At 40.7% G+C, this 569,286-nt stretch overlaps 16 protein-coding genes and 1 non-coding gene across 36 annotated transcripts; 9 read left to right on the forward strand and 8 right to left on the reverse strand.

The window, feature by feature from the left end:
* Positions 1 to 5,671: 5,671 nt before the first annotated feature.
* yars2 (tyrosyl-tRNA synthetase 2, mitochondrial) lies at positions 5,672 to 10,660 on the forward strand. Its single transcript, XM_022196592.2, has 5 exons — positions 5,672 to 6,489; positions 8,216 to 8,383; positions 8,501 to 8,656; positions 9,012 to 9,182; positions 10,290 to 10,660. Exons 1-5 carry the CDS (start codon positions 5,702 to 5,704, stop codon positions 10,447 to 10,449), a joined length of 1,443 nt encoding a protein of 480 aa, XP_022052284.1. The 5' UTR covers positions 5,672 to 5,701; the 3' UTR covers positions 10,450 to 10,660.
* Positions 10,661 to 11,997: 1,337 nt separating this feature from the next.
* cdkn1bb (cyclin-dependent kinase inhibitor 1Bb) lies at positions 11,998 to 16,154 on the forward strand. Its single transcript, XM_022196593.2, has 3 exons — positions 11,998 to 12,891; positions 13,121 to 13,248; positions 14,510 to 16,154. Exons 1-2 carry the CDS (start codon positions 12,450 to 12,452, stop codon positions 13,234 to 13,236), a joined length of 558 nt encoding a protein of 185 aa, XP_022052285.2. The 5' UTR covers positions 11,998 to 12,449; the 3' UTR covers positions 13,237 to 13,248; positions 14,510 to 16,154.
* A 10,162-nt stretch (positions 16,155 to 26,316) lies between these two features.
* Positions 26,317 to 199,810, reverse strand: kcnq1.2 (potassium voltage-gated channel, KQT-like subfamily, member 1.2). The gene is made up of 18 exons (XM_022196591.2): positions 199,136 to 199,810; positions 183,922 to 184,012; positions 176,049 to 176,175; positions 175,778 to 175,856; positions 175,587 to 175,683; positions 172,601 to 172,741; positions 169,393 to 169,503; positions 169,168 to 169,263; positions 168,374 to 168,502; positions 165,206 to 165,371; positions 161,460 to 161,486; positions 159,677 to 159,730; positions 158,804 to 158,921; positions 91,663 to 91,738; positions 90,560 to 90,654; positions 89,293 to 89,333; positions 88,483 to 88,544; positions 26,317 to 28,257 (listed from the first exon to the last, which is right to left on the reverse strand). The coding sequence occupies exons 1-18, from the start codon at positions 199,627 to 199,629 to the stop codon at positions 28,117 to 28,119; spliced, it is 2,145 nt and encodes a 714-aa protein (XP_022052283.1). The 5' UTR covers positions 199,630 to 199,810; the 3' UTR covers positions 26,317 to 28,116.
* A 3,884-nt stretch (positions 199,811 to 203,694) lies between these two features.
* mrps35 (mitochondrial ribosomal protein S35) lies at positions 203,695 to 215,584 on the forward strand. Its single transcript, XM_022196589.2, has 8 exons — positions 203,695 to 203,849; positions 205,559 to 205,611; positions 205,782 to 205,949; positions 207,646 to 207,706; positions 207,838 to 207,977; positions 212,362 to 212,471; positions 212,566 to 212,635; positions 215,005 to 215,584. The coding sequence occupies exons 1-8, from the start codon at positions 203,717 to 203,719 to the stop codon at positions 215,272 to 215,274; spliced, it is 1,005 nt and encodes a 334-aa protein (XP_022052281.2). The 5' UTR covers positions 203,695 to 203,716; the 3' UTR covers positions 215,275 to 215,584.
* Positions 215,585 to 215,983: 399 nt separating this feature from the next.
* Positions 215,984 to 219,594, reverse strand: LOC110952847 (MANSC domain-containing protein 4). The gene is made up of 3 exons (XM_022196590.2): positions 218,758 to 219,594; positions 218,513 to 218,647; positions 215,984 to 217,188 (listed from the first exon to the last, which is right to left on the reverse strand). Exons 1-3 carry the CDS (start codon positions 218,978 to 218,980, stop codon positions 216,338 to 216,340), a joined length of 1,209 nt encoding a protein of 402 aa, XP_022052282.2. The 5' UTR covers positions 218,981 to 219,594; the 3' UTR covers positions 215,984 to 216,337.
* Positions 219,595 to 223,569: 3,975 nt separating this feature from the next.
* LOC110952830 (transcriptional enhancer factor TEF-3) lies at positions 223,570 to 265,906 on the reverse strand. Of its 6 annotated transcripts, none has more exons than XM_051952554.1 (13): positions 265,241 to 265,538; positions 262,876 to 262,943; positions 255,981 to 256,326; positions 242,561 to 242,625; positions 237,766 to 237,837; positions 236,171 to 236,305; positions 235,617 to 235,660; positions 235,267 to 235,328; positions 234,944 to 235,074; positions 233,896 to 234,069; positions 229,704 to 229,844; positions 228,129 to 228,281; positions 223,570 to 224,545 (listed from the first exon to the last, which is right to left on the reverse strand). In XM_051952554.1, the coding sequence occupies exons 3-13, from the start codon at positions 255,985 to 255,987 to the stop codon at positions 224,432 to 224,434; spliced, it is 1,098 nt and encodes a 365-aa protein (XP_051808514.1). In that variant the 5' UTR covers positions 255,988 to 256,326; positions 262,876 to 262,943; positions 265,241 to 265,538; the 3' UTR covers positions 223,570 to 224,431. The 6 variants fall into 6 exon arrangements, with proteins under 6 accessions (XP_051808514.1, XP_051808513.1, XP_022052257.2 ...); XM_051952553.1 differs by having other exon boundaries at positions 265,142 to 265,538; XM_022196565.2 differs by lacking the exons at positions 262,876 to 262,943; positions 265,241 to 265,538 and adding an exon at positions 265,553 to 265,906 and having other exon boundaries at positions 237,775 to 237,837.
* A 2,822-nt stretch (positions 265,907 to 268,728) lies between these two features.
* Positions 268,729 to 308,273, reverse strand: si:dkey-82f1.1 (DENN domain-containing protein 2A). 2 transcript variants are annotated; one of them, XM_051952819.1, is made up of 20 exons: positions 308,253 to 308,273; positions 287,635 to 287,721; positions 283,217 to 284,260; positions 281,250 to 281,377; positions 279,737 to 279,849; positions 279,445 to 279,642; positions 279,092 to 279,185; positions 278,165 to 278,215; positions 277,712 to 277,899; positions 277,046 to 277,155; positions 276,299 to 276,368; positions 275,937 to 276,014; positions 274,593 to 274,733; positions 274,253 to 274,401; positions 272,518 to 272,695; positions 272,367 to 272,408; positions 272,109 to 272,214; positions 270,504 to 270,782; positions 269,783 to 269,869; positions 268,729 to 269,651 (listed from the first exon to the last, which is right to left on the reverse strand). In XM_051952819.1, the coding sequence occupies exons 2-20, from the start codon at positions 287,718 to 287,720 to the stop codon at positions 269,620 to 269,622; spliced, it is 3,174 nt and encodes a 1,057-aa protein (XP_051808779.1). In that variant the 5' UTR covers position 287,721; positions 308,253 to 308,273; the 3' UTR covers positions 268,729 to 269,619. The 2 variants fall into 2 exon arrangements, with proteins under 2 accessions (XP_051808779.1, XP_022052280.1); XM_022196588.2 differs by lacking the exon at positions 308,253 to 308,273 and adding an exon at positions 303,795 to 304,297.
* A 268-nt stretch (positions 308,274 to 308,541) lies between these two features.
* On the forward strand, positions 308,542 to 317,041 carry adck2 (aarF domain containing kinase 2). Its single transcript, XM_022196586.2, has 8 exons — positions 308,542 to 309,845; positions 309,980 to 310,126; positions 310,393 to 310,521; positions 310,673 to 310,768; positions 310,942 to 311,214; positions 313,923 to 314,051; positions 314,619 to 314,672; positions 315,140 to 317,041. Exons 1-8 carry the CDS (start codon positions 308,979 to 308,981, stop codon positions 315,278 to 315,280), a joined length of 1,836 nt encoding a protein of 611 aa, XP_022052278.2. The 5' UTR covers positions 308,542 to 308,978; the 3' UTR covers positions 315,281 to 317,041.
* Positions 317,042 to 317,106: 65 nt separating this feature from the next.
* On the reverse strand, positions 317,107 to 392,574 carry srpk2 (SRSF protein kinase 2). Of its 7 annotated transcripts, none has more exons than XM_051952821.1 (17): positions 392,443 to 392,574; positions 392,139 to 392,205; positions 347,310 to 347,461; positions 343,713 to 343,821; positions 341,773 to 341,860; positions 341,131 to 341,218; positions 340,944 to 341,050; positions 338,231 to 338,396; positions 336,299 to 336,324; positions 333,155 to 333,476; positions 330,641 to 331,573; positions 326,277 to 326,377; positions 325,377 to 325,484; positions 325,186 to 325,255; positions 322,858 to 322,950; positions 322,488 to 322,580; positions 317,107 to 319,496 (listed from the first exon to the last, which is right to left on the reverse strand). In XM_051952821.1, the coding sequence occupies exons 1-17, from the start codon at positions 392,456 to 392,458 to the stop codon at positions 319,312 to 319,314; spliced, it is 2,724 nt and encodes a 907-aa protein (XP_051808781.1). In that variant the 5' UTR covers positions 392,459 to 392,574; the 3' UTR covers positions 317,107 to 319,311. The 7 variants fall into 7 exon arrangements, with proteins under 7 accessions (XP_051808781.1, XP_051808780.1, XP_051808785.1 ...); XM_051952820.1 differs by having other exon boundaries at positions 336,284 to 336,324; XM_051952825.1 differs by lacking the exon at positions 322,858 to 322,950.
* Positions 392,575 to 394,046: 1,472 nt separating this feature from the next.
* On the reverse strand, positions 394,047 to 394,120 carry trnat-agu (transfer RNA threonine (anticodon AGU)). The gene has a single exon. It is a non-coding gene; the product is annotated as a tRNA-Thr (tRNA).
* Positions 394,121 to 395,126: 1,006 nt separating this feature from the next.
* On the forward strand, positions 395,127 to 405,911 carry pus7 (pseudouridine synthase 7). 2 transcript variants are annotated; one of them, XM_022196584.2, is made up of 18 exons: positions 395,127 to 395,262; positions 395,458 to 395,571; positions 396,121 to 396,423; positions 396,525 to 396,609; positions 397,483 to 397,599; positions 397,712 to 397,856; positions 398,368 to 398,385; positions 398,718 to 398,829; positions 398,973 to 399,050; positions 399,958 to 400,086; positions 400,357 to 400,482; positions 400,605 to 400,666; positions 400,757 to 400,917; positions 402,952 to 403,078; positions 403,748 to 403,849; positions 404,141 to 404,270; positions 404,978 to 405,069; positions 405,352 to 405,911. In XM_022196584.2, the coding sequence occupies exons 3-18, from the start codon at positions 396,131 to 396,133 to the stop codon at positions 405,486 to 405,488; spliced, it is 1,914 nt and encodes a 637-aa protein (XP_022052276.1). In that variant the 5' UTR covers positions 395,127 to 395,262; positions 395,458 to 395,571; positions 396,121 to 396,130; the 3' UTR covers positions 405,489 to 405,911. The 2 variants fall into 2 exon arrangements, with proteins under 2 accessions (XP_022052276.1, XP_022052277.1); XM_022196585.2 differs by lacking the exon at positions 398,368 to 398,385.
* A 519-nt stretch (positions 405,912 to 406,430) lies between these two features.
* On the reverse strand, positions 406,431 to 410,070 carry LOC110952841 (endonuclease domain-containing 1 protein-like). The gene is made up of 2 exons (XM_022196582.2): positions 408,173 to 410,070; positions 406,431 to 408,043 (listed from the first exon to the last, which is right to left on the reverse strand). The coding sequence occupies exons 1-2, from the start codon at positions 408,464 to 408,466 to the stop codon at positions 407,438 to 407,440; spliced, it is 900 nt and encodes a 299-aa protein (XP_022052274.1). The 5' UTR covers positions 408,467 to 410,070; the 3' UTR covers positions 406,431 to 407,437.
* A 1,855-nt stretch (positions 410,071 to 411,925) lies between these two features.
* aplnr2 (apelin receptor 2) lies at positions 411,926 to 415,972 on the forward strand. The gene is made up of 2 exons (XM_022196581.2): positions 411,926 to 412,309; positions 413,523 to 415,972. The coding sequence occupies exon 2, from the start codon at positions 413,720 to 413,722 to the stop codon at positions 415,166 to 415,168; it is 1,449 nt and encodes a 482-aa protein (XP_022052273.2). The 5' UTR covers positions 411,926 to 412,309; positions 413,523 to 413,719; the 3' UTR covers positions 415,169 to 415,972.
* An 899-nt stretch (positions 415,973 to 416,871) lies between these two features.
* Positions 416,872 to 428,700, forward strand: hdac10 (histone deacetylase 10). Of its 3 annotated transcripts, XR_007943781.1 has the most exons (21): positions 416,872 to 417,214; positions 418,606 to 418,740; positions 418,855 to 418,951; positions 419,087 to 419,184; positions 420,134 to 420,238; positions 420,340 to 420,408; positions 420,508 to 420,634; positions 421,185 to 421,250; positions 421,335 to 421,394; positions 421,552 to 421,641; positions 421,793 to 421,899; positions 421,977 to 422,044; positions 423,080 to 423,326; positions 423,439 to 423,529; positions 423,640 to 423,725; positions 424,659 to 424,715; positions 424,849 to 424,930; positions 425,191 to 425,379; positions 426,481 to 426,640; positions 426,750 to 426,843; positions 428,590 to 428,700. XR_007943781.1 is itself a non-coding variant. In XM_022196578.2 (20 exons), exons 1-20 carry the CDS (start codon positions 417,150 to 417,152, stop codon positions 426,779 to 426,781), a joined length of 2,031 nt encoding a protein of 676 aa, XP_022052270.2. In that variant the 5' UTR covers positions 416,872 to 417,149; the 3' UTR covers positions 426,782 to 427,250. The 3 variants fall into 3 exon arrangements, 2 of the variants coding, with proteins under 2 accessions (XP_022052270.2, XP_051808135.1); XM_022196578.2 differs by lacking the exon at positions 428,590 to 428,700 and having other exon boundaries at positions 426,750 to 427,250; XM_051952175.1 differs by lacking the exons at positions 416,872 to 417,214; positions 418,606 to 418,740; positions 428,590 to 428,700 and having other exon boundaries at positions 418,863 to 418,926; positions 426,750 to 427,250.
* parvb (parvin, beta) lies at positions 428,666 to 444,870 on the forward strand. Of its 2 annotated transcripts, none has more exons than XM_022196579.2 (13): positions 428,666 to 428,935; positions 435,199 to 435,288; positions 435,761 to 435,831; positions 435,918 to 436,020; positions 437,584 to 437,724; positions 438,459 to 438,574; positions 439,046 to 439,104; positions 439,263 to 439,282; positions 441,611 to 441,672; positions 441,780 to 441,848; positions 442,113 to 442,214; positions 442,300 to 442,372; positions 443,945 to 444,870. In XM_022196579.2, exons 1-13 carry the CDS (start codon positions 428,821 to 428,823, stop codon positions 444,019 to 444,021), a joined length of 1,098 nt encoding a protein of 365 aa, XP_022052271.1. In that variant the 5' UTR covers positions 428,666 to 428,820; the 3' UTR covers positions 444,022 to 444,870. The 2 variants fall into 2 exon arrangements, with proteins under 2 accessions (XP_022052271.1, XP_022052272.1); XM_022196580.2 differs by lacking the exon at positions 428,666 to 428,935 and adding an exon at positions 433,435 to 433,583.
* A 1,598-nt stretch (positions 444,871 to 446,468) lies between these two features.
* Positions 446,469 to 464,672, forward strand: parvg (parvin, gamma). Of its 3 annotated transcripts, none has more exons than XM_022196576.2 (13): positions 446,469 to 447,233; positions 447,698 to 447,812; positions 449,241 to 449,305; positions 449,960 to 450,062; positions 450,223 to 450,366; positions 454,108 to 454,223; positions 454,332 to 454,387; positions 454,479 to 454,516; positions 454,620 to 454,681; positions 455,617 to 455,685; positions 455,824 to 455,925; positions 457,827 to 457,899; positions 460,861 to 464,672. In XM_022196576.2, the coding sequence occupies exons 2-13, from the start codon at positions 447,743 to 447,745 to the stop codon at positions 460,932 to 460,934; spliced, it is 972 nt and encodes a 323-aa protein (XP_022052268.1). In that variant the 5' UTR covers positions 446,469 to 447,233; positions 447,698 to 447,742; the 3' UTR covers positions 460,935 to 464,672. The 3 variants fall into 3 exon arrangements, with proteins under 3 accessions (XP_022052268.1, XP_022052267.1, XP_022052269.1); XM_022196575.2 differs by having other exon boundaries at positions 446,470 to 446,980; XM_022196577.2 differs by having other exon boundaries at positions 446,470 to 446,980; positions 447,738 to 447,812.
* A 16,700-nt stretch (positions 464,673 to 481,372) lies between these two features.
* Positions 481,373 to 525,773, reverse strand: shisal1b (shisa like 1b). 2 transcript variants are annotated; one of them, XM_051952185.1, is made up of 5 exons: positions 525,100 to 525,756; positions 506,195 to 506,405; positions 499,891 to 500,104; positions 495,141 to 495,449; positions 481,373 to 484,520 (listed from the first exon to the last, which is right to left on the reverse strand). In XM_051952185.1, coding segments are annotated over exons 2-5 (591 nt in total). In that variant the 5' UTR covers positions 506,262 to 506,405; positions 525,100 to 525,756; the 3' UTR covers positions 481,373 to 484,519. The 2 variants fall into 2 exon arrangements, with proteins under 2 accessions (XP_051808145.1, XP_051808144.1); XM_051952184.1 differs by lacking the exon at positions 481,373 to 484,520 and having other exon boundaries at positions 495,137 to 495,449; positions 525,100 to 525,773.
* Positions 525,774 to 569,286: the final 43,513 nt, after the last annotated feature.

The raw sequence follows: 569,286 nt of genomic DNA on the forward strand, positions 1-569,286 counted from the left end.
TTCTCCCTTCTTGTCTCCCACCCTGTGCCCCTCTGTGTGCTGCTGTGGCTGGTTGCTGCTGTGTAGAGTGAAGGAGTTTGGGATTAGTCCCTCAGACATCCCCTTCTCCCAGGGCGGTCAGGGGAGTCGCCCTGAGCACTCGCATACCAATACCTTTGAGTTTGATGACTTTGCTGCTACCTCTCCCAGCAGGTGGAGCACTCCACCAAAACACACACACACACACACACACACACACACACACACACACACACACACACACTTAAGTTGTTAACTATTTATCTCTTAATATTTTTGCAACTTAAGGAGACATTTTGCTCAATTTTAAACCGACGTTATTCGTTTTAATCTGAAGAACAGATTCAGAACCAGCATTTATTTTTCTTAATCTGAGCAGTTTTTCATCAACACCCGTTTTTCTTGGCTAAGGCCTGAGAACCATCATTTTTAAATCAAGCGGCATTCAGCTGTGATCTCCGGAAACCTGCTGGAACAGGTCCATTTGGGTGGAACCGATTAACCAACAGCAGGACAACGAAACGGTGCCAGAAGACCATACCACCTTCAGGAGCCAACGACGTCCAGAGGCGTGGTACAGCGTTACAGGCTCGTATAGTCCCAGCTCAAGACTGTTCCACTTCAGTAACTCCAGATGAGCTTGCTCTGATTCCATTCTATGGGTGATGTACTAATTGCTTGGTCAATTAATTCATTTAATCAAGTTATTCTTTTACAAATCATTGATTTTAATCCAAATTACCGGTTACCTCGTCAGGTTAGCTCTGGCTAATCCTCACCATATTTCCTTCTCTCTCACATACTTCCACATCTGTCACACACGCACACACACCACACACACACTCCCACATTCCACACATGCACGCGCACACACACATAGTTCCACATGCACGCACGCACACACACACACATCTGCCTTGTATCTAGCTCACTTGTTTATTTTCATAGAATTGTTACTAAATACTTCATTTTAGACCAAATTACTGTTTTAAGTGTTTTTGTGTAAGAATATGGTCAATTTAACCGAGAATTCAAACCTTTTTGATATGAGTTTGATCAAAATTTTTATGAATATTAATTTTTTTATTAAAATTTATTATTTCCCTAGGAATCTAGGGTGGTGCCCCAATTATTGATAATGAGAGCTATAAATCATAACGTAGTATCCCCTACACTCTGGAAACCAGTGTGTGGACTGTTTTTGTGTTGCTCCTCACTTCACACAGCCGGGACGTAATAACATTTTGTAGACGAAAGGCTATACTATGACGTTTTCTAAGCCACATGCTATACTACGACATGTCGTGAACCAAAGGCTATACTATGACGTTTTTAGAGCGACATGCAATACTATGAAGTGTTTAGAGCGACATGCAATACTATGATGTTTTTAGAGCGACATGCTATACTATGATGTTTTTAGAGGGACATGCTATGCTATGATGGTTTTAGAGCGACATGCTATACTATGACGTTTTTAGAGCGACATGCTATACTGTGACGTTTTTAGAGCGACGTGACGTTTTCAGAGCGACATGTTATACTGTGATGTTTTTAGAGCGACGTGCTATACTATGACGTTTTCTGAGCAACATGCTATACTATGACATTTTTAGAGGGACATGCTCTACTATGACGTTTGTTGAGCGACATGCTACACAATGACGTTTTCTGAGCGACATGCTATACTTTGACATTTTCTGAGCGACATGCTATACTCTGATGATTTTAGAGTGACATGCTATTCTATGATGTTTTTAGAGTGACATGCTATTCTATGACATTTTTAGAGCGACATGCTATACTATGATGTTTTTAGAGGGACATGCAATACTATGACGTTTTTAGAGCAACATGCTATAGACCTTTTCACAGTGATGTCAGAGTCTGGGACACGTGACCATACCTTCCTTAGCAACGCACGCTGCCATTTTAAGAGGGGGCAACAAAGTCATTAGCAACCGTGATTTGACCGCCGAAACCACACGGTTTTGCCCCGGAGAAAAACGTCTGGTGATTATTTCGGAAATCTTGAGCCAAAAGCCAAGCTACGGTATAAAGAAAAAATAGAACTGGTTGGTTTGAAGCCATGTCCGTACCAAATTGCACTGGGATCATGGGAAAACGACCCTACTATGTTTCCAGATCTTCATTGGCACTCCATTTACGAGTACCTTATCAACAGCCCAGGCGTCCACACAATGGAGAAGATGAAGACTTATAAAAGCCTGGACTCATACGTTTTCTTTGAGGTATGCTTATATTTATACGTTTTTGTGCATACAGGTCAATGTCAGAATGATAAATGCCTTGTAAGATACGGCTACACCAGCTCCGCTATGCTAAGCTAATGTTAAGCTAACGGGGTGAGCCATTACACCTTTTAATTTCAAGTGGAAGTAGTGTATGTATATTAGTTAGATGTGCATTATCAAAACTAAGAGTCAGATACCTGTAAATGAGCTCTAGCCACCCTAGGCCCAAGGGTATGAGGTGCTAACAATAATGAGGATAATGCTGCTGATTACAGCATAGTAGTTAGCAGAACGAAAGGGAGGAGAGAAGGTTTAAAAATAGCAGTGTGAGTAGAAAGACCCCTGACTTTTTCTGGGAAGCACAGCTAGCACTAGCCTAAGCTAAGTAGCTAGCCCTCAACATTTCAGATATTTATAGACATCATAAGCTGCAGTCAATTCCAGCCACTTTCAGTACAAAAAAATCGCTAATATTCTATTTGTAAATAAAAATATGACGAGAAATACAGGGAATATTGGACGCGCATCGCGAGGTGCATTTCCTTGAAAACGACCTATTCGTGGATTATATACCGACTTCAAGATATGTTTTGGACAAAATATGTTACTGGCTTGTTTCGTCTGGATGTCCAAGGTTGGATTATGGCTGTTTTTTGTGGAATATTTTCATCTGTGTGTAATAATGAATCCGGAAATGTGAGTCGCGCTGTGTATGTTGAAGCCGTGTATAGAGAACAGATGGATGGATATTCGTTGTTTGTCGGACAAATGTGTTTATATTACCCGCTGTGGTAATCACATCTGAAAGTGGTTTATATCGGCAGATTCATGAGAATCTAAGCTTTCCATCGGCGTATAGTGTTTGTATAATCGCGTTTGCAGTTTCAGACATTTAGCAAATTCCTTATGCAGATTTCAAAGTGTACCGCGGGCGGGACACTGAAGCGCAACTGGTTAAGCTTATTAATTAATAATTTCAGAAAATCAGTTAAGGGGTAATAATTTCATGAAACACAACATACCATTGACGAAATGCTGACTGCAAACATAGGACCATTTTGACTGTGGGCTCCATGTGGTTCCATTATTGTTTATCCGCCTCAATGCTGTGAGCCATAAACTCCTTTTCTGGCCCTTTTCAGTCGGAATCCTGTAAAAGGAAATGTTCTTGTTGCTCCATGACTGAGAACTACAGCCAAAAACAGCGCAGGTTTTGGGCATATCTGCTTTTGGTCGTTCAAATCGGGAGGGAAACGTGGGAAAGTAATGGTCGTCAAGGCAAAGCATACCCCTCTTAAAATGGCGGAATCGCGTTGCTAGGGCCGGTGACCGGCGGTGACGTTCGATGATGACGTTTCGGAAAAAAGTCTATACTATGACGTTTTTAGAGTGACACGCTATACTATGACGTGTCTGACAAAATAAACGCCGTTATTTGTTTCGCAGAAAAATTATGATTTCAAAAATGTGACTTTGACAATGCAAATCAAACTGTCATCAGCGTTAGCTATCTGCTCCACTTGCTCTGAATATTTTTGTTCTTGTCTTTGTCAAGCCCAAATGAAAAATTAATCCATATTCTGGCTACATTACCGACAACAGCATCCCTGCAGTGACCAGAAGTTAGCCGACCTAGCGGAAGTGCTGATGAGGTCTAACCTAGCCATGCTATACCCATGTTTCTGACGGCACAAGGGTCTAGGGAAGCTTGACAGGGAGGGAGGCGGGCTAAAAGGTTGTCTATCAAATCCCTCTGCAGCAATTGGGTAGGTATACAACCAATCAACGCAACGAATAGGCTGACGTAGTTCCGAGAGTACCGGCGGATTGTGGCTAAGTCCCATTAGCTTCCCAACCAGCGGAGCCGCGGAGCCAACTGGTATATTAAGGATTTGCCATATCCCGTCGGCATAAGTCCAAATACGTCTTTCTTCTCGATGAAACACTTCAGTGCCGCCCTTTGTTTATCTTTCAAGTTGAATTTTAGCTTCAAATCTTTAAGGGTTGTGGCCAAAGCCCAGTCGAAAGATAATTGTTTATTGTGTGCTGGTTGTTTCTTTCAGAATCGTCACGCCTCTGTCGTCACTTCGTTACGCCCGCCTTCTGACTCTACACTTCATGGTGATTGGTCCGGCCAGTTTTAGGAGAATCCAGCCTCGAGCCTTATGGAGGGTAACTAGACCCACCCTGGCAGAGAATTAAATTCGTTGCCGTGGGTTGTCTAGCGCGGCTAGGCTAGATGAGGTCTGCTCTGGCACGGATTATTACCGTCACACACGTAGCTTTTAAAATAAATCCTGTCCTAGACCCAGAGCTGTAGCTCTGTTTCAGTGAGCTCTAATGTTTCTGTGTGTGATGGTGTACTTCCTCTAATAAAATCCTCCTGGTTATGGGGAGCTGCAGCCATAGATATCTATCTATCTACTGATTCATATCTATGCACACTTGTCTGCTCTGATGCAGTCTCGATGTTGACGTTTTACGAGTCCGTGAGAACACAAGTACAGACAGTTACAGTACTGAGAAACGGCCACAGTCTTCTTACTGCAAAGGTACAAAGCTGCTCGTCTTCTCCTCTGGCATCAGGAAACGTCTTCAAAGCTTCTTCAAATCCAAACAAAATACAATCAAAAGATCAAACTAACATCATTGGTGCATTCAGGTGCAGTCGGACAACGATGTTGCGTTCACGAGGGTGGGAAATCGGACTATTAGTACTGTAAATTTCCAATGAAAATTCTGAGGGGGCAGACAGGGTGGCCAATCAGATCATAGTGACACATAGAGGGCACACGGAAGATCCGCCATTGTCCTGAAATATGGGGCCTTTTCCAAACCGCCCCCTACACACTCCCCCTCCACTACAGAGTGTCACTCCAAAAGAAGTCACACTCGCAGCTGTGGAGGGCACTTCAATTGAAGGGGGAGGGTAAAAATACGATAGTCAGGAATGGGACGCCCTGTTGCCTTACCGGAAAACGGAAGACGTCATCGCCATGGTAACACAAAGACGCCTACTGTGCATGGCTGTAGCGCTGTGACACAGGTTGCAACTAACAAGGATCGCTGCTGCTTCCAGAAGACGAAAGCGTCTTTGTTTGTTAGCACTGCTGCATCAGCAAGAGGTAAATGTTGCATTGCAGTGTCATCTGTGTATTTCGTAAAAGTGACATAATGTGATGCTACAAAACTCCGTGAGGGAATACATTTAACTGTAATATATATATATATATATATATATATATGCTCTATATATACGTCATTGGTAGGGATAGTGTGTAGGGGGTGGTTTGGAAAAGGCTAATAGACTGTATGCCTTGAAACTCCTGCAACCAGATTCACATACTCCCCTCCGCTAGAGGGCTCTCTCTTCCCGCCAACCTGTCCAAACTTCTCTCCTCCCCTGTGTTCTTGTCACATTGTCCAACATGGCTGCGTCCATGGTGAGGAGCTGCTGTTATGTACCGCGGCATGGCTCCTCTAGTCTCTTCAGACGAATACGTACTTTCCTCACACCGAAGTCTAATTTTCACTGTTCTCCTCCTGCACTCAGCGGGTTGCTCTTGTCCCTGAATAAACGCGGGATTCTTAAGGAATCCTTCCCAGAAAACGCAGCGCAGGACCAGCTCCCCCGGCTGCTGCAGTCTGGAGCTCAGACGGTGTACTGCGGCTTTGACCCCACGGCCGACAGCCTCCATGTGGGAAACCTGCTCGCTATCATCGGCCTGCTGCACTTCCGTAGCGCCGGGCACCACGTCCTGGCGGTGCTCGGAGGAGCGACGGCTCAGATCGGAGACCCGAGCGGGAAGACCAGCGAGCGGGAGCGTCTGTCAGCAGACACCGTGGAGGAGAACACCCGCAGCATCCGGGAGAGCATCCAGAGGATTTTCACCAACCACGAACTGCACTTCCACGGCGGCTCCAGGAAACTGGGCAACGTGACGGTACTGAACAACATGAGCTGGTATAAGAACTGGGGCGTAGTGGGGTTTCTGTCGGAGGCCGGGAGGCACTTCAGGATGGGCACCATGCTCAGCCGCCACAGCGTGCAGTCCAGGCTGAGGAGCGCAGACGGTATGAGCCTGACAGAGTTCACCTACCAGGTGTTCCAAGCTTATGACTTCCACCACCTGAACCAAATATACGGCTGCAAGATTCAGCTCGGAGGCACCGACCAGCTGGGCAATTTGATGTCTGGCCATGAGTACATTCACAAGTAAATGTCCATCCAAAGAGAAGTCAGAGGCAGCAGACGTCTTATTTTCCTTTGTATAGAGAACCTCATTCCAGACTCCATTAGAAAATCAGCAAATTATCAGTGCATGCTTGATCATGTGAATTGTGTTCATCCAAAAAGAAGATTGAAGTCCTTGTGTGGATCGTTAGGACCTACTCTTCAGTTCTGCATCCATCTGTCTGACCAATAAGCTTTTTATTTGCTGCTATTCAGCACAAGTTTGTTTTTTCTGCCATCCAAAACTGAAACTTGCAGCCATATATCTGTTTTGGAATGTAGAGGTAATGAACGTGTGCTTCTTAATCACAAATAAAAAGTGAAATAATATGACAAAGGGGGGCAGAACTGAAGAGATAGCAGATGTCTTTTTCCCCTTCCAGACTCCATTAGAAAATCTGCAAATTTACTTTATATTCTTGATCATGTGATGTGCATGTATCCAAAAAGCAGACTAAATGCCTTGCGTAGATTTGTAGGACCTACTTATAAGTTCTGCACCCCTGTATCTTTTCCAAGAACCTTTTCTGTACAGGTTAATTATTTCAACCACCCAAATGAGATACATGGTTGCACGTTTCAACAAAATTTTGCTTTGCTCCAAACTCCATTTAAAAGTCTATAAATTTAAGATATCCGTGATCGCTGGTAAATGTACACAGAGCAGAAACTGTGATTATATATTTTATGTGGAATATTAAGACCCACTATGCTATTGTGTAAACTTTCAGTTCACTAAGTACTTCATTTTACCAGATGATCTGCTGTTTAGCATCACAAACTTATAACCTCTATCAGCTGAAACAAGCACAGTTGTAAGATTCTGATTGGAATCAACAACCAGCTGGAAAATGGGATGTCTGCTCATTAGTTTGTTTGCTAGTATATATCCATTACACTTACAAATAGTGGCACTGATGTCTTTCCTGTATGGAGACATAGCTCTGTACATAGCTCATTTAGTAGTCTTGCCTTGTATCGCCTCAGCGATACACACCAGAAAACATCCTACTCTTAAATCTTGCATGCTTCTTAACTTCAAAGCAGCATGTAATTTTTTTTAAAACTGTCAATTTACTGAACCGTGTCACACTTTCCTCTGCATTTACTGTGCAAATGTATGTGTGTTTTTGCTTTTAACAATAAGTTAACCTCTTTCAAAGCTTTACACTTGGTTTAGATGTATAATTTGTGAACAGATGCCAAAGTATAGTAGACTGCCAAGAAAAAACTTAAGAATGTTACTTAAATTTTAGGAAAAGCTCTGGACTCACATTTTAATACATTAGTGCAGGTATCAAATATGAGGTTTGCTGTTAATCACCCCAAGCGTATGACTTTCACTACCTTCACACAACATATGCCTTTAAGATTCACTTTGGAGGCCCTGACTGACTGTGCAGTTTGATTTCTGCAATTATTCAGAAGTAAACATCCTTTCTAACTGCACTCCCTATGTGTCTATCACTTTGGTAGATATGTTTACAAATATTGATATTTCACAGTAAAGTAATTTATACAGAGTCCAATTCTAAAATAGTCATAATGATATTTAATATATTGAACAGAATTCTTCTATAACGAAAATAAGACAACTAACAACACACGAAGCATAAAAATGCACAGATCAGTGCATGGATCAAAGCTCACAAGTTGTGATGTGCTCTTATCAGCTTCGTAGCACTTGAAATCCTGATCTCTTCTCTAGAGTGACTGGTGAGGAGGTGTATGGCCTGACCATCCCCTTGGTGACCAGCTCTGTGGGGGACAAACTGGGGAAAACAGCAGGCAACGCAGTGTGGCTCAACAGAGACAAGACCTCACCTTTTGAACTCTACCAGTTCTTCCTGAGGCAGCCTGATGCCAGTGTGGAGGGGTACGTAGAAGTGGAGGCTCATAGACTCATCCCCTCTCTGACTGGTTAGGTAGCATCTTGTAAGTATTCTGTGTACAGTAATAGCGAGCTGAGATCTATTGTGTGTCAATTTCACAGGTACTTGAAGTTGTTCACCTTTATGCCTCTGGCGGAGATAGAGAGGCTGATGGAGCAGCAGAGAGAAGATCCAAGTAAACGCCTTGCACACAAACGACTGGCTGCAGAAGTGACAAAACTGGTGCATGGAAAGGAGGGCCTTGAGAGCGCTAAGAGGTCAGAATGGGCTCTGTTTCATTTTATACATATCTATAAAGTGTAATTTGCTTTTTATTTCTTATTTCACACGTTTGTTTTATTCAGAAGGATTTCATTCAGTTGTAGAATAAAACAGCAAAAACAGTGTGTTTTTGCATGTAAAAGTAAATAAACTGCAAGTTTATGTTGTCAGTTGCTGCCAGAAAGTCAATGGTGAATTCTAATCTCTGTACAGTGAAGGATTCATACGGCACACGGAGTGTAGCTGAGGAAGATGTCAGGCTCTTAATTACACCAGGTTCAGCGTTGTACCAGCAGCTCACAATGTAGCAGCCTGTTCCTTGTCATTGTCATTTTAATGTCATCATTGCAGATGTACCAACGCTCTGTACCACAGCAGCGTGCAGGCCTTGGAGGAAATGAGTGACGAAGAACTGCAGGAACTCTTCAGGGAGGCTCCCTTCCAGGAGCTGCTGTTGGAACCAGGCACCACTGTGATCGATGCATGCCGCAAAGTCAATGCCATCCCCGATGGTCCCAGAGGGTCAGTCCTCCTTTTTCCGCTTCCAGTTCCAAAGTCATTGCTGCAAATAGTTAATAGAAGTATTTTATCTAAAAAAAAAACATCAACCAGTCAAAAATTTACCAATCAAAAAGGATCGGTAACTTGCAAATTAATAAAGAAAAATTAAAAGATAAGTCTACTCAAATTTATCTAGTTCTATCAAGCTGTACAGCTAGTTCTCACTATATAATATATGCGTACAGTATAGCTGGCAATGGGAAGTCCTTAAAGTCGTGGATCCAGACTATAAGCCACCTCAATGCCAAAATATAATCACTTCATCCTTTTGTCATTTCTGACCTTCCCTGAAATTTCATCCAAATCTGTTGATGTTTTTGAGCAATTTTTCACACAGACAGACAGACGCCGATCGTCACATATCTCCATCGTTCCTTGGCAGAGTAAAAATAGTAATTAAAACATATTAAAAGAATATCTTGCCTTACTCATTTCACATCGACAACCGATCGCCGTGCATAGCGTTGCTCTGCCCTGTTGTGTTCTTGTGAAATTTTTGTGAAAAATTGAATTTATTTCAAGACCTACAATGCCGATCAAACATTCTGCACTTTCTAAGGTTTCTAAGGTTTATCGCAGAAAAGGTGGAACTCCTTAAAATATATCTAAATAATAAAATAAATATAAGGTCGCTACTTCACGGATTTCCGCCTGTCACTGGGAACTGAACCCCCACGACAGATGAGGGATCACTGTACTGACAAGTTAATATTTGGTCGTGAATCATCACTTTGCCATAATGGTTAATGAGTAATTTTCAGTCAGTACGCTTGATAGTTTTAGTCCTGTATTCTTGCATGTTGCACTAATGCTCATGGAGATACTTTAAGGAGGCAAATGTGAAATCTAACCATTATCCACTTGCTGCTGTGCGTATGTTTATACCTGAGAGATGTGTAGTGTATAGTGCAGTTTTGATGTTCACTACAAAGTTCTTTTTATTATATTGTAGGTTTTGGAATGCCAACAGGGATAAAGATGTGTTACAGTGACGTGTTCTCACTACCTCAGATGGCTGATATAGATATAAACCCCTGCCTCACTGACAGTGTACGTGTTTGTGTGCAGGTATCGGATGGTTTCAGACGGAGCGGTGTGGCTCAATCACAAGCGAGCAGACAAACCGGAGCAGATACTGATCCCCAAACTCCACATCCTGTCTAATGGACTCACCCTCCTCAGAGTGGGAAAGAGGAACTTCTACATCATCAAATGGCTCAGTCTCTGAGATCGATCAAGCGGCCACGATACTGTAATGGACGGAATGGGAAGGTAGGAGACCACACCTCAGTGAGGAACCGGGGATGGACTGGTATTTTCTTGGGTTTTTTGCTGCTGCATAAACCCTTCCAGATTTCTTGCTGTTGTTATATAAATATGTACATGTACAGATGTGATGTTTATCTAAAACTATGGTATTAAAAAGCATTTGATGTAAAGATCGTTTCCTGCTTGCTTTGTGCAGTCGTGGATATTTTGCGAAGTCAACACTAGGGGGCATCATTGTCCCAGTCTTTATGGTGGTCTGCAGGCAGCCACAGCTGCACCCATAGCCTGCTGTGACCCCTTAAGTAAATAATTGCTCACAGTAAAATTAAATGGCATCATTTCTCGCAAACAGGTTATGGTTCTATTTTAAGCGAATCATGTTCCTTTGAATTTGAAGAGAGCATGAGGCCAACATCTGACTTAGTATGGTTGTTTTTTTCTCTCCTGGAGGAAAGTGTAAAGTACACCATGAAGAAAAGAATCGGGGGTTTGATAACTTTGAAAACCTGCTCGGAAATTACCTTCAGATAACATGAAAAAAGATTTGTGTATTATTTTAATAGTTTTTTAAGGATTGGTACTGGATTTTCTGCGACTGCGCAATGTTTTCACTGTGGTGTAAATAACAGTTTGTAGTTTCCAGCATGCAGGACCTTTGTCATACTTTTTTTTTCTCCTTAGATTTTTCTTTGCAGACTTCTGACGTGTGTTTGGCTCTCTGGCCCTAATACATCTGTCCTCTCATTTTGTCCCCGGGGTCTGGTGGCAGATGAGGACAGGGTCTGCTGTGTGCTGACCTTGACCTTTCCTACTCGGCTCCAGATAATTGGTGGAAATACCATGCCATAAAGACACACATTTGCCCTAATGGCAGAGTTTGTTGTTTTCTTTTTTGGCAATCATTGGAGAACTTTGATATGGAGGTGGGTGGGGGGGCTATACCTACTACAGCAGAGGGCCCACACCTTGAAGCTTCACTCTCAAGTATTTGCAAAAATGTCATGTCTTAAGGTGGAATGTTTACAAGCTGTTTATTTTCAACTGTCAAAAAAAGTCCTCTATGGCGTTTACAAAAACAATTATGGCAGCTTTATGGTTTATTATTTTTATCTAAATATGTAGTTTGGTAAGTGTAAATCTGTTTTATTATAAATGGTATAGGTTGCATAAAAATGACCTGAAGATGCAAGATGTATAGTGTGGTCATGTGAGTTTAAAACAATGCTATTCACGTCTCATACTCCACTCTGAAGATCATGGGAAATAGTTTTTAAATTTGCTTTTCAACATTTGAAATTGTTTGCAGCTTTTTTGCTGGCAAAACTAATTATTGTTGTCCTGCTTCTTTATTCTTTATTTGTTTTGCAGACATAACGGTTTATGTATGATGTTTACAGATCAGATGTAACATTTATTTACTTATGTATAAGTTTACAAAGTTAAAAAAAAATGGAGGGAAAGGTCTGTCGTGTATCGTAACACCCAGACCTGCTGGATGTTGTTAGCCTGACGCAACTAGCTGGTCCACCTTAAAAGTGGGCGGGCTCAAGCGTTCTGGCCAATCAGCGGTCGTCTTTGCATTTAAATAGCCCTGCGTGTCAATCATGTTTTCCTCCCCCCAGTCAACCTCCCCTCTCAATCCCAACTACATCTCTCAATCGCCATATTGGGTCTGAGAAGGTTTGTCTGCAGTTTCTCTCACTACGGGACGAAATTGACAGAGCGGCTTCACATCCTGTGCACTTTGTTTTGATGACCGGCGGAGACCACCTTCGGCTTCACGACACCGCGGCCGTTACCGTCTCCGGCTCGACGTATGCATGGCATAAGTCGTTTTGCGCTTGTTTTGGATCTTTCTCCGCGACGAGGAGATACCCGTTGTTTTTGAGCGCTGTGTTTTTCTCGTGAAAACTGGACGCTCCCGGCTCTGTGAAAAATCGCGTCTGTCTCGGGTGGAAAATGTCAGATGTTCGACTTTCAAACGGGAGCCCGACGCTGGAGCGGACGGACCCCCGGTTGTCGGAGCACCCGAAGCCGTCAGCCTGCAGGAGTCTGTTCGGCTCGGTAGATCACGAAGAGTTAAAGAGGGATTTAAAGGGACATTTGCGGGAGCTGGAAGAGGCTGCCTCCGCCAAGTGGGGCTTCGACTTCGCCAATCACACGCCGCTGGCCAACGGCAGGCTCGAATGGGAACAAGTGGATTGCAGAGGCGTCCCGGATTTCTACAACCGGCAGCCGCGGAGGGAGAAAGGCGTCTGCTCCGCTGGGAATAACAATGTGGATCTAAATGGGAATCATAACTATGTTGTGGTGGCTCCGAGCGAAGACACGGGCAGGTCTGACGGGCCGATGGAGTGCACGGAGCAGTGCACCGGGATGAGGAAAAGACCTGCATGCCACGGTACTAGATTTACTACAAAATGAGCTGTTTCCACCCGAACGGGGCTCAGTGCGACACATGAATGGATCACTGAAGAGCAGCGAGAGTCATTTTTTAATAAGCTCTAAATTCTATTTTATTTTTTTTAAAGAGGAGGAAATACACAGCAGTGCAGTTAAATGGGATCTATTTGTTCTTTACTATTGTTTTTTTGTTTTTTTTATATTAATGGGTATCTTTGCTTTTGCAGACCCCTCGGCCCAAAACAAGAGGTCACACACCAGCTCAGAGGAGGTCAGCTGTCCGAGCCGGAGCCACTCTGCAGAACACACACCCAGAAAGCCCAGTCCCAAGAGGCAAACGTGAGGACGAGAAACGGTAAGAAGCTGGACTTGGTGCAACTTTAAATGTGTTTTTTTTATTATTATCTTTTATATTATTTTTTATTTTTTTCCTCCTGCATGGCCTTGTTAGTAGCCTCACATTAGAAAATCCAGTCTACTCCCTTTCCCAGCTGTTCTATTCCTCGGAAGGAAACTTGACAAAATTTATACTTTAAGATCTACTTGTTTCACAGCCTGATAACGATTAAAATTTCAAATACTTTCACGCTTACTGTAGGAGCCCTTCAAATGTGCTGTCAGGCTGATTCATTCATTTATTACTAATAAGAGGAGAACGCAGTGAGAAAGTTCACTACAGCTTTCGGTTACATTTTTTTTTAAAACTCAGATCTCCGATGATCGATACAGCAGGAGGTAGAAGGAAAAAGAAAAACAACCGCAGAAAAACGTGGCTGCGCATTTTGCACCTTTTTTTTCTTACTCCAGGCTGCCACGGCGAGCTGAACTGTAAACAACAAGTGCTGAACAACAGTGTAGTAGTAACACGTCAGCAGCCACTGCCCTCAGCACGGAGCAGAGCAGGGACGGGAAGGGGCTGGTCTCTGTGTGTGTGTGTGTGTGTGTGTGAGAGAGAGAGAGAGAGCTGCACACACACACACTAATGTTACAACACACACATCTGTCCCTGCAGAGTGTGTTCAGAGGAAATCAAGTGTGCTTGTTGGCCACGGTGAAAGGGGAGCAAGGCATGAAATCTGCATTGCCTAGCAGGTTGTGAACTGTCAGGGCTGCAGAAGAGAATCAACCAAATCATCTCTTTTTCTCTACTTTTTTTTTTTTTAATTAGTTGAAGGGGTGGTTAACAGTTTTAGTGCACTGAAGTTTGCCCAACAGATGGCGTTTTTGACGAGGGAAAAAACAGTTTCTAGTTGTCTGCAAAACATTTGTTCTCAGAATTGCTTCTTTTTTCTTGTTTTTGGCTCTTAGAAAAATAGTTGAGTGTAAAATTTAAGATGGCGATGCTATTTTTGCACCCATACAACACACTCTTGCATCTGTGCTGAGTTATTTGTGTAGCTGAAGAACAAAAAGAGCTGTAGCAGTGCCCCCCCCCCCCCCCCTTTTCCTCTACTATATTTCTGGTTGTCTTTTTCATCAGAAGGCGAGTTGAAATAATCTGTGCACCAAAACTGAGTCATTTTTTGCAGAAATTGTTGCACAATGCTCTGTCAGAGTGGAATTTACCATGCATTCTCATATGTATTTTTCTTTCTTTCATCTGATTTGTCCCACAGAGCTGAAGATGCATTTCTCGCTTTTTTTTATATTTTATTTTTTTTTACATGGGAAACCTCAGTGTTGGCCGATATTTTTTTTTTTCTTTTTTTTTTTTTTTTTTGGAAGAGGATCTACGCAGCATCGGAAACATATCAACTCTCCTGAAGACGGGGGAGGACGCTGTTGAAGCACTGAATAGAAACACTAAAATTGTGGCACTCAATTAAAAGTTACTGCCTCTAAAAGCAGTCGATGTAGCAGTGTGCAATTAGGTTTGATTTCCTTTTTTGCTCCTTTTTTTAACTACCTGTGTGTAAATAAATATATAAATATATATATATTTCTATATATATATATATAATATTTCTCTCCATATGTAGCACATAAGAAAACATTATGATTTAGAAACAAATCCTTTATGTATAAAGGTGTGAATTTTGATTTGACTTGAAGAATTGCAGTGTAGTTTGATACATGTTTCCAAAATGCTGTTCTGTTTGTTATATCTATATATTTTTTTTCTCGAAAGGCAGTGTGATATTGTCACAGACCCGCATTGCTACAATTAAAACAAAAATCATGGCTTCTTTACAGTTTCTTAACAGTGCGTCTTCACTCCGTCATCTTCCTATCTCAGCAGTGAAGAACGGTACAAATGTAGCTCCCCTCTTGTATTTAAATTTTTTCTTCCTTCCTCTGGTCACTGCAGTGTCACCAAGTTCACCTGTGACATCTAGTTCACGCAAAATCAATACAGGAAGAAATGCTATATTTCTGTGAGGGCTTTCTTTCAAAATCAGCCGGTATTTATTGTGTAATTGAGGTGCTTTTAGCATCAGTTGAATCCTGGAATATAATCTTTTTTTCCCCCCCTGTCTTTCTCTCTTATGTTCTCTTGCACACCTCAGCCACATTGTAATGGTGTTTGATTCCCCCCCCCCCCTTTGGAGTTGTGAGGTACTCAGATATTGAAGGACAAAGACCGTACAAACTGCACAGGTTGTGTTCTCCTTGACTGTATTTGTTTCATGAGCCTTATTGCTCTTCAGAGAGGAGGCTTTCTGAGAAGGGTTGAATGTCCTACAATACCAAATACATGGTTGCTTCAATACGTTTGCCAGCACTGCCTGTGCTCCTTAATTGACTTCACATTGTGTTACTTTGTGATATCCTAGACGTTTGTACTCTTTCTCCTTTTTTTTTTTTCCATCAATGTTGTTAGCCTGCTGAGGATGCAACTGTGAGCATCTAAAAGCTCCTCTTTATTTGCCTGAAGTGTGGTTTATATTCAAAGAGCCCAGGGTGCACCTGGATGGAGACAGAAAACAGCTCGTCTCAGAAATGCAGTCACCATGCCTGTGTATTTGTGTAAATCTTTGCAATGTATATAATTTTGTAAAAACACTGAGAAATTATACTAACTTATTTATGTCAAACTTTTTTTTTAATGTAGAATAAAAAAATGGGTTTTTGATTACGGTTATCCAAAGTGGCATTTACTTTATTATAATTGTTTTATTTTGTAAAGGCATATTTTTGGTAGTTTTTTTTTTTTCTTATCAATAAGGTTGCAAACTGAGCCTGATAAAATATTTGATGTGCATTTTGTAATGTGTGGTTATAAAATGTGTTGCAATCAATTAAAAGAGAAAATTAAATCTATCTGACTTGTGCTTGCTCTTTACACCTGGTGTAAATTCACAACACACACACACACACACACACACACACACACACACACACTTGGTTTATATGTTAAAACTCAACAAACGCTTTGGGCATTTTAATATGTGATTTTCTGCAATTATTGAAATCCAAAACACACTTGGAAGTGCAAAGTGTTTGCAGCAGCTGTGTGTATGGAGACACCGCGGTACAACACAGTGACACTCCCTATATGAATCCAGCAGGCTGATGATTGACACGCTGATCATCCAATCAAAAAGAGAGTGGGGAAAGCAGACCACTTGCTGCAGCCAGTAACATTCAGTAACTTATCATGGGAATGGCTTTCATGGAAAAATGTAAGAGCTCAGAAAATGATCCTAAAGTAGAAGGTTAAAAACTGTAACTTACATGTTTTTGTTTTTTTTTAAGTTACTTTACCGGCCTGACTAGCATTTCTATTTGTGTGAGTGTGTGTGTGTGTGTGTTTTTCGGTGGTGGAGTGTGTGAGAGAAAGAGCTGTGTTTTCACTTCTGTGTGGTGTGTGAGTGTGTTCTAAAATGATCTAAAATTAGTTTCTGCCATTGGTAGTTTTTCTGGCAATTTTTAAAGTAATTTCTTTTAAAAAAGTGGAGAATGTTGTATGCTTAGTGGTGAAACTACAAGATGTGTAGGAAGTGTATTTTTGAACAAATTTCAATATATAATAGTTATTTATCATTTAAATAAATACATATATTTTATATTCTAATTTTAAATGCATGATGAATAAATGCGCATAATTATTGATTTTGTTCTAATATTCACTGATGGGATTGGAGGGGATGTTAGCTAAAATCATAATATGAAAAGATTAAGGATTTGGGTTTGGTTTGGTGACTTTATACACAATTACAGTAATTAAATAACATACAGTAATTTCTTTTGTGACATAAAACAAGTGAAGCTCGATAATAAAAACAATAAATAATTATATAATTTAAACACACATTCCCACTGGAATGCTAGTCACCACTACAACCTATAGCCAAGATGGTGCATTTCTGTATAGACACTTACACCCAGTGTTTTATAGATTTAATAAAAAACAGCACATTTGTGATTTATGAATTAAGGGCACAAATGACATCTGGGTCAATGCAGTTGCAGAATCTTGCTGACACTTCTCAGAAACAGAAAAAAAATGTAAATAATAAAACCATGGCTTGGTGATCAATTTACTCCTTAGAAGCAAATCACAGTTTAGGGTTTAATGGAACCTGCAGAATTTTGTTGTAATTTTTACTTTCCTTCACATCCAGCTTTTTTTTTTTTCCTGGTCATTTTTGGGTGATGCATGTGAACAGCAGAGCCTTAATCCGTGTTGCGCTGCTGTTTGACCTGTGGTAACTTTACTACACGTGTCTCAGTCGCTGTCACGCTGCATCTTCTGCTGTAAAACCCAAATTAATGCTTTCACCACGCAGAATTTCCCTGCTTCCTCCTCGCGCCACCAACACAGGAAGACACCTGCAGCAGCGTTTTTAAAGCTGGATGGGTGGGGGTGGTTTATATACGTGTGTGTGTGTGTGTGTGTGTGTGTGTGTGTGTGTGTGTGTGTGTGTGTGTGTGTGTGTGTGTGTGTGTGTGTGTGTGTGTGTGTGTGTGTGTGTGTGTGTGTGTGTGTGTGTGTCAGGGGTGGGTCCGGTCCTGAAGTGTGCAGGTGGGTAACCTCAGCTGAGTCGTCCACCCCCACTCTGAGCCCGGTCCATTGTCCCAGTGTGTGGGCCTTTGTGTGGAGGGCCATTGTGAGGGGCCGAGGCTGGCCACTGTTGTGTCTGGGGCTTCTCTGCTCAGACAAAGGGCCCGTCTACGAGCCTCCACCCTGCCCAAACAGCAGACTGACTGACTGACTGACTGACTGACTGACTGACTAAATGGCTGACTGGGCATCTGTTTGGTTGACTGATTGACTGGAGTAGAACAGGAAGAAATGTGACTGACTACTGTCACACACTTTGCATAAGGAGCTTTTAATAGTCCAGCAGATTGTTTGTCCCAGTCATAAAAATTAATTTGCAACTTTGCTTTTAAAATATGCATCCTCTGCTGTTTAAACACTGCAATACATGAGGATTTCACACATTTAACCCTTCTTCATAGTGGGTTCTTAAATAAATTTTCCACATCAAGAATGGAAGTATTAAAAAAAATCTGTTTTTTTAATGCACTAGTTACGGCAAAGCTAACTTAAGTTTGACAGGTGTGCTTCAAATATTTCAGAATGAGCATTTTCATCTTGCATTCATGATTAAAATGTTATCAGAAGCCCTGAAGCAGCTTCAGTTAATCATTTTAAATGGAAAACAAATTGAAAACTCACCAGGCGCCATCCCGACACAAGCAAGGAAAGACTGCAGCATTTGCAGGTTTCTTGAATCTCTAAACGTAGCAGCAGATGCAATATTATATTATAACTTATGCATGCCAATCTTATTTGATGCTATTTCTGAGATACTGTGTTATATTTAGGTTATTCAGACGGCAATTACAATTTGAAGGGGCGATGTACTTTCTTTGAACATCTGTGTATAGAATAGTTGTAATGACTTTATGACAACTACAGTGATTTTTATTTTGCAGTGTTTAGGATTTTTGAGAAAATATCTAAATTGAGTAGCAAAGTACTGCAGGTTGCACAAAGAACTGACAAAAAAATCTAAAATGTTAAAATTTAAAATATGACAAAAAAGAAAGATTATTTTTTACTGTTATTAGAAAAAACTATTACTTGCATCTATAATTGCTGATGCTTCTGTGTGTAAAGGGCGATCCCTTTACAGCTGCCTTTAAATAAACAATATATTCTATACACTCAGAACATTTACACCAATGAGTCAAGGCAACAACCTGTTATTACACAAGTGCAACAGGATGTTTTCTTATTTCTCCAGGCAATGGAAAGTACAATTCCACCCTGCTGAAGCAATAATTACACACACTTACACAACTTTACGTTGTTTGTGAAAGTCTGACAAATGTCTTTATGAATTAAGTATGTTTATATATTCTAAAACTGCTTGGGTAACCTTGTGCAACGTATTTCTGTTCTATTCTAGCGGATAATGCTTCATCACTCCGTGCTGATTCTCTTGAAGTGGCTTCTCAGAGTAATTGCTGAACAACTCTTTTATAGTTTCACAATGCAAAGCCTGCCTTCCTAAACTGAACTGTTTATCTAAAAAGTACACCGAAAACGAGCACAGATAACCGGGACACTTATTCAGGAGGTCAGTGATGCAACAGAACGTCTCCTTGCATAAGAAACACCTTTTCTGTTAGAGCAGGAATGTCCCTGAAAGCATTCCTGTAACACTCCATCACAGTCACCCGAACAAAACCACAGTGGACTCGAGGAAATTCCAGTAAGCCGGTCAATCAAAGATGTGGAAGGCATCGTGGGCCTATTCCTCTCTGTGACATCTTGCATGTGCCAAGAATTCACACTTCCTTGCTATATCAACAGAAACAGGTTATCTTTTCCTGTTAACCACCCCAGCACTTAATATAAAGCCACAAGTTCCTCCCCATGTTTCCTGCCCCAGCCACAACCCACGTCATCAAGCTATTCCCCTGGCACCTTCGGCTGTGAATGAGGGGAAAGCAAGAGCCCACAAACAAACATCTTACATCCCTTTCTGTATGTCTTTTACCCTCTGTTTCTTTGCTGCACCTCTTAGCAGGCTGTGAGCAGGCTAAATTGCATCCGAATTACTAAATTCTTTTTTTTTTTTTTTTTTCCATTTCTCTGAGCGGTTGTTTTAGCTTGCCTGGAATGCCCCGAGTGGGTGGGGTTTGGATGTCTTTTTGGACAGCTCAATTGGATTCGGCGAGCCAGGCAGGCTGTATCAATACAGGAAAAGTATTTCATTGAACAGCAGATGCACTGACATCACTTTGGTTCCTCAAATGCTACAGTGTGATGTGCGGAGTGTGTGAGACCGAGAGTCGGTCGGCGGATGAGTGACAGGCAGGGTGCAGAGGTTAGGAGGTTAGAGATGCTGCAGAGCATTGAATGACAGATGTGCAGATGTGCATCTGCGAGGGAAAGCGAGGCGGGGGAGTCGGGGTAATGCTCATTAAAGCAGCACACCTGCAGCCTATCAAAGAGCCTTTATCTTTTATCAATCCAAATCTGCTGAAGCACGCAGCGGGGGACGTGCAGAACAAGCAGGCTGCACTGCACGATCACTCAGACTCATTCTGTCTTTATCTCTCTCTCCCTGTCTCTCTCTCCTGACCAGTGGATGGTACCTGGCCCAGTAATCCTGTCAGGAATGCCCAGGGATGCGCTTAGATGCATTTGGCTGAGAAACAGAGGCAGAGCTTCCAGCTGAAACATCTGTGGAGAGCAGATAGACAGATTCTTTTTTTAATCTTGGCGAGGCCTTTCTTGTTGTTAATTTCACTTGATACCCTCTTTTATTAAATGTCATAAATCAATAAATAATTATTTAGCCAACAGAAGTGAGTTGCGCTGCATTACGTAGTTCTAAAGCAAAAGCTGCCAAACTATTTCTGACCTTATTTAAATACAGTTGTTTCAACTTCATCTGAACCTCGGAAAAAACTGCTCTGGTGCAAAGGTCCTCACAAACGTAATAACTTAGAAAAGGTTTGAAATCATTTATTTTGTAGGTATATTAAAAAGCTTAATCTACTACTATTTGCAAGTGAAGTGTGTTTGAATTAGAATTTTTCAGATTTCTTGTTCTACACATGCTGTTGTGTGCAAAAAGAAAACTCCTGAAAAAAGGTCTTAAACCTGTCAAGTTAAATCAATAAATGACAAATCGGTAAATAATAAATTAGAGCTGCAAGTAGTGGCATTATTTCTTATTATAGAATAGGATGTTGAAAGGTCTTCAATTTACAGTGATATAAAATTGTCATCACCTTTTTAAGATGGAAACAGCAAATGTTGTTTATACATAATATTTAAAAGTTATTTTATTATTTTTATTATTGATTCATTTGATTAATTGGACAGTATTTTTTTTCTTTAAAAGAAATAATTACACAAACAAACGTGTGAGTAAAGGAACAGTGAAGTGTAAGAAGATTGTTTGTTGTGTGTGTGTGTGTGTGTGTGTGTGTGTGTGTGTGTGTGTGTGTGTGTGTGTGTGTGTGTGTGTGTGTGTGTGTGTGTGTGTGACTACAGTGGCAAATAGTTTGTTGTGGTGGAGACTCACTCAGTGTCAAGTTGTACCTTCATATCCCCACAAATTCATTTTAACTGATGTTGTATGATGAAATTTGAATTTGCTCTAAATAATTCCTAACAGGGTCAGTGCTCTAGAAGAACCTGATGTGTGTCCATTAACTGTGTGAACCAGCAGAAGAGCTTTTCTGCACAGAAGATGATGACAGCATGGGTGTGTTAGGACGTAATGTGAATTTGACGTGACGCAAAATATTTCCATATGATGCAACTTTGTGAAACATTCGCAGAAGTATATGTGGCAATAATTCCAGTCAGTCAAAATACATCTTACAACACTGACCACAGTATACATCAAATTACATCCCATCCACCGAGCCGGCTGGCTGTAATGTCTACACCAATGACAAGGGAACACTGTCGGTTAAAATGACACAGAATGGAAAATTGTCTTCAGCGTTGTTTTGGATCAGAACCAGAAACGCATCAACTTTCCACTTTTCATGAGCAATGAAGCAGCCCACATTTCATGTGGATATACCCAGACGTCTTTCTAACTTTCTTTTTGGCTTCTTTTTTTTGTCCTGCTTCTGCTGCCCTCATCAGGAGGCTCGTGGGGCCTCTGCTCTGCACGGTCCTCAGTTCTGGTGTTGAAAAGATTCCTGCCATAAGAATGAGTGAACATGTTCTCCAACACAGGGCTTGATGAGAAAAGCAGACTCTTCACCATATGAAACCTACCTCTGCTTTTGGACAGCCGTGGATGTGGTCCATTGGCTTCCCAAAATTCAATTTTTCACTCTGTTTTCAATTTTCACTCACTGCAGATTGTGGTGGGGCTGTTTGAGGGGGTTTCAGCTACCTCGCTGTGCAAATTTAACACAGGAGACAGGTCTAGAATAGATATTTATATACTTGCCTGCTTTACATAAATAGAGATAATTACAGATTCAGTCAATTAAAAAGAAAAAAAAAACAACTGTAATGTCAAATGGACTAGAGGCTGTTCAGGATCTGATGGTGTTCGAGGGTTAGATGTCTGTGTCTGCTGTCAGGATTTCTGAGAATTTACATTGTGTGTAATAAGAAGTGTGTAATAGCGAAACCATATTACACAGAACTGCATGACAAGTTTTTCAAGTAATCCGTGTGTTCATGGTGTGTTTTCACTTCCCTTTTCTGCTTAAAAATACTTTACAGAATCTAAACATATCACAAGAGTTGCGTTCAAAGCTCATACAGGATATCACTTCTGTGTTGTTTCACAGTAACAGTCCCCCCCTTTCTGTCTTACAGTAGCTCCGTGGTGCAGCTGTCCACCATGCCTAACATTCTGCCTCGGCTGGCCAAACCCCATCGCACCACTGAAGTCCTTCCAGTTTCTGGCCAGGAATTCTCTCCCTGTCTGGGGGAAAAGTCCCCAATAACATGACCTATATAGGCAGCCCCCAGCTGGGCTTTCTTTTCCTCCCTTTCCACACCTCGTGCCCCCTCCGTCAAAGTGTGCCCGGACCTCTGCTCAAATCTGCAGCAGCCGTAACAACACATTAGCAGCAGTCACACTTACCATAGCCAGCCCTGGGTGGGGTTTCTATAGCTGGCTGGGCCCAGGATGTGAAACTGAGCAGCTCAGACGGATCTTTGGATCTGAACAGGACCGGTTTGTGCTGTTCTTGGCTGCGGAGCTTTCCTCTGGTCACGGCGAGGGGCGGGGCCCGGTCAGCCACAGACATATGGCTGAGGGAAATCTCCTAAGGCCAGAGGTCACAGGGGGTCGATCTAACCTCTTGACCTTTGCTTGATTTATTATCCCATGGGGTGATGTTGCCCTGCTCGGACCAAACAGAGAAAGGGTCAAAGGGCGTACTGTATCTGTTGCGGTTGTGAAAGACTGCATTGGAAAGGCTTTCTGAGATGAGGATAAAGGGATGGAGAGGAGCCTGCAAACAGAGCTCAGTTTCTGTGGAACCATTTAGGACAAGGAGCTTTACCACTTCTGTATTTCCCACAAGGAAACCAAGGGAACCACGTCAATACCTAAGTAAAAAGAGGGATTAACAGTGATTTTGACATGTAAGATGTGCCGTTAGGTGCAACATGAAGCAGCATCTCACCTTGGCAGACGTGTGTTGAAAGTGCTTCACACCATAATCATAAAAATGATGGGAATTCTTTTTTCGTTAGCCAAGAAAAATTCTGTAACATAAATTGAATGTTTTTCTTCCAAGCAGCTCCTTTTCAGTTCCTGTATGAGCCGGGACTTTTATTGGTAGCACATTAATACTTTACTCTGATGGGATCACAGGTGTGTGTGTGTGTGTGTGTGTGTGTGTGTGTGTGTGTGTGTGTGTGTGTACTGGGTGTTTTTTGACAGTTTGACCGACCCAATCAGAACAAACTGCAGCAGTCTATTTCATACCCAAAGACCAAAAATGGGAATGTCAAATATTCTATGGTGAGGAGAGGTGGGGGAGGGCAGGGAGCTCCAACAACTGTCCTCTAGGCAACTGCTGGCCTCAGTTATTTAGGGACAACTCCTGACAGAGTGGCTGGCATCAGCTGCTGCTGACATTGTTTTTTGTCACAATCCTGGAAGATACAGCACAAACACACATGCACATGCACACACACCTGTTGACACATATCTGCTTTCATTTAGCAGTGCTGGGTCTCTACATGCCTGGGCCTCTAGACAGGTGGCCTCCAAGCATCCCCATGGTGGGCAGGCACAGCCGCACGGCCTGACAGCTACCACCCACTCGCCAGCCGCTGCCTCTCAGCTGAGTCTGTTGGACTGTTTTTGTTGTTTTTTTTTCAGCAACAATAAATATGGGGAAGGAGACACGTGACAAACACGGGTCATCAGAGGTGGATGCTTTGAGCCATAGGCTGCTTGGATTAGAGGATACTTAAGCCTAACAGTTGTCCAGCTTGTGAAGAAATGTTTTATTACTAGTAATTGATATTTATTAACACCACTATGCAATGAATTTAAATATCCCTCATATGGGCTGCTGAAAGACTGAAAATCTCAACAGAGTTCAGGGGACCCCAGAGTTTGATGATTTTTCTCTGCGGGTTCATCACAACAAATGACCCAGATTATGCAGACATTTGATCCAATATTATACCATCAAAGCTCTGGATCACATTTAAAGGACCAGTGTGAAGGACTTTGGGGGCAACAAGCGATGATGGTGCACATTTCAACAAACACTCTTATCCCTCCATTTTCAAGGATGTGAGAGAACTTTAACCTCGCATGCCAGCTGGGATTCTTGAAACTTGCGAGATCACGAGTCAATTTATCTTTCCAGGCTTCAAGCTATGCACTTGTAGTGCATCCACAGCTGGTTGGACCAATCAGGAGCCTATGAGATATTACTGGCAGCTACTGGTGAGTTTTAAGTGAGTTAGCCCATGATAGACAATGATGGACAGATGGTTCATCCAATCACCAGGCAGGCATTGCTTTTGAAAGCGCCTGCTCTTTCCAAACAGCTTCCAAGAATGACCTTTTACTGTGTGTAAAAAATACCCCCATCAGGCATGTCTGGGTAAGAGGACCTACAGCGGACATCAAAAAACAGTGCTTGGTTTGTCCCTCCTGACTTGCTGTAGAAACATAGCGGTGCAACACAATAGGTGCTTTAGAGGAGAACCTGCTTCTTACTGCAGCTTAACGGGCTCATTCTAAGCTATCAATGCACAGCAATTTGCAGTTCGAGGTGACTACACGAAATTATGAACACTATATTTAATTTACGCTAATAGATTGGACTCACCAGTTGGGGAAAATCACACCAAAGCTTGAGTGAAGACTGAGTAAGATATCTTAACATCTTTATGCAAATTTAGCCTTTTGCCAGGTGATTATTTTTTTTTATAATTTTACACGTAAGATGTCTAAGTACAAGAACAAAAGCCTGTTTTGTTTGATTTGTCATGTCAGGGTTGAACCAGCCTACTCTCAGCAGCCTGCTCTACTCTGAGTGTGGCTAAGGTGGCAGGAACAAAGGGCATGGATGATCGATAAAGCTCAGAGTCTAGCGTTTCATGATCTTGCTCGACTTCTTCCTCCGCACAGACGCCAGATTTCACTGTCCAGCATCTGTGACAGCGTGCTCCTTATATTCTGCTTTTAAATGCTTCCTCAGATCCCCTTTTAGGTTGCGCTCCTGTGTACTTCTGAGATCAAACTCTCTTTTGAAGTTGGAGTCTCTCTCTTCTCTGTCTAGTCTTGAGATGAAAGAGGAGCACGGGGCGACACAGAGCAGCCCCTGCAGATGGAGCTAGCCATGGGGTCTCTCTCTTTCTTCTTCTTCCCTCTCTCACCCTGCCAAAATCCCCTAGCAGTGATAGAAACCAAAGAAAGACAAAAGGCAGCAGAGCACTATGGCCCACGGTCCCTCTGGCTAATTGAAAATGGCTTTGCTCTCTTCTCCAGCTCACTTATGCTCCTGCTGTCCTCCTCCTGACTCTCCTCCTTCCCTCTTTTCCTCCCCTGCCTGTCCACCCTTCCCCCAGGACGACCCTCCCTCCTTCCTCTCCTCCCTCTCTAGCTCAGGACCGTGCTGATCTTGGGACATCCCCAGTATTTTTTGGCCTTTGAAGGCAAATATAATTGAGTGGTAATATGAGACGCATTCTCTTTTCCTCCGCATGCCTCACTCAATGGGTTATGGAATACTGAAGTTCAAAGTAGGCACAGTGAATGTGTTATTTTTTTCCTTTCTCTTCCTCCTTTGTGGCGATTGCAGTGGGAAAGGAATTTAGAGGAATGAGGAGCTGAGGAGATTTGATTTGGATGGAAACTCTGGCCCATACAGTACCTTGACCCCGCTCAGCTCGAGATTTGAACAAATGGCTTCAAAAAACTATCGGACAGGTTTCACCCTCCAACGAAAGCAAATTATGGAATAGATGAGCTGTTGATCAAATCTCTCCCATGCCAGAGCGTAATGAAATGGAGTTTTATTATTTACAGCAGAGCTACAGTGCAGAGGGTGTGTGTGAATACCATTTTACAATCATTTCGATCCATTTGAAAAATGGAAGCCTCACCGCGTTTCTCACCACCCCAACAAGCAAACGTGTTCCAGGTTGATCTTTTCACATTATAATAAATACAGTAAGTACAATAAGGCAGTGTTTCTATTTACAACTCTTATAAAACTGTACAGGAGAACAGACAGGCGGATATGTATCGAGGTCTGTCACAAAATCAGAGTGCTTTTATAATACAATCACTTTACTTAATAGAAGATAAATAATAGCTAACTTTCAACCACTGCAAAAATATGAAAATATATGTGAGGGCAGAGAAAAAGACTCTTCTCTTTCCGCTTCATCCCTCCTTTGTGTGTGCATCCTCTTTTTAGGAATGTGCATGCTATAATTATGGGAGGCCTTTCATACAATAGCTACATAGCTGACTTATTTCTTATTTCCTTCTTCTTACACGCCTCAGCACCCTCTCAGATACATACTACGAGTGTGGAAACAACGTGAAAAAGCTGCTCTCGGTGGTAGCCTGATATTTCCAAACCTTTCACACAGAATTAGTGTGCCTGTTCCTCAAAGCTCACTGTTTAAATTCTGCACATTTTCCAGTGTTTCTTTTCATTAGTCGCTCACAGTCGGTAATCTCCCCTTACCAGGAATTCAGCACTTAATTAGCTCAGGAGAGAAAAAATAATCAGAGCTTTAATGGGGCAAATTTATTTCAAATGGAACACAGCAGTCTAAGTGCCCTGACGAGGGTATGAGGAGATATTAAGCAGAGCCCTGGTGGTAGTGTGACTAGTGGTCCTGCTAAAAGAGTTTGAGATTGATAATGATATGAAAACTCCCAGTGAAAACCTCAAGAAAACAGGTCCTGTCACGGCAGTTTGGCTATTTTTATTAGCTCTAACCTCGCTGTAAATCAGCACCATCTTAGCCACCCAGCCAAGGCCAGACACATTTCTTTAGTTCCATTTCTTTTACTCCAGCCTTCCGGTCGCTAATGCAGGGCAAAGTCAACAGATAATCTAACCTTCCCTCCTCATGTTATTCGATCACTACTAACAAACACCCGCTGCAGCCTAAGTACAGTTAGGCTAGATGGATACGTGTCTATGGAAATAGCCCTGTTGTGTACTGGGTGGGTACATGGTGCCAAGATAATCAGAAGGATTTGAGGAATGCCTCTGCCATGGCTGACTTAGATTTTTTTTCCCAGTGTCTTTGGGGAACTTAGGTTCTTTGATTGCATTACGACTTCATTACGGGGTTAGTTAGCTTTGGAATAATATTTGGAGTGGAGGAATGCAGCTCAGTGACAGGCCACACATAAATTTACATCATAGAGAAGTGTGATTATGAGGCTAATATAGTGAAATAAATGACTGCAGGCGCAGACTGAGGGCCCGCAATACTAGCAGAGGGGTAAGCTACACTGAAGTAACGAAAAAGGACCCGTACGAGGCCTACAATCATCCAGAGGAAGAGGTTGCTCAGCCTGTTTTCTACACCCTCAATCCCACTCACAGTGGTTGTTTTGCCCTAATGTCTGAAATGAGTCAAGTGGACAATTAAAAGTTGTTCTCGTCTCAGGGGTCAAAGGTCAAAAACAAAATTTGGGATTGCAAAAGTAAGATAAGGAGGGGTTTCGGAAGACTGAGTCCCCTTTCTATTTGTAAGCTGCCCCACACATAGGAGGCTGTTTATATCAACTCCTGGTTCTTTAATTGTCCCAATGTGAAGGTCTCTGTGACATCAGGGCCCTTCGTCGATGCTGGCACCCATGCGTTTCTGGATGGTTACCCTACGGATGGAGGGTTTGGACTCTGGCTTGGGTGGGAACTGCTCCTTCAGGATCCGCAGGACTGAGTCCATTTTCTGGTCCATCTTATCGACCTGGAATTAACACAGTGACAAAAGACAAACAGGTTAGGTTAGCTGAATGCCTCTAGGATAAACACTTTTAACGTAAGTATAGTGTAGAGCTGCCTTATGCAACAAACAAAGAATGACTGAGTTTGTGCTTTTGTTCTTATCCATGTGCCTCTTTAATATAGTTGCCATCCCAATGACAGAGTAGTGTGAGATATAATGACACGCTAGTCTGCCAGTCGCCGTCTATGTGCTAAAGCCACTCATTACAAAAGCTGTTGAGCTACATGATCCCTCAGTGGGCCGACAGACACACACACATACAGGCCACTGCTGTTTACATGCTTTCCCAACTGTAAACACAGGTGTGTCACCCAACACAGACATCTCTGACAGGGCGCAGCCGGTCTAACCATAGTGTGAATACAGACACAGAAGTAAACAGACCACAGACTGCCTGGTGACATGCAAATGCAACAAGTATATGCATATGTACACACCCAGATGGAATGATGTACAGTACACACTCACAACCACAAAAAAAGAAGGTGCCACGCTCACTCCACATAGCCTTGGAACTTCAAAGGGATTTTCTATATCTTCACAGCCTTGGCCTTGACTTTACCTCTGTGCTTATCTAACTATCTGTCCAGAAGACACACATGCACAAGCTGACATCCTCCAATGGCTTTGAGTAACTGGGAAAAATGATAAAGATGGCGCTTCGTAAATCAAAGCCTAAACAGCAAAGCACATCAAAGAGCCATAACATCTCACGCACCAGGCAGAACAGACAGATTCTGACTCCCGTCTCTACCACACACTGATAGCAAACAACTCTGGCCCAAGTCCGGTATTTCTGGCAGAGCACATTTAGTTAACATCAATGGCATTTTCATAGGCTTAAGGGTATGGCCCTTCTCTCTCTCCATCTTTTACTGTGTGAGCCTGATGCCCTGGACATTTTTATAGCAGAGCGGGACATTTAGCAGCTATTATTGTTGTTGAAATATGAGCCATAATAGGAAGCATAAATCTCAAATATCAGAGTGGGTCACAGAAGAGAATGAAATCACAGCAAGGCACGCCAGCAATCATAATTTATAGACAACTGTGCTTTGTCAGAATGTCTGATAAATAGAGTCCAGACAAATAAATTAGTTTTGCCTGTTTTTGCCATTAAATATTTATTTCAAGGGTTCAGATGAGTCTCCAAACGTCTGTGTTTTAAAGTCACGCACACATCACAGATAGTGAACCTTAGGTCATTTGTAAACGCGGTGGCTGATCCAAGACTTGACAATGACATCGTTTTTCTCTTTAATTCTTTTAAATGCTGTTCTAAAACACTAAGTTTCTTATTTGCTCCGTATAATGGGGGGAAAATGATTTCATTTTGACCTTTTTCTGCTGAGGTTTGCTCAGATTTCGCCATCCACAGTACTTTCCTCTAAGATCGTACCATGACCTAAATAGTTGCGCTAAGTAGACGAAGCACGCGCTGGTCCCAGATGAAGCTTAGAGAATAATAGGGTATCATAAACATGTTGGGTAGTAATCTAAGGACTTATCAACATTCTCGTTGGGGCTTAAAATGGATCAGGAATTCCTCCTGCCGTGTGTCTGAAGGGAGCGGCCCAGGAGACCCACAGAGGGACAAGAAAAACAGAATGAGTCAGGCGTGTTGCAAACACATGAGGCTTATTTATCGCCACTGACTGTCTACATATGCTTTCTGGGGATAGATGTGGGTGAAAGATGCACCAGTGAGAGGGGGGAGATTGTGAAAGTGCATGTGTGTGAAAGCCTCGCTGGTTAGGGTTTGTGTTTTCAAGCGTAGATGAGGGTGAAAGAGATGGTGTGATAACAAATGAGACATATTTGATATTTACTTTTGTGCGTGAAATAGGGGAGCATAAATATGACAATGCAGAAACACATTAGTTATTAACACTTTGAGGCGATGACCTAACTCACAGGTCATTTCTGAGGCTGCAGTTTCTGTCTGTTATGCAAATTTCCTGTTATATGAGCCCTACAGTCGGTGTTAATACAGTGTTAGTGTACTTGTGACCACTGTTCCTCTTTGCTCGCACACCTTCTTCCTGTGTTTGACATGCAGCACTGTATGTTTTTATGATATGCGAGACTTTTCCTTTTGCTGTGCTGCATCAGCTTTCAGGGCTTACAACTGATCCTGAGGCAACACTTGCTGCTCTTTTATAGGCTGACCCGTTGCAAATAAAAAGGCCATTTTAGTTAAACATGGTTTACTTATTAGGTTGCCTTTGGAGTTTGCTGTATTTTACTTGAAGTTTCGACACGCTGACATTTACTATGACTGTGATCACCGCTGCTGTGTCATAAAAACACATGTGATCCAGTGACAGGTGATGCTCCAGCTGTCCCCGAACCTCCCTCTGACTGTGGACAACACATGGGACGGTCACAAACCTGACATTTTAGCAGCAGGGGTTTCCCTGAGCTCTGACAAGGTTCTTCTGACTATGGTCGAGCCAACCAAGATGTTTGGTGGTTTTAAATTGTCACTATATCAATGTTCAGTTTTTCATTTCAATCCTTGAAGCTAGTTCAGATAAATTCAGGTTGTGTGCGGCATCCTGTTCTTATTGTCTCCTTTTTCAAAGTTTAAAGTGAATCAAATGTGCAATTAATCTAACCCTTTTGTGTCTGCATTTCCTTAAACCCAGCCAGGACACTGTGTTACTCAAAACATAAATACAGAATTGCATTGGGGTCTACAATGGATTTATTTTGAAATCTATCACTTTAGTGTTTGATCTATAGTCTCACATAAATTTGCCCTAAAAGTTACTCTCAGAACTGTCTTTAAATGGCTTTTTTTGTTCAGCCAACATGCCAAAACTTATTTACAAAGTTATAAAACAAAGAAAAGCTGAAAATCCATACATTTAAGAAGCTGATAAAATATAAAATTGGTGCAGTTGCCTGGGGGAATAGAAAGGGATGTTAAATAAAAATTTGCCTCCTCAAGAATGCATTAAAACAACAACCCCATTATCATATGTTGGATCTTTGACCGGCACTTCATGTGCTTCCAGTCCTTGGAGCAACTCGTAGAGACATGAAGTATGAGAAGACAGTGGTGGGGAGGACATGGAGCTCCTGTTCACACAGGAACACCCTTCCTGAGCCACCTTCCTGCCGTCCCCTGGGACTGTCTGTCTGTCTGTTATCTGGTACAGTACAACAAACACAAGCAGACAAACAAACGTGTATGCAGAGCTCGCACTTACGCTCGCTCACTCATACTCACCTGCTTGTTACCTAGCAAACAGGCAAACAAGCAAACAAGGAGCGACATCCTTTTTCTAACATTAACTGGGGCCAAAGCCGTCATGTCAGCAGTCTGTCTGCCAAAATAAATTAAATGAATCATGTATGTCATGGTTTTAAATCCTGTTGCTCAGATTAGAACATGGCTTGTCCAATGTGATTACATTAAGTATGTAGACACAAACCAAGTTCATGATTAAGGTTAAACAAACAGGGACAATCACTTTTATTATTGCTGCAGGACACTAAAGCTGAAGCACAAAAAGTAAAAAAAAAAAAAAGGCAAAGCATGCAGTATGAATACAAGAACAGACTACAACACATGTCAGACATACATGACATCATATATCCAGAGGTAACATTTGTGTGCTTTAAAAAGCCCACTGGAGATTCTCAGGACAAATTCTGTGAGGCCAGGAATTGTTTGAAAGCATATAAGGTTATTTTTTTATTTGTTTCCAGAGATGTTCTTCAGGTCAGGCTGACTATTGTGAGATTTATATAAAATGATACACATGATATAGTAAGAATGACGTGCCTTCAACTTGAATTTCACATAGTGTAGGCAACATATGTCGAAGCTGTAATACTATAAGGTGTCAGAGAGTGAATACTGAACATGCACAGCCATATATCAAAATGTACTTTATATGCTTTTTTATGTCTTGAGACTGTTTCAGTTGAAATTTAAGAAGAGGTGTTTTACTGTTTCTCCATCGTGCAGAATAGTGCACACTGCCATCTGTTGGGGAGTTCTAAAGCCGAGAGAAAAGCTTCGAGCTGCTTTTGCTGCATTCTTTGAGCCGTGCCAAATTCTACCATCGCATGGTTACTGACAAACGGAGACATGACATGCAAGAGGAATATGAGGAATATGAAATACAGGCTGAAATAGATTGCAGTAGTGCACGGTAGCCTTGAATGACAATTAGGTGTTTTGAAATGGTCTGGCTCGTGCAGCAGAGAAAACAATGAGGATTTATAGATTGTAGAGTCTGACTGGATTACAGAGTAGACAGTCTGTCTTTGAATGCTTAACACAATGACACTGAATAAACGGGGGAACAAAAACACAGGAACTCATAAATAGAGACTCATCTTCCTCCCCCTCTTGTTCTCTCCCTCTCTCTCTCTCTTTGACAGTCACCTTGAGGATTATGGTGGATGATAAGGAGGGAACGGGAGTGAAAATAGAGAAATCACAAGGGGAGCAGAGGAGCCAAGAATGAAAGACTACCAGCTCCAGGAATGTCTTGGCATCTGCGTTTGTCCAAGCTGCGCTATTCAACAAAACAAGAATCCTGTCATTGAAATGCTCTCAGTAGCACGAGACAATAGATATGAGAGCTGGGACAGATAAGAGGGAAACAATTGCACAGGTCACCATCCTTGCATGCCGTAATGAATACGTAACGTGTTTTTCCCACTGCTGTGACCTCAAAAGGCCTGGCTGTTTAACCTGTGTAACACCAGTTTTGCAGCTTTGTTGTTCTTACCTTTGTTATGACTGAGTCTACTCGTATGGCAATAGCATGACTCGTGTAATGTTCATTCCAGTCGCAAAGGAAGTCGTTAATATCACCTGCGAGGCCGTTTGGACAACAATGCAAGGATTTGAAAGCTGTAGTGAACTGTCACATCACTGTCTAGTATTATTGTAAGTCATTAGAATATAGTAATCATTTGGATGTGTGATATGGAGCCATCTAAAGTCACACTGCTGCAGCTCACGTATGAAAAAGCTTTCCAAGTGTTGGAGCATCACTGATATAAGCAGCTAAACACTCAATATTATTCTAAAGATGGCCTGCAGAGTTGTTCTGTGAACAAATAAAATGTTTTCTCCCCAGAATAAATGATCTTTATCTCAAAGGCCTAACAAACCTTTCAAATTTATTTTGACCCTAAAAAATATGTCAGTCTGTTTAAGATTTTGGAACATGCACCGTTTATATCCGTGTTGCAGGCCTGCAGTCTTCTTCGTCCACGCTTTTGTTGGCACACTGCTGACTCCAATAAATTTAAGGAGTTGCACAAAGCTGTCAGCAGTAATGTGTATCACAGAATAAATGTGAATTCTTGGGAGCCAAACACAAAAAACAGTGACCTGCCGTTAACATTGCTCCCTGGCACCATTCGTGGTTCAAAAACTCAACCGGGCAAGTGTGGAGAAAGACATTTAACTAAGATGATTCATTTAAATTAATCATTTTTAATCATTTAAAGTTAGAGTCAAACTTAAAAAGAAAAATCTTTTGAACTCTTAGATGAAAATCACAGCAATTGTGACACAAAAGTGTAGAAAAGTCAAAATTTAATTGCTTTCAGTGATAGTAGCTCATTAAAGGCTAATATAAAGTTGATTACTCGATACAACTCTGTTGCAAACTGATATCCAACTGTGTTATCTTCAGACTGTCCTTCCCCACATTGTGCTTGAGGCCCATTGTTGAAGAACATATAACCAATATTCAGTCTCGTTATTCGGTCAAATAGGGAATATGGGTGAGTCATTTCAGAGATAAGAACCATCATCCACTCCTCAACTTGACGATGGCTTTAGCATCTTTCAACTAACTGATGTTGCTTTAATGCACTCTCACCACTTTAATCAACCCTGTTCCAGCAAAGCAGGCCGCTTTTTTCAGCAAAAAAAGCTCTGCTACAAAAAACTAGTGTACGCTTCCAGCCGACTCACAAATGGGAGCCGGGCAGGAGCTAAAAAGAAAGAGAATATCCGACTTACATTCTTCGAGTTGCTAGAAATGTGACTCCAAATGAATTGTAAAGTTGCAAATTTACTGCGTATCTACACACAGGGACCAAAGAGCCTTAAGTCAGACATGGATGACATTTTCTTTTGCCAGCTGCTGTCTCGAACAGCAGACAGCTTAATGTTTTGTTCAATGAAATGCCAACAGCAAGCAGTAAAATGAAAGTTAATCTAAATCAAATTGATTCTCACACATATCAAACATGGAGCAGAGTCTGAGCGGATTCTTCCTCTTTGGGTCTCGGTGTGTTCATTGCTCATAAATAATCCCAGCCCTGTTCCCATAAAAACCTGTGGTAGAAGAGCAAGCAACAGCATAGGGTCAGTTCAGGTGAATTTCTCAGCCTCTCTATAGATACCCTGCACAGCTCACCCAGACAGCCTGCCTGCTCTTTGTGTTTCACCTACACACGCACACACACACAAGATGCAGCGCAACACAATGGACAATGCAGAAAAAGGGTGTATACACTGGCCTTTTTGGTGGGCCAATAACAAGCTAGCATTACACAGAGGTCATCATTATCATCACTGTGACAGGGCCGCATGAATGGAGAATGGAAAATGGGGGGTGGGCATGGCAGAAAGAAAGTAAAGGAAGACAGGGAAATGAAAAAGGAGAGAAGAAAGGGAACATAAATTTGAATGGAGGAAAGAAAATGGACTCTAGTGGCATTAGTCATTAGGAATGGATTTGCTGCACACACAAATACAGACAATGGGCGCATATTTGTGAAAGAAGAGCAGCGCACTCGGCGAAAGTGACATTTAATTGTATGCCACAGCACATCACCTTTCCTTTGTAAAGAAAATTTATCGTAGACGTTTGCAATATTAGGTTTTTATACTTCTAAAATTTGTGTACACTTTATGTCATGCTGTGAAAGCCATGTAGAAGTGGACCGTACATTAGCTGTGTTGGTGTCCTTCACTCACACAGATTATTAATAACTGCTTGAATCCTATTGTGCTGGTCTTTGCTTCAGATTTTCAAACTCTGTGACTCCTGGAAGTACAGACTATACATCTACACCATCATGCTTCTCTAATAAAGCTTGATTTAGGTCAGTGTTACTTATCTTGGGTGTTTGACGGTGACCGTGTAGATTGATGTATTTTATGCACACATCTGCTAGCTCACCTAAAATCAGAGTTGAAGATAAATATCTGTGAGACGGAATAGTGAGATGTGGAAGTTTGGTCAGGGATGTATGAGGAGGCACCTTATATTTAGCAGTTAAACTTCTGAAATGAAAAATATTTGCATATTTATACAATTTGTATGTTTTAATGAGGGAGCAGGACTCAGTCATTTTAAGAAAATGTTACCCCAGTAAAGTTAAGTTAAACACAAATTAATATTCAAAGTAGTAATTTTACATATCTTCAGAAATGTCTGAATCGATCATTAAAGGTGAGTCATTACATAGCTGGTGGTGTGAGTTTTTAGTTCACAAATGAAAGTCTTACTACTTACAATGGCTTTAATACACTTCCCTGTTCTCCTACAAACATCTGCCACACTTCACTACACAGTTATTCACGCTTTATCTGCTGTAAGATTTCACTCTGAAATTTATATGATTTAAGTTTCTGAACAAAACATCTCTGTATGACCAACATATGATTCTGGTGCCTGTGCTCTTATCTCCTGACAGGAAGTATTAACCAGAAGACCATCTAAAAGAACAAAAAGTAAATGTAATTATCATTATGCTCAATTTAGGAGCTGTAAAACACAAACTTTGTTATCCCCTTTGAGAGGAGGTGGTGCCTTATAGACTTTTAGCTGTGAATCTGTAAAGGCTCTATTGTTCTTTTCACATCCTTTTCCTGGAAAGTGAATTCACTGCATTTTTACAGCACATTTAAAATGAGCTGAATGGACCGAGCAGAGAAAGGAGAGGAGAACAGGCAGACAAACTTCAAATACTCAGCAGTTTGTTTTTGCTGCCTTGACTCATCCTCTGGTCTCTTTCATTTTTAACGAGAGGGTCAGTGGGTTGTGTTCAGTTCTGGGCCTGAACTATGATTATGAAATGTGATAGCATCTCATTATTGGTGCGTTTGTGTCAGTGTGTGTTTAGAACAACTTTCACGCAAAACTGGGCAATTTTGGCAATGTGTTTTGGGTTTTGTGAGTCTTCACATGTGGAACTGCAACAATAGAAACAGGGTCCTATGGATATTAGAAATTCTGAGACTTTTTTTTCTTGTTTTAAGCTTATATAGGACACTATGAAATTTGCTTGTGTGTGCACAGCTTCTTGCTGTGTCTCTCGTGCAAAATTCAATGACTTTTCCAACCAACTAAATCTGAGCACTGCCCTGACCCGACAATGTTCTTCTTCTCTGGCTTCTAAACAGTCATGTCTCCAGTCAGATGGAGAGAAGCAGTTAAAAACCACCAGCTAATACAAGAAATGTGTGAAAATGTCTGTTTCATTCATGTGACCCTTTTGTAAAACTTCCCCAGAGAATGTATGAATATCCTCAAATTTTCATTTCTTGATTACACCTCTCAGTAGCTGGTGATCCTTCAGAAATCACTGCATGTTGCGATACATTGTGCGAATCAAGCCAGGAAAGTGTACATTCAAAAATCCTTCACAGAAGGTGAACTGGGGTCACCCTTTGCAAAATGAGTGAAAATAGAGAAGGATGGAGAGCAAGAGTGACAGACTGCATGAATGAATCCTAAACCAACGTGTCAGTTGGACTCAAATTCACCAACCCAACGAGCGACCAAACTGCTCCACCAGCGGCCTCGGTGCCAACTGGAAAACGGAGCTAGCACGGCTCAGATTCACCACGGGCCGGGCCGCTGCCAAAGAGAATGGATTCACTTTAACGCTGGCAGATACAATATGTTCTTTGTATTTGTAAAAAGCAGGAGAAAGACATGGACAGAGAGGGGGAGAAACGGAGTGAGAAGAAATGCAGGGTAAGGCTGGATGGCAGTGAAGGAGCAGCGTGAATGGGCTGCTTCTGGGCTCAGAGAGGGAGGGAGTGAAAGAGGGAAATGGTGGTTATGTTTTAAAGAACAGGAAACCGAGCGAGAGCACCTGACGCACATGGTAAGTATCAAGGGCTGCGCCACGTGCCGCTAAACTGCAGTCAAAGCTCTTTTCTGCAGGGGTGGTGATGGTGGTGGTGTGCTGAGGGGGGTTTGTACCGGCTAATCTCTCTTCTGAGTGGGCGCGCACTCAAAGCTGCTTTTGTTTCTGAGGGCTACTTTCACGAGGACGTACAATCCCCCGCGTTCACTCCTCCCCTCCTTCTCTTTTTTTATCTCTCCGTTGTTCAGTGCACACGCCTTCTCCATGAAACACTGGGGGTGTTTTACTTGATTTACTGATGATTCTGTTTGGACATGACTGCAAGAGAGGGAAAGTGTGCGTGCATATGCTGGTGCGTGCATCCCAGTATGGTAATGTATGTCCGTGGGCATCCACACAAGAGCCTAAGTGTGGGAAACACTGATGGTCTTTCATGTTGTAAGAAGGTTAAAGAAAGCCATAAATCGAATCAGCCGGAGAGCGTTGGAGCGAAGGAGAGGCTTTGATGTCGTGTTGGAAGCACATTAGAGTTTTCACAATGAAAGATGTGAGGGTATGGGGAAATTTTACCGCAAACAAAATAAATGTGGAGCATAAACAAAACCAGAGGGATGAATTATGAGGGGGGTCACTGTGAGATGAAACTGCTGTCAGCTCGGAGGCATACAGGTGTGGCTTTCACTACCCTGTCAAAGAAAGTAACTTCTAAGTTCCATAACATGACATGTTCAGGAGAATATGTAGACATTAACCTTGAAATCTGATGAAAATGAGTAGCACAAACATGAACCATCAGAAAATATACATATGATTCATTGAACAGACATCAAACTGTATTATTTGAGCAATTCTATATCTTACATTGGAAAAAAATATTGCATGTGACAATAATGTGGATGATGGTGTCCTCAGAATTTGTCAAATATCAAATTATACCATTGAAAGGCTGGATTGGAGCCAGAAGTTTGAACAAATGAGAAAATACGAAAACAAACAAATGTCCATTACCATCCATAACACGTGAAACCCATAAAGCAAAACGCCATCCATCCATAAACACTGCACCCTCCTCCAACCTGTTTCCAGGAAGCTGACACCACACACAGCTAATTCTAGTCCTGATAAAAAAGCACTCAAAGTGGTTTTGAGCATGTAAAGTCAAGTAAACAAACAGGGAGGGGGAGACAGGCAGGGTGGGGGAGTGAGAAGAGATGGTGGGTGAGGCAAGGGGGAGTAAGCAGTTGCCTGATGGACCATTTGTCCTCAGAGACAGCTGGACAAGATCTGCTCCTAACTGGCCCACAGTGCGGTGGCCCTCACCGAGACAGAACACGACTGCAAACACATTTTAACACTTTAATTTATGTTCACATGAGAGAAAAAAGTAGAACATAAACAGTCCGCTACTATGTGACACTTGACAATTTGGTCATGTTTCAACACACACAAATGCATAAATAAAATATGCACACAAACACCCAAACAAGAAACCAAGTGCTTGTAAACACAAAGTTCTTCCTCCTTCTCCTCATGGACGCGTTTCCACACTTCCAACAAAGCAAACACTAATATTTCTTCATTGTGGGCTCTAATGTGGGAAGACGAATCGCCATCACATGACTCAATTAGGACAGTCTGATTACATTCCCCTGTCTCCTTAGAGCTAATAAACAGCACAGCAACGTGACACCGCTCTACATTTCATCAGCGGAGCAGCGATGACTCAACAGGACAACACTGTAAACGTCTGTGTTTTTGACTCCCTCATCCATTGAAATGAAAGAGCACATGCACACAAATGCGCACATGAGCAGCAAGTTTGTGTTTGTGCGAGCAGACTACTGCGCATTCGCGTATGAATCACTGCGCTACAGCACGTGTGTGTTTATGAGTGTGTATACGTGCACCTCGGCGAGCAATTTGGAGTTTACATCCAGGGTGTGGCCTCACAAGGGGTTCACACAGGGGAGTCTTTATAAATGAGGAACCCCCTGCCCCTCCTCTGCTCTTTTGCCTTCTCACTGCCAGCTGCCACAACCACCAAATGCCCCCTAACCCCTCACACACACATACACACACACACATACACACACACTCCCCTGCCTCCCCTCCTCCTGTGCCAGGCTGCGGTGGCAGCCAGCGTGGCATCGTCAGTCACCGGGGAGGTGCCATGTTACTACGGCCACTGCTGTAGGTCGGCCACACTGTGGCTTTGTTCTCATCATCAATAGGCCAGTCAGCCTGATATTATAAATGACAAGGGGCGTGCCAGCACTTTGGTCTAGGTTGAGGGCGACTATTGAAACGGATACTAATGGCATTGTGGCTTATACGCACAGAAGAATTTCCCCTGACAACACAGATGCTGCTGTTTTCTGAGGAGCAAAATACTTACATACAGTGTATATACACAGAGTTGCAACCTTTAATAATCTTTATTATGGCTCACTCTGATGTTTTTGTTCTATTGACGTATAGTTTGTAGCAAAAAAATGCAGAATCCAAGCCTGAAGTCTTCAAAAATCTGATTTTCAGTTATGAATTTCTCATTGCACAGAGAGATGAAGTCATTACTAATGGATGCTGATGATCAAGCTCATTATTCATATAATACATGTTCAAACTGTTTATAGTAAAAAGCGATGATGTCTTTGAGCTAGTGGTATGAGAAACAGTGTTTACGGATAAAACATGCCGTGTCCATAGTATCTCCGGCAAGCATTACCGCTATTTCATTTTCTGAAAAATGATCCAACCTGTAAACCACAAAGCTACTTAGACACGAGAGCAAAACAATATGATGAATAATACACATTTGAAGCAACACAGACTCATTAATAAGGATGCCATGTTTTGGTATATATCCCGTTGATACTAACGAACAGTCTAACTATTTTCTTCCTGGTGGTCTTTTCTGGGAACTGCTTCCTACCACCCCTTGACTTCTTTGTCCTTGCAAACTGCATGCCACACCCTGGCATCTGAATAACCTACAAAACTGCCATTCCCATTATTCCCAACTATATTTGCATACTGTCTGGCTACCTTTTGATCCACTGTGTAAACATATAGCACATCCTGCCATTGCTCTTTTCTCTACAGCACCACCAAACACTGCAACAAACTGCTGAGCGGGACCTTGAATGATTTCTTCAACAGCTACGCATGCAATGTAAACAGGAGCCGTCTGGGTACAGTGGAGGGCATTAAAGATGATGTGTGTGTGCGTCTGTGTGCATCCCAGACAGAGAATCCCCACCACCCCACCCCCTGCCAGCTGTCTGTCCTGCCCAGACAGTGGCCCAGTGCCTGGTGCCACGGCCCCAACAGTGTGCCAGCTGATCTTTGGGGGTGGGAGCCAGCCTGACCTCGACCAAACCCCTTTCCCCCTTTTAACCAGCTCTAAAGCCATTATTTCGGATTGAAAGCCTTATTATACTATATCACAACAGCTGGGCTCGCATACACGCACAGACAGAGAGAGAAAAAGACGGCACAGTGAGGCATGGAGAGACAGAACGAGAAAAGAGAAGAGACATCTTGTCGCCTGCTCATCTGTTTCCAAATATAGCATCTTTCCCCATTGCACTCGGCCTGTTGTTTTTGTTACCGTGGCGTTTTTGTCCTCAAAGATGCAGACACGAGGAGCAGCGTCGGGTTGGGAGGCTCGCTCTGTAGAGACGTTTGTTTGGCTTTTTAAGGAGTGATGTTTTGATGGTGTCTGCAAATGTCTGGGGAAGTTGAGGCGAATGATTACGTAGAAGGGGAGACGCATGGTTGGACAGTGAGTGTTTGGAGGCATGCAATGGGTGAGAGCGTGCGGGGAAACTGCAGAGAGGTCGCTGGGTCTACAGAGCTCCCATGACTGTGGTCATTTAACCGTAAATTACAAAGAGCAAAATGCTCGAAAATCTGAATGAAACTCCCTGTGGCATTACCAAATGCTGCTGGAATGAGAGGCCGACTGACTACTTCCCATTTACAGTGAATGGGAATGTCTGGTGTTATTTCAGAGCCAAATTTCATAATAACTCCATCAGGTCTGCTTGATGACCCTACATTCTTTCCTGAAGACCAACATCGGGCCTGCCAGGCTCAGCAGACAAAACAAAACATGAAACTGATAAGGCCAGATGAAACTATTTCACTCATCTGGCGAGTCACTGTGGCTTTCCTAATATCCTCTGCTCATTAGCTCTGCCCTAAAGCTGCTGCTGTATTTCATGGAGTATAACTGAAAAGAATACAGTAAAATTCAAACAATTAAAACTTAAATTTGACTGACTTTAATTAGGCTTATGGAGAAAGTGAACACAGTTCATGTAGCAAACAAGTGGTTAAGTGGTTTGTCATCCACATGCACTTTCCTGTTTCAGCGCAGCCATCCGGCACATTTTCAGCATCTCAGGTATGCCAGTAATGATCCAGAGAAGTGTGCTGGCTGATGGCTTTACCTTGTTTTCACCCTCTGCATTCTCTTCGTGGTTAAACCTTATCTGATCGCCCCTGCACAAACAGGAAGGTATTTAATCGCAGAATCAGTAACTATTTTCATTTTAGATTTAGGGAGGGGGACTGAGGGAGGGGGGAGAGAGAGAAAGAACGGGAGAGAGATGCACAGCTGCCTGGATACAATCGCCCTCACAGTACCTAGTCACTGTCATTTGAGAAGGCCAATTGCCTCTTGTCGTCGGGGTAAAAACAAGTCGTGGGGAGAGACACGCGTGCTAACTGCACAACACACGCATGCATAAAATAGAGGCCTATCAAGCGAGCTGCTGCTGTGTAATGCCAGTACAGCGCTCATACCAGAGCTTTAACATCAGCATCAACAACACAGTCATTAATTTTGATTCATAGCCCTGCTGCAGTTGGGATTTAAATAGATTAGAGAGCATGAATAAGACAATTCAGGCTCGGGTTTTGCCATAGACACAGGCTCTGTGTGACACCAGGGTTTTTACAAGGGCACTGGTGTGTAAAAGCCATGTTTTCACATGTAAGCACAGATTTCTGCACACGCTTGCACATAAACCCCCATCACACACACATCCTTAAGCCACTGCACACACAAACACATGTACAGTAAAAACACAGAACCGCACACCCACTTTCCCACATGTTGCTCCCCCTGTAGCGATGCAGGACCCTCTCTCAACCTTGTAGCCTCCAGCTGTTGGATTCGGGGGCCACACACACACACACACACACACACACACACACACACACACACACACACACACACACACACACACCACACACACACACACACACACACACCACACACACACACACACACACACACACACACACACACACACACATGTTTGTACTTCTATCTTAGTGAGGACATCCATAGGCGTAATGCATTTCCTAGAGCCTTACCCTAACCTTAACCATCACAACTGATTGCCTAACCCTAATCCTTACCCTAACCCTAACCAAACCTCAATTCATACCTGTTCTCTTAAAACAAGTCTTCACCCTCAAACATGGCTGTTTCAAAGTGAGGACCGGCCAAAATGTCCTCACTTTGTAAAAATGTCCTCACTTTGATAGTTAAATGCAGAAAATGGTCCTCACCATGTAGCAAGTACAAGAACACACACACACACACACACACACACACACACACACACACACACACACACCTCCTCCTCCTCATGCCTGCTGCAAACTGGGCTGGGTAGTATTTTTAGCTCGTAGTAAACAGAGAGCCAGGTCTTCATCAACAGAACCCCTGCCCTTCTGCCTCTGCTTTCCCTGCTTCTCAATCTCCTCTGTCACTGGCTGTCCTCTTCAGAGGAAGAAGCCAGGACACATCACGGTCCGAATTTAGATGACTGTTGATCTAGCGGATGGTAGGAAATGCGGCCAGAGTCAGGAATGTCTGTAGGTAGCGAAATCTTTTCAAGTACCCTGCTGAATTAACTCTTTCTATTTTTAACAGCCACACCACCTTAACACACTGCGTCCACTGTCAGGGGGAGTGAAAGACGTATTCTGCTGCTGCCACACTTACTACAGGGCACGCTGGAAATATTCAGCATGTACCATGAGTTATACCTCTTTCCCCCCAACTGAGTCTATTTCGGGTCCAGTAAATAGAGGAAAAAAGCAGTTTGTGGTGAAATGAGAGGAGAATCAAACTTCCACATGTAGGGCTGAGTGTTCATCATTTAGAGTGGAAAAAAAAAAAAAAAAGAACGCTTGGCTAATTTGATGTTGTGCAATTTTCTCCTGGGTATGCACATGCGACGAGAGAGGAGAAGCCACCCAAGTTGGGCAACGGTGGCTGAATGCCACTCCTCTTCACAGATTGTGGTTTATAATAGAGGGAACAGCTCAGGTCACACATCACGCCACTTGAGGTCACATTATCACGCCGCCCCAGGCAAGACGACTCAGACAGAACCAGCAGTGCGAGGCTGACGTATTCTACTGTGATCTTCGCTAGATCAGGCTCATCTCCACATGCTTTTGTTGAGTTTAGGAAATCCAAATGTGCAGTTTGAATAAAATAATAAAAAAAACACGTATCCCAAAACCAGACTATAGGATGCAATTCCAAATAAGAATGATTGTAGGCCAATAAAAACCCTTTTTTCCATAGGGCTGAGCCACCCACACTGTGCTATACCTTGACAAACTGCCATCAGATGTTGTGATGCACACACAGTATGAGGGACTTTCCAGAACAGAATGAGACGATTAAAAAGAGCTGTTTAATTGTATGGCATGTTGGAGGTGTACTGGTTTATACTGGCTGCAATGAGGCGGTAACTTCACATCCAGGGTGCCACGTGTGGCCGATTCCTCCCTGTAATGTAGAAATTTGACAGGCTGCCATTGCCCAAAGCTTTCAAATATCAGGGCAGCGTTTCCAACTCTAAAAAAAGCATTGTGGTATTTTTTTTATCTTATCTTGAATCAAAAGTAATTTGGAGCCCTACAACAATGAACAATCCCATTCAATGTGTTGGTGAAAGCAGTGTTAAAGATAAAAGCTACAAGTGGATGTTAATTTCTCAAGTCAAAAGCACAAGGCACATATATTAAAAAAAAAAATTAATTTACAAAAATGTTCTATAATTACACATCTGTAAATATAATGATGTGCATGAAATATCCTCATGAGGATGTGTGTTTTCCAATACAATGAGCCCTCCTCATTATTTTCAACACTGCTATCAAACTTTGGATCAAACTGTACAGCATAATATCTGATGGGTGTCTGGCACATATTAAAATGCAACCCATTCCCTGGTCCCTCTATTTATGTCTTTGCAAACTATTTCCTAAAGGAGATCAAAGGGCTAAAAAAAACAAGAGGGGAAGCAAGTGAACACAGCCTTATTTGGAGGACAATACTAGCTGCATAATGATCTTTTGGTGTAAGTCTGAGTCGGCCAGTTACGTTTTGTCACTACCAGGCATGAGTAAGCAAGGGTTCACTGGCCCTGACTTCCTCAAAATACTCCCCGAGTCAGGAGAGTTCCAAATCCAGAATGGAGGACACAGTTCGAAATTAGAATTATTGTAGCCAGAACATAAAACCTTTATCCATAGTAGTGAGGCACCCAGCCTCAATCCAACATGATAGGAAGGTAAAATGTATTGTTTAGTTGTATGGCATGTTAGGTATACTGGTTTATACTGGTTCATCCAAACTCATCAGTGCAGCCACAATGTCTTTTATCAGTCTTTCCTGCAATATTTAAGCAGATTGTTTGAAAAACATGCTGGTATTGGCCATATTTTGGACCAAAATCAAACCAAAATTGTCATGTAACTACACTAATATTAGATATAATCATACGTACTGTATACACGTCTTTGCTGAATATTTACTAAAGGAGACCGGGGTGGGTGGGGGTGGGGGTGGGGCGTCATAAGAGGGGAAGCAAATGAATACAGCCTTATATGGTCAAGAATACTATTGGCATAATGGCCATTTAGTGCAAGTCTGAGTAGGCCAGTTACGTTTTGTCACTTCCAGGCGTGAGTAAGCAGGGGTCCACTGGCCCCGACTTCCTCAAAATACTCCCTGAGTCAGGAGGTGGCTAATGAGACTCACCACTACCCTCCCAAAAGAACGTGCATGCTGGTAAATTCATGTGACTTCATACGTAAGTGTGTAGGTGTGTGTTCCTGATTCCTTGAAACTTATAACTCTTTCACTCACACACACATATACACGGCCTTGTGTGATGACACAGCACTAATGGCAGTGAGGATGTATTGTGAAAACACGGAGCAGTATGCTTTGCTGGTTCTGAACAAGGCCGGAGGGTCTGAGGCCTGATCCTGATTAACCTCTCTGTAGCCAACCCCTAACATCCTGCCAGCACACTACTGAACCATCAACTACTTACCTGGGAGGATGCTATGAGGCTGGCGGTGGTCTTGGATGTGTACACACGAGACAGTGGTGCTTCCAGACACTCTGAGTCAATGAAAGCATGAATTAGAAGTTTAAAAAATGCTGACAAAGAACTACTGTAATTCATGCTGCCTTCTGCATGAAGATTTGGAGATTTTAGCAAACATGTTATTTCAAGACACATGCAATACTGCAGTGCTTCATTTCATTACAATGCAGTGTTCTGCTGGGAATCCTTGGGTCCTGGCATTCATGTGGACATTACTTTGATACTTAGTACTCATCTAAAGATTGTTAGAGACACTCAAAGACTGGTACCTTCCCAACAGGACAATGCAACCCACCAAACTGCTTGGGAGGGTTCAAAAATACAACCAAGATGCACTGATCTGGCCACCAACTTCTCACAGTTCAGTCTGACAGATCATCTGTGAGAGGGAACAGAGGCCCTACCACACAACTCACAGAACCCACTTCCAGAAGTTCTGTGTCGATGCCCTGGCAGGTCAGAGCCATTTTGGCATCACAAGTGGGACCTACACAATAATAGATAGGTGGCTTTAATGCTGTGGTAGATTGGTGTAGATCCCAATTCAAGATTTCCGTGAGGAGCTGAACTGCAAAGCTGCTGATCCAGGCAGAGATGAGTCATTCCGATTAGAGGAAGTAATCTCCTCTATTCGACATCAGCGTCTCTCTCTTAATTTTCGGGAATTATACGGGCTCTTAGTCAGGAGACAAACGCTGCATACAAACAACTCGTGCAGAGGCAATACTTCCCCTACACACTGACTGTAATGATAATAAATTACAGTGATGTGCCAAACAAACAGTCCTTTGATTGACTCGCTGCTTGATGATTAACAAAGACCGTTATAAAGAAACAATGTCCAACTATTTCTGCTTTTAACTTTTCAAATAGCTTACTACTTTTCTCTTTGTTGTTGAGGTTTAAACTGCTGACAAATAAAGTAATATTATGGTGTCAGCATGTGGTTTAAAAAACTTGATAATGTGATTTCCCAAACTTGTTCTCTCAAGTGTCTAAAGGCTCACACTGGGTAGAAGGAAGAAGGGCAGGAAAGAAATGAATATGTAGACCAGTCCAATACATGGAAAATACAAGTGTCTGTAATATTTTTGAACTTTTTCTGCCCAGTGAGGGCGGATTTTGAAACCACAGCTATTAGCAAGCGAAACATGGCTATGGTGCAAATAAAACACCATCCAGACCAACGGCTTCCTTTCGCTAATTGGTTGACCTCCAGTGATGGGAAGGATGTCGATCCGGCTGCCCAGCTCGAAATATTTATAGGTCAAGAACAAACTAGCATTGTCCAAACAAGATGAAGCTAAAAACAGCCTTTTTTTTCTTTTGGAAAATAAAATGAAACAATTCAAATAACACTGTAAACAGCTGAGGTGCTGGTGGGAGCCCAACTGCAATAAACACCTCAGGAAGGAAGACGGAGTGAAGGCTTTTCCTGAACAAATCCTTGTCCAAACAGAATGACAGACAAGGGTTTGTTTTGTCTCGTTGCCTCTTGACCTGGACTTTGTGTGCAAACTCTGGCATTTGTTGTGGAGTTAGTAAGTTAGCTCAGCCTTAGCAGCAGTGATAGAGTGATGCTGATGGTAACCTTTAATGTTGCTACTTGCTTTCTATGCTGGGATCATTTTTACTCTCACCAATATCCTCTACAACCTCCTTCCTCTGCAATATTTCACTGACAGAGGCAACAAATAGGTGCTTCCACAGGGTCGATACTGAGGTGTTGGATCTAAGACAAAAGTGCAAAGTGTGCTGACTGTAGGACTCTCCCTGACGCCATACCCTGAACTATCTCCAGAAGTGATAAGAGTGACACTGTTTACTTTGGGTCATTACTGAATGTATGTCATTTATCCAAGCAAGGAGATAAGTTTGGAATTGCAATATCTTTCAGGGCTATCACTTTTGTTATTTAACTTTCAAGGTCAAAGTCATCTTGGGTATTTCATGGTGGAGAACCTCTTTAAGCAGGCACATTTTTTTTTCAGATGCTGGTTTAAGTGGCTAAAAACGAAAAGCTGCCATATTTTGTGAATTAATAATATTCCAGGTCTTCAGCAGTGAAACAAAAACAAAAGTAAAGCTGAAGTTTACTCTCAGAACGTGCCTGCAAGATTGAAATGCACGTCATCTTTACAAAACTACACCATTTGTCACAGCTAAAACTGTAACAACAGGGTTTGAATCAAATGGGTTCAAATTTCTGACATTTCTAGAGAACTAATCCTCTATGACGTGCTGTTCAGCCAGGAAAGAAACCAAATCTACGTTTGAAATCATATTCTATTAAAATCACTAAAATAAACTGCTTGCTCAAATCAAATCATTGCGAAAAAAGGAAACATTCTGTGCTCCTTGGTCACAGTCACGTGATTTTAAAAAAAAATCCCAGCTGAACTGGACTGTACCGCAAAATATGTTTGCACAGAACAGATTCCACAACAATCAAAATGAAGATTGGGAAAAAAATAGTATGTACTATTTTAATATTTGGAAATATCAGTAACACATGGGAGCACTCAAAAAAGATTGTATAAGTTGATCAATTATTTTTTGCCAAATAACTCTGTTTTATTTATTTTTTTTTTGGCATTTCTGAGTTCTCTCTACTTCCAGCTATTGTTGTGGTTTTTTCCACAGGTACAGGTCTTCATATTGCAGTGAAAATGAACCCACAGTGAGTAAAAACAAAGACAGGAGCAGGAAACGCCCAGAAACAGACAGACAGATGCAGACAGGCAAACAGAATTAGATCACTATGGGAAATAAAGGAATTCACTGTGTGCCTTTGTAATGGCAGTGAGTCAACTCAGAGATGAGTGTGTAAATTACGTGCTGAACACCACATCGTGAAACTTCAGGCACACGAGAGGCAAGAGAGAGAGATTTGTACTTGGAGTCCCTATGTGTAAACAGAGAGTAAGTCCTATGATCATGCTGACACAGTTGTATGTTAAAAAAAAATACAGGTTTCTCATTAACTCCAATGAACACCTGTGCTCAGAAAAAGAGTGATACTTTGCCAAAACATTTTATCCTAGTTCCAGTTTTTGCCCCAGTGCAAAACTGGTAAAACACACGTTTGCGGGCATTTGAAACGTGTGCACAGAGTGATAACTAATAGTACGTCTTGCAGCATTTTACCATGTATCCACGTTTCGCTCTGCTGTTCAGTATTGAAACAAAGAAGCCAAATAGCTGCTGTTATCACTTTCCAAAGTTGGAAATCCTGCATCAATATAGCCTATGGCACTCCCTAAGCTCTGGATATGTCAGCTAAATGTTCTGATTTCATGCATTCAATAGTGCTCACTCTTTTTTTTAACACATTGTTATTCCTGGACTCCACAGCCTAAATAGTGCAACTAAATGTGCAGAATGTCACTGCATGCATTGAGCTGGACTAGAAAGTGGACAGGGTAGTTCGACTTATTCAGATATTCTTCATATTAGATACTCGGAGCAAGAGATTTAGAAGGAGTTTCATCCGAGTGGCATGCAAATAAAGTGGCAAATGTCTCAAAGGTGAAGCAATATGAACTGTTTGACCAGGCTGAGGGATGTGCTGACTTTATGTGCATGTTAAGAGGCCTGGTATCAGATTCAGGTCTGGTCCTGTGGGCTATAAAGCATGGTGTTGCTGTGCGCGGGTCTTTCTTTCCTCTACTTCCTCCACACCTCTGTGTTACTAGGTGAACCTTTTCTGTTTATTGAAAGGGCTGTGTTTTGTAAGGCCTGATGTCTTTTTGTTGTTGCTTACCAGAGTCCTTATTTTCTGTTTAGTTCAACTTTTCTTTCAGCCATGCGTTATGACTCAAGTTCAACTTGAACTCTAATTTGTTGACATGGACTAATAAGGCAGACTACTGCGATTATACAAGTGTGCTGTTTTTCTTCTCTCTGAAACATAACACTGCTTGTTCAGCTCAGTTTCTACTGGAGGTTTATTGCATGCTTTGCATTCTTTTATGCTAATCATTATTTCTTGCACAATTTAAATGAGTGCTATAATTTCAAAATATTTTACATTAAGCTGCACAAATCTCCATCACTTAAAGTCTTTACTAGTGCAGAAAACATCAAAAATGACAAAATAAGGCCAAATCAACTGCAAAAGCATAACAGAAAAAATGATTTATGAGTCTTAAATGAAGCTGGAAGAAGGTTAATATCTCCATGGCGCTGGCAAAACTTCTAGAACAGTAAGCAGAAACTATGATGAGTATGAAGCTTTCTGCAACGTAAAGAATGTCCTCTTTCTCTACATCACCTCACTGTCCTCTCAGCTTGCGAAGCCATCAGCGATGGCTTTCTGACTGGCCTGTGGTGAGGCACATGGCTCCAGCTATTGAAATGCACCTCAGACCGACACACAGGTGGTGTTTCACTTTCACTCTGGGGAGAAAGTGACTGACTGACTGAATATGACTGGGCTCCCTCTGTCCTTGCCACATCTGGAGTGGGCTGACTTGTCAGTGGGGAGGGGAGGAGTGGTAAACGGCATAAAATGCAAAGACATGTAATGTGTGTCTGTGTGTCGAGGGCCGGAGTGATATGTGTGGTTGTGATCTCTTCATTTTTTGTGGATGAGACAGTGACTGTCCTTATGTGTGACGACAGAGAGGCCACAGTAGGGAATATTTTCCATGAATATTTTTGTGATATTTTACTGTTTTATACAATACATGTAAGCACATGCTTATACAAAAATCCAATCTGCTTGAATGCACTTTTTCTACTCTTTTGTACTGATTGATGTTGCTGCACATTTTGAACTTCATGTAGTCTTCGATCAATGCAAACTGCTGTTTTATTATTATTTTCAACTGGAATAACATTTTCTGCTACTTAACTGACACAAATCAACTTGACTGGGAATAACTGACTATATACCACCAACAATAATCTGTCAAATGTGAAAAATTCATTACATGCTGGTTTTGTACATTTTAACATCCACTTTTTGGGCAACGCTGTTTTCTGTAAATTTCAACAATGTAGCAGAGCTGGAAAACCACATGGAAAAATAAGGACAAAAAAAAAATTAAATAAAAGTTCAAAAACACTGGAGGAAACAGATGAAGAGAAGAAAGGAGAGAAGGCTGGGAGTGTGAAGGAGGGAAGAAACAGAGAGACAGATGTTCCAGTGCTGCTGTTCTGCCCAGCCAGTGGCAGTGAGGCATGCAGCTGCAGCTCTCAATGACGAATCATTTCCAGATCAAGATCCGTTTAAAGACGGGCAGGAATTTCCACTTACTTCACGTGTCTTGAATTGGTTACCTGTCTGCACAACGGAGACACCATCACTTTATTGATTCCAACAACACTGATTCTTTGTGCATAGCTAGCAGGTGCTGAGTATGAATATTGAAATCCTGACATAGATACACACACTTTTGATCACACAGAAGTACCAAATGTCCCTTGAACCATGAAAGACAAAGAAAATAAGCAAGACAGAATGACCAAGATCTATCTGGAGACTCCTTTTAGTGTGAGTTGAGTAAAACATATAAAATAATTAATGTAACAGAGAAGCGAGCCAGGCCCTTGAACTTTATTTTTCCTGTGCTGCGTGGTGAGCAGTGTGCCGGTGAGGAACAGCCGCTGTGTGCTGGAGAGTGCTTCACAGAGGGCTGTCGCTACATTTGGCAAGGGAGGGGTCCCCTTCGCACAGCTGTGCAAATTTTTTCGGAGAATCATGCCTGTGTGCGCGTCCGTGTACGCCCCGACACCTGTAGCAAATCTCATTGTCTCATCTCAGAGGCCCTCTAAGAACTCGACACCGGGTCCGGCTCAATGGCAGCCCAGCACCGCCACATCATCCAAAAGCAACAGCGGAGCCAGGGGGGCCTCCGGCGCTCTCGTGGCACGTGCCTGCCGCTCCCCTTAGCTCACGACCCAAGATGGAGTTACGGGTTTTAGTGAGGAACGGCTGCTTGCTGCCCCCTCGGCACCCCTTGGCCCTGCAGACCCCCACACTCACTGGCTGCCCCCGGCCCCATCAAAAGCTCCAGCGGGTGGAGAGAAGAACACGGCTGGACACCCCGCTCATTGTTTTTCTCTCTTGCTAATAGCTGGGAGCATTCGTGTGTGTGTGTCTGTGTGTGTGAGAGGCCACATGGTAAAGACGGGCTTGAAAGCTAAGAAGAAAAAGAGAAGGGATGAGAAAGTGGAGGAAACCAGTGTGTAAATAGACAAAACACCTGAGAACCACAACACACTAACCAAAGATAAAAATAATGAGTCATAAGGTTCTGAATAAATCAAGGAAAGTAAATTAAGTGTTTATGATCATCCTTAATCTTAAAATTTCATTTCAAGCTTCTTTTGTATTATTGGCTACAATGTCCAATAACAGGTTGAAAGACTTGAAAAGTAATTTCTCTATTTTTTGATGGCATAATAGTCGGATAAGTCCTCTATATTTATGATAAATGACTAAAAAATGATCAGAATGCTCAATTTGTGCCTAAGCAAGCACAAGTGTTTCACATCATTTGCATCTATATTAACCTAAACATTGACAGATCCCATAAATAAAGGGAATCAGGCTCAAGTCTGAAGAATGCACATTTCTGAGCTTATTAGGAATCTCATCTTGGCACAGCTCATTGTTTTCCCCACAAGAATCTCATGTCTTTCAAAAGAAAACATCGCACGAGGGATGAGCTCAAGGATGAGCTAAGAAAAAGATAATGATGATTTATTGAACCCGGTATTTGGAGGAATGTCTGAACAGCTACATGGTGAAGCTACATGAGAATGTTCTATTTCAGTGTCAGCCCTATTCTGGGAATAGAAACTCTAGTCATAACAACGGCACGCTCACAAGATGGCTGATAAGATGCCAATTAGATGAGCTCAGTCTAGGGAATGTGTGTGTGTGTGTGTGTGTGTGTGTGTGTGTGTGTGTGTGTGTTGTGTGTGTGTGTGTGTGTGTGTGTGTGTGTGTGTATGTGTGTGTGTGTGTGTCTTTACGTGACAGCGAGGGAAGAAAAGGAGGAAGAGATGAATAGGCAGAGGAGGAGAGAACGAAGAAACAAGTGCAGAGAGCAATTAGGAGCAGAATGAATGTGATCGTGACTGAACAGAGCAGAAGTGGAGGTGGCTGAAGCTGGTGACAGACAGGATATGTAATGTGTAACTCACGTCAGAGCCCTGTTAATGTTCAGTGTGAGCTTCCTGTTGGAGTGGTTTCCACACTGTGGGAGGTAGAGCCTGATCTGCCACTTGTATGTTAAAACAGACAAGTGTGTGGACGGTTTCCTCTCACACAAAAACATCAAGGGTCGCCGCAGAGACAACAAACATTTCAGCTAAAAACTGGTGGAAAAAGGAAGACGGGAGATGACGACTTGGGGATCTGAGTCATATTTTTGGAGGCCCAAATACAACATAAATAAGCTGAAGTCTATTTAAAGTATCATCACTCCACCGGGTATCGCCACAGCTCTCTTTAACCTGTTTGGTTTCCTCCTCTCTTTGTTTCTCCCCTCCTTTCTCTCTCCTCTGCTGCAGATCTAACAATGTTCCTCTTATTGTGAGCCATTCATCTGTTTTATGCAGCACTGCGGTATAATCAGGGGCCTGAAGTTTACTCAAACTCAGGGAACCCCTCCTCCCAAAAAGTGGCCGAGCGAGCTGGAGATGAGGTGATTAACATCAGAGGGTGCTTGTCTTTGTACGCTGTGCCACTGACATCTCCCTGCACCACTAAAAGCTGATGTTAATTCCAGCTTGCAGTTGGAAAAGGGTGAAAAGGAAGTAATGCAAAAAAAAAAAAAGAGGGGAAAGAGCTGTGAAAATTTATGAGCAGGCCAATTGCAGGAAACCCATGTTATTATTTTCTATTCTTGGTTAAATTTAATTTAAACCTTTTACTATTATTGCCATTGTAGAATACATAATAACTGTGCAGCTTGTGTGGGCTTGAACTGTGCTTTTAGACTCTCTGTGGCATCGGTGAGGTGTCCACAGGTGCGTGACATTAAGGACATTTCATTGAAGGAAAACTCTGCTCTTAAGTTAGGTCAGTGTTTATGGATGATGTGAAGTCACCACATCATCAGACGCTATAAACTTACAGAATGGAAGGAATGACGTGGCCTAATAGAGTGACCACCCACCTGACATCACACTGCATTGTCACACGACAAACCCGCTTCTGTTGAATCTGTGTCACCAGCGCACAATCTTGGCACTGCCCTCACACCTCATGCCAAGGAGGTGTCCAAACACTCACCAAACACAAAGAGCCAAGAGGGGGCTTAATCAGTCCTATTTACACCTGCCAGCCAAAGGAGTGATGTCCCACACAGCAAGTGCCAAGAAATAGACTGGTGTGGTTATTAGGACGAGCATGAAAGTCTTTGAATGTGTTTTGGCCATCTTTAGTTGTCTTAAATCTTCACTGTGCAGAATGGTGCATATTTGAGTTTGACACTTAGAAAAGTTTCAAATTTCTCTGTGCTCACTTGAAATCCGAGCTTAAAATTTCATTCTAACCTTTCAGAGTGGGAAAGCAGACTCCTGCACTTTCACAGAGATAAAGTAGTATAAATAGCAACAAAATGCATAGTGAGATGAGGATATGGTGGTGCAACAGGTAAAATGGAGGCTTTGCTATCAGGAGGATGGAGTTTTTACTTTTTTTTTTCCAGATTTCTGCCTACTCAAGATGTAACACGTGCACCTGCAACCAGGATATGTGAAATCATGACTAGTTTGGCGCAAATCCTGATCCAAGATTCAATTTACGTCAGTCTATAACAACAAACAGTATCAAATTATCACTCAGAGCATTATTTTGTTATAGTTTCAAATATTTGGTGCATTGAATCTTTAACACTCTGAACCACAGAAGTGAAGTTACACCATTTACCAGAGCCAGAAACTGTAAAAACCGAATAAACACGCTCCGCTTAAAACATCCCCCACCTTATATATAGTGCCTCTAAGTGCAAGAAATAATAATATATACTGGACAATACACCTACAAAATGATACATCTTCACTACAATAAAAACAATCAGGTCAAGGTCATACACCAAAAAGGCAGATCTACATTATGCACAGGTGGCGTTGGTGCAATATGCATGAAATCCTTCAGGTAGTTTCTGACATATGCTCCAGAAACAGAATCCAAAAATATTTGAAGTGCCTCACTATGACTTGAAATCAGGTCAAGGTCATGCAACCCCAAAGGCACATCTATACTATATAGAGATGGCCTGGGTGCAATATGAATGAAATCCCTCAAGCAGTTTCTGAGATATGCTCCGGAAACGAAATGTGGATGTACGGACGGACGGACGGACATACAGACGGACGTGCCCACGCAATATCCCCCTCCGTGCCTACGGCCGGTGGGGGATAAAAAATGGTTCGATTTTCAACTTTCTGAAGGTCCTTGAGCTACTCATAAGTAACGTCTTGCTTTGTTGAAAACTTCCCCAAATCTAAGCTCCTGATATTAGTCAGATTCTGTAGAAAATAATGCTTTCTGCATTCCTCGGTGTATCTGAGAATCTATGAGTGACTCAAAGCTCATGTGGCAAAATTCAGGGACTTTTTGGTTGATCTGCAGGCAGCAGTTACACAGAGCAGACAGGAGTCATGTACAGAAAAAAATTAAAAACGTAAGACGTAAAATATCTATTCTACAAAGAGCCACTATTTCAGGATTTTTCAGGTGCTTATGGCATTAAAACTGCACAAAACACTCTTGAGTTATCTCTACTTTCAATTGTGGTTGTACTGTTTCTATAGAAATGTGAGACTATCTTCAGAGAAGAACGAGCCCATAGTGAGTCAAATTGTGACGGGGGCAAAAACACAACAAAACTACTTGGGTTTCACAGGATTAAAGGCTGCAAGTTCATTCACCAAAGTGCTATATCATCGGATAAGTTTGTTACACAAGACTATATGTCAAACAGTTATCGCTGCATGGTGTTTCCACAAGATGTGTAAAAAAACAACAACTATTTACTCATACAGTTGACATAAATGACAAAATAGGGGCAATTATATGGCACAAATATGCAACAGAGGAGGAATTCGTTGCAGTGGTGTTTAGGTTAACGTTCCAACAAGCACTGATGAGTCAACACAGTCGTACACAGAAAGAAACAATCCTTACAAGACACGACCTACCATACTCCAGTTTCATCCAACTTATCTAGACCTATGGGAACATAAGAGTTCTAATTCAGTTCTTTCTCTTTCTATTATGGCATGTCTCTTCTGTTTCTTTGCCCTTTACCCCTCCATTATGCACAATTATGATAAAGACATTACTTGCTACCATCACATAGTTTGAGGAATGACACATGTATAGGAGCATTGTCCTGCTGGCTACCTCGAAAGCTAGCCTGTGGTGAACTAGGAAAGAGTGCTGCTCATTTATAGTAAGGGGCCTTCTTCTGCTGCTGCTTTTCAATGGCTTTCAGTCTCATTAATACACAAAAAAGAGAACTGCAAAGGCCCTCAGAGCCAGGCCTTGGAAATTTCGCTACGCTAAACCACCATAATATGTGCCTCGGCCACACATACATACTCAAGGGGGGCTCTTGGTTGCCGTGTAATAAGTCTGGCGTGCTAACCTTGTAATTGGCCATAATTAAAGGAGGCAGAAGGAGACGAGGATCTTCCTCTCGGCTTTCAGCTGCCAGGCAGCAGGAAGTAGTAAAGACACGCTGTCTCTTCCTTTACTAGGTGCCACTCCGTCCTTCTCTTTGAGCCTCTTTTCTCCCTTCTTCCTGTCACTCCACAATCTTTGTAAGGAGTATCTTTTGGGGTCTCTGTTTGAACCCGCCGTAGAGTGGAGGGCGGTGGGATTGAGTGTGTTAAGTCTATCCCTCTTTATCCTTAAACCCCGCCATCCTCACTGCCACAATGTGTGTGTGTGTGTGTGTATATGTGTGTATGTATTTGTGCGAGCACGTCTCTTTGCCATCTTTGTCTCTGTTCAGTCTGTAATTATTCAGTCTGCAGATGCTCCCCGTGTGTTTTGTTGTTGTCTCTTTCCTGCTTGCAGCCCTCGTCAATATGTCTGTACAACTTTCATGACACTGCACCACATCTATACAGCCCAACTTCACTCAGCAGGCTCATTACATTTGAGAGAAGGGGAATTCACTTGCTCCTTTTCCATGCCACTTGCAAATGTGATGTTGGGACCCCCACTTGGATTGTGCTCTTTATAAATGCACAGACAGTGTACAGTTTCCTCTACTCTCACCATTCAATTATTTTGTTTCATGAAAGTAAATCTAATTTGCTGCAGTTTACAAGTTCCATCTCACCTCATCTTTCTCATAAGTTAGACCTAACTTTACCTTGCCCTTTAGTTCAGTTAAATAATGGTTCCAAGGAACACTTTGTGAGCCTCAAAGCAGCATAAAATTAGATTTCTTCAGAGCATGTTGTGAGCATCAATGTTAGGTGGGAAATTTATTATTAAGTTGAGGAATCATCTTTACATTTCTACTTGTGGGTAACTTCAGTCTGTGTGTGAGGATAGAATGGTTCTGAAATAATTAGAGGAAAACTTCAATCATAAATGTTTCTAAGATGTACACTAATGTACAAGAAAACAAAAACATTCATTCATAATAGAAGACTGATGCTGGACTTTGCTTTATATTCCCCCTTTCAAGCATTTCTAATTCATAGCTATTTCATCATTCACAAAGTGGTCGTATCTAATTCATGAAGCCCTCGGTGCTGCCTGTATGTTCCAGGCATCGCGTTGGTATCTCACTCAGCTAGCATCTGCCTCAGCACCGTGTTGACAGAAGGGAGAGTGCTGACGGGGCAGCGCTGAGCTTTTGTTACCTGAGCGTCACTCACCGTAACCCAAGACAAGACAGCTGCTTGACTTGCCACCAAGCTGAAAGGAAACACCGAGCAGGCAGCGACGGGGAGAGAGAGAAGGTGAGGTGGGGGAGGAGAGCAAGTTCATTCGTGTGCCAAGTCATATGGGTGACGGCGAGTGTTGTCTTGAACAAACACAGTGTGGATAGAAAAGTTAGTAAGAGATAAGATGGAAAGAAGTGCAATGAATGTTGCCACATATACCATTCTATCCAAATAAAATAAAAAATGAGCAAAGGTCTCTCAACCTATCAGCGTTGTAAGACCCTAAATAACCTCTTCTTTCATTACAACTCCTCTCTTCCTGTTATTTTCAGGAACAATTCGACGTCAATTTCTGAACTCAGCTGAACTTTGTTGTGAACTTCAATTCCTCCTTTCTCCTCATTTTCTCTGTTGTCAGAAGATGAAAAAATTACAAGGGGTCATGCAGGGCGAAGCGGCGGCCATATTTCCTGAGGCTCCGCCTGTGGTCTTCACAGCCAAAAACACACAAGGACAGACAGTGGGAGGATTCTGCTGCGACCTTTCACCCAAGCCGTGCTCGCTCAGGGTCAACAGAGGCCATGTTGCATCTCTGCGGAGGCCAGCACCTGGATCACTGGACCTATCCACAAGGGAGACGGGTGTGTGTGTCTATGTGTGTGCTCAGGCTTGGGGAAGGGGGTCTCTGGGGAAATGAATCAGCCACTTAGTTCAGCCACCCGCCCCTCACTTACAGAGATCGCTTCAGCAAGACCCAAAGGTCAACTCTCACCCTTTCTCGCATTTCTCTCTTTTCGCCATTTCTCACTACCTCCCCATGTCTCTCATCAGAGGTGAACAAGGAACTATTTCAGAGTGATTTGCGAAACAGAGGTGGGTGCTGTGTGTGTGTATATAGATACATGTGTGTGAGAAACAGTGTCGTTTGTATTTTTATCAGATCTGTCAACTTCTGTCCTGCCAGCTAGACCTACAATACATACATAAAATACAATATTACCAGTGTTCACATTGCAATTTTGTCTGTGACATGAAAAAAAAGATTCTACTTTTTGTGATATTCCATGCCTTTGTTGGTGGGGTGCAAAAAAGACCAAAAAGCAGTCAGCTATAATTGCACGTCAGAGAAAACTGTAATTAAGTATTTAACATCTTATGAAGGTGTGGAGGGGAGCGAGTCAGCAGCACAAGATCAAAAAGCCCACAGGATCACCGTCTAAGGAGAGAAACCATTTCCTAATCTGTTTAAGCACACTGTAAGCGTGTTGGAAAAAGGCGTGCAGGTAGCATATATGAGTCGAGATAATACAGATGCACACTGAGACGGCAAACTGAAAACTCTGCAAGGAATACTTTATCAAAATGATGCCTCTGAGCAATCATGGTAAAATATGCTGAGCAGCATGATACCATTCAGAAACCACACTTTCCTCAAGGCACATACTTCCTTAACCTCAAATACCTCCTCTTTTGAAAGCCTGGTACAGTATATACAGCAAAGAATAAAACCATGTAAGCTGAGCAGGTATCAGTGTGTGTGTGTGGTAATGAGTGCAATCAGCTAGTTCATATGTGTGTGTATGTGTTGCTTCCTGATGCTGAGTGCTTTTGTGTGGAGTACCCAAAGCATACCAGTTTTGGCTATCTCTTACCTCGTCACCTTATACGAAAGCAGCGTGAGCTAAAGGCGAGAAAGAGGAAGGCAGATTTGCACGTTGTGTGACACTCATGCCCTCGTAACCCACAGCTGCAAAACGCCCACTGACAGAAAGTCGGCATCTGCCCAGCATGCCCCCACTAGGTGTATCAGCACGGGACTCACACACAGAACAACACATACAGGCAATATCCACAAAGAGAAACGGAGGCACACACCGGCAGTGACACACCTAAGGGCAGAGAGGAGAGAAAGGATACTGCTGTGCTGTTATGGGTGAGAGAGACGCACAGAAGTCGATTTGTGAGTGGAGCGTACGGCGCTGTTTTGCCTGACATCTGGCTGTAAGAGAATCTGTGGATACTTGGATGCCCCGAGGCCTGAGGCTGTTGACAGTTCTACTGCACCTCTTCTCTGTCTGATGGCAAAAACTGATAGCAACAGGGCAATGGGGCGTCAACCAACTGTGACTTAAAGTCCGAGTGGAAGTGATGCATACACAAATGCTACAAAAATGCCAGTACACATATTCAAACTGATAAAAACAAATGGAGCCACTTAATTATGATAAAATGCTGGAATTAAATGACTCATTTGCTTCGACTGGTAATCTCCCTTCAGGAAAGACACATCAGTCGATATGATATGATGTTAAATTTAATCTGCTACCACTTTACCAAACAGATAAATTACATTCACATTTTGTCTAAATTGCAGTTATGTTCAAAAGGAATATTCATCCCAAAAAGTAGTATAGTGCAGTGCATAGCCAACTACAAGTGCAACATAATACAAAGTCTCCCTAAAAAACCCTCTGGAAGTCTAGTAATGTAATGCATCCTAAAAAAAAAAAAAAAAAGTCCAAATTTATTGCAAAAGTCTGACAATCAAAAATTATTTTAAATATTCAACATATCACCTTCATATTAAGAAAAAATAATTATTAAATCATCTGATCTACCTGACGGGTTAGGCACAACTATAAAAATAAAATTATAATGTCAGTATTTATTTAAATGTATGCTTTATTTAGAATATTTTCACCACTTTATTGTACTTTTCCTTTTGCACGGCATTTTCTCAGCTGTAGAAGTTTGCATTTCTACGCATAAGCGCACTCACCATGCACTATATTACTTTACTGTTGTTGGTCAAAGTTCCCTCCAGTGTCCTGGTATGGATGTTTTATGCAAAGGAATAAAGAAGTTCTACAGATGAGAAATGTACTGCCAAAGAAAAGCAACTCTCTGCATCTAGAAAATAGGGGCATTTCAGATGCAATCTAATGTAGGTAACACTCTCACCATAGATATGTATCTCAATCAGCTAGACTCCAGCCATCCCTTTAAATCTGATAAAAATAAGTCAAACACATCAAAACAAAATTTGCATTACACTGTTCTCAACCTTTGCGACACGAAAAACAACATTATGCAAACGAAAGAAATGTTAAAGACAAACAAACTTCGTGTCAGTTCTAACTGACCCACATGCCCCACAACCAATCCCGTGGCATCAGAAAAGAAAGAAAAACAATGACTTTAAACTGACTGCATACAGTAAATTGACTTAGTGAGCTACATACGTTTTGCAGTGCACACACCCAGAGGGAAGGAGAGTCACATTCACAACAGTCCATTACACAACAGAGGGCCAGAACTGGAGATTTCATTGTGTGGCTTTGCGGCGTCCAGTTTCCACCCCTGCCATTGCCTCAGAGCAGCAGGCCTGTGCAACTGGATCTGTCAGTCGGGTCCATCAGATAGCCGCCATGGCTGTGTCTAGCTCCGTCTACCTGTCAAGCTGTGTGGCTGTCATCCAGCCAGTCAGGCAGCCATTGCCTGACCACCGCCCCTGCCTTATCAGGATAATGAGCTGCATTTAGGATCCATTATGAGCTGACCCAAGGACTTTCTCTGCTGCTAAGTGGGGGCCTTGTGCCAGTGATGGACAGGCCAGCGGGAAAGTGATACGGAGCTGGTTGTGCTGTAAGAGCAGGACTGCAGGGGATAGAACTGTAGAATAGTGCATGCAGTGACCCGATACCTCAGGATAGTGATAATGTAAGATACGACAGGAAGGTTCACAGTACATTACACCACTTCACATGTTAAAAGGCATTAAAATAGACACTGTAACAAATAAGACAGCTGCTCAGAAGACTGGTGGTCTATTCCAGCCTCTACACAGAGTTTCACAATCCATGCTATCTGATCCTAGATCTCAGTGGGTTTCAGGCACAAAACAACTCAAGTGGAATTTTCAGAAGGTTCATGAGTCAAGAGAAAAACGCAGAATAATGAGACTAAACAAGAAGATGAATGGAGAAGATTCCAGACAGAAATCGTTTTTGAAATTATAACGCATGAGTATAACACAATAATGGGATTAAATCATTAATGAGCCAGCAAAACAAGTGATAGTAGAAAATGATGTTAAACAGGATTCAAAGTCTGGATACTCTAACATTTGCCCCTCAGATTGCAATGTTCATCATGTCCCCAGATATTATTTTTTGAATAAAATAGTATAATACAGTCAACAGATGTAAGATGTAAAGTTTGTCCTATCGTAACAGTTGATCAAAGGCTGAACTGTAAGTCCATTTCATATGTACCTCATGGTTGCCCAAATGTCTTGGCAATTTAATGGTAATCTGCCAATTAGATGAGATAAATGGAAAATTGTGACTTACTAATAAGAAATTAGAATTTGAAACAAATCAAATTTGAAGGCAATCTAGTCATTAGGACCAGACTTTTACCATCATGATCAGTCCAGTTCAAAATACATGAGTCCCATATGACGTGATCTTTGGTGAACAGCCATCAGCAGCAACAGCCACATGTCAGAGCAGATAGACAAAACAGTTTACACCACTGTGATATTTTCTGACGTTGGTGCCCCATGAAAGCAGATTTTTTTTTTCATTTTCTCCTGCACACATCCCAACTACGGTACTTGGTTTCATCTCTGTCAGGTTATTGTTCTGTGGTCTTGTAGATGTTACAACGGCTAAGATGGGCAGAAAGAATTCCAGATCTCGCTACAAAACCACAGTCCTGACAGAATATTTAAAACGACATTCTCTATTCCGTTGCTGGATACAGTCTCCCTGATGACGCATAAAGTGAAATAACACACCTAAGACAAATTCAACACAAATGAATTATGTGCTGCATGTCATCTTGTGCATTTTATACTACTGGGAGCCATCTGAATATCTGTATTAGATATGATTCTAATCTATCCAGCACAGCTCTACAACAGACCAATTAGGACTTTTCAAGCTGAAATGTCACACAGGACTGAAATAAATGCGATTGTCATTTTTTTGAGTGTTTCCTGGCATTGTTTAAATAAACATCTATAAAAATCTGAACTGCATGGTTGTCATATTAACAACATTAACGATATACCTTGAGTTGTATGAAGTGATTTGGGGATGGCATTTTTCACATTTCAGCACCATACTGATGTAAAAACATCAAACAGAGTGCAGGACAGTATGTGCGCCAAAATCAAACATTCTTTCTCATTGCTTTTTCTCACAAATTTCATATCTTTTACAAACTGTAATGTTCAAAAAATGATGAATTTACAATGAAGACAGAGACGAAACTCACCAAAACTCAAATACAAGAAAAACACTCCAAGAGCACAGTGCCCCACCAAGGCTGCTCAGTCGTCGTATGATTTCTGACGGATAAGTCCCGTTAAGTTCGCAGCGGTGGATTTGTAGTAGGATCGCAATCATGTGATGGTCAGTAGGCAGCGGACATAGTGTTCACTTGTTGTCAAAGTTAAAGTGGACTCTGTTCTGCTATCTCGCATTGACACAGAAATCTTTAACAAATCCATGGATTCAGACTGATCTGATCCAGCATCACTGCCAAAATCTGATGAGGTGGTCCTTGTGCCATTTCTTACCTTCCCTGAAAATTTCATCCAAATCTGTTAAGTCCGTTTTGAGTAATGTTGCACACAGACGGAAAGACAGATTAACGGACAAACATACGGCGTTCGGCCACATTCTCCACCACATTCCATGGCAGAATAATAAAATTCAGGTTTTGACAAAACATTCACAGGAGCTGATGTTTAGTTTGTTGCTTCCAGTTGTTTGTAGGAGTCTTTCCTCTGAGTTTACTCCATACGAGCAGCACCAGACAGCAGCGTTTTAGGAATCATATATAAACTATGCTATTAGCTACTTGGACAGATTGATAAGCTTGCTCTAAGTTTAGATTTAGTATTTTGTTTATTAATGGAGTTTTATGTATTATACATCTCTTGATGTGCTGCCCTATCTGATGTATATGGAAAACACTGTGTGCATACCGTGGCTCCTCTGTTTCTGTGGTTGGTATGTCTGAATGAAGAACATTAATAGAAAAGTGACTAATGTCTGAACCGATGACAGATCGATGAAGTCAGCAATGTAATGATATACACGACTGGTATAGGGGTCACCCAGACAATTTCATGTTTTCCATGAAAATTGACGTCATTATTCATGTGCTAACATAACTGCAGAAGGGTTTTCTAATCATCAATTCAACACCATTAGCTAACACAATGTAGCATTAGAACACAGGAGTGATGGTTGCTGGAAATGTTCCTCTGTACCCCTATCGAGATACTCCATAAAAAAAAAAAAATCAGCCGTTTCCAGCTAGAATAGTCATTTACCACATTAATACTGTCAGACTATTTCTGATTAATTTAATGTTATCTTCACTGAAGACATGCATCACATTAACAGGTAAATAATACCAATTCTCATTTACAATATGCACACGATAACACCAAAACCCTTGCACACAAAGATAAGCAGGCTTACACGGTGTACACTTCGACACACAGAGATGACACAAATAGTCATTCATGCACAGCAATACAAAGATGACAAACCACACAGACGTATAATTTTACTTCCCTAAAGCTCTTGTTAACTCTGCTACTCCCTCTCCCTCTTTGTTTCTCAATCCGTCAACAGAACTCTAATCTATTGATTGTGAGTGCCTAACAAGCTCCTCTTTGTTTTTGCACCCATAAATTCCTTTGAGGACACACCACAGTTTAAAAAAAAACAAAAAAAAAACAAGACCGACAACAAAAAGAAACACAAGCCAGAGCGGGAAAACCTACCAAGCTTTGCCCAAAGTGACGCACACTCATTACCATCATCACAGGGATAATTAGTAAAAGACGGTGAAAATAATGTTGCCATCAATCAAAACAAAGACTGAAGGGGAAGGACACAAGTGGTGAAAGGAAGAAGAGGGGGCAAAAGTGACGGGAATCAGCTGAATTAAGTCCACAGAAACTCTGAGTCAGGGGTAGTCATCACTGTGAGTGCAGCAAAAAGGGGTGGAAACACAAACACACACACACAAACACACCCAAACATGAGCAAAAACAAGCATACTAATTTGCTATGACCAAATAATGCAATTAAAATGCACCTGTACACACCCACGCAAGCATTCACACGCATGCATTGCTTCTTCCCACCACTTATACACACACACACGCATGTTTACAGCAGTCCAAAAAAAAAACAACAACAACACACTACCACATAAAGGCACTCTAAATACAGCAACAAGCCATATTTTCCATGTTCTGGTCTATTTAGCTTGATGTGATTCAGACGTCTCTCTGCAAACCTCTCCCGTTTTATTGACATTGCTTAAGTTTACTGTTCAACAAACAAGGCTGGTGAAAGTTCACTGTAATGGAATAGAGGCTGTGTTGGTTCTGTCATGACCTCATGACTAATTCAATTCAGCAGGGATATTGGATCTTTCTCAAGATGGGGACCATTGTGCCAAAACAACAAGATTAAAGATTTATTGGTCACCAAACAGTTAATGGCTCGCAGTGTTTGTCAGTGCAACCTTATCTGCAGCGACTGTAGCATGCTCAGTTGATTGCTGAGCATGACTCTCGCAAATACTCATAGACTCAGGCTTGCTTTTTTTTTTCCCTCCGTCTCTTTGTGGTCTTGATGACGAACAGTCGAGTTAATATTTTTACAAGCATTCTAATGCAATACAATTAATAATGCAGGCCAAACTTCGTCTTCATGTCAGATTTATAGTTTTGAACAATTCTTCCCTTTGTGGAGGCTTTTCAAATTTGTTTGCACAGTTTAGCTCAAAAGAAGTACCAAAACAAACAGCGGTCAGGAGTGATTGCTGCTTGTTTGTTGGTCAGAAGCCTGATGACTTGAAGAGTGCACTGCATGGTGCGTTTCCTTGGCTTTGTCTGTTGGAAAGAGTAATTGTACCATTCTTAAGTGTTTTTTACGAGGTGTATTAGCGTTTTCCATCAAGCTGCAATTACGGGCTTTTCATACACATGGCAGGCCCTCCTGAGAGTGCACTGAATGGAACCAGCTAGCTGGCGCTGCTGGGTACTGAGAACGTCTAGCAGAGCCAAGCTATCTATTGATATGCAAAGCACATACGAGTTGGTATGCAAACATACATGGAGTGTCGATCTTTGGAATTGGAAAAAAAACACTACGGCTCCCACGCTAATATGGATTGGAGCTTTTGAGCATGAGCACACTTAAGCCAGATCTCATGTGAAAGTCTCTGTATTGGTTGTTAATATATTGTAAGGTTCTTGAAATTGTTAGGTCAAGAGAGTGCTAAAAGAGTAGAAATAGAAAATATTTTATTACCTGCTGGACATCTGTCTCCAATGCATCTGGTTAATATGATCATTTCTTCCAAAACCAACCCAATATCAAGGAGGTGACACCATCAAATAAAAATGCCAGTGATTTACCCGTATATGCTACAGACTTTGAGCAGCAGCCACAGTCATGTACTTATAAACCACACCCTGGAGCTACGTAATGCTTGCATCTATCGGAAAAGCATCCCATATATCCTGGCACTCCATACACTTCTACCCTCACAACCACAGTGGGACTGGGAATTTTAACCATTCCTACAAGGCCCAGATGAGCTTTCCATACCAAAGAAAAGGGCTGATGACTGCGCAAGTTGGAACTTAGGCAATGGCACACATAATGACGAGGGCTGAAAGATTTAAAGGAATGACTAATTAGGGCTTGTGCTATATAAATTCTGGGCTAAGATGATTACTGACTTACATTAAGCAAAAGTATAGAAATAAGTGATTTATTGTTTCAGTTATTTTCCCTTCCAAGAACTTGAACTATGGGTAATTTATGATATGTGGTAATATTTATGCATATGTGTGCATATCTGACTGAAAGAATTTTAACTTTTGAAGGTGAGTCATGTAAAAATATTGCATATCTATAATCTAAAAATTTTCTACACCAAACATTTCAAGCCCCAAATTTACTTCAATATACAACAGTCTCTATCCTCAGACCATCAGCTCAGATAATTTTTTAAATACTTCAAGATTCTCTATCATCATTCTCATTCTACCGTCTGTCCCTGGCATACAGAGTATTTTAAATAAAAAGGGTCATTTATTTGTTACTGTTACATTGCTAGCGTTTTGCTCCTTGAGAGCTAAAGTCACTAAGAAAAAACACATTTTATTGCAAATACACTAAACAAATCAGTTTAACATCTGTTGCTTTTGAGTGTGTATTTTAAATAATTAGCCAAGGCTCTATTTTATTTAGACGTCTTCTGTGTGCTTTATGGACTGAGAAATACAAGCGTGGGACACATTTGTCAATGAATAACAACAGTTACAAAACCAAAAAGCCCTGCTCTGTCACTCAAGCCAGATAAGTTTTTTGTAATGCGATTCCAAAAATCTATTTCTGGTGTCACATTTAATGTATTGTTGTGTCCACTAAGTACTGATTTTTTTCCCTTTTTTCTTCGTTAAATAATTGGAATAATTAGTACACAACTTGCAGCTCTATTCAACTGAGACTGCACTGTGCAACTTAATACGTTACCTGAGGCACTAGAATTGGATGATATTTTAAACTTTCCTCCACTCCCATCCCACACTGAAGTGGATTATTATGTTGTAATAAATGTTGCCAATGCCAGGAGAGAAGCAGGAGCTGGTGTGGCCGACCAAGCATTCGCGTGGCCGGTTAATGTGTAACCTGTTTGACTGCTGCCGCAGTACAGGTGATAACCTGCTTTGTTAGTTGTGTCCAGACTTGCTCTTTGACGTCGCAGCGAGCCCTGACAAAAGCTGGCTGATCAAAGGCCTTGTGTCAATGCCCAGCCTCCACAAAGAAGTTGCACTTGAACACACAGTAATGACTGGAGCCATTGACCAGCTGACCACCAGCGTGAACATACATTCTATGCAGAGTAAGAGGAAATTACAAGTCACCTAGCTTTGTGAGTCTGTGGTGTTTGGTTGCAAAGGAAGAAAAGAACATACAGATTCGAAAAATAGGAAGAGCCCCCAGTTTGAATCCAACTGATTCAGTCTCCTTCACAACAGCTCCTTATAAGAGATCCTGCATTTATAAAAACCAAGGAACCACAGTGGTGCCAATCTGTTCATTTAGGCACAGATGAGACAGAAAAATGTTTCCTCAAGTTCAAACTGAGTTTGAGTAGTAGGTGTATGAGTTTAAGTGTGAACACTTCACACCATAGTGTTATGAAGTAGTAATTCACTGCTCTTGTAAGTAGCATTTGTACTATTATCAAGCAAAGGTTGAGCTTGATTTACATCTTTAGATTATTTTTTCTTGAGACACCCCCTGGAAAAGACTGAATAAATACATAAATTAACTAGAAAAGCACTCGGAGAGCGCAGACCTCCGCCAGGCCATCTGTCTGTCTGTCTGTTAACAGCGTAACTCAAAAAGTCATGGACGGATTGTATTGAGTTTCAACAGTTTGTGCAGAAAGCATAACATGCATGTACAGTGTAACAGCACAGTGTTTTGCATGCGGCACCGCCGCACGCACGTGCTGTTGCGCGCACGTGTGACGGTACCGTACGCGTCGCCGCCGCTTCGTTTCGTCGGTCCCGACTCGCCCGGGCAGCTCGAAGCGGCCGCGGGGGATTCGGCCGTCGCCTGGCGGCCATCTCTCAATTGTCCTTCGACCTTCAAAAAATTCCTGGATCCATACGGTGATTCGGATCACCTCCAAAATCTAATCGATTCTTACTCTTCCGGACATCCTGTAAAAATTTGGTGAAAATCCATCCATGACTTTTTGAGTTATGCTGTTAACAGACAGACAGACAGACGGACAGACGGACAGACGGACAGACGGACGGACGGACGGACAGACGGACAGACAGACAGAGGGACAGACAGAGGGACAGACAAAAAAACTCCGCTGATTACATAACCTCCTGGCGGAGGTAAAAATAATAAAAGTAAAATGAGAGTAACAAACAGAAAGAAAAAACTAGTGGAAACTGCAAGACACATTGCTACAGCAAGTGGTCAGCTGCCAACACGTAGCTGGACAGCTGAATGTTGGCTCGGTGTGTCACGGCCCACGGTAACCTTATAGATATGAAGCGTAAGCTTTTCCTGCCACACTGCGTTTGGGATTTTTGGCCTGGAAACGATGGGCTGGGATGGGAAAATCTGAACATACAATTGCTAAAGCGTGGGAAAATGCAATCCTGTGTTACCACACCATTCAACCTCAGTTTCATGGCACCGATTTAAAGTATCGCAAAGTGTGATAAAGCTCGACTATTGCTTTAGATCTTACTTTAAAGACCTAACATTGAAGGGAGCAGCTGGGAAAAAGTAGAACAAGTCTTTACTTATAATTTCTCTCTCAATGTAGCATCCCGGGAAGTATTGTAGGATATCCAAGCTTACACTTCCAAATTAAATTAGTTTAAAGTTTTTTAGATTTTGTATTTTTCTTTCTAAATGTAAAATGCTTCTTGTATACATTTCTAGTATTACTGTCATCATATAAGAGATACATCCGCTTAATAAAGAGATTTACTTCCCTAAATGCTTCTGTTACCAGCAGAATCTTGTGACATCGAGTGTGTTTGTGTGTTCTGGTGTAAGAGAACTGATGTTTGTGTACGTGTTTGTCAGCTTTTCTCCTTGAGGCCTGTCGCACAAAATCTTGTGATAAAGCTACCACATGTGTGATTGCGAACCCAGTACAGGCATGACTCAGCCACCTTTTGACAGAGATTTAGCAGATCTGCTCCAACTGAGCTGCATGTGGTTTCACTTTAAGGCTCCCAACATGGCGTGTTTTAAACAAAATGCTGTGAACTGGATGAGTGGATTTACGTTAAGGTGTGCGCGGTAAATCTCCATGTGCAAAGCTGGTGGTGAGTGTTTGCACGTTTTTGTGTGTGTGTTTGTGTGTATACATGAACGTGTGTGTGCGTCCTCCGGTAGAAGTGACCACTAATAAGTGACTAGCAGAGTGACCCTGTGGTCGGCTGAGAGAGCCAATGAGCTGCGGCACACACGCACGCGCATGTATGAATATTCACTTATGGGTCAGTCTGTGTCTGCGTGTGCGTTACTGTGTGTGTATCATGATGACCACCACCCCCTCATTACCTCCATCATGGCTGGAAACAATCAGCCACTCTGCCCGAGTTGTAGGCCAGACTCAGGCGTTGCAGACCTACAGACCTAGCATTAGAGAAGCCTCGATCACCACAGCCTGACTGGCCTCAGATTGGATCCAGCTTTCTAAACTGAAGTAGTATAATCTCTGAAACCCAAATCTAAATAGCCTTTTTCCCCCCATTTCAACCATACATGCCGGATGACTAGACATGAAATTTATTGGATGCCATATATTGTCAACACGTGACTTTTAAGGTCAGGATTGACACAAGTGGAAAAAATGAGTTCAGCCACGATTGACTGATTATTAGCATGATTTGTGAATGCTATTAAAGCACAGACGTATAAAGTCCACAAGTTTTCTGAAATGTTTCCTCATATATGCGCTTACTTCATCATGCACTTATATACAGCATTAACTAACTGATTTTACTTTGGTGTAACTTGGATAAAATGAAGTTGTCATAAACCCAGTCAGTCTGTCTTCTCAGCACATTAAAGCGGAGGATGATTGGTATGTTGGCAGTTTGTTGCTGGTCATCATCAATGGCAGTTATAAAAAGATTTTATTACCTGATTTTACTGAACCTCTAACAGGCATTTATAAATTAATCAGCAACTGTGTCCAAAGGTTTATGCAGGATCTCCCGCTAAGAGACCAATTTACTGTGAACTCACAATTGAATTACACCGAATTTATTATAAATGCAGAGAGACAGATATCCTGAAGGCAAGACAATGGCTGTGTCCGAAATCGCATACTAACGTACTACATACTACATTCTCAATGAGTATATACTGTATACTACGTACTATAAGTATGATTAGAATGCCAACCGTTCACACTGCAGTATACTACTCCATTTCCCATAATGCATTTCAAACCTCCGACGACAAAAAACGGAAGTACGGCTATCAAATATCTCGGCTGAATGCCGGCTTCAGGTCGATTTTACGCTAACAAACAGTCGCATAATGAATGTGGCAATTTCAAGCCGGCACTCCTCATGCAGTTATTAGCCAGATTATGCGAATCGTTTCAGTTGTAGCTGCAGGCTACTGGAGGTAGCTGCTACTTGTTCTGTATGCAAAGCGAGCTGCTGCAACTAGCTGCTAGCATTCAGTAGCACGTTGTGAGGTGTCTGACAAATTTAAAACGTTGGTCAGAAAATGCCTATTTCTCAAATCTGTGGGGTGATTAGGATGACTACTTAACCACATAAAATAAAATAAAAATCGCCGCGGTCCGGCCACATATCCCGCGGAGGCTTGCATTTCGGTGGATAGCTCGCAAAGCATTATGGGGTGGTTGAGTATGACTAGTGTGGTCACCGCGCATACTTAAAATTTTTCCGGAAACAGTATACATCCGGGTATTTCTCGCGTACTCAATCTATTCATACTATCCAATGTGAACGCACTACATACTTATTTTGACGTCACATTTAGTATGAGTAGTACGTTAGTATGCGATTTCGGACACAGCCAGTATCTTTCCCTGACAGAGCTGCCAGATTTTATTCTACAGGTTACACAACAAAGCACAGGTTAAATCCATGTAATGCTCCAATTATGATCTGATCATCGCATCACTTTACAATTATTTCCTTGCTCTGATGTTTCTAACTACAATGTTACTGCGCTATTACCTGCTATATAATTTGCAGACTAATTACATGTATGCATTTAATTGAATTATATATCCGTATATTGTATTTATTTAAGTGAAATCTTGCATGCTGTACCATATGGTCCATTGTTATAATCTCTCTGTCGCAGAATCCCTCACTGATTAAAGCTGACCTACTTCTGTGACTGTATGCATGCTTGCAGTTTTGTTTAAAGTGGTATGTAGGTCACCGTTACATAATCTAGACATTGTCATAATGAGTGAGTTGAGTGAAGAATCAGGCATGCAGAAGATTGGGTACAATTTGCATTTCACAAAATCACTGACGACATTTGGATTCTTGAATTTAAAAGTTTGGTGTGTGTGCGTGTCTGTTCTTCACACATTCTGATAAGTGTAGATTTGACCCACTTCAACCTTGGTGGATGCATTGCTGGGGACCTGAGGAGGTGCAGTGTCAAGTTTGGCATAGATCACATGAACATGGTCATTTGTGGGGTCCACATCTGCCTGTGGATAGCCTAAGTTGCATAGGTTGCTAGGCGACATTATCAATATCACCTTAAATTTAGCAGATCTGTTTGTCTATTTTTTGTCACATACCTTCGCACTGCATTAACTGATGGATATGAGGCATTTAGGGACCACTTGTGACACTTGTAGGACACTTGTAGCGTTTATCGTTGCATATGAGGCATCTGTAAATTGCACCTTCAGAAAACAACCTGGACTACACTCTCCAATTCCAAACTAAATAAGTCTCTGGATACACACTGGTCACACATTAGCCATGCACCTCCACAAGGATTCTCAAGTTGTGGAAAAACACTGAAACGTGATAATAAAGCCAAAATAATGCACTTAATTGATTGAAAAGAGTACAGCTAAAGCATTGCTGGTAACATCTTTTGTTGGAGCATCGCCATTCTTATATAAAACTTAACATCACTTATTACATAGCCAAAGGAAAAAAAAACTGATTGAGCATACAAAACATCCTGGATTTTCATTCCTGTTCAGAACTATTTACATAAAGTTTAAAGAAACTACCTATGTGTAAAGTAACTGACAAAAACGGTAATGCTTAAACTTACTTTTCAATATCAAAAAGTGCACCAAACAATTTTGGGTAAACTTACATTAAGTGTGCCTAAATGAAAGTTAACCACACCAGTGCTGTGCCAACTAATAATGCTCTATTGGGCCTCTGAATTAGCACCTGCACTAGTTTCACCAAAAACAAAAAAAAAAAAAAGAGAAGAAATGATGAAAAACACAGCAGCCTCTGGTGAGTGACATTTTGTTGGCAGGTGTGAAATGGCATAAAGTGTAGATATGTCAGACAACAAAGCCATATACTTTGCACTCTTGTACTACAATCTAGTCCTGTACAGCAGCTGATGAGGAATGACTCAACTCTGAGGGAAACTCCGGCCCATGTGACAGAGAACATCACATGCGTACACACACATCTATACAAAAACGCATTTCCAACTGCATACGCTGGAAAAACATCCTTTACGTCTGTTCAAACTCAGAATACTTATATGCATGTACGCAGGATAGTTTCAGAGAAGGTAGGGCACTCTGAGATGCCCATGCACACACAAACACACACAACAAACACACACTGGGCAGAGGACAGTGAGAGCAGGCCAGGCTGTTATTCTAGTGCAGCCTGGCTGAGCTGACCGTGTAATCTCCAGGGTGGAGTCCATATTGGGTTTCTAGGCAATTCACTGTTTTTGGCCCGCTTGTTTTGTGATTTAGGCTAAAGAGAGAAAAAAAGAGCGAGACAGAATAGGGAGAGTGAGAGAGAGGACAACAAGTGTGGGTTGTTTTTCTTTCTGCCCGGCATATTGTTGATGAGTTGTAATGCAGTGTAATACAAGTGGTGGTTAACCTCAACGGCCAAGAGGAGAGAGGCAGTGAGAGGGAAAAAGAAAAGAAAGACAAAACAAAAGAACCTAAGGGGAAAAGGGGAAAAAAAGAAATAAAGTGGAAAAAAGAAAGGAGATGAAACAAAGAGGAGACGAGCAGACAAGCTTAAGGGAATGGGGAGGTGGTTCATTCTTGAAAAATTGGTGCGAAAGAAGCATTGTCTGGTGGTGTGACCATGCCTGCTGTGCATTTTGTTTACAGTTTGAGGAGGAACGTTGAATGGGGAAGGAGGACTTATTGTGCACGGTGACATGACGGCTTGTGACTTGCAACAGATACCATCTGTCATTGTTGGGCTGAAAAGATAAGGCTACAAAGACTGTCAAGGCTGTCATTGTCGAATGCCTTCAGTGGCAAATAGCTCCTTATCAGACGAGGTAAAAAGAACAGTGAAGTCCATATTTAAGACCTCAGATTTCTTTACATTTAGCTTTTATTCTTCATGTGCATAGAATAAATGTGGTGAGATTGGTATCTCAACTTAAACACTAGCCATACATGTGGTAATGTTTCATGTTTTACATTTTGTTTCAGAAGAAATACAGTTACTGCATGCAATCTTACCTTTATTTAGTTTACGCATTCATATCCTTCAGAATAAATCCCCAACAGAGTCTGGAAAAAATCACCAAAGGGCGTACAAATGTGGAAAATACGACCAAAACATTTAGTCAATCAGTAATCAATAGCTAATTGTTATAAATTCAACAACAGCCTGGGTAACCAGAGAATCGCTAAACATGGACTGTTTCAACTTGCAAATATGAGGATTTGCTGCCATTTTTGGATTTGGGACTGTTGCTCACAGAAAAGAAGCAACACATTACAGGCTAAATTATATATAAAAAAGAATAAGAATGATAATAATCAGCCAGAATGAAGACATAAAACAACCCAATTACTTCTCACTAAAATCTTATTTGCGTGGAAACTAAGAGGAGATCGTTGTGATATTTTGGCAGCCGTCTGGCAGAGCACGCTGTCATAGAAGTGACTGGCTGGTGTGACAGATGATGGACACCGAGCCGACTGGTGGGCTACACACACACACACACACACACACACACACACACACACACACACACACACACACACACACACACACACACACACACACACACACACACACACACACACACACACACACACACACACACACACACACACAGCATTCCCACAGTAGTCCAAGTCAACAGTCACAGCACCTCCCCCTCTCGACATTATCAGCGAGGGAGGAAAGGAGCGAGTTTGTGTAGGAGGGGGGAGAGAGAAACCCTTTGAGAGACAGAGAGAAGAGGCAGTGATTTAAACTCTTCTCCCGTGGGTGAGGGCAGCTGGAAGGGCCTACAGCAGAGGTGGGAGTACAGCAGGAGCGGGGGAGTGAGTGATGGAGGCAGAGGAGGGACGAGGGTAAACGGAGGAGAGCGATCCAGCTGAGGCAGCAGATCTCTACAGAGGCCCAGTGCCAATGTCAAGGTGCTGAGTGAGCCAAGAAGAGGCGCTCCACACACACAAGCTTACTCCCAGTCTGAAGTCAAACACAGCTACATGCACACACACACACACACCCTGAAGCATGAACACAGACACGCCATCGCTCTGCTCTCAAGTGCCTATCTCGCCCTCTTCCCTCCTGAGGAAACCCTCGTTGCTTCCCTCTTCACCTCTCTCTCGAGCTGTACACAACCTCCTGTCAGCTGAGACAAACTGACAAGATGAGACGCACAGTCGCACAGACAGCCAAAATGGACTCCATTGTGCTCTAATGACCAGGCCTGCTGAGATGACCTCTGACCCCCAGACACAGGCTGTTTGGCCAGTGGTGGACTGGTGGGAACAACCTTTTGGCCGACACTGACCTTTTCATGTTCACTTCTCACCACAAGCTGCCGGAACGCTCTTCGTGTGTGTGTGTGTGTGTGTGTGTGTGTGTGTGTGTGTGTGTGTGTGTGTGTGTGTGTGTGTGTGTGTGTGTGTGTGTGTGTGTGTGTGTGTGTGTGTGTGTGTGTGTGTGTGTGCGCGTGCACTGAATGTGCGTGTAGATGCTGCAATGATAAATGATTCAGTTTGGCTTACGAAACTTGATATAAGCACAAGAGTTCAACAACGCAAAATAGGTCATATGAGACACAAACAAAGTTAAAACTCTGTCCTTTGGATGATTTTTAGAGAAAAACCAATGCTGGCTCTTCACACTACTGTCCAGCATCTGTAAGAACATAACATCTTATTTCTTCCTTATCAATCCGACTTTGTTTCAGTCTGCAGTTGTCTCTGGTCTTTCCTAAAGGCTGCTCCCTGTGTGTGAATGAAGAGATGTATCCCAGTCAGCCTGCCCTTCTACTTTATTCTTGTTTCTGTCTGAGGTTCACTGCAACCCTTTATCTCATCTGCTTATCAGGCCAACTGCAGCTCAGACTCCTCTGGCCTCCCTCTTCCTCAGCAGTAAGTCATGGAGGAGATGTACAGTATCAAGCTCTCTAGACTAACGTCTGTCTCTTGCTCCTTCTCAGGGTGCTTGTCTGTGTCTATCTTAATCTGTCTCAGCTCTTGGGTGCCACTGAAATGAAAGTAAACAGATACGGTATATCACACGGGTTCTCACCTTATTTGTGGTTTCAGAAACACTGATACTTTCATTTTCTTGTCCTTTCGGCAGAATTTCATCACAAATTGTCTAGACGCATTTTCACACTTTTACCAAAGAAGACCATGTGCGGTAGAACTATTAGTCATGTCAACAAATATAAATAAGAGCAGAATCAGGAACAGAATACCAGTGTGCATTTTCCTATTGTGACTTGTAGCCACATGGCATAAAGATTCGGCTTACATTTGGCAAAGCTTGCACAACACTTCTCTTGTGACCATCATGCTGTCTCTATTCAAAAGCATCAATGTTACCACATCATTTTTGAGTTTGTTTTGAACAATTAATGTTGCTTTTAGTCCCACTTGACCAATGTTGAAAGAATCCTGGAATCGTCAGAAACTAAACAGGCAGAGGGTCACGTACAGAAAATGGACTCTGGCACAACAAATAGCTTCTCTGCATCACTCAAGACCAATCAAGGCCAGTAATAACACTCCTGGACCACAGCAGACAATGGAAATTACTCTGTATAAGTAAAGGTTCTTGTATATTTTGCCAGTGATATCACTGCCTCCTCTGGGAGTATGTGGTGTGCAGGGAGGAGGTGGAGGATTTGGAACATCTCCTATATGGGTGCCCCGTCTCCTGTTTGCCACACAGGCCTGCTCCAGCACTGCCTGAATTATGATATGGGTTTGGGTGATGAATGGATGTGGTTTTGGTTTTTTGGAATTTTACAAAAAAACCAAAAGAACATAAGTGTAACCTAATCAACATTGTACACACACTAGCCAGACATCCATCTTTCTGGGTGGGAATTTTACACTGTATGAAAGCAAAATGGTTTATGAATGGAAGCTGTTCTGTAACTTATTAAAGACACCATAAAACTGTACATTGCCATAAATAGCATAAATGAGTTTTTGAATGCATTTATTGGGAAAGGCAATTACTCCCCCAAGGAATGCGGTGGAGTTATGTGATGATCGACATACGTTTGTCCTTCTGTTAATCCATTTCTCTCTGCACAACATCACTCAAAAACAGACTAAGGGATTTGGATGAAACTTTCAGGGAAGGTCAGAAATGACACAGCGACCACCTCAATAGATCTTGGCAGTGATGCGCTGTATGATTAGCACTCACAAGAGAAAAAACAATTAACATTTAATTTCAAAATGTATATTTGAATTCCTTTGTTTGAATTTCAACTGATTTAAGTGTGTTTTTGTGTGTCATCAAGTTTATTTGGTTGTATTGTGTTTGGCTTGTAACTAATTTCTATGCTAATACTGGATTATTACTATGTTACCAGAAGTTACTGCAAAGCTGTATCTTTTCCATTTCTGTTTTAATTACAAATGTAAATCTAATTAGAGAAAATATTACAATTTTTTTTATATACTTTTGATAAGAAAAGCACTCACAGAGCACAGTAGTCCGCCAAGGCTGCTTAGTCGTATCATTTCTGACGGATGAAATCTTAAATAAAAAATTACCTTGCGTTGAGCGCAGGTATGCGTTATTGCATGACCTAAATATGTAGCAGGTGGTAGGAACTGATGGGACTCGGAAACACCCTCACAATTTAATCAATTGTTCCTTGTATAATTTCCGACGGATAATTACCGATAAGTCTGCACCAGTGGATTTGTAGTAGGATTGCAATCATGTGACCATCAGCAGGCAACTGACATAGCGTTCACTTGTTGTCATAGTTACAGTGACACCGTGCCGCTATCTTTCAATGATAGGGAAATCCTTAGCAAATCTGTTGAACCTGACTATAAGCTGCATCACTGCCAAAATCTAATAAGGTAGTCCTTGTGTCATTTCTGACCTTCCCTGAAAATTTCATCCAAACCAGTTATTCTGTTTTTGAGCAATATTGTGCGCAGACAAACGTACGCAGATTGTCACAGAACTCCAGAGCTGATGAGAAAAAGACAGTGCTCACAGGAGCAGCCTCTGTGACTTGTGACTCTATAACTTCATCACTGAGCTCTTGTTTTATATTGACACTATCTGAGGTTTTCATTTTTTGGCTGTAAGATGTCAGCAAAGGTGCAAAAATATGAATATCAGGTCAAATGTGAGACGTGGCAGGTGCTTGATGACAACACGTGAGACAGGATAAGCTGCACCTCCAGTTGCTGTTTAGCGGATGATAGCTTCATAAAAGACATGCAAGGTGGGGAACCTTTTATGATGGTCGCTATTCAAAGTGTTATAAATATGTAGCTCCCATTCACGGCCCCATTCACTGATTCAGCCCCAAATAGCAGTTTCCTGATTTTATCCATTGTACCGCACTAAAGTAGGAGAGGCCTGTATCCTGTGTGAACTACAAAGTTAATTGCATACAATTGAAAGGTGCGCCGCTTTAATTGTTCTATGGGGAAACACAGGGCCCAGAGGTATAGAAAACACCCATTTCCATAAAATCATTAGTCATTTACCAAGAAAAAGGCCCACTATGGAATACAGACAAGCCTGTTAAGTGTTCTGCAAAAAACCTGACGCCATTAAAGCAAATGGGAGATGACAGGAGACTTGGCCCACAGTAGATGGAGCAAGTCAGGCCAACGCATAGGTGTGCACATACACACACACATACCATGATTTACTGTGAGCGTTAGCAACTCCACTGTAGCCTGAGGGATGTGTCTGGGCACCGAGTACCATAGGGCCAATGTCTGAACCACAAGTGGCCCAGTCAAATCTTTACACAGTCATAAACACGCCTGCATTAGCAACAGCTAGTTAAAATCATTCCATGAACTAACGCGCTAGCCTTGTATGGCACAACACTCTGCAACAATAATTAAATTACCTTACTTTATTTGTATCTGCTCCTGTGTAAGCGGGTGGCAAAGTTGGTCTTTCAGTGCTCACTTTAGCTGAGATTTGAATATGTCAGTGCTTACATTATTGTCACCAGAGGATGAATCCTACCAACTTTGGTGATCTGCTGACTTTTCCTCTAGTGCCACCATGAGGTTAATGTTTTATTGAAAGACAAGCAAAACTAAAACAAATAACTAACACTATTGGAATTCTGTTTACTGAGAGTTAGAAAATGTTTGCATGCTAACACAAGATGGAAAACAAGATTGCATGGTAAACATCATTTTACACTTACTGACATTTGCATTTACAGTCGCTCAACTGTCAACCATGCTATTTGTCAATACAGTAGCTATAGCGGGTTACCTTTCAGATGATTTTTTTTTAATCTTGTGTGAGGCATTTTGCAATTTTGTAGGTGCCATAAATGTGAAAATAGTTCATTTCAGGCACAGTGGGGCATAATTTCATGCGTTTCCAATGCCAGTACTGAGTTAGGGCCATTTTAATTACAACTTCTTACTGATTTTCGACAAATCTCTTTCGTCCTTAATCGGGATAAACTTTCCAGGGCATCAGATTTGAATGCTATCCTATCTACAGTTGTAACAATCAATTAGCCGATATTTTAAGAATGAATCGTTAGTATGAGTATTTCTTGGAGAAAAATCAGTTTTTTAAAAAATCCGATGCCAGCTTTTTAAATTAGTCTTTTTTCCTGGTTTACTTCCTTACATGTGACAGTAAGGTGAAAACAAAACATTAAAAGACGTCATCTTAGCCTTTGAGAAACATTGATCAACATTTTTCACTATTTTCTGACATTTTATTAACCACACAACTACCCGATGAATCAAGAGAAATGACCACTAAATGAATTATCCATATTTACGGCTCTTGCAGTCAAACAACCTATTATGATTTTAATTAGAGGTGATAGCAAAACTAAGAATTTGACTAAGCATTACTACGGGCCCATTTTACGATCAACAAGTACTGGAATTTTGATAGTTCTAAGATATCACTGAATCACCAGCACTCACCCATGAGAAGCAGATGTGCTAGGGGCAGAAAACACACACGCAGCCACACATTCGGTGTTATACATATGCTCATACTGCCCATTATATGCTCCCCAGGTACCAGCTTCACTTAACAGCAATGACATTTACACTCATGGCCTCTGGAGTAATTTACACAGCTTTGGCATTATTCACAGCTGGTTTACTGTTCCATGCAGTAGACTGATTTAATAGCGCTCAAAAGTAGGGTGGCACCAGGGCTACTTAGCACTGTGTATTAGCAAGACTGCAGGTCCCAATAAAACACAGACCCCTGTTTCATGAACTGTACATTGACCCCTTAATAACCTGCTTAAATAAACTCACACCTCCGCGCTGATAATGAACTGGTCCATGTAGGAGTATATTAGTGGTCAGGTCCAACTGAAAGTAGCAGGGGCATTTGGCCAAGACAATAAAATATATGTGCAAAAAATATATCCCAGGGCCCTGCAAATGTTGGGCAATTAAAATGGAAATGTAGCATGGGTATTTACAGCCAATGAGCGAGCCCACAGTGGGTGCTAGAGGGATGCAGACAGAGACTGGGAGGGGGGCGGCTGACAAGACACAGTGGCAGTGTACAACATGATTTAGATACTGTGAGTGAGACTGCAGGCCTGTAATCCTGAAGGCACAGAACCAGAGAGAGACGGAGCAAAGAAGAAGGGGCAAGCTCTGGGAATGAGAGACCAGGAAGGCCACAGAAAAAGAATGAGTCTGTGACAGGCGGCAAAAAACAGGGAGTGACAGCAAAAAGAGTGATAGAGAGACACAAAAGCACAGAGAGATAGAAAGCGAGAGAGACTGCGAGATGGAGCGCAAGCGGCCAGACATGCAGGCAGACTGTCCGTCTCTGGTTTGTGGGAATGCGGTAAAGACACAGTAGTAGGCAGGGTCCCGGCTCTGAAATTAGAGAGTGGCGCTAAGAGAAGGGAGCCAGAGCCAAAGGCCGTCTGGGAGCTGCCAGGGGCTGCATCCCCAGCGCACTGCCGAAACATGATTTACTGCTGGGCTGCACTACAAACAGCACACTGCTCCTGGTGCGCTATCTAGCTCGCAGCAGCACACCACCCGTTGCATGCTATCGAGTTCACAAAGCTATAAAGATACCACATCAACGGTGGGAAGTGTCGATGTGAGAAAGACCAGTACAGCTCGGTGCGGCAGGGAGGTGCAGGGAGTCGAAGAAAGGCTGTTGGAACACGAGCGAGCCCGAAAATAGTTAAAAAAAAAAAAAAAAGTGTGTTAAATAACCACAGTGGGTTGCACTGGTGTAGGCATGTTGCAACAGGTTTCGGTCAGGAGATTAAACACAATACTGGATGCTTATTAGACCGCAAAACACTGCATAACCATTTCCACTCCTGTGACAAATAAGCACTGGAAAGTTGTTACAATGACTGTCATTTTACTTTGTCCTTCAAGGTAAATAGAATAATTACAACGTTCATGTCAGAAGGTATTTTACCTGGAATGTGTCCTTACAGTTATTGTACTGGGCAGGATGGGATGACATGACACTGCAGCAAAAGTTAAACCAGGTTCAAAAGTATTGCTGAGGCATCCTATGCTCCTTATGTCAGGGCCCCCGATAGGTCAGCACAGTGGTGTCATTAGGTCATTTTTTCACTGCAAGAACTCAGGATTTTTGTGACTGCAGGACTTGCCCCAGTAGAACCTCTTTTAGTGATGTTTTTGGGGAATGAAAAACTACCTCCTCTGGTGTAGGTACTTCTGAAAGGCCCTGAAAAATTACCGAGCAGGGCTCTACAATTCTACAATTTTATTTAGCAGATGCTTTTATCCAAAGCGACATCCATCTGAGAGTAGATACAACACAAGCAAGGATCTTGTCAGGAGAAAACAACCTGGATAAGTGCCATGAAACAAGTTCAAGTGTGATAATAGGACTGGGGTGCCTAGAGGCAGTGTGAATGTAATGATGTCTGGTTAAATTCAGGAAACAACTGCAAGAAGTGCACACAGGTGTCACTATCAGCAGCGTAAAATTTACCATATAGTTGAACAGAACAAACAACGAGCAGAAACCATCTTGGTTCTCTTTAATGTTCTATTTCATACATGCACATGGAACTGGAGTCACTTTCAGTAACTACTATTTGTTGTTTCAGTGTGTTCGAATTTGAGATTGCGTTCGAAGCATCGCTCTAGTGAATCCTCTACCGCAGTGGAAACAAAAAGGCTGAAAAGACCGATTAGGAGGCCGCTCTAGTAAACATTCGTTCCACCTCGCGGCTGCCCCGAGGTCATGCAGTGGAAAAGCACCTATTGAAAGGAATAAAGGGGATGCAGTTTTGACACAGCACTAACGTCAATCGAAAGAGGGTGCTAAAGAAAGCCGTGTAGCACTGGGGGATGCCGGTCTGTAGAGGAAAATGAACACTGACCCCTTGGCAAAAAGAACATTTCCTTTTCATGGTGAACAAAAAATTCCTTTCACTCCCACAATGCTGTGCAATCACACGTACTCAGATACATCTTTTACACACTGATTTCTACAATCAGCGCAAAGACATCTGTGAAAGACAAAATTCTGAGAACAAGATTTAATCGGAAAAGGAAAACAGGAGGAACTGCTAAGTTGTTGTGTTGCTGCAGCTATCGCAAGCCAAGTCCAGACATGCAGGGAGATTCTGTGTGCGCTTGTCTGCAGCGTCGGGTACTCAGAGTATGACCACTGCGCTGAAGCTGTGGGTTCCAGGTTTTTGTGTGTACGTGCGTGTCCATGTGTGTGTGTGCATGCGCTTCCTTTGCCAAGTTTCCTCTCTTTGTTTAGACCGGTCCGGTCAGTCTGGCTCCCCGCTGAGCACACAGCGGCCAAATACACACATATATCAAAACACGGCACAACAACAGACATGGTGCTCTCAGGGTAGAGAGGTGCTGGGAATGGGAGCAGAGGGGAGTTTAGAGAAAGACAGAGTGGCGTCCATATGAGAAAACAGAGAGCGAGAGAGAGAGAGAGAGGGGGAACAGATAAAAGGAAAGAGACTGTTGGACAAGGGGAGGTGGGATAGAAGCACATGGGTGAGTCTCTTTAACAGTAAGAATTAATAAAGTGACCAGGGATACAGAGCTGATCATTTTAGAATCAAAAATAAATAATAGTCAAATCTTAACACTGTTGTTTAAAGGGAATTTTCATCCTCCACAAATTGAGATCTAGACAAGCTTGGAGCTTAATGCTCTGCTGTAAATGTCAATGAAAAGTGACAGATCAATCCTCTATAAAAGCAGTGAGAAATGAACTTCCTTGTGCTGTTTTTCTGGCTGTAATTCCTTTCAGTACCAGTAATCTACTTGGTAAATCTGAGTGTGCTGTGGAAGTAACCAACATAATCTTGCATAAGGTTTCAAGTTTGCAAAAATTCCCCGTTTTAATGGGGCCAGCAAAGATCGAAGATATCTACTGTAGCTTTAAAACCTCTGAATCTTTCCAGGCAGATTACAGAGGCATAAAAAAAATAACCCCTCTTTCTACATTCAACTTAGTATGAAATAAAAACAATGGGAATCTCATTGCACTTTCAAGTTGAAATAATTAAAAAATCTCCTAAACATTTTTATGCTCATATGTGGTTGATAACATGCTGTTCAGCTTATTACAGCGTTCCTTGGTTTCAGGCTTTCACTCCTATGCATTAGGTCTGCTGCGATCGTAAAAGTAAAGATTTTTCTAGAGAAAATAACATCGCACACGGACACCCCAGAGAAAAGCCCGGGCTCTGAAAAGGAATTAGAGTGATATTTCCAACTGATGTGGGCTCAATTTGTTACAGCCAGAATCCAAAACTGAGAAAAACATGATTGAATACAAAAGGTTTATTGATGCACACGCTGCAAATCATTAATGGATTTAAGGCATGAAATTCTTTTTCCCCTTCTGCTCTCGTCTCCAGCCAGTCAATCTCTGAGCCATCCTGCGCTGGCTAAAAAGATAATGAAGCTGTTGAGAGCTGAGCTGAGGCCTTGCTGGATGGACAGCTCTGTGTGTGTGTGTGTGTGTGTGTGTGTGTGTGTGTGTGTGTGTGTGTGTGTGTGTGTGTGTGTGTGTGTGTGTGTGTGTGTGTGTGTGTCTACATTCGTGTGCTTGGATATCCACTTGTATTTTTGTATATGGTGTAATGTTTAATACGTATATACTTATTTATGTGCATGTGTGTTTACAGTACCAGGCCCTTGTCTCTAAAGCCCTGCACTGGCTCTGGATCGGACCAGTCTAAACACACACACACGCGCACTCACACACACTCCTGCCCCCCTCAGAGCAATGCTTTTAGAGACGTGGGGCCCTAAATGCCTTACAGATGGACTCCTAACAAACACAACACTCTGTCTCGGCCCTCAAGCATTCCCAGTATTTGGCCTTGCTGTAATTTACAACATACTTACCTAATTGAGATGCTATTAAGGTCAGAGCGTGGATTCTTCTGCGTACGCCTCATGCTAATGCGCATGATATAAGCGTGACACACAGCGCACTAATATAGAGGGGTGCAGCTAACCACAGAGTGAGTGTGATCTATGGTCCATGTAGTTTACTCAGGGCAACACGAGTAATGAATGACGTGTTGAGCAGACGTATCTGTGCAGGGCCGGAGGACACGTTAGAGGGTGTTCTCCTACACACTGCTGATGGTTTTAGACCCACGATCCCAAACAACTGAATAACACTTTGATGAATCAATTATGCTAAGCTAAATGTTGAACAAAAAGTGAATAATTACAGCCTTTCTGTTGGGTGGTGGCCATTTTTCTAATTTAATGGAAAGTCTTGATAAGTTCAGTGTTAATGAGACATTGAGCAAATTTAAAATTGAAACAAAATGTAAGTCACTTTTTAAAAAAAAAAAAAAAAAAAAACACAATTCCAGTGCTTAAAACTTAAACTGATAACATGGATGCATTTGCAGTGTCTATACAGATTATTTTCTAAAGTTTAAATAGTGAACTGGAATAAAAACATAGTATATGTATTTTAATGATACATTTATGTTTGCACAACTGGTTATGCAATGCCAGCCAATGACACATTTTGTGTAGTAGTAGCACAGTGCAGCATGGAACAATATTTTTTTAACCTTCTGAAACAATGCACAAAAAAGCGGCTGCCCTCAGCTCCACACAATAATTTCAGTTGTAAGTTCCGCCATCGGTCCAGGCTGCGACTCACTTCACAATATTGTTAAACCAGACCCGAGCTAAAAAAGCAAAAGCATGTTTTTTAAGCGGACTTTTACAGGCTATGTGAAAGCATACCGTTGTAATTTCCCTGCCCTTTCTGTCCATTGCTATGAGAAAAAAATCCTGTTCCTATAAAACTGGGAGAGATTTACCACAAGCAATGGGCTGACTACATCCTTAAACATGCAGCGAGCTCCCGTCTGAAAGGCCACGCTGAAGCCCAGAGACACTGGCCACTGTTTGAGCTTGTCATTTGGGTATTTTTCATCGAGTGTGCCTGACAGAAAGATAACACACTGTCACAGAGTGCTATCCATCTTCGTTTCCAAGTCACTCCTGGAGAATTCAATCTTGAGAGTGTGAGGTTAGACACTTTGGTGATTAATCAACTCAGCGCTCATGTGTGTGTGAGTGTATGTGTGCAGACTTATACGTGTCTTTGTCTGCTTGTGATAAATCACTGTCTAACCCCGTACAGGACGCACAATGCCCGAGCCCCCTTCAGCCCACCAAAGATAAATTCATCTTCAAGTGATGTGCTGACAATACTTGGACAGGAAAATTATTCTATCTTACTTACCCAGCTGCAGAATAAAGAGCAGTCAGAGTGGCAGATGCCCGGTGTTTTACAGGGGAAAGGGGAGTAAAAAGTGGGAATTTGTCAAAAAAAAAAAAGAAAAAGAAAAAAAAAGGAGCTGGAGGCTGACCAAGAGTGCGTATTGAGAAAGGCATGGGAACACGGTTCTGCGCACACAAACATTAGGGTACACAGTTGATGAATAATTCCTCAGAGCTGTTGGGAAACATCTTATTCAGAAGTTATTCAACTGTGACACAAGGCTTTCACTTTGTGTGTGATTAGGCTTACTATTATGAGCACCAAGCGAGAGGTGGCGCAACCCAGGGATTACACAACATTATGAAATATACGCAGTCATGCGAGACAAACAAAAGTGGAGATTCTGTTGCAAATGACTTGCAACTGACAAGTGAACTTTAACTACTTGAAGTTACAAAAACAAACGTCATTCATGTTGCAGTTTATCTTATATCTTTTAGTGTTTTGTATTGTGTTGTTTTGTTTTTATCCTCTGTGAGGCACTTTGTGTTACTCTACTGTATGAAAAGTGCCATATAAATAAAGTTGATTTGATTTGATTATAACACATCTGCTGACCCAAACGAACACTGAGGCACAGCTTAATTTGGCCACACGTTATTTGGCGTGTCGTTTTAGACAAAGGAATGATTTGAGAGAAAAGTTAAGAACAAATTTTGAGGGCTTTTAAATGACTTGATGTGGAGCACACCAGTAGGAAATCTGATATCAATCTTGCAAATTTGAGAATGTGTTTAAAATGTAAATATTCTGTATTTTTAAATTGATAAGTTTATTTTAATATAACAGTAAATTTAGAGTGTTCAACATTCTCAGTATGCCTAGTATTGTTAGAGCAACACTAATTTTATTTTCTTGTGGTTTATTCTAGTGGCCAATGACATATCAGCTACTGACATATTGTTCATCCCTATTTAATATGAACCAGGAGCACAAAAGAAATGTGGTAATCATTTACATACAGGCATGATGTTATTCAGTCGTGGCCATTTTGATATGAGTGTAGTTATAAAATCACCACCTTACACAAACATACAGCTAACATATTCAGCTCAACCGTGACAAAACTATCTGTTAGGAGTTACTAGAGCGTAACGGTGCAGGCCTATCCAGAGGAGTACCACTAAATGTGATTAAAATGTGAACTCACTGACCCAAGTAAAGGTCAGCAGGTTCATCCACCTGCTGCCTAAGGGAAAAAGGAAGGTCCTTTTTCCATAGAACAGGTGTGCTGGAACGCTAGAACCATCAAAACAAGAAACTCACATGACCAGAAAGAAGTGGCAGGTAATTGGCGGGTGCAGAGGTGAGGAAAGTAGTAATTATGAAGGACTGGTGACTCTCATTATTCCAGGCTTCTGCTGGTGATGTTGTGGCATCAATGCACGCGAATGCAGCTCTGATTATGAGTCAACAATGTGTTTGATTCCACACTGTTGGGGAGGAAAAGCAGCCTGAATTGTTCCACTGGTCGGTTCCCCAGTTAAGGCCCTCTCGGTTTAATTTTGCTGAATGCTGAGAAAGAAGAAGTAAAAGAGAGACACTAAAAGAGAAAGAGTGTTGTAGGTAGGGGAGGCATTTCTGAATACAGGTTTATGTTTCCAATCAAGAGATTGTGATCACAACATGTAGCCTGAAGCAAATGGGCTGTAACTCAACCACTGAGGGAGGTCTTAAGACTAGGAGTGTACTTTGGTTCAAGATCATTACTCCTCTCTCTTTAAGTCTTGCAAACATTAGAGAACAGCAGTGCTGATGAGTGCACGGAGACGGTAGGTCAAATGTTAAGGTAAGAGGGGGAAATCCTGAGCCTGAATGGAAAATAAGTGGCAGCAGAATGCATTGTTCTGTTATGGGGGAGTGGTCTTCATGTAAGAGCAACTTAGCTGTAAGGTTAGTACTAAGTTCAAAACATCATTTTCATGAGAGAAAAATACATGTCAGAGTGGATAAAGACAAACTTTTCCAAATCCACAAACATCATCGCACTTTCTAGTAATGCCACCGCTGAGACACACAGACAACAGATGTAACCACACACCAAAACTAACACATTTTATACCCTATGATTTGTGCAGGAAAAGACATTGTGACAGTTAGACAGGAAGGTAGACACCTTCACAATCCAACTGGTTCACCCATCCCTACAGGGATATGACATGGCATCACACTGGCGGCGGGGTTGTACCATACGTGCGTGACGCTTTGAGGATTCAAAACATGCACACGCCTAGTCACACCCATGGGCTTCAAAACATAGCTGTTTTGCCTATGACTTGCTGCATAAAGATTTTCCTCCTTAGCTCCCTAATGCCCCCAGTGCTATAATATTCCCTTATGGAAACATAAACATCTAAGAATTGTCACCAGCCAGTGTGCCGAGGATTACAGGAAAAATGGGATGACATGGAAAAACCTCAAAACTACCCACCCCGATCATAGGAAAAAACAAAAACAAAAAAACATTTATGCAAGTGCAGCTTAAGCCCGACACTGGATAGATGCTGATAAGGTGGCGACAGAGAGGAGGAGCTCGTTTGGCACACAGGCGGGATAAAGTGAGCCATCAAAAGATTCCACCACACGCATTCATCTGATAACAGAGACACAAGCTGGCAGAGTCGCACTCAGACACACACATTTCTGCTCATGAACACCGAAGGTAATCTAATCAGTTCATCTCACCTGCAGACAAAACACACACACACACACACACCGGAGTGTGCCTACCTTATCTTCTAGTCGGATCATTCGCGCCCCGATAGTCGGGTATTCTTTATCTTCCCCTTTTCCTGGTGAATGAAATGCACTTATAAAAAACATATATGCATACAAACATAAAAAGATTCTTTAAAAATACAAACATAATGTTATCATTTCTATTAGGAGCTCTAAAGTGTTACGATTCGTAGTAGAAATCTGTCATTCATTCATGTTTTACCACCACTTTGGTAATAAAGGTCACAGAGGCAGTTTACTATTGTAATGCATCCAGTAAATATCTGTGGGACAGAGTCATGTAAACAAATCCTAAACAGTGTTGGGAGGGTTTAGATTAAATCTAAACTCACTTAAACTTAGAGTAGTTGTAACTTAATAAGGATCCTGGCAATTCAGTCAGATAATTAGACTGGCTTGCCATTTTGTTTCACTTCATTCATTCAGCCTGACATCACATTCACTAATTTCATGTTGGGAGTAATAAGTGACATTTTCATCCCTTCAGTGATGTTTTTACTGCCATGAAAGCTGTTGTATTAGTCGCTATGAGCAGGGGGCTTTCAAACTAATCCAAGAAACGTGTTTTTCTCAGTCATTTGACAGCACAGTGACACACAGGGTACACAGATTACTTATACACATGAACACACGCATACAAACATAACCACATGCAAACAGAGACATAAGCACACACGTAAGGGACCTCTCTTTCTCTTGTATTTAGTCTGGCACCGCTTGGTGTATGTGTGAGTTATAAACACAGGGATGCAGTACGGGCTGTCTATCAGATGGAGACTGTTGTGTTTTCTGTGTATTTACCTGGAAGAAACATTCCTGGCTTCCCCAGAGTGCCGTCCAGCCTGGGGAGAAGACAGACGAACTTACACAGAGAAAGGTAAAAACACTGGCCAGACGCACAGGAGATTCAGTTAGGTAAACAGAACTTAATTCCAGCTCATGAGCAAAACTGAACAATAATAAGCCGATTTATAGTTCCAATAAAATTAAACAAATGGCATCAGCCTGAACAGTATTTATACACCATTGCTTTCAAATAAAACCCACATGCAAGTTTTAAAGGGATGAATAAATGAATGCTATGTACTTACTGAAATGTCAAGCTTTGAAAATAAACAATGAAACTTGCACGAAGTAGACATTTGGACAGTCATTAACAAATTTACCGAAGCAGTGAAAGCATTTAAATAAAGCACGCACTGTAAAACATACTGGTCTTTTAACCACCAAAAGTAAGAATGGATTTTTTTAAACAACAGTAATCACATGTCTGGGATTATCTTCTATTTATACGGCTGATTCATCTGATGCAGCACAGTTTGTCTACCTTTTTCTGCATAAGTTCTTATAAAAGACCTTAGATATTATGAAAAACACAACAGAATTTAGTAAAATTGTTACTTCAATTCTATTAAGTTTAATAAACTTTCAAATAACCTTTTCATGATTTTCTGTGACTGTATGATGCTCCTTTATGAGGTTCAGCTGATGTACTTGGATAAATCGGATTCAGTGCATTAGCTGTAATTGACCTCCTACATGGCTGAATGTTGTGTGGTGAAAAAATATATAATCGCTTTTCAAAAAAAGCAGACAAAATTTGAGGGAAAAGGACCAAGGGTTTCACTTTTGTGAGGACTGTACTTCATTAAAGCGAAATACAGCACAACAAAGAGGAACAAATGAGAGACCATTGAGGCCCAGATCTGTCAAATGAACAGTAGGAACATCGGAAAATGTGTTGTAGGCGTATGATAAAGTCTAAATGATAGAAACTGTTGGCAGTCGCACAACTACTTACAGCTGAAGAAAACACATTTGAGGATGACAGTTTTCTTTACAGCTAGCGAGAGTCAAGGGAAAGTTGTGTATAAGACAACATGGAAAAATGAAGAAGGCAGGTTGAACTTGATCTATTCCGAGAACGAGATGCGTGTTTTGTTTTGCAAATTCTTCCTTCTCCTTGTGACTTCACAGTGGAGGTGCGAACAATGAGAAAAAATGTTTGAAACACAAAGCCAGAGACATAAAGAGAAGAAAGAGCACAAATCAAAGTCAAAGACGCCACCTTCTCTGCAGCTCCTTGATCCGAACCATCATGTTGAGGTGACCCTGGGAATACTGCTCGATCACATCTCGCACATCATAGGGCTTCCGCGCTTGCTGTGGATCCACGCACGCACGCACACACACATGCACATACACACAGAAAAACATGGGCACACACACAGTGTGACACAAAAGCCATTGTCAACCACAGCCTCTGTTGCTCGGTCCCCGAAAACATCCCCAACCCCCTTGGGTGCAAAGGGTTCATTGTTAACTCAATGTGTGTGTCTCTGTGTGTGTACGTACCGACAAGTGCATGGTCATGTAGAAAGCAATCGTGTTACGATCCTTTCACAGCTTTGTTTGGTGTGACGTTGATACAAGGAGCATCAGAAAGAACCCACTGAACTCTTTAGGGTACCCTCAGTACACACACACACACACACACACACACACACACACACACACACACACACACACACACACACACACACACACACACACACACACACACACACACACACACACACACACACACACACACACACACACACAACTAGCCTCGGCAGCTGAGATCACTTAGGCCATAATTGAAAACATGTAGCGCACTTGGAATCAGTAAGAATATAGGAACCATTCCTAATAACATGTAGCACGGATACGATGGCCAGAGCCTCTCCAACATTTATTTTAAACCGAAATATTTAATTACATAATTTTTCACACTAAATTTTGCTGAATTCCCTCCAATATGAGTCGATAATTTGTTGTGTGTGTGTGTGTGTTTTGTGTGTGCAGTACAGTAAGTGAATTCCTACTGTAGCCCCAGAGACAGGTTAGTAGATTTCCCATGATACTACCCCTGAACTGAAGTGAGCACAAAGAAGACATGCAGGTGCAAGTTTCAGGCATTTACGCACAAACACACACACGCACACACACACGGCAGCGCTGCAGCTGATATATGCCCTTGAGGCTCCCCCTCCTCTTCCTGTATAACCACACAACACACTTCTCTCACTCCCTCTCGCACTCTTGATCTGTCTTTCTCTTTATCTGTCACCCCTCCCTTGCTCTCCTTAACTCCGTGGTGATTCTCTCTCTGGATTTCCCTTTGCTTACCTGAAATTTCCTCCTGGCAACGAAGTACTGCATTCTGCGGAGGACTTTTACCGCCGACTGCTGCTCATGGGACAGCCTGGAACAGAAAGAGAGGCTGATTTAAATTAAAAGAAAAACACAAATATACAAATATTTGTTTCTTTGTTGCAAAATGTGAAGTGGCTTATTCCGGAGAAGCTGAGCTATAAAAACTCAGAAATCATTCCATTTGACCCATGCTGCATTTGAGACTGAAGGACGATGAGTTCACTGTGCAACAGTAAAAGGCTGTGACAGAAGAACACAGACATTTTGATATATGCCTTCATATTAAAAAAATACACATTTATCCTATAAGTGCATGTACATTCTTTATCTCCCTATCAGTGCTTGCCTTTTTGCTCGTAACTGTAAATCCGCAACTTTGTGCAAAAGCGAGAGAGAAGAAAACCAGACTCAGTTTGCATCGAGAGGACTCCCAAAACACAAGTCCCTCAGCTCGAAGCAGCACATCTGTGTCAACACAAAGGAGAACCCACTGTTATGGAGCTTAACACTGAAACAAAAACCACTGGATGCAAACACCACACACAAACTCATACTTGCGTACCGTAGTGACTGTATGGCATGCACTTGTGTTTGTTTTTTCAGGGAGGCGCTCTGTGCACTGGTGCTCATTTGGTTTACTTGTCAGAAAACGCTGAAATCTGTCCTTGCATGTTCCGTGTGCAACTGCAGCATGTTTGGATGAGTAAAAATAGATCATGTGGAGAGAAATTTCACTAGTTTGTGAGATTGAAAACGGACAAACAGATGGGCAATCTTGTCTTGGAAGGTCTTCAAACTCTCAGGAGTCCAGCATTCCAAGAGTTAAGTCAGATTGTAATGCAAGGGATACTGTTGTATTATATTTTCAAGGGTACTGAGGGGCCTCCAAAGATACCCTTTATGTGTCATATTTGTTACACAGCAGTGGATGACTTTTAGAAATGCTTGGCGACTCTCTGCATGAAATGTAGGCTGTTACCACTGTACTGTGGTCCTATCATCAGGTTTTGATGGTAAAACCTCTTTTTAAAATGAATTATATGACATTTAATGTATGCACTTTCCTATGAATCACTGTGAAATGCCTCAAATATAAACACAGAGTCAGATCCATTTTTGGTTGAAAGATAATCTTCAAAGTGTGTGGATGAGTTGAAGACTAAGCACAATCAGCTCCAGGCGCCAGAACATCAGAGGTGCAAGTGCTAAGAAAAAGTCTGCTCCAATGCATCAGTTTTACTTGAATACCGACAAGTACCAGCCCTGCTTGTTCAGGTTTCTGTGTATTTGAATGCTGAAGAACCGTTATGCTTGGTAAAAATTAAAAATTGCTGACCTAATTCTGGGCTGCACAGTGACATAGTGGTTAGCACTTTCGCCTTGCAGCAAGAAGATCCCCGGTTCAAATCCCGGGGTGGGCCTGGGATCTTTCTGCACCGAGTTTGCATGTTCTCCCTGTGCATGCGTGGGTTTTCTCCGGGCACTCCGGCTTCCTCCCACAGTCCAAAAATATGCTGAGGTTAAAAGATAACTCTAAATTGCCCGTAGGTGTGAATGTGAGCTTGATTGTTTGTCTGTATATACAGATTGGCGACCTGTCCAGGGTGTCCCCTGCCTTCGCCCGAGTCAGCTGGGATAGGCTCCAGCAACTCCCACGACCCTAGTGAGGATAAAGCAGTGTATAGAGAATGGATGGATTATCTAATTCTGACACAAAGTGAGATAAAAATGCATGATTCATGATAATTTATTGGTCTTGATCTTTAGATTTAAAAAAATACAGTTGGTATTTTCTGAATGGGCAGGCTTTTACTTGTCCATTTCTCTATCAATCCTTTATTTCATGTTCAGTAGGTTTCATAAACGGGTGAACTTTGAGCCATCTTTTGCTATCCGAGACATCAAAGTTAAGCTGGTGAGCGGTAGGATGGTGTGTGTGTGTGTGTGTGTTCGTTCTTGTACTTGCTACATGGTGAGGACTATTTTCTGCATTTAACTATCAAAGTGAGGACATTTTTACAAAGTGAGGACATTTTGGCCGGTCCTCACTTTGAAACAGCCATGTTTGAGGGTGAAGACTTGTTTTTAGAGAACAGGTATGAATTGAGGTTTGGTTAGGGTTAGGGTAAGGATTAAGTTTAGGCAATCAGTTGTGATGGTTAAGGTTAGGGTAAGGCTCTAGGAAATGCATTACGCTTATGATGTCCTCACTAAGATAGAAGTACAAATGTGTGTGTGTGTGTGTGTGTGTGTGTGTGTGTGTGTGTGTGTGTGTGTGTGTGTGTGTGTGTGTGTGTGTTCTTGTACTTGCTACATTGTGAGAACCATTTTCTGCATTTAACTATCAAAGTGAGGACATTTTTACAAAGTGAGGACATTTTGGCCGGTCCTCACTTTGAAACAGCCATGTTTAAGGGTGAAGACTTGTTTTTAGAGAACAGGTATGAATTGAGGTTTGGTTAGGGTTAGGGTAAGGATTAAGTTTAGGCAATCAGTTGTGATGGTTAAGGTTAGGGTAAGGCTCTAGGAAATGCATTACGCCTATGGATGTCCTCACTAAGATAGAAGTACAAACATGTGTGTGTGTGTGTGTGTGTGTGTGTGTGTGTGTGTGTGTGTGTGTGTGTGTGTGTGATTGTGTGTGTGAGTGTGTGTGTGTGTGTGTGATTGTGTGTGTGTGTGTGTGTGTGTGGATTGACAGCAACCTGACGTCAACAGATCTGTGCCGCAGAGATTTAGGAGAAGAAAAGGGGATGGAAAACAATCAGGTGCAACTACAAATACTCGAATACTTCTTTCTTTTACACACACACACGTCAAGCGCAAATGCAGTTCGACAATGCACTTGATGTTTGTATGTGTGCGTGCGTGTGTATCTTAAGTGCTCTTGGCCTTATATTTGTGAGTGCAGACAGAGATAAGTTCCTCTCCAGCCCTTCAAACAGTAGAAGAATAACTCCATTCTTATGTAAAAGCCAGCGCTTTGTGTACATGGGTTATGGCTGCGTGTGTTTGCGTGCTGTTTTGACCACTTCCCTCCAGCTACATCCCAGTCAGAGCAGACATGTCCACACGCACATACCCACCCTTGACACACAGAAACACACACCCCTCCCCAAACAAGGGTCTTTGTGGAGTCAACAAGTCGCTCTGAGGTCTTAATTAGGCAGAGGGACAACAAAAGGACTTAGACAATGCGTTGACATGGGACCATAAAACATGAACATCAAAGGCTGTCAGGCTGTTGTCTTTTTTCCTGCCCTCCATGCGTGGCCTGCCCAAGCTATAGGAGGAAATGCACACAAACAATACCAAACATAAAGAGCATGAGGCCCTATTTTAGGAGGGGAAAAAAAAAAAATCTCTACCACCCACCCCTGTAGCTCGTCGATGAGGAGAAGGATGTGTTTTTTTTCCTCCTCTTTTCAGTGTGACTTGGAGGTTCAAGCATAATTGGGAAAGAAAACACATGTAGGAAACAAAAAACATGTGCTGTTTTGATCGTTGTACAACTGTACCCTGCTCCCTCCTTGCCCTCCTCCCGTTTCCTGCATTTGACACAAATGTGCACACATGTTCAGTGGGTAAGTGTGATAAAAGAATAACACGGAGGGCTTTTTGTCCAACACCAGCCCCCTCTCCACTCCATTAAACATTTGGCAAACAGAAACTGAAGGAATGCAATTCCCACATCTCTGCCGACACTGCCCTTCAAACACTTGCTGGCTCTGACTCTGCTTCTTACTCATCTCCTTCCATTCTCTCGTTTTCATACTTTGCATTTATTTGTCATCTGTGCAGACGATTTTAGACTCGGTGCACTCCTCATGAGCCACATCTCATCCACCACAACGTCAATATTCCTTCCATTGTCCTGAGCTGTATGATTCATTCTTCTGAGAAGGCTGGTTGTGTGTACTTTAAATCTAAGGATTAACTCTCAGACTCACTGCTCTTCATTACGTCAACTTTGGAAGTCATGTACGAGCTCTAGTTGTTATGAACTGGCCTTGACCCTCTCTTGAAAAGCAGTGACAGACTTAGCCCCACGACTTCCCCTGGATCCTTCTCTTTTAATAAGTTTCCTCTTTTTTCATTTACAGATGGTCACTTTGGAGATCTCGGAGTTGTCAATGGCAACTCTCCCTCATCCCCCACCAGGGCTCTTTCTTTGGCAGGGGACCGTCAAATATCCTGTGCTTCCATGGTGCGCAGCAATAACGTTGGAGTCAGTCAGGAGAAAGCAAAAGCAGCCTTAGACGTCAATGTGCTACGGTCAGGGCCCAGCAAGACTGCTGGCCTATGTGTGTACGTCTGCATCTGTGCGTGTGTGTGTGTGTGAGATAAGCTTTATGATTGGTGCTTTGGTCCATCAAAGAGATGTGCTCTTCTTCTGTTCTCCTCAAAAACACACATCCCTTTATCATATCTTGGAAGGAAAAGATGACAACATTCTTTCAGAAATGTTTGATCTAAAAAGTGATGGCATGCCAGAGGGTGCCGTGGTGAGAATTATAAGAGCTAAGACACGATGTCGTAACAGCAATGTTTCAACATTCGATGAGGATTTTAAATAAGTGGGGTTGGTGCAATTCTGTACTTAAGTAATGTTCCCATGCCATTTCTCAAATAAGAAATGGCATGGGAGTCGTTCGTGGCTAATTCTGAAAATGCCAAACGTGTGTGAACATAAATGATCCCATGCTAGAGTTTTCAGGTTGGGAAATATTTCACTGAAATTCCCAAAACTGTCCGAACACTGCCAAAGTCTAGTGAACAAAAAAACTGTGCACTGCAGATAAGATCAGGTCAGGAGTAGTACAGACACGGTCCAGTTACTTTGCTCAGCTTTTGAAATCTTCACCTGCTCTATGTGGTCATCTAAACTGTGACCTAATATGCCCAAACTCATTCACTTCTTTTTTTTGTTTTCAGACAACTGAATGAAGATCAAAGTGCAGATATCCTTGATTACTACTTTAATCAGTGGCAGAGCCAGAACATTTTGATAGGGGCGGCCAGCCTGAGACTGTTGCTCACACTGTTTTTTTCCACAGCACATCACTGTCGGTTGAACATTAATTTTGTTGGTAACTCACTCTTGCCATTTACTTGTGCCATGTTGATTTACATGGGAATATATATATATACAGTATAATAAGCTTTTTTTGCAACCCTCAGTTCATTAAAAATCTGAAACAGTTACTAAAGTTCTGCTTTTAGAATATTTGATAATTGCAATTTAACTAACATAAAATAAAGCCCTTATGGCAAAAGTGTCTGTGTTCGGCTCAGGACAGCTATGCAGTAAAGACATCACACTGTGTCCACCCAGCCTTTTGTTTCTTTCTTTTGGATGCAGGTCCTGAGTCAATATTATATTGTTCACCGGTTTGTGTCACTCATTTACAGAGCTCTTCAAAGTACATTTAATCCCTACAGTCTTTAAGAGTCTCTACATGAGCTTCAAACAAATCCACAGCTGAACCCTAATCATACACACTTTGCCTAATAAAACACGTGCAAACACCTTCTTTACATATAAAAGACAGGTGCATTTATACACTGCATGCATTTTTGCAACAAAATTAGTGTAAGCATTTTCCAGTTAGAATCAGTTGTTTGCATGTGGTTAAACTGTTTAAATGTAAACAACGGTCACAGAAAATAAGGTGTTACTGAATGTAACCTCAGTTCTACACTCAGCAAAAATATAAACGCAACACTTTTGTTTTTGCTCCCATTTTTTATCAGATGAACTCAAAGATCGAAAACTTTTTCCACATACACAATATCACCATTTCTCTCAAACATTGTTGACAAATCTGTCTTAATCTGTGATAGTGAGCACTTCTCCTTTGCTGAGATAATCCATCCCACCTCACAGGTGTGTCATATCAAGATGCTGATTAGACACCATGATTAGTGCACAGGTGTGCCTTAGACTGCCCACAATAAAAGGCCACTCTGAAAGGTGCATTTTGTTTTATTGGGGGGGGGCACTCCTCTTCAATGGCTGTGCAAAGTTGCTGGATATTGGTGGGAACTGGTACATGCTGTCATATATGCCGATCCAGAGCATCCCAAACATGCTCAATGGGTGACATGTCCGGTGAGTATGCTGGCCATGCAAGAACTGGGACGTTTTCAGCTTCCAAGAATTGTGTACAGATCCTTGCAACATGGGGCCGTGCATTATCCTGCTGCAACATGAGGTGATGTTCTTAGATGTATGGCACAACAATGGGCCTCAGGATCTCGTCACGGTATCTCTGTGCATTCAAAATGCCATCAATAAAAAGCACCTGTGTTCTTCGTCCATAAAAGACGCCTGCCCATACCATAACCCCACCACCACCATGGGCCACTCCATCCACAACATTGACATCAGAAAACCGCTCACCCACACGACGCCACACACACTGTCTCCCATCTGCCCTGAACAGTGGAAACCGGGATTCATCCGTGAAGAGAACACCTCTCCAACGTGCCAGACGCCATCCAATGTGAGCATTTGCCCAGTCAAGTCGGTTACGACGATGAACTGGAGTCAGGTGGAGACCCCGATGAGGATGACGAGCATGCAGATGAACTTCCCTGAGACGGTTTCTAACAGTTTGTTCAGAAATTATTTGGTTATGCAAACCGATTGTTTCAGCAGCTGTCCGAGTGGCTGGTCTCAGACCATCTTGGAGGTGAACATGCCGGATGTGGAGATCCTGGGCTGGTGTGGTTACACGTGGTCTGCGGTTGTGAGGCTGGTTGGATGTACTGCCAAATTCTCAGTCTAAGGCACACCTGTGCACTAATCACGGTGTCTAATCAGCATCTTGATATGGCACACCTGTGAGGTGGGATGGATTATCTCAGCAAAGGAGAAGTGCTCACGATCACAGATTTAGACAGATTTGTGAACAATATTTGAGAGAAATGGTGATATTGTGTATGTGGAAAAAGTTTTAGATCTTTGAGTTCATCTCATCAAAAATGGGAGCAAAAACAAAAGTGTTGCGTTTATATTTTTGTTGAGTGTATGAATACATGCGTAGCCTTGTAACAGGTTTCATTGTTGGTTGTAAATGAGGAGCTGTAGCCACTCCTTCACTCTGCCCCTGTTTTTTTTATAATTGCAAAGTCATCTGTCATGCTTTTATCTTTAATGCTTTTATTTTATCTAAAATGTATTTGAGTTTTGCTGCATTTACATCCACCTGGAGGTTGAACTTGACTCGCTCAGAACCTGAACCAGAAAAACTCAACTACATGTCATTCAGCAAGATGGAGCTGGTTAAATATGGCTTGTGACAACCGTTTCCTTCCTCCCTCTGTGTCTGCTCCAGTTTTTTTCATGTCCCCCTATTCTCAGATCAATAGACACTGATCACGACATGCTGGAGACAATAGCAACAACCCAACCACATCAAAGCCCAGTGCCCATTAAGGGCTGATGACAAAGAGAGAACAGAGAGAGCAAGCCATGTTTGATGTGTGTGGCCACAGAGACTGAGAAAAGAAAAAAAAAAACTAGAGAGCCCAGAGATACTGTAGACTTCTGTCCTCTTCACACAACACAGAGTGAAACTACTGCAAACACGTTTATTTCGGAATTAATGGAGCAAAAACAGAAAAATATTCTCTCAAACTGAAAGCAAAGGAAAGAAACCCTGTTTAAAGGAATTGAACACTTGGTTAAAGAGGTGATGATTAAAATGTTATGGTGATATATACCAGAGATTTCCATCATCTTGTGTAGAGTGTTCCTATATGGCTGATCTCTTCCACAAACTGTGACCTTAAAAAATACATGCGAGTAAGAGTCTCCTGTCTTAAAGAAAGAATCCCACCAACGCCTCTTTGGAGATCGTCAACATCCTGGTGACCTCAGTGAAGTCCCACCCATGTCTAACGTTAATGACGCCAAATCTCACAACCTGTCATTATTTGAGAACAGAGACAGTCATAGCTCTTTCCCACCAAACGGAGAGAAGATTGGAGAGGAGCACACTTCTAACAAGTAGACTAATGACTGGTGAACTCTTCCTGACACGACTCTAACTGCCAATTTATCTAAAGATTTGGGTGAGGAGGTTTCCAGTTAGGCCGCCAAGAAAATGTAAAACTACAGCTGTGGGAAAAATGCCTTGGTATGAAGGCTACGAGGAACATAGATGGTAATCTGGAAAATATAGACAAATACAAAACTGCAGGCGTTTTAAGGATATTAGTTTCGGTGGTTTTGACAAAGAACACAAACCCTGTTTTAGATACATCCTACTTAAGATATGTTCCTGCAGTTCCTGCCATCAACAAGCAAGAGGAAAAGAGATTGGCACAATGACTACCTCAAAGATGGGACAGACTAATACCAGGTCTCAGGGTTAATGTTCAAGGCCTAAGGTGTAGCCTAAAGAGGAGGATGTGGCAGTAACTGCTCTTCAAAGTCAACCTAATTAGAGAGTTGGATAGTTGTGGGGTTAATGACCCTCTCCTTGTCACCAGACCTTGTTCAGGTCTAAATGTCTAGCCTAAGGTGGGTGTGCATGTTCATAAAAAATATTAGAGGAAGGGGTTTCCTTTTCAGAGGACATTTTCCCCTATTAACACTGTTTGTCAAAGTGAGTCGTCTCTATTCAGGAACTTGATCGGTTGGTTGGTCAGTCAACCACTTCAGTCCCGAATGAAACGTCTCAACGATTTCCATCTAAAACCATAATCAGCCCAGGATTACAACGTTCCTGATGCTATGGTTTGTATCTTGAATAGTTACCATGGCTGCCAGAAGTCTAAGGATTACAAGGGATTGGTAAATATTAAAGAAACAATACTTTTGCCTCTAATATCTGTTATTTCCTGCCGCCTGGAAACTTCAAGCAGGTCTTGATAGTGGTGTATGATGTACATCACACCATCTACACCACCTGCTTTCCCTGTAGCCCCACATACCAGAGGCTTCTTATCAGTGACTAACCCAAGCTGACCGAATAACTGGATGGGATACTCTGTCTTATTTCCACGTGTTGACACATATCAACTCCACAGAAAAGCAGCGATATTAGCACAGTCTCTGCCGAGAGACACATTCCAGCTGATGTGCGTTAAATTCTTTCATTATAATTGATCCTGTGGCTACTATAGGCATCAATTCACCTGACAGTCCTCTACATATTTTCATATTTTTTGCAAATGCAGTAGTTGTGGTACTAAAATGCCACTCTTTTGCAAGCCGTGTGAGTTGTAAGCTCCCACTTGTAAACACAATTTGAATAACAAATACATAACCGCGCTGACTTTCCAACTTTGGCATGTATGAGAGTGTGTTTGTATATCTGTATAAACGCCATGCTGACTGACTTGGTCCAGAATGACAGTTGGGAAGTAGTGAGCCTTACAAGTGGCCACACATAAGTGAAAGCAAAGAAAGCATGTATAGACATACGTAGGGGCCAGTGGACGTCCAACAAATTCACAGTCCCTCTGTGTTTAGAGCAACATTCTTGAGGTAATTTGTATGTGTGGGTATGCGCGTGCATGTCACAAAGACAGGAGGGCGATTGGGTTTCTTCAGTAGGGGAGGAGGGAGTGAGGAGGTGGAGAAGGATTTATAATTCATGGCCTAATAGGATTTGTTGCTATTTAGCAGGATTAGGCATGTTACAGAAAGAATCTATTTATTGCTGTCAGTCGGGGGGTCCCCTTGCCTGGGTGGGGTGGGGAGGTTTTGGGGGTGGGTAGAAGTGAGGTGAGGTCGGGGGAGGTTTTGCATGAATTCTCAACTTTTTTTTTGCCCAATCATTTTCCGGGATAACCCCTGGCACCAATGCCCCTGGGCAGCCAAAGCCACTACCTCTTCTTTCCACTTTTAGTCCAATTCCAGCAACCATCTTTGGAGTAAATTGGCTGTTTCTCTTTTATAGTGCTCTGGTAATCCAAGCACATGAGCCCAGTGGTCAGCCATCCCAACATACATACTACATGGCCGTTCATGTGTGGTTTTTTTTTGTGTCCAGGGACAATTAGTACCACCTCGTCCTCGCTGGAGCACAGGCTTGCTGGAGGTGGCGGTCACAGCCCTGCCTGACTTAATCCCAGCAATGGACCCAGCGGGAAAACAGAGAAAATAAAGAAGAGAGCGAAAGAGAGGAGGGACAGAAAAAGAGAGCGAGGAAGAGATGGAGGGTGACCTGTGGGCCTGCTTAGCGAAGGGGCTTCCCTTTCATAAGCCAATGAGTTTAGATTATAAAACTGAGCTCCTTTTCAAAGCAGCATTATTCTTTCATTCATGTTTGGTTGGGACTGCAGTGGGGGGCTGACTGACATTAAAGACTGCTGTTTAATTAGTCCTTTCTACAGTGGTTAGCCTTTTTGTTCCCACTTTCAGCTAAGGGAGGCCAACCAGGCCTCCCTAATGGTCAGTGGCAATTGTGGTTTGTGTATGAGAGAAAGAGATAGTGAAAGAAAGATGTGGAGAGATGGCATTTTTTTCTACTTATTCATATTTTTGTTAGTCATAATGAAGTCTTCCATCTCAGCATTTTAGTGAGTAACTCAGTTGAAAGAATGATGGATTTGCAGTGAGTGCAGAGAAAGTTCCATTTCTGTCAGCAGCCACCCTAAAAGGTGGGTGTGTTTGTGCATGAGAAATGAGGAGTGATGTACTTGACAGACACTGATATGCATTTCATTTACTGAACTGCAATGTATTGATTTCTTTACTCAAGAGACAGAAAAATAGAGTTTTGATGTTGACAGTGAGCTCTCAGACTCCATCATTTAAATTATGAAGCTTACGGATCTAGCTCTTTCAGTATGGTAGAGGACATGCATCTTCTTAGCTGAATATTTTACCAGGCTCATAGTTTAAACCAGGAAACTAGAGAAAATCACCTCAGCAGCACCTTTGTGAGGTGAGGAAAGGAGTGGAGTGGATTTCAGATGAGGGATGTGGTTGAAAGGCCAAACACAACTCGGCAAAGTTCTTTCAAAACATGGTGAGGAAACAAGTTGATAAAGGTCAGCTAATGAACAACCCTATTGGTGGCTCTGCTTTGAATTGTTGTTCATTTATTTGCACAGTGACACAAGATAAGAGTCAACAGAATCAGACGTCCAGTAAATACACGCCTCCCTAACTCCCACTCATAGCAAAATGGCATTATGTATAAACCGTGAGTGAGGAAAGAAAGGAAGAGAGTGGCAGATGGAGAGATTGAGAGAGACAGAGAGAAGGATGGAGTGGTGGAGGTGGAGTGGAAGTGGTAACAGTAGTAAGTCATAATGGACAGTAGGGATTTATGGCAGCAGATGAGGCCGAGAATGTCTTGGCAGACTCGCTTTAATAGCTTCCGTTCCTGGTCCAGTGTTCAATTAGCACAGCGCCTCTGTCTCCAGGTCTGTCCCTGCCTGGACCATAATTACAGCAGCAGTCCAAACACATGAGCAGACAGAGAGGCAGTCAGGCGCACAGAGAGGAAAGCTGAGAAAGGCTAGAAGGAGTTTTATCACTGGCACTGCTGCTTCTTCATAACTCACTCTCCACCTAATATGCAGTAATTTCAATACATGCTCTTCTCTGTATTCTCTCATTGCTGTCTTAGTGATTTACAGCACAGACATTAAATCATTCTAATTATGATTTGTTGTATTATAGAAGTATACAATATATAAGTAGAGTATTTTGAATGAGGAAAGCACTCAGAGATTGCAGTACTCCGTCAAGGCTGCTCAGTTCTTGTAGCATTTCTGATGGATGAAATGTTTAACAAAAATTACCTTGCGGTGAGCACACATTATGTTATGCATGTGTACATTATGTGAGGATACCAAACTGCCTGACCTAAATATGTAGCAGGGGGCAGGAATTGATGGGACTCGGAAACACCGCCACAATTTAATCGATTGTTCCTTGTATGATTTCCGATGGATAAGTCCCAATAAGTCCGCAGGATGCAATCGTGTGATCGTCGGCAGACAGCTGACATAGTGTTCACTTATTGTCATAGTTACAGTGACGCCATGATGCAGCAATCATTCACAAATCTGTGAATCCAGATTATAAGCCGCATCACTGCCAAAATCTAATCAGGTGGTCTTGGTGTCATTTCTGACCTTCCCTGAAAATTTCATCCAAATCCGCTGGTCCGTTTTTGAGTAATATTGCTAACAGACAGACAGACAGACAGACAAACGTGTGCAGATTGTCACAGAACTCTGCCGCGTTCCTTTGCGAAGTAATAATAATCTTTGTCTGTTATGGTTTACCCACAAAAAAAGTTGAAAAACCTCCAAGTATGCGTATATTGTTGATTTTTGATGATTCTTCCTTCCTTATCAGTTCATTCTCAGTGTGTATTCTCTTGTGTATTCACATTTTCAAATCAAATTCAGTGTGATGTCAAAAAATCCTGCATGTATATACTGTATATGAGCACAGAGAAAATTTGCCTCTTTATTAGATAAAGGTGAAAACAGCCATCGAGTGTGAATATGTGCAATCGTGTATAGCAAATGTCCATGTATTTAGAGGAACACATATCAGGTATGCAAAACACACAATATTAATACAGCTGTCAAATGCCTCAGATGCCATGTGTTTTACAGGTCAACATGTCGAGATCTGAAGACTCGGAATTGACTTGTTTTTAGTACATTCCTTTACTATTTGTTGCAGCAAATTCCCCAAGCTAACAAGTGAAGAACATCTAAAAATATTGAAATAAAAATACAGAGTCTTCCCTATTTTGTCTTTTCTAAATAGTTACATTAACTTAATCTGGTCAAACAGTCAAAGGGCAGTTTTAAGTCCTGGCAGCATTAGCAGAGCACCATGCGGTGTTGTGTGACTAGAACAAATGATAATGCATATCAGTTCGAGTTTATGCACTTAGAGCACACGGGGGCAAAATGAGAACCACTGTTACATTTAAAAGGCGGACTACAGGCTGTGATCCCATCTCTCTGAGTGTGTAAGCAGTCCAGGTCAGGAACTGCTTCTTGCTTGCTGCTATAGTGGGATCAGATGACTGTACACTAAGAGTTCACGGGCCCAAGAGGAGATGAAAGATGATCAGAGGGCTCAGTGGGTGCAGCAGGGTCTATGATTGGTCAAATTGACCTTCCTAATGTTCTCTGGTGAGATGAGATGTGAGAGGAAAGTGTGTCAGGGTGAATTACGGGCAAATATCACAGCTCTTAAGCTCCTCTCAAAATTATATGCTTTTGGTTCAACACTTCTTTTGAACCAGTGCTGATTTGAGTTATTTAAATGATACTGGACAGCTGTTTCAACAACATTTAAATAGTATTCAAAGTCCTGGGGCGATGTTTTCCTAAAATTGTTATCTTACAGTAAAACCTGATCATGTAATTTCAGCATTTGGACTCAGCATATTCCATTTAAACTACACGTAAAAAACATATCACTTGCATTTGTCTGTACAGTGTCACTTTGAACCCTGAATGGGTTTGAATTCTGCTGGAATATAGTGCCAGCATGGTTTAAAGTCACTCTGAGTAATATTTGTGCTACTTGTGCCAGATCTGCTGATCTTGAGATTGTGCACCAAAAGACATAAAATCTAATTTGAGAGAGAGAACAAACAATAGCCAGAACATTTAGACAAAGCAGACAATAGAAGTTTTCTGCGTTTCCAAAACACTGAACTGAACGTCCAGTTTTTAAATCCGGAAGATAAAACTAAAATCTATACTAAAGTTTAACTCTGGGACAGTTTGAGTAACAGCTCAGGGCCAAATGTTAGCACACAAATATGAGACCAATATGAGGAAACATACAAAGGCATGCATTATTTGTTGCAAATGATGTAACATTATGATGATATAACAGCACTGACCTAAGAGCATGATGCAGTTGAAACCCCGGGTAATGAATATGATGAAAAATGACTTCCAACACAACTCCACACTGACAGGCAGGAAAAACAGACACGCTGGCTTTGCGCCCAGAGCATTAAATGACAGGCTGAAGTTCAGAGGCTTTTATTTGTCATAATACTAAACTAACTGCAGATCAGCTGAGATCTGTCAACATGCCTCACCTAACACTAACGCGATACAGCGTTGAGCGACTGTGTCAGCCATGTCTACATCAAATGCACAAAACTTGGAGAAAACAGGGGGATGGAAGAGGAAAAAACAGAAAGAAAGAAAGAAAGAAAAGGCTAAATAATAAAAATGAGGAAGGAGAAGAAGTGCGGGATTCATCCTGTTTTCAAAGAGCCCAGTTATGAGAGCGGTTATCTGAAACGAGGCGCTGGGAACAGGGTGCAAAGCCATAATTGGATGCTTGTCCCCGGCCAATTTTTCAGGGCAAATTATCAACGCATGGGTTGGATTGCTGGAACCACATTGTGGAGGTGGGAACATTGGGAGCTTTGAGAGGCCTGCGTGACACATTAATAGAATCATTTAGCACGCTGGGATAATGTGATGGATGGAGCAAAGGCCCTGCATCTGCTGCTGCTGCTACTGCCACATTCACCAAGCTGGCTCGGCGCAGACGTAGGTAGCGCTGACAAAGGTGCGGGCATCAGGATCTGTGCTCATGTGTTTACACTGAAATGTGTAGACAAGCATGGCAAAGCTCCTCTTGGCAACATGCACAGAGCCTTGTCTATCTCCAAGTGAGTGAGGAAAATGATGACCAGGCATGTTGCTTTTGGAAAGCCCGCTACGCTTTGCCATCTCAGCTTAGGACTGCCTTGTGTGCCCTCCCCTACTCCCAAAAACAAACTGTCACTCACGGCTTGCCACTGACCTCCAAATTTCCAAACTCAAACAGACAAAAGAAATATACTTTGGATAACAATAACTTTAGAAACATAATCACTTCAGGCTTTTTATTTGTTGACGCAGAACGCTACACTGGATCCCCACTTCAAAGTTAGACACTGCAGAGAAAATTGAAATAATTAAAAAGTTGCATGCTGCCATTGTCATTACAGCAGTAAAGCAAGCGTGGGCAGTTTATACTGTCCAAATATGTGTGTGCCCACTGCTACAGAGGGTGAAATGGAAGGAGTTATGTAAGCTAGCCACTGCTCTGAAAGAAAAAGTCCTGTTCGCTGGTGAAAGATGGCCTGGATGGACATAAATATCTCCTCATCAGGACAAAAAATGAATTTGTTGAAAAGACTGTTTTCATAAAAGACAGAAAAACTAAAACAAAAGTCAAGTTCTAGTCAGAAAGGGGTATTTCTGAAAAAACAGAAGAGTGCAGTCCTACGCCAAGGTCAATGCCCTGAGTTACAGTTTGAAAGAAAGTGATCCAGATGGGTACTTCCTTTCGTTGTACCTCTCCATCAAGTTTTATGAAACTCTAGTTTTGTTTTGTTTTTTATAACATAGTCCTGCTGACAGACAGACAAACAGTGAGAACATACCTCCGCCTCGGTTCCATCTTGGCAGAGGAAACCTTCTGTCACTAAACTCCAAATTTTGTAGGCATGCAGCTATGGTGGGCTGATGCGTGCGATTGCGTTTTGTACAATTCTGGATGAAGTCAGCTTACAATGCAATTTAGAATCGCTGCAGCTCTGATCAGTGCCACTGGCTAGCATGTTTTCTATTTCAAAATCCAAGCAAGGCAGCATTTACACCCTTTTGCAACCACTTCACCCCTCACTAATCAGCATTTAATTAAAAATGTATTGTTTTGCTCCGTATTTCCATAACCATAGAAAGGTATCATCCAATTCTAATCATGCATTTACTATTTGCTAGTCTGAGTTTGTTGGGAGATTACACCACTTCAGCTGAATAGCAATTATTTACTGTAAAAACAACAAACTAATAATGTTCATAAATAAATCCAAGAGCTCAGTAGATGACCCACTACATGACTGGGTGTGTAGTATCTTCAAGCAGAGGCTTGTGTATACTGTTGTTGGCCAGAGTCCAGTCCGGGGAGGGAGAATATTTCATACAAGAAATCCTCTCCATGCAGGAGGTGAGGTAGCTCGGAGCTGTCAGGAGAACCTGTCCACCTCTGCACAGTGCACACTACTGCACGACTAGACACACAACGGCTCACATGTGTTCTTTTCACAGATAAGGATACATAAAGACGGCCTCAAACGCATGCACCGAAAAACAGAGAGAGAAACGGGGAGGAGGGGGGGTAGCGGCGCAAGAAAAGGGAAAGAGCGAGAGAAAGGGCAGCGGGAGAAAGAGTGTGAGATAAAGAGAGTGAAAGAAGGCCTTCGCAAACAAAAGAAAAGTCAGTTACACACAGAGAGCGAGGAGGGCAGGGGAAAAGCAGTGAAAAACACAAATCAGCAAAAAAGAGGAAGAGAGAGAGAGAGAGAGAGAGAGAGAGAGAGGGGGAGAAAAAAAACCTCTGCCTTCAGCCTTGGAGTGGGAGGAGTGAGAAGGAGAGGCAGCACTGGAGGAGGACAGAGAGAGAGAGAGAGAGAGAGAGAGAGAGAGAGAGAGAGAGAAAGAAAGAAAGAAAAAAGAGATATGGATAGAAAAAGAGAGCGGAGGAGGAGAGTGTCAGGGCTAGGGGTGATTAAGCCCGGGGTCTCCTCTCTGCAGAGACACGTGCGCAGACTTAATCAAGTCGACGCCAGCCCTCCACATTTCCACATTACTCCCTGGCCGCCTGCCTGACAGGTCCGAAAGAGGGAAGGGAAGAGGAGCTAAAGGAGTCTGCCCGCCCCCCCCCCCCACACACACACACACACCCCCACCCTCCTCCCCGTGCTCCACCATCCCCAGAGCGATGCCAGAACACATGTGAGCAGCGGTGGAGGGAGTGGATGGGTGTAAGTTGGAGAGCGGAGAGCAGAAATACTAGCGACTCCACTAAATGAAATGTTATAAGCTACACGAAGTACCCTAATCCCCCTGAAATCTCTGCTTTTCAAAATGCAAGAAATAAAAAAAGGTGTGCATGATGTAATCTGTTCACTTTTACAAAACTTGAGAAAGGAAAGAGGAGATTTTGCAGTGAGAATGCATATTTTTCTAGCAGAATTTACAGCACTAAACCAGTTGAATAGGGTTTAAAATTGGTTTTAAGTAGTTTTTAGTTAATTTAACTAGTTCCTGCTGAATCCTGTTGCAATCACACTGTAGTTAAGGAAGAGTGGTCATATAATAAAGAACGTCTGATGAGTTTTTTTTAAGTCATATTTGAGCACAACAGAAATGAGTGGGATTATGTTTTCGTTTCTGTCACATCACAGACACAATCTCTCTCTCAAATACACACAAACACTCACACTGAAAATACACAGCACACACCCTCAACCGCACTCTCTCGGTTTCATAGACAGTTATGGTTTATTCTGATATCCTCTCCCTTAAAAAAAAAAAAAATACTGTACACCTTCTCTTCCCTTTCTTTTCTCCCCTACTGCTCCAATTTCATTTCCATGCTCTTTCTTCCCTCCTAGCTGGAGGCCAAGTGGATCTGGGCCCAAGGTGAGGTATAGCAATGTCATTTAATAAGCAGCTTAACTCCAGCACACATGCCACAGAGAACGACCTGCACGGGCATCTGTACTGCAAAAAATGTTCAATCTTAAAGTCTTTTATGGCTTTGTCTCAAAATAGAATCAAAGGCTTTGCTTCTGTATTTCTTGCAGTGGAGCTCAGTGTCAGTTCACAACAATGAGGCCTGCTTACAGCATTTCCAGTAATGGGTCAGCTTCTAATCTCTTGGAGCGAAAGTTTCTGATAGAGATGGAAACAAAGAGACATTTGGTTCCACGCTGCTTGTTTCTGAACAACTACTGAGGTGTAATTTCAACGTATCAAGGAAACAAGGGCCGGCCTGTGCCAGTCTAATCTGCCTTAAAATTATGCACAGGTGGTTTGGTGATAAGGTTAGGAGGAATAGACGCAGTGTGTATGTGAGCATGTGCGAATGTGCATGCACACTTGTATATCTCCTGGCACCATATCAAGTGCAAAGCTCAATCCTAAACATATGCATGTGTGTGCGCACACACAAACACACAAGGGGGCCCTCAGTGGTCTCCTCTGACCTGTGAGTGAGGGCTAATTAAGTGAAGGGAGATGACAATGAACAAGGGCCTCCCATAGGCCAAGCCATCACTCAGGCCTGCTGTAATGAACACCCACCTACAGGTGTGCTGATCCCTAGACAACTCTGCACACACAGACATACACACACACTTCCTCACGCACAAATACCTCCATTTACACAAAAGGATACACTCAAACATGTGCATTATGATAGCATGCATACACAGTGTGTAAAGAAAAAAGCAGCATTCATGGAAACAATGACACATCCACATATGGAGACACACACGGACATAAAAAAGTGACGCAGCAACTCTGGTCATCTTTCACTGTTGTAACTGCAGCACTGACAGTTCATCAGAGAAGATTTCACCATCAGAGACGGGCGTGAACATCTGTCACCTGGTCTGCTGGACATTAACATCCATCAATCAATAATCACACGTAACTGGTTACTGTTACAGGGAGAAAAAAAATGGTGCGGTAGACGAAACACACCGCCCCATTAGATGTTTTCCATTTACTTATGAAACACCTACCATTCAAATAAAGTGTTTTCCTCTATAAGCAAGGCGGTGTCATCTATCATATATTGCATTTTTAACCTGATGAAGGCTCTCAGGAAACGGTAACCAAATCCACCCTTTACGCCTGAATGTTTTCATTTCACATTTCAATTTAGAATAATCTGCTGCCTGAATAATGTTACCAAAGCACCCTTCCTGTATGGCAAAGTACTTAAATACAGTATATTTCCCTCTCAGATTAAAACCAGGCTTCCCTTGCTGACTTGCCTTTTCCATTTCCAATGAATGATTAAACTTCACCATTTCATTTCCTACAAATGTGCCAGGTTAAGTGCCATGGCTATGCCTGCAGCACTATTTCTCCCTCTGTTTTTATGGGCTTAATTAACAGACTAATTGCTTCTGAAAAGAAATAAATAAGGTAACCAGCAGAGCGCATCCTACTGTTAACGGATTATTTCCTCTCTGAAAACAATAACAGAATGTTCTGGTTTGTTCCCCCGGGGCCTGTTAGCGATTCTCTGCCTCAATATTTGTGACAGGCGAGTTATAAATGTAGACATTGGATTTCCTTGAGTCCTCCAGAGATGTGTGTCTAACAAATGACACCGAAAGGAGATTGAGTGCAATGAGCGCTCATTTGTTCTGAAATGTAATATTTTCCCATGTCACAGTAGTCATCCATAAAATTACGCTTGGAAAAACATTACTGTAACATGGAACTCGCTCCAACTTTGATGAGTTTGAAGTTCACACAATCCCAACTGGCGCAATTACTATTCTGCATGTAATGAGAAAGGCCACCAGCCAAAACAAAGGCAGCCCATTGAAAAGAACATGTTTTCTTCTCTCCTAGCCTGGTCTTTCTAGTACACCGGCGAGAGGAAATGAGTCTCGACATCAAAGTCTGACAAGGAAGTGACTCTCTTCCCCTCCTCTGTGCAGAGCTGTCCACTACACCTGACACACGGTGAGAACACACACTCGTACACGCACAAATGCACCGCCTGCCCCTTATTTTTTTTCCACCCTCTCACTTATACCTTAACCATGATATCACCCAATGGTGTAATGGCAGGTCGGGGGCCACAAACACCTAGAAATTTCTCAAAAGGCACCGGAGAGGAGCCGTTGTGAGTTTTATGTGGGTGGGAGAGTTCACATTTTCTGGGGGAGGCTCATCCCGCGCTGGAATGCAAATATTTAGCTTGCCCCTGGTATAAAATGAAAATTACACAGTACAACAGGAATACCTGTGCAGCTACCCAGGTGACCGCCAGCCTGGCTCCATCCACCAGGACGTAAATATAGTAATTACCCACAAGCCTCATGGGCACAAAGGGGAGTCAGTAAAGGAGTCTTATTGGCTGTTACTGGACAATGACTCATGACAAAAAATGAACTTGTGCTGGCACAGCAGGACTGCGGCTGACATAACTAATCAGGGAGGCCATGAGAATGTTTCTCTGAGATTAAATGTAGACATAAATATTTGTTGCCCCGTGATAACGAGCAGGAGATTTATTTGAGTAGGAGACACAACAGCCAAGAAACAATACTGCTTCTGGAAACCACTTAGCTTCACACTCCAAGAAGAAAGAAGAGGGTGTGTTCACATTTAAGGGCTGCATGGGGTCACGGTTGCTGACCCCTGTGTCTGGGACATACATCTGTCCATCCAATGGTGTGATCTAGCTTAGAAAAAAGGGCTCTGGCCATGCAGAAACCAACACCTCCATTGTTTACACAGTGCTCTCTGATGCTGTGTATGTTCAACAGTGGTGTACGTGTGAGTGAACAGAGAGACAGCAACAAAGATGTTTAAAACAAAGTGACAGATAAAGAAAAAGTGAGATTTTTTTTTTTAAATGAGAGAGACAGGAGTTATAAAGGATTGACAGAAACAAGGCAGAGGATGGGAGGGAAGGAAAAAGAGGGAGAGTGCCCTCTACAGAGAGGACAGAAAACTAAACTGCAGTGACCTTGACAATGAGTGAAAGAGACAGAAGAGAAAAAAAAAAGAGAAAAAGGCAGAAAGCTCTGCATGCAGTGTCTGATGCAATGGTGAACAGATATTACTATCTGTATTATTATCTGTATGGGAGTTAAATAAATACAAATTATCAATTTGAGTTTTTTGACATTAAATGATGGAGAATTTGTTGAGTCAAGTTATTCCATATTTAAATATGTAATGGAGACTATTTTAATTTTCATGGTCATTTGGACAAAGCACACAGACATTACTTATCCTTGCTACTAATTTGTGAAGAAAAGTAACTTTCCTTTGCACTTCTTTCATGTATTCAACAGGCCGGTAGTTGAGTCTCTGTGCTTGCTTATGGGAATAAGTCTCCTCCGGCCCACATGTGTCTTCTCCTCATGTGTGCGTTTGTGTATTTATGTGGCTTATGTACATGTCTCGCTGCACTCTGTCAGCATGTGTCAGGCGCTGTGAGTGTCTGAATGGATTTTCCAGAGGCCTGTAATACCAGTGCCATGTGTTGGAGAGGTTCTTTTCCTTGTATATTGACCATGACATCCCTCCTGGCTGTAGCCCAACATGGCAGCCAGCAACACCTGCTGCACCATAGATACACCTGCAATACAGTAAAACCATGGAAACATCCAGAATGGAAAGACTTCACAACTGAACCCAATACAGAACAATACAGACAACCACATGGCTGCAGAAACAGTACACACACTAGGTTTTTGACCTGTTTTAATCACATTTAGGCTATACAGCAGGGTTTAGGGGGATTTTTCTTATAGGACATCAAAAGACGTGCCAGTCGATACTCAACTATACTACAGAGAAAAGCACTTCTGTTTTGGTTTTCAATGACTAAAAACAACAAATAGGCCTACAAATTATAGGTACAGCCTGCAGCCAGTCAACACACAGCGGTGCCGTACACAGCTCAGCCTTCCTGCTTCTCTTGCCAGGATAAATCTTCAACTTGGAGTTTTCTTTATTCTGGACTCCTTGTAGTTTTAGGCCTGGCATATGTCTACACAGAGGACTGTTCTCTGAGCTCAGTGGAGGTGGGATGGCTTTGGAAGTGGCTCATTTTCTTGTGTGAGAATTTCTTGCTATCAGTCATGGCTGAGGCCGATGAAATCCTGACAGAAATGGAAGAGTCCAAGTCAGCCAGAATAAGGTTGGAGCTTTAGGAAATCTCCACCGAGCCTTCATTGACTTTGCCATGGCCAGACCTTTGCAGACAAAAATGCAGGAAACATTAGCTGCACCTTTCCAGCAGCTCCCTTGTGCCAGTAGCACTGGTTTACTGAAGCTTACACGTGTGTCTTTTAAGATGTGCCTTGCTTTCAAGGCTGCTACTGGTTGTTACATTTTTACAGGTTATACAGTATACTCTTAATTTTTTAAGACCACCAATAATATACACCAAGACATGCCTGCAGGCAGTAGCTAGCATATATTATTTTACACATAATTTTTTATATTTCACATCATTCTTGCAAACCTAACAGCCTACAGTCACTGTTAACATGCTGATGTTGTATGTAGCAAATGAACCAACTGTTTATGTTCGCTATCTTCTTGCTACATTTGGGAATATCATTAGCTTTGCATGCATTTGATCATAAACAAATGTAATCAACAATATCTATCCTGTACACGATAATGACAAGCAGCACTTTTTTATTATGAATATGTTCCCTTTCTGTTGGAACTTTCATTACGCCTGACATTTACGTTCATCTATTCCATGAGATACTTGTGTTTAGCTCATATTCACACCCTGTAACACGCTGGCTTCGCTCTCAGCATATTACAGCAGCTCGCTAAAATTGGCTAAACTGGCAGTTGACTGGTTTCCCCAACGCCAAGTCAATCTCGTACCATGTGTGCACCCAGACACAGTTGTAAATAGAGAGAATGAGTGGGCTGATACAGGGCTACACGGTGTAAAAAGACCTTTGGAGAAACCCAGCAATGAAACGACCAACCGCACGACACTCCCTCCCTGCACTGTGACTAAACGGCTTGTAAACCGCACCCAAACTTTTGACAGCTTTGCGTATGAACACACATGTGCCTCATAACAATTAAACATAAATGAAGAAATGGAAGAAAAAGATGGAAAAGAAGGGAAAGAAATCCCTCAGCTGCTCGGCTGAGGATGATGTTTTTCTTTTTGTCTTTTAGAAACTGTGGTTAACGGAAAAGCAAAAGGAAGATAGCTGTTTGGTTCAATGGTAATGGGTGTGATTAATTTTGGTTGTTTATTTGAGTTTGTCACACTGAAAGGACGGTGACAGGTGCTGAAAGGCGGTCCAAGTATGGATGCTGGATGATGGTTTGCAGATGATGGCTACTTTTTCCACAACCCATAGCAACTGGATGGAGCCCAGTTGGCTTCATAAGGGCAGTCACCAGACTGTTTCTCTCACTCCCAGGTTATTCCTTTCTCTCTCTTCCTTTCTGCCCTCATTTTCCTTCCCTCTATATTCATCCCTCTCTCTCTCTCTCTTCCTTCCTTCGCCCTCCACCCCAACTCAGCCTCCCGCCTCGGCTTCTTTTGGAAAGGCCTAATGGGACTAAGAGCTGGAAAGGAAAATATGGGCTTAGGGAAAAAAAACTTGACTTGTTGCTGTTCATTTTTACTGATCTGATCTAGGATCAAATTCAAAGCCTCCCAAACATCAGGGCTTTAGCCAAAGTAATATTATACTATCAGGCCGTGTGTCATTGATAAATAGGAACAAGTTCTGTCATGTATTTCTTTCACCAGGAAGAGAGGAGAAAAAATAGATTCCCACCCTTAGAAGATGTGTAATGTAGACCAGTAAGTGTTTCTTTGTGTGTCTTCTGTTTAATGCAAGGATATATGTCGCAACGAACCCCGTGTGTGTGTGTGTGTGTGTGTGTGTGTGTGTGTGTGTGTGTGTGTGTGTGTGTGTGTGTGTGTGTGTGTGTGTGTGTGTGTGTGTGTGTGTGTGTGTGTGTGTCGCCTTCCCAGAAGTCTGCAGCTCCTCCATTAAGGCCAGTCAGCTAGCCAGTTAGTCATTAGGAGCCGAGTTGTCACTAGTGAGCCTGAAGGTCATTCATCACCCAACAGCCCCACAGGACAGCAACAGGGTAGCTCCCAACTTGACAAACGCACACTCATTTACAATAACACACAGAAGCTAAATACAAACAATGAAAAAAAGGCACCAGAAGGTTTGGTACTGTGAAAGCAACCTGAGATGTATGCAAGAGTAAAGCACACACAAAACTAAGTCTGACACTCACATCATAAGCTCACTTTCATTCATTTCTACTCTCTCTCTTAAGTACACTAACATGTTGCAGGTTTATGTCCTCTCTGTGATTTTTTTATATAGTACACGCTACAATATTCACCACATAATAAAACAGGCTTTTTACAGGGCCCAGGCTCATCAGTGTGAGTGGGTACAAAGCACAACGCTTATATCTGATATCAGCATGCTGCTCAGGGCCCCTTTTTATGATAATTCATCACACATGATGGCATATTTCTGCTATGAAAACAATTAAACAGTGTAATTTGCCTGCCAGTCACGTTCTTGCGACCCTGTCAACCATAACAACCCCACTGGAGAAGAAAAAAAAAAAAAAGGTTGATTGTCAAAAGATAGTAAGATATGGCCAGAGCTCAAAGCATTTTCACAACATTTTGAGAAAATTATGTGTATGTGCGGTTTTGTACGATGTCACACCACGCCAGTAAAAAGGCTCTATCTTTAGGCCTATGACCCATTTGATCTACGGTTTGAACAAATGTTACAGTATCAGCTGAATCTCCCCCATGGCCCAGAACTATCGGAGCTCCAATTCAATACAAAACACTTCTATTCACTTCCTGTTCATTGAGGTTGATTGTGAAGCTTTGGCAGAAAGAGAACATAATATCAGTTTGAAAGTTCCCTCTGCGTGACTGGGGCTGGTGGGAGCTGAGATTTGAAGCGAATATCACAAGTCCCTGATTTAATCTCATAATAGTCGGCTTTAATGTCCAAATGCAAGACACATGTGGCTTCGCTTTGGTTCGCTCACTCGGGCCACATAGTACAATCTCCCAGGGCAAGACCCAGGAAAGGGAATTTGCATTGGAACTGAAGCGTTCATGCTAGTTTAGTTTGATGCTAATTAGCCGAGACATTATAAGCACCCCTTGGTAAGTAGATTTAGAGGCGCTGTTATAGAAGATGAGCATTTAGAGAAATATATGTTCCATAAATGGCTGAAAATTAGAGAAGATACTGAAAGGGTCACGAAAAACATGGAATGATATTATTTAGGAGGAGTTTGCATCCTTTTGGTGCTAGATCAAAAAAAATGCATCCAAACATTACTGTAATGTTATTTTGGGCGTCATCCAAATGAACTGTGAACTGCTCTAAAGCAAACAGACTGTTAGTCATAAGTGCATCTCGGCCACTTTGTCTCTCTGTCGCTAAAAATTGATAACAAGCACAAATACAGATGACAAACACACACAAGAAGTTTGCTTTTGGTGTCGGTTCACATGCCCCCTACACACACATGCACACAGAGCAGCGCTGCAGTAGTGGGAGTGTTGTGACTAAGATAGGAAGAGAAGGGATTTGTTTAAACCAACAAGCCCAGGGGAGCCGTAGTTCATATAGACAATGATATGGATCCTTCTCTCATGGGGCCCATGATGCACTAACCTCCCCTATGGAGCTATTTTTTCACTTCGCCACACCTTTATGCTAACACAACATCAATAAACTTTCTTGAGTGTGTGTGTCAGCGTGTAGCATAATGCCATGTTTGTCTTTTTCTGTGTAGTTATCTTAAATGCAGTCATATCTATCATCACCCTGACAAAATATGTACCACACAAACAAAAAGACACTAAAATAAAATCTGTTTAACTTTAATGCACACCACTGATGCTTCTAAAGTAGTTATAAGATTGGAACTTTGCCTTTGTAATGCCTATGCTACCAGAAAGTCACTCTGTAAGAGTTAGAAATATTATATTAGAATATTAAGACAAAAAAATGCAAAGATGGCATCAAGATAGAAACAGAAAAAAATAGCAGTATTTTAAGTGTATATGCAGCCTTTGCAGTCATAGTAGTCTTCCAGTATCAATGTCTTCATGACCAGCATTCTCTGTTCTGTTTAAGCCAAAATAAGCCTTAGATAAATTGCAGATTATCCAAAATGAAACAGCACATGAGCTAGCCAAGTCAGGAAGGAAAGCACAAATTTCGTCTGCTTTCGAGTCCTCTCATTGCCTGCCTGTTTGTCTTTGAATAGACTTTAAGATCCGTCACAGACAGATTAGCACCTACTTACATTTCTGACAATCTTGTAAGGATTGTCCTGTTCAGATCCCTCTGTTCCTGTCACACTGGCCTCTTTAGTTGCTCATTAGGCCACGACTACAACCTCGAGAGGCTCAAGAAGCTGCCTGTAGTGACTGTGGCCTGCTAGAGGGCCAAAACTTCAGGCCTTTTCAGGGTTGCATTTACACATAAAGGAAAACCAACTTCCAGTGTTTAGTTTATGTATGTTAAAGTTGATTTGATGCCCCGTGCTGCAAATCTTACTGATCTCATGCACTCAGTTATACAGTCAAAGCCAATATAGGCGTAAACTGTCACCTTTGCAATGACTGGGAATGAAGTCTGAGTTTCTGTGTGAATTAAATTAATGCTCTAACTAAAAATTGTTTCAAGTAAGAAATGTATTTTAAAATGTTTGCATGCTGTGTAGCTATACAGTAAAAAGATGATCTGCCGCGTCACAGAATAACAGAGTCAGTATGACATTGCCTCTTCTCCAGAGGGATTATCCAGTGATAACAATCTGGCATTGTCGTGGCCAGCAACGATCCCCTCGACCTAACTGAGTGGTTTTGCACAGCGTGTGACCGGATGGATTCCTTTTTGTCCCCACAACAGGAAGGGGATGGAAAGCGGTATGGGAATGAGCAGGGGAAGTAGGGATTTCAGGTCCACATCTACTGTTCCACTCTACTGGCTGTGGGAGCGTTATTGTAGCTACAAACTGCCGCAGCTATCAGCTCTTGCTGGAAGTGTTGACAGGGTTGTCTGGGATAACAATGGAAACACTGGTGGCAGAACTGACAATACAGATGCCAGTAACAGCAGCGTTGATAACAGTGAGGACACGAATTATGAAGATGAAGAATAATGCAGCAATCAAAGCCATAAAAATATTAGTTAGCCATGATTACTCAGCTCTAAATACTAGGGCTGGCCCGAATAGTGGTTTCTGGCCTCGAATATTCGGGTCCTATTAAAGACGAATATCCGAATATCCGTTCCGCTCCGTAACGTCCGACGGGTGCGGCGGCTTGTGGCGGAGACGGTCCGAATATTCCGATCCGTTCGTCTGGTCTCCCGGGTGCAAATTTTGCCTTCGTTGTGTCTTCAGTTAAACTGAAGAATTCCCAAACAGCGGAGGTCTTCAGTGTGTGTTTATGCAACGAAGTGAAGCATGATGTCAGAGTCGGCAGCCACCCGGCCATTCGGGTGGGGTTTACAAACACCACCGGATACCAAAATTAATATCCGGATACCACCGTAACGAACAAATATTCGGATATTCGGGTCCAGCCCTACTAAATACAGGCCCATGTTAGATCTGTGGTGTTGACTTTTGAATTCTTGTACATTACATGGTGACTACCCAGGATGACCTGACCTGGTTTTTGACGGTCAAATGGGCTACAGTCTTGTGATTCAGGCATCATGGCCAGACTGAGGTTTAAATGAGATGTTATAGCAGTATGTTAAAAAAAAAAAATGTACTGAACAGAAACACCTGAGAAAAAAAAACAGAAAATAATAAAAATAGATAGCTGTCAAGCAAATGGCCTAAAGCATGGGGACAGCACTTGTTCAATAAACATTCATATTCAGCTACTAAAGCAATCAGATAAAAACAGACCAAGTGAAAAAAAATCGTCAACATCTCCGCATGAAATGATAGGTCAAAGCACTTTTTAGACTGCTGAAATGAAGCAATATACAACGTCCTCCACAATTATTGGCACCCCTGGTTAAGATGTGTTGAAAGCCCTAAAATAATATCAATTTTTATTGCAGAAGCATACTCTCACACTCAAATTTGTAGAAAAATGTATTATATGAGACGATTAGGTGCCGTTTTGTTGGCAAAAATGGGTTGTATTAACATCAGTCGTCCTAATATTGTGGCACACATGATTTGGTGTAAAAGAATTATTTCTTAATGTGTGATTTTTTTCCCCACTGAATAAATGCACTTGAATTAAAAATTAGATTTTCCTCCTTTTTCATTGTGGTCCTATATTATTTAGGAAAAAATGAATTCATTAGAAGCTAAAGAACACATCTTAACCAGGAGTGACAATAATTATGGAGGGCGCTGTAGAACTGATATTATAAAAAGTAAAATAAAAGTAATGCAAAAATGAAATAAAATGCATTAAATTATTGCAAAAAATATTAGAGTAGGATCAGGCTTTAGGCCTGAGAAACCTCACAATAATGCTCATTCCTTCTTGAGCCCTTGTCCTTGGAGATGAGGCGCATCCTGGATTAAGCTCTACACACACACATAACTGCACTCACACATATACTGTATACACACTCAGAGGACTAGAGATGCCCCTTCCCCAGGAATGGGCAGCCTGTCCACCACCAGTGAATTGGAGAGAGGACATTCATAAAGGATCTGGTCTCATGACAAACAGAAGAGGTTTGAACTGGCAGCCAAGAGCCACTGGCTGCACTTCCTGCCTCTGTGCATGTGTTTTGTTAGGTGCTTTTTCTAATTATACTTTGTGTAAACCTCTGTAGTACACTGTGTAGTGTATGTGTGCAAGTGTCTTTGTGCGTGAACGAATGTCTGCGTGTGCATTCTGGTTTTGTAGGAGAGTTCACATGAGGCTGGTGGGGCCCTGAAAATGCCAGTGTGTCTGAGTGGGAAAACCCCAGCACAATGGGCAACGGGACCTGGGCCGGGACTTCAGACTGGCCATTCGCCACCACTAACAGAGAAATTATTGTGTGTACGTGTGTGTGTGTGTGTGTGTGTGTGTGTGTGTGTGTGTGTGTATGAGGAAAGAGTAATTATTTTACAGTCAATGATCAGTGGCAAAAGTCCTCTTTCATGTATAGCCTGTTTCCATACACAGTATATTATGTGCATTAAAGTGCACTTCTGTCTTTTCTCATCTTCTGCAGCTAAAAACAACAGGCTTTCACATGCACTTTTACACAAGCAAGCCCCATGCATTAAAAAATGTACATAACAGTGTGTGTTGTAATGACAACTGTTGAATGAGATTTGAATCACATTTTATTGCCGTGGCTACTTTCCAGCAGGTACACATATGTATGCAAATAAAACTGACACAATCTGAGCACTCTGATTTAACAATGCCTTGTTCGTTTGTGAATATCGTAACTGCTGCAGATATAAACAAAGTGCTGCAGAAGCAGTGATTTACATGTCAAATCATTGTTTGAGCAACAGATGGTTCCAATATGGGCTGGTCACAGTATCACAGTACCAACTAAGCGTGAGATGGGCTACATGCTTTCTGAGCTTTAACGTCACTCGTGTTTACCGTGTGTGTGTGTGTGTGTGTGTGTGTGTGTGTGTGTGTGTGTGTGTGTGTGTGTGTGTGTGTGTGTGTGTGTGTGTGTGTGTGTGTGTGTGTGTGTGTGTGTGTGTGTGGTCTGGTCATGTGCTGTTGGTGTGTGCCTATCACAGGACACCTGCAGCGACTATGATAGGATCAGACCCCTTTTCGGGGGGCCCTGCTGGGTATGTGTGCCTCCTTGTGAGTGCATGTATGCTCAGCTTAACAGATGTTCTCTGTCTATCTGCCCAACTCATCAGGTGAGGCAGCAAATATGTGCTAGTTTCAACCCATCCCCACTTGGGTTGTTATGCTGCAGCCTGTTACTGTAAGTCAGCTAAAGTAAACAGCAGTGCCCTGTCCTGCCTTGAGGATTCACAGTTCAAGGCCTGGGGGGATGCAAAAGAATATGTTGCACAACTTCACACTACAGCTGCCTATGTGTTACAATAAACTGTGTGTACTGATGCGATCAAGAGATGTAATGAAAATTTAGTGCACTGGTTCATAAATATAAACATATGTTGCAGAAATGTAATGCAATCTAGATAAACCTTGACCAAAAAAAAAAAGCAGATTTACTTTTAATTTACAGTGGTCTCAAGTGAAATAATGCAGCTTGCAGTTAAGTATGCACTTTAACACAATAAATAATTAACAAATGCAATAAAGTAAAACTAACATCAATCTACTCAACACATTTGGCAAAAGCCTAAAAAGAACTGTTTTTCTAGTCATGACATCATGCCAAAAGACTCTTCTGACCTTGTGCGCTGTGTTAATAACAGTACAGTAGCCTCAAGGTTACAGGAGATGGTGTTCGATAAGTTAGCCTGTGGTTTAAATCCCAAGAAAGGCGCAATTTTAGGTGGGGGAAAGTGAATGAGTAACACTGTCCCTTCTTTAGGCAAGGTGCTTTGCCCACAGCTGCTCCAGTGGAGTTAAGTAGTGGCAAACAGTGTAACTGCTGCGGTTGTACTGGGCAGCTTCTAAAGTGTGAATGTGTGTCACTGAATGAATGAGAAGAGCATGTGTTCCCAGTGAGAGTGCCCTGGGTACAGGCTCTAAAATGAAAAACAAAATCTCCTTTGGATTAAAGAGTAAAACCTACAATTAACAGAAATCTGAGTACATACAAGCCCTGAACTGGTTGTAGTTTCAAATTCTTTTTTTTTTTTTCAACAAACTAATGCAACAAGAACCTCAATCAAAGAGGCTTTGATACAATATTAATGAGGATCATGACTCACATGGTTCACCATCTCTGGCTCCCAGCTGTTTGTGCTACATATGTGTGCATGCATATTTGAGTGTGTGTGATCATGTGTGCACCTTTTCTGGCTGGTACTATTTGCCTCCCTGTTTTCCTCCCTTCCAAAAGATTAATCACCCAGATGTTTCCTTGTTTTACTGTTGGCTCTTTCTCACATTATATATCAAACAGAAACATCTCTCTCTCTCTCTCTCTCTCTCTCTCTCTCTCTCTCTGTTTCTCTCCCCCTCTCTCTCTTAACGTCCCTCATTTTCTCCCCAGTCATACGGCAATGTGTTTTTTGTTAATGGTCATGTAGTGAGTGGAGGCGGACCAGCAAGAGTAGGATTTCTTTTCCACTTGCAGTTTGATTTCAAACAGACATGTCTAATTAAATTACTGTGCATTTGGGAAGATTTGTTCTTTTCAAGAAGTTGGAGTGCAGAGCAGAAAGACAGCTTGACTGTCACTTCTGTGCTGTGTGCACTTATATTTTTGCAAAAACAAGCCTTAATTTCCAGCATCTGCTTCACAGGTGTTTGATTCCATGTGTATTGATTGGCTGTCGGGTGGAAGATGGTGGCTTTGGCAGCCGGAACACAAGAAACACACATACACACGCACACAAACAAAAACAAAAGTCCCTTGTTCTTGAAAAAATCTGTTGTAACCTCATAGCAAAATATTGTTTGCTGAGGTTGCATGCCAATTTCACTGATTGTGTTATTAAATTTCAGTCTAGCACGATGTTCTGTCATGTGTGCCTCTGAGGCACAGTAATAAAATTAGTTTGAAACTATTTACCTTCATTGCCTTACTGTCTTACTAAAGATGTTTTCATCTGATCTTGAATTACAAACCAATATGTAAAGTTTGCTGTAATAGACCGATGACTCTTATAGCTTAATCATCCTTGATCATCCTTTCAATCTTTACATACTAATGATGACATACATTACTGTGATGATAGTTTGCATGTATGTGTGATAATTAGGGGCACAAATGCTACTAATAGATGCAACCTTATGTGACAGTCGCATGTAAGAGTGTTTTTACATTTATTTATAATTATAATAATTCTAGAAGTAGAAATTAACCTTGTGCACATGCTCTGGTTTCCACAAATTCTGAATTTTTAAAAACAGAATTGGGTGTTTTATGCATTTGGCCCAAAATCTGCTCCCATTACACCCGTTTTGAGAACCAATGGGGTAGCCAGCTCGGATTATTCCGTCCCACAGTATTTTCAACACCAACAACGTGACTAATGCATTGCTTTAGGAACATCAAACTTGGTTAGCAAGCTAGCTCTCTCCCTCTCCAGTTAGCTACACTCTGATCAGCCACAACATTAAAAGTGTCCGTCTAAAATAATGTAGGTCTGGCCCCTCGGGAAAGGAAACTGAGGAGGTATCCTGGTGTGTCTGGTACGAGGACTTCGGCAGCCGATCCTTTGGGTCCTGAGGCTTGCAGGGTAGGGCGTCTATAGATCAGGCTTGTTCTGGCACATTTAACAGATGCTCAATCGGGTTGGGATCTGGAGAGTTCAGAGACTGGGACAACACCTTAGGTTCTTTGCCGTGTTCCTTGACCCATCCTGGAATGGTTTTTGTTATATTGTTATATACCCGCATGGGGTGTGCTAAGTCTGCAACGTTTAGGTGGATGGTTAACTGTAACATCCATACAAATGCCAGGAAACAAGGTTTCCCAGCAGAACATTGCACTCTAACAAGGTGATCAATATTATTCATGTTACCTATTCGTGGTCTTACTTTTGTGACTGATGGGTATATTTGTAGCGTAGTCCATCTCAAGGTTTGGTTTTGGGTCAAGCCAACTGATTCAGTGAGAGCAGGTAACAATTAGCTGGTCTTCAGAAACCATTGTTGTTGTAGTATATAGTGAAGTATTTAGTGTTATAGTGAACTGCACAACTGCTAACGTTCGCCACCTAACGCCACTTGTCAGCCAAATTGGGTTGCCACTGGCAGATGTCATACAGCATTATCTCTTTCTTGTAACACAGCCAGTCAAATTCATCTCTCGAGCTGTTTATGAATTTTCATTCACTCTTGGACTTAAATTGGTTCTTCTTCTTGATGTTTCCTCTGGCACTTGGCTACCGTTTTTCTAACACAAAATGTTTGAGCTGTGACTGGTTCCTATTCTCGAGAACACTTGGATCAACTACTGACTAGTTACTGTAAGAATTCTGAGTTGGAGGTATCATGGGGAAAAATGCATCTGTTTTTGATCAGTAATCTGAATGTAATTTATTATTTTAAATAAATATAAGCAACAAGTCTAAAAAAATATAAGACAAACAGTCTTTAATTTACCCAGTGGGGCAATTAAATTTCTCTTTCATTAGTCTTACTAAACATTTATAGAAATGTACTCATGCCAGACAACTAGACAAACTTTAAATCTGGGCCCTGCAGTACACTGCAAGACAGAGACAAAATCCACAGTGCAGTCCAGCATTCTAAAATTAAGTCAAACTAAAAATTAAGTTTCAGAAATCTAAGTTAAAAAGATGCATGCGACCTGTAAGTGACTTTCCATGGCCTAAGCAAGGAAACACTTTATGTGGAAAAAATAATTTGGGCTTAAGAATTATTTCATTAAGTACACACTGATGCTTTTAACTATCCCACTACTACATGGTTCTTGCACAGCACAGTGTGTACAATGTAAATCTGATATAAAATCTCAGAAGTATCTGTGCTATTCCTGGTTGATTGGCTCTTTAAAAAAAAAAACAACAAAAACCAGAACAGCAGCCTATATGAGAGTTTTAATTGAAATAGGAGCCTTTTTCTTCATTTTAGCTTATCTAGTTGTCAACACTGCTTGAGGGTGTGCTTGGTGTTGGAACATTGATGAGCCCTCAACTGTGGCTGCTGAAGTGTCTTAATAACTTTAGTTAAGCTTTACAATGCTTTTACTATGACAGTGAACCACAGTCAAAACTTACCTCAGCCTAATTCAAATCTTTACCAACTCTCAAACAACCTTTTGAAGAAGTGAGAACAGGCAAAAATGTCCTAATTTTCCTAAAATATCTTGACTTTAAAGGTCTAAAACACAATTTAGTCCCCACAAAGACAGACATACAAGAGCACACAAACAGGTATAACTCAATCGTGTAACGCAATCCTAACCCCTTGACACTTATGCCGCCCTGTAACACTAGCCAACCCTATGTCGGCACATCTCACACACACACACACACACACACACACACACACACACACACACACACACACACACACACACACACACACACACACACACACACACACACACACACACACACACACACACACACACACACACACACACACACACACACACACACACACACACACACACACACACACACACACACACACACACCGCTTGCAGCATATGCAGGGCCGGTGCTGCAAAGTGAACAGGCTTCTTTCCTATACAGCCACCGGCCATATGGTGGCCAGGGGTGGCCTTGGTAATTGATGGTATCTGCTGGTCTGTCCACGCAGAGGGGCCCTGGGGCCCCGAGATGGCCAATCTAAAACATACAGAGATCCAGCATGTGGGGGGGTGGTTGAGGAGGGGGAGATGCTAGTGTTTCAGCCCTCCTCTTCTATTCATCCATTCATCTATACAAAGAGTTAACTCCCCCAACTCCCACACTGCACACCACAATTGTGCTCGGGCTTTCTGATAAAGGCCCTTCTCTCTCTCCCTCTGGCTGGTTGTCCCAGACCCCCTGTCTTTGGGCTAGGGTGAGGAGCTTCAAAGCCCCCTGGCCTGGGTCTGGTCTAGCTGCCTGGTTCTGCCCTCCACACCCTCCCCCGTTGCTCTGCTGCTGTGGAGTTAACCCCTAGAATGAGCTCTTTGATTGGGGCACAGCCAGCCAGATGGCACCCACTGCATGGGGATCACTGGGTAGTGCCAGATTGAGACTGGGAGAAAATACAACACTGGCAAGGTTTAATGGGAGCGGAGGTACTACAGAACACAAGATTAGATGCTCTGTGAACAATTTGATCACTTAAAATGGAGAAGGTGAACATGTGGCCAGTGATGACTGAGGAGATGCACATTGTTACAGGGGAGACATGTATGCTGTGTTTGTGATATGTTAATTCATTAGTGATATGATCAGAGCATAGGCATGACCATCTCAGCACTAAAAACACTGTTGTGGTCCTCTTCATGTTTGTCAGTATTACACCTTTGTTATTTCTAATCCTTTGCATATGCTGGAGCACAATAATTTATACATTTAAGCTCCATACTCAAATCCATCTACTGAAATATACAGAGGAGGTTTAACTTCACTACAGTTTAGTAAATAACTGAAAAGAAGATGAAAGGATTTATTTTTCCATTAAACGTCTCATCTCTACATACAGTATATAGCATTTTTTTGACAGTACATCTATATGAAATAACCACCGCTTCTTTTTCTCAGGGCCTGATGAGCCTTACACGTGTGCGTGTGACTTTTTCCACAGCGATGTTCACTACACCCCACCTCCACAGCACCAGGAGTGAAACAGGATGGGATGAGTGTGAAAGCGTGGGAGAGAGAGGAGAGGAGAGGAGCTGGGCTTGTTCCCACAGGCCTGACTCATGGCTCTGTGCTTTCAACAAAGGCCTCTGCACCAGGGCATGGCACCCTGGCGTGTGGAGCAGACGCATGCACAAACACCCATGAATACAAATACATACCACAACACATATGTGCACGCATAATCAAGCATGTTTTGACAAACAATGAACAATGCTTACAGATATAGATCTGTATTTTTGCAGGTCTGTGAATGAATGTATGACTTTGCAACGCTATAGAAACACTTCAAAAGCAAAAACAAATAAATCTTGCAGTTGAAAGAAACTTATTTTTGGTCATCAAATACCAACAGTTCAACAACAAATGTAATTTCAAGAAAGTTAATTTCTTAGTTTGAGACTATTATCAATCACATCCACACACATGCATACAAACGTGCCTCACACTTGTCTCATTCAGATGCTCTGAGAGTTTTAGAATGCTGTAAACACAGCAATGTTGTGTGCACTTGGACATGAACTTTCAAGATCCTGGTGATGAACTTGAACTTCAAAGCACTGCGGGCGGATCACCCATGGAAAAGACAGGCACATATGATACAATGTCTCAGGCCATCTAGGAAAACAAACATCAGTGGATGATGCATTAGAGGAAGATCCTAAATCTAGCGTGTGGAAAGCTGAAAGCCAGATGGCACTCGCTTTAATATCTAAGCAGTTTGTTCCCATTTCAGCACCAAAGTAGCAGATTCATTATTTAATCATTTCCACTGAATTTTTCTCTGCTTCGATTGAACTGTGTTGAGTTTCAAGATGTTATAGTATTAAAAGTTAGTTGGAAGAAAATTTGAGGTTGAGATCAGGTTCAAATGAAGCACAGCTGCAAAGCTGGTGAGTCAGGGTAGTGGTCAACTGGAGCACAAACAGCAGCAGCTTAAACCAATGCTTCCTTCTGGATAAATCATTGGACAAACTGCCCATCTTCACAATGGGCCATTCATTGAAACTACTTTTTAAGGTCACCCAAGATAAATGAAGATTAAAGAATGAATGTCAGCTTTTCTTCCAGTGGGGATATTCATTGTGATCTGTACATGAAAATACAAATTTAGTCACTACAGTGGAGCTAATTAATTGTGAACATAAAATTCCTCCAGTACAGCATACATTTTGCTGTTCTCAACTGCTAGAAAGCAACAAAGATAAATCTGAGACAGACTTCATGCATTTTTACAAGATGCTACAAGATGATTCTATATGTCTACGAACAGGATTTACATCAAAAATAGCCCAACACTTCACCCTGACATGGAATCTAATTCTACTTCAACGTTAATCTGATACTGTATGTGTGGCAGCCAACACACACATTACAGACAACAGCCTCCTGTGGGCTTTGATTCCATGTGGCACCAAAGCTGCTCCCTTTTCTTTCATTTGGTGTTTCCTTCATTCTGTCGTTCTTCCTTTATTTATTGTATTTCGTGCAGCCTGTAAGAGCTCCTGCCCCCCTCCCATGTCTTTCTCTGTACATTACAGGTCTGTCTCTGGTCTCGGCAAACAATGACGACTATAGTGAATAGCATGCTGCTTGGCTGAATGGCTTCTCTTATCTGCAGTATGCAGGCCACGGGATGGCAGCAGCACATGTGCTGATGACAGCCTCACACTGGACAGATCCTGGCGCCATACAATACCTTCCACTGTACACCTGTTCCCTGCTTAGAAGCCTATGAGGTCTGGACTAATCCACAACAACACTGTGATGGTCTTTGAGGATGCGTGTGTTTCAATATGTGGCTGTTATGGTCAGTTTTTGGGCCATAAGATGAAGATCCCAGAGATAAGATCAACACATCTGCCACAGTGAGATTTCGCATCACTGACCTTGGAGATGTCAGGGGGAAGTTCAGCCACCTACCCACATCTCCTGACTGAGCCACTGCCTTTGTTGAACCACTGTTTGCCCTGAGTTGCCCTGGGCCAGACCTATTTGCTCTTGGGGATGGAGAGAGTGATGGAGGAATGGAGGGAGATGGAGAGACGAGGAGGCTCTTCATTTGTATAAGGTCTCTGGCACCATTCAGGACTGCAGTCTTTGACAAATGGAGGCAATAAAGGGGCGAGGCCTGGCAGGGGCTCAATTAACCACTAGTGGGGATGGAGAAGAGGGGGACACGGACCAGGACCCTCGCCTCTATAGAGAGGGAACAAGTGAACTGCAGGGAGGGGGAGGTCTGGCAATTTGTTCAGCTGTCTGTCTGTCGAAGCAGACTTGGCCGGTCTGTCTCACTGACTTTCCATCTTTCTTTTCGATGTATTGACTTAGCTTTTGCACTTGAGAAGCAACTTGAATTTGTTTTACAGTGTCCAAGCACTCACAGATGAAGAAAACAAAACAAAACTATGAAGATCAGGTGGAACAGCCTCAGCACTAATTGTTTCTTAAAACTCTTCTTCATGCTTGTATCTAATGATGTAATATGATGCTGTAAAAGAACAGGAATGACTTAGCACAGCCATGTTGGAGCCAAAATAAAATCCTCTTGACAAAATGTCCACCCTAAAGAATCTGCCATTCAATCCCAACCCTACTTCAGCCAAGCGTACATCAATATGGCGCTTATGCTAGTGCAAACACACCGTTACTTATGCAGAGCCAAAAAGCCAACAGTGCTTATTTAGGGGACAAGTTCACAATCCCTGTAGCGCTGCTATCCATTCCCAGTGACAGTCATTTGTGTACCTTACACTCTCAGCACCAGCTAGCTACCTCTATTCAAATTCAAATTGAAACCTAGTGGGGGACAATGGTTGGGGATTCGCTGAGAGCAATTAGTAGTGGACTCCTCCAGTGTCTGGCCCAAAGACTTTTAGCCCTGTAGTTCCATCATGCAGAGGCACTGACCCCTTTCAGATGCACGAAAGGAAGAAGAGAATGAGCGGACTGAAAAAAGAGAGCTGCCTAGCGACGCCGAAACAAGAAGAGGGGAGTGGGTTGGCTGAGTTAGCGCTGTGTGTTGGTTTTCCTCTCCCGACATTACACTAAGAGACAAGAGGTGGAGTGTGATGGAGGGGTGTATGGCTGTTGTGTCAACAGGGATCGCAATGAAGACAATATTATTGTCAAGCCAAGGCATATCAAGTCATACTTGCAGAGCAATAAAGCACAAAGTGATCAAGTCATTCAAAACTCAAGAAAATTAACCAATTCTCACTTTTTTTTTTTAACAGTCAAACATGGTCTTAAATCATCTTTATATGTACTGTGATGGATTGTGAATGTGTGAGTGTTTAACGAGTTGATGTTTTATCAGAAATTCAACCAAATAAAAACAAAGCAGATTCTTTATACTGTCGATAAATGCTGGCAGGTAAAAGGTACAACTGAGAGAAAAGTTGTTTCATGTGGCAAAATGTTCTTGGTGCTGCAGCTCAGCCCCACCACAGCTATCCTTTTCCTGCTTAAGAGAAGTCTGCAAAGGTGCTGTAACCTGCTTATCTCCACAGCTGGCTGACATACATACCCAACACGCACACGCAGATGTAGAACATATATAAACACATCACAGCACACACCACAGATTACGAACACATGCTCACCCAAGAACTTACAGCGAGCTATGCGCTCAAACAGAAACGCAAACACACAACCACATCTAAGGCACAGCTGCCTTTCTTGCATATAGCTTGAAGTGAGGTGAAAAGAGAGAAATAAGACACAAAGTACCCATAAAAGAGAACAAGATAATGACAAAGCGCATCATAGCAAAAAAAGAAACAATGACTGCCTTCTGCATACAGTAGAGAATAAAATAAAACACACTGAAGGAAACAAATTACTATCCAAATTAGAACTTTAATAACATCCGCGGGGAAATTGCCTCATAACAGTTGCTCAAGATTGTGGGGGTTGTAAAATTATGCAACTACAACACAGTACTGCGGTGGATAATCTGGAGCTGGAGAACGTCACACTCAGTTGCCAGGTTTGGCAGGGATGTAAACAACAACCAAGACAGCATATGAAAACTCCCTGTGAGTTTCAGAGTGGAAGTGGGTGTACTACCACAGCCAACAGCTCAGTATGTAAGGCTGCAGAAATGTTCCTTCACGCTCCTGTGACGAAGGTGGCATGATCTGTTGTTGACAAAAGTGTGACTTGGTGAATCTTAGACTCTCACTGAAGTACATCTTATTGCCCAGCACTCCCATATTGTCCATGAGGACAGAAGGATGCGTGTTAATTCTCCTCATATCCATCTAAATTATTAGCGTAATGCCCAATTTTGAGCATAGACAAAACAGGGAGATATTGAGAGGGGAAGTATAAAACTAAAACAGCTGCAGACAGGCACCTGCTGATGTCAGGGGCAGCTGGTTACAGTTGATGTCTCACTGGTTCACCTGGTTAGGAGCTGATCAAAGCAGCGAAACAGCTCATCGAACATCAAAAAAACACAGAATGAACCCATCAGATCACAAAGGAAGGATAATTAGTTTACATTTTAAGAGATGATAGCACTGCTACTGCCACCAATGGTAAAATCCAGAAGCTGTGCATATGTAGGTGTGCGTGACAGAGGGTGACGCTGATGTGTGTGTATCCATAAGCTCCTGCTGAGCGTCCAAATGACGTGACTAAACGTTTTCCACCCTCTGTGACTGACAGCAGGTCCACCCTGCTGCAGCACGGATGTGGAATGTTTGTACAGTGTGAACGTCGGTGCTGACCCAACACCCGAGCATTGGGTGTTTAAAAGCAGTGGAAATCAAACAAGAGAGTTCCCCTCGTGCTGCGTGTGTGTTCAGATGCTCAGTTTGTTACTGAGTGACACCTTTAATGCTGCAAACAGTAACTGGATATAGTAATATCGGTCGTTGCAGATTTAAACCTTAACTTTTCCATAATAGTTTCTGTACAGCTACTTAGGCTTAGATATTTGGCATTAAACACTTTAGGGCTTTGATTTACTTTGTTTTAATGTTGGTAGAATACAAACCCTTTTATTGTATGGAAAATCTAAAATGAGCCAAGTCATAATCACATTGTTTCATGGGACTAACGTCTTCATGTGTGTGCGCCATACTTCAATATCTTTAGTGGTTAGTCCACTGAAAGCCACTAAAACTAAATACTGAATTACTGCCTTTCTCTGCCATCCATCGTCTGTCAGCATAATTCATGCATGACTATATAGAACATGCAGAGCATCAGAAAGCAGACAAAGCCCGTCATCCTTTATTGATTCACTCGGTCACGTCCTCTGTCTTCAGAAAGCAATAAACTTTGTTGTCAAGGGGCCCATAATGCCACACATCACTATGTAGCTGTTGATGTTTACTTAAACTCTGTGTGCCCAACATAAGCCATGAGCAGGGTGGGAGGAGACTGACATGCTTTAGATATTTCTTCATAGTATTCTCAGTCACTCACTGATGAATTGTAAGTGCACGCGGGTGGTGTACTTGTGACTGTGCATCTCCATGTGTCAATGTTGTTTTCCTAGTTTCCTGAGTGATGAAGCATCCTGGGTTGTGCGTTTCTGTCTCCACAGTTTCCACAAGGCCTCTTCAGCTGCATCTCTACCCTCCTGTGAGGTCAAACGTAGGTCGGGGCGATAAAGACTGAACTCCTGACACCCGTCCCAAAGAAAAAGACGGCTCATTGTGTAGCGACAGATAGCAGACACAATGACCCCTAGTCTGAGTTCTGTTTTTGCCCGACGCGGAGCTTTTTTTCTTGGCAGCGGTGGCGGGAACTTGTAGAGATTCTCCTTTATGGTTGGCTAGTGACCCCATAATCACCAAGGGGTGTCCTCCCTTTATCGAATTTTTGTCCAAATTTCATATCAATGCAAATGAGGTTTGAGAAGAGTTCATCCTAGAACGCTTTGGGAGATGATGGATGTTTCAAAGATGAGATTTGTGCAAAGGCTAGAGAAAAGCAACTCTGCTGAATGCATCACTACGATGTGCAGCTACTCCACTTTACTCCTCCTCTCTGCACTATTTTTTCCAAAACAGTCCTAAGCCCACTTGAGAATACTTGAGGTTTGGAAGAGTCAGATTTTGGCAGTGGCTACAAGAAAAGCTGGACGTCACCCAAAAACAATATTTTTGATAAGAAGAGAACATAAGACAAACCATCTCTACTTATTATTTTTCTATTTGATTCTCTGTGCTTTTGCTTGAAGTAAAGACCACTTTTATGGGTATCAAGTTCTTGCTTTTGTTTTGCTTTGTGATAAATCAGCGAGAAGATGTTTTCCAAAAATGTAAAAAGCTGTTTGTTTTCTTTTCAGGCAGAGCTGCAACCTGCTATTTCAATGCATTATGGAACACTGTGGTTATACATTCCTTGTTTCATCTCAATAAGGTCAGTGTACAAATGTGATAATAACCAGTAAAGGTTTACACCACTCTGGATCAAGACCACAAATGCATACAATGTGTAAAATAACACTGGCTAAAACCAAAATCTCAATGCCATACTTACAATACGTTTGCACAACAGAGGTACAGTAAATATTTAGATCTCAGTCATCTGTTTCAGACCGAGATCTGATAAGTGCAATTGCAGAATAATGATTTAATTCTTCATTCATGACAGACAGTCAAAGAATCCAGCAGCTATGAGAGCCAAGTGGAAGAACAGTGTGTATTCCTCTGTGTCAGATGAACAAGCACAAGAACTTGGCAATGATCCTTGACAGGAAAGCAGCGTATTTGCAAAGTGCTCCATTCTGAGAGAAGTTTAAAATATACAGACTTGGCCTTCTCAGGTTGCTGGGATGTCAAAGGGAGGGCCAACATCATTTCTCCCACTGATGTACAATTTATACTATGCCAATATGACAATGACTTACACAGGAGTTGATGTTACTGTAGATGACAAAGATGTTGGGTCAATGAAATACGGCTTCGATTCAGAGCTGTTGGATTTAATTTGATCTAAAAGCATGCTATTCTTAGCTTAATAAACTATGCTTGATCCTTGCAGGCAAAATTGTACTCCGTCTGCTCTTAGAATCTTATAATTTAAATAAATAGCAGTATAGCTATGAATTGTGTTTTGTGAGTAGCAGTAAAATAAAGTGCTCTACAGTGTTGTACTTTTTAGCAGTGCATAGCTTGAAGGGGACAAAGATAGTTCTGAGCTATTGTAATGTATTATGACAGATGTTTGAATCTAAATGTACGTCTTTATTTAACTCTGCTGTCGGGGAAAGTTGGTCCTTGCACACAGATGCCCTGCCCTCGTCTTTTGGGCTCGGTTTTATTTATCAGTCATTAAGGGGTTTGGGGAAAAAAAGCAACCGTCTCATCAAAAAAGGATTGAACAGTGTGTGCGTCTACATGTGTCACAGCTGAGCTCTTGCAACCGTGGCCACAGAGGCTCAAAGAAGCAAGCTAGAGAAGCAGCAGGTGTGAACGTCTCCGGGGCTGACACACACACACATTTGGACAGTATTTCAACTTGTTGGCTTGCTCATAATCACCACCCCTTCTTCTCTCGCCTGCACCGCACACTTTATCAAAAGAGCCTGAGGCCTTTCCCCTCACCAAACCAGGTGGCTGTAGGGAAAGAGTGGAAAAAAAACTTTGTTTCAAATAAGAGACACCCTCACATCCCCACCCCCCCAAACACACAACTCATCACTTTTGCCAGAGAGGAGGCCTGCCCAGCCCAGCTGTGGCTCTCGCCTTTACCATCTAATAACCATGACCTTCACGCTCTGCCTGTCAGACCTTTATTACTGCTTACCACAGGGAGAGAGAGAGAAAAAAAACAGAGAGAAAGAAAGAGAGAGAGAGAGAGAGAGAGAGAGACGGAGAGAGAGAGTAAAGCAATAAAAGGCCAAAGATGGGTGTGGGACAACACAGCTGACGAGCAGAGAAACAGATCTTTTCACATACCGTCACTGCTGATGATGACTTCAGTGACCCGAGATGGGCTGACAGATGTCTGTGCCTTCAGAGATACAAAATGTCAACACATGATTTTGCAGCCATATATTGCAAAGTTAAATTGTCTGACATTGTCCACCCCTGTAGGTCTGTGAATTTGTGTACTCAAGGGGTTGTGAGTTCATGTGTGTGTGCACTTAGGGGCTGCCAGTTCACATCCTAAATCAACACGCACTGGGCCTTTGCTGACGGACTAAAAATAATATCTAGGTTACAATGCTGTGCCAAGCCCCAAACACAACAAAGTCTCAGGAAGCAGTCTTTTCAGCATGTTGCCATGGTAACTGACCACATGTGCAAGTCAGATAGGGGTGAGTGGTCAAACTAGCAGTCAGGCTGCGTTGTCTCCTTGACTATAATAGGCCTAAAATACAACCTTCATTTAACCAGGCACAGATGTGTTGAAGATAGCGGGTTTGCACTCACAGGTCAAGCTGAGGGCATCTGATGAACCCAGTATAAACCTCATATACCTTCAACAAAGAACTGGAACCTGCTGATACAGAATATGGATGATACTGTCAGAGTTAGGAATTACATCAATTTTCAAGCCATAAAGATACTTCAGGGGAAAAAAGAATGAGAGAAACATGCAAGTGAAACACTCCAGCAAGACTGCACATTTTACAAAGATTAATTGGATTAAAATTTAACATGAAAACATTTCCAATTAATCATACAAACTGAGATTCGGGCTAAAACAGAAGGCTGTTATCAGTCATGCCTGACTCCTGTCTGTCTGTTGTCCAGTTCTAGAAGATTGCTACTACAGGAGAACGGAGGAGAGCCATAAATCTAACTGATGTTCAAAGAAGCTGAGGTTAACTGAGGATGATCCATCCTCCAGAGGAGGAGAGGATCCAAAGGAAAAGACAACAAACAAACTGCCATTGGAGAGTCTTTCACCATTATAATTTTTTATTACAGTCAGGCTAATCCTTAAGGAGTAAATTATTCCTGCTGGGGTACTACTCACATTATTCTCTCATCATTTATGTACCCTTCAGGTTGTACTCCATTACTGCCATAGTATGTGCTGGAGCCACTATTTTTAACAAATGTGGCTGCACTATTGTGGCTACCTGTCTAAAGATTTGGATCTTGGACTGGCTGGGAAAAAACATTAAAGACATGCTTATGTAAAAAATGACCTCCATTACCTCAGCAACTACTGTAATGTTACAGTAGGCATTCTCAGCCTATCCAAAAGAAATACTCAGTGGCTAAAGACACAGAACACACTGCACAACTCCCTATACTGGACAACTCCCAGGTGTGAAATTTGTAAAGTGCAAAACTGTGAAGTAGGCTGCTGCTGAAAAAGAGCAGAACTACTATATGCTCAGTCAACTTCTCTGTGTTTAACAAATAGGTTAAATGTTTATAGGTGCCAGGGAGTGAGATGATGAATGTGAATGACTGTGGTGAGTGAAACAACGCTGATGCTGAAAAAATTATTACAAATCGAGCCAATACAGTTAGAAAATCTACTTTTCTCCAGTATGTGAGAGTGTCAAAATGCCACTGACACAGGACTGTGCAAGATTTAAAACATACACACAACCAAGGATTCAGCATTTAAAAAAAATATAGTATGCATGAGAAAATCAACATAACTTGGCACAGAAGCATTGAAGGTAATATATATATATATATATATATATATATATATATATATATATATAGAGAGAGAGAGAGAGAGAGAGAGAGAGAGAGAGAGAGAGAGAGAGAAAAGCAAGAAATGTAGCCGATTCATGTTTTTCTATTTGTATCATATAACTTCTAAAAATGTGAAAAAGTACAATTTCCGCAGTTCCTCCAAAAAGTAGAGCAGCAGTTTAAATTTAACATGCCACAGTATAAAGAATACATGGTCAAAAGCTAAGCTTCTGTATGTTGAGACAATATTACTTTAACACAATAACAGAAAACAAATAGTTTACACTTTAGATATATAGTCCCCATTTACCTAACTACATGCTTGAGTAACTGGCTATCATTATAGTACTGTACCATTTGTATTTATCCTAATGCAGTACTCCATAGCATGCGCAATAATGTGAAAGATTAAAATAAAGCATATTTTAAAAAATACCGGAGATTGTACTACATATGAAAGAAATATCGCTGCTGTTGAATAATGATCTTGGTTGCTGTCAGGCAATTAAAGCATCCTCCTCCTACAGGGGAGAAAAATCTGTGCAGTGAGCTAAGTGTCAATAGCTTCGGCCTTGGAAACTGCTCCTCTCTCCAGGTGGAGAGTTGAGCCAAGGTTGAGCTCGACTGAAACCTAACAGGTTAGAACACATGGTCTCTTTTTAATGGTTTCGTGCAGCTGCGGAGAAAACAGATTCCATTTGGCAATATTTAAACTGAAAAATTCCCAATGGCACATTTACATAGACTTTGAGCAGAAAACAGCCGTCCACCAAGCGTTTTTTTTTTCTCTGAGCTGTTTGACAGAAAATAAAGGAAATAGCAGGAGAAGCAAAGTAAGAAATGAAACCCAATGCTCTGCAGAAGGATTTGGCTTTGTATGAGCTTTGGGTATATATATTCACTCAATGAAACATATTAATAAACGCATCTACAGTACAGTCAGACTGATGCTGAAGGTCGAATCCTGTCTTCTCACTATCCAACTTCTACTAAACTTTACTTTTCCCCGAGTGCTACTTCTGCAGGTACGTAGTGTGTACAGTCAACTAGGTGAGTAAGTCGGTTAGCCCGCCAAGCAGTCAGGCGGGGTTGGAGTCAGGGGCTCCCCAGCAAGCAGTGCAGCTGTGCTACTGACAGATCGGTGCAGGGCAGCGTGCAGCCGGCCTCTCCAGACCCTGGCACATCAAAGCTCCCGGCCCCATAGCTAGCCCCCCTGTAGCTCCCCAGCCGGCCACTTCAAAAGGCTCCTCAGCGCATCGCAGATTCCCATCAAAGGGCCTGGACGTAGCGCTCACCCACGCAAGCCAGCCAGCCAAGGAGATATGATTAAAAGCATATTATTGGGGAAAGGCGGCAGGACAGAGGAGAGGTTTAGCAGGAACAGAGTGGATGAAAAGAGGACAGGATATCTGGGCAAAGGGATCGTTCTTTACTTTTCTCACTAATTTTGACTTTCCCTGTCATACTTGCTCTTGAGTTAACACAGCTCTTACCTTTTTTAAGGCCATCAGAGCAAAAATGACAGGACTTGACAAGGCTGCGGTGCTGCCCCTCTTTCAAATAATCTCTTTTCAAAATGCTTACTCTGTTTCTTCCCTTCTTGCCCCCCTCCCTCTCGATCCTCTTTTACCCTTCGAGGTCACGTCTCAGGTCATTTAATATAAGCCACTGGCTACACAGCCAATTCACACCTGAAATTGCCCGTCGGTAGCAGCGAGTGGCCTTGAATGGTGGCATTGTTGTCCCCATGGGGGGGCTCAGACAGCAGCACACCAGCCAGTGGCCACAATGGGAGCCTTAAGGCTTGGAATAATTTGACTAAACGCATGGGATTTGTGAGTGCGGATTATCACCGTTCAGCCACGCAACCAACCAACCAACGAACCAACCAATCAACCCCCCACCAATCTGACCAGTTAAAGCAGCATTGTTTTCAAGTGAGACTGCAACTTTGTCATCCAGGCTGTGCTGAGTTCAAAGTTTTACTTTGGTGCACTGGCAGCAATTAAACCCTTGCCGTTTCACACACTCCCGTGCACACATGCAACAGCCGTGATAAGTTTTCAGTCCTGGTTTATTTTTAGCAGCCCTTTGTGTCATAACTTGAGCATTTTTACGGTTTGGACTGTACACGTGACACTGTCAATATGCTTCTCTTTAGCCATCCAAGACATGCATCTCAATTTCCATTCATTTCATGCCTTGCCCCACGGCCTCATGCAACTTGCACATTGTCGTTTAAAAGTGTCGGCTGGCAAGGCTGGCGCTGCTGGGCCTTTTTGCTGCTCATGATAGCTCTACTCCCATTCTCCCGCCTCATTAGAGTAGATGTCCAAAACGTCAGAAGAATATTTTATGGACTGTTGAGAAATCACTCTCCAGCACAAGTCACCCAGTGTTCTGCCATGCATGAGAGGGAGGGAGAGGAGAAGATAAGGGGTTTATATTCTTAAAGGGTGGGGTGGAAGGAACGGAGGGGGCAGCCTGCCTTTAGAAGAGCTTAGGGCCCAGTGTGGCGAATTAAATAGAATGCCCAGACAGAATTAGTTCCAAGGCAGACTGGGTCCCATTCTATGAAACTCAACAATTAGACGGATTAAACGTAATAACTCAGCCTGCACTGCTGCAGCTGCATTATGGTTACCCCAGCACCCAGGGGGTTGCTGTGTGTGCGTGTGCTATAGGGGGGTTTCTGCTTACATATGAAAAGTGACAACTTGGAGAGAGAACGCAATAAACTCCGGGAAAGAGAAGTAAACAGTCCAAAACGTTTGGAAATTGCACTTTTCATTCCACAAAGACAGCCAGTTGACAGGCTGTTGTGATTTTGGTTGTGTATTGTGATTGACGTGGTGAACTGCAGATGTCAAGGCCAAGCTTGGGGATATTCCATTCTTGAAGTGCAAAGCAGAGGCCGAGTTTCACACAGCTATGGAAGTGTCAAGGGTCCAAAGATGCTTCAAAATGACAATGATGATGACGGTGAGATGCTAGTAAGAAAATCCAGACATTTCTTGTTCACATTCGTTTTTGGAACTTCAAGGAAAAGCGGTCACGTTACATTCCGCCGGTCCAAACGCTACACATGATGCAGCTGAAGTCTCTGCTGTCTGAGTGGCAGGCTGGCTGATTAACTTACTGACTGGCTGGTTTGCTGACTGACTGGCTTTTGGACTGGCTGACTGCAGCCCCAGCTCACCCACCATGCACCTGTGTGTAAAAGGCCCTTTGTCAACGGGGCCTAATTTGATCTGACGCACCCTACACATGTGGAACAGCTCAGCAGCTCCACACACTTCTAGTTATTACACTGTGTGTGCATGCGCGAGGAATAGAAGAGACGACACAGAAGGGAGTTAGAGAGAAAGATGTTTGCTGAGAAAGAAGTGAAGCAAAGCGAAGTGCAAAAGCTTTGGTTCACCTCACACAAACTCTGGACTTCACCACTTCTTCATTCTCACAGATCTAATGCTCTCATCAACTGTTCTCCTGTAGCGCTGTGTCACTCTCACTCGTACCATATTCACTCACTCACTCACAGGAGGAATAAAATCTTCTCGTTGGTCAAGCTAAAGGTAAATTCTGGTTTTGAAAAACATTTGTTTAATAAAGTCTGGATGCAGGAAACAGCGAGGCAGTCACAGAGCTTAGAGGCAGGTTGTGAACAACTAAACAGTTTGGCCACTTTATTTGAAGGGAGAAAATGAAAGTAAGTACACCCGAAATGCTGGAAATATTAAAACAAGTACACTGGAAGTTGATCTCTAAATCAAACAAGATGTCTACAACTGATGGTTTGGGAAATTCACTGATTTTGGTTGATATGAGGTTTTGTTTAAACCGGTTCTCTTATTTTATGTCAAAATTGCCTCTCAATACTTCAACTAATTCTGGCGATACAAAATTGAAAATAAGACAAAAATAACTTTTTGTCTTCACCAAACAACCACAACTCAGGATGGATAGGTTTGGTGTCAGAGCAACCAAGCACCAACTGCTTTGTCTTTAAGGTGCACTGCAAATTAGGTTTCAGTCAGCAACCCTATGAACCCTTTGCACCCGTCATGCTCAGTCAGTGTCTGAGGACACCCACCTCCCCTCCTTTTTGTTTTTTTTTTTTGTTTTTTTTTTTAGGTGAAACAGTGCAGACCCAGCAGAAACACAGCAGCAGGCACAAGACCAGTAGTGTAACAGAGCTAGTCCAGATCTGTATGAAACCCGATCAACAGACAGACTGGGGCGGGAGGAGGAGAGGGATCAGCACTGCTGTCAGCTCTGTCACTGTCAGACACACAGACAGGTAAGTCTATCTGAACTGTAGCAATGAACAGAGACATGAATGGATTTCAGCCACGCAACAGGTTGTAAGAAACAGCAACAAGACAGATTCAGGAACATAATGTAAATGTGAATGCTATCTGATTGCAAATGACAGCTTAAGATTGTATAGATGTTTCACAGAACAACATGTCAATCCAGGAGTTTGAAAAAGCTCTTCCTTTCTCCACTTAATACCCATGACACTCACAAAGTGGTTCTAAGTGTTTCTCTGGAGGGGGAAAAAAATGCAACATTTTACATAATTTAGATTGAGCAGTGGGGTGTTTCTCTTTCCTCTCATTTCACGTTTGCCTCTGCGTCTCTACCTCTCACCCTCCCACAGGTCAGCCCAGCTCTGGCCCTCTCCTGTGTATTTAAAGTAATTGCTCATGGCAGTCAAGGTGTCAGCATAAGGGCCTGTCATAAGCAATCCACTGGCCTGAGTAGTGGCCTTGTGCAAGACCCTAATCCAGTCAAAAGCCAAACCAAGCCAAATGGACGGACGGAGGGGGTTAAGAAGTTGTTCAACAGCATTCTGAGAAGAAAAAAAAAAAAGGAGGTTGCGTGGGCTTTTAATCCTCACAAAGTAACATGAAAATGAAGCCAGGTCATTTTCTTACGCTGAAAATGATTACATCTCTACAGCTACACTCCATGTTTTCACGTAGGTAGCTTTGTTTTCCTGAGGTTCACCACATGCCGCAGATTTTAAAAGAAATTCAGCTGTTTTCATTTCTCCTTTGTTGTTTTGTCAAGACTTGTTTTCCATGAGAAATTTGCTGTGCATTCAAAAGCTACTGTGTTCTAAATGTAAAACATTTTCTGGTGATTATCATGAGACGCCACGTTGTACCTTGTTATACTTGAGTTTAATAAGCGCACTGCCAAACGTAGAGCTTTCTTCGACAGGAGAACAGGTCTCTGTATTTGCTTTGACACTGCGAGGGCTGTTTGCTGAAGGCCTTCGATACACACAGAAATTCCTCACCCACTTACCCCAACGCCACCCCGAGTTCTGTAGCATGTTCGGCGGCCGACAGACAAACAAACAGACAGACAGGAACTGAGGGGCCGAGACCAAACGCCGACCCTCTCTGTGGCATGGCGACTCTGGTCAGACACAGCAATAAGAAGTGGAGCCCCGGCCCCTCCAGCCAGACTTGAGGTCCTAAGTGTTTGGGAAACAGGCCCATCAATGTCAAAGCCTTTTATTGCTTTGGCTTCCTATTGCTTTTCCCGGCTTGGGGGTTAGTATGAATCTACTCCCAGCAAAGGCAGCGGGATGGGTTCATCTTTCATCAGTCATAACCTTGGTAATTAAGCAAGCACACATGAGGAATGACCAAAGATTAAAAGAAAAAGAGCTGTTTTAAGTGGGTTGTGAGTGATGGCATATTGTTTTTATGTATACCTGGTATGACTGTGAAGTCTAGATGAATTAAAAAAAACAAACCCTGTCAGTGTTGTAAAAAGGTTTTGCATTTACTTAAGGGTTGTCACACAAACATACAGTAAGAAATTATTTATGAACAAGTTTGTCTTTTTTGATTATTTATGCATATAATTTTAAAGACGTCAAAACAAAATCCCTGAAATAGAAGATTCAACAACGATTTCAATATTGTCTGAATGAACCGAGGTGTACCGACATCATTAGTCCGACTAAATAAGATTCTTCTGGCCATTTCTTTTGCCAGCTTTTTACACGAAACAGTGAATGAAAACTCGTTCCAGATTACACATTGCAATAAATCGACAATCATTACTGATTGTTGCATAAACAATTTTGTTGGAAACACAGAATTAACAACATGACGGCAGTCTTGCTTCAGTACGAAACGCTTTATGTTTAATAACAAATGAGGACCTGATTTAGATTTCATAGCACACAAATGACCAAAAGCAAATGGCTCAAAAATGATGGAAACTCAGAGCTCATAGTCATATTTACTAATAAAAATTGAGGCAAATAATGTCTTTTTTCTTGTCCAAACAACATTTTATGGAGCTACCGAGAAAAAGGGCAAAACTCGAGGGAGTGGAAGAAAATGGGAATTGTTGGTCTTAACCCAAAACTAATAGTTTAGTTAGCCCTGAGTCACATTCTGCACAAATTGTTTCTGTGTATGTATTCAAAATGTGCTCCCCCCCCTTTTTCTTTACTCGCTGTTGTCCACATGGTGCACAGAAATGTTCCTCTCTTGCTTTCTCTGCATGTTGCCAAAACCCCAGCTACCTACTTACTTGTCTGTGTTTCTATTCATCTGGGACAGGACACACAAAAATCCATGCAGTTGCACACAAACACTCGAGTCGGTTTGCCTCAGCACTGTTACGAATGAAGTGCCCAGTATGGAGCAAGGGGAAGGTTGCTGCCGGCGCTGGCAAACAGCTTGTTCTAATGCTCCTGACAGCCCTGCGAGATGACCCCCCACTTACAACCAACACACACTGCACCCCTCTCACATTTGTCTTTCCTCCTGAAGAGTCTCAAATGCGAGGTGAATCCGTTCCACCCACCCTCTGCCTCACTCAGACATTTTCCTTGGCCTCCTCGCTCTACTCCAGACTGGAGTTTGTGCACAAAGGACAAACTATCTTAAGCAGAAAGTCTGGGGATACCAAACGTTTCACTGCATTAAAATGAGCGTGGAAAACGGAACACAGACTCAGCTGTATCAAGATGTGCAAGGACTGACTGACTGCTGCGAGGTTGGTCTAACACACTGGCCTAAATATATTTTTAAAACAATATCTCTCCAGGAGTTGTTTTAAAAACATTTCTGATAAATGGTCACTGTGGAACCAACAAATTGGTCAGACTGTGCTCAAAGAGCATCCTTAGGCCTGGGAATGAGGAAAAAATGTCCAAAATGTTAAACTGCATGCACCAAGTGACTCCAATACATAATTTAAAATGTGTAGCATGTGATAATTTACTTAGTTACTTGCATTCATATACGATTTGTTTGGATCTCTCAGGAAAACTTCACTGAGTGTAACAATATTATCTTTGCATAAAGGGAGGCTGACTGTTGAGTCTGTTATCTGATATGAGGCTGGGAGAATCTGTCATAGTGTGTGTGTGTGTGTGTGTGTGTGTGTGTGTGTGTGTGTGTGTGTGTGTGTGTGTGTGGGGGGGGGGGGGGGGGGGGGGGGGGGGTGCTGCCTGCCTGTTGTCGAGGCTGTCCTGAAACCACAGAGCCAATGTGCCGCAGGAAGAATCTGTGCTCCCGTGTACTACAATATCCTGTTTGGACTCAAGCTGCTCTCCCCAGTCGTGCAGTGCAGAGGGACACACACACACAAATGCGCACAGACACATATACAAGCATACACAGTCACACTTACTCTGTTCATACATTACACTCAAGCCCTCCGGCCAGAAACATACAGCTTTGTTTTCATTGTTTTTCTGCACACTTCAATAGCGCTGCTCTGCAGATCATGTGAGGATGTTTCTATGGGCTTTTAATCTGATACACTGGGGGTGTAAAGAGGCATGTGTGTGTGTTTGTGTGTTGGTTGTGTGTGGGTGGTGGGGTAAAGAGCGGGCTGAAGTTGCTTCTCTGCAACAGTAATGTGGACCCTGTTGCAATCATCAAAAGAGTTAAAGCATTTGGACTATTGGGAGGAAAGTACAATGCTTTGGTTGGAGTGTGTGAAGCTGTGTGTGTGTGTACACATAACCTCCTACTGTTCACACAGTGAGTAATAAAAGAATAAAAGGGCAGAGGATCACAGCGCTGCATCCATCCCTGCAGCTATCCATTCATTTTAAATACATATCTGCTCAGCCAGCCAGTGGATTATCAGTCTACACACAAAACAAAAGGAGAGAGGACTGAGTGAGTGGTTGTGTGTGCACAGAGGAGCTCTGCTTCCCGTAAGCAGCCGATAAAAATTACAAAAAAAAAAAAAAAGGCGGCTGGCCCAAAGGCAGATACCTCCTTTCCCAACAGAGAGCAGTGCATTTCCTGAAACTGACAACTGCTAGTACTCGCATTGAGGCCAGACCAAACGTGAAAGAGACACACAGAAGGGGGAGAGAGGGAGAGGAAAGGAAAGAGAGCGAACGGGTGACCTGACCTACAGTCAGGGAAAAATGTTATGTAAATACTGGAGTGACACACCAAGAGGACCTTGCAAATTCACAGAAACACACAGTACACACATGCAAACGCACACCGTGGTTGCTTTTGATCGGCCCTCTGCACCGACCGAGAGAGGTCTATGTGCAAAGATAAAAGTGGCTGTTATCAACTCGTCTGGATTTGGCACACCACAGCTATTGTTCACAGCTCAGCCGAAGCTGACACACAAAAACAACCTGAACAGTGCTGGGCTGCAGAAAGAGAAACACAGCTTTGACAGGAGGAAGGAAAATGGGGTTTTGTCAATTATTTTTTAATGCATTTTTCCTCCTATTATCCTCTCCTGCATGAGATTGGAACACAAGGACAGAAGCAGTGATAAAGAAGCTGATCAGGGTAATGGTGATGGAAGCAGTGGTGGTGCTAATGCTGGTGGTAACGGACACGCCCAGCTGCAGACAGCAAACTCGTAAAAACTAGCACCACTTGGGCTCAACTGTGCACCCTGCAATTCTTTCTAATTTTCGGTGGAAATCAAGCAGAAGAGAAGTGATTAAATCTACTTTAAAAACATGTAAAACAGAAAAAGGCTTCAGTGATTGCAGGCTGCTGGCCAGTGCAGAGCGGTGAGGAGAGGAGTGATGTTGCGACAGCACAGCCTGCTGGTCAATCAGGGGAAAGCATTGACTGTGAATCCGGGCTCCCCTCCTCCACTTGCTGCAGGACTGCTGACGTTTGGATTTTTTTTTTTTTTTTTTTTTTTTTTTTACTGCTGAGTTATTCAGTCCTTCAGACATGCAGAAACATTTACACCCCAAACAAAAGAAACTCTACGCTTTGCAAAGCTAGGCCATATATAAGGCACTTTTCTTCCACAGATACGAAGGTTAAAAGTATAAATTCCCGGTTGGATCACTGTTGACCGCCCTGCAGCTTTGTTTACAGGCATACTATTTACAGACAAACTGTTGTGCAACTGTTAAATTATTTGTCCTACTTTCAGCTACAATGACCACTTTAATTTTATAATGAGTAAAAATAAACTACATTATCCTTCAAATTGTTTTAAAACAAAAGTGATGATCAGGGGTGTAGTTACCATTAAGGATAGCACAGTGTTACTGGCAATTATTATCACTACTATTTTGGTATTTTTTTGTAATTGTAAAGGTTAAACATGTTGGGTGTTTTAACAGTTTATTCTGCAGCCTTTTTAGGTTTAGCACCACTGACTATTTTGCCAGGAAAAGTGTTAGAAAAGTGGTTTAATTATTTCTACTAACAGACTAATTCTCAAGTGAGGAAAATGTGCTGAAATATCAACAAAAATTGATAAAAAAAAAATCAAGACTTGTAGGCAAAATGTGAAACATTAGATAGCATTTTAAAGAATAATAAACATAAAAACAACTGCAAAAAAATGTACATTTTAAAAACCTGTAAAATTGGCTTTGAACAATTATTGTGTTCTAAATATACTGGTATTTGTATAGTCCATACAAGAGCCTTTTATTATGCATTGCATCCAAAATGCGTCCTTAAAAACACCACTTCTATCTTGCAGATCTTTCAACAGTGTATTCCGCCCCCATCCTCTGACTCAGATCAAAACAGTTCGTGAAACTGTGCCGCCCTAACCGAAAAACATCAGCATGTCGGAAATGTACATACAGTAGTTCTATGAGGAAACTGTGGAACAATATCATTGTATCTCGTGATAAGATTAAACTACTCAACTATGTGTTGCCCTAATTATCAAATCTTTTCAAGGTCTTGTTATATTTGTACTGTTGCAAATTTTGATCCTTGTTGGTGTATCATTGTATTTACAGTAGATCGGAACATGGGAATGTAAAGCACAAGAACAGCCCAGTCTGACATGATTTGAATTAGAATTTTTTGGTGGAAGGTTTTATTTTCCATACGAGAATCTTATAATTTAGTAGCCCTCTTTCTGCCGTCTTTCAGAAAATGAGCAATACAGTAAAATTTAAAGTATACTTTAAGAAAAGCAAACTATTCTCATGTACAAAAATCTCAAACTATACCATCTCAAGTTATTTTGATTTTATTGCATGACTTTGCTAAAAGACACCCACCCTTTGCTTTAGGCTAATAATGTTTAAACAGCATATTTGTCACCTTTGTAAAAAAAAAAAAAAAAAAAAAAAAACATTTTTTAAGTTAATTTTTCAAAAACAATAAAATACACCATAATAGATATTTATTTAAATTTTATGTAATTTTTTATTGCTTTCCAAAAGCTCAGACTGGGAGGGCCGGCAGCACTTTGATCCTCAGAAACACTCGCTGACTTCCCTCCCAAATTCTCTGACAGGCTTTGAAAGAAAAGAGTAAAACCAAGCCATAAAATTACAGTAGTAGGCTGGAAAAGACTTTACAGCACATATACACTTGCAGTATAAAGAGACCGGCCTTTCAGCACTAGAAGAGACTTATTTAGGGGGTTATTAGTCTCATTTACCAGTGCGGCCCCTGGGGGGTCTTTCATTAAGAACAGGACTCTATATGGCTCCGATTAACAACGGTGGAAAAAAAAAAAATACACAGGCGGAGTAGTAGGAAGGGTATATGAGAGGGGTAGGGGGAACGCTTACCTGGTCCCCTTCTGTGATTTACTGCTTTTTCTTATTTTCTCCTGCTTTAAAACATCTGGCTCCAGAGGCATTTAAGGTCTTGACTGATAACCTGCTGACTGCTTCTTTATCTGCGACTACAGTAACTGTACGACGTACAGCAACGAGAAAATCTGTTTCTCTTTTCACTCTAATCCTCAACGTTGCTTATCTTTTTCTTCGTACTGCCAAGATGTCACATGTAAGATAAACTTCCAATGCCACATCTAGTTAGAAACGCAACCGCAGTCTTCCTGTGGTTGCGCGTCTCTAAGAAGCAAAGCGCCTGCCAAATTCCAGGGTACTCTCTGTGGTGAAGCAGCAAATGTGTGGGGTTATGGAGGGTGTTGCCGAGAAGTCGTGCAAAACACAAAAGCCTGGCGATGGTGTTGTGATAGACGCAGCTGCCGATCAACTGACTCGACTGTTTGTCGCCGTGGTCAGCGTGATAAAGAGAAGTTCTCAGGATGAGATTTCAGGTGAAAAGATGCTCACACTGATTTGCAACAAAAGAAATCTTGATGTGTGCACGCAACTTGATGTCAGCTAACTTTGAATTACTGCTTTTATTTTTTGACAATTTAGCTAGAAGTGTAAGATTAAAGCATTTCAATATGAAAAAAATGGAACTGAACAGCTTTTACAGAAAATCAATACAAGATCATGGGCATATATACCACTTTTTTCCAGCACTTCCTAGCTGCGAGTTAAATTATTCTTTGTAGAATAAATGAATGTGACTGTCTAGACCCTGACAAGCAGCAAAAAATTGACGGATGGGTAATAAATGAGAGAATTATTTGTCATTTTACCTTACCTATATCACTACCACGTCTTGGATATCACAGCAGTGGCAGTAACAGAGTTTGGTGCAGATCTCAGTCTTGACCTTGCAAATTTCAGAAAAAAAGATTGTAATAAATCTCCTGTACAACCACAGACATTAAGTACTCTTTAGTAAAGGAAATTTTAAACTTAAGTGCTCTCTAAGACACGGAAATCATTTTAGGGAAATGATTTCCGCACATTTGAAGACTTTTCAAGGCCTGCTGATACGCTAAAGACGTAAAAAGCATAACGAAAGTCTATATTAAATGTAATACAAGCCTGCATGGAGGAGGTAGAGCAGTCCTTAAAGAATAGTTTTTATTTCTCTTCCAAATTTGGCCATTAAGTACATTTTTTTATGTAATTTTAGCCAAACAAAATACCTTAATGTCAGCTAAATATAAATAACCCGCTTCTTGCCATCTAAAGTAAAGGGAAGTTGTTTTTAAAAAAAAACAAAAACAAAAACAATCACACCTCTAAAGAAAATACACCCAAACCCTCCTACCTCGTAATCAGAGGCTATATCCTTGATTCGATGTCACGCGGCTGATTTTAGTCGACTCAACCTGCGCTGACCTGGTTCATTCAGACAGGTGGGGCCGGCGCTTAGCCAGAGAGAGGGTGAATACACTTTCAAACACATGGGGACATGTGGACACACACGAATGCATGGACCATATTATAAGTTCCCTTGTGGTCAAAGCCGGGGCCAGCTCCCCTTTAGTCAACCCCTCTCCTCTCCAGCAGGTAAACGCCCTGGTCCACCGTCTACCCCTGCTTCTGCATGGAAGAGGGGAGAAACCACAGAGCCCCACAGATGAGCTCCATCAATAGGCCCTCTATTCGTCTGTGGGTCCCGAACACTGGGCTCTCTGACGGAGCTCCAGCACCTGGCTGCAGATGGACGCAACATCAGAGGCTGGGTGGTGGCAACACCGGTCGTCAGACTCGCCACACCTGAATAAAGCCCCCCGAGCCACATCAAATGGCACGGCAGGCCCATTTGAAAACCTGAGAGCACGAGAGCTGAGAGTGAAAAAGGTGGCCAAGAGAGCCATGGAAGGCTGTAGGATTGGCTGTACAAACAGGCCACTCAGGTGCTGCTGCAGATTACTGTTTTCATTAACAGGAGTGAAGAAGAAACTGAGCCCTGTACAGGAGAAGGGGGAGGAGGAAGCGGAGAACGTGGAGCGAAACGCACACACACACGCAAGACGATAGAGTATTTATACAGGTGCTTCTAATATTGGAGCAGAGGGGGAGGAACACCTCTAAGAGACAGGGGAGCATCTATACCAAGTCTGGGAATCCTCCAAGTAGGGATTGGGTTGGGCGTTACTTAGATTTCTCTACAGCCAAAGTGGGAGCTGCTAGGATTAATGCAAGGACTACTGGGAAGTCTGAAATACACAGTCACACTGTAATCATGGCTGACACACTTTACACTTAAACATAGACAAATTTGTGCAATACACTTAGACTAGAATACTGAAACTACAGTGCTTATTGCTGTGTGCAGGAATCTTCTCAGTGGATTCTAGTCAAGTAAAGAACATATCAAAATTACAAAATCCTTCTCACCTTTACCACTTCAGTGCTGCATCAGTTGGTAAATTGTAACAGTCATACTATATTCTTAACAGTTTTTGCACACGTTCTGTATGTAAGCTATTCTACTGAAAAAAAAATATATCCATTCTTCTTTGTGTTGAAGTTTTCTGTCTCTTCACAGTAGAATAATTTTTCTGTACTTGTTTTACAAAACACACGCTGCTTTTGTCAAGTTAATCACTTGTAAGAATTATAACTACACTACTATTAATCAGAACATTTATTTGCATAGATCCAAAGTCTTTAATAGAGGCATTAATTTCTTGTTGGCCTCCTCTTCAGAGATTTGTGTAATTTTGTCCAATTCTCTTCATTTAGTAATCTGATTTTGCAACATATGAAGATGAATGCAAAACATTTCAAAATTATCTGGAGTTTATCAGCTTTTTTTACGGCTGTGTGGGAAAACAAAAATAAACGCAAGCTTTCTTATCTTGATTCACATTAATAGGACTCTAATTATTTCATTTTGGATAATTATGTTGGTTCATTAGTTTAAAATGTATGCTTAACCTCAATGTTTTAATGCTACAAGCCATTATCAGAAACCTAATTAAATAAACCCAAATGGCCAAACAAAGTCCTGGATGGAAACACTTAAATTATGAAGGCAGCTAACAAAAACAGTAATTGTCATTCACTTTGCCCTGTGAGTGTGTAATAGTTATCAGCCCTCTAATCTAATCAAAACAAACATTTTTCCTAAAATTATCTTGCCCCTAAACAAAAGACAGAGCAGCGATGACGTCACAGAGCTGCTCAGTGAACCGTGTTGTGAAAACAGAAATTTCCTGAGTTGACTTTCCGTTTCCATTATCTGCTTTTCTTCATATTTAGGGCCTTCATTTGTGGCGGTGCAGGTGACGGCGTCCACACGAGCAAAGAAGGCGAGCCGATGCCAAAAAACAAAGGGATGCAGGGCAGAGAAAAGCGGATTTTAAATGCGCGCACACACACAAAACCCGACACGGCAAGTCTGTTCTGATCACAAATCGCTGAACTAACTTTTATAGTGGCTGCTCAGACAGTATTAGAGTGACCCGACGTACGTAAATGGGGCAGTCATGATTTATAGTTTTAAGCGGCAAACCAACAGAAGGATCCCTGATCATAAGTATACTGCATCGCTGTAAACCCTCTGCCTCATTTGGATTTCACATTTTAGAGAAAAACACATTGAAAACAACGTGCTTGCCTACAGTATCATATTTTAAGACAATGTCATAACCCAACAAGAGAAGAATGCTAAACTACGGCATCTTTCTTGCCACAACAAACCCAGCAATACTTCCTAAACTGGCATATCTAATGTAGCTCAAAGTGGTGTGCATATCTTTTAAAGCCACCACTCACACAGACTAGGAAATATTCTGGATGTAGCAGTAGTGAGAGCGTCTTTTTATTTGGTCTGGATGGTTTAAATATACAGTGCTTGCCTGCTGAGTCTCTGGATTTTCCAACCTGCGGTGGGAGGCCATAAAGCGGGCCATTCCTCCAGTCACCCACTGATGGTCCCTCGCCATAAAACCCTCCCAGAATCACCAACACCACTGAGGGGGAGTAAACACTCCAAGCCTGTATAGCAGCAGCATGAGGGCCTTCATTAATTCGGGATGGCCAGTGTCAAGCCCAAGTCAGCAGCCGACACTTTATTAAGTACTTCATGAAAATGCCTTTTATTGCTCTGGGTGTGACGTATTGGTCATAAAAGATGGTTTGCAGATTCTCTTTTTGGCCCTGGTCGGAGAATTTGCTCCAGTGGCTATTGATCTTTTCTGTGGCAGAGCAGTAAAAAAAAAAAAAACTAACCGCATCATCTCGTGTATGTGGGAGTGCCACAACCCCAATATCTATGGTCAGAGTCCACATTATTCCCATGGTTATCTATGTGCACTTGTATCCATATGACTCTTTAAAGTTAATTGTGTAATGTGGGAAACAAAAGCAAAAAAACACAGTATAAAATATCCCCTTTTACTGCATTGTTATGATTATTAGCTCCCATTTATGGAAGCTCTATAAAGTCAAAAATAAATACTGTAACATGCAGTGCAGAGCTGCAACACTGGATTTCCACTTATGCCATGGGTTAATTCTCATTTAAAAGCTTTTCATCAGAATATAACAGCCTCGTATATATATATATATATATATAGCCTTAGTGAACAACAAAACATCGGTGGATGGCTCCTATCTGTGCGCTGCAGGACTGAAAGATTCGGGAAATCTTTCTTGCCATCAGCAATCAGACTGTTTAATTCAAAAGCAAAAAGATGAGACGAGACAATTGAATTTCCCTTCGGGGATCAATTAAGTCATTCTATAAGTCAAAGAAACCATAAGGAACCTAAAATTCATTGACACACGGTAACATTCCTAAAACATGTACAGATTTACTGCACATTAACAGTAGACACTATGGCCTCCATTGGAAAATTTGAACAAGAAGAAACAGTTTGTGGGAGCACTGTGTGATGAGGGACAGGTGTAGTATAAGCGGACTAAAAGGGCTGATGTCATTTATTTCACAAACTATTGAGACTTTCGTAAGTCTGCACCAGAGTCTATTCAGCTGTGGTTTGTACTCTCCTACATGTGCTACAGACATTGATAAGATTAACAATTGACAAGAGCCACTTTGCTGAACAATCTATGTGATGGCACTATTTCTAAATTATACCAGGCCGATGTTACTCCATTATGCTTTATTAAAATGTATACTAAAATATGCTGAGGACATATACACAGATACTGAAACATCGGTGATAGGCCAGTGTTGGCCAGTAATATCTGCCAATTAATGTTATCACTCAGGCTCTAATAAAGACATTAAATTTGCATTGCAAGTCTAAGTGTCAACCCATCACTAACCTTCATTTAAAACAACCTTCCCTGGTTTAGCACAGCCCTAAGCAGCAACGAGTTGGACTCTGTTCTGCCTTTTTAATGATGTAACTCAAAGGTTTCTGAAGTCCAAGCTGGCAATCAGGCCTGTAGTTTTTGGATTCCAGTGCAAGCTGACGACTAAGGAAATTTTGCCTTGCAGGTTATGATGTTGTACCTAAGGCATTGTGAAAGAAACTGAAGTTCAGTGAGGAAAATCGCTGCAAAAGTTTGTTTTTGGTGCATTCAGATTGAGAAATTAAAGCAAACACCCTAACCCCATACATATTTCATGAACACTTCTACCATATGCAGACACAGCATAACAGGGTAAATGATCATCCGTGCTAAAGTTTTGACAAGTTTTGACAAAAGGCCTGTACACCCTACAGAAACCACAGCACAGCACCCCAACCAACACGCTGCCTGTAAAATGAAGCCAGTTTTAATTCTGAGTGCACTATGCTGCCAGCTTAACTGTAGCATTTATGACAGAATATATTTTGCCCAAGTGAAAGCAATTAAGCCATTTCTAATACTTCCAAGTGAGTAAAGGTAGCGAGGAGGTCAGAAACCACATAAAAATCCAGAGTCTAATAAGATTAAATGTTGAATCCCTCCATGTACAGCTCTGCTGCCCAGAGAATATGAATCAGCATGAGGCTGTTTTACTGCCCCAGGACTATTTTGTCTTTTTTTATGCTCTCGAAATTGACAAGACGTCAAGAAAATGGGGTACAATTAGTTCTTTTCTTTTCCTACGTTTTCATAAAGCAGCACCACTGGGCAGCTTTTCTCCCTGCAGGGCAGGAGGCCAATCTTACCTCATCCATTTGTCTGTGTGCATTTATGACTTGTGCATGTGCCTGGTCTATTTTGTCATTTTTTTAATATTTGGCAGCAAAGCCAAAAATATTAAGAGGATTTAATGGATATTTTCACTGTAGATTCACTGTTGAATCTCTCATAAGTCCCATAAAATAACTTTTTGGTCTACACATGTCTTGGAGCACAAAGTGGAGGACGAGGGGGCTACACTGTGGAGCGAACTTATTTCATAAGCATTTGTCAAAGTGACAACATCCAAGGTTTAAAAAGACTCATTTGACAGTAAACAGCAATGCATTTTAGATTTTTCCTCTTGACTGAACACCATATGTTTGGAACACCCCTCCATGCCATCAATATCAGAGTACAGTGTACAAGACAGGCATACAGAGGCCGCACAGACAAAAAGTCAATTTGTTCAGAGCTCTGCACAAAGAATGCCAGTTGCTCAGAAAAGAGAGGCCCCTACTCGAAGAGGACAGGCCATGATGCATGTGTGTCTGCCTGCAAACCCTCCCGTGGTGCTGCAGTGGCTTTTCATTGTTTGGCTCCTGCTAGCTTGTGAGAGGGGAACTAATTAAGATCTGCCTGCAGGTGGCCCATGCTGGCTTTTACAGGTCTGAGAGGAGACAAAAAGGAGGAGGGGGAGGGCGGTGAACCTGGCCACACCCAGCAGGAGAAAGAGGACCGCCTCAGGTCACAAGATGACACAGTGATCTGGAGTAAATAACCAGGGGAAGAATTTTCTGGAGCATGAAGCAGCTGAGATACAAGGCAGCACAAGGGGGGGGGGGGGAGTAAATTGCAGAAAGCCGAGGGAGAAAGAACACAATCACTGCAATCAGCAAAACAAGGCCTTCCTCTGTTTAGGGCTGAAGAAGTGCACTTGGAAACATTTACTCATTCTACAAGAGGCTAAATGTCGATGTGCCTCTGGGTGGATTTAGGATCTGCAGCCCTGCTGGGGTTTGTTATGATTTCATTCAACAGTCAACAGAAATTTACATCATCAAAGTGCAAACAGTACACACACAGCATCACATCGGACCGGTGGGTTCTCACACATTCTGATGCAAGTGCACAATCAGCGGAAATCAGTGTTTGTCTGAATCTTGCAAAAATCAAGCCTCATTTGCACAGAGGCAGGTAAACAAACAGCGAAGGAAATGTTTACAATAAGAAGGGAAGAGCTACGCTGACGATTGTGAGACAAGTGTATTTTGTGTTTGGTGTGTGTCTGTGGTTTGTTTTCTATTTGAGATATTTCATAAAATTCAATAAATCACCGGGGGTTGGTTTTAAACAAACAAACAAGGCAATAATAAAGATTTATTTTCTCTGAGGGGAAAAAAAACGTGCTTGTGTGTGTTTTGCGTTTGGAGGAGCAAAAAGACGTGGTTGCGTGCGGACGCTGCCCTGCACCACTTCCTCTTTAGAAGCCCAGAGACATCGCAGCCAGCTGTATCTATGCCTCTCTCACATGTGAACAAACACATTTTGGTGGTAGTGTGCTTCAGCAAAGCCAAACAAACAGTGGAATGTTCTACAGCCCACTGTCAAAGAGAAATCAAAGTTAGAGATCCCTGTAATAAAGGATTAAAACAGTTTCAACAAGCAGAAACCTAAAATGAGGAAAGTGTCAGCTCTTGTCAGTTTTACATCAAGTCTGAAAGATGTGAAGAAACTCCAGAATATTGCTGCATATAAAGTGAGAGAAAACTGACACAACAAGGGTGCATGCAAGTCGCCTCAGGCAGACTGGGTGGATCTGGTAGCTGTCTGCAGAGATCCAGATAAGGATGCCAAATGACAGTGCTGTCCTTGGTGGCGTGACACTAGGGGCAAAATAAACCAGCTGTTATGGGAGTGCCCAGCAAGGCCCTAATCTGAGCTTGGCTGTTACAGTTGAGTTATGGCCACAGCAGTCCTGCAATGGATACAAATAGACACTGTTTGTCCCCGTTTAGCTGGAAGACTCGCTCTCATACTCAGCAGTTAATGCCCAGAAATCTCACACCCACACCATACACACATACACGACAAAAAGATAATTAAGAAAATGTGTCCAAATGGGTCCACGTGTCCGGGACATGTGATGATGCTAAAATTAACTTTGTCAGATTATTATAGATGTCACGAATAGGGATGCAGTTTTTAAGAATGTCCAGATGATTCTGGCATCTGCTCGCAATAAATATGAATTAAATGGCAGAAAATCTGAGAACATGCTTATACTAGCAGCTGCAGTAATGATAATTATAAGAAATATCTTGGACAAATAAGACCTTAAAGTAACAGGCTTTTCTGTTAGGGGAATGAGGGAGAGATTGCTAGACATGACTTGTTTCTTTGCGTATTCTTTCATGACAAGCTCACACCTGAACATGTTTTACCACTTAACGAGCACTGACTGCAATTTTGACAGTAATGAGCACAGCAGCTGTGCCTGACATGCGACCCATCAACACGTTTATGTGCATCTGTCTCACTTCCAGCAATCATTATGAACTCAATTATTATTATTACATTTGAGAGCAATCAATAACAGTTAGTGCAGCACAGACAACCATTAAGCCTTGGCTTTTTCAAGAGTACCAGATATATAAAAATATCCACAGAAACATTCACAATATATTCATTTCACTTAATACATGGATAAGTGCTCTAATTAAACACCATACAGTTGTATGTGTCCTACATGTGGATAGTCAATATAAATATTTACTATGGCAGAAAAAAAAATTAATTTCAAGGCATAAAAGCCCCAAAACATAAAATAAGAAATTTAATTACATCTGATCTAAGAAATGTTCTAAGCATCAATTTATTTTAATGACAATGGGCGTTTGTGTAGTAGCTGGTTATGGCCTCGCTGCTTGTCAAATTGAACATTTTCCACGGCACCCTTCAGACGAGCAGATAAAAATCAGGGGGAACGCATGAGAGAACAGTGGGGTGACGAAAAGGAAAAAGAAGAGTAGCAGGAAAGCTAAGGCAGTGGTTGGTGGAATTCAAGTGTGTGGAGAAAGAGTCCTGGACTAAAGCCACAAATGGGCAGGTCAAAAGTTTGCAAAAGAGAGAGAGAGAAGACGCATTCTGCTGCTCGTGACTATTCTTGAACTATTAAAGTTTGTTTGGTTAGTGTTTTTATCTGAATTAAGTAACAAGATGTGCCTCTGTAGCTGGAAAGTATTTTAGCCATTGTATGTGTTGAACTAAAACTAGACATTGATGAATACTGTGGAAGGTTTTTATCCTGGCTATGAATGTGTGGTAGTCTGTGTGTTAGAGAGTGAAAAAGAAAAGCCAGCAGGTCAGAGATGCAGATGAGTGGCAAAGGTCAGTGTAGATTTGCAGGGATAGCAGAGAGAAATGAATATCTATTAGGTGAGAATACTCCTATAGTCACCAACAACACCTATTAATGCATATCTGTGAGAATAAACTGACATCCACACACGCTTACATTCTAAGTTGCAAAAAACACCTATTACTTCAGCTAGATGTAGACTTGTGTATCTACTATATTAAATCCAGTCTAAGTGGGAATACATCCTATTTTGTACTGCATGAAGTAGGAAAGATATCTTTTAAATGAGCAGTAAGTTTGGCCCCAAATGGATCCACCACAATAAACCCCTGTAGAAAACACATTAAAATTCATCCTTTTCTTGAATGTTTTTGTAATTACTCTTATCTACTCTTTTATGAACTTGAAAAACAAACAGTAATTGTGGCATGTGCAAAAATCCTTGTCATCCACCAACCATGGGCTCATAAAAGCAACTGAATGAAGATGTGAAAATGAAGCTACGGTAATTTGATGTCTACAAAGCATAGGGAGGTGAAGAGTAATGGTAGTTAGGGGGAACTATGAAAGTCCTTGTACATGTTCACAAGTTTGGTGAGTAAAGCTGGATCTGAATACAAGTGTCATGGAGTCAGTCGATGAAATCAAACTGAAAAATTATGGTTTTTACAACAGGATGATAAGCCAAAGTACACTTCAAAACAATCTAGCCTGAAGCTTTTGCAGCAGCCCTCACAGTCCTCTGACTTTAACAACAGTGGAAGTAACTATTAAACATGATATGTGTGCAAAAATATATTTTCTATTTAATTCTTTGAAGTTCAAGATAGAAGCTGCAGTGCATTTGAAGGACCACTCAATGTATTTTTTTCTGCCCAATGCCAGTGTTGTATTTACTTATTCTCAAATCAACAATCTACAAAACATGTAATTTCCCCAAAACGTCTGCATACAACTGTTCACCACAAGCACATACACAAGCTTAAATGCAATACAAAGCATTCAGAATGCTGCATGCCATCATGCAGCAGCACAACAAACAGCATCTCAAAGTTGACAGTGCTCATGAACTGCAACCTCAGGCATGATTGGGTGGCAGATGTTCACTCTAAACTGACTACATTTATCATTCGTAACCGGCAACAACCACATATACGAAGTAGCAGTCAAACTTCAAAGCCCATAATCTATTGAACTCCTCTGCATTTAGTCCTGTAGGACATGAACCCTTCTGCATTTACTCCTGTAGGACTTGGTCTAATCTGTCAGTAAACACCTAATCTGGATGCAATGAGCTCATACATGACTCAGTCCCAGAGGGAAACACAGTTTCACACTCACTGCAGGGTTCGAGTCTAAGAATAGTGTTGACATGTCTGTGAAACACATTTTTGCATTGCTTCTATGCGAACGCTTGTATTATCAGTTTAACATTGTAGGAACACAGTGGTACTACTGGTGTCTTGATACAGTTGGAAAGACACAAGTTGGTAGATAAATAACTGAGGGTAAACTGTTTTTGTAGTCAACACGCTCACACAAAAAACAAAGCAAGTCTAATTACAGTGTGATGATTGAGCTAATCCATCTGACCAGGTCAATAGGAGGAAGGAAGGCCATCAACGTTCACGCAGAAAAACAACAACACAGAATTCTCAGTTCGATGAGGGCGTACCGTAGCATGTTCTACAACCTATTGAGTGGGATTTCTTTGACATTTCCCTCAAGACTAAAGGGATAATCCCCTATACAACACTCTGTACCTGATATGGCCTCAGCCCTCGAGAGTCTCTTCAACTCTCAAGAGAGTTCAACATTTAGAGAGCAGCTGGAGGGGCTCTCTGCTCGGACAAAAGGCCTTTTAGGAACTATGACCAATAGGGAAATCATGGATCGGAGAATGGAAGTCAGTACAGGATGATGGATGGGAGGGAAATTCAGAAGGGGGAGGTTTAGGGAAGAGCAGAGAGTAAACTTTCTAGTACTTACTGAGCTCTGCCCGTCACCACAGGCAGGGGAATGTCCTCACTCATGTAGTCGAGCTCATCAGTTAAGCTGTTTGCGCGAGAGATGTCGAGAGACGTGCTGTTGTCTTCGTTTTTCCTCACTGTAAAGAGATAAATGATCACATTTTAAGTACACATATGGGCCAGTACACTGTAAACAAATATAATTCTGCAAGATAAACACACAGAAAGTGTTCCTAAAAGAATTGATAGGAAGGTTTTTAAAATGTGATTGCTGTTGCTTATAGTTACTCTTCAAAGGAGAGTGGTGAAGTTATGCTACAATGGGTACTGGTTTGTCTGTTATCAACACTACTCAAAAACAGATTAACAGATTTAGATGACATTTTCAGGGAAGATCAGAAATGACACGAGGACTAGTTGATAAGATTTTGGCAGTGATGCAGCTCATAGTCTGGATCCACAGATTTGTGAAAGATTTCTGTATCATTGCGAGATAGCATGGCGTCACTAAACAAGAAAACAAGTGAACACTACAACAGCTGCCTGCTGACGATCACATGCTTGCAATCCTACGACAAATCCTCCACAGCTGACCATGCATTTTTTAAAGATTTCATTCATCGGAAATCATACAACAACCAAGCAGCCTTAGCTGAGTGCTTTTCTTGTTCTGAATGGGATCACACCAAACCTACAGAATGCAAAATAACTCCTTGATGATCATGTGTGGCTTTCCAACAATATAATTTGGCATATGTGGCAAGTATTTTGATGGGACTAGATTGTTGAAGTTCCTTATGTGAAGCTGGGTATAATTTCAAATATAAAATGAATTTTAAAGATAACATTGCGAGTCAGTGAAATATGAATTACATAAGAAACGGAAAGATACCTGGAGAGCCGGGGGAGCTCAGAGTGAAAGATGACCAAGAATGTTGAGGAGGGCCTGATGTGAAAGAAATTGAAATAGAAAAAGAATAAGAGGAGGAAAGAAAAAAAGAAAGGAAGGCAATTAAAATCAACGCAACTTATATCAACTGATTTCAGCAGTTTGGAACAGATGCCATAGTACTAAATTTGACTTTCAAAAGGATGCAAAAATTCTATACATGAAAGAAATGCCATATTTAGGTAAGAGTGAAATGAAGAAATGAGAGAAAACTATTTGTACAAAATAAATATCCCAAGTCAGAAATAAAATTGACTTTGGTGTGAATACTAAAGTGTATAGCAAACGGCATAAGCAGAAGGAAAAATTGCAGTTTTCCGTTTCCACAGTGCAGCTGGCTGACTGCTGGCGCTGCTAAAAACAACAGCAAAGAACAACATGTGTAGTGGGGTCTTGACCTGCAGTCAGAATGTCAGCAGAGTTTGACATGTCTCTCCTCCAAACCACCAAGCCTCTTTGTGATAAAGAATGGAGAGGAAAATCTGTGTCCAAGAACAGAATGACCATTCCAATTCAAGCAGAACCATTCAACCTCTCTTGTATTCCATCATCGAGTTTGTTTGACATTGTCCAATGTGGAAGCAGACACAGCAGTAGAGAGACACAGAAAGGGAGGGAGAAAAGGGGTGAAAGTCAGAGAAAGAGAGGGAAAGAGATGGATAGAGAGGGAAAGAGAGTTTCCAGGGCCACCTTTAGCCTTAATTTCAGCTCACTGAAGGAGATGTGAAGTGGCCTATTGGCTACACAAACAGGATAAGGGTTTCTTAACAATATGTTGTTTATCTGGCCCATCAGTGCAAACATTTCTGGTTGAGAGAGTATGAGCCAAGGGCAGGAGAGAGAAAAAGAATTCAAAGTGCAGATAAAAAAGATATCAAGATAGAATGAGAGAGAGCGAGAGAGAGAGAGCGAGAGAGAGAGAGAGAGAGAGAGAGAGAGAGAGAGAGAGAGAGCGAGAGAGCGAGCGAGAGAGAGCTCCATTGAGAGATTCTCTCAGAGAGGGAGGAGGGCAGGCCCAGACAGATAAATGGAGCGATAAGCCGGACACTGACTAAATCAAACAATGACCAGTTTATTTCTAACCACTGGAGCTCCACAATGGCAGCTTATCAGCTCCACGCCTCCCCCTCTTTAGAGCCCCGGTCTGGGTCCCCGTGGTCCCCAAGGCCCCTGTCCATTCCGAGCCAGGCCAGCACCCATGGTGTTGGCAGGACACCCAGTAAAGAAAACAGGCCAGGTCAACCCAGCACCAGTGTCTGAGTCTCTCGGCTTGGCTCTGGTTTGGTCCGGTCGAGGACAAAGGCCCAGCCAGCCAGTGAGTCTAATTAAAATACTGTCTGGGGCCACATTAAATAGGCAGGCTAGCTAATGATTAACACAGGGGAGATTTTAATAGAGGAAAAAAGAAGTTCTTAAACAGTGGAAGCTGCTGCTGGTTAGAAAGTGCAGTGATCACATATACACTGTTATGATAAAAACAGCTTTCTGTAAAAGTCACAATTATTTTTCTCTCATCTCTGGGATTTTGGTATTTTGAAAGTTAATGCGTTGGACTAAAGATTATGACATGGCGACTTGAGATAAGGAGGGATCTGCCATGAGACCAGATTGCCTAAAGCACTTTGTTGACATTATCCCTCTGACAAAACAGCATGAGTCAATCCCTAAAATCCCATGCAGTGCACGGCAGTTGTGCTGCGTGGGGGAATGACGCAGAAGATCTCACCTGTTTGCCTGAGCATCATGGTGATTCCTGCAAAAAGAGGAGGAAATGGTGTTAATATGGGAATGTAGCATTGCTAGATTATAAAACTATTGGAGCATAAAAGGCTGATTTCAATCGCTGTCAGTTCCTGCTTTAAACACAACAGCAGTTCTGTTGCAATGTAGTTTTTTCTTTTGATGGAATATGGCTGATTTGACCTCAACCGTCTGGCCATATAGAGTTGGATTTTTTTAGTAGTAATTGTGAACAGCTAATATTAACCTTTAGACTGCTTTCATTCTGTTCGCTAAACCCCTCAAGAGGCAAAGATACACTAAACAACAGGTACAAACATTCACTGCTGCATTGCATGGGAAATAGAAGTATGGATACAAGTATTGGTTTTTTAATATTTGTTTACTTGCAAAAATAAGCTACAGAAGCAAAATCATAGGAACCCTACAAGAGAACCATACAAAAGGAACCATACAAAAACCCAATAAAAATGTTCCAGCAACTGTACATGATGCCTACAAAAAAGATGGATTTGCAGCCTTTTACACATATTTAAGAACTGCTGAAACATTTTTCATCTCTCTTATTTAAGAAATCTAGCAGTAAAAAAGGAAGCAGCCCTGGTGTGGACGGTTGACATTGCAGATGCCCGTTTTATGGATGATCTGAAGCAGAGATCATACAGTCCCATGCTGGTTCAGCTCAGACATTATCATTAGTGACAGCAGGCTGCAGACCTCGGTTTCTCTGCAGTTTTATGGCATCCATAATTTGTCCAATTTCTTTTTCCATTCCATGGACTCACCATGTGTATTTATTTGTGTATTTTTTGATAACAGCATATGCAAAACATTAAAATAGTTATTGGCTTGTAATGTTGCTTACTCGTGTGTGTATATATGCAAATAAATACAGGATAAACCGTGCATCCCAACTGATCTGACTTCCATTTGGTGGCTTTTTCCACATGCATTTAGACACATGTTCTCTTTCAAGATCCACCCAATTAAGTACAAATCTAAGAGACTGTTCCCCTTATAAGTGGTTATTCTTCTAGTGATGGTCTCCCTTTATGTGGAGTTTAATTCACTCCAGCTCCCTTTATGATAGCACGCTTTGACAGGAAAAACTCATAAAGTGTGTTTATTAACCTGGAGTCTGGGTCAGTTCATTTGGAGGAGTTGGCTTTTAACACAGGAAGCTAAACCACCAACCATTTAACCAAGCACCAATCATACACAGATATGGTCTGTATAGACTTGCATTCTGAAATTACATTTAAAATCATAGTGTTTATTACTATGTACAAGTGCTGGCAGGAACTAGAAACCACTACCAAGCTCAACCAACCAGTAACAGGCTCACACAGGCAATTATGTGCATTCTGAATGATATGAAGTTAACACCATCACTTTAACTGCATTTAACAGTTTGAAAAACAGTTAAACATATCTTGGCTTTGGTGTGAATACAACATTAATTAACTGGCATTACAAGAAATTCCCACTTGTAACTTTGACAAGCTGGTATTTTATTTTATTTTTTTCCATTTAGGCCCAGTGTGAGTGTCTGTGGCCATCAAGGAGGACAAGTGAAGCAGTAAAGAGCTTGTAACCATGACCTCTAATCACCACTGAGACTGTAATGGCTTCCATGTGGCTTACTGGAGGCACCTGGCAGCCATCTTGGCTCTAAGGGGATCAGGATAGGGCCTCTGTTTACTGTGTGAAAACAAGAAAGCCGTAGATATCTCCTCCCATAATGTGCAATGTTCTCCACTGTTTGTATGAACCGAAAGGACCAAACTCTTATGTGCAGCAAGAACACAAACATTCAAATAGGCTGTCTGTTCTGTAATTACTGTACTACAGGTTAAAACAACATTACTGTGATAATGAAGTCAATTTTAAACATGATCGGTAGCTTGTCATTGTCCAGTCACCAACAATACAAAGCTCAACAAAAAATGAAAAAAAATTAGACGATTGAGTCATTATGATGAAATATGTACCCATCAGTGTACAGAATGGATGTACTACAAATAAAAATGTCTTTTAAAACACAATTAGCTTTATCCATGTATGCCTGTCAGATCTACACAACCTTAAAACCACTGACAGGTGAAGACAATGATATTAATCATCACATAAATGCAGCATTCTGTTGGGAAACCCTGGGTCCTGGCATTAAAGTGGATTCATCAGGCATCACCCTACAATTGATGTTTCCACCAGGTCTGATGGAAACATCAATTGCAATAAAAGGAAAAGTCCACAAGGTGTCGGCTGGTATTGTCTAGTCTCCCTTTTCAACACAGAGCGCTGTTTGCTGAAATTGTAATCAACAGATTGAGCTTTTTAAATCAACAAATGGACCAAACATGCATCATACAGCACAAAAATTCTCACTTTAATGAAACATCTTTTTGATGTCGCATACATCAAAGAGGAAGGGAACAAGATCAAATTGAATTATATGCATTTGAGGCTTTCAAGAGGCTTAACTTTCGGCAAAATTTTCTAGTTGAAATGAAACTTCTTTACAAGACCTAAGCAGCACAAATTCTAACAAACAGTGTCACACACCAAGCACCCTATGACAGCAGCACTCTCTAATGGCAGCAGCATTCCCCAGCAGGACAAAACACTGTCACACCAAAAAAAAAATCTTCAGGAATGGCTCGAGGAACATGACAAAGAGCTCAACGCATAGACCTAGATTCCTAAACTCCCCAGATCCAGACTGAGCACCCACAGGATGTGACAGAACAAATGCAATCTATGGAACCCCCAAATCATGACCCATAGGACCCAAAGGGTCCACTGATAATATCCTAGTGCTGAACACAACAGGACACCTCTAGAGGTCTCGTGTTCATGCCAGGATTAATCAGAGCACAATATTAGATGGATGGCTTTAATCTTGTTTTTATAATTTCTAGGTTTTATGGTGACTACTAGCATAAAGCTATAAACTTGAGGCAATTATCAGAGGTCCTAAGCGTATTTTTGCATCATTTGTTGTCCCTAATATTGAAAATAAGGATGACAAACATCTGACAGCACAAGAGTACAAGCTGAAAGCTACTATATCCGTGAAAAAGATCGTCATTCATTATGGAGTTGTTTTGCCCACTTAAATGCCCTGAATGCAAAAACACATCAAACTTTTACTGAGATAATGGATTTCCAAGGCCTTTAGGCAGCCTGACATCATTTTCATGGCCCTCAACACATTATTTCATCAAACAAAATTATATTAAGAGCAACTGAAAAAAGTTTCATTACTGCAGTTATTCACTTCATCAGCTGTCCTCTAAATGACACGAGGCTTTATTGCCGGCTGGGTTTGAACTGTACTAAAACAGCAAAGATAGTTTCACACTGATGTTAAATGTAATTCAAAAACACCCAGTTCCAAAACACCTTCACAGAACATGGCATTCTGAGGTGTCAAGTTTTAAATAAAAATTCTGCTGTCAAGAGGTCCAAAATGAAGTCAGTTTGATCAGGCGGTAATAAAACAGGGCTCAGTGCTTTCATGTGTGATCTTGGCTAGTTGACTAGTCTGGGAATGATTTCTTGAAAGAGAGGCAGTTTATAGAGGTTAGCTGGCTTTGTTTGAAAAACGTGTCAAAGTGAGTTGGGCTCATAGCGAGTATGATAGAAAAGTAGCGATTGACATAAACCTTTGATATCTACTTGAATTGAGTGTACAGTATCATGAGAGGAGCGATCTCCTCACTATATTACCGTCAACAGTCACTCGAGGCTCTTCGAGGAAAAACGAGACATCTTTCTTCTCCACAGAGTCATCGATGTGATCGTATGTGATCTGAGGGATGGATACAGCTCTCTCTGAGGCCACGCCCATGGCGCCATTTCCTCTGGGCTTCAGCCTTCGCTTGGTCCCCTTTTTCTGGCAGATAGAGGAAAAGTCAAGTCAGTTAATAAACAAGACACATGTCAATGCTGTCATAGTAAACTGATCATAATTATAGGAGTTATTACCAAAGCCATTTTGATTTGAATAAATAATTGAAAATAGTCCAAAGTATTAACAATTATTCCTCAAATGTGACAGAGGAAATCTAAGAAAACAAAACATGACAAATAGTTGTAGCCTGAATGGGATGATGACACAGAAAAGTGGGGGATTTCTGCTTTCCTTCATATTTTCTTCCTTACAGCTTAACAACAGCCTTTAAATCTTTTGATCCATTAAGCCCTCATTTGTGAAGGCCAGGAGGTACAGCTGAACAAAACATTAATTTCAGAGGAAAATCACAATTTGAAACTATGTAATTAACAAATTACAAAGTCTGTGGTTTGGGATATAAGAGGTGAGGCTAATGCTATAATGCAATTGTATTTAATTCAAGGAGGCTAAAGCTTTTGGGGTTATTTATGCTCGCCCATTGATTGATCTATACTGTATGGTTCACAAATGCACGGTGTGATTCATTCTTTGTTAGTCACATGTAATGCGTTTCGCAGCACGTCTGACTCAGAATTTTAACACAACCTTGTGTGGCAGATACACTTTCTGACAGTGTTTCATGTGGTAATGCTCTTTCACATATAAAATCTATTAGACAATGGCTGACTTTAAAAAGTCATACAGAATATCAAATCACCACTATCTGTCATACAAATCGTAATTTACCCAAATAGTTTCGTCCTAACAAGAGCTTCATGAACCACCACACTTTGAGCAGTACTTCATTGTCAGCCCAAACAAGACAATCCACCTTTTTTTAAAATTGTTTTAAACCTCCGACTCTTACTTCACATTCAGCTTCAAACTCTCGTGTTGTGTGCGCTTGATGAACCAAACAGAACTACAAGATCACCACAAAGCAGGGGTGTGGTTTTAAAGTCACCAAACTGTACTCTATTACTAGGTGACTCATTTACCCATCTACCTCAAACATAGAGGCTTTGAAAATGACTGTTTGCCACATTAACACAAACCACTGCCAAATAATCTTGGCAACTACAGTCACATAAAAATTTTGTTTTTCCATTGTCCGTATAAAAGAGTAGAAGAGTTTCACAAATCTAAGTAAAAACTAAATTATTAGTACAGAGTCTTTGTGGCAAGAGAATTTTTTTTTTAACCCAAAAAGATTTTTACTGAAACTGCTGATGCTTCTGTTGTGCTTTTCTACAGTTGGCTCACTTCTGATGTTGTATGTTACTAGTTTGAGTTGCATTTGATTTCACTGAAAATCAATCAAACTCTAGCTAACAGGAATGGCTTTTTATAAAACAAAACTATAACAGAATTTAACATTATAATTTTGCAAAGGAGGAAACAATACATTTCAAATGTGTTGAAGATAATCCTGGAAACATTTCTGATCAATGAGTGAACCTATCCAGTCATTCTAGCCAAGTGTTAAAAAGTGAAGCGATGCCAAAAACACTGAAATTATTTTCTTTTAGTACCTTTGCATTTCACCCTGTTGTCATACATGATAATCTTACCAAATTCTATGCTTGGGTGCTGGTGACATAAGCGGTAGCTGTTTAATCTCAGTGAGCTCATAGCTGTGTGAGTCAGTGAGTTTCTGAGAACCTAAATAGTGCATCCAGTCCAATCCTTAGACCGACTGACCCACACCAACGTCATAGATGTGGCCTTTATTGAAACTCAATTATTTGGACTCAGTGGATCAGACTTTGGCATTTGACAAGTGGCCAGCAGTTCAATCCAAATACCCAATGTTTGAATGAGTCATGAAGAGAGAGGGAGGAGGTGGTGGCGGTTGTAGGACAAAAAGAGAACGAATATGGAAGAAGAAGAAACTGACATATATACTGAGCTTAAAAAAATATAGACAGACACTGATGGTAGCAAGTATCAAGAGGAAAGGGAGTGTTCAGAATAAGAAAGAAGACAGGAAAATACTCAGCAAGAGGAAGAGCAAAGAAGGAAAAGAAAGAGTGAAATCAGGTCTGAGAAGAAACAGTAGAAGAATCTCGAAAGACAGACAGGGGAGAGGGAGGAAAGACGGAGGAGAAAGTCACATGCTGAAACAGAAAAGAGCGGAAGCAGCCTTCATTCTCCCAGATACATGTGGGCTCAATGCTACACAAAGATTTTTTGTTGTTGTTCTACTAGACAAAGGTTTACTCCCATGAGAAAGGCGGTGGTGACATCATCTCAACTGACTGAGTCTTTGTCCAGCAGAGACAAAGGCCTCGAGTCATCCTGGTGGAGTCAGGACTTGGGAGGGAGGGAGGAGGGGCTATAGTGTGTGTATTTGTGTTTTGTGTGCATTGTGTCCTTCCGTATGTGTGTATGTTTGTGGGAACTTAACTTGTCCTTTCATTTTGAATGGCCCAGATGCAATATAGCTAATATTGTTGCAAAAGGTGAACTGCACAAGGAGACAATGCGGCGTGGGCCACACGTATGCAAATATGTCTTGAACTATGCCAGCCCAACAGCTTTGTCCAGCAAAACTCTTAATAAGTGGAGTTCTGGATGTCCGACGCTTCAGGTTCAAGGCCTGATTTCAAAATACAGTTCATAAAAAAAATTACATTTCCCATTTAAGTTAAATACTGAACATGTCTCTGGTAATTTCCAGCTAGAAATGAGCAGATAAAGTCATAAGACATAAAACTAAACACTAAATTCATTTAGTTTTCCAGGGTGAGTTTTTACTTATATTGGATAGGTCAAAGTAAAAAGAAAAGAAACAGAGGATGGGAAAGAGGAAGACCATGAAAAACGGATTCACAGCGGGACATCACGAGGCTGCATAGACAAACCCACATAGATATCATTTATATTCTGGGGAGGAAGCACTCGCTATGCCCTTTGAGAAGAATAAATCTATCACAACTGAAAACTCTACAAAGCTACTTCATGTCCTTGGCTCTAAAACTGAAGTTAAACTGGATAATTACCGATATGTTCAGCTTCCTGGTGTGAGTACCAGATTCTGCTGCGGCGACACCCTCTGGAGTTAGAACATACATTTTCCATGTAGCAGCACAGCCGTTCGGTTTCTCCGCTGCATAGCACCTCCAGAGTGTCTGAGAAACACAGGTTGTAACAAACCGCATAAACATTAGTTTTTGGAAAAATTCTATAACCTAAAAAGAGATTTCAAAACCCCCAAGGGGAATTTAATACTACGCTAAGGTCTGTGTCAGTGGTACATTGGAAAAAAATTAGGTTGTCTTTGCATTACAAGTGCCTCAACATTCCAATAGTAAATTGAGGTATTCAGGCTGCAGTGATACTGATAACAGGAACAGAACCAGGTCTATGCTCATGTGCTCATTTTGATAAAAACTATTGTTACAACTGCACAATTCCACTTTATAGCAAAATGTTAATCGCAATTCATGCCATTACTTAGTATCACGAAGAAGTCAAATGTAAATTTTTCGGCTTTATCTGGAAAAAAAAAAAAAATGGTATCAGTGCATTCCTATGAGGTACTATACAGCTCAGAAAAGCTTGTGTTCACATCCTGAAATGCAAACATTAACAGTGCCTTTGAATATTCCTTGTTTTACAGTATATAAACGATAGATTAAATTCAAAACTGTAAAACCTAACCACGCTATTCCCTTTCAGATTTTAAATGGAAAACAACTACAATTTTTACCACTCCTAAGACCTGCTATCCACATATGCATATATGCACATCCAACCAAAGCTCGGGTCCTTGGAGGTTAATGGTAAAATGTACCTGTATGAGGGAAGCTGCAGCAGGAATCTGTCTGTTGAAGTGCTTCTGTCTCTGCTTCTGTTGAACTTTCAGGGCAAACCCGGAGCCCAGGATACCCTGATTGAGGAGAATTAGGTTACATTTTACTAATTGTACTGCTAGGAAATAAAAATTTACAGATGTAACTTTGTAGAATAGAGGTTAGGACTGTACATAAATTTAAAGCTAGATTAAGACTTTACTTACAGCAGGTAGAGCGAAGAAAGAGATAGCAAAGACACTGAAGCAGGAGGCGATGGCCTTGCCGATCCACGTCTGAGGAATTTTGTCTCCGTAGCCGATTGTGGTAACAGTCACCTAGAGACAAAGAGTAGATGCAGCTCCTCACATCAAATAAGATTGTCAAAAGCAGAGTAGACAAAGACATGACAGCTTTATGAATAAAAAAATCCCAGTAGCCTGATGCAAAAAAGATATCTGAATACTTAGCACTGATGTGATTTTTGCAAAATCAATGGCAGATTCAAGGAGAAAACCTTTCCTTTAGACTTCAAAATTGATTTAGTGCTTTCTGCTTTAGTCTGATTGATTGCAAACAAAAGTGCTCATGAGAGGAGAGAAACTCTTAATCCTTTAACCCAGATGAATCAACAAATGCAAAAACGTTAGATTATCTTCTTCACTTGCATATTAAACATTACATTTTTATCGTAAATAAATCTGTATATATCAAATTCCTTGTGGTGTTAAATGCAATTGCTCGTGTTATGAAAATGTCATGCAATTCAGAGCTCTCAGAGTTTCACCACTGCAGTCTATAATAGGAGTTAGACTATAAAGAAAAAGTTCATCAGCCACTGGATTTGTTCCACAACTGTCAGTGATGGCTGGGGCATTTGAGGCTCTTGCACCTCAAAGGGAATAAGATTCCCAACCACTAATCCTCCGTGAGTGTAGGAATTTGCTAGGGTGAGGAGGGAAAACAAATACCTCTTGCATTTGCATGTACACCCACTCTGAAAGCCGAGCCAATTCTGACACATTCAGAGCACACTTGGCTTACTGTGGGTGTCTACGGGGCATCGCCGCGTGAGCCTCTGCTGTGCGCTAACACAAAGCGGCTGATGTAAGGTGAGATACTTTAAAGAGCTTTGAGGGTAAAAAAGAAGGAGCAGAGGCGGGAAAGCCGGGTGGGTGTATGCTGGGGGTGGTGGGGGTTTAATCCCTCATCCACAAATCCGATGACTAAACAATGTCCTCCTGACCGTCAGAGTGGAATGGTCTGCTCAAAAACACCCCTCTCATTCAGACTGTAGAGTGTGGGCAAAAACCTCTTTATGTCTACACAAAGGTCACAGACCTGGCCTTTGAATATTTATATGTGCGAATGTATGTGCATATATATTATATACATATATATATTCAGTTCTATATGCATCTTTATAAGAAAGATGATCTGCGTCTTGTGTATTGTATGTGCAGTTACACCTCAAATTGTAGAACTATAATGGCAAGTAAGAAGTTAGCCATTTGTTTTCCTTTTTTTTCCAGCACACTATATCCTGATTGATTATAAAGATCAACTAAAAGAAAAAGAAAGAGCGGAGAAGTTGAGGGAGGGAGAGAAGGGATATGAATCATGGCATTGGCTCGCCCTCCAGCTGTGCTGCGCACCTGCACATCCAAAAGTGGAAATTGTGCCAAGAGAAGGAATACACAGTGGGAGAGCTTAACATACTCCAATCAGCACAGTCCCATTTCAGCAAAGGCACACACACGAATCCCACCAAACGTGTTGTGAAAGCATATTATGAATCAAGTTTACAGTCTCAGAAAAACAAAAAGGCGCAAATCCCCAAGTGTGATTCTTTTCTCTGCATTGTGTCCGGAGCAACACAAACAACAGCTTCCATAGAGCGGCGAGGAGCAACGTGACCCCTCTAACCCTTGTTACATAAAAGTAGTAATCCCACAATTAAAGTTTTAATTAAGGGAACTGACACTTTATATTGGTGCTCTAAAAGTTCTTTGAGCCAAAGATCCCAGAGGTGAATGGTCTATTACCGTCTCTTTGTGGCACGCTGATCCCCTGCACAAGGCTGCCATAGGTTTCTCATTACTCTGTGCTTTCAATTCAAATGTTTAATTAACTGCTCTGGAAACTCGAGATGCTGCACGGAGGGAAATAGGCAAAACCAGCCCTACGCACAAAAAACGTCAACACACTTTGCTTCTGTGTTTAGTGTTGCAGCAACACGTGCATACTACACGAAGAACCAGTGATAATAGGTCTAACCAGGGTGGCCAGACATCTCCATTTTTCCAGTTAAGACTCCACTTGAGGGTGCATTGTACAGATAATTTCTTACAGCTCCACAGAGAAAGGAATCTTTTTAGATGTGATGAAGCCTTTCAAGCATTTCAAAATTGAAGTATTCAATTATTCCAGTAATATATACATTGCAAAATACAACAATTTAAAAAATGCACTTGTACAAACTTGATAGAGATGTCTGAAAAACATCATTAAAGCTCGTGTCCGGAGTTTGAATCGCAGTGTCTCCCAAAACACTGTTGGTCCCACCCTCCCTCTGATTTCGCCCCTTTATTTGTGCACGCGCGCAGTACCTTAGAGGAGTGCCCGGAGTGCTGCAGCATCTTGCCTGTTTTGCAGTTTTCCACTCTTCTACATTTAGTAAATAATAAAGGAATTACGTTAGAATTCTGTATTGAGTCCAACTTGTCCTAATACCAAAATAACATGAATCTGCTAGGACGAACGAGTAAAGTTTCAATATGTGATTACACTCGTGTATCCCTCTCGATGACGTTGTTTATCAAACTTAGTGCATTTACGCGTGTATATGTGTTACATTGTTTATTTATTTCTATCTAGAGTTCAGAATTGCATGACTCCTCTGACGAAGAGTATGTCCCAGACGCCCCACATCTTCCTCCAGAGGTCGGGCATCTAAACGAAGCCGTCAGGCGGGCTATGGAGGCCGTGGTCGGGGAGCGAGGCGAGCACCCCGAGCCAAAAAACGTCCTGCAGTCTCTTGGCCTGACGAGCCGTGGGATTGGTAACTTTTCTGGAAGTTGCTGAGCCCTGATGCTCTCTCCTCCACAAGCAAAACAAATGTGCGCGCGGTTGCGTAGTGCGTAGCTCGCCCACCTCTGCATGGGCTTGCTTGCTGTGCGCGTAACCGTTGATTGACAGCATGACAAAGCTGAAGCTCGAACTTGATTGGTCGGCAGCGACCGGCGCTTTTTGGAATAACATGGGGGTCTATGAGAGGAAGGCGGAGCTCAGGAATAAATTTTCATATCGCGTCATACTAACATTATATTATAGTATCAAACTAGACTAACACATTTAAGCTTTAAGAGACTTTCTGCAGCTTTAAGAGACTTTCTTTGATGGCTACATGAGTATTTATATGTTTTGCCAGCTTACCACGCCCCACCACAAAGCATCAGCGTAGCTGGAGAAGCCCGTCTTGCCCTCCTCATCTACAGCATCCTTCTCCGCCAGGTAGACAAAGTAGGAGGAAAAGATCAGGCCCAGAAAGCCAATGTACAGGGTGGTGATCAGCTCCTGAAAAATGGAAGTTGAACAAAGAGCAAACAATGAAAACAGTGCATAAAAGACAAACAAGGACCATTGGTTCATTCAATAAACAAAACTGTGACTTCATCAGGGTTTGCGCTCTGACATAGTGTTATGGCCACAGGTATCCATGTTCCGCCTGGTTTCTGGGTGGTTTTCTGTTGGGCCTTTGTGTGTCGGAGATTGTTAGTGTGGGTTCAGCTGTGGCTGGTTACAGAGTCTCTCCGGAACCCCAGCTGTGAGCAATTCCACCTGATGACTCCATTAACGAGCTGACGACCTGCACTGCAGCCCTGTTCTCCCCGCCTCCCAACCTTCCTGATTGGGCCACCCTCCAGCTCCCCTCCACCTTCAACCAACCGGACACAGCCATCACCACACCTGTTGCCTGTATATCTGCAACCATGCTCTTAGGCTGGGCAGCTGGTATTTATGACCAGTCTGCCCTGGTGCCTCATGTTTGTATGATGCGTTTCGGTCTGTAGGTACATGTGGTGTGTACCACAGACACTTCGGTCTGTAGATACTCTTGGTGAGTTCTACAGGCACTTCGGGCTTCTGGTGGTGGCTGCTACTTTGGTGTGGAGCCTGGGGCTCCAGGTAGCAGTCCGCCAACTTGGTGAATAAGCTATTTGGTGTTTGAGAACTTGTGACCTGTGTGGTCAGTGTGTGTGAGTCTGAGGCACCAGTTTTGTTTAGTTCCTTTTGTATTAGTTTTTGTTACTGGTGATGGGTTTTGCTGATGTACTTATGTTCTGGGTAGGGAGTTTAGTTATTTTGTTTTGGGTTTAGATAGTTTACAAGCTCTGTTAGCCTTCATTTGGTTTTATTCTGTTCTTTGATTTAGCAACACTCACCAGTCTTGTGTTTTTTATAGTCACTTTTGTGTTCCATTTGCTACTAAGCAATAAATCCCTTCACCTGAAACAATACCATTCTGTTTTTTTGTTGCATCCAGCCAACCCCTTGAGGTTGGAATGTAACACATAGCTTTAATTGACAACTAATGTTTTTATCCAACCACTCTGCTCCTAAAGCCTGTTGCAGCAGAGCCACTTGGAATTCTTCATGTATTTCAAAGCTGATTGTGCCTCACTGCAGCTATTTTCTGCATTTCTTACTTAGATACAGGTGTTTTCCAAAGCTCCATTTTGTGTTCAATAAATGTTTTTGAAGGACATCACACATACAACTGTACTCTGACAGTAAATCATAATCTTTTAATTTTCTTTGTTAGAAAGCCTGGCTGGTGACAGACAAATCAGCATCACTTCAAATAGCACAAATGTTTTTGAAATAACCTGCGAGATGCTGCTGACTGATGTCAGCTTTCCTCCTACTGAGACGTGTCAAGAAAGTTTATCCACAAATGATTGTTTGGTTCTGACCTGTGTCTATGAAGAGACTGGCCTTTTAGTCTGGTAGTATTGTTGCACAAACTAGTCTTGAAGCATTTTTAAGTTTCATGAAGGCTCTCAGGTCTGATAAATAAAACCCTATGGATCAAATAACACTGCAGGGAGGATAAACCGAGTGTGTTGCGATTATCATAGCTGACCACAATAGTCTAAATTTGGATGGGCTTGTGGTAATACACAGGAGAGTGACTGTGGTTCCAGTTAACTCTCAAGCTAACCAGACAGGTGAGGTAGAAAGTGGTACACCATGGTAGAGAGTGAGCCTATTACCTACATAGACATATTGTATTCTGAAGCCTAAGAGAAATAGGGTTGCATTTCATCTCCAAGTCATCTTAATATTTTATTAGCTGCTAAAGTAGTGCCATAGATGATATACAATGTGCTGCAGATTATTTTAAACAAAAACTAGAATAAACTAGAATGCTAAATAGGTTTAGAGTGTGTGAATACAGACAGAAGCCTTGTTATAAGGATTCTCCCACATTCATAAAACAGTGACTACAAAATGTAACTCATATTTTTACCTTTTTTCATAGACAAAATGTAGCAAATATTTTAGGATTTATTTTAAAAATGCATCTAAAATTGTACGCTTTTAGCCTAATATGCTTCTGACCTACCATTTTAGAGCTTGATTTATGGGCACATCTAAATATTACTAAATGATACCATGCATAACAGACATTCTAACATACTTGGTATACTCCATTCCATCTTGACACTGCATTGTACTTCCACTAAGCAGAGCATATCATTTGATAAAGTGGTCATCTGACAACAGAGAAATGGCAATGAGTCATATTAAGCTCAAACTGGATTCATCTCGCTTTTATTTTTGTGACACTCTGCTCTTCTCCTCATTAATATGTCCTGTTCTTCTTCTGTATCAAAGAGGTATGAACTCCAGGTTTGACTACAACTGAAGAACATGGTGTACTTCAGGGATTAAGAAGAGAACATTATGTCCTCTGACTTCATTGTGTATCAGCCCGAGAAAGAACTAAAACAAGTGTACCAGAAAACAATGAAAAAAAAATGTGGGGGCAACCTCGTCTACCTCTTTTCTTCTCCTTATAAAGCCAGGGCTGCTGTGGATTTTTTCTTTTTTGTTTCAGGCACATTGGACTTGTTGAAATAAGCAGTAAATGTTGCGAGGATAATAGCGCCCAGTTCGTCTGTTGTATTGCTTCAGCAATGGTGCATTTAAGCTATGGAAGAAATTGCAGCCAACTGAGGGAAAATTACACCTTCAGTCTGTCTGATAAATGGTAAATAATAATCCTTAAAAATCTGTATAGAAACTAATAGACAGATTGGTAGCTTGACAGATAAAAGTTGACATTTTATCAAGTTAAAGGGGGACATGTAACAGCCTTTAATTTGCATCATCAGTCTGGATACTGCTAACGTACCTGTCGATGGATGAAGACTACAGATCCCAGGAGCCTCCACGTTCCTCCCTGACGGTCCACATGCAGCATGCGCAGGATTTGGAGGAAACGGATGCCCCTGTAACACACAACACCACCTCATCTGTTTCACTATCTCCTGATCTCATACCTACTGTGAGTGAATACTAAAACACACAACAAAGTCGCTCTACCTGATGGCTGACGTGGCGAACACTTGGCCATTCGAGCCCACGCCGAGCACAATGATGGAGGCAATGACCACTATCAAATCTGTCAGAACGAGGAAAAAAGGGCCACAAGAAAGAAACAAACAAAAAAAAAAAATCAAACAAGGGTTTCAGATAGTTTAGCTTCAATTAAATGTAGCACTAAAATAAAGCCTTGATCTAAATGGTTGATCTACAACAACACTTTAGGACATCCGTTGTATTAAATGAGAACAAAGGAAAATTCCAGGTGCACCTATGATTGATATGGGCTTCCTGATAAAGCGGAGGCGTCCTTTGATGCCTGCATATTTGCTTCGACAGCCTGCCGACCACAGCCGGACCACATACTCCGTGCCAAAGAACAGCACCAGCACAATCTCCTGTGGAGCACAATGCAAACAGAGTAAAGGTTACATTAAACCACTTGTACAGAGACAGTAATTGCAACACATATACAGGACGAGAGGATGTGGAAGTAGATAAGATATCGTACCTAAGAGCACTGATAACACAGTGGCCTGCATTAACACTGATTTAAAAGCATTTAGGCCATTATGATCAATGAACAGGATTTACAATATCATATGAGTGGGTAATGAGAGGTGTGTGAGACAGAGAGAAAAGGGAGACACTGAGGTGGTCTCGCAGAACCACGACCACCCACTCATCCAGGAGGAAAGATGGAGGTTGATAACATAGCTGATGACAGCTCATATTGAGAGAGGGTCAATGGCTAAGTAATTGAAGTCACAGGAAGAAACACCATCATAGATATACATAGAAAGTTAGATGGCTGATGGGACCCTTCGGCCATCTCACCTAGGGGGACTTTTCCGAAGCGCCCTATAGTAGTGGATGGAAGGTGAACGACCTACACAAACAAAAGTACACTTAACTTGCTGAATTCTTGACGGATTTACAAACGGTTTGGTTTATTAAAAACCTTATTAACGTGGCTATGATTCAGGCCACGCAGACCTGTTGAAATTGCAGTTTTTCTTTTCGAAAAATCGCTGCATAGTTGTGTGTTTGCTACAGTCATTTGCAAGGCTGCAATCTGGCAGTTTCCATTATTATATAGGTTTCCGTGAGACCAATAATAATTTTGTGACAACAACATATTCTGTCTAAATGACAATTTGTGTGGATGCAGTTGGGTATTAGCAAGCAAAGAAATAAGAGGTTGTGAATGAGACATGTGAGCCACTTGGACTATTACAAAGTAACCTGGACTTAATTCTATACAGGTGGGAAAGGCATAATTATTCCTTCGTTTTAACATGATTTCCAAGCTGTTTCATTAGTGAAATATATCCTAGCTTTAGATTTATTTTGATACAGTAACTGGCTGGCTTTGTGTTTGCAAAAATATCCCCCTACAGTGCAAGATGCCACACTTTTGTGCAGCATATGGATGCTCAAATGAACGTTCCTTCAAAACAAGAACCCATGGAATCACCTTTCACTCGTAAGAAAACTATTAAATGTTTAACATAAACACTGACGATTTAATTTCACTGTGTGTATGTGTGCAGCTATGGCAGGTAATGCTCTACTATCTACTTTTTTAATTTAATATGAAAGTCCATGGTTATAATTATCTGTAAATATGCAATAACATAACTACATGTCTGGCGTTTATAACAAATCAAACTGTTTAAAAATCGGTTGAAAATTGAGCAAGCTATGGTTAATTAAATAGTACATGCTCCATAGGCATTAATGTTATCAGTGAGCCAGCAGCCCCGAGGTAAGATGGCCGCCACGTAGTGATGTCAGCCCTCATTGGCCTAACCCTAACCCTAACCCTGTAAGCTATCTAGCCTTTCTATGTATATCTATGAATGCCATCACACTTCTTAAATGGGAACAAGCCTGAAAAATCCACTCGGGTGTTTTTTGTAGAAAAGTTTCTGTCACACTTGACCGACAAACAAGGCAGGGCTCCAGACTGCGACTAAATGGTCGCATTTTGCGACCAAAATTTGAGCAAGTGCCAGTAAATTTTTCATCTACTCACGCATGTGCGACCTGTAAATTTGCCGATTTTTTTCAAATTATTATTGAATATTTTTGTTGCTTACAAACTTCTGCTCCACGCTTCAGCCCAGTAAACAGTAATGCGAAAATGAGCTGGTTTACCAACCGACATTAACTCCAAAAGAAGAAAGGAGACGAACACCAAAGAAGAAGAAGGCGGGCCAACGTGTGTGAGAGCGGGGGGCGAATGACGGTGAAGCTCCTGACGTTTCACAAAGCCTCTATTTATGTTCAGCCTTATTTTAAACAGAAATTCACCTTCCTCTCCTTCCCTCATTTCTTGTCTCCATTCCAGCTGCTTCTAAGTTTAGACACATCCTTTGCTGGACAGCAACAGCGTAGAACCGTTTTCTTTCATCTTTATGTGAATTTTCAGACTTTTCAGCAGCGTCCTCGTCATGTCAAGAAAGCTCTTCTTAGAGAACCAGTTCCTGTGCCGCTGGTCACAAAATAAAAGCCCGTAGCATTAAAAATACGCCTTCAAAATAAAAGCCTGGAGGAAACGGTTATTTTAACATTAGCAAAACAAAGGCTTTCCAAAATTGATGAACTGATCAACAGACCTTCATAAGAGTAATTTACACGTGATTCGGTATAAATACATAACGTGCACATGCATGACATATGCCTGTGCTCAGCACAAGGTCATTTTTATTAAAGATTTCATCCGTCGGAAATGATACGTCATCTGAGCAGCTTTGGCGAAGTACTGCACTCTCTGAATGCTTTTCTTGTTATGTTGTGTCAGTTGTTGCACAATAAAATGTGAATTGAAAACATAGTTTCTGCATTTACTGTGCAAGTATTTATCAGTAATACAGTGAAAATGAGAGGGAATGTGAATATTTACTTTGCAAGTCGATTTTGGTGTGCACCCCTAAATTTCCTGGTTGCGCTTCTAAAATTTTAAGTTAGGGGCCACTGTGTCCCTAGGAAAAAAGGTTAGTCTGGAGCCCTGCAAGGGCTTGATTTTTTATTTATTTTTTGCTTCAGTTATGTGCACCTGCATATCCGTTGAGGCTGGTGCTTTGAAATTGTGTGCCATTGTGCATTTGTTTTCTATTGTGTGCATGCAAGCGCGGCTCCATAAATTCATTAACTCTGTCTGACAGAGATCATTTTACTGGCCACCATGTATCCATAATATTTAGCCACCATACTGTCTGTTAATACCTATGGCCATGTGGGTGGCCATCTCACCGAGTTCAGTTGCTTAAACTGGGTGCTCCCTGACCACCCCTTGTATGAAACCTAATACCATGAGCCCTGCTGCAATAACAGCACCACAAGGCCTCAAAACAATGACCTGTCAATCACACGCAGACACCATTCTGGCTGGAAGAAAAAAAAAAGTGTCCCTCTAGTATCAGCGAAAAGAGCTTCTTTATTTCCTGCTCTAAATTTTCTGTTTGCCCATTATCATTAATTAACTATGTTTACAGCTTTAGATTTTGCGCTTCAGTCGCCCAGCCTGGGATTCCTACACCCCTCATTCACCAGCATGAATTGCTCATTTTCTGTCACCGAGATAAAGACAAAGAACGAGGAAGATAAAGAGGCAGAATTGACAGAGACAGCCAGAAATGGTTGAGCAAATCTCTATAACATAGCCTGATAATCAGACTGAATTACCATTTGGTTTCACTGCATTCACTCAGTGAAGCCAAACAAATCGGAGGTATGGGCTGGCATTCAGATGTCTGGCACCATGCTACCTACTGTATAACATCCAGTTCAGTTGAACTTGACTAACTGGCTGCAGCCTTATTGTTGGACAGTTTGAATAACAGATGGGGGTTTTATCTGCACAAATGCTGCTTTGTCATCTATTAGTGAACTTTTGACAGCTGCATTCTAAAGAACAAATCTAATACCTCATAAATTGTTCCTTAATATACTGTATGTATTCTAGCAAATACAACTATCAAATGGCTCTCACAAAAATTCCCACAGACCAAAACAAGGGCACCAATCACAGAATACTAATTTATTGAGCTTAGTAATTATGACAGCTGGGTAAAATCTGAAAGTCAAAGGACCAAATGAATTTGGGGAATTGGAAGAGCTTAGGCACAATAATTCCATAAAATGGGTCACCCAGATGTTGGGGTGTTTATGTACGTGTATCCGAAACTGGCAACTATGTGTTTACTGAAAACAGTCGCCCGTTTGTGCAGCTATAATCTCATCAAGCGTATTCAAAAAGCTGCATGAGAATTACAGTATCAGATGAAAATGTGATTAGATTGCTTTATCTTTGTGCCCCACTACAAGGTAGGGCACACATTACACTCATTACACCGAAATGTAGCCGAACCTTATGAAGCTTTTGCAACTCACGGATGTTAGACAGCCCGATGCAATAGTCTTGTTATTGATTATGTATTTCACATGCTTCCTGAGTTATTTAATGTCACCAGTATTACAAAACAGTGATGTTTTGCAAGAATTCTCCTTTCCAGGTAGCAGAGAGCTGCTGCTGTTTGGCCAGTTTCATGGGGTTTTCTTATGAATGTGATGGAATTTTTATGGATTTTTAACCTCAGTACACAGTTGGTAAATTATGATTTATGGGCGCAATTACTGCAAACAAAGAACATTTACAATAATATGTTGTGCTAAGCTTTTACTCCCACTAGTGTCATTCAAAGTCAATATTGTATTTTCATTGAAACCCTTTTCTCACTTTCACCAATGTTCCCATCAGATTTCAATTTAGTCCTTGTGACCTGTAGATGCTATTCCAGAAAATTCAGAATGATTCCAAAAACAATATGATTAACCCCTGCCTGACCATGGAAGTAATGGAGGGTCAATGTTATGATTAGATGTAATCTGACAAACTATGTCTATCAAGATTTTTGGGATTCTAGTCAGTAGTTGTCTGGTTATGTGTTCGGTGGATGCACTGCAACAAAATGCAACATTTTTTTTTAAACAGTTTTAGCTGTAATTTTTAAAAACAACTTACTGTTGTTTAACAGATTTTCTTATTTTTTGAAATTACAGGTTAAAAAAACACGTTTATTCACATAAATAACATAAATAAATTTGTTCTTTAACAATGTGTGACTGTAAAATTAAACTGCTTTACTGCATTTAAATTGGCTAAAATATAGTTATTTTACAGATATTCACCATTATTTTCACAGCTTTTACAATTTTTGAACACTACAGTATTCTACCTTTATTCTGGCACTTTTGCTGCCATATTTTCAGATTTGTAGAATTTTTTATGAATAGTTCTTAAAGTTTCATCAGATAAAGACGTCCATGGCAGAGAAACACTGTAAACTGATGGAATACTGCTAAACAATTGCACAGATTGAAATATTGTTTTAAAAAAGGAAGCAATGAGCAAGACCTGTGAGGATGAGAATCACACAGAGAAGATCCATGTGACATGTGTGTGACTGTGTGTGTGTCTGTCCGTGTGCCTCCTGCCTGGCCTGGCTAACTTTACTTTGGCAGCTGCCCTGAAGGCCAAATATCCTCAAGGACTAATGTCCCCTCTGCCATCCAAAACAAGCAGCTTGTGATTCACGGGTGTTAGCTAACCCTGAACTTTCTAAGTATAGCTACTACCACCAGTACACGCCACTGTGACACCAGTCACACAGCTCCACCCCCCTCAGACACACTCACATAACACACACATGCATGCACACACACAAAAGATAAGCCTTTATCATATTTCACAATTAATACTGAACCATTATTTATGCACAAACACACAGCCAGGTGCACAAATAAACAGGGTTCAACAATGCCGAAAAGACAAACAGCCATTAATTTGGACGTTTACTTTATCCAAGTCCTTCAGGGGCTGATTACGGCTGTTTTTTGTAATAAGGCAACAACAGAAAAAAGAGGTGCATGAAGAGAAGGAGGGAAAAAGAGCTGGAGATCATGATAAAGAGGATTTGGCTCTTTCTTAGTATAACTAAATAAATAACTGTGATATACTAGCAGGTCTTCTAAGGGCACCGGCCAAAAGTTTAGGGAACACTGTGTCCAGCCTGTCCTCTGACTGCCATGGGACACGGGAGGTGGTACGTGAAAGCGTTTTTGTGAGCGTGCGTTTGTGCAGCCTTTGTGTCAACGGTGTGCAGTAGCTACGTGTGTATTTATATTCACAGTGTCCTGGTAGCAGATGGATGATGCAAGTTCTTTGTAGGGCTTCCAAACAGCAGCCATAATTTTCTCGACCAGTTGTAAGCCCTCGATTTATTGCATCACTTAGCAGCCTTAATAGCCTAATAAGCCCAGAAAAAGTCAATCTACCAGCAAGCATCAACAGGTACGGTCTGTGTGGAGCCAAATGATTCAACATAACAAGTGTCATCGGGATGGGTTGAAAAGACACACAGGGATGAATGCAACGCAGGCTGAGAGGTGTACGTAAGGGTATGTGCAATAACGGAAAGTGATCAGTCTTTTTGAGATTTGTGATATCTTTACACTGAGCTGTAAGATGGCGGTTAGAATCCCTCCCAGCCAAGATCTTATATTACCATCATGTGGACAACAGAGGGTACTGCAGAGGAGCTATATGTGCTTTACACCAGCCATCTGTCACTCTTTAACTCTGTACCTCTAAGAAAATAAACGTGCAAAGAAAAATTGTTTAATTGTCAAGGAAGCATCACTAAATCCATTATCTCAGCGCAACAGTGATTATGGGAGAAGTGTCATAGCTGCTCAATCAGTTATGAAAGTTCAATGAAAATGACAACATTTTGTGACCCAGTATTTCAAAGGGTTCCACATGTTTTGTATTATTGAGGCATGCAACTACATATGTTCTAGCTAACTAGAATATATCACTAGTTAACTCCTGAATTATCTTTTTTTTTCTTAATGTGCGCTCATAGATGGGCCTTTTGATGACAGCATTTTTTTTTTTTTTCATATTTAAACCTAACCATAATCAGGGCCAATCTGATTTACATGTTCAGTAAATAAGTAAACATGATGAGAAATAACAGTGAATATTTCAGGCTTTTACCTTTAATAGTTACAGAGATTTCATCATTTAAACATAGCCTCAAAACCGGCAGTTTTTACAAAACTTTATCTCCCAAAGCATTTGATATATGAAGCAAACTTTTACAGATCTCTGTGAATATCCTATGAAAACATCAGAGCTAGTAGAGCAGAAATTGTTCGAAAAATATTTTAGAAAGATTTGGGATGGAATGGGGCTGTACAACGGCGTGGTAGTTTTCACTTTCCCCTTGCAGCTAGAAGATCCCTGGTCTGCGTACCGGCTTTCCTGGGATCTTTCTGCATGGAGTTTGCGTGTTCTCCCTGTACATATGTGGGTTTTCTCCGGGTACTCCGGCTTCTTCCCAGAGTCCAAAAATATGATGAGGTTAATTGATTATTCTAAATTGCCTGTACTTGTGAATGCGAATGTGATTGTGTGTCTGTATATGCAGCCCTGCGACAGACTGGTGACCTGTCCAGGGTGTCCCCTGCCTTTGCCTCGAGTCAGCTGGGATAGACTCCAGCCCCCCATGACCCTAATGAGGATTAAGCGGTGTATAGAGAATGGATGGATGGATGGGATGAATGACCCCTTCATGAACTTTCATCCGTTGTATCATCTGAATGATAATATCAGCAATGTAATCTTTCTTTCTCAGTGGAAGTCCGCTTTATTGCCAATTCTTCAACATGCACAAGTAAATTAACAACTAGTAGGCAAAAATCAGGTAAACTATGAACAAAGGAAGCAAAACTAGAACCAAGCATCTTTTCTAAAAATTTTCATTGATTTATAAAGTTTGATAGTTTAAAGCATAACTCATTCATTGGCCTGAAGAGAGGTGTATTTATCCAGGATAAATGAAAACGTGGATGTGCAAGGCCTTCAGGCTAGAATTGATTCATCTGTTTCCATCCATCCATCCATTCTCTATACACCGCTTTATCCTCATTAGGGTCGCGGGGGGTGCTGGAGCCTATTTATTTTAAGTTTATGTAACCATGTACTTTGCCTACAATACATGAGCGACATATAAATCTTGAATTTATGATATAAACGAGTGTTTCAGATGTACCAATCCAGTAAAACTACTCACCATCCAGAAGAGGGTTCCAGTGGCAAAGTCTGCATATTGTTCTATCGTGGACAGCACACTGAAGATTAGACACACCAGGACCATGAGGAAGCTGCAGAGAGGAACACAGTGCATCCAGTCAATCATCACTGTTCATCATATATCTAATCAGTGTTTCTGTAGTGAAAAATAACAAAGACATTTAGCAAATATAAGAGTCATTTTGAAAATCTGATCCTAATTTATCACTTTGTTGCATTGAAACGCAAAATTAATAAACTAGTACAAAGCAGATTTGACAGAAAACCTGAGTGTACAAAAACTAATAAAATAAAGCGATGGAATATTCAGAATTTGGTTGCTGAATGGTTATGCCTTGACTTCAAAAGATGCATATCAAAATATAATTATAATGCTTGTTACAAAATACAAAACAAGCCCTTTGGAAGAAAGCAGTTCAACAAAGTTTAAGGTACTTTGTCTCTGTTTTTCTTTTCGTCATCAATCTGCTTGTATTAACGGCTGACAGGATGTTTCCACGTCTCCTAGCAACATTCCGACAAGACTGTCCATCTGTCGGTGCACATACATTGTCTACAAACATAGCCTTGAGAGCAGAACATCCATGAGCCTAAATGAGGGTGGAGGGAGAAGAAAAGGCACGAGAGAGACGGATGGTGGAAAGATGGGATTAAGTGACGGCAGAAAGCCAAGGAGTGAATGGGTGAGGAGAAGTACAGCGGCAGCTAACAATTATTATTTTAATTATCAGTTCATTCACACAAAAAGTGAGCCATTCCCTTCCTCAAAAGTTTCCAGAGCCCAAAGTGACGTATTAATTTAGCTTGTTTGACCACAGACAATTCAATTTACAGTCATGGATTAAAAAAGGAGCAATTTTTCCACACTGGGGAAGCAAACAGAGAAATTGACTGACATTTTTGGGGGGTACTAAAATGATTCAATCAACTAAAAGTCTTTTTTTTTTGTTCACCTGTTTAGAAAAATGAAAAAAAAAACATAGCAAAGAAGAAGAGAAAATAAATTGAAACAGAAAGAACAGAAATATCCTGCTGATTATTGGCCTGGTGAATCTCAATATACTGGATATTTTGAAAATATATACTCAAAATACTTTCAGACTTAGTTTCATTTATGTGAGAGACTTCCATCAACTGTACTGTTCATTCACCTGTTCATTTATTCAGTTACATTTTTTTTTTGAAACGGGCTCATGACACGCTTTGCCTGATCTTTCCTGGCCCAACAGGATTAAGAGCAGAGCCAGTTGTGTGCATTTTCACCATGCCAGAAATAATCTTTGAAACACATCTTTTAAGTGCTTTTCCATGACATACTATGAGTGTTTGCGTGCACCATCATCACGATCAAACACACCACAGTGGGTGCATTACGATGCTGTGTATTACAAGCGGGATTACACGCCATATGTCGGAAAGGCTATGCAAGTCCCTGTAGTTTATTATTACTATTCATGTAGCAGAATGCAAAATTATACACACTGCAGCCGAATGAGAGAGACATTTAACATGAAATCGCTCATCCATGTGGGCCACACCAGTATATACTGGGCACTCACATGTTTCGGTGAATTTAAAGAAAGTCAAGTGAAGGTCGTGATCATCGTCAGGTGGTCAAATGGGCTTAACTGGGTCAATGAATAGGAAGACTCTTAAAGAAGGATTCAACTTAAACATACAACATATTGGCCAGATAGGACAGCGATTTTGTTCTATGGGGATTACTGCTTCACCAACGTGCACACATACATGGACATGCACATCTCGTTGACCCCTTCTAACGCTGTTAAAAACACAAATGTTCAATAATTGCAGCATAATACTCAGAGGGTACTCTTGAACCTATAAGGAAGTCAGTCGAGATTGAGCATGATAGTCCTGGACATATGGGACTGAATGACTGGAGATGCGTAAGACAACTAAAAACTAAGCTTTGAGTCAACCTTTTCTACGCAGGATGCATGTTCCTATGAAAAGCAATAGGTTCTGTACTCAGGACAACATGTAAAGTAAAATGAGAACAGGGTGGGACCCGCAGATTGCGTTAAAATAGTCATAAGTTGAAGCTGTGAAGGCAGTCTTATTGCGAAATTTACAGCTCACATTTGAAGAAATTACGACATAAATATATATTTCGAGACTTACAGTACATTCTGTGTCAGTGTTCTTGAAGCATCCAAAAACTACATCATGCTATTTAATCCCTGACAAAACACCAGAGCTATTTTGGGGATTTTCCATAATTAGCTTGCTTTTTCTAAAATAAACAGTGATAAACAACTCTTCAATAAACCAGGGAAACTCAGCAGCCACACTTACATCATCTTTTAGGCTATTAGTGGTTTCATTTACTCTGTACAGAGTACAGCGTGTACAGAGCCAATCTGACAGCTCTCTCTCTACTTATTAGTCTGCTGATCCTCATGCCAACATTTTCGACTGCAATTGCCACAGCAGCTCAACCTCCTCTCTCTTATGTGTTTATTTGGGGTTGTTTACATGGCAAAAATGTGATGGTAATGTCTGCCATCTCTGAATTTTGCGGATTATGGCTTGTTCAGCAGGCAAACTTTCCTTGTGAAATCCCCAGATCTGCCAGTGATTTTTCATCAAAATAAATACTTCTACTCATTAGATAATATGTGGCAAGACCTGCAGAGTCAGTCTATAAAAAAGGGAATCTCATCTGAAAACTACTGTGGTGTGTATTACAGTATATCTTTAATCTGATGTTTGCAGCGACTGGCCAACAGAAATAACATTTTGCGTTATGTCGAATGCCAGAGCTCCAGGTAGCGGCATTACCAGACTTTCTGGAAGGGAAAGACCAAACAGAGGGAGAGGTTAAGAGGAGGATGGGTCAAGTCAACTGAAAATCCATTTCCTTTGTGCTGAATCTTATCAAGATCAGCTTAAATATGATGTCATATACATATAAAATCATGTAGGTCGCTGTCAAGGTCATGTAATCCGTGTGTTTTCTGTCAGAGCAAGAAACATTTGTTCTGTTTTGGAAGGACAACAATGCAATGCAATAAATCCACATTCCACTTGGGGGTTGGAATTTATAAGCGTTGCTTTATCCATCCCCTTTTCAAATCACTTATGTAAATTGTCTGATTTTGGTGGTGTCAGAAGCTGGTTTGAAATAAATGATCAATCAATCAATCAACTTATTGTGCCAGCAGTGAGATGTATCCTGCACTCTGCTGAAGTCAGTTCTGTGTTCAAAGTCTCTCTGCAGACCTTGATTAAATCCCAAAAAACACATTTCTTTGTATTAAAGTTACATATTTAGAGTTTTTTTTTCATGAAAATACAGGAAATCCTCGGTTTACGACGTCCTCGGCCTACGGCGTTTCGTCATTACGTCATTCATATTTATAGGGGAGTCCTTGGTATACGACGTGTGGCGTTTCATTGTTACATCAGAAGTGATTACGTGGAACTTGTTGGCGAGCAGAGCAGACAAATAGGTTGTCATGCAGTGCTATAAGATGGCTTTGTTTACATTTGCCGGTTATACGTCACCTTGGATTGTGTGATATGCATGACTTTTCTGAAGAACTGATCAATATCGTGATGATCGCAACGGATTTGTTTACATTTTCGCCGGACTTCCTACTTACAGCGAAAATCGACTTACGTCAATCTGTAGGAATGAAACTCCAACGCAAATTGAGGACCCCCTGTAATCACTTCCTGTCTTAAAGTGGAACTCTACACCACTGTCTCCTCTGGATCTATGAAATCCCTGCCACTCTCCCCACTTACTGCAACTCAAGCACAGCAGCTCACCTACGATTCTGCCCAAATACTATAAAATTACTCTACACAGTGGTAAGTTGTAATATTGGAGATATTCTGCCATACATGGAAATGCTCCACCATGGCGCTGACTGCTTATTTCATTCGCAATGTGTTTTTTAACATATAAAACATCATATGGACGTGCTAAAAAGCTAACTTGATTTTCACCGGATGGGGTCCTTATTGTAACTAACTTAAACAATAAATGAATGTACAATCAATCAATCAAGTGCCATGCCATTCAGCGTAGGCGATCATTTCTCTCCAGGTCCTCCGATCTTTTGCTCTCTGAATTGAGACTGTTGCCCGTTCCATGACGCAAGTTCATCTATCATATTCATTCTCTATCTGCCTCGTCCTCTCTTAATGTATAGGACACTTAAAAATTCCTTGAGACCAACTCAATATCAGCAGATAAAATCTTGCTTGTACTGGTATGTTTAGAAATCATCAGAAATCCTCAGATCATATCGTGAGACCAATACACAGACAGTCCTGTTTCTCAGAAGTTTCTCTTGACACATAAAGTTCCCAAGATTAAACTAAACATTATAAAACACACACACACACCTAATGAAAAGTACTACCAAGTCCATTTCTGTTAAATTTTAAGTTGATGAAGTGTTGAGAGATAATGGTAGACACAATGATATCACAGTTTCCTAATGTCATAGTCTCAGGTTCTGTGGGAGGTGTCCGCTGCAGACAGGACGGGGTCATTCACAACCATTAGGCAACCTTATTTAGCCAGGCCAAAACCCCTGGGATCTGATTAAAACAAAACAGCTGGGGCTTTAGCGAGTATTATTGACTGCAGATCTGTCCAGCGTCACTAAAATAAATACAGCACAGAGTCACACTCAATCAGCAGAGAAACTAAAGCAATATAAGCTTAGGAAACACCATCCAAATACAGGGACAAGAACAGGATGTGTTCACACTCCTACAATCATGCAAGCACAATAAGTTGTAGTAGGCAAACATACACTTGTGTGTACATTGTGCTCATACCATAGACTGCACTGTATGCACACACACACAAAAAACTATACATCCTAGAAAGGAGAAAACAAATCGCTTTGAGTGTGAAAAAGTTAAGCAAATTAAGTTTTTTCCAATAGCAGCCCAATGGCCTGTTATTTGCTGGGGTTCAAACAGTTTCCTTTTTTCTACAAGCAGACTCATCCCCAGATAATGTCTTTAGTCACAACTAAGTTGCAAATTTCCAGACAGAATATACAGAAAATTAGAACTAGTATCAGTCGACAAGCAGCACAAGCATCATATTCAAAGACAAAAGTACTGTATTCAATTTAGACTCATAAAACTATTGATATCAAGCAAATATTAATATCTGGGAGTCACAAATTTTTTAAATAAATACATTTCCTTTACGTAACTGATTATTAAAATTGCCAAATACACACTGACTAGCCACAAGATAAAAACCACGGAAAGGTGACATTGATCATCTCTTCACTATATAATGTGCTGCTGGGAAACCTTGGGTCCTGGCTTTCATTTGGATGTTACTTTGACACATTACACTGATCTAAACATTGTTCCAGAACAAGCACACACCCCCAGGGCAGTGGCAATCTGACGGCAGCAGCCTCTCCCAGTAAAACAACGAACCACATGCTGCAAAAACTGCTCACTAATGGTTTGAGGAATACGACCAAGAGCCCAAAGTATTGACCCAGCCATCAAACTCCATAGATCCCACCCACAGCACCCAAAGGATCTGCAGCTAACATCCTGACGCCAGACACCGCAGGACCTCCTCCCACAGATGTCCTCCCTACAAATACATTGTAATTAAAATGTTTAATGATATCTGAACGTTAGACTCTTTTGATCTTATTCCACTCAGCAGGAGATATCAGGTTGTGCAATCGTAAGTCTACTGACAATTATCTAGCTCAATGCTGACCTCCCTTTGACCTGCATCTGAATACTTGTGTTACTCCTGAGTCTTTATCCATATGGAAAGTATACATTGCTGGCTCAGTTATCAATTTTATCTCATTTTCAAGAAAAGCAGTTATTAGTAAAGTTGTATCTTATCTTAATTAACCAGATACATATCAGCTGTGTATCTGTACAGGCTGAGCTACGTTTGCTTGTACTACATTTTTCCTTTCCATCCATCAAAATTGGTCCAGATTCCTGACAGTCTGCAACTAAACCCCCACAATGGAATCAAAAGCTTTTGGATGTAGTTCACAGAAACAGTAAGAAGTGTTACATGCCAGCATTTGCCATTTTTTGCAAAGCTGACTGTATGAGTAAAGGCAAGTCGATGGGTCATATTCCAAATAACTGATGTTATTGATGTAAACTCTCTCCAAACTCTCTTTACCTGCACCTACACACTCTACGCTACCCTCAAAAGCAAAAAAAAAACAAAAAAAAAACACCCTACAAAACAGGAGTTTCGTGCAACAATCAACTCTTTGAAACCTGAAAGGGCTCTCTGTGGGGCTCATCAAAGCAAGTCACCTCCGCCATCAAACAATGGAGACATAGCTCCATCACCACACATATGTTCAATGCAACAGGGCCATGAATATGCAAATCAAAACTAGTCAGCTAACAGTTTCACTCATGCTAACTACCATTCTGCTTTCATAACTCTCTAGGTCCAATATTACCAGAAACCTAAGCCCAGAGATTATACAGTTTCATAATCGGCACATCCAAAGATTATATTTTGTGTCTGCAAAGCTAATCACAACCCAACAGCACTTTTCTGTGCTTTCACTAGTATATCCCTTCAAATCAAAAACAAAAAAGAAAGAAAGAAAAGTCATTGCAACAACATCTTAAGACAACATCTGCCTTTTAGATTCTACATCTCTTTACCTCGACCCAAAACCATACAGGCCCCAACCCTATGACCACACTCATGGACTTGAAAATTACTTTCACTTTATAGAGTCGTGATGTTTGACACAGGGTTACCAGGGGAAGCCTAGATGCATATTAAAAAGAAGCATAGAAGAGGCAACCACCCTTAACTTTATAAGGAAAATAACTTTTTATGGAAGTAGCTAACTGCTGATTCATTGCCTGGATGGTGCGTGTTTGTCTTATGATGGCACAATGATGAAATATGCCTTCCCTTTAGTGCTTTGGTCATGAAGAAACTTAAGAATACAATGAAATGTCCCAAACTCACATAAGTATAAGATACGCTCTGATGTTGTCATGGTAACCCAAAATGTAAATTCACATGTTGCAGCTTCTCACACTGTTTTGTCAATAGGACTTTGTTGTCATACTTTGGTCCAGAAATCCCCACTTCAGTAGAATCTCCATACACACTAGTTCCTATCGACATTCTGAAGGAGAGAAGTTTGTTATCATTCACAGTCAGATTTATTTTTGTTCTAAAAACATGCATTAATGGCTGCTAACAGTATTTCCTGGTTTACTGAGTGATAGAAGAGTCCAAACATCTCCTCTGTAAAAACCTTTGACTCTATTATGTCAATAAAATGAAACAAGCATTTTCTACCTGGCTTTATCCAGTTTGTAAATAATATATTCAAATTAGCACATATTTTACGGATTCAAGGTTCTTTTGTGCCATGCCAGCCCACGTAGTCACATAATATGACACGAAATTAGTACTGGGGTCCCGTTTATAAGCCAATGAAATAAATAAAGAAAAACAAGAGAAATGATAAAGCAAGATAAACAATATACACAAGTGTGTACCAGTGGTAAACAGATGAATAAGTAGGCATGTGTGTAAAAACTGTACTATGAGGTCGATGAGGTGACCAGACGAAACCCAATTTGCACATTTAAACATAAAATATCTGAATATTTATAACCCTAACCCCATTTACTTGTAGAGTCCTGGTTAAATGTTTTTCATTATAATGCATTTTTTAAATACATATAAGTATTTTTTTTCAATGCTATTGGAATAAAGTAGCCTGTTTGAGATGGTAATGGCGGTGGTATCAGCAGTAACGTGAACTTAAGGCATGCCTCCTCTTAGTTCTGGAAATAAACCTCTTTATTCTGAGACGGGAATGACATGAAATATGAACTTGTGACTAAAACCAGCACAAACTTGAAACGAAGAGCATGCAAATCCATCAGTGCTGCAGAGCATGGTCAGACCCACAGCAGCCCTCCACAACCCTCTTAACTGACCCCCCTCCGATCCATCTATGGAAGAGCTTAGGGTGGATTACACCACATCAGCCACCAGCCACAAACATGGATATTCCATCCTGGCTTAGTTCATCATCTTGTGCACAAGTATTTGAAAAATAGATAAAAATCTGCTCAGACTTTGGAGGGCAAGGTAAAAAAAAAAAAAAAACACACACACAGCTGAAACATCAAACATTTAAACTCTAAACTTCAGCGGCCCGTATTCAGGCCGTCTTGAGATGTGCAAACATATTTTGCTAAATTGACCGAAGCTGCAAACTCGATGACAGAAACATTATACACCCATAAAAAGCTTAGATTCTCATGAATCTGCCGGTATAAACCACTTTCAGATGCGATTACCACAGCGGGTAATATAAACACATTTGACCAACAAACAACAAATAACGTAAACAGCACAACTCACCTTTGAAGGCTCATAACTAGTCACAGATGAAAATGTTCCACAAAAAACGGCCATAATCCAACCTTGGACATCCAGACAAAACAAGCCAGTAAAATATTTTGTCCAAAACATGTCTTGAAATCAGTAAACAATCCACAAATGGCTAGTTTTCGTGAACGTCCACCTCGCGCTGCGCGTCCCATATTTGGGATAGGCTCCAGCACCCCTCGCAACCCTAGTGAGGATAAAGCGGTGTATAGAGAATGGATGGATGGATATTAGCGAACTTCAGTAGAAATTTCAGGCGGAATTGGCTGCAGTATATAGGGCTACGTGGTCGACTGACACATCGCTGAAAATAATGCAGTGAAAACATGCTTTGTCCAAGAGTGCCTTGGCTGCTTTACACACATGTTCACGATTTCTGCTTGACCTTATCTGACTTCCCTGAAATTTTAATAGCATAATAATAATAATAATAATAATAATAATGATAATATGGACATTTTATCTTGATCAAATATTTTCAATTGTTCATTTATTTTTCAAAAATTCGCCCCTTTACCTACTTCTAGAAAGTTGTTTTGCTTACCCAAATTTGAGCTTTTGTTTGAATGACAACATCTCAGGAAATATTAAATCTACATATTTGTACTTTTAGTTCTAATCACCATTGATTCACGATCTGCGATATTGGTACTACTGGTTTATTTTCTGATTGTGGGTGATTCGAAATATATTTTTAAAAAAGTCAATAAATGTCTGTGAGCACACATCAACAAAAAAACATGATAATGCAGAAGTCAAATAGTGGTATTTTCTAAACCACGTGTTCATGTCACAATACTACAAACAAAGCATTTAAGAAACTTTTTTAATATGGCATACTTGGTCACAAAAATAAAACAGGAAATTATTTTTACTGAACTTTCAGAACAGACTGAGCAAGGATAACAAATTGTACTATAAAAACTAAAGAATTGCTGGTTAGCTTAACCCAAGAAATTTTGAAGTGCTTCTCAAAATTAAAGTAAATAATGTTTTTTTATTGTTTAGCGTGAGCATAAACTTCATTTCCAGACCCCACTTTGTAGCCATAAACCTTGCTTTGGAGGAGACCTGTATGACTTGTCATGCAGTTTTATGTCACTTCTTTCTGAATTATGACTGACTTAGGTCATTAGGATGGCATCAGCATATTATAACCAGGACTGAATACACAGATCTGTTGAGATAGGGGCATTTTTCTGATGGGACATTGTCATACGTTGACATGTATTTAATGGTAATCGCATGTACTTATGTGAGCAAGACAGTAATGTTAAATTTATTCTCATGTTTGATTGGAACAAAATGGATGCTTTTGCTTCATGTTTCATTGTTATGTATTCATTCAATTTAAACTATGAGCAAATGTGTATTCATGGTAACTGCTTATGAGTTTACTTTGAAGCATCTCTAGTAGGGCAGTGTACTGATTGTAATGATTCTCTTAGTAACATTTAGAGAACCACTTTGAAAATCCAAAACTCTGTTCTACTTGGATTAGGCTACATTTGTTTATTGTGAGTTGTCAAACCTTCTCAATCACTTATTCAATTTAAATATACCAACTTTATCGTTTTTGTATTCTATATGTTCTGGGTGGTATCATTGTGACACGCAACTACATATGGTTCAGAAAATGTCATGCCTTCTACACAACACATTCATTTTGTTAATGTGTGCTCAAAGATGGCACTTTACGAGATGCTTCGATTTGTCTCCATGTTCCAACTCCCAAAGAATAAGAGACTATTTGACAGGCTTTTAAAAATGATCCCATACAGTACTTCATATATCTACCAAAAACTTCAACAATAACATTCAGAATTAATAGTTTATGATGATTTCACATGAATGAATACAATTAGCAAAGTGGCCACCCAAGATTAGGGCTGCAATATGACCTTCTGTTCCTGATTTTCTATGTAAAATTAAGGATTGAAAGATGTTTTTGCAGAACATTTGATGACACAGTGGTGATGGTAACCTTGTATATAAAATGTTAAGCATTTTTAGTAGTCTGCGAAGTGAGACTTTGAAGACAACTGGCATTTTCAGTGTACAGGTTTGTGTGGCATTTTGCCACCAGTGCACTGTAATAAACAAAGATATTAATTCTGGATCTAGCATTTCATTTCTCCTGCTAGGTGTATATCCACTGCACACAAATTTTGTACAGGTTATAGTTTTTAGGTTCAATTCTGTAGTTGAAATGTTATGGATTGAGCCAGGAAGACAAAGAAGTATAACAAAAGGTACAAGCCATGTAAAGTGAACTGGTATAATCTGTCTTTTATGTAAAAAGTCAGCCTTACAAAACATTTGCCGGTGTGCATAACTTGCTAGTGTGAAATGGAAGTGACCCACACAGTTCACTTGACTCAGCCGGTAATCTCTTGTAAGCAGATATTCAACAAGAGGTTTTCTTTCTGCCCATTCCATATGGATGGCAGGGAAAGCCTGGATGCTGAGGACTCACTGCAGCCATTTCAATAATCTGTACAGATATAAAAGCACATATCAGAACCAAGCATTCCAGACAACATCTGGCCCATTGTGTTTTCATGAGGATAAGCAGGTCCCATTCTTTCTCTGCCGCAAAATGGTTGTGGTATAATAATAGCAAAAACTGTCCTCATCATATAGGAACATTTTACATACCGGTGATTTGAAAAATGTAAGGTTTTGCACTAAGTTGATCTTACTGCCTCTTACCGTTTTGGTTCAATGCTTTTCTTCTCAAGCTAAGAAACAACACGGTTAGATTTTGGAGGACCAAGAGGTATGGCTCTAATCTGCTTGCGGTCTGAGAAGGGCATTTAGGAATCATGAGGACATACATGTTTATTCCCTTTGGTTATGTAAAAGCCTCAGAGGGAGTGACCCAAACATGGAGGGGATCATTGCTCCAGGTTGTCTGTATGCTGAGAGTCTGCATGCCATTGCATAAGGCTCTTTTCGAACACATGTCCACGTATGCTGTCCCGAGTCCAAGGGATTTCTACCCACTCTGACTAACTCTGCCGTCACTGGCATGGCATATGCGTGCCGGTTTGCAATGAATAAATATACCGTTTTATATATCTACATATTTTACACATTTTGCTAATATTGTGTGTTTTAATCCACAATTTCCAGCATTAAAGGGAGAGAGAATGCTCCTTAGTGAACCCTAAACAAAGTCTGTAACTTAAACTGTTACTACTGCAGTTTCATTAAATTATTTACTTTGTAATTAGTTTTGTGCAATTAAATAATTCAATAATGATGGATATTGTGTGCACAACTTCTCTATGACCAAAGCAATTAAAGAAAAATGCAACAAGCATAATAATAAAATGTCAAACCTTTTTTTTTTTTTTTTTTACATCATTGCAAAAACTCGGAAGACACATTAAATAGTTTCATCTGTTTCAAATGAGTTGTTTGGATTGATTTTACACCTTTAAAAGAATAAAAACTGTTCTCTATGATAATTCAATGTCAATTATTTGTATGTAACACTCATACAAGCATACATTCAACTGCAAGAAATGACTATCCTGAGATGATGTGATCCTATTATTATTATCCTGAAATTGCTGATCCTCGCTGCAGCACAACAGAGGCACCGGATGAATTAAGTAACCACCTGTGCGTGTGGTGTGTTAGTTGTGTGCATGTCATCTCAACGCAGAGCAGGGCTATTAGAGCTGACCTATTAGGTCTGTCGTGAGTGCTGCACACAGCCCTTTATTCCTCCCTTCTCTCCTGCCAATCTCTAAAGAGGCCAGGAGAATAGATGGCCCCCAGCGAAAGCCATTGACAAGTAAGAGTTACTTAAAGGAGTGTCAGTGGGGATCAGTCAGAAGGGTTTAATATTAAATGAAAGACAGGCTCGGGTTCCCTCTATTCTATTAAGGGAGAACATTAGAGCTTCAATTACTGCTGGAAAGGATTACCAGCAGTTCAGGGCACAGAACACACACATGCACACAGCAGAGAAAATCTTTGCAGCATTTCTGTTCACCTTTGACAGACTAAGGTGAGATTTTAATGACGCAGACTAATTCTCCTTCTCTTTAAGACCAATTACACACACAATTATTTTGAATTTTGCCTCAACCGGGTACTTTTCGCATGATCCTTCTGACAGACAGACAAATGATTATTCGTGGCTTCAGCTGTTTAACTGATGAGTCATGACCCTTAAGTGAGATAGTGTGCTTAACATGTAGGCACAAAAACTGATGACACATACAGGTGATCATATGATTTTTTTTTTTTTTTAAAGTTCATCATTAGCAGTAACTTTTTTCAATTTTTCTTCAGGATAAAGGAGATACTGCTGAAGCATGGATAAAGCCCCCTCCTCTTGAAAGGTGCTATTTATTAGTGCTAAACATCCATCAATCCATTCATTATCTATACACCGATTAATCCTTAAAGTCGCAGAGGGGGTTGGAGTCTATCCCAGCTGACTTATGTTGAAGGACACCCTGGACAGGTCACCAGTCTATCACAGGGCTACATATAGAGACAAACATGCACCCTCACATTCACATCTATGGACAATTTAGAATCACCAATTAACCTCAGCATGTTTTTGCACCGATGGAGGTTGCCGGAGTACCCTGAGAAATCCTATGCATGTACAGGGAGACCATGTAAACTCCATGCAGAAAGATCCCTGAAAGGCTGAGACGTGAACCAGGGACTAGTGCCTAACAATGAATCAAAATATCAAGTGCAATGAATTTACACTACCGTTCAAAAGTTTGGGGTCGCCCAGGCAATTTCATGGTTTCCATGAAAACTCAAACTTTCATTCATGTGCTAACATAAATGCACTGGGGTTTTCTAATAATCAATTAGCCTTTCAACACAGTTAGCTAACGCAGTGTAGCATTAACAATGTCTAGATTGTATTTCTGATTAATTTAATGTTATCTTCACTTAAAAAAATGTTTTAAGTTTTTAAACAAGGACATTTCTACGTGACCTCACACTTTTGAACGGTAGTGCATGTATACAAATAATTATCAATATATATAAATGAAGCATCCTGGTACTACAGAGATGCTCTGAAGTATAAATCATTATTCTCCAGATGTAAGAGAACCTGCCTGTTGGTGCAAAATGCACACACATCATACATCACCATGTTTATCGTATTCTTTTTCAGTGGAAAGGAGATGCAAAATTCACCATTTCCACTAAAATAAAGAATAAGATTGCAATATCTGTCATAATAATCACAATATGATATTTTTGCACATCAGTTAGCTGTACGATACATATAAACATCAACTTCTCTTAACTGGTAATATACTTTGTGCATGCATACAAATGTAGAGAAAAGAGAAATGTCACAGCTAATGTTGCGGAAAAAAGGCCAGCTGCAATTATCAGTATGATAATAAATAGCACTTTCTACAATATATGGTTAATTTTATTACAAAGTTTGCATATAAGTGTCTTTAACTTACAAGCCATCATTACATGAACTTTGGTGATGACTTGGGCACTTCTTTAAATTAATTATTTTACCGCTGAGTGCTCGAGTTAATTGTCATGGCAAAAACCTACTTAAACACAACGTGGTATTTGGCACCTTTCAGCCAATTAATGGCCCACTTCATGATGCATGTGTAACTACAGCAGCAGCAGCAACTAATCCTCCTGACACACGAGAGCTGACAACAGACAGGGTAGCATGCTTTTACTGTACCCAAACCGTACGTGACCACGAGGAAATGAAAACAGGGAAATGCCGTCTGCTGCGGCTGTTGTGGTGCAGCGAAATTAAGCTTTAAAACCCTGAACTTTGTCACATCAATACTGTCTTCACTGAACAATGGGTCTTTTTGTGAAAAAGAACATCTCTTCTTTGTGATGATCCGGCTGAGTGTAAACATAGTTCAGTGGAAGCTTTTCAGTTGAACTTCTATCATAATCATTCATGTTTTCATCCAATCTAGTCTAAATCCATGTGCTCAGAGTTGACTATGACTACAGTGTGAGATACTTAAGAGCCAATCTCTCACATGTTAAAGAAGCATTCTTGACCACAGTTGCATTATGTTTTTTTGTATTTTTATATTGTTTCACCTATTTCTATTCACTATTTTTTCCATTGGAATAATAGGACCAAAATAAACATAAGATAAAAATTACATGGTCTGCACCTACAATAGAATACAGTATAGGTTTCATGCATGGAGTTGCTGATTTGCTGACACTATGCAAGAGGCGAAAAGACCAAGTTAATTAGGGACAGAGGTGTGGTTGTCCAGATCACGCTAACCTGACCTGCTTCAGTTGGGTTTACTTAAAAACAAAGGCCACACACGCCTCTCCTTCTGTTACTGGGAACCAGAACCCAATACTGGAAGGAACAGCACTAGATGTAATTAACGAGAGAGCGACTGGAGCTACAGAAGAAACACGGCACAGAGACCTTTGTGAGGGAAGTCATACGGCTTGCCAGTTCACTGACTTTTTGACCGCTTTTCACGCCGACATGTAGGTTTTTAACACCGTGATCAATCAAGCATTTGATTAGAAGACTCTTTTCAATGTGCCAAAGTGTGTATATGCTTAATAAATCTCATGAAGGCTGATGTTTTGTTTAAATAAATGCTGTAAACCTCTGGACTGTGCTAAAGGAGATTGTGTTTTTGAGCGCTCCTAATTCTGTATTGTGCCAAATAAAAGCACAAATGTCAACCTCTAATGTAGGGTCACCTGCAAGTATACAGAGAAGTGAACAGGTACTCACACAAGAAAGTGGTAGAGGAAGCATTTCAGTCCAGCAGGTCTCTCTAAGAAGTTGTAAACATCCCCCTGCATGCTAGTCTTGATGTACGGGCTCTGGAATTCCTTTTGATGATGACGCAGCCAGCTCGAGCGAGGAAGAGGTGGCGGGACGGGGATGACAGAGGGCTGGCTCTCTATGATCTGCAGCGCCGGGTCCTTTGTGTCTGCTGGCGGACAGCAGGGAATGCCTGATCCATTATTCACCGCTGTGGGGTCCAGTTCCAGTGAAACAGGAGAGTAGTGGCTTCTGTCAGGCGCAGGAGCCCGTACAGCAAGGCTACTGGTCAAACTGCCAGTGGAGGTTGCAAGGTTAGCGTCCACCTCCTGATCCAGGCTGAGCCTCGTGCTGGCGTATCCATTGGGACTGTAGTGTATGAAGGAACTCCTCAGTCTGTTGCCGAAGTCCTGTTGCACGTGGCACGTTGTGTGAAAGGAGCGTGTCCGTCTTTCCCCCATGTTGCCCCGTAGGACGGTCCAGCTCAGAGAGGGCTGACGGGGGACTTGAAAGTCTCTGAAAGTCCTGCTTTTTCTGACCAAGACTCGAGCAGAAGGAAAAAGCCCAGCAGGATAAGAATTCTAGCTAGGCATGGCTAGCTACCTGCTGCAGAGAAGAGCTCTCTCTGCTGGGCTGCATGTGAGTCCATACCTGCAGGGGAAGAAGCGATATAAGTCATGGAGATAGTGTAATTGAAAGCAAGCTTTGCCCTCCACTAGCATGCCACTTGTTGTCTTTGCATCGGTCACAAAAAATACAAGATATGGACACTGTGAAGCTCAGTTTGATGATCCGGGTGCTCTGCTTTTACACAAGCAACTGCAACATGCCTCCTTCTCACCTGCATTAAACTATCTTTATAATCAAACAATATTGTTAGATTTAATATACTTGTAGCAGCAAATGGATGAAGACTGCACTTTTGACATTATCAGTGTCACTGGATGAATTAATTTTTATACTGTATTACTGTAACAAGTGGCTTTCAAGCACATCAGAGCAATTTTGTCACTACTGAAATATCATCATATTAGAATCTGGCAAATACAAAATGTGGCACCCTTCACTATGTTGCTTTTAAACTGTAGCCATACATGCAGAGGCCTGTGTAGATAACACTGATTCAAATCAGAGCTTTTCACTGTGTTATGATAATTGTTGTAGTTCTTGCTCTAAAATAACTCCACATAAGGCAAAAAACATGAGCAAATGCTTAAAGGCTATATATTACTGTCACTTGTGATCTGTGACCATAATACATGTCGAATAGACATGTGGCAGTAACAGGTCAACACACTAGTCCATTTCCACCGGATTTTCTACTACAAAAATTGCCTCCTGTTGTCCTTTAATGGATTTCAAACCCCCTCCACTCTTCCATTCAGTACTGTAAAATTAATGCGCACTCTGCTCTCATTAAAAAAAAAAAATAGTTCAGGCTACAACAGATTTTAAGCAACTCCTGTTACAATGTGACCTTCCTTTAATGGTTACACAAACCACGTCACATCACAGAAGCTTAATCAACATGCAACCGAGCAAAAATTAGACTGATTGAGACTGCGGATAGTTGCAGAATGACTGTTTTGCAGCTTCTCTTTCACGATTTCTGTCAGCTTTTTGTTCTTTATAGCCACAGTCAGAACACAATTAAGCGTAAATTAAATAAACACAAATTATTTAAAGATGCACACTAATTCACTATTGAAAACAAAACAATAAGTCTGCTACAGAAAACCATGCACGTTACCACTTCAAGCCCAAATTCTCCACACTTTTGCAAATTCCAAAACTTGTATTGAGAATATGCTTAATAAAGAAAATCAATTAACTGAGTCCAGGTTAAAAAAAAACAACTAACTGTAGCTCCAGAAAAGCGAGTGGTTTCTGTGCAGAATGAGGTGCAAATCAGGTACATATACTAAATAATTTCGCAACATAAAACCTGCTAACGGCAAAGAACCTGTAACTAAGTCAGGGAAGCCTGACAACGTAACAAAAACACTTTCCATCTGCCAAATCAAAGCCACCTCTACCCCTTCCTGCCTCATGTACAATTAATCAGCAGGTGGTTTAGAGTCTTCTCTGGAAAGAAACTGAACCAGGTAGTATGATAGGTGGCTGGATGTTACCTAAAAGGACTGGAAAGAAAGACTTATAGAACTAGAGAGGTAGGCCATTTAGAGGCCCCTGAACATATCTGTCAGCTATGGATGAAGTGATGACAGGATGCTGGAAAAAAGTTCTACCTTTAAAACTGCACAATCATGAAACACAATGAACTGTCCGACATGCATAAGCGGCCGTGGGACTCAGTTACATAGCATTGTCCATCAACCTGAACCAAGCCTCTGCAGGGGATCTATAACTCAGGTTAAAGGGCAGCATGTGGGGTAAAACATTTTCCATCTCGCTTTCCCTCTATTTATCTGCAAAATAAACTCAGGTTGAGATCTGTTTAATGAACCTGTATAATAAAATCAAATGTTTTGTCAATATTTGCATCAATTAATGCCACCAGCTGATGAGTCCTTAAAAATTAAATATGTCTAATTAATAAGTCAAATCTTACCTTTCACTTTAAAATCGCGCCACAACTTCTTATCGGAGGAAAATTTGCATCTGAAACAAGACAAGTTCTTCCCCCGTTTCTGTTTTCCACAAAAACAAGTTCCAGTGCTGCTCTTTGTTAATTACATCAATTAGAAATGATCCCCCAACGCTCAGAAACACAGGTAACATCGAAAACGCAGTGAAAACACGAGTGTTTAATCGGCTGCTGCCTGCAGGTCCGGAGCCTTTGAAGTGCATCGCAGCCTGTGGTTGGACGAGTGTTGCGTTCAAGCTTATGGGAAATCCTAATGCATGTTAACAGCAAAGCTGTACCCTGGCGATTTTCTGTTATAGTTAAGTAGAATTTAATTTAGAATTTAATATTCTAAATTAATTTAGCCACTTCTACTAATTTGTATTATTATCTGCTCAAACTGTACAATATTTGATATTATGTGTTTTGAATCTAACAATGAATTTAATTCCAGATTATTCCAGTTTCTAAAGATCCGATCTATCTGATCAATAAAATGTCAGAATATAGTTAAATATATCAGTCACAAGTTATCAGATTCCATAGTGATGCCTTCAAAATTATGTCGAAACACCTAAAACTATCTGTTTTTGCTTCCTCTAAACAAAGTTCTGCTCACATTTAGTTTCTCTCCAAAAGACCTGTTAAAAACAAATGTCTGTTTTAATTGCCACCACGTGTTGCTGGCAAATTTAAACTGTGTGTATCATAAACTTGGCAAGGTTTTATTATTAACTATACAAACCCAGGCTTTAAAGAACCCCAAGTGCCTCAAATTTCAGAATCTTAAATACACTTGCATTAAATCAAATTACCAGTGCAGTGTCATAGAACTCCTGGTTTCAGATGTCAGGTGAAAGGTAAAGCCCCTAAAAGGGTTTATACAGCTGTTAATTTAGGCATGGTTTCCTCAGTGAAGATTAAACCAGTTCTATGCATTTTTAACATGGTAGCATGAGTGAAGAGTATGTAAAGACAAACACATGTACAACCTGTAATGCAGCCTGAGAAGGTAAATTGCATAAATCAACATCAGTTATATTCAGCTTGTTTATGGCCAAGCTGGCTGCTGGCTTTTTACAACAGAAGAAATTAGTTTGACTACTACTAATTTCACAAGCTTACCCTAGGTCCATCAGAATCCTGAACTCCATACACCTGTCTGCCTGAATGCACAATATCACTCTTTGCTGCTTTCGTCCATTTTCATAACATATCATATTCTACTGGTTCCTATTCTATTTCATCTACCTCCCATTTTGCACATATCTGGCCCTCTTTGCACATGGTGCCTTTTTAATATTATCTGCTATATTCAATTTATTATTTAATGTGATATTTTATTACTTACTGCCTGTTGCACCATCCAGTGGAAGTGGAAGTATTTTCATCATGCCATATATGATGACAATAAACCTATTCTATTCTATTCTTTTCTATTCTACATGCAGAATCTTCTATTTTTAAGCTCAGTCCTATTGATTTCATTTTCATCCCTGTGTATACATTTGAATAACATCCAATCAGTTATTTTAAAGTAGTAAACTGCCTGTCATAATCAACACGTTGTTGGCGTCGGGTGTTCAAATAAGACCCTGATTATGAAGCATAGCCACTGAGCAAGTTTTGGGACTTGTGACAACCAAACTACGGTTTTACGAGTGGGTCCTGAACGCAAGCGCATATTTCGAAGGCAGCAGCTGGCGGAGGGTCACGGTCGCGCGCTTACAGATAAGCACCAGTCTGTGAGAGAAAACAAACGCTGATATTAGTTTTAATCCAAAATTTAACTAAAACTACTTTGTAAACGTGTTTCATATACCAATAAACTATCCAAACACACACCGTGAGTTGACTCCACACCTGCATTCATCCGCAGGAGGCACTGCACGCTCTCTCTTCGCTAATTTCGCAATTGGAGTTGATTGTCCCTCCTTGGTTTCCGTAGTCTCTGGGAAAACATGGCGTCGCGCACCACCAAGGCACTTCTGTCCCTAGGTCGAATAAATATTCCTGCTCTTGGACTTAATAATGCAGTCAGCAGGGTCACATACGCAACGGCTTTGTCCGTAAATTCCTCCTCGTCCAAAAAAGGTGAGTTTCAGTGTCGCCGTAAAGCAGAACTCGCCGTTTCAGAGCTGCGTGCTAAGCTGCATGCTGGAAATGCTGTGACAAGGGCCAGTTCATGTAGCTCCTGTTCTGACGGTCATGTACTGTTTGTCTGGAGTTAGTATATAAACTCAGCTAACTAATTGCACGAAATTATCCATTTGTAGCTGTTATAGTTGATCTGTTTATCAGGTATGGGATGTGTTTGGAGTGTCAGGAGTTCTTGTGGGGCTCCTGTGTCTTTTATGTACGTTATGCCATTACTTGGATGTCTTTATCTCTGTTCCTCTCAAATCACTACAGTCAGAAAAGACATTAAATAAACTTAACAGAGATGAGATGGTGCTTTGTAAACTTAAAGCACTTTCTGAGTGACATTACAAGATCAGTTAGCCTTTAGTGAGCTCAGACAGAAAAATGTTGGGACAGCAGTAGGAGTACAGAGAAAGGGTTATTTTCTAACTTGGTTTGCCACCTCCCATTATATCCACTGCATTCAAATAATGAGATACCAACACTAAAAAAAAATCAATAATTTAATTTTAACATTACTAAAATGTCTTGTAACAGATTAGGATGACAAACTGAATGGCAAATTAATTTCCCCCCTTCTATTTTTTTTAGGTTTGTAACTAACAAGCAATGTTCAGATTGATTGACTTATTCAATTGTTCGGTCTATAAAATGTCAGAAAATGATATCCTGCGTTAGGTCTACACAGTGGCTTGGTGGTTAGCACTGTCGCCTCGCGTCCCGGCATGGGCCTGGGATCTTTCTACATGGAGTTTGCATGTTCTCCCTGTGTTTTCTCCGGGTACTCCAGCTTCCTCCCACAGTCCAAAAACATGCTGAGATTAATTGTTGATTCTAAATTGTCCGTAGGTGTGAATGTGAGTCCTTGAAACACTAGTCCAATGAGCAGTTTCCATCAGGGACTCTTGAGCTGGTAGCTAATCTCAAACCATATATTTTAACCATTAATTTGCCTTTCAACAACCAGTCAGTTGGCTTTCTACCAAGAAAATTGGTGCAAGAAAAGCAAAGACATTTTGTTGGTCTAGAATCAAGAACCATTTACATCAGGGGATTTGTGGTATAATTGTGCATTATCTAAAGAAGAAGAAGAAAAAACAGTTTCGGTATGGACGTGAAGTCAAAGCAGCATAAGACATAAACTGCCGCCTAACCCTAGTGTGCCGTTGTTTTTGTTTTGTTTGGCTGTAGCACTGCTGGAAAAGCACCAACTTATACACTCACTTAATGCTCTATATCCTATGTAAAATAAATATCTTGAAAGAACTAGACCCCATTTCATGTTGGTGGAAAGATTTTATTTGTGACTGAAGCTCCTGCCATCTGTGCCCCCAAAATGACCCTTCTTTCAAAATCAAATAGAGTTTTTCCTCTCACCATCTTGATAAAAAAAATCACAATCGGCTGGGCCTGCTCAGCATTTTAATCCATGCACACAGCATGGATGGATGTTAACTGCATAGCTGTGCTATAGATTATGCCTGTTTGGGAGTATTTACATTTGTTGTCTTTCTCTGCTCATTTATTCGTGCTGTGCCTGTAGTTTATCATTTTCCTGTGCAAGGTATTTATTTAGTGTATTAAGTGCAGTGTTCTGACCTTGATTTTTAAGACATTTTAATATATGTGTGTGACTAACCTTGATTTGTTATCAAATGTAGGTGCTCCAGAGAGAAACGGTAGAGGATTTGGTAGCAGAAAACCCAGAAGAGAAGTAAGTGTGCAGCTTTTCTGTCTATTTCCAATCTGAATACAACATGATGCACACATTTCTATTGAAACAAGACTTTCTGTCACCAGAAAAAAAAAAAATCAAATAATTTTCTCACAGTTGCCTGTTAAAAAAGCTTCTCTGCCCTCTTCCCTCTGTGTTGTGGTAAACAGGCCGAGGGGCCCAGGACAGAAAAGATGCCGGTGGATCAGGACTGGACTGCAGTTTATCCAGCAGCGACCCCCTTCAGACCAGGCTCCGTACCTCTGCCCGTGAGGATGGGATACCCTGTGAAAGGAGGAGTTCCTCCAGAGAAGAAGGGCAACTTGGAGCTAATCAAGGTCAGAGCTGATTACGTATAAAGAGGGGCTTACAAACTTAAGGTTTACTGACAAAAACAGGGTGGTAAATCGAAGGGATATTTGCATATGGTTAAAAAAAATCTTCAGATGTATTTAGACACATACAGCTGCCTGTGGGCTGTTTCTGTATGTCTTACATTTGTATATCCACCCTGGTGCTCTTTAAGACGAGCTGAGTTAATTGCAGCTGCGCAGTGCTCTTGCAGTACTGATGGAGCACTTTTTGCTCTGCTGCGTGGCTCTCATGGCTGTGTCTTTGTGCCCGGATTACTGAGCTGCTGTGTCCAGACACCAGCTGCTCCATCTGGACCCAAGCCACTTGCAGATCCACTACTTTGTCACAGCTGGATCTCTGCCCCACAGCCTAACGATATTGATTTCATTCTCTCAGTCTCCCAAACAGTTGTTTTTTTTATTGAAAACCAACTCATGGATGTAATTTTCCCAATCACATGCTCTTAATGTGACCAATGAGAAATTTATTTTGAAGTCATTATAGAATATTTTGTATAATTGTATGCCTTACATAATAATCTTTACTCAATGGATCAAGGGGATTTTGTGTTCCACTTTTACCATGCCTTTTAAAATCTGTGTTTTCTGAATTCTAGCTCAAAGTAGTTTTTATCCAGATCATCATTAAAATTCTGTGCTTGATATGCAAGTGCTTTCTAGAGTGTACTTTTTATTGTATCTGTGGCATATTTTCATGTATTTTCTCATTTAGTCGTGTCGATTTTTAATTACCCAGCTTCCAGTGACCAACGTTATACACTGGAATATGTGTTTGTATTACAGACAAATATGCGACTAATACATAAATCTCGAAGGAAAAGAGAAGAATGAAATATGTTACGAGGACAGATTGTGCAGATGAATGGACTATTGGTAAATTTGCCATATTTAAAGCCTCAGTGCCTTTGTTATTTGCTCCATCTGGTGCATTTCCTACGCTTTATGGATACCTAATTTTCATACACCTGTTGCAGCCCCTAGTAGATGCAAGCAAATGGATTTTAGGCCTTCCAAAACTACATGTAGAATGGCAATTTTTGTATCTATGGGAATATTAGAGGGAAAATTTTCATACATATATAGTAAAATAAAATCAGTTTGATCAGGATGTAGAATTTTCCTCATACGTTGTTTACCTGTTCAGTTAAAATATCCGTTAATATGCGCAGGTCAAATTTAAAAGAGCAATGAGCCAATATGACTTGTGTTGAAGTCTTTACCCTCATTGTGTATCACCACCGGTGTTGTCTCTATCTATCAGGGGGCGCATTGCAGGAAACTAAAGAGCATAATGATACGCTTTTTAGTAAGAGGTGATTAATTATTTAAAGCTTGTCTAAAGTCATTAATATGGCCGGCTTGACTTTTATTGCTTTTTAAAGTGGAAATTATCTCATCTTCACTAATGGATTCGTCCAAATCCACGGTGTTTAACCTTTGCTGCTAAGAAGTTATCAGTTATCTCTGTCTCATCACTGTTTTATGGGTAAAGCGTATGATTGTCAGTGGCAAGTCAAATCAGACATGCACAAGTCCTTGCTTTGTACACTGATGTTTTAACTTTTGACTTCATCCAGAGAGTAGAATCTAATGTGACACAACACATTTGAAATGTAATACATGAAAACATTTCTGTGATCTCACTCATTATCTGTTTCAGATCCCAAACTTCCTGCATTTGACACCAGCAGCCATCAAGAAACACTGTGAAGCTCTTAAACGTAAGTTCTCGGTTTGATTATCAAGACAGAAGTTGTTTCTTGCTTTGTGATATCATATTGCATGTTAACATGTTGTTTACATTAAAAAGTGTACATTTAGTGTATGTAACAGTGCTTTTCTCTGCTGGCAGCGTTCTGCACAGAGTGGCCGTCTGCTTTGGACACTGATGCCAAGTGTGATGAACACTTCCCCATTAAAGTAGAATGCACAGACTACGTGTCCTCTGGGCTGTCTGTCAGAAACCCTTCAGCTCGTATTGTTCAACTCAAAGTGAGTTTCACTGCTATTCTATTTTTTCTTCTCAGTTCCTCTGAGGAAGTCTTAAATTGAGTGTTTTGCTTGATGTGCTGACTTTTACTGTTATTTCAATCTATATAGCATCGAGTAGTGGTGAAACCTGTCATGTAAAATGAGATTACAGATTTGCGTGGATGTGTAGTCACCAGCTGACATCATGTCTGTGACTTATCTAGAGAGGCGTCCGCTGTCCGATGACCTCAAATCTAGGAACTTATGGCACGGAGAGATTAGTGTGAGACAATAAATTTACATTTAAACACGTGCTGAAGCTCAGTTACTATTTTTGTGTTAGTGTAAGGTCGTTAAAGTGTTTGGTTTTTTGTTTTAGATGTGGCTGTTGCCTTTTGCAAACTTCCTGTTTTCACTGAAAAGAGTAGCAAAACATTTTGGTATTGACATATTTGCTGGGACATTTTAATATTCCTCTTAATCCCTGCTACCACTAATCCATCAATATGCAATCCCCGCCTCAGACCAGAACCTTACATGTAAACACGTGGCATACATAGCAGTAAGAATCCATAAAAAATATATACTTTTGAAGTCCCTCAAAAATAAAAACAAAAGAAACTTTCAACTGCATTATATATTTGGCCAATTAAAATGTAGCACTATAGCTGACTTCTAAGTGTCAATTACAGTTCCATCTCTGGGATTATAAACAGCGTAACATTATTTCTAGTTTCAACTGTGATATTACACATATGTAAAGGTTGTGTTTGCTGTTTGAACGGGATGATAATGAGGGTGAAGCAGAACAATACACAATTTCTTTGATGCCTGAAAAGTCCCTCATTTGACAGAACCTTGCCTAAGACAGCTTTTTCACTTTTTATTTTTACCTGAATTGTTGTTTACATCTGAACACCAACACTGTGCTGCTCACTAAAACCTCTTCTTCTTTCTTGAAAGTTGTCACATGTTTACACATGTAAACTGTCGAGACTTTTTAACTGTAAAACATGTCAGAAGGAAGTCTGCCTTAAAACACCGCTATGAAGTTAAATGGTCTTTGATAAATTCGTAATTTTCACAGGCAGAAATGTCATTTTGCCATTAATCACTGGCCATCTGCTCCCCTGACACATTGCCTTAGATTATATCAGCAAGGTAGGAATTAGACATTAATCCAGGTGGATTAGGCAGGAGGATAGATTGGAGGGCAAATCTCACACAGTTAAATTCCAAATCCAGAACAAGTGGACTAAGCCCTTTATTTTTAGTTTGAAAAAAATGAATCAATCTTCAAATGATGAACATACGTGGGAGGTTTGCCTTTAGTTATTTTTTTTATGTTTAGAGAGAGGCAGGGGAATATCCTTGAAACTAAATCTGATGCAGATTTTGATTCAGACTGGACATGTGCTTCCAGAGACGGCAGACTCAACCACTTTGCCGTCTCTGTGCACATTTGTACAGCCGATACATGCTGACCTCAGACATCAGTGTAGCACACAGGGTAAATGTTCACGTGTATCTCGTGTTACCTTCCAGTACATTTTCAACGTGTTGTCAGAAATAATGCAAGTGAGAGCCATAAAGCCACGTCATCAAGGACTAATCTCTGGTTCCCATCAATCATCTCTGCAAAGAGCTTAGAGGTGATTCTGGACCACAGTATGAATGCTGGGATTTCATCTGTAAAAAGTCTAATGTTTAAATCAACCCAGTCAAAGCTCTGCCACTGTTAAAAAACAAACAGCGTTCTTGTTTAGATTGTATTTCTATTCCTAAACCGAAAGAGAGATATACTCGCACGCAAGTTTCTTTTACCCGATGAAAAATTAAATTTGGTTTCCCAAAACAAAAATGCATTTGGTACTTTGTGGTGCATGGTGTGTTCTGAACATTTTCTGTTGCGTTTTGTAAGGTTGGTGTGAAACGGAAAACGGAAAACGAATCGTCGCAATACACCAATGCATTGATGATGTGGACATGATTCACACTTTGCACATGCAATTGAATATGCACGATTTATCGATACCTTCAGTGGGTATAAATTTCATTCAAGATCATAGGCATTTCACTTGCTGTTTAACGATGCCACGCTTAAACCAAATTGAGAGGAACCAAGCCATCGGACGTCTGCAAGCTGGAGAGTCTGTCCGAGACGTTGCCCGTCACTTTAATGTCAACATCACCCATTTACCGTCTCCAGCGTCGATACAACACCACACAGAGCACCGATGACCTTCCCCGAAGCGGACAGACTCTCCAGCTTGCAGACGTCCGATGGCTTGGTTCCTCTCAATTTGGTTTAAGCGTGGCATAGTTAAACAGCAAGTGAAATGCCTATGATCTTGAATGAAATTTATACCCACTGAAGGTGTCGATAAATCGTGCATATTCAATTGCACGTGCAAAGTGTGAATCATGTCCACATCATCAATGCATTGGTGTATTGCGACGATTCATTTTCGGTTTTCACACCAACCTTACAAAACGCAACAGAAAATGTTAAGAACACACCATGCACCACAAAGTACCAAATGCATTTTTGTTTTGGGAAACCAAATTTAATTTTTCATCGGGTAAAAGAAACTTGCGTTTCTTTTGCGTGTGAGTATATACACACGTGGACAAAATTGTTGGTACCCCTCAGTTAAAGAAGGAAAAACCCACAATTCTCACTGAAATCACTTGAAACTCACAAAAGTAACAATAAATAAAAATTTATTGAAAATTAAATAATCAAAATCAGCCATTACTTTTGAATTGTTGATTAACATAATTATTTAAAAAAACAAACTAATGAAACAGGCCTGGACAAAAATGATGGTACCTCTATAAAAGATTGAAAACTATTTGACCAGAGTGACATGATTAACTCAGGTGTGTCATTTAATTGACATCACAGGTGTTTCCAAACTCATAATCAGTCAGTCTGCCTATTTAAAGGGAGACAAGTAGTCACCCTGCTGTTTGGTGAAAAGGTGTGTACCACACTGAACATGGACAACAGAAAGCAAAGGAGAGAATTGTCCCAGGACATCCGAAAAAAAATGATAGACAAACATCTTAAAGGTAAAGGCTATAAGACCATCTCTAAACAGCTTGAAGTTCCTGTGACAACAGTGGCTCATATTATTCAGAAGTTCAAGACCCACGGGACAGTAGCCAACCTCCCTGGACGTGGCCGCAAGAGGAAAATTGATGACAAATTGAAGAGACGGATCGTTGGAATTGTATCCAAAGAGCCCAGAGCAACCTCCAAAGAAATTAAAGGTGAACTCCAAGGCCAAGGTACATCAGTGTCAGATCGCACCATTTGTCGTTGTTTGAGCCAAAGTGGACTTCATGGGAGACGACCAAGGAGGACACCACTGCTGAAAAAAACTCATAAAAAAGCGAGACTGGAATTTGCAAAAATGCATGTTGACAAGCCACAAAGCTTCTGGGAGAATGTCCTTTGGACAGATGAGACCAAACTGGAGCTTTTTGGTAAGGCACATCAACTCTATGTTCATAGACTCAAAACCAAGCATACGAAGAAAAGAACACTGTCCCTACGGTGAAACATGGAGGAGGCTCAGTAATGTTTTGGGGCTGCTTTGCTGCATCTGGCACAGGGTGTCTTGAAAGTGTGCAAGGTACGATGAAATCTGAAGACTATCAAGGCATTCTGGAGAGAAATGTGCTGCCGAGTGTCAGAAAGCTTGGTCTCAGTCGCAGGTCATGGGTCTTCCAACAGGACAACGATCCAAAACACACAGCCAAAAACACCCAAGAATGGCTGAGAGAAAAGCGTTGGACTATTCTAAAGTGGCCTTCTATGAGCCCAGATCTGAATCCCATTGAACATATGTGGAAGGAGCTGAAACATGCCATTTGGAGAAGACACCCATCAAACCTGAGACAACTGGAGCTGTTTGCTCATGAGGAGTGGGCCAAAATACCTGTTGACAGCTGCAGAACGCTCATTGACAAATACAGAAATCGTTTAATTGCAGTGATTGCCTCAAAAGGTTGTGCAACAAAATATTAAGTTATGGGTACCATCATTTTTGTCCAGCCCTATTTCATTAGTTTGTTTTTTTTAAATAATTATGTTAATCAACAATTCAAAAGTGATGGCTGATTTTGATTATTTAATTTTCAATAAATTTTTATTTATTGTTACTTTTGTGAGTTTCAAGTGATTTCAGTGAGAATTGTGGGTTTTCCTTCTTTAACTGAGGGGTACCAACAATTTTGTCCACGTGTGTATTGGCTGGAGATATGGCACATACTGATGCCACATCTCCCTTAATCCATTTTGTGTATTTCTCTGTGCATCATTAAGCTTTATGTGGGCCACATAAACTATTCTATTAGTTTCTCTTATGATGATTGATCCGTGTTATTGCTCTTCAAGGTAAAGCTGTCCGTTTTAAACCTGGACGACCATGCACGCAAGAAAATGCTCAAACTTGTCGGGGAGAGATACTGCAAAGACACTGACGTCCTCACTATCACAACTGACAGGTAAACGCTGCTTCCTGAAAGCACGTAGTGGAAAGAAGATTAAACAATTCCTTTAAGTCTCTTCACGTTTGGTTTTCCTCCCTCTCTTTCCCAGCTGCCCACTGAGACAGCAGAACTATGACTATGCCCAGTACCTGCTAACTGTTCTCTACCACGAGTCTTGGGTAAGTTGGACACTTTTTTCCAAACTACTGTGTCTGGTAAGCTAGTTTTTTTTTTTTTTTTGATACATCAACCTGAATGACTGGATAAGAAAAATGACTCCCCAGGCAGACCGAATAATGAAGAAGTAGTTTTTCTCACTAAGTAGGCATTAACTATTTATTTAGTCAGACTATTTCAGTACATTCATTCAAAGATCCATCTTCTGCCCAGTTTTTACTCCTAACCAACGCTACCTGCTGCTATCTGGGATACTTGTGCCTTTTCTTCCTCCACTTAGCTCTCTCTTCTTGTTGTCTGACCTTTTGTCTTCCTTCAACAAGCATCCATTCATCTAAAGGCCAGCTGCTCTCTGGCATTACTTGTCCCTGCTATGACCCACTGTCACCTTCAGTGTCTTTACCCTTTTGAGAAGGCTGAGCTCAGATGCATCGTGATGCCTCATCTCATGCACTCACTGCATCTCACCCCACTTTGCAACGTTAAAAAAAGGATCACAATCACACAGCGGTACCTGCAGGATTCTTACTTGATGTGTTGTAGTTCACTTTCCTATCAGCATTTAGCTAAACCGTGCAAGTTCTATGAAGGGTATCAGATCCTCATTAATTAATGTAACTAGCCAGTTTCATATAATACTTGCAACTTTTAATTGTTTTCTCATGTTTTTCTTTCTTATATTTTGTACATCTCTGTTTATCTGGGTGGTGAATGATGAACATGACAGATAATTAAAGCCATAACTTAAGAAGAGATGTTATTGGAAAGACACTGATTCTGCCACATTAGTGTATTTCATGATCATATTTTAAGTGAAATTTTATACGAGAAGAATATTATAGTAGAAAATAGATTGCAGATTTGTATTCCGTCCTCATTGGTGACATTTACATATAATTAGCAACATGGCACAGTACCTCTCACCAGGGGAATTCGTGTCCATCTTGCTCGGCGATCTGAGCGACTAAGCCCATTAGGGAGGTATCAGAGTTGAATGGGCAGAAGGATGGCAAACAGCAGCATTGTCCAGTTGACATTTCCCTACAGATGAGGAGAAAATAGACTCCCCTATCAGGTGTTGACCCTGATACTCGTTCACATTAAGCCAACCATGCCGCATCAGACAAGTCTGCCACCAGGTCATTAGCCCAGGCACTGTTCGCATGAATTTGCAGCCAGACACATAAAAGAAAACGACTCCCCCTATTGCGTAACCTGTCTTTAGGAGCTTTTCCCGTCATGGCTTAGTCACATTTAAAAAAAAAAAAAAATCTCTCAGTTGTGAAAGGTGTTCGAGCCAGGAAGCACAACGCTGTCCACTGCCCTTTTGGACACACAATGGAAGGCACAGTGCTTGTCCAGCAGGCCTGTGGAAGCTGTGAGAGTGGCGTAGTGATCAGGTTGTAACGGTAGCCCACAAAGAGGCCAATTGTTAGCAGCCACTGAGGTGATTTTATCTCTCTACTCGGGGAGATGGACCTGGCCTGCTAATTCCAGTGGGTGCTAATCCAGGCCAGCGTCTGGGCTGGCTGCTCAAGGCTGCCTCCAACATGGAGAGGCGTTTACCGCTAAGAGGCTCTCTTTCTGCCTTTGTGCCCAGCACCTGTCTTTTTAACAAAAAAAATACGTTATTTGGAAAGTAGATAAACTCAATCTGGGAAACTGGTGGCTACTTGTTTACTGCCAAGTTCTGTTGACCAAACTGCTTAGTTATGGATGCAACAATAGACATGATGGCACTACTGTCAACACTTGGCATTATTTCATATTGTATGTCGTATTAAACACTCAACACGCCTGACTAAATTTAATCCTTCAGATAAAATGCTACAGCCTCATTGTGTGTCTTGTTTTAGTGAGGCACACTGCAGAACATGATCTAAAACTACTCCTGCTCTCAATTCAGTAGATTATCATTTCAAAGGAAGCTACTGATCTACTCTGAAGTATCTGGTGCTCTTCACTGTAGGACCTGGACTGGATCCAGACAGGATGTTATGCGGATCAGATATATATAGTGGTAATGATGGTCATTAACCTCAAACACCTGGACAGCAGCAGAACTGAGGCTCCGTCGCTGGCCTGTTTTAAGCTGCTGCTCAATGGGACGTATTGTTCTCCAGGGAATGTGATGACAGCTAGACAGGCAGCGGACGGAGAACTACATATAGAGAAATACTATCTCTGTGAGAGGGGCATCAAAGAAAGGGTGTGGGGCGAATAACAGCCTCCCATATTTGACATAACTGAAAATCATTATACCTGTTTTTGTTGCTATCCTGCAGACAGAATTCAGCCCGAGTTGCTTCAGATTAGCCGCTACTACTTTCTCAGTTAGGGTTACAAAGTTTCTGTTTCTCGCATTCTCCAGAAAACCGAGGCCTGGGAGGCTGAGAAGACCGTGGCAGACATGGAGGAGTATAGCTGGGAAGGCAGCCCGTCCCAGAAGAATATCATGGATTTGTTGCTACGCATGAACGTGGCCGGAGAGGGAGAAGGTGAAGAAGTGCGAGAACAGCTGCTGGGAAGAAGTGAGGTGCAGGAGTACAAGGACTCAGTAACAAGGCTGAAGAACGAAGGAGACAACGAGGGCAGCGTGCTGCAGTACAAGGAGGCGGTCAAGAAAGTGTTCAACCTCTAATACCACTGAACATACAAATGTATTTACACAAAGACGGCAACCAAGAGCAACATGGACCTCCACTTGCAGCCTCACATATAATTTGGGACTCCAACATTGAATCAGTAACACAAACAGGAGTTACTTTAGATTTTCATTGTTTCATTTTGCATCAGGATATCACAACCCCAAGACTATAGTTAGTAATATTTATATTCCAAAATAATATACTGTTATGAGGCGAACGATGCAGGCGTTGATATAAAAATAAAATTGTAATGTATGCTGTTGTTACTGAGTGTTGTCTTTGAAGTCAGGAAGTTGTATGGAGTTTGTGTGCGTGATGGTTAAAGCTTTAATGAAATAAAAGCCCCATTCAGTCTCTTCCCAGCCCAGCTTCAGCTCCCATCCCACTCTCGTCACTATCAGGTCGAGGAGCAGCTCCCCAGTGAAAGGATGCTTTCAGCAGCAGGCTGTTGAAAAGTACTTCACTCTTCTTAAAGAGTTTTGGTCTGTGCGCTTTTAGGTCAGGAGCAACCCAGTACACCGAGGACTGGACCGTTGGAAGGTCAAAACACTGAGAGCCACGAGGCAAATCTACAGTCTGTCAACATACTGATGATCTGAACCACTCTTGAATCGTAGCCGTTAATTGCTTGGAAGTGCTCACGAAGTCGCACTTAAGACCTGGGTAGACGAGTGGCTAATGTCTTTGAGGTTTGGCATCAACAACAGTTTAAAGTCACTGAAGTGCATCAAAATGTAGGCCAGACAAAAAGACATCTGTTGACTTTCTTGACAAAAAATTGGAGCTCTTCTGTTTTTGGTGCTCTCATCTCAGCTCTACTAGTGTTTCTGCCTGCTAACTACTTTTTCCATCCCCATTTCCTGACAAAGAAGCAATAGAAAGCAACATACGGGCTTTTAAAATGATGCAGAGTGTGAAAATTTACAGAAATAAAACCATACAAATTCTATTCATGTCCACTGTCCCTTAATCTGGGATTCTTTCATTATTAATACTGTGAAACACCAGAAAAATGTCACTTCCATCTTTTTTTTTTTTTAAATCTTGTTTTCACATTCAGGAGTTCTCTTTGACCAGCACATACTTAATCAGACGCATGGAGCCTCTCTTCCCTCTCCATGACGTCCGGTAGCGTCCCATCCTCTTCCTCTGACCCCTCCAGCTCACCACCAGCAGGACAGAGCAGCAGCAGCTCAGCAGCACCGAGATGCAGATGGCCACGGCAACCAGCAAGGTGTGACCAGCCACATGCCACCCAGGTCCCAACCCTGGTAGGGGTTCCTCTCCACTGCCTCCCTGACCTCCATCACTGCCTGCAGTGTGGTTCCTCCCCAGGCTGCCCTTGGTCTCGTTGGGATGCTGCTTGCTGCTCTCCATGTTGCCCATAAGAGTTGTAGAAGGCGGAGGGCTGCTGGCTAGCTGAGAGAAGCTGGTGGTGGTGGGATGATGGGTAGAGGTGGGTTTGGAGGGTTGTGCAGTCATTGTAGAAAAAGCAGGAAGGGTTTCAGAGTTGTACTGGCCGAGGGTGGTAACTGGGGTGGACGAAAGAGGCGTAGTAAAGCGAGGTGCAAGAGAAGCAGCGGAGGTGGCGGGGGGTGTTGTATGTACATAGTTTCCTGAAGCTGGTGGAGTATTTTCAGTAGAAGACAAGGTGGTTGTTGGAACTGTAGCAAGCTGAGTGGATTCTTGCAGCGCTGCAGTGGTGGTGTGGACCTCGCTGGCTGTAGTGGGATGTTTAGCTGAGGGTGCAGAAGTCGGGGGCAGGGCAACGGGTGGAGGAGGGTGAATGAACTGGCGCTTGTCTGAAGGCAGCGGCTCTGAGGCGTTGACTCGGCTGTAGTGGTGGGGCAGCACACGGACATTAGAGGTGAAGTATTTTCCGAACACCAACAAATCAGGATCCACACCTAGAACACGAAGAAATGAATGAGCGTCCTGTTTGTTCTGGTCGGAAAAACACTAAGTGTTTTAGAAAAGCTTTAATGTTCCTTGGCATCGGTTCTTTGAAGTCATTTGATGTTTGATGATGGTGGTCAAGAATGCTCTCTAGCAAAAATAAAAATCTCCTAAAGGTGTACAATTGGCACATGATTAACATCCTTTTTATCAAATTATTCAGTGATCCCTCATGTCCTAGTGTTTGGGACATAATCATGCTGGAAACACTCTTGTTCAGAAACAAATGTTTGATTATAGGTGATCACGCAGAACAAGTTGTTTTGCAGTGATCACCTATAATCAAACATCTAAAGGGACAAGTGGACCCTTCTTTATTGCTTTAAGTAGAAATGTAACCATTTGGTAGTATTTTAATAGTAGCAGTAGTAACATAATAGTCATAACTGAGATTTTTTGGCATCATCTATGCTCACAATAGGCCTTTGCAATAGTAAAAAAGCAGATTTAGTAAAATCAAGCAAAAAGCCTCTTCACAATAACGAAAAATCACATTTGCATAATTATCTGGAACACACAGTATAATAGTATACAGACTATATATATATATATATATATATATATATTTTTTTTTTTTTTTTTTTTTTTTTTTTTGCAAGTTGCAACAAACAATTGCAACAAAATGTCTCCTACAGCATATCAGAGCCACCAGACCCCCTCACTGTAGAGGTCAAGAGTTTAGGTTTTTCTCCTAATTTATCACCCGACTGTAACAATGTACTAGATTTGAACTGAGCAACTGGTTAATCAGTTTTTGCTTTTGTACAAAAATTGGCACAAATTTCAAATATTAGTAGGTCTCAGTGCTGGGAAAAGTTTTGGATCCTCTATTTCACTGAATGGCAGCATAAATGGCAGCACAATGCTGAAAAAATGCTCAAACCAGACCGTAAAATATGGATTCCAGAGTTATATTATTATATATTGCCAGATAATTGCTGATGCACTTAGTTTTAACTGCTATTTGGTGGATAAATATTTTATAGTGTGATCGGTATGTAATTTTTAAAATCTAAAGCAAACTATAGCGGTTATAGAAATATAGTGCAGTAAGAAGGACAGTATTTCCTTTTGAAAAATAGTGCCAAAGAGGGATAAAGTAGAAAAAAATGATGCACAAGTGCATGAAAATTCTACTCTGGTGCAGTGCTTCTGTAATAAGTTACTTCTTTTAACTGCTGCTAGAATTAGTACAGTAGTTCAAATCTAATTATTAAGACTTTAATATGATCTGTATGCAGTGTACATAAATATATAGACAAGGAGTTAATTTACCCTTTGTGATGTTGTAGAGAACAACGTTGCCTCTGTGACTCAGAATGCAGCTCTCCAGGGTTGGACAATGCAGATGGAAGCAGTTCACGTTTTCTTGAGTGGTATCATAGTGAAATATGGCCAGATTACAGGAAACTATAAGGACAGGAAAGATGATTATTCAGGGCTGAATGCATGAGAGCAGCAGATCAACGTACTTCCTCTAACGGATTAAAGAAAGAGAAGATGACAGGAGAATAACTCACAGTTTCTGGTCAGGCAGCAGGTGCGGCTGCATTTCAGCGCCGTCTCCTCCTGGTAGAACTTTAAAAGCTGAGCTCCTCTCCTCTGAGACTCCTCGATGTCGATGAAAATCCCCGGGAATCGTCGGATCCAGCAGTTCTTATAATAGGAGGTCGGTGAGCACCTGGACTCCGTGTGGCTCACCAGACTGAGGACCAGCGTGAGCGAACCCCATGCCACATTCATTGCGCGTAATCTGAGTCACAGCATGTTAGATTACAATCCGGACGAAGCAAAGACATATTTGGGAGGCTGCTTGCTTGGAGCCGAGGGGAGCCAGTGGTCTGGTTTTACTGGTGCCAGTCCGTCTCCAGGTGTGTCACAGTTACGCACCAGGAGGAGGTGGAGACCTAGCCGTGCGTAAGGCGTTCAAGGCTGAGCCAGAGCGCAGTCTGTCAGCCTCCTGGGTGCAGGTGGAGGATATCTCAAGCTCTGCCTGGTTTCCACAGATTTAGTTTAATTATATAGGAGTTAACAGCTTACTGCACATAATGTCATGAAATACAAATTTTCTGCTCGAAATTCAACTTTTATGAAATGCATTTATCCTAAAATCTTCCTGATTAAATGGGCTACTCAATTTTAACAACAAAACAGGATTTTCCTTTTAGTCTGACTTCTCAACTGTGCAAGCCTTTGGCTTGATAATGATCAAAACATGAAATTTAGGTTGGTTTAAAGGAATATTCCACCTTAAATCTTTGAATGCTGACCTAAAAGGTTGGTTTCAGAAAGTATTCCACCTACAACGTCCTCACACATCCACCTTAAAGGAACATTCCACCAAAAATCCCTGGACATGGACCTAAAATGTTGGTTTAACTGAGTATTCCATCCAAAATCCTCAAAGAGACCTGAGGGGCTGGTTAAAAGGAATATTCCACCTAAAACCTCAACTAGGGCAGTATGTGTAGCAGCAACAGCAGAAAGAGGTCCTCTCTGGGTGGAAGAATCACATCCGAGTGGCAGCTCCTTTTCTGCTCTTACCTTACTCACTGAACTCAAGTACCACAGATGACTCGAGTAGTTGACGTGTCCTGCTGCAACCTTCTCTTTTTCAGCTTTCGTACATGTCCGATCGTGTAACCAATGGAGGGAAAACCACCCTCACTAACCGCCTGATCAAGAACCTGCCCAACTGCTGCGTGGTCCATCAGGATGACTTCTTCAAGCCCCAAGATCAGACTGAAGTTGGTGAAGATGGCTTTATAGAGTGTTGTTTATTGTATTTTATTGTATTTGATTAAAGAATATGGAGTATTATTACTGTTTATTATTGTTCTTGGGTTTACTATTAAATGTACAGAGTGCTACTTACTGTATTTTAAGATTTACATTACTGCACAGAACATTTAAGATTATTTTACCCAAGATCAAGGGTACAGATTGTTGTTGTTCACTGTGTATTGGGTAGTATTCATTCTGATTTAAACTGACTAGTATACAGAACTCTATGATGTTTCTGGTATAAAGCTGAGAACTAGTTGCTAAAAGTACAGAATATTATTTCTTATTTTAGGTGTGATAAATGTCAGTAAACATTCTCAGAAGTGGAAATTGACAAGGTTGTATATCATGCTGTTCTTGCACAATATTTGTCACTTAAATGCCCTCAGGATACTGTCGATGAGCTTACTAGTTTTACATAACAGGCAGATGCTGCAGCTGATGATGCTGTAATTCACATAAACAAGGAAACAAGTCCATCATAGTTTGAATGTTAACAGTTCAAAATGAAAAGGTCATATACAACTTTCCTATTGAGTTAAAGAGCCAAAAAAAAAAAAACCCTTGAAAAGTACTTTATAAAAGCGAGAGGTCGGTCGCAGCTTTCATTTTTTCTTACAACTTTTCGGTGCCCCCCCCAATATATGTTGTACCCCCTTGTGCCCCCCCACTGAAAAAAATAATCTGGATCTGCCCCTGCACATGGCATCTTGCTCCAGCTTTTCTTCTTTTTTTGTTGCAAGAACTAGGTTACAAAACAAAGCAAAAAAAAAAAAAAAAAAAAAGGAAAAAACAAAACAAGCTGTGGTCAGACATCTGAGAGCGGATTGCCATAATTGCAGCAATCTGCCTGAATTCTTTCAAATGGGATTATCAGAATAAGCCCTTTGCTCTGCGGTTTGGGATTTGCTACACTTCTCTCACCTTTGTGAACTTGTCTCTCCATCACAGTGCCACATTCTCAGTTTACACTTGGGAGTTGAAAGCACCTCTTTGGATAAAGAGCTTATGGAATGCAGGGCACGTCGGCTTCAACCTTAGGCCAGATAATGGTTTGGAAAAGAAATAATCTGAATCTGAGGATTGCCTTTCCAAAAATAACTGAATGAGCACTTTAGATGACACCAAAAACAACACATTTTGTTGTGCTAGACTACATATTTTATGTTGACTTCTTCAAATTGGATATTATCACATCTTACTCCATTTTTTTTTTAAATGCCAAAACATTTATGCTGTCCTACAGAATGCACATTTGTTTAGAAAATCAGGTAATCAGCCTCAGCAGTAGGATATCTGGTTGTCGTCCCAGTTGGATTCTTTTCCCATAGCAGTGGGAACTTAAGACCAAAGCGCATTCTTTGGTTTGAAAGAGACACTAGTGGATTAAATGGGAAACTGGCACTTGGAGGCATTGCTCTCCCACCAGCAGAGTGTAGTTTCCATGTGTGTTACTGAAGTCAAATGACGAGTATCAGAGTTGTAAGTCCAGTCCAAAAGTTTCATTGTATGAACAGAAACAGTGTAATGATATCTCACCACCACTAGATGGCAACAGTCACCTCTAGCAAACAGCAGCTGTCTCAACCCCTGTCCCACTAACAGGTCATTAAACGTATTATATCTATTTACATTACAGAAATCAACGCACTTTTGAACCAACAAAAAATAATGCCAGTCCAGATGGATGTGAACAAAACTGTAAATTTGCAATGACTGTGCCAATTATAGATCCCCTCCAGTAAAGGTCAAGCTTTTTACTTTAACCCTCCTGATGTCTTCATTTTAGAAAACGTTTTAGAAAGAAAAAAAATCCCCCAAATATTGCAAGAACGTTTTTACAAATCTTTTCAAAAATGAGTGAAAATCTTCCAAAAAAATCCGAAAAATATCAAAAGTGATTACATATATATCAGTAAAACTTCTAATACTTCTGAAGCTTCTAATATTTTCTTTAAGAACGTTCATATTCTTGTGCATGTTCAGTAAAATGGCTGAGCATTTCCGTTTACATATAAATGTCAAAAACACAAGTTTAGACTATAGTTTCACACTTAACAAACCTAATAAACCAATCCTATCAACTTGCAGGGTGAGGTTTTCTGTATCATTATTTTTTCCAGGTCAAAGATATATGGCTATATTATAATCTTACAATTTGTCGTTATGTCGTGTAGAGTAGGTTTACAGTGTTTGAGCAGAGTTGTAGGTGAGCCAGAGTGCACGAGCTGCAGTTAATTGGGAGGAGGGGTTGGCTGGAAAAGAGGTAGAGACTTTAGAGGAAGAAACAGTTTCGAGTTACATCTAAGCCATTCGAAGGCAAGAAGGGGTTACTTTTATGGAAAAACGTTTAAATATGCATTTTGATTCACAGATATGAGTTTTAAGGGCTTTAATCAATAACTAAAGGTGAGTTTTAAACCTGAAAGAGAAACCAATATGTTGCAGAAGATATAAAACTGTTGTTCAACCCTCCTGTTGTCCTCATTTATGGGCACCAAAAAGTATTGTATCCTTGTCTGAAGAAAATCCCCAAACTTCTGAAAATTTGCAAAACCTTCAGGAAAAAATTCAAATAATTCCTTGAACGTTTCCCTAAAAAGTTTTATTTAAAAAAAAAAAATCCCCCAAATTTTGCAAGAAAATTATTGTAAATATTTTCAAAAAAGAGTAAAAATCTTTTTAAAAATTCCTAAGAATATCTAAAGTGATTACATATATATCAGTAAAACCTCTAAAGTTTGCGCTTTAAGAACATTCACATAAAAATAGATTTTTGTGGGAATGTTCTTAAGAAACATTCCCACAAAAATCTAACATTTCTTTTTTCCCCACCAAAAATGTTCAAAGATTTCCCAAAGATGTTGAAAATGTGGACATCAGAAGTTTCACTGTGAAAATATATATTTTTCCCACATTTTCAAACTTTAAAATGGGTCAATTTTGACCCGCAGGACGACACAAGGGTTAAAGAAAGTAGTTGGTTAATTCAGCAGATTGATTTAGTCATTTATCAACACGTGTTGGCTCCACTCTCCCAAATAATACTCGACAGGTTTTGATTTTATAATCAAACAAAACACATAATTTTCAGATTCCTACTCATTAAACTTTTTTTCCTTTTTACTATTTAACTGTTTTAACATAGTGTAAAAATTAATGTGTTCACCAAATCAAATTGCAATCATGCCAAAACTCATTTCAAAGTACAGCTCTACAATAAATCCGTACCTTTTGGGTTTTTTGGAGCCATATCACTATCAAATGGTTTTAAACCTAATTCCTTCGAAGTTGAGCCACTTTGGTTTGTACACTGAGACCTCTATTGTATATCTAGCCATACTTATTAAGCAACTTTGTGTTGAAACAAGATTGCAGAGATGTTTCAAAGTGTCAGCACACATGAAAGCTTTGGTCTGATTTCTACTCAGTGTATTTGAATGTAGGATTAAATCCTGTCCATTTGATGATATCCTGCATATCTATAGGTTCACATCACATGTAGCAGTGAGTTGCAGCGCTTCACAAAACCCAGCGACAGTGAGCAGTTATGTAAGAAACACTTGTATTTTCATCTGACACTTCAGGGCAAGTTACAGATACAGACAACTTCTGTAAATCAACTTACAGATCCAAATCTGGTTCAAGTTAGCAGTGTTATTATGTGCCTTTTGTTGTAGTCAGATCGTTTTCAATCAAAACAGTAAGACAATACAAGAAACATTGAACATTAAACATCAAACAAAGTGAATACAATAGCTCTCTTAAATCATTTTAGCCACTCATCGTCACAGTTCTGCTAAGAGGAGATGGATGTGGCGCTGTACATAATTATTCAAATGCTCAAATAACACAAAACATTGGCACCAAAAACAGTGATATTTCATGGATGTGCAAAAGAGGGATTCTCTGTCTACTTTTAGTATTTTTTTCCCCATTGTCATATATATTTAAGTCACTAGATGGCACCCTGAGGCAGCCGAACTCCTCTGTAGCGAACATCCCCTGCACATGCATGTGTGTAAAACAATCTAAATGAAACACAAGCTCTAGTAAAAATGAGATGAAAAACACCACCAACGACAACTCTCTCATGCAGGTCTTGATTGGCTCCTTTGGTATAGAGACCACAGTGTATCATGGTCCTCCTCTGTGCTTTTTTGTTCTTTTTCTTCTTGCCGCTTTCCACACACAGCATGTCTCAGCTTCCACAGTCCCAGCTCCACCTCTTCTTCAGCAGTAGTAGTGTTCCTGCACACGCTGATGCAGCCAGTGTTTCGTTGGGCTCCCGACCGAGTTGTATGGTGTCAGCTTTAAGCTTGCAGAGGAAGTAGTCCATTGTTTAGTGCTGTTGCTCACTGATGTGCTACAATGGGTCTAGAGCTGGCAAGTTCCAACTGTGTGACTGTGTCAGTCTTTGACTAGCCTGTAAATATGGTGCTGCGCGCCATGCTCGCTAGTGGACACCTCAAAGACGTAGGCTATGCAGAGCAGGGTCTCCAGTGTGTCCCTGTTAGTCACCACCTACAGACAAACACACAAAAAAAAGCCTTCAGTCAAGGCTTCTTTCTCATGTTTTTACTAATACCAACATTTCAGCAACTTTTATTTTAGTTCTGTAAATAAATATGCAATGAAACTGTAACACTGGTGTTTAACAACTTAACTTTTATCTCATTGGTCTGGACAGAGCCCCGGTCTTCTGCTACATCAACAACACTTAGTTACTGTAAGCTTTAATACATTCCTTTGATTGCATTTAAATGTAAAAATAAACATGTTTATCAGTTTTCTGCTAATTTTATTTCAATCAATCAATCAATCAATCTTTATTTATAAAGCCCTTTTCATGCCAGGGAGCAGCTCAAAGTGCTTTACATAAAAACAACACAACAATTAAAAGCACTTAATACAAGAGATATAAAAACAAACACACACACACACACACACACACATACACCTACACATAAACACACACTTGCACAAACTCGGGAATTAAGAACACTTGAGGAAACGCTGTCTCACACAGTGGGGAAACAACAGAGAATGAGGTTTAGATTAAAATGGGAAAAAATAGGATATATAAATAAAAGCAATAAAAGCAATAAAAAAACAAGATAAATGGGTAAAAGGATACGTAAATAAAAATAAATAGGATATATAAATAAAAGCAATAAGAGCAATAAAAAATTAAGATAAATAAATACAAGGAATAAAAGACTTCAGACCGGACTGAAGCCGACGTAAAAAAGATTAAAAACACGATAAATAATAAAATAACAGCTACGACCTGAGGGTTCTAAAAGGCACATATTTCAAAAGCAGATCAGATAAATAATTTGGACCAAGACCATTAAGAGCTTTAAAAACCATTAAAAGAATCTTAAAATCGATTCTGAAGCAGACAGGTGACCAGTGCAGAGACTTTAAAATTGGTGTAATGTGTGCTCTCTTTCTGGTCCTCGTCAAAACCTGTGCAGCTGAGTTCTGAAGATGCTGTAAAGGGATAATACTTTTTTTAGAGAGACCAGAAAGAAGAGCGTTACAGTAATCTATTCTGCAGGTAATAAAAGCATGCATTAGTGCTTCAGTGTTGGCTTGAGATAAAAATGGCCGTACCCTGGAAATGTTCTTGAGATGATAAAAACTAACTACACGGTTTATTTTTCTGCTGTCAAACATAATGCAGTTGGTTGTTTTACCCTCATGTTGTCCTGTGGGTCAAAACTGACCCGTTTTAAAGTTTGAAAATGTGGGGGAAAAAAAAATCAGATTTTCAGAGTGTAACTTCTGATGTTCACATTTTCAACATTTTTGGGAAATCTTTGAACATTTTTTGGTAGAAAAAAAGAAATGTTAAAAATGTTTCTTAAGAACATTCACAAAAAATCAATCCAAATCCAGCAAATTTTGCTAGATTTTGCTAGATTTTCTTGGGAATGTTCTTAAAGAAAATATTAGAAGTTTTACTGACATATATGTAGTCATTTTAGATATTTTTAGGAATTTTTTGGAAGATTTTTACTCATTTTTTTGAAAATATTTACAAGAATCTCCTTGCCAAATTTGGGGGATTTTTTTTTAAAATAAAACTTTTAAGGGAAACTTTTCAGGAATTATTGGAATTTTCTTCCTGAAGGTTTTGCAAATTTTCAGATATTTGGGGAATTTTTTTGCTGAATTTTTGGATTTTTTTTTTCCAGACAAGGACACAATATTTTTTGGTGCCCCTAAATGAGGACAACAGGAGGGCTACACAACTTAAACAAGTCTTTAACACACTCAGTGTATGTGATGCTCCGTTTCATGAACCGGGTCTATATGCACCAATAAATTGGAAATGGTGACAAAAGGTGAAGAACGACAGAAATGTCAAGTCTGCATTACACAGCACACCTCTAATCATGAAGAACAATAAATACACAGTGTCTTTGGTGAAAATGATGTTATTCTACATGCAGTGTTGATCTGAAAAACAGCAGGAGTGTGGCAACAAGCACAACAATTTGAGCGATTCATCACCCTCAGTTGTGCGGCACTGAATGCGACGCTTGTCACATGAGCCACATCGATCCATTGTGTGCAGCCATGCTGTGAGAGTGCACGTATATGCGTGTGAACATCTGTTTATGAGCTGCTCATGGTTTATGTGAGCTAAATCAGCCCACTGAGAAGCCTAATGACATGCTACCATGCAGTCGTCAGTGTGGGCTCAATATGGTCATTGTCTCTTGGCTGGTACTGCAGGAATGCAGCCGCCAGAAGAAGGAACACAAATTTCTTTGAACCCTGTTGTTGAGGACCACTTGGTTACTATGGTGATTCGCCGCACTCTATTCACTTTCCGCTCTGTGTCCGTTCTCCGAGGAGCACATCGGCTCATTGAGAAAAGCCCGGCTTAGCGCAGAATGGAGAAAATGGTTTAAGTCTTCAAGAAGCCATAATAACAAGCTGTTCATAGGGAGTGAAAAAAAACACTACTGGTTGTTAATGGACTGCCCACTGGAAATATCACAGCACTGCCACATATCACATATTTGTTTAAAGACCACTGTTGTCCCATTTCACACCTGTTGCTGTTGTGCAACGACCCCTGCAAAAAGCACTTTAAAACGGAAAGGAAAATCAATATACATGTGGAACATCCATGTGGCCCTGTGTGCTTCATCGCATCTGAGGGGTGTGAATGGAACAACATGAGTACATTATAGTGCAAGAAAGAATGAGTGGATATGCTGTTTCTGCCTACACAGGGCAGAAAATGTTCTCAGATATAAGCATAAAAAGCTAATAGAGGCAGCTAGCATTAAATGGCAGTGTTGACAGACTCGGTTCCTAGTATTAAGATTCCGAAATATAATTCTTAAATCAGTAGTTTTGTTAAACATGTTTATTTTCCATCTTACAAATACCCATCTCATGTCCCTCTGCTGAATTCTGCTGAATATGAAGCCACTGTCAGCAGCTGGTTAGCTTAGCTTAGCATGAATGCTAGTAACAAGCTAACCAGCCACAGCCCTATTCAACGAAAGCAACCGCACTGCTAACCTTGTTGTCACACCGGATGTCCTCAATTCCTGTATTTTGTGGCGGTACATATTTGTAGTGGGTTATTCATGAGCAAACCTTGTGAAGCTGTATTGAAATGAGCTGAATGGATTCTATGAGTCTAAACATTGCGTTGTATTTAATGTAACTGCCTGCGAATGATGGATTTGCGGCCTTCAGTGCTTTCTGTGGTTCTTTTCAACAGGTGAGAGGCTGTCCTTGTTTGAGATTCATGGTTCCTTTTGCTTTAATTGCTAGCTGGAGGTAGGCAATGATTTATTTATTTTTTTAATCACACTCAGTGTCCAGTGTAATTTCAGTCCAGATGATATAACATGAATGCAGCTTAAAGCAAGGGGCTTGTTTCCCCATTCCCTTTCCCCCAGTATTTGTGCTAATCTAAGGTAACCGATTGCAAGATATGAAAAGTGGTTCTCTTATTTCACAAATCTGGCATTTTTCCATTAATGAAGGTCAGATGATGGACTATAATACCAGAGGAGTAACATGCATACAACAACTATAAAGCCCCTGATAATTCCCTGATTGCGACATGTACCTGTAGAATGGTGAAGTTTTCCAGTACGCTGTTCATCATGTACTTCTCCGGCAGATGTTTGAGCTTGTGGATGAAGTTGATCATGTATTCACATAACGGGGAACGATGGATCCGAAACACATAGCGTCCATTTTCAAAGCGTGCATACTCCGTCTAGGGAAAACAAACACATAAATGTGCGATCCCATAATATAATAGAGAACATACACTATATCCGAAGAGGACTTAAACACATTAAGATGTGAAACCTATTGTAAAAAAAAAACACAAGCATACATATTCCACTGAGGCTCAAATGGATGCACTGGATGTGAGCATCTATGTGATAAGCTCTATTGTGTATAATCTAATATAACTAATGCAGCGTATGGCATGCCAGATTTGACAATAAACATATTTCTTGTGACAACTGTAATCAAATGACGAGGCCATTAAATATCATCTTGTGGTCTATGGAGGCAGCTGGCTCTACCTAGGGATGTGTGTGTATGTGTTTATATTGTACAATCCATCAGCAGCGGGTGGGGGCGGGGCGACTATTGTGTATAGTTAACGGGAAACATAACAGTTAGTCATGCCAGGGAGATCTGTGAATCACGTCAGTTTCCTGACCACAGATCAGCGGTAATTGACTGGAATTCATCTCCACCAGTAGCAGTTATTCACTCCTCGGGGTGATAATTGTAATGTTTTGATGTGGTCATGACCTCTTAATGTTGAAATATCACTGGTCCATCATTCAGTCGGTGATGCAAACTTCTTGAATTGTAGCCACATATATCATTTACTGTTGATAATTGCAGGAACTCAGCTATCCAAAAATAACAAGCAGGGTTTCCACAAAATGGGAAGCGCACGAAATCAGGGGTTTGCAAGTAGATAAAGTGAAAACAAACTATGTACATGAACATGACAGAAAAACGATGGCGTAAAATCAAGAAAATAAATACTAAAACACGCCACCAAATCTCATTTAGTGTTGTGCTCACGTTACTGTCCGTCGCCTACTGACAATTAGGTTACTTATGGCAACCTCAGATGTTGTTTTCGAATCATTTGCCTTTAGCTACCTCAGCTTTGATTGAAAAACAGTGGTCTGTTGTCTTGGTTTTGTCATGATGGTGACAGCTCGGAATGCAAGTTGCGTGATGTTTACTGGTCCAAAAACACTTTTTCCCCAAACACAATTCTTAGAAAAGGAACAGCTGTAAAAATGGAAAAAATCTCAGTAGTGTCGTAAATATTCGGTAATAAAGTTTGAAGAAGAGTGCATGACTCTGAGCCATTCATTCAGGAAGTCAGCTGCGTTTAGATAAGAACTTTAATGACTATGGGCTCCTAAAACAAAGAAGTCAAAGAAAGCCTATGAATTTTTTTCAGCCTACTTGCCCAGTGGGCACTCAGATGCACTGACTGGAAAAGCTAAGAATAAAAAATGCAAGAAAATCTAGTGTAATAATATATGCAACACACCACAACAATTCCAACAATCTCTCATAATAAATGCAGGGTAACTGTTACTATCTACTAAAAATTAAGACAGAAAAAAAGTGATTCTTGAAAGCCTTATCTTACCTCCACTTTCTCCACCACCTGTTTGCCAAAGGAGCAGACCTTGGTGGATGAGGTGATTATCATGTTCTCAGAGCTCTCATACTGGCTGGACACACCGTAAAAGAAGCTGCTGTCATCCTGCAGGTTTATACTGAGATCCGCCTAAAAGGAAGGAACACATAACACCTCAGGATCAACTCGGTATTAATATACACCTGTCTGTCTGACCAAAAGGAATCATGGTTAGTTAGGCAGCCTGGTTGTGTGCGTGAATGTATAAAGACTTGCGTCCCTTTCAGTGCAAACACTCCCTTCTTTAACTGGAGACATGTGTGCACTTAACATACTCCACACTGAGCAGTCACAATCTGGAGGATACACAGTCTGCTGCATCATCTATAACAAAATATCAGGTCTTACTTTCTGCACACTGACATGGATCTCGGTGAACATGTGCGTCAGTCTGGCAAAGAGACACCACCAAAGGTGTTACGGCTAAGCAAAGCTTGAGAGTGATTCTGGGTAAAGCCAGGAGGTATCCAACGGACAGATCCTTGTTTACCTTGAGTAACACCAACAAATCCAGCGTCAAGATTCCCAAGATGCTGATACTGTCTTTCGCTGTGTATGTTCTTGTAAGATGATAATACAGAAGATTTTGTTGATCTATGGAGCATTCAAGTTGCATCAGGTTTACTGTGTTCACAAGACAGGTCTGCTTCACCATCTCGGAGCCGGAAATTCTCTGATTACAAGTTTAAAGGAGGTATGCTGGTCACTTTTTATATTATTGTCCCCTTTTCATTGCTAAACGTGACACTGAAATGAAATCAGCAAACACCTTTAACAATTTTTGTGAAAACTAAAAAGGTACATGTATTTTGATATTAGTCATAATGATAATATCAATCAACTAAAACTAATTTAATGCCAAATAAGACAATAAGACAAAAAATATGACTTTACAAGTTCAATATAAAGGCAGCCCGGTTTGTTTATCCTCAGGTAGAAGCACATTCACCCATCTCTGATCCTCCTACTAGTTCAAGTTTGAATTGAGGCGAGTATAATCAGATTTCAGATCAGACTGAGGTGCCGTCTCCTCTGTCAGACAGCTGGGCTGTTTTACCTTTTCCCCTGTCTGGCTCTTGTCTTCTAATGGGCCATTGAGACACCGCTCAGCCTCCTCTCATCTCTTCATCACCCCGTTCATCTTCATCCCTCGCCCATGTAATTCCTCTATTTGTCTTCATCCCTGGGGCCTAGTGACCCTCCCCGAACCGCCATTCCCTGCTTCCCTAACAGCCTGCGAGGGAATTCATCCAATTACAATCAGCAGCGCACAATTGGCTGATTAGATCACGGTGGGCAGGCTGGCTGTGTAACAATTTAGCAGAGCCAGCTCAAATCGGATTCCCTCTGCACTTCAAAGGCGTGAGACAATCCGTTAGGACAGGGCCACGGGCGCTGAGGGGGTGAGGAGGACGGTGGGGAGCGGTGCGGGGCAGCCGGTGGCCGACAGAGGGGTTTGCTGGAAATTCAATCTAGAATACCATAGCTTTGGAGGTGGGTCGGCCGCCTGTCACCGTCACCATGCCAACCTGCACCTCAGCACACCCCCAAGTCACGACCTGCCACGCGGCTGTGTCACCGTGGCAACATCGATTAGGCTCTCCCCATCTTTCACAGTGGCGGAAATAAGGTTAGCGTATTTTCAGATGTGTCGAGGATTTCATTTTGCTTATTTTTATGCCCGAGAGCATCTTTGCCGTTCTTTACTCCGGCGTAGGTGTTGAAATGCCCAGCTGTTTCATAGCATTTCTGTGTTTTGCCATGGATGCCTTGAGAATTGGAGGACCCCCTTGGGATATGATAAGATGAACAGACTGAGGGGGGACAGTGTTATGAGCTTGTTTTCCTCCAGTGAGGAGCTGCATATGTCATAACTGTTGACTCCACCAGGCTCCGACATGAATCAAGAGAGTAATATTTCACCGACGAATGACTTGTTGGTTACGTGCCACACAACATTTCTCTTGCCATCCCTATCTCTTGTTCACACTGTGTGTCTCTATTTCTATCTCCTGTGCTTTATTGCTGTCTTGCTCTCTTTTCCTTTATGATATATGGAGGGTTACTCATCTCCTCCTTCCTCTCACCCCTGAATCAAATGCCGTGGCTCGACCAGCTGCTCTTCCCAAGGACTGGACATGACTACTTCCAATATGGTGCCACTCACCAATGTCTTTTATCTCTCTACAATAAATAATGTGGAAGTTGAGCCTGTGAGAAGGGTAATGCCGCACATACAAAGCCATCTGGTGGCATATGAGGCCAGCGGCACTTTGAACTTGACATTTACAGTCTTTGGCAGCTCAAACCGCAGCAGTTAAAGGTATATGTCTGCTTTGGAAGTCACAAGTGGCCTCAACACAACACAGTACATCTTCAAGTTAGCCAGATTCCAACATTTTTTGTTATTTTTATTACCTTTCATAATGATGATGCATTTTCACTGTGATGAAAATAATAGACTGACATCATTCTTCACTAAGGCAGCAGAGTTTGCCTCAACCAACGACATCCAAACACAGCATCACAGTGATGAAAGAATTCACACTACCGCAGAAAACCCATGACTGCATCCACCTCTTCCCCTTTAGAGTGCCATAGATTGCAGACTTTTAAATTACATTGGCTGATTTGAAGATTAAAAGTGATGCTGGTCTGTTTACTGAGCCGCAGCGCAGGACGTTTCATATGCCACTGTGCTTCTAGAACAGTCTGGAACTATGCATATGTCTAGCTACTGAGCTGACGCAGAGCACGATCGGCATGATGCTTTGCCTAATACAACCTCTCCAGGCTCTCCTAAAGTCTAGTGGGAGTGCACATCATTTGTGCTTAAAAACAAATAGAGTTTGAAATAAATCATTATAGTTCTGACCTGGTAGCTATTTGCTTCCACTTTATGAATTCATGCCAATGAAAAAAATAATTAAAAATCACTCACTTCAATCATGCTTAATCCTGACGTCATTCCTCCATTTATTATAAAGCCAGCATGCTCATATTTGAATGCTATGATCACAGTGTTTAACTTAGTCCTGCTAGTTAACAGTTTGGCCACATGTGAGCTGACTTGACCTCTTTGGAGCTTTAGTGTTTATGTTGCTTCAGAGTTAAATTCCTTTTCGAGACGCGTTTATTTATTTGACATGTGTAAAGGGAGGTGGCCTGAGGTGGGGTAAGACGAGGGTGGGTTTGTAACTGTGTACGTGTTGTGCATGATACAAATACCAAAGGTCTTGTCCTGAAGTAAAGCAGCGTGGTCAGATCAGAGGGATGAACAAAGTGAACATGTCCCATTCCACTCTGTCTCTCTCTTGCAATCTCATCTTTGTGTGCATTTTCATGTCCTTAACTTGGATCTTCCTCAACTTTCCAACAGATGCCCCACAGTCTCCTCCATCTGCCTGTATCTTATGTTGACTTTGCCATCATGCTTTACTCTCTTATCGCTCTCAGTGTGTGAGGGTGAGTGTTGCGTGGCTGTCTGGGTTTGTGTGTGTCTGTGTTTTTTGGGGGGGCTTATCTATAAATAAGAATATGGGGGGCATCAGGGTTGAAGTCAGTCTAATAGTGCAGAGACAGGTGTCTGGGATCACATTTCTCCTGGTGAAAGATCAGGCCTGCCACTCTCCCCAAGGCTGCTGTCACACACACTCAACCACACGCACATCACAGACATATACAAATACAGCCATGGCAAATGCTGCGCAGCAGTGCCCTCTTTGCAGGCATATAAACCACCAATCAGGTCATAGGAGTGATGACTTTCCATTCATTCTGGCCTTAAATCGCACTTAAGTTCCTTTAACTCCGACGCTTAAGCTCTCTCAACACAGTTAACACCGCTAGGCCATTAACAGCCAACAGGTGCTACAAAACATTAACAAGAGCATTCCCTGTAGTCTCACTTCACCTTCATGACTTGAGAAGGATTATGTATTAAATATACACAAAACATAAAATATAAGATTAGGCTTTACATAATGTGTATGAAAATAGGATTGTAAATGAAATTAGCGATGTGTCCTTTAAAATTAAATTAAATTGCCTCAAGTGAACTTGGAAACTGAAGTGAACTGGCCTTCTGTGAAGAGCTAGTAAAAGAAACACGAAAACGAAGAAGTGGACAGAAATATTTTACCCAGAACTTGACGAGAAAGAAAGCGTTGTGTGGCCCTTTGTCAAACAGCTCTTTCAGGCCCCCTTTCTTCTCTGGGAACTTGTCGTAGATCTGCCTGATGTCCACTGACTCCAGATAGGGGTCGCTGTAGCTCGGGTTGGACTGGCCGATATGCACAAACAGGTGCTTGTTGAACTGGAGGAACAAAAATGTATATCAGAGATGAAATGTCCAGTTTGCTGACTTGCCATTAATGGCAAGTGTGCTGCTGGAAACTATAAAACATCTGTTATATTAAACCTGCTGCTCCACTTCATCACATTTACTCTAATATAAACTCTCAAAGGTTCCACTGGTTCCCCTCCTGCTGCACCATTCAAGAACATGTGATTAGCTGTTGTGTAAATGTGTTAATACAGCTTATCCCAGCATCTTCAACCACAATATAAAGGCCTTTCTAAGGGCACAGTAAAATAAGAATTGAATGGTAGTGTTTGTAACATTGGTGTTTTCTTGTTGATGTCATTAGCTTTTAGAGTGAAACTTATTTTCTTAGTAAAGGAAATTTTAAATCTTCAACTCTTAAATCTCTGACAGTTAACAATTAACTGTCTGCAACTATTTTATTTGAAAGAATTCTGTGTTCAAGTCTGCACCACACTATTTTTCCTTAAAAACGAAGCTAGCTGGGAAGCAAAGACTTACAACAGCATATGGTTTACATTAGAGATTTGCTTTGCTAATACAAGACTAAAATAAAATAAAGACATGTCATTAACAGGCTATACAGAGTAGAAAATTGCCCTTTTGTTGAATGAAAATGCGTTTTTGCATAGTCGCACATTTATCGTAGTGAATTTAACAAAAGAAATTTGTGTCAGAAATGAAAACCATTTTACTGGGTAAACTCATTCAAGACCTGAGAACCAAAATACTGTTGAAAAAATGTTTAGAAGCAGCTGACAATGTGCATTATTTCATTTTTTTTTAGGTCTGTTTTTGATTTAACATTGACAACGATGAATCATACTAAGTCACTGATGAAAACAGTTGTCTCCTCTATACTCACAGTCTCTGGGTCCTGAGGTTGCTCCAGGAAGGCGGAGAACTCCAGCATTCGCAGCTTGGAGCTGGCAATACTTCTGCCCTGCCAAGGGGGGGCACCGGGAGACATGGACAGCCCTGCTGTGCTTTCATAACCTGCAGAGAAGAGGGCGCCGAGCATGTAAATGTGTTGTTTGAGTGTCACAAAGGAAACCTCAAAAATGCAGCAAAAATGCAGCTGTTTCTCTTAGCTGTGTGTAAGCTCTTCATGATGACCTGAGTTGTCACATCACGCTGCTCACTTGACAGCCGTCTGTCAACAAAGCAAAGGAGAGAAAGAGCACCCACCTGTTATGGGGGCCGGGCCGGACGCTTGCATGGCATAACTCTGCTGGGAGAAGGGCTTAATGCTGGAGAGAAGAGACAGACAAGAGGGAGAGAGACATGTTACGCACCATCTCAGCCTCATGACCCCATCTCATATAATAATCGGACCACCTGACCTCTAAAGACGCATGGGGCAGAGTGGTATGCTGAATGTCAGACAGCTGAAGACCTGTCTTTATAATTTCTCTGATGTGTTTTAATTTGCTCTAAGATTTATTCTCTGACTTGAAATTTATCTGATTATTATGAAGCTGATCACATGAGAAATCAGTGATGGATAGCACTACGGAGGAGAAGGAACGGCTACTTACTCTTCATGGCCTCCTGGCTGTCCTGGAAGTGCCCCGTGCCAAAACTGAGGAAAAAAGGAGTAAATACTGTTAAACTGTTGTTGTTCAACAAAAACAGTAACAACTGTGTCTATTATGCATTCAAAACGTAAGGCTGGACTGAGAGGTGGTTTCATAAGAAGTTTCCAGCTAAAATGTGTTGCGTAAAAAATACAATAAAAGATAGAAAAATAATACATATATACTCGATGTATGATGCAAGCATCGAAGAAAAATAACATTTCTTGATAAGTTGTAAACAGATCGCATTACTTATACCCAAACTGCAAGTTCATAAACCTGAACCAAGCAAAATCAATAAGGCAAGAAGTTTAAAAAATTAAACTTGAAGACAAATGAATGGTTGCAAGATGAAACCACCTTGCGTCCAGGAAGATGACAGACATGTATCAGTACGTAAAGTCAGAAAAATACTTGCATTAAGTCACAGAATTTGTTCTACAGCTATGAGTACTGCTCAGCCCTTTAGATTATTATGAATAAGATGATGTAGGGCACTCTGGTCAGAGACTCACCCCACCAGTAGTGGGGTAAGCCGGTCTAGAGAGGCCCTGGAGAGCCATCTTGTTCTGGAAGGCAGTAGGTGAGATGATCTGAGCTGAGGACATGGTGGCCATGCTCTGGAGGGCCTTGTCTTTGGCAGCCTGGTCCTACAGACAGGGACAGAGAGTAAGAAAAACAGACAGTCATGCAAAGGGAGAGCACTCATCAGACTCCATTTAAGTCAGCGCCCCACTTTACCACTAACACAAGCAGAGCCGTAAAAGGGGACATGAAAGGCTCAGGCCAGCTTGCATCACCGGTGAATCCCTGCCAGCCAGAGAGCTGGAGAGAAGGTGATATTACAGTCAAGGGCCTTTGGGTCAAGAGTTAAGTTTATTGCTTTGGCAGGGGCAAGCCAGTGATGACAACTAGCTTCTGTTGGAGGTCATAGTGGAAGTCAAGGCAGGCAACGGGGTGATATAATATGGTTATCACAACAATATCAAATTTGCAAAATGCTAATGTCATTAAAAAGATTTAAAACAGGAGATAGATACAAAAAAAAGTCTATACTCTGTGCTACACTGTAAAGTGATACAGCTCTTGTTTTTGAATCCCCTCCTTCAGCAGTTTCCAAACCACAGAGGACTACAAGCACTTGCCGCCCAGCCCAAATGGGCAAGGCCACACGGTGCATTCTTCTTCCCAGAACTGGCTAACACAAGGGCATAGCTGAAATATGGGGGGGTACATGTGGCAGGGATCTCAGTTACACCAAAGACGTATTTAAAAAGGCCTGTGACAGGGGCCAACCCTGTGACCAGTGCAGAGCCCTGCCAGCTGAACCCTCATGGCTACCATCCAAGGTGAGGGAGAGTCCTGTTGCCTGCTGTGACCGCGAGTATGCGAGTGTATGCGGATGAGAAATGTAAACTGAGAAAGTACTGGGGGGACAGGGATGTGTGAGCTCTCAGCGTACCACACAGGAAAACTTTTATTGTGGCACTTACCAGATGTAATACCTGGAAGGAATAATGCAGGGATTAATTTGTTTCCTGAAAATTGCGTTTGGTTCATCTTATTCATAACCATGCACAGCAGACCCCAGGCTTTGTAAAATATGTTCACATTTCATCGAAATGTGCCAGTATCTCATTTAAAACTTGCATCAATTATGGGCTGCAATTAAAATAGCCAATCATTTGTGTCTTTGTGTTAATGGAATGTGAATACATGGCCTTGCGGGGCCACGGAGGTTAAAATGCCTTTAACAAAACACGAAACTTCATTACAGCAGGAAATAATACAGGGTAATAATGTTTTCACCTTCTTTCCGTCTGTTGCTGCTCAACTTGATTGAAATCATGATAACAGCTGAATGCAAGCACCTTGGTCTGATTACATCTAAAAACCTCTATGAGTCTGTGTCAAAAAAGAATTGCAGCATACTAATCACACCTTTAACTCTACTATGCCTTTTTTTTTCTTTGCCTGGTAGTATGCACAGACCAAAACTCTTTGACAATTCAGACACACCAAGAATTTTAACGTACATTAAACAAGAACAACACTTCACTTCATTAGAAACATTTAGGGAATATAAAAAAGCAGATAGAAGTTGACTCACGTAGCGTACCTTCAGCTTCACCTGGATCTCCCTGGCCTTCCGTCGGGCTAGAACCTGGATGTGACTAGACACCTGGAAGACACAGAAAACAAGCAATGCAGCGTAGTTAAACCCTGCATGTGTGTGTTTGCTCGATTTTTCTCTCACAGTTAAACAACATGCAGATGAGCTAAAGGCTCTAAACTACCCAAAAGTGCAAATGTTTGTGTTGCAACTAAGCATCAATTGCTGTGGCTGAAAAATTAAGCCGACATTAAGTGTCAACAATTGCAGTTCCGCAAATAGCCACTTGAGGCTGGTTCCAAAAGTGAGTCAATCCCCATAGTGCCTCATGTCTAGCCTAGCCACGCTAGACCCAGGTCTGAAGACGCAAGGGTCTAGGAACTCTCGACAGGGAGGGAGGCGGGCTAAAAGGTTGTCTTTCAAATCACTCTGCAGCAATTGGGTAGGTATACAACCAATCAGCGCAACAAATAGGCTGACGTAGTTCCTAGAGCGCCGGAAATCAGAGGATGCGGGAGTTCGGGGAAGCCTTATTTATCTTCTTTCTTATCTTATCCTTTGTTTATCTTTCAAGTTGAATTTTAGCTTCAAATCTTTAAGGGCTGTGGCCAAAGCCGAGTCGAAAGATAACTGTTTATTGTGCGCAGCCATCTTCTTGTCTATCCTTGTTTCTATGGTTGTTTCCGGTTGTTTCTGTCAGAATCGTTGCGCCTCTGTCGTCACTTAGTTACGCCCGCCTTCTGACTCTACACTTCATGGTGATTCGTCGGCCAGTTTTAGGAGCATCCAACCTCAAGACTTACCGAGGGTAACTAGACCGACCCTGGCAGAGAATTAAATTCGTTGCCGTGGGTTGTCTAGCGTGGCTAGGCTACCTCATGTCAGCTTTACAGCAGAAATAAACATGTTTGTCACCTAGTAATAAAAACAGTTTTGGTCTCTACAGCTAATTTCCCTGTTCATGACAACAGTACAGAAGGTGGATTTTTTAATCACTTCCTGGTTGAAATTCTTTTCAGGCTGAAAGCGATATTAAAGGATGTGGAACTGCAAGTGACAAGATATGTTTGCATGGCCCTGCTTTGCTGCACTCACGCTTCACCTCTTTTCTTATGTTTAGATGAGTTAGTAGTTCAGCAGAGGAAGCCACTGCCAAGATAGCAACATCCAAAACCACCACAATGAGCTTTAAATCTGCTCTTTAGGAAACCTAACAACGACATCAAGCATCGGGTTTGTCCATCTTTAGATACAGTCAGTGGTCACAAACTATCTATGAGGGACCCTAATTCACACCCAAGACTCAGGATGCAATATAATCAAGACTCCTGCTGCCCTGCACAGGTTTAGAGAATGAACAAATGTACAGCTAAGCTCAAACAACATTAGCTTAAACTTGCAGTAACTGTTGTTTTGGTGACTTGAAGGCAGTGGAAACAAATTAAGAACAGAGCGCTTTTAGGTTGGCACGGTGAACCTGTTAGTCAACAGCAGCTTATTTAAACATCCAGTAGCTAAGGAACAACATTATCATTCATATGGAGTTACACTGCAGTCCAATTTCCACTCCCCTTTTAGCTCTATTTTTGGTCTCTTTTAACACTTCTGAACATGTCTGTTGAGCCACTAAATGTTGCACTATGTTTAACAGTTAGTCGCCTGCTTTGTCTGTCTACTGTTTAGTCTTAATCAGGTAGTTTTAGAGCTTTTATTTTGAAGAAAACAGGTGTCTACTCCAGGCAAAAAAAAAAAAAATGCTATGAGCAATGGTGAATCAAAACAGTATATATGGGGACTGGATAGATGAACCAAGACCTGAAACACCTATAAAGACAACAGTAAAGTTCTGTGAAGCTTGGAGGAAGCTGCATATTCAGGTGATAATTGTCTGTGTATGTTTCACTACGAGGACCCCTATCCCATTGTAACTGTCGTCTGCTACACTGTCATCATAAAATATTGGATATTGCCAGGTGTTAAATTGGGAGTTGTGGGGAGGGAAGCCCTTGTTCACTGAGGTCGTAGCTCACCAGTCACAATGCTGACAGTAAAAATAGGACTGTTTATTTAGTACAGTAGCTCCACTAAAAACTGTACACATTGTATTTTCTGGATGTGGCTTGGACAGAGGAACCAAGAAATTGTTTCTGGAAAAGTCCGCTGTTGTAGTTGAATTTCCGAAATGTCATTTTAAAAATTATATTCTAGAAAATAAATTACTTGTATTCTTTTGCGGTTCATGAAATTCTGCCATTCCAGCCATATATGAAAATAGACCAATATTTGCACCGACTGAGCTGAAGTTTATAGTAACAGTAGATTGTTGTAATTATTTTATTACTTTATGCTTGCAGTAATGCCACTGCTGCAGTCAATGCAGATTTTGAGCAGCAGAATTGTAATTCCTCCTTAAGTAGTACACTTAATATGACAGAGAAAACATATTGTATTTTCTCAACAAGAAAAAATATATTTGGAATTTTGCTGTCAATAAATATTTATGGACAGCTCTGATGTTTGCTTTGCAGAAAAGTGTGTAGGTTGATCACAAAAGATCACAGGGAAATCTCAAAATGTGTAAATAACAAATGAAGTTACTGTTGCTGTGCAACTGGTGTGAATTGTACAAGGCCAATTTCTCAGCACGAAGACAGTGAAAAACCTTTTTCTGTGTGACGCTACAGCTGTTTATTAAAGTTAAAGAAAATAAGTCATGTATTTATTCAGGCCTACATGCTGTACGAAAGCAGATTTAAAACGTTGTATACAAGTTGGTAACACCCTGGAACTAAGACCTGTGTTATATGTTGTGGATATGTGAATATGCAATAGTTTGTGTGATGTAAATTTCATCATCTCCCAAAGTTGGCACATGAAGCCCAAATTTGTGTCTGTGTAGCAGCTACGCCATAAAAGCAGTAGTGTGCATGCTCAGCAGGAATGGTGTGTATGTGCAGAATATGGAGATACAATCTATGGCACAAGCACTGGGCTTCCTCCCAGTAGCCTCCAAGCCCTCCAAACCCTAACCCACACTACAAACTAGTGTATTTCAGCAACAATACATCTGTGGTGTCTGCAGCTGTTTGTGTGCATGCCCACAAGGGAGTATATACCAGGCTTAAGGCCAGTTTTATACTTTATACTTCACTATCCGTGAATATGCGAGGGTCCTCTATGGTGTAAATTTCGTCATCTCTCCAAGTCTGCACAGACCCATCTGCGGACATCCAACATTCTAGCTGAGTAGATGCTATGCTGCAAGGATGCACAGATGCTGATCTACAGGGCATCTAGCCATAATATTTATATGAGTTAGGGTAAGTTTTGTAGTTTATAATACTGTGGAGTCTTAGCTCTATTATCACATTAGTTAGGTTGTTCTCTATGACTACAAACACTGTGGAGTCTCAGCTTTAATATGTATTACAGGCAGGTAAAGTATTATTTTATATATTTTTTTGTAAAGTTTAATACCTAATATGTAATTTATTATATTAATATTGTTAGGCCTGACTTGACATAACTTGACTTGAGTGTTTTATCATGTTTATATTGTAAATTTGGGATTTTGATTGCAGTGCAATAACAACTTTGCATAGGTAGTCCATATTTTAGTATAATCAAAGCTTTAAGGAGCCAGTGGCACAACTGTGGTGAGTTCAGGTCCAGTTTAACCTCTGAGTATAGCTGCTTTAGCGACAATGTGGCTAAAATCACTTTGCTCTATGAGGCACTGCGAGAGAGAAACATGGCATATAGGTTTAAGTTGGTTTAAAATTTTAGTTTATTTCACTTTTTTGAATCACGGAATTAATGAAAAATTATAAAACTATTGCAAACAATACTAAAAATTATGCTCAGCCTGCTGGAATGATGTTTGGTCAGTCAGTCAAGAAAAGTAAAGGTAATAAGAAAATATAAAACTGAAACTAAGTTTAAATTTAGTATGGATACCTTTCTTGCTCAAAAGCCTATTGTAAAGCAATGTGGTGCCAGATTATAATACAGATAATGAACACACAATTTTGAGTTTTTACCTTTAAAGTATAAATTTATAAATGAATTTAAACAAAACTGAATTGTTTGGTCTATTTTAATGAAGCACCGTGTTATTTTAACTTTGTGATTCCCCATCTCACATTCTATATCACAATATGTATTAAATATGCATTACAAATACAGAAGAAATGGATTTTGTTACAAGATAACACTAAATCCATATTCTCAGCAACTGTCTAACGTAGCTGTACAACGACAGCAGTCAGTTTGCTGTTGATGAACCAGCAGGTGTCCCTCTATGCCTCCAACCTGTCTCACTATCTGTGATCTGTCACTACCCCTCCTCCTCCTCTCATCTCCACTCATCTCTTTTCATTTCCACACTGACTCTGCCAGATGACTTAGAGACGCTTTCTCTTCACATCCATCACTGCCCCATACATCAGTTCTTCCATATCAGATACCGTAGTGAGGATAGAGTTCCAAATCCCTCTCCGTCCCGCTTTGGTCTCCCATCCAGATCACTGTATTCCCCAGCTTCTTTCCCCTTCTAACAAGCACCAGATCCATGAGGTGGTGAAGAAACAACACCGACACATGATCCTATAGCATCTGTGCATTGGGCCCTGGCCCTAAATCAATCGTCATGTCCAGCCCTCCAAACAGGAGGGATTGAGGGTCCGGTGGGGTGGGTGTACACAGGGTGTTGGGACATCACTCAACAGCAGAGGATTTTCTGGAGGGGTTCAAAAATAGGGGCTGCTACAAATGGCATCTGCAGAGAACTCACCTGCTTTCTGGTCCGCGTCTTCCCCGTGCGGAGCTTGATGTACCGTGCAATCAACTCATTTCGTCCTGTAAAGGGGCCAAGAAACATCATTTTACTTCACTAATTAGCACAAGATCCAATTACTGGAAAAATTCCAGTTCTTTCAGCTACATTTCACTTCCACTTGTCAGTTATAAAATCAGCAGGAAAAAGACATCTGAACAGTTAATAGGAAAAAGGCAACTTAATTTAGTTTTTAACTTAGTTTTATTTATTTATTTACTAAATTAAGTTTTAATAGGAGAGACCTGAGAAAGGCTGAGGAGACTGAACAGACGTGACGCAGCACCCACATTTAACTCATCACCAGTGAGCCTGCTCTGAATGCCTGGCCAAAGCAGGCGGCATGAGAGGCAGGAATGACGAAATGTATATTTGTGTGAACAGATTTGAACAAATAGTTCTGCACCATTAGCTAAACGAAGAGCTTAAAATGTTTTTGCACTCATGCCTTAGATTGCACATATTTGCAAGTGTTTGCACACATGCACATACGGACGAGAGCGCAAACACACGTGCACAAAGCAAAGCGTCAAGGCTGTCAAGTGTGTCAACGCTGAAAGTTGCAAGTGTAAGTATATCACTAAGTATATACTTCTGTCTGTGTGAGAGCTTGCATCAGTCTGAGGCTGACCCCCTGAGTGTACACTGAGCTCATATCTCGGCGGTGAGTGTGCGTCTGTGCGCTGCCACTGCTGACAGACAGGTCACATTGGCAGAGCAGGTGGAGGCTGCGGCCATGCGATCCTCAGACCGGACTCGGGACAGACACGGTACAGGCCGGTGACCAGAAGGGGCTGGTCTGCTGAGGCCGCGAGGCAGCTGGTGTGTGTGTCAATGTTTATGGAATATGCTTTTACGCCTGCAGTAAATTTTGAGCTTGTTCTCCCCCTCATCTAAGCTCTCCAGTTGCTGTGGAGGGCAACGGTCATGTGGCTTCTTGCACCCCCGTCTTCCAAACTAAATCTCTAGCTTAATGGTTAAAACAGAAAACCTAAGAACAGGTTGAGAATGTGTTCAGGTTTTACAGGATACTTGGGTGTCTCTGTGCTGGTGCTGCTTAAATTGAGAGTAAAAGCTTATACATGAAGGACACACACTTATTAACACAGTACATATGATATCATAGCAACAGGGAAGCATTAAGTTCAGGATCAATCTCCAAACACTCTTTTTATTGTTGTTTATGGCGCAATAATTCTAAATATCCACTGGCTGCAGCTTCTCAGATGTGAGTATTTACCGTAAATTTAATATCTGTGTATTTTGGAGTATCACTGGGACAAAATAAGCAATGTAATAATGTCACTTTGGGCATTGGGAAATTGTGAGACGCACTTTTTTCTAATTTTCTGACACTGAATAGACTACACATTAAGCATAATGCTGCTGGAAATTATCAAGAGATCAATTAAAACCAAACATAATCATTAACAGGACCCGTGGAGATCAGCACACATGCATATTTCGGGCACTGAGAAAAGCACACAAGATCAGGTGCACAGTGTATCACGGCTCTGACACCCAAAGGACCTCTCACACACAAACGCACCAAGTCATACAAGAGTTTACTAGACTTTGCACCACCTCTTAAACACAGTCATTTTTCCCTTGGCACCGCGTCTCCATGTGAATTAACACACAGATCAGTCACGACACACAACCTGGTACAAACCCGTCAGATTTTCCCTCACATAGTGATGCTGGGGTCAGAACTCACAGCGCTCCACAAAGCAGCCAGTCGGGTGACTCCAGCGGTGAAAATAGGAAACCTGATACCTGGTTGATGCACCATCAGACATTTTGTCAGCCAATAAAAGTGATCAGATTTTGCACGGAATGCAAAAGCAGTTTGGACCCAGCGTTCATGTGAAGCGGTCATTCCAGGCCTCGCAGTTTGCTCAGGGACAGGTTTCCACTTAATGCTTTTCGAAAGCTTTTGTGTTCTGCTGCTAAGTCATTGAAGAACTTAGATTTTTTTTTTGTTGCTGGATATGTAAACTTACAGCCAGACATCTGCCTCAGTAAAGTGTTGGGCACAACCTCTTTACAGCTAAGATGGATTACCCAAAGAGAATGCATGTGATTACACAGTGAGTTGTATGATGGAGGGATAAATATCATTTTTATCACAACTTGGGAATTGTTTTAATAGTTTGCAACAATACTTCCACTGCACTCGCCAAAGTAACTGAATCTAGATGCTCAGCAACACTATAACATGAAGTCAGACAAGGGAACAAATGGTTAAAACCAAGCCCACAGTTTAGTCTGTTTATCTTAACTCTTGATCACAAACAGTCATTGCAGGGGAAGAGTCTTGTAAGATTAAAAGGTGTGATAGATCTTGATCACTGTCGACCTAGTTTTTTCTTACAGATTTGTTTGGAAATCCTGGAAGTGATTATCGGACTATATATCTTTCTTGCTCTGTCAGATGTTTTAGTAATGCTGTGTCACTACATTTACAGACATCAGGAATGACACTGATGAGTAAAATGTTATAAATAACTACAGAAATGATGACATGCTCACTAGACTCAAGATGAGATCAAAGATGTGATCGATTTGAACTCATTGTTCCTACATCTGATCAGACAGAATTCTTTAGATGGAATCAACTGAACTAACGAACCCTCCAAATTAAACAACAAAACATGTTGATCCTCTGTTTTGTGATCTAACATGAAAGGCCAACATTATTTGTCTGAGCATTACATAATTAAAACATATCACTGTGGAAACATAACTGTGTTTTCTAATGGTTTCGTTATGTTTAGGCACATGAATCAGAATAAGTCAGTTTTAGTTTTGAGAGCTAAAAGAGGGAAAGCAGTCAATGTTATTCCGCATAAAGCTCCAGGAAACACACACATACAGTGCACACACACACATTACCCAGCTGTAGGACTGTCTTTGTGTGAGGCTTTTGTGGACTAAACCCTGCTGTGAAATGCTGTGCACTCCAGTTTATACACACAGTCACACACACAGATACAGACGTATACTGACTGACACACACACACTTCAGCCCTAGTTGCGGCATTCATTCCGTCTCAATCTTATTTTCCTTTCAGGGCTGTAACTCCTCAACCGTTTAGTGTTTATCAGGAGGTGCACTCGCCCGCCGATTGTTTGAGCCCCTAAAAGCATATTTCTTTAATTCCCCGGGGATTAAGAAAGTGTTCCACATTTCCTCGCAATCAAATTCTTGAAAAGACGAACAGAGAGCTTTGTGAAAGTCCTCACAGTACTTGACCTCAAATGAACATTAAGTTGCCCGTATTGAGTTCCTCACATTACAGCAGCGAGCCTTTCCAGTTCCCAGCAATTTATCTTCACTCAGTGTACAGTTAGATGTACATTGCGTATCCAATAGGGATTTACAGAGTAGCAGACACAGATGTATGAGCATGTCCTACAGATGAATAAAATTCTTTCCAGGAATTCAGAAAAACAGACCATCTTTTTACTTTTGTAGCAAGACTCTTTTGAACCAGTTACATGGATTTGCAAGACTCTCCTGGACCCAAGCTGCTGTCAAACTGGATCGACCTGTAAGTCATCACGTCAGCTGCAAGTCAACTTCAAGCATGAAAGTTGAAGTCAAAAGATAGAAACTTTTGCCAAGCACGATGGATACAAAACAATTCTATTACTGCTTCCTATATTGAAAGGAAACATTTTTTCATTTTAGTATTGATGATTTTAGAAAGTATTCTGCCGCTAACAAAGAAAAGGACACATTTCAAAGTCGGTCAGGTATGTATTTCAAGCATTAAACAAGTTCATTAAGGAGTCGTCAAAAAGGCTTTGCTTCATGTTCTCGTATCAGATGCCCCGCCACTCCTAGTGTGAGTGCTTGGGGAAGGGCCCATCAAAAATACCCTCCAACACACCCATGAGATCAGAGAGGCAACTCAGTCACACAGCGATGAGATCATGATATCCAATGGGAGTAGCACAGACAGACAACCTGTGCCAGCCAAGGCTGCAGGAAAGTCAGTAGGAACATTATACCATCACCCACTGGTCCACAGTTTGATGTTGTTTATCACACCGCCTGCAGTCACAGACGTGTCTGGAGGGAATTTGATTCTGGAAAAATTTCTTAAGGGCTTGAAAGGTGACGCAGTAGAAGCAAAGTCAGGGTTTTCCAGAGTTCAAGTATACTGCTGAGTTTTGCAAAATAAAAAAATAATATGTTGCGAGTTTGTAAAAATGTCATCACAATATTACAAACGACGAGTGAAAGTTTGAAATGATTCTGTAAAGCAGAATCACAATTACTACCCATTTTGTACTACAACAAAAACATAAAACATCCAAAAAAGATTTTTTCTCGCAGACTGCTGCTACATAAAACCCCACTGAACCGACTGACATGTTTCTAAGTTGACCTAACTGCTGTGCATCTCGACAGGAAAAGTGCAAAAAGTAATCAATTTGCAAAAGTGAATAAAATTGTACAAACTTAAAAACAAGGTAAAACAGAATAACAAGTTCTACGAACAAAGTTTAAGATTGAAAAACAATATAAAATGTTAAACATGAGGACTGTAAAGAACTACCAAAAGTCATTGAAAACGTTTACATCTTGAGATTTTTCTTGAAAATGTAAACGGATTAGCAAATGAATGTAACTTTAATTTGGTTTATTTACATCATGACTGATACTAAGCTACCAATATCAATCCAACCTGTGCACCCCCACAGCAAACCAAAGGGGAACTGTTAGCTATACAACAACATTTATTTAACTCACATGTGATTATACTTTAAATGGGATTGCTTGAAGTGTCATCAGAGACCCCATTTCCTGCATTCTCGTCATTTTTTTCTGCATTAATTTACCGTGCAAAGGTTCTTATTCATATACAGGAAAAGACAAAATTCACACACTAAGTACCGATTCAAAGCAAGAATAGTATTCTCGATCGTTCTAAATATTTATTCTCCCAATAAGCTTTTCTGATTTAATATCTCTCCTCTGTTCTCTTTTGTTTAGGGGAGTGATCTCTTTAAATGTGCATGTGGCACTTATTTAATGATAAATCAATTAATTTTAATTAAAAAAAAATAATTAGAACCCCCTGTACTTCCATATGTGTTTGAATGAGTTTCAAAACTTGCTGCACAATCAAAAGAGATAGCATAGATCGGGGCTTGGGATGAATTTTAGGAAATTCTGATTAAAACATCAATCAAATTCATTAGAGAATGAGACCTTGTTAGAGCCACTAAACTGTTCTGGACAACAATACCTCTAAAAGTGAATGTAAAACAACAAGAACAAAACAAATGACAGCTGCCCTCTTTTTACCTTTTGGCCCCTTCGTGACTATTAGCCTGCCTGCATGGGGCCCAAGGAGGGGAGCCGCTGACTGAGATCAGCGATCACAACACTGTGTGTGTGTGTGTGTGTGTGTGTGTGTGTGTGTGTGTGTGTGTGTGTGTGTGTGTGTGTGTGTGTGTGTGTGTGTGTGTGTGTGTGTGTGTGTGTGTGTGTGTGTGTGTGTGGTGGAGATAATTACATTTGCCACAAAAGATTCAGTGGTTGTATGAGCTCATAATTCACTTGATATATATTGGGAGTACAAAAAGACCCAGTGCTTAAGAAAAATGACACACCCCAGAGGCACTGTTGTATCTTTGAGTAACATTATAGCATTTTTTCAAAAATAAATCCCCTCTATGTCTTTTGTGTTTTTATTGGGGGAACAAATGCACACATTTTAATTACTGATGTGGATGTATCCCACTAACCACACCCAAACAACTTCTGTAAATATGTATATCTATGAATGTAACTGCAGATATGCATAGCAAATGTTGTTATGAAGACACACAATAACTATCAAAAGCTATTGCACAAATCAGTCCATCAAACAAGTTGACTGGTTTGTCCAGCTTTCTGTCAGGAGGTGGATTTGAAAAGGATTACTAGACGTGAACTTGACAAATCTGCACAAGCACAAAAGAAAAGCCCCACAAATATCCCCAAATTACTTTCATATTCATAGAGAGCATAAGCTTGAACACAATCCAAAACATCCAAAAGCTATCATTATTACTCCTGGAGCAGAGATCATCCTGAAAGACATGACAATAACTGCTTCAGCAGCTGGCCCTCTCCTCTCCTCCTCCTCAGGCCTGATGGCAAAGGTCAGGGAGAGGTGGATGGGGTTAGTGAAGGAGGTCTGCAGTGTCCCTTCCAAAGTCAACCCCTGGGCCTGGCTACTCATAAATCTGCCCTTTCCCAATGGATCTGCGGTCATAACTGGCCTGGCCTGATCTCTCCCTCTCTCCTCTTCTCGGTGTCTCTCTCTCAGCTCAGTGCATTCTTGAAATTCCTATTTACTGAGTGGTCCACACCGGGTGCTGCATCTGCTGCTACGACATTATCCCATATCCTGGATGTGTGTGTGTGTGTGTGTGTGTGTGTGTGTGTGTGTGTGTGTGTGTGTGTGTGTGTGTGTGTGTGTGTGTGTGTGTGTGTGTGTGTGTGTGTGTCGGTGTGTGAACATCATCTTGTTTAGATTTACTCACAAATCTAGGCTTGAATTATGTTTATTTAATCGCTGAGGTCATGTTTAAGCGTAACTGTATACAACCTCCCAGTCTCTGCAGGCATATCTGTCAGCATTACGTTTTCTCTGCACAGCACACATGCCCCACCGGGTCTGCTCGGGAAAACAAAGGTCACATTTAGGTTGCAGGAATGTCTTGGCTGGGTGTCATTTCCCCTCTGATACAGCCTTGATGCAGCTTGGTGAGCTCTGAAATAATCTCTATCGAGGCTTGCTTCCAGCAACAAGTCCCGTATGTGTTAGTAGAGAGGAACTACAACTAGCACTGAAGTCATATGAATTTTTGATTTATTTTATTTATTGATTTATTTATTTTTGAATGTTTTTTCAAAAATGGAGCAGGAGAAGTTCATTCCTTTGTCATATAATAGGATAAACACCATAAGTGTGCAAACATAATAATGTGAAACATGTATAAGTGAAGGAAATACTTGACCTCATCATAACAGGATATGGGGGTTGATGAAGCAACACAAACAACAGACTAATGTCAGAGAAACATGTGGGCTTGAAACTCAAACTATCCATGTACAATTGCATATTTTGTTTTTCACGTTTTTCTCTTATTGACCACACCAAAACCTTTAAAATTATTTAAAGCATTAACCAAATTTTTTCAAACTTTCTTACACTATGCTTTCGTGCAACAAAAAATCTTCTTCAATTCGCACTGATATAAAGTGCTTAAAGTATACTGTGGCATATTATATGGTTCTTTCTAGGAAAGTGTCAACAAATTACAAGTAAATAACGGATACTTTTGGGTGACTCATTCATAGTAAAGCTAAGTTTGTTTTGAATTTCTTGCAAAGTACATTAAATCTAAGAAAGGAGTACATTTCACTGATGTCATAGTGTATTTGCATAGCCTGCCATGAGTGTGTTCAGAGTTGCAGAGATTTACGCAAGGTACTTTGAGCACTTATCCACAGACAGATCAACAGGTGTCTGACCCATTTGGATCCACCTTGCTGATCTGAGACCTGCTACATGGCTGTCCTGTTGGTTACACTGTGAGACACAGATGGGAGAAGTACAGGCAGAAAAAGAGTGACAGGGATGGAGGAAGCAGTGTCAAGATTCCAGAAAGTCACCATCTGCAGGGGGTTTCCTCGAAAACCCTCCAGAGAGCATCGAATCCCATGAGAGGCTGAAGCTCAGAGACAGGGCTATTCCTGCTCATGTGAACCCCCCCACCCAGGGGCTCTCCCCTAAAAACAGCGCAATATATGATCTGGGATGTCCCCAAATAGTGGTGCATGAAACTCTAATATCTAGTACCAATACAAGAGCAATATATAGGAAAAATACATGTTACAGCAACTATGCAACAGTGTATTTCAACATTTTAGCTAAAGAAAGCACCTACGTTTGTCTCATGGACAAGAGAAAAAAAATGTGTTTCCATAAATCACAATACATTTGGAAGAAAGCAGGTAAGACAGTAAAATAGGATCCCAGATAAACAGCAGATTTAACTCATTCACTGACATTATATGGCACTGCACCAGGGCATCAGCTAAACAAGGGGCTGGTAATAATCAATTACTGGTCTCCATCAAGTGGTTCTGTGTTACTATGCGGCTTAAAATAATAGTTTTTAGCTAACTGCAAAAAGAAATTTACAACAAACAATGTGAAAATGAGAATAATTTGAATGTTGCTAGCAATCTCTAGCTAAACATATGTAGGTACAAGTGTTTCTTCAAGCACAGAAATGGCACAGGTACTAGATTTGACGAGATCCCAACGCACCAAATGTGGGCCAAAGACTATGTTTGTATACTGAGAAGTAAAGCTTAAAGTTTGATGTACTGTACTGTATAAAGTACACATGACACATCTATGTTTGGGTCACATGCTTCCACTGAGACTCACATGTACTGTGCCACTTCATGTTGTATTCTCCCCCTGCGTGAAATTCAAAAATTACTCTGGTAAAACTCTCAAAAAAACATGAGAATCGCCCTCCACTGCCTTCACCCAGTTTAACAGTCTTTGTTGTAGCTGCATTTTCTTTGTAAGCGGCAGCTTCTGACATATTCCTCCAAACCCGGCCTCGGTTGTCACTTTGCGGTGACTCACAATCTTCCCCATTAGGCACAGCATGCAGGCAGTAGAGACAGTGACAGGTTAACTTGCACTTGACCCATGTATGCAGAGACTGAATGGCTGCCTTCCCTGTTTTCTTTACAGCCACTGGATGAAAGACAGATTATAGAAAAGTGTCTTTCCTGCAGGGTTGACTTTTAAGAATTACTGCACATCAAAATGCAGGACTCAATATGTGGGAAGCAGGATTTAGGATAAAAATGCTGTGCAGTCCTGCATAAAGTGGGACCCCTGGTCGCCCATATAGTTCGGAAAGAAAAGCACTTGAAAACAGGCTCAAGAGGCTTTTATAAACCTCAACAGGTCAAGGTCACTAGTGAATCTCTCACTTTACTGCCAAAGTTTGGACCTGAGTGAGGACTCGCTGTTGCTTTCTGCTGAACTTTACATCATACTCTTAATGAGAATGACTTGAGACAAAAACATATTTGCATCGCCTGACAAAAACCGACACTGGGTTGACATGTTGCACAAGCAGAGCTCAGTGGGAGCATGATTCATTGTGTGGGTTCTTTGTTCTGTGCTGACAGAAAAATATGCCACTACTGAGGGGAGCTTTGTTGACTTTATCCACTTCACTAACACAAGCAATCTTTCTTTCTTTTCTTTTTTTTCTACACTCGAAGTAAAGACGCATCAAAATGTGAGAAATGCGCTTCTCGCACAGTTGTTAGGAAATCCAATGTGACGAAACCAAACAGCTGCACGCAACATGGTGTGATGCAAGAGTTAATGCTGCTAAATAAAAAAAAGTGTTTAAAAGGCATCGTAAAATAAAACAATTACAATTGCAAAAGCGGCCGGTAAATTAATATGGCAGATATATGGCAGCAAATAAATAGGGAAGATAATCATGTTTCCAGGGCCACATTCTTTTAGTGCGAGCTGTCAGCACACTGGTAGAAGTTTGGGAATTTTTCTCCATTATTGCAGCATGAGGCCTTCGGTCAGACCACAGGGCATGTCTCTCGCTGAGAGCCACACAAGGCAGGAAATGTTTTCCTTGGCAGATGCATGTCGAATTACTGCTGGAGCACAAAACCGCCACAATATCCGTGACACCGTCCCTAATAAGCGAGCTAATGGGTCTGTTGAGTAATGGGCATGAGGGCCAGCGCAATGCACAGCATTATGGGAAAAAATGTGGCGAATATATGCCGAATATGGGGTAAAAAACATTCCATTCAATTTAGGAATTTACAATGCAGAAGACGATCCGAACACATTCCTTCTGTTTCGCTGCCCGGAGACTCAATATCATATTGTTTAGCAATGAACGGCATTCATTCCTCAGAGGGGAATTCAACATGAAATTCTGGCTATGCCACTTTCAGCCAACAGACACATTTTTTGCTAGGAGTGTGTTTTGTCTGTGTCCATATTTAGCCTGTGCAAGAAGACTAAACAACAATTCAAAAACCATCAAGTCATCACTTTACAATTTCATGTATGCCTTTAGAGATATTCTCAGCTGATATTTGATTTGCCGACTTGATTTAAAACCACCCATCAGCGCTTTAACAGCATTAACAACACTAAAGACCTTCAAAGTGGCTTTGCATTGATCGCGGTTGCTTGAATGACTTGAGTTGTTGGCCACTGGTGACCTCAGGGTGGGCGATAAAAGGGGAGATGCAGGGGCTATAAGGGCTGTTAGGGAAAGGCTGCGCTGGCTGTTTAGGGGCAATGAGGGCAAAGTGGGCCATGCACAGTCCTGCCTCATTTCTTAAGTCATAAATCTGGATTTGCCGCAAGGCTGTCAGGTTGAACTCAGAGAGCAGCTGGAGGCAAACTGAAAGACAGAAAGACCAACTGACAGATTGACAGAGCGAGAAAGGATTGTTCATAAAGGACAAGGAGAGATTGTGTGAGACAAAGAGATATAAAGGCGGTAAATCAGATAGCGCAGAAAACAGAGAAGGGAACAAAAACAACCTCTACCTCCCTCTCTCACTCTTAGACACACATATAGATACGTGCACGGTGTGGACAGGTGTGAGCGGGCTGTGCTGTGCCTCCAGGCCAAGCAAGGCACCACTGCCCACCTTGGTGTTTATTTGTCCGCCCCTCCTCCTCCCCTCCAGGCGCTCAAAGGGTAAACGTCTATTCTGGTTTAGGGTTACAGCCAAGCTGCCTTGAACCCCCGGGCTCCCAAGCACACATGCCATTCCTGGCAAGCCGACGCACTCCCTGGCGTGCATCACCTGCCCCTGACCCCCACAGGGAGGAAGGGGTACCTCAGTGCCTTCCTCGTCAAAAGCCCCACCCCCACCACCTTTGCCTCACCAGTACCCCACCATCCCCGTGACACAGAATGAGGCACCTGCCCCTCCCGCCACTGCCCCCCTCCTCCAACTATTATTACAGTCTTTATAAGGGTTTAAGTGCTGATCACAGGATGGCCGTGACCTCAATAGGTGGCTAAGCTAGGCTAGGCAAAGCTAACAGTTAAAGGAGCTGTCTGGCACGGTGACAAAACAAGGCGATGACAGAGGCTGTCTGAAAGCGCCACTACCTCCGTCCGCTCTGTTTTCCACTGACCAGATCCACTATCAAACAGTCAGGAGGACACACGGTGGCCAAACCATCTGTCACCAAACATCTTTCAGCAAAATGTTGGACAGGAATGTCACCTCACCTTCCCAGCACCTGTTTGGAAATGACATTATCTAAAGATTCGCTGGGGAAAGATCTGCGCTGCACTCATGTTTCTGCTGCTGCAAACCTCAAATCATTATTTTACAATTGAATGAAAGCGAAAAGGAAATCGGATATGGTTCAGCTCCAGTGCAGAAAATCCAAGCAGAATTTCTGCTCTGTTTACTTGAGGGAATAACCCAACAAATTTAGCATCCATGCTGGTGAATCACAAACAGTGTACTCTGAGTAGGAAGGGACTGTTGTCACTGTTGTGGAGCTAAAATATAGAACTGCAGCTTCTCTACTTCGGTCAATATTTATTTGAACATCTGCTATAAATTGATATATTGTTTCTAACAGATGATCAACAAATTTAAAAACATATTCTGTGTAAAGTATGTGTAGAAGAATAAGTGATTTGAGTGTATGCGCCTGTTTCTGACACACCATGCCATCATGCTCTGCATTACGGGACCAAGTGGAGCTGACAGCTGCACAGGAAACAAGAGTGATGTGAAGCATGAACAGAAGGAGCGTTGATGAATGTGTGAATGCGAGTGTGGGAGAGAGTATGTGAACCAAATTGTTTTCCCATATTCAGTACAGATCATATTAAAAAAAAGTGTGCATCGGTGAATATTTGTCTGACTGAGCCTCACAAAATCAGAAAATGTTGTATGGAAGATGCTCACATTTGGTATGTTTATAGCCTGGTACTTCTTTGTCACTCAGGTTCATCTAATGAAAGAAGCTTTACTCCAAATGCATCTTGAGACTTTGTTTTTCAGTGACATATCAGTAAAATCACAGGCAAAATCACAGAACCATTTTCCCATGTACGGAAAAGGCTCATTGCTCTGATTTCTTCAGTTTACTCTTCACCAGGAACAAAATATTTATAGTCAATGATGACACTATGAGATCAATATATTGTCTGACAGCAAAGCAAGTTTACTTAGGATGTACTTGAGATAATGAGCTAAATACTAGAAGTTGGACAAATTCGGTTGATCTGCGTACATTTCTTCATCATGATTTAGAATTCTTGACCTGATTCCCACCTCAAGTCAGCATGTCACAAACAGAGGCACTAATTAAAACTTTCAAACTTTATAACATCAAAAAACAAGTGATCAGGTGTGATGACGGAGTAAACCGAATGTTTGCACCTCCCTGTTCATTTTTTTTGAGCACAGTAGAGTGGCCAGTATTATATTTAACGTGATCCATTGTTTCATCTGGTCTGTCAGATGCACCATTCCCTCCAGCTCAGGAGGCAGAGGGGAGGCATGGGGGCAACTATGAGACAGATTTGTATTGTGAGGAAATTGAGGTGTTGATGTGCTGCACATGTGTAGTAAAGTAATGTGACTTAAACATAGTGTGTGTCTTTCAGACTCACACTTCAATTGTCACAATCCCAGAATGTTAGAAGAAGGCTACAAGGGTGGACTCACTTTATGGAGTTTGCCAAGATAAAGGTGAATTGTTGCTGACTCACTTTGCAGTTTCTTGAAAAAATTGTTATTGTTCTGTTGGTCACAGCATAGGTCTTAACTATCCATCCATTATCTAGAAACTTCTTTATCCTATCCTCAGTAGTTTCGCAAAGGAGCTGCAGCCTATCAGAGGTGACTCATGGAGACGGCAGGAGACACCCTGGACAGGCCACCAGTCTATCGCAAGGCTACATATCGAGACAAACAAGCACACTCACATTCACACCTACGGACAATTTAGAATCACCAATTAACCTCAGCATGTGTTTGGACTGTGGGAAGAAGCCGGAGAACATGGTGAAAACCCACGCATGCACAGGGAGAAGATGCAAACGCCACACAGTAAGACCCCAGGCCAGGACGCGAACCAGGGATCTTCTTGCTAATGGCACGGTGCTAATGGTCTTAGCTGAATCTGAAATTTACATTTCTAAGAGAGACTTTAGACTTTACTCCCCAACCCCATTGTGCCACGGAATTTTATCATGCCCCAGAAAAGACAAAGGTGCACAGATAGTATGACAATAGAGCTGGGCGTACCGTACATCTTGCCCTCATCAGAGAGGATGATCTTCCTGCGGCCACAGGGGGGGTAGATGGCCAGGGCCTCCTGGAAGCTCTGCTCGATGTCGGGGCTCCATACACCCTCAGCATCGTTTTCCAGGGGTTTGTCGAGTCCATCCCCCAGCTCCTCACTCCCACCCCTGGGGGAGGGAGCCGGCACCCACTCCGCAGACGTGGTGGGACGACGGTAAGGGGACCACAGAGCGGGGGGTGGAGGGTCAGGGTGTTGAGGTTAATGGTGGTGGAAGGAGAGGGAGGTTGCTGCAGGAGCAGACCTGCCTGTATGCAATCCACAGGTGTGATGAAAACGGTGACGATGGATCTGGATGTGGGAGGACAGAAAAGAAAGAGAGGGATAAACCTGATATGTTGTTGATGTGTAATCAAGATTTAAAACTCTGCAAGGATTTCACAAGTTTCTCCTCAAAACTTTAGGCTACCAGTGTATTGTAGAAAAGGAAATAACAATTAAACCTAAATCTGACAAAGAAAAGAGTATATGGTTTATACTGTTATTGCAACAGTAATTATATGAAGCCAATTTATATCATGTTCAAACAAATTTTACATTACTTTCCCACTGTGCAAATATGGGTAGAAATTTCTTTAAAAAAAAACTATTTGAGCAAGCAAGCAAACTTCATGTAAATAAGACTTTTCAGAACATAAATGACAGAAACAAAAAAACAGAACAATGTCTGCAATTATAAGTTATTTGGTATTATCAATTAAACTGTTCACATTTACTTTATATTTAACTGGAATTTGACCTGCATGCTGCCAGTACAGATTAACTGCGGGGGCCAGAGTTGGTAGACAGAAGATGGTTGTAGCAACCGTGACATCACCCAGCGGTTTGTGGACCATTTTCAAGCATCAAGTTTGGAATTTGGCCGTCACCATCTCGGGTTTTGAAAGCAGACACGATAAGCGATGAGCCGATCTGACTGGGAATCATCACAAAGTAGCCACACCCAAAGCCTGCTTTATTGTCTATTTTACTTTAGATGAGACCACAATATTAAAAATGAACATCATGGATTAGAGAAGTCTAAAAAGTAGAGGTGAACACAACAAAACTCATGAGGAAAAAGCTTCCTAAGGGAACAAATCAAGCCAAAAGCAGGAATATTTTTTAGAGACGCCTGTACAGTCAGAATTTGTCTTGAAACCAGAGGAGTCGCCCCCTGCTGGCCTTTTGAAAGAATGCAGGTTTAGGGAACTTCCACATTGGTTTCATTTTTAGAGCCATGAGACTGCATCCATCTTTAATTTACGGTCTATGGCTGTGACACACAGCTGATAGGGGCTGTTAAAGTACTTTAATACCCCAAGCTTGCTACCTTAAGAATTATGATTCGCTCTTAATTCTGGCAAATCTGTACACAAAGATAACGGTACTTTTAGATTCATTTTGCCTAACACTTCCTGAGGTTATTATTCCACACATTAATTAACTTAAAAAAGAGGAAGAATTGTAAGTCCTTCATAGTACCACAATTTGGCACATATTCGTATTTTTCACTACCAGAGTAATCCTTTCCACACTTATAGACTGTGCACTTTTTTGAGCTTAAGCTGGTGTTTGACAGGGTTTTAAAAGCTCAAGGAGTCAAACATTTAGTCACCCACATAACACGTCATGGCGAATAATCAAATAAAGGACGGATAAAAGACAATGTCACTAAGATCATATGACTACAGTGACTACAGTACATGATCACATCAACACACTATCCGTCTTGGCAAAAGCTCCTCAGATGATTAATTAGATTAGCGTCAACGTGTAAACAAATAGCGAGGAGCATCCTGGCGTTGGAGGAAGGGAGGGCTGTACAGGAGGGGCAGTCAATAAATGAGGAGGCACATTAAAGTTGGATCACTGTCCTCAGACACACTTAGACACAGATGCCAAGGAGGATCATACCAGGATATTAAGGCCAGGGGGCATTTTAGGTTGCCCATTTCTTCATCAGTGCTATAACTGACTGTGTTATTAAAATCTTCAGCTGAGGTTCTAATCAATTTGTTTGTGCATTGTTTCGGGTGGAGGAGGACGACAATAACCAGCGGATTAACTTGGCATTCCATTGACTCTTTATGACAGAAGAAAACCCAACAACATCCAAACAGCAGCGAGATCCACAGGGCAGGGTGACAGAGTGGGGATGTTTGACTTGAAACAGATTCACATCCTGTTTTCTCGACACACCAATTTGTTTAGGATGTGCACACAGCGCTTATACATCTGGGTTCAGAGTATGAGACAGACGCCTGCTCCACCTCTTCCTCTCGGCAGACGCGCAGGAGAAAGATGGAAAATGGGCACAATGGTAGGACTCGGTAAAGAAAGCCCCCGTAAAGTCATGAGTCAACACAAGCAGTGTTTTTTTGTTTTTTTTTTGTTGTCATGGACTGTCTTCCTGCCGCTGTGGAAGCAACACACCTCCATGTCCATTTAGGGCAACAAAGAGGAAAGCTGTGACCATTGCGTCAGTTATAATCCCAAACATAAGAGTGTGTTACGTGTGGAGGAAGTACAGGGTTATAAATGTGAGGCTATGGCTGAGAGGAGATTGGAGAGTGAGTCAATTAATGTGTTGTAAGGAGTGAGTAAGATTCTCCAGCCTGTCTGTTTCCCCCCTTCGTGCTTCCTTTGAGCCCCCGATGTTCCACAGTGCTTCCTGTAAAACGTCCGGCCGGTCGGCTCCTCTCCCCATCTCTTTCTCTCTCACATACACAAGCGTATACACAGATGTAAACATAAAGATGCACACGGATAAAATAAACTCTTGCCCACACAAACACCAGCACAGAAACACAGCAGTAGTGCACATTTACTAAAAGAGGAGAGTGGACAAACACAAACATTCTGACAAATCTCCACACACATAAAGATATATTGTTTTTTTGAAAGGTGATATCAGTGTTGGTGCCAGTGGCCTTCCACAAAGGTACAAAAAATAGTTAGAATTAGTGTTAGGGCTTTTGAAAATAATATTTAAGCTAAAAAAGATACTCTGAATTCAGAAAGACATTGAGAATTTACTATAAAAGTGACATTTGACCTTATTTTGTGTACAAAATCACTCTACAAACTGAACTAGACAGGTACATAACACCAAACCGAGCCAAACACCCCCAGGTTTTACTTCTTTAAAATGTGATGATTCACATTTTATTGACTGGATAACAACTTAAATACATTGAAAAGTCCCCATTTAGGGTGAACTGAACAGTCTAACCTTTGAACTCTGGATAACCCTAAAGGGAAAATCTGAAGCGACACCACATTGAAAGTGTGACATAGTTCATAATCAACTAGTTAACAGGTCGCCTCTTGTGAGACTGTGAAGGTCTATGTAGGTGATTACTTTAACAGCTTATGCTTAAAAAATTATTTAGAAGTTCTGCCAGCCACTTACCCATACTTAATACAAATTATGTCAATATCTGAATTGTTTGTTGCCATTATAATATAAGAAAATGGCAGAAAACGTTCAACCAACCAAGGCAAATAAGTTTAATTTAAGATTAATTACAGGCAACATCTAGTAAAAGCTTTCGAAGTTAATTCCGTGTGTAACAACTCAAGCTTAGTTATGTAGTTATTTCTGCTGCACCTTCCAATAAACCCTAATCTTAATCACGAGCCGACCAGCTACTTGGCAACTCGCAACAAAACAAATCTTTCGTCAAATAAACAAACACAAGTCAAATTTGACAGTAGTACTGTTTGTGTAACTGATTGTGAACGGAGTGCAGCTCCAGCTCAGGGCCACTGTAGGTCATTGTGAGATTTGCGGCGGCCACAAACCGTTAGTTGTGCAGCTCCGTGCCTCACTCAAAGCCTCCAGGAGGTTAATTAACCTAAGCCGTGCCTTAAAACAACCCCCATCCCTCCCCGACTCCACTTCTACTCTCCCTGCCTCCCTCACCCCTCCAGCCCCCGTCCCTCATCCACTCCCCAGCGTGGCCCCTTCTTCCCTGGATCCGCCTTGACGGGATAATCCCCCAGCTGGTGCTGCAGTCAGGGGGTCACGAAACCTCCAAGCCCGACTGCCCCCCGAACCCTTTACACAACTGCACACACACCGACTAACTAAGACAAACACGCTCATGGCAACAAATTATCAGGAAAACTGAAACAAAGAGTTGCCCCCCCTCCACACACACATATAAACTTTAACACAGAAGTCAAACAATGAAGTCTTCTCTCTGACACACACAGACAAATGACCAAACAGAGGAAAAACCCACAAGAAGCTGCAGGTAGCTCAGCATCAGGTCATTTTTGCCCTCGACCAAAGATGAACAGGAGGATGCAGATGCCAGTCGGTCATACAATCCACTACTTTGGTGTAGACTGAAACTTCTCAACTATTCACCGAATAGCTGAAAAACTTTGCACAGACAGACATTCGTGGTTCCCAGATGATTTATCCTGATGGCTCTAGTAACCCCCTGACCTTTCCTTTTCCACCACGGACGTGGAATGTTGTTAATGTGCTGTAGGATGAAAATGTAAAAAACTCTGGTTGAATTTGACTTTTCATTGTGCACCATAATCAGGACAATATGTGTGTTTGTCTGTTAAAAACTCACAAAACGGGGGCGCCCAGTTAGCTCAACAGGTTGAGTGGGCAGCCCATGAACAGGAGCTAGTCGCAGATCTGGGTTTGCTTCCCCCTTTACTATCTATCTTTACTGCATGTCTTGCCCCCACTCTTCTCCCTAATTTCATGTCTGCCTCTACACTGTACCTATCTAACAAAGCCAAAGAGGCCAAAAAAAATAACTTTACGAAAAGAAAAAAAACTCACAAAATGTGTTTCAATATTAGGATGCAAAAATGTTACACTAAGATGGTGAACGTAGTGAAACATCAGCATACTAATACTGATGCTGTACCTCACTGCAGCCACACTGAGACCGAAAAATATATTTGAAAAAGCAACAGTAACTGCCACTGCTAAGTGTGTAGGCATGCATGTGAGTGTGTGAGCATGTGTGTCACAATCTCCGCTAATCAGGTCGGGAATGTAAAGGCAGGAAACATTTTGAAAATAAGGCAGCAGTGTGGGATCAGGCTATGTGATGGAAATAAAGTCGCAGTGAGAGCCCGTGGCGACGAACGGGTTTGTTTTGTCGGCTTTTTGCTGAGAGCACGTGTTCTCTGGCACTGAGTCCAGCTGGGCTTCACCGGCAGGAGCCTCCAAGCTACACACACACACACACACACACACACACACACACACACACACACACACACACACACACACACACACACACACACACACACACACACACACACACAACACAATGCACCTTGAAAATGAGATCTAACAGATTTATGTTTATATGATATTGTAGGGAGCAAACACCTCTTCTAATTCCCATGCTGAAAACACAACGACAGCGTGACTGTAGGGCAGCAGCCATAAATTACGCTCATTATCAATTAACCTGCTGATCATTTAGTCAACTGATCGTCACCTGCAGTAACAGACCCACAGAGATTTAAAACGTGAATGCAGTTGCCTTCAGCTCTACATCTTTCAGCTCAGTGTTTTGCTTAAACGGCCCACAACTCCACTGCTTGCTGTAGTTTCCAGAGGCAGGAGGCAGCTAGTTACAGTGGGAAACCTAAAAAAAAATACCAGCACGAACACTATTTGGCCTTTCTTAGGTATATTTGCAGTTGCTGGGAGTACAACAGTGAATGCAAACGGTTTACTAGAAGAAACTTTTTACACTGATAATAAGTCGGTGTCACACTTGAGTGTTAAAGTGGCCCAAATATCTGCCAAAATTAAGAAAAACGGGATCAAATATTAAACAAATGCTGCTTCACAAGCTTTTATCAGCAGCTCTTTGTATATAACTATATTGGCTACATGCTGGCTAAAGACTAGAAATGCCAGACGAATAACTTAGTAAACAAACCAGTAACACTATTAATACACAATGTGAAGCTGGGCAGTGAAGACTCTGAATTTTCCTTCTGCTGAGTCATTCATATTTCACTAAGATACTAATCTTACAGCTTCAACTCCTCTCTGTCCTTTCTGAATGTCATTAGGAAAAGAGCTGAAAACAAACAGGGCAGAGAGTCTCTTAAGATCCCTTCCAGATAATCCAAACATAAAGATCCATCTGACTGGCCGGAATCAATGGACAACGCAGTCACACACACTACACAGAGCCGTGCGCTGTCGGTGGAAGAGGAGGGGAGGGCGGAGCACAAAGTCTTTGTTCTACAAGGCTCATATCTGAGGCATTATTCGTTTTCTCGTGAGAGTGGAGGAGGAATGATCGCTATGTGGGATGAGCACAGCAAAAAAAAAAAGAAAAAAAAGAAGAAAAAACTCCTCCGCTGTGGAGAGGACCTGTCTCAGGGCAGCTCTGCACACACACACACACACACACACACACACACACACACACACACACACACACACACACACACACACACACACACACACACACACACACACACACACACACACACACACACACACATATACTGTGACTCAAGCTAGGATGAAACACACTTCTTCTTCTTCTTCTTCTTCTTCTTCTGTTCACACACCTTTACATACTTTAAGCCTCCCCCCTTGTTCCACTCACTCACCCACGCAAACACATCCACCTCCAGGCCCAGCCACATCCACCCACACACACACACAAACGCTACAGTGGTGCGAACAACACAGCCTTAGAGTTCACGTTACAATGTAATTCATCTGTCTGAGACAACAGTGAACCCAAAGCCTTGAAAACAAAAGAGCCACGGCCTGGAAAAAAACCCAAACTCCTCTGGCTGTCAGACGCTTCACAGGAGGCTCTGACAGGTGTGTTTTCTACCCACCAGTCACACTGTCACCCTGCTCCAATCCACCTGTTGCTCCTCTGGAAAACACACTCCGCTCAGCTGCCCTACAGGACACCAAAACACACACACACACACACACACACACACACACACCGACAAGTCTTCTGTTAGCTATCGATCGAAAAAAAAACTCACACACTCTGCCTGTTCACCTCTACACACAGTATTTACACAATCGTACGTAACACGGAAATTTGAAGATTTTTTTATGGTTTGGAGAAATGCATGTAGTATGATGCATGATTAGACGATCTAAAGTTACACTGTAAGCAAAGCTGAAATTGTAGATTGATTGACAGAAAATGTATCTGCAACAGTTGTGGTAGTCTTTCAAGTCTGTCTCTGAAAGCAAAACTGGCAAAAATTCCCCTGTTCCAGTGTCTTAAATGGAAATATTTGCTGATTTTCTTGGTCCTATATCATACTAAATGAAAGATCTTTAAGTTTTGGACTGTTGCACCTCCACTGTGAACTTGTGATGGCTTGTGGTGGGCTATTTTTAAGCAAGTATGTTTTCAGTGTTGACCCATTAACTGAGAAAACTATTAACTGAACCGATGGAGAAAATATTCCTTTGTTGCAACTCTACTTTAAGTCGCTTTATGTTTCTTTTTTTCTCTGACATATTGGAGCTGTCTCTGGGGGGGTTTCACAGAGCAGGACGGATTAACACGTCGATGTTTCAACTATCAAATAACCTCGAAAATGAAGCTCATTTTTAGACAAACACATTTGGCTGAGTCAGAGACAGGAAAATTAAACAGCAACAAGTTTTTTTTAATGTGATTAACTTTCTGTTCTTTCTTATAGCAGTGTACCATAACTCCTCAGACACTCCATGCTGCTGTCTCACTTCCAGTCGTGGTATTCAGACATACATGTGATCGATTTCCTGTCGCTGATCCATAATGGTGTAAACAGATACAGTTGGCTGACATGCAGCTTAATAATAATTACCAGATAACTACTCGACATGCTGTTTGTTTGTAAAATCCTAATCCGCAAACTATAGCGTGAAATAAATGAAGCAGGATAAAACAAGCATAAGAAAGACAGCAATGTTACAATATCCAGTAGTGTAAAGGAACTAATTACACTCATCCTCTTTACTTTACTTAAGTACAACTCTTAAGTACTTGCTCCTTCCTTGGTTTACTTTGTTTCAGTTATTCTGCAGAAAAATAGTTTGAAAACAAATCGTGGAATCAGATTAAAGAAACTGAAAAGAAATTAAAATAATGCTTACAGCTTAATGCATACACACTAATAATTAAACAACATACTACATGCACTATAATGATTTAATGTTTATGAAGCAGCCACTTTGCATAAGGAATAACTTTGCTGAAGATGTTTACACATTAGTGAAAGAAATGATGCAATTTACTTGTACTTTACTTTAGAAGCGCAACTATTAACTGATAATCTGTCTGCTATTAAATGAATGATCAATAGTTTGATAATAAATTCATCTGTTGGGAGAAATTTTTAAGAAAAACTGTCATTTTTTTCTGATTACAGCTTCTTAAAAGTGAATATTTTCTGTTTTCTTTTCTTCTCCATGACAGTAAGTTGAATATCTTTGGGTTGAGGACAAAATAAAACAGTTGTCCTCCCTGAGTAACATCTTTTATACCATTTTCTGACATTTGAAAGACCCCAACAACTATCCAGAAAATAACATTCTGATGCAGCCCTACTTAACCTACACCTCTTTTTTCTTCTATGTGCTGCTTGTTTATACTTCTGCCTCGTTATATTTCAGAGGAAAACATTCCTTTCACTGGACTACATTTATCTGACAGGTGAAAAACATGTTGTAAAATTACATAAAACAGTGAGAGGCATCGTCATCAACCCAGTTTGTTAGATAGAAATGCATCAACCATACCCATACTGCATAATATTACTTACATATCTTGTATAATCCTATATTTTGCATACTTTTGTGCACCATTTATACTGTTTTTAGGCTCTTAAAGCTGTTGCATTTATACATTTAACATTGCACTGCACTGCTTTAATGAGAATAAAGTTGAATGCAATCTACTAATTCATAATAAGTACTTTTATTTTCCTGGTACTAGTTTCACTTTACATCATTTAACACTAACTTAAAGTTGTGTCCTGCTCCACTCATAGCATTTTGTATTATTAAATCACATGTTAAAAACAATTAAATCACTGAGAAACACTAAAGCAGCCACAAACCGCTCTGTCAGACTATTTCCAGTCTACTCACACTTGTTGAGAGAGGAGAAGAGGTGTGGAAATAAACTCTGGATTAATCCCGCGAGTTAATAAATACACGGCTTGAATGATCCCGGTGTAAAAGTTTTACCCGGACAGGCGCTAATGTTTGACCGCCCGGCAGTGACGTTATCCGGCAGAAAACACACCAGAGGCTCCGGCTGAAGCTCCGCTCAGCGCACCGCTGTAGTTAAAAGGAAAACAAATGTAGGAATTTGAGCGAAGAAATGTGAGACATTTGAGGAATGTTATCTCCGACAGAGGTGATTCAAAAGAGAAGGCGGCGAAATAGTGACTTCACATCCACGTTACTCAACAAGACTGGAAGTTGACTGGACTGGAGGCGCAGGTTAATATCTGGAACAACACTTTAAAAAGTCAAACACTTGTGCTGCCAGCTTACCTGGAGGAGCTGTTAGCAGGCAGGCGTGGAGGCAGGCAGGTACAGCAAAAACATAATAATTTAATTATTCTTTTACATTTAAAGAGTGACTCAGCTGGGTTGTTATTTCTTTTCTCTCTCTCTTTTTTCTTCTTTCTTTCTTTGTTTTCTGCTGCCTCGTCTCCTTCCTGGAGCCGCTTGTTTGAAGCGAGAGGAGGGCTGGAATTTCAGGAATTAGCCGTGGTATGACATGAAGCCTGGAAAAAGCCCGAGAAAAAGCAAGGGAGGGAAGGAGGGGGGAGAGAGAGAGGGAGGAGGGGAGGGGAGGAGAGAGGAGAGGAGAGGAGGTCTGACCGGTCAACACGTAATGACGACAGGGAGGAGGGTGAGGGAGAGTGAGAGAGAGTGAGGGAGGAGGGCTCTGAAAGGAAAGAGAGAGGGGTTCAAAGGAAATCACATCAAGTATATATATATATATATATATCTATCTATATATATATATATATATATATATATATATATATATATATATATATATATATATAGATATAGATATATATAAACAACAGTGCTGAGGAAACTGTCACTGAGGAAGAGGGACAAACAGGATTATAAGAGCACTCAGCAAGTAGACTGAGTAACAAAAACGAGATTAAAATGACTTTTACAGTCTCATTTCTAATGGCAATAAAGTTTATTCAAGTTGAACCACATCCATGCAACTCTGACCCAGTTAGTAAATGTGTAAAATGCACATTATAAGGTTTCAGAATCAACTTTAATGGCCAAGTGTGTACATGACATACAAGGAATTTGGTTTTGGTTTTGGCTGTTGGCGTCACTCTAGGAATAAGGAAAAGAGACTATAGAAATGACTATGACTAAAAAATTAAATGTATATATTTTCAGTAGTTGCCATTCAAAAGTTTGGGTTCACTTGAAATGTCCTTATTGCTGAAAAAAAAAAATCATTTTTTTTCAACGAAGATAGCATTACATGAATCAGAAGTAGACATTGTAAATGTGGTAAATGACTATTCTAGCTGGAAATTTTTAATGGAATATCTACATAGGGGTACAGAGGAACATTTCCAGCAACCGTCACTCCTGTGTTCTAATGCTACATTGTGTTAGCTAATGGTGTTGAATTGATGATTAGAAAACCCTTGTGCAATAATGTTAGCACATGAATAAAAGTGTGAGTTTACATGGAAAACATGAAATTGCCTGGGTGACCCCAGGCTTCTGAATGGTAGTGTGTGTATAAATATACAGATATTTACACATCTAGAAAATAATACACACTACCCTTCAAAGCTTTGAGGTCATTAGTCATTAGTTATTCACCACCTTAACAATAGACTGTACTTCTGCTTCATTTGATGTTACCTTCTCTGAAAAAAAACTGCTTTTCTTTCAGAAATAAGGACATTTTAAAGTGACCCTAAACGTTTGAACAGTAGTGCAAACTGACAGAGAGAAGCAGATAATACTGTTCTAAAATATTATATATGTGTGTGGAGGAATGGTTTTAAATTGTCATTAAAAGTTGAACAATAGCTGTTGATATTTTATCCAGTTCATACCACGTTTTCCTGAACAGACACTGCTATAAAGCTGGGCATGGTAGTGTCTCATTGTTTAAAAAAAATCAGGCTTCATATCATATTGCTTTCTACATTTAGATGCTTCATTTCTTATATTTTGTCATTGTTTTTTTTAGCAATAGCACAAGAATTTCCTTCAAGATGAATAAAGTTTCATCTTGTCTCATCTTATCTTCCTTCATAGAAACATGTTAGAACACTAAAAATCAAACAAAAAAGTATGTTTCCACAGTTTTGAATGTTCAAATGCTTATTATTTTAAAATAATAAAATATGTTCAACCAATAAACAATCAGTGATAATTTAAATGATCATTTCTTTAATAATTGGTAAAATAAACATGTGCATATTCAGAGCTTCAAGCTTCAGAAATCAAGACAACTCAGTTCCTTTACTACAACATGAGTTTAAAATATTAATGAAAGCAGAAGTGTCAATTTTAATTACACAGAGTATTAAGTTGGTGTAATTTTATGTCCGTGCAGCTCATTAAAACAACAATGTTTGTGACTTAAAAAGTTTATCAAAATTCAAGAAGTGTGACTTTTTGTCTTGCAACCTTACCTTTATCCAAATTGGTGGAAACCGGTCCTCTTAACTACTTTTTACAGTGAATCTAATCCAATTGTCCATCCGTGCTGCCTCTTGTCAAGTGTTTTAGAAATTATAAAGATTGTCACCATAGTGTTGTTTTAGGGGTTTTGGGAAAAAGAGCTAAACATAAGTTACACAAAATATCAGTTTTCGAAAACTCTGTAGAGGAATGTCAGACCACCTGTCATCTCCTTTCACTTCCACTTTCAATCTTTCTTTCCTCACATGAGCAGACAGAGTCAATAATGTTGTTGGACCTGGGCAGGCTGTGCAAGTCATTAAAGGCCTGGAAGCATAATTGTCTCAGATGTAATTCTCAACTTTGGACTCTGCAACATGTGCAGAACATGAACTGGGTGACAGAGCCGCCTACTGGATGTTGAGGGTATTGCAGAGTGTTGGTTTCAATCCATTAGTTTCCACAGGTGATGTCGTAACCTGGGATTTTTCTTTCCAGTTATTTATTCTCTAAATAATGGTCAGCTTAATTTATTTGTTGTTGAGATTCACAGTTGTGCTCAAATTTTGTCCTGCAGATTCATAAAATCCAGAAACAACAAATGTTGTCTGATACTGATAAAATCACTCATTATTGTTGTATTCATAACAATATGAATACAACAATAATGCCCCCCCCCCCCCCCTTTTTTTTTTTTACCAGAAAGTACAGAGGACATGACTTTAGGGTCTTGGTCTTGAAGTGTATTCTGCACAAAGCATTTTTAGCATTTAGATTAATATAAATCGTTACCATAACTTTAACAATGTCAAACTTGTACCTATAGCCATCTCTAAATGAACAAATGTTAAACTACCTCTCTTAATTTACAGTGGTTTGTTGGCCAGTGGTGGAGATTTAAATGTTCATTTAAACCAACCTTAAAACCTTCAGTTTGCTAAAAGTGACATTATAGATTGAAAATGATGTATTAAGTTAATATAGTTTCTAAAATACTGGAATATGTCATATTGGTTGAAAGAAAGAGGAGTCATTAGTCTAAATCACTTAACTTTATTTATGAAGTTTCATTGCTTTTTCAATCAAGTTTAAGGCAGCCCTAGTTGTTTTTGTGAAACACATTGATCCTGATCGGCCTAACATGCACATCATTCTTCAGTTCTAGTCCCACATCCACTACTGGAACCCAAGTGACAGACGTATTCACATTGATTTCCTTCCTCAGTCTCTGTGCTCATTCCTTTTCCAATAAAAGTACATTTACTTAAAACAGTGGTACATATACCCGACAACCCAAAGTGGTCTACAAAAAGTCTGGACTAGACTCTGTTAAATAAAGCGTATTACAAACTACAGGAGGTTCTTTTGCACTCATTTGAAGGAAATTTAAAAGAGATTAAGTTTGTCTAGAAAAGGAATATAAATTAACTTAAAAGCCTCCTGTCAACAAGGAAGTTGTACTATTGTATTTATAAAAGCTTCTATAGAAATACTTGGAATGTATAAGATTGTACAAACTGAAACTTCAGTGACGCTCCTCATTACAGGTTCACAGGTGAAGTTAGTGACTGAGAACACTGTTCCTAAAACATTTACACTGTGCTGTGCTATTCAGTAATACACTGTAAGGATTGGCTGTAACCTGTAAAACATTTAGAGCGTGACGCTAGACACCGTTAGACATTGCTTTATCATGCTGGAGGGAAGTTTTGGTCCAAGCTAATGGAATGACTGGCTAATGAAGCTGAAAGCGAAACCCTAACTTTCCCCACATTCCCCCGTGTTCACAAACTATCAGTCCAGTTCACTTCAGGGGCTTTCCCTTTGTTCAGGCCTAATGACACATCTCCATCTGTATGCTTTCCACGTCCAGGGAGTGTGTCACCTTTTTTTTTCGGCTTTCAATGACGACAGCTTGACTCCGAGTCTCATTTCTTGGAAAGGAATTTCATCTTGTTTCCTGGAAAAGGCAACAAATCCACATCAAGACATGTTTAACAACATCTTTCCATAATAACTGGAAAGTTTCACAGTACAGTTAATTAATTCAAGAGATCAGCTGACTGACTGAGGATGTTCAACAAATCGCACCTAAGCCTTTAAGGAACTTGTTGACCCCTCGCTGCTCGCTCCCAGGCAGCGAGTCCAGATACTCTTGTGCTCTCACTTCAAAGAGACCTGGAGACAAAATAATGAGTTCATTAATGAAGTTAAATATTTTAAAAGGCGTTTAGAGGAGCATTTAACTAATGCAGAGTAGGTATTTATGGACTGCCATACTCGTCAACATTTAACTGCAACTTATTTATTCCATTTGCACAGAGATCTCAAAAACTTTGACTATATCATGGAGGAATTCTTCACCTTGAAAACAGTAGTTGATAAAACGTGATCCATTTTGTGCTAAAGCTTTTGACTGGATCACAGTCCCCATCAACAGAGTTTACTTCACATTTTTACAGCAATTTTATAACTTCTTGTATAAACAGTTCTCAGAGCAATATGTTTTCTGAATAACAGTATTCTTTCACTATTTAAAAGTTCCACAACAGTTGCTATAAACAAAGTTCTTCTGCTGATTAACACCATGTGATCATGTTAAAAGCCGCAGAGATCAAAAACCAGTTTGTGTAGCATTTCTTCTAGTTATAAGGGAAAACTTCCTAGAAACTCCCTCTTATCTAAAAACGAGATAGACATTCCAAGAAAGTATGAATCAATCTTCAGATTATACAGAAGCTAAAGTTGTGCAACTGGTATTTCTACTTTAACAACTCAACACTTTCCTGCAAAACGAGTCCAATCTCAGTACCTCTTAGGCCTTGTCTGCGCAGCTCCCTCTCCTGGATGAAGCCAGTAAACATCTGGGTCTCCATGAACACCTCCAGAAACCTTCTCAAGCTCTTCGAAGTGACCGCTTTACGGAAGGCCTCCCGCTGAAAGGAGGAGGAGGACGGGCTGGGCAGTGTAGGGGAGGAGACAGACTCATCGTCCCTCTCTGTTCCACCCATGAAGAGGGAGTAGTGACCCACCATCTCCACAAAGAAACGTACAAAGGCCTCGGACACCACCGTGCTGAGGGAGCTGGAGTCTGGAAGGAGAGAAAATAACAGGAAAAGAGGGGTAAAAGTAAGTGAAATAGAAAAGAAAATGACTGTTCTATATGACAGAATGATTGATGCATCTGCTAAGGAAGTGATCAGTGCCACTGACTCAATCATTGTCTGGTAGAAGTTTTTCCAATCAAACCTTCGTACTCAGAATGTAGGAAAATAAACTCCCTTCTCACTGAAAATCCAAGATAGATCCAACCTCATAAATAATACTTTATACACATTAAAAATCTTTGTTGAGGTTTTTTTTTAAGACCAAAATCTGTATTCTCAAGCCATAAATATCGCGACATGTTTTGCACTGCAGTATATCACTGCCTCACTAGGCCAGTTAGAGCCATAACTCAAGGATCAAGGGACATAAGGCTGTTCTGTGTATATATCATCCCTAAGAGGAGGCTGTGTGGAGTTGGAGTTTGAGGGTTCTGCACAGGATCTTAACGATTTCTTTAACTGCATAAAATATATACTACTTAAATATATTACTAAAAATGTTATATATGTCATACCTGTTATATTTTTTTTTCATTAAAATTAATAAATTCAACTTTTAAGCATAACAGCAGTGTTACACTGAAAACCTAGGGACAGTTTTAAGGCTTCCTGTCTTTGTGACAACATGAGGGAAGCAGTGATGTAGTTTTTGCACTAGTTTACAGCCTCATTGCTTTTGTGATGTCACATTTTAACAACTACATTTCTTTTATGAGTTTCATCACGCTTTAATGCCCCTTTAAAAGAGCGTAAGGACGCTTTAGTAAAGGCTCATTATTTAGGACAAAACTTGAAATACAAGAATGTAGTTATCCAGTAACACACAACAGTCCTGGAAAATAATAAAATAGTTCTGGAAAGTTCCCATGGAAATTTCGCTTGGATGCGCCACAAAACTAAAATCAAGTTGCAGTATGATAAGTCATAGGTGCTTCAAGTCTTTTGTATTAAAAGAATTTGACAGCTAACATTAGGGATCTGTTTAGTGATGGAGAAGTTACATGAAATAAAAGGCTAGAAGTTTAAATACTCTGAAAACTCTGTAATGCTAAGAATGCTTTAATTTTACCTAAATCATTTTTAGTTTTTAGTCAACTGAAACAACTAAAAAAATGTGTGTTATTTTGAGCAATGCAATTCTAATTAGTTTAGAATTAGGTCAGCTAAATGATCTGAAATGTATTTCTTTATAAGAGTGAGAACCACAGACCAGTCTATGTCTCTATCCTAACTATATTTGGTGTCTCTACTGAATCAACAGAGATATAAAAATGCATCACAACAAAACATTAGTTTTTCTGCTGAGTCACCATTGGGCAGATCTCCTTTCTCACAGGCCAGCTCCCTCCTCTTGTCGAGCACATGCTCCAGTGCCGCCTGCAGCTTGTGAGGAAGAATGGAGTCCTCATCATCCAGCTGTGAAGGAGAAAAAAAAACATACCGCAGTGAACGAACATATTGTCTCCACACATCTGGTAAAATCACTATACGTGTAATGGAGCTGGGTGATGAAAACTGTGAGAACAGACAGATTTTCATTGTACTATTTATGCTTCTACAGTCTCTACCTGTCGTAGGAAGCGGCTGTTGCCGAGGTCGACCACCAGGACCTGAGCAGAGAGAGAGTGATGTCATTTCCTGGAACTATTGTTCAGTGGAGGAAATGCCCAGAGTCAAAGGCACCACAGGCATTATTTCACAAAACAACGAACAACCTACTTCTTCTATGGGCAGCTCTTTGAGTCGAGGTAGAGAGCTGGAGAGGAGGCCGACTATAAAGGGAGTTGGAGTGCAGACGATATCCAACATGGATGGTGGGAGCACAGGGATGTATGTATGCTGCCAGGTGAAGGGATAGAGTAGAGCCACAACTGCATGACAACACTGAGACAATGTGCTGTAGAAAGAGAGAAAAAGAAGGTAATGTTTTTAAAAAAAGGGGAAATTACTTTATAAATGATTTATATGTGATAATACAGTGTGATGGATAAACAATCTGAATGAAATCATGTATCAAACCTGTATAGTAACAATGGACTTTAAAATCTGTTGAATAAACATTCTTACCATGGCCCAAAGCCTGCTTAGTTTCTTAAACCTATCACTGATTTCAAATTTTTTCATTACTTTGAAAATGAGTAATCTTTAGACTGAAGTCAACATGGATAGGTGCTTCTAAAAAAAAGTAAAATATACAATTAAAATGACAGTGCATTAAAGTCAATCTAATGCAGATGGTGCAATGCAAACAAAAGCTTCAGTACAGACACTAAAAAGACAACTATTGTTTCCACGGTCAGAAATTAACCTTTAAAACTTTCAAATGTACTGAACCAGGATAAATAAACGTCCCCATTATATCTCAGGGCTTTTCACATCAGTAGGAAAAAATGCCACAAAAAAACGTACAAAACGCAGAACATACCCTCAAAAGCAGGCTCTGTTTAAGACTAAAATATAAAAGTAGTTCCTGCCACAAGATGGTGCCAGCGTGCTCCTCCAAAAAACTTGTCCTGCCAACCATTTATTACTGTGGAACATAATGCGAAAAGCTAATTTGTATTTGCTCCAACAAACCCACAGTCACCCTGACAGGAATGTTTTGGTGGAGTGTGATGTAACACCTATAAAAAACTACACCGCGGCAGCAGACACACTCACTCACGCTGTTAACTTAATCTCTCGCGGGTGTGCATCTGCTCACAGTTAATTCATTTAAAAAATGATTAACGAGGCCAAATTTCCACTGAATGGTAGAGAAAGTGCAAGCACTCTGCTTAAGAGCTGTGGTGAGAAATGCCTCCAGTGCTTTTGAACCACATTACATGGATTTTAAAGGGAAGATATATTAAAGTATGGCTGAGAATTGCATATTGTGTTGTATTAAACAAACCGAACCCTCAGAATGGTTCTTAAATTGACTGTTTCTACTGACCCCATGTGTCAAAAAGGTGCACCAGAACAGTTAAAGAAAACCCTTTTGTGGGGACTCACCACTGTGATAATGGCTTAAGAGTTAAAGGTTTGAGTGAACACTGTCTGTGTGATGACGTCAATGTGCACACGTGTTAGCTCTGCAGCCATACTTTAAAGCCTAACTCCTTCTATCTGGCATCCATGACAGTTTTCCAGAGAACTGATTGTTCCCCAAGCGACTGTATAACACAACAGCATTCCTTCCTTTCACACTTGGTTGGGATCTTCTTTTCCTCAGACTGCTTGTCGACTTGAGGTCTCTCTGTCATATCCTCCAAACTGTTTACTCTTTTCACCATCATTACCCCGCCTTCATTAGTTTAATCAGCAAAGATTTATTAAAAAGATTAATTAAAATACTGCAACAACTTCACCCACTCATTTACCAACGCTTGTTGCAAGGCCTGAACATGTGATCTTTGGCTTTGAGATCAAACTAACCACCATGCTGTGCAGCAATATCTTCGCTGGGACCAACCTGAGTTTGTCAGCAGTGAAGATGACCCGGCGCTCCAGCAGCAGAGAGGCGAAAACTCGGAGGAGGAGACGTAGATTCAAGGAAGAGAAGAGACATTCAAAGTCCACATGTTCCAGGCGGGAATCTGACGGTCGACACAACTCTATTACCTGTAGGAGAGAAAGAAAGAAAGTGTGATGGGTGTAAATGGAAGAAAAACACTTTCAGACAGCATAGTAATAAAGCATGGCTGCACATAGAGATGCTAATGTGATCATTTACATAATTGTACAAATTTTGCCTCCAAGAATGATGAGAATCTGAGAATCTTGTTTTCCACAGTAACCCCACATCACCTCACCTCTGTCCCAGAGCCAGGGAGAAAGTTTTTGACAGTGATGGTCCTTCCTGGAGCAGGGAAGGGAGCCTCCATGATGCCTCTCATAAAAGGCTGCACCAGAGCTGGGGAGATAGCCCTCCTCTTTTCCACTTCATCCAGGATCTGGAAAAGACAGAGAAGGAGAGTCTGTAATTTAAATACTGGCATTGACAAATGTGTATACTGTAGGCACATTGTCGGTAATTTATCTTTCTACCCCAAACTGAGAGCTCAGTGTACAGTGCTTACAATGAGATATATAATGTCTATAATAAACACAATGAACAACTTTAATCAACTTCATGTCAGATATATTAGGTACTAGCTTATCCACTTAAATTTAGCAGAAGTACTTGAAAAGAACCATTAAATTCTTAAACTTTTGTATTCTTTAAAAAGTATAAGCATTGAAACTCATTTAAAGTACTAAAGCTAAAGTACTCATTACGAGAACTCAAATTCATAATTATATTTGCTTTTGTTTTTAAAAGTAATAAATGTGATATATATATATATATATATATATATATATATACACATATATATATATATATATATCAATGGAAGTGTAAACTGTTATCAATGAATTCCTTCCTCCATCTTTTCCTTCATTTAATCAGGTAAAAGCCTCATTGTGATTAGTCTGTTCTTTCTGTAAACAAACAGTTAAAATGGCAGTGGATTCATGTTCCGTCATAAAGTCATGAAGGGTGAGGTAACTCTATCACGCCTCCTTTGATTTTGGTCAGCCGCACTGGATATTATTATCCCAAACTTATTTATTATCGCCATGGTGCAGTGTGAACAGCCTAACACAGTAAGGTCAATAGAACAAACAAATAACGGCCTGAATCAATGATGTGTACTCCTCTACAAACCTACCACACACATCTGTGTAGTATTAAACATTATGTAGATGATCTGATACAAAAGAAACATATTCAGAAAAGCCTTTTATGACCATGCGTGCATCCTTTCATATTTAACTTTAGCAGTTGCATATGTACGCTGCTGAGACATTTGCACAAGGTTAACATAAATCTAGGGCTCATTACAGGGAACCTACTCCAGTGCAGCAACCACATCAGCTGCATTTCATATGTGTTGTTGTACTGGAGCCAGAACTACAAGGCTCTGTGGGAAAGTGGACTGGGCAGAGGGTGGGTGGGGTCCTGTGGCACCGAGGGTGGTACTTTTTTTTGTGAGGATGTATGTAAGAGTTTTGCAATAAGCACAATTCTGAGCAATGTATTCACAATTGAATGCGAGTAATGGATCTGAATGTAGTTTGTGCATTTGTGTCTATGCTTAAGTCACTATGTCTACCTTGGAGAAGAGGTCGAAGCATCCCAGGCGGCTGACAATACAGTAGACCTCAGGGAGCCTCCGGCCTTTACCACTGGGCTGTGAACAGCCAGAAAGAAAAGAGAGACAGCGTCAGAGCACAAGACTGCTCACCCAAGTACAACCAGAGGATTAGAGCAGTGGGGCAAATCAAAGCCTTTGTTTTGTAGATACTTTGCAGCTACATTCAGGAAAAAAAAAATCTGAATCGCATTAAACCAAATTCAGAAGTCATGTAAGAAGGTTAAAAGGACCAGAAGACACTGGATAAGCAAATCTATGAAGCGGGATTAACATTATTAAAATCAATTAGCAGAAGCTACTGAAACATTTTCTGAGCATACCAGTAAACGTCGACAGTAGCCAAACCGCCTGCTGCCATCTTCACCAGTCAGTACAAATGAGAATGTCTCACTGGGGATGTGAAAGAGAGGAAAAGATATTTCAGACAAAGTGGAAACTATTTAAAGTTCAAATCATACAAAAAAAAATCAATGCTGGACTTGATTTTTCCGAACAAAACCTAACTTTGTACTTGACAAGGAAGACCCTCAGGACAGGCTGACTCTGGAAAATACCCACGTAAAACTTTAAAAGCTCTACCTGACAGGTATTCATTGAGTGGTGATGACCTTCTTGACAGGGGAGACAGTCAGTCAGGTGTGTGTGTTCAGTGTCCCCTCCCCCATCAAACATTTGCTCGCAGGTAATTATTAGCCATCACCCTCAAGACACACATCATCACTTCTCGGAACAATGTCGACGTTGAGAGGAGGTATTAGGTAACAGACAATTTCAAAGAGCAATACGAAGGGATGTGATTTTGTAATAACAAGGCAGGTATAAAGTGTTAAATCCACCTTTTCTCACTGTATGAATGTGTCATTTTAAGTGCCTTGTAGTTAAAGAAAGAGCAGTCATCTCTACAAGCCATTAGGTCATTTTCTCCGGGGCTTTTTTGCTGCTCACTACCAAGTGTTATTAACAAGGAAAACAGCTGAGCTATTACCACTCTATGGGGAAATTCCTGTGTCCCTATTTTGTTTCGCTTTGCTCTTGTGTGCCATGGCAGCAGTCGGACTTGGACTGACCTGGGGAAGTTGTCGACAGGCGCCCAGTCTTTAGCGTCAGGGAAACAGAACTGTGGGATGACCTTCAGCTGGTCCTCAGTCTCCCGCATGAACTTAAAGCTCCTCTCAAGCTGGATGACAGAAGAGAGAACATATGTCAACAAATATATCTTGAAAATATATCTTGTACACCGCTAAAAAGATCACACCATCACAGCCTTCAGATTAGATTCCATAAGACTAATACTGAACAGAGATAAACACCTGCACACTGGACACAGATGAGCAAATAAATACTATTGTTTAGCCATCATGTAGTCTCAATTTGTGTGGGCCTCGTCCTTATCAGTCAATATGCTAAAACTGTAATGTTGGCTTTAATAAGATGATAAGACACTGTTTCACATCACACTGAGTCGTATACCTACAACATTACAACACAATAAATACAACCACTGTCTTTATCCTTGATGAAATCTGAGTGTCTTTGTTCGGTTCTAAAGCAAAAACTAGTGTTTTAAAACTGGTGTATACAAGGTCTCTTTATACTTTTGGCTGGGTAAGAGAACATTTCTGTTTCTGCTATTTTTTTTTAAATACTGTTCCCTTTTCAGCAATGTAGATTTACTTTTTTTTAAAAAGTCCTTTGTCTTATTCTGCTTCAATAATATTCCTGTCCTCTTTTACCTTAAGAGGGAACTGCTGTGTGACCTCTGGCAGGTATGGAACTCCGGCCTTGGTCTTGTGGAGCGCAACAACTATAAAATACTCAAAGAGCTTCCTCTCCTGCAACTCCATCAAATCCCTCTCCAAGGTCCGGTAACGCCCTGCCTGCCTCAGCATGGACTGGACTGACACAAGCCGCTGGCTGTGAGCTGAGGCACAGAGAAACAAATTCATGCAAATACATCCATATCACACACATGCAAAATATGTCACTACGAGGTCACAATGAACAGTAAAGCCATCTGCAATTCCACCTGTATATATTTTAGAGGTTAGATACACAATGTTAAAAAAGAAAACTTGCATATAAGTGAGCCAATGAGCCCATTGTACTTGTCTTGCGAGACATGCATTACGTCACTAAAGTGTATATGTGTATGCATGTGTGTGTAAGTATTTCTTTTATGTTCTCACCTTTCAGTTTCTCCTCCGTGTCACTCTCCGACTCACTGTTCTCATCTGTTACTAAATGAAAAAGAAGACAGAGTGAAAGAGTGTGATGAGACTGCAAATAACAATCACAGGAAACTCAAGGCACATGGAATTTGCTCTCATTGCTTTCACTCCAGCCATAGCCACTACCACAGAAAAACACACAGTCCTCTGGAACAAAACTGGAACTTTGCCAAACTAAGTGAATACATGTAATGAGGTACTGAGATTAGATGACCAATGCACTACACCTGCAAAATCTTTCTGGAAAACCAAGTTCCATACATAATCGGTCATGACTAAAAGCCTCTACAAAGGGTAAAGTGTTGACGGTACTGATGAAAATGTACCATCTCAGTTCAAGTATGATAAAAAAATAAAAGCACAGGAGTTTTACAAATAGGAATGTATTGTAAAATAATGATAAACAAACCTGTGCAATTACAGCAATTTAAAACACTTCTCATTAACTAAATTAAAAATGTGCGTTAGTGTGGCTGTATAGCAGCACAGTGTCTTCATACGATGTCTGTGATTTAACAAGACTAGCTGTCAAAATTTCTATGAAAAATTAGACAAAGTGTGAGACAATCACTGAATTCATGTATACAAAGATTGTCCTGCAATGTAAAGAACACCTCATAAAGTTAAGAAAACAATTTCTGGATCCAGACTAGGACCTACACCTGAATCTGCTTTCACACCATAAAAAACTTTATCGACATCAATAAACAAGTCTTTGATGTATCATGTTAATCACAAAGAAGCACAAGCAAAAGTACAGCCTCCTTGATGGAAGCATTGCAGAGGTTTACATGATCTTTTACAAGCAAAAAAAACTGTGAAGGGCAGCAAATTAAAACGTAAAACAGTCCTGTTTGTGGCCAGCTGTTATATACAAACCCTCACCTCTCCCTGAGCTGGACTCAGCAGACTGAGAAACCTTCTTCATGCGTTTCTTCCCTCTCCGTGCCTCGAAGATGCCGTTGATTTTCACCACCATCTGGAGGAGTTAAGCAAAGAAATGTCTAACTTTAACTTGTGCTAATCAACAACATCCTCCAAGATCATTTCAATACAGTTTCAGTGAAGCCTTTCTCTAGACACACTTCTCGCAGGAAGTATCAGTCAGAATTTTTCCTCTGCCTTACTCCTTTCCAGGCAGCAGCATGAGTGAACCAGCTCTGAACCTCCCTGAGCAGTGTACTGGACCATAAATCACAGGGCATGAGCTCTGTGAGAGGCCTGTTAGACTACCATACCTTGGGGATTTTCCTTCGTCTGCGATTGTAGGGGTCTCCAGAGAGACACGGGGTGTCATCAGGGCTGCTGGGTGTTGAGGGGGGGCTGATACGGGAAGGTGAGGACATGCCAGTGTCTCTGTTGGTCTTGCGTAGTTCCGGCACTCTAAAGCTTCTTCGTTCTGAGTTTTGTCTGAAGAAGCCAGGCTTGGAGGAGAGCTGGTGGGAACAGACATATTACAGGGTTGATGTGGTATATAGAATAGATTCTGCTGAATGTAGTTGCTGCTATGCTGATGCACTGATGACTGACCTTACTTGGTGTGTCAGGGACAGGAGACGAGGAGGCAGGTGAAACACATTTGCTTCCCAAACAACTTCTCTCCAGCTCTATATCTTCATAGGGGTTCTCCTTGGATGGAGGATCTTCAAAAGGAAAAAATGTTTTTCAAAACCAAGAAATCACTGTCACCTGGGTTACATAATGACCTCAATAAACAGCTCCTTTCTGAGAACAGATAAGTATTTTTTCCATATCAGTCATGTTTGTTTTGCCAGATGATCCTTAGTCCAGATGTGCAGGGAGCTACCAGAAGTAGCAATGCGCTCATCTCGCTCATATTTCACTGTGATAAGATTTTTGCACAGCTAAAACTAAATGTAGCCACCAGTCCTCCTCTGCATATAAGAAAGGGGGTAGCTTTCCAAAAACCTGTGCCTCTTTGTCTCTGTCTGTCTGAATGTCTCTCTGCTTTGTCAATCCATCTGCCAGATGTGACCTGTAGGTGTAGGCGAATAAAGAGGGACGTTCAGTTCCTTGTTCCTTCTCCCACTGAAGAAAACAAGGGATCAGTGTACTGTTTTTTACATTGATGGCCGATGAGATGTCAAACTAATCTCTACAGTGTGTTTGTGTGTGCTGTCAGCTATGCACATGTGAGTCTGCATCAGTCTGAACACATGTACTGATGACAGTTGCCTTCCTCTCACGCTGAAAAACACTGTCAGGCATGTGGATTGTGTGCTCACAGTGGGTTTAAGAGAGGTTTGTGGGTAGAGGTTGAAGGCAAGACTTTGAGGCCCTGACAACAATTCATCACTGTCTACATTATGTATATCTCTGCCTCCCTGAGCTGTTTTCTGAATAGACAGCTACAGTGAGTTGGATGATGAATACCCATGGGATGCTGGTAAGTGTTTGGTGAACAATGTCTGAGTATTTTGCTGAACAATACTACTGTACGAAAGCAGGAATCTATAAATGGATCCACAATAAGCTGTGGCCTTACTCGCGTATAATTAAACTTAATTTGATTGTTGCCAGCGAGCAGCACTCATTACACACCAGCCTCTCAGATGAAAACCAAAGACATGTTGAGCGCATTTGCCAGTAATGTGCCATGGCTCCAAGCCATTCACATGCCTCCCGCTGCACTGAAAATCACAGTAGCCAAGCTCAGCTACAGTGCAACCTCACACAACGCCAGTATTGTGCGTTATGAAATTAAAAGGGCTCTAGGTGGGGTTGGCATAACACTGCAGACAATAAGGTAGGAACGCAGTTCAAGTTTCTACGCACAATTTTTAATAAAAGTGGAGCAGCGTGGCCCTAAATTAAAATAGGAGCTGAAAAAACAGAGTACAGCAAAGACAGTTTGTCCTCCTCATCAACTCTGTTGCTGAACTCCATGACACACACTGATATGAGAATGAAACTCAAGGGTCATGCAGCATATGAAGGGCATAGAAAATAGGACAACGTGAAAGCAACAGGACACGTTTTCACATTTTGCAAACAGAAAAAATGACAGCATAGAAAGCTTTACCTATAATGTCCTCGTACACATTCTCTTCTGATAAAGTGCGTGTTAAACCCAGTCTGGACTGAGCGTACCAGTCCACCCGGCAGCTTTCTGTGGACGATTGTAGCAGATCCTCAAATTCATAGGACTTCCTGGTGGACAGAATAGCAAAACGATTCAAGAGATTTGCACACCCAATGCAAAGATGCAGAGAAAGAAAGGATTTTTGTTTTTTTTCCTTTGAGTGAATACATGTCATGTTGATGTTTTTAAAAGTTTTTGATATGTTAAGCAGGAAAACTGATCTTCATATACGAGTTGCAACATCAAAATGACCACATCTGTATTTCATCATTACCAGAGATTACAGCCCAGTAGAATAAAGTGCACAAGAACATTCATGGTTGTATACATTCCCACATGCTTATAAGCTAAACTGCGACTTTATTGGCACATCTTGCTACATTAAATGCAATACAGCAGCCCTGCAATTAATTCCACCTTTGCTGGATTGAACTGAATTGAATAGTAAACAATGTTTTCTCCACACTGACATGCAACTGCAACAACAAAACAGCTTCCTTATGCTTGAATCTATGATCTATGTTTGGCTTTTGTCTTATTTTGTCCATTTAAACCTTCCTTGTAATTGCATTTGAAAACTAGGCATCTCACTAAACCAGGAATATTATTAATAATATTAACTATTGTGGATTGTTCTCAATATATAAAATAAAGGTAAGCAAGTTCATTAACATCTCAACAACTCTCAGGCACAGTTTGAGCAAAAACCAAACATCACAAAAGCGTGGTTTATTGCAGAGATGCTGCGCAGTGCTGGATGAAGCTGTATTTAATAAACTGGTAACTTAGTATGTTTGTTAGCACATAGACATACAGACAAAAATATATCCTGCAAAAGACACTCAAAAGGGAGACAGCCTGACTAAACAAAGGGCTTGACACAGTGCACTTGAGCAGAGTGAGGCCTCCACATATGGTATGGAATGTAACAGATCCAAGACAAGCTCCAAACAAGAATTCAGACCACTGGAGAAAGTGAACAATAGATGTGCTCCAATTCTGCAGAGTTCACATTTTTTTGGTTTCCCTACAGAGCCCTGTTTATTTGATCGCAACCATCTGAATTCAAGTACGACCGAGAATTGAATCTGAAACACTTACAGGACATTGTTCGTGGCCAAATAAGCATTTCTTCTGGATCAGATTTTATACTTTATAACTGCCCATCTTTGCATTTTAAAACATCTAACTCTGCAAAATGAATTCCTGACAATTCATTAGTGAGAGCCAAAGGTCTTGCACATTGACCTATGCTGTCAAGGCTGAAATTCTTGAAAAAGTAAAAGGGCCTCTTTGACATGACTCAGACCTCTCTTCACGTTAGTCTCTCCTTCCAGTAGAGTTTTGGAAGGAGGAATGAGTTGAGTTGATGTGTACATTCCTCAGATCCAACCAATGAGCTCATTTTGTGGGATATTTAGAAACAGAATGAGGTCACTGGTGGTTTTGATTTACAGCAGATGTGGGAGATGTTGTGCACCTCAGTGTTTGACTGGTGGTGATGGGGGAAGGGTTAAAGGATATGTACATCGGACCATCGGTAGCAAATCCTGATTCCACAAGAGAACTTTTAACCACATAGTTTTATTTTTAGCCTTGGGGTTGAGGAGCTTGGGTGAACTCTACTTTCCATGTCTTTTCTGTACTTTGTCTATACCTTACAACATCTCAGTAAAGGTCTTTGGCTCTGTTCATACCTGGCAATAACAAATGATCCAATTTCAAGAGCACTGTCGTAAGTATGAATACACTTGAGACGCATTAGATGCATTGGTATCCCATTGTTCAGATCCATGTTGTCTGAAATTTTTGAATTTCACAGAGGTATATAAAAATGCATCAATTGTAGACAATTCGGGGCAAGTGTATACTGACATATTATATTATATTATATAGTTTCTTCTTACCTGTTACTACTGTCCCGTGCTTTGTCATTCCAAGGTCTCCTACAAACTCCTGGGGGTGGACACGTAGGTAGAGGTGGAGGAGGAATGGACGGTAAAGGAGGCAAGTTCCTCTTTCCTTTTCCCAAGCAAGGCCCTGAAGATGGGGTAGTGGGCGGCGTGTGGTGCTGGAAGGTTCTTTGAGGTTTAGGTAGGGGGTTTATAGATGGAGCACCTGGCTCACTGTATACGTTCTCTAAATCCCCCTCCCTTCTCCTCCGCGAGCCACCTGGTCGAGTCATGTCAAAAGTCCCAAAAATGGGCTCGTTGGCCCTCTTTTCTGTTTCCTCCAGCTCCTCCTTTGAAGGAGGGCAGAAGTAATTCCCTGGAAATGCCAGTGAAGGTCTGTCAGGAACCTCCTTTGTTGCCTTCTCCAGTTTCTTGACGTGAGTTAAAACTGACTTCTTGTCTTGGGGTTGTTCTGTTGGCTTGGAAGCCCGAAACCCCCTCTCCAGAATCACTTCTCTGTCTTTGTTTGTTAGGCCTTCTGGAGATTTAGGCCTTGAATCCCCCAGCTTCCCAACATTCTCCTTCCCTGAGTCTTGTCTGTCCCAGCTGACAAACCTCTTGCTATCTGTCCTTTGCACCTCTGAAGCTTTGGATTCCTTTTTCCTCACTGTCTCCACTTCCTTCTGCGTTGCACTTAGCGGACATGTCCCTGTAAGAGTGATTGGGACAGGCTCTTTTTTGCCCTCCCATTGTGATATCTTATCACGGATGCTTGCAGTCTTGGCTCCTGCTGGGCTCTTGCTGTGGTTCAGCTTTCCACACATCCCGTTCTCCACGTTTGGAGTCCGCGGGTCAGTGGTGGTGGTGGTTCTCCTGTGAGTGAGCATGGTGTCAGGGGGACCTGGGCTGTCGCTCAGACTGAGTAGAGGGGAGAGGGGGGTTTTGATGGACACAGGAGTGCCCCTCCGCTCTCTGTCCCCTGGTGACCCACACACGTCTTGGGGCTGGGGCACCGCAGACGATGGAGCCTCCCCGACCTTCAAGCCACAGCACTGGAGACTAGAAAAGAAATGCACATAAAAAATATCATCAATGTAAGAGCCATACAACCACAGGAGCCAAGCGGATATACATAAATATAAAACAAAAAGAAAAAAAGAAAGAAAAGACATGGTGCTGTATTCACACACAATCAGACATAATATAATTAAACTCTGTGAACTAAACATAGAACACTGTGGGACAATCTTACAACAAAAAATCTTAGAAAGAAACCTGCCAATTAGAGAGGCAAAGATTACTTCAGTAAACTCAGGTCCAACCAAAAATGTTATCTGCTCTGAAAGCAGGGAAAAAGTATTTAATATCAAATGACAAAAAATTCAGAAAGTCAAATCAATCAAGGTATAGAAAGGAGTATCTGAACATCTGGCTTACCATAGATTAATATCTTACAACATCACTGTTGCAGTTCTTAAAAAAGATATTGTAGTCTGGGGTGAAGCTAAAGAACATTTCAAGATTAAAAGGATCAAACATCACTTGCCAATAACAAGATGTACACAGACGGTGAAGAAGCAACAAAAGCACACCCGAAGGGACAGGCAAAATATGCAAAGAGATTTCTCTTGGTGAGTGGGCAGTGCTAACCATGCAGATTAAATAACAGAGGGAGAAAGCACATTGCACTGTTGTCAACTCCAATAATTTATAGTGCAATTATTTTCACAGAAATGTCCGCTGCTGCCTTCAGTGTACATAGCCAAGCATTATGCGTCCCACACCTCTTAAAACTGGCCATGCATTCTGAGGAATAACAATTATGTCCAAATAGATCTATTTTTTTTCTGGGGTAAACGAGAATTCTTGTGAAAAGAGCTCAGACATCTGCTTGGTGCCTCTGTTTCAGCTGTGAGTCACTCCTGGAACATTACTGGGTCATGACTGTTTGAACTCTGGGTTTGGGGGTCAAAGTTTACAAGCTACACACACAGCTATTTCTGGAGAGGAGGTACAAGTATACACAAATGACGAGAGAGGCCGAAGTGTGGACGTGCATCTTTTCTTTTCTACTCCTGACCCAAAAAACTCTGTTTTGGCGCAAAGCCCATTCATCAAATGATTGAATTTCCAACAAACAGAGGAAACGCGACTTCTGATGACATTGCTAGATGTGAAAACCAACAGTCATGCAATTCAGAGGAAATCTCACGGGGAATTATGGGTTCAAGACAAAACTTGATGTTGTAACTGCCGAGAAAACTGAATAATTATCTTCTAAATTGCTCTGGGTTTTATTAGCTTGGCCCCTCCCTCTTTTCTTTCTCCCGCCGTGTTCCTCGGGTGAAACAGAAGTATTTATTAAGCATGAAGCAACAGAGGGGAAAAACTAGGTCAAACAGAAAAGCCAAGTCAAGGAGAGTGGGAAAAGGCAAAGGGTTCGAGTGAGGGTGTTATAGAAAAAGTGGAGCAGGCAGAGGAGGAAATCAATACCGTTTTTTCCTCATCAATTCAAAAAAAACACTTGTTGTGGTAAAGATGGAACACACTAAATTGAAGGTTTTAAAAAAATGCACATTACAGAAGTCCTGTCTACCATCTATGGCCATGGATGGGCGGAGGATTTGGGTCATTGAGGATGGAGGAGGGAGGGAGTATGAAGGCACAAAAGCATTTCTGAACAAGTCAGCAAACACAGGGCCAGCATATAAAATACAGCATTTGAAATGGACAATTCCCCAATAGAAATATGTTTGGCTTTTGAGCGATGGTAGCTGACATGACAGATTCTCAAAACAACAGACTCTCAAAACAACAGGCTCTGAAATCTTCCACTAGATAATCCCTGCTATTGGAATGAATCAGAATCCCTTCATTATAATCTAAATAGCACTAATGAATATTGCAAGGATGACAGAAGGGACCTTAGAGAGTGGTCATGGAGGCATTAGACGGTGGCAGCAGGGGGGCAGTAACAGTATCCAGATGCCAGATGGCCAACTTTGCCCTGCTCTGCTCTCTCGCCCTGCTATTGTCATACTGTTGACCTTAATGGAAAGGGGCGTTTCCAGCTTGCTTAAGAGCAGTACAGAGCTGAATGATGGCTATGGGAACATGTTTTACATTTCTGACAAGTTATAGCTAGCATGTTAGGTCCACTACTGCAAGCAGTGATCGTGGACTGACAAAAAGGCAATGACCCTGGCTTTTAAGAGTCACAATTCACCTTATAATGACAGGTGAACTTTTAAAAATGCTACATATTAAGAGTGCCTTGCTTAAGACAACAACAGTGTGATTTTGAAAATTACCAATGCCAAAGTACAGGTGCTGACAGTGACAGGCAAGAACCAAATTATTACTACAAGAATCTTCATGAGGAAGAAATGGTAAATTAAAGCTGCAAGCAGCATTGGACAGGTCCTCGCATTGTTGCTGGTCGGCGAATCCACACATGGCCACCATTTGAAGTTTGGTCCAGATTGGACTATTTGCAGCTGAGATATAAATAATTCAATTTTCATGGGGAAACATCGAAATTCGGCGCGCCGCCACAGACATGCCCTTTGATGACGAGTCACCATTTCTCTGGGAATCATCATCAACGTGTTTAGGCTTATGTCACCAAATTTAAGGTGAATCTGATCAACCTGCTGACAATAGTAAATCGAAGTGTAAAAAAATGTGTATTCCCTGATACCACAAGATGGCGCTATGACTGTGAATGTATATAACTACATGGATGTCGTCAGGGCGGGACTCTGATCATACATTTAAAAAAAATATATTTCAGGCAGATTGGAGCATGTTCAGGCGGGTTAGACAACACTTCCGGTTTGATGGCGAAGGATCAATATTTTTGGGAGTCGCCATGGCCACGCCCTTTGACTTTTGTGGAGCATTTTGTTAACTTTTCTTTAGGAAGGACTGTTGCATATACTGGCCAACTTTGAGGTCTCTTGGACTTACCCCCGATGAGTTATTAATCAGAAAAAAATTACAGCTAATTCAAGATGGCTGACTTCCTGTTGGGTTTAGGGCGTGGCCGTGATTGACTTTTTCATGTGTCCTGATGTGCTGCATATGCCCCCAAATATTGTGGCTGTAGATGAAACCTTGTGGCAGTTAGCCTAATGACCACTTCTTCAATTTTACAGGGGTTGCTATGGAGCCATTTTTCCACACATGCGCAATTCCCATAAAATATCAAGTTTTTCGCCAGTCCTGATGTGCATGCAAAGTTGACGCATTTTACGGTATGTTTAGGCTGCCAAAGTGGAGTTTGAAAAGACGGGAAAAGAGTGAAGAAGAAGAAAAAGAAACCCTAGGGTTTCAATAGGGTCCTTTGGCACTGTCGGTGCCTTGGCACCGTCGGCCCTCGGCACCATCGGTGCTCGGACCCTAAATAATTCCTTAGCTCTGGAAGCACCTACCCGTTGACTGATTGGTAGATACAGTTGTCAGTGTTTGTACAGAGCAGCAGGGCCCTCCCACCAGTCATGGTGCTAGCAGCTGGCATCCTGCACAGACAGACAAAGAGACAGAGTCAGTTAGTAGAATATTTTTCTATAATAGGGTGAGTCCACTGTTTGGTCAAAGAACTTGATGAAACATGTGAATGCAAGAGCAAAGCAGACTTACAGATCATGACATTGCAAAGAAAAACATTAACAAGTCAAGCTGTTAAAGAACATAACTGAAAGTATTTCAGCTGATATATTTCTGCTAAATATATGAAGATAATATATAAAATTGGCAGACATATAGACTGACAAACAAGGGTTGGGTCAAAGGAAGAACTGCTTCCCCAGGACTCCTTAGGGAGTCCTAGTGTGTGAATGTAAACTACCAAATGGCTCAAACAAACCTCTTATTCCTGTGGTTACTAGTACGTATTTTAAAAGAGAGCTGCAGAGAAGCAGACCTCACAGGTTGCATGGCATCCTACCAAACTGCCATTCCCCACTTGGTAAGTAATTGGAGGATACAGCTGAAAACAAAGCTTAACCAGATTGCCAGGAGGCATAAACTTGCATTAGGTTCCATCACTCATGTGGCATTATGGGAAAAACGTATGGAAAATACAAAAAAATCCACATTGTATTACAATTAAGCTCCATTAGAAATACCTCAGTGGTACAGAGAGAGGGGCACTCAGTTCAGCTTTTTAGGCTGTTTTCAGGGTTTGTCTTTTTCCACTTTCCAGATCAAATTTTGTTTTTGCACTTCTGTTCTTCACGGCAAATTCTCCTTTCAGTACAGAAAATAGCTTCCTTAATTTGTTGTGTATCCATCAGCCACACATTTATCTCTGTCCTTTATTATGGACAAGCAGTGCCAAGGCAAGTGTGACAGGACATGCTCTACCAGTTTTAAATTAATACTTTGTCCATTTGTCAGAGTATAATGAAACCAGATCCACTTGGAGCGTAACGTGACCATCCATATGTAACGTCGAATTAGAGCCACTGGTGCACAATACTTATGTATTGGACCTTAAACACCGGTGGAGGGCTGGCATGCAACAAAAGGCCTTGACCTCTGTCTGGTAAAAATGTAGTAAACAAAACAAAGAGGGATGGGTCAGGGTCAGCTCCTGTTGTATTCATACAACATTCTACTCACAGAGACACGAGTACATGCTTTGCCACCCTGCATTCAAACATGAAACCTCATATAAAAACACACCTACATAGACCTACACATCCTGCCAATGAGTTCATATGCCAGACCAACACATGGATTTGTGTGTGTGACTTCTACCAGATGTGCTGGGATACTTTAGGGTATTCGCAGGCCGTTAAACATTTCCTGAGCACTGCCTGGCCCAACTCCCCCCTCTATCCCTCTCGCTGTAACTCTGCATTAGCTAACCCTGACACTTCTCTTCCTTGCCCCCGACTAGGAAATGTGAGCCTAATTCAGCCAAATTCCATAAATTGTTGTCCTAACTGGCTGAGAGGCAGAAATGTCAGAAAAAAGCCACAAATTCAGTAGAATACGTAGAAAAAAAAATCTGCTAAATAGCTGAACTCTTCCCTGAGCTAATAACATAATTGGCCCTCTGGGTCCAGTGTTTTGGAATGATTCTGGACTTGTATGCTTTTCTCTTCGAGAAAAGAACAAATGGACACTAAGGAAAAGTTGTGGTCTCTTCTGACAAGAATTAGTTAACAAGTACAATATGTCATTTTTTAGCTTCTAGTTTTGCTCACAGCTCGAGCCATTCATTCCTTTGTCTTTAGTCCCACATCAGTCCGAGGCCTAGCCCCCTAGAGAGAATAGAAAGGAGGAGGAGGGAGGTTTGCGTCAGCCATCCACTGGCCTGGAGGCCTAAATTATTTTCAGATGTGAGCCAAGCGGGGGTCACATGTTTGAGGGGAAACATCAACCAATTTTTTTCTTACTCCCCCCTGATGATTTTCTCCTTACTAAAAATTCTAACACAGAAATGAAGAACAGAAACCCTGCGTGGAAAGGAGGGTGGGCAAGAAGGACTTTAAAGAATGTATAGAGCCTTCTAGTTTTACAATAATTAAACTGTATAACTTTACGGCTTAATTTTTTTCTAAGTTGAGAAGGGTGTTGCATGTCACGGGGGAGAGGAAGGATGGGCGATGTGAACAGAGGGAGCAAAGCACAGAGTAGGGGGGTTGGGCAGACAGGGGTTGTCAAAACGAAAGAGGAAAGGGGATATTGCAAAGAATAATATAAGTATACTGTTGCACTGTGAAAACAGTACAGGATTTTAGGTTGTCCAGCTTCATTGTTTGGAGCCCCAAGGCCAAAATAGAAGCTCTACTGCTTCTCAGTGGAGATTCTAGTGCCTTAAAAGGTAATTTGGTATTTTCACACAATTCTGACTTACTAGGCTTGAACATATCTAAAACTTGACTAATACATGCAAGAGAGAGCTTCCCAGGACTTCCCTGAACCTGACAAGCAGTAGTGGATTCACATCTTGTAAAAGCAGTAAATTTGACAGCATTGCTAGTTTTACAGCATTCAGTTACAGAGGAAACTCTTTTCGGGAGGGAGCAAAGGCTTTTGTCTCCTACAGCTATTAGTAACTATTGTTAACACTGACCCCCAGAGCAAGATGGCCACCATAACAATGCAGAGGCTGAGGGAAGCCATCTGCTGAGGCCAATAAAAACATCATGGGAAACTACAACCCAAAAGATCTCTACCTGCCCCGCCCCCTTCAGCCTGTGTCCTGTGAGCTGCGACAGGCCAAACATGCCATGGCAGAGGAAATGGAAGTGGTATTGTTCATCAGCAGCTGGATGGATTGATGCTGGGTGGAGGGGATAACAGTGGAAAGTGCTTCAGAATGGAAATGATTTGCAGTGTTTCTGATATATCTGTTCGCCACTCAGAGATATTCATACTCAAACACAGTGAAAAGTCTTGGGAAAAACACAAAAGAACACTTGTTTTCTTAACTCCTTGTACTGGAATCACCTGTTGACTTTATTATCAGCTGTGACTTAGAGCATTTACAGTATTTTTGGAAGATTTTTAGATTAAAAAGATAATACACAAATATATTTTATAAAGGTCAAACTCCAATCCTGGCCTCAGATGAAACGAAGACTTTACTAGACAGAGATAACAGCCAGTGGGGTCAGAGGCAGGGCATCAGAGCCAAGCATCAGTTGCATAACAAGCCCTGCAGAGATTTCTATCAGCAACTGGACACTGGATATCTGGACATGGATAGATTCTTCTAAACATGCACTGAAATATACTACTGAGAGAAGAATGTTGTTTATTTCCGCCTAACAGTTGAAGCATGGTGTTGTGATACAGTCATCGCTAGTACCTCAGTGATTGACTACCACTGTCTATTCGAAGGACGTACAGTAAAGAGGGAAACAGAGAGAAAGGGTAGTGTAATGTATGTGAGCAAGTACAATATATTTCCATAGAGAAATCTATAGCCAGAGCCCTGGAGAAGCTCACTTACCCAGAGGAAAACAATGCTAATGAATCGAGACAAGTTTGCTATTTTACAGAAGGTGTACCTAAGATGGACAAACAGCCCAGATGACTGTCAACATTATCTGTAGCACTATGATCCTCGTATGCCAAAAAAAGAATTGCAAGTTGAAATATTTGCAAATATTTCAGATGTCAGACAGTCATTTAGGTTGGAATGATTGTAATTACTTACCATCAAGCCTCTTTCCAAGGGACGCTACTCTCTCCACAGTGATTTAAAAACTTGGGATGGTCCACAAGCTAAGTCAGTTATGAATTGACTTATGCGGTAACAGCTACCACTTATTGATACTTGTGTGAATTCCATTGTCCGTGATAAACTGTTATATTTCTTTTTCTAGTGCTTCTTACCGTACAATGCAGTGCAGTGGACTCCAACAGTGACAAATTTAATTGGCCTTTTTAGTTTGTAGCCTTGTAGATGATCATTTCTGCGCTCCACATATTATCTCAAGTGTTAATGTTTGGTGATAATGCGACAAAGTTTTGCTATTGGAGTGGACTTAGCTTTATCACACTATATGTAGGAGGTGCTGTCAGTTTTTCATAGTTAGCTTTATCAGACTTTTGGGTTGCTGTCAGCAAGCATTGGGCTCACTGCTCTTATAGTGCTCTAGAGGCCGGCATGTCTACTACCTCTTCCCTACAGCTGCTTCTCATAAAGATTTCATCTTCCCCTCCATCCCTCTGTCCAGCCCTGCAGGAACAGCTAACACCATGACATCATCATCCCATAGTTGTTGTTCCCTAAATTGCCCTTTTTTTGGGTCTGTCATTTCAGTATACCTAAAAAGGACAAAGCCACTCATAGAACGCACTGCATTTCATAGCTATGAGGACTTGAAGTTACGTGTAATACAGAAAGCAAGCAAAAAATGAATGTCCTTAAACCACTTATCTTTTGAGTTGGGTTTTACACCACACCTGACTCAAAAGGGGGAGAACATGACAGCTTAAAATGTGAATTATATAAAGCAAAGAAGGAAGATTATTTTTCTTGTCTTTGTTTCTACACTCAGGCAGAAGTGAGGACCCTATCCCCAACAAGATGTGGTTCAGCGTAGCATGTGCCAAAGCCTTGCCTGCAATCAATTTAACACACCACTGCACATTTAGCCAACTCTTTCTGGAATGGCAAACTTCGCTGTTTTTTTCTCTCCCCATCCTTCACTCTTTAATTTCTCCCTTTCATTCTCTCTCCTTCATTCCCACTAAGTCTTTAAGTTGCGGGGAGAAAAGCATGACAGAGGAGGGAGGGAAGGATAGGAAGGAAGGAAGAACTGGAACTGGTGTTTAAACTTCTGCCTCTCTTTCACAACTGTACTATGCCTTACATACTGCAGATCTGGAGCAGAGATTGTTGATGTACAGCCAATTTGTTTTGAACACAGTAAGGCTGTCATATCTATCATGTCTAACATGAAGCGTATGGTTTTGAGACGTGGGGATTTTACCATGACTGACATGCTGCCTTGACCTGGCTTTGGAGGTTATGCCTGGTTCCTGAAGAAGCAGGAAAGGAGGGTTTGATGGTAAAGGAAAGAATGTATGGAGAGGAAAAGGAGGAGAGGGCCGGACAAATAAAGACGGGAATTTTCTCGTGGTTGTGCAGTCTCTCTCTCTGTTTCTGTCTTTGTGTCCTGTTCAGGGCCCCTGCTGCTTTCCCAAGCTGATTTCATAGCAAGGCCTTGGACTTAAGCCAAACAGGCCAACTCTATGACTGTGTATGTATCTGCCAATGCACGTGACTGTCAGACAGAAAATGTGTTACAAGTAGTACACTCATCAACGCACACACACAAACAGTGCAATTAGAGACCGTCTCACTGCCCAATGTGCTGTCCAAACCAATGATAGTCCTCCTGGCCCACTGTCTTGTGTCTCACTGGCCCTCCACTTCCTCCCGTCTCCCTTTTCTCTCCATTGTAAGAGAAGGACGGACGCTAGACAGCATTGAAACTAGGTTAGCCACAGAACCAGACAGGAACTGAAGGGGGATACCACAAACAATTAATTTCTCCTTGCCTGTTTTTTGCTTATCAATCCATTCTAAATATAACACGAGTATCCATTGTTGTAATTCTAATGCCCCACATATAGCATTTCTTGTTATTGTGGTTGTTGCTTATAACAGAGACTGCTGACGGGTTGACTGTCTACAGTGTGTCCCACTGGGAGCTGGAACTATGGGCCAAAATATTACCTCAGAAAATGTATAAACAAATCTTAATTATGACTGGGGTCACAAAGAAAGCCACTATGGATGTAATTATGGTGCACAGACACAACCATAGGACAGAATGCTACACCATTTGGTAGACTTCTTATGCACGAAATGAATATTTATTTTCTTGTTTGTCTTGCACATGTAACACACAGGAAATGTGATGTGACTTGCAGGAAGAGGAAGTAACACTAAGCTCCAGAAATGAAGTCATCAGTCTTTTGCACATAAAGTGTTCTTTCTTAACAATTCACCGCCTACAGTAAGAGCTTGAGTTTGTTGCTGATATATGTGACAGCTCCGATGACCACAAGGTTAAAATGGCAAAAAACGGAAGGAAAACGCCAGACAAACTCAGCAAAATCCTCCTAAAAGTCCTTCTCACTCCCTCCACCTGTCACAAGTTTAAAAATGACCATTCCTTAACAGTTTAACCACAGGCTTTTAATGGGGAAGGCCTCCCTTTCCTTTGGAGTTTGTGGCTTCCATTCCACATTCCACTGACTGCAAACAGTGTGGCTTGCAGGCTAATGATGCACTAAAGACTTAAATGTAATAGTAATAATAGTAAATATAGTTTGGAGAGAAAGATTTCGCTACTGTTCGCCTGCAAAAAATGAAAATCAAGTGGCTCTTTTAAATAAAGACGAGCCTTTTTTTAAACCTCTGCTAGCCGGTGGAAAATTGAATATTACATGAATTCTTCCATGTCACCGGTGTATTGAGATACCTCAGTGAAGTGAAGAGAACCTTCACAGACAGGATCATTTGAATGAGAAGCAAGAGGAGGAGGATAAATCCATCTTGGAGGCAGAGAAAACAAATCTCCGTATCTTCCCCCATCTAGAAGAGGTTGGGTGTCGTGTTTCTTCTCCTCGCAGAGGTGGAGCAACTGTCGTCCAACTCCCTCCCACGGACATGTCAGCCCCTCCTCCCCATGGACAGAAAGCTCCCATCAGCAGAGCTCCTGACTCATCCCCAGTCTGCTCCCAATTACCCTGCTGGCTCCACAGACAAAGCGCCATGCCAACACATCCAAAGGCCCACTCTTAAACAGCTCTGACTTTGGCCTATATAACTCCATCTAGCACTGCCTGTGTCGAATCAAAAACTCCACATTTGGTATCTTTACAGCTGAAACACCATTGCGGCTCCAGCCAACCTCGAACAATTTAGTTTTACTGAAGGTCTAACTGTGCCTAAATGAAAGTGTTTGTTGGTCCAAAAGATTCTAAGCCACATTATGAATGGTGTAAGTGGAGGGGACAATTTTCATAACTTTCTGAAAAAACAATCTGACAGTTTCATCAGCCTGACAGAGTGACAGAAAGTTAGACAACAAGCAGGGTTTAAGCTCTTTATTTCCATTCTTCGCACAGCCACTGTGGAGACAGCTCCCTTGTGCAACTAAGTGCATCAGCATGACTTTAAAAGATGCATAGCCAGTTTCTATTGTTTCTATTCATAATGTATTAGCAATGCCAGTAACATGGCTCGAGGGACAGAAACACCAATCTGTTGCTCAGCTGGCTGCATGGTCATTCACACGCTTTGTCCACCACAAGAGTCCAGACATATATATCTCTGCCACTATTTGATGGATTGCAGATGCAAGCAGCTGAAATGAGTTTCCTCTGTAGGGTGGCTGGGCTCGGCCTTAGAGATAGGGCGAGGAGCTCAGACATCAAGACGGAGCTCGGCGTAGAGTCGCTGCTCCTTTGCATCAAAAGAAGTCAGCTGAGGCAACTGATTAGGATACCTCCTGGGTATCTTACTTGGAAGGCACGTCCAACTGAGAGGAGACATTATGGTAGACCCATAATTCAATGGAGATGCATTACATATCTCATCTGGCCTGGGAAAGTCTTGAGTTCCATTAGGATGAGTTGAAAATTGTTGGGGAAAGGGACATCTGGAATGCCTTGCTTAGCCTACTGCCAACGCGATCCGATTCTGGATAAGCGGATGGATAGATGTTGGACAGATGGCAAAATAAATTCTACAGATATTCATCTTCCCTTGAGGCTTCATGACTTTGCTGGTGCCCTGAGCTTTCCTCTAGCACTGCCAGCACATCAAAGTTTAGACTAATCATGTAAAATATCTCAGCATCTAGTTGATCGATTACCACAAGTACCACATGCCTAAGAATAGCTTCACAGCTACTTTAGAAAGGCTTTAGACTCCTCCCTCTTTTTAAGTTATTTTTGATTTTATTCACATTGTACAATAAAGCTATTCTGTATTTTAATACTCTGCTACCCCTTTAGATTTTTCTGTATTTAACTCTTTTCATTCTAAAGACAAACTTGCAAATGCTGTGGGCTCATAGTGCAGTACGAAAGAAGATCCTGGTCTAGATGCACCTGCAGTCAGAGCTCTGTGGTTGCAGCAAATATAAATCATCACTGACAGAGTAAGTCAGGTCACTGACAGAAAACCTTATCAAAACAAAAGAAACCATGGAGCTCGTCTTGGCAATGAGCCTTACTATTTGGCAGGTAGTGATGAATTTCAATGAATGGGGTAATTTTTAACATCCCCAGAGTAATTTGCCAGGTGATAGACATGCACACCTTCTCCTGTCTGCAACCATAGCTGTATTCTGTTTCACAAAACTCTAAAACATAAAAGATAACCATGGCACATTTTCCACCAGACACAATACCTGTCTCTGCTGCTAACAACATCCAGAGGGCCTGGATTTTACAAACAACTGAGGAAGTATCACCTTATACACTATCATTCATAGGGGGAAAAAACTCTTAACAGTGAGCAGTATTTACAGCTATCTGACACTATATGGTGACACACAATATGGGCTTTTTGAGCCTAATTGTAAAACCTTTCCCCTCTCATACAGGCTCAGGCAGAGTGAGTGGAGCTACACATCCTCTCAACAATAACCTGGCTTCTTCAGCACACTAACATTATTCTCTGGGCCCCAGATCAAATGTCTCCTCCAAGCCACAGCCTCTGAGCTGAGCTCCAATGTCAAAATCTTCTCCTCTCCCTCTCCTTCCTGTTTTTTTCCTTGTTTCATATTTTAAGGGATCCACTTGAGAATTCCCACCAGAGCTCCCCCAGCCCATCCCTGCTCCCCTGCTCCTCTGCATGCCTGCACAGAAACAGATTTTTATAATTCACCCGCTGATCCCCAGAGGAGCTGAACAAGGCGAGAGCTTGGGAAAGTGCTCTTCCGGAGTGTAAACTCCAGAGTCAGAGCCGAAGTTTTTGACCTCCACACACCCCTTGACCGACAACTGTAAGCCTCGGCCAAGACCGCCAGTGGATGACAAACCGAGCGAAATGGAGAGGAGCGCTTAGCACCACTGAAGAAAGCCAAACCAAATTGATGTAACGACGAGCATTTCCACTGTTATCTCCTCAGGAAGCTCAGGACAAATTGTACTCACCACAAGAAAAAATGCTTTGTAGTTTGAATTTTTAAGTTCTTTCTTGTGTACATCTTTGTTGACTTTATTGCTGACAGATTGTTGTTTCATTCAGTCATGCTGTTATAAAGAAAAAGATCCAAAAGCTGATCAACCTGAGAGACCCTAAAGTACGTACATATCCCAAAGAAAAGAAACAAAAGATACTCACGGCACATTTCAGAAACTGCCCATAGCAAACAGCATTTCTGCTGCTCTGATTTACCATTTCTGCAGAAACCTCCACCAAAATAACACTAACAATGAGAAGCAGTTATTTTTCTAACTTTCCAAACTAGACACTTTTACAAAATTCTACATGACTTATGCAATATTGACACAGTTCTCAGCAGACACAACTTCACATTATATAGCAGTATGATAAAGAATTAGATTATCACAACTATAATTACACCGGAGACAGACAAAGAGAAAACTACTACTTTCCTTGCTCTAGGGCCCAGCAAGACAGTGTTTAGATGTGATTTGGTATGATCAAAGCTCCTCTGTGTCTGCAGTGTGTCTGGAGTATCTACTCATTATGTTGTTACACTTGGATGAACCTCCAGATACGCCATTGTTTTAATTGTCATTAGAGAGTCGATCCCTAAATTAACAGGTAAACAACATTCTTCTCATTTTGAATCATGTCTGTGAGAGAATGCGTAAAGACAAAAAAGACTGAAACTACCTGAATGATTCGAAGGGCATTCCTGCTACGGCTTTTCCATCTCAAATACTACACACGCAGACACACACACTACACACAAGCAAAGTAGCAAGGCATGCAATAACCTTTCCCCATTTTGCTTGGAATGCTCACTATAACAAGGCAAAAATGAAATCAATGAGCTGCACAGCCACATTAGAATTACACTTTGAACCCAAATGGACACATTCCTTTCCAGAAGACTGGGGATGTTAAGCAAACAGAAAACGCACGCTCGTGTTTAAATACAGTGTGTACGCAGTAGATGTGTGGATATGTCTTTGTATCCATCTGTCTGTGCATGTTCTGCTCTACGTTTCCATGCCTTTGTTTGGGTCTGTGTGCCTGTTTTCCTGGATGTGTTTGTGTGTTTTGTGGAGTGCGTGTGTGTTCGCGTCTATGCCACAAGCTGCCAATGGGCACAAGCTGCAAAGCCACACAAAGCTGGCAACACTGGGGTTTTGGATGGTGCTCATCAGTGTTGGTTTCCCATGATGATACTCCAAGCCCACATCCAACACCCTGCCATTTAACTGTAGCGGCCTCTGTCTATATTCTTCTCTCCAGACTGAATCCTAGGACAGATACGCATTCTGTGCTGTAGTAAGTGTAAACAGCACAGCAGGATAGAAATTTTGCCTGCCATGTCCAGTTAAATGTCCCAATTTGAATCACAGCAACCATTTTCGCTCAAGTCATGGTCCAATTTCTTCTATTCAGACATGTAGCAGAATGGAACTGTCAGACAGAGCAACAGCTTGCAAGCGACCGACTGAGGAAATAGTATGCACATATGTGTGTCAGGGTAAACGGTGCATTTAATGAAAAATATATGGCCAGCTGTCAAACGGATAGATGACTCCAGTATCCAGTGTAATGGTATGCATTATCCATGCATGAATGCATTTATGTGGGTTGGTTTGACTCTTGCAAGGACAGGGTTACGGGTGTCAAAGATGGTATGCATTACCCATGCATATGTGTACGAGTGTGTGTGAGGAGGGGGTTAGGGGTGTTTTTGATCATGGCTGAACCCACGGCCATCGAGCAACATCACAGACAATACCCTCCACCATAACTAGCAAACAAGAGGAATTCTTTGACCATCACCACAGGCCACATTCTTTCAGAGTATGTCACCGTAGCAACCACAGCAGCTCTGAGATGGCAAGAGATTGGCCCGGTGGGGTCTTTAAGTTTCAGGCCACCCTGCAGAGTGCCTGTCAAAAGCTAGTTCCTATGAGAGGAGGGGTGGACGGGATGTAACCTTCTAAAGCCCTGCTGTCACTTTTGGGAGCAGAAAACAATAGAAAAGACAGATGTCACTGGTTGCAACTTCTATCAAACACACATTTATGAAAACTTCCTCTAAGAATGAACATAAAGTTGTTTTTTTTATCCACTGAAGCAGTGTTACATAAATAATTACAGGTTTTACATACACACTATTTCAACAAGTTGTATGAAAATTTATCTGCATGCAAAACAGGCAAGTACTAGTTAACTTTCTTGTAAATTGAAACTGCAGCGTCAAAGTGAAGCTGAGCACTGCTTTCCTGGACGAATTTGGACTCCAGTGACTCATACCAATCAATCAGGACTGATTTCTCCACTTCAGTGTGCTTCCAAGAAAAAAAAATAACAAGCTGACTCAGTTGTGAGAGATGACAGACTTGTCACGATACTAAACATCTGGTGCTTGAGTTTTCAGTATTTTTTCCTTCGTACAAAGCATGCATACTAATAAAACATTCTCTAAACCTCTGCTGAGTAGATTGAGGACCTTGTTTTTTTTTTGCATGTGTTGGTGTGTCAACATGTGTATAACCCTGGTGTTGTCCTGTAGGTTAAAACTGACCCGTTTTAGTTTGAAAATGTGGAAAAAAATATATATTTTCAACATTTTATTCAAATCTTTAAACATTTTTTTGGGGGAAAAAAAGAAATGTTAAAAATGTTTCTTTAAGAACATTCACAAAAAAACATTCTTTCTGTGAATGTTGTTCAAGAAAATATTAGAAATTTTACTGATATATATGTAATCACTTTAGATATTTTTAGTATTTTTTTGGGAAGATTTTTACTCATTTTTTGAAAATATTTACAAGAATTTTCTTGCTAAATTTGGTGAATTTTTAAAAATTAAAACTTTTAAGGGAAACTTTTAAGGAATTATTGGAATTTTCATCCTGAAGGTTTTGCAAATTTTCAGAAATTCGAGAATTTTTTTGCTGAATTTTTGGATTTTTTTTCAGACAAGAAAACAATATGTTTTGGTGCCTGTAAATGAGGACAACAGGAGGGTTCAGTTGGTGGGTATGATAAAAAAAATCATGAGTCACCGAGTGTGACTAGATAAATGTGCACGGACTGAGAATGCCATAAATATGAGTGTGTCCATATTTTGGTATAAAGAAAACACAAAAGAATGAAAATTACTGAGTCAAAAATGAAAAAACTAGAGAAAATGTCCAGAGAATGCATGTATGTGTCTGAGTGTGTGTCTGAGAGCACAATGAATCACAGAGTGGGTGAATGCTGCACTGAGCGTGTGGATATCCTGACTGATGAGTACAAAGTCACAAATAACCACTTTTCCACTACAGTACGCATCGTCTTGCACAGCAGTCAAGCAGACAGTTAACCTCTGACCATGACACAGAATGTAAACAACTGACCCACTCTGCCAGACCTCTACATGTATGATAGCAACTCTAGTGCCAGACACACACACCCAGACACACACACACACACACACACACGCATACTGTTTTTCTATCACTGTGGGGACATACCATTGACTCCCATTCATATCTAACCCCTAACCCTAACCCTAACCTTAACCCAGACCAAAACAATGCCTAACCCTAAAGAAACGTTTTTGCACTTTTACTTTTTTCAGTAACAACAACATGGCCAAGAAAACACTGTTTAAACTTGTGGGGACCGAAATGAGGTCCCCACAAGTGACATAGTTTTCGGTTTTCCAGTTGTGGGGACATTTGGTCCCCACAAGTATAGCCAGCACCTGAGCACACACACACACACACACACACACACACACACACACCTATACACACACACACACACACACACACACGGAGGCTCCACACGACAAGATTGCAGCTCACTTATTATAACCTTGCTGACTAGCAGGCAGACAGACAGTCCCTGTCTCTTTATCTCCAACTCTATAAACCTTCTCTCCACAGAGCCAAGGAGTCAGGCAGTCTCAATTCAATACACTCTCAGCCTTACCCACTTAAGTAAATAGAGCACCACAACAGACAGAAACAGGAGACAGAGTAGAGGAATGTTGATTTGTGCTCAGTAAAACTCCTATTGACCTGCTATAGCTGTTCATTTATTCCACTACCAACATTACGTGCAGAACGTATATTAAATCAAATGTACCAGTTGCATGTTCCACAGATTTTTTTCTTGTGTTTAATGATTGCCCAGCTGGCTAAAGTGCTGTGAAAGACTCAAGAAAGACACTGAAATGGATTATGTCAGCTGACTGACAGCCATCTGTTATGGGTCACTGCTTAAAGGACACAACAGATATTTCTGCTACACTGTGATATGATAAGCAACCGAGCAAATCCAACCTAAAGGAGCCTTGTGGAGATGTTGAACACCACTAGCACTGTAGAGCACAGGTTTGTAGGTGCATGCCACAAGTTAAAGTGTGATATATGACCGACTTCCTCTGAGAGGTGGAAGGCCTTTCGATTTCAGCTAAAAAAAATTTAAGCATTTCAAATACTGTTAGTTGATGGTAGTGAGGTAACTATACAGTCGTTAAGAAAATGTGTTGTCTTGCAGGTTTCACAATATTTCCAAACAGTTAAACATTTGTAAATGCTTTTATGAGGTAGGGAATGCATCCAAGATGCTTAGTAGGTCTTGAAGTTGCAAAATCATCAATAAGATGCATTTAACAGAGTTTTATATATGTATATATGAGTCATATCAACTTCTTACACTACATTTAAACAATAATTCACCAGATTAATGTAGTTTTGTGTATCATCAATTTTTGAAAAAAACGAGAAACTCACTATCTAAAATACAGTATAGTTACTCTGGATGGCATGGCCTTGGGCTCCAGTACAACCGTGAGGATCCTGTTGTTATTTTGACCAGGATATGTCCTTTAACTCACACATAAAACAAGTCTCTAAGGCAGTCTTGTTGCACCTGCACAGTATTCTAAAATTAAGGAACATCCTGTCTCAGAGAAATACTAAACGACTAGCTCTTGAATATGTTACTTACTTCTAGGCTGGAATATTGTAATTCCTTCATATTAGTATGTCCAACGACTTTATGAAAAATCTTCATTTCATGTAAAATGCTGCTGCCAGAGTTCTGATAGGAACTAGCAGGAGATTCCATATTGCTATATTAGCATCTCTTCATTGTCTTCCTGTAAAATACTAAATAGAATTCAAAAACCTCATCACACACAAAGTCTTTAATGAGACCTCATCTTGCCATATTATCCCAATGGGACACTCAGAGTTACAGGAGGCAGACACCTCCTCTGCATTTAAAGACAAGGCTTGAAACCTTCTTTTTTTTGCTAAATGCTCACAGTTAGGGCTGGCAGGTAGCAATGAACTATCCCATAGTATATACATTTAGGTGCCACCAATGCATGCCATTAACTTTGCATTTTTCTGTACCTGTACCTTTCTGCAGGTTTCAGTGGCTCCAGAGCTACATGTTACTGATATGTGGTTACTAGTCACAGCCCACTGTTTGCTGTCCTTTAAATGCTCATCTATTCTCTGTTTGTTTTTACAATACAGTATAGTCTTCAATTTAGCATGCAAAGTACCTTGAGATGACTAATGTTATGATTTGGCAATATATGAATAAAACTGAAGTGATAAGTAGTCATTCCTGATATACTTCAGTCAAATCAAATAGCATGGCCTTTTCATTCATTCACATTCATAAGAATTTAACCGTATGAGATGCTGTTTTTTTGTGTCTGATAACCTATTATGACTTTTGCTACTCAATTCTAATTGTTCAGGTTATTTAAATAAAGCCAGAAAGTCAAGTAAAGTTATCCTTATTTATATTGCACATTTAAAAACAACAGAAGTTGATTCAAAATTCATTCCAATTTCAATATTGCTTCTGGTGAACATAACACACATGTTTAAAATATATTCTGTCCTGTGTGTCAAAAGATTCTCAAAGTTTAAAAGCAGTAGGTAGTTATATGGATGCATATAAACAGTTTAATGCAGTATAAACAAGCTGAATCATTACTGTACAGTAGAACAATCACAGACAACAATTCTATTATTTATGAAACTGCACAGACCTGTATGAGTTGCATGATCTCCTGCATTAATCAAACCCAACTACACAACCTCAGTAATGTCTGGTCATCTGCCTATAAAATGCTGTTTCCAATCATTGGAAAGCTGACTTGCTTTAGGCCACCTGAAGCTGACTCCTCGGTCCACCCAGGGGAGGTTTCCACCCCTGGCTGCCTCCTCACAACAATATAGAGAATGCATGAAGAGGTGCCTTTGTTCACCGTGAAGAATGCTCATCTCACTTATCCTCTTTTCTCTCTCTCCCCCTCAACAAACCAGTTAGGAATGTGACGGTTTGAACGTACTCTCTGAGCGCTCTCCAAATTGTCACCAGACCATGTATCTTTCTTTCCATCTTAATAGTCTGCTGAGAGCTGACAATCAATGAGTGTGCATGTCTGCTGTGGGCTCACGTGTGCACAGACACTTTGCGAGTTACAGAAGAGCTTCTCGTGGGCAGCTGTAATGGACTTGGTGCAGACAAGTTTGTGACTGCCTACTTGAGAAACACTCAGCGTACTTTAACTGGAGCCACAGCATGAAATACAAACATAGAAAACCACGTCCACATCGACTATCCATACGGCTTTAAACAAGCACAGATGTACATTCTATACAAAAACACATCCCTGTTGACACAACCAAGGTCAGGCACAAGCACATTTAGACCGTGGAGAATATATGAGTAAGGTAGGTGGATATAAATTCATTTCAAACAGAGAATGAGATGATTTAGTTGGCTCATTGCTATTAAAGATTAAAAGTAGGTACGGAAAAAGTTTTCACTCCTGCTGTTTCTGAGTAAATAAAAAAGAAAACCATGAAAAAACACACACAACACCAAACACAGGGACATTTTGAATCTTTTAAATAACCTTACCTTTCTGAGCTGGGTGGGCCCTAATGAAGTGCTCCGGGAGTCGTTTCTCATTTTGCAAAACCTGACCCCGCAGAAGACAGCATCCACTTGCATGGTTCCTTTCCTTCAGATTAGTTTGTCTTCTTGCCTCTCTCTCTCTCTCTCTCTCCCTCACTTTGGAAACCCCTACCCCTGCCTCTGACTTCTCTCACTTTGCATTGCTCCTGCCAGTACCTCCCACATAAGCACACAGAGAAAGACACCGCTCCGAGGGCACAAAAAGTTTGAAAAAGACACAAAGTCAGGGATATCCCTCCTCCCGTCCAGCCTCCGGGCTAAAATGTTTACAGCTCTTTCTCCGCTCCAGCTCTCAAACACACACTTTCTGACTCACTGCTATCTCTCAATGACACTGACTCTTTCTCTTTCTCTCTCCCTTTCTCAAAACTTTTCCCACCCCTCCTTCCCTTAAGCCAACCCCCCACCCCTTCTCCTTTCCTCTCTCCTTCTCCCGTCTCTCTCTCTCCCTCTCCATTTTCCATCATCGCCCCACTCTACATCCCCTCCCACCCACCTAAACCCCCCACTGCTGAACTAATCTGCAGCTGGCCGGGTGATTGGAGCCCTGGTTGCTGGGGAAACCAAGTGTCCTGCTCAGAAAAAAAAAGAAAGAAATGGAGGACTGGAGCAGGAAGGGGCAAAGCTGAGCACAACCGAACACATAAATAAAAGCCTCCTCTGGGAGGCAATTAAAGAAGCCCAAGGGTCGCTCTTCCTATCTCACTGCGGGGACAACATGTTCATCTATTTTATCTCTTCAAGATTTTGTTGACGGGTTCACATGTCCCAAACAGCAGCAACAACAACAACAACCACAAGTAGTGTAGAAGAATAAGTAGTGTGCGCTAAATGCTGCTTGTGGGGAGACTTCAGAGAGAAAATGGTTTGGCAGCGCTTGAGTTGATTACTACTGACTTCTCCTCAGTCAGAAAATACAAACCGGGGAGTGCAGCTCACCATCATGCTGCAGAGCAACTCAAAGGTCCAGTGGAAAGAGCGGAAAAGAAAGTGAGAGAGCAGGAAACAAGACTGGACAGGCATACTGATGACCAGTGTGATTAACAATTAAACTGTTGAAGCCCATAGGCCCTCTCTGCTAGGTCTATTATTGGAAACATGTGCAAACAAGTCTACAGTATATATTTTTTTACTTATAGGAATATGGTTGCTAAACGAGGCTCAAGACATTTTCATATTTCCATCGAATGAAAAAGTACCCTCACTAAAGTGACATCTTAGATTTAAATATTTCCCCCCCGAAGTACTGCAATGTAAAGCGGTTCAGTGAAACTGGACCTAAGAGACTGAAAATTAGTGATGAAGCGGAAAGTAGTAAGATAATTAACAACTGTTTTGTTGGTCTTTCCTACAGAGAAATTGCAAAGAAAGTCAAGGTGTCAAAGAGTACAGTTTTCTTTACCATCAAAAGGCATTCAGAAACTTGGGGAAACTCTGACAGGAAGAGGTATGAAAGACCCATAGCCACAACAGAATCAAAAGACAAGTTTCTGAGAGTCAACAACTTGGTGATAGGGCCACAGGACAACAGCTTCAAGCACAACCTAATAGTGGTCGTAATAAGAAAGTCTCAGTTTCAACTGTGATGAGAAGACTTGGAGTTGCAGGTTTGACAGGTCGAGCTGCAGCAAGAAAGCCATTGCTAAGACGTTTGAATAAGAAAAAGAGGCTTGCCAGGACCATGAAACACCACCAATAGACTACTGAAGACTGGAAGAAGGTATTATGGACTGATGAATCAAAATTTTAAATCTTCAGTTCACCAGGCAGGACTTCTGTACGCCGTCGAGTAGGAAAAAGGATGGTTCCTCAGTGTGTGACATCAACTGTCAAACATGGAGGAGGAAGCGTGATGGTCTTGGACTGTTTAGCTGGATCCAGGGTTGGTGACTTGTACAGACTGAGAGCAACTCTGAACCAAAACGGCTACCACAGCATTCTGCAGCGCCTAGTTGGTCAGGGGATAATGACCCAAAACATAAGTCCAAACTATGCCAGAACTACCTTAGGAGAAAAGAACAAGACGGTAAGCTTGAAAACATGGAGTGGCAGCAGTCTCCAGACTTAAACCCCATGGAGCTGGTTTGGGATGAACTGGACAGAAGAGTGAAAGCAAAGCAACCTACAAGTGCCACACACTTATGAGAATTTCTGCGACAGTGTTGGGAAGAACTTTCTGAAGAATATTTGATTTCCATTGTGGAAAGAATGCCACGAGTTTGTTCAGCTGTTATATCTGCTAAAGGTGGCTACTTTGAAGAATCAAAAGTTTTGAATACGTTTTGGTTTTGAAATGAATTTTTCTTTTCTTTTTTAACTTCATTTTTTCATTTGTTCTATGATTTCATTTCAGAGTACAATGAAACATTAACATGCATCATTTCCAATAAAAAACTGGAAAAATTAGGGTGTTCTAAGACTTTCGACCAGTAGTGTAGGTTCTGTCAGGAATTCAATTCAAGTTTTAAGATCAAAGCTTATGCACCACAATTTTTACAAGCTTTACAAACAGTTTGTTGTAGAACAGTTCCATCAAATCCTACTAACTGTAGATATGTTCTTGATATTGAGTCCACACTGTGTTGATGTTGACTACAAGCATGGAAAAATGTTTTCATCTTGACTTGACACTAGAGCAAGTGAAACTGGAAACAACATGTTGAATGTTGTGATTCTGTTCAATTTCAGAACTGTGAAACACACAAAAAATCCAAAGACTGCATTCCAATAGTCACTTCATTGTGCACCCCTCTTAAAATGTCTAACAGCCTCACGCTGACCTCTCCTTTGAAATGCAAGAGAGATCTAAAAAGCCTGGCTTGTCCATCAATGGCTGTGGGGGGATCAGGGTGGGAGGTGGAGGCTAGTAACATCTGCTTTGTGTTTATCCCACCTTATTGTATTGCCGAGTCCTCTATCAGGCCTACAGCTGGGATCCTGGGAGCGCTCTGAGCCCACTGTCCAGGGGACTCACACCGTGACTGGGAACATGGCTCAGACAAGTTCTCAGTCCTTGCTGGTGCACAGTAGGCTGTTTGCAAGGCCTCTGGTTTAAGTAGAGGAAATGACAATGAAATCACACCCAGGGTGTGTTCTGTTCCCTGCCTCCTCCTTTCCTTTATGGTCATGTAACTGGTTTTGCTGGCCTAATGCTACAGAAAAATAATAAAGCAGCACCTTAGAATCCCTTGGGAGCCCTGTTCAGGAAAACACAGAATGTTCTATGAGGAAGTCCTTTATAATGCTGCTTTCTTTAATGTCCAGAACATACTCTGCCCACTGGTGTTCCCATCAACAATTTCTAACTCATCAACAGAAACACTTTTTTGTTGACTCTGTTTTGTCGTGGCTTAACAATTAGAAATATTATCAATTACTTCATAGACGTAAAACTAACTGACAGCTATTTTTGATCATTAATAGATTGCTGGAGACTTTTCTTGCAAAAGTCCAAAAGTATTTCTCTGGTTATAGTTTCTGAAATGTGAAGATCTGTTGATTTCTTTGACTTCTTTTCTGCAAACTGAACGTCTTTGGTTTCTTCATGTTGGTTTGATTAAAAAATTTAATTATAAGATGTGACACTGATTTTGGGAAATTATGTTTCACCTGTTTTTTATTTAAGTATTTATTTTTCCAATTTAAAAGTCATTGGTTGCATCCCTCACGCATAGAGTTGCTTCCGCTCTTTCATGCTTCTAAGCTTTCCAAAAAGTCTCAGATAAGCCACTTCAGCACACATAATAAGCATCTTAAAACATATGTTTACAATTTCATCACTGGTTTGCTGTTCCTCTTTCTTGCTCCTGGAAAGCACTAACCCTAACTTCAGTTTGGAAAAGTGCTGTATAAAAGTTTGTTTGCTTTCCTTTCGAATACTAAAATTAGACTTTAGATTTTTTTTTACAAACTTCTGCAATTTGCTCATTATAATTATAATGAACACAGATGTGGAACAACAAGAGAGACAGCTTTTAATACAATTAGACGAAATACAACAAAAATGGTAAAACTATGGTTTAATTACTGCTAATATTTTTTAAGGAAAGCTACATTTCAGTTAGAAGAGCCAGATGCAGGGTCCTGAATGTAGGTTTTTCATCACTGAAGCCAAATTAATCTTAATGGTACTGCTTCCACGTGTATTTTTTCCCTCTATTAAGTAAAAAATATATATTTGGACTATAACAAGGGGAAAAAAATCAAGCAATTGTCTAAGTCAGCGTGTGCATTTGTGTATCCTTCTTTCCTCCCTTCATTCCTTTGCTTCCTACTAGTATGAGGAGAAAAACACACTGAACCTAATTATATGTAAAATGTCTCCATCTGTAGACCAGTCGACGTCTTTGCAATTTTAAATAGTCTTAGTATTTAATGGTTTTTAAAACATTCTGTACTTACCTCGTAGTAAGAAATAGCTTCAAAACACTCCACCTGCTTCGTCGGTTGATAATTTGATCCGTTGGTTGCTAAATTAGCTTAAAGAAAAGGGTTTTCCTCATTTAAAAAAAACTAATTTGGTCAGAAATGCGACACGAGACGGAGACACATCAGATGAACTGTGGAAACATGCAAACGAACACACAAAATGTCCTCTAAATTGATTAATATCGAACCGATAAAAAAAGAAACAAAATCCTCACTTTTTTATGCGCACCTTCAGGACGCAGCCACGTGACCTCTCCGGCCCGCCGTCATACCCGGAAGTAGTCTGTCATATTTTTCGTTGGTGTTCTGTTTTTAATGGGAATGGAGGAAATTTTTGACTCGGACAGTAACGTCAGCTGCACTATGGAATATCATGTTAGTCTACAGTGAGAAAAGAAGCTTTTCACTTTAAATCAGTCTCCACGAAGCTGCAATAACTTGCCAAGGACTATAGGTTAAGGTAATTTCACGAATTTGTGCAAAATAGATTAAATATTTGCCGTAGAATTCATCCAGGTTGCATATTTCTGTTAATCCTCGCCATACACTCGCGGATGTTTACGTGCAGAATACAGCTGTTTCCGAGTTTGGAGTCATTCTTTACGGATGGTTTTGCAAAAGAGTGTTTCGCAATACAAGACGAGCCCATGTGGACCAAGTCACCTCCTGGACTGACTGAGATAACAGACTTCTGATAAGATGACCATGATGGTCTTTGCAGCAAGAGGAGTCCTTCTTAACCTGAGGTACACCTTCCAGAAAGCAGGCTCCTTCGCCAGAATCAGACTCTTCCAGAGCTCCAAGGCATGTTTTGTTAAAAGAGGCCAGATTTTAACCCACATACCGAAGGTTGCTGTGTTATGCTGGGGTGCAGCCAGTGTGTCATCATGTGCAGCCAGATGTCAGGAAGCAGCTCTTCCACTCAAGGCTTCTGACAGAAAGTCTCTTGCCAAAGTCCAAGTGCACAAAATAGTCTTTTTTCTGCGCCTCAGCCTCCGTGCATTGGTTCTGCTCCTCAAATTCGGTCCCCTGCTTCTCCTCGCCCCCTTGGCTCTGGTGTCCACCCACTGGGCGTCTTGCTGGCTGGACGCTCTGCTGTGGGTGACTGAAACATCTGGTCCCACTTTCATCAAGCTGGGTCAGTGGGCCAGCACCAGGCGAGACATCTTCCCTCAGGAGTTCTGTGAACGTTTCTCCAGGCTCCACGTTAAGGTTCGTCCTCACTCCTGGTCCCACACCAAGCAGTGTCTCCGCAGGGCTTTCGGAGAGGGCTGGAGAAGGGTTTTGGTGTTTGAGAGCAAAGAGCCGGTGGGTTCAGGATGCGTGGCCCAGGTGTACCGAGGCTGGGCCAGGGTGGACCAGGTGGACGACCCAGCCTTCCAGCTGCTGGTGGAAGAGATGGAGAAAGAAGACTTGCTGGAAGCCTGGGAAATCCCTGGTCTGGGAGGTGCAGTGCGCACTCTGCGGAAACTCTGGAGGGGGTGCAGAGAGGAGGAGGGCTGTGAGGAGAGAAATCCTCCTGGGAATCAGCATGAGGAGGGACGCCTGATACCTGTAGCTATCAAGGTCAGTCTCACCATCGAAAAACAGCTCATTTCACCCCACATTGCCTCCATGAATTGTATGTTAACTGGAGCATGGCATGATATGTTCTGTCGCATCTACGGCTGATGTTATCAAATGGTTTTTGGTGTTTTTAGGTGGTCCATCCAGGCGTCAGGAGGCAGGTGGAGATGGACTTATTACTTATGAAAGCAAGCAGCTGGTTTCTGCACTGCCTGCCGGGACTCAAATGGCTCAGTATGTGGGAGATCGTGGGGGAGTTTGAGAAGCTCATGACCAAACAGGTACAGTAAGAGGATTCATCTGCATTTAGATATTGAAAATTGTTTAACTTTGTCTCTAATTTATGTGTTAAATTACAAGGAAGCTGGTTTGTCTGTATGCTTTACGTCAGACTTTAGGAAAACGTGAAACAACAAAAGTTAAATAATTAAGCTTCCTACGTTTATAGACACCATATTACACTTCTGCCATACTTTAAAATAGCATCATAGGAAAGGAGCTGGAAATATCTACTTATCTGAGTGAACTGACTCAGTATTTATTCCAGATTGATCTCCGTTTTGAAGCGAGAAACATCGAGCATTTCCGGGAAAATTTCCGCGATGTTGAGTATGTCAAGTTCCCAACTCCGTTACGACCGTTTGTCACCAGGACCATCTTAGTGGAAACTTTTGAAGTGAGTACAAAATGATCTGAAAGTAATTTAAAAAAAACAAGCAGACCATTGAAGTTATTGTGTGTGATTTCAAAGCAATATTCAAGTGTTCTAGTTGAGCTGATATATTTTAAAACCCTTAAATGAGGCCAGCATTGTCTCTTTTTGTCAGGAGAGTGAGCCCATTTCTAACTACCTGAACTCTGAGATTCCCAAGGAGGTGAAGCAGAGAATCGCCAGGATGGGAGTAGACACCCTGCTGAAAATGGTCAGATTTTGTTACTGAAATTACTGCATTTGTATATGTGACTATTCTGCATTTGCTTTTTTAAAATATAAATTTGAAGACATGTTAATTTGACTGCATGTTACCAGATAATTACATTTTTTTCAGAACTTTAACTCTGTTCAGTTACCTACATGTGTGCATCTGTCTTCCAGGTTTTTGTGGATAACTTTGTCCACGGGGATCTTCATCCCGGCAACATTCTTGTCCAGCGTCTCGGGCCTCATCCGGGTTCCAGTGACGGTGTCTCAGGGGAGCAGCATGGGAAGACCACCCTCACCGACCTGTGGGACACGGTGGTGGTCAGCGTCAGACCAGACCCGTGTCCTTTCCAGCTGGTGCTGCTGGACGCTGGCATCGTAGCCCAGCTCAGCGACCACGACCTCGCCAACTTCAAGGCCGTCTTCACAGCTGTGGTGCTGCGTCAGGTAAGAACAGAGCGGCTATACGTGAAGCTTCCATTGTTGATCTATAGTGGATTGATGGCTTTATTGATCAAAACACTGTCTTTTATATACAGGGCAGGAATTCAAACAGTGTTTTTGATGCTTTTAGTGTCTTTGTTTTATGATGACTTGTCTGGATTGCTTAAAAACATATACAAAGTGTTTGTTGGTGTGAGTTGTTTGTAGCATTTCTGTTTAATGAAATGTGCTGTTTAGTGTAAATTTGTCATGTCACAGTCAGATACTAAAACGCAATTTCTGTTATGTTCTGATAAAAGCAAGTGTTAACTGTCTGTTTACTTTTGACCAATTCCATCTGAATTCTCAGATGGGGGTTGCAGCACCATTTTCAATTTGGCCTTTGGAAGATAGTGGTGGGAGATCATGATAAAAAAAAAAAAGCTTTGTGTGCAAAATTGCAGGCATCTACTCCCAGTAGTTTTTGAGTTATGGCATTTTCAAATTTTAATAATTTAGGCCAAAATGCCCTCCCCCCCAATCCTCGCCTGGAATTTTTAGGTTTTAAAATGCTTACGTCTCTGCTTCTGGGTATCACAGAGACTTGAATTTTTTTTCTCCAAGCTCCCTACATGTTGGTGATGTCCTAGAAACAACACACACACTCAGGAGAAGTCTCTACAGAGCAGGGGGGCTTGCCTAAAATGTATAAATTATTTGTAAAAACCACTCAAGTAGAGTTAAGGGTGTTAAAAATAGCAGAAATCTTACAGATGAATGTCTTAGCACCATTTAGTATTGCTCTAGACCAGACTGGCTTATAACTTATACAGGGGGAGCCCTCTAGGCACATTATTTAGAGAGATATGGACTGCTGAACATTGCCCCCCATGAAAAGTGCCTAATTTTCAAGGACCCTGAAGTCAATATAGCACAGGTGGTAGAGATCTGCAAATTTGCACAGAAACCCATCTATCCTCTTACTATAGCCATGCAAAGTCCCAACTTCTAGCCATCACTGCAAATGTATGACAGTGTATGATCAATACCCTTTTGTATCATCAGTGGATTGTTATGCACAAAGCCCCAAGTATTTTCCAACATAATTACCACCCCAGTGGATACACATGTATTTTCATCTTATTGTACATAGTACCCTATAGCGTAGATTAAGATTTGCCAGTAGCCAGTAATGGCCTAGTTTGGGGGTAAAACTGAGCATGATGCAGTGATGGCTAGAAGTTGGGACTTTGCATGGCTATAGTAAGAGGATAGATGGGTTTCTGTGCAAATTTGCAGATCTCTACCACCTGTGCTATATTGACTTCAGGGTCCTTGAAAATTAGGCACTTTTCATGGGGGGCAATGTTCAGCAGTCCATATCTCTCGAAATAATGTGCCTAGAGGGCTTCCCCTGTATAAGTTATAAGCCAGTCTGGTCTAGAGCAGTACTAAATGGTGCTAAGACACTAATCTGTAAGATTTCTGCTATTTTTTTAACACCCTTAACCCTACTCGTGGGTGTTTTTTACAAATAATTTATACATTTTGGGCAAGCCCTCCTGCTCTGTAGAGACTTCTCCTGAGTGTGTGTGTTGTTTCTAGGATATCACCAACATGTAGGGAGCTTGGAGAAAAAAATTCAAGTCTCTGTGATACCCAGAAGCAGAGATATAAGCATTTTAAAACCTAAAAATTCCAGGCGAGGATTGGGGGGGGGCATTTTGGCCTGAATTATTAAAATTTGAAAATGCCATAACTCAAAAATTATTGGGAGTATAAGCCTGTAATTTTGTACACATAAAGCTTTTTTTTTTTATCATGACCTTCCACCACCAGCACCCACAGTAAAATTGAAGATGGTGCTGCAACCACCTTCCTGAGTATTTGGTGTTTTGGGATGGAATAACCCTTTCTTTAACCCTCGTGTTGTCCTGCGGGTCAGAATTGACTCGGTTAAAGTTTGAAAATGTGGGAAAAAATAATAGATTTTCACAGTGAAACATCTGATGTCCACTTTTTCCAAATTTTTGGGAAATCTTTGAACATTTTTTGGTGGAAAAAATAAATGTTAAAAATGTTTTTTAGGAACATTCACGAAAAAAATCAACCAAAATCCAGCGAATTTCGCTGGATTTTGGTTGATTTTTTTGTGAATGTTCTTAAAGAAAATATTAGAGGTTTTACTGATATATATGTAGTCACTTTAGATATTTTTAGGACTTTTTTTGAAGATTTTTTCTCAGTTTTTTGAAAATATTTACAAGAATTGTCTTGCCAAATTAGGGGATTTTTAAAAAAAAAAATAAAACTTTTAAGGGAAACTTTTAAGGAATTATTTGAATTTTCTTTATGAAGGTTTTGCAAATTTTCAGAAATTTGGGGAACTTGTTTTGCTGAATTTTTGGATTTTTTTCAGACAAGGAAGCAATATTTTTTGGTGCCTGTAAATGAAGGCAGCAGGAGGGTTAAAACAACAAAGACTTTGATTGGCGCTTTTGAGATAATTGATTTCAGAAATGAAAGTCTGCGGGAACATGATGAGAACTTAACAGGAATGTAATATAATGTGTAAAACCTGTTTGACACACTTTTCCTCCTTTCCTAACAAATTTAACCAGCCATTTCCAATTTGAAATGCTTCTTATATAGAAGAAAATACCAAGCAAGAAATGAATGAAGTCTGTGGGTGACAGAAAAGCTCCTAACCAGCACTGTGCTTTGATTTTCAGGGGGAGCGAGTGGCAGAGTTGATTCTGCATCACGCTCGAGCTAACGAGTGTCGTGACGTGCCTCAGTTTAAGAAGGAGATGGCCGAGCTGGTGGATCATGCCCTCAGCAACACCCTCGCTCTGGGAAAGGTAGGAACCAACAGTAGGGCTTCTTTGTTGCGTCTGAGACGTGATGATGGTCACGACGAAGGCTGTGATTATTGTTATTACATTCAAGTGCAGAGAACATTGGGGAAAAAAGCACGTTTTCAATTTGGCCCTCAACATGGGATTGTATTCCACTTTCTCTTCCTGCCGTGCACTGTGCTTGTTGTTCTTGTGTGATTTAATAAACCGTGTGCTTTTATAATCTTTTCTTGCTTTCCTGTTCTTGTTGTCCGTGTTAAAGACAAAATGTGCAAATTAAACAAATCTGCCTTGGTGTAATCCCACGACGGTGCTGCCTTGACCCCCAACTATTCTTAATCAGAAAACTGTCTTGTGAAGTTGTGTTATATATGTGCTATAAATCTCTTGGCTTCAAGAACTTCAGTGAACACAAACCACCAGTGTAACATTCTTCATTCATGAGCTGGGGGGATTTAAAATGTCCTATTATCTGGTGAAAGCAGACAGTAACCTTAAATACTGGTCTCTTCTTACTATTCGTGTTTTGTTGTTTGTTTTTTTTTAACTGGATTTTTATTTTGCTCGTAGATCCAAGTGGCTGACTTGCTCTCCAGAGTCTTCAGTCTTCTCGTCAAACACAAGGTACCATTTTACCAGGTTACACCGAAGATGACCAACAGAAAAGCTAAGTTAGCAACAACAGGCGTGTCAGACTGATCCGTTGCCGTCAGCGCGTCTCTGTAATTTCTGTAACTCTATGAAGAAATGTACTGCCTCATGTTGTTATCAGGAAGGTCTAGTTTGGTTGGCTGCTGCATTGGACACACCTGATTCATGTTTAAATTCAGAAAAAAAGCATAAGAAGATAAGAATTCATATTCATATGATCTGAAAAACTGAACAAATTGGTGCCGTTGTACTTCGTGTTTCTACTTAATGCAGGAAACGCTTTGTAATGTCAGTTTTACCCTGTTCCAAAGTGATGGGTGCATCACAGTAAGAAGAGAGGCGAATGATTTTGTCTAGTGCCTGCTGTAAAAGCTTGTGGAGGTTAAGATGATTGTATGGAATAGCTCATTAATGTTATTCCTGCTTCTTTTTTTTTCTAGGTCAAGCTGGAGAGTAATTTTGCCTCCATTGTGTTTGCCATCATGGTGTTAGAAGGTCTGGGCAGGTCACTGGATCCGAACTTGGACATCCTGGATTTGGCCAAACCCCTGCTGCTAAAGAACTGTGCCTCACTGCTCTGATACGCACAAAAGCACACACAGCTGAAGGACAGTGTATCACACACAGACACACACCTGTATAGGAAGTGAATGCACAGGTACTCAGACCTGCAGTCAGGTCCATAAATATTTGGACGTTAACACAGTTGACAGCATTTCGGCTCTGTGCCCCACCATAATGGATGAGATATGTAGCAATCGAGATGCGCTTTAAGTGCAGATTTTCAGCTTTAATTTGAGGGTATTTCTACTCAAATCAGGTGAACGCTGTAGGAATTACAACACATTTAATATGTGACCTCCACCAAAAGTAAATGGGCAGTTGACTGCTCAGCTGTTCCCTGGCCAGGTGTGTGTTATTCCCTCATTGTTTCATTTACAAGGAGCAGATAAAAGACCCAGAGTTCATTTCATGTGTGGTATTTGCGTTTGGAATCTGGTGAGGTCAGCTCTCAATATGAAGTCCAAACAGCATCAGTACCAGTGAAGCAAGCAATCATTAACCCATCAGAGAGATGGCAGAAACATTAGGTGTGGTCAAATCAACGGTTTGTTACATTCTTAAAAAATAAAGAGCGCACTGTTGAGCTCAGGAACGCAAAGCAGGGAGTGAAGACAGCAGCAGTAGAGGCCAGGCAGAGCATCACCAGGGACCAAACCCAGTATCAGGTGATGTTTACTTGTTGTCATGCACCGTCCAGTGGAAGCTACTTTTATTTTCATCATGCCATGTGTGACGACAATAAAACTCTTCTATTCTATGTCTTTGGGTTCCAGACTCCAGACTGTCGTTGACTGCAAAGGATTTTTCCATCAAATATTAAAAGTGGCAATTTGATTTATGATTGTTAGTTTGTCCAATTACTTCTGGTCCCTTAAAGAGGTGGAGAGCACATCGAAAATGTGTTGCAATTCCTACACCGTTCACCTGATTTGGATGTAAATGTCCTCAAATTAAAGCTGAAAGTCTGCACTTAAAGCACATCTTGATTGTTTCATTTCAAATCCATTGTGGTGGTGAAAAAGAGCAGAAATGGTGAAAATTGTGTCATGTCCACATATTTATGGACCTGACTGTGTATATTATATGTATTCAGTCCATCTACAGAAACACTTCATGTGTACATCCTCCTGATGCCATAATGAAGGGTTGTTTTCAAGCTCACAATGCAAGATTCCACTGCGGATCACGTCTCCTCTCTACATTTCAGCCGTGTTGATGCCAGTATTGCCTCATTGCATTATGTATTAGTGGGTGTTTCCACTTTGATCACTGCTACTCTCGAATTATCAACTGTCCAACTGAAGTACGAACATTTCACACAATGAAATCAGCTTCCAAGCCCCTACAGCTCAGCCTAATGAATGAGAGTGTATGTGCTTTACACAAAGCACCCCTTGTAGTTTATTGAGTGCTAATGGATGAGTCAGACACATCGGCAGACACACAGATGGCATCAGAGACCATTTGTAGTGATTTAAGATATAAAACAAAATAGTGAGGGAATCCCTAGTTGATACTCAAAAGCATATTTTTACCTTTTAATGACTAATATTGATCTCAGGATATCACTGCGTCTTTTATTGCATTGTCTAATGGACCATATTTGCTCTAGTGTGAATCACACTGTACTGTATCGTTTGTTCTTATCCACTACATGAACAATGTGAATCCTGTGGCTGATTGTACTCACAACTGACCTTTTACTTTTAACTTTGAGTTAAAATAGTGGGAACACAACATGAAATATTTGTATCAATAAATAAGGGAATCAATGCAAACTGATCTTTTTCTTCCCATTGCTACAACTTCAAAGCAGAAAATTAACTACATCGAGGGCACAGGATCCATTAATTTACAATTTTATTAAATCTGTCAATGAAAAACACAGACAAGACGCGATTCTGTCAATGTCATCAGGAAGAACAGTCAGCATGGCTGAAAGAGTGAGATCAGGAGGTTTTGGTGCAAAAAAAAACAAAACTCATCACGTACCCTTTATTGCAAAACTGTTGATTTTTTTCATCACCATCAAGAGCCCAGACAGAGCAGCACTGTTCAAGTAAGGAGGGAGGGGAGAGGTGACAACTGTGTAAAAAAAATCTGTCAATAATAATAATAATTAATAATAATAATAATAATAGTAATGACAAAAGAAATAAAAACATCTCTAATAGACAAACACAATCACCTCAGTATAAGACGAGATTCTGTCACGGTCACAACAACCAGAGAAAAGTTGTTTTCTTTTTTTTTCCTATTTTTTTTAATGAATTAAATAGTTTTTAAAAATATCTCACCATTTACTTATAGTCATCTTTTTTTCATTTATTGCGAAAAATAGGCAACTGGACTAATTGTGATGATGCGAGTCTTGTGTGTGTCTGTATGTGTGTGTGTGACAGAAATAGAGATTAAGTGGAGAGATATAGTGGAACGTCTTGGAGCGTTGGCACTGAGAGCAGCAGCGGTGTGTGGCGGTGCAGTACTCTCGGTCAGCCACCGGGTGGCACAGTTCAGTCTGAACATTCCTCTGGGGTTGAGCCATGGCAGCCCACCCTGCCTCCCCACCTCACCAGAGGAAGTCAAGTTCTGCCAACAACGGCCTCTGTTTTTTTTGGAATGATGCTTGTGTGTTGAAACTTTGTCCACGATCGCTTGTCTGCGTTGCCAAATCTCAGTTCTATGTACAAAGGTTTCAAATCCCTGAAGGACATCTACAAAGACAAGTGCAACCTCCATGTGACCGTCCCCTTTCCGGAGAAGCTCAGGGATAAAAGGGTTCCTCTATAGGGCTAAAGGAGAGGGGGGAATAGTACCGATCGGATCTGGTAAACGTGCCACAGTAGGAATCAACGGAATTGTTCTCGGGAGTAAAAGTCAGGAATGATGGCAGAGGATCAACAGTTAGGTTAGGAATGTCAAAAGCTGACAGAGAAAGGGTATGTAAAATAGTGATCTTCAGAGGGGGCACCAAAATATCCTAACGCAATTCTTTCTAGCAGAACGTCCAAGAGATGTGATGAAACTGGAAAGAAACCAGTGAAATGTACAAACAAAACAAGGCATCCATCGTTCGTTTGTCATATCCCTTCATGCTGATCCATCAGTCTCTCCATGCATTTTAAAAATAGTCTTTAAACCAAGCAGTCCTCCTCCATGTGAAACTGATTGTATTTTTTTTTTTTTTTTTGCTGGCCCTGCACTTATTCTGTCTGTCTGTTAGAATGTCAGTGTGGTGCCCCCTGGAGGACTGGCTGCCCTCCACCTCTCTGTGGTGGCCCCCAGGTAGGAGCTCATTTAGATGGGGGTGATGTGGGGAACCAAACGGGTGAGAAAGGCTTTTTGGGATTAGATTCTTGGTAGAAATCAGGGTGTAAACTTTTAGTCTGATGTGGGCTAGAAGAGGAGAAGGGTGGATGTAGGCAGATCTTGAGTGCAGGCACACCCACTCATTCTCACACACAACAACACTCACACCCATGTGTGTTTGAGGGCCTCGCTCTGTAAAGGTCATGGCAGGTGTTCTTGAGTTCTGGACTGTCAGCGCTGCAGCAAGGCTACTCACTGACTTTTCTTTCACGTTGCCAAAAAGATCTGCAGCTGTCAGTGGGTCGTGACTGCATCCAAGCAGGTTAAACTGAGAATTGGGAAGGGATAAGTAGACAGATGAAAGAGACTGGCTGACATCTTGATGGCAGAAGAGAAGAAGAAAGCACGTTTCTTTCACACAGACCCTGACTTCTCCCATTTTAGGACGTGGCCAGCATCCACCCTCTAATGATCCGATTCCTTTTGGGAGATGTTTAGGAAGACACAGCTGCTATGTCATGTTATCTCCAAGACTTGTCTTTACATTCCTTTTGGGAAAAGATGTGTGGGAGGCAAGCCTAGTCAGGTTAGCATGTAATGGATGTGTGCGATTGGGCAGGAAGGGAGTCTTTCTCAACTCTCCATATTGTGGTTCCACAGGGTGCCACCAGGGGGGGATGTTTGGGCTAACGGTTGGAGGGGGGAACAAAGGAGGAGGGCGATTGATCAGAGTTTGTGGCTACAAGTTGAGCCAGGGGTGGTTGAGGCATTCGCCGGCCGAGGCCCTCTTCTCGGGGACCATCTCCAGCATGGGCAGAAGGAAGTGAGTGAAGTGTCCGGCGTCTTCGTGCGACCAGCCGTACTTCTCCACCAGCACGTCGAACAAGGACCACGGCTTCAGCTTGGTAATGTGCCGCAGCTCACCTGCAGAGGGCCGAACAGAGCAGAGTCAATGACGGCACAGGAGGATGTGAGGACAAACAGCAGAGGTGTTTAACGGGTTGGTCCTCACAGGTACAAAAAAATGGATTTTCTCATTTTCAACAAATCCCAAGAATAAAAACAAAAACGATGATGAATGGATTCTACGCCAAAGTCCGATGTTTAACCTTATGTTTGCAGCTCTGGTATTGGTCAAAAATCTACAAAAACACATAATTCAGCCACAATGCTGAAGTGGAGTTAAATTTGATTCAATCCCACATTCGCTGTTCTGCATCAAATGAATTTTCATCTGCAACTGAAATTAGCATTAGTATACTTTACTTTACAAACTCCTATGTGAGTAACCTTTGTAGGAAATAGTTTTGCCTTTAAAAAAGTACTTGTCACCGTTATGACAGTAAGAAAGTACAGAAAGTGGTATTATTATTAGCTTTGATCTTAAGGTGGGATATGTTGATAACAAGAAAAACATGGAACATCATCAGCCTTATAGTTTAACTCTAGTGGTGTCCAGCCATGCAGATAGTATAGTTTTACTATGAGAGGTTTTCACATCAGAAGTAATTTTGGTTCTCAGCATCGAAATCTTGACGGGTCAGCAGCAACATGTTTCTAAAAACAATGTAATCAAAAAATTTAAAGGACATGAAGACAGAGTATAACAGTATGAGACTAATATGTGATCATGTAGAGGATATCTATGTGTCATGATTTAAACAATGAGTGCACCAATAATTGTATAACGACAGCATTTTAATCATCAGAGTGTAACTATGTGAAGAGGAATTTCTTTTGTGTATTTATCGATGAATTATTTATTTTTAAATCACGAATACAATTTGATTTCTCAGAAACCGACAAGGTGATAAGAATATCATCCAATATAAGACTTATTTTTTCTGGTATTGTTACAAGTGAAGCTAGCTGTTCTCATAAAGAAATGTGGCTGCTGAATTTTTACATTTAAATGTTTAATGTTTTCAGGACACAAACAACAATCTATATAAATATGCAAAAATGTCTCCAAATCATCTACATGGCTAGATTCCACTATTTCTTTCAGGGATTTGGGTGAACTGGCCATTTAACCAGATGCCATGGTAAGCCATGATTATGCAGACTCCAAACTCCAGACTGCAGCTGATTTCACTAATTACTTCACCTCTCTCTGTTTGAAGGTTTGCTAGCCAGTGAGGTGCTGCAACAATGGAGGGAAAACCTGCAGAGTCTTGGCTGAAAACCACAAAAACAGATGGGAAGCGATGGACAGAAATAGACAGAGAGATGGAAAGGTAATGGAAATCGACAAGGAGAGGAAGGTGTTCATTATTCAAGAGAGGAGGAAAACGGTTGGCTGGGTGTACAAGTCTGACAGAGAAGAAAGAAAGTGTGAGAGAATGATTAATGATGGAAGCGATCAAGACCGAAGGTCCAGTTCAAACCACGGCTGCCATGGTAACCTCTCTTTCTGCTGCACTGACTGGAGTACACAAGATGGGGGAATGGAAACCATTTGTCAAGAATTCTCTCACATTCTGCAAGGGATTGATTATGACACTGTGTTGACGTGTTTTCTTCAACATTAACCTTTACGGCTGTGTTACTTTTATTTTTTTTTTGGTGATAACAGAAACATTCTTAGGTCTACATTCTCACAAAAGTTAATTAAATTTTTCCAGGTGTTACATCTCCAGTCAATGCATCTGCTTTCCTTAAATTTAAACAAAAATCAGTGTGCATGATGGAAACAAGGTGACACAGCCGGCCGACTGCACTGCACGATCGAAGGCTTCTTGGCAGACAGGAGAAGCCCAGAGAGACAGAGCGAGAAAGTCAGACCAGATTAACAGAGCACCAAGAGATAAAAGGGAGAACATTGAGACATCAAGTGCAGGCTCAGACCTCAGATACAGACAACATCAAAGGCGGAATATTCAGGTCTCATGACACATTATGAAGAATATGTGAGCAGAAAGGATAGGAGATCGAGAGAAACTAAAAAGAGAATAAATGAGAGAGTGCAAGGGTTATCAGCTGTATCAAACACAGATCCACACACTTACCAGGCTCGTAGATGAGCAGAATCAGAAAGGCGTATGACACGCTAAGGTGAAGCCTTAGCATATATAGGCTGGGAATGCGACTTAACCATCATTGTTTCTTTTAGTTCTGCTACTTTTGCTGACTTCTGCTCACTACAAATTTGTAAATTATTACTCCTAATGTTTGATACATAACATATAATGACAAAACACTTGTCGTTAATTCTTTCTTCTTAATAATATTTTATAAAATTTAGTTTTTGATAAGAACATTAAACATCTGACTGATCCGCTATCTGTTCTACTACAAGCTAGTTTGTTCCAGTCTGTGTGAAGATAATACATTTTCTAATTATCTAAGAAAAATTAAGACAACTGCAACAAATTATTTGAATGTTCATTTAACAGAAATGGGCAACAAAGTTGAAATCAGTATCAGCATATCATCACAAATATTTTTCTATTAACTGATAAAATCATGCCAGGACAAGACCAAGTGCTATTTAAATCATATTGGTTTGAATTGGATAAAACGCTTCAAAAACTGATTTTGTTTGTTTTAGTTACAATGAGCTTGGATTCATTCATTTGAACAATTACTTAAAAATTAATAAAATAATACATTCCTTTTTTAACTAAGATATACGTTCATTTGGGACAGAAAATCTTAACCCTGGATAAACTGTGATCGTACTGAATTGTTGTGCAGTTGTACACTTTATTATTCATTTTTGCTGTGATTGACAACTTACCTGAGGCTATCTGGACCTGCCTTAATGCAGAATGTGTGCAAACGTTACTACACAACAACCACTGTTGGATCCAGCTTTTGGTACCACTACTGAGCTCCGCGTACGCTACAACTATCCCTCAGGATGAGGTCTACGCTTCACCTAACCAGCCGCTAACTAACCACGGTGTCGATTACCTTTCTTGGAGAAAAACTCTCGGCTGTACTTCCCGGCAGCGACCACTTTGCGTGGGACCTTCCCAAGGAGCTCCATGATCAGAGCGATGTGGTCTGCCCACCACCACATACATCACAAAGGGAACAGGCACGGTTCAGCATTACAGCATGCACGCACATCAACACACATACACTGGCTGAATGGTGCTGACACACACTGCTGTCCGAGGGCACTGCATGGACACATTCACAGACGGTTAAGATTCTTATTGCCGGCTTCACACTTTCAATGAAAAGATTCAGTTTTGACCAAATACTCTGCTAGTGTCCATTTCTGTCCCTCTTAGACATCTGTGTGTCCCAGTCCCACCAGATCTCTGGCCAGCGCTACCTCTTCTGTTGAAGAACTCCCGGGAATATTTTCCGGAGAGCGCAAAGTGCCTCGGAATACAGCCCAGCAGCTCTATGATGTGGGCTATGTGGTCTATGGAGGAGAGAGGAAGGTGGGAGTGAGGAGAGGGGGAGGGAAAAAGGAGGCCGAAAAAGACGAGGACGGGGAAGGAAATGTAGAGAAAAATACAGAGAAAGAAATGGCGACGCCAGACAGAGGAGAATTAACGGAAAGAGAAATCAAATGTGGGAAAAATAGAAACAGAGACAGGGGGTGAGGTGTATAAAAGACCACAAGGGGGTAAGGATGGGATCAAAAGAGAGGGAAGAGGAAGAAAAAAAGAGACAGTCACAGATAGTAAAGGAGAAAAACCTGTGTTAGTGAGCTGTGCCTCCACAGCAGAGGTGAGGAAATGAATAAAAGTGACATGCATTCAGATTGAGAAATGAATGAGCTGGATTATCAATGTGGCCTCAATGGTGGGAGATCAAAGGTACCGCTCTGTAAATCAGGATATCAGGATAAAACTGGCATTGGCTTACCGCCTGTGCAAAACATGCAGCGGGGAGTTAACTGTGTGTCACGTGCAATGAGGAAAAATAACAATGAGCCGAGTGAGATCAAAGAAATGTGGAGATGAAGGAGTGAGGTGAATATGAGGGTGAACACTTTGGGAATGTGTTGTGCTTTTCTAAGATTTAAAGTAAGAAAATGAGTGTGGCTAATGACTGAAGTCTACATGCAGATATACTGTTGTGATAGAGTAACATGAGATCTAAATACAGGTACACATATACTCACAGGATAACTGGCTAATGCTGCTCTGACAGTTAAGTTATTGAAGTGTCCATTTTTTCAAAAGTCTACATATTAAGCTGTGTGAGTTTTGTGTGTATCTATAACATTTGAACCATTCAGATTTCTGTGAACAGCAGATGAAGATGAGTGGAGGCATAGCGGCAGAATTAAAGGACAGGATTTACAGTTGACAGTGGATAGGAGGATTTGGGGAGAGGGATGGCTATACTTATAAACTAAGCTACGATTGGGACATTCTTACACATTATTTTATACAGTACAGTTAGCCTTGTTTTTTGCACAGTTTTTCTCCACTGTTAGTACACAATGTTGCAAATAGCAGTTTTGAGAATAGGCAGTGTGCTCGCAAAACAACAAATGCATGACTGAAACAGTCATACTAAAAACTTCTCTTTCTGTGCAGTTGGCAAAGTCAAATACTGAAAATGTTGAGACAAGTAATAGAAATAATATATGATAAGCCATAACACTTGCAGTTCTTTGTTGAATACACACCTTCAGAATGAATCAAATGAGAAATTGGATCAAATCGGCTTGCAATTGTTTTTCTTTTCATTGTTTCGTGCTTCTGGTTGGAATATACCATTAACACCCAGGGGAGTAGCCCACAACCAGACACAGACCTATTAGTTAGCATATCTGACCTTGCAAAAAATTTGAGTTGTCCTTACCTTTATGAATTTATGTGGCTATTCCTTTATTCATTCATTCATTAAACCTGTCAGCTATATTTAGGATTTGTTTCATATGCACACAGTCTCTCTGGGTCAGATACAGAGGGCTTAATATGACCATCAACAATAATAACAATATTCTAAATAATGGCTTTAATGACAGTGAAATGTTTGCATACATCCCAAAACCTCCGAAAACAGAATAAGCAATAACTTAATGCATGGTTAGAGTCATGGATGTGCTGCATACTATACATAATGCAAGTGTGCGACTGAGTCTGTGGGTTCCTGTGGACTCCTCCCTCATGTTAATGGTACATTCCAACCACAAGCGCAAGACACAGAAATAGAAAGTTCGAATATTCTGAAACAACGACCCAAAACTGAGAGAAAATTATCCATCTGTAAAGTAATAAAAAATGGGTAATGAAAGTTTGAAACCCATTTGTTCTCTGAATCATTTTGCCTTGCATGGACCATATTTCTTATTTCCATAAACTTTACTATTAAATGTGAGGTGAATTTAATTGAAGTTATAATAAATACTTAAATGTATTTGCAGTCGTTAAACCATAATCCATCTGAACAATGGAGAAAAACTGTGAAACCCATTAAGTAACAGTTAAATTTTGACAATGAAGACACTTTGCTTTTACACTGAGCATTTTCCCTCACTATTGATCAATTCTACATCTTTGAATCAACATCAGATCACATGTTTAAGACATAATGTCCAGTTATGACTTCCTCATGGAACAGACAACTGTAGAAGCTGACAGTGTTTATATATTTGCAAATGACATTTTGTAAATGTCAAAAAGGTTTAAATACTCACCCTCATCACGGGAGTAGTCCTCTCCAGAGTGGGGTTCGAACAGGTAATCTCCTGTGGCCAGCTCAAACGCCTGCAAGAGAACAAACTGAGCAGTCTAACACTGAATGTACACAGCATATGAGTCTATGTTTAGATGAACGTGTACTGTATATGTATGTAATATACTGTATACGGGCATGTGATCTCCTCACCATGCAGGCAGTGCTCCAGATGTCAGCAGGAGTACTGTAACCGGCTCCTATCAGGACTTCAATGGAACGGTACTGTCTCGTCTGGATGTCCTCTGTAAAATGCTTATGCTAATGAGGAGAGGAAAAAAGAGAAAGGAAGAGAGGAGAATGGCTTTCGGTTAATGTGTCAAATACACTAGAAATCACAACTAAAACAAACTCTCTGAATCCGTGTTAGTATTTTTTTAATCAATCAACACTAAGGCAACACTCAGCCAGTGCTTTTGTTTAATTAAAATCCATTAATCTTACGCCTTTGAAAATGAAACCTTGTCATAACCTGGTAATTGGTCATTTTAAATACGTGTGTGCAACTCTGGCCTGACCATTGCAACAGACGTGTTGTTCTGTCAATAACCTGAACACCATGGATGTGTGTGGGGCTGTAATTTATGCTTTTATCTGCATGTGTGTAATTATTGTGTGAGGCTTCAGTGCGAGATTAGTGCTTCTCAACAACCAGCCTGTGCACTGCTAGCTACTGCTGCTTGTCTCTAATCATTTCTGCTGTGTGAAAAGAGGCCCTACTGAAAGCAACAGTGCAAATCCAGCACAGAAGGGAAATCAGTGTTTAATGTCATGCTTGTTCTCCTGCTCTTCCTCCTCATCTTCCTTACTCTCCTTACCCTTATTTAAATATCTGCACCTCAAAGACTATAACCAAAACTCCCACACAAGTTTCAAACCCGAATGTCTACAATGTATGTGTACTGTGTTGTACCTGCTGCTTTTCTGTGAACTGCTAGCTTTAGTTAAATCTCCTCAATTTTTTAAACAAATACTAAAACGACTTCGCTCTTGTGCGATTTAAAAAATGTGCTTCAGGTCAAGTCATATCAAATTCCAGGTATTGTTTCTTACCACCCAGCAGGCATTTCCGAGATCAGCAATTTTGACTCGAATAGAGTCGGCGTTGCGAGGGTCCAGAGGGTTGATCAGGAGGTCTGCAGCTCTGGCCCTGACTGGAAGTGGACAAAGCAGAATAATATAATGTTAACACAGTAAACAGAGAAGAGTCCACACACTCTAATGTTCCAGTAGGCAATCATTCAAGACAAGGGTCACTTCAGCTCTTTTAACAAGAAATCCAAACATGAGAAACTTATTCTTATAATGTCTTCATTGAAGTAACCCCTAAGCTAGGAATTGGCAGTCAAGTTAATGATACTAAACTAAATGCTGTAGGAGGATGAGCAATGGTGATGCTGAGTCATAAATAATACCCAGAGGAGATGTTTGGACACGAAATTGTAATAATGAGTGATACTAAGTGTTATTTAACTGTGACAAAGACTAAAAGGAAGCATAAAACACTTCTCAGTAGGAATCATTTAAACTCAAATTGAAACATATTTGACATTTAGGGAAATCTGAATACCAACATGAACTGACTGTAGGAAAATGACTGAGATTCCTATTTTTTTGTTGTCTTGTTCATATGCCCATATGAGGTTTTTATATTCTCGAAGACATATAAAGGAAATAAGCAGTCGATGCCATGGCTGAGCATTTCCACATTAAAACAGCAGTGTATAAACTAGAAAAGCACCCAGAGAGCGCAGAACTCCATCAAAGTTGTTCAGTCGCTGTATCATTTCTGACAGATGAAATCTTTAAAAAAAATTAGTGGATCCTAATTATAAGCCACATCACTGACAAAATCTAATTAATTGGTCTTTGTGTCATTTCTGACTTTCTCTGAAAATTTCAGCAAAATCCATTTATCCATTTTGAGTAATGTTGCTAACAGAGAGACAGATCAACCAAAGCTGATCATCACACAACTCCACTGAGGGGCTGCCTCCTTGGCGGAATTTGAAAGTCTCAAAAACACGGATTCAGATTTTCATACGTAACAAATGTCTGCATTATTGTTCTTCAGAATGAGTTTCTGGTCCCAACATACATGGCTGAATTACTCCAGTATTACAATGTATTGGCCAATGTGTACTCAACAGTAGTTTTACTGTGTTTGAACCAAGTCAACAATGAGATGGTGTGTTTGAGGTACATCACGTGGCAGAGCAGTAGGTGGGAAAATGGGGGAACCTGCACTGATCCACATATTCTACAGCAGGCAACAGATAAGGCATTTTAAGGCAGGAAGGCTTTTATTCATGGAAAAACTTCAGAATTTGTAATTTTGACACACAGAAATAGCTTTTAGAGGTCAAATCAATGACTGGAAAGGGACTTTGAATGAGGTCCTAAACATTGTTAGCCATAGTGAAACTGCAGCATGTATCAGAGGTGGGAGTTGTAGGGGTAAGGAGTCAGAGACCGAGATCCAGAGAGAAAATAAATCTATAAACTGTAACAAACACAAAGAGACATGGAAAATTGAAAGACAGCAAATTAGCAATGACGGTTTGTTCTTCTGACAAAGAAGAGGAGAGAAACTGCCTGTGCAAGGCTACATAACGTTACCTCTCACAGAGAACTACGCTTTTAATGATACCATGTAGCTGGATGCCATATTATTTGCTATTGTTGACATTGACAGGAACCATAAAATTTCTTTTCTGCCATCTCAAAAACTTGACATTGAGTTTAAAATTCAGAGCTGCTCCTTGTGAACCCCTTTATATTCAGCTATTACATGTTGCCTAGCAACAACACAAATGACAGCAACTCTGAGGCTCAGGAACAAGAACTAAACACTGATCAGCCATAGCATTAAAAAAAATTATACACACACACATATATACATGCATACATACATACATACATACATACATAGATAAGATCCCTGGTTTGCATCCAGGCCTGGGCCTGGGATCTTTCTGCATGGAGTTTGCATGTTCTCCTCATGCATAGTGGGTTTTCTCCGGGTACTCGGCTTCCTCCCACAGTTCAAAAACATGCTCGAGTTAATTCGTAATTCTAAGTCATCCGTAGGTGTGCATGTCAGTGTGTTTGTTTGTCTCTATGTGTAGCCCTGTGATACACTGTGACCTGTCCAGGGTGTCCCCTGCCTTCGCCCTGAGTCAGATGGGATACACTCCAGCCACACCCACGACCCAAATGGGTATAAGTGCCCCTGCCTCTAAAACAGCTTTGACCTGCTGAGGCCTGGACTCAACAACGCCTTTGAAGATGTTCTGTGGTATCAGGCATAAAGACGTGAACAACAGAACTTTAAGTCCCGGAGGTTGAGGACTAGCATGGTCAGCTCATCCCACAGATGCTTAATTTAACTAAAATCTTGGGAACTCAGAGCCCAAGTAATCACACTGAAGTCTGTCATGTTACTCAAACCATTCTTGAACAGTTTTGGTTCTGTTGAAGGGTTGTTATGATTGTGAAAGAGGCCGATGGTATCAGGGAATACTGTAACTATGAAGGTGTAAGTGGTCTGTGACAATGTTTAGAAAGGGACTACGTGTCAAAGTAACATCCACATGAATGCTAGGACCCAATATTTCCCAGCAGAGCCTTGGCCAGAGCATCACTCTGAGTTTGCCAGCTTGCCTTCTTCCCACAGTGCATCCTGCTGCCACCTTTTCCATAGGTCAACGACGCATATGCATCCAGTGATCCACATGATGTAAAAGAAAATATGACTCATCTGACCAGGCCACCTTCTTCCATTGCTCCTTGGTTGAGTTCTGACGTTCACATGGCTATTGTCGGCGTTTTCAGCAATGGACAGGAGTCAGCATGGGCACTCTGACTGGTGACTGCGCAGCTAAATACAAAACAAGCTGCAATTCACTGCGTGTTCTGAAACCTTTCTATCATAACCAGGATCAGTGTTTTGTGCCATTTGCACTACAGCAGTTCTTCTGTATATTCAGACCACACTTTCCAATCTTCCCTCTCCATGAACATCAATGTGTCTAAGTCGTTCATAACCCCATCTCCAGTTCACCAGTTGTCCTTCTTTGAACTAATTTTAGTAGCTCCTAACCACTGCATACCAGAAGCACCATCAATTATCTGCTCTGATTATCTATCCATTACAGTTTGGTCAGCGTCAAAGCCACTCAGATCCTTATGCTTGCAGATTTTCCCTGCTTCCAACACAATCATTTCAAGAACTGACTTTTCACTTGCTGTCTAATATATCCACCCCTTGACAGGTGCCAATATAATGTCATAGTCAATGTTAGTCACTTCACCTGTCAGTGATTTTAATGTTGTGGCTGATCTGGGTACATTAATTGGCCAAAAACATTATAACTGCCTCCAGATGAGGTGAATACTGTCGATTATCTTGACGATGAAGATGAAGATGTCAAAGTGTGGGATATATTAGACAGTAAGTGAACATTTGATTGTATTAGTCAACGTGTCGGATGAGCATCACTGACACAACAACGTTTGTGGAGTGCTCCTGCTCAGCAGTGATTGGCACCCATCATCAGTGGTTTGAGGACAGACAAACCATGAAGCTGCAACAACAGGCTGTCCCACTGAAATCACATGAGAGTTAATTTAATGATGGTCACTGGGGGCTTTTGTTACACCACAAAATGTGCTGTTTACCTGGCAAAGAGATGACACCAGGGAGCACTGTATGAAAAAGACAAACCAGTGGAGAAAGTGTGACGCTCTGAGCTTTGCTGCAGCCCAAGAACAACCCATCATTAATTGCCTGAGTGTCATACATGCCTGAGTGTCATACATGCATACATTCCATACATGGAATGGTTGAAAAAATACGACAGAGTTTAAGGTGTTTCCATGTCATCCGGATGCCTGGGATCTTTATTTGATCTGTATGATGCACTGGATCAGCAATTCCAACTTGTGTAGCCTTCAACTTGCAGCCTACAGGACTAAAAGAATCTGCTGCTACAGTGTTAGAGCATGATACCTTAGGACACCTTCAGAGGTCTTCAGAATTGGAGTTCACATCACAGCGGGTCAGAGGTGTTTTGGTCCAAGTAAGTGGACCAGCAGGTGCAGGTAGTCATAATGCTTTGGCTCATCAGTGTTTAATGATGCTTAATACAGATATAGTTGCAGTTACAGATATTTTAAAATTTGATTACATATGACATTTTGTTGGAATATGCCCAAGGTTACTCTGGTCATACCCGTATATCTGAGCGGTTCGTAGATCATGGTATGTACTAATTGTCATCAGTGTTATCATCCCTGACCTATTGAACACTTTGACGCTCTATTATGGATCCTTTGAATTTGGAAATCTTTAATTATTCCTGAATTTAATCATTTTGTGTGTGTAAATCAGTAAATACTGGACAACCATATCTCACCTTTGGGTGTGTCTCCTGTGCTGGAGGATGACACAGTACGGCTGCGGTCTGCAGTGGGGCTGTTTGGTAAAGGTCCTGCACCGATGTCTGCTGTCCCAACAGAAATGGGGTTTCCTGGCTCAGGATCCAAGGGCAAGTCAGGGAAAATGGGCAGTGCGCCCAGATGGCGCTCACTGGAGCCGTTGGTCAGTCCTGACTCGCCCAGTTCGCCGTTATACATCTCATAGCCTGAACTGAGAGAGTTGTCCCTGTCTGTGTAGCTGAGCTCGGACTCCACCAGGGGGCAGAGGAGAGGCTCGGGGGTGGGCGAAGGAGGCAGAGTTGTGCCAGGGTTCGGTTTCAATCCTTCAGATCCCAGCAAAACATGCCCATTGGTTTTGGCCGAATTGGTTTTATTGTTGTGGGGTTTGATGGGCGAGATGTTGTCCGTGACGAGGTCAGCGGTTGTGTCATCATCCTCGTCATCTTCTTCATCTTCCTCCTCCCCTTCTTCCTCATCCTCCTCCCCCTCCCCCTCCTGCTCCTTTAACTCCTCTTCTTCCACCACTGCCTCCTCCTCTGCTTTGCTCTCACTCTTTGGCTCCTCTGTCTCATTCTCCTCTGTCTCAGTCTCTTTATCCTCCTCCTCCTCTTCTTCGTCTTCTTCCTCCTCCTCTTCCTCCTCCACCTCCTCCTCCTCTACCTTCTCCTCCGTCTCCTCCTCCTCATTCTCTGTCCCTTTCAATCCCTCCTCCTCCTCCTCTTCCTGCTCCTCCCGCTCCTCTTGCTCTACATCTGTTTGTGTTGGATCTCCATTACCTTCCTCTGAGACGGGGGGAATGGGGGCATCTTTTTCAGCAATGGGCGTAGGTTCATCCTCCTCTTCCACCTCCTCATCAGGTTCTTCATCGGTGATGTGAAGTGCCTCGCTCTGCTCCTGGGGAGGTGCTGCACCTGACATGGAGAGAAGAAATAAAAAAACTGTAAAGACTGGAAGTGGGTGGGAAGGCGATATACAGTAAGCGCAATCAAAGACAGTGTAGGCAGAGAAAAAGAGTGTGAAAAGATGAAAAAGATCAGAGAGAAGGAGGCAAAAGCGAGAGTACGAGAATGAAAGAGACAAAAGGTGCAGAGACAGAGGGTGGAGGAGGGAGACTGAGAAAGACAGTTTCTTTTTTTTTTTTTGTGAATCAGCCTAGCCTCCCATGCACAGCGGGACTAGCGTGGGCCGAGTGGTTGGAGCCAATCCACATCCTATTCATTCACAGACAGACTGCACAAACCTGCACACACATACTCATATGTTCACTCATGATGCAGCTCTGTCAAAGCCGCTGCTCTGTTTTTGAAAAATTCTGTTCTAGCTGTTGACAACCCGACTATGGTGTTTGAACTAAATAAATTACTCACTTTTCAGTCAGGGAACATTTCACTGAAAATATGCCATTAGACTGCAGCAAATGTTTTCTTTATCTCAAATTAAACTCTAAGGATCTAAAAAGATTGTACACCACACTGTTTAAATTAATAATAAACACTATAGTGTGATGTAGGTTTAAAAAAAAACCTAAAAATAACAAAAACTATATTAAACTAGTGACTGCCAATGAATGCAAAGTGAAATACTCTTAGGTTCTTGTGAGGTGATAAAGTGTATTCTGCTTTGCATTATGGTGATCCAATTCAGCCAAAATGAGCTTTCTGAACCAGACTGCCTTTAATAAACAATAATTCTCTATGCTAACCAGATAATCAGATGGGATTGTCAATTTGTCTCCCTTAAAATGAGATGAAATGGGAATTAAGTTCATTTCAGTTCTGCCGGTGATGAGTTAGAGGTCTGAAAACAGGCCGCGAGGATGCAATGGAACAAATACATTGCAAATGGGACCTATAAACAGCCAGTATGATATCACAAAACCACATAACAAAAGCAAAAAAGATGTGTTAGGAAGTGTCAATAAGCCACAAGCTTCTAAAGCGGTCAATTGACATTAGTTTAATTATAATGAACTGTATGTAAGGTAACTTTCTGAAGCAGTATTTAGACCAAATGACGTATTTAAAATGATAATAAAACATGTACATGCACACTCAACAAACGAGAATACACAATGTGCTTAGCATAAACGTCATTGTAAAACTGCTATTTAAAACACGAATAATACCAAATATGCCAGTGTTAATTCTGAGGACACCCAGGCTCGAAGACAAGATATTTTGTGGCACAGCCATAAAAAATTACACTTCAAGTTCTACGTAAGCGGTTATTTGTTGGTATCCCACAAGGTGCCAAGATAAATCTGAGAGGTCGTCAAATGATCAAAGGGATAAGAAAAAAAATCTGCTCACGTTAACGGTTTTGTGTATCCACTAACTTTTTTTGTGTGTAATATTGGAGATTTTGGCTTCATTATTACTCATTTGAACTGTGGAGGAAGGTCCAAGGCCAAAATATGTTTGATTGTTAAAAAACTATTTAGTTTCACAAAAACATTCACCTTTGGATCAAGCTCTTGTAATCACATGACTCACATGTATGATTAGTCAGCCGGATGGGCCTCTCCCTCTCTCCTCCCTCCTCCTCCTCGTCTTCGCCATCCTCCTCATCGTCATCATCGTCGTCGCTCTCTCCCAGGGCCATGCTGGGACCCAGCTCTGGTTGTGGCTGCTGCAGCGGCGACGGCAGGTCGTGTTCAAGTGCCCCTTTCTCTCCCCCCTCTTTGGCTCGCTCTTCCCGTTTCTCCGCCTCTCTCTCCAGGGCTTCGATCTCCAACATCCGCCTTTCCAGCAGCTCGGCTTGCCGCTTTTGTTTCTTCTTCAGCTTCTTTTTCTTGTTTTTGGAGATCTTTCCCACCTGGGATTAAAAAAAAAAGGACAGGAGAAAGAGACAGAGAGTCAAAAGGAAGCCAAAAACACAAATGAGTAGTAGGTATTTAAGGAATAAAAGGCTTTGATATTTGATACATATTTGAATGGTGGGTGATGATGTATACGTTGACTAACATTTCCTCTGTATACACACGTGGACAAAATTGTTGGTACCCCTCAGTTAAAGAAGGAAAAACCCACAATTCTCACTGAAATCCCTTGAAACTCACAAAAGTAACAATAAATAAAAATTTATTGAAAATTAAATAATCAAAAACAGCCATTACTTTTGAATTGTTGATTAACATAATTATTTAAAAAAACAAACTAATGAAACAGGCCTGGACAAAAATGATGGTACCTCTATAAAAGATTGAAAACTATTTGACCAGAGTGACATGATTAACTCAGGTGTGTCATTTAATTGACATCACAGGTGTTTCCAAACTCATAATCAGTCAGTCTGCCTATTTAAAGGGAGACAAGTAGTCACCCTGCTGTTTGGTGAAAAGGTGTGTACCACACTGAACATGGACAACAGAAAGCGAAGGAGAGAATTGTCCCAGGACATCCGAAAAAAAATTATAGACAAACATCTTAAAGGTAAAGGCTATAAGACCATCTCTAAACAGCTTGAAGTTCCTGTGACAACAGTGGCTCATATTATTCAGAAGTTCAAGACCCACGGGACAGTAGCCAACCTCCCTGGACGTGGCCGCAAGAGGAAAATTGATGACAAATTGAAGAGACGGATCGTTGGAATTGTATCCAAAGAGCCCAGAGCAACCTCCAAAGAAATTAAAGGTGAACTCCAAGGCCAAGGTACATCAGTGTCAGATCGCACCATTCGTCGTTGTTTGAGCCAAAGTGGACTTCATGGGAGACGACCAAGGAGGACACCACTGCTGAAAAAAACTCATAAAAAAGCCAGACTGGAATTTGCAAATGTCCTTTGGACAGATGAGACCAAACTGGAGCTTTTTGGTAAGGCACATCAACTCTATGTTCATAGACTCAAAAACCAAGCATACGAAGAAAAGAACACTGTCCCTACGGTGAAACATGGAGGAGGCTCAGTAATGTTTTGGGGCTGCTTTGCTGCATCTGGCACAGGGTGTCTTGAAAGTGTGCAAGGTACGATGAAATCTGAAGACTATCAAGGCATTCTGGAGAGAAATGTGCTGCCTAGTGTCAGAAAGCTTGGTCTCAGTCGCAGGTCATGGGTCTTCCAACAGGACAACGATCCAAAACACACAGCCAAAAACACCCAAGAATGGCTGAGAGAAAAGCGTTGGACTATTCTAAAGTGGCCTTCTATGAGCCCAGATCTGAATCCCATTGAACATATGTGGAAGGAGCTGAAACATGCCATTTGGAGAAGACACCCATCAAACCTGAGACAACTGGAGCTGTTTGCTCATGAGGAGTGGGCCAAAATACCTGTTGACAGCTGCAGAACGCTCATTGACAAATACAGAAATCGTTTAATTGCAGTGATTGCCTCAAAAGGTTGTGCAACAAAATATTAAGTTATGGGTACCATCATTTTTGTCCAGCCCTATTTCATTAGTTTGTTTTTTTAAATAATTATGTTAATCAACAATTCAAAAGTGATGGCTGATTTTGATTATTTAATTTTCAATACATTTTTATTTATTGTTACTTTTGTGAGTTTCAAGTGATTTCAGTGAGAATTGTGGGTTTTTCCTTCTTTAACTGAGGGGTACCAACAATTTTGTCCACGTGTGTACGAACTATCAGCACATTTTAAAAAGGATATACATTTTTTTGGCTAGTATATGGGTTGAGAAATTAGCGTTCTCTGTGAGCTTTTAATACATGGTGATGTGGTTTTACTTTCAGTTGTTTAACCTGCCACATCCAATCCTGATGACACAGCTGAGTTACAGCGGAGTGATAAGTTCTAAATAATGAATAACTGTGGATATTTTTTCTGAACTTCAACTGTAACTGATGCCAATTTTGTCATCAATGTTTAACTTAAAAAGAAATAACAGATTATGGACAAAGTTAAGCTATGTTAACATTTTAAAATCTCATGGAATTAGATGAAAAAACAGTTCTAAAGCTACAAACAGGGATATTTTTACTTGCTTTGTTTAGAAGTTAGATAACTTTCACAGTACAGTGCACTCCTTGATCTATATATTAAGCTCGGAAATCTAAAATAATTGTAATCCTATTTAATGAAGATTCTTTGAACGAACTAAGCATATGTTCCTGCTCATATAGAATAGTAGATGCTTTGATGTGAAGACTAACATTAGCAGTGAAATACTGTCAAGAAATTTAAAGGCGCTTCTACACTCAACAAAAATATAAATGCAACACTTTTGTTTTTGCTCCCATTTTTTATGAGATGAACTCAAAGATCTAAATCTTTTTCCACATACACAATATCACCATTTCTCTCAAATATTGTTCACAAATCTGTCTAAATCTGTGATAGTGAGCACTTCTCCTTTGCTGAGATAATCCATCCCACCTCACAGGTGTGCCATGTCAAGATGCTGATTAGACACCATGATTAGTGCACAGGTGTGCCTTAGACTGCCCACAATAAAAGGCCACTATCACAGATTTAGACAGATTTGTGAACAATATTTGAGAGAAATGGTGATATTGTGTATGTGGAAAAAGTTTTAAATCTTTGAGTTCATCTCATAAAAAATGGGAGCAAAAACAAAAGTGTTGCATTTATATTTTTGTTGAGTGTAGTTTGTGTGTTGCGTATGTTTGTGTGTGTGTGCATTCCTCTCATTTCATACTCACATCAGTTGTACTCACCGGTTTGAGCTGGGGGGCTGTGCTAACTGACAGACAGAAAGAAAAACAACAGCAATCAGACGCTTCAAAGTTTCACCGACATCAATCCGTCACACCGCTGAGCTCACAGTTGACAGTGCGTTTTAGGTCACTAAGTTTTGTTGCACACGCTCCCTTTAAAAACTTAATAAAGAATCTGAGGTGAAAAGATTGCAAACCAGTTCAGAAAAATGGCTTTCACACTCCAACGACCTAACTCGCTCATTCCAGATCTATATCAGTATTGGTTTGCTGTTCTCAAGGCTTCATCTCTTCAGTCGATAAACCTTAAAAGAGCTACAGTTCAGTGATACTTCATATATAAACAAACAGTTCTAGGTTTGAGTGTTATCCATTTCCAAACATATCTGCAAATTAAATAGGTTCAGTTTCTCATATTTTTTGGTAATATGCGCAGTCAATAGTGAAAGTGGTGCACACACACCACTAACTTAGGGATGCATGGATTTTTATTTTGACTGGTCAAGGGTTTCCACCTTAGCAGCTCAGCAAGTACAACAACATCACACTGCATTTTCTGTACCCCAAAAATATTTCTAAATGAACCTGCTTTAACAGTCTGTATGGTATGTTGCCCTTTGTGTCCTCCGTAGCTTCAGTCGTCTCTGAAATACATCACAAATATGTCTTTTCAAATAAAGCAGAAATAGAAGATGTGTGCCTTTGAAGCACACGTCTCCACTCATTATAATGTCAATAAAACATTTATTTATTTTGTATCTTCAACCCCAGACAGATTCTGTCACCACCAGGCCCGCATGTTTTGACAGCTGATGGTTTTGTGCCCCATTTGACGTGTAGAAATGTAAGCAGTATAATTGGTTACCCTAAGGCTGAAAAAGACTCCATTGGCTGATGCAAGAAATTGACAGCTCATTGGGGGGTTCAGCAAGGGGACAGGGTTCATATTGAGTTCGTCAAGAGTATGTTTCAAGAACTTGAGTTTTTTTCCTTGGTGACAAGAGATGAAAAAAAGGCAAGAAATGTCTCTGTGAAGCACCAAACAGGAAGCAGCTGAGGAGGCACAAAAGGTTTCTCTGAGAATTCCTCTTGTGACGAGTACCTCAATATTAAATATGGTCTTTTGGAGGGAAAAAAGAGGCCTTATTACTTTTCATGGCGTACACTTTATTACATTTGTTGGAAAATCAGGATTATGAGCTGGATTATGAGCTATTTTCCTCCTACATATATTGCAGATGTCACCTTTTAGCTAAAATCTAAATTAAGGTTTAAAAGCTGCATGTCTGACATGAATGCAGTAATTTAACAGACTTCACTTTAATATTGTGGAACTAGGCTGCTGCTAGGTTCTCCTCCACAAAGTTGAGGTTTCTTGGGGTTTCTTTACTAAATTTGGTAACAAAGTTCAGGGAAAAAAGGGAATTGTAAAGATTTTAAGTTTGAGAAATACTTTGGTTTTCTTGCTAAGAGTTAGGTGGAAGAGTCTGGTCTCTGTGTGGTCTATACAGCACCTTTCAAAGTCACACAGAGTGTTACAAAACAAACAAATGGGAAGAGCAAAAAGAATCAGGGCTTAAAATGTAAATAAGATAAAATAATTGAAATGAACACAAGAATTATCATCCGATGAACAAAAAAGTCAAATGATAGCAATATGTTGCAAAAAAGAGATTTAATAGATGCCTGAAATTCTCAGTTTTGAAGCCAAGTGGCCCAGAGAGCCTTTGATGACAAGTGGAGAATTGGGAACCCTTAGCATGGACCAGAAACTGGGGGAAGTACAAGGAGTTGCACCACTAAAGCTACAAAAGTAACACAGACAGTACATACAGATGTAAATGTGGTATTAATGTCTGCAAGTAAGTCTTGCAGGAAATTTCCCAAAGCTTTCTCATTTTACACACAGTGAGAATGTTTGCGTGTCCCTACCTGCTGATCCAGATGGTGGTGGGGCTCCAGCTTTCTGCCATTCAGTTGCCTCCATGGCCATACGCCTGACAAAGACGTCATCCACACACATAAGGATGTTCTCCGGCTTGATGTCCGTGTGGATGATTTTACATTTTGTGTGGAGGTAGTCCAGACCCTGCAGGACCTGCAAACACATCGGGACAAACAGAACACACTTAATACTTAAAAAAACATGCTCATACTTCTTGTTTAGGCATGTACACAGCCTAAAAAAATGCAAACATTTGCCCTTTCCCTGTCCAGATCTCCTTCTTTGAGCCTCTCTCTTTCATTTGTTTCTTTCTCTGAGACAAATTACCCATTCTTCTAATGCTTGTCAGTGTCTGAGGGCAGCGAGGAGAGACTGGTGATGTTTTTGTTTCACTGTTTCTTTCATTTGTCTCTGTCTAGAGGCCTCGAGACTGAAGCAGAGAACGGCCTCATTTAATTTCTACTCATCTTCAGCTCAGCTTTCAAGAGGCTGGCAGTGGCTGAGATGGCTAAACAACTTCACATGCTGATCAGGTGGCTGAGAGGAAAATAAAATGCCTCCAAGTCCTGCATCTGTGAATAGCAGTGGGACTAAAGTGTGAAGTGAACAACTGTATGCACTTATGCTCATTGGCCTAACTATTGCATTTGCATTTATATATTTGATTGCTGTATCTGCTGTTTTATTTAGCTTTTTTTATACCAGCCTTTCAGTCCATCTATTGCAAGCAATATTTGGGACGAGGAAACAGAACAAGTTACAAAGTTTTCTTAACCTTTACTCCTGTTTATTTGTGGATAGAAAAAGTCTGTATATTAACATGCATTTCATGATATGCAAGGTTTGTTTTTGCCCATAAAGAGGCTAGTAAAGTAATATCTCTGATTTATTAAGGGTTAATACAGTGAACAACAAGGCAGAAGCTGGTGCTTGTCATTTCAACCAATATATAAAAACTATCCAGCTATAGAAACTTAAAATGGCCTTCTCACATCGTTGTTATGAGACACGTCAAAAAATTGTCCCAGTTAAGTCAGTGATTAACAGAAAGATTGAAATGATAGATTCGTACTTTTCCATGACTAATCCACAGACATAGCATTCATATGGACATTTAAACAGCTTTTTTCTTGCTATATTCATTTTTCCTCTTCATACCAGGCTGGTGATTTCAATGTAGGCGATAAAATTGTATGACATCCTTATTCTGTGCAAAAAGACTGATATGTTCCATCAGCTTTCTGGGATAGTCAAATCAAATAGAGAGCTTCTAAAATTACTGCAAAATTCTTTGTTTGTGTGGCTCTCGTCCCACAGACAGCACAGAAGCATTGTCTGTGGAATAAGAAAATATGTTTTACAAAAATTTAAACCTGCATAATCACATTAGCTACAAAAAAAACTTTGGAATATGTTTTTGCTCAAAACAATCACTGTAGATTTTTTCCCTCATCTCTTACAGTGTGAAGAGAAAGTTTAAGGCTTTTGTACTGACACACAAATATCTGAACCTATCCGTGAAGACACACAGCGTTTCATATGCTTGAACGGACACAATGGTACAAAAGCATCAGTAAAACTCCAATTTAATAATGGAGATATGAGACTATTTTGTTGAATATAAAATAGACAGAATTATATATTGTCTATACCCCAGTACATTCCCACAAGAACCTAAACACAATGTGGATTTTTGCCTGGAGAAGACTTTCAGAACTCCAGAAAGAAATGCAACCCAAACTTGAAGTGAATCCTTTAATAAAGTTCATTGATGTATATAAAGTATTTCAAATTAAAATATTGGAAGATTTAAGAATTCCAAGTTGAAAATGTTTGATTTAATTTTTATCAAGATTTGGTTTTGAGATTTTGTAATTCCTCGACTAGAATGGTCATCCCACTTTTACATTTAGTGCACATTCTCTATTACTTCTACTCTTGTAATTTTAAGCAGATCTTTGACATGATACATTTTTATTTAATGCTAATCTTAATCGCTCTTTTACCTTTTCACTCTCCTTTTTATCTGTAGTTTTATAGGTTTTTTTTTTTGGTGATGTGGTTATTGGAGCCATACAATAGAAAATAAGCTGCCCTTTAGAAATGGATGATTTTCACAGCAATCCAAAGCAGAAGTGAAACAAATTTCACTAACAATTGTTTGGTTCCATCAAGCATCGCAGTGAGCCAGGACGCTGAGTCAGCATGCGTAGAATTAGTTCCCTGGAACTAGCTCAATTAAAAGGAACCCAGATACATTTTAATGCTATAAAATACACCAGTGATTTTCCACTAAGACAGGCCAAAACCTCTGCTGGGAAAAGTTCTAGTAGATAGAACTTTGTGACCATACATTTGTCATCATCACTGTCATATTGAATATGCTTTTAATGTGTGTAGGGTGCAACTGGATTTATGACTAGTATTAAGACTAATTTCATTCCTTGATGAATTCCCACGCTTCAACATAGTGAAAAATGTTTACAACGTAAGATGTTATTCAAAAAGCAAACCAATTTATGTGCAAATGTGCTTAAAACATGCGAATGGTAAACAGATCTGTGCCATCTCATTTTGGACAAATATGTGCTGAATTTGTCACCTTGTTTGACCTGCTTGGGGAAATCTGTGTAACTTTACAAATGCTGAATTGCAGTGGTCAGGGGTACACTTTGTCCAAATTTGTGTGTGTGTCCTTACTTGTCTGATAATGCTCTTGACACATGGCAGCGGCAGACCTTGGTAGTTGGATTTAATGATCCACTTTAGCAGGTGGTGACCCAGCACTTCAAACACCATACACACATCTGGGATGGGGGAGTCAAGGACTCACATTATCAAATCTGCCACTCACACACACACAAACACACACTTCTGATCAGGATACGTATGCCGTTGACTCCAGAGATCTTAAAGTCATCTATCAGTTGAACCACCATGTCCTTGTTGGGGTCGTTGGGGTCGCTCTCTCTCACCTGGAGCACAAGATGGACAATAAGATACAATAAATATGGCCTGAGGATAAGAAAGATAAAACCAAGAACAGAGCAAAGAGGGAACGAGAGGACTGAAGGAGTCAGAAGAGGAAACGTCTGACTCTTTCAGTCATTTCGTAAAAGACGTGGATGAGGAAAAAGGAGCAGGGAAAGGAGCTGAGAAACAGAAAAGGACAAACGGAGATGAATGTGGGAGATAAAGATGCTGAAAAATTGATTGTGAGATGCCTGTCCTCTGCAGCCACCATGCAAGATAAATGACCAGTTTATCTTTAGTGTCTCTTGTTAACAGAGCGACAGAGAGGGGGGAAATGTGAGGTGTCAAGAGAGGAGGTGAGGAGATAGAAAAGCAGGGACAGAGCAAAGCAGTAAGAAGAAGAGATCAGGGAAATTTGGGGAAAGAGAAAGGATTAAATCTAGAGTTGAGAGATATGACAATAAAAATTACGTAGGGAAGGAGTGACAAAATCAAAAAGGAACAAACAAAGAAGGAAACCCCAAACAGCAAAATGACAGACTAATCAGATTCTCACACATCGCAGCAGTTTGATCTCATCCAGGGCCGTCTCTGTGTAATGCTGGGCGCTCTTCACCACCTTCATCGCCACAAAGTTCTTCACTCTATAACGTCACAAATTAAACACGTCCTTTTTTTTAATACTGACTCTCACACACACACACACACACACACACAAACAGGTTGTTAAAGCCGTCAATGCTTATTAATGCAGCCATGGGAAGCGCTATGAAAATAGGAATTACCACGGGAACGAGTATTAACTAGCAATGACAGTCCAAGCTTTGCTGGCTGTCGTTCACACTGCCCACACTGCCGCTGGGAACGCATATGTATGAGCTGTTTGGCATTTTGTTACAAAGAAATTATCTTAACATTATGAAATAGGACACCACTGACACACGTCTTTGTCCCACACATACACGCTATAAAATTGTCTGTTACCATGAAGGATAATCATTATTACATCGTAACTCTGCCTGTTACTGTTGGGTTCATGGTATGAGTCAACATGGTTTTTAATTTTTGACGTGACCTCAGGGCTGTATTTGGGAGCCACTTGAGAAATTGAGAACACTACAGTCATCTTCTATTTGTGGACAATTTATAGATTGATAAATAAGATAAATAAATTAAATTAAATATGTTTTCTGTACAGTGAGGTGAAGAACCATGTATATTTTGCTTTCCAAAAAAAACACAACATGCATTTTTGAACTTAGTGCAAACAACAGACACGATGTAAGTCAAACAGAATAGTAATATAAAACGTAGAGTAATACATCAACAATTAGTGTTGGCAATAAATAAATATTATCAAGATCCAATACCCAAAATTGCAGGAGCTGAAACTTCTTGATAAATGTGAAATGTGTCACAACATTTAAATAACGCACCGCAGTGCTACACGGTCTGCAAATTAAATTCTCCAGATGTAAGGGAACATGTTTGTTTGGTACAGATCACAGCAAAAATCACATCATTATTTTTACATTTGCTTCAGCGGAAAAGAATCACAGAAAAAGATATTCTCATTCATAACACAATGTCTGTTTTTGTCTATTATTCAGCAACAACAACATCACATAAGAAACTGTAGGAGGATCAATGTAAATGTCAAACAGCAATTAAGATTGACAAAAACTAAGAAATTAAGGAGGAAAACAGAAGTCAAAGAAAACCAAAAATGGAGAGTGAGAAAAGGAACAGTGACTATTCTTCTGACGAGGAATGGCCGAAGACTACGCACGTCCGAACAGTGGCATGGTGAAGACAACCACGAGGCAGTTTTTGTCACAGATTGTGACTAAGTGTACAGTGTGCCTACGGTAACCCAACTCTAACTTGCCAGGATATGAACACCATTAGTGTAATTAACACCAGCGACGTGAGCAAATGACTTGGTGTATGTGTGCGCCTGAGCCAGTGAAAGGTGACACCAGGTTGATGATACCGCCATCCATCCGCCCTGGTTGCCACGTGAACACAGCAAACAACATCACGGTGCAAATGGATGGCTTTGCTGCCAGTGCAGAGTGGTGTTATTTGCAGCTGTCATCGCGGTGACGTGCCAGATCCTGTCAACAAGTGCATGTGTGGCATGAGAGGTTTATGTGATGTGTGCGCACGAGAGCAAGGTGAAGTGAAGGACTGCAGCAGGAGCCTTCACATGCGTGTGTGTGTGTGTGTGTGTGTGTGTGTGTGTGTGTGTGTGTGTGTGTGTGTGTGTGTGTGTGTGTGTGTGTGTGTGTGTGTGTGTGTGTGTGTGTGAGCTTGTGTTTGTGTGTGACAGGTTGTATTGAGTGTGTGACTGCTTTTTCCGGGTCATGACGTGTGTGTGGCGAGCATGTGCACATCTTTAATGTTTACACATATGGGAGAAAGATGAAGCAGATTCTGACAGCCTGTGCTGTGCTATAATGTCTGTGTGTATGTCTGGGAGTGTGTGTGACTCACTGTATGTCCCAGCACAGCCATACGGTGGAGAAGTGGCCCCACCCCAACTTCCTGATCACATGGTACCTCCCGTTGAACAAATCCCCGATCTTCACCGGATGGTACCCTCCTGAGAGAGATAAAGAGAGAGAAGATGAAGGTTGCAGGCGTGATAACTCGGCAATGACATGAAATCCATTAGTGAGTAGGAAGTGGCGGTGGACCCGCAGCAGAAAGAAATGGAGGTCAAATAGACAGTACATAAGACAGCAGAGTGTTAAAAAAACAATGTCTAGACGAAAATAGTATCTGGTGAAGCTTGATTGAATTGTACAATATGGAGAGAAGTAAAAAGTTTAATTGAATTCTTCTCTTTAGTGCATATATATATATATATATATATATATATATATACACACTGCTCAAAAAAATTAAAGGAACACTTTGAAAATACATCATATTTCAATACGGGAAAAAAACAAACTGGATATTAGCATTGATAGAGACTGGATAATGTGTTAGGAATGAAAAGTGCCACATTGTTTGATGGGAATGAAAATTATCAACCCCCCAGGAGGGCTAAATTCAAGACACCCCAAAATCAAAGTGAAAAACTGATGTGGCAGGCTAGTCCATCTTGCTGAAATTCCTTGGCAGCAACTCAAAATGGTATTCAGTAGTTTGTATGACCTCCATGTGCTTGTATGCATGACTGACGATGCCGGGACAAGCTCTGAATGAGACGACGGATGGTGTCCTGGAGTATCTCCTCCCAGATCTGGACCAGGGCATCGTTGAGCTCCTGGACAGTCTGAGGAGCAACCTGATGTTGTCGGATGGAACAAAACATAATGTTCCAAAGGTGTTCTATTGGATTCAGGTCAGGTGAGCATGGGGGCCTGCTAATGGCATCAGTTCCTTCATCTTCCAGGAACTGCATGAGTTCTCTTACCACATAAGACTGGGCATTGTCGTGCACCAGAAGGAATCCAGGACCACTGCACCAATGTAGGGTCTGACAATGGGTCAAAGGATTTCATCCTGATACCTAATGGCAGTCAGAATGCCATTGTCCAGCCTGTAGAGGTCTGTGCGTCCCTCCATGGATATGCCTCCCCCCCCACACCATCACTGACCCACCACCAAACCGGTCATGCTGAACAATGTTACAGGCAGCATAACGTTCTCCACGGCTTCTCCAGACCCTTTCATGTCTGTCACATGCGCTCAGGGGAAACCTGCTCTCATCTGTGAAAAGCACAGGGCACCAGTGGTGGACTTGCAAATTCCTGTGTTGCCAGCCGAGCTCCACGGTGCCAGTCAGCAAGCACAGCGGGCACTAGAGGACGCTGGGCCCTCAGAACACGCTCATTAAATCTCTTTCTGATTGTTTGATCAGTGACATTCACACCAGTGGTCTGCTGGAGGTCATTTTGTAGAGCTATTGCAGTGCTCATCCTGTTCCTCCTTGCACAAAGGAAGAGATACCTGTCCTGCTGATGGGTTGAGGACCTTCGACAGCCCTGTCCAGCTCTCCCAGACTAACTGCCTGTCTCCTGGAATCTCCTCCATGCACTTGAGAATGTGCTGGGAGACACAGCAAACCTTCTGGCAATGGCACACATTGATGTGCCATCCTGGAGGAGCTGGACTGTCTGTGGAACCTCTGTCGGGTCCAGCTATCGCCTCATGCTACCAGAAGTGACACTTACCCTAGCCAAATGCAAAACTAGTGAAAAACAGTCAGAAAAGATTAGGAAGGAAAAAAATGTCAGTGGCCTTCACCTGTAAACTCATTCCTGTTTTGGGGTTGTCTCATTGTTACGCCTCTAGTGCATCTGTTGTTAATTTTATGAACACCAAAGCAGCTGAAACTGACTAAAAAGCCCCTCAGTTACTTACTTGACCAGATCAGTATCCAACATGTTTCACTGATTTGATGCAATACTTAGATTAAAAAGTGTTCCTTTAATTTTTTTGAGCAGTGTGTACACACACACACATATATATATATAATGGCACCAGTGATTATTTCAGATCGAATTTTTAAACAATATAATAATCTGAATACAGACTTTCTGTGGAATGGGAAAAAAGTGAGAATAACCTTGAAAAAAATGTTTGTCTCAAGAGAATGTGGTGGACTGGCCCTCCCTAATATGGAGTTGTATAATATTGCATTTGAAATGAATAAATTAACAAGACATTGGACAAATTATGGATCTAACCCAAGGTGGGGAAAAAATAGAGGAGGCGTTAGCAGCCCGAATTGGGGCTGTAGAAATGCTATCCCAGAAAAATATAGGAACCCAGACAAAAGAGAGGAGCTTAATTTTACAGCACTCCCAGTGGGCGAGGACACACAAACTCTTGGGGCTTTCACAATATGAGCAAAGCTATTCTTCTATATGGAGAAGTTACTCTTCTATCTGTATCGGAAAAAAGTTGTTTTTTTGGGATACATGGATGACAAAAGGGAGATGTGTTATTAATGATCTTTATAAAGACTGTACATTTATATCACTTGAAGAACTTAAACAGCAATTTAATTCAAATGAGACAGGGGATTTCTGGAAGCATTTGCAGCTCAGGAGTAGTATGAAATCGATTTTTAAACCTGAAAGGGTGGAGGTCGAGGAGAATGAGATCCAGAAATTTCTAAATTTACCCCATACTTCACATTCTGTGTCAGGTTTTTAGAAAAAAAATGTCAAACCTACAAAAAAGATTGTGTGAAAAAGGTTGGTATCATTCACACAAACATCACTCCACAGTTGTTTTCCGTTTCATTTAAAGAGACAATGGGTGTCATTCACTTCACCTGTCATCGGTCATTATGTTCCGCCTGATCGGTGTGTGCACGTTCCCATGAAGGGTTACAAAATGTGCTTTGAGTGTTTTTAATTTCTTGATATGTTCGGAATGAGATAACAGAGACAATAAATAAAAGGGAAGTGAATAAAAAGAAGCCAAAATGCATACAGGGATGTGATCTTTTCTCTTTTCTTTTCGTCTTTCATCTCACTGAAGTGAAATCTAATAGTCTGGGCGTGTTTTTTTCAAAACATCAAAAATGAGTTCTTTTCTTACACAAAGAGATACAAACCATGAGGAAAAAAAGATTCTCGTAGTGACAATCACTGCATTCGATCAAAATAATCAATACAAAATGCTAACTTACTGTGTACTGATTACAGTTTTAAAAAAATATAGCTTGTACACTACATATTGTCAGTGTAATAATCTCCATATTAAAAGAGTGGTGTACCATTCTGAATTCTGGCTGTGTTGTAAGGAAAGTGTTGAATGCTGGTAAAATGCTTTTCTGATCCGGAGCCACTGCAGAAAACTAGGCTGTTGCTTCATTCTGGCAACAACCAAACAACCTTGAAAGGCTTGGGATACACTGATGGCTATGGCGACACTGCTCCAAATATCATCAGGATGGAAGAAGAAACGAAGGAGGAAGAAGAGCAAATGCAGACAAACAGGGTAAAGAGTCAGCATGGGACAGGGCAGCTATTGTTGAGCTCTGTACGACAGATGTAGAGAGTGGAAGTAATGGGGTGGGACAGACGAAACCAGTATGTGTGCGTGTGTGTTTTGCGCTGGTCTAACCTTTGCAGTAGTCCGCGGGGTCCTCCTGCTCCTCATCGTCGGAGCCCAGGATCTCCTCCTCCGGCTCTGGTGGCCCTGCCGGTTCAGGGGGAGGTGGAGGGGGTGGCGGGGGAGGAGGGGCACTCACCGGGGCTTTCTGCTGGGTCTCAGGCCTGGGAACATGACAGTGGGCCAAAAGTTGGGTAACTTTTGATAAGAAATCAGCCTCCTGTCCAAGCATTTTACTTCCACATTTTTTGGTGGTTGTAGCTGTGACTCGCAGCTTGTTCAACTGCAGACTGGGCTTTAAGTGCAGATGACTAATATCAAAATAATATATTGTGACATTTTCATAGATATAACTGTCAGCTCTTGAAGTGTGTGTGGTTGACTGCATCAGTCCTTGAAATCTTTTACATTTGTTGTCTGAAGCACAACGTGTCAGACAGGTATGTCCTGGAGGAAAAAAAAAACAACTCATGGAGTGACGCATATCTGTGTTTGAAATAAATAAAATACGAAATCAAACAAGAAAAGAACTGCAGTTGGCATGACCATCAATAGCCAAAGCTTCTAAACAAATAAGGAATAAGTTAGTGTTTGCAGTGACTCATGTTTAGTTGAGAAAACTTGTAATAAAAAGACACAAACTCAAAAGCAGTGTAAGGCATTTGAGCTCTGGTCAAGGACAGGTAATGTAAAAACAGGCAAAAATGGGAAATGGGCTCAGTGTATGCATACCAATAAAACCAAACTAGTTAGATATTCAATATGAAGTTTACTACTGTCAGAAGTGCAAGCCCACTGAAAGAAAATGCTTAAAGAAATATCAGTTCATTATAAGTTGGGTCATGGCTCGATAGCTACTCCGTCAAGGAATGTGGCATAGTTATGTGACAATCGGCATATGTTTGTCTGTGTGCGACATTGCTCAAAAACAGAATAATGGATTTTGATTAAATCTTCAGGGAAGGTCAGAAATGACACAAGGACCACCTAATTAGATCTTGACAGGATGCGGCTTATAGTCTAGATCCACGGATTTGTAAAGGCTTTCTATATCACTGCAAGATAGCGGCACAGCGTCAATGTAACTATGACAACAAGTGAACACTACGTCAGCTGCCTGCTGATGATCACGATTGTGATCGATCTACAAATCCATTACTGCAGACTTACCGGGACTTATCCGTCAGAAATCATATGACTGAGCAGCCTTGGCGGTGTACTGCGCTCTCTGAGTGCTTTTCTCATTGTTAATGGTTTCATGTTAAAGTTTTTACATTCAAATTAAGAAAAATGTTACATAGGTTTTGATTTATATGTTGTTTTTGGATTGCCTATAATCTTAAGGATTTAAGATCTAACATTGCAATAGATAACTTGTTGTCTTTATGAATGAAGATTATGAGCCTAAAATGAGACATTTGTTATATTGTAATTAAATAGAGTGACCATAAAGAATAATGCTGAATTATCACCCAGTACAAAAAAGAGCTGCAGTTGCTTGATGGACTGATATTATTTTTATAGACCAGAGACAGTCAGGTTGAACCCATCCACACCCACCCAATACCTCAGACATGAATCAGCAGAATGAGTGGATACCATCCAAATTCACAGAGAAAAAAAAAACAGGCTATTTTCAACCCTGGAAAAATGTGGAGAAATGTAAAACAATCAATAGATCAGACAAAGTTTGCTTTTCAGGGTCTACTTCCACGGTCAGTCCTTTCAGCTAACAACCTTGTTCTACTTCCTTTCCCTTGTCTAAAACGGAACTGAGCCCATGAGAGGGAAAATACTAACTAGGCTGCAGAGCACAGACGCACTCTTTCTCCTGGCCTGGCCACATTTTGAGCGTTTAGCTGGCACTCTTATTCAGGACGACGTACAATGATTGATCAGGCAGGGGTTCAGCGTTTTGCTTGGGGAGGCTGCCATGGCACACATGGCTATTTGTGTGGATTCTGGGAACATGCTTGTAAACGTTTCCGTTTTAGGACAGTCCCACCAAACCCTCTACACCAACCTGCCACTTTGCTGCTTGTTTCAAGTCTTTGCAAACAATCATATAGCTCTTTAGACTGACCACATTTTATGCAGTTCTTCTATTCTGGTATAATTAGCGCACAGCCCATCGCTATGCTGGGAATGAGCTTAACTTATTCCAACTTAAGAAAACATACACAAGTACAAAATGCAATCAAACACACACAAAAAAAAGTTTAGAAAGAGTTATTTATTATTTAGGCCACTTAATAAGCGTAAGTCAGATATCCCCACTCTGTGTTTGGCCTTTAGTGTCTCTTGGTGGAAATATCTGGCTCTTAAGCAACTAAATTTTCCATGTTGTTGTTTGGTGCTGGGTAGGTAGTCTACAGTGGGTTTTTAGAAAACTGCTGCTTTACTATCGTCAAAAAAAAACAAACAAAAAAAAAACAAAACGCAGCAGCAGCGAACCAGAACAATAAAATTGAGGGTTGGATAGCAAAGCAAAGAACTGGAATGATCGTGTTTTGTAAAGCCAAAGGGAGCTGCATCTTCAGGTGATGATTCTCTGCAGGTTTGTTACAGAACTCTTTTCAGAATTGACACATTATTATTATTGTAAAAAAAAAAAAAATAAACATACATTTTCCACAGTTATAACATTATTCTCAGCCGAGTTACCCCACAAGCTTATACATAAGTTATGAAAAGATAAACATATTTATATAGCAATGTGTGAACTCATTGTTCCATAAAACAGACGTGCGATGTGGCATGCGATTTGATTGGCTCTCAGTCCAGAATTTCCTTGTCATGACTCAATCAAATCTGCACCATCAAAAAACTGTGCGTATCAAAAATGTCTCTGTGGGAATGAATTCTGCAACAAAGCAGGGGTTAAAAGAGGTCAACAAATACTTTCTACTCAGCCCTGGCAACATGATCAAATGCTAAATCAAGACCAGAAAAAAAAAAAAAAAAACATAAACACATAAGCGCACAAAGCCAGAGCTTGTGAGCTGTTATAAAATTGCGGTCACAGGCGCAGACACATGATGGAGCCTCTTGGTGTGTTGCCATGGCAACTGCAGAGCAAGGAGGGTGTTGGGGTGGCGGTGATGGTGGTGGTGGTGGATCCAGGACTCCAAACATTAACGTGGTGGCAAGCTCAACACACACACACACACACACACAAACACACAATGCAGCAGCTACGGGCGGCAGATAACTTGGCATTGAGATTTCATTGCTGTTTTACAACTCATACACATGCACACACACAGGCGGTCGAGGGCTGTGTCCTTGCAGTAGGATGCTACTTCTTTACCAAAGCAGTCACGTAGGGTGTCATACATCACATCTATAAGCTCAGTGCTTTTATACGGCTCATCTTGCCACTGGCTGTACGAACACTTAGCCCCTCATAACTTTCTGGACCCAAGCCGAGCAGTAAAAACATTAAGATAGCACAGTCGCCGCAGTCTGAAAGGCGAGCAGAGGAGATACGGTGACAGAATGAAAAGGAACCAAGCAGGGGAACAGACAGAAAAGTGATACAAAAGTGATAAAGATGAAGAGAAACAAGGCAGGGGAAGACTACGAATCAGAAAGGAAAGAGGAAAAGAGAAAAAGGGAGAAGCCTAATCAGATGAAACCGACAGCTGAAGAGAGAGGCGAGAGGTAGACTGACAGAAGGACAGACAAACGCTTATTGTTCAGGTCAAAACAGAAGACGGATATAGAGAGAAAGATAACAGACATAGAGAAAAAGAAAGAGTTCAGGAGTCAGAGACAAATACAGTACACAGAGAAAAAAAAAACAGAGTACGAAAACACGAGCAGAGTCAGAAAAAACAAGAGGCAGAAAGAGAGTAATAGGCTGACAAGCAGAGAGACCAGTCAGAACAAAATGGAGACACAAACAGAGAAAAACAGAGGCGATACACAGGGAAAACACAGAAAGCAGCCCAGAGTAAAGACAAAAAAAACATGAGGAATGAATGTATCCACAGTGATACATACAGTACACTGTACACCCTGAATTACACTGAAAAACAGATGGAGGTGGAGAAAAGACTATGCTGCCGAGCACGTGGAAAACTCCAGCGTTAGCAGACATGAGACCGTAAATAAGCTTCCAACAACAACAACAAAACAGGTGATGAACTAAATCATTACATTCAAACATACCCACAGATTTACTGTAGATTCTCTCATTTATATATTCCTTCAATGACACTATAAAAGTGAGAGTCCAGTATGCAGGGTTCTATGCAACCAATCAGCCGTGATTAGTTCCCCCACTGGTAAAAGGAGTACTAATCAATTTCCTCCTCTAATTGGCACACTCGGAGAACCAATTTGTTCCTCAACCTGTGAATCTATCTCGCTCAGAAACAGCAGCTATTGACTTTTTAGCCCTCATCATTTATGTTGTATTTATTTTTCTGCTAATTTTATTCTGGGTTTGTTTTGATTTGTATGTTTTAAGCATATAATTATATTTCTGAACATGTGTGTGAAAACTCAACTATGCCAGATACTGGTTATGTTGATGCATAAATACTGAGTTGGCTGTTCACATTTATACTTCTACATGAGCCATATCCGCTGGAAAATACGGGAGATAAGACAACTCAAGCTAAAAACAATCATTTTCTTTCTTCTGCTATTCAGAGTTTTCTGTTTGTTTGTTTGTTTTACATGAAAACGTGTTTTTTGAAAGAATATCAGTGTTTTTTCTGGATCAGAATGTGCCCTTGGGAGATGACTATGTATGAAATTAAGCATGATATGGTATGAGTACAGGAAGGCAATGAGTCTGTGTAATCTTATTTGACAGAATTCTATGTATCCTTCTGTTATTTCTGAGTAAATTAAACATCAATTACAAGAACTTCATCTTTTAAATTCTCAGCTCCTATCATTTTGCTGCTGTTGATTTGCTGCTGGGACAGAGCACCAAAATTTCCCTTTATTCAGTAAAATCAGTCTAGGTACATATAACTTTGCAATAGATTTTAGATTTTGACTTCATGTAGTATTTGTTGGATTATCTAGGTTATATTTTTATTACATAATAATTAACAATGTCTTGTAATCACAGTGTTACTGTTAGGCATGGAATGGAGATGAAAAGTAATTATTAAAAAAAAAAAATAAAGACCCAAAAACAACAAACCCAAACCATACAGTGTTAAACAAAGCCTTCATTTCTGAGTCTGCTATCTACAATTTTCACGCATGTGTGTGCCACAGCACCATAAAGGTTTACAACCATGACTCTGACAGGTGATCATTGCAGTTTTCCTCATTGCAAGCATGCCGCTCACGTGTTAGGAGGAAAGGATGAGCCAAAAGCTAACTTTTAATGGGTATACTGGAGAAGCTGTGCCGACTATCAGGATGGCATAAACAGCGGGACCCTGATAATCAGGATGACAAGGCTGTGTTTGTGTGTTCTATGTATGCATGTGATTGCACTGCCTCAGTGCAATGTGGGAAAAGCAACTCTCAGGAATGTCCTGTGTGTACAGTACAAGTATTTATATAAAAGGCACTGAGTGTGTGTTTGTGCTGCTGAGCCTTTAAAGGCAGTTCTGCAATCTAGCCATCATGCTCATTATAAATAAGACATCAAATGCATATTTTAATGGAATTTACTTTGTTTTATGAACATACTACAATGGTAAGACAGCACTTTGAAACTGGTAGTGATGTTCCAGTACATGTGATTGTCGACCGCAGGTTGAGGCAGGAGTCTTTCAGCCTATTACCTGCACTGTGGAGCAGAATGTGCCTCCCATCCCTTAATATGTTATGTGTGTGGACATGCCCAGACGGCTTTCAAACAGCCTCATCTAAGTGTGTGGACAAATCTGAACACACTAATGCATGCATAGCCGTTTTCAACCTCAGCTTTTCCACTCTCACGCCCTGCAATGGCATCTGTAGCCACAGTGTTAAATCTGCAACAGGCCGGCATGCATTTGTGGATCCAGCATGCTTCATCTGACAATTAGCTCACAAAAAAATTATTCAAGAAAATATTTTTCCTCCTGCATACAATCACTTATGTTCAGTATGATATGATTGGTTCAAACTGCGTGCTGCCTGAAGCCAACTTGAAAGGCTGGCCTTGATGCTTGTGTTCAATGTCCAAGCTCCATCATTCACACTTGAAAACCAGTTCTGTCATCATGACTGCAGTGGAAATGTTGTGCTGAGGGATGGCAGCTTAACTGAAACACAACACAGACGCAAGATGATTTCAAATGACAAAATCAACAGGAAAGAGATGAAAACTAAGACACCGCCAAAAAAAAGGAATCTTAACCACTCATGAAGCAGTTTTTCCCACCAGTGAACTCACCATCATACCACGCTTGGTTGTTGCTGTAAACTTTAAGTTGACCGCAATGAAAATATCAGTGTAGAGGTAAAATAATTCTGGATTTATCCTCTAAACAAACATTAATTTTGATATAAATAAACCTTGGTGCATACAAGCCCGAGAATTAGCTGTGAGCATGACACCTAAGAGCTGTCTTCAGTTTCAGACTCCTGCAGCTGAACTTAGCAGACTTGTAGATATTGTGTTCTGGTTGACAGATTGTGGACAGCACCGTCACTGGATCACTCAGTCAACATCCATTCAATGTTAGTTTGTAGCAGATTCATGGGTATTAAGTGTATAAGCTGGTGAATTAACGGAAAAACAATGTCACAATTACATTTCACCAGAGGTCTGATGTCTAATTTTCTTTGTAGAAATAATCAGAAATTCCACATCATGTCACATTTTCACTGCAATATAAATAGAAATCTGGGATCAATATGTACAACATTTTGTGTCTACAGATGTTATAAATACTGGAAAAAAATTATGACTCCAAATGTGATGTACATTATAAATAGTTTCCATATGTCTCCTATATGCTCTGTGTCAGCACAGCCTGCAGTTCAGCCAAAAATCCCTGAATTCTGGCCACAGTACCATTGGCTGTGTATTTTTCTCTCATTTTTTGAGAGTCAAATTAAAAAGCAGCACTGGACAGGCAAATGCACTAACATACAAGCCCGTCAAGTACAGTACTTGGGTAAATATTCTCAGTTACTTTCCACTATTCAAGACAGAAAACAATCAGTCACCCTGATGATGCTTTACGTCAAAATGTTGCTGTCTCTTACTGAAAAGCTCCAACTGTGTGCTTCAGACCTCCCCACTGCAGATCCTGTGTGTTGAGTCATCAGTCTGAGCACTAAGTTGGCTGACGCATGGAGATTCCCTCATCATTAGAATATAATCAGTCTCTGCTGCTGTGTGAGAATGTTTTGCATATATTCTAAAGCCTGTGTTTGTTAGTTGTTAGTTACTTCACAGATTCAGATTTTTAATGCAAAACATAATCAACAACTAAATTATACTACACTATTGATTAAGCCAGAAGTATGACGTTATAATCAGTCCCACTTTTACCATCTGCAACATTAAAGTGACTTACATGTTAATGCACGACTGATTACAGTACCATTTGTATTTAATAATATCATATTCTGCATAATGTGTACTTGTAATGCATACACTCATGTGTACCACTTTGATACTTTAGGTTAGTTCTGATGCTAATACTTTTGTACTGTTACTCTAGTAAAATTCTGAATGCAGGACTTTCACAGTGAATAGTTCTACACTGAGCACTTCTGTCGCCTCTGCAAAACATAATTGCAAAAATACATAATTGGCATTCGGATATTTTAGGCTTTTCTATACTTTTGATTGATTAGATCTAATAAACGTGCCCTGGTGCTGATGACAGAGTCACGCAGCATTGCGAACACATCTACGACCAGCGACAGGCCATACAGAACAGTTGACCGCAGTCGAGTTCAAACTTGATGACTCATCCCTTTAACATATCTCATTATCACCAAGGTAACAGGTATTCCTTAGCAACAAGAGCATCGTCCTCCACTCTCAATGTTAAGGCGTGGGTTTCAGACCGCGGGTGTCCTTCAGCTCCGCTTTTCCATTCCAATGGAGGTGTCTCTACCTCTGATTGATTCATCGTTCATCTTTCACTCTCTGCATCTCGGCTCGTGTCGGCAAGACAGCTGACTCATTCTCTCCTCTCCTCCGGAGGATCTGTCTGTGTGCACAACTTAGATCTCACCGCTATTTTCAGGATGCAGCCTGACGTCACTGGCTGCACGGCCCCCACATCACAATCTCTAGCTGCTCAGTATGGCTTTGCAGGATCCTGTTTCCTACCATCATCTATCCATTCACGATATTAAGGTGCATTCAGTGTGCAAGTGGCTGCTGCCCTGATGTTGAACTTCTACTTTGGCTTCAAAGAGATTTCCACCAGCTAACATGGCGAATCAACAGAACAAAGGCACAAAGCAAGTGGCCCATCAGCCCCAGGGCATTTAAAAAGGTACTCTTCCAATTTAGTGCTGTGCTTCTGCCAGCTGATGCAACCCTCAGAACCAGAAATGTTGTCTTCTGCACTTTTGTTTCTTGGCATCTTTGCAACATGATCGCAGACAGTTTTGACGGAGATTCAGGAGGGTTCTGTTATGGTAGCAGCCACTAATAGTCTCAACTGGCTCATCTCAAGCAGTGATGAGAAGTTCAGGCAGTACTTGTGTTACTGTGAGCATAAATAGCTGGAAAAGATAAACAGTCACTCACATGACTATATAAAAACACCATATAAAAAGTTTATCTCTATTGTAAAGTGCAAAAGTAATAGCTGCAGGCCACTCGTGGCAGCTGTTGTGGAAATACAGCCATGACTCTTATTACCTTAATTAATAAAACAAATGCTTTCTGTGCTGTTGGTAAATTTAGTCCACTGCAAGGGGGAGACAGACCGAGTCCTGCATTTCTCTCTTTCAAGAACCACAGCTTATTTAAAACATGCCAGTGAACTCAAAACTCTTTTGTGATTGAGTCGTTTATAAGTTTATAAGTCAAAACTAAATGGTATGTTCTTTATGCCTTGTAATAAACTCCTACATTCTTCAGACAGAAAGCTGCTTCTTAGAAAGGGATCTGGAGTTCAGGTTAAATTCCTTAAGTTGAGAAAGAAGCCTCTGCAGGAACTCCATTCCTTAGAAAACGTAAAATCTGTAACATTGGTCTTGTAACACACACACACACACACACACACACACACACACACACACACACACACACACACACACACACACACACACACACACACACACACACACACACACACACACACACACACACACACACACACACACACACACACACACACACACACACACACACACACACACACACACACACACACACACACACACACACACACACACACACACATCAGGTCACTGAAATCAGTGATCAGTCCAACTTGGAAACATATGAACACTCTGTTTCTCTGACAATGAGTAAATATATATAATACATATGAAATGCACGAACCGAAAAAGTTATGATGGATTTTAGTGTCACACAGACCCAAGCACAGCACAATCCTGTATTTTTAACATTCTGTCCATAACTGCAGCACTGTGTCTGACAATGTGATGGTTCTTAATAAAGAAAGATTCTACCAGCCATCAGTAAGTACTAAGGAACAGATTAGAAGGTATCCCTCAAGCTCCTGAGACCACAAATCAAGAAAAAGCATCATGAGATTATCACATAATAGAGCGTATTTATTAATGCTGATCTTTTGCTTGTGCAGTTGTACAAAACTTGATTTATTTTTCACGGATGTAAACTATTCCTTTTCCTTTTCCCATTTCATACTTGTTCTTCTCACTGAGATTTGGATCGTCTGTTCGTATCCACCCGTTGTTCCCAGAGCTGCTGTAATAAGTAAATTTTCCTCAAAGGGATCAATAAAGAGGCTTCATAAACACAGCCCTTGCTAGCTCTAGTAAAATTTAAACAGTACACAATCAAGTCTAATGAATCCGCTTTTGTTCCTGTAATAAATATGTGTTTCATTAACAACTGCACGTCATGATGTTGCTAGATGCTCACTCACTGTGTGACATACAGAACTCAGTGCACCATATGTCAGACTGGGCAAAAACCGTCTACTAAAAAAGGCGACAACATGTGATGTAAGCCACAATTTGGTCACAACAACTATAAAAAGACTGCAGTTCTGTGCAGTTCTTCATGTTTCTTCTAAACACTGCAGCTCCCTGTAAATAAAACCTCAGACTTTGACGCTAGAGGCTAAAATGGTGTGTGTCACACCTATTTATACACATTGAATTCATTGTTGGTGAAATTCCCCCACAGGCAACTGATGGATACATGACCACACACTCCACTGTATTGACAGAACTTTACAGTAGATATATGATGAATGGATTGCACATATACACACATGCACAAATGCAATTGGAGATGAGAGCCAACAAAGGCAATGAGCAAAATCTATACAAAAGCCCTATAGCATGCACAAACATAGTGATGTTAGTGCGCTAAAGTAAACTGGCAGCAGCGAGACACATATCTGTGACTGCATGGAAAACGCTTAGGCTTGGAATAAAATTTGCATTGGAAAACAGGAACACTGCTCTACAGGGCTGGTGGGGTGGCATATGCACGCTTGTGTACACATAACATTGGATGTCAAGCGACCTGGCTGCAAAAACCCAGCAGTACCAGCGCATTTTTATATTCCAAACACAGACAACAACATCCACATCCCCAAACACATTAAAATGAATATGCACAGCAAGATAATAACATGTGTATTTGTGTGTTTTCATGTGCAGCATCTGCTTGCATGCATTCTGAGTGTTTTTGGTGCTCTGTTCTGCGCGAAAAGCCATTAGTCTGGCGTTGAAGATTGATTCTGTTCAGTATAGAAACTTCCAACCACATATCTAATACACAGAGCCGCCGGGTATCTGCTGTATCTTTGACTGAGCAGTACATTCATGCTTTACAATGTGCTTTCCTGTCTCTATAGTGCATTCATTCACTGCATTCAGTATTTATACATTCCAATGACGTCAGCTGGCCACAAAGCCCCTTATTGTGGAGGTTAGTTCCGCCCACAACAAGTCATGGCGTTACAAGAAGCCATGTGCATGTATGGAAAAGGCCAATAAACATACTGTAGGCACAGCCACCTCCAACCAACCAAATGAGGACAGCTATAGCTCGCGATGGATAATCAGAGCTGTAACCAGTCCAGCACACAAGTTGCACAGAATTTTTAATGGTCATAGTGTAATTTAATATGGACAAAGAAAATTACTAAAAAGAAAACATGAGAAAGAAAGTATCTTGCCCCGATATATTAAAAACAAACCATTTTGTTGTTGTTTTTATAAGTAAATGTGAGGATTTCTCTTGATATAGATTCAGAGCTGCAATAACTAGTAAGTTAACAAAATAGCTGACATATTGCCCATCACTGGTTCCAGCTTCTGACATCTGATGATTTGCTGCTTGTCTTGTCATATAGAACAGTGAATTCAGTGTGTTTGGATTTTGGAGTGATGGTTGAATAAAACAGACAATGTAAACATTTAGACTTGTGCTACAAGAAACTATCAGTCAATGCATTCTTCGGTATTTTCTGGCATCATTTTAACTAAAATATTCATTGACTGATCAAGAAAGCAATCGGTAGATGCAAAGACAATAGCTGTTGCTAGCTGCAGTCCTACGCAATTATTGAATCAAACTCAGCCGAAACTACTGTTGTCCTGCATTCTGCTGGATTATCATACAAACTATGGTAACTGATTCAGAGAGGAAAATGGAAATTTGAGAAAGTTTCATGTGAGCTTAAGTTGAGAAAGATCAGGTGATACAATAAGTCGACTCTACAACAGTACTAATTTTTAACTTCAGTGATACTGGGGGTTTTTTGCTACCATTTCCAAGGAAATCAACTCTGAATCTCTTTTCTCCATTTATGTTTTTGGTCGTTTTGTTGTTTTTTTACATTAGGGTTATTGTTAAGACTTTCAGAAGTTTCAACAAGAACTCCGACAGTAGTCAAAAGAAATGCACTAGAAAACTTACAACAATAATATCCTCAAAAAGACTACAGGCCTCTTGAACAGCAGACACTTTAGGTAACGCAGGACTGATGATATTAACAAAGGTGAGCTGCCATTTCTTGCTAGAACACTCAAATAAAGTCATCTTTAATGTTATGAATCAAACCTGTGCTTTTCACAGACGCATCTAAGTGGCGAAAATCTCGATCATATCCGCTGTGAGAACTGCCTTGTAATATCATTTCACTCAAGTTTCTTCTCTTTACTAAGCTTCTGGCAAAAAACAACAGCCACATAAAATCCTGTGTATTAATAACTGGCTTAACTTGATATTGACGATGCGGCTGCAGCCTGCTCATCACTCCCATGGGGCTTCATTGACAGCAAAGGCCCCATGTGGAGCTAGGCAACAATAATCCTGAAAAGCAACACAACATTATGAGTTTTCAGAAGCAGGTGCTAAATCCCTTCTATTAATCACTGCCAATCAAAAGAGGATGTCACCTTTAATAACATCTATATATATATATATATATATATATATATATATATATATATATATATACACATAGCTGAGCCTCAGAGCTATGATAATCTATAATATAGACCTGTCAATCCAATGAAGAGAACAACTGGAAAGCTTATTTAGTTTGTTGTATTTCACAGTTTGTGGACAGGCATCCCTCTACCATTACCCAAAATCACACTTTTGTCAGTAGTGAATGGTGAAATTGCAGAGGTTTCCACGAAATTAAATTCCTCATATTTCTTATCTTATTCCATGCAAAAGAAGCAAAAATCATGAAGGTAAAGTTAAAATTGCTTGTTTGAGAGATAGACATGTTTTGTCTCGATGAGATCTGCATATTAACATCAGAAGGATGTCTCATATAAACAGCAGAGATCATCACACTCTCTCTGGCATGACATATCAAAGACTGGGTGTTGTCTTCAGCTCATGAAATTAAAGTTAATCAGCATGAATGAGAATATAGAAAAGATTTCACTGGATTAAAACCAACACAGAGCTGAACAGGGCCAAGACGTTGCATTACCCAACATCCACCTTTATTAGGAGAGGTTACTTGTTTTTTTAATGATGTTTGTATCCCTCTAGAAAGATGTGCTACTAACCTATTGTAGAGGAAAGTATATTCAGACTACACTTTAAACACTATGGCTACTGTGGTGCGTTAATACATTACTCTGGTTCCAACAAATGGGACATAAATTGATGGAGCAAAAAATACATTTACAATAGATTAAAAAAAATCATAAATCTCATATTTTCTAAGAGTCCAAGATGATGTCTTCAAAAGCCTTGTTTTGTATAACCAATTATTTAAAAATCCTCAAATAAATAATTTAATATGATAGAAAAGCAGCCAAAGGTCATATTTGACAGCAGACTGTATTTTTGCTAATTAAATGGCTAAAGTAATTCAGATCTTATAGTAGATCGATATTGTACTAGCAACTGTAAAAACCATGTAAAATCTTTCCAAAAAAACTCTATTGCTCTTGACTTTATCAATACATAGATGCAAATCCTGCCAGTTACACATGATGTGAAGTGAGAGTAGATGATCTTGCCGCTGTCTGGGTTTAAGTCCACAAACAACTTGAGGATGACCTGCTTTCTCTGCATTAAACCTTTTTGTCTTCACGTTATTCTTCTTGCCAGTCTGATACCACAGCAGAGTTCCCATATCTACTTGTCAGTCATCCATCTATCTGCATTTTGTGGAGAACAAAAAATTTATTCCTGGTGAACAAAAAATGGTAATGCTAAACCAAAATCACCACCACCCTTGCAGCTAGTCCACAGATCAAAATCATTATTTATCCTATTAATCCTGTCAATCCAGCCAGCCTTTGCCACCTTCTATTGCTCATTCTTCCTTCTCTGCATAGTTTCTGAGAGAAATTCATTGATCTCAATGGGGCTACCTTGTTAAATGACAAGCTGCAATCCTGAAACTCAGCCTTATCAGTTGAAAACGAGAACTCACACACTGTCTTGAACCATGCCTATTAGCCCTGTCAATCCAACACCTCATTCACACTTTACTTCCATCATTTCTTCTCCTTCTCCCCCCTCTACCTGTTTCGGAGGGCCCTGTGGCGCAGGCGGAGCACACACAAAGCCAGACCCCATCTCTTCTTAGTCGTCAAATTTGAGCTTAACTCCATGAGACAGGAAAGAAGGATGGACGACTGAACAGAGAGCGCAACTCCTGTTTTCTGCTGTAGACTCCTGGATACAGCAATGGACGCACAAGACGAACCCAACCCTGAATTCCAGCAGGAGTCACATGGGGCTGTGACACCCACCTGCTAAGGCCATATCTCAATGCCCATTTGAGTTTGGAGTGTGTAGGCAGTAATGCACACAAACATACTATAACATAGATCCGGTTGCGTGTGCATAATAGTCAAGACAACACAAACAAACACGCACAACATATCACATACAGATCAGAAATGCAACACCCACAACTCATTAGCACATCTCCATCTGCATGACAATTAAAACCAACCAAAATACACTCTGAAAACTTTCCAATCTCAATTAAGCTCCTAGACAGCAATGGTCCCAAAAATACTTGGTAATATGAGCTGAGTGTCAGCTCATTAGCATACCAGTGTGTCTGGAGTCAGAGTTTTACATATTGCTGTTAGGACAGAGTAAAAACTGGGGCCTCTAGTTTCCTACCAGTACAGGCCGGTGGTAAAAGGTGGATCTCGTTAAAAATAATGACCTGTGTGGATTGTCCCTCTCCCAGGCAGACCGGAGTGTTGGGGTCGTTACTCTAAACAGGAATATGTTGCACATTACTCATTAAAAAAGTGATGCATCCCTTTACTTATTTATTCCCTACAGAAAGTGATTTGTTGTACTACTTGTTGATTTACTTTTGCATTACTTCACAACATCTCATGAGAAGCATTGTCACGTAATTGCTAGTTAACAATACAACGTCAAACCCTACATATGTCCACATATCAGCACAAGAACCTATTCCTGAGGAGGACATGCGCAAGATATTTCTTTCATGCTCTTTAAAAAACAGTAATACCACAAAGCTAACAGCCAAATTGGTGAAAAACAGCCCAAAGTGCATTTCACTGAAAAATGCTGTGGCAAGATCAAGGCTCATTTGCATGTCAAAGAGAACCAAGGTGGCACTGGCTGCAGGCGATGCAGCCTCAGAAGAAAAGTAGCAACTGTAACGCACTAGTAGCTGTAATGTGACCGCTGAAATAAGGTTCATTAATCCATTACATGTCTGCATTACAGACAAATGTAATGTGATCACAGAAATACATCACTAGCCACTACTGAGTATTAAAATGAACTCAACACTGGACATCACAAACTTAATTTAAATTTTCAAACCACTTGTTTTGAGTAACAAATCATTACCCAAAGATATTTTGTCTTATCACAGATGTCTAGAGAAAGCGGCTATTTCAAAGGCTTTCAAAGCTTAACCGATCAAAATTGTTGTTTAATAATTTTCTGTTGATCACCTGACAGATGAATTAACTAATCCCTTCAGTTTTTGTGTAGATGTAATGTAACTCCACTTCCAGGTAACTATCCAACTCAGTATCACCACATCCAGTAGCTGCCTTCACCAAGCAGGCAATGCACCACCCAAAGCTGAAAAAAACTGCTCAGGAACGGCTCGAGGAAAACAACCAAGAGCCTCATGTGTCAACCTGGCCTCCAAGGTCATCCCACCTTCCAACCCGCAAGCCATCTCTAACACCCTGATGACAAACACTAAAGGACACCCCAAGAGCTCGTATGCATGTATTCATTGTATGAATTTATTCTAATAAATTATAATGTAATATTTAATGATGGTATTGCCCTCCATGATTACTAATAATTGATATCAAACCTGAAAAAAACACACTGGTCTACTATGACTGAGGGAGACCGACGCAGTATTAAAATGCAGTATTTTGGGGTTTCCTCTTATATAAGTATTTTCACATTGTTATCAGAACTGTTATATCCAGATACTATGATATTATGTATAACACTATTACACCAGGATTGCCACATTAAGCCCAGCAGTGTGTGCTAGGAACAACAGGAACACACACACTACCAGGGTTGGGTTATGAGAACCAGTTTTTCAAGTTGGAACTGTTAGTTCTCATACTAGCTGAGATTAGTTAATGTTAATCGTGTAATGGCTCCATTAAAATTTAGCCTTTTGTTCATGCTCTCTGCTGATTGAAACGATCAGTTCATGGCAGTACACACGTATTAATATTTACAGTCACTAAGTTTATAGTTGCGAACCAAGACATCTATAATTTGGATTAAGTAATTTCTGAAAAATGGTACAGACGTTATTCCAGCGTCAGAACAATAATCATCAGTCACTTATCTACTGCAACTACTCAGGTTACCACATACCTACAGGTTGTGCAAATTAATAAGACAAGCTTGCTTAAAATTAATGTCGATTGATTTAATAGCTACTCGGTGCTATCTAAAAACTAGTCTTTCTGCCTTTCATCTAACAGCAGCTGATCACAGCTAGGCTACAAAGGAAATCTTTGTCTTGCAGTTATTTACAACTTTTGGTAGTGGCAACAGATGAAAGCTAAACTTAAGGTGATTTACAGGCTGGATGAGTGGTTCTGATACTGTATTTGGATTGGATCAAACGCTGTCAAACGTCATCCCTACACAGCACTGTGGTGATATTGGCTGTTACTGCCAGATCCCTGCTGTCAAACCTGAGGCCTGGGCGTGAGCGGAGTTGGCATGTTGGAAGACCTTCATGGATCCAGAGCTCATTAAACCCCACCCACTTAGGGCTGATGTGGGGAAAAAAAAAAAAAAAAAACACACGTGCACCCATGACCACGCCGCAGGAAGAGCCACAACAGCTGAACAGTGTTCTCAGACACAACAGATGAATACTGTTCACAGTTATGCAGCAGGCTGGTGATTCAGTCCTACAGGGCAGAAGGCGCCGAGCAGAGGTAATCTGCGAGCGCATGGGCATGTTTATGTGTTTGTGTAGGTTTGACTGTAGCAGCAGACAAAAGGAGGCAAAAAAAAGGTACCTCTAAATCAAAACATGTTATCTTTTCACACACATGCATATGCAAAGCCGCACAAACAAACACATGCTTTCCCACACACACAAACACAAACAGACCATTATCATTCCACTGCTTCAATGCTGCTGCAGCATCAGTAGAGATTAGTCCCCCGGTGACCTAGCATTACCCAACACACTGCGCAAGTCTGCAGAGAGCAATCTATCTTCTCCCTCCATCTTCCCTCACTTTCCCTCCTCTCCTTGCCTCGCCTCTCCTTCTCTCTCTCCTGCTTTTTATATTTGTCTGTCTGCAGCTCTCTCCTGAGGTTTCTGCTGTCCTTTCCTGTTCTTTCCTCTCTGTCTCTATCTTGGTCTTTCTCGTTGTCTTTCTCACAGTGTTCTCACTCTGGCTTTATCATCTCTTTCTCAATTCCTCTGTGGGATCATCTCTGTCTCCGAGGGCTATCGTCGTACCATGTTCCTCTGGTCCTCTCCCCACCAAAAAATTTCAAACTTTCCCCCGTCTCTCCTCTCCCTCTTCACTCACTCTTCCTCCATTTCCCGGTTTCTGCTGAGTGTAACTTACAGTGTTGGGGCAGTAAAGATTCCTGGAAGACTATTATGCTGATAGCAGATAGCTATGAACTAATGAGACAGAAAGGCCCTAGCTGCATGCTAACCATCTACACTGCAGCTATGGACATGACACAGTAAGATAAGGAGTCCAGAGAAGAATGTACTTCCTTGTTTTTTTTTCCTTCATCAAGTCCTGTTGCATAATGGAAGTACTGAGTACTGTTAGCATTGTTAGAATTAGAAACAAAGAGCACCCTTGGAGCACTCCTGCTGCCTGAAAACATACTAACAATGCAAAAATGTACTTTTGTGGTTATATGAAAGGCCAGTTTAAATTTATTTTTGGTTTCCAAACAGGAACTGATTGCAGTAAAAGCAAACTGTGTGCTGCTGAAAACATAACTGCATCGATTGATTCTAATTTTACAAGTTAGCTACAAAATCAATGCTGCAGAATAGTACATATTGCTCACATTTGTAGTATTTTTAAACTCTTGTGTAATGACTTCACAGTCACAGAGCAAACAACAATGAATCTCACTAATACAGTAATTACAGGTATTCCATGAGGTCCGATCCCAACACAGAAACAAACAAACATAAAACTTCCCAAATGGAATCAACTTCAGATGACAGCAGTAGATATGGAGGCAAAACAGATGAATAGAAGGGAAGCAGATGGTGAAGTGGTAAAAAGAGAAAAAAAAGGAGAGAGTGAGTTATGTGAAATGACCAATTAAAGCACCGCAGGAAAAGCTGGAATGTTGTATATGTAAACACACTGAGTCAACTGGGACTGAACACACACAGGAACACAAACATACACCATCTAGAGCAACAGAAAGTCAAACCAGATAAAATGACAAGTCATGCTGCTTTTCGTGTGGATTTGGTCGCAAAATTTTGACTTCTTCACACAAAACAAAGTTTTAGTGGTAATTTCCTAAATGCTTTTGCCAAAACCAAGGTGTTTTTTTCTGTGTAATGCAGTAGTACACAGAAGGGGGAAAAGGGCTTTCTCACTTTGTTGGTGAAGATAAACAAATGTGGAAGAGTTTGCGCTCTTGAATCCAGTTTGGTAGCGGTGTAGCTTCATGTTGCCAGGGTAAACAGTGACTGGGCTTTTTTTTTTTTTTTTTCAAAACGGGGCCATTATTTCCATGAACAAGAGAATTGTTAATAAACAGTGATTCCAGTTTCATCACACTACAACAGCATCAGCCTACAGTGCATGGATTTTTCATTCTGACAGATCAGCACAACCTTTGACCCCATACTACACATATTGACACCTCAACCCTACAGGTGCACCCTCAGCAGATCAGGTGCCTGAGGCCCAGATCCCATGACAACCCTTTGGGGGCATCGCCATGGCGATTGACACACTACTCGTGAGGTGTCTTGTTCCTAGCGGCTGGATGTTTGACTCAGTGATTCCTATTACTGATTAACCACATAGGATTTAATTGAACAGAGTGGAAATTCCCAGAGTCACTTTGTGGTGACACAGCAGTGCAGTCAGGTTAAACTAGTTTGCAAAGCCTGAACAACTTCACGGCAGTTTTGACTACACATACACCCACATACCCTTCTATTTACCATTGCTACAACACCAAAAGCCCTCAGAGAAACAGAAGAGACGGCATGCATGATGTGTCTCCTTTCCCATCTGGCCTAAATGGAGGCAAAATACGACAAAAAAAAAAGAGAGACCGCAGGAGAAAATGCAAAGGCGATCCTCTGTTTCCTTTCAGACATGAGAGGGGGGCTGGTGGCATGGTGAGGATAATGGAGGCCAGAAAGCCAGACGGGCAGGGCAGGCTGGCTAGTTTGCTAGCTAGCTCGCTGCCACGCTTCATTAGATATTGTCATGTCGTGGAATGGCTGGGGCTGATCATGGCTGTGTGTGTGTTTGTGTGCCCATGTGTGCCTTTAGTGATGTGGGTCAAACCAGAGAAGATGGAGGCCATATAGGCCAGTCGAAGCTGCATGCACTGCGTGAATGTGAAAGCTGTTGATGCGGTCTGCTGCATGGGCCTGGCTTGCTGACCGACTGGACACTTTCCAATAACCTCTGCTGCTCTGTCTGTCCTATTCTTTTCTTCTCCATTTTTCTTTTGCTTTAGTTTAATCTCTTCCAGCTTTGATGGGATTTTGATGGGACTCATAGAGCTGGAAGAATTATTCAGTGAGAGCAGAACTTTACAAATAAAGAAGAAATAAAAGAATCACCAGTAAATTGGTTGCAGGGCAGGTAGTCAGACAGGGAGAAAGGAAGGAGGCTACATTTTGATGAAGTCAGTAACCCGTGTTTCAATCAGTGATCAACACATGAGACAGAAGAGCTCACCTAAGCACTGCAGTCAAACACAGAAAGATTGCTTGACAGAACACAGACAGACTGAAGACAAGACAATCACATGATTTACTCAACATGTTTCAGTACTCCTGCTCCTCGACAGTGGCAAAAACTACACAAGCCTAAGCCTGTTTTGCAACAAAGTCATGCTTTGTAAACTCTTGACCTCTGGGTATTTGTTTATTCGACTTTTGTTTAATCCCTGAAGAAAGTTTCTTCAAAGGACATAAGCCCTCTACCCAACAGCATTGGCTATGACCTAAAATGATGCGCTGTTACCCCTCACAAGGAAGCTTTAAGCTGCTCACACGCAAAGAGGATGTCCAAACGCTTAAATGTCCTCACACACACGCAAACACACACACATTCCTTGTCCTCATTCATCTCCACCATGCCTCAAGTGCCAAGTTACACAACGGGGATCGTCTTCCTAATGCAAGTGCTCCACGAGAAATTTGTCACTGTGCCACTTCTGGCTCTTTTCAGGCCCAACCCATCCATGCATTTACTTTAACACACATCCAATCCACTTTGCCTTATTGTTGACAAACATGTCGCTGCACATCCAAAATGAAGCACTCCAGAATTGTGTGTCTATGTCTGTGTGTGCATGTGTGCGTCTGTGTGTTTGTGTGTGTGGTGTCTCAGGTCCAGATGGTGTTGTAGACGGAGAAAGTGTGCTGATTTGACTCAAAACACAAGCCCAATATAGATTTTGCAGTTCAATTCACACTCAAATAAAATCCACTGATAAAATTCACCAACAGTCTAAACTTCCACATGAGCTCACGCTATGCAATAAACTAATTCTATCAACGATGAAATTACTGGTTCTACAAGCTACAACTAGCATGTTTTGACCAGCCAACAGCCAAATAACCAAAAGTGTTCAATTCAGAGTGGTCTACAAAAAAAATGCAGAAAATTACATATTTGAGGAGCTAGAAGTGGGACATAACTGCTAATTTTTGCTTATTGAAATACTTGAGTCTAAGTTTAGAGTTTACAATAGCATACAATACTTGAGTCTCCATAAGTTTGATCCTTCCTACTTGTCCTTTGCCATATCCATGTCTACATTCAGCTGCCAACTCCTCCAAATAAATGATATAATCATGTACTTCTTTTAATAAAAGCAAGCACAGCTGTCCATGTTGCACTCACAAAGCAGCAAATTTCCCTCTTATGTTGCACTGTTTAGCTTGTGGCATTCAAATACAGCTTTGAGCATACCACTATTTTACTCCTGAGATTCACCGCTGATAGGAATATTATTAGGTATTTATATGCTAATTCTAATAGCTAAAGTGATAAAACATCATGACTAGTTATCTGACGAATTTGCTTGAAATGAGGATAAAGCGGTGTATAGAGAATGGATGGATGGATGTTTATTGCAGTGGCTCACCTGGGAAAACAGGCAGTCAGCTGTATTATTGCTGTGGTCATATGAGATGTTGCAGAAGTTAAAGGAGGCAGCGGTGCGTGTATGACTGTAAGTCTTCAGTGTAAGCTGCCATGCAACAAGGGACCACTGCATTACTCTTAATTACAGGCAGACTGCTGTAACCCAAACAATAGAGGAAAGGAAAACCTAGCCAAGTGATGAAATCCACAAACATCACCGCAGCAAAGCTGGCCAATGATACTGTCTTCTTTATTTAGATGCTATACATAAGTATGATTGTTTTCCTCACTGTTGTTGAGTGTTTACTGTATGAGGGTATCCCCTGCCAGTGACTCTTACTCCAAATTAAACTTCACTTTGTGAGGCCAATAATACACCACACTCCTCTGTGCCCAACAGTCCATGTATTAATGCCTAATATGGTTAGTGCCCATTTACTTTTGCCTATCCGTGTGCCCACTGCGCTGTGTGTTTAACTGTGCCAGTCTGGGGCCTGGCACTAGGTTGTGTGGATGGCAGCAGCTCTGCCTGATCGTACTTGGCACAGCATCAATGGCTACCTGAGTCATCCAGTCTGCCCGCTCCTCACCCTCCAGCACCCGTCAAATTGAGCTCTTTCCGCTCGTTTCTGCGCACTGAAATAGGAATGTGGGCTTCGTCCGATTACATCTGAATGAGTATGGGTTCTTAAACATGTGGTGAAGACGTTTGTGCACACGCGTCATGACTTTCACGGATTCACTTTTAGATTGTCTGCTTTAAAACTGATGCGGAAACAACCTACAGCAGAGCGTTTGTTCTTAAACATGTCTCCTGCTTTCTTTTCCCTTCTTCAATAAAAAAAACCACAAACTTGACTCCCAAAATTATACGACACTCCGGGAAGACAGACTTTCTAAATCAGGACAAGCAACCCTGTAAAAAATAAGATACTGTGTTCACTTTGATCTTGCAAGTCTGCTCGGGAGGATCTAATTTGGCATAAATAGGCACAAATTATTAAAGAGTCCATTAATCTCTATTGAATAACAAAGGTGAGATGAGGACTGGTGTCTGAAACATATAGCCTGCCTTGATGCACATGCTCATCATTTACTGTGATATATCCTGTCAAGACAATTTCAACAAAGCTAATATTTGTGTGCCTTTGTCTGGTATGATGCGAGTGTGTCCACTCAAGTAGCCACAGTAAGCTATGTGACTGATAATGCTTTGTGACCTTGCTCTTCATGCTGAACACCACCATTGGATATTCCACAGTATGTATATCCACACTTCATTTACAGTTAGTTAAAATATGATCAGACTGCCTGTTTCTGTTGTCAAGAAGTTGTGTAGCATTCAGAGGTGCCATTGTTCAGTAATGTTATGCACGGAGGTGCGTCATGTGGCGAGCTGTTGTCTTGCACTGCTGCTGAAATGCATTGCTGCTGCTGCTGCTGCTGCTGCTGCTGCTGCTGCTGGCTGTGCTAATGTTGACGTGCGTTGACACTCTTGCTGTGTAAGCTCTGTGCAGTATGTGTGTGTGTCGGCGTGTGCAAATGAATGTATTCTTGTTACTGTTGTCATAGGAGATGTTACAGCCTCGGTAGGAAGCATCACTTCGAAGTGTGCGAAAGAGATTATGCTTTAAGATGATGTTGGTGCACTGTACATGCTGCTATTTGTATGTAGGGAAGGATGCTCCGTTTCACCAGCCACCAGAAATGTTTAAGCACCATGCAACAATGAACTGCTGCATCTCCCCCCCCCCCCAACTACAGTCTCACTGCTGTGACCCAGACAATAGAAGAAACCTGCTTAGAGTACACAGACAGAAACAGAAAGAGAAAGACAGGAGACAAAACATGGAGGTGCTGAGGGGGATGGTGGCGGGAGAAGGATGTGGTGCGAGAAGACAAAATAACAAGAAGAAGAGCATGCACGCAGTCATATGGAGGCAAAATGATGAGGATAAAGAGAGAGGGAAGGAGGAAGATGAGGTATTACCTTTCGGGGGACGAGGATTTCTCCGAGTTCACGGACATGAGCGGTGCCTGTTAGCCGCTCTCTGGCCGAGGGACCACAGGAGACGGCGAAATAGAACAGAAAGCTGCTTTCTCTCTTTTTTTCTACTCTTCTTCCCTATCTCTCCCAGCTGTGTGTCTGAGTCAAGGAGAGGAGAGGGTTACTGCCTCCCCTCCTTCTCCTCCTCCTCGTCCTTCTACCTCCTCCTCTTCCTCCTCTCTCTGTGTCTCTCTTGTCCTCTTGCTTGGAGGAGATGAAAGGATGGAGGGCAAGGCTCCACAAAAGGATAATAAAAGAGCAGCTTCTGTGCCGTGCACAGTCTGTCTGAGAGTGTGTGTGCCTGTGTCGATGTGTGTGTCTGTGTGAGCTGATAGCGAGAGCAGCAATGTCAGGCGCCCCTCCTCATGCCTGAGCCTCCTTCCTCCCTCCCTTTCCTTCCTTCCTTCTTCTCCTTCACCTTGCCTCTCTCTCACTTCCCCTGCTTTCACTGAGGCTGCCTCTCGTCTCCCTCTTCCCTTTGTCTCCTTCCTCTCTGGTGTCGCTGGTTGAACTGGGTGATGAAATGAATTCACAGGCTCTCGATCCACAGTGTGTCTGTCTCTGTATCTCACCCTTCCTTCTCTCTCTGTCTAGCTGGCTCTGTCAGGGCCTTCTGCAGCTCTGCACAACAACAGAGCCCAGAGCAAGCTGGAGCATTCCACTTTCTGCGCAGGCAGAGGGGTGTCGGCTTGTTACACCAACAGAAAAATTGATACATTTCTCCTTGAGGCACACTCTCCTCCCCCGTTTTCCCCTATGATTTAGTCCCTCCCTCCCTCTCTCTGTTTCTCTCGCTCCCCCTCTCTCTCCCTCTCCCAATTGCCTTATTACGACATCCTGTATCTCAGGGCAACGCCGCACAGAGCTGCCTTCTCACCCCCTCTTCTCTCTTGCTGGCATCCTCCCCCATTTTTTCTGAACCCGATATCTACCTCTACCCTTTTTTTGCATGCTACTGCCTATATACAGTAGGTGTGCATGCTTATGTCCCTTACCTTTCTGCCCGCATCCCGTCTGTCTCTATTTTCTGGCCATCTCTCGGGGCAGATGGGTCTGCTTCTACATGAGTGAACAGCTCAGAGAGAGGTAGCCAGAGGGTGTGCCATGATGGGGGGTCTGTGTCTATCTCTCAATCTGACCTCAATATTGGTGTGTGGGTGTGCAGAGGTATGCGTGCACACGCAGATATATTTGAATGTGCAAGTGAAAATGCACAGCAGAGGTCGAAGGGGTATCCTGAGGTTAATGTGACTGACTAGTCACCCGGGGAGAGTACAGTAGGAGAACATGGATTGCAAAATGTTTACAGTAAGCACAGATTTTGCAAATGGCTGGTAAAGGCCGACAGGATGACCACAAGATTATACTAATAGATAAAAATAGAAAAAGGTATATGGATTATTAGAGGGTAGAGCTCAGCAGTATCCATCATGAGAATATTTGCCACAGGAGATTTGGCTGCATTGCTTATGAAAAGGTAGCTAGCTCTTTAATATCTCAGTGCTTTTTAGGTCATTGCAGGCAATGTTGCAAATTAATGAGCATGGCTGGTTTATGATGTTGTTGAATTTAATGGATTGTAAATCAGTTTTGTGATATATTTTGCTTTGTTGGGTATTTTATTCAATGGATGAACCAAAAGAAGACAATTTTATCTGGTTATTTGGCATGTGAGCTGGATGGCTAAGTTTGTCGCCAGTTTGGCCAGATAGAATTATCCCAACTACAATTATGGGATGGCTGACTGTGAGGAGTTCTACATGTATTCATGGTGTCCAGAGGATTAATTGCACTAACTTTGGGGATCCCCTGACTTTCCTCAAGTGTCATCATGAGGGTGTCATCTTCAGTTTTTAAGAAGATACTTCGAAAACTATCAGCTTGATACTAACTTTTCATGGACTGCCATGAAAGGTCGTAATCATATTCATGTGCCACCCCATGATAAAATGTAAATATTTTGGTTATCTCTTTGTTTTCTGACATTAGCATTTTGCTCAAAGAGTCAGTCAACATGACTCAAATTTTATATTAGATTTAATTTTACTGTTTTATAACAGTAATAACCTAAAATCCTCAATTTGTATCACAGACTTGCGTAACCAATAACAAAATAAGATCACACCATCACAGTGCCATTCTGCTAAAAATCATTATTCAATCCCAACACTGATTTTATACCTGCTGCTGTCAGCCCTATCTTAATAATATGTAGGATAAATGCATTTTCATGATACATATAACTGCTACAGCCAAATCTGAGAGCTATCAGAGGCCTGAGAGAAAGAGAAAAACAGGAACACAATGATCCTCTTTCTCTCCTATCTCCATACAGTTCCACTTTCCCACATAAAAGGACTACATTAGGCACACACATGTCTCTGAGCCAAACTATTGTCCTCATTCTCTGTGGATGTGGGCCAATGGGGGGTAAAGTACACTCTCGGTCTCAGCGCATCCAGACAGCAGGAAGAATATTGAGCTAATGTGAGAGGATGCACTCAACTTTTTATTTGTTTATATTCCATATCCAGTTTTTTGGGGTCACGGGAGGTTGGGGGAGGGGGTTGGAGCCTTTCGCAGAACAAACTGGATGCAGTGCAGGAAAACAACTGGACAAATCACCGGTTAATCAGTGGAACGAACACATGCACATATACTGTACCGATATACCGAACTTGCATTCCACCAGTGGATGGCATAAGAAAAATAAGGAGAAAAAAAATCAGATTTAGAGTACTGAGTTAGTTGATTGCAACTCAGAAAAAAACATCTCCAATATGACTCTACAGATGAAATATCTATTACTAATAAACACTCTGGTACAGTTATTTGCTTTAATTAAATCAAATGAAATAGATATTTAAATGAAAACTTGTTGAGCTACAGACAAAACCAGACATTTTGAAAATAAAACCAAGTGCTCGGAAAATTTCACTGTTGTCTGACATTCTGAGGACTAAACAGTTAATTGACAAATCGTAATGAAATCAAAATGTTACGTGACGAGAAAGATAGTAGCCAGCTGCCTCTCAAAACAATGATTTGCTTTGGGTTGTAGCTGATACAACATGTTTACAACAGTGGAAGAAGATTATAACAGATGTTACACTTTTTGTGGTCAAATTAAGCTAATAAATAACCCTAAATAAAAATATTCCTTTAATGTCATATTTTTAAAAAATGAGACTGAATATCAGCAACGTTGTTACCAATGTTTTGTCAAGGTATTATGAAGTTTTGCATCCACAGTTTCATATTGATTAAGTCAAGCTACAGACAACTTTTTAGAGCCACACCGGTCCAAGAACTCCACTAATCTGTATCAGTATTTGCAGATATTTGGAATCAATATTAGGCAAAAAAAAAATCGGAATGTTTACTTCTCTATTTTGCATCATGGCACTATTTTTCTTTGCGTGTACAAGGACAGGTTTCCCCAGCGGGTCAATCCATAGGGGAAGTCATGGGTGATTACAGTCCACAATCAATCCCCTGATGTTGATGGCAGCAGCGGTACAATCCCGATATCACCTTGTCACCTCTTCATGGGGACAACCTTTCCCTGAGACTTCAGAGCATCAAAAATGGAATACCTTATTCTTATAAAGCAGACATGCACACGCACCTCAGGATATTTCATCCAGGGTATCATTTTTCAAATTCAAAGGCTGATTCTCGTTCTATTTTCAAAAGGAAAAGGAGCAAAAGAAGAATACGAAAGAGGGGGAGGGAGGGAGAGAGATGATGACTCTCATGAGCAGATATATTTTGGGAGCTGGTATTGAGGCTGCCGGGAGCTATCTTTAAGCGGCCTACTTCTCCTCACTGCCTGGTGGATGCTGGGGAGAGAGAAGGGGTTTATGCAGGCAAACACACACTCAGACGGAGACACACATAGGCCCGCTGCAAACTGCTCGTGGACATACAGCGAGTTTAAACAAAAAATTAAAGCCACGGGCGGAAGACAGAGCAAAGCATAACCACACATCCAAGAGGGCAGATGCATAAACAATCTGCCCCATGCATGTACATCGTGTGTGTGCATTAATACAGGCGAGTGAGGTGCTGCTAGTTTAACAGTGACTCTGCTCTTTGTGTCAGCAGCCTTGTTGTCTCCATCAGCAGAGAAAACACTGCCCCCAAGTGGAAACACGTGTACAATCACACACAAAGAGGCCAGCTCTATATTGTGTGAGGAGTTGGTGCCAGGTTTAGACTGGTTAGGGTGCAGATTGATATACATACTGACAGCCTCAGGTCTGCCTTTCAGCAGTTCCTTTTTTCTGCTGCAAACTTCCATATGGAGCACAATTCAAACTACATCACATCTAACATAAATCTGCCAGACACAGGATGCAAAAATAAATTCAAGCGTTGTGGCAAATTTCCTGCTGTCAGAATGTACGGAACACAGGAAGTTTAGATTGTTAGGTCAGTGTAAAAAAAGAAAAAAACACAATGAAACCATCACGGCTAATAATCGCAACATTTTCAGAAGCAGATAAAAGCCAAATCTTTGAGTCAAATTGAATTTAATAGTCAAAGGAAGTACTCCACAGCCTGTGAAAACAACTGTATATTGTCTTATGTGGCTCTCAATAACAACAACAAGGATTGCATTTACACTGGATAAGATTTCCTGTTAATAACTTAAAGTAAGCACGCATTCAGCATGTAAAATACTGATATTCACATCACTTGAGAACGCACTTGACTGTAAACTTAGCCATGTGATGGTTGAAAATACTCTTTCAACTGCATCATTGTGAACAGCAGGAACTTGTGGACTGTTTCAGGGCTGCCCAAACCTTTGTGCGTGTTCCAAATGCAAGAACGGCTCTTGTAGAACCAATTTCATGACTCTTCTCAGGGACAGGAAAAAGTACCTACTCCAGGGCATACTTTGAGCATCCCTGAAATAAAACTATCATGCTGTTGTCAACGTCGATTGGTTATACTTGCAGAAAACAAACACTGATCGGGTAAACTTGGAGAGGACAATAAAGGCCATTTTCTGTCTCTCTTATTGCCCTTGTGAAGTCTTCTCCTCTCTGATATTGCCCCAAACAACATAAAATTCACCATATAGGCTAACATAACAAACCCTCCATTTTTCTCTTGCTTGCACACAGAACTAAAGTTATTTCCAGTAACTACAATTTGTGTTGGCATCTCGATTGCAGCAAAACAGACGCTACACTGCAATGGAAACAGAAAGACCAATGGCCAAAAAACAAATGGTCTCGCCACCTCATGCCTGAACAGAAAAGCCGCCTAGAGTACTTTATACATAAAATTAGACTGTAATTACTTGCAATAGTGAAATTCAAATGACACAAGGCATCAGTTTTGTTGCATTTTCAGAATTTAATTTGGAGTCAGACGACAGAAAAGACCCTGACTGTTCAAAGTTGTCATTATGACCTAGATATAAACATGAACGTTTTTATCACAGTGTACAGTTCAACTTGTTCTAGCATGTAAAGCATAGGTAGAAGAATTGATATTAGTGAGAGTTCTTTGCTATTTAACTGTAATTTAATCAGGTGGCCTCTTAAAATCAAGATCTGTTCTGAGGGAAAGAGACATTTATATTCATTTATATTCAGACATCAGGACTATGAACATGTCAAAAACACAACTATCCATATTAAAAAATATCTAAAAACACATATAGACTTAATAAAAACAATTACAGGAGCAACAGAAAACAAATTATTCAAGCTTTAAAATCGCCACAGTAAATGACAAAGAAAAATGTAGCTTAAGGCTTAAGGGCAGCTAGTGATTCATTCCATTTAAAATTTGCAAAAACCAGTTCTATCAAGGTTATGCATACATATGAAATAAGGCTAAGTAGTTACTGGATCTTGCACTCACAAGATTTGCTCTATTTAAGTGTCCTCATGAGCCATGTCAATGACATACAGTAGCATGCACAGTACCAGATGTCTGCTCTTGTGAAGTCCTGTTACTACATATTCAGATTTTTCATTTGTTTGGGTCTTGCTTTTTCTTGAACCATTCCAGCCTCTTCCTCTCACTCTACTTTCTTCCAGCTAAGCGGAAAAGTGCATAACTCCCACCCCACACACACCACACACAACACACACAACACACACACAACACACACACACCACACACACACCACACACACCACACACACACCACACACACACCACACACACACCACACACACACCACACACACACCACACACACACACACACACACACACACACACACACACACACACACACACACACTCTAACTGGTCAGAGTTGAGTGCTCGTAATTCATCCAGACATACACAGGTAAGCATCTTGCACTTTCTTCGCCTCATTACTCTGGGGAACACACTCTAAAGCAATATGTTGAATGTGTGCACTTTGCAAGTTAGACCGAGTGTGTGTCTGTGTAGTATGTGAGTGAGGTAAGATGGGAGGTTATATATACAAACTTACCCACAGTCATGTGTGTGAGTGTTTGTAATACTTATGAGGACATAAATCTGTTTCACATTGTGGGGATTCGTCTCCCCTTCTGAGAACATTCCCGTCACATAAATCAATAAACATTTGTATGAGGACTTGGCTTCATTTCATTAAGGTTAGGGTTGGGCACGTAGTCAGCTCAGCTAAGTCTCCAGCAAATTCATATAAGTCATTGAATGTTCTCTAAAGTGATGGAAACACAACTCTCTCTCTCTGTGTGTGTGTGTGTGTGTGTGTGTGTGTGTGTGTGTGTGTGTGTGTGTGTGTGTGTGTGTGTGTGTGTGTGTGTGTGTGTGTGTGTGTGTGTGTGTGAACATGACTGAGAGCTCATTAACTAAGTGGTGTGTGTTTAATTGATGAATGAGTGACCTGTGCCCTCTCTTCCTGCACTCTGACCTCAGCTGCTTCACCAGGCTGACATGTTTAAATGGATTCTATCACACATGAGGTTGGGTAACACTTAACACCAAGCTCACCCACGAGATGGCCGGTTTCATGTTTTTAATGACCTCTCACCTTACTAATGGAGGAAACGACAGGTCCAGTAATGACACTAAACTGAGAGTGTTTGTGTGGCGAGTGTTCTCTCTGTGTGCTGCTGACAATGTAAGTGAAATTACAACTTTCAGGAAAAGTTTTTCATTGGTTCAACCACAACCTATGAATCATACATTCCTTTTGTCTCAAACAACCCTCCAGAAGAAGAGGCAACCTACTGCTCGATCAACAGATTTTTGTTCCGCTCGATCAACAGATTTTTGTTCCATTTGCATTTTATTTCCAAGTCTTATTTTTAAATAGTCCTTCCAAAAAAAAAAAAAAAAAAAAATCTGTATATTTGTTCTTTACTTCACGTTATATCCATTACGGCACAGCCTGATACCTAAAAACTCCAATAAGACAATAAAGTTCTTGCTTTGAGCCCAGTTGCATTATGGGGAGTTTCCATAATGTCTCTTTTTCAACCATAGTCTAAAATGAAACAGTTACAAGAGAAGCAATCAAGTCATAATTCTATGCATTTAAAAATGGCTGCTTCACGTCTCATAGCAACCCTACAATCACAACTGTCTGAGCAGCAGGTGCAAGGTAGAGAAGAAAAGTTTAAGTTTAAGCACCCCTTAACACCTGGCTTTGTAAAATAATGAGTATATGAAAAATAACTACCAAATTGTAATAAAATAGAAAAAGCATCATAAAAAGTTTGCAAAGACTGCTGACTGAGTGGAGGCTCTTTGGTCAGCAGTGTTACTTTAATGTCAATAACTGATTCAGTAGAAATGTAATTACCTTAACTTATGTGCATTAACCATAATATTGACGGTTTAATTATATGAACAAATGTATTATTTTTGAATTAATACCAATCTGTGGTCCACACATGGAGTCTTTTAATCACCAAGGCAAGCATACGGTAAATGAAAGCAATACATTTTAATAGGTAAACAAGTATATAAGTTAAAGTATTCATTCATTTGCAATATGACAAAAACAGGAGACTACAAAGAGTCCTTTCACCAAAAACTAAAAGTTAGGACATGGCTACCATCTATTGGACAGAATGAGAACTGCACTCTTGATTCTCAAACCTGCACACAAGGCACTTCTGACTTGATACAACGCAGACATAATAGCACACAGGGCCCCAGGGAGATGTAAAAAGCAGTATTTTAAGAGTCCAAACAAGGATAAACAGACGGTATTTTTTTCATTTACTGTTAGAAAGCGTGGGGAGCAGAGAAAATAGTCTTGGCCACAAGCAGAGGAGGGGGTGTACAACAATGAGCACCCTGTGTTTCCAGCCACACAGTATTGTGATAACAACCCTGCAGCAGAGAGAGAGAAGGCAGGCCTGTGGTCACCAGCGAGCATTATGTCAACACAATGAATGTGATAATTCACTTAGCAGAGCTGTTGTTGTAATGGCACTGAAATAGCCTCTAAATGTCTCTCTGTGTCTGACTGTGAGATTACAGCCTTCAAGTTCTCGGGTCAAACAGTAGTCACATCAAAAAGGCAGTCAAAAGAGAAATGAAGAGTGGAGAGATATGAATCACGAAAGCATGATGCAGATGTCAAAAGCAGCAGCATGAAATGAGACAAACTGTGAAAATAAGACCTAGCTGCAAGACAGATATAGAACATTTTATTTTAACATGTGAAAACAGTCTGTGAGGCATCCTATCATCAGCCAAGTCCTACAGGCAATGCAAAAGCTCAAAAAGTGGCTATTGTGGTCATAAACTCATGCAGCTTTTTTGTTTAGCATTTAGACAGAAAAATGACAACATATTAAATAGGCAACTGTGGTGGTAATCTCAGATACAGTGGGGGCAATACATCAGATTGTGTTGCTAAACTGATCAAGGAGTTTTAAAGTTTTTTGATACACTGTATGGTTTATTTGACCAAATTCATCTTTTTATTTATTCACAATGCCACTAGAGAGAAGCTGTGCCCTAAGATGCTTAGATTTGGAGGTTCTGGAGACAGTTAAATGAGGACACCAGACGGCTCAGTGTGGCCAATTACTCAGTGTTTACAACAGTAGCAGCAGCCTTGATAGAAAGGAGCTGATGCACAGACTGTGAAGGACACACATATGCACATTGGGTATGTACACACTCTCAGGAGACATGGGTTAGTGTGCGGAAGAGATACCGAGACAAACAAATACCTTGTGGCTGGACTGCAAACATGAGCAGCCGACACCAGCAATTCAATACCATAGGAATGAGTATTGATTCTGGTCTGTTGTACCTGAGTCTGCATTCATCATATTATGTGTAATTACTGGTGAACGAATGGGAAAAATGTGTTGCACTCTGAACCACACTGTCGACATGAGCAGCATCTTGGTATCTCATCATCACAGGCTTTCTGCAGTTTCTTTTAACTGGAACTATCTAGATTTTCCATGTGGCTTGGGGTTTGTGTTTAACTTTTCCTACTTTTAAAAGGGGGGGAAATGCTTTAAATCAATGGTGGTGGTTCACGTTGTGCAGAAGCTATTAACCATCAAGCGCTAAGAAGCCATGAGGGGAACCAGAATAATTTTAAAATGGGCATAAAGTGAACTGCAGTATCACACAATGTGCCCAGAGCATAACCATAGAGTGACAACACAGAGAGGAAGGTGCAAAAGAGATGAGAGACAGCGATATTCAAGGGCGTAATTTCCACTGGGGATATTCTGCTCATTCGACAAAATCAGATTTCAGCCCCCTCAATTCAACACCATGACTTCAGTCTCGAAAATGTCTTTTAACAGTGTCGTTTTGCTGTCCACATACTAAATCAAGATCATAGAAAAAAAGTTTCTGCACTCATCCGAGTTGCCTTCAATTATAGCAATGCTTTTGCTGTAACAAGCTAGCATCAGCGAATAATGTGCAGACCTGATTTGCCCCGTGATTTTGATTGTTAGGCTACATACAGGCTATCCTGTCTAATTTGGGGGAGTTGTTGGGGCCAAATGCACACTAAGAAAATGCCCCTTCAACTCTTCTACATGTGTTTTGGAAGAATAAATTATTCAAAATCAGATTTATCTATAGTTCCTATATCCTTAGGGACATCGGCAAGAATTTAAACAAGATAAAGAGTGAAACTACAATGAAGAGCAACACAAAGTCATTGGCATGAAATGGACTGTACACTTCCAAAGACAGAGTGTGCTGCAGCAACAACATGCATGTTAAAATTCTGCAAAACTGCGTTTCCTGTAAGTTTGATGAACTTTTGCACAACACATAGCTCTGAGAATTTAATTAAAGTATTAATAAAATATAATTGCCCATTGAGGGACTGTAAAGTGTAAATGTATAGGCTGCACACTTCAATAAAACTGCATTACACTGACAAAGCAGCACTTTAAGCTTAAAAAGAAAGGAAATGAAGCTGCCAGCACCACCTAAGTTTCTGTCTTCTATAAACTCTCACTTATCTTAGGACTCCAATCGAAAACATTAGGAACTGAAATGAGGCCGATAATAAAGGAGAGTTTTCACAAAGAAATGCCACTTTTAAAATTCTAGCCAGATTTGTTTTTAGGAAACTTTTTCAAGGTAGAAAATACAGAAATGATTTGAAAGATGGACATGTACATCCGTTAGAGGGAATTCTTTCTTCCCTGTTCACCAGAAGGTGGCAGCGGAGGGCGCCTGTGCTGTCTCCATCCTCCCCGACTGTGATAAGCTCCTGCCCTCTCAGAATTACATGCCCTATTAATGCCTTCCCTTCCTTTTCCCGTGATGACCCACTGGCCTGCAACCGCAGAACTGGACTACACTTCACAAGCATTACGTGAGAGAAGCAAATCTTTTCTTCATGTTCCATGTTGAATAAATCCCATTTGGACCACACACGCTCGAAACATGGGAATCCCTCCTTTTAATTCACTCTTCTCGCTCAGTCTGATCAGCTCGGCAGATTTGCCAGGCTCTTATGCTTTCCTGGCCAATATTCCGAGAAAGCAGGAGGAAAATCCTCAATAAACTTTCCCCATGTCAGACAAACGCCTAGTTTCTAAAAGGAGGCAAAATCCAACAGGAAAATTCACCCTCTGTGCCCCTGAAGCAAGCAACTGGATAAGAAGCGGTTCATACAACAGATTATAGTCCTGGCAAGGCTTAACAAGTATTGCCCTTCTGTCGCAGCTTAAAAAAAAACAACCACTCAACTCTATCCGTATTAAGTGCTAAGTTCAGAGGCAACAAACCCAGCAAAGCTCACTAACTAATAGCTGTTGAAAGGTGAATTTAAATAGGCAGCTTCTCTTCAGGAGATCCTACTCTAACGCCTACTGGAGTGGCCTACTTCTATATTCAATTAGCCTGTCAGCCAGCAATAATACTGGCACTGTAGCCACCAGGGAGAAAATCATTCCAACTCAGACACCACAGAGGAAACAGTCAATATCATATTACATTTTCAGTATGTAACAATGAATGATCTAAGAAGTGCATTGCCAATCTCTTTCACAGTTTGAGTTAAGTCCATACATTACAGCTCTATTCACATTTGTATAAGACTTTGGGATACTGACAAAAAAAAAGTTAAATATACACAAAAATAAAACAACAATTTGAATCCTTATCAAATGTGACAACAATATTTTGCTTACAGCTTGTTGTGCTGCTCTTAAGTGGCACAAAAATATCTAATGCACATTTAATGGAATGTACACACACAGGGTTTATTGAAATCTGTACTTCTTCCAAGTTTCTGTATGTTCACCAGCCACGTGAGCCTTGATGGATTGAGGGTGAATAATTCTGCTCAACTGTCAATGTAAAATTTAGCGCTGCGGGCTGACACAATGTTAATTTCGCCTCACAATCCTGACATTACAGACGGTGGGCGTGGACGGCTGATTCACTGCCTTGACAATCCACACAGAAAGCACAAATGTGACTCTTTCCCTGCCCTGTGCTGAGCTGCTCAAGGGAAACTACACCCCGTGTCAAAAGTTTTGAGACACTTTCTCATTCAAATAAATTAGAACCTGTCTCAAAACGTTTGACAGGCGGTGTATATAAACGGCTGTCCTTCAGGTCAGACTTGTAGCGACACATTTCTAGTGTCTGTGACGACAACTCTGATAAACAACGCCACATAAGCAACACATGGGACTGTACAGTAGCAGTATCTATTAGGAATATTAGTACATAAAATGGGCATTTTACACTTTCCATTCTGCCTCTACATTCAGCTGCTTGCCATGCAGCGACCTATGTGCTTTCCCCTAAGTGTCCAACACAGCAGTTTTTGCAAACCCTCATTTCCTGCCTGCAGCTGCCCTGTGGCATCCTCTAATTCCCTCTCTCCACTTTCCTTACTCGCTCTCTCCATCCCAGGCTTTCCTGTTGCTATCGGTTGGCCAGACACAAGCTCACACACAGCAGGCCCTCCTTTTCACCCTCTCAATCCTCCTCCCTCACTCTTTATTCTCCCTCTTTATCGTTTGCTCCACCTCTCTAGCTTTCAGCATGCTTCTCACCGTTTCTCTCTCCCCCCCTTTCGTCTCCTTCTTCTTTCTACATGCAGCTCACATGCTCAGCTCTCAGTGCCTGCCATCAGCTCAATTCAGGCAGGCTGCAGTATTGATGAAGGGAGCGTTATTGGCTGAGCCGTACAAATCTGCTTGCCAACGATCGAATCACTGAGCTCTTCCATACATCTTTACAATCATTACATACTAGTCATCAAACCACAGTGGCTTCCGAAACTGGGACATCTGGCCAACTCTTCAACACTGGGCCGCTGAGGTTCATCCACAGACAAATGGCCTCCTGCCCTCCCCTGAGAGTCAATTCATTACCAAGGAAGCCGGTCCAGACCTTTGACTTTATCACCGTGAGATAAATAAAGATAATTTATCACCACAACCATCTGATCCCATACAAATATCAATTCTAAATATTTAGACACCAAATTCAAAGGTCGCAATATTTAAAAATTTTAGAAACCACTTCACTAGCTTTCTTGCTAAGAGTTAAATGAGACAATCAATACTGCTCTCATGTCATGCATAATATGCAAAGCTGACTCCAGCAGCCGTTCAGTTTAGCTCAGCATAAAAATGGGAAACAATTTGCCAATTAAAAGCAAAAATTGCTCAAAGACTTTTGAAAGTTACAAGGTTGTCCAACACATCAAAGTCTAGAGGAAGATCAGAAAATCATTTTTGTGTAGAAAGTCTGCTGATGTCTGTGGGATGAAGATTTCAGACAGGCATTGACCGTAATGGAATTTCTATCAGAAACTGAGTATGATGCTTCTGGTTGGCTGCCCATTCACTGTTGAACCACTAACCTTTGGCTGCTATGCATAAAACAGTTATATCCAAAAGGCTGAAGCAAAGTGCCTGAAGAACAATAAAATGCCTAAAATAATTACAGTGTGGACTGTAGCTCCCACATCTCACACGCTAGGGATGAACAATTCGGAGAAAATTGCAATTTTATTTGCCTGAATTACATAGTATACATTGATCAACGTGCAGCCATAAGCAACCCCTGGAAGTGCCAATCTGATCAAATGAAATGAAATGAAATTACAGTATTTGTCTCATTACGAAACATCCATCCATCCATTCTCTATACACCGCTTTAATCCTCACTAGGGTTGCGGGGGGTGTTGGAGTCTATCCCAGCTGACTCGGGTGAAGGCAGGGGACACCCTGGACAGGTCACCAGTCTGTCGCAGGGCTACATATACAGACAAACAATCACACTCACATTCACACCTACGGGGAATTTAGAGTAATCAATCAACCTCAGCATATTTTTGGACTGTGGGAGGAAGCCGGAGTGCCCGGAGAAAACCCACGCATGTACAGGGAGAACATGCAAACTCCATGCAGAAAGATCCCAGGCCCAGGCCAGGATTTGAACCGGGGATCTTCTTGCTGCAAGGCGAAAGTGCTAACCACTACCCCACTGTGCAGCCCCATTACAAAACAGTCACACCATATAAATCCGAAAATGCACATCCCAAAGATGCTCATTCCTATTGGGGTATAAGGAGCTTGGTGGGCAGGTCAACACTCTGGGCTTTTTGTTGTGTTCTTCTACTCATTCCTGAACCGTTTTTGAGGTGTGGTGGGTCACATTATGCTGCTGTGGGCGGCTGCTGCCATTGGAAGATGGTCTTGGTCTGCAACTTTGTTTATGTGGGACATAACAAAAGTAACATCCACATGAATTTCAAGGCCCAGGGTTTCACAGCAAAAGAAAAACCAATGAAATGAGATGATAAATATCATTCACTTGACCCGTCAGTGGTTTTAGTGTTGTGACTGATCAGCGTACATCTGTATGTTGATAAACCAAAATGCAATCCTTCTATGGTACCATAACCTTGTTTCAGCTTTACACATTTATAAAGAAAGTGACTAAAAGTCTTTACAGACTCCATATTCATCTTGCTCAATGATTTTTTTTCAAGTTAAATAAAAATAAGAACAAACCTTTTCTTATTCTAGATAAGGTTCCAGCTGGCTGCCTGCTCTTATCTTAAGTCAAAGACTCCAGGCTGAGCAAAGCGCAGACAAAAATCAGTGCAGTTTACAGTGCAATGTGTGGGAACATAAGTCAGGTTAGAGTCAGCTCATTTCATGCAGAAGGGCCTGTAGTCCTACGACAGGCACTGCAAGCTGACAGATATATATCCCAAGAAGAATATTAGCATTTAGACTCACTGGTGCTCTGTCTGGAAAAGTTATGACTAATGAACGCTATTATACTGGATTTGCTCTATGTGCGTTTCACACACACAACTCCTGCATTTTGAGGTATGCTAATCCAGATCCATTTAATTTCTGAGGCAATTTAGACCAAGTCTCAGCCACTACAACTTGCAAGGACCTGTCATGTTTTAATATGAAAGGCTGACACATTTACAGTCTTTGACCTTTAATCATGTCTGGACTGTGGGACCAGCTTACCCCAGAGATGTATTGGCACTGATTGGTAACCAACAACAGGTCAAAGGTCAGCAAAAGGCCATCATACAGCAGACTTCATTATTTTGCAGTCAGTACATAGGTGCCAACTCTACTCTGCATCTCTGCAAACGACTGCATCATTCTTATGCCTGTAATCATGGTGACACAGACGTGCTCTGGTGTTATTACTACTGGTCTATTAGAGTCATACAGCCAGTGTTTCTATGGCAACATGGACAACAAAGGGCACAATGCTTCCTTAATTTAAGTGAAAGTCCAAACTTAAGAGGGAAAAATAAATGTGATGTTATAAGCTCTGACCCATCCGTGCACAAAACCAGACAGAGGGAAGAGTTATATTAGTATTGCTGCAAGTTTGAGAGCACAAACTGCAAAGTGGGCAGTGAAAGATATAATTCCACTAACAAAATTATTTGGGTATAATGTCAGACATTTGTATTGGTTCATTTCTTTTAAAGACAAAAGATTTTCTTGATTGAAAAAAAACAAACTAGAAGCAGATATCAACATGTACTGCTTGTATCCCTTTTTCCCCAAGTTTGTTGTAAGCATGTGACAAAGAGATGGCCAATGGAGTCAATGAACACAGAGAAGAAGGTAGAGACAGAAGAAAGATTTAAAACATTTAGCTGATTATATCATCATCTAATTGACAATAAATTAATTCTTAGCTATTGTGACAAGAAATCATCCAAGTTGCCGAACATTACATAGCTTCTGGCATTTACTTGAAAAGGTTTGCTGCTTTTAGAATTATATGGCAGTAAACTTTCACAATAAACTTTGTGAATCGATGTAAAATTAATCACTATTTTCTCCCTTTCTACAGCCAAGGCAGTAAATCAGGGACTTGAGGAAAACCACAGTAGATTGATCGATTATGAGAATATTCAGTGGTTGGAGTCCTATAAGAATGTACAATATGCAGCAGTTGACTGATATAAAGAGTATAAGAGATGCCTCAGGAATTTTTAAAATCTAAATTATGAGTTCCGCAGCTTGTTCAACCATGCAACAACCATTTCCATGTTTTTGTTCTCCTGTTTGGCCCTGAGTAAGTAAGAGCGAGTTTACTGAATAGTCAATACCAACAAGCTTTTAACACCTCAGCTCCAGTATGGCGTGCACACACACACACACACTCTCTCTCTCTGACTCATTCACACTCAAAGTACTAATAGCCAAACTCAGTGAGACACACCAAAAGCAAGGCAAATCTAGAGATGAAATAAAATGCTCCATGCAGGCGGTAACCTGTGTGAACTTCAAAGCACAACAGAAGCAAAAGTTAGACGATGAAAAGTGAAGCGAACTTGATGTGAACTTCTTTTAGGTCACAACCAGCATGAAAGTATCTCCTACTACTCCACCCACAGACGTTGCACATCTTTATCTACATGCACACAGACACAAACAGAGTCAATACTGTGTTATGTGAGTGGATAAATCCAATAAATAATACCAAAGCACAGCTGTGCTCGCATTGGCCCGGCCTCGTACATGATGTGTAGTCAGCACAATGAACAGAAAGGATAAAAGCTGGGAAAAGGCTTTGAAGACCAGACTTGTAGCTGCAAGGCCAATATACCGGTTCGCGCAAATATGCTCTGCTCAGCATTTCAGGTAGTTCTGCTCAAATATGTGACTGATCCATTTGTCGTGCTGATGATGTTAAATGTCAAGACAACACTGAGTATGTGGTTGCTAACAAACAATGCCTCAAGCTAAGGTAATAATGGCATGCAAATATTAAACAGAACATTAGTTTTTTTTTGTTATTCTCTATTGTCAGTTAATAAACAAGACTAGCCCTGTGAGGCTGCACTTAAATACATTTGTGCTCCAAGCTTAATGCTAAAATCACGTGCTACATTTACCTGCTTCACCCAGGCGTGAACTAACCGTGATGTCACCCGTTGGTTTCAACGCTGAGAAAATGAAGCCTGGATTTTGCTACTTCCTGGTCGCCGTTTTGGATTTTTTGGAGCCAGTGACGTAAAAAGCGTCATCAAACAGGCTGGACCGGAGAGCAACTCGGGGCAGGATTGGCTGAGGACTCTCTTATCCCGCCCACATTTTACCGCAGAGGCTTCTGTTGCTGTCTATCAAGTATAGCAATGCCCCATGGCTCCGCCAATTTTAACGATTTATTTAAAATTCAGTATTGATTTATTTTAAGATCGGCCACCTGATCTCTCATTTTGACCATGAAAACTAACGGGGGAAAAATCCTGAGCTGTAGAAAATCAGTCTATCAAATTTTATTTTTTCCAAAAATGAATTGGGGTCTATGGAGCAAAAGCTTTTTGGAGCCAACCCTAGCGGACGGCATGATATTGCAAGTTTTTGACACTTCCGGGTGGGCTTCAATTTTGGAACCAGATGCTACATCCACTTTATATACAGTCTATGCTTCACCATCTTAGATTAGCCTGTTAGCAAGTTAACATTTGGTAAATTGCAAACACAGAATAAGCTTAAGCTGATCTGGATGTCATTAGTTTTGCAGATATACATCATTAAAAGGTTTGACAGCAACATCAATGTCATTAAGACAGCAATGATTGGCACTGATTGTGTCATTTCTCCTGTAGAAACCTTGGAAATCAAACGTGACAACAAGCTATCAAATGACTGTCAAGATAGTTCAGTTAAAATCAAAAATGTTAGGCGCCCCAACGTCAGCAGAATTCATCCTCTGGACACCATGATTATAGAGAATAGTACATAAATAAGGATTCAACTATTGATCAAAATATTGAAATCACAATATGGTCAAGTGAAATATTCAACTCGCAGCACTCACAGCACTATGCAGATGCCTCATCCCACAAATCATATTCTTCTGTGCAACTAGTGAGTTGGAGAAAGCAATGAAGGCAACAAAAATCTGCATGAGTACATTTAAAAAAACAAACCTATAAACAATAAAAGTGTTTCTAAAAAATGCAATGCAGTTAAAAGGCCTTAGAAATAGTTTTGTAAACATTTTTAAAACACACTTTTAATTCGGTACATTTGTCACTTTGTCTTTAGTCATCTTGTTTGTACAGACTTTGGTGACCTCAGATATTCTCTGGTTAAATGTTATCATAGTGAAGGTAAAAGAAATACCACCTATATGGGTATGCAGGGACTCTAAATTCTTAACTGTGATACCTGGTTATGCTGTATGACGCTGACATTGGACATACACTACATGGATGCAATCGTCAACGTCATGCACAAACAAATTGTCCCATGTGTTACAGTCCTCAGCGAGGCACCCTGATCTGTTCTTCTAAGCTCCATTTAAATCTCTCCCCCTCTGTGTTTGTCAGCATGTGTTGACCAGACAGAGTGAGGTCATGTCAGATGTGGGGGCGAGGACAGACAGACACCTCTCACAGCTGGGGCCTTTTTATGCAAAGGCAAACCAGGCTGTTTTCTTGTGGGTTTCTGAATGAATTAGTTCATAGGAAGTGGTATCCGTTTAAATGAGAAAACATCAAAGTCAAGTGACCATGCATAATCTAAAAACCAACATTCACCCGGGTGCATAATAGATTTGAAGGTCTGCTTGTGGTTGAATGATTGATGAATGATGGTGGTGTGTGTGATAATGTCCATGTATGTCTGTTTGTTGGGATTTCTAAACACAAAGCCCACCTCAGCAGCATGAAGCCCTTTGGAAGAAGACAGGCATTACCCCACCGGATCAAAGCGGACAATAACGCTAAATGGACTCTCTATTTAAAAGTATGTGTAAAGAAAGTCAACTATCAACAAGAGATGGAGAGAGACTATGAGTATGCCTGAGAGTTTTTTGTGTGAGTGGGTGTTGTCTGTTTGTCGTGATGGTGGATAAACGGTTGGATGGATGAATGGATGGAATCTCTGACCTATTTGTCACTATGTGGGAAAACAAGCTCAAGATCAAGACACAGAGTCAGCGAGACAAAGACAAATCTGCTGCAGTATAGAACTTCTGGGAATTAACTACGTAATTCGTTCAGTATATTTGAATACATCACTGACTAGGTCCTTCATGTGTCATTTCACACAAACAGTCAATTTCCACGCAGCAATGTGGTTCCACAGGCTGAATGCCTCACCCTTTGCAAGTGACTCCGGGTCGCGGCATCTGTCATGCGCTGCTCTACACCCTCATCAATCTGCACCGTCAAACCTCTTCACTGTATATTTAGCTTCTAAATATGAATTTATTCGGACTGAAAGCAACAATTCTTGTTCTGAACTATGAACAAACTGCATCAATGTTGACAATTTCACTTAATCCAATTTCACATATCTATTGTTATCACTAGTTCTTGGATGTGAACAGGATTTATTATTAATTACAATATTTTGTATTAATATTATTACATGAAATACATGTTTTTCAGGCTTTGATGACCAGGTTAAATATTAAATTAGCCCGACTAGTAAATCAGTTAGTATTGGCTTGGATATATGATAATATGAAATTGCAGTACAAAAATGCCAGAAATATTTTTGAGGTAGTTGAGTTGGAGTAATTTTCCATGCACCATCACAATTCTTGAACAGACACACATGCCAGATTTTTTGAGTGTCCTGATTTGTTGCATGTCACTGAGCTCTTACCAAGCAGTGATGTTGTGTCACGTGTTTATGTGATCAAAAAAACAAGAATATATTATTAATAGATTGCTTTGAATTGTCAATTGTCAGGGAGATTACAGACCTTAAAAATAAAGCTAAATGGGCTATAAATATAATTGCTCAAGGCAAAATTTCAAATCATGCATCTGTAAAAGTAGTATTGATTGGCACAGGTTGCAACACGGACAAAAGGTGCATTAAATAATTTAAGTTGTTCATTGACTTTGATTGGTAACCTATGTAAATCAATGAATTGAGGGAATTGTTCATCCATCTTCCTGACAGTACACAATTTAAATTCAGTCCATTCAGAAATTCCAGTCAAAATTTGAGTCTATTTTTTTGGAAGATGTTCAATAACAAAAAATAAAAACAAAAAACAAAACACTTCATTACGGAGTTGAAAAAAGGATCAATTGATTAGTCAATCAAGCAAATTAAGCATTTTGATCACTAATTCTTTGTTTACATCGTTTATCAGGCAAAAATGCTAACATTTCATTGTTTTGGTATCTCAAATGTCAGAATATGAGACATTTCCTTGTTTTACTCAATATTAAAATGCATTTTTTTTTACTGTTTATCCGACCAAAAAAATAAACAGCAGCTACATACAGTAAACTCATGGGCTAAAAGGAAACAGGCTTCTTTCACTTTGCTCTGAAAATGTCTGGTAAATAACCTTCACAATCGTTAAAATTCAAAGCAAGGGTTATTTTGTGTGCTTGATCCCCCATACTGGTAAATCCTACTGCATATAGGCCCTTCTTTAGCGTATAGGGGGGAAAACATACATCAATCATCCTGGTCATTTCTTATTTACAAGTTAGCTGCTCCTGAAAAAAAAACTGAAATAGGTGCAGATACAGCACTTATTTCACTGTTGGCATGATTTTTTCATGTTCTAGAACATTTGGTTGATGGACGTACATTTTATGCACACATCTGGTTGCTGTATTTGAGTGTGCAGGTGTTTGGGAGATCCAGCACATTCCAACAGCTGCACCCAGCAGCCCAGGGGTGGCCACACCGCTGGTATCACCCAACTGATGCCGGTGACGTCGCTCCAATAGCATCATGCCATGAAGAAAGCCCCCCACTCTCTCCACTCCAATTCGCATGCACTTTACAGAGCCACTGCGCTGCGCACACGCCATCCCTCTGCAGCCCCTCATACCGGGGAAATCACGCTGAAATACCCGTGCATCTACCCTGTAGAACAGCCTAACAGAACCACAGGCACAAACCAGGAAACAATACCCTGACACATCCAAGAAAAGTTACATAACACCATGTGAGAGATTCCCAAACAGCCTACTAGGCGATGCAAGGAGGCGTTTTACTCCTCAGCCGTCTTGTGCTGCCATCACTACTGCACTAGGACCACGGAAATTAGCTGTCACATCTGTCAAACCTCCCCTTGAAACCCCCAGCCCAAATATACATCACTCCTGGAAGCCTAGAGGAGCAAAATAAGAGGCAAAGCTGGAGAAGTGAAAGCTACTGCGGCTGTAAATGTTGCTGAAGACAGGGAGTCAGGTGGGGACCGCTAGGGACCACATACCCAGTCTGAGCTCTCCAACGTAAATGGCAACTTCCCACACTCCACAGGAGCCTGTCGTTTGATGAAAATACACGCCTTCTGCCATATGTGCACACAGTCTACACCGCCGACGCACCGGCAGCAGCGCCGGCGCCACACAGAGAGAGACCCGCTGTCAACAAACCAACCCCCGGCAAACAAACACTTCACGTCCACTCTCTCCTCACACCCACCAAGCCGCTTACCTGCGATGGTGTCCCGCTTTATCCTTCTTACCCTTCGGCCTCCTCTTTCTGGCCTGGATGGCCATCACTGCCGGCGTTCATTGACGGGCAAAGAACGACGTCCGAGTCCGGGGAAGGGTGTAGGAGGGACGGGGAGAGAGAGAACAAACACACATCACCGTCAGGCTCTGGCTGCCACGGGTCATGTAGCGTCGCTTAGCGTGCCCTGTTAGGCTACGTGCACCCGTGGCTTCTGCCACCTTTCACATTAAATACAACCACACGTAGGGTAGCGTAGCCAGGCTGGAGGCTGAGGGATACGCACCTTTCCTGGAGCTCATGTTTCCTCCTCTTCCCTCAGCAGAAGCGGGCAGCGCGGCGGCAGCAGCCGGATCTCTCCCTCTCTGCCTCACCTCTACCTCTGGATGACACGCGCTCCCTCTGTCGTCTGAAGCGGGAGTCGCGTGCAGACGAGCCCCACTGAACAAGCATTAATATACACATTTATACATTATCAGTGTTTTGCTGTGATGTGTTTAAGGGTCCACTCTTCTTCTGGGTGTATTTATACTATAAAATATTGTAAGGACAGACACCCCCTTCAAGAACAATGTAGATTCTCTTTTAGAATATAGATTTTTTTGAAAATCAATGTAATTTGCACACAGGAAGTATGCTTAAGTGCTAGTAGCATGCTAAGCTTTGTGTATTAAATTAAATGTGAAATGCCCCATGGGGAAGAAGCCCTATCTAATCCAATCTGATCTATCCTCACAAGTCACTTTGAGCAATACAAACTTGTTACTTATGCATGAGACTGATTCATTTTCAAGAGATTACTGGAGATATATCAAAGATTTTTTTCCTTCGTAGAAGAAATGTTTGATAATTAATAGTTAATTTACAGTTGACGAGACTAGGAGAAAAGTTATAATTTAATTTCTGACATAAAAACAATGGCAAATCTGCAGTAGTGTTTAGCCAGCAACAGCAAAGAATTTAAGCTAATTAGCTAGTGCTATAGTATATTATTAGTTTAACCTAAAGTCATCTAGTTAGCCAGTGCTACAGCAGGCTAGTATAGTACAGCGTCACTGGTTTATCTAAACTCATGTCACTAGTGCTACAGCAAGCTAGTGTAGCATAAGGTTATTAGTTTAACCACAAGTAAGCTAGTTGGCTAGAATAACATAAAGTTATTAGTTTAAATCAATATCTGCTAATTACCTTCTGCTACAGTGAAATGATGTAGCAGTGTATAATTTTGTTAATTTAATCTAAAGTCCACTAATGCTGTTAGTTTAACTGCAAGTCAACTAGTTTGCCTTTCAGTCGGATAATACTCCATTTTTACATTTTAACCGCTGATTAGCTATTATTTTAATGCACTGGGTAGAACTTCTTACCTTGAGGGGGAGTCTTTCTGTGGTTTACACGAAGAATGTGTAACTGCAATTTGTTGTCAGGCAACATGTATCTACACCCTACACTGGCACTGATAAACAAAACAAAATAGTTTTTTTAAAACAATTTTTACTGTGATTTTCTTGAAACAATTTGCTGTTATTTAACAGTGTAGCAACTGAAGAGCATTAGTTTTAACAGCTTCAGTGTCCCGCCGGCGGTACACCTACTAATTTGCATAGGAATTTAATGCGCATTACATCATCTATTTCTTGAAATAATTTTGTAATTCTGAAACTGTTTGAAATAATGGATCAGCTTCCTAATATTAGAATTTCTTTAATATCAGACTTAATCTTTGTCTTCCTAAACAAGAGATACATGCTTCAGATGAATAAACCAGACAGCGTTTATTGCTTTTACATAGCGTGACAGATCATACTTGTAGTTAGTAGCTGATTTGAGATTAATGTCAATATGGCTTACTTACCACGTCTTTAGATACACGACCTCTTTACAGGGAAAAGGCACCGCTGGGATTCGAACCCAGGATCTCCTGTTTACTAGACAGGCGCTTTAACCAACTAAGCCACGACGCCGGTGATAACATAGTTTATGGCCAATAATCAGAATCTAACGCAAAAAAATATTTCAAAATTATTTTTGATATGAGTAATATTTATTTATTTATTTATTTATTGCACCTACCAAAACAGCTGTCACATAAATTGTTCATCAGGCGACTGATACACTAATCAACTTTTCACTTCAAGTCTCTATGTTTATGCAGTAAGGTGGTTTAATTTAACTAACTTTTTGTAATACGTTTTCAACAATGCAACAAATGTACCCTACATATTTTTAAGGCTGTTTGATTAATTCAGAGGAGTCAAAAGTAAAAAGGAGGCAGAAAGTGTATAGCCTAGCTTAGCTAGACTGTATTCCCGTTATAAGGGATATACGGGAATACGGTCTAGCCCCCTCCATTGACACATTTTGACAGGTTTTCAAGCTCTGAGCAGATCAGACCGAACCAATCAGAGCACCAGAGGCGGGAGTTAACGATGCGACCGCAACAGAGCGAGGTTTCTCTCGTGCACTTTCCTCTGTTTTGCACGGGCTGAATTTGTCCTTAAAACCTCAACAAGAAGCAGCTCTGGAAACTTTTCTTTTTAAAAAGGATGTATTATTAATTCTGGCAGGCTGTACAATAGAATGCGTAATGCTGCCCTCCACTGTTGACAGGGAGAGCTTAGATTTTCCTCAGGACCCCTGTACGGCGAATGAAGCTGTTAAAACTACAAAACATCATGGCGGAAAGGCAATTGTTAGGTCGCTTAGTGATTGCGTCACACATGTGTTACGCTGATTGGCTCTCTCCAATTCAAGCTGTGATCGGTAGTCCCGCCTCTGGGCTAGATTTGGTTCAATGGGGCAGTTCCAGACTGACTTTATGTGTATTTGTAATACACAATATAAAGGCTGTCTGGTCCCCAGGCAAGAAAGTGTAGTGACTAAACAACTACAAAAGTACAAAGTGTACGTCTTGTATTTCACAGTCTGCCGGCAGTACGTGAATGCAGCGCGGTGTTGTGATTGACAGCTCTTAAACCAATCATTTACAGTGGGAGGGCTTAAGACTCGGCTCTGTTTCCGGAACCAGGCACATACACAACACACACGTGTGAGAAGAGCTGGAGTTCAATGCTGTCCGCTCTCTTCTGAATATCACTCGACGCAGGTAGGTTAAATCGGAATCTTAGCTTCAAACAATAGCGTTTTAAGCTTTGTTTTCACCAACGTTTCAGTCCGCTTTTGCCGCCAGAAATGTTAACTTTAGCCGGCGATGTTAGCTAGCTTGATGTTGACCTGGCGGATTTGCTAGCGGCTGTGCTAAGTTTTGACTCACGGGTTTTATGTTCACTTTGTCTTTTAGTTCCTGCGTCCAGCTCAGGTCTGTTAAGGAGTCTCTGCAAGTGTTTAGCAGGTGGAAGACGAGAAGTGCTTCTCAGGTCCACATTTGTCTCCTGCTACCTCAGCATCGCCAACAGTAAGTCATCATTTTCTAGGCCATTACTACATGAGTTGTTTGGTTGTCATTACTCATGCAGATAATGTAATGCAGTCTTAACACCTGTACGATGTAGCAATTTTAGATTTCTACATAGAAACAAGTACAACAGTAGTAGTGTGTGACCAGTGTCTGTGTGTTAAATCTAAATGTTGCATCATGCCAACATGACATTAAAAAGCCTAAAATACGACATGCACACTTGATGTCTTAAGGTGTACCTGTGGCCAGTGGGTTTTAGATGTCAACACTGTAGTCAAATAATCCAGGCCCCTGGTTTAATAGCAGATGGGGACTTGTAGGATTGCCTTTTTTTATTTATTTATTTTTACCGTCAAGTCTTGTCTATATACTTCATAATTAAGGCAAACAATGTGCCACTAGTGTCAATTTTCCAGATTTTAGAAGGTCAACATTATACAATTGCTGTGGGTACTGTTGCTAACAAGTAAACAAAATTTAATGTATGAAAGTCCTGTTGTTGTATTTACTAACTGTGTCAGAATTAACACTGTCCATCCCTCACAGCTTGACTCTGATGGCAGAGTCAGAGCCCGTGCCTGACCCTGTCCAAGTCGGAGAAAAGAGAGGATGTTCGGAGGATAGGGAGGAAGACACACCGGCAAAGAAACCAAAAGTCGAGAATGATCACGAAAATGGGGGTCCTCCCCACCAAGATGAGTCAGAAGAGCCTGAAGGGGAGGCGAGTGATGGAGAGGAGGATGGTGAGACCTTTGCTGACATGATGAAGCATGGCCTCACTGAACTGGATGTGGGCATCCTGAAGTATGTCAGTGACCATGAGGGCTTCTCAGGAATCCTGAAGGAAAGGTTTGTTTATCCTATGGAGTCAGTAAAAGATTTGCATTGTTTGACTTAAAATGACTTGATTTGGTTTGTTTAACAGATGATTTCTTGTGGTTTGTGCACAGATATTCGGATTTTGTTGTGCATGAAATCAACAAACAAGGCAAAGTAGTGCATTTAGATGATCTCTCTATCCCAGCAGAAGCTGAGGTAAGACATCATCTCTCTTTTTAATTAAGATTCATTAATATGACCAGCTCTGTAAGCTGACTAGAGGGAACTGCCTGCCTGCATTTACCATTTGTTTGTTGACCTGTTGAGTATGGCAAGAGGCAAAACTTGCTTTAAACTTGGTAGCAGTCTCAGATGTATCATAGACATACACATACACTTATAGACAGAAATGTTTGTAAATGTAATCCTGACACTGTTAGCGAAACAGATACAGTGAAGCCCAAGCAGTTTCTGGGTGTTTGTTTGTTTTTTGTTTTGTTTTTTTGCTGCTGTTACATTTTACTCACTGAGGGTTAATTTTTCACTACAATTTAAGTTCTATTCCTCTAAAACTGCACAATCGTATGTAGATGTAGAAATAACTCGGCTTGTCTTCTGTGCAGTTTACCAGTTGTAATGCCATAAATCATAAAAACGAAATAAAAATTTAAGTAAAAATTCTTTATTTTACAAAAATGTAAAACTTATATATTATTGTGTAAAACATTTTTTCAGTTGCCCAAAGATATACATACTATAGAGAATTTAATTACTTACAGCTGAAAAGTCCCCGAAATTTAGTCATATGATTTTTAATCAAAGCTGTGTCACTGATTGCTTTAAAGTTATGCAAAATAGTGAAGATTTTTTTATGGTTTGCGCAAACAGTTCATTTTTGTGAATATATAAGTGTGACATATAGAATCAAGAAAAACAATATCATGATTTAAAGTTTAAATTTGGTTGCATTTTATAATGGACACACGTGTCATGTATGTACATCACCTGTGAGTAGTTCAAGAACCCTTTTAACCTGGTCATGTAATTCTTTCTAAGTTTTTTTTTAATGTTGTGTTTCTGGTGTTTAAGGAAGTCCCAGAGGTTGAAGCGCAGCCAAAGGATTGTGATGTACTAACTGAAGAGCAGAAAAAGCAGCTCGGGGAGCTGCAGTTCTTCAAGAATAAAGAGGAAAATGTATCCATTGAGGTTAGTTTATAGGAGTGCAGTGCCCCTTTGAGAAAGAAATGCCGTCATTTAAAACACAAAGTTTTTCAAAGCTGTTATGTAATTTCATCCCTCATCTGTTTAACATCTGTAGATGATGGATGATACAAAAGAAAAACGAACGCTGGTCCACAAAGCCATTAAGACTCAGTTTCCTGGTCTGGAAACAAAGACAGAAGAGAAGGACGGGCGCAAGTTTATAGTGGCCTACCACGCTGCTGGGAAGAAGGCTTTAGCAGGTATGTGGAGAGGAATCCGAGCCAGATGTCAGCTGTAAACTTTCAGGGCAGAATTCTGGACCAGTAAATTAATTTGATCATCAGAGAAAAGATTTACTGCATGTCCTTCTTACTTCTGCTTTTATATAATCTACTGCACTGCATGTAGTCCAGAGCAGTAAATTTTGATGCATGAGATGCACCAGTGCATATGCATGGTCAACACGCCTGCATGAATCTACTCAGATTTTTACTCACTGTGATTTTTAAAGTAGCATCCTTTTGGCTATGAATTGACTTTTTAGTTCAAAGGAATGCTTTAATTTAGGTTTGACTGAAAAATCTGAAAGACAGCAGAGGTTAGCAGAGCCACAATTTTTACAAACTTTGTTGCCTAAACTATTTAAATACCACACTCCACTTTGAGGTCCGTGCATGAGATCTCACCCCTGACAGCTCGTCCCACAGTAAATACGAATCGCTTTCTCAGTAACGTTATTCTATCCTCCTTTTGCTCTTCTCTGGTGGATAGAAGTCAAAACAACTGCAGGTAAGAAACAATTCTCCACATAGCACAGAGGTAGGGGTTAACACTAATACAGAGGAAGGTGTTGGTAATCAGAAGCGGTTCAAATAATCTTTGTTGTAATATCAGTTTAAATTTATTTCCATATTGTCTTGATTTATAGTCAATTGATCACTGAGTGAAGAAAACTCTTGGCAGTTGATTAAAATCTGCGGTATATGGCAGACTGCTCGAATGTATAAGTACCGAACATTTAAGGGTCTTGCTGAAATATTGAGAGGCTAAAAGCAGTGTGTCTATTTGAACAATTCGTCCTCTGTTTCTCATCACAACATTTTTTTCTGTGTCCATTAAAGCTCCAAGGAAACACTTTTGGCCCAAAAACCGTGGCAGCTTCTGCCACTTTGTCCTGTACAAGGAGAACAAAGACACCATGGATGCTATCAATGTGCTTTCAAAGTTCCTCAGGTCTGAATGTGGTACTTTAAATGAATTTTGTGAAAAATAATCATCATTTAAGAGACACATGAACACGCTAGCAGTTTTACTACAATGCCACTTTTGTCAGAGACTGTTATACTGTATAAATAATAATGTGTATATTTGTTTAGGCTTAGACCCAACATGTTTTCCTACATGGGAACTAAGGACAAGAGGGCCATCACTGTGCAGGAGATAGCGGTGCTTAAGTGAGTGTACAGTGCTGTAAGCAAATGACTACAATAATCAGTCTGCTTATGTTTTCATATGTCATTTCATACATGTGAGTGATGGAGAAATGAATTTTCGACATAGCTCCAGGCAGGCAGCTCAGCTAGCGAAAAGTATGGGGCAACTTGCCCCCCCCCGCGTCAAAGTCCGCTCTAACGTGCTTTTTTCCCCACACTGACCGGCTCGGATAGTCTCAACGAGTGTCCCACAACATACTAGAGATAAGAAGTGAACGAAAACCTCCACAAAAACCTCCACAAATCTCGTTCCGAAATCTTGCTATCGCGCGATTTCGGAACGAGATTTGCTTTCTAGCGTCCCAAGATTTGGATACAGACCACAACAAATAGCGATCGCCAGATAATGTGGAAGTTTTCATTCACTTCTCCCTCGCTATTTGTTGTGGCCTGTATCCAAATCTTGGGACGCTAGAAAGCAAATCTTGTTCCGAAATCGTGCGATAGCTCGCGCCAAAACCAGTGTTTTGGCGCGAGTAATGTGGAGGTTTTCATTCACTTCTCATCTCTAGTATGTTGTGGGACACTCGTTGAGACTATCCAAGCTGGTCAGTGTGGGGAAAAAGCACGCTAGGGCGGACTTTGACGCGGGGGGGCAAGTTGCCCCATACTTTTCGCTAGCTGAGCTGCTAAGCTGCCTGCCTGGCTAAATACTGGAGCTATGTCGAAAATTCATTTCTCCATCACTCACATGTATGAAATGACATATGAAAACAGACCCCAGGTTGAAAAAAAGCGAAGTTCCCCTTTAAGTGTCTGTAGATGATTGTAAATTAATGTTTCTGTTGTTACTATGTAGATAATCTCTGGTAGGTCAGCTTGTTGCACAGAATCAGTAATTAAAGCAACCTTTTTACTGTTCACTTAGGATCACAGCAGAGAGGTTGGCTCACCTCAACAAGTGCCTCATGAACCTCAAGGTTGGAAACTTTTGCTACAAAAACCATCCTCTAAAGCTGGGGGAACTGCAGGGAAACCATTTCACTGTGGTCATCAGGTCAGCCGCTGTTTATAGATCCAACTCTACATCCCAGAGACTGCCATATTTACACCTAACTTAGTAATCACTACCATGACCTCTTACATCTCTAGTACGCCCATGGATTTTGTTAACACTTTAAAAGTCATTTTTGTGAAATGTGTGTTTTTAAAAGTATTTTGTGATACAAAATGGTCAGAGTAAAATGTATCCAGTGTGTAGTTTATCGCTAAATTTTTGATGACCAGATGGTTTGGTGTTTTATTTGTTGATGCATTTGCTTATCAGGAACATCTCAGGAACAGATGAGCAGGTCCATCAGGCCATGACATCCCTCAAGCAAACAGGTTTCATCAACTACTATGGCATGCAGCGCTTCGGCACTACAGCTGTGCCCACACAACATGTTGGCAGGTGAGGAGGTCATGACATGGAAATACTTGCACAAATTCTGACAACATGGTATAAATTATTACACAATATAATCTGACAGGATTGTAAACTCAAGTGTTTTTCACTTCTCTTGTTTGGGACAGGGCTATTCTGAAAAATGACTGGAATGAGGTGGTGGATTTAATTCTGAAACCTCGTCCTGGAGGTAAAAAAAATGTCTCACTCGCTATTTCTCTGTCTGTTAAGTGGTTCAGAAGGATTTCAAACTTGCCCTTGTCTTGATTGCGTTCTGCAGCAGAGAAAGAATTTCTGGTCCGCTGCAGGGAAGAGTGGGCAAAGACTCAGGACCCAGAAGCAGCACTGAAAAAGTTGCCCAATAAACGCTGCGTGGAAGGACAGCTGCTGAGAGGCCTGTCTATGTATGGCAAGAAAAACATCGTCACTGCCTTTGGACTGGTTGGTTTTCAATCATTAATGCTGCTAGGCTCAGAATGATAGAGAGAATATAACTTTGTTCACAGCACATACTCTTCCCTTGCTCCGTAGCGAGCCAGAGTGCTTTTTAACCAATCTATCCCTAAAATGCAAATATTCTGCACAGATTTACAAATATGTAAGAGTACTCTGCTGATTTAGTATTGTGATTCTGTAACATTACTGAACCCACAACAAAAAATAAGGCATCAAAATTGATAAAACAGAAGCAGATGTATCTTTTTTAATTCCACAAATTCATCTTTATTGATAAAACCTAATGTCTGTTATCCGTAATAGTGCTTACAGTGGGGCAAAAAAGTATTTAGTCAGCCACCACTTGTGCAAGTTCTCCCACTTAAAATGACAGAGGTCTGTAATTTTCATCATAGGTACACTTCAACTGTGAGAGACAGAAAATGGAAAAAAAAATCCAAGAAATCACACTGTAGGATTTTTAAAGAATTTATTTGTAAATTATGGTGGAAAATAAGTATTTGGTCAACAGCAGAAGTCCAACTCAATACTTTGTAATATAACCTTTGTTGTCAATGACAGAGGTCAAACATTTACGGTAGTTCTTCACCAGGTTTGCACACACTGTAGCTGGTGTTTTGGCCCATTCCTCCATGCAGATCTCCTCTAGAGCAGTGATGTTTTGGGGCCGTCGCCGGGCAACATGGACTTTAAACTCCCTCCACAGATTTTCTTTGGGGTTGAGGTCTGGAGACTGGTTAGGCCACTCCAGGACTTTGAAATGCTTCTTACGGAGCCACTCCTTTGTTGCCCGGGCGGTGTGTTTGGGATCATTGTCATGCTGGAAGACCCAGCCACGTTTCATCTTCAATGCTTTCACTGATGGAAGGAGGTCTGGACTCAAAATCTTCCGACACATGGCCCCATTCATTCTTTCCTTAACACGGATCAGTCGTCTTGTCCCCTTTGCAGAAAAACAGCCCCAAAGCATGATGTTTCTGCCCCCATCCTTCACAGTAGGTATGGTGTTCTTGGGATGCAACTCAGCATTCTTCTTCCTCCAAACTCAACGAGTTGAGTTTTGGTTTCATCTGACCATATGACATTCTCCCAATCCTCTTCTGGATCATCCATATGCTCTCTGGCAAACTTCAGACCGGCCTGGACATGTACTGACTTAAGCAGGGGGACAGGTCTGGCACTGCAGGATTTGATTCCCTGTCAGCGTAGTGTGTTACTGATGGTAGCCTTTGTTACTTTGGTGCCAGCTCTCTGCAGGTCATTCTCCAGGTCTCCCTGTGTAGTTCTGGGATTTTTGCTCACCGTTCTCATGATCATTTTGAACCTACGGGATGAGATCTTGTGTGGAGCCCCAGATCAAGGGAGATTATCAGTGGTCTTGTATGTCTTCCATTTTCTAATAATTGCTCCCACAGTTGATTTATTCACACCAAGCTGCTTGCCTATTTTAGATTCACTCTTCCCAGCCTGGTGGAGATCCACAATTTTGTTCCTGGTGTCCTTCGACAGCTCTTTGGTCTTGGTCATGGTGGAGTTTGGAGTCTGAGTGTTTGAGGCTGTGGGGTGTCTGTTATACAGATAACGAGTTCAAACAGGTGCCATCAATACAGCTAACGAGTGGAGGACAGAAGAGCTTCTTAAAGAAGTTACAGGTGAAGTTACTGTGAGAGGCAGAGATCTTGCTTGTTTGTAGGTCACCAAATACTTATTTTCCACTATAATTTACATATAAATTCTTTAAAAATCCTACAATGTGGTTTCCTGGATTTTTTTTTCCATTTTCTGTCTCTCACAGTTGAATTGTACCTATGATGAAAATTACAGACCTCTGTCATCATTTTAATTGGGAGAACTTGAACAATTGGTGGCTGACTGAATACTTTTTTGCCCCACTGTATCTATTGACATATTGGTCAAGATGCCACTAGCCTCAAACAGAGAAGAGGTGTGAGCTTGTTTAAGTGGCATCACTTTATCCAATTTTGTGCTCTCTCAGACAGCTTCCATTCTCTTTTCCAGATTCCCCGAAACAACCGCCTGATGTACATCCACAGCTACCAGAGCGTGGTGTGGAACACCATGGTTAGCCGCAGAATTGAAGCCTTTGGCCTGAAGGCCGTGGAAGGGGATCTGGTGCTCAGAGGAAGTAAGTAATTCACCTTTTTATTCAGCTGCCTGACATTGATTATTAAAGCAATACTTTAACATTGGGAGAAATGTGCTTGTTTGTTTTTTTACCTGAAAAGAAAGCCAGATTGCAGCTTTTACAATCAAATGAGATATATAGTGTTTTAAAGCAGTCTTGAGTGACCATAATCTGAAGGAAAAATGTTGTGAATAATTTCAAGTTTCACCTATCCACCTAGTCCTGTCAAGCATGCCCGACAAAAGGTACAGGTAGTAGAGATAATGTTAGATCAGCAGTGGAAAAAGAATTAATGCCCCTTCAGTCACATTGCTTATAATTGACCTGTGGGCTGCACTATGAATGAAGGTTAATGGGTTGGTGAGGTATGTTCAGCCTGTCCCCTGCTAGATCTCCATGGGAACTTATGCTGCACGGGTAACCTGCTCCAGAAAAGGTTCTGTTCAGAGTTTTGGATTTAAATTGGTTTGTAAGAAGCGCCACTCTTTCACTAATGGTTTTCCTGACTATGTTCTCTGTGAACAGTGTAGTTTCTCAGCTGAGGGAATATGGAAAACACACTTAGTGTCATGGGACCTCAGCTGTAAAAGTGAGCCACTGCATTTCAGGTCTCTTAATGTTAGAAATGGCATGTTGAATTCTGATGTTTTCCATCGTGTGTTCTTCAAGCTGCAGCACACGTTCTGACTGCAGACGAGGCTGAGACTCACTCCATCCACGACATTGTGATGCCACTCCCTGGGTTTGATGTCGTCTACCCCTCTCACCACAGTAAGCACTGACTCTGTGTGTGTTTTTATTAGCATCTAAGGTAGCTGTGAAAAATAACATTTTGCAGTTTTAACTCCAATGTATGCAACTGTGGTAACACCTGTTCCTCTTTCTTGTACACTGCAGCTTTTTTAACTGCCATCCTGAGTTGGATCAATTATAAAATGACTAAATTCCTGATGAAGAAACATACATGGAATAAATAATCTGAAATAAATGACCAAATAATAGTTAAAGTGAATTGATGCTGACTATATTGCAGTGCGAGTCATGCTTGTGTTTCTGTGTCAGTTGGTAAAGGCTACAGAGAGCTGCTGTCTGCAGACGGGCTGGACATCGACAACATGAGACATAAAGTGAAGGACTACTCTCTGGCTGGAGCCTACAGACGCATCATCATCAGACCCAGTGATGTCCACTGGTTAGCATGAAACATTTTATCTTCAGGCAGCATTACCAAGGGCGTCAGTTTGTTTTTAAAAGTGGGGGGGATGGAGACCACAGCACTTTGAGAAAATGTCGAAGAACGGCGGCAAAATGCCAGAAGCTGGGCTTGAACTCACAACCACCGCACCAAAGGCAGAGGCTCAACCTGTTGAGCTATCAGTACATGCTGGTAGAGGGGTCTGTGGGCCGCTGTAGTACTAATTCTTCCGGGCCGAAATTTTGCCCCTGCACGCCTCTGGTCTGAGTTTCCACTTGGCATGGGCGCAAATTTAGCATCTGCACGTTTTTTTTAACCTCACGAAGGTGTGCTGCATGTCTGTGCAACTCTCAGCTGAGTGTGGATGGTGCGTTCAGGAGCATCGGAATTTTCTATACTGCTGAAAATAACTGGGTTTACAACGGCTTACATGTGAAGAATTTGAATGTGTTGGAGACAAAATGACCCCTGACAAAAAGTGGGGGGGACACATCCCCACCGTCCCCCCCTAAACTGACGCCTATGAGCATTACTGTTGTGTTTGGGACTTTTATAGTTACACACCAATACTGTTGAAACGATGATATACGTATCACTGACCTAAATACTTTGTCGTACCACTGAGCTCTTTACTGCAATACTACATTTCACAGCTGCCCTTCTAATGACTGCTATGTTGTGGTATCTCTGGCTGTTCTGCACAGGGAGGTGATTGAGTACGATGACCCTCGGATCTCTCTGGTGCATACTGATTTTGAGAAACTGGAAAACAAACCTGCCCCTGTTTTCAACAAAGGTAAGTTCGTTTTAGGTCTGTTTAGACATTTTTAGTCATTGCTATCTTGGGATGGACATCAAGAAGTTCCAGGACTGCACCTGTATAAAGCAGAAATCACAACTTGACTGTGATCCCCTTCAAAGCAGTGATGAATGCAGTGTAAGATTAAAATGCCAGTTTGAGAAACAGATAATATAGTGGACTAATGGGCACAAATGAAGATTTTTGTTACGCCAAAATACATACCCAGAGTAAGAGAGTGTTTTCTTTCGCAACCTACTTCTCTCTCTCCTCCCCTAGAGGGGAAATATCGGGCTCTGCGGATGGAGTTCTCTCTACCTCCTTCGACCTACGCTACGATGGCAATCAGAGAGGTCCTCAAACTGGACACAAGCATCAAGAAGCAGACGCAGCTCAACACCACCTGGTTCAACTGAAACCACTTTCAGGCATGAACTGGACTGCTACTGCAGGCTGCAAAACACCTGCCTTTTGTGGCTACTTACTGTTGTGAGTGTTTTTAAATATAATATGTTTAGTTTGTGTGTGAGAACGCTGTTGGGTTCTACATGAACTCAAAGGTAATTTCTTTGAAGTACAAAGAGCAACAATTTATCATTATTCAACTTTTTTTTTTTAAACAGTGTTTTTACTTGCTCTGAAATGTTTCTGCGCTGCTGTAATGCAGCATATTTTGACATGATTTAAGTAAACCTTCTGCTGGTAGGGTGTTGACACATACAGCAACCCCTGCTGCTGGTTTGTACAGAAAGATTCATTTTTGCTTTTTTAGCTTTTGGCTAACAGTGTGAAATGTAAAAACTCTTCAAGGGAGAAATTAAAACCATTAAGAAGTCTAATATACGTTTTCTCTCATTCTTACATGAAAGCATACCATCAGAGGGAGGACACCATGATCAGATGGTGTTTAAATTTAGTTTTACCTCATTCCTTAAAGAAGGTTTTAGCATTATTTAGTGTAATAATGAAGTATATCACTTTTTTGAGATCTGCCAATAGGAACGTATCTGGTGATGTAATGTGATTCAGATGGCTTTAACACTGTCTCCCTCTGCTGGCCGCCACAGAAAAATATCCTCAGACTGATGTATTTTGGGCTCTTATCAGTCTGCTGCTGGTCAAAACACGCACTGTTGAGCTGACCATCTGGTGCGAAGGCATATGCCAGCTGGCAGGATACAGCTGCATTCTCAAACCAAATGCGGTTACTAATCACATCATTCAACCTGGCGTTATGCCTGCTCTTCTAGTTTTAGATTATTTCTCCGTTTTTTATTGCAATATTGTATCATGCGTAACCTGCTGTACAAAAGCACCTCATGTCTGAGAACAATGGATAAAGTCACAAGTCCAGGCACTAGAAGGTAAATCATTTTTATTTTTATATCTTAATTTAAAATAAATTTAGCTTTTGTGGTTCACATTTAATGGAACAAATTGAGATCAAAATATAAACAAAAGGTACCCTCCACCACAAAAAGCCAGGCTGAGCAATTAGAGCCAGCCACTCTCAAACTGCAGCACTAAAAAATGCTGAACCCAAGGAATTACTGTTTTCTAATCAAATGGGAAACACATTATCATTCAACTCTGAGTAGACCTGTTATGTGCTGTATTTGAATGTCTGAGCTTTACTAAGGCAAATGCATAGCAGCGCTGCAGTTAAGAGGCTGCATGAGGAAAATGTAAAACTGTTGGTCTAATCTGTCCGTACTGAACAAAAGGCCTACAGAGGCAGGTGTACGCCTCCGTTAATATGTAGAGGATCAGTGGACATTGAGATAAAGTGAATGTAGAGTACAACCACATAAGTTATAACTCATTTTATGATGCATTCATACATAACTAAAGCTTGGTAAACGCACCATCAGAGAAACAGTTGCAGTAATACTACAGTATATTTCATTTAAAATGCGTTAACAGTTATTACAATGGATGATAAATATTGACATTTGTGAACACTGTGCATTAAAATTGAAGCTCAATCCAAATAGTAACTTTTGAGCTTTTAACTACATCTTCAGGTTTATTTTTTAGCAAAGGAGTCTCTGAAAAGCTAGAAAGTGGACCTCTATGACCATTTCATACTGTATTGTTAACTGTGTATATTCTAAGATAAAGCTACAGAACAAGTGACTTCTAAAATAAATACAGATTATTCAACAGGAAGATTAATGAAGTGAAGAACACTTGAGACACCACATGAAAACTGTTCCTATTTACTAATTTTATCTGAAAGTGTAACATTTAAATCAGCACTCAACCGCCCAAGAACAACTGTGGAATAAATAGTCAAATTAATATTTAAACGATTCACTTTTAATCAGCTGCCTAATGTTGTCGGGACCATCTGAATTTCTTTTTCTCAAGGCACATGCAGGGCACTGTTATCACTACTAGGAGGCACACAGTTGTCGTAGAAGATCTGGAAGGAGCTGTCAACATAAGTTACCCTCTTCAGGAAGTCCTCCAGCTGCTGCACCGTCATTTCTTGAACCCGATTATTCTCCCTGTCGTTGAGCCCATAAGCTGCAAACACGGGGAGCTTTGAGCGTTCGGAGTACGGGGCATTGTGGTCAAAATCGATGCAACAGTAGGCCGACCACAGGTATGTGGGGATGGCCAGGCGGTTGATGTTCTGTCGGCGGATTGTGTGACCTGAGGTGGTGACCCCAGTGATCACGAAGGCGGTGCCACGGCAGTAGTTGTTGAGCCGCCTGCGGATGGTGTGCTCGTAGTTTTTCCAAGGACCAATGTTGAACTCTCGGACTTGAGGAACCACATTTGTCAGCGTGTAGGTGGCTGCTTTGTCACTGGGGTCAGCCTGGTGCTCGTCTGGATTCAGCTGACCACGTTCAAAGATCACGGTGTTGGAGTAGTCGTCCAGCACAGCCTGAGCGTCCTCAAAGCTGCTGTGAACATTTTCTGAAGGGAAGTGCTGCATCTCTCTTGAGCCAGACACTGTAGAGAGCTAACAGGATAAACACTGGTATTATAACAAGACTAACAAACACAGCAAAATCTCATCTTTTAAGCATTGGGAATTCTGCTCCTTTTAATCCTAGAAGGGTAAGACAGCAAACCCAGCAGCCATCCCTACCTGCGGCTCATACATCCAAGGCACATCAACCTTCTTAGAGCCATCCGAGCGCTTGAAGGTGTATGCGGAGTACACGGGTATGTGGTTGAAGGTGTCGTAGAGGGTGATAAATCTTGCTCTGCCCTCGTAGAAATGACAGATCTTTTTAAACGGCTGATCCTCGAGCCCTCGAGGCAGCGTCCCCATGTACAGGAACTGCTTACACTCTGGTGAAAGGTTTTTCTGCACCTCCGCTCCTGTCAGCACAAGAATAAGAAGACAGATGAGCGTTTGATCTGTTCTGTAGACACTCATGATGAAACGCGCTGCATGTACGTCTCCACAGTGCGTTTAATCCCTTTGAAATGCTCTCCTGCTGTGTGATCTCTGCCTGCTCTGTGGCTCATACTGTTTCAGGCGTATTATGCAAATCCTTATCTTTTTCCCTTCTCAAGTAGCCAAACCATCGCCACGTTTGGAAAGCCACCAACCAGTCCCAGTTTCACTTACAGGCAGTACAGGAGGTTCAAAGACCCATTTTTGGGAGCTGCTGGGAACTATGTGACGTCGTCAACTCGGTGAACTTTCTATGAGCAGCAGCTGGTTTTATCCTCAGTCAGTTAAAGCAAGAAACAATACAGAATTTGAAGGCATCTCTGCCATGCTCACATCTCTGTAAATTTGACTCTGTCTCTCTGATTAATTCTGACTTTTGAGAGCAAACTCAAAATAATTACTTTCCAGAAGAAGCCAGATTCACGACAGTAAAATGACTGTCAGTGGAACATAAGACTGTGCAGCCAAACTATGTTTAAACCCGAAGAATATTCCATTTTTGTGGCTATCCTAAAGTTTCCAAATGAGAGAGTGAATGTTGAAGAGTTGAATAGACAAAAGCCCACAAGCCTGTCTGGATAATAGCAGCAACTTTCTGGTAGCTGACAGAAGAAATATTCTAATTAGCAAGTTGTCATTGTACTGTTTAGTTACTATTGTTGTCAGGAGGAGAGCTGTCTGTAAAGATAAGGAAGAAAATAATCATCAAGCTGTGGAAGGTAGTGGTTACAGCTGCTTTTATTATTACAAAGTTTCCTCTCAATGGAAATGTAACCAACCTCCTTGGATGTGTCTGGAAGAGGAAAATTGACACCAAAATGAACAAAAGTATAGCTTAAATGTTGGATAAAGAACCAAGGGAAATTTTAAAACGGATACAAGCTCTTATAGTCACATTCTGAATAAAAATTGGCTCCATGAAAGAAGAAACAACTCTGAATAGACTTATAAAAGCATGAGTGAAGTTTGGTGAAACTCAAGTTGTCACAAAGCTTGTGGGAGAATGTTGTAGCAAAATTACAGCTTTGTTGGAAATCACTTCAACTCTGTGTTGACAGAAGAAAAAATTCGGCTTTCAGAGAAAAGAACGCCATCCCTGCTGTGAAACATGGAGGAGTTATGTTTCACATTTGTTATGTTCAGTTATTTGAATCTGTGCAAAGTACAATGAAATCAGAGAAAAGACACTGTCCACTGAGGACTACTTCAAGAATTCTTGCTATGTCCATATGTTTACAGTGTGATGTGATATATGCATGTATCAGTAAAGTTACTTTCATGTATAAATACACTGTGTCAACATCAACCATTTGCAGAGGTTTGATGAGACGTGCACCTTCGATCTGTTGTTTTGCTACACTGCAGCAGAATCGCCCTCCTGACCCTGTCGTTTCCCACTGTGATGCTCAGCCTACAGTTTTTTTTTCTCAAGGAAATGGTTGTATTTACTCTGCCTTTATTTCCTCCTCAGCAAGTAAAGCTGTGTCTGTATGTGTGGGTTTTCTGGGGAGAGAAAAGACTGTGGAATGTTTTTTAGAAACATCTGTTCCCATAACAACCGGTTGATGGCAGCGTGACCTCTGTGGAAACAAACTCTTCCTGTTTATCTGAACATGTTCACTGTTGACACTGCAGCTCCATGCCGACCTGCGCTGCCCACTCATCCATCAATCCATCCATCCATCCAGTATACAGGTTTAGATACAACACAATACTTAGCAAAAATAAAAGCTTAAATGTCTCTTAAACCCTTTCATTTTCATGTGTAAAGGTGAAGTCAGGGGCAGAGAAATTGTAAGTGAAGTTCAATAATCCATTAAACGTAGAAACAGCATTGTGTCAGTGACGGCTCAGTCTGTCTCATGTCTCTTTTCTTAGTTTTGTGTCTTATTTTTCTCTAAAAAATTTACTATTTCATGTGATGCTGTAAAAATTCAGTGTTTGCTTCAAAATCAAATGACTAATATGTACAGAAATGTCTCCACTAAATCACATCCAAGTACGATTTGCGGGCTGGACACACAAGTCTTTCTAAAGCAGAGAGATTTGTCACAGCGGAGCCGCTATAAAGGCTGCAGCTGTCAGCAAAACTATTATGAGACTATAAACCAGAAGACATTGGCAGCTGCAAATACAGGGAACAGCAGATACCTAAACTAAACTTAAGACCACAGTGTCTACGCTTCTAATAAACATTTAATTATAGGAAATAAATCACACTACATTCAAGTATTCAAAAAGATTGCTACTATTGATTAATAAAGTTGTTCAGGGACAATAATTTATTAAGTTAATTTATAGTCCTCTGCATGTCCGCATGACATAAAAAGAGCTAATTCATGAATTGCCTTCTGCCACACTAGTACACTTGCCTCCACATGCTAAAAATGTAAAAACATCTATAGACAGTAAAGTAGACAGCCATGGGAAGAGTTCAAGGTAATGTACTCACTATCCAACATGTATAGCCCATTATAATATTATAACTGGCTGCAGTAGAACAAATTATACTTAAATTTTATACTATTTGTTAGTAAGATTTACAGAAATGTATTTATTTACTTGTAAAATACAAGGAATGGTATTTTATATGGTCATTACAAAGTTTCACAACCTACATCTGGAGTCCGATAAAGACAGCTGTCAGATAAATATAATGGACTTAAAAAGAGAGTATTTTGTTCTAGTGAGGTTAAGGTATAACGTTTTATTAAATGAACATACTCAAGTAAATCATCTCAAAATTGCATTTAAGTTAATACGCTGACTTTCCACCATTGTTACTGTAACTATAATCGGTCGCACCAAGTTTTTTGTCGGTGATATTATATTTCCATGATTGTTTTAAGATTTTATTTAAATAAATGGTGTTTTTCCATGCCCACTTGTACTCTATTGGTTGCACTACTTACTCTAATAAAGGTGTTTTCTTGAATAAAGCTGCATAATTATTATATGACTTGAAACAGGGAACAGCATTTACTCTGCGCTACACATATAAGGACAAATAAAATATCTTTCCGTGGACTTTTCCCTTCCTTGAAGCAAAAAACAACACAGCTTGTTGGGCTCTACTGTCATCTGAAAACTGTGGATATTGTGGTTCACAGCGGGTATGCACAGATCTATGGTTTAAAGGCCTTTTCAGTGTATTCATGAAGGCTGTCTCTATCCTGATATTGGTGTCTGGCTCTGAATGTGAGGGTTGTTGGTTGCTGTTTGCCCTCTGTGTGAGTTGTTACATTTGACTACTGTATACTCTGTGTGTTTGAATATGTGCGACGGCCGCGACAAAGAGTGTGTTTGTGTTTGCACATATTTGTGTACTGTAGGCTCATTTGGATGCGTCTGTGCCTGTGTAGAGAGAATTTGAGCGGCTTAGGGGAGTGAAGACCCTGTTTGTGAGTCTGTTTGTGTCTCTCGGGTTTGTGTGTGTTTGTCGGGGGGAGGAGGATGGCGGGTGGAGGGGCGTTATTGTGTCTCACGGGAGGTGTGTGTGTGTGTGTGTGTGTTTGTGCTGGGGGGGTGGATGATGTTTGCCGGTCTTGTAACTCTGCTGGGGTGGTCTGGTTTGAAGACGAGAGGAAGGAGGGTTGTGGGTGTGCTTTCACTTGTGTGTGTGTTTGTAGGAGACATTGATATAGATTCAGACTGAAGAGGAAGATGCACCTTCTTCACTCTGCACGTTCCAGATGTAGAAGTTGAGAGAGAACTGTCAGAGAAGAAGACCGGAGTGGAGGCTGATTTTGGCTCTGCAGTGATGGTCACATCATTATGAGCATCTGTGAATGGATTCTATCCAAGCTGATGAAGTAGCCTGAGGTAAGAGTCTGTTTGAGAGCTTCATCAGGATTCCTCTCAGGACGAGGCCTCACTCAGCATAGCCAGGATGCAACTTTTGTATTTGCCAAACATGCAAATGAGGGCTTCAATCTAAATTTACAGGATTAACTCATTAAATTGAGAGCTGGTAGCTTTGTAAAAAATTAATAAAAGCAGACAGATATAAAAGATACACAAGATGCATACTGAAGTATTAACCTCCGTGTCGTCCTGCGGGTCAAAGTTAAGTCATTTAAAAGTTTGAAAATGTGCGAAAAAATATATATTTTCATAGTGAAACTTCTGATGTCCACATTTTTGGGAAATCTTTGAACATTTTTTGGTGGGAAAAAAAAAGAAAAATTAAAAATGTTTCTTAAGAACATTCACACAAAAAATCAACCAAAATTCAGCGAATTTCACTGTCACAAAAAAGTTGATTTTTTTTTGTGAATGTTCTTAAAGAAAATGTTAGAAGTTTTACTGATATATACATAATCACTTTACATATTTTTAGATTTTTTTGGAAGATTTTTACTCATTTTTTGAAAATATTTACATGAATTTTCTTTCCAAACTTGGGGGATTTTTTTTAATTAAAACTTTTAAGGGAAACTTTCAAGGAATTATTGGAATTTTCTTCCTGAAGGTTTTTCAAATTTTCAGAAATTTGGGGAATTTTTTGCTGAATTTATGGATTTTTTCAGACAAGGAAGCAAGGTTTTTTGGTGCCCGTAAATGAGGACAACAGGAGGGTTAAACCTCCAGTATTACTACAGTAGTACAGTGTAGAAGTCTGGTGTGTATTTCTGCATTTCTGCTTCAGAGCCCTTGAGATAGTTTTGTACAGACTTTTGATTCTGGTTTGCCTTGTATTGAATTAAATGGTGTCATAAAGGCCTTAAGCTGTTGGTGAAAGTGTTTTCATTGCTTTACTGACAAACGTGAGATCAGCTTTACCCTGAATTAATCATTTATTTGTTCAAGTTGCCTGGTTGGAGCTGAATGTCTTTTTGAACAGAGATCCGTGTACAACAGACACACATAAAAGTATGATGTTTTATTACAATTTACATATAAATATTTTTTAAAATCTTTGGTAAATTTGTACAAAAATGTGCGTAGTTAAAGTCTGACTTGTTGTCATGAGCTGTGCATGTAGAGAGTTCACAGTAAAGTTGTAATGTATCATTGTGTTTTATTCAATTTTCAGACATCCAGTCCACTGAAGACGTAAATGTGACCAGGAGATTTCATCATAAACAGTTGCGCCAGTGCAGGAATTAGTTTCTTCTGCCTCTAGAGGTTGTGTCTGTCAAACTTCAGCTTTCCAGTAAGGATCAGAACCTCCAGTGAATTTCAATGGCCAAGCGTTTTGTCTAGAAACCACGGAGACAGACAGACAGACAGATGTCAGAAACCGACTTCTCCACCTCCCCCACTCCTACCCCCCCTCCCCTCCTCCACTGCGACTACAGCGACTGGTCTCCCTCCTTCTCCATCATCCCGTCAGTCTACCTACTGGCCTTCCTGGTCGGTTGCCTTGGCAACAGCCTGGTGCTTTGGGCCTACCTGGACCGAGCTGAAAGGAAGAGAACGAGGGATAAAAAACTGGCTGAAGCTGGACAGTTCTGTTGCAGTAACATTTTCAGGACTAGTCGCCAGAATGTTAACAGTGCTGCCCAACTCCATCGTGGGACTTTTCCTCAGACAAGCAAACCAAACTGTGGATATTCCTCAGGACAAAGACCCTCCTCTCACTCCTCCACCTCCTCTTATCCTCCCTCCATCCCTCGGCCCTCTCGCTCCCTGACAGACTCTCTAATAGCCAGTTTAGCATTGGCTGACCTCTGCTTTCTTGTAACTCTCCCCCTCTGGGCTGTCTACACAGCATTGGGCTACCACTGGCCTTTTGGGCAGCCCCTCTGCCAGATCAGCAGCTTCCTCACTGCCCTCAACATGTATGCCAGCGTGTTCAGTCTGAGCATGCTCAGTGTGGAGCGGTACTGGGTTCTGACCGGGCACCGGCCCTCCAGCCACCACGCCCCACAGAGCTGCCCCAGCAGGGCAGTGTGGATCCTTGGAGGAGTGTGGGTGCTGGCGGGCGTCCTGGCTCTTCCTGGTTTGCTGCTGCGCTCCGTCCGGGAGTTGGAGTTTGACCCCGAATCTGAGGATGACTGGCATCTGGAACCTGCTGATTCCACATCCATTTTCCTTTCCTGTCAGATGGATTACTCCATGCTGATTGGAGCAGAGGTGCAGGAGGCTGAAAAGGAGAGGGCAGAGATATGGTGGTCTGCTGCCTTGAGTCTAAAATCAACTCTGATTGGCTTCCTGCTTCCTCTTGTCATCTTGCTGGTGTGCTACTGCTCATTGGCCCAACTCCTCAACAGACATTTTGGACGGGGTCCTCGTCCTGACCGCAGACGCCAACGCAGACTCCTCAGGGTCATTGTCACCTTAGTGATGGCGTTCTTTCTGTGCTGGCTGCCTCTGCATGTTAATAAAACTGTGTCCCTGCTGCTGGAGTTTGGGTTTGTCCCATACTCCTGCTCTTTAGACCAGATTTTACTGGCTGCTCACCCCTACGTCACCTGCTTAGCTTACCTCAACTCCTGCCTGAACCCTGTCCTCTACGCCGCCTGTGACCCGTCATTTAGGAAGAGATGCAAACGAGCTCTCCTCATGTGGTGCAGGATGAGCAGAAGAGGAACAGAGGGAAGGGAGGCAAACAAAGAGGAAGAAGAGGAAGAGAAAGAGGAAGGGAGCTCGACTTATCCCTCGAGGACACAGGAGGAAACAGCAGATAGGACAGAGGATGGAGAGGGACAGAGGGTGGAAGAGGTGGCTGGAGAATAAGAGGCTCAAAATGAAAAATGTAAAGCAACCCTTTCTAATTTTGATGCAAAGAAACATGGCATGAAGGTATTTTGTTAGTTGATCAAAAGCAGCATAAAAATGCATTAAATATTTTCAGTAGAATTTAAAGGTCCCATAGAGCGCCTCTTTTTAGCAAATTAATTACAGTCTCATATGTTCCCACAGTGTGCCTTTCCATTTTCCAGCTCAACATACTGCAAAGATGACTCATTACACCATGACTATGTATTACCATTCTTTTTTTTATAAATGGGCTGTTTTTCCTTGAAAACCAAAGAGCTGCTGCTGCTCCTGCCCAGACAGGAAGATGTCTGCCTGTGTGATTGACAGCTGGAGCTGGAGGAATGTGAGAGGTAAACATCTTCATAACTTAACAGCTTTTATTTTACTCTTTCAGGTTTACCTAAACCATAAGACGCAATAAAATGGATTTTCACCATTTGTTACCTTTGTTATGTGTTGTTAAGAGCAAGTAGCAATTGACTGAATTCCAAAGCGGCCTTCGGTCAGACTGTGGAAGAAACTGTATCAGATATCAGTATTTTTAAGATAAACATCCTCATTAAATGAACATAGACATACAGTATGTAACCTGGTTTCAGTGACCACATTTCCCACAGGAAAGATCTTGACCAGCGGTGGTCTCGGGCCTGACCAAAGTTTCTCATGTAATTTGAGCTCTTTCTATATTTTCTACTCTTAATATACTCTTGGTTGTTTGTTGATTTCTGTTGGACTATTTTCATTATTATCTATTAAAGTAAGAACTATTTCTGATGCTGACGTTTGTAGTGCTGTTGGAATCTAAGTGTTTGTTATATTTTGTCTACCTCATTTCTACCTATAAGAATAAACTAAATATCAGAAACACCACACAGTATAACGTAACACAATTTAACAGCACCTAAAACCACAGCCTTCAAACAGTGAAATCAGTATCTTTCTAAAACAATTCCTCATTTAACAGAGGCATAACATTATAACCTGAATGAATGAAGGAAGGGTTGACCACAGGATCATTATATATGCATCATTTTTAGCTAGTTTTTGCTAATAAACTGATAATTGACGTGTAAAGGAGAACATAAACACATAGCAGTAGACAGGAACAGTAAAAAAAAAAAAAAAAAAAAAGTCAATGCAGCATTTGGCAAACACATACTTATTTAAAATAGCAAGACTATAAAACAGAAGATATTACAGCTCCAAATTCACCAAAGTGGAAATTCTAGTTATATTTTAGAGCAACTATAGGTCGCAAGTCAAATAATTCTATTTATCTTTTAAACTTTAAAACAAAAAAGTTGTGTAAAAGTTATGTATTAGTTAAGATAAAAAAATCTAAAAGTGTTAGCATTATATTCATGTAAAAGTGCATAGGAAAGAAAGAAACATGCTAACACTGGGTCTACATGTAGTAGGTAACCAAGAGCATGAAATTGTTCTAATAGATTATTATCTTTAATTTAAAACATGGTACATAATCTAGGTTTAAAACATATTAAAATAATAAAATTCGTTCTTTATATGATTCTGCATTTGTAACAAGTCTTTTGTATTCAAATCAAGTCACCTTCCATCTAATTAATAGATCATTTCTATGCACACATGCACATTTGAGTTTAATAGTATTTTCTGGACAGATAATATCAAACCGCATCCAGAAGGTGGCGCTAGCGCACCATTAAACAGTTTGACAACCTCCAGAAAACTTAGAGACGCTGCATTTCACTCCTTTCACTTTGCTTGCACGCTGAGTTTAAAGAAACTTAATAGGTATCTATTTATATTGTGCACATCTCAGTAGAAGTCAGTCACCGTTAGATCACAGGTTTTCTTATCGGTCCTTGTTTAAGTAGCTTCGTGCACTTTTATAGAAACAGCCTGCAACAACAAGAGGCTATTGCAGTGCAGTCACATATGTGTTGTACCCCACATGTTTTGTGTGCTCTGAGAGGTGATGAAGATGGGAACAGCGCTGATTTATGATGAGGAGATGACCAAATACAAGCTGCTCTGGGTAGAGTGAGTAATAAACACACATGTTGGCACACACAGCTAACCTAGCTAGCAAAACAAGCCTGAATGAATACAAGTTAGGCTGGTATAAGTAACTGCTGTGTAATTTCGGGGATACCACGGCTGCTGTGTGACTTCTATTTTAATTTCTTCCTGTTAACACATTGATTTGATACAACAAACAACGTTACAATACCGTTACAGTGAACGTAACCTCCCCCATGTAGTTATAGCTTAATTGAAGGCGAACAACTTGCTAACGCGCACGTACCGTCTCTTTAGCTTAAGCAGAACAAATGGTAGTAAGAGGTAATTATTTGATTATTTTAACACGTCGCTCTTAAATGGCTTCATCCTATTAGTGTCTCAAATTGTTCTACAAATTCTGTGAAATGAATAAGTTGTGCTAATGATGGGAACTAAAGTTGCAGTTCGTTGTTGCTAGCACGGTCAGTTACAGAGTGGCACAAGGACTGTTAGCTTCACGCTAACAGTTGTGGTTAAGTTCCTTCAGCTTATAGAAGTTATTTATTCACAAATGCAACATGAAGTTATCACATCCATTTCTTAAGTTTGTTTTTCCCCGTTCTCTCAATCTTACTGTTGATCTTCACTTTGTTCAAGCACTTCTACATGGGTGCAATTCATAGATATGGATTATTTTTCTTTATCTGTGGTTAAAGATCAACTGTAAGACATCACATTATAGTATGTTTAACATAACTTCACCAATTTTGGGGAGACTGTCCTGTTTGTGTTTGCATTTTATGATTTGTGCTCCCATAAATAATACAAAATAAATAAAACCATAATATTTGTAGTTTTAATTGTAGTCACTGGAAGTTTTTCTTGTTTAACCCATGAATGTCATAGAGTAGTTTTATAATTACCTTTACAGCATGTAAAGTGCAAGCTGAACTATATGCAACTCCACTGAAATATTTGAAATTGGTTGAAGTATGAGACTGCAGTGAATGTCTCTCCTAAAATCTTTTATAATAATTTCCATAAACCCAATAGATGCATTGAAGCTCATGGTCACGGTGCAGCATTTGTTATCATTGCTTCCTCAAGATGCATATTAAAATTGATTGTACTTGTTTGTATCTGATCAAAAAGTGCATGATTTTTCTGTATAGAAACTTGTATTTCTGTAAGTTTTTTTGTGTAAAATGAAAGAAAGCGTAACCTCTACTGCTTGACTCTTCTCATCACACCAGTTTCACTTTATCCGTATAAACTACTGTTTATATTGGAGCAGAATTACATAGTTAAAGTAGAAATAACTAAATAAAAAAACACATTCAATTATGCATATCCAGATTATTTTATTCCGTAAGATGCGTATCACACCATTAGCTAATTTACACGTGTTTGACGTCATGTTTTTTCTCCAGTCCGGCATGTAAGATCGAGGTGCCCGAGCGCTTGACTGTGAGTCATGAAGCTTTGGTCAGGACTGGTTTGGCTGATCGATGTGTCTCCATACCTGTCCGCGAGGCCACGGACACAGACATTCTGCTGGCTCACAGGTCAGACCTGATGCTAATAAAAAGCTTTTTCATGTCTCAGTGATTTCTTCTAACTCTACTCATGAAAGGGAGATAAATATCTCAAATGACCATTTGTTTTGCTGCTCCTGACAGCGAAGAATACCTGGAGGCAGTGAAAAAGACTCCTTACATGACTCTGGAGGACTTGAAGGAGTTCACCCTCCAGTATGGTGATGTCTACTTCCACCCAGTTAGTCCTACACTTAGTAACATTTTACTTTCCCAGTTGCAGCTGCTGTCATTTATCTGTATCACACATCTGCTCGGGGCTGAGTCTCAGGTTGCTGTCGTCGCTTTCACTACTGTTTCTCGTTTACTGTCCTAGAACATCTATCACTGTGCCAAACTGGCTGCAGGAGCTGCACTACAACTGGTGGACAGTGTTATGACGGGGAAAGTGAGGAACGGCATGGCTCTCGTCAGGTGAGGCTGTTAGCCAGCGACACACAGCAGATCTGAGATGTACTCTGATGCTGACTGGCTATTTTGTGAGGAAGTTTAGTTTACTGTGTGCTGCTATTCTACAGTGATTAAAGGTTTTGTCCATCAAATGTTACTACACTCAACAAAAATATAAACGCAACACTTTTGTTTTTGCTCCCATTTTTTATGAGCTGAACTCAAAGATGTCAAACTTTTTCCACATACACAATATCACCATTTCTCTCAAATATTGTTGACAAATCTGTCTAAATCTGTGACAGTGAGCACTTCTCCTTTGCTGAGATAATCCATCCCACCTCACAGGTGTTCCATATCAAGATGCTGATTAGACACCATGATTAGTGCACAGGTGTGCCTTAGACTGCCCACAATAAAAGGCATGAATATGTCTTGAGATCCATCAAACAGCAACATGGAAATAGAAAGTCCTGGACAGCTAATACAAAATTAGTAATTAATAAGAGAACTGCACAGAACTACTACTTCTACTACTACCAGCAATTGATACAAGCTGGAAATAATTCATACGGATTCTTTCTGTGTGAATTATTTCCGTGATTTAAGTTGTTCTTGTTCAGTATTTTAGAAATTAGTACATTTATCAATTTAGATAAATATAGTTATTAAGGAAAGTGAAGAAAAAAGCTTCAAATTGAAAATTATTGAGACAAATGTTAAGTTAATTTTGGATTTCTGGGACAAAAATGCCATTTAAGAAGCCTTTGTTTAGGGCTTTATAAATTCTGAAATTGGCATCTTTTTCTACCTTTTTTTTTTATATCATGATAAACTACTACCAAGGGGGTTCTGCATGCCAGGCCAATTAAGAAGTTGTGAAATATTATTTTGTTATATGTATAGACTACATTATTAAACTATTACTGAATAAACTTATGAAATATTAACACTTCTCTTTTATTGCTAATAGACCACCAGGACACCACAGTATGCGCGGTGCTGCTAATGGCTTCTGTGTGTTCAACAACGTGGCCATAGCAGCTCGGTATGCCAAACAGAAATATGGACTTAAAAGGTAACAGGATGTTTCATCTTCGTGTTTTTTTCTGGAAACTGTTGGTGAGATATTTTTTAAAGGTAGGTGTTTATGCTCACATCAGATCTTTTCTTTTTCAGGGTGTTGATAGTAGACTGGGATATACATCACGGTCAGGGGGTGCAGTTTTGCTTTGAAGACGATCCAAGGTGACTTTTTGCTGAAGGAATATTTCTGATTTGTTCACATGGATGATTTCTTCTGGCATCTTAGATTCTGCATGCTACTCTTTTTTTTCCCCCCTCCAGCGTCCTCTACTTCTCTTGGCACCGCTATGAGCATCAGAAATTCTGGCCTCAGCTCAGAGAATCAGAGTATGATAACGTTGGCAAAGAGAAAGGGGCTGGATTCAATATAAATGTACCATGGAACAAGGTAGGTAATCACACAGATAGTGTGTGTTTGAATAACAGTAATAACAGTGTTGCTTGCTTTATCTTTCACTTGACTTTTAGCTCAGGTTAAAGAAAATGTAGTAATAATAGGAGAAATGGTGTTTTTACAACATATGACAGAAAATAAAATAAAAAAATCATGCAAAAAACGGTTTTATGCTGCAATGAGCAGTTGCCTTTGATGTTTACAAGTCTTTTGTTATTACTTGAAGTATAATTTTAGTATATTAGATTGCCAATTGGTATGAAATGGCCATTACAAATTCATAAAATCCAAAGGGACAGTTTAAATCTCTGAACAAAATGTGTCTGATACTGCAGAGAAACTCACTTCTGAGCCTCTTTTCATGTTCAGTGTTTTTCTTTTAGTGATCAATGTAAAATATTAAATCCATCTTTCAATCCCGTAAGGGGAACAGCCTCATTGTTTGTCAAACTAACCGGCCCAGTCTGAAATTAGCTTTTAAAATTAGCCATCTTTGTGAATGTGTTAATGTATTCATTAAATAGGCCTCATTATGCTGTTTCAGGTGGGAATGGAGAACAGTGACTATCTGTCAGTCTTCTGTCACGTCCTCCTACCAGTCGCGTACGAGGTAAACTATTTTGGTAAATGAACAATTTTTGCTCACAAATAAGTTTAGACATGGCTTTTCTAAATATGTGATTCTTTGTCATAGTTTTGTCCAGATTTGGTGTTGGTGTGTGCAGGCTTTGACTCAGCCATCGGTGACCCAGAGGTACTGAATACAACTGAAATACAATTTTGTATATATTCTTTTTTGTGTATGCTGAACTTCTCTCATGCTTATGAACCCCTTGCACTTCCGCTCTTTATTGTAATAAGTCACTGGGACATTAAATAGTTGAGTCACGGTGGAGTCTTTTATTTTCCAGGGTGAAATGTGTGCCACTCCCGACATCTTCGCCCACCTGACTCACCTCCTAATGAATCTAGCAGGAGGGAGACTGTGTGCGGTGCTCGAGGTCAGACATGTATTTAACATCAAAGATGTGAAGCAACAGTACTCATTTTTTCCCACCATCCCCTCATCAGCCCGTGAAAGATTCACATGCTGCAGCCATCATGTGGCGGAGCACTCGGTTATAAAAAGTTATGTGTGTGGATATTTTCCAGGGAGGATACAACTTGACTTCCCTCCCTCAGTCTGTGTGTCAGACAGTTCAGACTTTGCTTGGAGATCCTTTGCCTCGACCTGCAAACCTCAGCGCTCCCTGTACAAGGTGTGTGTCACCGTGTAGCCAAACTGTATTGTGTGTGTGTGTTTTATAACTGCAGCAATTTGGTTTCTCTCTTTCAGTGCTCTCGAGTCTCTTCACTGTGTCCGATCAGCTCATAGGCCGTACTGGTCCTGCCTCAAACATGCAGGTAGAACATCCACAGAAATTATTGTTCAGATTCAGTCGTATCATACTTGTGGACTCATGACGGGCAGATATACAAGGATCAAAACTATAGCACCAAAACCAGAGATATGAGATGTTTTTCATTCTGGTCCCTTTATAACCCAGAATGCAGTTGGACCACAGACAGTTCGTGAGAGATTTGGGCGTGTTATGCCAACAGCATTTCACCCTTGTGTCATCCTGCTGGTCAAAATTGACCCACTTTAAAGTTTGAAAATGTGGAGAAAAAAGTCCACATTTTCAGCATTTTTGGGAAATCTCTGAACATTTGTTGGTGTAAAAAAATGAAATGTTAAAAATGCTTCTTAGGAACATTCTCAAAAAATCCAGCAAAATTTGCTGGATTTTGGTTGATTTTTTTTTGGTGAATGTTCTTAAAGAAAATAGTAGAAGTTTTACTGATATGTATGTAATCACTTTAGATATTTTTTGGAAGATTTTTACTCATTTTTTGAAAATATTTACAAGAATTTTCTTGCCAACTTTGTTTTTTTTTTTTAATAAAACTTTCAAGGGAAACTTTTACAGAATTATTGGAATTTTCTTCCTGAAGGTTTTGCAAATTTGGCGATTTTTTTTTTTTTTTTTCTGAATTTTTGGATTTTTTCAGATAAGGAAACAATATTTTTTGGTGCCCATAAATGAAGACAACAGGAGGGTTAATGGAGCTTGGAGCTACTAGCATTAAGCAAATATGAGCAGCAAGCTACAGCAGACTAGTAACCTCGCTTCTCTCCATCTTGCAGTTTTCAGCCTCTACCACAGACTGTTTATAAAACTTTATACAATTCATGGCCCAAAACTACACAGACTGAAGCGAAGTCACTCAAGACACCTTATCAGAACATTCATAGCTCCCTGTAGAGGCTTCAAACAGCTTTTTGAATGTCACAGCCAAACCCTGACAGAAGACTGAGACCCACAGCATGGCACGGTTACACCTCCTGTCACTTTAATGTCCACCCTCCCATTAAGTCTCCCTTATTCCCTTCTCCAGCTGATCCACCAACCTCTGATATCAGCACCAAGCGCATTAAATTAGCAGAAGTGGAAGAAGAAGAAAAGACAGTGAAGGAAGAGGAAGAGAAAAGCGCAGAGGAAAAGGTGTGGCCCGAGCCTCCAAAACGTGTCGCTCCTCCTGTTCGTTGTGCTGCCGTGCTCACCGGCGCTGTGGCTTGTCCAGAAGGATGTAAACGCTTCAGCTCCTCAGAGGATCTCGACCCACTCATAGCCAGCAAACTCAGGTGTGAAACAGTTTTTAATGACTTAAAATACACCAAAGATATTCATTGTGACCAGCTTTGATTATTTAATCTGCTTCAGTAATGAAAAAATGTGTCTTCTTCTGACAATAAGGGAGAATTTCCTCAAAGATGCAGATGATAGTGATGCTCTCACAGCCCTCTCCAGTCTTATCAGCCTCACCGAGAAAATGAACAAGAATGAGGTAATTGGATGTTTGCATCTTGTCTGTCTGAGTGCTGTGATATGATTCTGTTGTAAGCACAGTGTTTGCTTTGCTGCGGGCTGATACCATATTTAATTACTGCCTCGTAGATTTGCAATGGCCTGGCGCTGGTCTGTGACGTCTCCATGGCGATGATGTGTGTTGTCCAGCATGTCGCAGCTTCTCTCAGCAATCGGTATAGAAATCTGGATTTTTAATGCACTGCATGTTTTATAATGAGCTTGTGATAAAACGGATTACTTGACAGTAATATTCTTACACGTAATATCCCCCACCTAAAAGGAATAGTCTGACATTTTGGAAACACACTTGCTTAGCCACTTAGCAAGTGTTACATTAGAAGTTCCACACTACTCTCATACTTAGTGGTAAATCAAAAACTGGAGGTAGTTAACTTAGCTCATTTTACAGACTGGTAACTCTCCATTAGTACCAAAATTGTCACTTTTGCAAGACCCCCCCACCCTACCCCATCCTACCCTTTTTTTACCTCAAGAACAATAATTTTGTCTTTGCTAAACAGAAAAACTATACCACCACACACCTGGGTTTTACAGTTTTTAAGAAAAACAAGCCAATTAATTAGTCGGCCACAGAGGCGCTGATCAGCAGACTTTGTTACCTTTAGACAAAGCCAGACCAGCTGTCTCCCTCTTTTTCCCCATAGGCTAGTGTAATTAGCTGCTGGCTATTGCTTCTTATTTAACTCACAATGGGGTCTCTTCTCATCTAACTTGCTGCAAGGCAGAGGATGAGTGTACTTCTCCGAACGTGTTTGTTTATACTGCATCAGAAATGTTCCGCGTGTTTGCTTGTGGTTAATTTGCTGTTCAGTGGGTTTGTGCTTCTCATTTGTGCTTCGGCTCCCTAAAGTGATTTCTATTATAGATACAGTTTTAGCACCTAACTGCAACATTAAAGATAAATGCCTCTTCAAAGTGTAGAGAAACGTTTACTTTCCACACAATTACAATGAAAGACGACCCAGAGGGGAAAGCATCCTTTAAAGGAATTTGAGAGAAAACGTACTGCTGGGATGTGCTAAAATGTAAAAGGATTTATTTTTTGAAGAGTTCAGCCTGATTTGTTTACTTTCGTCTTCATGCAGGGTTTTGGTCGTCTGTGTCGGCAATGGGAAGGTCCTGAGTCACATCACAGGAGACCGGTGATTTATCATTTATGCTCTTTGTGTCAGAGTTGGTAAAACGGGAATGGATTTGTTTTCTTTTGATCCAGTAAAATCACTCTTTATCCATAACAGTAAAAATACCATGCTAACAAAATTGTTTTGTCTTTAGGAAAACACTTGTGGTTCAGATCAGCAGTGAAGACAAAGAGGAACAGAAATGCAAATATTACATTCCCGTGTGTTTAAAGAAGGTAGTGTGTATTACTGAGAGGATTTGTCATGTCATATTTTCTGTTGATTTTAGTATAGTGGCTTTATTTCCCACCTTTGTCATCATAATAGTATAGTAAAGCTCTGATTTCAAGATCATCGAAAAATAAGTGTAATATTTTTGTTTATATTAGTGTCCATATTGTCCTCAGTGCCTTACATTGACATGTTCACGTCTGTTTTACATGCTGTTAATACACACTGGGGGTTTAAATAAATATGTTTCTCTGTCCTCCCACAGGGCTGCAGTGACGTGTCAGGGTTCATACAGGCTGTGTTTGGCCTCCTTCTACCTCTGGGGTATGAGTACGACCCCAATCTTGTTCTGTTGGTTCGGATGCCAGATAGTGAAGTACATGTCAGCGTGTGGCAGCAGCTGACGGCCCTGCTGCAGAGCTTTGCACAAGGACACACACTGGTGCTAATGCAGGTAAGAAGGCTGGTGTACGCTACGTAACCCTCCTGTTGTGCTCATTTACAGGCACCAAAAAATATTGTCTGAAAAAAAACAAAAATTCAACAAAAAAAATTCCCCAAATTTCTGAAAATTTGCAAAACCTTCAGGAAGAAAATTCCAATAATTCCTTAAAATTTTCCCTTAACTAAAAGTTTTCTTTAAAAAAAAAAAAATCCCCCAAATTTGGCAAGAAAATTGTTGTAAATATTTTCAAAAAAGTGGACAAAAATCTTCCAAAAAATCCTAAAAATATCTAAAGTGATTACATATATACCAGTAAAACTTCTAATATTTTCTTTAAGAACATTCACAAAAAAATCAACCGAAATCCAGCACATTTTTTTTTGATGAATATTCTTAAAGAAACATTTTTAACATTTCTTTTTATCCACTAAAAAGTGTTCAGAGATTTCTCAAAAATGTTGAAAATGTGGACATCAGAAGTTTCACTGTGAAATATATATTTTTCCCACTTTTTCAAACTTTAAAATGAGTCAGTTTTGACCTGCAGGACAGGTCGAAACTGACTCATAATTAGACAGCTGGCTACTCAGGTGAGTCAATCCCCATAGAAGCGATGTTAAAATGTCAAACTTTACAGCAAAAATAAACACATTTAAAGCCTAGTTCGGAAATAGTGTCAGTCTCTATAGCTAATCTCTCATTTTATGACAACAGTACGGGGTTCGAACTTTTAAATAATTCACCCATTATCCAATAATTCCTTAAAAATTTCCCTTAAAAGTTTTATTTTGAAAAATAATCCTCCAAATTTGGCAAGAAAATTCTTGTAAATATTTGCAAAATATGAGTAAAAATCCTAAAACTATCTAAAGTGATTAAGTATATATATATCAGTAAAACTTCTAATATTTCTTTTAAGAACATTCACATAATAATCAACCAAAATCCAGCAAATTTCACTGGATTTTGGTCGATTTTATGTGAATGTTCTTAAAACTGCACTAGATGTCGTCTAATTATGCCAGAAGTGAAATTGTATTTCTAAGAAGAATTAGCAGCAGGGTTGTCTGGTTTTGTGGTCAGCATTTTTCCCTTTTGCTTTTATTTCAGGAGGATGAGGAGGCTTGTGTCGCCCCCACAGCCTCCTGCCTCCTCGGGGACCCGGCTCCTCCTCTGGAGCAGCTCCAGGCTGCACTACCAGAGGATGTGGAGGCCATGGAGAGACTTAGATGCAAACTGCAGGCTGACTGGAAGCTCCTGCAGACCACAGGTGAATGCACAACAGCAGCATCACATTTCAGTATTTGCATAATTGGACACACGGAGAGCTTAAAATCACCTGCACTCAATTAACTGGAATATTTATCTCCTAAAAACAGCACCAGAAACCGGAGGAGGTGATGAACGCTGAAGCTGTGCTGCTCCTGTTTAATCCTTCAGAAGACATGAAGGACATCAGTCAGACTTTTCAATGTAATTTTGTATTTTTTTAGCTGTTTTTACTGTCCAAGTGAGAGCACAAATATTAAACACTGTATGAAAGAACTGAACCTTTTAGCTCAGTGTATGTTAATAATATTGTCGGAATCTGTGAAATATGTTCTTGCATCAGTAATAGTCATGTGCGTAATGAAGGCCTATACAGTCCAATGAGGTGAGCGACTTCTCCTATAAGTCAGACTCTACTGTGTGAATGCATGCAGTCTAAAATGCACTATTTGGGCCTTTATGTAACTGATTGTTTATAATAATTGAAAGAAGGCTGCAGCTTTTCATTACTGATTAAACTAATGATTATTTCCTGGTTAAAACATGGCAGAAAATAGTATAGAATCTCAAAAAGTATTTCCTACACCCTAAATAAAAATGTTTAGACTGTTTTTTTTTTGTCAACCCAAACGCTGCTAGATTGCTGTCATAAAAGCCTAAGAGAAATGGAAAGTATTCACATTTTACTGCAGCTTGAAAGATCTTAAATATTCGCTGATCAATGAAGTTGCCTGTAGGTCATGTAATCAGCTGATGCATCAACTGACTAATTATGTACTTTTATATATTTAATGTTGTAAAAATTATTCATGTATAATAATCCTAGGGTCTAATTAGAAATGCAGCTTTAATTAGTACATTTATTGACTGCTATGTTTTTTAAATGGATGACTGCCAGATGGTTAAACCTGATTTTGACTTTATTACAAGTTTTCTTTTTTTTTTCATTTCAATTATTCTTTTCCATGGTAATGCATGAAAAAACAACGAATGGATACAATTTATAAAGCACAAAATACACAAATCCCATGTACAAGAACAGGAGTAGGATGAAGAATAAGTCTTTTTAACTCCTACCCCAGTCTTTTTTCCAAACTCAAACAGAAAAACAACCACAACAAAAAAACATCAGATGGCCACAATCAATCTACAGATCAATTACATCATTGTTATTGCTCCTTTGCATAAATGTTAAATATTTTTTCTTTAAACTTACATTTAAACTGCAAGTCACCAAAAACATTTTCTTTTAAAAAATATTGACCAGGTTATTTAAATATTGCATTTATTTATATGTAGCTTGGCTTATTTGTTAGCTGTCCAACTCCATTTTATACTCTTCATTTCTTCTAATCAGTCAGAACTAGTACGTTATGGAGTCCCGTTATATTCAATACTAAATGCATACATTGAATAAATGTTCCTGTGAAAAAAATAAACATGGCTGTTAGATTAATGCTGAAATAAATGTGGCATTAGATGTCACCTGAGATAAACAGAAACATCCAATTAAAAAATATAAACTTATGTATTTATTAAATGCATTTAGAAGTTAGTTGCCTCATTTGTTTATGTCAATATTTATTTAATGGCCATTTATTTAACTGCATACATATTTATTTAATATGAATATAATTTAATTATATGCATATTTATTTAATATTGACTAAATTCGATGATATGCAGAATGTCTTTTTTTCTAATCGAATGGATGTTCATTTTCTAGTTGAATGTTTTTATTTGCAAATTCCAATTTTACACAATGGGAGACTGCTCTTAATATTTGTGGTTTTTTTAAATTTTGTTTATAATTTTATAGCAACTAATTCTGACTCTTCTCGTTTATGTTGTGTTGTGTTATTGTGTGATATTCTTTGCTTCTCTGGCTTCAGACCAAACATGAAGTGTGTTTTTCCGCCCTTGACTCTGAAACCTCGTGTTCCTCCTCAGGTCTATGGGTGGCGCTGTGTGTGATTGTGTGTCTGCCGGTGGAGAGCAGATGAGGCTCTTACTCACATGTGAGTCATTGGTTTGCGTTGATGCTGCTCCTTAAAGCTGCTGTCTGCCTGTGAGTGGTGTGTTGTCGCTGTGATTGGAGCAGCAGCCGGTGTGTGGATGCATCGCAGGGCGGACTGAGCTCACCGACAGACCGGCCACAAGCTCTCACAGACGCGCTGAAACATGTCCGGGACTCCGGCCACATCTGCGACCCTGCAGCCCGCAAAAATGAAAAAGGACGAGTCCTTTCTGGGGAAACTAGGAGGAACCCTCGTCCGGAAGAAGAAATCTAAAGAAGGTGAGTGTTTTAGAGGCTGTTTCTGTTAGTTTGACTTGATCAAGGGCCTGCGTTTGTGTCTCTTCTGTTGTGTTTCTGTCCATGGTGCTGCAATCACATGATGCGCTCATAAAGTATTCACCTCTGGGACATCACTGGCAGCTGATTCATAGGCCGTACACACGATTTAGTAAATTTATACAGCAGTGTGGGAGGTTTTTCCCTATGTGTCAAGTTTTTCTCAATTTTTGATGTGAGGTGCTGTGTTGCCAAGTCAGTCCATAGTTGGTTCATGAATTGAATTTTCACAGTTAAACACCAATTTAACAGCAAGAAATACTTCTAAAGAGGGCGAGACAAAGCCTCACAGTATCTCCACTGGCATTCAACATGAGGTAAGTAAACAGAAATAGATCATACACTCAGTGACCCCTGTCAGGAATGCGAGTTTATAAAGATAAAGGTGTAAGAAGATTAGTCTGCCCGCTTTATTTTGGACATCCAAAACACGCCTCTCTAACTTAATTCTCTAGTTTTCACAACTGTGGACTATTTTCCGCCCTACCACAGGTCACACGCTGTCTGGTCAAAGGGACAGCTGCAGGGTTTAACGCCCCAGTGTGTGTGTTTGTGTGTGTGTGCTCTCACCCATGTGTTTGTAATTTCCGTTAAGGGAGGGCCACCAGCAGGCACACAGACAGCTTAATTGTTGAGGAGCCTCCTTCAATTCCATACTTCACCTCCAAAAGTGGATGCTTTCTATTCATTTCAAAAAAGTATTATTATACCTCCTAAAATTGCGATCCAAATATACAGAAGTTTATTTTTTGGCTCTAATGGGCTCTGAATTTGAGGGAAATGTGTATAAAATGATACACAAGGCAGCATTGTAGACTTGAAATGAAAAGCTGCAGAAGCTGATGTAGATTATACACTAGATCAGAAAGTAGATGATTTCTTAATTGTAGAACTTCATTTATGAAACAAAAACACTTTTTTTTTTTTGTAGACCCAAAGATACTAGGAAAAAATTTGCTTCAGGACTATTAAACATGATTTGATGGATTCTTCCAACGTGAAAACGGCGTGAAGGGAAACAAAATGTGAAATGTTCAGGGATCAAAAAACGCCATCCTGCCGCCAACGCCCCCCAGAGTTAATTAGATGATAGCTGAGAGGAGGAGCTCTGTGTATTGAGGGAATTAGGATAATCGTCATCCTGCTTGAACTTGCCCTCAAAGCTTTGCCAGAACCTGCAAGAATTCTGCTGGTGATCAGTAGGATGTGATGTAAAAATCAACGTGTCAACAAAGTGTTTCTCACAGAGGTTTCTTATATTTTGGTCCAAAGGTGTTATGACCTAAACGTTTGAGGTGTGAAGTTGTCCAATCCCTTTTTAACAAGGTGTGCTTTTTTTATCAGCCTGAAGAGAAAACATGCCTCAGACTTCAGTGTGGAAGGAGAAAGCTGAAGAATATTCTTTTGTGGATGAATGATGTCATCAAAATGCGTCTGGTGTTTTAGTTCTAAACCTCCAGAATACCTGCAGTGGTTGGTAGAAGACCCTCTGTGGTCCTCATTACTTAATTTTTATATTCGGCTCCAAGTCAGTGCTGTTTGCAGTGACTTCTGCAGGGCGGGTAGCTTGGAATCCCAGAAGGCCTCAGCACCAGTGTCCCCTTTGGCTTGTTAGAGAGCAGTGCCCCTGTGTGGTCAGATAGGATTAAAGCTCAGATAAACACAGGTCAATGTAAAGGCAGACGTTCACATTAATTAGATTTAGAATCAGCATAGCAAAGCAAAAGTAAGCGTAGTTATTGTTGCTAATGGAGCACAGCGTGTTGTTGTGGTTTCTGTTATGTTAGGGTGTGGTCCTCTGTCTTCTTTTTAAGGCGACGCCCAACAGAGACGCGTTGCTACTGGAAAAGTGGGTGAATAACCACCATTAATAACTGGGACTTGCGGTTTGTAAAATCATGCTGACGCTTCACTCTCACTTAAACCGTCCTCTTCCCCTTGTTGAATTAAACTGGGACAGAATGTGCTGCTCAAGGCTCTTTGACAAGACACATCCAGATCCCTGCAGCTGTGGAGCAGAGTTTGTAGATATGCTTTTTTTCTGTATATCCTGATAAACTGAGGAGGAAGTCTGCATTTCTCTGACAAGGCTGTAGTGCCTTTGTCAGCAGCAGACTGAGCTGTAGTAATGATGATTTAGTGAATAAGGAATGAGAGGATGAGTGTGTTGTCATTTGTCACATCCTGAACACTAGCAGTTTGATAATACTTTGAAAATGCATAATAAGTGTAGTTCAAATGCACGTCGCTGTAGGATGGATGTTGTTAATAGTAAGTTGTCTGTTTTTCTAGCCAAAGTTGCACGCTTTTTCGCTTATTTTACCTACATAGCTTATCAGTACATTCTGCATTAGTATCATTGTTTTAAATGGTTAACCAACATTACTAAATACCCTGTATTTTTATACTGAAGCGCTGTGCTTCATAGTAGGGATTTAAAGATTTAGTGGAAAACAAACGTGCTTTTGTGCAGACATAAGTATGGCATTATTAGTTATCATAATATGGAAGATTTTATTTTTTTGCCAAATATTCTCTTCTTACTGTTTTTAGCCCACAGCATCACATCACCCCAGTTCTGACTTCGCTCCACTAGAATTGATTTTAGGATTTTATCGATTACCTTTAAAGCATGTCCAGGCCTGACCCATATAAGCATACTGGGTTTTGTGTCTTTTGTCTTCTTGTTTTAACTAACTCAGATTAATTTTGCTGCCCTTTTGTAGCTTTACTGGCTGACTGTTCTTATTTTTCTTTCTGCTTATTCTGCTTTGGTTTGTCTGTAAAAGCACCTTGTAGGTTCTATATGAACAAAGCTTTTATTATTGTTGTTGTATTTCAAGTAAGTGGATGCAAAATGGACTGGAACATATTCACTATGTCAAGCAATTATACACGGAGTTGATGTGGTGACCACTATTATTTTATTAATATGTGCTTGGGAAGAGTCTTGACCAATATCGAAACCTGCAAAAGCAGAAATAGCTAAGATATGTGTGAATTAGGGAAATGTACTTTTACGCATGCCGTTACAGTTTCTTCAACAGCGACCACTGGAAAGTTCATTTTCCAACCGTAAAATGTCACACTCGTGTCTTGATGAAGCCGCAAGTTCCTGCATGTGGCATCTTTTTAACAGTCCAGCAAGGATATGTCAGTATAATAAGAACATTTTAATCAAAAGAGTGCCTGGATTTAGGGAGATTTTTTCTCTTTTTATCTCTTTACACTTGCAAATGTTGAGTGTTTATGTCAAAGATTAATACTGCCAGATGCATCTTTTTTTCTCTAAACTTTCAGACCTCAGTATTTGCACCAGATTTGAGTAATAATTTAAGTGCAGCATGGACACAAAGAAGCTGTGGCATTATTTCATTATGGAGAACATACAACAACAAATTACATATAATTTGAAGCAAACACTGGGTGTGATGGGTTGGATAGTTTTGACTGTCATTCTTAATATCCGCTGAAGGCCCCCTGTGGAACATACTCAGCCACACTGTCATCTCCTGGCTGCTGTTACTCGCTGGTGCCTGTGTTGGTGTAAATAACCAGAGCTATATTTAAGGTCCAGCCTGTCTTCTCCATTCTACCGCATTATTTATATCTTTCCCTCTGTGCTACAGTGAACCGCCTCCCCTCCCTTGGGAGCAGTGGGACCAAACGAGACGAGGTCAATATCAATAAATCTTACGCTGCTGATTATACTTGGAGCATTTTTTGCTTTAAAGCAAAAAGAAATCCGACCATATGCTCCTGTTGCCGTGACTGATCGCTGTGTCATTTAGCGGTTTGCAGTACAGCAGAGCGGCTTCTTATGTGAATGTGCAATGAAGCCGGTCTAAGATAAATGCTCCTGACTGCAGGCTTCGTTTGCATTGAATTAATGTAATTTTGTTAACGGGGCTGCCTGATTGATTATCTGCTGCAGCTAAACATATTAAATGCTCCATTCACGTGCTCATCGAAAGGGGTAGAGTTATTCACTAAAACAACCCTGCTCTCTCTTGTATTGCTGTGGAATAAGCGGACTGCAGCTAATTTTAACAGGCAGTTGTTAAAGGACGTATCAGGGCATTGTTGGTGTGAGAAAAGTGCTTTTTTTTAAGGGTTAAAACAACATGCAGCATTCATACCACTGCCTGCACGGTGAATTAGCGGATATCTAGTCATCACATTACCTGTCATCGCTCGGTGAAGCCTGTCCTGCACCCACTGCTTGACAGCCCAGAGGTGAGTGGTGTGCATAGGGTGCTTTGGGGGGTTTGCATCCAGTGTGGCGTCTCCTTCCTGTCCCATGAACGCTCAACCGCCTCCCCCTCCTCCGTTCCCTCAGCCTGTCCGGTAACTGGACCGCAGAGGTGGGGTGGAGAGCTGTGACAGAAATAAACACGTGATGACGCCTCTGCCGCCGCTCAGCTGCACCGACTGCCATTCACACACACATATATACACACACACACTGAACTTACATATAGACATACTCTCCGGCGTTTTCTACCTCCGCTCTCTGCCATTAGGGAGAATCCGGTGAGTTATTGTGGGGACATGGCGGGGCTGCTGTGTGGGACCAAGAGGAAGAAACAAGGTAATTTGATTTTAATGTCTGGGCTTTAAGGAACTTGGAAATGGAAATGGGGAAGCAGGACCTGTTACCTTTATTGCAGTGTTGGTTAAAATCCAGCACTGTCTTGTTTTGGTTCTCATGACTTCAGATTTATTTTTGTTTCCACATGTCGTGCTGCATAAATCATGCTCGGTAAATGAGTTTTATTTAATAATTTGACCCTTTTAACAGTAATTTTCTGCGCTAAAGCTGAGTCCAGCACTGTCTAACGCAGCAACAATGCAGTCAGATGGACAGAGAGGGAGGAAGCAGCACAATTATGATGAAATGCACTCAGCCTCCTCTGTAATTACCAAGCAAACTGCTGATCTGTTGTGAGATTCAGCGCTCGAGCCGGATTTCAGCTCTTATGAGAAGGCTGAATCAGATAGTAAACCTATGGGGACCCCCCTCCCAGTCCAGTTCTGTGTATTCTCTCTTCGCTTACACTTTGAAGTTGTGATTTTTGTTCTGATTGTACTCTAAAGCACGCTGGTCTAGACTTTCTTTGATTTCATTTTCAGTGAGAAAAATCTATTTTTTTCATGCTTTTAATGTGAAAAGGCTTTCAGGAGCATCAGTGTTTTTGGCTTTCAACTTCACCTTGGCTTTATAAATAGCGAGTACGTCAATGAAATGACAGATTTGAGACCATTGATTGTGACATCTCACCAACTGAACGGCGGGAAGATAAAAGCAATGTCGCCATTAGGAGCAGAAAGTCTTCAAATCCCGGAGAATCTCGCCAGTCAGAAGTGAAAGCCTCTCCAAAGGAATTGATTTTAATCAAAGCTCGACTCATAGTGTGTGTTGCTAGTGTATTGGTTCATTTTTGAGTGTCTCGCCACTTTTCAATCAGCTCAGTGATAAAATTTCAGCCACATTGTCTTCCTGTTGTATGCTTGTGCTGAACAAATAGAGGTAGTTTTTAGTACACTGTGGATAGATGTTGCTGCCTTACAGTGAAATTAATAGTGGAAAGGAAAGAACCTCACTTGTGTGGAGTAAAACTGAGGAACTTCCAGATGTGTGACGGCTCAAAATCCAATCCAAATGTAACATTTCAAAAACATTTGATAAGCATAAGCATCAGCATTAACAGTGCTCTTCTTGTGTACTGACTGAATAGTAAAGAACAAATCAATGGAATCTAAATCTGTCTCTAAATCACTTTTATTGAACCTCTCACTGGTCTGCACCATCTCAAGAAATTCAAATGTTTCTAAGTGGTGGCTCATGGTTGTGCTTAAGTATAGGGCTTGAGTAAATGCACAAGTAACAGTGGTGGTTAAATGATTGAAGAGGTGTTTACGGAGGAGGAGCAGGTCCAACAAATAGACTCCAATTTGGCACCGTAGTTTCCCCACAGTGGTTCCTGTGGTGATGCTGCATTAATAGTGCTACCGCTGACACTGCTTCTTATCCTCCTCTTCTTTTCTTTCTGGCGCAGGATCTTCGCCTGGATATTTCCTTCTTTATTGATGCACTCTCTTACTTTTCCAGCTAATATACCTTAAATCAAGTATTTTGTTGCTTGTTTTATTGATTTTCCTGCTCATTCGGCTTTATGGTTTTTGTGTTTCTGTTGTCTCCCTAGTGAGTGATCTTCACGAAGAGGGGAAGAATGCAATCAATGCTCCCATGTTGCCTTCAGGGACAGACATCCACCCAGAGGATACACTGCTGGGTATGTGCACATGTAACTGTAAAGAAAATCTCATTCAGAATTTTCAAATTTCTGCTTGAAAATGAAAAATATATCAGCTAGTTTCCATCTAGAAGTTAACTGTTGGTGACACATCCAACATTTTCAGTTTCTCAAGACGGAATTATTTTTTTGGGGGGGGGTTTCTGCAACAGCATGTCAGAGCTAACTAAGGCTACAGAAGATAATATGAATCTGTTGACACATGTTGACTAATAGGGACTTTGACAGTGGAGCAGCAGGAAATGAAAGTGGGTGGAGTGGCGACGCCTTTGTCTTCAGCAGCCATGTGAATCACTGTTGACATGAGGGTGGGGGGAACATTTGTTTTTGTGGCTATGAATTTGTATTTACGCAAGACCAAAATATGCCTGTATTTAAAGGCCTGGTTGGAAACTGAAGTGCCAGTCACTCACATGTGTTGCCTTTATTTATTTCCTATTATCTTCCACAGAGGAAAATGCAGAGAGGATCATGTTGGACCCGACGTCTCGGGAAAATCTTAAATTTAAAGATCTTTTGAAGGTAGCTTGTGATCATTTTTGCGCACAAACATCAGTGAAATGCTAAAATTAGGTTGTAGGTTTCATTTTGTTCTTATGTGCATCCAGGTCCTTATTGACTGGATCAACAGTGAGTTGGAGGAAGAGAGGATCATTGTCAAAGACCTGGAGGAGGATTGCTATGATGGACAAGTGCTCCAGAAGTTATTTGGTGAGGAAGTGGTTGCTCACAACCTGCCATGTGTAGAAAGTGGCATTATTGGTAGTAGTAGAAAGTTTTAAAATGTTAATTTTTTTGGTAACAAATTTGCTGGAAGTGCAAACTTTCAGTCATAGATTTTCATCTGACAGTAAACGCACAACAACACAACAAATTTTTAAAATAATAACACATATCACAAAATCTGAGACAATTACAATAACTGATGGTGTGATTTTTGCAACCTGTTGCTCTTCCATTCTATATTTCCTTGTTATTGTGAGTTTATTGCATTTTCAATAAGCTCAGCCATGACAGCGTTCAAGAAATAAACATTTTCCTTTGTAGGATTTCTTACTCGTCTATTTACCAGCTGTGCAGAAACACAACTTTATTTGGTGAAAAAGTGAATTGGCAACAGTAGCTTAAGCTTCCACTTGACACTTTGAAAATGACTGCAGGTAAAACATTTCCCTGAACACATTTATTTTATTGTGAGACAGACATTCAAATGCATAAGCGTCCACCACATTCCAAACATTTAAAAATACAACATTATTCCTTTGTCTACTGTGATAAATATGAGTTCACTACTGGGCTGTAGTCTTACAAACCAGTGTTTATGGTCTGTTCAGAGCTTCCCCCTTGTGACTGTTACATGGCAGTGCAACTGTAATGCCATCAAAACTGAAGTTATCCTATAAAATCTGTGATTCTTACTCAGATATATGTTTACATGGACCGTGTTGTGTTTGCTCTCCATGTTTTTTGTGCTCTATGCATTTATTACCTTAATCATGCCTTTCTTACATGTAGATTCATCTGAAAAACATGTACACAAAAACAAAACAGTGAGAAGCTGCATGCTAATTAAATCAAGTCAATAAAATATACACATTTTATCACATATGTTGCCCCAGTACCAATAACAACAATTTAAAATGCACAACAGAAAACCCTTTTGGGAATTTCTGTGTGATTTCTCGCTTTCTCTTTAGGCCTTTTTTAGTTTTCACACTTCTCTTTCACTTTTGTATATTATGCAACCTCCGTCTTTTATTGCATCAGTGCTGCTGCTGGTTTCTTTCTTCTTCTTTTTCTTCTTTCTTTTTTTCCATAATATTTGAACCCACGCACTTGAGCTAAGCCTCCTAAATCCTCTTCCTTACTTGCTGCTTAGAGCAGGAAAGTCTTCCTTTGTAAGTCATCTTTGTTGTTGCTGCATTCAGAGCTTTTTCAAGATCTCAAAATCAGTAACCAGAACCCACACTAATAGAGGTCTGAACAAGCATTTAGTTGTAGACTTTATTTGGTTTGAAGCGCCTCTGTAACTTTTGTGTTTCGTGTAAATTGTCCTTCACCAGTAGACTTAATTTACATTTTTTTCTTCAGCTCCTCTCATTCTTTTGTAAGCCCACACACCTGAAGCAAGCTTCCTAGCTCAAAGGAGACTGTTATTTTTCTGTGCAATACATCTCAGCATTGTTAGCAAGTGTCTCCTGTATATGGATTGTATTTACTTGTGTGTTTGCCCTGAAATAAATTTATCACTTCTGTCCTTTCTGTTGGTGGCAGAAAAGTTGTCAGGCAGAAAGCTGAACGTGGCGGAGGTCACCCAGTCGGAGATTGGCCAGAAGCAGAAGCTTCAGACAGTTCTGGAGGCTGTCAATGACCTGCTGAGGCCTCACGGCTGGACCATCGAGTGGAGTGTGGACTGTGAGTTTCACAGTGATTAGCTGCTTTAGTTGGTGCTGCTTTAATGATGAGATGAGACAGATGGTAGAAGAGTGATCAAAACTGAAGCCTTAGAAGTTGACATGTCTTGACTTTTAGTTCTGAGAGTGGGTTTAGTTCTAAAATTACTGAGACCTGCATTTGCTATAATTCAACTCAACACCATTTGAATTATCCTCTCCCTTCTGCCTCCTAAATGCCCACCTGTCAAAGGCATCTAGTTTGTAACACAGACATTCTGTTAAGTCTCAAGCCGAGATAACTATAATGGCATTAGGATGACTCATAACCGTCATTAGGGTTATTCTAATTTTTTTTCTAACTTTGAAAAGCTTCGGTCAGAGCCACTGAAGACATTATGCAAGCTAAGTAGTTACTTCTCATCACAAGGAAGAACTGAACTCATGTGAAATTGAGTGGAAAGGCCCTTTAACGCACAATCGACTTTCCTAATTTGCATCACAAATAGTGAGTATTTACCGTAATCTATACAGAGTTTGAAATAACGCTGGAAACATAAGGATTCCTCACTGGAACTAATGTTGGAGTCACTTTAATTCATGCATTATTAATGGCTCAGTTACTTGACGCTCTTTAATCTATTTACTGAAAAAACATCAACTGTTGCCTTTCACGTGGAGGAAACTGCTCATGTCATGATGTTACCTTGGTATGTGAATGAGCTGACGGGCTTCTCATGTGATTTGCTTTGACAGCGATCCATTCAAAGAACCTGGTGGCCATCGTCTATCTGCTGGTGGCTCTCGCTATGCACTTCCAGGCCCCCATCAGGCTGCCTGAGCACGTCTCTGTGCAGGTGGTGGTGGTGAAGGTAAGGAACCCATCAGTATGTGGAAAGCTGTAGGGATGTGTACATACATGTGTAGTTTATATTATTTAATGTAGCTTTTATTAAATCAGGAAACCTCTGGATACCTTTGAAGATAGACAGTGAGAAAAGTGAATTGAAGATAAGTAACACAAATATGCTAAAAAATATTAGTAGGAACCATAGATGCATTAATGAAATCACAATACAGTCATTTCTTTTTAGAAATTGCCTTAATGACACTTTAAATTAACCAGAGCTGTCTGTCTGCAAACCTAAAAATAACCAAGATTAACCCAAAACAACGATATAATGAAGCTCGCATATCATAACCTCTACTTAAAATATTGATTTATAGCTGTTTCTGTCTTCATTCTATCACTGTCTTGACCATTCATGAGATTTTCAAAATGTGAATCCACAGGTCGAGTTCTACTTTCGTGCCAGAACTAAATTAGATCTTTGTGTGTGCAGAAGCGAGAGGGCATCCTGCAGACCGCTCTGGTCACCAAGGAGCTGACGAGCACCACAGAGTAAGAGCTGCTACAGTTCCCTTAACAATCTGTGCTCTTTTCACTGCTGTAGTGTGGATTATGAATAGCATTTAATGTAGCAGAACGTAATTAAAGGTAAAAGAATTAGGCATACAGAGTGAAAAATGCGTAAGCTTTTATTCTCTTATTTTTTTCAGAATGATGATGGGAAGATTTGGTGAGTCCCTCCCATAAATCACTTTCATTTAATAGAGCTACACAAGCATACATTTGCTTTTACTGTTCTGTAATTAAACTGCTATAAGAAATAGTTCAGCTTTCTGGGGAAATGTTTTGTGCATAAATATGCAGCCTGAGTCAGCAGAGTTAAGCAGCAGAGCACAAAGAGTACAAACAAGTGCAAACAGTTACCTTTTCTCTGTCCAAAGGTGGAAATCAGCCAATTACTTAAATCCATAAAAACACAACAGGTTTTAAAGCAGCAATTTGCAGTTTTATGGCAGTTGTTTAGTTAAGATTCTCAGACCGCCAGTAGAGAGAAAGTCTTTGCTCCTGGCTATGAAATCGTTTGGAATCTAACTACCTGTAAAATACAAATTTCTCATTTTTATTTTATACTTAGTTTTTGCATGAATTTAGTAAATGAGATCAAACATGTTAAAAAGATAATTTCAAAGGTGGTGTTTTATTTTTTACCTTTACATAAAGCCAGCTCGTTCCCTTAATCTAAACTAATGAGCTGCAGGCTGTAGATGTACAGACAGGTGTCAAATCAAAGGAAAAACCTGAACCCTTTCCTTCTACCCTGAGGAGACCTGGTGGCTCTGTTATGTTGTGGGGGCTTTTTGCTGGCAAGGTTTGAGTCTAATTGTCCCTTTAGAGGAAAAGGTCACTCCGAATCAATACAAAGTTCTTCTTAGTGATCTCCTTTTTGTCTTTAAGGGTGTTCTGTTCTCAGGGTTGCCAGATCTGTGAGTTTCTTGTAGAATTGGGCTATTTTTAAAGGTAGTGTCTACAGATACGGACCCGTACCCGTAGCCTGTGGCCTGCGGATACGGCACTTTCCCTTACCATAAATATTAATGAGCCGGCTGATGAACGCGCTTTGTGATTGGCTGGTAATCCGACGGACATAAATATTAATGAGCCGGCTACGCTGATGAAGGCGCTTCCGTGATTCGAGGTGAATCTGCGGAATGAATGGCGTAACTAACAGCCAGCAAACTACAAGTATTTTTTTACCTTCAAAAGTAGCGACAGACTATTACATATTAACAACCTAAACAAAACCCTGACGTATTTTCTGCGTCTGTCAACACAGACCCTGTCACAGTCACTTTAATGCTAGCGGACTCTGTTGAATGGCTAATTTACATCACCACAAACAAATCTCACAATATCACAGTGAATCGAGTTTGTGTTTTTTTTTTTAATTCATGCCGAATTAAAGAGCTGCTTCTCACCATTCACGAGTGTTTGTTTCATATTCGACATCCTTAATTTTATCTTGTAAATTAGCGTCCGAAATTAAATGGGAACATTTGCAATGGAGTTCGTCAGCCGCTTCCACCACTGAACGCGGTAAACTAATTAATAAGAACTGGACTTCAAACAATTTAGACGCAGCGTCTAAAAGCGTAAAAACTACATTGTCTACGTAAAGTGTGAGAGGAGACGGTGTATTTTTAGTTGCATTATACAATGTTCGCCGTCAAAGTCATTCATATAAACTGCCTGTAATGTGCAGCAAATAGTAGTTAACCGGCGCCAGCTCTTCAGTGACCTTAACGGGTCCGTACCTCTAGTACAGATGCTACGGGTACGGGTCCATACCTCTAGCATCAACCATTTTTAAAGTGTTACTTTGGGATGAATTTTGTGTCTGCTGATTTGGAAAGGTCTATATTCCAAATTACATGAAGAATTTCTAGAAATAACTCAATTTTTGAAAATAAATTATTTATTATATACCCAAATCATACCAAATTGACCCTCAATCCCAATTCTGCTAGTTTAGGAATTAAAGTAGAACATCTAGCTGGGTAGTTTAGTATTGGACTGGTTTTTTGATTGGCTGTTGTGTTGGTTTTATCACACAGACCTTAGAACCATGAGCTTCTTTCAGGGTAACAAGAGGTGTCCCTCAGTGGTTACATGACAATGAAAACGATGTGAAGCATATAATGTGTCCTTCACAGTCAGCAGATCTCAACCCTTTGAACATCTATGGCAGATTTTGCAGCATTGTGTGAGACACAACTGTTAGCAAATCACAAAATGAGGCAATGTCTTTTCAAAGAATAGTGTTCATTCCTTCAGTAGACTTCCAGTGACGTAGAGAATTAGTATCAAAGAGCATTGGGCCAACACTCTAGCAAAACACTTCATGTTGGTTTTTCCTTTAATTTGTCACCAGTCAGTACATTTACATGACAGATGTGAGAGTAGTATTGATCTTCGTATCGTTTTGACGCACCTGATAGTGTCTAACACATCAAACTATTTAAGTATTCATAACCTTTGTCTTCTTTAATCTTTATTTCAGAGCGGGATGCGTTTGATACTTTACTGGATCACGCACCTGACAAGCTCAACGTGGTTAAAACGGTAAAAATACCTTTTCTTTGTACAGTAATGGTATAATGTCAAAAAAATTGCAGGTTTTAAGAGCTACACTGTCAGTATGACTGATAGCTTTTACTTTCTCTTCCCAGTCACTCATCACCTTTGTGAACAAACACCTGAACAAGTTGAATCTGGAAGTTACTGAGCTGGAATCTCAGGTAGGAGATTTTAATGGCTTATCTACAGACTCATTACTTCGCTGTCGCAGCACAATCCACTGAGTTATTAAGTCTGTCATTAGTAGTATGCATGTTATGTAACAAGGTTTCATCCTGACATGTGCGCTCTACATCTGTGGCTCAATTTTTAATTTAAAAATATTCAATCTAATCTGCTTGTGTGATGGAAGAAGCTGTGCTGTATTCATGTACCTGTGAGTGTGTGATTATATGTGTGCATATGATATGTGTGTGTTTGTTCAGTTTGCTGATGGAGTGTACCTGATTTTACTGATGGGGCTGCTGGAAGACTACTTTGTCCCCCTGTACAACTTCTTCCTCACCCCAGAGAGCTTCGAGCAGAAGGTGACTTCACCTTAAAGCAATGAAATTGCAGGATTTTTCGAAGCAGTGTTGAATGTTATTAACCGTCAGTTTTATTCCTCCTCAGGTTCACAACGTGGCTTTTGCTTTTGAACTGATGCAGGACGGAGGCCTGAAAAAACCCAAAGCCAGACCAGAAGGTATTTTACTGTTATTTTACATTATTATAAGATCAAATGAAAGATGAAACACATGAATTTCCCAGGGGAGATTTTGTTGATCTCCCACAGCAGCAGTCATATTAAAAGCTGACCAGTAGGTGGAAACCTTGCCTTAAGCTCATCACTGGATGGTGCTGCTGAGTTTATACAGCCCTGAGCTGCACTTTGTTGTTCAGCCTGAACCTTTTTAATAAAGACTGCAATAAAAGAAAATGACTTAATGTTTATATATTATACATATTTTTAAATTTGTCACAATTTTGCATCTTTCTTTCATGTCACTCTTATGTTCCACACAGCCACTGCACAGTTAGAAATGTTTGCACACAAAATCTGGAAAAACGGTTTTCAGAATGTAATCTAGTATAGCTGATTACCTGCTTAAAATGTAAATAAGTGAACTTTAAAATCGTTTAGTATTCAAAAATACAGAAAACAATTCTTGTTAAAAGATCATTATATTTGATTTTCTAGTTTGCAAATTAAAATTGTCTATATAAGGTTCTATACAATTACTACACATTTATGTTTAGAGTCAGAAATGCCTTTTCAAACATGTAATCACATTGTATTCAAGCATTTTTATTGCACTGTATTGTATGTCACTCTCATTAATATACTTTAGCAGTACATGTCCTGCTTTACCTCAGCTTATTTAGCATTCTTATTTTGTTCAGCTCCATCATATCAAGAGTTGCATATTTAATATCTGACACTCTCTATTCACAATTTAATTACTTGTGCTTTTGGTTTAATTATACAACTTTTGCTTGTTTTGAAAAACACTTTAAAACCTTTGAAAATGGCATGAGCTACAAAAGTTTTTCAAGATGTGTAAATATTTTCTCTCAGTGCTGTGTTAAATCAAGTGTTTTTATCCTGCCTTCAGACCATTTCCTGATAAAGCCAAAAGCAGAAAATCACTGCTTGTAATCACTGCTTAGTAATTTAAACCATTATAGCTGTTATTATCATAGCCTCTCTGATTAGCTTTGGGTTTGCTCTGGTTTGTGCACATCTGCAGCTTCTTTATAAACAACAATAGAGACAAACAGTAAAGTACAGATGTTTAGTTCCTGATGCATGCTAGTTTGACACTGCTGTTGTCTGGCTGGACTCGCTTAAATCTGCCCTAGTTGTGATGATAAATTAAAATAAGCAAACAAGCCCTTATGTGGAGCACCATAGTACCTAGAAAGGGAACAGAAAGTGCTTTTTTGCCTCTGAATCTGTTGGTAAGAAGTCATACATCATATGATAATCATGTGCAAATTCTTAGGTGCTATTTTATGCTCCGTTTCATTTCCAAAATTACAAATAACCTTTTGAAGGGAAGCGGTCCAAGAGTAATCATAGAAGGGACTCCTCTGCATTGTAAATAAGATTTTAAGGTGGTACAGCCCATTTATTTTGTGCCACAGAATTCTAAGGAGGCAATTTATAATAATAATTAAGTTTTTGTACACATCAAAGGTTATATTTTCTTGCTCAAAGCAGTTCAAGTGAGGCGAGCTCTAATGCTCTCTGCTGTCTCTCAATTTTGTTTTCCAGATGTTGTGAACCTGAACCTCAAGTCCACCCTCAGAGTCCTCTACAACCTGTTCACCAACTACAAAAATACTGAGTGAACTTTTCCCACTTTTACCGCCTGATATTACTTTGAACACTGGCCTGTGCCTGAGCTGATCATTTGCATTACAGTCTGGACAGTGGAGATCAACTGGGACTGAAAGTCGTCATTATGTGGGACTTAAAAAGACCCAGGGGGGATATAGCCAGAAAAAGACTCTGAACGTTAGTATTTAATCTTCCCCAAATGTCAGTATTTATTTATGCCTTGCTCAAATGTTAACTGCGACCCAGGAAGCCCTGCAACCTTTAGCCCTGCATTTGAATACATGACTGTCACGGGAAAATGTTAAAACTGGAAGACATTTGTGTGTTAAACCAAACTGATTACCATCACAGAATCCTTTCAGAAATCGAAAATGCTGGTATAAATGATATAGTATCTATAAGCTTTCTATAAACATTAAAGGAATTGTTAGATATTTTGGTAAATATGCTTCTTTCCAATCGCTCTGTTTGGTAAAGCAAGAATCTGGTAAGCTCAGCTCGGTAAAATAACTTATACGTTTTCTAGAATGTGATAATTTAGAAGAAAGTTTTTACATCTGACATCAAATTGCCTGACTGGAAGTTGTGCTGTCTGTATTTTACCCATCAAAAACAGTGCAAACAGAACCTACATAACATGTCAGCATATAAAAACTCTGGATAACTTTTGAATTAGGCTGTTATTATACATTGTAGGCAGTAATATGTTGCAAATAATAATAATGATAAAAATGATTTATAATAGATTATTCTTATTCATTCTAATGTTAAGAAAACATTATTTTAGTAGCAGCACTAAGCTAGTAGCTAATATCAGCAGCTGTATAATATAATAATAAATGTGTACATGTTCATTTCAACTGTTTCAACTGAGTTAATCAATGATGCTTTGATTTTTTTTTTTATTTTTTTTTTAGCCTATAGATGATTTTAAAGACCACACCAATATCATGAATTTTAATAAAGTTAAAAGCTGAAATGCAGCTACTGTTACCCTGCTATGCAAGTTACCATTGGTAGTAATTTTGCGGCATCATCATAAACTGTATAAAAAGTATAAAGTTTATATACAGTCTATGGGCATCATAACTGGATTTACTGCACACTACAATATTACCAAATTTATTTATGTGGAAAATGCAATGAATATTTCAAAATTTAAGTTCAAAATTGCTATTTTTCGTGGGATAGCAGATAGGGGAAAGATATTTTGACTAGCTGTGGCTATCCTACCAGCTAACTAACTTTCTTTAGCAGTCTGGCTGGCTTTTTTTTTTGGGTGTTGGTTTTAGCTCTAGTTATTGAGGGTTTGTAAAGCAGTTCCTGTTGCAGATTATGATCTAATTAACTAAAATTGACAATATTTCTCTTTTGTAGCGCAGAACTATAGTATTTTCTCCTACTTATAACATTTATGCTAAGCTAACTAGCTGCTAGCTATTTGACAATTTGGGTAATACACTTAAAAAGATTCTTGCCAAGGAAAAGTAATGGAGATGATCCCTCCACTGTCATGTCTGTGTTAGCCAAGCTTCACAAAAGACTGTAAACAAGAAAATAGTATAGCTCTGTCCATATTTTATGTGGTATTTTTTTAAAAATTTGAAAAGTTTCTACAACAGAGCAAATAAACCTACTTCCCCACCCAAAACCTGTATAATGTAGAAAAATATTTTGTATATTTCTCCCATAGTTATGCTCATTTCCTAATAGCTGAAAGAGCTGTGAACTATTCTTATTTACTCTGAACTATGCACGCCATATTTCAAGCCATATTTAGAAGCCGATGCTGTTGCCTTCTGCCTTTAGTGCAGTGTGTTCTTAGCGTCCCTGGAGAGCCCCAGTCAGAGTATCCTCGTATTGACCGTCCTCTCAGACGAGTCTCTGAGGAGGCCTGGACCTCTCACTGCTCTCCTGAAGCAGAGCTGGGCCTGCTTTGCCACCTGCGGACCTGCTAACATGTACAGTGCTCATGAATTTTAAGCCTGTTTGAATTATTGAGAAAATGGATGAGTCAATCTAGGCTGAGTTAGCACTGGGTGGTTCACCCTCTGTGGGTTTTTTTTATGTTGCCTATCAAGCAATAAACGCCTGGAATCAAACGGAATGAGAATTTCATTTCAGCCCTTACTTGTTTGATAGGTTAGATTTGCTTTGGCTTTTGAGCGAGATTGGCTTTGGAACAGCCAATTCCTGCAATTTGGGTTTAGCTAAAGGAATTATGGGTTTATTTTAGGCCTTTATTTTCTTGTCTCATTCCTTTGTTGCTATGGTAACCTTCCACATCCCCCAAATTGCCCCTTCCTCTGGCTGATGGGTGGTCCTTTATCTTTTCTTCAACGAGGCCGGTGCAGACACAGAGGTGGTTGTTTTGTTGCTTCTGTCTCTTTCTTGCTTTCTTTCTTGTTTTGTTGTGTTTGTTGTAGAATAGGGAAGGCTGGAGACCAGATGACGGACAATTGATCCGGCTGGTCACAGATGGAGATGTGAGTCGAGCTTGAGTGGCTCAGGCCTCCGAGTGTCACGTTTCTCTCGGCCCTCCTGAAGTGTGGTTTTTCAAACAATGCATTTGAACCCAAGAGTCCTCCCCGTTCTCTTCCCCTCAACATGTACCTATTATTAAAGTCACAGATACAGTCCGTGACAGGACATGAATGCACTTATCAGAAAATGCTCTGTCGCAAAGCCTGTGTCAGAAAGAGGAAGTGCTACCTACTTCTCTGCCACATCCTCTCATTTTAGATTACCTTCCCTTTTGACCCTGTGACATGTTAGTTTCTTTTCAAACAACACTTTGAAATCGAGCGCATTCAAGCCTTTTTCATTGATGGGACTTGCAGGAGCTGCCATTCAGATCGACTGCAGCCTTCCACTTCTTCTATCGCTGTTTTGACAGTTTGCGAAGTTGACATCAGTTAAGGAAGTCGATTCAGCAGAAGTCACACGGTTCTGTCGCTCTGAGTGCTGAAGGTAAGCTTTTTCAAAAAGACTTTTTGTTTATGACCTTGTTTGAAAGTTACTGTCAACCTCAGGAAAAGGAAGCCACACAAACATAAAGCACACAGAGAAAGAAAAGTTCCTTGTTGAGTCTTTTCTCCTCGCCAGACCCAGGAAACAACGGTTTGACATGCTCCAGGTCACGTCTGTTTTGTCAGCAGGTGTTCCTTCATGTGTTTGCTGTTTTCGTCTTGGACCGAATGATTGAAAATGTTCAGAGGGAGAGGTACGGCCCAGCAAGTCTCCAGGGATCTACAATACTTGATCTGTTGAGTGTGCCACTAAAAAAAAAATAGAGAAGGAAGTGAGGAAACTAAATATCTTGCTTCCTCAGACGGACAAGTTTCTGACCGGATCAGTTGGATTCTGTGCTCCTCTGTGTTTGTACAAACTTTTAACACCTTCAGTCAGAAAAAATATCTTTAAAACCCTGCTATAGAAGTGTGTTCTGGCTGAGCTGAGCATAAGACCGATATTCTTTATACTTTAAAAGCATACATTTGAAGGTACAAAATTAGTAAAAAGTAAACTGTCTGTACAATCAGCATCTTCTACTGCTGGTCAGTGAGTCAGGCTCCAGCAGCAGCAGAGAGTTGAGCAATATGGTCAAGGACACTTACTGAGCGGCTGCTGGGAGACTTTCTGAGAGTGTTTCTTCATTCTGCTGTGGTTTAACTTCTGCTTCTGAAGGTGTCTGAGCAGAGCTGACTCTTCTGTCGGTTTTGTTAAGAGGTCATGGCAATGGAGGCTGACGTCTTTGACTACAGCAAAGAAGAAGATGCTCTGGACGTTGAGTCTTTTCAGGGTATGTGTGAATTTAGTGAGCTGATAGATATCCTATCATAATTTCAGTTATGGTAGGTTTTGCAAACCATGCTGCCATGTGTTAGAAATGTCAGTATTCCATCACAGCTAAGATATTTTTTTCAAAATATTTAAACTTTCTTCATCACTGGGATAGAAAAACATTAGAAACACCACTCAGCATAGTCCAATACAGTTTAAAAGCACGACAAACTCCAGACCCTACAATGACCTTGATGTTTCATCAACCAACCTAAACATTTTTAGTTAAACTTGAACACTATAACCCCAGTAAGGATTTTAATAATAATAAGTAGTGGATTATGGCTTTTAATGTGTGGACCCTATTAAAACTTGCTACCAGACTTTTGTTTGGGATGCGCAATCCTTCATAGCGGTTTAGTCAGTTTTGCTCAAAATACCCACTACAGCGGCTCATCTTACACCTTGGCGGTCCAATGTATTAACAACAACCTTCTATGGCCTAATATTTAGTGGCAGAGATTATAATTTGTCTCTAAGTATAGCACATATTACACTACCTGACACTTTAAATAGAAGCATTAAGCTATCTGCAGTGAACACATGAGAAAGCTATCTGCAGTGAACACATGAGAAAGCTATTCACCTTGTCAGGTGAAATCCTCTCTTAGAGGAGGATCTTTGCAATTCTGATGTTGCTGCTAAACGTGGGAAATAAACTAGGACAAGGTTTAAGCATAGGTGGTGCCAGTGTCCTGCTTTCTCTTAAACCGAGGCAGCTAGTAGGCATGGCTTATGTTGCCCCATGGATCAACTTACCCCAGTCTTCTGTACTCACTTACTGGACTTTTTAGCTGTCAAATCTTCTGCTGTGTTTACTAGCTGGTCACTGCCTTTCTGTGCTTTGTATGGTAGTTTTTGAAAAACTCTAATTGCCCCTAGAAACAGGTCTGAAGTTGACCTTAAAACCAAAATGATCAGCTAAAAGATGCCAAGACACTGGATACTACGAAGTCACAGCAAGTTTATCATTATGAGCATCACAGTTCACATTTTACATCTTCTTCTTTGATCCATAATTCATCTAAAATGATCTATTAGAGCAGCTTTTATTATCAAGTTATGATGAAGACTGACAAAAATAATAACGCTAAAATGTTTGGTGTCAGATATTTTCTAAATTAAACAACTGTCAGGATTAATTTTCATGTTGTATGGAAGAGAGAAAACCAATGGCTGCTTGAAAGTGTGGCTCGAAACATCTTCTAGATCTAGAAATGCATTTGAAGTGTCAACAGACAGAGATATTGCGAAAATACAGAACATTAAAAAGGTAAAATAAACATTCATAGTATAAAAAATAATGAGCATCAATCACAATTCCTAAAAGACTGTCGTGTATGACAGTCCAGCATGATCAATGCATTTTTTATATATATTCTCACAGGAGAAAAGAGGAAACTCATTCAGCCAGCATCTTTAAAAGATCCCAAACTCGAAAAGCTAAAGCAGGTAAGAAATATATTCCCTCCACCTCCACATAAATCTTTCTATGAGTCTTTGTCTTCTGTTCAATATTTGCTGTAACATCAGACCTCGTCCTGAGCAACCACACATCCAAGACTCCCTGTGTGTCTTTAGTGGGCTGCATACATGCTACAGAAGAAACACCGTGCATCTCAATAGTGTTTTTCCTGCATACATAATGGGTTCCTGCATGTGTTATGTGCAGTAAAGAGCATGAATAATATGTGATGCAGAGAGAGAGGTGGAAGGATCAGTGAAATTTTAATGAACATAATTATAAGAGGTGATGGGAAACGGATCAGGGTGTCATGGGAGTCAGATTTTAAAACACATTGTTATGGATAAAGATGGCATCTCTAGTGCTTCATGCAAATGGAAATTCTAAGTAGTCCTGACATGTCTTGCATGAAGAGGAGGAAATCAAGTAAAAAATAAGTTATTTTTTGGGTAGCACTTTGTATCTGTCACCATTTCAGTTTAGTTCAGGATCTTGTTATCTCTGAAAAGCGATTAAGAGAATTTAAAAAAAACAAGAGATCATGCTGTTTTTTCATCTGCCTCACTAGCAAAAGAAAAATGTATGAAAGAAGATGAAAGTGTTTCATATCTCTGACTGTGTGATGAATTATGACTTGGTAGGAATTGGTTGATTGGATCAATAAGACTTTGAAACCGGAGCACATAGTGGTTCAGAGTCTGGAGGAGGATCTGTACGATGGACTGGTGCTTCATCACCTGCTGTGTAAGATAATACACATCTGACATTCCATTAATCATACCTACTTCCACTCAGTCATTGTGTTAACTGCAGGATAAAAACAAACACGCAAATGTTTTGCTTGAAATGCTGCAAGCTGTGCCTGACTCCAACCTTACAAATAATGATTTTCTCAATCCTGCAGCCCAGTTGGCAGGAGTGAACTTGACCGTGGAGGAGATAGCACTGACCAGCACGGCTCAGATCCGCAAACTGGAAATCATCCTAGAGGAGTTGGACAAGAGGCTGGGCCTGCAGGACTGCAGTCACGTCAAATGGAATGTCAAACGTGAGTCATGCAGCTGACTGGGCTTCGACAACAAAGCAACAAGTCAACAAATGTTCCCTTCTGGCAACGACTTCACATTACAACAGGATTTGGTGCTAGCCCGAGGGTGCCATGTAAGCTTACACCAGCTGGGAGGGATTTTAGGGGAGATAAAATTCACTGACACTACGGGGTTCAGTTTTAATCACCTGTTAGTGGATTATTTGATAGTGCTGGGGTACGGAACAAAGAAAGACCACGTTAATAACTGCAAAATTAGAAGCAAATGAGCACCTGACGGTGAAATTTGAGAGGTTTCGCTCCTCTGAGATATTCTTTCATTGATATGGCTGCGGTGTAATTTTCTCTTCTAAATTCAGACAAAACTGTAGTTGTTCTATTTTGCCCTATAAACATCAAAAACACATTATCTGACTGTTCAGTTACTCTGGATGGCCTCCAACAGACTGTGAGGAACAATTAAGTTATTTTTGACCAGGAACATCATTTAAGTCACACATGAAACAAGTTTCTAGGGCAGCCTTCTTTTACCTGCATTATATTGTTAAAATTAGAAACATCCTGACTCAGAGTGATGCTTGCTGAAAAACTAGTCCATGCATTCTTTCTATGCTGTGAACTGTTAGAACTCCTCATTGTCCCAGTAACTCACTAAAAAGCCTCTAGCTGATACAAAGTGCAGCAGCAAAACCACTGACAGGAAAAAGCAGGGGAGATCATATTTCTCTTTTATTAGTTTCTCTTCTGTAAAATCCAAAATAGAATTTAAAATACTTCTCCTCACATAGAAAGCCCTTAATGGCCAGACACCATCATAACTTAAAGAACTCTCATATACCATATTATCCCAGTGGGACACTACTTCTAAAAGTAGAATGGGACTCAGAGCTTTTTGCCATCAGGCTTCTCTTCTCTAAAACCAGCTCCCTGTGTGAATACAGAAAGCTATCTACTTTCAAGATTAGGTCTAAAATTTATGACTGGCGAAAATATCTTGGGTTTCAAACTGAGTGATTCAAATATACTGGTGAGTTGGTGACAACTGTGCTTATTTCTGTTGTTTGCTGGACATTTAATTCCATTCTACAGCAAACAATACTGAACCAAAAAGTCAGTCTCATTTAACAGAGCACAGTTAATCTGGTTACCTTTCTGAGGATTTGGATTCAAGATTCCAGACCTTTATTTATCACAAACACAATCATACATAGTCTAATGTACAGCAAAATGTATTGTGCACCTGTTCCAGACCAAAACAATAAGAATAATAAGAATAAAGATGTACAAGAAAAAAATACAAAAGCGACAACTAGTGCAGAATAACATATATATGCAAGGCAAAGTGTAAACAGTATGGTGGATAATTTCAGGTTGATTGTCTATTGACTACTGTTTTCAGGTTCAGCAGGCGGACAGCCTGTGGGAAGAAGCTCCTCCTCATCCTCCCTGGGTTTGCCTCAGGCCGCGGTAATGCTGACCTGGCGGCAGCAGACAGAACAGTCTGTGGCTGGGGTGGGTGGGCTCACTAGCAATCCTCCTGGCCTTTAACCTGCAGCGTTTGTTGTAAATGTCCTGCAGGTTGGGGAGAGTGGTTCTTATGATGTGCTCAGCCGAGCGGACCACCCTCCCCAGGGACCAAAAAGTCCTGCTGGGTGCTGCTTCCCATCCAGGTGGTGATACTCCCAGCCAAAACACTCTCAATAGTGCAGATGTAGAAGTTTCTGAGCACCTTGAGAGGGAGCTTAAAGTCTCTCAGGCATCTGAGGTGGCAGAGACGCTGTTGAGCTTTCTTCATCAGGGTGTTGATGTGACAGGACCATGTCAGGTCCTGCGTGATGTTAAACACCCAGGTACTTGAAGCTCTCCACTCTCTCCACCTCTGTCCCACTGATCCTGAGTGGGTGGTATGCCCTCTGCTGCTACTCCCTTTATTATTTTAAGTCCCTCTCTGGTCATTGATTACCCCCCAAAACTCAAAGAAATAATCCCTTCCTGCCTCACAGTGGCCTAAATGTAACTCTACCCTGTTGGTTCTTGTAGAATGTGCAGATCCATGAAGTCCCCGCCACTTTCTCTACTCATTCTCACCGTTGCTCGCTGCAGCTCGAGCACATCAGCTTACCTACAACTCTGCTGAAAGACCATAAAACTACTCTGCACAGTGTAATATAGGAGTAATTCAGGAATATGTATGTTTAACTGGAAACTGATTCTGAAAAGAATGATGCAGAGATTCCACACTTGCAAGTTGACAGGATCGACTCCTTATGTTTGTAATGAAGTCTGGATCTGGACACTGCAGCTTCAAGGTGGAAACTCTAAATTTTGTTAATGATGTCTATTCCAGAGTATAATAAGGGGCTCTTTAAAACTAATCTGCCAACTAAACAAGTGCCAGAATGGTCATGTCTTGTTTTGTAAAGGCATTATCACAATCAGCGGTAACCTCTTTGATAAAATTATGAAATGTTCTGCCACAGCTTCACAGTAAAATCACCCCACATTTCCCCACTTGAATGCTTTCTAAATTGAATCAGTATAAAATTTTGATACTACTGTAGGAGAGTGAATAGGAAATAATGAAGATTATATGAAACCAACATCAGTAAGGTCAAATAGTGAGAACAACGAATAATTGCCTATCATTTATTGTATTTACTCACAGTATTATTATCTCACATGGCTGAAATTTTAGACATTGTGTTTTTTTATTATGCTTATTGTTCTGTGGTTGTTTTTTTGTAGCTGCTGAGGGAAAACAGATGTAAATAGGATGCTAGCTGACTGTGTTTTAATTGTGCGCTGCTCCTGCAACTAATAACCAATAAAGAATGAATAACACATGTGCACATAGATGCATAAACAAATTAGCGACAATATTAAAAATCTCCATGTCATTACCTTAATAGTCTTAACCTGTTGAGGCCTGGACTCTGCAAGACCTCTGAAGGAGTCCTGTGGTATCAAGCATCAAGACTTTAGTAGCAGATCTTTTAAGTCTTGAATAGATCTGCACATGTTAGAAGAAGCAGCGATGTAGAGTTACACCTAAGCCATGTTGAGGGAGGAAGGAATTATTTGAATGTAAGAAATTTCAAAATATGAGACAATGATACATTGAGATAAGTTTTTAATCACTGAGAGGGATTTTAAAGCTTTCAGTAGTTGTGCAACAGTAGCTCCACTGTGACCACATGGGCCTGGAGCCTGGACCACGTCGCTGCCTCACTGGTTGTCCTTCCTTAGATCACTATTGGTAGCTACTAGCCACTGCATACTGGGAATATCCCATAAAATCTACCGTTTTGCAAATACTCTGATCCAATGGTCTACTCAGCACCATTTGTTCCTTGTCAAAGCCACTCAGATTCTCACTCTTGTCCAATTTTCCCTCTTTCAATGTATCAACCTCAAGAACTGACTGCTGACTTGCTGCCTAATACTCTCGACAGGTGCTGTTGTAACAAGACATTCAGTGTTTTTCACTTCACCTGCCAGCATTTTAATGTTGTGAATGATCAGTGCAAGATGGCTTTTTGTGTGTTTGTTTTTCATGAAAATCTTAAGGAATCTAACCTCAAATATTCCATTCTAATTAAATTACAGAACTATGTTTCCATTTGTTATTAATCCAAAAATCTTGCCTCATGTCTTTGTTTCCATACTGGGTGGCACAGAGTTCTGTCAAGTCAGTGAAAGTTGATGTTTTTTGTGTTTTGTTCTTTGCTGTTTGTCTGTCAGTCATCCACAACAAAGACCTTCTGGCCACGATTCATCTGCTGGTTGCCATGGTGAAATGCTTCCAGCCTGAACTGGATTTGCCACCAAATGTGAAGGTTGAAGTTGTCGTCGTGGAAGTGAGTTTCAGCTCAATCTTGTTTTCCCATGTTTTCTGCTCTGAATCAGTCTCAAACACACTCTTGTGGAATTGCTGCTCAGTTGTGGTTCGCTTTATTTCCACCCAGGTCAGCAGGAGTGGAATCAAATCAGATGTGCAGACAGAAGTCCTAACAGAGGACAGGTGAGCAGATTACTGTTCTGTGCGATCCTGCGAATGTGAGAAAATTTCACTTCACTTCACTTCACCTCGCATTTCTTTTGGAGTTTTTCAGCAGCAACATGAGCTCCGACTCCCACAGCAGTACTGAAAGTGAGTGAGAGTGGTCAGAGGTTGAGCTGATGTGACATGTTGAACGTCATCCAAACAGCATTACAGCCTACTAACACATTTTTCTGGCTGTCTGGTCGCCCAGGGGAAGATCCCATCGAGCAACTGCTGAAGCTTGAGGCTCACAAGGTCAACACAGTGAAGAAGGTATAACAGGGACAGGTGGAGAAATGCTGAGAGAGTCTGAGTTGGAGAATTTTTAATATCCACAGTGAGAGCAGAAATATATCTATGGTAGTACAGAACATCAATGTGTCGCTGTATGCTTGCTTCCTTAATGTGAACCTATAATATACAAGCAAAGCTGGCTACTGTAGGTTATAAACATGGATCAATGTGTGCCCATGAGTGCTTCACATACAGAAACAACTCTTGATTATTTTTACATTTAATTAGTGCCCATTAATAATTTTAAAAAAAGATCTTCACAACCTATGGGCTGCCGTGATCCTCTTCCTTTTCCTGTAATGTCACCATGAGGTTGATATTTTAGTAATATTTCATCATGAACTTCCATGAGATTAGATTCACATGCCTGTGTCTTCCTCGGGATGTGTGATCACTTTGTTGGTGATTCTTTGGCTTTTGATCCACTTAATTTATAAGATCCAGAACATATTTTGTCCTATTCTTGACTAAATGCCAGAAACTGTCAGTGTGAGCTGTACTTGGATTTTATTGCTCATTATAAAACGTGAGCCGCTAACAGGCTGATGAACACGGTGGGATTAATACCTGTGAAACATCAGCAAGTTAACATTACAATTAGGAGCATTTTAAGCATGTGTGATGTAAACCATTTTGCTAGATGACTCCGTTATAAAAAATGGCTGTTCATTAATTTCTTCTGAATTGACTAATCCTTTTAAAACTGATTTTAGAGCAATCATGTGGAGTGTAGAATTGAAAAGCTTCTATTCTATTAGCAGACTGATATATATTCCCTCATCCTATCTGCAACAAAGACAGGATGAATGTCAGGTTTTGATCAAAATGCCTCAAAGCTATCCCTTAAAATGTTTGCTAAATGAGTTCAAATTGCATTTCAAACTTTGTAACCTCCCAGATTTTTCCATTTTTAGGCCATCTTACATTTTGTCAACCAGAATATGGCAGCTATGGGTCTGCAGGTGGCTGATATGGACAAACAGGTAGAAACCAACAGTTGAATGTTGTTTTGTCGTGCTTGCAGACTTTCCTGTAATAAAAATAGACCCACTGATTACCTCCCCTAAGATTATATCACCTTCCATGGACATGTTCCAATGTCCTGTGTGTTTCCTGTCCAGTTTGCTGATGGTGTGATTCTGCTACTGCTGATTGGACAGCTGGAGGGCTTCTTCGTCCCGCTCTTTGACTTCAACCTGACCCCTGTCAACGACTCTGAGATGGTACAGTACTGATTCATGACATGATGCCAGAAATGAATACCGGACAGACCTGAGACTAGACCCACCTGCAAAACTTAACTTCATGATATCATCACCATTATTCCGCCTGTAGATGCTCTTACATCTGTCAAATATCATCTGGCCAAAATACAAATTCATTAGAATGTATTTCATTTTTTACATTTTTTTGTGAACATTTTACCATACATAGATTGTGCTATTATATTTCCCTTGTACTAAAAATATACCACACTTTTATCTTATCTAATTTGAGCTAATCTAATTCCCTTTGGAGCACAGAAGATAATGAGCTACAGTGCTAAAACCTGATCCAAAACCATGCCTGTTACAATATATGATAGAATTAAATGAATATTTTACAAATCCTATAATAAAAGGGGATGCATAATTACTACTGTGTCATGGCTCACTTATAATGATATCTTTGAGCTCACTTTACTTGAAGCAATAGGATGAGTCTATGAAAAGTTATGGCTCTTTTATCACAGATATGATTAGTTCATGAATAACTTACTGAGCACAGACGCTGTGATACTCAATTTCTGACTTTTTCTGATATTTTGAAAAGAAGAAAGCGCACAGTAAGGTGTAACAATACACAAACAAAAAATAAAAAGAGGCATAGATTTAGCTGACTGGATGATTAAAACCCTGAAATCTGCTGTAGAACTTTGCACTGTGCCAAGATGTCAGCAGCTAAAACAAGCTCCTCTTGAAATTTGCAGGTGACAACAAATAAAACCTTTCAGTAGTGATTAGAAATGACGTGTGCACATAATGCATTGAGTTGTAGTTCCAAATATAACTTAATATATCTTTTAGAGAATATTCACAGTCAATTGGCCATATGATGCACCAATAAATATAGATAGATAGATAGATAGATAGACGGATACACTGATGGATACATACATAGATAACAAGAAAAGAGCTCAGAGAGTGTGGTACTCTGCCAAGGCTGCTCAGTTGTTGTATAATTTCCGATGGATAAGTCCCAATAAGTCCGCCGAGGTTGATTTGTAGTAGGATCACAGTCATGTGATCGTCAGCAGGCAGACGCAGAGTTCACTTGTAGTCATAGTTACAGTGACGCTGTGCCGCTATCTCACAATGATGCAGAAATCTTTAACAAATGCGTAGATCCAGACTGTAAGCTGCATCACTGTCACAGTCTAATCACTTGGTGCTCGTGTCATTTCTGACCCTGAAAATTTCATCCAAATCCGTTGGTCCATTTTTGAGTAATGCTGCTAAAAGACAGGAAAAACGTACGCTGATCGTCACATAACTCCTTGGCTGAGTAATTAGCGATATGTTGTTATATGCAATTATCTTAATAATTGAGTAGTACTTTACTTGAGTAGTTTAATCATCAACACTTAATATTTACTTTATTAATAAATTATTAATAGAACGGATTTCTAGCTATACTTGCCAGGTAAATACATTGGAGTAGACAATTCATAAATAGATAGTATATACAGTGTCTGGACACACCTTCTCATTCAGTGGTTTTAATTTATTTTCATTATTATCTACATTTTGGTTTAATGCTGAGGACATCTAAACTATGAAGGGCTATCCACTGTGTACTAACCCTACCTCTGTACAACACAACTGATACTAAAAACCACTGATTGAGAAGGTGTGTCCAAACTTTTGACCGGTGCTGTATATATAATAGTAAATGCAAAGTATTACAAAATGTAAATACTTAAGTTCAAGCACTTCAAAACTCTATATGCCAGAGTAAATATACTTCCTGTTGTCACATTTCACTGCTGGATAACAGTGAAAATGTGATCAATTCCAGAGTCTTGTGGTAAATACAGCTAACGGGTGACTCTTGCTCTTGTGTTTTGTTTCTCTTTGACCTCTAGCTTCATAATGTGACCTTGGCCTTGGACCTCCTGAATGATAGCGGCCTGCAGCTGTCGACTGTTGACCCACAAGGTGAGGAAAACCCACACCCGCACTCTGAACAGTTTACAGCAGATTTTACTCAAATTAAAATGCCAGGCACAGAGGAGGAACAAAACAAAAACAGAAGGCCCGTGAGCTCAACAACTGTAACAGCAAAACACCAGAGCTCCGAGACAGCAACGTCAAACTAATTCAGATGATATCCTCTATCAAGAACATTTATCTGGATGACAGGGAAATGCCAAAATCTGTTTGTACGTCAGGCGAGGACGGGGGATCGCTCCGGTAGCTTGAGTTAATGTGCGCTGCACCGTGGAGGGAGGGTTTGTCAGCGTTTTGGAGGGAAAGACGGAATTGCTGGCGGAATATGAATGAGTGCGACTCGTGTCTTGATGAGTATCACTGCGGATGATTGGCTCAGTCCGAGGCCATCATCGTTCATTTAGAGCGGAGCAGTGGGGGAGACAGTCTCAAGGGGACGATGTCACTCTGGTGTCCGCTGATAGACACAGGAATTTAACCTTGCTGCTATGGCTCTATCTACAGTCTGGAGGAAGATATGGAATCTGTATTCATGAGCACTGCTACTGTATATCACACAGCCATCAGGCAGATCCCAGGAATATTCAGATTTGATCTCCTCGCTGTCAAACTCATTGTGAAGTTTAGAGTGTTTGTCAGTTCCAGCTTGTTACTGCGAGTTATCAGATTTCCAACTGTAAAATAACATGTTTTTGATTTGTGTCATCAACTTGGCTGCCGAGCATTCATCTGAAAAATTATGCAACCGAAAAGCCTTTTTGCTGCAGATTTTCCAGTTTGTGTTTTATGTAAATGTTCAGAAAATCTCGCTTTCTCCCTGGTTTAATGAGTTCAGAAAAGGTTCTTGATGTGCTGCTCATGCAGTTAGTGAATCAGAAGTTTAGATAAAGCTTTAAATAACACTAAGTTCAAGTAGCACTTCACTTATAGCCATGCAGTTAGGCATAAGCAAATGATTTAACCCTCGTGTCGTCCTGCAGGTCAAAATTGACCCATTTTAAAGTTTGAAAATGTGGGGGGAGGGGGAATTCACAGTGAACCTTCTGATGTCCACATTTTCAACACTTTTGGGAAATCTTTGAACATTTTTTGGTGGAAAAAAGAAATGTTAAAAATGTTTCTTTAAGAATATTCACATAAAATCAACCAAAATCCAGCGAATCTTGCTGGATTTTGGTTGATTTTTAAGTGAATATTCTGATTCTTTATGTGAATATTAAAGAAAATATTAGAAGCTGTACTGATATATATGGAATCACTAGATATTTTTTTGGAAGGTTTTTACTCATTTTTTGAAAATATTTCTAAGAATTTTCTTGCCAAATTTGGGAGATTTTTTTCTAAATAAAACTTGTAAAGATTTATTGGAATTTTCTTCCTGAACGTTTTGCAAACGTTTAGAAATTTGGGGAATTTTTTTGCTGAATTTTTGGATTTTTTTGAGACAAGGAAATAATATTTTTTGGTGCCCGTAAATGGGGACAACAGGAGGGTTAACAACAGAAAAAGACTGCCAATATATCAAAGGAGATCAGATAATATACTAGTAGGTTTTTATAACTGTTGTCATAGACACTAGTTATTTACCCCTGTGCCCAGTCATGTAGCGAATATTAGAGCAGCAATTCTTTCCACCTTCAACTCATCTGCATATAATTTTGTTAGTTAATCTTTTGGCCTACAAAACAACAGAAAATATTTTTAAAAATCCATTTCCCTGTGTCCAAAGACATGCCATCAAATGTCTTGTTTTGCTGTACAAACAGTGCAAAAAAACATCTAATTTACTTTAAAGCAGATCATTTTCCCATTTGAGAAGATGAACCAATTATCTCAGTAACAGTGGGTAATTTTTTGATGATGGGCTAGTTTTAATTATGGCAGCTGTAGTGAATTTTACAACATGCAATCAACTCATGACCAGTAATTAATGTAATTTTTTCCTTCATCAGACTGGGGTGAGACAGGAAATCAAGGGGAGAGAGATGATGGGTATCACATGCAACAATCATGCTTTATTCAACTTGCATGCACATAGTTCGTCTCCCTCGTGTTTAGGGTCCGTTGACTCGACTCTTTAGATTCACTTCAGTGATGCTGTATAAAATGTTGCTTACACAGAAGTGTAAACTGCATCCGAGGTGGCTGCGCTCCTTAGTTACATTGTAGGCTCCTATCACACCGTAGGTAGTGCTGTCAACATGATTTGTTTTGGGTCATGGGTTTTTATCACTACTAGACCTTACGCCGGTGTTTGGGTGTTTACTTTGGACCGTGCAGCGTTCATCAATCCATAAGGAGAGGAGTGCAGTAGAGCGAGCGACTGGATGAGTTACTGACTTGTCTAAGTGCATGAGGCAGTCAATAGCAAATGGATCAACTTCACTTCCCCACAGATCCAGTATCGACAAGCTGAGTGTCTCTCTGAGCTTCAGTCTCCCTCTCACAATCACTAAAACTTTCCCACAATGTTGCCTGTCAGCCATATAGCCTGTAATTGTGAAATAAGTTCTCAACGTGATAACGGCTAATGTAAGGACCAGCACAATTAATCTAAGCCAGGAGCAAGTGGCTAATTTAATTCATTTTTTTGTGTCTTTTTAATTAACGGCATAATTGCTGTGATGAATGAGGAATCCCAGCACTCAGGGTCTAAAATGGGAGCGCGCCGCGTGCATTAATTAGGTTAGCCAAAGCTGGAGTCCGTCTTTCTGCCACTTTCACTCAGTTAGTGCATCTCACAACAGAGAGCGATTTTGTTAGGATCTCATCTCAGCAAGGATGGATTGATTAAGTTTCAGGCTAATATTGGCTTTGTGCTCCTGATCTGTGACCTGTGAGGAGGGATTGCGAGAATAGTTATTAGCTAATGTTGGTAAAAGCAGCCTCACATTCTCACTGCCTGAGCGGCTCAGGGATGCTGATTGTGCATTGTGTCCCCTGTGACAGATATCGTCTCTCAGGACGTCGCCGCCACCTTGAAGGTCCTGTACGCCCTGTTCAAGAGGCACAAAGAGAAGTGAAAAAGGACATTTTGTGAAAAGGAGCTGGAAATAAGAACAAAGCTGGGTGGAGAGTTTGACCAATTAGTTAAAGATGCTGTTCACGGTTTCTTAGAAACTTGACTGACGCTGTCATTCAGGATGATGTCGAGCAGGGGTGTCAAACTCCTCTTAGTTCAGGGGCCAATTTGATCTCCAGTGGGCCCTACCAGTAAAATCACAGCATAACAAGCTATTAATAACCACAACTCCTAATGTTTGCTTTGTTTTAGTGCAAAAAAGTTCACATTTAAGGAATTATCTTTTTCAAAAAACATTTTGAGCAACCTGAAATTTCCTAAGAAAAATAAATTCAGTTTCAGCAACATTATGTCTCAGTTTATCATTTTCACATTACAACTTCCAGATCAGAGTGTCTACAAAGGAACAAAATATTTAGTCAAAGGTATCTGGAAGTGAATGATATAGTATTTTACTTTATGATCAAAACGACAAAAGTCAAGAAAAAAACCCTAGTAAAAATGAGACAAAATATTAGAAAAATGAGACTCAAAATGACAAAAGAACCATGAACAATCTGGTATTTTGCTTTATGATCAAAACAAGTTGTCAAGGTCTAGAAATTATTTTAAATTTGTAGTTTTACAAGTTAAAAATTTGCAGTTTTTGTCTTGTCTGTAATTTTGACACTTTACAAAGTCGGCCAGTTTTGGCCCGCAGGCCTCATGTTTGACACCGCTGATATAGAGGACAATACTATTTTCATGCAACCTAGATTTTCATAGCTTGGCTGTTATTGCTACCTATTAAAAGCCACAGTAAAATATTGATACATTTACCATATGAGAGATAATTGAATGATTGTTTCTAAAAACAGGATCATGACAGAAAAGGTGTTTGTTTTTTTTATTTCTCTGTGTCATTATCCAGCGTATATTGTATATGAACATTATGTCTTGTAGTCAAATATGCAGCAGCGATAACTTCAGGTTTTCGAGGCTCAGGTGTTGGAAGCAGCTGCTGCAGCAAATGGCTTTGGCAGGAATGTGTCAGAAGATTGATAGGGAGAAGTGTTAAGTTATGACTGTTTACACCTGACTGAGCCAGAGATGGCAATAGCATGAATGAAGCAGCTGATGCAAGTAAGTTAATGCAAATGAAACTTCAGATGAGAGCTCAATGGCATCAGTTTAAAAAAAAAAAAAAAAGCAGACACATGATCAAGCATGTTTTAAATAAACGCCCAAGTTAGACAAACAGCTTTCCAAAAGGAAATAAAGGAAGAGAAGGGAAAACCTCTCTATTGTAAATATCCATCACAGTTTACATCCCAGCTTCATATTTTCTTGTGCAAAGAAGTATTACAAGAAATGAAGTCTTCTCGACAGCCTGTCTGATCATCTAACTGCTTGTGTTTTTTGTCGCCTCTGACTTGCAGCGATGTTGTCAGCTCTCACATCTCAGCAATTACTCTGACGCTTACGTCTTTATCATATCTGAGGAAAATTATAGCCAAAGCCGTGAAATAAGACCTCATTTGTAATAACAGGGAATTATTACCACTTTAAAATGATGCAATAAAATAACATTCATTAACTGCACACTCAAAGCAATAATGCCAGTGAATATATGTCTGAGTGCTATGTTTAAAAGTAATGAAAGCTGTTATCTGCTCACTGCTTATTGATAGCATAAAGACAATGATTTTTTTTAACCCTCATGTCGTCCTGTGGGTCAAAGTTACCCGTTTTAAAGTTTGAAAATGTGGAAAAAAATAACTTCTGATGTCCACATTTTCAACATTTTTGGGAAATTTTTCAACATTTTTTTGGTGGAGAAAAAAGAAATGTGGAAAAAAATGTTTAAGAACATTCACAAAAAAAATTTCTGTGAATGTTCCTAAAGAAAATATTTGAAGTTTTACTGATTATATATGTAATCATTTTAGATATTTTTAGGATTTTTTGGGATGATTTTTACTCATTTTTAAAAAATATTTCCAAAATTTTCTTGACAAATTTGGGAGATTTTTTTAAAATAAAATTTTTAAGGGAAACTTTTAATTTTCTTCCTGAAAGTTTTGCAAATTTTCAGAAATTTGGGGAATTTTTTTTGCAGAATTTTTGGATTTTTTTCCAAACAAGGAAACAATATTTTTTTTGTAAATGAAGACAACAGGAGGGTTAATCGACAGTATAAATAATATGTCAACTTTTCCTTGTTTACATGTTTCTTTTTGGTCCACATTCTGTCAAAGGATGTTGGGTATGGATGTCAGTGCAGCCCATTAAAGTGTCGCTCCCTAGTAATTTAGTGCTTTTTCCTCTGTCTCTGTCTCCTCTTCTTTCACTGCATTTCCTTTTCAGCCCGGCTCTTGGAATATGTCACTTTTCATTCTTGCCATACCACTCCCCTGTCTTTGACTGTCACTTCTCAATAAGCAATGTGAATTCCTTTTTCTGCCTCCCCATGTGTTCCTGCTGGCAGTCTCTGACCTCTTTTTTTCCCCCCCTCTTTTTCTATTGAATTGTTCACAACTCAGTGCCACACAATCGCAGAGCGGGCGCAGCATGCAGTGACAGACAGACAATAGATACCATTCTGACAAAGCACATTGAGGTAATTATGTGTCAAATTGGAAAAAAGTCGACAAAAACTGGCAAAGTGCACTTAATTTTCTCCCCCATCGCTGTTAAAATACAATTTATTCAAGCCATTAGTGATTTTTTTTTATAGTGGGAGTCTGTTATATTTAGCAGTTCTTTAGTGTTAAATAATAGCATTAACAGCAGTCCATCACTGCTTCTGTGGTTTAGCCTTTTAGATTCAGATTGCGTGTTAGCAAATTGCTGCGTGTCTCTTTGGTTTTATCTTGAGGTTAATGTATGAATTTGTGACACTAAATATTAACCGCCACCACTGTCACACTGCAGATGTTTGTTGACATTCAGGAAGCCAATTTATTTGTTTCAGCCAAGGTGATGGAAACGCTCCTAATTCCCATTTTATTTCCCCTGACATTTCAGAAAGTTTACATAAAATTTGCTTAGCAGTCAGATGGAAACATTGCTGCTGTACGGCAAGAGACAGCAGAAACACAGCGGTGACGTGCTCATCATTCAGTGACCGTTCTGTTAAGCAGCATTCATATCATGAAATTCAGATGATGGAGTTGCTCTTTTCAAATTTGCATCCTTCAAACTGTTCACCCTGAGTGATTGTAAAGCTAGATTTGCTTTTTGAAAATTTAATTGCACGTTACTTTATGAAAGCAAAACCAACTTCAATGCTCGTTCAAAACATGAATGAAGACGCTTTCAGTAAAATGCTCATTTCACGCATTTGAAAGCTTTCCAGTGCACATTAGTAAAAATTATATGATGCTCTACAATTGTTCAAGCATGAATGAAATGACTTTTATCAGCACATATTTCACATATTCATCATATGTTGTACAAATCTCTAAGTCAAGACATAAAATGTAGACATTCTGTACTCGTTGTAGCTTACATGAGTGATGAACTCTGCATCCTTGCTGCTTTGACTCTGGGTGCTTTGAGCAGTTTGTCTTCTTCCACATCCTCAGCCTCCTGCTAAACTGTTTGTTCACATTCACTGAACGTTGAGTATATGATTGTCAGTCGGAGGGATTTGGAATTCAGGGACTGTCTGATCAAGCATGCTCAGATATTCTGCAGACTGTCACATGAAAACACAAAAAAAAAGTACTGTTGTTGCAATAAACGGTTAAAGCCTTCATTCAAGTGTGTAGTGCATATGGAGACTGTGGTGAGATAACTGAGACATACCCATATTGTTGTAGATGTCATTGCTAGCATTCTTTCCTAGTATTACAAATGTCTTTTAAAGATTCACATCTTCTCTTGCACGTTAAAAGCTATTGCTGTCAATATTTCTGACTTTATGATTGGAACCCTCCATCATTCAAACTCTGTAGACATTGTCAGAGTAATTTCTAACACTCTGTGAGGCATCCTGCAGAGTACAGTGGGACTTTGTTGAATAAATTAGGTAACAATTAAATATTTACTAGTTCCTATCATTGCCTAGATTTACTGTAGTGGAGGCGAATGGGACAACGGACACCAAGGGAACAACAATTGAGCATTTCAGAGGGAAATGTGGAATGAAAATCATCGTTGTATTACATATTTTACGGTAAGGATATGCTACCAAACTGGAGCAGCATTTTCTGCTTGGTTGATCTCATAACCTTACAGATTTATTTACTGACACGAGTAAATGACAAAAGCATTTGTTTCTATTGTGCAACATGTATTCCCACAACACCTTAAGGTAGTCCCTCTAAGAACATTGTAACTCACTACTACAATGTTAATCTACAATTAATCTACAATGTATAAAATATATTTTTTTAAAACCATTGAATGAGAAAATGTGTCCAAAATTTTGACTGGTAGTGTATACATTGCTAAACTGCAGAAGGATTCACAAGATCTTTGTTGTTTAAAGATTTGTACCCTACACTTGAAGATTCTCAGGACTGCACTGCTTTTTCTTTCCCAAACAGCCTTTTGCTACCTGACTCTACCTCACAGTTTAGGCAGAATGTTGCAACAGTCAAATATGTGATTCCAAATAATAGTTATTTTCCTCTGAAATGTCCAGTTATTGTTCCCTTGTTCTGTATTGTCCTGTGCTCTTTCTCTGCATCCAGTAGGTACTGATAACCGGTAAGGATTTTTTTGCTACCTGATTCATACAGTAGCTGCATCTTACTCTATTATCTGATAATAGAACTGGATTCAACAATCACAAGACTGTTTTAGCATGTATGCATAAACATTTGTGTATCTCAGATATGCATTTGTGAAAACCTTTGTGACATACAATGTGAGTGAAAGTCAAGGAAGATTAATGTCTTTTAGTCACCGTATGCATATCAGTGACAAAGTCGCAATTTAGTATGACACCAGTTTCTAATCCATCTGGACAAACAAGGATAAATTTTAGGATAAACACTCAAGGGATTAAACCTGTTCTGCTTCAGCAGCAACACCTTTTTTCTTCTCCTGTAGGACAGAGCATCATCAGTAATGACTCCTCAACAATATCAGACAGTAATAGGAAATAGGAATACATCATTTATACCTACAGTTTAAAGCAAAGGCTGAGACTGCAGTAGAAATCATTTAATATTATTCGTGAGGCTACTGTGTGTATATTTTGCTGCCTGAAGCCAATAAAGCAGAGGATTTCTCATGAGCTGATTTTGAAGAAAACAAATGCTGTCTCTCAGCCTGGAAACCCACTGGACAAATAGCTGCTGGAGTCCATCCAAAACCGTTGACAGGAAACATGAGTAATATCTACCTCCCTTGTCACACTGAACAGATGCATCTCTCTGTGCATGAAAGAGGGAACAGAAGCAACAGAGCAGCATCAGTTTGAGTAAAAAAATAAACAAACTGGTGGTTATTCTCCTGCTGCTTCATGTATTTATGTATGTTTTTACCGGCTCACAGGGAGGTGACAGTTGTGTGGAGTTCATGGAGTTCTCATCCCAATTATGTAACACTATTTCTGCTGGTAATTAAGCAAGTTTTGACTGTAAACCTAAAAAGTCTGTTTGAGGTCTGCTGCGGAAGTTTTAGAAGTAAACAACATAGCTTTAACTAGTCTTGTATCTTTATGAGACTCTTAAAACACACTCATCTGCATATAACAAACACCAGAGCAGGCTGACTTTATATTTAACACATAATGAGAAGAAAACTAAAAGTGGACCCGAAGCGCTACCTTGTGGAACTCCACATCAATTAGTTATTCTGAGAAGTTGTCTTGTCCATCTTGAGTCAGACACTACACATTGCCATACTTTTTGTGCATTTATGAAGCTCTTTTCATCCTCCCTCTCTGTTTAGAATTTCTGAAAAAAAGGAAATCAGCATTTTGTATTTCACTTCCAGAGGCTTAGAGTAATCTGAAATACATTGTTGTACCTGAAGTTGGATCGTCCTTGTGGGGTGTCAGATCTCTTCTTTTCTCTCTCCGTCTTTGTGTGTTCAAAGCTTTTCTTTGGCGTCATCTCTTCCACCTCTGTTTTTACTATCTCCAGTTGCTCGGTTCTCCTCTCCCAGCTCTCTGACAGTTTAGAGACCATCCTGGCCAAGCTCTCTTTCTTAAAGTTCTCTTTTTCTGTGGTCACCTTTTTCAGCCAAATGCTTTTGGACTCTTTCCTCCAAAGCATCTCAGTTTGCCCTGTTTGAGAGTTAACTCCATCTCAAATGGGCCAAACCTTCCACTTTTCTCCGAAGAGCTCCTCAAGCTGACCGACTTTCCTCTGCCACCTTTGAACCACGGCTTTCACCCTGCTGGACTCAGCAGAAGTGCCAACCTTTTAAGTGTTCTTCTTTTGGAATTGGATTCTCTGTTAAAGAGAGGCAACCTGCTGAAAGCTCTTTTCCTCCAGAGCAAACACAGAAATGGTGGGAAAAGATCTGATCTCCTTCTTTGCCTTGAAGTTTGGCTTTTGCTTTCTGCTCCTGTGCTCAGCGGCAGAAAGCTTGGCTCATGCAAGGGTTTATTTCTTCAAGAAAACGCTCTGTCATTTTACCCAGCCAGACTCTCCTTGAGGACCATAATCTTTGCTGTTGTCCTCAATATCTCCTTCATATCAGCCTCCACCTGTCTCCTTATGCCTTCCATCCCTCTGCTATATTCCTGTGAGGGATTATTGTAAACAAATGCACAAATACATTTACATATTACAGAGTAGGAAAAACATATAGATGAGGGATTCTTTTCAGCAAGCAATTCACTGGTACACATGTATCTCTCACTGGATGAGAACAATTATGAAAAATAAAGACCAAATTAAACCTCATGGTCAACTTCATGAAATTATTTTTATATGCTGAACAAAATAGAAAAGAAAGGTTGACTGTTGTGTAAGTGTTTCCTGGTTTGAACCCTGCTGCCTCTGCTCTCTTGGTGACATGTTGATGGTTGACAAAATTGTAAATGGTCCAACATGTGAGATAAGTGCAGGACAAAGTTGCATATCTGACAGATAAATCTCTCTGAAGTCACAAAAATGTTTTTGAGGTCAAATGGTGCATCTGTGTGAAGTGAGTGCTTTGGTTGCAGTGGAGAACTTATTCTAAATTTCTCTAGTGCAAATGGGAATGGTTGGGGTTTGAAACTGACAGGGTTTGCATTCAAGGCACTCAGTCAGTCACTCAGTCATTCGTGAGGCAACACGAAACAAAAGCCAGACAGGCCAACAGGGAAGTCAGAGATGTTGACACAAGAAAAAACCCACACTTGAGATGTTTAAATATAAATGCCTGTGGAGAACAGTTGAAGGAGTAGATGTACAGCTACAGGGTGCAGACGAGAGGACAAAGCTGTTATTTGAGTCAGGTCAGATTCCACAAGCAGCTGCTGAGAGAGCAGGAGACAATACCAGGTTCGTCCTGTTCGAGTATCTACATAAATGCACTGTACTTATTTCTGTGCTCTCTAACTTTAGGCTGATTTCTTGGCCACCATTTCCGTCCAGAGTTCTGAAGAATGAAGTTCTACTTCAAACCCAATCTTTTCTACATGACCACTTCATTTAGGAAAAGTTCCAATCTGGTATTAGATCTCACAATATCAAAACAGCTCTTTTATGAGTTTTTAATGATCATCTTTTAATGGTTGATTCAGGACCTGTTGACACAGGATACTAATATCAAGTCCTGAACAGTGTCTAGACATCAAGTATAGTGTCCTCAGACTGGGGTATCAAACAGGTTTCTCATTTTTGGCCAAGAACTGTAAGTTTTTGCTGTTTGAATTTATCAGGTGTTTTCTGATTAGCATGTTATAAAATCAAAGTATTGTAAAAGATCAAATGTGAATTTCATAAACAGATGCATGATGTCACAGCAAAAGATGGAAGTTCAGTCAGCCAGCATCTTCAAAAGCTCATGATCTGTGTAAGAGAAATGTGGAATAACTGGTGTATGTAATATCTGCATGCTGTCCCTTGAAGTATCATAAAAACTAAAAACACTGCTTCATCTGGAGGTGTTAGGATCCCAAATGTTTGGGAATCACTGCATTAAAAGATCAAAAAGTGAAACAGAGAAATGTGATCAAAAGAAAAGAAGGACTTCAAAATGTCAAAAATGTTGGGGCCCATTTAAAGGTGTTGTTGAACAGAAGGCTGATTACTAATGAGACTGTTGACAACTAGTCACGCTCAAAGTGACCAAACCAGCTGCTATAAAACTAGACTAAGAGCCAGTGAGAGCTGAGCTGAGGAGAAATAACCTTCGGTATATGGCTGTCAGTCTTTGTTTCCAGAATAATGACATGATGAGGTGCTGAAGAAACTCTGTGAAGGGTCAGAAACTGGAACGAGGTCTAAGGTTGCCTTTTCTACTGCTTTTGTTGAACCAGTGACCTACAGTTCACCCAATTACAGGATTTCTGACAGTGGAAGACTTCAGCTGTGTCAGACTATTTTAGCTTCCCGACCTGCTCTGACTTAAATAATAACAAACATTTCTTGTGTGCTGCTGCACTGAAGAATCATTACAGATGTTATCATTATGTTTCAAATGCAATCGCTTCAGAACTGGAGGCAGGAGAGGAGGTATGCATGAAAACCACGGGTGGGAAATGACTATTCAGTAGTTTCAATAAAGAAAAGATCCCCTGTGGACTTGTGTAAGTGTATTTACAAATAAATTATACACTTTCTGCAAAAATGTGGCAATTTATGATCAGATTTTATGTACTTTGTTAAATTTGTGAACTTTTGCTCATGATTTTTATCTTTCTTATCTTTATGAGTTATATCATTTGAGCCACTTGTGTTCATGATCCTGAAAAAAAATCACAGTGATTTGCTCCGTTAAAACATTGAGAACATTGGTGGCATTTGAATGATGCCGAAAGAGTATCATTTCCTCCCTGGAGTGAGCCTGGTATTTTGCTGAAAATAAGCGATGCTGATAATCCTCACTTTCTCTTTGGTGCTGTGACCAAGGCCGACATAATGAGAAGAGATTTAAACATAATTTTGTTTACCCGAGTGTTCTTCATACTGTAAACTACTGATCCTCCTGAGGGAAACTTGTCCTCTGGATTTGACCCCTCCTCTGTATTTTTAGTGATTCAGGGTCTGCAGCTGATACCAAACACGGCATCTTTTCTGGAGGGAGGTCACAAATGGACAGATGAGTTACACAAGCGTCCATACAAAGTCCACATAGAAAAGAATCAGTGTGCTCTACAAATATCCAAGACACTTTTTCCTACCGCCTAATTAAATGCATAATTGCAAGATGAAAACTGTAATTTAAAGATTTAGATATGGCTTTCAGTTGCAAACATTATTTTGATCAGTTGGGTTGATATACTAGTACAATAGTAATAATGTAATTTGCAGGATAAGTAATTTTTCTATACTTTGAGTTCAGGACTTCAAGTCCATCCCTTTCCTATTAAACATACCTGGATAACGTTGATGATTAAATGTAGAGGAAACACTGATCTGTAAACAAAACAAAAACGTATCACCAAAGTTTTCTGTTAGTTAGTGTTCTTCTAAGTTTAACTCCAAGATTTTAAATACTTTCATTTACTGCAAATGAATATCTCCTCCAAATGTCTCACTAAGAATCACTCTCTGCCTTAAAAACCCACAAAACACCCCTCTATACTCAACCACACTTAGTACAGTCCGGTTCCCCCTTCTATAAATCTGCTTGGAATCTTCCACTTCCTGTTTGTCAAAGTGGCCTTCTACCTGGACAGGTTTTGAAGTAGCTCATGCAACAAACATTTTGGGTAACTGTGTTGTGGTTGCTCTCTGATGTCCGTGATGTGCAGGTGAAGGAGAAATGTCCGTGACACTGACTTGCTTAATAATAAGTTTATTATAAGGAAGAACAGCATCGATCAGACAGAGAGACTGTCTGGGAGGATCCGGCAAATGAATCTCCCCGAACAGCAAACGGAGGTCATTTTTATATGTTTTAAACAAGTGGAACCATTGTCACAACATGTGATTTGTATCAGAAGACCAAAAAACAAGAGCCTCATTGATAAACCCTGTGGCGAAATCCATAGGATAATTCCTTAGACACAGGAACTACTAATACAACACTGAGTTCTTTCAACAAGAAGATACACTCCATTCTGACATATAGCACATGCCTAGCAATACCAACATCACTTGTCTCAAGTCATGAGAATCACATGTCTAACAGCACATCTGGTCAGATACTACATTGTAATTAATGTTTAATTTTCTTTTAAAAGTTTTATTGTATTAAATGTTTTTTCCTTTAATTTAATTGCTTTTTAATGTAGTTTATTTCTTTAATCTTTTTTTTCTGTCAAGATTTTAACCCCAACCTTAAAAATGAAACAAACCCTTAAATCACACTAAAAATACTTCTGTTCTCACAATCATGAGTTAGTCACTTATTCAGTTCATCAATTCAACTTTATTTGTTTCGCACCTTTCACACAGATTACAAAAGTAAACAAGCAAAGCGAAAAACCATGCTAAAACTATGATTAAAACTCAAAAATTAAAAAAAAAAAAAAGATTTAACATGTTAATGAAATATGTTGTGTCCAGGGGATGGAGGGAGTTTATTGAAGTCTTCTTGGGCTCACACAGTAAATCATGTAAAATAGAAACTTGATATTCAGTTTAAGGAAACTGGAAACTGCAGAGCAACAGAAGAACCAACAATATCTCCTGTTTTCTCCTTTAATGAGTCGACTCTTCTGGTGCTTTCAGACCAAAGAACTACAGACTCCTCACAACCTGCTCAAACTCTTGGTACAGGACCTCACCACACGGGCCAAGAAGGTTTCCTTCTCATTTCTACTCTGAAGCTCACCTTCTCCTGCTCAAACTGCTGACAAATGTTTCTGCTGCTTTAAAGTCTGGTCTCCAGAACTTCCTAAAAACTCTCAAAGTCTCTTCTGCTGCAGGTTGCTTTGTAGAACTGTTACAGAAAACCTCACTAAACCACATGGAGGGGCCTCAGGATAGTCATCCAAATGAAACTGTACAAAAACCAAACTAGCACAACCCAAACGCTAAAGTCTCCTGCAGCCTACCAGAGAACCTCTTTAAACAGAGAATCAGGACAGGAACTCTTACCTTCTGGACAACCAATGTTGGTTCACAAACAAGAATACAGAATGTGTCTGACCAAAATCCTCTAAAGACTCACTACAGCCAAGATAAAGACACAACTCAGCTGCACCAAATCCACTAATCACTGCACACATTAGCACCATGTGCTAACTGTGGCTAAAGAACCACATTTACCAAGACAACTATCTTGTACAAAGCCCTAAAACACACCAAGATACACATTAAAGTAGTGATGTTAAGCTCGAGCCAGTTTGCTCGACACAGTGCCGAGCTTTTGAAGTGGAAGTTTTCCGAGACAGTGTTTCGATCTCTGCTTCAGCACGCCCACAATCACGTGACTATCGAGAGCGAGGCCTCGTTACGTCACATCGCGTGTCGCGGTGCTTCACGCCAACTTTGAAGGGGTTGGACATTTCAATCTGTCCAGGTCTTAAAAAGGGGTCTGATTCACTCAAATTGTGGGTTTTTGAGAGGAGGAGATTACGCTAGTGCATTTGCCATTTGTCATTTTGAGAGAAGTTAAGGAGAGTATACATTTAGTTAGAATTTAGTTTAGATATATCCAGTTGCATTAAATACATTAAATAACACACAGATACATATGCATAGATTCACACATACACAACACATATGCATTCATAAAAACACACTACACATATATGCACACAAACATACATATATAACGTTTTTTTTTAAAAATATTGCAAGTAAAAAGCAGTGTGAGACAAGCAGTCCTGAGGCTTTTTCAGTTTTTTTTTCACTTAGATGCAGTTCTGACACAGGATCAGCAGATGTCACTCTTTTGGTTGTGTCAAATGCTTCAAAGCAATGTGTCATTCTGGAAGCAGATGTGTTAAAGTGGTTCATTGCTTCATGAAGCTTCGATTTCACCATCACTACATTAAAGACAATTTTACTGCTGGAAGCATCCAAGCCAACGCCTAAAGAACAAATTAAAGCAACAGAGCCAAACCCGGTTCACTGAAGAGAAGCAGAAGAAATGCTTGACTGCAGGCATAAAGCAGGAAGACACCGGGCTGCTCAGGTGTTCCTGATAACACCAAGCAGCCACTTGGACAGCTAATAGGAACACAGCTTACTGGAAGTCCAGAGGGCTGGCTTAGTAAAGAAATTTAATTTAAAGTTGAAGCAGAAAGTTAACAAAGAAAGTTGAAAACCACCTTCTAATACCTGAAATCTCTGAGTTTTCACACAAAGAACACCTGAACATGTCAAACTGGTAAAAACGTCATAGTATGGTGTGTTGCTCAAAAAACATTACAACCTGACTGCCTAGGGTCGCCAAGGATAAAAACGTATATTATTTCTAATTTAGATGTGATAATTGTCAGTAAACATTCTAAGAAGTGGAAATTGACAGGGTTGTATATAGTGCTGTGCTTGCACAATATTTGTCACTTAATTGCCCTCAGGATACTGTTGTTGAGCTTACTAGTTTTACATAACAGGCAGATGCTGTAGCTAATGATGCTGTAATTCACATAAACAAGGAAACAAGTCCATCATAGTTTGAATGTTAACAGTCCAAAATGAAAAGGTTATATACAACTTTCCTATTGGGTTAAAGAGCCAAAAAAAAAAAAAAAAAGAAAACATGAAAAATACTTTGTAAAAGCGAGAGGTCGGTAGCAGCTTTCATTTTTTCTTACAATTTTACACACGTGGACAAAATTGTTGGTACCCCTCAGTTAAAGAAGGAAAAACCCACAATTCTCACTGAAATCACTTGAAACTCACAAAAGTAACAATAAATAAAAATTTATTGAAAATTAAATAATCAAAATCAGCCATCACTTTTGAATTGTTGATTAACATAATTATTTAAAAAAACAAACTAATGAAATAGGGCTGGACAAAAATGATGGTACCCATAACTTAATATTTTGTTGCACAACCTTTTGAGGCAATCACTGCAATTAAACGATTTCTGTATTTGTCAATGAGCGTTCTGCAGCTGTCAACAGGTATTTTGGCCCACTCCTCATGAGCTAACAGCTCCAGTTGTCTCAGGTTTGATGGGTGTCTTCTCCAAATGGCATGTTTCAGCTCCTTCCACATATGTTCAATGGGATTCAGATCTGGGCTCATAGAAGGCCACTTTAGAATAGTCCAACGCTTTTCTCTCAGCCATTCTTGGGTGTTTTTGGCTGTGTGTTTTGGATCGTTGTCCTGTTGGAAGACCCATGACCTGTGACTGAGACCAAGCTTTCTGACACTAGGCAGCACATTTCTCTCCAGAATGCCTTGATAGTCTTCAGATTTCATCGTACCTTGCACACTTTCAAGACACCCTGTGCCAGATGCAGCAAAGCAGCCCCAAAACATTACTGAGCCTCCTCCATGTTTCACCGTAGGGACAGTGTTCTTTTCTTCGCATGCTTGGTTTTTGAGTCTATGAACATAGAGTTGATGTGCCTTACCAAAAAGCTCCAGTTTGGTCTCATCTGTCCAAAGGACATTCTCCCAGAAGCTTTGTGGCTTGTCAACATGCATTTTTGCAAATTCCAGTCTGGCTTTTTTATGAGTTTTTTTCAGCAGTGGTGTCCTCCTTGGTCGTCTCCCATGAAGTCCACTTTGGCTCAAACAACGACGAATGGTGCGATCTGACACTGATGTACCTTGGCCTTGGAGTTCACCTTTAATTTCTTTGGAGGTTGCTCTGGGCTCTTTGGATACAATTCCAACGATCCGTCTCTTCAATTTGTCATCAATTTTCCTCTTGCGGCCACGTCCAGGGAGGTTGGCTACTGTCCCGTGGGTCTTGAACTTCTGAATAATATGAGCCACTGTTGTCACAGGAACTTCAAGCTGTTTAGAGATGGTCTTATAGCCTTTACCTTTAAGATGTTTGTCTATAATTTTTTTTCGGATGTCCTGGGACAATTCTCTCCTTCGCTTTCTGTTGTCCATGTTCAGTGTGGTACACACCTTTTCACCAAACAGCAGGGTGACTACTTGTCTCCCTTTAAATAGGCAGACTGACTGATTATGAGTTTGGAAACACCTGTGATGTCAATTAAATGACACACCTGAGTTAATCATGTCACTCTGGTCAAATAGTTTTCAATCTTTTATAGAGGTACCATCATTTTTGTCCAGGCCTGTTTCATTAGTTTGTTTTTTTAAATAATTATGTTAATCAACAATTCAAAAGTGATGGCTGTTTTTGATTATTTAATTTTCAATAAATTTTTATTTATTGTTACTTTTGTGAGTTTCAAGTGATTTCAGTGAGAATTGTGGGTTTTTCCTTCTTTAACTGAGGGGTACCAACAATTTTGTCCACGTGTGTATGTGCCTGGGATTATCAATAAACTATGAAACTGGCTGTTTCATTTTTCTCTTAGATCTGCTTGATGTCTTTGTGGTGTCTGCTGGCTGCTTTCTACTTTACTGCTGTTACATTATGTGCAGTGATACCGTCCACGTTAATTTCAAGTTAATTTCTTGACATGGTTGACAGTGATTCATTTTTCATGTACATTTTCATGCTGTTGATTTACGTAACGGCGAACTATTGCTGCTCATGTGTGAGCATCGTGCATCAGGGTCTGAATGGATATTGTGCATGCTTCTCTCCCGTGCTTCTCACTGTTGTTTTCAGGGCTCATTGAAAGTTACGTCTGTTGCTGAGAACGACGCTGTATTGGCTTTAGCAATGTAAACACGACAGGGTATTTGCATAATCGTATTCCGGTTATGCTTCACGGGGAGCCTGCTGAACCTTTTGTCACACATTGTCACATTTTCGCCACACATTTCATGTTAGGCTGAGCATTAGAAACATTTCAACCCTGATCACTGGGTTTGTGACAGCCCGCTTTACTATCCTACATGTCATCATCTCAGTGTCTTCTTTACTGCTGAGCTTCTGTTGTTGTTTGTTGTCATTCACTTATGGCTTAAGTAACATTTAAAAATACATCATCTGCTTAAAGAATTGCATTTTTGTAGTTTCATTGTGCACAATTGTTAAGTGATGCATAGATGAATTGTCTTAGTTTGCTGCTCCCATTCATGATTGATGATTGTGGAGCTTAGATTTTGTGGGATTACCTATACTGCTTAGGTAAACAAAAGTTTGGGGTCACTTAGAAATGTCCTTATTTCTGAAGAAAAGCTTTTTTTTCAATGAACATAGCATTAAATTAATCAGAAATACAATCTAGACATTGTTAATGTGTTAACAGAGGAACATTTCCAGCAACCATCACTCCTGTGTTCTAATGCTACATTGTGTTAGCTAATGGTGTTGAAAGGATGATTGATGATTAGAAAACCCTTGTGCAGTTATGTTAGCACATGAATAAAAGTGTGAGTTTTCATGGAAAACATGAAAATGCCTAGGAAAGTCCAGACTTTGGAATGGTAGTGTGTATAAAGTAACTATAAATGCAAGTTATCAAATTACTACTTGTTAAATAATACAAGTAAATAGTCTGTATACACAGGGACGGCTGGTATAAATGGGCTAACAGGGCTAAGCCCTCCCAGGCCAACACAAAAAGATGAAAAAAATATTTTTCAAATAACTTACAACAGATTGTTTTAAGTTTAGGTGAAACCAAAGGTAGCAACAGCACCAATCAGTCAAAAGAAAAACATAGAATATCTCTAAATGGGCTTATTTTTTACAGCCCCAGCAGATACAGTCCGCTTTCATTCATTTCGTTCTTGTAAGTGATTGACAGGTGTCATGTCCCACCCCTGTGATTTACTGATCATTTGGGCTAACTTCGGTCAGCCCACAGGCCTTTGACGCAGCGAGAAAAGGTTAAGCTATGGCGGGCGTTAGCATGAACGAAATGGATTATTTGCTTTCATGTCCATTTTCCTCAATATCTTTGGAGGAAAAGCTGGAAGTTAAGAAACTGGGATCACATCGGCCGTCGATGTGAGCTTCTTTTCAAATAAGGTAGGCCCATGTTGACCTGTTAAAGGACTGTGACACCTTGTCTTTGCTGAGGTCATCTGTTGTACTGAAGGCGTGTTTTGCACTACATGTCGCCAAACAGTTGTAATAAGACAGTTGCAGCAGGCTATCTGTGGGCAGTCGTTGCAGTTGGAACACGTTTTGTAGTGGTGTGTGTGTGTGTGTGTGTGTGTGTGTGTGTGTGTGTGTGTGTGTGTGTGTGTGTGTGTGTGTGTGTGTGTGTGTGTGTGTGAGTGAGTGAGTGAGTGAGTGAGTGAGTGAGTGAGTGAGTGAGTGAGAGAGAGTGTTGATGTAGAGCACTAAAAAAGTATAGTGTACCTGTAATTGATGTAACTGTGTGTATCATAGGTGATGTTGGTTTTGCAGCTGTGTTAACCATTTAATCGGTATTATTCATTTGTTAGCCCACCCAACAAATTTCACCACCAGCTGCCACTATGTGTACATATACAGTTTTTCAAATAGGTTGTCTTAATATTTGATCATATTTAAACCAGTGGTTCCCCACCTCAGGTTTTGGACCATCAGTGTCACTGAAACACTCTGAGAGGTTAGAAAACGCTTAACAAAGAAAGATAAAAACATAATTCTGCTGCACAAATGGTGTTTTCTCAAATCTTTGTTTCCTCTTCTAAAATAGTGGTGGAACCTTCAGACCTCTATGATCTATAATCTCAATGAGTCTGATGAGGAACCTCACTTGTTTGTTGAAATGTTCAAAACTGAAATAACACATTTTCTAATGATAGACTTGTTAATTTACAGAAAATTTTTGCAACTGATTATCACAACTGTTCAATTCAATTTAATTTCATTCATACAGTGCCAATTACAGCTCAAATTGCCTCCTGACAGAACCCATATGCCTGAACCCCCAGAGTAACCCTAAGTGGCAAGAAAAAACTCCCTTTTAACGGGGAAGAAACCCTGAGCAGAACCCGGCTCTTTATATGGGAGGATCCATCTGCCTGCTGGCCAGCGGGTTGGGAGGGACAACTATGTTGATGATAGTTTAATGTTTGGTCATTTTTTAGGCAAGATACCAAAAATTCAGTTGGGTCAGCTTCTATTCCGGTTTCAAATGTGGATACTTTCTATTTCTTTTGATAATAAATTCATATTTTTGGGTGTGTGACTTTGGGTTGGACAAAGTAAGACTTCTGAAGACGTCACTATTGAGTCTGGGAAGCTGTGAAGGACATTATTTACTATTTTCTGATCAATTTTAGACAAAATTGATAAAGAGAAAAACAATAGGAAGACTACTTGATGATGAAAATAAACATTAGTTAAAATCTTGTAGATGTACGGTATCTAACCTGTGACAAGTAACTGGGAGTCTCATGAAGCAAAAACAGCTGGAGACCATTGATTCTAACTGAATTAAAATGAGACAATTACATCACTTCAATAGAATATGACAAAGAAGATCAAATCATAAGCCGCTCTTGTGCTGTCATGTATTACTTTTGCCATTTCTCTGCCGTAGTTACTTATGAAAGCTACTTGAATGGTAGCATTAATATCTGCTTAAAATGGATCTTAATGTGGTGTCAGTGCCACAGAAGATCCGGCCGGAGCAGACAGGGCTTTGCAGAGTCGAAGCCTAATGGAGTTTTAATAGATAAATGTTGGCAGGATGTATCTCAGGCTCCTCAATAACAGCAGGATGTAGAAATCCAGACAATGGTTTTTAAATGGTGATGGATGGCGGCAATTGGTTTCATATGTGCAGATGGGAAGAGCGTCGGTTACTGGCATACAGGAAGGAGGAGGACACAGATGGATCGAGTGGAGAAAAGATGGCAGCGTGAAGGAGCAGACCGATGAGCTGAAACCTGCAGGTTGATTGGCAGAGGAAGATGAGGGACAGGTGAAAGTAGCAGCCAGAGCTTATTAGGAAAGCTCAAAGGGACCCTGACAATGTGGTAACAAACTCTTGGCTGCCTTCGTGAAGGCCGGCAGCAGCAGGTGCCTGATTTGAAGCGAGGTGCTGCTTTAATGATGTCTCTGTGCTGGCTAGTTTTGGATGCTGCTCTGCCAGCCTGAAAAGGTCACTGCCTTAAGGCTGGACACATCTCCTCATGGTGTATTGATTGACTTTATAAAAAGCAAACATTCAGTCATTCGAAGGCTTGTGAAGTATTGAAATAGACAAAAGGCAGTGAAAGGTCATCGATGGAGTAAAGAACACCACTGAATACCTCAATAACGTACAGATTTTATCTTTAACCTCTCATAAGTTAATAAACAAGATCAAACTTTTTCCTTCTCTCCACCTCAGCGAGTCAATAAAATAAATAAAAACTTAATCTATATTTCCTCTTCAACTGACTGTTTGCTAAATCTTTAGTCCAGTCGTAGTTTAGTTTCGTCATCTTGGATTTATCTGTATGAAAAAACTGAGTCCTCTGGGCTGTCTAAAGAGCAATACTCATCATATAGGGAGGTGGATGACTTCTTTCTTATGGCCTTCACCAAAACCAAAGGCATCAGGAAAAAAGAAATGGATTAAACGGAGCATTTGAAGCCAAACTTACACTCCTGGTGCTTTGGTCACCCTTAATGACAGTATGTCTCTTTATACAGAGAGAAGTGCTCATCTGTACTCTCTGAGTTTATTTTTTGTACATGTACAAAATGAAAAATGTGTTTTTTGCAATGAAATTTTGGGTTTTACCAAAAAACACAGAAGAAGTGTCACTCCAATCGAACTGAGATGAAATAAGTTTAAAACTGTCAAAACAGATTTGTGGCCTCTGATAACTTGGAAGTACAGAAAAACATCGACCACTCGGATTGTACAGTGGTGTTACACAGACTTCTTCCTTACTAAAGATTTTTGGCTCAGCTCAAACATCGGCTTGCAGAAAACACAAAGCCGACAACGAACAAATGTTGTTGTTTTTTTTAGCTTGCCCCATTTTACACAGAATTAATTTTAATTAGTGACACCAGACATGACCTGCCACTGTCTTTTGTAATTTTAACCAGTGAACATGATGGTTAAACTGATGAAAAGTGCAGCTACCTGAATGTTTTGCACGCTGCTCTTTGCTATTTAAACAGAGTTCATGTCAAGGCAAAGCAAATCTGCATGTTTTGCCGGTCCAGGTGTGAGAACTCAGCTGCTTCCAAATCATTTTTCATGCTCAAGCTAATTTTCACTGGCATGTGAGCTGACACTGGCTGTCGCAAAGCAAATAAGTGTTGCCACATACCGAGGCCAAGATGGGAAAAAAACACATAAGAGTACAAATCCTCCTGTTGTCCTTATTTACGGGCACCAAAAAATGTTGTTTCCTTGTCTGAAAAAAATTCCAATAATTCCTTAAAAATTTCCCTTAAAAGTTTTATTTTAAAAAAATCTTCCAAATTTGGCAAGAAAATTTTTGTAAATATTTTCAAAAAATGAGTAAAAATCTTCCAAAAAATCTTAAAGATATATAAAGTGATTACATATATGTCAGTAAAAATTCTAATATTTTCTTGAAGAACATTCACAAAAAAATCAACCAAAATCCAGTGAAATTTGCTGGATTTTAGTAGATTTTTTTGGTGAATGTTCTTAAGAAACAATTAAAAAAAAATTTTTTCCACCAAAAAATGTTCACAGATTTCCCAAAAATGTTGAAAATGTGGACATCAGAAGTGTCACTGTGAAAAATTTATTTTAAAACTTTAAAATGGGTCCATTTTCGACCTGCAGGACAACAAAAGAGTTAAATGAATACCGAACTGGACCCCTGGTAGCTAATCTAAAGAGATGCTCAGGCAAGTTTGTCCTTATAATTCACTCTAAACTGCACTCTACATGGATCATTTCTCTGGTGAGCAATCTGATGCTTTATATGTGGAACATGTGGCTTTAAGATAGTATAATATATATCATTAAGTGCATATGTAAGACCCCCCTCCCCCCCTTTTTTAAACAAGAATTCTGCCTTTTATTCTAATTTCATTTCTAAACCCAACAGCTGGACACAATGTGTTTTCACTGAGTGATGATAATTAGCTACCTAACCAGTTAAAATATGCAAACTACAGTTGTCAATTTAGCTGACAAAATGAAGGGTTGCCAAAAAATGTGTAAAACAGGACATGGATAAATGATTAAATGTGTTCACCAAGAACCTCAGAAGACAGGAAAACTCTGGAGTTGGCAAAATTACAGCAGCCAGAGAAAAACGGGGGATTAAAGTAGAATGTTTTTCAAAAGCAGCATTAAAAAATATATAGTTTCGACTCTAATAACCTCAAACTAACTTTTGTCTGCTTCAGGCTGCCATAGCAACTTGGCTTTTAGTGTTCTTTTTTTTTTTCCAAAGAGCACTTGACACAAAGGGATTTAAACACACTGGAAAAGATAAAACTTTATTTCTCCCTGTCGTGACGATACAAAGTCAACAAGTGCAAGAACAATCCAACCGAAAACGGTACTGAACATTCTATCTAGTAGGAAATACATAGACAGAACGCGGTGCACATTAGCATCATCACCACCACACCCAAAAAGTGAGGTATCAACCACTACAAAGCTTCTGTGTACAGGTGGGTATTCAACTGTAAGGCAACTGTTACCATGACAACCTGGAGAGACTGAAACAGATGTGCGCTTCCTTCTTCCCATCGTCTTTTTTTTTATTTATTTTTTTTACATTTTTTAACATTTTTTTGTAACATGGGAAGAGGGTTGAGCGGATACGATTTACAGTACCACATCACATCAGGCCAGACTGTTTTCAACAAAACAGAAAACATCACACAACCAAGTTGTAACATTAAAAAAAATAAAAAATAACAGAAAAAAACAGGGGAAAGGCTCCTCATTTGTCTATGAGGGAATCCATAGTTGACCCTGCTACTACTCATGAAAGGCAAACCGCAGCTTTTATAATTCCCTGGGTGTGACTACTGTATTACATTATCGGTGATAAGAGCAAACCTCTTCTGTCTTATTACAGGTCAAAACACGCAACATGAAGCCCTGAAAGGCAACATACTCTTTAATACATCCGATTTTTCCGCACTTATGCAGCATTGAGGACTAATTAAATCTGCTTTGTCCTGCTGCACCTGTTAAAAATCTCTCCTCCCTGTTTGCTGCTGCTGTTCACACTGTGGGAATAAGGAGGCAGCTAGCCGGGGGAGAAAGAGAGGGCGATCGAGAGAGAGTAATTTTGAACCACTGCTGAACTCTGGGCCAATTATTTCACTTGGACACATCCTGCTTCTCTGCCCCTGAAAGCGATGGCACAAGTCTGCTGGAGCGCGCACGCAATTAAACTTTCGCTATTGAAATGGGAATTAACTTGCTCTAACAACTCAGCAAATTTGAATATTATTGCTGATAACGGAGGACGACGCTGGCAGGCCCCTTCACGGCACTCGACTGCAGCTCTGTTAGGCTCCACTTAAACTTCATGAAACAGGGAGGTGAGAGATGTAGGCCACATTCAGGTCCCACGGCTGGCTCCCGTTAGCTTTTCATCCGACCGGGGATCCTGTGAACGCACAGCATCAACAGCTGTCAGGTGACCAGCTGCAGGTGGAGGACTGGGACTCCCTCCTCCTACTGTACCTCACACCTCCTCGATAATGTAAAAAGTGGAACTGACAGCAGCAGCATTTTATGGATGGTTGATTCAAGTTTGACCGTGAGGGTAAAAACTTTTCCTTCATTGCAGAGCTGAAACTGTTTATCAATCAGTCAGCTGATTATAACTCTGCAGCTATTCATTCATTTATCAAGCAAAAATACCAAACTGTTCTCTCGTTTCAGCTCCTCCGATGTAATAATTTTCTGCCTATCTTCCGTCCAAGTGATCGTGATTTAAATCTTTGAATGAGGACTGTTGTTTTAAATACAAAAGACAACAACATCGTCAAACTACTGGAGGTATTTTTCAACATTTTCTGAGTAAATAACTAAATAATTAAGAATAAAATGAATCTTTAGTGGTGGTGCGAGATTATTTCATTTTACTAATGTATTCGCTGTTTGTTAAACCCAAATGCCACATAATCACTGCTTAGAAAATCTCAGTTCTTGGGCTGTTGGTTAAATAAAACAAACATTCAAACACATGACCCCGGGCTGCTGTAAATTATAACGGCCATCGTTCACCACACTGAGAGGGCAAGTAATGATTACTTGCAGCCGTAAACTAAGAGCTCTCCTTCACACACTGATCATTATTGAACCCTTTTTCTCCTACAAAGCTGACACAGAAATCTTTGGAGGTCTTTTTGAGATGAGTTCGTCATCCAGAAATGTCCATGTCATCGACTCCACCTTCTTATTAACTGCAAACTGAGCTGAAACGTCTATGATACACCTCAGTGATTACACGCTGCTCATTTTTGCCGGCCCCTCTGGCTTCTACATACCACATCATCCCTCTGATTAAGCTACTGTACATTATTGCTGACAGTGAGGGGGGTTAATGGATGTATTTTTTTTTTCCATTTTCTATTATGGCTAATCACTTACAATTGTCTATTAGCAATGCGGGATACAGAACTTAAAAAGAACTAGCATCATATTGCTAAGCAGATTCAGGCAGCTCCAGTACTGAGGAAAGCTGCTGGATGGGGTAAAGGAGGACACTGTCATGAACTAACTGTATAAGTCAGGATATCAGAAGTGTTTCTAGGTTAAGTTTATGCTTGTAAAGGTATCCCTGATCCTCATTAATGTTTTGGATGAAGAGAGAGAAATCTTGATGACCTCCAGTCAAACCTTTCGACCTACAGCGGTGACACTGTATGTCCTCGTCAGACACAATACAGAGAAATCACTTGTTTCGCCGAAGGAGAAAACATTTCATACAAGATGTTGTTTTTCAACAGACCTTTTGTCTGGTTTCAGTAGGTAACAAAACATTCTACTCTAAGTGAGATGCTCAGCATCAACCTAAGCCGTTACATGTTCAGAAAGTTCGCCACTCATATACTTCTCTGACTAGTTCACATAAATAAATCACCAAATAGATAACCCACAACTGTGTCTAACTGCTACTGAACACAAAATGACACAGCAGTGTAATTAACATTTTATATCTAGAAAGATGAGCTCTTTTTTTGCCTTTTTTCCCCCCATTTTAAACACGCAAGCCTTCTCACTTGCGAGTACAGTCTATCCAGTTCAGCTGAGATTTGTTTGGGATACACCAGGCCTGGACAGCCGTTTCATGAGCAGGTGAATTTATCTGTCTCTGCTCTGCTGTGGCGGCAGCAGTGCGCTCCTCTTTGTGTCCTCGCAGCCTTTGTTCAGCTGTTTCTAATTGCCATATAGGCCTGCTTCTGTCAGTCCAGGGGTGTTTTGTGCTCATTAGAAAGGGGCAGTAGTCACTTCTAACTACTACAGTATGGCTAGCCCACCAGCGGTGTTGTGTCAGCGGTCCGGAGAAGGGCGACTGTGGGACATCTCCTCTGTACCATGTAAGGAAACCAGGCGTTGCTACTCTTCTGTTGGTCCACTCGCAGCATTATTCTGCCCAGGAGAAATGAAAAGAGAGACTGAGCGTTAAAAGTTCATTCTTGGTCATAGAAATGAAAGACACTTTTACAGTTTTTCAGAAGCTTTTAATCCAATGTGGGAATTTTCATCAGGAGTGGTTGATTTGTCATGAAGATGATTTAGTTGTAATCAGGGAACCTCAGAATGGATTTTCTGTCATGCCGTATCTCTCGTTGTACTGTGTATGTATCCAGTGTCTCTCACAGGATGACCTCTGTCATCAGATGATGTAACCGGCTCTGGTTTGCTTTATAAAATGCTTCTGGTTTTCATTAGACTGCTGAAACAGGAAGACTCAAGAGACTGAATGAACAACAGAAGCCGACAACACAGCAGTCTGTGATCTAGAGGTCATCTCAGGTAGAAAATGTTGGACTCTTTTCCCTACGAGTTTCAAGAAGTGGATTTATACTCATTCCTGTGATTTGTACACTGCATGTACACATTTGGTATATTATTATCTGCATGTCCCCCTTTTTTTTATTAACAATAATTCGTTGGCGTTCCTTCTCCAGCCACACACAGTCTGGGACACACTACCAGGTTCATTTCCCAGTGGGACTTGTTGACTGATCAGTTATGTACGTAGACATTAAACTGCATGATTAGTTGGAGCCAATCCATATTTACGATGACTTCTCTTGATGCCAAACCATTCGCCTGATGAAGATCTGGCACTGAAATGTGATGGACAAATGTATTTTTGCAAGTTAAACCGTGTATGGGAGACTTTTTGAGAAGCTGTCCCTGTTCTACACACCTGTCTTGAGAAAATGCCATGCCTTTATTGAAAGTCCTATTTTCACCTCCTACACCAACAACAAAACATTCTGTAGCCCTCTGAGTAATGGATTTACAGAGCACAAAACATTTCCAACCAATTTGTTACCTGTGAATCAAATCCCAATAAGAAAATGTGATTTAGTAGCACACATATTTCTCAGGCCGTGTGTTTTCTAAAATGTATTTTATGACCAGAGCTGACAAAACTCAGATCCACTGGGGTATCAGACATATTGACACACAGACTCAAAACATTGAGTACAACCCTGGTTTCTTAAGTCACAGTGGAATCATGAAAACCTCTACTGTGACCAACACAGTTCCAGCACCGACTGGAAAGGCGAGTTGATGGATGGACTGATGAGGTCATTCACACGGACCACCAGAAACCATCTGTTAACAGAGACAGATGTATGATTACACATCCATATAGGCCCATCATCCATCCATCCATCCATCCATCCATCCATCCATCCATCCATCCATCCATCCATCCATCCATCCATCCATCCATCCATCCATCCATCCATCCATCCATCAGCTACAGCATACCTCCTTTATCCTTTAGAGCAGGGGTGTCTAACGCATTTCAGTTCCGGGGCCATATTCAGCCCAATTTGATCTCAAGTGGGCTGGACCAGTAAAATCAGAGCATTATAACCTACAAATAACCACAACTCCAAATTTTCATTTGATTTAGTGCAATAAAAGTACATTCTGAAAATGTTCACATTTAAGGAATTATCTTTTTACAAAACATTAGGAACAACCAGAAATTTCTGAAGAAGAATATGTTCAATTTCAACAATATTATGTCTCAGTTTACACATTACAACGAACAGATAACAGAGTATCAACAAAGGCACAAAACATTTAGACATCTGGAACTGAACAATATAGTATTTCACTTTATGCTCAAAACGACAAAAGTCAGACAAAAAAAACCAAAACAAGACAAAATAGTTCAAAAATGAGACACAAAATGACAAAAAAAAGTTGACAAACAACATGGAACAAAACAAAAAAGAGAAAAAATATTAGTCAAAAAAGTAACAAAGCGGCAAAAAAATGGAAAAAAAACACATGCAAGAGAAAAATAGATACAAAACAACAAAAACGATACATAAAATAATGAATAAAGCGAACACAAGATGACAAAAAAGGAATACCCCATTGAAACACAGCAAACACAAAACAACAGAAATGAGGAACAAAACAATAAAAACATGAGACAAACGACAAAAGTGAGACAAATGAAGACTAAAAACAACACAGGCAAGACAAAATATTACAAAAAATGAGACACAAAGCAACAGAAGAACAGTGAACAATGTAGTATTTCACTTTATGATCAAAACAACTTGTCATGATCTTGAAATTATTTTAAATTTATAGTTTTACAAATGTGCAATCTGCAGTTCATGTCTTCTTTGTAATTTTTGCACTTTGCAAAGTCGTCCCGCGGCCCAGATTGGACCCTCTGGTGGGCCAGTTTTGGCCTACGTGTTTGACACCCCTGCTTTAGAGGGTCATGAGGAGCTGATGTCATCTGTTACTATGTGAATACATTTCCATACATGTGATAACAATGTAGCTATCTCCATGACAACTGGCATACTCCACCTACTGATGAAGGCCATGAGATATGGTTTATATCAATAGAAAAACAAGTGAATAAAGAAAACATGTTGTAGGATCACAGATGTAGTTTTTTTTTTTAAAGCTCTTATACAAATGGAACACACAGTGAAAGCAGTTAAGAAATGGAGGATATGTTGTTGCTTTATTCTCTCCAAAAAGCAATTTTATAGCCAGGAGTTCACGTCTGCGTCATCAAATTCCACTTAGTTGCCACAGAAGTTGTTTGGGAAAAAATTGCTTGGATCCTACTGAACAACACAGACATGCTTTTAGCTTCATGGCTGAAAACGGTCTCGGATTACGATGTGTGCGCTCTGAGCTTCATGTTCCACACTGATCTTTATATAACAACACATTGGCTCCAAAATCAGTTCAAGGCCCAAAAACACAAAAACTAATAAAATGGGGCAGCTTTGCTTTTCAAAAAGCAATCAGATTTACAGGAATATTTTACAAGTCTGTAATTCTTGTAAAGACTTTAAGCCCACCCTGGCTCTATGAATCACATCCACCGAGCCCACTTCTGCTGCCCAAAACAATATAACTATAGTGTAATGGGAAAATAAGTTTCCACTTTCCTCACCTTATTGATGTTTTACCTTGCGTTCTTCGAAGGACACAGCAATGTTGGGGTTTTTTTTTAATCAGAAAAGTGACACACGGGGCTTTTAGGACTTGAAGGGTATTCTACTGCACTCTAGAGAGAACGACTAAAATATAAAGTAAATGCGTGACAACACATCTAATAAAAGATCACAAACTCTGCACAAAAATAGGCAGAAAAAACTGCAACCTCGCTTGCTTTGGGCGATGCCAGAAGTCATTCCACAGCTTTCAAAGAGGTAAACCTGTTCTCCTGTTTTCTCCCTTTGGCAGAACTCTGCATCTGGCTGCCTTTGTAGCATCTATGATGTTAATTAACTCACACCACATGGACGGTGTTGGCTTAATTGGACAAGGTCTTGGCATGGCGCTCTGCGGACAGACAGGCCAGGAATAATTTCATAATGTACAATTCTATTATTACCATAGAAAACCAGCCAGCGAGTTCAAAGATGGATGTAAATATGCAGGAGACAGAGCTGGGCTTTGATCATGTACTGACACAAAAAAACAAGGAAAAAAATTGCAAAATGCTTTTTTCAGCCCACCTGAGTTGAGAAAAGTATAGTAGCTCTGCAGACAGTTGAGCAAGGGGCTTAAGTGCTGGCGGTAGAGACGGCCGCCTATGACCAAAGTGATGTAACAGACAGACTGTGATAGAGTCTGAATTCACTAGACTGGGTGGTAACGCTGAGTCACTGCAGGCTGACTGTAAAGAGGCAGTGTTACGACGGCGGGTGAGTCAGGTATACGCTGAATGTGGTGACAGATGCCACTTCACATGGACCAGTCTACCCAATGGCGGCGCTCAGCTGGCCCAGTAAGCTGCCATCCTCGAGTGAGTGGGTGGACACTGGCACCAGAGGCTGCTGGAGATCGGTGCCAAGGGATTTATCAAACGTCAAGAGACTATGTGACATGTTCTGGTTGATCTGCAGTGGTGTCATTTGATGTTGCCCAACATCTAAATCCTCACACTTTTATCTATGACACTTCTGGCTGATGCTCAGCATACATTAAACCAGCGTCGAATCATGCATTTTTAATTCTGCCACCAAGCATGAGCAAAGGAGCAGGTTCTTTTCTCTTTTTTAATCTTGATTGCGTAGCTATTTTTGCACAGTAAGTCATGATCAGCACTGACTAAAGACAAAATAAATTTCTTTAAACTATGCAGCGAAGCCAGACTGAGATGACAGCAGCAGATCAGATTTATTTTAGCTCTGAGAGGGAGAGTGTCAGAGCGGGCACACTACACAAGGAATACCAAATAGGTGATGATATAGAAGACTCTCACTGCCAGATCTTTTAAATTTTCCCTGTCGTGTCAGGATGCCCAGATTAAGAAGATGCTTCTCAGTACCACTAATTGCAAGAAGTGGACGAGGTGTGGGCACAAACTGGGAACACGGCCAAAACTTTAATGCCCTAATAGCCATGGGTGGATAACAGGCTGGGCTGTAGAGCTGCTGAGACCTTTTTGGCAACAAAGCAAGAACTTCTAGGAACAGCTGAGATCAGTGCTGTTTGAAGGCTGGCATGAGAGTCCCACAAAGACGAGTGATGCTAAAATGTTGATTTTTTTTCTCCTGTGATACTATAATATCTTATTGAAGAGGTTCCCAGTAGTTGTTGTACCACCACAGCATGATGCAATAATTTAAATGGATTTTAAACTGGATATTTAAAAGGAGTAATCTGACATTTTGCTGAGATGAGAAAATCAATCCCACCGATCGATCGTTCATCCGGTGTTTTTCCTGGCTCAGAATTGGCCTCAGAAAGGTGACTATGCATGACAGTAAGCAAAAGAGCTCCATGTATAGTAAAGGAAGTGAGTCTGCCTTATTTGGCAGAAATCAATGCAAACACAACTGAAACAGCCAGTTAGCTTATCTGAGCATGAAGACTAGAAACAGGAGGCCTGGCTTACCTCTGCCCAAACTACACTCAAAAAAAATATAAACGCAATGCTTTTGTTTTTACTCCCATTTTTTATGAGATGAACTCAAAGATGTAAAACTTTTTCCACATACACAATATCACCATTTCTCTCAAATATTGTTGACAAATCTGTCTAAATCTGTGACAGTGAGCACTTCTCCTTTGCTGAGATAATCCATCCCACCTCACAGGTGTGCCATATCAAGATGCTGATTAGACACTATGATTAGTGCACAGGTGTGCCTTAGACTGCCCACAATAAGACTGTGATCCTGGAATAATTGTTGCTTCAGCTTATCTGCTTCTTTTTTTTAAAGTAGGTTTAATCAGGTTTTAGTGTCCTCTGTTTCAAAGCAACGGAAGAGATTATTTCACAAATGTATCTGTTATTTGCAGCTATTTTGCCTTCTGCGCTCACTTTCAAACAACTGTGCAAGTGTTGCTCTGGTGTTACAACACAGTGGATTTCAGGACTGTCCTATTGAGTCATTATAGCTGGGAGATTATTGGTTACCATGAAAATAAATATAGTGAAGATTAACCTTAGACCAATCCTATTTGTGTGCTTATTTTCTCCCGAACACAAATATGTAGATATTTTTTTCCAAACTCATTATTTAAGCTTTTCAAATTAGCTGAGAAAATACCCAGCATCTGAACTGCAAAATAACCTTTTACAGTACAAATAAATCTAGATGGGAATCCCTGCATTCGAAGGCTCAGGTCTTCATTCTTTGACATTTTACTTGATTTACAAGCCTGTGTAGATCAATCAAACTAGCAGCAATGACTGCAGAGAAAGACGCACCCAGGCCAGTGATCACGCCATGAATTAATACAGGAAAAGATTGACTTTCAGACAGTAGCATTTGAAATATTGTCTTTTTATCTATCATTGACGTGGTTGTAAGTGCCACATTACCCTGTGACTAAACTCCCATCTGCTGGCAATTTCCTGCTTGCAGTGTAGCACAGTGCATCCTTCCTATCAAGTGAAGATAAACCACAGTATCTGACTTGGCAGACCCGTTGTTTCGCTCTCGTCTGGTTCGTACATCATTTGGTGAAGAATGAGACACTAAAGGTTCCTTTATTTGTTCAAACTGGAGTGAATATGTGAATAAGAGGTTTTAATAAAGGGTATCCACAGAGAGAAAATAACAGTTTCTCGGGCCGCCCACACCGAACCCCCAGCAGATCTGCAGCAGTACATACAGTACCAGCCTGCTCACGTAGCGATATGGTAAGCAGGAATCCCACACGCTGAACACCAAGCTGCACTTTCTCTGTATATGTGGAGAAATTATCTGATACTCTCGAATGGCTGTCAGGATTACTCTGCTGCACTGGTTACCATTTGTGGAGGATTCCTAAGTTGCTGTGTGATCAGGCTGTTTTTAGATGCTGCCGTGCCAGTTGTGGGACTTGACCCCGTCTCTGTTTGTTTACATTTGGCCAGCAGATGTTCAACTAAGTGGACCTAGTTTTCTGAGCCATTACCCTGGGTCCTCTCTGGGGATGAAGATCTGTGGCCCCGCAAGTAAAACTCACTGTGTGGGCAACATCATCTGCATACATACAGTATCACCCACTCTGGTTGTTTAGCACATTTATGAAAAAATAGAAGCATTATCTGAATTCTGAGAAGTGCTCCGTTGAGTGAAACTGCAAAACAGGCTATTCTAATCGTGCCCCAGAAACTGCTTGCGGCTGAATTTAGCTCCCAGCATCTGTCACTTCTTTTTTTTACTGATGTGAGTGATTATACATGAGCATTTTTAGCTCTTGTTAAATGGTGTCCTGCTTATTAAAAAGCGGTCACACCTTTATTTAGAAAAGCAGTTGCACAAGATAATACCACACCACTATCTGCAGTTCTCATTACTCATCATCAGCATGAATTAGCATGAACTTAGCATGTTCTCGTTTTCCAGACTCACTTAGACAACGAGCGTTTTGCTGCAGATTCAAGCGCCTTTGAATAGACATCTTCTGGCTCAAAGCTGGAATCCTGCCAGCAGAGGTCAACCGAGCCAGTCTATGATTGATGAGTCCTATCATACCAAACTGACTTCACGTCTAATGAGGATGCTCCGTGGATATGTCCAGTCTTAGCTAACCATATTTCCACCAGCAGAGCAGCCCCAAGATCCCTCTGCAGCATCCCAGCTATTCTATCTATGGCTCTCACAGTCCACACTGCTTCTCACAGCCATTTGTCAAATCTCTGCCCACATTAAATTATCATGACCCAGAGAGATGTCTACCTCTAGGAAGACACTGAGCTCCAGTCAGACAGATAGGGTGCACGGTGTCTGAGACGGAGAACTGAATGAAAAATTGACTGCATGAAAATGTTAGTTTGTTCAGGCTCTGCTGTGTGATTGTGTAGCTATATTATGAAAGTTTGAACAATGCCTGGCAAAAGAAGAGAAGTTCCTTGCGGCAACAGTGTGTTATTGTACACTCCTGGCATCGTAAATCATCTCCTATGTTTTAACAACAGTCACATGCAGCCTAACGCACCTCCTGCAACTGCTCTCAAAGGTAATAAAAAGATAAACTGAAAGGATAGCAGATGGTGTTTTGCCACAGAAACTCCATGAATGGTTTCTAATGTGACTCAGAGTCGGCTCATTCAGGTTGAGTTAGGCGCCCCAGGCGGCCAGTGGAGCCTTCACATTATCCTGTACTTTTCTATTCATTAATAATGACAGCTCCCTAATGAGCCGGTCAGACTTAAAACCAAGAAATTTCTTCAACCCAAAAATTCTCTTTTATAAAGAAGTAGAAGTAGAGACAGAGTGCAGCTATTTTCAGATGAAAGCCAAACACAGATCAGATGTTTTGCAGAAAAGTATCCATTAGTGGCAGAAGGGTAGATTTTTAAAATAATAAAGTCTGTAATCCAGACTGCTGCGTTGATTTTGAAGGAACCAGTTATAACGTCACTGATTGGCTGTAATCGTGTGTGTGTGCTGCATCTATGGTGGTGTTTGCATGGAGCTCTCAACGAGGAATTCAAGGAAGCAGGAAGCCTGATGTTTGAGCTTCCTCGCTGTTGGTTTGGGGAAAGTATGCTAAAAATGCTCTAATTTGTCCTCCTAGATGGCGTCTCTGCTTTGCTGCATTCTATGTAACAAGACAGAGAGCAGAAAGAAAAAGACAAAGACAAGAAAATGAGATCCAAAGAGAAACTGTGCAACAAAGAAATTATGTAAAACAACATTTCTTAAAGGGACCACTGAATGCGGACTCCAAGAATCTGTTTCATTCATTGTTTTTCTGAACAACAGCAACAGAGTCTGCATTGGAAATATGCTTATCAGAGCACAATAAGTTTTATTGTGCAATAGTCAGCACAAGTCTGTGTAACTCATCCTACTGTACGGCTGTCGCTTTTGAAGGCTTCAGTCCTTTTGTTGTGTTGTGTTTTTGCTTTGTGTTTCTGAACTATAAAAGACAGTGAACCGATATAAACAAACCACATTTTTGTTTGACTGGACACTATAATTTTACCAATTATAGAAATTCTGTATCCATCACTGTGATGTCAGAGCTTCAGCTGGGTTACCTAAATGTGCGTTGGAGGTTAAAATTAATAGAAGCTCTGAAATAAACATAGTACTCTTAACTAAATTAAGGTAATTAGAGGAGTAGCACAGCATGTTTTAATAAATGAAACATTTATACGTGTGTTTTGGGGGTCCCAGTGGCCAGCACCTCACTGTGCCCATTCTTCACTTATAAATTATTTTGTTAAATTAACCGAAAAAACAAAACAACACAAATATGTTCAGAATAACTTAACTGGTCATTGCAATGCTTTGCTGGTATTGCTAAGTAGGGCAACAATCAGTGGGACAACCACTACACAAAAGATGCATTTTTTAAAAAATTCTCAAATGTTACTGTACTGTATTGTGTATTTCAGTGTCAACTATGATAATTAAGTTAATGGACTTGATACATAAAAATAAACATCTTGGTGTAAACATTTATTTTAATTTAACCCTTTACGCTTCAGTGCGTCGTAGGTGTACCACCGGCGGTACACCTACTAATTTGCATAGGAATTTCAAGAATGTCCGACGGCTGCAAACACAATTATACAAACACTATACACCGATGGAAAGCTTAGATTCTCATGAATCCGCCGGTATAAACCACTTTCAGATGTGATTACCACAGCGGGTGAGAAAAACACATTTGTCCGACAAAAACAAATATTCATCCATCCGTTCTCTATACACGGCTTAAAACTGATTAGGGTCACTTGGAGCCTATCGCAGCTGACTTAGGGCGAAGGCAGGGGACACCCTGGACCAGTCGCTCGTCTGTGACAGGGCTACATATGGAGTCAAACAATCACACTCACACCTACAGACAATTTAGAATTACAGAATGTCTTTGGACTGTGGGTGGAAGCCGGAGAACCGGGAGGAAACCCACACATGCACAGGGAGAACACGCAAACTTCATGCAGAAAGATCCCAGGAAGGCCGGGAGTGCTAACCACAGAGCCACTTTGCAGTCTGTGGATTTTTAATATTTAACTTTAAAATAAAAACAACAAACTACACAGATAGTTTGAAAATCACTGAATTTGATCTGGTAATTGTCTGACCTGATAATCAGTTGGTTTCTAATTGCAATATTCACTTAAAACTATGGGGATGGCTAGTAAATACGTCATCGAGTCCAAAAACGTCACTTCCGTGTCCTACCAAACCAACGATATAATGGTGCTGTGTTGTGTCCCGTGTTGCAACAATAGAAATGATGTAAATAAAACGATATCTTTCTACTGCTTTCCTCTGGACGAAAAGGAGAAGAGAAGATGGCTGACACTGATAAGGTAAGTCGGATTTCTAATCTTAGAAAATACATTTAGCACCGGGAGCTAACGTGAGCTAGCTAGTATTAGCCGCTTGAATCATGTTATCTTTTTGTGTTACGAGGAGTGTTTGGGCCACATTACAAAAGAAACTAAAAGTGGTCGAGATTAAAGTCTCTGATAATAAGTTTATACTTTTAATTTATAAGAATAAAGTCTGCCGAGGGAGACTTTTGTCCCAGTTTTGGGGACTTGGACTTGCTTGACCAATCTGCCCAAAATACTCGACTTGACTAGGATATGGGTCTATGTGACTTGGATTTAATTGAGTCCAATACTTGGACTGACTTGCTAAAAATGTTTGGCTAAGATTATTTTAACTGTTATGGATTCATGATTAGTGTAAAGAGATGCGTAGTTATTTACATATGCAAATTAGCCATGTGCTCCCCGCACAAGTTAGCGCTAGAGTGTGCTGCTGGGAATCTTTCCCTTTAAAACCACCTGCCACTCTGTTTGAGTTGTAAGAGTTAAGACCTCGCTTTACCGACTTCGGAAAATCTGCAAAATAAGATGTCACAGTGAAAAAGGTGACCGGTTCTTTCGCTACTGCCATTGTGTTTTCATTCAGTGCACCGCGGCGTAGGACACGGAAGTGGTCCATGACGTCACACTAGCCATTCCCATACATTACATCCTGGCACTTCCTTATTTTTGCAGTTTTATAGTAGACATCTGTGCCAAACTGCAGGCTGGCAGTGTTCATGTGTCAGGCAGCAACTCACCATGCGGTGGAGGTGTTGTAGGGCAGGAGCGTGGGGCTGTGGCTCTCCCCTCGGAGGCTATGTCGGGGCTGGTAGTGGCTGGGAACCATGGGCTGGGGCTGGACCTGGTCCTGGGTTTCGCTCTCCTCTGGCATGGACCTGTGCCACTGACTCCGAGCCTTTTTCAGCCAGCGCCCTCCCAGACCCCATTTCTCCAGGTAGATCCGGCACAGCTCGTAATTTATGGCTGAGTAGTAGAGGAAGTCCAGGGCCAGCAGCACCATGACGAAGAAGCCATAGATCCACACCCCGACTAGGGCTGTATAATTACTGCAGGGGAGACAGACTGGGAGTATTAACTCAGAGTAATCTGGGAAAGATGATGATAAACACTCTTCACATGCTCAGTGCTACCATCCAGATACCCTCAAGCTGGGCCCCTAAATCCCAAAAGCTACGATGCTTCTGCCAGGTGTGACTGTTTGCTGTTCATGTGGCAAGACCAAGACGTTCATCAAATCCTCCCTTGATAAATACTAGTAGTATAAATAAATATATAAAAATCCCCCCATCTGTTCCATTTGCTGCTGCTTAAACTCTCCTTCCTAAATTGGACAAAGAATTTCATTAGCACAAGGGACTTTTTAATCCATCTCATTCTGGCTCCTGCATGGTTTATATGAAAATCGCTGCTCTTATTTTTCACTTCTCAGAAATTTTCCACATGTATTACATGATCCAGCTGGATTTATGTGGGGCACATTTGAACTTTATCTTAGTCAAACCACATCCATAAAGTACAACGTGGGGAATAAGCAGAAATAGCTTCAGAAAAACAGCTTCTTGATAAGTTTCAGCAGCAGCATTTGGAAAAGCAGAGATATTAAATCAACTCTGGGTGTGACACAGTGGCTTAAATTGGCACTGAGGGGACAATATCACACAAGTGGATGGAATGAAAAAATATTATGACTCTGAGAGACACAGACGACAAAGGATATTACTCGAAAATAGAGATTTATTTGGAGGGAAAGTCATCTATTATTTTGCCACATGCAATATTGTTGGGACTGCAGTGATTGGAGCCCTTATAAAAAGGGATGTCCAAGTGACTTCTCGTTCGGTAAATCAAGTGAATCTGCTACTGACTGGAAATGATGAGACTTTTGGGATATTTATCTGAAGAAATTGCTTGAAGACTAACATCTGAGCTGCATGAATGAGCAGACGAATGCCATTACTGCACTCAAATTGACATAAATGTATCCTTAACTGCATTTACCTTTCCTCACTTCTGCATCACAGACATTTGCCTATGATTTAGTTTCTACATCCTCCTAAGGGTCCACCAGGCCTTTCCTGTACGACTACGTTGGACTCAGCCCGAGGGGAAGCAGCAGCACGAATATGTGCACAGTCTTTGGAGGAATCGATCAAGACCACACAACTAAAACCAACAGTACTCAACATTTAACACAGCTTTCTCAGAGAAAGAAAGCAGATGGAATTGATTGTCTGTCAGAAGTTTAAGCTTATCTTGTTACCTTTTTTCAACATTTACTCTCAGATGGCTCCTCAATCCATTTCAACTCTGCACAACTTCAGCTACTGTGTAACTACAAGAAGAGCTATGTCCTAAAATGCACGTAATACACTGGCACAACCCTCAAACATCAAATGCCTTAAGTTTCACCTTGATCTGCCGTAAATCTCACACCCTAATACCATTTTCATCATGCAGAGTGAGAAAAGAGCAGAGTTATGGCCAGTTTGACTCGCTTGGCCAGTGGTAAATATCAAACCCCGAGTCCTTTCAGCCATTGAGCCAAGATGAAAGCGTGGCCCAACAGGCCATCTGACACTAAAAATGAAATATCATGACCTGCTCCAGGGCAGTGTGAACCATCTGAGACAGAGGCATGCTGGGAGGGCATTAGTACAGAGAGCTGTGGTTTTGTCACCCAAAACCTCCTACTGAGCGCTCCCACAGAACAAGAGGCACATTATTCTGTGTCCCTCTCTGCGTTTAAATCTATTTATCCTGCAAGCAGGAAGTGTGTCTTCAGGTTTATGTGTCTCATATCTCTCATATCATGGCATGTATAATGCAGGATACATTTAATAACACCACACGGCCCTATAATTCTTGTGTATTTGATGTCTGTACTGTAATATAGTCAAGTACACTACAGTATTACTTGATATAATAGCCAGCACTTAACACCAGCCTTAGTGAGCTATCATGTGGAGGCGTCCCACTCCCAACACAACAACCACTCATAGCATTGTGCTGGCTATGAAGGCCTCTGTAGGTGGAGATCAATGTCAACGTACTCTCTGAGCCAAGCAGTGTCAATGAGTACGATACTGTAGAGGCAATAAAACCCTTTGTGAGTCTGCAGAATGAAACCGACTGTTTTCATCTGATCTGAGGAAACGTCAGCTCTGAAACTGTTTGTTCCACCACAGCTGCTTGCATAAAGCTCCTCGAGATTCAGGACAACGTGCTTTTCCCTAATTACCTGTGCCTAGGAGGTTAGCTGTTGCTCGTGTTTGTTTGTTTGAGTTTTAGCAGGATATTGTAAAAAAAAACAAAAAAAAAAACAAGTACAAAACAGATTTCAGTCTAACTTGGTGCAAAGACCTATTAGAGGCAGAGGATGAAGTGAATAGCCTTTGGTGTGGAAAGTGCCACAGTCTGGCCATTACTGCAGCACTTTAAATTTCAGCCCCTAACAATGAGCCATTGGAGTAAACATCTTGCCTCATTTCTGCCTTCCATATTTTCAGAACAATGTAATCAGTAAAAGTTTTTCTGTTTCTGCTAAACTCTGAAAACATTTTTTATGACCTTGAATAAAGTAAAAACCTGCCATTGTGGTTTCCTATAATTTATCAGCAAAGTTGTGTCAGAGTGACATCTTTTCATATGAAAAAAGGAGAGGCTCTTCAATGCATTGAACGGCGGTAATTTAGTCATCATCAGCTTGAGTCAGCTGAAATTCTGCACTTTTCAGGATTCTGAAAAACTGAATGTTGGGTCAGGGTTTGGACAAAACACAAAGCTATGATTGCTTAAAAATGTCTAGACAGCTGGGGCTGGATTTGAATGTTTCAAATACAAGAAAAGTTTGCCTTAAGGTCCAGCAGCAGGGGTGTATATCCTACTGACCAATCAGCAAGCTAAACTAAAAAAGAGACACTAGTGAGGACAAGCAATCTAATCTGATAATGATGGCAACTCAGTATCTGAAAAGTAGTATGAGGAATTTTAGGTTCAACACTCCAGATGGCAAAGTTACCAAAAAGGACAAGGTCCTTTGCTAATTTTGTGAAAAGTAGGCCTTAAGGGCCAGGTTGTACTCTGTGAGAAGTGGGCTGTGTGCCCTGCAGTCTGACCACAGCGGACATCAAAACCTTTAATAGCTGTGGAGTGGAGTTGGTAGTTGGCTGTCAGAGAAGAGAGCGATGCAATGATGGATAATTAAACATTTGTACTGTAATGACCAGATAAAATTCAAAATTTAGTCTATGAGTGCATCAGAAAGTTTGAAGTGGTTTCCTTCAGGTCCAGTGAAAGGCTTTCTTACATCTCACTAACAGTTTGACCTGTTGCACACTGTATTGGCCCTATATTGATCAGTAATCTATACTAATCACAACAACTGAACACTCACCTGCTGGCTTGCCACCCACTGAGGCAGTGCAGGCAGCAGAAATGAGAGGAACATCTGTGTCTTCTGCTCAGGACTTTTTGTGAGAAGCTCATAAAAAGACCTTCACCGGTAAGACAGCAAGATTAAGGACATACGGCCCAGTTAAATGACACCGCTCAGGAAACAGGAAGGGCAGTTTGACAGCGCAAATGGCAATGCCCTGTACTATTTTTTTTTTGAAAAGTCATCCTGAACGTCACCTAAATTTAATGTTCTCTTCCTTTGCCCATTTCTCCACCAAGTTTTATAAAAAATCAGCTTGGTAGTTCTAGCATAATCTCACTGACAGACAAATAAACAAACAGCCTTGGCTCTTGCCTTGGCGGAAGATATATGTAGACTATACTGGCAGACTGGGGTGCAGTGTTTTATATGGATCCCATCTGATCTAGTTTGAATGAATTACATGCCAGTTTTCATTCATTCAGACTCTGAAAATGTGACAGCCCTTGTTTGCTGTGAGAATCTCTGTGTATATTTTTATTGGGGGGAAAAACAGGAATAAATGGATGTGACTTATTATTCAAGAACTAAGTTTGGTTAGTTCCACTGGGCCCTGTCTTTTAAAAAAGAACTAAAATATTTTAGTCATTTTAAACAGGCGAACACAATTTCCCACTTGGTAATCCGTCTATGGAGTCACTCATCTTCTAAAACTGTCCATCATCATGTGTTTTAATGTAGATTAAATATAGACTGAGCATTTTCTTGTATTTAAATAACAAAGCAGCATCCTTGGCGGAAGTATGTGCTCTCTGGAGACTTTCTCGATCACAATGAAATGACCTAGAAAGTAGCTGCAGTATGTGGCTATATAATGACTTCCTTACTATTAATGCAGCAGGATGCTATTTCTGGTGAATAGGGCATTTCCTCTTTTTCTTCACCTCGTATTGCTAGATGGCAATAATTGCATGCTATTCTGCCTTACCTAAATATAGATCTTTAATTATTTTCCATAACCAAAAAGCAATAAAACTGAAAACTAACAATGAAACAGAACAGGCTACCTGACTGGGCAGATTGATGGTGTCATCGGTCAGATTTTTACTCACTTGTGTGCATAACCGTCTGAGGTGGTGGTGAGGTTGATCTGCATGACCATCTGGAACTCGGTCTCGTTGCAGCAGTACTTGAAGGCGGTGTTGTTGTGGTGACAGCAGAACATGTAGGTCTTGTTGTCGGAGAGGCGTGGGCAGTGAAAGCCAAAGTGGTACCGCCCTTTGTGGTCAGAGTAGGGTTCACACACTCGGTAGTGAGCTGAGCGGGCTGCAGTGGTGGAGAAGACAAGAAAAAAATGTAGACGTGATATTAAGGAGATTGATCGCTGGCCATGACCTTCCAGGCAAATGCAGTGTTTGTCTCACAGCTCTGAAAAATGACAACCCCTCATTTGGTTTATTGATTGAAAGCCGCTACCAGTGAAGTACCCTTCAACCTACAACAAGCAAACTACAAAAACATAGTACTGAATGCTTTTTGTTTTCTTGAAAAGCCCCTGAAAAGACATGATTGAAGAGAATTCATGTAACAATAACTGTGTAGGACAAGGAACAAACAACAAACTCAGTGTGCTTGCAAAAATAATCAGATAGGAGACATCCTATTATGCATGATTGCAAAAGCACTGTCACTTTTATTCTTGGAGGAACACAACAACCCCCAAAACATAGAACACATTTAATTTATTAGGTCAGTGCTTCTGCATAGAAACACCAAATATGTTTTTCAGACAACTTACAGAATTTACTAAGAAGTATGTTATAAATTTATAGATGGTGTTTTTGTTGGAATAAAGAATCACACAGAATCAGAAATATTTTTTTTCTTCATGTAACTGAATTGAACTCCAATGAAAGAATCTGGACTCTCTTTACCAGTTCATCAAAGCTAAAGTCCTTTTATAAATGCTACTACTTTTCGTGGCAGATGGAGCGAAATGTGGCGACACAGTCAGTTCATTATGGAGCAAAGGAAAGATGTGCGGCACAAATGCTACTGTGGCTGATTTGCATTCATCTGTGACTTTGCTTCCAAGTCCCTGCAGCTTTACGGGAAGATAAATCGGTATATCCTCACTGTCTCAAAGGGAGAAAAATATAATTTTTTGTCATGGAACCCAACAAACTATGAAGTCTTGCTTGAAACTGAAATCGCAGGAATCTATTTCAAAAGAAGTCCACGAGCCATGTGATAAGATTTAATTTACCAGTCGATCAGAGAATGACTGAAAATAGGATCGATTACTTCTGTAATTCATTCCAAAGTTGGGACAAATCAGACCTCGTAGGTACCATGTCATCTATGTCAGAGGTTGTCTGGGTAAACTACTGTGCGGTATTCTAAATAAAAAAAATAATAGTTTTCCTTTACAAACACACCATCTTGATTAAAAATCCAATTGGATTCCTCCCAAAACATGGCACCAACGACCATGTATATACATTAACCACTTTGATTAACAAGCATGGACACAAACAACAGCTGGTAATATCATGTAATACTGATTTTAAGAAAGCTTTCGAATCTATTTGGCATCTAAAGACCTCTATTACAGGCTTATACATCATGGTAAAAGTGGAAAAATATGATCAAATTAAATCAGTGTTTGGAAAAAAAAGTGTGCTGTTAAAATTGAGCCAAAGAAATTAATTATTCATCAAGTGTTCACTTCAGGGCTGCAATTTAAGTATGGGATTATGTGATGTGATGCTCCTGACCGCTTCATCCTACACAGAGTGAAGTGTTTGTGTTATGGTATGACCTTGTTCTCATATTTTCTACTGTATAAGGAGTGCGTCAACAGCTGGACATGGCAGAAAATACTGTCAGAACGGAGTCCTAGCAGAAATATGGAAAAAACAAAATAATGATTTTTCAAAAATATCCCAGATGCCCCGGCTCCAGTTCACCATAATCATATCACTGATTGAATAAAGCACGAGCTATACCTATAATAACACTGTTTTCCAAACAACAATCGTAGCAAACTAAATTACAACTAAATGTAGAGAAATCCATTTAGAAGGCTGGAAAGGAGAAACCAAATGCCAAAGTAAATAAAAATATGATCTGGCCCTAGAAAGAGATGGTGAACTGGCTGAGAAAAATTCTGCTGAGGCTGATCTTTGCAGGTAAAGACTTTGTGAGGACAAACTTGCAATCGAAAAAGAGAGACAACCAAAAGCAAACAGAATACATGATCATTGTTCAACAGGTGAGGCTGAGACAGAGATACACTTGACGTTAAAACATGAAAATGAAATAAGAAACACTTACTTTAACTGCTTCGAATCTGTAATTTAAGATTCCAAAGAGCTAAAAGGAGGTTCCAAAAATAAAAAATACGCTTAAGAGAAGGAAACGGGGCACGTCTAGCTGTCCAGTATGTATGAAAATGACACAACCTTACGGACAGGAACTGACCTACAAACAGGAAGCACACATGCATATGATAATACTGTACATAAATTAGTAAAATACATCACCCTTAAAGCTCTATTAATGTTCAAATTATGGTTATTTTATAATATGTGTATCTGTTTTTGCTTTGGCAGCAATTGGCCAATTATTTGCCAATAAAGTCCCTTGGAATGAAACTGAACAGAAAAAGTGAGTGTCACTTTACGGAGTTGATGATTGTTCCTGCAAATCACAATCGACCCGCACACATCCGCTTGTTCAACACCCTCATAGTTAATCAATATCACCATCCAAGCAGCCTTTCATTCTCTATTACTAATAATAAGGCCAAGAATGAATGGTGCAGTTTGCCTGGAGACAGCTGTGCTGCAGCGTTATAAAAACTGCATAAAATCATTCTTTATACACTCTCTCCCTGCCCTAAATATGTGCTCATGCACTCATTCACTTCCTCATAGGCATAAACAGGCTGGGAAACACATACAGAGTAATAAAGATATATACTGCTGCTGGTGCTGCCTGTATTTCCATGCTTTATGCACTGTGCTTGAATTGTGTTTGTCTGTATTTAGTACATTTTATTTGACCTTTGTTGAAACAGGAAAAGCCTCATTAAAATTCTTATCTTATTTGGGCCACGATGAGCAGCAACAACAGGGAGATGCTGACAAAAACAGAAGACGGTTGATGCAAAACATGCCATAAATCAGCACTGGACAGAAATGCGGTAGAAATATAGTGAAAAAATACCTAAAATACACAGCAGAGGCGAGTGTAGCCCTGCTAAATACAACTTTAATGTCAAATAATTCAAAATTGTATCATCTTGCAGTAATTGCATGATGTAAAGTATTTGCTCTGATGTCAAATTAAAAACTCACCTTTTATATTTATACTATACTAAAAACACAGGCTTCACAATAGGAACGCAACGCAACAACATTTTTTATTTTTTAAATATTTTGTTGGTTCACTTTGATTTTTGATGACATACTCCACCCTCCTTAGCATAACACGTTTATTCACTTTTGTTGCATTGAGTCTTTACTTTAAGGCCTGTATTTTCAATATTTGTATTTTTTTTAAGCATTTGTTTTTGATTTTTCATAATAAGAAATACTCCACTGTCAACTTAGAAATAATATAGTTACTGATTTGTGTTTCACTTTTGAAACATTTGACATTTAAGTGTTATCGTGTTATCTTTTGTTGGATACTGTACATTCTAGAAACCTAAATAGTAGCTCAAAACAACCCAAGAGATGTCTAAAACCATGAAAGTAAATCAGACTAATTAACAGAAACTTAACAAGACTAACACGTGTATTGCTTAAAATACCCCTAAGTTTGGCAACCAAACGTGACCAATATATGTGCTGAATTAGACATTTTACAGTTGGAAAAGTAAACTTGTCTTGACTCACTGGTGAGAAGATTATGTGACAGTTTCTAAATTACCTTAAATATAGCTTTGGCACTTCTTTTGACTTATTTACAGATATGATTTGAGTCACTCTGGCTGTAAGTGTGCCATTGGCTGATCCTGTGATGTTGGATATAAACCTCTGACTTGATTTCTCATAAATTAAATGACACCAAACCATGTGAAGTGCACTCAAACATTTTATTTAGAAATTTCCTTTTTGGTAAATGATTTGTCATTGTCTTGTGCATTTCCTTTTATTAATAAAGCCTATAAAATGTGGCAGGGTTTTCAGTTAAAGAGTTGTTGCTGTGATTGAGTTCAAGGCCCTCTTACGCTGCGGGGTGATAGAAGTCTTTGAGTAATCTCAGACAGAGATCGATCAGCATTTGAAAGAGAGCTCTTTCAGATTATAATGAGCTTGGTGAGGCCAGCCATCTCCACTTCAACAATCCTTATTTTAGCAATAGCGGGAGTAAAATGAAGCAGTGCTGAAGGACACGCCAGGATTAGAAGTCAAGGATGGCTTTTAGTTTAACAAAAGACATTGTTTGACCCTTACACTGACTATACAAGTTGGTGAAATGGTTCGGTGATTATCTCGTATTTTTAATGTCCCATAAAGCGCCGCACCAAAAGGAGAGGGTCAGCTGTTGTAGGTAAGTGAACAGGCAGTGAGGAAACAGAGGCCCTCAGAATCGGAAGTGGACCGTAAAGTCCTCTAACGATGCACAACTGGAAGGAGAATAGTTCAGGGGAAGTCTCTGGCTTCCTAAATGAACAACAGCTGCTTGTGGAAATGATACAGTTGTAAACACACCCACCTGCTTAATTTCATTAACACCTCTTGAAATTTAGGATACAGTTAACAGCTTGACTCTTTCATTAGAGTTTGTTTACACCCTGCGGTCTGAAAACCGCTACGGCTCTCTGTGTGTGGAGCGAAACACGCAACATCTGAACATCAGTCAGTGCTCACACATTGCATTCATTCATTTATGGCTGCAGTCACATCTGCAGTTTGTTGTCTGTCTTTGTTCTGACACATAAAAGTTGATGTTGTATTTCATTTGGCACTCGTGCACCAGAAAATGAAATCATACTGACTCACAAGTTAGTCAACTCCATTCAGGTGGATTTTCGGTAAGCTCTAAATTTTATTTCCACTTCCTTTTTCCTTTAGCTAAGTATGAAGGACTTCGTGTACCATTTAGGTATTAGATGACAAACAGCTTTGAAAAATGACTTGGACTGAATGTCTTTGGGGTTTTTGTCTGTTGGCCAGACAACACAAACAAATTAAGGATGTCATTGTAGCTTCTGGGAAACTTAATGACTCATTTTCTCCTTTTTATTGAGTAACAATTCAACAGATTGATCAAAAATGAGCAGATTGATATTAAATCGTTAGTTGTAGCTCAACGATCAACATCCCTTGATACACCATGACAAATCACACCACAAATACACTTCTCAGTTGTGTGAGGAGAGAATTTGTCTCTTTCCTTACACATCTAGCTCATTCTGTGGTCTGTAATGTTAACGACAACAGCATTCCTTTGCTTTTCATGGAAAAAATACTGAAACAAATCTTTGATAAAACCTTGTCCTCCACACCACTGAATTAGTCAGAGATTGAAGGAGGGTCATATTTTATTCTTCCTGACTGCCAAAGACAGTAAATATTCAGGTAGTACTTCTTGTTTCTTGCAGTCATCCAGAATTCATAACTATACTGTCTTAGGACTTGTTATTTGAAAAGAAACACAGTTCTTCTGGGTTTGATGTATATTTTTGTTTTGTTGTACATGGCCATTCTCAAGATGAAAGCAGGGCGTCGGGCTGCTCTTTAATGAGGTGCTTCTTCACATCACATTCTCACTCTTCTGATTATTTTGCTTTTCTAACCTGTGACATCTTGCGCCGATTTCCCTCGCTAACACACCTTCCTCCTCTCACCCTGTTTTGTCATTTTCAGACTTGAGTCGGCATCTTTTTCCTTGTGCATAATGCGCATTTCATGTCTCAGAGCTCTGTGTTGGCGGGGTTCTTCTCTTTGTTGCTTCTAGGGTTATAATGTGCTCTCTTCACAGTTTACGCTGTATGGCCTCATTTAGAGAGCACCCCGAGGTTCAGAGATTTTTCCTGCCAAGGAAAAGTCAGTTTTTGGCAGTAAATGTTTGAAAGTGCCTTGATGTTAAGTGTTTCTGACTCAACTTGTGGACATCTGATGTCAACATCTATTTCCCTCCTTCCATAAAACATTGTTGGGGGGTTGTTTCCTGCATTTAGCCCGTGGCACCAGTGGCTCACTCAGCGTAGGACTGAGACTCACATTCGTTGGGATACAAAGTTTGTGGAAAGTGCTCCTAGCATGTGTAATATGAGCGCACCGTGAAACGCTTATGTAAGTGTCTACAGGCTGCTGTAAAAAAAAAAGAAAAAAGAAAAAGTGAACTTTTAAGGGCCAGATAAGCAGTGTCACCGAGTAAGACACACTAAACCTCACAGACCTGCAGTGGACAGCAGGAGGAAGATGACCGTCAGGACATTGAAGGACTGCCGACTGGTGATAGTCATCTTCCTGTCCTCATGTGGGAAGGAGGGAGGGAGCAGGAGGGGAGGGAGGAGAGAGGGGGAGGGCTGTTCTGCTTTAGCTGGACGTGGGCATCCTCTGCTCGCTGACGGCTCCTCTCACATGGCTGCTGCCGGGAGTCAGGACTCCTGATGGGAACAAGACAAGCAGGGAGAGGAGAGATTAAGACGTTTGATTTGGATTTCTGGAGGCTCCACCCAACTGTGTGGACAGCTTGTCTGGCAGCGAGAGCCCATGATGCCTCCTGAAATCTGTCCTTAGGCTTACATAACTGGGCCGCTTGGGCATTCTGTTTAATTGAATTTGGCACTCTGACAACTGCGATGCTCAAGGTCTTTCCATGATAAAATTGTTGACTAATCATTTACTTTGGCAACTATTTGACATAAATAATGAATGTGACAGAAATGAGCAAGTTCCAGCTAATCAAATAACACTGTTTGCTGTATTTTGTTGTCCAGAATCCACCAGTCATAACACTGAAAGCATTGCCTGGTGAAGTAAAAAACATTAAGCACCTCATTACAACCACTCATTACCACCCACCTAAATGTTGTTCCATTGTAAAAAGTAAAAAAAAAAAAAAAAAAAAAAAAAGGTTTTCGGAAAAGAAAGGGCTCAGTGAGAAGTGCAAATATTCCAGCAAGGCTTATATGTTTCTGATCACAAACTTAGTCCTCAATAATGAGTCACATCCATTCATTCTTGTTTTGATTCTGACAGAAAATAATAGCTATCACATTTTAGTGTCAAGTTTGGAGAAATTCAAACTGGCACAAAATTCACTCAAACTAATACAGATGTAATCCATATAAAGTATTGCACCACAGCCCTCATTAGAAATCTACATGTGAAGAGAGCAACATTGATCATCTCACTGGAATCCAAAGTTCTGCTGGAAACCCTTGAGTCCTGGCCTTCCTGGGGATGTTACTTTGACATGTGCCACCCACCTACACATTGTTGCAGATCAAACACAGCCTCCCATGGCTGAGGTCCCAAACACAGCAGCCTTCCCAAGCAGGGAACTGTGTCCAGTCACCACAAAAACTAGTCAGGATCAGTTCAAGGGAACACAACAAAGAGCCCAAAATACTGACCGGCCTCTGAACTCCTCAGACCTCAATCCAACCACGATCTACAGGATGCCCTGGAACAATCCCAAACTACGGAGTCCAAACCCCACAACCCTCAGGACCCAAAGGTTCTGCTGCTAATGTCCAAGGGCTAACACCAATAAATTAATAATTTTATGAAATCCAAGAAGTTTCAAGGAAAGGAGGGAAAGTAAAGACAACTTTTTGTCCAATACAAGGTCAACTGAACATGCAAAATGTATAAACTGTCCCCAAACAAATATATAAATCAATACAGAGGATACAGTTTCTAATAACAAATACAATATATTAACATTAATATCACTAGCTAATATTGTTTCAGCTCTTTAAATATTATATTTTGTTTATTTTTTAATCAAGAAATATAATTTTTTTACATTTCAAAATTATGAATCCAGAAGTCAGTTGTTTTGTTGAGCTATTCTTACTTTTTGAGTACCTTATAAGAACACATAATACCTTCTGATGTTATCACATTACCAGACCAGAACATTAAGATTAGAATGACGAATGAGTGTTAAACCTGTTTCTTTTACGAACGTTTCTGACAAAAAAAAGTTTCATTTATCAGTTTTCCTCCAATGAGAAGTGAGATCGAAACAGCATCTCACAGCCAGCAGATATTTAATTCTATAACTGCTTTACAATGAAGAAAAATGCTACACATGCACTAAAAGTGTGGCGTTCTTCGAGAAAGTGATGTTTTTACCAAATATTTAATGAATTACACTGAATCTGCTCCTTCAGCACAGTGCAGAGTTTTCATTGCAGAACTGCTGAAGAGCACTTTGCTCGTAAGTGATGCATTGTGGGACTTCATGAATCCTCCCTCCACAGTGCTGCTCCACAGTCACAGCTCCGTCATAGCTATACGTCCACTGATGATAAGTGAGATTAATGGGGTGGCGGCACATTTTGCTTAGACACGCTTGTTTCTGTTCTTCGGCAAATTTATTCCTTGAAAAGAACCAAAGGAAATTACGCATTAATGGCCTCTGTCTCTGCATTTGTTAAAGGTGATGTTTATGGTAATTTACTGCAAACTCTGCCACTGAACCATTTGCAAGTGATGCTGCTTTTACATTGTTAGTGTGAGTATACCGTCTGTTTGAATTTGACTTGGTGTTACCTGTATCAACATAAATTCATTTATAACGGTATCACAATCAGCTTTTGGAAACAAACCAGGAGCCAACCAGCTCTTTTGTTGCATGTGTGCAGAGAAACTTAAATATCCTCTCTGCACGAGCTGCATGGAAACTATTACAAAACTTGGCTTCTGAATTATTGAGAAGCTGACGGCAGCTGATGGCAGGATAAAAACCACATACAAAGAGCAACAACAAGGGTGTAGAAGGCCATCAGTGTTCTTTCTCTCGTGATGAAAAAGAATGTAATGGTGGATCACATCCAGTTTAATGTTGCATCACCACCCTCTACTGTCTTTTTTTCTTGAACTATTTGCGAGCTGTTTTGGCGAGCCCTCGGGATCAAAGAATGGTGCGGACGAAGCTCCATTTGGAGGGAGATTGGAAAAATGCTGTTTCTTTCACGTGAACAGACAATCAGATACAGAAGGGTGCCTCTTCAAAAATATATTTTCTCAGAAATATACAGACGATGCATTGCTCACCAGGCCAGACATGCCAGGTTCTACATTCTGTTACAGACCGGCTATCTTTTGAAGTTGAGGTAATAATGTGGTAGTGAGAAGGAGGTGATAAAGTTGAAATATTCACTGGTGCAAGAGATCAGCAACAGCTTACATAAAAAAATAAAATAAAGAAACGCATTTACCGGTTTCACACAAGTGGCCACATTTTCTGGTGTGAGTTTAGTGCCAGCTGTGAAGTGGAGATGTGGGAAGTGTTTGTTTTGACTGCTTTTTTATTGGAGATTTCTGTCCTTATCTTCAAAAGTTGAGCTGAATTATTTAGCTGATTGATTAATGTACAAAGTCTGGAAGTATTCCGATGATTGATTATAACATATACCAGTTCCAGGTTCTCAAATGTGAGAAATGGATATTAGTTCTGGTCCAACATGACAGTAAATCAAATATTGTCTATATTCTTCACTTTACAGAGAAAATAGTCTGGAGGTAAACCTATAATGAAAGTCTTTATTAGTTATATACACGTTACTGCTGCTAACACAGCGGTTCGAGTGGGCTGTTTATGGACAATAGAGCACTTTGCCATTTTCGCAGCTTTCACACATCTTGCACATATGGCCAGTCGCTTCAGCATGTCGACCGTCTACTCTTTTTTCAGGCTGAACAACACCCACAGGAGAATATACAACTGTCCTAGCTCTGGTTAAAACACAGCCCCTTGCTGGTTATAAATATGGTATGAAACCATATGAATCATGTATTACTGAAAAAAAAAAGTGCCTGCGTAATTGAGCCTTAGCGAATAAACAAATATGTTTTCAAGAAACAATAGCTGTGCAAACACCTTAGAGAATCCCATCATCTGCCAGTTATTCTCTATTTTTCTACCTGTCCTGCGCCATCTCCTTCTTGTAGCCATGTTCCTTATGTAATCCAGACATCACGGGCTGATGGTTGCACATGAGAACATACAAAGTGGTTACTATGGACTGCCTGGACAGAACATTCACGTGGAGCGCAGGCGGCTGTTTCTGCAGAAGTCTTTAAAAGCATTTTTGATCAGAAAAGCTGTTCCCTCCTCAGAAAGCCGGGCAGCTGAAGTCCCAGGAGACTTGTTATATTTTTTTTCCAGTCTTTTTATTTCTGGTGAGAGCTTTAGTATACAGTCAGATGACAAGATGCAAAACACGACGAGGGATTCCCACCCCTTTCAAATTTCCACTGCTGTGGTCTCTGACAAGACTTTTATATATGTTATTTCTTGGCTTCCCTGTATTTTCACAAGGAGTCACATTATTGCCACGTTGCTCCCTGAGTCATACAGGCTATAAGAGGGTAAGGTTCACTGCACCACAGCGCAGGGCTTGTTTGCAAAGAGGAAGTGAATGTTGGAGGGTTTGTGTAATGAGCCTGATGGTAGTGAAGCTGAACATGTACTGTAAATACACGGACGTGCACGCAGACAGGCACACATAATACACAGTGCGAAGCTCCCCTCCGACTGAAAGTAGAACGTGCTACTGAGCTGAACAGGCATGCAACACAGATGGAGGGTCTAGCTACTTGCTGTGTATGTCTCAGATAAAACTAAAACATACATAAAGACCATGGCAACGCCGCGTTACCAGCCTCTGAGTGAATGTAAAGGCTGTTACAAGGGGAAATATGTAGGAAATTTACGGACTCCTGCGGTCATCAAAGGCACATTGCCTGCGAGAAGAAGGGAAATATTAAGTGACCAATTACTGTGGCAACCACTGTGAATCTAACAGCACATTTTTCATCAGAACACAGCAAGAGACCCAAATCTGTCAGGGGTTTGATGAGGAAAAGTGCAGTGGAAGATTTTTGGGCTATTTGGAGATTACACACAGCGATAAGACGGGACTGTCTCATGAACATGCTTGTCCGAGTCTTATTTTTGTTCTGACATTAACTTCAAAGTATATGACACATTATTATGCTTTCTAAAAGTCATTATTTATTTATTTTGGCCTGCAATGCCTTTTATCTGAGAAGCTTTCAAGTTTGCAAATGCAAAGGCTTGACATTACAATTCTGCCTCTCTCTGTACTGCTCAAAAATATTTTTAGAAGAAGCATTTAGCCCTGTCATTTTGAGTATTCACATAACCTTTTTTTTTTTAATTTATTTTTTCTTCTCCTGTATGGATGATAGTAGTTGGATATTAATGCGCTTACTGTGCCTCGTTATTAGGTTTTCCACAAAAAACAAACACACTTTCTGTTGCGACACAGGCCCTTAATCCATGCTAATGTGCACGATCAATCACCCTAAAACAGATGAGCTTGTGAGCACACAGAGTGAAGCACAGTTTAGAGATAGGACTCCCACTTCACACAGGGGATGAGTGAGCAGCAGCTAAGCAACTGTGGGTCTGCTGACGGGCTCACATCCAAACACTGATCAGTGTTGTGTTGCAACCAGCCCTGTCCTTAATTGATGCTCGCTTTTACTGTCATCATAATAAATTGGGTTTCATTCACTTTTGATGACATTAGAGCGTCACTCACAAGCCCCGCAGTGCTCAATTAGGCTATGAGCCCATGTTGGGAGATTTAGAGCTGTGATCTCATGATTATTATTGGTACACAGGACTGAATTGTGTGCAGCGCCATTGTCAGTGCGTGAAGAGTGGGAGCCTGAGTCACTAGAAGAGGTGGCTGGTGGATGTGTACACAGCATGTGTCAGAAGTGGAGTCGTGGATATTAGAAGACATTATGTTTTTGTCCGTTACAGCTGTTGACTATGTATAAAAAAAGACGGATGTAGCCTCCAGGGCGGAAAAGTGAAGCCAATGTAGAGGTGACTTCAATCTTCATTCTTTCTAATGACCAACAAAGAGCAAGTCCTCTGGTTTCTGAGTTTTTGAATATAGAATGATGTTCATTTTGTAAATCCATAGTGAAAATTATAGAGCAGGATATGCTTTAGGGCGGAGCCACGTTTTCACTGACAACTCATTATCATATGGGCATGCACAGTGTCCTCAGTTTCTGGTTTCAAAAGACCAAGATGGCAGCTTTAGGGGTCCACATTTGATATTTTAAACAAAAACAGTATTCCTCAAAACTAATGGGTGGAGTCAAGATGGCCATGTGCATCTTTTACATTAACAACACAACCACAACATTAAAATCACTCACAGCTTAAGTGTATAATATTAATCATCTCAATACAACTCAATCTTCCGTTGGGAATCCTTGGATCCTATGATTCATGCGCATGTTTCTTTGACACGTACCACTCATTTAAACATCGCCAATCAAGCACACCCACTCATGGCAAAGGCAGTCACCAACAGTAAAAGCCTCCCCCAGCAGGACAATATGCACTGCCATGTCTCAATAACTGCTCAGGAAAGGCTTGAGGAACATGACAAATAGCCCAAGAATTGACCGAACCTCATAATTCTCCGTACTGAAACCTGATCAAGAATCTACAGGATGTTCAGAAGAAGTCCAATTCATTGAAGCCCCACCTTGTGACCCAGAGGATCCAGAGCCAACATCCCACCACAGGACACCCACAGAGGTCTCGTGTCCATGCCCCGATGAGTCAGAGGGGTTTTGGCAGCATGAGGGGAGCCTACACAATATTAATAATGTGGTTTGAATGTTGTTATGATCGATGTATGTGCTCTGTGAATCATAGAGAAACAAAAAGGGAGAAATGACGCATGTTTGGGGTCTCACTGCAGAGAGAAAATTGAGTCTTAATGGTAGCTCACGATGGATGAGAATCTAAACACCTTCAGTGTCACATTAGATTTAATTTATTGCCTTAAAAGCACTAATGAAAGCTGTTTTTCCAGATGGCTCAGAGTTTGTACGGAAACCCGGTCAGCCAAGATAAAAGGACAAGCTGCTCCAAAGTTAGTTACTGTAAACAAATTCTATGATAAATCAAAAAGGATTTCAGGACAACAGGATTTATTTCTAGCGAAATGCCAACCAATGCCTCTCCAGTGTTTTTGATCTGGCATCTTTTCATTACAATCTGATCAGAGTAACAACAGCTTATGCAATTGTGTTGCATTTCTGTGAGCTCAGAACTGCAGAACTCGACATAAATTTGACTGACAAACAGAGGATCTTCTTTGGTTTGTATGATCCATCACCTGAATAAATTTTCCAGATCAAATGTTCTAAAATAAGACTGGCGGCAGCAGCAATGTGTTTTGGTCTAGTGGCTTGATGTCGCCTGGGAGACATTTACGTCACAGAGGACAAGGGGAAAAATTTTTTACATCAAGTAATTAGCACCCACAGTGTAGTGTACAGGAAATGAATACAGTCGATCTTTTAAAAAAAAAAAAGTCAAGGGAGAAAAACACAGCGGGGTTGCCATGGAGCTTGTTGTGGAGAGTTTGGCCAATATGGCAGCCTAATGGATTCAGCTATTGTGTGGTGCAGTTACCTTACCGCATGGGTGGTCTGTTTCAGTTTTGGACTTGGTGATGGTTTGTTAGCTTAACACAAGCAGAGGATGAGAAGAGAACTGTAATCAAACTTACATCTGCTGCTGGCACATTGTGCTTCTACCTGCTGAGTGCCGTCACGCTGATGGAAACCATCCTACCTCCCACATTCACTTTGTCTTACACCCTTAATTCATCATCAGTTTGGATCCAACAGGCAGATTGGAAAGATATAGATGTCTTTGTGTGAAAATCCACTCTCAAGTCAAATCAGAATAATAATTCAACTTGTTCTAAATGAAAAACTTTGTGATACCTGACAGAAAAGGCTGTACGGCATCACATTGAATCAGGAAATCTACTGAAGGGAGAGTTTTAGTTGATATTTCTGCAAAAGGTAATATCAGCATCCATTTGGAAATAAAGCTCCCCCAGCAGTGGTTCCTAACTGATCATTTCACCTCGCTACACTACACATACATTTCAAGTTGAATAAGCAACTAGGATCACAACCACAGCGAGAGGAAAATAAATCTGATACATTCTCTTAAGCTTACACCACATATAGAAAAGGATAATTACAACACATCCAAACACCCCAGAGATCTATATCACACTGTAGCTCATCGGAGAAAGTCTGATTCTGACCAAATGAGAATTTAACAGGGCGATTCTTTCATCGGTAATTTTTGCATGGCAATAAATATATGCATGCAGTGAGGGAGAGACAGCTAATGAGACAGCTACTGGAGTCTAATAACTTGAATTCATTATACAATCAAGGTCTCAAAGTCAGCTGGGGGAAGAAAATTCTTGGAGCCTCTTCTAACATAATGCAGAGCTACAAAGATCTTGTTTCCATGGGATGCAGAATGAATGAATGCAGCTCACTTGATGCGACTTGTGCCTTTGCAAGAGAGTGGATGAAAGTATCCAGTATCTTACTGCTATTGGTTATGTATCAATCCATAAAACAAGAGGAGCAAGAGAAAAAGCAGCTGCAGTCCTTGGTTCCCGTTTCTTTTGATTTGCGCTGAAAATATTAGTTGAATAATCAATTACTCGAAATAAGGTTACTCGATTATTAAATCACATATCAGGCAAACATGCCAGTTACTTTGTGTCGTTGCACTTTTCATCATGGTGAATGTAATATCATTCACTAATAAATAAATGTCACCAAAAGGTCTATTTAGTAAATGTTCTGGAGTTCTTCCTCAGCAGGAGAAGCTTTTTTTTTGCCATCATGGGAGTGGAAATCACTGATTCCTAAGATGATTTCTAGGGTTAAAAGAAGTTTTACTGTTGTTAAAATGTAAATCCTTCCCTTTTTTTCTGGTATTTTCTTTGAGTCCTTTTCATCAGACAAAACTAGCAATCTAAAGATATGGGAAATTGTGATGAGCATTTTTTACTGTTTCTGAGCATTTTACGGTCTAAGATTTCATCAGGAAATTATTTGGTTTCCAAGCAGTTGACAGATTGATTCATTTATATAAATAGCGAGTATTAGTTTCAACCCTAGTTTGCATTTGAGTTTTGTTGTCCCTGAGCAACATCTCTTGTGTTGATAGTTTTGCTTTGATCAAGCGACTCAGAGGACCGGGTGTTGCTGAGTTTGACTGCTAAATGTCACGGAGATACAGTAGCTGTCGCAGTTCAGTCACTTTCAAGGCCACGGGAAGCCTTCCAGGAATTGTTCTGCAGCAGCTCCCAACACTTGCAGTTCCATCAAGGTTCTGAGCTGCCTGCAGGCTGCAAAGGCCTCATCTGTCAACGTATCAGCGCTTTGGCAGTCAAATTCAGTTTTCTTTCGTAGTTGGACAGTGACTCATGCAGAATAACTGGACGTGTTTTGGCTCTGGGGTTTGGGAGACATATCCCGTGGACGTTTTTGGTGTCTGTGATGCAGACAGGCACGACAGTATCTCCCAGACACAAGCCAGCATTGTTTGTTTGGATTTGCTTTAACACCCCACTCCGAGCTCATTTGGTTTCTCTTGGAAATGTTCCATGTCATCATCCGCCTGACCCTGGATTTAAAATAGCTTCTACCCACAGACAAACAGCCCGGTGGGAATTTCAAAAATGAAAGAGAAAATCATGACATGAGACAGCAATGCATGACAGAACTGCAGCTAAAACACGTTGGTTGGTAATCCATGTTGTCTCCCTCTGGCCTGCAGTAATATTGTAGGGTTACACAGACCAGCATGACAGAGAGGCAACACGACATTACAAGTTGGCAGTTTGAGAAACTGTAATGTTCTGTGTGATCCAGTAGTTACTAACAAGCCTGAAACTGTAAAGACACTAATCTGATAGATGGTTTATGATGGGTTTAGGGTATGTTTACTCACACTGCTCTGCACAATAAATGTGTGATAAGAATTCCTAGTCCTTGTGACTCTGAAATGTAAATTTATACAAAGAGGATAACATTAATACTGGAGGCAGTGTCGTTAAAAGACAGGCAAGAACATAAGCATACTTGGGGCATGCCATTTAATTTTTCTTCTTCCTGCTTTGAGATTGCTAAAGAAACGATGAATGAGTGGTCTTTTATCACGTTATAACCGTGCAAGATAAAATCCAACATAAACTTGGGACATAAGATGATAAATGTCGTCAAAACACTTTTGTCTGCTGGCTAGAAAGCCAAAACACACAAAGAGCTGAAGGGACGCAGATGTGCTGCCTCCTCCAACCACAGGACTACAGCTGCCAGTGAAATAAACTGTCTGGGGATTGTGACCTTTACCTTAAGGTTTCAGTATGATCGATTGGTAAAATAACGGAAAAAATTAGCTATATACTCTAAATGTGCAAGCCATTCCTTGGAGCGTGTCACTAAAAAGACCCTGGTACTTAGTAAGTGCTATTTTGCCCACACTGCCTGAAAATATCAATAGAAAACTCTTAATCCTCAGAGATTTTTACAAGTGTGTTGGATCCAAAAGTAGCTCACTGATCATACAGAGGTGGGAGGGTTTACCCTGGGATGACCTCCTCAGCCAAAGTCTGCCTTCAGAGGTTTAACACCCAACACCAAACCCTGTCCAACTTAGCCTCAAAATAGCTTTGATAGATACACCGCAGAGAACGTGGGAGTTCTCGAACACCTCGAGATCTCAGAGGTCACAGAGGGTAGCGGTTATAGACAACCCCACACCGTGCATGTCAAGAATATCTCAGATGAGAACGGATAATGCTCCACACCGCTTCACATCCAAATGCTAATGGTGTTTTGGCAGCCAGTTTATACAGCCTGTTAGAAAAACCTTAAAATGCAAAGAACCGTTTGTTGGCGGTTCCAACAGTCGTTATTGGAAGTGTCGGTTGACTGGCCATCGTAGTGGGATTGCACCTCGTTAATGAAGTTGTCCTGACTTTGACCCAAAGGGAGTGAACTCAGCTCGGTTTGTATAAGTTTGGCGGATCTTCTGTAAATAATAACTTCCTACTATGTCCTGAAATGCTCCCTGAATGCCATTAAGTTCAACTCTAAGCCCTGATAATATAATTTTGCGCTAAAAGCTCTCACATCACCACAAAAGAGATTTCTGGGAATGTGGAAGGATTTTTTATCATCAAAATGAACAATAGCAAAGTTACCTGCCGTTATTCACTGACAATATATGGATGTGATTATCATGCCTGTTTAAATCATTAGCCATTATGGGAGAGAGGATTATGGTGAGCCAGTATATTACACAGTGAATCAAAAAATACAGTCATTTGAGCCAACAATGACTCATGGCTTGTAGTGAGGCTTTATATAGCACATCATCTCTGACAGCATGGCGAAAGCACACAAATATGATCAAATGTTCAAACACACATGCACAGCAGCAGGGTTGACATTATGGCTTTGTGGATTGGGGCATTTGTGAAGCCGCTGGCTCGGTGACAAAAGCCCAATCTCCCACAGACACACACAGCTTTTATCCGCATTCATATGTTTTCTGCTTTGTACCGACGGCAGCTGCACTTTTATTGTGTTTTAACGATGAGGTCCACCACCAGTGAATAGAAAAACTAGAAGAAATACATTGTTTTAAGAATCAGGACCCCAGAGAACTGCACAGGTCTGCTCACACAGAGGACCCAATCTGTACTTATATTAAAGTGTCACAGTACTGCTGCCTTTGAAAGCGTTATGATCTATTACACTGAATAACACTTCATAATGAAGATATATTGTTTGAGGCTTTTGATTTGTATGCGTTTTAAAACAATAAAAGGTTCAAAAGTTATTCTGAAATCCTGCAAAAAGCGAGCACTTTCTTTGAGTAACGGTAAAAAAAAAAAATCCATCTGCAAGTGAGAGTGAGGGTGCACTTTTTGCACTTTTTGATATTTTGAGTTCTCCCTCCACTTGTGCCCCGGTCAATGAGAAATATCTCAGAGATATTCTTGAAGCTTCTGAAAGCTGTTAAACAAACCTTTGCTCTGTTTGTTTTTTGACATACCATATCCTGCTTCAACAGGTCAACAACCACTGACGTGCTCAGAAATAATTTTTTATTGATTATCTGTCCACAAGTTTAAGATGGACTAAAACTATTTTCTATCCCTCAGCAAGAAAGCAATAGCAATACTAAAGCGAGCATCTAATGGAGAGGCTGCGTGCCCAGCTCTTCCTTCACTCCCCACACTTGCCACTTCTTGTTGACATTGTGCAGGTAGATGCATTCACACCGCCACCTCAACATGCTCCTTTTGTCTGCTTTTTAAAAGCTTCTTCTCTATATTGAAAGGCTGAGCCAAAGTGACAGAGGCTGTGCTGCACCCCCGGCTCTGTAATCAACAGCCAGTGTCTGACATCAGCGTTTAACCCTTCATTCACACCCAGCACATCGCAGCTGTCAGTCACAGCTGCTCTCTCTCAACAACACCTCTCACTAAAAGGAGGTCAGGCAAACCAATGCTTTTACATAGAAGCTGTTAAAGGCAGGGAAATTAAATAATCGTCTTTTTGCCTTTTCTTCTGGATGATTCCAGTAGTGACTTTAGAATGAGGCAAATGTAAATTAGCACCAGGAGTCTAACCTGCTGAGTTCATTATAACTGCAGGATTCATTCCACAGATGAAATCAAAAGGTGTATGTGAAGGTGAACATGGTTTAGATTTGATGAAAATAACTTGCAAAAGATATTTCTATATGCTCCTCGACCAAATCTCTTCTCTGCTTACAGTGTCACACATCTAGAAGGAGCTTTTTCATGCGGGTCTGTTTGGCTTTCCTCGGTTTACATGACAGCAGACGCAGAGTTTGCACAGACATGGAGCCTTTCTTATCTTATAGTTTACTCTGCAAGCTGAAAGCTGCTGTATCTGCTGTGCACTTTAAATCAACACACTTCAAGTGGGGTTTTCTTCACAGCTTCATGATCTCTAGGTGTTTACATTTGAGCGTGTTTGGTTTGATTTCTTGTACAAAACTGCATTTAATTATAGGCCATAATTCCTGTGTCCCTCCATCACACATAGCACTAAAATAATTACATTTAGTTCTCAGAGAGAGATTCGTCTTTGTGCTTAGATGTGACCAAAGCAGGAATTACATTGATCACTACAGGTGTTCATTCATTGGTTGACACATAATAACATTGATCGAAGGTGTCCTTCAGTGGAATAAGTCAACTGAAGGTTAAACACAAGTCGAGTTTAGCAGCAGCATGCTTTGGTCACATGTCAGATGCTGCTATACCCAATAATGAGAATTGACGGCGTGTGTGGGGTCATGTGTAAAGATTGAAATGTCAATATTCAACTTATGCTCTGAGGGTTTTTTTGAAAGTCACCCCAGGGAAAAGTCCCACCAAGACCTTTTTAAGACAGTTGAGGTTTTTAAGAACTCCTAATAAACTGACTCCGCTGAAGGTATTACAATATACAGTCGAAGCTTCATACTTATGTATGGAAACAAACAAGCACATATACTGATTTGCATAACAGGTCCACCCCAGTAAATATTTTCCTGCCTCTGATTTCCCCAAGTATTCATTTGTCTCCCTGTGAACAACCATTCAGATATGATTTAACTGCTTCAGATGGGTTAATGCTCAAAGGAGTCTGAATCAATGTCCTTCTTGCCTTTTGTGCCGACCACATACACACCTAAATACACACAGCAAACACTGCATTAATATTCAAAACAGCCAGTAGGTAAACCTGCGTCTGAATTTCAGCTGCTTGTCTGTTATTTGATTATTCCTTCAGCCTCTAATTTCAGTAGCTGCACAAAAGAGGAAGTGCCTTCCTGATGCCAAACACCCCCACCCCTCAAGAGAGAAGGAGAGAGAGAAAAACAATACACAGCCGCACAGCTCAAAACAATGCACAGAGACACAGATGAAAAGGGTGAAAATACATGCACCTCGACATTTTAACATTTAGATGTAGCCAAAAGCATTTAATGGGCTGTTGTATCCGGCCAAAATGAGTTAAAAGTGCAGCCGTATTTGTGTTTCAAGATGTATGACTGCTGAGAACAATAGTGTTACAGTATGCCTAGAGGGGTCAGCATGCATACAGCCACCGTGTGGATCAAGCTACTGATATCAGCACTGACAGTATAATGGACCTGCTGGCTTTCTGCCTCCAGCATCTCGTGGTGACAGCACTGAAGTACACGGTGGGAGAGCGAATGTTTGCAGCTGATGAGCAGAGATGGTGTGTGAGGTCTTCGCCAGATTATCATCTGTTCGCTGGGATCTGATATGGAGGGAAGTCGGCATCAAAGGCACCGTCAAAGCTTCATCAAGGAACCGGCCTCTCTGTCTAACTTTCTCTCTTCCTCCCTACAACTGTGCACACACACCATACTGCACACACTCTCTTTCTAACTCTTCTGCTTTCTAATAAGCACAGACACACGTAGCTAACATGAATTAAAGCGCACGCAGGAAACACTGTACACCCACTGACACACACACTCAGAGCCAAGCCCAGGGCCGGGGAACTCGGTGTGAACCCTGTGGAGAGAGATGTCAAGATGACAGACCAGATAAACCAAATGAATGCAGAGTTTTCTGCACAGCAGATCGGAAAACAAGACACTTCTGTGCTCGCTGAGTGACTACATGCTGCTGTTTATTTTGGGCTGGAGAATGTAATTATTTGGCTGCCACTGGTGCTGTTGGTGTTATTAATCAGTTATACTCTCTGTTGGAAACTGTTCAATATGATTTTTGGGAGGGGTGGGTGGCAGATGAAGGGATCCAGTGCTCTCAGAACATCAGATAAAAGCCTTTGTTCTGTTCAGATGTGCAAACAAAAGTAGATCAGTGCTGCTTACTTTTTTCCTTAGCTCTTTAGCTGATTTCTTCAATTGTGTTGAGTTTTAAATACCATTAAAGTGTAATTATGCAAAGAACATGTCAACCTATAATTAGAAAATGGGGTTTTAAAGTGGAGTCCACCTGAAGGAGGTGATCTGACATTACTTTGAGTGAAGTCTGGTGAGGTTGGCCTACATTTACAACGTAATTAAAACTCAGATGGAATGGCGCTAAATCCGTACACGGAAGATAAACAAAGCAGAAATTCAATTAATTGGTAGATTGTCAGAAAGCCTACTGCCAACAGTTCAATAATTCATTTGCTGTCATTCATCAAGCAAAAATATGAAACAGCTTCAAAATTGTAAAATTTGCTGCTTCTCTCAGATTCATACCCAGCATATTTGGCTTCATTACCACTAGTCTCTGCAAGCCAGACCATTCTGTACAACATAATGATCACCTCACTATCATTCTGCTTCAGGGAAAAACACAGCCTGCTTCATTAAACCAATCACAGTCATCTGTGATGGAACTAAACGAAGGATGCAACTTCATTATTTCTTAAAAAATATTAATACGCGATGTTGTTTTGGAAGAGGAACGCTGTCATTTCTAGATAATTCACTGACATAGACATGGCTGTGCTACTGCATGATACAAATCTTTGACAAAACTTGAAATTTTCCAGTGTAGCAGGTTGCTGCTCAGGGGATGATGTCTTTTCCTGTAGCAAAGTGGATTTTGAAAACGCTAGCACTCAGATAACTGAAGGAGAGGAGAAATCCGTCTGGAATAAGGGACTGTGCAGACTTTTACCCACAGCCTACATCTGGTGAGTCACATAATGACTGCTGATACAACAAACAATTTTAAGATCTAATCTTGGGGTTTAGGGCTGCTCAGTGGAATAGTGGTTTATCACTTTCGCCTTGCAGCAAGAAGGCCCCCGGTTCAAATCCCGGGGTGAGCCTGGGATCTTTCTGCATGGAGTTTGCATGTTCTCCCTGTGCATGCGTGGGTTTTCTCCGGGCTTCCTCCCACAGTCCAAAAATATGCTGAGGTTAATTGATGACTCTAAATTGCCCGTAGGTGTGAATGTGAGTGTGATTGTGTGTCTGTATATGTAGCCCTGCAACAGACTGGCGACCTGTCCAGGGTGTCCCCTGCCTTCGCCCGAGTCAGCTGGGATAGGCTCCAGCACCCCCCATGACCCTAGTGAGGATAAAGCGGTGCATAGAGAATGGATGAATGGATGGATCTTGGGGTTTAGAAAATGATTTTACTATTTCCAAACACTTTTGGGATGCTGAATTCATTAACATAAAAAAGGGCAAATGAAGAATGAAAATTATCATAAACTGCAGCCTTAACAATCGCATGTTTGTTTCTTTTTTCTTCCATATTTTGTGTCTACATGAAATTCTGCTGCCTTCAGCTAGACTCGTGTGGCTCCAGCCACCTGTTAATCGTCGCGTCCATGAATGTCAGATCGGGCCCAATGCGGTTTGCAGCTGTGCTTTAATAGGAACAGCTGTGGGTCAGAACAAAAATTAAAATGCTCAAACAAACAAGTTTACTAAGGGTTTGAGGGACCTGGGCACTCCTACCTATGGGTTATCACTCAGATAACTTGCTGTAGAGCGCTTTAGTTGATTGCTTTTTTATTCATTCATTCATGGTTGGCCTGTCTGCCTCTTGCTGCCTGGTATGTAAGTATGGAAGTGGTGTTAAAAAGAGGACTTAAACACAACGGCAGATTGTGAAATGCTGCATACAACTGGTAAAGAACTGGTAAATAGACTCTTGGGTTATACAGATTTAGTACAGTAGTAGCGTGAATTGGGTAATGAGCTAAATTGTGTTCTTTTTATAAATCATACAGCTTTCTGCAAGGAGGAAATTTGAGAATATGCAGTTACAAAGCAGGCAGGATTTTCACTTTCCAGTTGAAAATTGCATCTGTTTAGTTGTGATAAACTGGGGACACACTTTAATCTCACCATAACCAAAGATAGACTCTGAAGTTTCACTTTGTGCTCACTCCTAAATAACCTACTCTGTCTGCACTCTGATATGTCCAGATATATGGCTGGATTTAGGGTGTTGTGATGATAGCAGAACAGAGAAGGCGCTGCTCAGTATAGCTGAGAAGTTGTTTTTTTTCTGCCTCATCTGGACCGTGATAAGAACCACCGTCCGTGAGATGACGATAACCGCAGTTGTATTAATTTCAGCCCTGCACCTCTGACTTTTATGTTGGAAGATTCAGGCCCCAGGAACGCTTCCTCTGCCAAAAGATTGTCTGCATCTGGTGCTGCCAGCTACTCTGCAGTTTTGACACCAGTTTGATCATCTGTTCTGAATTTGAAATGCTCCTCACTTAAAATTTTCACCTTGAGGGCTTCTGCCAAGCCACTGGTCACGAAGCGTCTCCCTGCTCCACCTTCCCTGATGTGAGAATGTGTGTGCGTTCACTACTGAGTGGCTGTAAGTGTGATCTGGCCTTTGTGCATGCATGTGTGCTTTTGTGCATACTGTATGCCTGGGGGGAAAGAGAGTGCATACTGTATGTGTGAAGAAATGTGTGCACCAAGCGCACATTAACACCCTCTCAATGTCAATGACTCCTCCTAGTCAGGGACGTCAGTGAGCGACTGATGGACCATAACTGTCCATGTGAGTAGAACAGTGGTGTGTGCGTGCCAGAGACAAGGTGACACATGAAACGGTCTTCTGATGACTGATGGACGAAGCAGGACGTCCTGACCTGACCGATGCTCTGTCACTCCTATAGAGGTAACAGTGATTATGTGAACACACAAACACATAAAGTCCAGACTAAACACAGAACGAGAACGATCACTGCACTGATGTGCTGCTGCATGATTCTTTATAAAATCAAATTCTTCGCTTCAGGGCTTTCTGTATAAACACATACTGCTGAGTGTGGACCAACACTTCCTTGTCACTGAAATGAATACAGGGTGGGCTTAGCTTATGCAATCTCTCTCCTTTTGTGTCAAAACACACACAGTGCAGAGTAATTGCCCCACCATGCCTCCACCTGTGTTTACAGGGAGAACACAATACTCGATCTCCTGTCCTCTTCTTGAGTACATTTTGAATCAAACTGCCCCCCCCCCCGCCCAACAGCGTACATTTTAAAAAAAACTTTACTGTTCCGTAGCTCAGTTAAGCCTGCATTAAACGTCTTTGTTGCCAGCAGACAGAGGCCAACCTTCCCATCTCCAAGGCACTCATCTTGTCCATGCTGAAAAATGGCCGCAAGAAGATTTTGTGACAAATAATGAGCAAAATGGGTCATTATTGGTCTCAAGGAGAGTTTTTCAGTCACACATTATAACTAATACAGCCTGAACAAAGGCTGTGCAGAGTCCTTCAGGAGCTTGTTTATCACACATATTGCAAAGCTGCTCATTATTATGGTCCATACAGTGATCGCAATGTACAAAAGGGGAGAATAATTATTTTAAATAATTTTTCTTCTTATTCTCTTTTTGTTTGACCCGTTTAGAGCATGAATAATTTCCTCCACTCGTGGTAATTAAAGGTGAGGGTTCACCGAACAGACCTTTAACACACAGCAGAGAGACATGAACAGACGCAGCACACAAACGCACTTTCTATGCACATGTCCTTAGAGCACACACACTGGCACAATGTTCACTGTCGTGAGAAATCATAAAAGCTCAAAAAACTGCTGCCCCTGGACCAGTTTTCACATAAAAACGAGAGAAACGCGAGAGCAGGATTTTTCACAGAGGAACAGGCTTTTGTGTGAATGAACAAAGGGAATCTCCTTTCTCCTGTGCTCCTCTCTAACCTAAATCCTATCATGTGCCACCAAGCGTCTCCCACACGCCTGTTTCCAAGTTACCGGCAGCGTCGGCTGCCAATCCCGCTTAATTGCCTCCTGTGTAAAGTGACGGCCGAGGAGCGGCGATGAGAGCGAGCTGTCCTCGCCTTTTCCTGCAGCTCACTCTCTACTACCTTGCCAGAGGAGAGACTCCAAATGAGAATTGCACTGTACACCTTTGGGAAATTACACAATAGTGTTGACCTGGAGTAAAACTTCCATAATCAACCTGAAGACTTGCTGTATGCAAAAGCAATATCATTAAAACGTAACTGTGGGAGTTTTAATTTTGAGAAAGAAAATGTTCTCAATTTAGAAAACTGCTCTGTGAGGACATTTAATTGGAGCTGTAAGAGAGGGATGGAAAGCACATGAATATGGAGTGTTCTGATAAGAAATGTCTTGATGGAAGTAAAAGTAAAGAACAGATAGAACAGCAGGCAGTTTTCTTTTAACGATAACCAGCTTTTCCTCACTAACCTTGCACGAGCCTGGAGAAAAAAGATCTTCTCGCTCACTCCCGCTCACAGAATTTACCACCCTGTTGCTCCTTGTTCCCTCTTCCTTTGTTGTGTCTTCCTCACAAATAGATCCTCCTCATCCTTGGGACTGGGGCTGGAATTAACAGCACACGAGGGAAGCCAGGCGGAGGAGAAAGAAAACACACCAGAGAAGAAAAGAAACACACTCTTCTCACCCCTAAGTCCTCCTTGGCAGTGTATCCCCATCCGTCAGAGCACAGCGACTGAGTGTGAGAGAGAGTGAGAGAGGGAGAGAGATAGAGTGAGACAGAGAGAGTGAGAGAGGGAGAGATGAAATGATACTAAGTGGGCGAGTCACAGAGAAAGTGAGAGAGGGAGGGAGAGAGAGAGGGAGAGACTGTACGTATGCACTGGAGGGTGATCCTCTGTACTGAATGAGCTCCTGTTTTTCTCCCTGTCTGTCTCCTCTGCATGCATTCCTTCCCGACAGAAGCCACAAGGTCAGCTGCTTTTACAGTAACAACACTTGGTTTGCTCTTGAGGGAAAAGACTTCCTGTTAGCTCGCGGCTCAACTTCCCTCATGAGTGAAATCACCCGGAGTTTGGTGCTTTTTCAAATCCCCTCTCTCTTGCACTCATCTTAGCAAGTGTTAATCTAATCTCCTCTCTCCCGACGCTGCCTGTCCAGAGGTTATTCCAACTGACAGCGAGTCTGCTGCAATTTAATTTTGGGTACTCGGTGTACAAATAAACAAAACCAACAGAAGCGGGCTTCTGCATATTTAGTGGATACTGTTCCAATTTGCAAGTATAAAGAACACAAAAGGACAATTAAGTGAATCACTGCCTGAAGACAGAATTGTATCGCCTGGAAAACTGCTCTCCAAGTATTTGATCAATGGAAAAGGAGACAATAACCGAACATTGTGCCTCATCTACAGCGCAGATTAGTTGACAGTGAGAGACTCGACTGACAGAAAGTGAATCAGGAAATTCGATGCTTTTGCTTCGTCAAATCTGATAAACTAAATATCTTTGTAGTGCTGCCAATCTGAATATGTCATCTTGGACTCTGAAAAACCAGAATGGGCTATTTTCAAAAGAACATAAACTTATTAATCTGTTGAGAAGAGAATGATGAGACAAATCGCAACGCTGAAACAATTAGTGAGTTAATCGATTAGTTGTTGGCAAGAAAATTAGAATTTCAATGATTTTATTCATGTAACTGACAGATTTTTAGGAAGACTCAATATTTGCTGCCTTCAGCTTATTAAATATTAAGTGAAATGATTAATTAATAATGGTTCTATGGTTCGATACGGTTAATTGCAGTCGTATTGCATTGGTGTGAAAATGTTAATGAGATGGCCCAATATGCATCACATAACAGATTTGCATGATAATGGACAATGGGTGAATTACGATCACCTCCTAGCTCTGTTATAGGGCAGAATTAAATGAAAAACTCCAGGAAAACTCTTGTACGCCTTGATTCACGTCACTAAAGAACACACGAGTGAGAAGTGCTGGTTTTGTGCCATTTAGGGGTGTAAAGAGAAACCAGTATTGTCTCTGGTGATTCGGTCTTGCAAGTGCAGCACAGCCTGTACGTATGAAACATGCCGTATCCGCGATACTCTGCCTTTCTTCTTCTGCTCTCCGGGTTCCTGATGTGACATGGCAGCCACAGAGCCTAAGTGTCTCCCCTGAGCACAGTGAGCACTGGATCAATATGCACATGAAGCGGTGGATCAATCGGGTCGCAAACATCAGCGAGAGGTGATTCAGGGGCCAATCTGACAGCTTCCTCAATTATGTTGATAAAGTGTCAGAAAGCAGCGAATCACACAGACCGACACGCACATCAAGGTGACGGAAAGCCTCAGTCACATCGCAGATGAAGTGATTCTCCAAAGTGGGGAAACGAAGGATGTGAGCATATGGTCGTGTCATCTTGATGCTGCACGTTCGCCCACTGACCGGGCGAGTAAGAGGTGATCCCGCCGAGCTCTGTGGCTTCTGTGCTGTGTGGAGTGGCGGGTGTTGCTCCCGGAGACATGGTCACATGCAGCAGGAGCAGGGAGTTCTGGAAAGGTCCGGTGTCTGTCAGAGGGAGGATGAGCTGACAGGCAGGCCTGAGGTGGGTCTGGTGGTGGCTGTAAGACATTCAGCCAGGGGGAAGCATGCAGAGGAACGATGTCATTTTTCCACACTGGTGTGTTTCTGTCTCTGCATGTAGAGTTTGTGAGTAGAGCCATAATAACTACTCATAGGAAGTCATTTCCAATTCATCCACATGCCTCCTCTTGGTGCTGTTGTCAAAATATTCACTTCACAAGTGAGATAACCGGCTTAAATCAGTTTTTTAAAAAATCCTACTGCATTTGCACTGCATGAAAACTAAAAACCATAAACACTAAACAAGCACAAAACCATGAAAGATCGTTTTATTTGTCACAGAAAGGGGCTGTGATGAAATTCTTGCTGGAGTTGCGAGTTCTTATATGGAACACTCATCCACAGTGCCAGATAGTAAATATTACACATTTCCCTTACAACTCTTATGAAATATTGAGTGCCTTGAAATGTTCTCGGGAAATGAGGTCATGACAAATGAATGCAAAGCGGGGAAGCTACGTGGATAGTTCGCTGGTGGCACTTAGTCACAAGATAATGCCTGTGATGACTGTATATCAGACAGACAGAACACTCATGTCTTTCATACTGTAGATAGGCTGTTTTTTTTTTTGTTTTTTTTTGCAGTGGCGAGACAAGGGATAATGTTTCACCTCCATGTGTGTGTCGTCTCTGTGGACTGGAGAGCACACAATTTGTTGGTGACCATGCTGGGGTGCAGGGTCACATTCATGACAAGCTCCTTGCTTGAATTGTCTTCCATGCAGCTGGGTCCAGTAAAAATGAGCAGTGTTCATCACCTCTATCACACCTGCGCCTTCTTACAGATGGGATTGAAATTTCCCTTTTCAGTTTCCTTTTCTATTAAAAGCCCCTCCCTCCTCTGGGAGATTCAAATGATAGGAGTTACTCCGCCGAGCGTGGCCTTTTCCTCCTTTAAGCCAAGCTCCAGGAGATTTCTTTGAATCTTTTTAGGAGGCTCCATAACTGTAGAGGATCAGCTTACACGGTCCACTATTAAAACTCCACAGTATTTGATACAGATGTGACTTTGAATCTTCAAAAAAAGAGAGATTTGAACTTAGAATTATATGGTCCAAGTGCAAGGAAATTACTTTTTGAATAGGCTAGTCTGTTTTTTTCCCTTTTTCACTCTGCGATATCTTTCCGTTCTGCAACACCCGCCTCTACAATGGATTATTTTCTCTTGTAGAAAATTTGAGATGGTGGTTTTTAGAAAGAGTCTAGGTTCTTATGCAAAACATAGCTCTGCTATGAGTAAGTCTCCTGCAGCTGATGTAATGTAGTCCCATGGCAATAAAGTGAGTGCCTGTTGTTGTCAGGCTTTTCTCAGGGGCCCTGCCTAAGCGCACTAGATAGAGGTCAGAGGAGGAATGGGGAATTGTGCAAATCCCTACAAGTCATTGCATGTCCTCTGGTCTCTAAATTGATGCTGCTAATAGAAAAGTGCATCATGCTGCTTTCTCATGACTCAGTCAGTCACCATGTACCACTTTTAGGAATTTAGGTGCAGCTCTAGCTTTTGTTTTAAGTACAAAAGATCAATGAGAAACAAGAAAATTTGGCCATTTAATTCCCCAAACAAGTTGTTACAGTTCAGTGTCATTTTTCAAGTGTAATTTTGAAAATTGGGCCTACGCTAAGAAGAGGTGTGCAAAGACACCCCAACATCGCCCCTGTACTGTGATCAGACTGAAAAACAGAATCAAACACAACATTAGCTCTTCGTTAGCCAGTCCTCTGATGGTAGCCGTCCGTGTGTGTTCTGTAATTCAGTGAAGTGTGTTCTCCTAATTGCCTGGAAGGTAGTGTTGCTTGTTGCAAAGCTGTAAACCCCATCTTGAAAGCAATGGGGTGTCACTTTGCATCAGCAATAACAAGATTCAATCATAAACTGCTCAGCCATCTGAAAAATATTAGGATAATTACTTTTTGTTTGTCCTCCGTAAACAAACAAACGTGGGGAACAGAATACTATGCTGCTGAACAGGCGATATTCTGAATTATTCTGAGCTGAGCAGCTGCATTTCTCAGCAACGTCAACATCTGGATTCAATTAAAAAGGGTGATTATATGCATAAATACGCACAGAAAAAAATGCTTTCATTGTTGCAAACTGTAGCTTCAAATGGCGCTTTTAGTTTCAATGATTTTGGTGGACTTCCTGACATTCTGATGGAGTGAGACAATTTTTTTCTACTTTGAGCTTTTCAGACTTAACACTGCAGAAGAATTGGAAAGGTTTTGAGTCATACCTGCACTGCATTTTGTTCTCTGTGAATCTGTCATATGTCCAATCGATGTCATCTCCTGCTGCATGCAAAGTGACAAATCGGTTCTGGCATCGCACTGAAATAGCTTCGCTCTCTCCGAGTCACTCGTGTCCAAACTTTGAGCTGTCGTCATGTTGCCAGGACTCAGGTCAGCTATGGTGTTGCTTTTTCTTCTCTGCCATCATTTCACCATCATCATTTAATGACTCACATTTGTCCAAACACGAAACAAGAAAAACAAGCAATGTGACTGGTGCAGGACTGCAACCTGAATGCCAGCTAGAAATGAAACAGTGCTTATTTAGATGGAAAAAATAACGTTTTTAAGACTGAAACAATTAGTTGATTAACCTATTTGTCAACACAGGAGGATTAATCAGAAAAAAATATTGTTGTTCTATCAAGATTTCAGTTTTCCTTATAATATACTCTTTACATAATTGATAATAAATTTCCTGTTAATATTTGGTTTGGGTAAAATATGTCGTTTTCCAGAGTGTTCAAATCTAAATTCTGAAACAGTTAATCACAAAAAGGATCAACAAATGAATCAATTATTAAAACAATCTTTACGTAAAGCCTTAATAATTATTAGTAGCCTTAATATTTTTTTAAAAAGTAGCATTTGTAATTATGTCAATTATTTGATATCATAAAATTATGTATCTATACTAATAATCAGATGATTTCATAATATTACATTTCACGCACTGATTTGTCTTTATTAATCTTCAGATTTCAAATATTAAATTAAAGGGAGAGTTCCCTCTAGGTAGTGTATGATGTGCCAGAGTTTCAGATATGACAGTGGAAGGTAAATCATTTTTTGAACAAAGCCTTTAAAGTCTTACTTTTTTCCCAACATTTTTAAAAGATGAAGAGGCCAAAAGAAATGTCAGACGACACAGGACGGCTACATAAAATATTTAGCATCTGCCAATAGTGCATCGACTTTTCATCCCCACCTGTGTGTAAACAACAAAGCCTCAGAGCACACAGCCACCTATCATGATACTTCACTGTGAAGCCCCACTAGGAGAGCTACTGTCAGTCAAACTGATAGAGACTGATGAAACTGGAGGTCCACCTAAATTTTGTATGAGGTTTTGTGGAAAAGCTTTCAAAAAGAATTTGTGTGACTTGTCTGCAGTGATCCTAATGTGAAAATCCACTTCAGACTTCAACAAAAATATCAAAGCTGCTTTCTCAGTGGTGGTCACCGTCACGGTCACAGCGTAGTTATTGCTCCCATAAAGGACTGGAATTGCTTTTGTGTTTGTGAATAAAGATTATGCATCATTACTGCAATCATCCCCCTAAAATGAAGTTGTTTTTTTTTTCTGGCAAAGTTTAATAGTTTTTCACCTCAAAAGCTTTCGTGTCTTTTGCAGTGATTAATGCCTTCAGTGGTGATTTGATCCAGGATAATTAGTGAGAAAACAATGTAGGGATTCTCAGAGCTGAGATCAATTTCAGTCTGTGCTGGACCCACTGGTTGTAAAGGATTTTTTTTTTTGGGCAGGTCTTTTCAACATTGATTATTAAAAAACAAGGCTTCAGGAATGCAGGCTGTAAAAATGGAATTGACTGCAGCATGACTGATGAACAGTGAGGATGCAAACTAGCGGCTTTAAGGATTCTCTGACAGGTTTAACTTAAAACTAAAGAACGAGAAAGTGAAATAGCATTGCTTTTCCTTATTGCAGACTATAGTATTTAACGTGAAAGTGCACCAGTTCAGAGGACTTGACAGCAACAGATGGCATCTTATGCTGACCTCTTCTCCACATTCTGCAACTAATAAAGCTTTAGAAAGTAAAGAAATCCTTCAGATACACCAAAGATTAATTAGAAAAATGAGCTCTTTATAGCTTCAATGAGAACTAGCTGAATTTGATGTTTTTTATCTTGTGTTTTAGAAGCCTTATAATATTTTAAGAAAGAAGATAAATTGAAAGTCATTCAGATGCCGCCTTTTACAACGGGTAGTACTTCAAGAACTTTCTGCTTTACCTTTAATAAGCCTTTTATAGCTCAGGCTTCTGTGCCATGCCAACCCTGCTGATAGCTTCAGCAATGTGCTGCTACAAATTAAAACCAGAGACGGAACTTCTGAGGGACCATCCAGGACGATAAGGTGAAATGCAACTCATCCTGGCATTGATGCAAAAATGTTTAACAGCAACATTAAACTGCAAATCTTTGTGGCAAGAGGCTTTTGTTATGTCTGCCCGAGTCAAATCTAACACACCTGGAAGTCTGGCTCCTCATGTCTCAGACGATGATTCATAGCTCTCTGACTTGTCGACCCGGTGTGCTCTCAGTGAGGAAAGACATATCTAACTCGTAACGAAATGACCTCCTGTATTGAATTTTGACCACAGAGAGGCATTCAGGAGAAGACGCAAACAGTACACTGCCAAATTCAACTGTTTTTGGTAGCAATGGCAATCTTATGATGGTCATTTATGCCTTGTTATCTTCAAATATAGTTTCTATGTATTATATAATACACAGCATTTTCACGTAATGAAAATGGTCTCTGCACTGATAGTCTGGTATTCTGCTGGGTAAATATCTGTTAGGGTTTTAAGATTTCCCAGATAAACCTATACGTACAAACTCTACACCAATCAGTCACGACATAACAAAACCCCTGACAAGTGAAGCGTACATCGGCATCTTGTTAAAAAGCAGTGTTCTGCTGAGAAACATTGGGTCCTGACGTTCATGTGGATATTATGTTAACAAATACCACCCATCTGGCAAAGGCACTCCCCAATAGAAAATGAGCCCCGCTATACCGCAAAACCTGCTTGGAGCTCAGCACGCGCAACATGACATTGAGTGCAAGATGGTGAACCAGTCTCAATCTTCATACACTACAATGTGATTGAGCATCTGTGACTTACGCCAGAACAAGCATGATCCATGGAGGCCCCATAGATCAGGCATGTTCTGGCGTAAGCCCCATCCTGCAATCCACAGGACCATTGCCAACATTTTGGTGCCAGACATCGCACGCTGAACGCCACCTGAGGTTCCATGTCTGTGCCCTGACGGGTCAGATCTGTTTTGGCAGCACAAAGGGAACATGCACAATATAAAGCCACGTGTCCACTAAATGCGATTTTCCCACACGGCAACGCACCGAATCTGAAAATCGCATGGAAGGCAGGTGATCATGAGCAGGCCACAACATTGTCACATGACAGCGTGTTCAGCTTGACAGTCCGGCAGATCAATAGGATAAACACAGCGGCCGCAAACTTTCCCTTTTACTTCAAAAACACTAATGGTTATGATGCATGCACAGATACAGCTGTTACAAGCTTCTCCTCCACGGCGAACTGTGTTCAACACCTTCATTAAGCACCTTGCCTGCCCCTGATTGGACAAACGCATCGACTCGGGGGCTGGTCTGCTCCTGGATTTCAAGTCGGACCAACACGGCTGCTCTGCTGCACAGATTATTTCTCGCCTCAAATACTTTCAGAAATATTTGTCATTTAAGTGTTTTTGAAATAAACGGGAAAGTTTTCGGCTAAGCCGCTGTGTCTATCTGACATTTCTGCCAGACATCAAGCTGAAAGCTTGGTCACGTGATCACGTAGCATCCCGCTGTTGCTTGAGCGTTGTCATGTGACAGTGTTGTGGTTTGCTCGCCATCCGTACGATTTTCAGATGCGGTGCGTTGCTGTGCAGGAAAATCGCATCTAGTGGACACGCGGAGTAAGGTAGGTGTGGTGTACATGAAAATAAATCATCACTATCTGAGAATGAAATTCTAAACATGTCTATTGTCTGTCTATTTTCTACTTTTCTGTTTAATTAAAGGCTTAATTTCCAAAATCTATCCAAAATTAATGTCGTCAAGCTTAATTGATGTAATTGATTCTTTAATATGCTCACAAATGTTTATCTTCGTAGTTTAGCATGTTAGCATGCTAAAATTTGCTTGTTGTTACTTCACAGAAAGCATAAGCTCTGAAAGACTTTTGCCATAAACCAAAATATTAGACAAAATGTTAACCTGATGATGGATTAAAAAGTACTATTATACATTCTGAGGGATGCATGAATGTCTGCACTAAGTTTCATGGCCATGCATTCAACAGCTGCAGAGGGATGTCAATCAAAAAGTTTACTCAAAGTGAACGTCATGACACTATTGCATAACTCAGGGCATCACAGAAGTTGGTAGGATTCATTCTCTGGAGACTGTGATGGACTATGCAAAATGTCATGGCAATTCATGCAGTAGTTGCTGAGACATTTCAGTGGTCCAATAGACCCACAAAGCCAATATTAATACCATCCTGCTGACGTGACTATAATCCTAATGCTGCAGCATACTGAAATAAACCTGATATCTGCAGTGCTGTGAAAAAAATCTAGCTCTTTATCCATCATGCAGCACCATCAGAGAGTAACATGAGAATGACCCCAAACATACAGGCCCATAAAGAACTATCTTTAGCAACAACACGAGTAAGGAGTCCTGTAACAGATGGCCTGGGCCCCACAGAGCTCTGATCTCAACTTCATTGTCAGTCTAAGATTACATGAAGAGACAAAAGACAACCAGACAGCCTGAAGCCACAGAGGGCAAGTTCTCAAAGATGCTAGAACAACTACCTACCAAGTAGTGCAATGTGTCGATTAGGACTGTTTTAAAGGCTAAGGTTGCTCACACCAAATATTGATTTTGTTTAGATTTTTTTGTTTGCTTCCCTCAGTATAAAACTGAAAACAGTCTCATTCTACTTTTAGTGCCTAAAAATTCTGCACAGTACTGTATAGTCACGTAAAAAAAAAAAACAAGTACGGAAATTTGAAATGTATATAAATTGGTGTTTATAACATATTTGAATGAAAAAAAACATTTAGTTCACTTTAAAATTGACAGACTGGAACATAGCCACAAGGAAAATAAAAATATCAATAGATGCACTTTTCTTCTGTGGAAAAACTCAGCAGGAACTTGGTCTCAGAAGCAATTACTGCCACTTCCAGCAGAGATAACTTTTTGTAGCCGTTCCACACAATTATCCAAATCTGAAATCAGTTCACTGAAATTTTTGACCACACTTGCTGCAAAATTCTTTCAGGTGTTAGATGTTTAAAGGTTTTCTTGCACGAAGTGCCCATTTGAAATTCCCACACTCCATTGTGATTGTGAGTATGCCATCCTATAACTCTCCATTTCTTCTGTCTGAGCCATTCCTCAGTAGATTTGCTGTCTGTTGAGGATCATTATCCTGCTGAAAGGTCCACTTCTTGTTTGACTTCAACAGATGGCCTCACATTATCTTTAAGCACTCTTCGAAATGGTTCAAAATTCGTAGTTGAATCACCAATTGCCCAGTTCCCTCAAGCAGAGAGGAAACCCTAATCCATAACATTTCCAGCACCGTGAGTCACAGAAGGCATGACGTTTTGTACCAGAAAAGACCTGGTCTTTGTCTGTATATTCAATGGCAAACTGTAGTTTTGCTTTTATGTTCTTTTTAGACAGAAAAGGCATTTTGCCTCCCTAGCAGGTCAAATGTGTGCAATCTCTTTCTGATTGTCGATGCACCACTTTGACACCAGTAGCTGTCGAGTTACCTGTGGATGCTGTGTTGAAAGTTGAGACTTCTGTTTAGATCAAATGGACAGTTCTGGGAAAATTGGCAGTTGTTTCAAGTCTACAGAATTTGTAGACAGTGGAAGGATTTATTTCAGATAATTCTGAGATCTCAATCTTTTTTTCTAAAGGCCTTAGATAAAGCTCTTTACATCTTGGCATGATAACACCACACACACTTCAGTCGCAAAGAGAAAAGCAGACCTTCAATGGTAGAGGTCTAAAAGAGACTTCTAAGGAGGGTATAATCACTCGCAACTAATCCTGTTTCTAATTTTATAGATTTTACAGTGTGACAAATGTAGGGATACACTAAATGTTCTATGTGACATTGTTTTTCTATGTTTTTGAAATTATGAAAATGATTTCAAAATGTCAGTTTTATGTCTTTTGATGATTTCACCTTCATTTGTTATATATGTTCTCAACAATTTCAATCGGATGTGCTATTTTTTCACATAACTGTATACAAAAAGTATTTACCAAAGTGGTACGTAAAGTGTGTTGAATTATAGGGTATCATCTCAAATCATGGTTTTAGGAATAGTGAACGTTTTTTTTCATTTTAATTCGTAGGTTTTCCGTAAAAGTAACAGGCATCTGTGTCTGAACTGTACAGAGGAAGTTGAGATGGTGGGTTGTCTGGCACAAACTTTAACATCTATTGAGGCTTTAATGGAAGTCCTCCATGAGGCCTTTTACAGGAAGGACACACAAAAGGGTCTCAGCACTGTGCAGGACTCTTTATATCTTGTTTATATTTGAGGCTTTTAGAGACATACTTATCCAGAGGGACTTAAAATGAGCTGGTAGTTAATAGCTCAGGGACAGCCACACAATGGTCAGTTGCTGTGGGGACCAAATCTCTCAGACTTCCTCTGTAACTACAACACTGCCACCACAGTGTGCCCTTTCCCAGACAGATTTATGTATAACAGGAACTTGTAACTTGTAAAACATAACGTTGTCACCAACCCTTTCACACTGTGAAAGCATGTCCTCTGTCTCAAGCCAAAATATAATGTCTAAGGAATTCACAGTGAAATGAAACAGAGAACCACAGCAAACCAATTTGTGAAACTGTGACCCCATTTTATTATTATTATTTTTTTTACAAATATCATCAGTCAAATTTGTTTTGTCTATTTACCATTCACTTAACAGCCATTATCTAATCACAATCCTGCACTCATGCACTCACCACGGGCCCGTCAAGCTTTAGATTTCATCACCTATTAAAAGGTATGTGGAGGGGGTTTTGCTATAAAGTGGTATGCTGCATTTAAATAAATTGGAGGCTGCTGTTTATTTTTTTTAGGCTTGTATGAAAACCAGACACACCAACTGAAGATGTCTATAAGGAGTTTTTTTATGCAATAAGATATCTAATGAGCAAAATAAGCAGTCAACACTGAGCATTTTTGCCTTCCAAGTGCAGCACAGCAACGACAGTTCCAAAAACATTGATTTAGACATCTTGGCTTTCATATGTAACTAAACTAAGGAGTGAATCCGGTCATTTTGGAAAGTGTGGCTTTCTGTATCATTCTTCTCCTTCGGAATCGGTTCCTGATTCAAACATGTATGACTGAAACACTCCAATATTATAACTTGCCACTGTGACGCGCAGAGTAGATTTACAGTGTTGAACAGAGTTGTTGGTGAGCTGCTGGGCTTCAGCAAGTAGCGAAGGGGAGGGTGTAGAGGGGCACGGACTTCAAATATCTGCACGTTTTAGCGGAAGCAACAGTGTGGAGGCACATGTAAGTCATTTCAAAGGAGAGAGGGATTATTTTCATGGAAAAATATGTAGTTTTGATATACAGACATTTGATTTTAGGGCTTTAATGAATGACTAAAGAAGGAGTCTAAATAGATTTAGCTTTGTATTTATCTGCTCTAACAGTGCATTTGTTCTCAGTTCTATCAGTTCTGTCGCAAAAAGGTAACACTTCAACCAAACCTGTATCTGACGTTGTGTTTGCCAAATTCATAGTCAGTCTTTTCTCTTGTAAACATTTTTTGAAAATGTGAACATTTAAACATCAACACTACCACTGTGTTGCGTGACCAAATATGTTTTTTTCTGCAGTCCAAACTACCCAAAGGGCTTAACCTTAATTGTTTGTGTCAATGCATAACTAGAGCCAATGAATACCACAGTTATTGGCTAGAAATAAGAACTCTGGTGGTTTACTTTTCTCAGAAATTATAGCCCTATTGTTTCACAAATAAATAAATTGCCTAATTTTGAGAGGCAATTCTACCACTGTTACCACAATACAATGCAAATTATATATTGGTTAGCATGGAAAAATTTTTCATGCTCAAAAACTAGGTGCACTCATTCAAAAATTAAGATCCATTGCAATAAGTCATTCAATAATTTGCTAAAATGAAAGAAAAAAACTCTGGGCAGGACTGAGAGGCACAAAGAAGCATAAAGGAGACATCTGTGGCAAAGTTCTTAGCTCACAAATTATTGCTGATTAGAGAAGGAATAATGATCGCCACTTTAATTGTCAATCAGCATGAGAGCCTTTTCGTGTGATTGCACAAGGTCATTAGAGTGCCATTCAGTGGCATTGAAGAGCCAACTCGTGAGTGTGATGGTGTGTGTGCGTGATGGTGTATCGTGCGGTATGACATCAGGTGACCTAGACGATGTGAGTGAAGCACGTTCCCCATAACTGATGAGTTGACCTCTGACCACAGCGAGTGTGATGGCATTGAAAGACCTCACAAGTCGCACGCTCAAGTCTGAGTTAGGGAATGCTAAGGGATGCTGACATGCCATGTTAAAAAAAAAGAAGAAGAAAAAAAGAAAGAATATTTTATCATAAACTAAATCCAACAAATCTGAACCTCATCTTTTTTTCCCAAGCTCCAATGAGACAAATTATAGTACGTTCTGGATGCTCCATTTATAAAAAGCAAAGACGTGGATAAGCATAATAGGAGCAAACTGTTGCAATTGACAGCTGGTCTTTCAGCAGATACTGTTTGCTCTGCTTTAATTAGAATTATCAGAAAAAGCTATACAGTATAAGTGGCTAAATAAAGAAATCTGAGAGGCAGCCTTGAACAGCTGATAAAACGCTGAAGATTTTAGATCAAGTGAGTGTGCCAGATTGCTTATAAAAGAGTTCTACCCCTTCACTGATGGTTCAAACTGTGGAATAAAGGAAGCACTTTGAAGTGCATGCAGCTCAATAACTAGGCGCATATGGGGTGAAACATTATACAGCATAAATAATCATCAGAATAATTCAGAACTATTGATTCACTAGACCTTCTTTGCTCTATTGGCATATTTAAGGGTGGTCTGAGTGCATGTTTAAGGGGTGCATGCTATGCATCAGTCTAATGCTAACATGTCTACACAGCCTCTGCTGGTCTGTGTGAATGGGTGTGTGGTGTGTAGATAGGTGAACACCAACTATATATCTTTTATGTGTGCTCCAGCTTGATTGTCAATCATAAGGAATCTGATTAGAGCCAAATTCAATTTGCTGAGAGACTCATAGAAGGTCATGTAATGCTGATGCCAATAAGACCTTCGTGGAATGAAATATTAACTTGTGTAATTACCATCCAATCACTTTTCCTGATAAATGAAAACCCATTAGTGAGTCTACAGGTGCATAGTGATAAGAACACGCCATAAAATGATCCCTTATGGCATCATTTATTAAATGTTATAACCATGCTTAGTCTTAATGATGCTGTAAAGTGGGCATGCAAAGATATTATCACAGCAGCTGAGAATTTGCTGCTGTTTGAGTGGCGGGTGCCTCTGAAAACTGTAAACAGGAAAACCTCAAACCTAGTTTCAGTCAACAATTTCACCATTGCTCTAATTTAGTGCACTAGGTATATTAAACTGCAGGTTACCATAGCAACAGCACCTCTGCTTCATGCTACATCAACAGTTAATTCACGCGAGTGAAAGTGGCACACTAACTACGCCCCAAAACGGACTACAAAAGCACACGAGTTAAAAATAAATCAGAGCTTGTCTTAGACCATGGTACATTGATGGAACTACACAAATTCCTGACTGAAGTAACAGTAAAAACAACATAAAAATGTTCTGTTAAAAACATTTCTGGAATTAGGACATCTGCAAAATGTCCCCTAAAAGTGTCACTAGTAAAAGTAAATACAAGTGTTATACTGTCATACTGTATATATATTTCTATTATTGGACTGTTAGTGTCCATGTGTTGAGCTGCGAGCAGAATTTCAATACTTCAGTATTGTAGGTGGTTACGTTTAATGAAAACAAGTAGTTTAATGCATCATAGAATGCAGTGAACATATTGTTAAAAGCTCATCTGCAAAGCTACAAGTAACTACAGCTGTCAAATAAATGTAGTAGAGCACAAAATACAATATTTCCCTCTTAGATGCAATGAATTTTTGATTAGCAGAAAATGGAAACATTCAACTGAAATACAAATACTTCAAAACTACACTTAAGGACAGCACTAAAGTAAATGTATGTAGTTGTTTTCCACAACTGCCATTGTGCAGGTTCCATCCTCTGAATAAGACTGTGTTCAAAGGCTCAGTAAGAAGGTAGACAATGGGCCAACTGACCTCTCTGGTCCAGACTGAAATATTTCTGTAATTTCTGAATGAACTGTCGTGAAATGTCCCTTTCATGATAAACTGCAACACTGTTAGTGATGTCGTAACTTTCCCTTTTTTGTCTATGACCCAAACCTGCACAACAAATAACATTCCCATCAACCTTAGCTAAAGCTACACCAGGGATATACTTGCTTTTAACTGTGTTTTCTATTGTACATGATGGCTACACATCTACAGAATGGGGAAAGTACTGTTGCTACAAAGACCCAAACCGTTTCTGTATCAGGGTGCTAACATGTTTAGTTCTACTATAAAGATGGGCATTTTAACATGGAGGTCTATGATGATTACTCGCTTCTAGAGCCAGCCTCCAGTGGGCATTCCAGGAACTGCAGTGTTTGATACTTCTGCATCAGCTTCATTTTTGGCTCAAGAGGCTGCTGATTGATTTAGCTGAAAGACCTATTGCACCTAACCTTGACAGGGCTACACTGTAGTGTATTTTAAGTTTATAAGTACTTCAGTATGACATACTATAATACCAAATACCGTCTGTTAGCTGGAGTGAACCAGTCAGTTCTCTGTATTGAGGAACTGTGTGAGAAGCACACTAAACCTTTTCTAATTTTTGAGCTTTCCAGAGAAGAGAAGCAAACAACAAAAAAGGGGAATTCCATTTTTGTTTAAATATACTGCCACTAAAAAGTATTAACAACTATAAAAGAGGGGGGAAAGTTGCAGCATATTCTACATTTGTCCTGCCAGCTCATTTCTTGATTACTTTAAACTGGTGTCCTTGGTGTTTGGCCCAAAATCATGCCATAAAAAGAAGCAGGCTCCTCTCATGCACAGAGCTTTGTTATTTCATTCAGTGCTTGGGTTTGGCTACACAAGACAAAGCTCTCAAATCATCCAAGAATGAATCACCAACTCGAAGAACGTTTGTGAAACCAAACAATATAATTTTAATAGCTCACAGAAAAGAACAGCAGACATGGAGTACAGGAAAAAGCAATTAAACTGTGTGAAAACTAATAATTCTGTCTATTAAAAAGGAACTACTGCAAAAACTACATCTGCAAGAAACAAACACTCTGTACTTACACAAATCTCATTTGGAAAGAATTTTTTACTCAGACTTTGCCGTGCAAAAACAGGTGTCATGTTTAACAGAATTTGCAATAAGTGGACAACAGTCTTTTAAGCCAGTTACACACACTTTATCTATGTTCTGGCTAATCTCAGTGCCATGATTAGTTGTCATCTATGCTAGTCACACACTCATAATCTAAGTCATCCCATGTTGCTTATTGCTTCTCAGGGACTCACTCCCAGTTATGGCTTAGAAGCCACTATCAGTGAGACCCCAACAAGCAAGACAGATGGTCAAGATTTTTTAGCAGTATAGATCTCATAGCTCCCAGCAGACCTGCAACACGTCATTTAGTGAGAAATGTCACGAACTGAGACATGATATAAGCCCTGTGTAAAGTCTTGGCAAATATCAATCATCTTCTTTCTCCCTCTTGTGCTGTGACAATATTTGAATTATCGACGCTTATGTGAACATGGAAGTGCTCAGAGATCCTGAGAATTCATATTAAATCACCTGTGAGGTGTCCTGAGATTACTACAGAGTTGACAGAGTGATAAACCAAAATCTGATTTACAAATATATTATCCTGTTCCGTTTAAATGGGATAAATGCTTTGTGAGTGCTGTGAAAGGATGTGGTAAAATGATGAAATCTTGCAACCCCAAGGCTTCCACCAACAGTCCGCAGTTGAGATAAAAATTGTGTTTTTTTATCACAATATGCAGAAAGGGTTTTGAATTTTTTTTGTCACAAACAGAAAATAGAAAAACTGATTGTCGTCCCTTCCATCTTGGATCGGTAGCGTCGTGCCTTGTGCTTCTTTGGGATCTGTGCAATTCAAATCATAGCAATGTATTCAAACTCTAGCCTCTGTTGAGTGAACGGTGACACTGTGTTTTTGGGATTACCTTGAGGAAAGGTGAGATTAGCTTTGATCGCACAGACACACGCTCACGCCAACAGACAAATTGTGCCTTGTCTTTCATCTGCTTTCACTGTTTGATTCCATCTGTCAATTCTTTAGACTTAATGCACCTCAGGGTTTGTGTTTTATCTTTCTGTGTGTGTGTGTGTGTGTGTGTGTGTGTGTGTGTGTGTGTGTGTGTGTGTGTGTGTGTGTGTGTGTGTGTGTGTCCCTTTGAGACTGATGGGAGGAAGAAGCCCTCTGTCAGGCCTGGGATAAAGCAGACAAGGTGATTTCAATTTGATATGTCATGAATCACAAGGTATTTACTCAGCATGGCACAAGACAGACACTACACACAGGCGCTGACCTAATACTTGAAGCCTTCTGCATTCAGATCAGCATCGACTGCATGCTGACAATGCATATGGTTTTTTTTAGATTTGTATTGTGTTCTGGTTTTGGCCTTGTGCTGCCACAATGTCACAGGTCCAGTTCAAGAACCCAATGTAATATTTATATATCATGCACAGGATAAAGGGTACATTTTTTGTTAGTAATAGCTAGGGCTGAGTACCGAACTTCGGTTCTTTAATGGCACCGACCGAAACGTTTCGGTAGTAATGAGTATCGAAATAAGCCTCGTCTTTAGGTTCCATGTTCCGGTACTTATCACGTGATTATGATAAAGCAAACCTGTGATTGGCTGTAACATTACACGTGATTGCGGCAAGCCGGAAAAAAAACATGCTGAAGCACGCCTCGCCCATTCACAGACAGGTTTCACGTTAGGTACATTGACTTTACTGCAGTTGTGTAGCATGTCGTCGAAGTGGGAAAAGATCCCTCTGAGGTCTAAAACGTGGCTCAACTTTTGTAAAATGGACGCCAATAGTGCGCGGTGCAGTATATGCCAAAGCGGGTGGTAAACTCCACCTAAGGCTAAATACCAGCAAGAGACCAATAGTCGACAAGTACCTGAAGGGAAAGTTGAAAAGAACTTTGAAGAGCGAGTTCAAGAGGGCGTGAAACCGTTAAGAGTTAAATGGATGGGGTCTGCGCAGTCCGCCCGGGGGATTCAACTCGGCGGGCCAGGGGCGGACGCTCGGTGCGGGAGGATCCCCTTGCGAGACCTCTCACCGGGTGTGGGCCGTACCCGCCGGGCGCATTTCCTCCGCGGCGGTGCGCCGCGACCGGCTCCGGGTCGGCCAGGAAGCGTCCGGGGGCGAAGGTGGCTCAGTATGTACGGAACTGTACTGTACATTGCTTGCAAATGTTCTTTTGCACTGGAAATCACTGGAAAATTAAACTCAAGATGTGAAAAGTAATGTGTAATGCAATTTTCATTCTGTTAGAGTATATATTGTAAAACTGGTATCAAAAAAAGTAACGTTTAGGAACCGGTATCGAAGTGAAGGTATCGAAATTGGTACCGGTATCGAAACTTTTAGATTGATACCCAGCCCTAGTAATAGCAGAGATGTCCTAAAGATCAGTGTCAGAGGCCAATCCAGACATATTTTAATGGACCTGTGTGGGTTAGTTAATTTTCTACTGAACACTACTACTGTGCTCTCCACTTCAAATCTGCACGTGTTGCAGTTTCAAGAGATGCATTCTTCCAGTTAAACAAAGTTATTCATGCAGAACTTATATTTTTGGACGAGTATTTTAAACAAGTAGTTCAGGATAAAGGAGGTTTGTTGTAGCAGTCACTAGCTGTTTTTTCTCAATGCGGTAGATACACATTTGATCAGCTTTAACATAAGAATCAGTATAGAATTTGATTCTGCAACTGAAGATAGTATTTAATATGGAAGGACTGGCATTGGTATCAGAGTCATAAAAACTTGACGGGCACATTCTTAATTACTAGGTGTCATGCGTGATTCATTATTCATCATTGTTAATAAAAATGTCAAACAAATGAGTAGAGCCAAACTTGTTAAATGTGAGTTTTTGGTGTCAGTTCTGTCTTTTGTGATTAACTGAATGTCCCTGGGTTTTGGACTATCCGTTCAGGTAGGATCATGAGGGGCCGAATCCAATCCCTGATGTTACTAGGTGAGAGGCAGGGGACACCCTGGACAAGTCAGCAGCCCATTGTAAAGGCTAACAGAAAGAGACAGACAACCGTGCACGCTCACACTGCCACCCATGACAAAGTTAGAACCACTAGTTAACCTAAGCATGTCTTGGACTGTAGGAGGAAGCCAGAGCACCAGAAGAAAAACCCCGCAGGCAAAGGGAGAACATGTAAACTAAATACAGGAAGACCTAAGTTGACCAGCAGGTTCAAATCACAGCCTTCATGCAGTGAGGTGATTCACCACTGCACCACCACGCTGCCTCAAAGCACTGTTACAACATTAAAAAAAAAACATTTAAAATCACCACCTTTTTTTCCGCAAAAAAAGAATAACAAAATGTATCAATAAATTATTTAGTTACTTACAACCATGAAGCATTCTGTTTTTATGCCCACTAAATCTCAAAAACAATTACAACACATGCTGATCAGTAAACGGTATGAGTGTTTGGCGGCAGCACCAATTCTCCAGTGCATTAGTAGGTAAACACACATCTACATACGTATGCACAGATGCGCCTGAATCGTGTAAGGGGAAAAGAAACCAAGTGCAGTCTGATTGTTCACTGAAGATGGCAGATGAATGTTGACAGCACAGAGGTAGAGACAGGCAGCGTCCTTCAGCTTCAAAAAATATGAGCAGCCAGGCGGAATTAACAAATAGGAAATAACTGCATTTGAAAGCATTTTACATTGTGAAAATACCTTTCTTTCATTGTGGTAAACTGCTCAGCTATAAATGCTGTCCGCTTGGTGAGTCTGAAGCCACATGTAGCATAATAGCCATCTCTGGGTCCAAGCGCTCTTCTTTAGCGTGGCGCTATCTAGGGTTGCAAAAGCTCATTAGTAATGTGCTGACAATCTCTTGTTTTTGCTACTGGACTGAAAGCACACTGAACCATGGGTCCGAATACCATGATTTGAGATGGACCGTCTCTGACATGCATCAAGAGATGGGATTTTATTCATCCTTCTGGTCAAACAGTAAAAAAAATTAATTGGGACGAACCCTGTGACTTTGTGTAGATAATCACAATTTTTACTTGGCAGCCGTGGCTCAGGTGGTGAAGCGGGTTGTCCACTGATTACGCTATTCGCCCTCTGTGGGGGGTGTGTGAATGAAGGAAATGTGCTGATGCTTACCGGGTGATGTGCATTTGTCACCAGTAAGTGCAATCATCGCCCTGAGCTTCAGCTTCGTAGCTAGCTTTGCCCTCTCTGTTTATGCATGCAGCTAATGTATCCTTGCGACGGCCTTGTGGATCTCAAGGGCAGCTCAGAAGTTGGGTCGCTGGACGTGATCCAAATTGTGTAAATCATGATCCACTATGTCCATTAGCCTGCAGATTGTGGCAATCCATTTAGTAATTGCTATCGTTAATGTGTTCTTCTTGATTTTTATGGCAGCTAGGAAAGGATTTTATGGTGCATTTGTGTCAGCAATTGCAATGGAGTGTAGATCGGGAATCTAACTACACCTTCACTATTTCTAATTTATAAAAAAAAAGAACAGAACCTGCATTAATAGGGATTTTTTTAAGTATAAAGGCAAAACTGTGGAAATGCCTTGTTATTACATTCATTTTTTTCAGCTCTGTTTTCAAAAGTATGACAAAAATTAAAATGGTTGCAAGACTTGCATTTTATTTCTTATTAGAATTACAGTGTCTAAAGTAGGAATTTCAAGCATGTTATTAAATCTGTGAAGTCTATTTTCTGTTCATTTTTCTCAATTTATTTTATGAGCTTCAAGCCATGAGAAAACAATTTCTGTTTAGGAATAAGTAACCTCCTCATAACAAAGGGCTCTGCGTGTCTCCAGGACCTTGGAAGTTTGGTTATTGGGGTCAGTAGATTATGGGTGAGTGCCTCGCATGTCAAATTGGAGCCAGGCAAGATGCCAGGCACAAAGTGATTCCAAGTCTTTAATGAAGCGTCCAAAAGAGGACAGATGTGGGACGGCGGGGCCTTCGACTGAAACCAGGCCTGAGGGGTGGTCGGCAGACTTGGACTGGTGGTGTTTGGTTTTCCATCTGAAAGGAGAGAAAGGAGAGCTGGTGCAACAGGTTGAGCAGTAATGATGATATGCACACACTTCTGAACCTGCACAGCTTTTACGACTTGCAACAAACCTCCACCACGAGGGCCGTAGGAGCAGCCCACAGCGCCTATAATCCACACCGTCATAATAACAGTGGATAAATGTAATGTGAAAGGATTTGCTGTTCATATGAACCCAACTCTGCAGTCCCCCTCAGCTATGCAGAGCGTTATACATCTATTATCTCATTGTTTTCTCGCCCTCATTGCTTTCTCGAATATTCCCACATTGGTGGAGAATAATATATGCAATGGAAGAGTGAATCCTGTGTTTATGGATATCTACTGGGCCTACCAGGTGTGTTCACAGAGAATGGTTTCTAACAGTTCACTATATAGGCTTAAAAGAGGATGTAATGTTGGTAGTGTGCTCACGACCTAACCAAAAATAGTCAAAAAATCTGTTTTTGCTGGTTTAGTATACAGATATGACAGATCAAGACTGAAAATTGGGATTCACCATGCTCTGTGTGAAATATATCAAGTCTAAGTACTTCACTGGCAGTACACAAGCAGTTACAGGCATTTCCTCTGACACCGTGAATGTCTCAACAGGCTGATGAAGCAGAAATGCATCTGTAGATGTCAGTCACTTGACACAAAATTGACTCGACACACTTCAGCTGTTTTATATCTGCACGTTTTAACGTAGCGCTTCCCTGTAATATGCTGTTGTAATCAAGAGAACTGCGTTGTCTGCTTTGTTGCTGAATTTCAGTATCTTAACCTCGATTAGCACTCATCTGTGACAGCTGATTATCAGTGCTTTGTAAAGAGAGTCACTATGAACAACAGAGAGGAACCAGTGAAGCCTCCATCATGTAATACTTGTGTCAGTCTCTGCTGTCCCTCGTGTGCTCTGTGTGTGCATGTTTACTTCCTAAAATGCATGTTGGGATGCTTGATTATTGCGTAACACACCATAAGCAGAATGCAATTAGCAGTATTGGTTTGGAGAGTCTCTTTGATGTTAATGAAAAGAAACATTTGAAGAGGAAGGGGAGACGCTCACAAGCACAGCCTGGTTGTCATGGCAGGGCTGACGCAAAAACAGGACCTTCCACACTCCCTCCACACACACACACACACACACACACACACACACGCACACACGCACACACACAGTTGTTGGCTATTTTAAGCTCTACAAGACCGCACTTTGAGAGCTCCATTTTTGACGATTGTTACTCAGTGAAGATGAGAAAAAAGACGGTGGGATCAGAGGTTGACAGGGGTGGAGGTTTGGCAGGTGAGCGTATTATGGGAGCACAGCCCAAAGTGCCAGCAGGCAGATCAGGGGAGCCACTTGTTATCCTGTTCACCTTTGCCCTTGTAACACACTTTCATCTGCCTATATGATATAGGAAGCCCTCAGGTAGACAGACATCCATTTGGATTGCCTGTTGAACTGCAATGTAATCTCAAAAGCATTTCCACGGCCTACAGAAAAGTTTTGTTACCTTGGTTTCTTCTAAAGAAAAAAAACAACTTCAATTGTCAAGCTTCTTTTGCAATTACAGATTCTTGACATTTGTGTAAAACTGTTCACAACCTCTTAACAGGAAACCTTGCGCCCATGTGTGGCACGAATAAACAGAGGCTTCAGTGACTCATTCACGTGTACTACACTCCAGTCATACACTATAACCGCACTGACAGGAGAGTACCAGCACTGGACAAATGCCACTTTGGATTCCTTGCGAGGTGAGTGGGTGGAAGTCGGATCTATTCTAGGACCTGGATAGATTTGCTTTTCAGACATCAATTAGTCTGGGAATAGCAGCAAGTCAGAGTGATTATTACCAGGATGATTCTGAGAGGAGGCAGACACCTGTGCCTAGATGTTTGGAATGGAAAATCTCAGGCAGATGTCCAGCACATCTGGGTAAAGTCACAGAAGCTTTCATGTGACTTGATCTGAAGCCTCTGCGAACCTATGAGCACGCTTTGCTTTGTGTCTTTCTAAATATTACTCCTACTTTGCTAGCATTCATTTCATCAACTGTTGTTTATGATACAGTCATACGTCAGATGAAACAAGTTTAAGCAGTAGCGCATGTTAATATAGCAATGATTACTTATAGCGGTGCAACGATTATTCACATTTACTGGCAGAAGCACAATGTCAAACCCTACTTAAGTCAAACCAGTTTGACTTAAGTAGAGTTTTATTAGTATCATCAAAATGTAATACAAACATCAGAAACTGGAATTAACACCTTATGGTGGTATGTGTTAGGCAACCATCCATGTCTGTTCAGACACATATATAGAAAAGGCTTTGGATTGTCTAAGTTCATTATGAGAAAAAAAAAACAACACAGTTTCATTTCTAGTATGTGTTAACATGTTTGGCCAGAAAAGTTGATTCTGATAAAACACATCCTTGTAGCCATGACGGAAGGCAATACTTCAAATGTCCATGTTGCTTCACATACATCTTGAACCCGGCTGCACAAAAGATCTATACAATCAGCATTCAATCCACTCAAATGTAAAATATGATCGCAATCTCCCCTTATTTTTTGAGTTATATGGTTGAATATTGGCCAAGGGTTGTTGCAGAACATTGTGTTGCCACAGTGAAGTTGACCTTTTGGATAGAAACTGTCACCACACCATCACTTTACCCCATTAGACTGTTGTGTAAAAATTTTGTTCTAATTAGCATGTAAACTCACAGTTGTCTTTCTTGACCTTCGAACACCAACTCTAATCAGTTCATTACTGGACCCAAATGAATGTTTGCCAAAAAAAAACCAAAAAAACATAAATTCCCTTGACTGACATATTAATATGCTTTACATTCAATGCAATGTGCAAAGTAAAAATGTAGTTGAGGAAATGGACCTAGTTTAACTACTGGACATAACTACCTAATTTTATAGTCATCTGGTTTAGTCCAGAGTGGTATGGTGGGGCAGTGGTTTGCACCATAGTGTCGCAGCAACAAAGGTCTTGGTTTGAACCTGCTGGTTGGCTGGGGTTTACATGTTCTCTCTGTGCCTATGTGGGTTTTCTCCAGCTGCCTTGGCTTCTTCCCACAGTCCAAAGACATGCATGTCAGTTTAACTGGTGGATCTAAATGAGGTGTAGGCGTGACTGTGGATGTGAATAGTTGTCTGTCTCCTTGTGTTAGCCCTGAGATTGACTCCGCACCACCTCTTGATCAGTGTCAGCTGGGGTATTCTCCAACTTATGCAACCCTCTACAGGATATGGGGAGTACAGCTGCTAAATGAAATTGTAGAATTGTAGAATTGAATAGCTAATGGATGGATGTTCTTTTCCAGTGGTACAAAACCTTGCGGTCACTATTCCAAGAAGTCAGATGATAAATCTGACTTCATGAGGAACTGGGGATCACTGGGGTCAAGGGAACAAGAAGTTGCTCCACATTTGTATTATTATCTGTATTTACTTTCATCTATTTGACCCTGAAACATTATTTCTTAAACTGTAAATTTACTCATTTCTATAGCTTTCAGACAAATACAGAGGAGTAAAAGTACAATATTTTACATTAGAATATTTTATTCTAAAGAATTTCAGCATCACAGTGGTACTATCAAACTAAAGCTTCCTTATGTTTCCTGTGCTCAGTGTTACATTTCCCTCGAACACTACAACTGATAGTTATCTTCAATATATTTGAAGTGATTTTCACATTTAAAATAATGAAACCATTAAATGCTTAAAATTTTCACTTAAAATAATTGCAGTCTAAGTTGTACATCATCTGCTATTACTAGGCAATGCACCATAAAAACTGGTTGCCGTCTGCATTCTTTTCTTAAAGAATGTTGCTAAGTTTATTCTTTTTTTAGCTTGTCTTCTTTTCCTTTCGGCTTTTCCCTTCAGGGGTCGCCACAGCGAATCAATTGCCTCCATCTCACCCTGTCTTCTGCATCCTCTTCTCTCACAACAACTACCTTCATGTCCTCTTTAACCACATCCATAAACCTCCTCTTTGGTTTTCCTCTAGGCCTCCTGCCTGGCAGTGGGAAACTCAGCATCCTTCTACCAATATATTCAGTTTAGATTGTAATGTACATAATAGCAAAAACTTAATCAACAGCATAGATTTGTATTCTCCAGTCTTTGTATTCAGGCATGTTCTTTCACACTTTTTGTTTGATTAGATAATTGGATGTGTTCAAATATTTTGGAGCAGCATCATCAGTAGCAGCTTTCAGGCAGCTTCACATGTCAGAATCCACCTCTGCTTTGTGACTCATTCGTCTTATAGCGCTGTGTCGTCTGCCACAGTCCACACATGGCTAAACTGAGGAGACACTATGGATGTGCAGCACTGCTTTGAACACAGGGCGCATATCAGAAAACATCAAACTGTAAAAACGTCTGAATACAGCTGTACAGTACTGAGCATCCATCAAACATTCATGCACAAGAAGAGCAGTGAAGATGTGGACAAATAACTCATCTTTTGGGGCTATATTATTGTATGTACTTAAAATTAAATCGCTTTAATGATTCAATACTTTTACAATTGCTCTGATAGAGATACAGCTGTATAGATCACATTTGAAAGAACAGTAATTTTAGCTGTAGCGCGGCTCCATTTCCAGTCAGATCTTTAGGAGTATCAGCTACTTTGGCTACATGCTGCAAGACTTTTCCACATCATATTTTCTAAAGGTTTACAAGCTCCCCCCGCCATGTTTTTAATCACTAATGGCTCAGCTCCTGGAGAAATTAGCAGCTAATCAACATCTAGTACCAGACAGCCTGGCTCAGTTTTACAGTCAGTAGGAGCGGTAGCTACGCTTGGTGTGGACACACTGCCACTCTTGATGCTCAATCAATCACAGAGATCCCTGTGCTTCTACACCCACCGAGTGTAGCTCTCTTGATGGCTTGTGTGATAAATTGCCTTGATTAGAAACACTAAAAATCTAAATAATAAAAAATCTGACATAGCTGAGAAACAAGTCTTGGTCATTTCTCAACAAACAGCACACAAACTCTCTCCAGTGACAACATAAGTAAATTTAATTACAATATTTTACCGACATCTCACTGGGTATTGGAGGTTTGAGAGTGCCAAAGACACTTTAAACCAGTCTATGGATCAACCTGCAATTCATCATGAGTTTGTAAATGGCTTCCATTCGGAAAGAGGAAGAGAAGGAAGGAGAGAGAAAGAGAAGGAAAGGTTTAGTGGGAGTTCAAAGGCAACAGGAAATAAGAACCATCTGTGCAAGCCCTATTTTCTTGGTTGTAAAAAAAAATTGTATATTTTTATTTCTAATAAGCGGGCAGCGTGCCTTGTGGCTGTTTTCAGGCACAGATTTCACAGAGATCACTGGCAAACAAACAGTGAAGCAATTAGTCAGCTGTAAAACATACAATGTAGAACAGTTATATGGCTCTGAAATGCATCTGTGTCTCAGGGGTCACATGTAGTTTAAAGTGGCTCGACATTCATCGCAGTAAAGTTGTGCCCACAGTTCTGCATCTTCAAACACAAGTGGCAGTTGTTAGTATTGTCAGAAGAAAATTGTCCGTCATGGAAGTAGAAGAGATTCCTTCCACTACTTCCCTTATATCTCAGAGTTATTATGATAAAATTGTTCTGTGTCTTATTTCTCTCAGTCAGAAATTGAGCAAGTTTCCATGGCAACCACACTGCCGTTAGCCAGCTGTCCAAAGTGAGATAACGTAGCAGGCAGAGTTGAGAGGGAGTTCTATAAATTCCTATCGCGATCCCATAAATTAGCTTCTGTCTGTAGTGGTGGAGGTAACCAGTGTTTACCTGACTCACATCACCTCAACCCCATTCACTACAGCGCGCTGATCACAACCTCACAGCAGCTGATTTGATCTGTTTTACAGGAGAAGATTTGTGGAGTTTGTAGAAGTCAGGTTAGACTGGTGTATATTACAGAACACATGTGGCAAAAGGTGCGTTTAGTGTAATTTATATTACATTTTCTATTATTAATGTGGTTTCAAGTGTGCACAGCATTCAAGATCTGATGTATTACAGTTCTTAGAATTCATTAGTACTACTTAGTATAATTGTCCCCATGAGTTTCCTGTGTATTTAACACCCCTCCTGACAAAGCACGACTGTATTGTGCCTGTGCATGCCCTATGGCACAAATGCATCAGTTGGGCCACCATCTGGCAGCTTGTGCAATATTTGTCCTGTTGTGCTCTGCAAGTGCTCTCGCTGAAATGGCAGCATCAGTAATGTAGAAACAGCTTGTCTGAGACATACAAGACTTATTTACATGTCTGTCCCTAAAGAAAAAATTCAGCTGGCTGGCTCTCAAATTTATCATTTTGGATTAAGAAGTGGAGGCATTGCCCATATTTCTGCATACAATCTCATTTCAGATCATTGGTAATATCTAGATGTAATATGATGCATAAAAATGTGCATACGATTTTAATTTCATTTAAAAAAGGGGAGGACAATATACATAATTAACATTCAAATAAATGTAAATGTAACCAAGTTTGCTAAAAAAAATAATTTTTTTCAACGGTCCCTTGCCTAATGTTGTTATGCATCAAAAATGGATAATTATAGCATATTATGTACAATAGTTAAATCAGCCTACAGTTTAATACAGGCAAAAAATAGAGATAAAAGCATATAGCACATTTAAATACAGTTAAATATGCAGATACAGATGTGACATATACCATATAAGTGTGCAAAAGGCCAATAGGACTGAAAAATGTGCATCCCTCCACTCAGCCTCCCAGTATAATAAGTAACCATGACAACCAGAGAGTGGAGAGGATTGCCCTTGTTGAGCTTGCGCTCCGTTTTGTTGGAAAGGTTTCCCTGTTTCTCCTGTGGTCTGCCATATTCACCTCATGATAATCTTGAATGTCTAATGAAGCAGGGAAGACGTCTTAATAACTATCAATTTAAAAATCACATCCACAGTGACTCCGCATTTACTCTTGCACCTGAAAAGCTGCTGGAACACCAGAACAACTAGACAGTTCCTTGATGAACTTGCTTTTCTCCATTGTTCTGGGAAAAGCAAAAACACGTGTTTGTTATATTTTATGGAAGTACAACAGGAGTCTTTTTAACTTTTACATTTTCCAGCACTTTTGTTTTTTTTAATTGCTGTTTGAGAGTGATTTTTGTGTTGTGTAGCAAACCTCATGAAAGCACATCACATTCGCATCACAGTTGGAAAACTGAATAAATAAGCCAGAACAAAGATTTTTCTATCTGCAGCAGCAGCGGCAAGACGACACTCACTGAACCACTCATAGCATTCCTGTAATCAACACTCTCACACCTGTTGAAGAGGATTAGCATTTGAGCCACTTGCACGTCAATAATCCCCTTTTAATATGCACTTCATGCAATAATGAACTGCTTGACTTCTCTGATAGCACGGCTTGAATCTGATTCAAAGCCACCCCATGGCTCCCAGAGGCCCTTTTCTGCCTTAGCAACAAAACTTTCTTCCAGATTTTTGTATATCGCCACCTCACCACCACCACCCTTCCTCCATCTCCTCCCTGGCTTTCACCACCTGCCACAGAAAGCACACATGTCATACGGGGGAATAGTTGCTCATCTTCTGGCGGTCTGCTCTGAGTAGGCTCTGACTGATGGCAGAGGAGGCACAGGGCATCATTTACCACACACATGCTCTACAGCAAAAGACAGATGAACAGGCCACAGTATTTTTTCCAGCCGTTTCCAAATCATGAGCGTTACAAAATTTCAGGATTGAATGTTTGCTTGTTAGAAAGTTGTTCAGTTGGGATAATACTAGATCATTAAAAATAAGAATTGTAAAAAAAATGAAAAAAGAAAGCATGCTGCATTTATTTTCTTCCCTCACTGGTCTACTTCTTGCCGTGGTGTTTCCGAGTACAAAACTGTATATTGCTGTAAATGGGTAAAAATGTTTTAGGAACAAAACCCCCCCCCAGAAACTGCTTGGAGTTCAAAGGGTGAATCGCATCGTTTCATTTCTTTAGTTTATTAATTCCAGAATTACATGTAGAATATTTTTTATTTTAAAATATGTAGGAATTTAAAAAATAAAAAGCAGTTAACTGCCCAAAATTCTTAGTGTAAAATATTTTAATCTACAGTAAGTAAATTTAACACTTGTCCTAAAAGGCTAACTTTGTCATATTCATTTTTAAACCAACACAACAAGAACAACAACCATAGACTGAATTCAGTTCATTCAGTGCTGCACCACTGACTTATTTTGCAACCACATGACATTCAGAGATTCTTTTTTTTTGCTCATACAAAATTATTATCTTTCAAGATAACTAAAAAGGCTGAGAGATGCTTTCATTTTCTTTCTCATTTTCAGTGAATCCCAAGATGACCTTGTCTGCTGTTGTTATGGTATCCTTCGTTTAATCATGAACCTCTGATTAAAGCTATACTCATCATGTGCACCCAGCATCACAATACTGAAGCACACGCTCACTCACATACACACAAACATGCAGAAGCTGACATTTCAATATCGATTCCTAGCTTCAGCCAGGAGCTGAAGGATTGTGACCACAAGAGAGCACGGGAATTCATCAAGGTGAGCTTGTGATAAATGAGAGTGACAAATATTGTGACATGAGTGTGAAAGGTCATGTGTCACATTGGGCACGCAGAGCACTTCTCTAACTAGGAGAGCGAGCCATGTCATTATCTCCTCTTCCAGCTCAAAAGAGGGACCAGCAGGGCAACGGCCAGCTAAATGTCACATCTGCCCAGCCAATGCATGCCGACAGATCGCGCTGACAGCCCCGCGGTGCCACATGCTGCCACTGCTTTGCCAGTCCATTATAAAGTACCCGTCTCAGGACTGGCACACAATAGCGACTGTCATATTGTCACCTGAGTGCCTCGCCTCCAGCAGACAATGGGCACGCCACTGTTTCCTGGATGGGAGTGTGTGTCCTGGTGTGTTTGTGAAGATAACGGACTGTAACCTGGACCTTCTCTCAGCCAGCCATGATCCTGCTTCACTTCAACCCTCCACGGAGCTTTCCCCATTCTTTGTTTCTTTCTCCTAAAATGCTAGAAACCCCTCCTTATTCAGACAGTTGTTTACTTTGTTATTTTTTGGACCGTAGAGCAGCTATTATGAGCCAGCATGGAAGAGTGGGAAACTTGCAGGCTGCAACCTTACTCTAAATGACACATGTCAAGCTGTGTGTGAGAGGTGAAACCTGCAACTACGCAGCGGTGCCAATTGTAAAACACCCGTCTTTCCTTTCACTTCATGAAAGATTGGAGGAAGATTGCTACTAAAGGTTGTTGGTTGCATGAAAAATGCTTGTCATGCACGTTTGCGTCTATATATACCATTCACTATGTGTCCTTGTTCTGAATTACAGGGAGGTGACTTGAAAGCCATGGGGGGAATAGAGAAGAAAAAAAATGTGACAGTTATTGAGGGATTATGCGTCATCATTGACATTTGCAGAACATTTTTATCGAGCTGTATTCATTATCTGGTGAATTACTCCCTTTTTAGCACCTAATCAGCCCGCCGCGGATTAGCTTCAGCTCATGTAAAATTTATTTCATGCTTCAGCTTCCATGGAAGCAGGGCATGAAAAACCACTCAGACCACGGAATGTGCCACGGGCATGTAAATAAATGACACTTGAGAAAGCTTGAATGTTTTAGAGAGTATTAATAAGAATGTTAAGCTAGCATTTGGAAAATCTACAGCGTATCATAATATTCCGAAAAGTACTCTTGGTGCATTTAAGAAATTTGCAAAAAAAAATAGGGAAAAAAACCCTTTCACAGGGTACCAAAGCATTGCATTCTGTCAGGCTATTTGCTGTTCTTTCTTTTTCATGCTACCCTGACAAGTTGCACTGTGACTGACCTTTAACTGGTGAGAGAATTAAGTTATCCGCCAGGCCTATTTATATGGAGAACAGCATATCATTAATATGTTAATACCACCCAATGTTTCCGTGTTTCGCATTTAAAAAAGAATAGCTTGACCTTTGCTGACATCTTGCCAACAATGTCAAGATGTCAAGATGGCCTAATTTAAGAAAGTTGTTCTCCAGAGGAGCACTAAAAGCAAGGGTTAATAGACTGATGTGTAAACCTGTGTTTTTCAATTCACATAATGTTTTTTTTTTATTAGAAACTCAATTGGAGTTTCTCATTGGCCTGGTAGATTTTGCTTAATCGCTGGCAGGCAAAATCTGCCCTATCTTGAAATGCTACATGAAATTCAGCTTGGTAGTTTTTGTGTAATCCTGCTGACAGACAGACCAACAACACTGAAAACATACCTCCACCTTTGCTCTCACCTTGCAGAGGAATAAAACTAGTTATGCATCTTCACCTTCTAATCTGGTTCATGATCATACCATGCATGTTACCAGATAAAACAAAGTCCTGTAATTCCACTGTGTAATTACTGTGTAAAAACTGATTTTTGGGCTATTTAAAAGCAGTGGAAAGAAGCTGTGAAACAACAATAACATGTCATTCTCTTGAGTTGACATGGTTAGCCTGTTGGAAACTGATACAAAGGAATAATATCTTTTATTTAGAGTCTATTTTGTTAGTGTCCACCAGGTAAGTCCAACATTAATTGTCTTTTAGCTGTTTTGGGTCTCCATCCATTGTTATTTAAGTATTACACGCACAGTCTGTAATCTCTGCTAACACACACACACACACACACACACACACACACACACACACACACCACACTCTATGTTTTTCTATCATTGTGGGGACATACCATTGACTCCCATTCATATTTAACTCCTAACCCTAACCCTAACCTTAACCCAGACCAAAACAATGCCAAACCCTAAAGAAACGTTTTTGCACTTTTACTTTTTTCAGTAACAACAACATGGCCAAGAAAACACTGTTTAAACTTGTGGGAACCGAAATGAGGTCCCCACAAGTGACATAGTTTTCGGTTTTCCTACAGTTGTGGGGACATTTGGTCCCCACAATGTAGCAAAAGCTAAAACGCACACACACACACACACACACACACACACGCACACACATATTATGTTTTTCTATCATTGTGGGGACTTACCATTGACTCCCATTCATATCTAACCCCTAAACCTAACCCTAACCCAACCCAAACTCTAACCAAAACAATGGCTAACCCTAAAGAAATGTTTTTGCATTTTTACTTTTTTCAGTAACAACAACATGGCCAAGAAAACACTGTTTAAACTTGTGGAGCCCGAAATGAGGTCCCCACAAGTGACATAGTTTTCGGTTTTCCTACAGTTGTGGGGACATTTGGTCCCCCACAATGTAGCAAAAGCCAGAACACACACACACACACACACACACACACACACACACACACACACACACACACACACACACACACTATGTTTTTCTATCATTGGGGGACTTACCATTGACTCCCATTCATATCTAACCCCTAACCCAACCCAAACCCTAACCAAAACAATGGCTAACCCTAAAGAAACGTTTTTGCACTTTTACTTTTTTCAGTAACAACAACATGGCCAAGAAAACACTGTTTAAACTTGTGGGGACCGAAATGAGGTCCCCACAAGTGACATAGTTTTCGGTTTTCCTACAGTTGTGGGGACATTTGGTCCCCACAATGTAGCAAAAGCTAAAACGCACACACACACGCACACACACACACACATATTATGTTTTTCTATCATTGTGGGGACTTACCATTGACTCCCATTCATATCTAAACCCTAACCCTAACCTTAACCAAACCCTAACCCTAACCAAAACAATGGCTAACCCTAAAGAAACGTTTTTGCATTTTTACTTTTTTCAGTAACAACAACATGGCCAAGAAAACACTGTTTAAACTTGTGGAGCCCGAAATGAGGTCCCCACAAGTGACATAGTTTTCGGTTTTCCTACCGTTGTGGGGACATTTGGTCCCCCACAATGTAGCAAAAGCTAGAACACACACACACACACACACACACACACACACACACACACACACACACACACACACACACACACACACACACACACACACACACAGTTTCATGACATTGTAAAGTAGTGCAGCATCATAGGAGTTGGTGCATTCGCTTCCACTGACAATGAAAATCTACATCTAAGTTTTACTCAAGCTATGTTTAGTCACCTCTATTCACATGGTGCCATTTCATTCAAATGAAATGGATGCAAATACTGTTAGCTAATGTAATCTCAATTGCCAAGTTAATTTTTTGGGTCTGGTATGTGTGGTGTACGCTGGATGTATGCCTCGTTGACTCAGATTAAGCATTCCGTATTCCTGGATCTGTGTTATGTTACTGATTTTGTCATATTTATACCAATATTGTTAGATTGCCATCCATCCATCCATTCTCTATACACCGCTTTATCCTCACTAGGGTCGCGGGGGTGCTGGAGCCTATCCCAGCTGACTCGGGCGAAGGCAGGGGACACCCTGGACAGGTCATTGTTAGATTTTCTCTTTCCATTTTAGCCCATTGAGCATGTATGAATAAAAATTGCCTTTGCCATTATGTGAGTCGAGCATTGTTATCTGCAGTCACAACAATCGTACTCAGAAACTCATAATCCATCATGAGCGATCAATACAAACAGAAGCACGAAAAAAAAACAGTAATGCAGAAATGTTAGATACTATACTAACTTAAATGGAGTGCTTTATTTCACTAACTTTGTCTACTGATTGTAGGTAGTGCACAGTAGATGTAAAAAGCCTACTGCAGTTAAAATCAATGCTATGAGACAGCTAAGCATTAGGTAACTCACCATACAGCTTTGTAAAGCTGAGCTGAGCTGCAGATGATGGTGATAATCCTACAGAACCTATGAGCGACTGACAATTGTGACATTGTCTTCACAGTAATTTACACATACATAATAGAATACAGATTACAATCACCTTAATTTAGCTGTTTAATGTGGTTTTATGGCAAGCTGTTATAAGTCCTTAGACCCAAATAATGAATACTGAATTTGTGGGACTTGGAAGTCAATGTACTGTGTGTAGTCAGTGTCCGATATTTTTTATATACAGAACTACTGTTACGTTTTTATTGCATTTTTGTCTGAATATTGCATCTCTTATTCCTTCTTTTTCATTCATCTTATCTGAATCCTTTTCAAACCCCTTGTCAACTCACACAGACAGACCATGCTGTTGATAGTTAACGGGGACTATTTCTTTAGTACAAAGCAGCTCCAACCCAAACTGCAGGCGTCTGTGGATATGGATTGTTCAGAGTAACAATGGTAAAGTTCTCTAAGGAAAACACACATTGACTGTTATTATGCAGTATGACACAAGCTTTATGGGGGCGTACATGTATGTAAAAAAAAAACAGATGAGGGCATGGAAATGTAAAGAGTGCTGGACTGGATACACAATGGTATTATGTAATCTTCATTTAACATCAAGATCAATATGAAGTCAAAAGTATACTTATACTGTAAAGCTGTCTGGACCGTTTGAGAATAGAAATATCATTGTCAAAGAGCATGTTAACACTTTGGATACAAGAGAGCGCAGTTTGCCAAACAACAATAGTGATCAGGGCACACCAAGCAGACTTCACTGCTCCACAGGCAGGACAAAATTTTATTTGATTGTTTTCCCGTGACTCCACAGTCATGACGCCTGTGAGTTATCTCCAGTGTGCACAGTAGAGACAGTCACACTGACCCCTGGATCACGATGATTTATCATCCGGCTTCTGTGATGCTCTGGGACAGCAGAGTTCACTGAAATATAATGCTTTGTATGAGATGGACACGCTGGGATGGAGTAATACTACAATATAGTAGGAGTATTACTGATCCTGAGTCTTCTACTTACTCATCCAAACACTGGATTCATGATAACTTATGTTTTGCCGTCATTTTCAGTTGACATGGCTAACGGCAGTTAATGTAATGTTTTTCTCAATGATTAAATAAATTTGTTGACAGATGAGATGTTATTTCTGTGATTTGACTTATAATAACCTGTTCAGCTATGTCAATGTCTTTTTCTACTAATATTTTCTATTAATCAAACTGGCATTGTGTGAATCATGAACTTCCCATTCTTCATCCTCCCTGCTAAGCATGCATTTGATCACTATTTATAAAACTTGGTTAGGCCAACAGTTACGCGTCAAATTGAGAATTTCCACATTATATAATGATGCAATAAAAAACTACATTTTTTTCACTATCATTAGTATGGATATACCATTATAGCTACTCAAAATTTCAACACTGGAACAAAATGGCACTTGGTGCATTTTTTAAATGTAAAAATGACAGTTTCACAACTCTCAATCTATCAGCGTTAATGCAAAATTAGAAACATCCCAATTTACTGCTCTTTAAACTGTGTAAATGTTCATTCTGATGTGTAGTGTATAGCACTGAATGATTGAACATTGGAGTCAAATCTGTATGCTATTTGATCTCACAGTGCAGTTTTTGTGATTCAAGGTTAACTTGACTTTTTATGTTAATAAATTCACTGCAATATTAAAATTTAACTATGAGCTTGCACAGCACCAGCAGGACTCCACCCCGTCTGCAAAGTGCTACTCAGGTCATCTAAATCTGACGGAAACCTTTTTTGCTATACGTGCACAGCTGAACAAACCGAACAGAGTAAGAGTTGGATAAATTACCGAGCCAAGTTTGAGCTTCGTGACTTAGACAATAACAGCACAGAAGGCCCGTCTCCCTCCAAAGAGTCAAAGTCTGTAAATGATCTGAATGACTCAAAGGTCAACTTCCACACACGGAGTGCATTTATTCCAGAAGGCGAGCTATGAGTCATTCTCACGAAGTTCAGTTCAGTTGACCGTACTCAGGTGGCTATAGTAATGAGGGGTGAGGAAATTTTCATTGGATGTTACCACTGTTTGATTCAGCCCGAGCAGCGTATGAACCAGAAACTTTTAATGATCCCATTTCCACATGCTACCCATGTCTTTGTTTTTAAGACTTCTCAGTGAACATGTTATAAAGCAGCACATCTTAAATGTACTCACAATTCCGGGAACAGAAATGTTATTGAAACACCAGTTTATAAGCAAGTTCATTAGAGCGTCTGCATAATAGTGGACTGCGGCGCCTTTCACACCAGCCATGGCATGAAAAGAATGGTAACTCAGGCCACTGAGGGTTCTCTGTTTGTGTCAATGCGCATGGTTACTGACATTTGTGTTTAGATGGAGCAATAAACAGAGATAGGACTGCCGTGCCAAACTAATAGATGGTCTCGGAGTTTGGTAAGGTGGCTGGCAAATGGGACTCAATCTCTTTTCACATTTAATGATCTCCCTTGTGTGCTTTGGCAGATATGGAGTTTGAACACCATTCCAAAGGCTGAGGCGATTTCATTACACCACACTCTTTAATGTGCACGCTGGTGTTAAGTTTAGACCAAGCATACCCAGGGGTGGAATGAGTATTCAGCCATTTCATTTTAATATACTTTGACTTGGAGAGGTACTATGCAATGCATGACCTTTACTGACCTCTTCTGAGAACTAATGGGACCTGCATCAACATCATCAGAACTTACGTCCTCCTATATGAGTCTTCCTTCCATCTCTGTGAAGGTAGCCTGTAATTAACACAAATAAGTCACAATTTAACAGCACAGACAAGTTAAGCTCCCTATGAAAACATTTAGATCTGACTGATCACCATGCAAGAACAGTATTTCTTTGTTTTTCTGTATTAAAGTAGGGTAGCCTTCATAGCTCCAATGTGTGGGTACTTAATGTAGCTGTTTGATCAGTTGGATTGACAGCAGCTTTTTGTTCCAAAGAAGTATAAATCCTAACAACCACTAATTGTATTACCTGGTAATACCATCATTGCTACCCCATCTCTGATTATTATTACTTATTGCAGATCTCTTACCAGCTCCTGCATTTACGAAATGGTTCATTTTGACAAGGGCTCTGAAATAATATTTAGCGTGCTCACATGTAACTGCCCAGCAAGAAGTGCAGCAAGCCGGTTTATGACACCCAGATTCAATTTGTTTTGCTGCCATTCCTGGCTGACAAACTAATTAATGCAGCAGTGCCACATAGGTAGATGTGCAGCGTTCCTGCTGCCAGACTCTCATCCTGACATGACAGCGTCAGAGCATGGAAAGATACTCTGACAATTCACAGGTTTAGCTGTCATTCACACACCAAATTCATTAGGCAGCCAACACCGTGGGTTTACGCTGAAAAGCAGTCATTTAAAATCATATCTAAATGGATAAATTCATATATAAGCAGCAATATCTGGACGTTATACATGTTTACAGCCAAAGGGACTTCAGCCCTGAACGAATCAAAATGTGACACAAATTCAGTCACCTCTATGATATTTTTTCTTAGTATGAAAATGACACAGCATCATAAACACGTTTAACATGAGCTAATACATACTGACACTCAACAGAAGTTAAGCTACACTGGAAAAAGGACGCAAGAGATTTTGAATTATAAGCATTTATATATAATTTTGTCTTATAGTAAAATCTCCATTTATGTTGCAAATTCAAACCAACACAATATATCTTGAATAAGGCACAGAAATTACGATATTGTTCTTGTCCATAATGAGTACATTATTTACAGTGTAGGCTGGAAAATGTGCGTGAACCCTTGGGTAAGTTTACAGACCTGGAGTCCAGTCGGTGAAACGAGACTGGAGGTGTGGATTCGGCCTATTTTGACATAAATAGTGTTTGCTATTCACAAGAAGCTTCTGCTGATGGACCTCAAAATATTTGCCATCTAGAAATACTAATTTGCATAAAACTGGAAAGAGTTACAAAGTATAACCCAAGAGACCACTTATTCATCTACAGTTAAACAAGCGTGTCTATAAAGAGGTGGATGCAGATGGTTTAGCACTTTGGCTACTCTACTACAAGCTGCTGCCCAGTTAAGGTGGCTCAAGAAGCAACACAGAATGCACAATAATACGGTAAAAAAAATCTAACAAAAAAAAACACAGCTCAAGCCAGCATAAAGGCAGCTTACCATCATCAAGGGAGAAATGATTTTCCAACCTTTTCGTGGTTCAACACTATCACGCAGTTACGATGCAGAAAGATGATCCTTAACAGATAAAGATCAGATAAAGAGGATCTGCCTTTGAGAGTGACCGAGTCAGAGGCTAAATCTTAACACAACACAGATACTGAGGAGTATCCTCTTGAGAGCAGTTCACACCAGACATCTTCAGAATATGACTGAGATGAAGCAACTCTGTTAAGAAAAAAGGTTCAGGTTTCCTCCACATTGTTCACGTCTGTTATGCAGCTGATGGAAATACTTGTTTGAGCTTGTTACTGCCAAAAGACATTCAATCAGCTAGCAAATTAAGGGTTCACTTACGTTTTCCACCAGCAATGTTTAATGGGTGTGTTTGAGAAAGACACGAAGGACTAAAAATGTTTGTGTGCAACTAGCTTATGCCTGTTTGACTATAACTGTCACGTACAGCTTTTGAAATAATTATAAGACCATCTGTTTACACAATAGGGCTTCAACTTTGAAAATTTGCTTGACTTTTATCATGGTGGTTAAATAAATAAAGCATCTTTTAAAAATGTATGAAATAAAATCTTTCTAGACTTCAATACATGAAATATATTTAATAATATGATGTATTGAAACTAAAAATTGAAATGCACATTAGATAGGTTTAGGATTAATCTAAAAAAAAAATCTGTTATTTTCTGCATACTCCATGTAAATTCAACAATGCCTAAAAGAAGAGAATTGTGAAATGATGAAAAGACCGCCATCTTGGTGATTAAGAAAGAGAGCTGTTGCTAACTGGCATGAAAACAATAAAACAGCTGTCCATTTCAATTTTAAAAGAAAGCACAGTGTGGCTCCACCAAGAAAAGTAAAGATAGAGACAAACATCGGTCGTCTAAATAATTCCTTCCAAAGCTGTAGATGAACATCAGATCTCATTTTACGACAAATTAATTCAGAAAACTGGGACATCCCAAAGAGTTCACATGCTTTTTCTTGCCATAGTAAGACGATGGCTTTTTTTTGGTCAAAATGTAATGTATGTATGGAATTAACTACAGCAACTATGTCCACAAAGTTATGGATAAATAAATTAAGCAGTCAGTTTGGTAATAATCCTGATTTTCTACAGTGATTAAGCAACTGCTTAACTGTTGATCTAAAATGTAAACTCAGTCGATTCATGGCACTCTTTAATGATAGAGATGGAGCAAAAGCTACAAAAATAAGTCCCAGGATGTGGAGTACTGTAACGCATGCATGAATCCAAAATACCCACCATCTGAATATTAGTTTAAAAATTAGCATTATATTTAATTATCCAAGACATAAATCATAATCCTTTAATAAACTTGATCATATATTTGATGGCCTACGAACGCTTCTTAAAGGGGAACTTCGTTTTTTTTCAACCTGGGGTCTGTTTCCATATGTAATTTCATACATGTGAGTGATGGAGAAATGAATTTTAGACATAGCTCCAGTATTTAGCCAGGCAGGCAGCTTAGCAGCTCAGCTAGTGAAAAGTATGGGGCAAGAGGCCCCCCCGCGTCAAAGTCCGTCCTTACGTGCTTTTGCCCCACACTGACCGGCTCAGATAGTCTCAACGAGTGTCCCACAACATACTAGAGATGAGAAGTGAACGGAAACCTCCACATTACCTGGCGATCGCTCTTTGTTGTGGTCTGTATCCAAATCTCAGGACGCTAGAAACCAAATCTCGTTCTGAAATCGCGCGAGAGCTCACGCCAAAACCGGTGTTTTGTCCTAAGTTCGTTAGGACGGACTTTGACTCGGGGGGCCAGCTGCCCCATACTTTTCGCTAGCTGAGCTGCTAGCTGAGCTGCTAAGCTGCTTGCCTGGCTAAATACTGGAGCTATGTCGAAAATTCATTTCTCCATCACTCACATGAAATTACATATGGAAACAGACCCCAGTTTGAAAAAAACGAAGTTCCCCTTTAAATAAACGGTTATTATGTTACACTGTCATTTCTTCGCGATAGCTTACTCAGTTTAAAACCATCTCTTGCATTGCTTAAAAGTAAAACACTTTGGCTGGGCTAATTGTGAGGTTACTAATTTACATTTGAAAATCCTCTCACAAAAATTAATCTTTTGCTTCACAGAGCAAATCTTTGCCCTTAAGGGAGTCTGGTACTTTAAATCACACTCACTGATCTAAAACTATCTGTCAAGTTTGAATTTAAATGCGGTTTTGTCAATGACTGGAAACACATGAGCCATTATCTCTCCTCTCTCGGAGCAGTGGTGGTGTTGTCCGCAAGTTGTTCTTAGAAAATTCTGGCTGTTCACTTAATTTCCCAAATGGCTTTATCAGCAGAAGTGGAGAGAAACTCCCCAGTGACAGAGGCTGCCATTTTAAATGGTATTTGTTGTCCTCCTCAAGACCCATTTAAGTTGTCAGCTTCAAGAGCCTCTGTTGAAATCACAAAGGGGGAAGGTGATGGAGAGAGACAGAGACCAAAAGAGCGCAACAGAGCTAAGGAACCGGCTATTGTACTGCAGAGAGAACTTTGGCCCTTAGAATTCCTCAAAGAAAAGTGGGAATAATGGGCCCCACCTTCTGTATTTAGGTTCAGTTATGCTAAATCATTTGGAATGAAAACTAACTAAAAATCCTGTCAAAAAATTCTGCTCTTTTTTTTTTCTAAATTTGCCTATCGATATGTTCAAGCTTCACGATGAAGGGGTCACTTCCAGAGGCAAACCCACAGCATTGCAGCATACATCTATACTGAGCACAGCCATTCCTTTCCACAGCATGCAGAGGTTTCCTGCAAAATGACTCTAATAACCTGCTGTACTCTTCCTGCTCAGCACCACACAGCAGACAGATAAGTTTATAGCAAACAACTAGAGTGAGATATTTTCCCCTCAGGAGTTAGTGAACACCAAAATAGAGCTAAAAGGATGAGCAGCATGTACGAAAGGTTTGAAAGTGCATCACTTTTTTATTTTATTTTATCAGGTTATTTATTGTCATTCCTTTTTTGTTTCTTTCATTCAATATTTGTTTCTGTCAGAAAGAGGTACTTGGTTTTTGGTGACACTTGTAGCTCTGTTAATTGCCTAAGATGGTGAGGCTTATTTTGCACACCAGTATGCCACTGCTAATCATTACACACACTGTATGCATGTTTAAGCCTTTGGTTTAGTGCACACTTTCAGGAGCCTGATGAAGTGTTGTTCAAAATGCGTTGCTTTTGTTTGTTAATAAGATCTCTGATTACCCTAATGTGTGTGGTGTGGTTCCTAACACAAACACTTTGATTAGTGTTTTGTTCTCAGAGCTAAGAGGATATGAAGTTAGGTTTGTCAGGTGGCCACAGACATGGCTCTAAATGCATACGAGCACTGCTGTATTTCTGCAGAATATGGAGAAAATCATTTCAAATACTTATAATGTGACAATACACCAATCAGAAAAAAAACACCGCCTTGTACTGGGTTCATTGACCTTTTGCCGCTAAAACAGCTCTAACCCGTCGGAGCACAGACACCACACCTCTGAAGAAGGTCTTTTAGATCTGTGGATTATAGGGTGGGGCCTCCATGGATCAGGCTTGTTCTGTTGCATCCCGCTGGCGCTCAGTCAGATACTAAAAGCAGGGTCAACACTGTGGGTGTTTTGCTGAGCAGTTTTTGCACAGTGGCAGGGTGCATTGTCCTGCTGGGAGAGACCGCTGCCATCTGGGAGTGCTGCTCCCATCAGGGGTCTGATTGGTCTGTAGCAATGATTAAGTGGGTGGTGATGTGCCAAAGTAACATCCACATGAACGCCACGACACAGTATTTCCCATCAGAACATTGTATTGTAATGAGATGATCATTGTTATGCATACTGATATGAATGTTGTGGCTGATCGGCGTATGTCGGTGTTTGCAGCTATTTGCCGCTGCCCCTAAGTGCCAAAAAATAAATGAAAAAATTGATGCATGTTTAAACAATGAAGCTAGCAATATTACATATTTTCATCACTGTCAACAAACCCAATGAGAATGTTGTCTGCGAAGCGAAATCCTTGAACCACAAACTTCCATTATCTGTAGTTTTTTCATATTTTTGCCTTTATTACACAGTTGCAGTGGAGACACAAAAGTGTGGGAATAGAAAGCGTAGAAAGTCATAAACCACAAACAAAGCCACCATGGTTTATTTTTGTCCATCCCACAAACACTGTCCTGCTGCAGGAAATACTCCCAGCAGCACCTGAGGTGTATTACTTTGTGGCTGAAAATAGCGAGTGTCCCTATCAAATCCTGTTCGAGAAACATTTCCTAAAAACTGTACTCTTTAGCTGTTTTATGAAATGATTTAACCTCCTGTGAAAATGAACTCTAACTGTAAATTTACATCTTCATTGCAGTTAGACTTTGGAGGACTTACGATGTAAAAAATGGACTTGTGGGACTATTTGACAATTGAAAATCAAACACTCATCCTTCACGCAACTACAAGAAGCTCTCTGATTTGTGATGAGAAAATCTCAGACATGAACTAAAGTGACACCAAACAGTTTGCAATGTCTGAAGTCCTTGTGTGTGTCAGCTGCCACTCCACACTCTGATGCGCCTGTTCCTTTCTAGCCAGTCAGTGGGGATTACTGAGTCCGTCAAATGCCTTTCATCAACAAACAGGCTTGAAAGGACAAGACACTCCACTTTCCCGCAGCTAATTATCTTGAGTGAGCTACCAGGACAATGACAAAGCCAGTGCCGTAGTCGTCAGCTCTCTACTACATGCTTATCATTTGCTGCAACAGATAACATACCACTACAAGGTCATAGCATGGAGTTAATGCATTGTGCTTGGATATGAAAACTGATACTGGTGTTCAAGCTGATATACTGGTCTAAAACAACAATAACATTTCTTTCGCATTAGAAGGATAAGAGTTAACCTATAACTTGCTTAATTTAGAAGAGTAAAAAAACTTTGCAGCCTTTACAGGGCATGATATAATATTTAACTATACATCTAACTGAAAAAAAAATCACCAACTTTCAATTAGTAAAATTATCCATAGGCTCAAATCAGTTTCAAAATACAACAATCTGTTTGCACTTACACCTGCAAAAAGTTACTACTTGAGAAGCATGTGACCATGAAATGCCAAGAGCAGCTGAGAGAACATCTATTACCACGAGGCACCAGGAGGCTGTTCCTATTAAGCTGCTTTGGGAGTTTTTAGAAAATAAAAATAGACGCTCCTCTAAGCTCAGTGTATTGTGGAGAGGTTTGGAAAGTTGTTTTGATTTCATCCTTGGAGGAAAATGGCCAGAGGGGAAATTTACAGCCCCTTAAGAATTTGAACCTTGCTCATTCTGCTTTCAGCTTTTATCTTAGGCGTGTCCACACACATTTGTGTTGCTCCTCTTAGAGTAGGACTGCCTGTAAAGTCAGAACAAAACCTGCAAATTGAATTTGTTGGAGCAGAACACATACAACACAACAAAGAATAGAGACAAACATTTATTTATATGAGGTGATGCTACGTATTAAGCGGGGTAAGGTTAAACCTCGCTCAGAGAGCTGTGCTGAGCTGGGGACTGTCTGCTTGATGTGCACTGGTAACCATGGACATATCCTCCAGCTCATACTGCTGGGAGACAAAAGGACACAGGCTGACCTTTAGCCTCAACGTACATGGCATCATGACAGCAGACAGAAGAGTTCCGCCCACAGGCTTGGACATGGCTGTGTGCATGTGCCTGTGTTATTATTTGCGTGCATGCATTTGCAGGAAACAACCTCCCCATCCAAGAGAGGACACTTTTTCCATCATTATCTGGCACAGGCAAGAGCATCACTTGTAGAGGGAAACAATGGTGTTAACATGTTCTGAAGTAACCCCACTGTGTTGTTTTGATTGGATAACAACTTGGACGAAGGACAACAAAAGCTTCTCCCAGAAGACGACACAGTAACTAGGACTCATTATCAGATGAGGGTCATAATGTGCAGCTCAGTTAATCAAGAGTTCTTTCAATCAGGAAATCCTGTTATTCAGTGGTTGAAATATTTATGACTTCCACTGAGGCAAAATTACTGAACTGGCTGATGCTTCTTTGTTTTCTGTAGACACGACTTCGAGCCCACAGTCACTCCAGCTGCTCTGTAAGGCTGTACTTAGGAACAGTGGTGCTTTCAGCTAAATGGAAATGTCAGCATGCTAACATGCTGAGAAAGACAACGTTAACTGCGGATGTTTAGCAGTTATAGTGTTCATCATCGTTGTTTAGCAGGATAGCATTTCCTGTTTTTTTTGGTCTTTTCCTTATCATTTATTG

The sequence above is a fragment of the Acanthochromis polyacanthus genome, chromosome 8 (assembly GCF_021347895.1).
Source record: "Acanthochromis polyacanthus isolate Apoly-LR-REF ecotype Palm Island chromosome 8, KAUST_Apoly_ChrSc, whole genome shotgun sequence".
Lineage (NCBI taxonomy): Eukaryota > Metazoa > Chordata > Actinopteri > Pomacentridae > Acanthochromis > Acanthochromis polyacanthus.

Coding starts and splice junctions, on each gene's coding strand:
- pus7 (XM_022196584.2), top strand. CDS start 396,131: ATGGCAGAGTCAGAGCCCGTGCCTGACCCTGTCCAAGTCGGAGAAAAG. Junction 397,600..397,711: donor AGGAAAATGTATCCATTGAG/GTTAGTTTATAG, acceptor TAACATCTGTAG/ATGATGGATGATACAAAAGA. Junction 399,051..399,957: donor CAGGAGATAGCGGTGCTTAA/GTGAGTGTACAG, acceptor CTGTTCACTTAG/GATCACAGCAGAGAGGTTGG.
- LOC110952847 (XM_022196590.2), bottom strand. CDS start 218,980: ATGAATGTGGCATGGGGTTCGCTCACGCTGGTCCTCAGTCTGGTGAGC. Junction 218,648..218,757: donor CTGCTGCCTGACCAGAAACT/GTGAGTTATTCT, acceptor CTGTCCTTATAG/TTTCCTGTAATCTGGCCATA. Junction 217,189..218,512: donor TCTCTACAACATCACAAAGG/GTAAATTAACTC, acceptor TTCGTGTTCTAG/GTGTGGATCCTGATTTGTTG.
- LOC110952830 (XM_051952552.1), bottom strand. Junction 236,306..237,765: donor TGAAGCTGAAGGTACGCTAC/GTGAGTCAACTT, acceptor CCCTGTCTGTAG/GACCAGGCTGCCAAAGACAA. Junction 234,070..234,943: donor AACCTCAGGACCCAGAGACT/GTGAGTATAGAG, acceptor TTGTTCCTCCAG/TTCAACAAGCACCTGTTTGT.
- yars2 (XM_022196592.2), top strand. CDS start 5,702: ATGGCTGCGTCCATGGTGAGGAGCTGCTGTTATGTACCGCGGCATGGC. Junction 8,384..8,500: donor CCTGATGCCAGTGTGGAGGG/GTACGTAGAAGT, acceptor TCAATTTCACAG/GTACTTGAAGTTGTTCACCT. Junction 9,183..10,289: donor ATCCCCGATGGTCCCAGAGG/GTCAGTCCTCCT, acceptor GTTTGTGTGCAG/GTATCGGATGGTTTCAGACG.
- parvb (XM_022196579.2), top strand. CDS start 428,821: ATGTCCGGGACTCCGGCCACATCTGCGACCCTGCAGCCCGCAAAAATG. Junction 441,849..442,112: donor TTACTGAGCTGGAATCTCAG/GTAGGAGATTTT, acceptor GTGTTTGTTCAG/TTTGCTGATGGAGTGTACCT. Junction 442,373..443,944: donor ACCCAAAGCCAGACCAGAAG/GTATTTTACTGT, acceptor TTTGTTTTCCAG/ATGTTGTGAACCTGAACCTC.
- shisal1b (XM_051952184.1), bottom strand. CDS start 506,261: ATGACTATCACCAGTCGGCAGTCCTTCAATGTCCTGACGGTCATCTTC. Junction 500,105..506,194: donor CCTCCTGCTGTCCACTGCAG/GTCTGTGAGGTT, acceptor CCACCACTGCAG/CCCGCTCAGCTCACTACCGA. Junction 495,450..499,890: donor TCAGACGGTTATGCACACAA/GTGAGTAAAAAT, acceptor TCTCCCCTGCAG/TAATTATACAGCCCTAGTCG.
- cdkn1bb (XM_022196593.2), top strand. CDS start 12,450: ATGTCAGATGTTCGACTTTCAAACGGGAGCCCGACGCTGGAGCGGACG. Junction 12,892..13,120: donor GAAAAGACCTGCATGCCACG/GTACTAGATTTA, acceptor TTGCTTTTGCAG/ACCCCTCGGCCCAAAACAAG.
- si:dkey-82f1.1 (XM_051952819.1), bottom strand. CDS start 287,720: ATGCCAGCTGCTAGCACCATGACTGGTGGGAGGGCCCTGCTGCTCTGT. Junction 277,900..278,164: donor CACGGAGGAGAAACTGAAAG/GTGAGAACATAA, acceptor TCTGTGCCTCAG/CTCACAGCCAGCGGCTTGTG. Junction 272,215..272,366: donor ACAGCCGCTTCCTACGACAG/GTAGAGACTGTA, acceptor TCTCCTTCACAG/CTGGATGATGAGGACTCCAT.
- mrps35 (XM_022196589.2), top strand. CDS start 203,717: ATGGCGTCGCGCACCACCAAGGCACTTCTGTCCCTAGGTCGAATAAAT. Junction 205,950..207,645: donor GCAACTTGGAGCTAATCAAG/GTCAGAGCTGAT, acceptor TATCTGTTTCAG/ATCCCAAACTTCCTGCATTT. Junction 212,472..212,565: donor CTCACTATCACAACTGACAG/GTAAACGCTGCT, acceptor TCTCTTTCCCAG/CTGCCCACTGAGACAGCAGA.
- parvg (XM_022196576.2), top strand. CDS start 447,743: ATGGCAATGGAGGCTGACGTCTTTGACTACAGCAAAGAAGAAGATGCT. Junction 449,306..449,959: donor AACTCGAAAAGCTAAAGCAG/GTAAGAAATATA, acceptor ATGACTTGGTAG/GAATTGGTTGATTGGATCAA. Junction 454,388..454,478: donor GAAGTCCTAACAGAGGACAG/GTGAGCAGATTA, acceptor GGAGTTTTTCAG/CAGCAACATGAGCTCCGACT.
- srpk2 (XM_051952820.1), bottom strand. Junction 331,574..333,154: donor CCGGCTGACTAATCATACAT/GTGAGTCATGTG, acceptor TCTCCATGTCAG/GTGCAGCACCTCCCCAGGAG. Junction 322,581..322,857: donor GGAGTTCTTCAACAGAAGAG/GTAGCGCTGGCC, acceptor GGTGGTGGGCAG/ACCACATCGCTCTGATCATG.
- kcnq1.2 (XM_022196591.2), bottom strand. CDS start 199,629: ATGGGGGAAAGACGGACACGCTCCTTTCACACAACGTGCCACGTGCAA. Junction 169,264..169,392: donor CTTTCTTCGCTCTACCTGCT/GTAAGTAAAGTC, acceptor CTCCTCAATCAG/GGTATCCTGGGCTCCGGGTT. Junction 161,487..165,205: donor GCCTCGAGTGACTGTTGACG/GTAATATAGTGA, acceptor CTCTTTTTGCAG/GAATCACCATGATGCTCAGG.
- adck2 (XM_022196586.2), top strand. CDS start 308,979: ATGACCATGATGGTCTTTGCAGCAAGAGGAGTCCTTCTTAACCTGAGG. Junction 309,846..309,979: donor TGATACCTGTAGCTATCAAG/GTCAGTCTCACC, acceptor TGGTGTTTTTAG/GTGGTCCATCCAGGCGTCAG. Junction 314,052..314,618: donor ACACCCTCGCTCTGGGAAAG/GTAGGAACCAAC, acceptor TTTTGCTCGTAG/ATCCAAGTGGCTGACTTGCT.
- hdac10 (XM_022196578.2), top strand. CDS start 417,150: ATGAAGATGGGAACAGCGCTGATTTATGATGAGGAGATGACCAAATAC. Junction 417,215..418,605: donor TACAAGCTGCTCTGGGTAGA/GTGAGTAATAAA, acceptor TTTTTTCTCCAG/TCCGGCATGTAAGATCGAGG. Junction 419,185..420,133: donor AACGGCATGGCTCTCGTCAG/GTGAGGCTGTTA, acceptor TATTGCTAATAG/ACCACCAGGACACCACAGTA.
- LOC110952841 (XM_022196582.2), bottom strand. CDS start 408,466: ATGAGTGTCTACAGAACAGATCAAACGCTCATCTGTCTTCTTATTCTT. Junction 408,044..408,172: donor CTTGGATGTATGAGCCGCAG/GTAGGGATGGCT, acceptor TTATCCTGTTAG/CTCTCTACAGTGTCTGGCTC.
- aplnr2 (XM_022196581.2), top strand. CDS start 413,720: ATGTCAGAAACCGACTTCTCCACCTCCCCCACTCCTACCCCCCCTCCC.